This window comes from Phalacrocorax carbo, chromosome 5 (genome assembly GCF_963921805.1).
Source record: "Phalacrocorax carbo chromosome 5, bPhaCar2.1, whole genome shotgun sequence".
Lineage (NCBI taxonomy): Eukaryota > Metazoa > Chordata > Aves > Suliformes > Phalacrocoracidae > Phalacrocorax > Phalacrocorax carbo.
The window spans coordinates 66,407,381-66,920,985 of record NC_087517.1 but is presented as its reverse complement, the minus strand read 5'-3'; the positions used below and the strand labels follow the sequence as shown (position 1 = coordinate 66,920,985).

The following is a 513,605-nucleotide window of genomic DNA, read 5'->3' as shown; positions in this document are numbered from 1 at the left end:
GAACTAAAGAAGAGTGTTACCGGTGGTAATGCCGGTTTGGCAGAAAAGTGGAAGCTTGTATTCCAAAAGCTGAAATGCTCCTGCAACGTGGCACTTGATTTCTTACAGTGAAGTGGGCATTGAACAGTATGTCAGTATTGCTACAGTGCTACTACGTTTTCAACCGAAAACAGATTTGTGGATTTGTATTTCATCTTACTCTGCTTTTATCCTCTCTTCTGGAAACACACGGCTTACTAATTTGCATACAAATTATTTCCTTGGCTTGGGGGGTGGGGTGGAGATTCTTTCCTGTGTGAAAACTACTGAATTACCTTCAGACCCTTAAATGTCCTGATTGACATCCAGATGTTGAAGAGCTCAGCTCACATGTGCGGCTTAATAGGAGTGTTCAGGTGCTGAGTGCCTAGTCTGCTTAACTCATTTTAATGAGGCCTTCACCACCCGTTTTGACACCTTGGCTATTAATCTAGAAATAGGTATGAATTCATTGCTCGCACTGATTTTTTAGATCCCTCGATTTTGTGCAAGTGGGACTGCACACAGTTTATAAATTCTGCCTATTTACAGAATTTTGTTTTCAGGATAGGCTTTACTACAAAAACTTAACAAATGAGACAATTGCACACAGAAAAATTGGATGCGAGATTTATTTCACGGTATCTGAGAGTTACAAACACTCTACGGTGACATAGGTGCTGTGTAAGTCTCGGTGATCTGCTAACATTTTCTAGCTTGGTGACATATATTCCTTTTAAAAATACATTCATAATCTTTGATTGTTAAAATACTTAAGCCTGGTTATCCGAAACTCAGACTGTTCCACCCTGTATAAAAATGGATCTTGCAGATGAGATGCCGGCAGTTGGCATTGGACTGGTTAATGGAGTTTGTGACAGTTATCGGTGTTAGCAGTGAATATGCAGGCAGGGGAAGGACCGCTGGTTTTGTCCTCTGTCGAAAGGCACTGTAGAAGTACAGGATATTGACCGACTAAGCAAAACTCTCGTAGGGTGTTGTCGGTACTGAGGCAACCAGAAGTTGGAAGTGTCTGCATCTGAATTTGGTCATCTCATACATAGTTGACTGTGGGAGCTTCATGTGGTTCTAGTATGACTAATATTTTGAGATATCGGTGTTGGACTAGGTGATCTTGTTGAGGACCCTTCCAACGTTAACTTTTCAATATTTCTGCAGATTGTGTGGAAACGCAGCTTTTGTGTTTGTGTACATGTTGACATAAAAGACGAGAGGGGAAAAAAAATGCAGAGAGCGAGCAGTGCAAAGGCTGATACAGAGTTTGTGTAGCCTTCACTAACAGAGGACTATAAATGAAAAAAAAGGTTAAAACATGTAAAAGAGAAATGCTAGCTATTATTAAAAAAAAAAAACAAAAACAAAACAACAACAAACTGCATCAAGAGAAGACTTGTTATCATTTAACCAGAAGGAAAATGTCCTGAAAACACCTTAACTAATGTAAAGCCTGAGGAGGGTCATTTGATAAAAGCATTGGAGTTTCAGAGAACTTTAAGTACACGAGTGGGAATTGATATGAGCCCAGTGTCGCGCAGTGTCCTGTGGCAGTAGCCCATCAATTACAAGTGGCTTTTCTTAACCTAGCAGTTCAGTAATATGGGATTCGTCTGACAGTACAGTGAGTTATTTATGTTTCGTAATTGCAGTTATGGGAATTGAATTTTAGAATCATAGAGTGGTTTGGGTTGGAGGGACCTTTAGAGCCCATCCAGCCCAACCCCCCTGCAGGGAGCAGGGACATCCCCAGCTAGACCAGGCTGCTCAGAGCCCCGTCCAGCCTGAACTGGAATGTTTCTAGGGACGGGGCATCGACCGCCTCTCTGGGCAACCTGGGTCAGTGTTTCACCACCCTCACTGTAAAACATTTCTTCCTTATATCTAGTCTGAATTTACCCTTTTGTAGTTTAAAACCATCACCCCTTGTCCTGCCACAACAGGCCTTGCTAAAGAGGTCGCCCCCACCTTTCCCATAGCCCCCCTTTAAGCACTGAAAGGCTGCAATAAGGTCTCCCCGCAGCCTTCTCCTCCCCAGGCTGAACAGCCCCAGCTCTCCCAGCCCGGCCTCGCAGCAGAGGGGCTCCAGCCCTCGGAGCATTTCTGTGCCCCCTCTGGCCCCGCTCCAACAGCTCCACGTCCCTCCTGCGCTGAGGGCCCCAGAGCTGGAGGCGGCGCTGCAGGGGGGTCTCCCCAGAGGGAGCAGAGGGGCAGAATCCCCCCCCTCGCCCTGCTGCCCGCGCTGCTGGGGTTGGCCTTTGGGGCTGCAGGCGCACATTGCTGGCTCATGTCCAGCATTTCATCCACCAGTATCCCCAGGTCAAGGAAATGTGATCAATAAACACTCTTTTAAAGGGACTCTAATGATTGAATCAGAGGCAGAAAGGGGAAGGTAACTGCTTTGAGTAGAAATAGCCCTGAATGTGTCCAGTGAGGCATAGCAATACTTCATGCAAAATGTGATCCTTTATTCGAAGGCATGCAGTCAATGCGGCTAAAGGTGCAAATAACCTGTAACTGAATTTAAAATAAATAAAATACTGTGGCAGTGGCAGGAAATGCCAAGCTGTGTGTTCTGTGTAGTTAGTGAGAACATTTTGGTGGTAACAACTCATCTTCCAGCTACCTCTGCTGCACACAGATTCCAGGTCATGTAATCAAGTACTTGTGCAGACACTTGATGTCTGACCTGTTTGATGTCATAGCTTTTCCATAGCAGTAACCTCTAGCTAACAGCATCATCCTCATCTCGGGTATTCTCTTCCTAGGGAGGGTGATGAGAATCATGCAGGTTTATCTGTAGTAGGTGTTTGTAGTCTCTGTGTGTCCGTGCTGGTCAGAGGTGCTGCTTCGTCATGTTGACGTGCACAGGCAGAGCTTCATCCCACGCATTTCCAGCCCTTCCGCTAACCCGCTTGCAGCTTCTGTTCTTCCTTGACCTGGAGTTAGAATGCCTTTAACCCACTTCTGTACTCCCAAGGACTTTTGCTCCCTACACATCCTCTTTAAATTCTTTTTACGATATGATGATACAGCCCAGTTGTAGTTGTAGAAACAGCCATTTGTCAGTCATTTGTGTATTGATTTTTAAAATATTTTTAACAGCTGGGATAGGCGTAGTTTCAGACCTAGATTTATTACTCTAGGGTGTGCTCCTGTATTCAGAAAAGAAAGAAAAAAGTAAATTGCAGAGAGCCTGAATTTCACTTAGTGTCTGACAGCACTTGTCCTTTAGACCAGCTGCTATAAATGGAGGTGGCCTACCTGGCAGTATTTATCTTCTCAGTAGCAACTCCTCACGTGACAAAAGCTTTTTTTTTTTTTTTTCTCCCAAACTAATAAGAATCAAATTGGTGTATCCCAGGGGTTAGACCTCCCTAGCTTTGAATTTCAAATTTGGCATGTATTTACCCACCTCTCTTTGACATCTGTTTTCTCCTGTGTCGTCTTTTCCCTTCTCTTTCCCACGTACTGGGAAGTGCAGGTGCGGTTTCCAATGCAGACAGCAAACCCCGCTGGCGCTTGGCTGCTGCCCTGTTTATAGCACTCACTCTTCCCCTTGTGCTTCTTGTCTGACATGACGTGCAGAGCTGTTTGCTGTTGGCTCCGTTTCAGAGCATGTCTCTCTTGTTACTGGCCTTTGGGGTTTTTTCCTGTTTTGGGGGGTTTTGTTGGGTTTTGGGGTTTTTTTGAACTTTTAATGTGCCCTGAGAGCATTCCCTTATTTCTGATGACCAGAGCTTCTTGTTCACCTGAAGGCTCTCACTCATCTGTCCCCACTCCTAAACTGCTCCTCTTCTCCCTGCTCCTTTTTTCATTCTAAATGTTGAATGTGCAGATTATTCTTGAGAGACGCAACAAACTGCGTACAAGCGTAAGCTTTGCTTCCGCGATGGGCGCTGCCCAGGCTGTGCTTGATGTGCAGGCCTGGCAGAAACAGGATGCAGATGCGGTAAGACAGGTACAGACAAAGGGTTGTTACAGGCCTTGAAATGCATTAAGTAGTTGTTGTTGCTAATGGAGAACTGCTAAAGCATGCTGAAAAATCTGATTTGGTCTATGATGCATATCTAGGAAGGATGTAAAGAAAAAGATTTGTAATTTCAGGTCAATGGTCAGGTGCTTGAAGTCATATGAAATGATATGATACCTTCCTTAACGTGTGTGCAGTGTAATTTCACGTGCATAAAGATAAAAGCTTTTTGCTTTGGCATCAGCAATGTTTAGGCCCCTTAGTTCACTTCATAAATTCCTTTTGTGAAACTTGCACACAGTAAAGGGCAAATGAACACATGGTGGTAGCAGTACATCTGTTTTCCAAGAGGATGGAAGTTTGCCTGCCCCAGATTGTAGGTGGCAACTATACGTTTAATGGGAAGTATTCTTCCTTTGCAAAATCAAGGAACCTGCCTGGGAGATAGCAGCAGTGTCATGGAAGTGTGTCTACATGTATATGTCCATTATTTGTACTCATATATACACCCCTGTACGCTCATATACACACCCATACTGGGGGCTTACTGAAATTTTCCAGTTTACACCATGCATTTCCAAAATACCATATGCTGATGATACTGTTTATAAATGCATGTCGTATTCACTGAATATTTTGTAGTTAAACTAAATTTTCCTGTAAAATTACACTTGTAGATTAATTATTATGATTGTGATCCTACTGAATTATCTTTAATATCCCATAATTATTTCCACATTTACTCGATTGAATGGGAAAAAATTTAGAAAAGATGCTGGTTTGGCTACAAATGATGGGGGGGTGGGATTTATTGGGGGTTGTTTTTGGGTGTCTTTTTGGTTGGGAAAGTATGGTTTTTGTTATGCTTAATAATGAAGTCAGGACTTCTGAAAACCATTGAATGTACAGAAGTTTTTTAATGTTTAATCCAATAGTTCACCTTTTTCGCAAGGAATATTCTCAACTCTCTATTATCAATCTTTATTCATGCTTGTAATTTACCTTAGACTTAGCCCAAGGTCAGAGGTGTTAAGATTGACTAACAATTCATAAAAGTTCATTTAATATTCAAATAAAACTGCAGGTTGGCCTACCTTCTGCTTGCAAATCTGTGCCCGAAGTCTGTGTACTTGAAGATAACCTCACCTGAAAGGAGTATGGATGCTTACCGCTCGGCTCCTTATTTTGATGCTAAACTACAGGGGGTTTCCCCTTTGTATGATCTGTTGCTTTTTTAATCTTCCTTGTCTTCTGTAGTGCTTTTAAATGTTTACCTGGCTAAGTTGTAAAACTACCTTCCTGGTTCTGCCCATCAGAGAGCAGCTAAGCAAGAAAGACAAACTTGGAAGCTCCTGGTCCTTCATTACTGAATGTCTCTGCAGCCTGCATCATGCTGGGGTCTCTAATAGGATTTTTTCCTGTGTGCGCCTTAGTTTGACCTTCTAAATTCTGTCCTATGGGGTGTGCTGTAATGAGACAGATCCCGCTTCTGTGATCCAGATAAAAGCAAAGCCTCAACTTCAAATAGTTAAAGCTCTACAGAGGGTTCAGAAAGCTGGTTTGGGAGATAGAGCTGCTAACTGAAAAAGCTAGGCTGCTAGTGAGCTTTTAAGGCTTCTTTTTTTTTTCTTCCAAGTGTATTTCTCTGCTATCTGTTTAATAGTGCCTGAAGTTCTCTGTAGTAAAGAAAGAAGAAGAAAAAATTGCAGAAATGTATATTTACTAAAGTTAGAATGTCACAGCCTAGCTATGAGTGACTTTTGGGAAGAAGCAGGAAGAGCCCACATCCTTGCTAGAAGGGGAGTTGGAAGATCAAGCGCTGAAACTAAAGGCTTGTATGAAGGCTGAAGTGGTGATGGTATTATTTTCAGAAACCAGGTTTGAAGGTACAATTTGCTACTGCTTTTAAAACATTGACTAACTGCATAATAATGGCATTTAAGAGCTTTCAAAGGCACCCAAAAATAAAATCATGGAATATCTCTTAATAAATGAACTTGGAAAGAAATACCAAAGAGATTTTATGCTATGCTGTTTATACAGGCATTGGTAGATATTAATGCTGGTAAAACAGTGGCATCCAGTTAGAAGGCAAACATTATATTACATGAGAAGGCAAGGAGATCATTTAATGCTATGACCACTGCAGATGGATTTGTAGAGGGGCTTATGTGATTAAATAAGTTTAAAAAGCAAGGCAGTTTGAGTTTCGTTTATATAATTGGACTGGAACCATATAGGCTTTTATATAGACTGGAACCTGGAGATGGTTTAGTAAGAGTTTAAATGCATGCTGTTTGATACGGTTTTTGACCTTGTATAAAATTCGTAGGTAGATATTGAACTTCACAGTTAGAAGCAGTATTTTTAATGGCATTGATGAGTCAAAGACAGAAGGGGCAAGGAGAAACTGCTGGTGAGTCACTGCGCATGTAGTAATTAAGTTTTGTTAATAGAATATTTCAGAAGCTTGTGCTTTCTCAGTACATGAATCTGTAAGTAACAGCCTGTCCCCTGATGTCTACTAACTGGTTCTGAACTTTTATCAACTTTGCTAATTCTCATATATCAAAATAGAAACAAACTTCATCTATATCCTTTGCTGAATGGCAAGAGTGTTACTCAGTTTATTGGGTTTACTAATGCCTCGAGGTTCCAGCACTCTCTGGACTCCTCCGTAATAAATGAGAAAGACTCGCCCCATGACAAAACTGTACCATGAAACAATCCAGTTACAGATTGATAACGTTTCTATTGCTGTTCCTGTAACAATTAGCCAAAGTAAAATAAAAGACTCTTAATGACAGCAATAACAAATTAAAGAGGAATAAAGCTTATTCAGCATGTTAATTCTATTTTCCACTTGGGTACTACTCAAAACATCAGTGGAAACAGAGTGAGAACAAATATGTCCCATAGAAAACAAACTGACTGAAGTCAGCTTTTCACAAGTGAGGGCTACAACCCAAATAAAATTATTCTCCTTGGATTCGGTTGGCAGATGCTACAATAACCCTGCTTCACGTGGTAACTGAGAGGCTTTTCAATTTTTTTTTTTCTTGCGAAGAGGCTAGGCAAAGCTGGGGATGCCCATTTTCTCATGTTTTGGTTCATGACACTCTAGCATCTTGAGGCATGTTACGGTCTGTAGAAAATAAAGGATAGTTTTTTCCAAAGTGACTTGCCTTAACTGAGAGAGATCACACCTGCACACAATAGTAACGTGCAGTGAGCAACAGGGACGTGGGTGATGCAAGTACTTGAAAGATATCCACATGTGGGAAATTTCTGCTGGTGAAAACCCATCTCACGGGCATAATGCTGTGTTACCAGAATATAATCTGCACTATGTATGCTCCTCATGGTATCATCACACCTGGCTTAATTTTTTTCCCCCACTCTAGCAGGTGATATCCACAATATATATTTAATGACTTATATTTTTAAAAAAATAAATCTGTAAAATTGAAACAGTTCATCCAGTACTATCCAAACAAGTTAATACATCTTTGCTTAGCTCTTCAGTACCATCACTCTCCAGTACTGCTGTTTGCAGTAGTTTTCATTTAAAAGTCAATCTTGCTAAGAATTACCAACTTTTACTGCCTTATATTGAGCGTTGCACTCTGCCTGGATGAAGGAAGGGGCTCTAGGGTGGCAGGAGAGAAAGGCGAGCTGATGGGAGGCCCAGCAGAGAACTACATGTCCTGGGTGGCGTGTACCACAAAGAGAGCTCCCGTGAAGGAACGTTGATCCAGTTCGGGTAATGATGGTTTAACTAATTAAGCCTGAAATACAAGTCGGATTCAGTAAATAGAATTGAACTTTGATTAAACCTTCTGATGGGTTATGCAAAGAGAAGAGCACTGAAGAGAGGGAATTTCTTAATAATATTGACTTCTGTCACAACACTGGACAGTCCTGAAACAAAGTCTACTCAACTGGAAAATTGGATGTGAGGAGGAGGACTTCTCTGCAACTGAGATGTTATAGCTGCGCTGTACTGCTTGCTTGTAAATTAATACAAAGCCTTACACTGAGAAGGGAAAGCAGGAGGAAACTCAGGTCTCTTCCCTCGTGTTAATATATTCATTGATGTTAATTTTGGAGGCATTGTATGTATAGAGCATTCACAGCTGTTCTATCTAGGTATACCCCAAAATAGATTTAGCTTAGAGAATAACAGATATTATGCAGTGTCCCTAGAGATAGAAATAATGCTCTTGCAATTGGTTTGCATGTGGTTTTGACTACCTTTATGGTACCAGATGACAGTGACCCTGGACTGTGCATCCTAGCTGGAGAAGGGTGGCCCCGATCACTTTTACTTGCCACCTAGTACAAACCAACATTTCTTGCAAACAACAGCAAAGAGCAGCGGGGAACACGCTGCCATCTGAGGAAAGTGGAAGAAGAGTGGTTTCCTTGAAATACGCACATGCCAAAGAAGGTTAATGCTGTCAGACATAGAGGATGTTGAAGAAAACATGGCGAGCTGCTGCTTTAACTACCAAACCAGTCAGCTGTGATCAAAATTTTCTGAAGTAAGTGATTTTAATTTTTGTTCTTTATTGCTCTGCTGAAACTGATATTTGTTTTTTGTAAGTGTTTTCCTTTTTGATGTGTCTTAAGTGAAATATAGGTTTTTTTCTGAAACAGACTTCCTGAATATTATTTCTTCAAAATATCTTCGTATGTGTTTTAATATTTAAAAGATGCCATGGTTTTTCTCATATTTGTGTATTAAAAACCCACAGGCAGGATGACAGGTGCTATAAGGGCGGTAGTAAAATCTCAATATTTCCTGGCTTTCAGATTGTCTTTTAATCCATGATTTTGGACAACTCTTTAAGTTAAAACCTAGGTACAACAATCTGTCTAAGGAATATACCATGGAGTTAGGGCTGTAGTTCAGCCCATCCCTTAATGGAATCTTAACGTTTTTCATACACAAGTATTTTTTTTTTAATCAGATATTTCATGCCTGACTTATTCATCCATATGACAGTTAATTACTTTTGCAGTAATTGAGACATTTTTGAAGGAAGCGGGTAAGAGAGCTGTCAACAGGAAAACCTTAGCAAAATCATCACCATAAGACGATCTTGTCGTCAGCTTTTGTAGTTGCCATCTGAAACCCTTGCTTCAGTCAGTGGAATAAGCAAGTAATGCCTGAGCTGTTATGACAGTCTCACCGTTTCTCTGTGCGCCTGGATTTATTCCTAGCAAGAAATTGTCTTGATAGTCTAGAACTTGGAAAAGACATTCAATAAACTTATAGGGGAGTTTAATGGGGTTTTGATAAAATTCTGCGTTTTCATATGCCTGCCAGAACATGGTTGTTTTGCCCAAGTTCTGCCGTTCTTCCTGTGGGACCACTCTGTGCTTGAATGTTTTCAATACTTCAAGTGTTTGTACACCGTGCTGTAATACTGCGAGCAAAATGGAAGCCATTCCCATTAGTCAGTATGCCTGGCTAACATATTACCACTGCTGTAAACCTTGGGGTTAGTAGGTCATTGCTAGTCAGTCTGTTTTTCAGCAAATTCTGCTAGTGCCAGCCATATTTTTAAAACACTGGAGTGTTTTAGGTACAAATTTAAATACCTATTTTCAAACCACTTTCCCCATCTGCATTCGCTTTATTCAACATGTGCAGCTTTCATTACTTGGGGGAGGAGGGGAAGTGGCCAGAGTCAAACTATTTGATTTGTTTGTTTGGCATTTACTACGCCTTAAGCAATAGTTAACCAGCCTGTTTGAAAAGGTGATGGTGTGGAGAACCAGAGAGGGTGGGGGCCTAGGTAGATCTATCATGTGCTTTTTTGAATAAAATATTTTAAATACATAGTCTCTTCCCAGAGCGCCTCACCTCTACCTGCTCCTTCCTGCCTTCCATAAAAAATAAAACCTTAGGTGGAGTTAGCCAAGAGTAATTTACCTTTTCTCTAGAACTGACGCTGAATTAAGGAAAGGTATGCAGAAGCCTAGCCGGTAACAAGAGTGTAGATGGTAGGGAAAGTTAATAAAAGACAATAAAATACCTACCTGGAACTTGATATAGTAATTCTCTCAACTTAGAACTTCGTGTCGTTTAACAAAACATCATCAGATCCTGTTGTGTTTTCCTGTACTTCACAGAAGCCTCTTCAAGTCTAATTTCTTTTTCCTCTTCACTCCCTACCAGCTTGTTGCAGCTTACACTGTAAAGCTATTTTTCACAATCGGTAGCATGGAAACAGAAGGGAGACTATCAGCTGTCGCCTGGAGGATTTTCACGGGGGTTATGCATGGATCTGAGGGAAGGCCAGCTGTAGATCGTGCAGATGATGCTTAATCTTTTTGTAGTACATGCTCTGTACTGCGGTTTGTGCTTGCTGCCTTCCCTCTGGTTGTGTGGGATTTGAAAGGGATATAAAAACTTGCCATAGGTGTTAAGAGAATTCTGCCTCCAGATACAAGCTCGGTGTGTTCAGTGGTAATCACACCAAAAGTAAATACTGAGCATGCACTTATCCCTTTCTTTTGCCTGGGACTGTCCAAGGGGAAGCTGTATGTCAGGTCTGCTTCCCCGGTGTAACTAAATATGAGTTTTGCAGCAGTTCTTGATGATTTTGCTGGAGGGGAGGGGAAACACCAAAAAAACCCACCAAGTTAAGAGATCCTGGTCAGCCCTGTTTGAAGACTACTGACTTTGTTAGCTGGTATCAAGAGCTGCTGGTAGTTTCCAGATCATCTCTGCAGAAGAAACAGTTCTATCTTGCAGATCTTTTTGCTGCTCGTCCTCAGACTGTACATTCCTTTGCAGTCTGGTTTTGATTTGGGTTTTTTTCCCCCGTATCTGATACATGCTCCAAATTGTATTTGTCTCAATCAAAATTGCATTGAGGTGTGTGTTTATATGCTCCTTCACTTTCTTTGGGGTTCTTTGCTTTGCTTCTTTCCTCAGGATCAGGTCTGTGTGTGATACCTGCAGTTTGCTTCTATGTCTGCTACAGACAAAGCAGGCTTGGTTTCTTTATGTCTGAAGTGAAACCACTAATAATTGTCACTCCCAGCAGGCAGCTGGAGAAAGGATCATCTGTCCAAGTTCTGTGAAATTCTCCAGGTTAAAGTCTCAAGACATCAAAATCAATTTCATTTGTCTTTCTACACGTTATTGCTCCAAGTTGAGTAATGATGTGTTGCTCGAAGATGAGCAAACTGGGTAGAAAGAGGCAGAAGCCATCCTTATATCAAAGGTGTCTCTGTGTTGTTGGTTTTGTAACAATTCCTATAAAATAACAACTACTGCCTTTTGCCCAGACTGGCAGTGGTTTGGTGCAGGTTCTGGAAGAGGTCAAGGCCTTGAGGCACAGCCGGGCCATGAACTCCTCTAGCTTCAATCTGCTCTCTGAAAACCCACAAAGAGCAAAGTGACACAGTGAGCATCGGTGCCTATGAGCTCAGAACACCAGTCATGTGATCAACACATGAATAGCGGGTGACTTTTCCAAGACTCATTTATCAAGGAACAAAGTAAGTTGTGGGTACAAGGCATCTCATGCATACCTTTTCTATTGCCTGTAATCTAACTATGAGCCAACTACTTTACCCCATAAATATGACAGCCTAAGTGAGCCTTTTTGAGCTCTCCCTGCTAGGCAGTGTGGCTGCATGGTGGTGATCTCCCCTTGATCTGGGACACCTCTCAGGGTTGCTCCTCAAGGCAGAGAAACCTTTTACCAACAGTGGTAAAATTGGTAAGTGACCAATATCGCACATAACTATGTAGTGTGGTAACTTTGATTTTCGTAACTTTGCGTGGTGAGTAGATGCTAATGAAACATTACATAAATTTTGCATATCTAATCCTTTAGACATAAACTGTTGACCAATTCTGAGACTAGGTTTGGACATAGCCACACCTAGAGTTTAGAAAGTAAGGGGTCCACTCTTTCTTGTGACTCAACGTGAGGGTCCTCCTTAGGCTTTTGTGTCCCCGGGCTCTGTGAATCATTCAAACTCGAGTGGACCTCCATTTTCCTTTGTATGTTCCGTCCATGCAGTAATTAATCAGGTGAACCTTGCCATCAAACTTATGGAACCTTGGCAAACCCATGTTAAACTTCAAATTCCATCAAATTCATTAAACTCTGTCAAGTTATTATTTTACCTCAATAAAACATACAGCTGCTTGTCTCCTTTGAGCAAGGTGCACTCCACTCATTCGCAGCAAACTGCCGTAGTCGGCAGCATCCTAAGTCAGGATTTGTGACACACTGACGTAGGAGAGATGAGAATACTGACACTGAAGTAGTTGTTTTGTCCAGGTGGATATATTGCATACATTTGTGCAGGCATAAACTGTCTCCAGTGTTTGACCATATAGCCCACCATACCATGCAAGACCTTCTAGTTTGAATGGCCCCGTGGCCGTTTTCTTTGCAGGGATGGGAAAGGTGACAGAGTGAGTGAGTCAGCCCACCTCCTCTCCTCACCTGGCCAAATCCCACACCCGTGGATGGCAGCAGAACTGAAAAGCAAATATCTCCGCTGTCAAAAAGTTTCTTCCACACGTATCATCTAGAAATGCCTTTTCTACCCATTTGCCCAGTTACAATTAGAGGGGGATGTGTTTATGATTGTAAGAGAGACATTGTCACAATGCAGGAAATGCAGGTATGTGAATTATAGATTTCCCTCTGATTTTTTGATGAACTTGAAGAGAACTGAGGGATTAGTCTTAAAGCAGCAGAGCAAAACACTTAAAAAAAAAAAAAAAAAAAAAAATTGCCTTGTAGCATCGCTCAACGAACTACTCTACTTGAAGCCTATAACCCAAAAAGCTACAATTCTGCAGTAAGGATGCCTAGAGATGCTCAGATGCTAAGTTTCAGTAAAGTCCTTAATGTGCAGTCTCAAACAAAGCAGAACTCAATGTGATATCTTGTTTCCTTAGAAGCTATGCAAGGGAACCGAAGGTAATCCTAACCCCTTCATCATATCTTGTCATGGAACAAAAGTGTATTAAAATATGCTTTTTGGTTGGCACTTATTGAAATGTTAGGAGTATCTCCCATGAAAATAATTGGAATTTTGGACTGAAATATCAAAACTACTCTGAAAAGTATTATGTATAAAAAATTCTGTTTATGAATATGTATTATTATCTTTCACAAGTAATATGATTCTTCTGCTTTTACAGCATCTGAAGTGGATAACATATAGGCAGAGGTATATGAAAGATGAAATCATTCACCAATCACACCAAGCCAATAAGCCAGTGAAATGACACCAAGCATGATTCTTCTACTTTTAGAATAAAATCTCACAGAAAAAGTAAACCTCATAAGGTGTAACTCTAGTAAAATGAAGAGTGTAGTAGCAAGGCCAACCATACTGTTAGAATATGAGAATTATGCTTCAAATGCATGAGATTTGAGTTGTATTTTAGTACGTTTAAATAATGTGTGAACTGGTAGCTGCAATGCATATTGCTGCCATTGACCCAAACCCCAGTAACTGATTTGCTTATAAATCTGCTAAATTCAAACTGAAAATGTAGACGTTAGTTTTCAGACTCATGTGTTACCACTCACATTTTAAAAAAGCAAATACCTAAAAGAATTAAATTAGAGGGGGAGCCTGTTTATATGATTTAAATAGTTTCATTGTAAAGCTTTGTCTTGCAGTAAGATGGATTTTTAAGATGGGCATCTAACTTACGTGAAAACCACCGAGCACTGTTTAAATTCTAATCACATTTGAAAAATCTTTAAATGTTTTAGAAGTTGTATTTAATTCTGGGCTTGTAGGTAGAGAAGTGTAAGTGACTTGCAATGTGACATTTCAGGAAGATGCAGAACAATTGTGGTAAGTATGGGTAAATAAAAATGAGCAGACACCTAGAAAAGCTGACTGCTAAGGAAGTAGTTAATAGGTGGAGGCTATTTACCTCAAGGTAGAGAAGAGTAAGGGAGATGAAACTTTAACTATGACTTTAAAAAACCCACAAACCTCCTCCAAAGAGGAAAGGAACCATTTGCCTTTCATGCTGTGATGCGTAGAGCAACAATGATCGGTTTCGGCTGAATCCCGAGAGTCTGAGTGAATCAGCGATGGGTTGCTCAGACAGGGAGGCTGCAGAGGCAAAGGGGCTTGATCGCCTCTCGGGTCTGCGAAAGCAGCGCTGCGGATGTTTTCACAGCCTTGAGGGTCTGGTCTGTTTGTTGCTCTGCTTTTGTGCAGCATGTGTGCTGGTTTTGTTAAGGCTCTCCTCGTCTCCGTGTTGGGTTTTGCAGCGTTGCCCTGGTGTGGCTGCTTTCCCCGCTCGGGCTGCGCTACGGGGTGGCTGGTCAGGCCACGGAGAAGAGGCGCTGTGTGAGGTTTACTGAAGTCTGCTGTTAAGTTAGTCAGGAAAATGGCCTGCTTAATAGGTCATGGCTTTCCATTCTCTGCTGCTGTTCTTGGCTGGTTTTAACTTAGTGTTTTGTAGAAAATAACTACTTGTTCTGAGGAGGGGTTATTCTGAAGCTAGCCATGAAGAAGCAGGTGTGTAAAAGGTGCGTGGCCCAGGTAAGGCCAGACGTTCCTGAGCTCCAGGCAGACGCACTTCAGCAGCTGAGGCCTAAAACTAGAAAAGACCCCCCAAAAGACTTCTTAGACGGCTCCCTCTAGCAGCAAGACAAAAAAGGTTAGAATATGAAGTGTGTGCTTCAGCAACTTGCTCCCTCATTGCACATCTGGAGGAAAAATAAAATAGCAGATAAATGGCAGAGAATTAATCCCTAAGTGGCTTTGAGGGCCTGCGTTTTGGGGCCTTCTGAATGGAGAAATCTTGCTTTCTGGGCATCTCTGTTTTGCATAGATGTCTCGTGTGTCCATCAGTCACATGTTTTCACCTTTTAAAAAAGGGGAGTTGTGTGAGCAGTGGCAGGACAACATGTCAAAGTCATCCGAGATTCCTCTGTTATGGATGTGTTTATTGAGGAAAAAGAGGGGTAGTCAGCTGGGAATGCCTAGGCCCAAATGTATTTGTAAGAGATGCTGAGCATTGACCTCTCATCTCAGAAGAGATCTTTCCTTGCAAATGTGACCATATTATGCTAACACAATAAATCCAGAGAAGGAAAGATGTTAGCAAGGGTGTCTTGCTGTACAACATAAAATAGTTAGGCAAGTCTGACATTTTGAAAGTAAAGGTTGTGTAGGATTAACTGAAAAGGGTTTTCTTTATGTTTTATTAAAGATATGTTAAGAAAACAAATGGAAAAAGGGAAATACAATCAGCTCTCTTAGGTGTTCACAAGGTTTTAAAAATGGTAAGCGCTTTCTTTTGGGGAAAAACAATAAGAAGAGAGAGGTTGGAGTTATTTTCCATTGCTGCTGCTGTTAGAATCCAATGCTACTTTAAAAAAAAAAATTGCTACTTAAAAAAAAAAATCGAACAACCCCAAAACAACAGCATGAAAAATCACAAAACAAGACAAAAAAAAAAAATCACAAGGGAGGGGAAAAAAGAAAGCCAGGATTGATGGGGCAGCTCCCCTATCTTGTGCTGATTCATGTTTGCAATCTCACTGCTGCTGAGAGATAGACCCAGTACACCCTCTCATCCGTACTCCAACATGGAAAATATGAGACATCTAAGATAGTGCCCCTTTAGCTGCCTTTGTGGTCAGAAGTACATGGCAATGAGCCACCAGCCAAGCTTGAGCTGGTAGGCCAGGCATTTCAGAAAAGGTTTGAAAAATAGGCAAGGGGGAAAAAGATGCACGAGAGAAGGGTAAGGATTCAGCCTGTATCTCTGGTGGCCAAAGCTTCTGTTCAGACACTGAATGAATGTCAGTAACTCTTGTTATGGTGGACGGGACACTACTTGCATAATGTCTGGTAATGAGGAAAACAAGAATAAAATTTTTTAAAAAGCACAATAAAGGTGCTCTGCTAAAGCTGGTGGAGGTAGGCTTGTCATTAGGGTCTCCCTGGGTCCTTTCCATCTACGACTTCCAGTTTCAGACAAAGATGTGAGATCCCAGCATATGGATGCAGTGGCTGCTGTGGTGCTAAACCTTACTCTTTTGAGTCTATTCCTCTTGCGCTAATATCACTTAACTAATTTGACAAAGACCACGATCAGATGAGTAACTGTACTTTTTGAACATAATTTCCAGTATCACAATTTCTCCAATAATTTGTAGTCCATTTTGCCTGTCCACCAAGTGTGATTTTGAAACTGCTTTTAGATCGCTTCAAATCCCTTTCTGGGATGAATTCTGTCTTTCAGCTATAGAATATTGTCGACTTCTGTGTAATTGTATGTAACCAGTCAAGTTGGGCGACTGTCATCTTGGACAAAGGTGAGGCTCTTTGTCTTGTGCTTTGAACTTGGGATGATTCATTACCTGATCTCAGGATCTGTATACAATAGAATAAACTATTTCAGTTGGAAGGGACCTACAACGTTCATCTAGTCCAGCTGCCTGAGCGATTCAGGGCTGACAAAGCATGTTGTTAAGGGCTGAACTGGCTGCTGGAATAGATTTACCCACCCCCCACACCCTACAACTCTGCTCTGATTTTGTTGATTCAGATTGCTTCCTAATAATGTCCAGCTATTTTTGGACCTAGAGTTAATCTCTGATGTCAGTGTGGGATGCTACGGTGAAGGGACAATGCCAATAAATCCACATCAGCTGATGTTCTGCGCAAAGGACAAGGAATAAATGAATTGCCAGATTGGAAAGGAGACATTTAGTGCCAAAGTGCTAAAAATGCGAAAGTTCTGAGGAAAGTTTTCTGGTGGTATGATGTAATTTGGAAAGCAGAGTATGGGTTAGCCATGGCACAGTGGCCTCAAGACATAGTTATAGTGCAGTGTCTTATTTGTAGAGACTATGAAAATACGTAATAAGGACTGATTCATAGACAGGTTTTTGCACCAGGTTTTGTGTGATTAAAGGCTTGATAGAAGGAGGTTTTTTGAGGAACGGAGGGGGTTGAAGTCCTTAAACGTGTGAAACAGCATCCTGGCTGCCAGCATAACAGTAAACTCATGCATTTGCCTAAAATTAAGATAGCTAATACTTTTTTAAAGTTACTTACATAAATGTTTTTATCCCAGACTCTTGGCCTCTCTGCTGAGAGGTCACACAAGGGGACATGCAGCTGGTTTAAGTCCTTGGCGTCAGACCTGATCTCAGAAGAATATATAGCTGAACAGGAAAGAGCTGAGGTTACTGTCCATGTTCATTCAAACTCTCAGTTGAACTGATGTGCCTGAGGTCACCTGGGAGGCTGTTGGCAGAGCTCCGTCACCCTCGGTAGGTTCCTCCCTTCTCCAGTTTCACCCACTGCCTGTCGGTGCTGGGCCTGTTTTTCTGCTTCTTTAGCTGCAGAAGAGAAATTATTGTATTTAGCTATCTTTTGTTACGTTGTTTGCAATGTGGTGAGAGAACATTCCCGGAGTGTCCCAGATAAATGTGGCTTTATTAGGAAAGGGTAAAGAAAGATGAAACGGAAGAGGTTCATGGGAAAAACTGACTATTGGAATACCTCTGGTGATCTTTTTTTCACATCTCTTACAGTCTCACTGACAAGTGTAGGAGTGAGCTGGGAAGCTTAATAAGAAAATGGTCTTGACACTGAAGCCTGGCTTCAGTTTTTTCCATCACCTTAGATGGTGGATCACCTTGAACTTTTCATATGACCAAGGAATATTTGGAGCTCAGTGTTGAAGGTATCCAGAATTTCAAAAGATGAACCATAGGAATTAACAAAATGGTCATTTAAACAATTAAGCTCTTAACTTAGGAGAGCAGTGTCATCCTAATTACTTGGAGACTTACGCTCAAGGGAATGCTTAACCCTGATTTCAATATGTAAACTGGTAGAAGCTTAGTTGCTTTTTCCAACTGTTTTTAAGCAATTCAGTGTCTTTGTTTTAAATCCAATACCCTGTATGTAATGCACAGACTGTCTTGGGGAGTAACTAGTACTTGTAATGTCATTTTTCTGTTGCAAATATCGTTGATGTTGTCTCTTCAGAATTAAAATTGAAGGTGTGCTACAATTCACGTCTAGTTCAGCATGACCAGAAAAAGGACTGTGGGATTATAGAGTGTAGGTCTGTGCTTAGTGAAGTGCAGACGTTGCGGGATTATGTAGCTTTGACTAACAGCTGAGAAGGCTTTGAATAAAAGCCACATGTGTACAAGCTGTAAGCCAGATTCTCTGCTGTGATGCCAGCCCCTTTGAGCCATCTGACGGTGTAATGGAGCTGAAAAGTGGCTATGTAATATATCCCTATCTTCTGTTCCTCAACCACAGGGTAGTTCCCAGCTGCCACAGTGTTGGCATACCCGGCTTTCTCATACCCAAGGCTTACACCCCAGAATAGGGGCTCTGCCTGGACTTCCACCGGGAGCCTGCTAAGGAGGATGTGATTAGGTGAAACGTTTCCACCACTGTATTTCCCACAGAGCTGTTCCAAGTACACTGGGACCAGCTGAGTTCAGGAAAGAGAGCTATTACTAATGTCCTCCAAATGGGCATCCCAGTGAGAGAAGCTGTAGCTGAAAATTTGCCCCTAGCATTTATTCTTCAGCCAAAATACAGTTAGATTTAATGTATGACCTTAAAAGTTCTGCTTCTATGAATGTCCTACAAACCACTCACTGATTTAGACTTACATCCCAACACTGGGTTGACTTATCAACCCTGAACAGATGGGTTTCTTTATCTGGCACTCTGCAAGATGAAGTGTGGGATTTTGTCACGCTGGTAGAGGGACTGCAGTTCTGGTACCTCTGTATGACAATCGCTGTACCCAGTTCACTATGTATTGGGGGACCTCCCCTTTCACGGTGAAAGAGGGGGAAAAAAAAGAAGGCAAAGCACTCTGGTTTAAACAAACTATGAATTTCCTATGAGAGACCACAGAAAAAGTTTAAGACACTGTTTCTCCCAACCCCACCACCCCCCATCAGAAATCCAAATGCCTATCATGACTTGCCTTGTGAAATACTGAAATAATTACATTAGTATGTTTATTATGGGTTTTTTTTTTCTGAAAGTGGGACCATGTAGTCAATGTCACTGACTCCTGGGGAAGCTCCCACAGCCTCACAGACATGCGTTCCAATGATTGTTTCATTCTTACTGATTTTGACTCAACAGTCAAAAGTGAATAAGGCAGTGAGTAAAAGGTGTTAAAACGGACTGGTTCTCTGCTGGAATCCAGTGCATTTTCTGTGTGATGCTCATGGTGTCCTCCCAGGGCACCTTCCTAGAAAATCAACTTTCTCTCATTTTGCAGTATTTGTGATATTTTCTTTCCAAATTTCTGATCGGGAGTTCAAACCTTAGTGTGGTGTGTTCACATGGTAACAAGTGACCAAGATACCACCATTTGGAGAATTACTCTTTTCAGGTAGTGTTGTTTAGAGGGTTAATCGCTAATATTGAAATGTAGCTGAGCTGATGCTTCACAGCTGAACAGTGAGTCTGCGTGCTCCACAACTTCCCCATTTGCCAAGCAAAACCACCGTTGGTTTAGGCACCTTTCTGCAGGTGAAGCTTCCCTGTGAACGTGCTGGGGTCCAACGTCCCTCTACGTGCAGCCCCTTGTCCCTGTCGCCTTGAGCTGCTCTATCTGGTATCAGGGCTGCTGCCACGCTCTTCCCACAGCCAGGATGTGCTTCTGTTCCAGCCTCTCTGTCCCATGGTTGCCTCAGCCACCATCCATCACCCCTCTTAGGTTGGTGCCAAGACTGAGACCAAGCTACCTGGTCGATGACATCCAGAAGCACTTGGGTTGCTCTGCAAATCACTCCTTTATGTGCTGTTTCTGCAGCTCTCCCTGCACAGAGCCCACGTGGTTTTAAGGAGGCTTGTTTGGCTGTTCTCTGTGCTGACTCTACTCATGTATTTGTACAGTTAGAAGAAAGTACTGCTCTTAATCCAGTTTTGAGCACCACTCGTTCAAAAATATGTATTTTTATCTTGTTTGCAGTGTAAGGACATGTACATTCTTAGCTGAATACGGAGAAGCGTCGGGTTCAGTAACTGGGCTAGGCTAAGTCTGGAGCTTACTGTGGCATCAGAAAAAACATCCTTGGTTGCGCACGGGTAAATCATGGAAATATATTTAGAGCTCTAAATGGCACTTACTTATAATTTTTCATTAAATAGGTGCTTTTTTTTTTTATTCCTGTCATATTGTGAAGTGAAGGTTTAAACCTGTTTTTATTATGCCTTGTATTGAGATTACACACTGTGTTTAAGGAAAATGTCTGGACAAATGAAGAAACATGTATGTGTGGGTTAAATAGCTGTTAGGAGCATAAATGCCTGGCCAGTGGTGCAGGAATTCCCTCCAGATGCTTCTGTTTTCCCCCCACCTGATCCCCTTTTTTTTAAATTTTCTGTTATTTACAGTGGTCTTTGCTGAAGGAGTTAAATCTTTCAGGGAGCTGACTCCTTTTTCACAGTGAGGATGCTGGACTTTGACAATTATCTGAAAATCCAAGGGCCATCCAGTGAGTTATGTAGGTTAAGGCAATTGGAAGCAGCTCATCAGGGAGCGTACAGTAGAGCTAATAAATAGCAGGATGAGCCTCAGGCGTTTCACGGGAGAAAAATAACAGGTAATTATCACTAGAAAGATTTTACAGTCTCTTCATTATTTGGACGTAATTAACTGAGAGAGGCAAAATATTGCAGCCTGATAAGGCAAATCTTTGTCTTAGGAAGGGTCCATGCTCTCTGCATGGGGAAACTGTTCTGTTAAGGCTATAAAAAACCACATATATAGTTAAAATGAAAAGAGAAAAATAAGAAAGTGAAGGTGAAAGTGAATTATGGTTACCCGCTTTTGCTGGTTATGATTTCTAACTCAGTTCAGTGAATACAATATTGTTCTTGGCTTTGCATTATTTTATTTCATGTATTTTATTTCGATGGTTGTATTGGATGATCTCAGAGGAATTTTCCAACCTTAATGATTCTATGATTATTTATTGCTATAGTTAAATCATGTCAGTCATTGAAAACGTAGTTATAAGAAAAGCCATAATCTTTTTTTACACAAATAAACCTATTACCATTTCCATGTTGCCCAAAACTGGAATTTCTCTGCAAGATTTCAAAACCCTGGGTGAGGGCAGGTTTATTCACCAGGGAGCAGCTGGTTTAAACCCCCACTTTACAATAGGACAGCGCTTAAAAAAATGAAAAAAGCACATATTTAATGAACCTCGCTTTGTAGCTCTGCGTCCTCAGAGAAGCGATGGGGAACCTGCCCCTCTCTTGGGCTGCAAATGAGACTGTCCTGAGCTGCAGAAAGAGCTCGTGGCGCTCGCTGGGGACTTGCCTGAATCCAGTGTCACCTGCCCGTGGGTCTGACGGTCTGAGGGAAACCACATCTGTCCGCAAGTCAAACGCACAGAGCGCGCGGCGCAGATTGAATCAGTGCACTGCACAGCTGACGCGTAACATCTCTCTAATCTAATTACCTTTAATAAAAAGGCCTATTCAATTGCAGTCTTAACTGGGCATTTAGAGGCGTTCCCCCAGGTCTTCACACCCTTCCCGATCCTTACCGTTGTATTTGCCTTTTAGCTTTAAGGGGGGGGAAAGAGTTTAAATGGCCGTCTTCTGCGGAGAACTGCCACCGCAGCGGCTTTCGCTGGGTTTGCCGTGCAAAGAAAACCAAAAACAGAGAAGGTGAGACCAAGGAGAGGAGGGAAGAAGGAAACCTCCGTCTAGTTGCGTGAATTAATGCGCTGTGTGAAGGGGTTGATAGAAGCTGATTTCCTCGGCTAAGCGAGGACCCCGGGCCGAGCTGGGAGTGCAGACACGGCCCTGGCGGAGGCTGCAAAGGCTTGCGGCTGGAGCTCTTGGGAGAAAAGGGGATGGGAGGAGGGCGCAGGTTCTTGCTGCGGCTGCTCCGTCAGCTTGAGGCAAACTTTCCAGTGGGAAGGAAGGGAGGAGGAGGCAGATTTAACACCAGTAGCTGCAGTGCTTAACCCCGTAGCCAAGACGGGGGATTTTAGGGCAGGGATGAGATCTGCGTGGGTGGCTGTACGTGGGGCTGGAGGGGGATGTCTTTGCGGAGCGGTGGCTGCTGTCGTGACTTGGTTTTCCCGCCGACGCACGGCACGAATGCGGCGTCAACGCAGCAAAGTGCGTGTTGGGGGCGGGGGGGGCCCCTCCCGCCCCCCCCCCCCCCCCGTTCGTTTGCGTTTGTTTCTCTGCAAAGAGGGCAGAGGAGGGATGGCGAGCAAGGGAAGGAAAAGAAATCAATCGCTATTTTTCATCTTTGACAAAGTAATTAAGACAGAGGCACTCGCTGGGCTGCGGAGGGCGCCGGTTTGCGGGCAGCCCTGCTTCCACGGGGGCACCCCCGCAAGTGGGGGCACCCCAAGGGGATTCTTTCGGGGGAAGGGGGGGAGGGGTCTTCCCTTTTTTTTGTGTGGGTTTTTTTGGTGAGTTTTTTGGTGGTTGGTTTTTTTTTTTTGAAAGACCACGACCCCCCCCAAGCAGCTCCCCCCTCCCTCCCAGCAGTCCCGGGGGGGGCCGTGCCGGTGGCCACGGCTGTGGGAAGCAGGCAGGGTCTCCTCCAGGCAGGATAGGCTCATGTCGAGGGTTGGGGGTGGCCCCCTCCCCCCCCGCCCAGGCAGGGAGAGGCTGGTGTGGTTTGGGCGAGCTGCAGCCAGGCCCTTTCCTCCATCCCTTCGGGGCTGGGAAGGGGCGCTTCGCCTCCGGGGCAGGCTTTTGGGGAACCAAGAAGGAGCTCAGAAAAGTCAGTTTAATGAACTTACTGGCAGTTAATGGGGCCTGAAAACCCCGCGTTGGAGGGACTTGTTTTGGTTTCGAAAGGAACCATAACTCAAAACGAGGAGTTTCGACCAAGGACAGGTGTGGGCGAAGACACGGGCAATGCCGGGTCTAGGGAAGCTCGGCTTTGCAGGCTCGGTAGCCGGCGCGGGGAGCATTAAGATGAAGGGAAATGTCTGAATCCGAGCCGTGTTTCTCCGTGGGTTTCCCTCATGTCCGAGCACGGTCCGTGGCTCCGTGCCCCACCGAGAGGGCCCTTCCCGGGGTGCTCTTGCCCTTTCTGAAAGGAAAAGAGATCGATTCCTCTTTTCCAGGGGTGAAACTTCGATTTCACGTTTCAGTGCTGATGGAGAAAGCAAAAATATCGCTTCGAAAAGAACGTGAAGAACGAATAGTGTCAATTTTCGGGGGGGGGGGGGGGGGGGGAGTCAACCCTGTGAATGTAGAAGAGGTTTTGGGGGTCTTCGCGACTAAAATACTACTTGGACCGCTGCCTTGTCGCTTTTAATTTCGGTCGTACTTTTAGAGGCATTAATGTAACCTGAAGGGCAGCAGATCTGAGCTCAGGACCCCGCTCCCTTCCCTGGCTCCGACCAGCTGCTCCTGCGCCCGGAGGATGCATCGGGAAGGAAACGCTGCAAAATACCACTGATCACCCCACCCCCCAATAAAATAAGATTCTCGGTGTGTACCCCTCGATTTCGGAATAGGCCGGGGGAGAGCACATGGCAGGAAAGAGGCAGAGGAGTGTATTTGAAAAGAGGAAGGTAGAACAATCTAGACACGCGGCTGTAGGAAAACATGTCTGTGTAAAAAACACCTATATATGCGTATTATGTACCTATAGTATATGCTTGTATATGTTCTAGGCAACAGCATAATCAGTTGATGTGTTATAAATGCGCTCTGAGGCTCTGCTGTAAGGCGCAAGCGTTTTTCAGTTGGGAGACGGGGTAATATCGTCTAAAAAAAAAAAAAAAAAACACAAAAAAACCACCACCCGATTTTCAACGTTCTGCTTTGCTACCCCCAATCTCCTTGGCTTTCGTGGTGCTTTTAATAATTCTCGCAGGTGAATTTCTGCTTACATCCGCAGTGAGCGGGTGGAGCGGAAAGGAGCTGGGGGCTGAGCTGGGGGGGCGATGGGCAGCCCCCCCCCGCTCGCCGAGCCGCAGCCTGGCGCTGCAGTGGAGCAAAGCTCTGGGGTCCCCTGCCCGCGGCGGCCCCGGGCAGCCCGGGGCTTTGCAGGATTGCGAATTTTTGGGTTGCTCCAGCCGCTGAAACAAGCGGTAGTAACCTGTAAAATAAAGGACGGGCAAGGATTGCAGGTGGTGCTGGCGAGCTTAGCCCCCTCCTCCCCCGCCCTGCGCTGCCCCGGACAGGCGCACGCTGCACATTGCTTACGCTAAAATATCCGATACTCTCCGGAGAAGCCGAGGCTGGCAGGGTGGGTGCGGAGGAGCGGCATCTCTGACGCTGGAACAACTGGGGAGGTTGCTCAGGGAGCATCCCCCTTTGCCAATGCGCTCGTTATTTTTGTCAGCGGGAGCAAAGTTACCTTGTGCGCGACAAATCTTTGAGGAAGCCCCGCAAATAGCAAATGCCGCTTAGCAGAGGTTGATTGTGGGGGAATGACTTCGGTGCAAAACCCATTCGGGATTAACATCTGCCTCGTGATGATGAGTAACACACACACACCCCCCCCCGATTCCCAAACGTGAATGCTTGGATGGGTGGGGGGAAGAACACCAACAACTCGACTGCGGTTGCCGTCGTCTTTGCTCCCACTTCACTGTTGTAAGATAGTTTTGGTGAAAGAGAACATGGCTTTATTGGGTGTATCGTTTTCGTTTAATTCGGGCTGAGCGTTTCCCCCTACGAGGCACAGTGAAAATAAACGGTATAACGTTGTCTGGTGTAACGAAACAAGGAAGACGCAATTAAAACGTGTTTGTGTACGCAGTGAACTTCCCTCTCTGTATATATGTGTATGGAGAACTGTATATATAAAAGCTATTATAACGTCTGAGTCAACTGTGAACTGCAGAAATGCAGAGGGGGAAAAAAAAGGGGGGGGGGGGGGGGAGATGAATCATACCCTGCGATAAGCGGGAGGGGGGAGAGGGGTAGAACTGGACGGTTTCTCCCCGTTTCTCTCTTGCTCTGGGTGCAGTGGTACGTGTTTCTCACATGTTCCCTCTAATTACCAGCAGGAAAGTTCTCCCGTGCTCTTGCTGGGTTTGGTTCAGCCGTCAGCCCCCACCTGAGTCACCCGGGACACGCAATCCCCCCCCGCGTGAGTGACAGCCCGCCGGCGCTCCGGCTTCTTGGTGTCCCTTTAAAATCTGAAACCAAGGGTAATGATTTATCAAACTCTTATTATCAAGAAAATGTCAAACGAAGGGCACCTTGCTACGCACTGACGCAAACCCAGTCTTTCCCAAGGAAGTATAGAAAGCTTTGCTCCGGACTGGGCAAAATCCAGTCTGTCAATCGCCCGTACTGCTCTTTTTACCTCTCCCGAGTCAATCTGTTGCTGTTTAAAACATGGTAAGTGCTTGATTTTCTTTTTTCCCTTTGCTGTTGAAAAGGGCTGAAGGGAGGGAAGCGGTGCTGGAGGGGGAGCTGCTGCCGGTGCTGCGGGGACACGGCTGCACCCCGAATTGCACCTGGATAGTGTCGGAGTCCTTGCAGCTCTTATCCCTGACGCTGGGAGATGGGATGAAAACGAAAAGAAAATTTGGAGCCGAAGCAGCGCCGGGTAGTTTGGTGAAACCTCCTAAAACGAAGGTGGATCTGTAAAGCTGCTATTGAAAGGATGAGAAAGGTGGGGTTTGTCTGCGGGTTGTGAAGGTATGAAAAGAAGATGCATTTTAAAGTATAATTTTAAACTTGAGGGAAAGGTGGGGGGTGTGTGGGAATGTCGTCAGTAATCTGCTTAATGAAGACAGGAATGCTTAACAAAATCTTTAGAGGCGTGCGAGTCGAAAATATAAGAAAAAGAATAGGGAAAGTGAGCTCGTATTGGCATTAATTCTGCTGTGGCGGTGTGGTTATTTTTTGCGGTTCACTGTCTTGCTGGCGGGTTTTGAACGGTGGCAGCCAGCTCAGAAATGCTCACCACCGCTGTTTCTCCTGTTTTTTGTTTTTGTTTTTTTTTTTTTTACCATCTCCGGCTGCCTTCAGGGCAGCTTGTCTATTGCCTATATATATTATATTAAAAAAAAAAAAAAAAGCAGATGTGCATTGTTGAATGACAGAAAGGAAATGGGGCGTAAAATTAAAGAATCTTTCTACACTGGTGATAGGGAAGGGAGCATCCTACAGCCGTGATGGGAAATCTAACGAGGTCTGGCGGCGCAGTGCTGTAGAAACACTTATTTAAACTCGAATTACGGCTTTGCAGAGGCTGGTGTGTGTGTGTTGGTTTGGTTTGAGTTTGGGGTGGTTTTGTTTGTTTTGTTTTCTCTTACTGTTTTCTCCCCCAGAATATTAACGTTGAATGAGAGGGCGAACAGGCGAGCCGGGGCACCTCGAAATCCTGCAACACTTGTATCCAGATTTTCTAGCACACCCGTTTTGTGCGCGAGGAAAAGAAATTCGTAGAATCTCTGCAGTCCCAACCTTTTTTGTTTTTCCTCCTCTTTTTGGTAAAATATGTGACGTTGTCATTTTAGGATTACGCCAGTCAAAGGGATATGAGCAAGCAGGCTGTGAATAGTCCCGAAACCGTTGCTCCTGGACCCAATGAAGGTGGGGGAGTTACAAGCATCAGCCCCGAAAACGAGCCGCAGGATGCCCCATCGCAAGCCGCCGTGGCCAGGCTTCCCCGATCGCTCTCTAACGATAACAAAACACTTCCTTCCGAAGAAGATAAACCAAATGATTTTGAGAGGACCAAAGTCGGGATCTGCAAGCTCAGCAGCACCCCGGTGCAAGGCAATTCCACCCTCCGGAGGGAATCTGGGGAAAGCTTTCCGTGCAAGACCACCCCTGGGCAAGCTGCTATCCCTCACTGCAAGATTCCCGCTTTGCAAAGCACCGACGGGGACGCTAATCTAAACCTTGGGAAGAGCACGCTGGAGCGAAACAACCCCAAAGGCGCCTGGGTGACCTTGAGCCAGAGTACCGTGGTCCTGGGCACAGACGGCAACACTTCTGTCCTTCCCGGCAGAGTGGAGGGGGTAAGTTGGCCCCTTACGGGGTTTCTTCCCCTCCTTCCTTCAGCTCCTGGGAGGGAGGGGGCTTTGCCACTCAGCACCCACTTGAGGATGGAGCTCTAAAATCGGGTCCAAATGGGTCGGGGAGGCGGGGAGGAGGAAGGGGGGGAGAGGGTCTTGGGCACAGCCCGGCCCCGGCACGCGTGTCCGTACCCGGAGGGGGATCCCCGCGTGGGGCCCCGGCCCTTTCTCCAGCACCAGCTGCGGGAGGATGCTCAGCTCTTCCCCCCCGCGGTGGGGGCTGCTCCGACCCCGTGCGTCGGAGTGCCTTGGAGCCTGGGGCCAAAAATAAGGGGGAAATGGGTCAATTCACCCCTCCCGGAGCCTGGCCTTGGGCGGGGTGGGGAGCTGGGAAGGCGGTCACCCCTCGACGCTCTCCCTGCGCTCCCCCCCCCGTCTGGGTTTACCCTAAAAGGGGGGGGGGGGGGGGGGGAGATCGGTTCTGTAGAAACAAGTTTTTATTTCTCCTGTGAGTGCTGAGCCCCCGGGGGCCGGCGGGCGGTGCTTATCCATCCGAGGGCGATGGGACCCCACCGTCCACCGGGGAATTAGGAGCCAGGAGGACCTCTCCTCCCCCCCCCCCCCCATCCGCTACCCCCAAGGCCTCATTCAGACGCCAGCACGGCCGGGAGATGCGCATTGCAGAGGCCGGGCTCTCGGGGTGGGAGCCCTCGACCCCGGCGCGTTTCACCCCCGGAGGAGCTGGGGTGGGGGTGCCCGGGCAGCGGGGACTGACTCCCCCCTTCCCTCAGTCCGTCCCCACCCCCCCGGGCTGCAGGCACCGCCTCCCCTCCCTCGGGAGCAGCTTGAGGGAGGGCCAGGGTTTAAAAGCCCCTCTCCGGCTTTCTCTGGCAGAAGAGAGCCCGGGGGTGTGTGTGTGGGGTGTCCCCCATCCGTGTGCGTGTCCCCCCAGGCCGCTGCTCGCCGGGGTGACCCCGGCAGCCGCAGTACCGCGATGCTTGTTAGCAAAAGTGGCTGTTTTCCGATCTCTTCTTTCTCTTCCTTCCCTACCCCCCACCCCGCTTTAGGAAGACGATGTAGGGGATGAAAATAAAGCCCGAGGGAACTGGTCCAGCAAGCTGGATTTCATCCTCTCCATGGTGGGTTATGCCGTGGGGCTGGGCAATGTCTGGAGGTTCCCGTACCTGGCCTTTAAGAATGGGGGAGGTAGGATGGCTTTTTCCTGTCTCTACCTCCAATTCTGTACGTGGCTAAGCCGGCCCCGGCATTATTTTTGGCAGGGGGGAAGGCTGGGCCCGGTGAGGCCGAGGCTGAAGCGGGGTGTGAGGGCACCCCACGACCACCCGTGGGAATCCGGCGGGGCTTTGCTGGCGGGCAGCTCCGAAAGCAGGGGAGCTCCGAGGTTGCGTTAGGAGGTAGCGTTTTCCTTAATAACACCAGCACTTGGTGCTGGCCGGAGGGGGAGGAAGATGAAGAGCAGGGATGATGATGCCTGGGCACGGGGTGGGGGTCCGGACCCCCCACTTGGCCGAATTTAAACGCAATTGGGTCTGAATCCGCAACGGGTGGGGCGGGGGGAGGAGGGGATGATGCGAAGGACTTTGGAGGCGGAAAAGTCACGCGGGGACGTTTGAACCAGAGTGGAGACTTCAGGTTATTTCGTGAAGTTTGGGGAAATTCTTTAAAATCTCTCCGTGACCCGATTGAAAAATAATCGTTTGAAATAGAGCGAATGCTGCTCAGGATAGAGGAGGAGAAGAGTTGGAAGAAGGGTCGTGCTGTTAATAGTTTACAAGGAGAATAAGAAGTTATTTAATATATTATATCTAAATAACAGATATATACAATATTATATATGAATAACAGGGCTGTTAACGTGAGGACCGGTGGGTGTTACCGCTACAGCCCTCTGCAGCTGTAGCCCCTTCCCCCTGCGCAGGACTGTCGGCGGGGGATGCTGGGGCTGCGAGCTCTGAAAACAGACGTGCGGGGGCTGTAAGAGCTGTTTAATGTGCGAGAATTAGCCACTTAAAACAAAAAATCGTTCTTTAAAAAAAATATAAACTTTAAAGTTTTTTTCTTTTTTACACCTAAGAACTTTTAAGTGCGAGGTGGTGAAATACTCATTTATCAATAATACTGCCTAGAGCAAATGCTGGAGGTGCAGAAGGCTGCTCCCCCCCCGTCAAGGCACCGGGAATCGATAACAAACAGAGAGATGTTAATAGCTGCAGGTCCTGACGAAGTTGTCCCCGATATCCCGGGCAGAAACGGACCCGAGGCCGGCCCGTCCCGGCCCTCAGCCCCCCCCCCGGGGGGGCGCTGCGGTCCTGGAGGTTGCGCGGGGCTCTCCGCACCGGCCTGCGGAGGCAGAGCAATTCCCCCCGCTGTGATCCGCGGAGCGGCCCCTCCGCATCCCGCCCCCCCCCCCGCGCGATGATTCAGGTTGTTCTCTCTTTTCTCCCCCTCCTCCCCCCGAAGGTGCGTTTCTCATCCCCTATTTGATGATGTTGGCTCTAGCCGGGATCCCCATTTTCTTCCTGGAAGTCTCCCTGGGGCAGTTTGCTAGTCAGGGGCCCGTGTCGGTCTGGAAAGCCATCCCCGCCTTGCAAGGTGAGCGGAGCAGGAGCCGGCCCGGTTTTGGGGAGCATGACCTGCACCCTCCCTCCTGCATGGCTTCAAGCACCGCCGCCCTGCGCCCCCCCCCCCGCTCCGCGGCCCGTCCGCAGCCGCGCAGCCGCATGCTACGGGCTGGCTTCTCCGCTGGTGGCCCGGCGCCCCGCGGGCGGCTCTGAGCGCGCAACTTGCGCGGTGGCGGCGGGGGATGCGCCCTGCACCGGCCCCAGCCGTTGCTTTGCTGCCCCCCCTCCTCCGCCCGGGACCGCCCCCCTGATTCTCCTCTCTCCCCCTCTTTTCCCTCAGGCTGTGGCATCGCAATGCTGATCATCTCGGTTCTGATAGCCATATATTACAATATTATCCTGTGCTACACACTTTTCTACCTTTTTGCGTCCTTTGTACCTGTGCTCCCTTGGGCCTCCTGTAACAACCCATGGAACACGCCGGACTGTAAAGATAAAAACAAACTCTTGTTAGGTAAGTTGGGATGTGCTTTTTTTTTTTAAAAAAAAAGAAAAAAAAATTATTTTTCTTTCCTTCTTCGTGGCCCTGGTGGGTTTCCAGAGCTTTCTCCGGCTCAGCTGCGCCCCCGGGAGATGCGGGCACAGACTGCGGCTGGCGGTGGTCGGGCGAGGCTCCCAGCGCAGGAACTGTCGCTTCTCAAGTCACTTTGAAGTGATTTGCATCATATGGACCCTTGCCCCCCTTATTTAAATTTTTCCTCATCAAGGATAAATGGGGTTTTCAAGTATAATGTTGAAAAAAACAGTCCAACTTTTTTTTTTTTTTTTTTTTTTTGTGAAAACTGGGTAGGGAGAAAGCACAGACCAAATGCTATAGCCGGCAGCCCCTGGTTTCTGTTAAAAGCAACTCCTTGGGCTTTAGCGAGGCTGATTTTTAACAACAACAAAACACACAAAAAACCCCCAAACAAAACAAAACACCCCACAAACACAAACAAAACAAACCCAAAACAAACCCCAAATCAAACAAAAAAAAGGGAGGAACAACGCCCCCCCCCAACCTGAAACCCCTTCTTGCAAACCGTCCAAACCATGCAACGACCTGAAAAATAGGAAAATCCAACCGAGGGAGTGCCCTCCGGGAAGGGTTGCCAGCAGAGGGTCCGCACTGGCAGCGGGGGGCGGCTCCCCTCTCCCCCCCGCCTTGCCCCGGGGGCTGGGGGCCGCCCGGATGAGAGGGGCTCCCCGGGACCCCCTCAGCGCTCCCGAATCCCGGCCCGGGGCTGCATATGAGTGAAGTCCTTGCCTTCCTCTGACTCTTTCACGCCTTAAACATTTGGGATAAAAGGGGAAGTTCATGCCATATTTTAAAGCATTGCACGCTCAGACCCTTATGGCTTCTGTAAGCGAGGTGTTCCTCACTTACAGTGTCAAAATCTAACACAGAACAAAAGTCAAGCTGTGCGTGATCTAATGCTTTTTTGTTGTCATTTTACACCCAACCTGAAAAAAATAATCTAGACAAGTTATTTTCTTTGTTTTCTTTTCTTCCCAGATTCCTGCATTATTGGTGACCACCCAAAAATACAAATCAAGAACTCTACATTCTGTATGAGTGCCTATCCAAACTTGACTATGGTTAACTTCACCAGTGAAGGAAACAAAACGTTTGTCAGTGGCAGTGAGGAATACTTCAAGTAAGATCCTCCTTTGTTTAGAGATGTCAATCTTTCTCTAAAATCCACTGTAACAGACCACCAATCACTGTTGGGAAGACTAGCAATACGACAGTTAAGGACAGCAAATGATACCTGTTTTTTATGTGTAGGAATGATGAAAGCTAAATTTCAAAAGCTGGATTATTTGTGTTCCGTTCCTGTGGTGCTTAGTACAGCTGGGGGGTTGGCCTGCGCCTGGCTTTTCTATCTACTACTGCAATGCAGATAAATAAAATAATACACGGTGAGAATCACTGGAACCTTCTGGAGGAACCGCTGAGAACGCTGAAGCAAAACAAAGCACTGTAGGAATTTGCACTGAATTACTCCCTGCAGTTGCTCTCATTAATTTTTTTCCTTTTAATTTTTTTAAAAATTTCTTTCTTTATTCTTAGGTACTTTGTATTGAAGATTTCAGCAGGGATTGAATATCCTGGTGAGATTAGATGGCCCTTGGCACTATCTCTTTTCCTAGCTTGGGTGATTGTATACGCCTCCCTTGCTAAAGGAATCAAGTCATCAGGAAAAGTAAGAAAAATATTTGTGATTTTACACTTGTGAGAAAGCAGCGTGCTGCTTTGGGGAATCACACTCTTGTATAAGTCAGTGGATTAGTGAAAATTATTTCCAGTAAATGGCTAAGTATTAATGAAATGCCCTTTTCCTGTCTGTGTTTTCCCATCTAGCCAAAACATAATAAAAAGATAGTTTAGGTTCAGCATTTTTTCCCTAGTCCTCAGTGAGTTTAAAATGAGCCCTCGAGCTGCGCTCAGCAGTTACATGGCAAAAAAAGGTGCCTTCGGCAGCCTTCCCTGTGCTGTGTGGTATTCATTAAAGTTCTGCAATCACCTCACATTTCACTGGAATCAGGGAAACTGTGATCTAAATTAAGATGTTAAGTAACATACTTTAAAATCAGAACCGAAGGTAAATTGGTCTGTGGGGAGCGTGAGCAGTGACACTGTGTATCCTCTTTTCCCAAATATTTGTGTACCATCTTTCTAAAGCTCCTCCTTGCCGTACCTCAGCTCCTCGCCCCGTCTCTGACCTCGCATGTACCATTCTCTCCCTTGCCCCTCCATCTGCAGCTTTCTGCCATGCCTCCTAACTAGCAACCGTGTCAAGAGGGAGCAAGTCCTCTCGCTGGCACGGAAGCACAGGCATACGAATTGGCCAGGCAGCCGCCTGAACAGAGAAAGGCAGCTTTTTCTTCTGCAGCAGCACTGGTTTGGGTGGGGTTTTCTTTTGTGAAACCTGCAGGAATGCAATATCTGACACTTCTCCATCAGTCCCGGTGCAATTAACACGCAGGTTAAGATGTTAGACGATGACAGAGCATTAATCTTGATTTTTTTACAAAAAGTAGGCTTAAAGGATAAAAAAGCTGGAGCAAAATAACTAGATATTTTCTGGGATGAAGATAGTGGGTATGCAGAGATAGCTATGATTTTTTTAGAGCTGGGCACAGGGCTGACGACGTCTGTTGTGAGGTAGTGTGGGAATTACCAGAAAATCCAGAGACTCAGAGGGCCAGGAGAGCTGAGATTTTTCCCCTTACCTAAGTGTGATAGGAAAAACCATTTCATGAAAGGCCAGAGCCAAGAAACAGAAGCTGTAGAGAAGAATAAGTTGGCTTTGGATGCAGCAATAGGTACTTCTTCAACTGAGCCTCTGTGGCCCAGAAAAATAGTGACTCCTTTGTGTCAGGCATAGAAAACCTGTATTTATGCATAGATGAGTTCACATCTCATCTCTGTCATACCCACACCACAGCAGTTCATTGGGGCAACTTCTTGAAATGTCTCTTGAAACAGCAAGGAGGAAGTTGGGAAAGCAGTTTCAAAAGTCACTTCAGCTCAGATGATTCTGGTCCCCGTAATATTCAGAGGTTAAAGCGTAAAAGGATTTGAAATGCTTTTGGGTAAAGTGTACAGCTTAATTGGTTATATAATATATAATATATAATATAATAATATATAATCTGGCCATTTTATTTGACCATGGAGCGAGCTCTGCTCTGCACTAGATAATTATTATGACGTTAAACACAGAACCTCTGTTGTGTATTTAGACATTATGGTGATTAGCTCTGTCTGGGTCGTTCCAATGACTTTTTTTTTTCTGCATTGTGACCATAAATATTTTCATGGTGATATGGAATTATTAAGAGGTACAAACAGTAATAAAAATTCTTTAAGCTTAGTTAAATGCTGAGAAATATATATATATATATATATATATATATATATATAAAACCAACCAGAACTTTATGTGGTACTGGATGGTGGTGTTCATTTTGTCTCCATTGAGCTGTGTTACTCTGAACAAGGACCAAAAGTGATATTTTCATGTATAAATTCCTGCTTTTCCTCCCCAGACTTTCTTTTGTGCTTTTTCTCCCCTCTCTGTCTGGAACCCCAACTCTTACCTCTGTTGCTATTGATTTCATTCGTGCTCCCAGCAGCAAGAAGAGCTGTAAGATTTCAGATTTCCTGGGAAACAACCCTGTTGTCTCTGAGCCTGAGTAACTGCTTTCTTCAGGCAACAGTGTAGCACTTGTATTTCACTCACCCACATTTTATACACTCAGATAAGCCCTTTCAATAATATTTTTTTTTTTTTTTTGTCTGTCCAGGTGGTGTACTTTACTGCTACATTCCCCTATGTAGTTCTCATCATCCTTCTTATAAGAGGAGTAACTCTACCTGGAGCTGGAGCTGGAATCTGGTACTTCATCACACCAAAGTGGGAGAAGCTAATTGATGCTATGGTGGGCTTATTATTGCACTTAGAAACCTGCTAGGGTGAATAATTCATACAGATTTCTTAGTGTCTGTTGCGAGCATTTTCTGTGTACAGAGGCAGTATTGTCATCTGTGGAAAACCTGGTCTTCATCTTACGTGGAGTGTTGCTGCAAAGGCTGCTTGTTATTTGTGTGCATGTAACATTTTTTAAATGTATATTATTAGAGATACGGTATTTACGTCACATTGAATATTTCACCTGAATCTCTCTGAGTAGGTGCACTTGGAAAATAGGGAATTAAAAAGGAAGCATAGATTTTCATATGCTGGTGACTGATGGATGCTGCCTTGACTTGAGCAAGCACAGGAAGCTTTTAATAGGTAACATCATAAACCTATCTGCATTTCTTCAGAAATGCTCTAAATAGGTGTGTTTTACTCGCTGAGCAAAGATTGTTCTGAGTAATGCTTCTGAGACATTAAACAAAATGAAATTATATGTCCTCATCTAACTCCCCTGTAGCATACATTCTGACACAGAAGAGCTGTGATCGTTATCCTGCCTGCATTGCAAGAAGCGAGGCTACTTGCTGTGTAGGAGAGGGCAGAATTAAGGGACCCGGTACTTGACTTTGCTTTTTAAGCACTGACTGTATGAGATGGCGCTTCATCTCTGCTGCCTTACAGGTGACTTCAGCTGATGTCTAAAAAGCCATTTGTTGCAATGAAGCCAGTAAAACGTGTTCCAAAAATACACGGGGATTTGTGTCCCTGTAGACATAAATCCCCCACGGATCATCTCTTTGCCTGACATAGCACGTGAGTGCCCGTGTATTGGTCTTCAGTGTCTTGAGGCAGGAATCTGGAGACTGAACTGAAGCCTGAGCTGAGTGTTACAATCCAGACTTTTTTTCTTTAGGAATTTAAGAGGGATTTTTACCAATGCCTCAGGAAATGTACTCTGTTTGGTTTTTGGGTGGTTCCCCCCCCCCCCGAAGTGATTTCCTCTGTCAATAGTGGTGTGATATCACACTGATAGACTGATAATTAAAGCTGAAAACCATTTCCTGGATGAATTGTGAAGATCTTAATTTCCTTAATATCTCTGCGATAATGGGCGTTTTGGTCCTTTGGTGATGGGAGTATTAAATCTTTTGCAAACAATACAGAAATTAATTTTGCATTAAATATGAGCATTTTTGGTTCCCACATTATGCAATAAAGGAGAGGAGATCTGATGCCTTTTGCGAAATGGGGCTGGCTGAATACACTAAGTATCTCTATAACCCTGGGTAAGTGTTCGGTAGTATTCAGGCGAGCTTCTGCTTTTAATTTTATTTGCAGTTTTAACATTAATTAAGAGCTGTATATTACACTCAACCAGATGAAGGATTGACTGCTTGCTGGCTGGTAACTTTTAAAGTAGCGTTTGAGTAATATCTTCAAACTGGTTAGCGCGTGTGTACGTCCACCCCATATATCTGTGCATGTACATGTATCTCCATTTCTGCGCTGAGGACTTGGGTGGAAAATCAGACTTTGGGAAAGCTTGTAAATGGAAATACCAACGCTTTGAACGTTTTGTGAGTGATAAGTAAGCCCAACTCCTCTGAAATTCCAGGCAATTTAGAGATGTTTTATCGAAATGCATTTAGGGCTTCGAAGAACTTTGTTAAAGAACAAACAGGGTTGTTTGTTTCGTTTAGTTTTTTTAAAGAGAGGCTTGGCTGAACACGTCTTATCTTCTGATGGGAGGACACTGGGCCCCGGTGTCTAAATAGCCCTAACTTATGCTCTGCTGTTTGGTGTACACCTAATGACAGAAATTTACCCTAATTTTAATGTAATCTCATTCATAACTAACGCTGAGGTTCTTATTTTGATCACAAAGATAAAGTATTATTTAGGACCACTGGTACGTAAACCATCAGCACCCGATGCAGATTTTTCCTCTTGATTTGTATTTTCTTTGCTGAACTTAATTGAACTTGTATATGTATCAAGCAATATAGTTTGAATATTTGTGCCTTCCGTATACAGCAAAGGTTATACTGTCATTTTATATGGGCCCAAGAAGAACGGTACTCCTCATCAAATGGGCAGGATTTTGCTTTTAAATGTTTGATTGACATCCATTTCTCTAAAGTTCATTTAAACTGCTTACGTGCTAATCCCCTAACAGTAACATTTAACAGCGTTATTGATCTTTTTAATACCCTTTCCTGAAGCCGATGCTATTTCCTCTCCATCTTACTTAGGTTTGGAAGGATGCTGCCACTCAGATTTTCTTCTCCCTCTCTGCAGCATGGGGAGGTCTAATTACTCTCTCTTCTTACAACAAATTCCATAATAATTGCTACAGGTACGTGAGAGTGATACCCATCGGTGTTATTAAACGGGTCTTCTCCCAAATCAGTCATCTTCCAACTTGCAGAAATTGGGTTTGAAAGACCTCCTCGTTTTTCCTTTCATTTTTTTTTGGTCCCCCCTTTCCTTCTTTTTTGGTCTCCCTTTCTTTTTTTTTCTTTTCATGTTTGTTTTTTTGTTTGCTTTGTTTCTTTAATGTTTTTTGGTTTTGTGTACTTTATCTTCTCCCCAGGCCCTAATCTGCTAGTCTCAAGATGAGCCTTAGGCTTATAGTCCCTATTGGCTCTTCATTTTCAGAGTCAGCAGGTTTAGGCTGAAAGGCACTCTGGGAAGCTGTCAGCAGCTGCGAGCAGTGGTACGAGACCGTGCCAGTTGGCAGCCTCTGCTGAAGAGCAACCCATGTGTAGAGCGGGATGAAGTTTGCCATCGTGAGACGTGCATGAGTTTAACACACGATTTCTATACATGTGTTTCCTATCTCTCCTAAATGCTATTATTCTTTCCAATCACTCTTATAGCACTTTTACATGTACAAAGCTATTTCAGGATGTGAAATGTAAAATCGTTTTTATTTGAAATCCCTGAATGTTATTTTTACAAGGAAAAAAGTCATTTTTCTGGTGGCATAGTAGTGTTTTTCATCAAAAAGCCTGCCAGATAAATGTCTGCAGGTGGAAAATCAAAAGCAAGTGGCATTAGCTGAATGCTTCACTGCTATTCTATTGTCTTTAAAGCTAATCTTGTTTCTACTGAAGCAAGCCTTTACTGATTCCTGCCATGACAGGTGCTGATTCAGGACAGCCAGCAGCATGTACAGGGACTGTCCCAAGGGCATGCTGAAAATCTTTCCTGAATCAAGACTTCAAAGCACATGCTCCTTGGGATTTGAACTCCCGTATCCCATGACTTCTGAGTACTGTAGACAAAATACTTAGCTTTAAAAAGCAACATGGACCAGAATTTTAAAAAGGAATTTAAAAAAATGTTTCCTATGACCATTCAAAAGTAATTTAATATAATTGTCCTAAAATATGGACGAATATGTAACACTGTTGTGTGCTCAGTAACTTCGACCCAGCAATTCTTTGGGTCCTATTTTTGAAAATGCTTGACAGGGGATTTTTATTTTATTTTTTTGTTGTTGATGAATGAATTACATTAAGAATGTTGGGGCAAAAAAATGGGAGAAACATCATGATATCTTTCTGCATTCATTTAGCAATGTTTTGTGGAGTTTGGAAAATCTTAATGACATTTTTGAATGAAACACATGGTAATGAAGTATAAAAATCTTACAAGTCTAATACTAAACACATTCCTTACCTATGTTAGAGAGGGATATGGGAGACTGAAGCAGAAATAATGAGAAAAGCTTAGTTACTTCTAAACTTTTTAATTTTACAACACAACTTGAATATTGAGATGAAGCATGACTGTTTTCTCTTTCAGTTTTTATATTCATTACATTCTAATACTGCAGGTAAAATTGCAGTGTTCAGTTACATATTAATTTTAAATGTCATTAAATAATCTATAACTGCAGTAAATTTACATAACTTCACTTTGTAATGCATACCTAAAATATTTTACTTAAAACTTATCTGTTTTGGACGAAGATAACACATGATGATTCCAAACAGAACATTGTCATATTATTCTGTAGACCTGAAGAATTAACCTAATCATTCCTATTAAGAGATGCTCTGTTAGAGATTCTGGAAATTTCTTGACAGCTTTTCAGGTTGTAGTTCATCCCGTTCCTGACAAACAAAGAGCAGTAAGGATAAGCAATTCTAGCCAACTTGTTTGTTCCTCAGTTGTCATAGTTTAAGGGGAAGTCTTCTGGACACACATATTGTGAAGAAAAGTTAAAAATCCTATCAGGAATGTAATAATTATGGATGGGGATCATGAGGACTGGTTTCCTGTCAAGTCCTACGTATTTACCCAGTATAGTGTGATATTCAGGTATGGGCTTCCTGAGATTCCCTTAACACCCCCACCACCAATGGATAAATTGTACCAGGGATTCTTCTACAGATGGGCGGGTGTTTAAGTGAGCGCTGCAAGGTACAGAAAGCTTAACCCTGAAATTCTGTGTATAAATACAAGAAAGATACAGGACAAAAATCACCTTACTTGGACCATGGTCTTTAGTCCGTATGTAATATAGTGAGCAGATATCCACATCAGGCAAAGAGTAAAGCACTGCGTTTCAAATCACGTCATCATTGCTACCGTCTTCGGAAAGGCCAAGAGCGGAAATGCTTATCCTCCTGCGTGGCCTGTGGCTTCCTACGTGGCACGTGGGTGATGGAAACTTGCGCAGCTGATTACTAGTGATGGTGCGAAGACTTCTGTCATCTGATCGGCACCAAACATACCCGAAAAGTGTAAAAGTGTACCTTCATCAGTGTTCCCGCAGGATGTGTGTGCTCATCAGAGAGATTCCTGAAGTGTGTACAAACCCTTCCCTTGCATGTATTGCAACAAGGTGACGTGGCTTCTTGTTTTTTCTTTTCAGGGACACATTGATAGTTACGTGTACCAACAGTGCCACAAGTATATTTGCAGGCTTTGTTATCTTCTCAGTTATTGGCTTCATGGCAAATGAGCTCAAAGTGAATATCGAAGCCGTGGCAGACCAAGGTAGGGTACGCTGCCGTTCCGTTACTTAGGCACCTGATGACACCTTCAGCTCTGTTCTTAATGATGACATTGACATTGGAGGTGGGAATAATGGCTTCAAACTGGAAGTAGATCTGTAAACCATTTGTAGGCATTTCTGTATGGGAGAAGGTACGCTGGGAAGTCAAGATATTACTTGAAGCCTCCGTATCACTTGTTTGGTAAGAGAAGGAAACAAGCTGAGACTCATTTCGCATCTTTATGTAAATGGTGGTGGTGGGGGGGTAGGGTGATATGTCTCCTTCACATACTCGAAGCGGTGACTGGTCTTCTCATTTGTCTCTGCTGCTGTTTGTCAAACGTTCTTCAAGGTCAAAGGTGTTCCTGGTGGTGGGAATCTTGGATGAAAGGACAGCGGGCTTCATGTTGTAAGGCTGGGAGAGATACGGTGTGAGAGGTAGATCGAGCTTCTGAACTGTGGGGAGCAAGAAGCTGCCTCCATGGGGGAGTAAAAGATTTCTGAAGAACCGATTAGAAGAGTTTGGTTAGTGAAGTGAGGTGGTTACGAATGGGGATCTGAAAGGTCATAATTCACAGAGCTGAACATAAGTGAGAACAGCGTGACTGATGGAAGAATTGGTGCTGTCATGTACGCTTTGGTATGAAGTAGCGGGAGACAGGAAGGGAGGAGCTTTTGGGGTAAGAATCTGTGAGGTTTGAAGGGTTGTAAAAATCTGTTGGGATCATAGAGGGGATAATGGTTACCTTAGCCTAGTCGTACATTTCCTGTGAAATGTGCAGCACTTCACCTCTAAGCCAACCAACCTCCAGATCTTTAAGATGATTTTGAACTGTGTTAAAAACCAAAATGTTAATAACTTTGTAATACCTTGTATAGGTATTTATGATTCCCCTCCATAGCTGTTTCTGCGAGCACACGTGGGTGCTAGGTGTATTGCATCAGTGTCCAGCACAGATATGGTCATTTCCAAGCACTGAAGGAGAGTGATTAATAGCACCTCTGCGAGCCAGGGGATGGTTCCCAATGTTAACCTCTGCAATCCATGAGACCGCAGAGCGAGAGGAGGCTCTGAATAGGAGGACAGCAGAGTTAAAAAAATGGAGCTTGCATATTCCTGGCTTCTATAGGTGACATGTCTCACTGTCTGCATCAATGTGAGGGCACTAAACATTTTTGTGACAGGTTTGCTGTGTGGATAAATTCAATCCCACAAGGCGCTAGATGTAGCGTAAGGTACCTGACTGACTGACAGCGAATCGTGATTCAGAAATTGTAGCAGTGAGTTGACAATAGGGGATAGAAATCGAGACAACTTTGCATAGTTTCAGTACAGTAATAGTCATAGATAATTCTGCACAAATTAGGTATGAAGATTAATCTGCATTTAACCATGTTATGGGAGCTAAATGGAAAACCAACAACATGAGCTAAGGACACAGAAATTCCGTAGTTGTAGGAAAAAGAGCCAGTGAAGCAGATGAAGCATTATTTTCTTGAAAAAGACCTTTTCTTGGAACTCTAATGTTTCAAATCATTTATTAGAAACAAGCTACTACAGGTAAAAGGGGGAGAACAACTGAGGCGGGAACAAGGTCTTGCTGCTGGTTAAGAAAAAGAAAAGGCTCTTAGTTTCCTTTTGCTTATTCCTCATCTGTAAACTGAAACACGGATAATCCCACAGAATATGTGGTACTTCTGACCTCAGTGAGATGCAAATAAGGGTGCTGGGTCACATTCAATTTCTGCAAGCTCCTTTGATTGGTACGTGGCAGCCCAGATGTTGAGGTGAGGGGAAGCTTGTGAGCTGTAGTTCAGTCACAGGGAGTTAGTCTGGGGCTTGCACCAGCTGACCGGTGGTGGGATGGGCTGCTAACTGGGCTGTGGATTCAGCCAGAGGGTCCGAGAGGAGAATTTCATAGGATGCTCAGCCAGCAAACTGTTTCTTCATAGCAAGTAGAATCATAGAGTGGTTTGGGTTGGAGGGACCTTTAGAGCCCACCTAGTCCAACCCCCCTGCAGTGAGCAGGGACATCCCCAACTCGATCAGGTTGCTCAGAGCCCCGTCCAGCCTGGCCTGGAACGTTTCCAGGGACGGGGCATCGACGACCTCTCTGGGCAACCTGGGCCAGGGTTTCATCACCTTCATTGTAAAATATTTCTTCCTTATATCTAGTCTGAATGTACCCTTTTGTAGTTTAAAACCATCACCCCTTGTCCTGTCACAACAGGCCTTGCTAAAGAGACTGTCCCCATCTTTCCCATAGTCCCCCTTTAAGCACTGAAAGACCGCAATAAGGTCCCCCCGCAGCCTTCTCCTCCCCAGGCTGAACAGCCCCAGCTCTCCCAGCCTGGCCTCGCAGCAGAGGGGCTCCAGCCCTCGGAGCATTTTTGTGTCTCATCTCCAGACCTGTCCCAACAGGTCCGTGTCTTAGTTGATGTCAAGTAGCAGGGGATACTGTACTTGCAAGCCGATGTAATATCAATTTCATCTCCAGTACCTTACCTCCTCTTTTTGGTCTGCCAGTCAGCTAAGTGGGAACAGAAACGTTACATTCTCATCCCCGTTTCCTGGCTGGCTTAGACCATTATGTTTGAAAAAACTCAGTTTGAGGCCAGGTGGTTTAGGAGTAATGTTTCCATTAATGTTTTTAGTTTAGACTTTGCCTCCATCCTGGAGCAAACAGATGAAACCAACCCCAAAATCTAAACCATAGTGTACTCACCAAAGTGATTTGTAAGGAGTTAGAGTCAAAGAAGCCGTGCTTGAGTGAAGCTGCAGTGAGAGCTCAAAGGGATGGACAGAGAGGGGACAGGGAGACGTAGCTGTTAGGGATGGTGGAGGAACTGCGTTGTTCAGCTGGTTCATCTCCTTGGAGACGGCAAAATATTTAGCACAGGGGATGGCAAGCCCTGTTCTGTTGAGTGCTTGTTGGTGGTCTTTGAGTGAGCGACTAGTCACAGGCTGGAGCTCTCTGTTCCCAGCTGTTTCAGCAGCTGTGCCAGGGGATGTGGGAAAAAGCTGTCACAAGACAATCTTATTGCAGGGCTGTCAGTGTGTTTGTAGGAGCCCAGTTAGGCCATTGAAAAATATTTTATGAAGGTGAGGCTTCACTGCTCTCCGTGATAGGGGGAAACAAAATTTCATAGAAGACTGTACAGTAGGAAGACAGTGAAGATTAGGGGTAACTGCAGACTGAGTTAGCACATTGAATTAATAGAATTAAAAAGCAGACTTAGCAAGTAGGGAAAAGAGCCAGCCCTTGTTCCTGTCCACCTTTTTTTATTCTAAAGTTGTATTTCTTTTTGCAGTGATGGAGAAAATAGCAAAAATGGTGATGGTCTCCGTTCCGGTTTTTAAAACCTTGAATGAAACTGTTAATGGAAATGGATATTTTTTCTTTTTTTTCCTCCTAAAATATTAATCTGAAATAAATAATATTTTTTAATTTAGAATCTTCCTTTTGGGCTAAAAAACTCATGTACCTGATGAACACATAAAACACTTTTCATGGAGAGAAAGACAGGACAATATATTTTTGTTCTACTCTCTGTTTGATTGAGAACATACTGCAGCTGAAAAATTGTAGTAATTTAAAATGAAAGTTCAAGGTCATTTGACTTTTTTGTTACAACACTTAAAACCTTTGGAGTTTTCCTGGCTTTAATAGCCCTTTAGAAAGAGTTCATATCTGCCTAAATCTCCAAAGACAGAGAGGATGGGAGCCAGCCTCTCTGCGTCCGTTTACCTGTGCCTGGATGCTCCATGGCACGTGATACCTCAGAGGGTTACAAAGGGCTGAGGAGGAGAGATGTGCACTTCATATTCTATAATTAAACTTCTAAAATTGTGACTAATGGGAACTCATTATTCTGAGACTTAATTAAACTTCTACATGCAGGAAGCTAGTGCAAACAGAGCCCTTCTGTCTAATAGTCAAGAAGAAATCTTTAATCAAGAGACAAAAGCATGTGTTTGTGAATACACAGTAGTTCTACATGCACCTTCCTATTCCAAAAAGCTGTTTTTCTGCAACACATTTTAAAGGCAGCAGCACTTTCTGAGTCATGTACAGTGTTATTTTTTTACCGCGTTGTTAACTTTCATATTTGTCTTTTGTTCAGAAGGAACTCCAAACACTTCACAGGTTGGCTGTGGAGATAATTTCGCATGCTGCTAAAACTGTTTTTCTCAGTATGTGACAAAGCATCAGTTCTCTTTTGAACAGAAACAGCGTGGGGAGCCATAGGAAGTGGGATGCAATAACCTAGATTAGAAATGGCCAGGACGAGAGTGAGTTTGGAGCCCCTTCTCGTGGCATGGGTCATGGCATCTGTACAACTTGGCTTTCATCTGTATCTCTCCTGACAGGAAACATCCTTTCGAGCATTTGAAGTGGGCACTGCTTTTGCTGGGAGAAACAGAGAAGTGCCATGTACTGTAATGCTACCACCACATTCCTGCAGCCTTGTCTCCCAGGCAAATCTAAGCATACTTGTAAAAATATTTTTTCTTTACAGTCAATATTATAGCCCAAGATATCAAACCAACAGAGAAAGGAAAATTCCTGGTTAAGACTTTAAAAGACCCTAACCTACTTATTTTTTCTGCTGTGCCTTTTTTCAGAATTTCTTGTGGATTTCTTTAGATTTATGGTAGATATTACATTGTGTCTGGTATCAGCTCTGTGCATTTGTCATGTTCTTTTCTCCTCATTTGACTGTGTGCTGATGAGTTAGAGAAGAGTATTTGCTTTTCCGTTCACCCTTGTAGTACTGTGGTGTGGATGATTGCTACGTTGACCTAAGGCTGGGTTGCTAACTGGCGGGGACAGCAGCAGGAGTGTGATCACAGAGCAGGAAAGAAGCATAGCTGCAGTACACTATTTTTATTTATCTTTCATATTTGGGTCAGTATATTAGTACACTGGTTAAATACGTAGTCTGCAGCTTGGAAAGTAGGAGTGTATGAGTGTTGTGAAACGTATAGCCAAAATAGAAATTAATCATGTGAGGTTAAATTCTGCAATGGTCAAATCTTTCTGTAAATAGGAAAGACTGAATCTGACCTTTTTTACTTCTATCAGGCAAAGTAATATTGTATTATACTTTGAAACATGACTCTTTATATCTCTCTCTTTACCATTCAGTCGACAATGTTAATGCAATGCAAGGTATCACAGCCTTTATTTTTCTAATTTCTAGGTCCTGGAATTGCTTTCGTGGTTTACCCAGAAGCCTTAACTAGGCTTCCCCTCTCTCCGTTCTGGGCTATAATATTCTTTTTGATGCTTCTGACACTTGGATTGGACACGATGGTAAACTGCTTTTGTTTCCCGTTCTTCTCCTCTTGCTTTTCCTATTGATTTGTCTGGGGCACCATGAGATTAGTTGCTATTTTCCATGTGGTCAGTGAACTGCTTTCCAAAAAGAGGAATGAAGTAAGGCCACCAATGCTGAAATCATTTGGGTGAAGCTTTGGTGTTGACATCTGAGCATTTAACACCTAGGGTTCAAAATACTCTTATATTCCATTATATCCAGTTGGATTGCTTTGTGTACATGGTGTGCACTGAAATGAACCCTTTTGTTTTGTTTTTCAGTTTGCCACTATCGAGACTATAGTGACCTCTGTTTCAGATGAGTTCCCCAAATACTTACGTACGCACAAGGCACTGTTCACTCTTGGGTGCTGCATCTCCTTTTTCATCATGGGATTTCCTATGATCACTCAGGTAATAATGTTGTCTTCGAGCATCACTGTCTGTCCCCAGTCCCCCTCTGGTGGCCGTTCTCCTCCTGTGCAAGTTGCAAAAGATTAAGCTGAATTCTGCCGCATGCGCGAAGGCACCGAGCGGGTTTTTCTTTTTTTATGGGTGCTCTGACTGAGGTAGATTTAAAAGACTTGGCTGTTCAAATCCTTCTGAGAATCAGACTACTAAAATTTCAGACTAGCTATATACTGATAGTCTTGGCAAACTGTGGAGATAATAATGAAATTCTCGTCTACTGTTGATAGTCTTCAGTGCCTTTTTTCTGCTAATTCCTTCAACATTATAAACTCTCGGCAATTTCAAGAGAAGCTGCACAAAATTTATCTTACTATTCATCCTTCCCCCGCCTCTTTCTTTCTTTCCTCTCACCCCATCACCTATCAGCCCAACTTTGCTATTCAAAAGCCTAGGATGGATTCAGGCCTTCCCTCCCTTGAATTATACTGCTTAACCTCTGCCCTGAAGGTAGGGCATTATATCCTTTCCAGAGAGATGAATGGGACTCATTATTACAGTATTCCTGGTTCCAGTGGTGATTTTGCTTTGGCTGTAATATTAAGTGGTTCAGGACACTGCTGCTGTGGAAAGTCTGGCCACAGCTCAGTCCTTAATCTGAAAGGCCTGAAAGCAACGTTTTCCCAAGCTGAGTTAGCTACCAGACTCAAGTGTACCCTCTGCTTTTTTTCTTGTTGGATCTGATATTCGTTCGGCTAGAAGGAAGAAACTATAGTGCAGCATGAGCCTGTGCCCGGCCAATGTTTGGATGCTTACTTGGGAGAGAAGGTCCTGGGTCCTGCTCCTGTCCCTTTTGCCTACCTTAGTGCCAGTTAGGATTGTGACACAGAATGGACGCCAGCTATATATGATCTTTTATCCTTTTTTTCTTTAGGGGGGAATGTATATGTTACAGCTTGTGGACACTTACGCAGCTTCTTATTCTCTTGTCATCATTGCCATCTTCGAGCTTGTTGGAGTTTCCTATATATATGGTAAGAAAAAATACTGTTACTGGACATCCTGGGCCAAAGCAACATTTTAGCATATGGTAAAGTAGCTGGTAACATGAAACTCTTAAGGAAAGGAGAAACACTTTATTTTAATTATTTTTTTTAATAAAGCCTCAGAATTTTCTTATTTCGAATGGAAGCATAATGGGACTTCATTACTATAGGGTTCCTTTAAATACATGTATTCAAAAGACTTTCATCTGTCTCATGTCCCTTTTCCACCAGTAGCTTAAAGCCAGTGCATGGAGATGAGTATAAGAATAGACCAAGCATTTAGTGACACTCTTCCAGGGGGTCTTTCACTCTCCAACATTTTTAGGCTCAGAGAATTCCTGAGCCAGAGGTGGTATCTTTGCATTTAACAACTTTTGAAGGATTTATTTTCCATGTACGGATCCAGCCTTCCCTTCAGCTCATCTGTCTGTAACACAGAATCAAGACTCTGCAGCTGCTCAGAGTTACGCAAAGTGGCAACATCAGTTATATCGATCCATGTTGATGTACACTAAATTAGGAGGAAGATCCTCAGGTAGTATAAAGCAGTGCAATTACCTTGGTGCTACTATAGCTAAGGCGATTGATACTAGCCAGTGATTTGCTCCCAAACTTGTCCGGTGCTTTCAGGAGATTGATTCTTAGAAATGTGTGATCTCAGATGGTTGTAGTAGGAAATGTGAAGATCTCCCTGCATAACGCGATTAATTTATGTCTGGAGTGTGGTGGTGCCACTTAAGACTTGTCTTCAAAAGCAAAGGAATATCTGAATCTCAGTGTTAAGGACAGCAATGAGAAGGCTGTTTCCCCTGTTCTGTGGACAGGATTGAATTATATAATTTCTATCAGCTAGACAGAAACGATCCTGAGATGATCTGTTGAAGGTGTGTTTTAGCAGCATGATCTTGGGCTCTAGTCCTGCGCACAGGATACTTAGATCTACCTACATTGAGGGGGTTCCTCTCTGTAATGCAAATGCATTAAAAAAAATCCATAATTCAAAACATGCAAAATTTGTCGCTCTTGCTTGAGAAATAAATGTTATAGACAGGACAAGGGGTCAGTTCTTCCTTGTCTTCTTTAATTTCATGGAAATACAGAAGCGTATTTTATCTCTACTGACATCCAATCCACTGAGCAGGCTTGAGTGGTTTGTAAGCTGAGTCAGATACGACCTAGTGAGGAAATGCTACAGTAGACAATGGAAAAAGTTAAAACACCGAGAGAAAAGTTGATTTACACCGATCACGTTTTGGTTGATCAAAATGCTTGTTGTTTCTTACATCCCTGGAATGTAAGTATTTTAGTTAGAGTTGGCTTAGAATTGTAATCTCTGTGAGTGAAATGCTGTTGCTAATGGCTATCAGCTTTACAGCCAACCAGTCTTCTCAAAGAACCTGAGTGTAATACTTTGAGATATCTCCTGAAGTCCAGTCCAGAGGCAGATTTTGGGGATTATTTAGCAGAACTCCTGGTTTGAAAATCAATGCTGGCAAGTTGTGCCATTGCTCTGTGCTTCAGTTTCCCTGAAGACATGCGAGGCTTGCCCATCCCCTCCTTCCAGTTAGCACCTGGTTTAGCATTTACCCATTCCTGTGGGGACATCACCAGGTACACACCATCTGAGACTTCAGCATCTAGTTATCCTACTGACCAATTTCCCAGCTTTCTTAAAAACACTACAGTTCCATAAGAGATGGTGAGTAGGAAAGCTTGAGAAGAGTAAACGGTTTGCTGGGTTTTTTTCCCCTTCTCCCTCATCTGCTAGCTGAGAGCATGCCCGAACAATGCTGTGCTAAAGCACTAGATGTTGTCACTCTTCCTGGCCAGCAGTAGCCACAGCATCACCTGGTCTGTGCCAAAAACATTGCCCCCTTTAAAGCCATTGCCATCAGTGTTCAAGATAAAAATTCCTTGTTTAGGGTATTTTTAAATAACCTCCCAAAGTACTTAAATCGATAGAATTTTCTTTGTTCTGTATGTTTTTAAATAAGGGTGAAGGTAAATACTTCACAGAGCAAATACTGGCTCTGTTCCTCCTCTGAACGCTGTGTGGCAGAAGCACTACAAACCTGCCTTTGTGGAACATTTTATTAGGCTTGTAAGCAAAATCGCTCTGGCAGGTGCCTGCTCTGCCCAACAAATTCAGTATCCCCTAAAACACTGACTTTTATGAAAACCATAAAATGATACAGAAATAGTTATAGTGCTGCACAGGAAGGACTTGAATAGAGGACAACTTTTTTTTTAGTTATGTGTTACTTTACTGTAATCAGACTTGAAAAGATCTGCTGATTACAAATCATTCTTTCCGTGCTTTCTGTACCAACTGCTTGTTAATAAACAGATGTTAGTAAAGCTTTTGACATAAACTATTTCAAAGATTATTCCCTGGAATTAACCTTTTGCTAGGCTGAAGAGCTTCCAGTTTTTCAGCACGAAGAAAGCAAGATTTACTTTACAATCATTATCTGCTTGACTAATTTATTATAGCTACTTCTGTTGCATTAAAGCTACTTTTTAAGGCCTGCTCGTAGGAATACAGCTTGTATATTTGTGATTTGCATGTTGTAAATACAAGTGAAGCTGCTCTTCTTGTTATATTCCTTCAAACAATGCTTAAAACTGGCATAATATATTTTCAAGCTCTGACAATTGCTGCTTTACACTCCACTGCCACCTTTCTCTGTATGGTTGTATGCTTCATAGAAAGCAGGTTGGCACAATAGTGGCAGGTGCTTTTATGATGAAATAAATCTGTCTTTAGTTCTTGTTACATGTTCTGCTTGCTGAGCTTGTTGAGATTTTTAAATTAAAAAGAGGCACACTTGGTTATTTCCTTGAAATAATTTATTTTTCAGTAGAGTCGGTGCTACATAATCCAGACAAATGCTGGGTTTTATTTCACATGCTGGTGTAGATGTTTATTCTCCAGGTGTTTGGATGATGATGCATAATTGGCAAAGAATAGCTTAGATCTGTGGGAATTAATTTAATCATGAGCAAATTTCCCACTGTTGCATTTCTGCAACATGAAGCTAAAAACAAAGATCCTTCTGCATGAACAAAACACTGTTGGAAACTGAAAATGGATGACCTTAACTTTACTTGTGCTCCTCCTGGATCTGTTCTTTTGACAGTCTGTTGTTGGGAAGGTTCGTTGTCAGAGTGAGTGGTAACTGCTGCAGTGTATTTGTAGAAAGTTACAGCAATTTTGAACATTTTACCTGAGCAGAATATTGAAGTAGCTGTCTGTCTCGGTTTGCATTCTCCTTTTTAATGGATTTTTATATCTGCAGCACTTATGAATACATCATCCACTTTAGAGAGTGGAAATTGAGATATAGAATATCATGTATTGTTTATTTTCCAACGTTATTCAGCAGGCCTGACAGATCTGAGAGGGAGACCAGATATACTGAGATTAAATCAGCTTTCGGGTAACTAAAGCATCCTTTGCATTTTTCTGTGGAACTTGGCAAACCTATTCAATCTTTTGCCGGGAAAGAGATGAGTACTCTGTAATCCCTGTATCTATTTACATGCATTTGACTTCTGAACTGCTAATATTTAAAAGTGCCTGAAGCTGTGAGTATCTACTGACAATTTCAAGAAGGAACTAAATTATTTAATTGGAGTTCCAACAAATCTTTGCAGATTTGCATGAAGCTTGCATGAATTTTGGAGGCAGAAGCCCCTAGTAACTGTCCAGTTAGGTGTAACTCCTTTGCAGCAGCAAGGGTGGCTGAAGTAGAGACACTCGGATGAGCTTTAAACTTTGTGGAAAGACCCATCGGCCCATACCTTGTGCCACTGCAACTCGTTTAAAACGTTTCGTTCCCACCACAGCGCGCTGCAGGGATGACCACTGTGTGAGCATCTCCCAGGTAGCTTGCTGCAGACGGTGCACTGAACTGTAATAAGCAGGTCAGTGAAACCCAGGGGCAAACCATTCAGTTGCAGCTAAGATCTCCTTTTGGGTCCCTAACACAGTGACCCCGGGGGTTACGGTCGGTCCAGGCACACAAAGCTCTATGACAAAATGGTGGAGCATGCAATGATTCAAATGGGTGCTGAAGTACGGTGGTTCCGTGGGTCGTAAAAATGACACGTATTTTACAGACAAGAGGCTTTCTGAAGAAGAGCGTTTGTTCTAGTCAGTGGAAAAGAGAAAAAGAGGGAGAGAAATTACAGCTACATAGAAAAATGTCACGTCTGGGTCACCTTGGGTTAGTTTTCTAAGCTTACATCCGCTGCAGGTTGTACTTTTCCCCTCCCCTAAATACAGTTCTTGCAACACCATCTTCTTGTCTAATTTCTGGGTTTTTCTTCTCTATTTCTTATCACACCACAGTTTTTTGGCTTTTCTCTGACATGCTATCTGCCTGAACTGGCTTACTCTGTGCTTGCCCTGAGCTGGGCCTTGAGGGCTGCCCTAGCATCATCCAGCCCTGCTGCTTTCTTAGAGGTGCATCAGAAGATGCTGAATAATGAACCATTGCTATTTTACACCTTCTTGCTTCTTGGAATAGTCAGGTGGATAGATTTATTTCTCCTTGCTACCAACAGAAAGGCTTCAAAATTAGGAGGTCAAGCCTGGGGATTATCCCTTCTTAAGTTCAGCAGCTGCAGTGGCTGGCTGTAAGGGCAATAAGAACATACAGCAGTTTATTACCTTTGTTCCAAGTATTTCTCCCCTTAGTGTTGTGGTTTAACGCCAGCCGGCACCGAAGCACCACACAGCCGCTCACTCACCCTCCCTGCCCTGGTGGGATAGGGGAGAGAATTGGAAGGCTAAAAGTGAGAGAACTCATGGGTTGAGATAAGAATATTTTAATAATATAAAACAAATAACAACAACAGCAAAAACAATCATCATAAATGGTAGTGAAAAGGAAAACAACAAAAAAGAGAGAGAAACAAAACAAAGTGATGCAACCGCTCACCACCTACTGGACCAGTGTCCCTGGCCAACTCCCCCCAGTTTATATGCTAAGCATGACACCGTATGGTATGGAATATCCGTTTGGCCAGCTGGGGTCAGCTGTCCTGGCCGTGCCCCCTCCCAGCCTCTTGTGCATCTCCAGCCTTCTCCGTCAGTAGAGCATGAGAAGCTGAAATGTCCTGACTTCGTGTAAGCGCTGCTCAGCAGCAGCAACTAAAACGTCAGTGTGTTATCAACGTGACTCACATCCTAAATCCGAAACACAGCACTGTACCGGCTACTGGGAAGAAAATTAACTCTATCCCAGCTGAAACCCGGACATCACTCAATGACTTCTCTCCAATATTTAAGCTCCATCCTTGTCTCCACATCATAAAAGTTAGACTAAATGCTTTAGAATAATGCTTTGTAAAATTTAAATGACAGAGATGGTCACCTGCTTTATCAGATAAAATTAGCCCAAACTTGAAATGTTTGTGTGACAGATGAGCTCAGCCTTGGACCCCAGATCTTCCTCTTCTTATCATCATTAGAAAAGCTGGAACAAATTTCAGTATTCTTTTTTTATTACTTTTGGGTAAATTACTAATAGCTGTACTGAGTAGGGGCCATTTACCTAAACAGCCCTGCAGAACAAGGCTGAAAGCAGACTGGCTTTTATCAGATGGGCAGTAGCAGCTGCTGGGCCAGCACGCCTTTCCCAGCCGCATGGCATGGCCAGGGAGACAGCTGCAGGGGTGGCTGAAATACCATTTTCCAACCTTGTGGCTTTTATTAACTCAAGTAACTTTATAGATGCGATCAATGCAATAATCTGAAGAATTAATGTCTCAGTCGATCTGTTTGTTCAAACAACGTTGAATATAATTTAAAATATTTACAGGTGTTCTCTAAGCATTGCTTACACATCAGTTGAAATATAGCAGGACATTCTCGGTTTCGATGCTAAGCGATACAGTCGTACCCCAGTCAGATATTGCCTGTGGTGAAACAGGTATACAGATATTAATAGGGCTCATCCTCATGGTAAAATAAAACAAGAACACACATAATTGCAGCTAACCGGTACATGTCATTAATGCTTTAACCCACAATGTACTGAACACTTAATCTCCATGTAATAGCTCAATTTTGCCTTATTCCTTAGGAAGTAAATATTTTCTTGGAATGGTTCCCACCATAATAGTCTCAGTTTTTACTGTGTGTTTAGGTCCTCCACTGAAGTTTTTAACCAACAAGTCAGAGTTTGTTTTTGTAATTAGACACGCGGGAGGTCACAAGAGCTATGCTGCAAATTGCAGCTGGTTTCTTTCACACCTAATTGCATTTACGTTTGCTGTTTACAGGATTGCAAAGATTTTGTGAAGATATAGAAATGATGATTGGATTCCAGCCTAGTAAATTCTGGAGAGTCTGCTGGGCATTTGTGACCCCAACTATTTTAACAGTAAGCAAAAATTTTTTAATGTCTTCTTCAAAGAGTTTGGTTGTTGTTTCTTTGTCATTCCTGATGTTTCTGAATAGCAGTAATTAGATCTTGGGTGCAGATATCTAGACACACGCGTGTGTGAGCACGTGTTTCTTGGAATGGCGTGCAGTAGACAAAACCGAGCGTAAGTAACGGTATTTTTGGTAGAGAGGCCTGCTGAGTCTCCACATGGTGCTATGGTAGCCTTTCTCTGTCTGCAAAATGCTGGTGTGGCATACCATTGCATAGCAGCATGTTTGAGTATTGTACAGATGTGTGGATGTGTAGCATGTATGTATGTCTACGTACACATAGAAGGGGAGAGGAAATTACATGAGGTTCCTGTTTCTTCTCAGGTTGGGCTAGGGAAAAACATTTTAGTGAGCCATAAACTAATCTGAGAGTCATGAGAGAGATCGATATAGGCTGGGGGATGAAAGGACTGAGAGCAGCCCTGTGGAGAAAGATTTGGGAGTACTGGGGGATAAAAAGCTGGACACGAGCCGGCAATGTGTGCTCGCAGCCCCAAAGGCCAACCGTGCCCTGGGCTGCATCCCCAGGGGGGCGGGCAGCAGGGCGAGGGGGGGGATTCTGCCCCTCTGCTCCCTCTGGGGAGACCCCCCTGCAGCGCCGCCTCCAGCTCTGGGGCCCTCAGCGCAGGAGGGACGTGGAGCTGTTGGAGCGGGGCCAGAGGGGGCACAGAAATGCTCCGAGGGCTGGAGCCCCTCTGCTGCGAGGCGGGGCTGGGGTTGTTCAGCCTGGGGAGGAGAAGGCTGTGGGGAGACCTTATTGCGGCCTTTCAGTGCTCAAAGGGGGGCTATGGGAAAGGTGGCAGCGACCTCTTTAGCAAGGCCTGTTGTGGCAGGACAAGGGGTGACGGTTTTAAACTAAAGGAGGGTAGATATAAGGAAGAAATGTTTTACAGTGAGGGTGGTGAAACACTGGCCCAGGTTGCCCAGAGAGGCGGTCGATGCCCCGTCCCTGGAAACATTCCAGTTCAGGCTGGACGGGGCTCTGAGCAACCTGATCGAGTTGGGGATGTCCCTGCTCACTGTAGGGGGGTTGGGCTGGATGGGCTCTAAAGGTCCCTCCAACCCAAACCATTCTGTGATTCTATGATTTTTTTTTGGAAAGGCTTACATGGAAATTTGACAAAGTTTTAGCTGCAAAGGTCTAGATATTTTTGCAAAGGTCAAAATAGTTACTTTCTCGGAAACAAATATGAATCCTTTCAGTTTGTCTAAAAAGAAAAAAAAAAAAAAAAAAGGAAAAAGGAACCTTTCTTCCCAAACCTTTGGCACTGAGGCAGTGCCTGAACGCTCGCCGCTTCGCGCCCAGCCAAGCCCGGGCGGCCGGAGCCGGAGGGATGGGGGGGTTCCCCGGTCCCCCCCGCCCCCGGCCCGAGCGCGGCGCTGCCCCGCCGGCACCGGCAGGTGGCGCTGTGCGACAGCGCCTGGCGGCGCCGGGGCCCTGCCTGCCGCGGCGGGGCGCGGGGCTTTGAGCTCCAGGGAAGGTTGCGTTCGGCTGATTTTTGTGGGTTCCTTTTTATTTTGATTTCCACCCCAAAACCTCAAACGATTATTTACTTCAAGCTTAGATCTCCGTTGCTTCTAAAAATTTTGCAATATTACCATTCCTGCACTTGTTTTTCAAGGCCAAGAGTCAAAGTATAATAGCTACATCTGCATCTACTGCCTAGCTCTCTAACACAGTGTTTCCTTTACATTTTAACCTAAATTCAGATACGGTCTTTAATTGCACACCATGTTTTGGCACAAGAATAAAGCAATTCTTTTAGCCGTTTCTAAAGCTTTGAGCCTGACAAGTCAGCACAGAGCAACCGAGCCTTCTTTCGCCAGCCTCTACGTTCGAGAGAACATACTTCGGCCTGAAACTCCTCAGGCCTGCACCGCAGGCGCAGCAAGGTTATCCGTATTTGCGTCGGGTGTTTAAAAACTCATCGTTTCACAGCAGGGCTAAATAGTTCCTACAAGTATTCATAGATTTTTTAGGTACGAGATAAGAAAAGTTAATGGAATTTCTGGTAAGATGCACATTTTGAAATGGTAAGTATGGTGTCACCTGGGTGGGTGAAGGAGCAAAACGGTGCCTCCATGGTCCTTTGCAGTCGCTTCTTCCAGAGAAGTTATATTTTTGGCTGATGTGCTGGGAAGTTCCTACTTGTGCTGTTCTTTAGTGCAGCATAAATGTCTGCAAATCTTTTTATTTCCGGCGGGGGGTGGAGTGGGGAAGGCTCTGGGTAAAGTTAGTAATTTCTTTTTGATATTGTTGATCCAGGAATGAGGGTTTTTTTTCCTGAACACATAAAAGGTTTAGTTTTTGTAGACAGGAATGCATGTGCGAAGGGACCAGTGAGTTTTGGTGACCTCAACAAAACCCTGAGCTGCGAGGAAAAGAAATTTTCTACAAAGAGAACAGTTTCTCCAACAGGCATGATGAGGATATTCTACCTTCCCACATAGATTTTTCTTTACCTATTGTTGTCACTGAAGTCTATAATTACTGCGCATGAAAAAACAGGTATAGATCTGTCTTACCTATCCGGTGGCAGATATACAGGTATATATGCGGACAACATACAGGTATAGTTTGGAAATCTATTTTGAAAAGTTTGGGCTCAACATAACCCAGTTTAATCTACAGTGTCAGGATAGCATCAACAGGAGTGTATTTTTTCTTTTGAGGGCCTTGTTAAAAATGAAGGCATGTGTTTTTTTAAGGCATGGGGTTTTTTAATCCCTTTTTCTTCCAATGGCTGTTTTCAAGGTGCTGCCTTAGACCCATTGTAACACTTCTGAAGGGAATTGTAAGGCTTTTCTGCAAATTGCTCGGTTCCTTTACTGATCAGACTGGCACTCTTAGCTACTGCCTGTAATCACACCCAGGGAATAGGAAATTATGTTGTCTTTTAAGGAAAGCAAATTTGGGAAGCAAATGAGGTCAGTTGAAGCTTGCATGTTCTGTTGTTGTTCCTTCCAAATGTAATATTTAGTGAACTTATGGTGAGAAATAAATTGACACTGATCAGTTGTAATTCAGTTTTTATACAATGGAAACAGACAAAGCAAAACCAAGCGATACATTCTTTTCTGTTATTGCCTCTGTAAAACTAATATTTGATACGTTTGGATAGTCTAATATTAGACTTTCAATTACTCCACATCTCTGGAAATAAAACTGATCATTTTTGTATGTGCCTTCACCTAGTTATACCACTATAAATCTTCTGTGTGCAATTATTGCAAGCATAGGCATTTCCCAAAAGTTACTGAATTATGCACAAATGTAAGCAGCTGTATTGCTATTCATACAGTAAGTGAAATGGAGTAACTTAGCATAATCACATTAGGTAAAACTGCCAATAGACCATGTAATAAAGCATGTTACTCTAAGGGCAAGATTCTAATTTCAATTCCACTGCCATAAATACAGTGATTTTTGTGGGATTTTGCAAGATTTCCATGAAACTCATTAGATTCAGACTCTGACCTGTTTATTGCAGCCTGCGGGAGCTCCTTGCCTTAGGTGTATGCACTTTCATCTGTGTTCCATATAAACCAACTCTTTGTGTGCGGATACCTACCATTTGTTGCATAGCAGGCTTGGTTTGCTTATTCAAACATATTTGTTTTCCTTCCTTGTTTCCAGTTTATTCTTTGCTTCAGTTTTTACCAATGGGAGCCGATGACTTACGGAGCTTACCACTACCCAGGCTGGTCCATGGTGCTTGGATGGCTGATGCTGGCCTGCTCAGTTATCTGGATCCCAGTTATGTTTGTGATAAAAATGCATCTAGCCCCAGGCAAATTTATTGAGGTAATTCTTCTGTCTTTTTTTTGCTGCTTAAAAATACAGTCACAGGAGACTGTTTTATTTTGCATTGATTTTTGTGGTATTGAATGCCTAAGAGTGCTAAGATTACTTTCCGGTAAGCTAGTCATTGTGTTGCAGAGAGATGCTTGGCTGATTTAAAATGCAGACCTTCTATTGCCTGTTCCTCAAAAAAATGCTCCAAAATTGTTAAGTGATTGCTTTTATGAGAACTAGAAGGAGGTACAAATTTCATAAGCCCTGGTATGGTGTTACTGAGAGAAAGTTGTTCTCCTAGCTTTGTTGGCCTCTTTGCAAAAGCAGTGTGTAGATGTAGGAAGCACCAGCTGCTGGTGTGCATCGTGTCGCAGCGAGCCCGGCAGTCGGTGCTGGGAGACGTCAACTGGGAGTCGCCTGTTTGCGGAGCGCGAGATGGTCGGGTATCTGAGCCATCCGGGATGCGCTCCAGGGGGTTGTGCCACTTGTTGGCCTTGTTCAGGAATAAGTTGTTTAGGGAAAGACCTCATGCTCTACAGCTCAAACCGCTCATTATAATACTTAGCTGACAATCTTTCTTTCCCCCCTTCTTCATCTCCTTTTTTGTCTTGACTAAGGTCATCCGTTCTGGCACCTAGGCTTTAAAAAAATCTAGGTGGCCCTTGATTTTTATGCTGGTTTTGTTTATTTTGCAAATCAGATTCCAGCTGCTTCCCCCCACCACTCCAGAAACGTGGCAGCCCCCTCCTGCTCCCCGCCTCTGTGCCCTGGCCCTGCCTGCCACCCCAGCTGCCACCACCGCCGCTCCCCAGCTCTTCCCATCCCACTGGCTCCTCGGCTCCTTGCCGGGCGCAGTACAGCAATGCCTTTCTCATGTCAGCGTTTCATCCCTTCGTTGCCTTTGCCTTGGTATCTGAAGAAGTTCAACGGTCTTATTTTCGGCCTTTGAGGCTTTCTCAGTTCTGTCCTGCCCTCATGGCACGCTGCTTGTGCTGTTGCCTTCTCGGCACAAGGAACAGGCACTTGCCTCCCCTTTTCAGCTCTCCTGCAAAACCTGTCAGGGCTGTTATATGCCTCAAAAATGAAAAGGAGAGAAAATGTACTAAACTAGAATAATCTTTTGGTCTCTCAATACATCACACTACATGTGCCTAAGGGAAAAGACCATGCTTTTCTGCTTCACGCAGAAAAGGAGTTTAATATTAAGTGGTGGGATGCCCCAGGGAGAGCATCTGAGTAGACGGTTGGCACTAGGCAGTGAGGCCACTTGTCTAAAGGGCCTTGTGTAGCACGCAATGGAGCGCACAGGTCAGGGGACAACTGCTCCTACTGGAAATGAGCTAATGTGAAATTTAGACTTGCTTGTTCATCATCTCCTAAGTCTCTCCCATTGAGACAAATTGTTCTGCTTCACGTCTTCTAACTTAGATGTGTAGTACTGGCATAAAAATTGCCGCACAAATAGGGTACGCTCCTTACTTGTCCCTCTAGTAGTGCACCCAAAGAAACACCAAAGGGTTGGGTCTGTTTTGAAGGGGCTTTTGCTGAAGCTATTTCAGCTGTAGCATGGTATTTCCTGAATACCAAGTCTGCTGCATAAAATTATTATGGTTGATTTGGGAGGTAAGAGTTGCAAGCTGGTAATTAAGCAGAGATTAAAATAACTGATATCGAGGTCTGATTCACTTTATTAGGTAATAAACATATAATTGTTCCCTCTTAAGTCATCAGAAATATGTTTTCTTTCCTTTTTATCTGTAAATGCGCCAATCAAATTATATATTCAATAAAGAAATCAGCGGAAACGTTAGAAGATTTTTGTTGTTTGCCAGGTTAATGTTCTCCTCTTTCTTTTTTCCTGCAGATAGAAATGAAGCATTTTGTCATCTCAAAATTAAAATCTTTGTTCGTTCATAGCAATGTACTTCTTTTTGGTCATTTGTATACTTTGGGGAAATATGCTAAACAGAAATCCAATTATTTTAATGCAGTTACCCACTGCTTAGACCATTGGGCTAAGAAATTGTGCACATGTCCTTCAGTACATGAGCCTTGCAAACTGTAGCAGCGGTTCCGAGCTCCCCTCATATGGTGAAGGGGAGGCTGTATCATTAAAATCTGGGCAATTTATCCTCTATTAATCTTGCAAACTTTGTGCAAAACAAACACTGAGCAGTGGAGCATTGCAGGGCCATCATCAATAATCCCAAATGAGCCTATCCTCATGTCTTCTGCATTGTAATTCTGCTCTGTAACTTCAAATGAGACTCTCTTTTCTCTCCCCCGCATTACAGCGACTCAAGTTGGTGTGCTCTCCACAGCCTGACTGGGGCCCGTTTTTGGCCAAGCACCGCGGTGAACGTTACATGAATATGATTGATCCGCTGGGAACCTCTTCCCTGGGACTTAAACTGCCAGTGAAGGATATAGAACTGGGGACCCAATGCTAATAACTATTACATGGGTGGCAATAACGTTGTCAGCCTTTTCTGATCTTTTTTTTTCCCCACCATTTCTTCTTTTCTTTTTCACAGTGCCTGAAAGTGGTTGCTTAGGAAAGTAGGACTTACTGTTGCATGCCATAGGGAAGACCTAGCTAGACCACTTCCAGGCGTGGGTGATGCCCACGACATGTTCCGTACCCGGTGAAATAGCAGAAGTGTGTTGCGCAGCGGGTGACTTACCGGGTTTTGTCAGGTTACGTAGGAATAAACAAAATGCAACGGGAAAAAACTTAAGGAAATTATGTACAGAATTTTACCCCTTTCACACAAGCATCCTTGTAACAGGTAGCTATGATGGCACGAGGATTTTGTTACGGGTGTAATCAGAGGGAAGTTCAGCCCTCAGATGGGATGGAAGCGAGCAAAAAAGGGGATCTCCCGTAGTCCTCGTATAAATCCAGCATAAGGCTCTTGCAGGAAGCGGGGTCGCTTTGTCTATGCTGACAGCAGACCTTGACCCCTTGTGTCTGTGCACTTCTTATATGATTTATACTAACTTTGGGGACTTGTTATTTAAACAAGCGGAGACCCTGTAAACAGCACACGTGGAGGCAATACGTGGCATCAGAACAGAAACACAATAATCCATTTGATCTTTTCAAGCAGGAAAATGAAAGCAAAATTTAAAGAACTAATCAACTGAGCTTGGGACTGAACTGCATTTGAGGCTAGAAGTGGTTTGGAAATGGTGCCAGACGGAGGTGCGTGGGCATCACTGTTTAAAGTACCACCATACGTTTCTTTTGATCATTCGATATCTGTCATTTCAATCAAAAATGCCTCAGTTATACAAAGTGTCTGAAACCTTGCTCCACTCTAAGTGCAACCGTGGTTGTACTCACTTCGCTCCAATACTCTGAACATAGTTTTCTTTGTTTCTCTGCTTTTGTTTACAGTATCTCCTCAAGAAGCCATCATATAATTTGTGCCTAACTTTGTATTCTTACAGTGGTAAGTGTAGTCTAGTTACCACCTGACAACAGTTGTTAGAAGTTAGATGTGCTGTTCAACTTTGTGACTCCCCGTTCATTCTCCTATAAACATCTTTATATAACCTCTAGATGTATTCTTCTCTTTCAGCCAACGGGGAAATAGCAGAACCCCACTTGCCTATATATTATATATATATAGCACGTAAATTCTTCAAAGCAGTATTCTCTTTGAAATGTACATAGGGTTTTGGTTTTTTTATTGGCATTTAAAACATTTTCATTAAATAAACATCAAACAAAAAACCCCCCAACAATTAACCACTGGAGTCATCCACATGGATGCAACCTTAGATATACAAAATGCGAGGGTTGGGGGGAGAGGACACTTTAGTAAATGGCCATTATAGCATTGCACAGCAATAGGACGTTCAAAGTCATTACATTTTAGAAGTCAGATATAAGCGATGATATGAAATGTTAGACTTAAATAGTTTTGTTACCTATTGGGGGGAGTAAAAATAGAGCTTTTTAAGAGTACATTTATTTACCTGAATAGAAAACCAACCCAGTTTATTGTAAATGCACTAGAATGAGGGAGAAAAATATATCTTCAATAATTGGCAAAACTGTAACCTTTACTATCTTGTTATATCCTATACATACATATATGATATTTTTTAACAGTGATCAGTGTTCATGTAGTGTGTACTAGTGATGTTTTATGTCCTTATAAATATCTTATCAATCAGTGTAGAGATGATGAGCTTAGAGTAGTTTAGCCTGTTTTTTCCCTCCCCACACACACTACTGTAGTAGCCAGTAAATGTTCTTTCCTTTGAGGGGAGAGTTTCTATCCCGTTCTTTTGTCCGTCTGTCTCCATACTACAGGGTCTCAGGTAAATCTTCAGTTAATGTGTGTCCGTAGATCAGTAGACATGTTGTTTCATCCCGTTGAAGAAAACAAAACAAAAACTAAACCTTAATGTTACACTTCCACAGATTGTTAACTTATTTTCTCTGTGTGTGTGTATATATATATGTATATTAAATATATTAATCATTTTGCTGAACTTCCTTTTTCACGGGGCAATTAGTGTTGCCAGTTCTAGGCACTGCTGGAGACCTTTAATCCTCATGCAGGACACGTGAAGCACCATCAGGGGTTGTCACTGAGCATAGCGAGGCCAGATTTTGCAACATTTTTGTACTGGCCCCTGAATCCCCACTCCACGGGCTCTGTCGGTCCCCGTCTCGCATGGCAGCAAGATGGGACCCTTCTGTGAGCTTCTCTGCCTTAAAGCTGTGCCCCCTTGTTTCAGCTTCGCCTGCTATTTTAATAAGGGGCTTGCTATTCTTACTTCTGGTTTTTATTTTCCTGGCAGAGGCAGGTTTGAGAAGCTACGCTCTGTTTGATGTAATGAAGGTCCATAAAGACGAGCTGGAAATTCGGCCCCCATGCCTACGTGGGTCTGAAGGGCCTTTTGTGGGTGAAGAAAAAAACCCTAAGTCAGCATCTCTAGAGGGAATTAGGTATTTTTGTCAGGATAAATAGCTTTAGGTCTCTCTTTACCAATATTACCTAGCATCTTGGTTTGGTTTTTGGAGTCCAGGCCAGTTTTTGTTCACTACTACTGTGATTTTAAAAAAAAAATCCATAGGTTTGTTCCTCTTTTAAAAAAGAAAACACACTCAAATCACTTAAGAGTTCTGAATCCTTTCACTTACTAACTTGTCTCAGGACATGCATTGGAACTGGGATTAACTAATTGCAATAAAATTACCTCAGCGTAAGGATGTCAGTTACTGTCTACGTGAAGTATAAAAGAGATATCATTTGAAGGAATACTGCTAGGTTATGGTATCTTTTCTTTGGCTTGGATTACCAAACCAGAATGCATATGAAAAATTTAATTGCTTTCCATGATTTATGTAATTAATCTGCTTGCTTTTAATTTAGATGTTGTTCCTGTGCCTGCTAAGTCATTAGCACAGGATTAGGCTTGACTTTGAAACTCTGAAAACAGATGATAGTGATTTTGTTCTAGCTGATATCAGTCTTCAGCTTTGCCTTCCATTACTAGGCTTGCAAAAACATTTGGAGAGGGGGGAGAAATGCATACCAAAATCACAGAAGATAGGAAGTTTTTGCTGTGTGTTAAAAGCAGGGGTTTTTTTCCCATGTTAAACTTTTTAAAAAGTATTTTACCAGCTGAAGCTGAAGGTTGAGATTAAATTAACCAGCAGTGTCTTCTTTAAATGAGAAGTAACCTTGAAGTTTGGGAATGCGCTTCATTTACCATGTTCTAGGAAAAGTTTGCATGTATTTTGGTAATTTTTAAAAAGTAAATTTAGTAACTAATTAAATGCCAGTAAAGATCTTTAAGAAAAAAAAAAAAAGGAGGGGAAAAAGCCATATTAGTAAAAATGTGATGTACGTACTTGCAGATCTATCTATCTTGTGAGTAAAAAATGTTCGAATTTGGTGAAATTACTTATGTTGCATATTTTTTCTTTGAAATGAAATTGAATTTCTGGATGGGCTGAGATGCGTTATTGTATGCATTAAAGATTATACCTAATGCAAATGCTTGCCATCTTCAAATCCTTTGGGGTCTTCCTAGTGTTTTTAATATGCAATTTTCAAAACCTGTGTTTCAGCTAGACTTGGCAGCACTTTGTTTCCAAAAGAAGGGTTTAACAAAATGACCTTTAATTGAGGAAGACTTGGATCGTCTTTATATGATGTTTCAATTGGGTCAAAGTAGTCTTTTGGTTCGGTTCTGCTCCACTGACCACGTTAGATGTGCCTCAGCACTAAAGATCACTGCTTCTGATACACTGTGTGGCTATCTCTTACCATGAAATTCCGACACCTGATTTATTTTAAATACCTTTTGATCTTTTTGAATGTATGTACAGTTGTATGGATAATATGATTTCTTGTTGCTTTGGCTAAAGCAATTGCTCATTTATGGCAGACGTTGGTTTCCTGTTGGTTTCTTGTTCTGCAGCTCCACTTCTTGCAATCAAAGAAAGGCTGGCTAGGGTTGTGGGCTGCAGGCTGCAGAGCTTCGGCAAGCGGCATCCCAGAAAGCTTCTCTGTTTTGCTAGTAACGCTGTTGTAAGAGACACTTGTTTCTTAGTTTGTAGTTAAATGGTGTGCATATAAGATATCTGTAAAATGGTCAGAGCTTGATATTCTGGAGGAACTCAGGTTGACGACACGAGGGGGGAGGGTGGGGGTATTTGGGGTTTCTGCCTTTGTCACCCTCAGGCAGCCTATCGCCAAAGAGAGAAGGTTTTCCTGACGGGTTTAGTGTAATGTGAGAACCGGGCTGGACCTTACTGCTTGCAATATTTATTATTTGCCCATAATGTTTAAATACATCTTCAGGTAACCATTTGCCTTATAGCTATCTTCCATTGTTAGGAAAAATTATCGATCGACTAAAATATGTTGTCATTTATATTATGTAGTATTACCTTGCGAGGTAGATGCTTAGCTGGTATAAATGGTCACAGCTTTGTTTGGAGCTGTGACCATTTACACCAGCTGAGAATTTGCGCCCTGTGTCCTATGGCACTTTATTACGGACCCATCGCTGATGGGTTAAATCTTAATTACTTGCGTAATGTCATATATAAATATATATATATATTTACAGGCATTCTATGGGGTACTGCTGCCTATGGATAAAGATTTGTACCCTAACCAGGTCATCATAATTTTTTCACTAGCTATACATGGAGAAGATATATTACGTTACAAAGGATGCATCATATATATCTCATGTAGTGCATATTATAATGCTGTATGTTATTAATTTAAGAAACCATTATTCTTGAGGCCCTACCTCAAATTTTGTATTCATGTGTACAAATGCAATTTATTGTATTATATATTTGCCTATTATATTTGGATGTGATAAATTAAAATTATTCAATAATGTATGGGCTCTAAAGACTCAAAATAAATGTCCAGTGTTTAAAACAGAAAATACATTGACGTTTTTCTGGTGAATGATACATCTCTTTTTCCACCCCCTCCTTCCCCACCCAATACCCACCACAAACATCATTCTTACTTAACACACAGCCTTAAGGTATCTGCAGAATTGATCCGTTTGATTGTTAGAAACCTTGAGCAGCAACTAGAAACGGGCCTCTTGGGAAATGGAGATACTGCACAGCTGCAGAAACAAGTATCAATTAAATGGTCGGATTCTTAACTATTTGAGTGCTCTGTAGCTTGTGGAATAATTGATTGCTTATCAGAGGACCAGCCGGATTTGCTGAAGTCTTCTTATCCTATCAATTCAATCATCCCAAAAGTGGTTGAACTGTTAAAAACAGTGGAGGTTCGTATCAGCTGGAGATGAAAATGGGAGATGTAAGGGAAGAGCGGGTGAAGAAGGAAAGCGTAAGGACACGGCTCCTGATGTTACTGTACCTTTTGTTTAAAGCTGAATCCCAGCGGTGTGGTGAGGGCAATGTGCCACAGCACCAATGTGGTAAGCAGGGTCTTCCCTTCCCGGCAGCCTGCTATGGAAACGGTACCGGTCCGGCCTGCTTCGCTGTTGGCAGGCAAGAGCTCCTGACAAGCTTTCCCCAGATTCAGTAGCTGAAGTAAGATGGCTGGTCGCAGTGTGGCGTCAAATGTGGTAACACAAGAGATACCAGCGTTGGTGCCGAGGGCGTGACAGCGATTCCAGGCAAGGGCCTAATCCTAAAGACAGCTCAATAGCTATGTGGCAGGACCGTCTCGGCAGGTCTGGTAGTCGGTTCCCCCCAAAGACGTACTTTGTTCTGCCTCTGAACTTGCTTTTATCTGAGATGTGTGTGTGCAGATGAAGGAGATGGCAGGACCTAATGATGGAAGGCTACAGTAATTCTTTGCACGTATGAGGCAGATTTCATCTTGGAGAAGTCTGAAGTTACGAGTGAGCTTCGTAAGAGTCCAGAGAGGCAGGTGAGTGTCATTAGTCCCCTTTTCAGGAGGAAAAACTGAGGCACGTGGAATCTGTCAAATCTCCAGAGTTGACCAATGTGAGTCAATGATAGAACACATTGATTCTGGAGTAAGAGACAGTCCTTTGCTGTCACCATGAGGCGCTACTGCTTTAAATCTTTAAACTCATGGGAACAGGTAAAAACCCGTGTCCTTTTAACTCTGTTGTATAGATTCACCCAGGCCGTGCTTTAAAGGAATGTATGTTACTTAAATGACTAGAAGATAGACACATCTTCTATTGCAGTCCTGGCAGATGTGTTTAGTTTGAAATAATGATACTCTTTCAGATACTGAAATTCCTATGGTCAGGCTGTAGACCAAAGGGCCCATCTTTCACCAACCTAATAGATTAATCAGTGGTAGAATTTAATTTAGACTTTGGAGTCTTCAAACACTAGATAACCACGCTTTTGGGAATTAAACGAAAGCGGTAGGTATTGCTCCATGACCGAGTACAGAAGTAGACAAATGATTTCTCTTTGTAAGGCCTCATTCTGGTGCATTTGTTACTTATTTATGTAATTATAAATCTTAACGTGGATACTTTCAGCCTACTTGACTGGTGTTATACAGTCCTTTACAACTATCTATCAGTTGGTAGGACAGGTATGGCACACAGAATCCCCGCCCCCCCCCCCCCTTTACATCTACTCTTTTTCTTAGTATCTGGGTGTAAGCGTTGCTGTTAATTCATGCCCTCTACTGGCTGCACAGGAAACTTTGTCCACACGGATGGCAAGTATCCCTTAGGAGCCAGGCTTTCCCGGGATGCGAGCCTTATCTGTGAATCGAGGAGTTTTTTTATGCCGTGAGCTACGAGGTGGGTTTTTTTTTCAGGTGGAAGCACAGTTGCTTTCCAGCGTTTGCAGTTCAGCTGGCATCTGAGTCCACACGTCCAGCTACACACTTAACACACTTAATTGCCTTTCATGCAAGGAATGCGAACAACCTTACAGCTTCTCTGAGAGATGCTGGGCCTAGTCAGAAATGCTTCCTCAAAAACTACAAAATGCCACAAGCTTCGTGGCTGACAGGACTAACAGTTTAACGCCACGCAGTTAGCCACATCACAATAATTTAGGTAAAAATCAAGAAGCGTTCCCCATCCAACCGAGAGCGCAAGAACAATCTTTCACAGGGGTATTATCTGAGCTGAAATTCAGCTAGCTTGCCAGGACTAATGCTTTACTCTTGCAAAATGCCATCAGATTTTTTTTTTTAATTGCTAAGTGTGTTCAGGAACACAGTTTTAATTCTTATCCGAATGTCATGCCTTTCAGCTATTTATACTTCCAGCAAGATCATATCGGAATATCAGATTTTTCAGTGGTAAAGGAAGATGATCTGTTGCCATTAGAGGACGTGTAAGAACAGTGTTGGCTGGGAGAATGTGATTTTTAAATTATTTTTTTTTTGCCCATCCATTTGTCCTGTCCTTTTCTAATATGAACAGCTGAAAATGCACGTAAGATTACTAACGCTCTCCCCATGTGCGGTCATTTGGGCACCGAGCTGGACTATAGGAGGACCCACGTTTGTGGGACCACCTCTTTATCCATGAGATTGTTCAGGCTGTGTTTGAGGCTGCTGCTTTAAAGCCAATAACTCAGTGCAAAATTTGGTACGTACCCACAGTAAATTTTTTTTTAAATAGCATTCAATCCAGATTTAGGTTGAGCTAATATAAGGGCTGTTTAAGAAACTATCTATGACCAGTTTAAACTGTATATCCACTAAGGCTCTGCACCAAGTGGAAAACGGAAAACTCGAGTTGAATTAGATTCCATTTTATGCGTAGATAGACCCCGGTTTTACTACCAGATAAGCACAAACATTGCTAAGCTGACATGAATTGGATGTACAGACCTCTTGCACAGAACGAAATCTCTTAAATCAGAGAGTAAATACTATGCAGAAAAATGATTTTATCAGGACGGGGTAGGAGGGTGTGTCTTCACCTGCTGATGGACCCTTGCCTCTCTGCCTTGTTGCTAAGGATATGCATCTGTGTGTATACACATACGCTTGTATGCCACGTACATACCTCTCCCCACGCCCCACGTACCCATACACCGCGGGTAAGAATGGTGCTAGTAACACAGCCCCCGAAACAAAAGTAAGAAGGTAAAAAGTTATATTTGAGTAAAAGCTCTTTTGATACACTGGAGAGAAATTTCTGAGATGCTTTTGGAATGACCACCCCGAGATTTCCTGGAGTGCGTTGCATGCCCTTGCTTGCAGCCAGCAGCAGCTGTTTTCGGAGAGCTTCCTAATTAGGTAATTAGGCTACCAAGTTACTCTTTTTGCTCTTGCTAATGTAAAGGTGGGCGAGCGCAACTGCCCTCTCACACAGTCATGGTTTTGAGTTGGTTTTGTGGTTTTTTTTTTTTTTTGGGGGGGGGGTCGGGGGTCACCCTAACTTTATCCAAATGTACAGCTTATTATTTTATATCTAAGATGGCTGGAATTTGCGCTGTGCCGCACCAAACCACGATGTGATGAGGGGAGGCAGCAGAGAGGAGGATCCTCTGGCTTTACAGCAGAAATGACTTGAATCGAACTGTAGCAAAGCTAGATCAGCTGGAAATCTCACTCTGCTCCTGGTCAGTGGGAGAGAAACTTGATCTGGGGCCCTTAATCCCTACTTCAGATTTAAATCAGGTGTTCTACAGAGGGGGAGGAGGGAGTCATTGCGTGTAATGGATGCACGTGGTGGTCTGTTTCTTGCCAAGGCTGGAGCCAAATTAAAACAGGCTGGAGGGAAGAAATATTGGAAGACAGGTTTTAAAACAGCCATCAGAGCAGGTGACTCACAAGTATCTTTAAATACTTTACCTCCCTTTTACACTTTTGAGGTGTGAAAGAGCAGTTAAGTGAGTTGAGTAAGGACGTGCAGGAGGCCCGAGGAATGGTATGCGTTTCGCTATTATACCTCAGCACTTCTTTTTCTTTATTAATACCAGGCATAAATTACTACTAAGACTAAATAGTCAATAAGGGTTGATTCTTACTATGTTTATGTGTAGAGCCAGGAGGAGGGGGTGGTGAAAGCGCCCGCCGCCCCCGGCAGAGGTGCGGGGCCGCACCTCGCACCCACCCGGGAGCTGCGGGACGCGCCTCCCGCACCGCGGTGGGGATTTCCTCCCCCTCCCCCCCCGCCCCGGGCAATTCGCTCTCCGTGGGGAGAAGGGCCGGCTTTGCTCCGCCAGCCTCCGCTCCCCGCGCAGAAGCCGCTCAGGGAGCGGGGAGGCGCCCGGGGAGGGCGGAGGGGGTCCGCTCCACGCTCCGTGGCCGCGGCCGGGCGGCGGCGCTGGCGAGGCCCGGGGGGGGCCGCGCGTCACGGCGGGGGGCGGGCGGGGAGCCCCCGCTGCGGGGGCGTCGGGGCTGCGCCTGGGCAGCGGGCGGAGCCGCCGCCGCCTGCCGGAGCCGCTCCGCGCGTCGGAGGCTGCGCTCGGCTCCGCTGGGCTCGGCTCCGCTGGGCTCGGCTCCGCTGGGCTCGGCTCCGCTGGGCTCGGCGCGGCTCCGCAGCAGCTGCCGGGAGGGAGGCGGGCGCCGCCGCCCGCGCCGCGCCGATGGGTCTCCTCCTGCTCCTCTGGGCGTGTGCGGCCGCCGCCGGGGCAGGTGAGCGGCGGGGCCGGGGGTGCGGGGCCGGTGTCCGCCCCCGCCGCCTCCCCGGGGAGCGGGGCGCGGCGTGCGCCGCCGGCCGGGAAACTTTGCGGGGTCGGCGGCGGGTTGTGCCCGCTGCGGGGGCCGGCGGCGGGGCCGGGCGTCCCTCGCTGCGGGGAGCGGAGCGGGCGCGGGGCGCAGCCCGGCTCGGCCGAGCGGGGAGCCGCGGGTGGGCGGCTGCCCGGGGCGAGGCGAGGGAAAGTTTTTCCGAAAGCGGCGTGTGCGCTGCGCCCCGCGGGGACGGGGAGCGAGGTGCGGGGCGCGGGGTGCGGGGTGCCGGCCCCGGGCCCCCGGGCGGCGGTGCGCGGCGCTCCCCGCGGAGCGGGCTGGGGGAAGGCGCGCTCCGGGCGAGGAGGGCTGAGAGCGTTATCCCTGCCGATGCTCTGCCCGCTGTGTTATTGCTTCGCCGTTGCGCGACCCAAGTACCGTTTCTTGTTCCTTGCGGAGGCTTTGTTCTCTCTCCCTTTGCCCCGGGTACCGCTTTTCCTCGGCTGGAGCTCGGGAGGGGGACGTTTCTCGGTGGTGCTTGCAGCTATTCTCAAGGAAATTACCCGGCACGATTATCAGAAGTGCAAAAGAACGGGTGTTTTAAAATTATGATTATTCTGGTGTTAATTATTATCTTATGAAAATCTACAGATCTCGAGAGGTGTGATATAAAAACAGGTGGAAGAAAACACCGCCTGTCCCTCTCGTAGTGGCGTTAGCGCCAGTAGCGCGCACAGACGTTTGTGATGGTCAGTAGGACCCGAAACTCCACTACTTGGAATTGCGAAGCCACTCGGAAAGTTCTTTGTGTGCAACAATTGCCGCCGAAGCTGTGAGAGGAAAGAGCAAAATGCCTCTCCTCGAGCCTGCTCCGTACCGTTAGGGTGATGGCACATGGGTACACAGAAATGGCTCGGTTGCGCGCGTGTGCTCTTACTTAAAGTTTTTCCACCCCCAAATAGCACGTTACACATGTCGAGGGAATTATAAACGCGCTGCATCCGTTGCATGGCCGCACATTAGCGAGGTGGAGCGTGGCATGATTGCTGGGGCTTGGGTGTAGGTGATAAAGGCGCAAGCAGAGAATACAAGCTGTCGGAGCTGTAAGGCGGAATTAATTTTTTTTAGGGATGTCTTAGTGACATAATTCGTAATTATATGGCTTAATCCTCTAATCTACTCCAGTGCCTCCAGTTCACATTGGGCCAAATCCAGCCAGTCCTGAGATGATTTCTATTCCCACCCACCTGCCTGAATAATTTGGAGTTTTGCTTGTGTGAGCCACTGATTTACAGGGAATGGCCCAGTTACATTAAATAGGAATTGAAAACTACATCAGTCAGGATCAGGCCCAAGCTCTGCACAGCTCTCCAGTGAGAGCAGGCGGGGTCGATGGTTCATTTTTACTTCAGAAAGAAACGGTGTTTCCAGCTTCTTGTTCCACTGAAGAGAGGCAGCATTAAATACTAGACGCAAGTGCGGTTGATATGCCTGTGGTATCTTTCTGATAGACTGTGGTAGACCACAGGGGAAAAAGAGACTTGGTTATCATACTGAAGCTGCTGATTTGTTGTTTATTAATTATTAACAAGGCTTTTGAGTGCCTGCTGCAGTTTGAAGAGCGAGCACAGGAAAATGACTAGGTATTTAAAGCTGCGTAGGCTCTTGCTAAATAGTTGCAATGACATTAGAAATAGTCTCTGTTTTTGAAAGCATTTTAAAAGCTGGAAGGGGGCACACAGAAGTTGTCACACGCGTTCTTTCACTGGCATAAATCGAAGCCTGTAGAGCTACAGTGATCTATACTTGTTGAGCCTCGGGTATTCAGGCTGGAATAAACAGCTTTAATAGAGCAGTGGAGCTACTGTGATTTATGGGAGTGCCTATACTTGCTAGCTGTGGTTTCTGTCCTCAGCCTGTTGATGTCTGTGGCAGAGCTTTCGCTGACGTTAATGGGGTCAAGATTTGTCTTACTGGGTGTAGTTTGTCCTTCCCATTGAGCAAGTTTTAGTCCCTACTTGATCTCCCTTTGCATTAGTAGGTTTTTTGCTGATCTGAATAGATCTGACCCACTTCAAATGAGGAACAGCATACTCCGTTCCTGGCAGGGGTAGTGGACACCGTCTTTCCCGACAGATAAGTTCACATCATTTATAGTGTGCTGCTTCTCTTCTGAATGAAAACCTTGGAAGAAATAAGTCCTCCTGTTTTGCTTCTAAAACAGCCTTTGCTGTTATGTGTGGTGTTTTATTTTTTATTATTCTTCCTAGAAAGGCTGCTGCCTGTTTTTATACACGTTTGTGTCTGGAGTTCGTAGGTTGCAGCCCTTGCGCTGGGAGAGATGCTGTAGGTTGGGAATCAGGAGGTAGATAAGTTCTTCCCTGTCAATCAGTTGGTCCGATGTCGGTTGTGGTCGTTCAGCGCCTGAGTGTCTAGGGTGGGCCAAGTCAAAGGTACTACTAAAAGCCTGATGATGTTGGTGATTGTCTGGGAAGTTTTTACCTTTGGAGAAGTTCATCCGGGTTCATACTCTCCAATTGCCTACAAAAAGTATAAGTACCACATCCGTATGAAAGCACTGGGTATGTGCACACTTGGGTATGTCGGCATTCTTGGAGCTTTAGTTCTGCCAGATGCCTCCAGATCTTAATTTGCATTGTGGAAATTGGAGACCTAAAGCTGTCTTTTCAATATTTTTTTCTTACGGCGTTGCCCCTTGTGCACTAGTATACCCTGCGTGAGCCCAACACGTTATTCCAGCAAGTTTTAATAGTTGAGTAAAGGAAAGGAGAAAATGCTGTGGTACAGATGATTTATGAGTAGAATACGTAACTTCTTGTTCGTTCTGTACACCTCAGTAATTTCTTAGAGCCTTTAAAAGAATCAGACCAGAATAATTGCTGCTTAACTGATCCAGAAGCACAGTCGTGGAATAACAGATGAATCAATTTAGACCTGAACGTGAAGTCCACTCAGTGGAAACTGGTCTGGACGTGCCTTACAGATAGCGTCCTTGCTCCACGGAAGCCAGTCGGAGTTTTACCATTGACTGCATCTGCGTCAGGATTTCATTCTTGGAGCCTGTTCCCGTTGCTACTGATGTTGGTGAAAAATGTCGTTAGGAAAGTCCTTGGATCCCCCACGAGGTATTTGACCTATGTCTCAGGCACAGGTCTCATGCCACACTTATCGTTTTGTTGGGAGAGAGGCGCCGTGGTCAGGCTGGCCTCTTCCCATCCCTAGAAAAGGAAACTTGGAGTGTGTCGCGAATACAGATGTGTGGATATGGCTGACTACGCCAAATTGTCGTGAGTGCAACCTTGTGTATCCTGCCGACTACACCAAGTAGTCGGGAATGTGATTTGTTACACAGCTTTGGTTGACAATTTCAGATTTATTAATATTTTGAGATAGATTCCAGTTTATTAGGCAGTATAATTCTTAACAGCATCAGCCAATTTAAAACAGCAGTTTGATGGAATCTGTTACAATCAACATAGTGACTTAAAGATTCGAGAATGGCAAGGTTGACTCTCTTGCTTACATGGAAGAAGTGCGCAAAGGGAAGTTGAGGTATACTCGAGTTAGAATGATTCAGAGGGATTGTGGATGCAGGCGATAAGGAGGACCCTCCCGTTGAATCACGAGGTTCAGAACAGACCCCCTTGCTCTTTATACTCCTTTCAGAAAGAAGTCTAGGTGCGGCTAGGTCCAATCTTAGTCTCAGACTTGGTCAACAGTTTATGTAAATAGGGATAACGTATGTATGTTCAAATTGCACACACGTCCCAAGGCTAACCTGTGAATAAAATTTCCCTTTTAGTGAGTTTCATGAATTACTCACTTTTGCGTGCTGGCATTCATCAGCGCGTGGCCGGCGAACCTCGCAAAGTCAGGCCTTTGAGTCCGTGCAAAATCGTCCGCAGACAATCCTTCAGTGCTCGCGAAATCTACCCTGAGAGGCGTCCCAGCCTGGGGGGAGACACAGGGTCACACAGCCTGCTGCGGTCCCCGAGAGCTCAACGGGTCTACTTCTTGCGTCGCTGGTTGTGGGATCAAGATGATTGGCTTTGGTCAATATTTCACATTCTGGCCACAATTCTGGTACGCAAGTCATGGAGCAGATGGCCCAGGCGTGGACCGAGATTGCCTCATGCCCAAGTCGTTATGACCAAGATAACAACACAACAGGGCTTATGCTGGGATCCTAGAGTGGCCTGGGGAGCTACACCACCACAGTGTGCCGTAACCGTCAAGGTGCCCTGAACATTGGAGCACAGCAACTTCAAACTGCTTGAGCGTGTGTTTCTTCTGTCAGTCCCATCAGGTCCTTGCTCGTTCCAGGAGTACCCAGTCTTTTCCTGGGCATAAGCTGTTTCTGAAGTTCAGGTTTAGGTTTGTGCTCCTGCAGACCAGAAGGTGCTCCACCGGCCGTTCTGAAATACGGAGGTGAGCTTCCGAGGCAATCTCAAACAGCTTTTGTGAGTCACCCAGGGCTCTTGGATTACGGGATGGCATCCTTTGCCCTGCTACCCTATCTGCTCCAGGGTCATTTTGTCTCGTTGGGAAAATAGATTCCATTCAGGCTGTGAGCTGTGGGGCCTGGTCTGTTAGGCGCAGCTGGCTATGAAATGTGAGAGGAATTTTCAGTCCTCGTGTCTCCCTGGAAATAGTGTGGCCAATAGATGAATGCTGCAAATCTTTCATCTTTTTGCAGAGGTGGTTATGCTTGTATTTATTTATTACTCTCTAGCCTTATGAAGATGCTGGATTAATGGATCAGTTTTAGAATGTTTTAACTTGTGTGTAGTAAAATCTGTGGAAAGGAAACATTTTAATTGAAAGAATTGGAAAAGAATATCTTCCCTTTCCTGCGGCAGAGTTAGTCTTATAAGTGATTATTGTATACAGTGTGTGAGTGTGAAGGTACTAGAAACGTCTGCACTAGATATTCTTCTCCATTCTTTTCATTACCTGATTTGAAATAAAAATTGATCTCTCCCTCTCTCTGCCTCCAACAGCTGTAGGATTTGGAATGGATCCTGACTTACAAATTGATATCATCACGGAACTGGATCTTGTGAATACAACCCTCGGGGTAACGCAAGTGTCAGGACTACACAATGCCAGCAAAGCATTTTTATTCCAAGGTAAGACAAACATCCTCAACTCTCTTATCCCGCTTGTGTCTGTATGAGCTCGTAAGAGCTTTGATGCCAAACTGATTCCCTGTAATGGTGCTTTTACTTAACTGTCGCCTTCTTTTATTTTTATTTTTTGGAAAAAGTCCTCGTTATTTTCCTGAAATATGTATGGGCTGGGTTTGTTGGTTGGTTGTTTTTTAGTGTGCTGTCAAGTAGCTGAGGTTAGAGATCATTAGGGAAGGATTTTTGGGTAGGTTTTCAATGCTTCCCAATATTTATTTCTAACTAAAGATGTCAAAGCGGGTTCAAGACATGGACTCGGTTGTACTTTCTGTGACTACACACGCAGCCAAAGCTACGTAACCGTGAGCATTTAATGTGTTGACACTGATTAGTAACATGTGGCAAGTCTGTCACTGACTTTGTGCAAACTGTTAAGGTGAGAAACTTGAACAGTATTGCATTTAACTGTCCAAGCGGAGTGCCAGCTACAGAATGAGTCGCTTTGAATTGTGACTTTTTTTTTCATTCAATATTCTACGATAAACTCTTGTGAAGCTATTTAACGTGGTGGTGGGGTGGTTTTTTTTTGGTGTTTTTTCTTTTTTTAAATTTTTAGTGAGTGAAATTCTAGATGAATTAACAAATTTTACCATGGCCTTAAGTAAGGTCCGGATTAAGAGGCAACACCCCACGGGGTGGAAGCACTGCGTTGCTACAACACGCTTATTAGGTGAGAGAGACATTTATATCAGTTGAGATTAATGTGCATTTTAAAGCATGGTTGGGAACAGTTATTGTGGAGACTACCTATGTCTGGCTTTTCTTTACTGTGCTTTGCTCTGTGTTGAAGTGTGCGTGTTAGCGTCTCGCGTCTTGATATCTGTCCTCTGGAGCTGTTTTTAGAGGCAAACGATTATGATCTCGTTTAGCTTTAGTTCGGATCCGCAATGCTAACTGGCTTTACTGTAAGTAATAAAAGAAGCTGGGCTATAATCTTAGTTCATTCTTTGTCTGGCCGAGGCCAGTTTAGGAGCCAGAGCAGAGACACTTCTGGAGACCTCAGATTTCATTAGTCATATTTCCAATCTTTTATGGTACAACAAGTAGCATAATTTTCACTGGTTCCCAGATGAACGTCCAGAAGAGGAGCATTAATTTATTAATTTAAAGATACCAGCTGTTTTTCTTCCGATACCCTGACTCCAGGTTTGTGTATTATGGACCAACAATATTAAAGGGCAGTCGTTCCTCTAAGGACTGCAAGGGCCCATCTGACTTAAAATATTTTAGTATTTCCAATTGCTATTCCTTGCAGCTAATTGCAACCGCACCGACGAACTGTCGTGGTGAGTTTTCACAGACTGGTGGCCAGAGCTGCAGGGCAGAAGTCAGATGCGTTTTCAGGACGCTGATTGAAACCATTGGTACTGAAAGTAGATTTTAAAGGCTAATGGTGAAGATGTTATGGATATTCAGTTCTTTTAGCCTGGGAGGACTCCACCTGTAGTTTACGAACTTAAGAGGTGACAAGTGTAGAAAAGGTAGAGCTTGTAAAAATCACACGAGCAGATAAATTGGAAGATAGATGTTCATGGGAAGCAATGAACAAAAAAATCACTGAATGAAGTGAATAAACAATTTGAAATCTGTAGTTAGGTAAATAAAGCTTTTTTTTTTAAACTCCCAAACAGAAATTCTTCTTGCTAATGTGCACAAGACTAGCCCTGTGGTTGGATATCGCCGCTAGTATAAAACTTACTGGAAGGTGGCTTGGGGAAATTGTTCTCTTCGGCTTAGCTCATCAGCGCTTGGGCTGGGAGAAGACTGAAGACTTTTGGTCTATTACTCCATCCTGAGAGAGGTCTGCAAGGGGTCTTTTGCTGCTGCTGTCAGACGGGAAGGCCGGGGCCACCCCAGTGGCTGCTTCCCTTCTTGTTCGTATCTGTTATTTGTTAAATGTCAGCAGTATCTCAGCAGCTGTATGAATTGCCTTTTACTAACAGAGGTGACTTACTTTACAACTACGGTTTGGGTGTGTGCGAGGTACTTTGGCTGGAACAGGGAGATATTTAACTTCGATTTTTCTCTTGCCGGACAGTAAAACCAATATAGAACTCGGGGCGATGTATGGGCAGCTGCTATGTCTAAGTTAGAAGGAATAGTTTTTCTCAGAGATTCATAGAAAAACCCAGCCAACATGATACTCCCAAAGGAGAGAAAAGACTGGAAGATAGCGCTTAGTTTCAAACTGCTGTATCCTTTTAGACCAGCTATTTCAGTCTCCAAGATGCGGTCCTTTGAGCGCAGCTTTGCTTTGATTAGTTCTTGGCATGTGTGAGCAGTTAATGCGCGCTGTCCCGGCTGCGCCGCGCTGCTCCGGTGCTGCCTCCGGCGCTCGGGGCAGGGGAGGACCTGCCTCACCTCGCAGGCTGATTGCTGAACGTGGAGCCACGTTAGAAGACCTCTTCACTCATAGGCTTTCATCGCTGAGGGTTTCCGAGCTTAGGAAATGAGAAGAGTGTGTCAGTGTGTTCTTTGGTGTGTGGTTTTCGCAGGGACGGTTTCGCCCGCTGCCTTTGGCAGCGTCCTTACAGCAGTGTAACGGGGCTCTGAGCTTACACGAAGGTTCCCTGTGGGTCACTTTGTCTTGTAAGATGTATTTCCTAAAATGACTTTATTAAAGCTGTTCAAACTGAGAGCGTTCCTTTGCGTGTCCCTGGAAGTCTACACCTCTTAGTAGAGAAATAGTAATTCTTCCCCAAGCCAGACAGTTATGTGTGCTGCTGTAGTGAAAATATAGATTGTTTTCCTAAGCAAGATTCTTTTTCTGTGAATTAAACCATTTGCCCAAAACTTACAAAGCCTTCTGCTTCATTCTTTTGGTTGCATTTAGAGGCAAAAAGAAGAAATGAAGAAGGGGGGTGATGGGAAGATACGCACGAAGAAAAGGAGAAACTATTATTTTTAATTAGATATTTGACCAGTGGTGTCTTAGAGTAAGTGACATACTGTTTGTTGCAAAGTTTCTGGGGCATGATGTCATGATTTGATTTATCCTAGAGAAAATGTAGGACTTTTTTTCCCGGAGAGTTAGCAATTTCAGTCCGAGACAACCTCAGTGAAGCCAGTGGAGTATTCTGATTTTATAATAATATTGGTTGTAACAGCTGAAACTCAGATTTCTGTGTGAAGCGGCTTTACAGGCAAAGAAACGAATTCAGCTCCGTTGCAAACTCTGTGACAGCAGGATAGAACCGAAGTGGCAACTGGGAGATGTGGCCAGCCTTCGGGCAATGGAATCTGCTACTAATTCAGAAAAGCATGGAAACCTATAATTAAGTGTAGTGATCTGAGCGGTCCTGTTGGACATGGGCTTTGATTATTAGAGTATTTCGGCTGGGTTTTTTGATTGATCAGTTCCATTATTTGTGTGTTTCAGTTGCATTCTCTGTGAAATGGGGGTGAGGGAATCCTAAAAGCAGTGTAAGTGCTGACAGTGTGAATTAGATGAAATGTAGATAGATAACTTGTAATTGCAATTCTCCAAAGAGTCTGACTCTTAAGATCTCTAACATTATGGTGTCGTAATTATTTATCTTTTATTTATTTATGATAACAAGAGTGGGGAAAAAAAAGTCTTTGTGTCCAGGTGCGTTGTTCTAGCATGAAGGGACAAAGGAGGGTGAGTGGAGATTCTTGACTAGAGTGCTCTTGGAGAGCAGGGCACCCAAGATCCTGGTGTCTGACCCCACGTCTCCTCACCTCCAACCACGAGTCCAAAGAATTCAAGATCTGGGCGTGGGTGGGAAACCTACCTCAAAGAAATGTATTGAAAATATTAATCGTCCACCTAAAGCATTACAACAACATCTTACAAACACTGAGTGAAAGGCGTCTGCAAATAGTATCTTAGAAACATGACAATGACACTGAAATTCCCAGAACAGGATTATAGTATAAATTTTAGTACATTGAGAAACATTGAACCGTGGCTCACTTAGTGGGGCTCAGTCCTGTTCTGTGTTACAGATAGCAGGGAAGCAGGGCTTGTTTTGACCCTGTAGATGGAAACCTTGGCAGGATCTTGAGTTCAGTGGCAGGGGAAGGCTCTTATTATAAATAAGGCAAGAGGAGGTGCTTAACCTGTGCCCTGTTTCTAGGTAGACCCAGCCCAGTCTTTAGCTTAGCTGCTACATTATGTGATTATCTTAACCAGTCTGACTTCAGCTCTGTGCTCAGTTCTCGTTGGGGAAGTAAAATTTTATTCCTTTTACAGCCTGTCAGCTATGCCCATTTCTTTTTAATTCTTCTTGTCTCAACATCTCTTTTGAGCTAACAGAGGCTTAAGGCCTTTACTTATTAAACAGTTCCCCCAAGTAGTTTATTAAGGCTTTGCTATTTCCTTTCCTAGCAGTCTGGCAGTATTTTTCAACTTAGTTGTTAAATTAGGAATGGTCTTTCTACTATGTATACTGTGGATAGCACTCAGTAAAATAAACCACCAAGTACTGTTAAAAGTCTAGCTATATGTAGTCCTTTTTTCCTTGACTGTTTCTTTGTTTGTATTAAATGACCACTGGGGATTTATAAGAGAAACCCGTGGCGCGCATCTCCTGCAGCACGGAGGTCAGTCATGCTCCTTCTTCCCACTTTGTACTGGTGACTGCCGAGTTCTTTTCTGTACTTCCGTGGCTCCAGCAGGAAAGGTGAAGAAATAACAAGTATCTTAAAGCACAGAGAAAGGCGATGCTTTTGTGAGAAAAGAGTGAACCTTGCTGAGGTCCTGAAACAAAAGGGCTGTCACCTGAAACAAACAGGCTGTTCCTGAAACAGAAGGGCCAAAAGAGAGAGCAAAGATGCAGTCCCAAGGGGAGTAGAGGTGCCTCCCAGGCTCACTTGAGCTTCCAGATGCTGTACAACCCTCTTTGTCGGTGTTTCCTTTCAGTGTGTTACGGATCTGGATTAGACACCTTCCTCATTGACTTGCTAGCTCCTCCTTTAGAGAATGGAGGTGTTTCCAGATCCTGTGCTAGGAGTCCAAGTCCTAAAAATCAGCTTTTGCGGTGCCAAAGTCGAAGGGGTTTGGTTGCTTGCCCCCTTTGCTGTGTTTTGAGCTTGTTGGGTAAGGAAAACTGCATAACTTGGTCTTGTCATCAGCTGTGGGCACATACCCTTTATATCGGGAATGTTAGCTCTGCTTCTGCCAGGACGGTCTTTAGGATACACTTGTTATGCCCTGGCTATGTATGTGGGGCAGTAGCTCGGCCAGGTGAGTTGGCTGCTGTCTTCCTTCATCCGCGTGTGAACGTCTTCTTGCCTGAGTCTCAGTGACCCATGTGCTATGGCTTAGGTTTTAATCCACTTCAAGTGTTAAAGCTCAGTTATGCCAGCGTAATGTGCAGGGTGTGTGAGCTGCAGAACTCAGAAAAGAGCTGGGGACTGAATGAGAGGAAGCAGATAACGGCTGGAGGAGGAAACTTGCAATTACTTTTCCTGGGATGGGCGGCAGGGAGGTCTGCAGCGAGTAGGAGAGATAAACTTTAATTTTGGAGTTCAGGTCATTGGTCCCTCTTCACATGAGATAACGAAACGAGAGTCATTGCTTGCTGTGTGATCTCTCCTGGCATGCTTATAGAAAATATTAAGTATAAGCAGTATCGTTTTTGCCGAGCAGAAATCTCACGGTCGTAGAAAAATTAGGAAGGCACAACATGGGTGGCTTGAAATCTTTGTGCTTCCTTCAACTGTTGTAAAAGTGAGTAGCTCTAGTACCTTCTCCGTGCCTGGTGGTATCTGAACATTGCGTCTGGCTGGGAGGTTTTGGGGCAGCAGTGGTGCAGAGCCTCCGGGCACAAACCCCTGGGCTGCCGGTGTCCTGCTCCTCTGCACGCTTAGGCCTGGCTGGCAAAGCAGATGATGACCCTTGTGCTGTTGGAAAAGAAAGGAACTTTTTTTTTTTTACTTTTTAAAAAAATTTTACCAGGTATTGCCCACCAGCTGCCTGGGCTCACAGCCGAGTGCCTGTGCGGCTGCTCGCTCACTGCTTTCCTCCAGCCAGATAAGTTTTCTTCCCTTTCAAAATATGCTTTGCTTGTGGTGCCACCAGCCAGGATGAGGGGCCGCGCTGTGCCCTGCAGTGGGGCAGCTGGAACTGGCCGTGTCTGGCAGCCCCCACCTCCCCTCGCAGAGGTGCCCTGCTCGTCGCCACCTGGTACAGGTAGATATTCATGGAAACTCTGCAAGCTCCTCAAACTTGTGACCTTTTTATTTATGGATTTATTTTAAAAAGGGAAGAGTGATGTTTATTTCCCCGTTCCGTGCAGGTCTGCGCTGGTTTCCACAGGGGTGGGGTGAATTTGGGGTTTTACCCTGTGTTGCCCTTGGGGTGCCTGCCCCGGGTTCCTGGGACCTCAGGAGGGCAAGGCCGCCAAATAAAAAGCCTTTGTACATGTAAGCAAAAATATTATCTACGTCCGAGGTGTGGGTCAGCCTCTCGTCCTGGTTGTGTGGTAACACTTTGGTGTTGTTGCTTCCTTGGTGGTAAATTTTTACTATTTCCCTCTCTTTTCACTAAGATCTCCCTTCTGAGATCCTCCTTTCACAGGGGGAACAGCAGAATTGACGGTTCACTCAAAGCCGATCCACGTCAAGGTCTCGCTGCCTCCGAGGGCAGCTACGGGGACCTCTGCTCACCCGTGGTGGTGGCTCTCAACCTGCGGCTGCGTGGAGATGATGGGGACCCGGCCGATGTCTGTCTTCCCCCATGATGGAGGTTTGTGGGGTGGTGAGAAATAGGGCCCATCCCATCCCTCAGGAGAGCGGGATCCTCACCTGCCCTCCACGCTCACCTCTTGGGATGTCCACCTGCTTTCATGAGCTCCAGCCTGGCCCTTAGGGGCTGTGGCAGCTGCCCACCATCCTAGAGAGCTGCCAGAGAGCTCCCTCAGTGCTTTCAGCCCTTTGTCAAAGCTGGTCTATAAAGCACTGCTAAAACAAGAGTTAAGATACCAGAGAGTTTTAGTGGATAGAGTCTGTTGCAGCTTAAAACCATGGACGTTTGTGTGCCTGAGCGGTTGGGCACGTGTTGTACCTTCACGGCTCTGAACACTTGTGGTCCTGTAGAGCAGCTGGGCTGGCTGTGCTCAAGAGGATGGAGGAAAGTGTGACTTCTCTGGAGGGGGTGGTTTCTGGGCTTGTGTCCATCAGTAGGATGGAGAGCAAGGTCTTGATCTCTTCTTGTGATCTCAAGTGCTCCTCCTCCTTGCCCCCCTTCCTTCCCAGACCTCTGTGGAAGCTGGGAAGGAGAGGGAAGTAAAGCTGGAACTTTAGGCACAAGGACTGGGTGTGTAAAGTGACAATAATATAGTTGGGATGACTGGGCTCCCCTGAGAGCCAAGGACTGATGCAGGCTGGTGCTGGGCAGTGGGTGGTGAGAGGCGGTCAGATGAGATGAGCTGTGACAGGCAGGGCAAGGAAACTGGGCCTCAGATGGGGAGGTGGAGGGGAGAGAAGAGGAGCAGCTGTGGTGAGGAGCTGGAGGCCAAGAAGGGAGCGGGTGATGGCCAGGCGGAGAAGCTGTGACAAGGATGCTACAAGGACTCTGACCTGAGGGGGAGAGCGAGGTGCAGGGGTGAAGAGCACGGTAAGGGGAGCCCTGGGCAGCGTCTGGGAGAAGCAGCCTGGAGAGAGGGGCTAGGGGCTAGGGCCTGGATGGGAGACCCGGGGACCGCGGTCTTAGACTAGGTGGGTAGGGCTGGGTAAAGGTTTGCTTATGGCAGAGGCAGCATAGAAGGGAAAAACACTGAAAGTTCAGATTTGGTAGTATTGTAAAGTGTCCAAGATGTGTGCTAATTTTTAACAAATGTTTTTGGAGGATACGCCTTGGCTAATGTGTTTTTTTATTGATGATTTAGAACCTTAATTTTGCTGTGTTTTGGTTGTTCACCTGTAAAGTTGAGGTACTAATGCCCTTTCCTCTAACAACAGTGGTGTGAAAAGAATTCATTAATATTTGTAGAGGTCTCAGATACTGTGCTGGAATAATTAACTTGGTCATGGTCTGCTCTGTCTTCAGAGAACGATATGAATATGGTAGATCTACTGTGCAAGGTGAGCCTTGAACAGTAAAAATAAAGCAAAACTTTTCCGATCCTGTTTGTAAAATAAATATGGGTTTTTTTCCTCCTCCTTCTTTACATTGTGCACTGCCTGAGACAAGGGGCCCTCTGGAAAGTCCCTGTGTGATCCTGTAATTAAGAACCGTGTTGGAATGCGCTTCCCTGGAGGGTTGAGCAAGGTTTGCCTTGTGAGACTTTAACCTTAACATCTGTCTAACTTCTCATTTATGTTTGGTTTTTTTTTTTAAATATATCTGATGTTTTAATGTGCTTTGTATACACAATGTAAATTCTTTTGGCAATTAAATCATTAGGCAAAGTGTGGCTTTTTTTTTTTGCTTGGTGGCGGGTTTTTTTGTCTGTTTGGTGTTTGGTTTTTGCCTTTTTTTTTCTTTGCAAACCCGACCATTTTCAGAACAGAAACGATCTGGAGTTGGAATACAATAAGCTAGGAGGGGATGAACGAGATGAATCATCTTCAATGGAAGAAATTAAAGATCAATCGAGACATAATTATTGCACAATGCTTCGAGGCTTTGAAGATACATAAACTGCTGTTAACTTTGTCAGTTCCCAGAAGTAGTTTTAAAAATACTCATATACCCACGCAGTGTTGGCTGTTTTGACTCTTGTTTAGTATTTGAGTTGTGTTAGAACCCTGGCTAGGAGTAAAATTTATCCAACGCTGATATGAAGGTATAATTTGTAAATCCTCATAGAGTTTCTTCTTCCATATCCTCTTGTTTCAAACATCCCTACCCCCACTGAGGTAAGTGTAGACTAAAATAGAAGCTTAGTCACATTAAATGAAAGTGACCAATGTCAACTTTTTTTTTTAATCCTGAATATTGTCATGCTGCCTTCTGTTACTTGACATTTTTTGGGTTTCCCATCATGTCTGTAATGATTAGGAAGGAATTCTGAGCACGCGTTGCCTCTGTCCTTGGCAGTTATTTTTGCTTTCCTGCGAGACAATAATTGTGCTACTTGTCTAAATTCATTGCCATGGTGGTAAGTACAGAAGGGAAGTGGGATAAGCACTTCAGGAAGTATTTCTGTAGTATGCTAGAAGCCTCGAATGCTTCTGTTGACAAAGTTCTGTAACGAACGTAAGCAGAAAAGAAACAAAAGGTCTCTGCTCTTCAGTGGGCAGAGAGGGGGATGCAGAAATTAGTTTCTGATACTGCTGGTAAGCGTTGCATGCTTCCACGCGACGTGGGCTGTGTATGTCCTTACAATGAAAGTACATCAGTTTAGGTATAAGTAAGAATAACAGTTGGAGTTTCTTGTGTCTTCATCAGAACAGAAGTAGAACAAAAAAGACCTTTTTCCTGCAAAGTATTTTGGCAAACTGATACTCTTAAGTCATATCATACTGCACGTAATCACGTTTTATTAACTACTTGTTTAGTAAACTAATATCAAACTGGAGTAAGAATATTGTTCTATAATATCTTGTCAAAGAGGCCCATGTGCTAGTCAGAGCCCTGGGAAGTTGAGGTGAAGCAGAGTCGGTCCTTGAGCTGTGCTGCCTTGAGGCGAGTCCCTGCACAGCACTGAGTATCCCTGGGTGGAGAATCCTGCCCAAGGTCAGGGTAAGCCCGGGTTCCTGGACAGATGCTGGGGTAAAGAGAGCAGAACCGGAGCGTGACTTGGCACTGCTGGGTTAAAACTGCTTGAAATGCAGAGGGGGAGGGAAAAAGCAACACTGAAGGACTGGGTTCTCACTGTAGGTGATGAAACAAAATGGCCCATTATGGTTGGTTTTGACCCCAAGAGGGATCTCTTAATTTTCTAAACAATTTTAGAAGAAATGTGTTAATATCCATTTGATCGGGATATTTATGCTCATCCAACTTGATTAAATTACCTCTAAACAGAGATGCATCTTTTGCCTAAAAAGAAGTGGTGTTATTTGAAATTACTATCACACGCATTTAAACACATACAGTGATATTTCTCTCTCTTTTTAAGATTTTGTACCTTTAAAAAGTACACAAAGGCAGATATAATCAGACCTAATGCAGGAGCCAGGCATGGACCATTTCCTGTGGTGAAAAACCCTGCTGTCTTGAACTACCTATCAAGAATAAAAATTAGATACTACTTGAGGCCTCAACCTACTTCTTCTATGCCAAATTCTAGATTAATCTTGCCACCTGCAGTGTGGGTGTATAAATGACACGAGGGGAACGTTTTTTTCTCTTATTTTTCATTTTTGCCACATAAATGGTGTGAAGTAATCATGTCATACTGTGCTGGTTTATGGCATTATATCATGTGATTGCCTTGCCTTTTGTGGCCTATTCAATGATAGAAAATGCAGAACATTAGCTTTTTTTTTTTATAGAATGGACAAAAAAAATTCGTTTTGGCACCGGATGTCCACTAAAACATTAATCTAAATCAGCAGTCATGCGGGTTGCGTACTTGCTAGAAGAGCAAAGTTGGTTCTGTAATTCTGACAATGGGGATCTGTGAATCACTATTTTTGAGCAATAAATACTATAGCTGAGCACCTGTGTTTTGACTTCCTAAAAAACCCTTTCATTTCAGTCTGTCCCCCATCCTCCGTCCTTGTAGGATAACGTTTCTTACGTAGTTACAGCTGAGCTTGCCATTGGTCCTCCGTGCTATAAATAGGAAAAGATAGTATAGGATCTCTTCAGCTGCACGGATTATTTTACTGAGCCTGTCCTCCCCTTGCACATACGGTGACTCCTCCCTCTGAAGCTGTGAGATTTGGCATCAGCGGGAGCAGACACCTCCTGCAGCAGACAAGTCTGTGTTGTAAAACTTAGTTCTGCGTGGTGTCCTCCCTTTTTTTTTTTAAAAATCTTTTTTAAACTGGAAGGCAGCAAAGATGCTCTGAGAGCACAACACGTATAGAACTGGATCTTGGAAGTTAAACGCCCGTAGCTGCTTTGATGAAAGCCTATCTACAGATGGCACACAGACCTGCTTCTGCCTCCCTCTCTCTCTCCACTTTGGCTCATTGTGAATTACAATATTGAAATTTTAAAGCCTGTTCTTGGGGGCTGGTGAAAATAACAAAGCCAAGATGTGTGGGAGGAGAGTGGGGATTGTGTGTGTCATGATTTTTCTTGGTCTGTAGAGGTCTCTATGGATGTTCATCATGCTGTTTGGAAAACGAAGCAGCACAGCCTTAAAACATGAATTTGTAGAATAATTTGGTAAATGCTGATGATTTTGAAACCTCGCGTACTGCACTTTATCTCCAGCCTTCCTTTTAAGGGAATCTACTGCCAAGTTGTGGTGGGAGGACTCTGTGCAGTGTTAGGAAGCATATTAGGGAAATGGTAGAAGTGGTTTAGGTTTACTTCATTCTAATTAATTATGAAGCCAGAACAAAATTAAGTTTCTTTTTTACAATAGTATTGCCCGCACATTTAGAAGTCATGGTCCTCCGTGTTAGCTTTTTGTCCTCTGATTCTGGCAGTGCTTTTGGTGTTTTTTGATGTCTTGCGAGTACCAGCTTTCATATGGGATATTCTGCCTTTCTAGCTTCATGCCATCCTAATTGTTTCAAAATGTAGTCATTAAAAAAAAGTAAACATTATTGCTGGTGTTATTGCTAACGGCAGGAAATGCAAAAATGGGGCACACATGTGGCAGTCCTATTTAAATAAAAGCTTATTTTCAGAAACAAAGGCTTATGGAGCAAAAGGGAGTGCTTAGTACCCCAAGCACGTTTGCTGTTACGGATGAACCCACAGCAATGGATGCTATCAAAGTTGTCATATTTTATTCATGAGTTGTGGTATGCTTGGGTGAAATAAGAAAAGCAATGCTCCAAATCATAATTATGGTGTAAAAAGATAAAACAGTTATTATTGTGACACTTTGGAAAATTCTTAAATCTCTCAAATAATTCATATAAAACTTGTGGAGAATGACTAAGTATGTTAGCTGTATTTATAGTTCTTTGTTGGGGTGGGGTGTGGAACACTTCGCAAATAGAATTTATACATATTTTGGGAGAATATATGAATGTGTGCATATATGCGTTCCAAGAAACAAAGACAACTAAAATATTGAATATAAATGTAAAGCGGCTGACAGCAGAAATTATACTTCAGTAGAGAAGGGCTTTGACAAATGTATTATGCCTCATGTTATTATCATGCAGTTAATAAATAAAACAGACACCCAGGCTTTAATTTGCTTTAGCAATAACATGGAAGTGATTTTTCTGAGGGAAAGAAAACAGAGGGGAGAATTAGTTCATGAAACACATTTGTTTAATGCTTGTACAAATCGTATATAGAGAATAAAGAAAAAAACATAAGATTTTAGTGATAAGTGAGCTAAATGCTTTAAAAGTAATTAAGAAACTATTTAGAGTCTCAAATCATTGGAAGTTTTTGAACCAAGAGAGCCCTTCAGCATATGCTTGCTTTGAACTTTACGGATAATTTTGTTGCCTTTAGTTGGCTTATTCATGTGATAAAAGGCTTTACTGGGCTGGAAAGTAAAACCTTCGTGTAGGTGTAGCCAGGTCTGCGTTAGCTGCCCTAAGCAGCACTAGGCACTGTAACCTCTCTCTGTGAGTGAAGAAACTGGGTCGGAGGTTTCTGTTTTGCTGAAACTTCCCTGTTGTTAAACTACTTAAAACCGTTATTTTGATTTACACGTTTAAGAATGCAGGTTTTCACCAGGGAGGCAAACCCTCATTTCTGTGTGGCTCTGCTGATGTTAGACTGGGGTTTTTCAACAGAGCTCAGGCATTCAGCCTCTCTCCTGCTTCAGCACTATCTGGGACTTAAAATTTCTTTGAAAATTCAGGTTATGGGTTACTTGTTGACTGTATCTGTCATATTCATGTTAAACTTAGGAATCCTAAAGCACTTCAGAAATATTTGTTAGTACTATCTATTTTTAACACAGTTGCCATAAAGGATGAGCAGCATTTACTACTGCCTGTAAGAAGGAAGAGTGCTCAATGGGAAATGAGAATTATTACATGATAGCTTAAAAGTACAAATGGATCAATCTCTCTGCATGCTCTGTTGAAAAAGTTTGTATTTTGTTTCTAGATTACAAACACAGCAAAGGTTACAGCGGGAGGAAATCAGACCGAACTACAATTAGCAGTTGTTTGTAAAACGTGGCTTCTCGATCTGATTTTTGGTCCTCACCTTCTGGTACCATCTTAAGCTTCTTTTAAACAAACATGGCTGAAGAACGTGTTTTGTCAGGTTCGGTATGTGTTATCATTTTTTTAATTTCTAATTTTTTTGTGTCTGCGACGTCGAGCATACCTGAAAACCTTTTGTAGAAGCGGAGGAAAAAATTGCTTAGCTGGCTTTTGCACGAAGCCAGGCCAGAAACAGTATTTTTGGATGGCTCGTTATTTTGTGGCATGAGCATTTGACATACTCTAAAATAGATCCCTGACGTGTCCTGCAAAACAGACAGCATATTGGTAGTGATTCTTAGCAATTACTGCTTTTTCCCAATGCTGCGTACGCCGGCTCTGTTCAAACGTGACGGTGTTGCTAGTGCAGTCCACGCTCTTTCTGTTAAAATGTTATTGTTTTCCAAATTTGCAAAGAGCAATCTTTAACATTTTAGTCGCAGTGAGTGATACCTTAACTAACTTAGATAAATAGTGGGGAAGATGTTAGAATCGGCGACTCCTGAACTAATTAACTAACAACGCATGTAATTTGATTAAGTCACATGATTTAAGAGCAAATTATGTGCTTTTAGTGGTGGTGTAACTTCTGGAGCATTTTTACCAAGCATTTAATTTAAGGGATCATCCATTTGTAAATAGTCTTGATTTCAGCATGAGTCTCTTGAGGAAACAACAGAGCCTACTTGAGGAGGCGAGTCTGAGCTCGATAGTTGCTTAAAATATTTTAAACGAGGAAAAGTGGCTGCCTGAGTAACAACAGGTGGTAAGTAGCACTCAGCAAGGCGAGCAGTGTTGCTCTTGGCTGGAAGCTTTTTACAAAGCCATTTGGCTCACTCCAGTTTTCTGATTTTGCTCCATAATGGCCAAATGCTTTGAAGACGGCATCGGTTGCTGCGCTATGCGTGTGCCCGGGCCTGCCGCTCATCCTCTTGCTGCTGGAGCAATGACTCCAGCGCTTTCCTTGGTCGTTCTGTCCGTTTGGGTGGAAAACACAAGGAAGGGCGGGCCCTGGAGACATGAAACCCACATGCAGCAGAAGAGGGGCAGTCTCTCAAGTGGGCTTTGCTACAGCTTTCTGCTGCTGTGGTTTCTCTGTCCCCTTCAGGACCTTTCGCTGACTGGGGCTACAGAAACGTGGGTGGCCGCCTCCTCTCTTGCCATGTATTCATTTCCAAGTCTTGGGCAATATCTGCTGCTCCGTTTGTTCCAGAGTACTCAGTTTCCAGTGTTCAGCTTGAAATGCTGATAAAGCAAACGAAGGACTTAGACTCTCTGACAACTACTTAATTACCGTGAGTGTGGTCATTCCAGCTAGTGCTCAAGTCGGGCCAATTTTCAAGAAGTGCAGCGTCCGACATTAAGCCAGTAAATCAACTAAATTGTTGGCTGGGGAGAAACTGTGATTTGATAAGTAGTCTCCGTTTGATTTCTTTAGTGACTCAAAATTCTGCTGTCCCTGGCATCTGGAGGTTTAGCATTGGGTTTGCAATAGCTTCCTGAAAGGAATGAAATATATATATAATTTTAAATGCTAGATTAATTTTGTTAGGAGAGACCTAGTTGTAAACTAGCTTACAAACATGTACATCAAAATGACAGCAATATATGAACCCTTATTGCCAGGGTAGTTTTGCATCATGCAAAAGGAGAGTTTTCATTGAATTATACTATTTTTCCACCTTCTCTAGCAGAACTGCTTTTGCTGTATAGTCATGGGAACTTACCTTTGTAACATTAGCTATTCACCCTGGTAATTGCTCCATCCTCTAATTTAATGAAAACCCATTAAACCGAAACAATAATTAAAATGAGACATCATCTCTGTAGGAGGTTTGCATATTAAAATCACCAGGCATTTCACTGCAGACGGATCTTATTCGTGAGAAACAGTGTTTGAAGCAACATGTAAAAAGTGTTTTATAATGAATAATCATAATTTAGAAAGCCGTGCCGTTGAACGTGATTTCCTACTGTTTATTACTGACTCTGAGCGGCGCTAGCAAGGCAGAAGCATTTACAATCTCTTTTCGTACCGGTGAGAATACCTAGAAGCAGAGATGTACTCATGAGAAAACATTGCACCTTCTTTAGTCTTCCTTGGTAGCATAGTTTTAAGGAGAAGGGTGAGGCGTTTTCATCCCTTTCCCTGGGTTGCTGGCAGGTAGGGCAGGTGGTGCTTGTCCCCACTGTGCCAGTGCAGGGGCCCCCGAGAGCAGCACGGTGCCTGCTCAGGACCTTAATGTAAGCTTGTATTTATTTTTTCCCTTGGCGGTACGTGAGAGCTTGCTAAAACCCATGCTTTAGCCTGGCTGGCAAGCAGTGTAGGCGAGCGGCAGGCACGGTGGATGAATTTGGGTCTGTGCTTGGGTGATATCTAGGTGTGCTGCTCCTGGGGTGATGGGTCTCTGCAGCGGGGTGTGGGCTGTCTTGAGCCTCAGTGTTGATACTGAGCGCCCAAGGTGCTCTGGGGGATATACGTGGCTCTGTGCCTATTCCTGTGAGAGGAACATATTGCAAAGTCTTTTATTTCTTTCGTTTGCTTGTAAGGAGAAATTTGTGTGACTTTTCTCCCCACTGCTTAAAATAGAACATCGGAGCTGTCTGCAGAGAAATCCATTTGGCCCTTGCGCGGCGGGGAGGGCCAGCTACCTGAAGTGTTTCCCTGCTTGGCAGTGAAACAGCTTCTTTCTGGAGAAGATCCCCATGGTTGGTGTTTGCATACTTCTGTGAACTTTTGGATCTGTTTGTGACTTGTGTGGGCTGAGAAGTGGTTTCAGAGGAGCAGGAAGGAGTGGGTGTCTATCACCAGTAGTGTTTTGGGTTGTTTGGTTGGGTTTTTTGTTTTGTTCTTGGTTTGGGTTTTTTGACCAGTTCTTCAGAAGACGATTTGTGGGACCAGTGTGGAGAAAGGAGTCTGTGCACTGGATCCCACTTTGATGAAGCACCTGCCTTCATCGAGCAAGAGGGGTTTTGCATTGTTATCATGTGTTTTCATCCTGAGCAAGTTTTAGAAACGTCTACACTGAGAGTTGCTGGTTTTGGATCCTCCTTCTACTCTTGGTTCCATTTTTGGAAAGCTGATGAATTAAAAAAAATGGGGCACTGCGTTTTTTTTAATAGAGATTTTGGTTTTATTGGATTTTGCCTGTAGCAAGGTAAAACCCAATATGCTGCGATATTCGATTCTATAATTGCTGTAGTTAAAGTCCAGGTCCTCTGCTGTTGCAGGGTTGATTTCTACTTGCTTGTCCAGAGTGACTGCGCAAAGGTTCTCCTGAAAGCACGTTGAAACAGAGAGCTTTAAAATTATTGAAGGTACCAATAAAGCAATGTGTTTTGCAGGATGTTCCTTGCCAAAGTAAGGAAGTAAGAGGGAAAGGTATTCAAGCAGGCTTGTGAATGATGAAACATATCTGTTGCTTCAGAAAACATGAGCTGATTTAGAACTGAATTTTAGTATTTTTCTCTGATGGAAGCATCTATTCAAGAAAAATGATATCCTGGATGGACTGGGATTCAGCTTGTAAGAACTGGTGCACACTTTGCTTAAAATTCTAGTGCAGATGGTCACATGCTTCCCTTTCTACAGTGCATTGTTGACACTGTCATCAAAGTAAGTTTGGCAAGAACTTTCCTAGCGCTATAATTTCTGTCACTCATTTTGTCTGCTTCTGTGTGGTGATCATTTTCTTACCCTGTTTCTAATGGAGCTGAAGCCAACTTCTCCCTTCCTCTTAATTGGGGCCTCTCATATGTCCTGGGCTACAAGTGGCAAAAGCCTGAGGCTTTAATTTTTAGTTGCCAGAGCTGGTGATGCATAGAGCAGAGGATTCATGCGGGAAGGCGTGACTTAGGGCCTAAATCAGGTTTGTAAGGACCGATCTTAATCCTGAGCTTTTGTACCTTCTTAATTCCATTTGTCGCGCAGGATTACTGTGTACCGAAATACCTGTACAATTCATACGTAGAGGGTAAAGCTTGCCCTGACAGCGCTGGCCCCAGTGCAGCATTACCCTTCATCTGGACTGGTCTTAATGGAATGAAAACAAATGCATGCTAAAATAAAAATGTGAGGCTTATTTTGAAGGTGCTGGAAATGAGTACTGTGAGTAATTGCAGTTGCAGGTAAGATTCATCAAGGTGGCCGAGCGTGTAGGAGCTTGCCGCAGCTAAGCGGGGGTGCTGTGGTCTTCCTCTGCCGGGCCCGGCCGGAGTCGTGCCGCAGCTGCTGAGCCCCTGCCTAGGTGCCGCAGCCCTGGGTGCCGGTTCTTCTCATAGCTCCCTTTGGCTCGGTAGGGCTGTGATGGCTGGGGGCTGAATAGGCTCACACGGAACAAAGCAGCCAGGAGGAGGCAAGGTGGTGCCCCTAGGAACGGGGGAGATGGCGCCGGGCAGGGAAGTGTGAGGTGGCAGGGATTAAATGGGTTTGGCTGTCCTGGCAAACCGCACCGTTGCTTTGTGTTTGGTGCTTCTTCCCGGGACCTGTGGCTTTAAAAAAAAAAAACAAAAGAAAAGGAATTAAAATCAAACAACAAATATGCACTCTCTGACATAGATGTGTCTTCCGCTTCTCTGTTTTGCTGAAGGTAGAAAGTTGCCTTTACTTGATGCTCTGAGATGATTTGTATCTGTTGCACTTTCAAATAACTGTGCATGCTTACTTTTTTTGCTTGTTTTATTTTAGAAACAGTCTGGTATGTTTTAAAACCCCCTTCCAGACAGTCAGTGTTTCAAATTAAGCAAATATAATCACATAGAAGGGCATGTGAAAGTCATATCTGTGTTTATTTATTTATTTATTTACTTTGCTGAGATTGCATTATCATTCAAGCATGAAGCGATGTTTCACTGAAGATTACTGTACAAACCTATATTGTTTGTTCTATATGGTGTAGGAAATACGACATTTCATTACGAGCAGACAGTTATTTTTATGGAGAGCATAAAAAGTATTCTCCCTTTCAGGCACCTGTGGTGAGGGGATGTATATATTCTCAATTCTTCTTATTTTGAAGTGTGAAAATCAACCTGAAAATAGAAAGCTCTTATTCGAAATGGGTTGTACTCCCCGTTCATTTGTGTGGTACTTTCTGCAGTAATCGAGCAAAACGCAAACCGAGGACATAGCCGGCGATCGCGCCGCAGTGGGAGGGACGCTGCCGGAAGGGTTCGGGGGGCTGCCCCGGGGGGCCGGGGAGCTGGGGTGGTGCAGTGCGGCTGGGCCATGCCCTCAGCAAGGCCTCACGCAGCTCCTTCCCAGCAGTCGGGCCCCAGGTGGCGAGCCCAGCGCTGTGCTCAGCACCCCGGCAGGTTTGTCATCTCCGTAATGCCAGATCGCGTGCCCTCTAGACCCTCGCCAGACTCGGTGGGCTCCGCAGCTTGCAAGCCCAGTCGTGGGCTGACGGGTCGCGTTTGCCCGCTCGCCGTGGAATTGCTGGGAGACTCCTCTCGTAGTTGCTGAGGTTGAGCTATGAAGAACAGCATTTCTGTAGCCATTTTTGCATCTGCAAGGATGTTTTTCTGTTGTCTGGTGGTGGTGGGGTGTTCCTAGGCACTGGTAATGGGTAGATCTACTCCATATCAATAGCACCATACTTAGAAGTGTGTTAATTTTCAGAAGCCTAGTCATATACCTTCCTTAGTACAAATTATACTAGAATGGCATTACAAAGCAGTATAGCTTGAACCCAAGATTCTGGAATTTCAGAACTTTGTATCTTATTGATTTTAATCAACAGAGTCTGAATGTAAGGCATTGCGTGCGGTTTTGGGGTATTCATGACTGTGAAGAGGCGGTAGAGCATAGCACAATATTTCAAAGTATGTTTCCATCTGAAGTAGTCAGTGCATTGATTATTCATTCATGATTCTGAGCAAGGAGACCTATATTTTTGTACAAAATTTGGTGGATAGATGGCAGGATGTGGCTTTAATCTGGGTCCCCCTGTAAAGAGAAAACGTTGGACTTTACAAGGCTTGACTGAAATTTTACCATATATGTTCCACTGACAGCACTGCCTAAGCTTTCATGTGAAGGAATTTTTGAAAGCTTTGATAAGTCATATTTTATTTCCAGTGATTGTGACACCCTTAAGAGAAAAAAAACCCCACAAACTAAAATCAGCAAAAACCAACAAAACCCGAAATGTTTTGTAAGATTCTAAGGTTCTTAACCTTCAAAACGAGGGTAATTATCCTCACCTGTCAGCTCCTGGACATTTATTCTCTGAGTCTTCCTTGTGCCTTGGAGCTTAGTACCAGTGGATTGTCTGTCTGTGTAGATATCGGAGTACTTCTGGTGCATGGGACACATAGTCTCGTGTCTCCTGCATCAGCTTTTTTTAAAGAAACTATATGGTATTTATGACCAGTAATAACACCTGCTAGGTGAAGATAGTGATGCAGATAATGGAATCTTGTAGATAAAGACAAAATCTGGTCTTCTGTGCTGGATTGTCTCTTCCTCCATTCCCCTTTCTGATGGCAGTGGAAATGATTTGTGGCCTTGAAGCTTTATCCTCTGCTATGATAAAAGTGGCATTGGACAGACAAATAGTTTGTTGCTATAAAGTGGGCATTATATTTATCACGTGAATTTGAGCCTCTGGCAAAGATTTTCTTTTTAAATGAAGACTAGAGATTTCTGATGTCTAATTTGCAGTACTTCTCAGAGGTGGGCTTTTCCGAGTTCAAGCGTGTTATGGATTCTGAGTGTGTAGGCTCATTTGAAGGGCTTTAAGCTGCACAGGAAAAATTGAGGCACCCAATTACAAAACATGCTTGAATACTTTTTCCTTGGAGTTTGGTTTCAGTCCATGGCATTCCCTCAGTTGTTGCGTTTCTGAGTTTCAGGTTGTTTTTCAAGCCAGTCTCTCCTCTTTCTGTCTGCAAAGCCTCATTTAATGACACAATGTTGTGGGGGTTTTTTGGTGCTTGTTTTTTTTTTTTTTTTTCCCCTGCAGTGAAATTCTGAATTGTAAATCTCATCACTCCTTTGTGTGTTGCAGCATTCATGCTGGGCTGGATTCTCAGGATTCAGTAGAGGTATATGGTTTCCTACCAGCTGAGAATTTGTGCCAGCATTTCTGGCTTCAAAGTAAACCTTTCGAAAGGAAGCGCACCGGGTTTCTAATTGGTTATGACATCCAGGAGCCGCAAGTGGCACAGGTCTTGCAAATGTGTGACAAAGGCCCAGCATGAGAGACGTGGCAAGGGGTGGGAAGGTGAAATGCTGTGATTTCTCCCTTTTGTCGTTAATCATCTTTCGCAGTGATGATATATTGCGAACAAAAGGATGAGATAAAAATGAATGTGGTGGGAGACAGCGCATTTGAATCTTAGAAGATCAAATATAAGAAGGCACGCTGCTGCTTGGACATCAGCAGGATTAACGAGACTGAAATATTTCTGGATCTGCCTGGTCAGACTGTAGTTTAATAAATATTGTATGAGCTGTCACGCTTTGCTTGTTTAAACTGAGAAATCCCTGAAATGATAGTGGATTGCAAGCGTGTCTTGTATTTATTTCTCGGGCAGAAGCGCAGCCGAATAGCATTATTAGCAATAATACATCTTTGCCTTACACAGTGCAAGGACAGGTTTCCTCTGATGCGCGGTGGAGAGGTGGTAACGGAGCCAGTGGTAAAAACTGAAATTGGAGCTTGGTGAAATGTGTTGGGAGAGGCAGTGCCTGAGATTTCTCAGAATTTAGGAGCCCATTTATCTGACTGCAGCATACCTTATTTACAGCAACTTAATCTGCTCGCAGCAGACACGAATGGCTCAGCATCTTGTTAAAAATTCTGTCAGAAAATCAGTAGCTGACCAGTTGTGAACTTGTCAAAGTGACAAGTGGGCTTGCTGACAGAGATGGCATTTGGGTTTTTTTAATGGAACAAATGCAGCGGTGGAGCATGGTAGGTGACTCTCAAAAATGAGAAATATTGATGGGGAAAATGAAAAATGTAATCTGAATCTTTCTGACTTAGCATTTTTACTGGCCTGTTGTTTCCCCCCCCTTTTTTTTTTCTTTTTCTTTTTTTTTTTTTTTTAATAAAATTCTTAGATATAGAAAGAGAAATCCATGCAGCGCCCCACGTGATCGAGAAGTTAATTCAGCTCTTCCGGAATAAAAGCGAGTTCACGTTTCTGGCCACCCTGCAACAGAAGGCGTCGACTTCTGGAGTTATACTGTCCATCCGAGAGTTAGAGCACAGGTAAGGGGAAATTGTTTTGCTCTTACGGCAGCAGCAACATGAAAGATACTGAGCGCGCAGTGGTCCATCTTGACAGTGTGTTGAAATGGTATATGTATGATCTGTCACATAAGTTAAAGCCTTTCTTCATAGTTTGCAATTTGCTACTTTTTGCTAGCATTTTTTTGTTACGGGAGGAGCGCGTCATTTATGTATCCTGGTCTGTAAAATAAATTAACTTAAACGGGAAGATCAAAACCAATGTAGTATCGACGCAACGCACTTTGGAAGTTACAAACCTTGTAATGCAATTTCCCTTACTAGCTTATTACATTCTCTTTGGAGTTTGCTTTTTCATAAAAGTTAAACTTAAATGTTTCCTGCTTCACTGTGTTTTATAACATCTTAAAATAGTGTGTTTTCTTCTTTGAAATTCAGCAATCAAGCTATTAAGCAATTAAGCTACTTGTGTTTCTGTATGGTGAGGGGTATGTTTTCTTCCTGGCATAAATACAGTATGTTCTTATTCCATGTGTGTCTCCCCTGCCCCCCCCCCCCCCTTTTTTTTTTTGTTCTCAATGTAGAGGTAAAAAAGAGGTCTCTTTCATTAGCTGTTATAGTGGTAGACATGAGTTTATTTTAAATAAAAAAGTGTACCTTCTATTACTGCCCATAATATAATTCCAATGATGTTTTGATGTTTCAAAGCGTGCGTTGCATCAAATAGTCTCCTACTTGTAACTTTGAATGCTTTTTTTCATAATTTCTTCTGGCTTGAAGGGCCTGTTTATCTCGTCTGACTTTGTGTTTTAATACAAATAATAGGACGCTCTTTGGTTGCTCCCGTTTCAAATCTAATACTGGTCATTCCACAGCATTTCTTTTAGGGGGGAGAAATCCTATTGGTATTTCATTTTGTTAGTAATATACATGATACACAACTGTTAGCCACATTTCTTGCCTTTTGTTGAGAAAGTATATAAAGGAGAAGGCGGTGGCTTCATTATGACCACGTGGTCAATGAGGGCTTTTGCCAGTGCAACAGCAGAGGTGTCTGGACAAGGGTAGCTAAGGGGGGGACCCTGCTACGTCCTTATTCTATCGTCATACTCTTCTGTCACCTCTACTTTCTTGTTGGTCTTTTACTTTATTTCTTCTTTCATTTCCCAGGCCATTGTCTAAATATATAAGAATATTGTTCTACATTACGCAAGGATCCTGCCTTCCAACTCTTCCTGTTTTCCTTCTCTTGCTCTATCATTCCTTTTGTCATTATTTTTAATTCCTCCAGGCTTTTCTAGGCCATTGTAGCCTTTTGAAGTCATGGTTAACAGGGTCAGTTTGCCATGTTAAGGGATTTTTTTTATTTTATTTTGTAAACTTGAAATTTTTTTTAATTCGGGAAAGAGGATGTTGAGGAGGGCCATCAAGAGAGGAACACTGTCACATGTAGGGACACGTGCATGCACTTAGCAAAACCCAAGGTCAAACTAGACAGGCAGTGATGATTATACAACACAAGGCATGTGGAATTTTAGATGTGGCCTCTTCTGAATTTAGCTACTTACCTTCTCTGTCCTGACGGGCAGAGCAGAGGCTTGTAGAGGGATGTGCTATGCGGGAGTAATCTTGATTGAACAAAATGCGCTGCGGATGTCCTTCTTGGCACTGAGGTTGTCTCTAGTACTTAAAATTAATAGACATCTGTTTAAAAGCATGCATAGTTGAAGGATTGGGTGCTAGTCTCGCTTAAACCTTTGTAGTTCTGTGTAGTAACCGAGGTACTTTCAGTTTGTGTAGTTCTATGTAAGACTCAAAACAGGCAAGTCCAGTGTTGCTAATGACTGCTGTTGCGTTCTGAATGTCAGATGGATTACTGCAATTGTCCTTCTGTCATGGTTTAACCCCAGCCAGCAACTCGGCCCCGCACAGCCGCTTGCTCACTCTGCCGCCAGTGGGATGGGGGGGGGGAATCGGAGGGGTATAAATGAGAAAACTCCTTGGTTGAGATAAAGACAGTAAAGCAAAAGCTGCCTGCACAAGCAAAGCAAAACAAGGAATTCGTTCACTGCTTCCCATGGGCAGGCAGGTGCTCAGCCATCTGCAGGAAAGCAGGGCTCCGTCACACCTAATGGTGACTTGGGAAGACAAATGCCATCGCTCCAAATGTCTCCCCCCTTTTGTTGTTCTTTCCCCAGCTCTATGTGCTGAGCATGGTGTCATATGGTGTGGGACGTCCCTGGGATCAGTTGGGGTCAGCTGTCCCAGCCGTGTCCCCTCCCAGCTTCTTGTGCCCCCCCAGCCTGCTCGCTGGTGGGTGGGGTGAGGGGCAGAAAAGGCCTTGACGGTGTGCAAGCCCTGCTCAGCAGTAACAAAAACATCCCTGTGTTGTCAAGAGTTTCCAGCACAAATCCAAAACACAGCCCCATGCTAGCTACTATGAAGAAAATAAACTCTATTGCAGCCAAAACCGGCACACCTTCTTTTCTGGACTCGTTGTGTAGCACTTAAAACAGTCACTGCTTATTTCTCTAGTTTCTTAAGTTGCTTACTGGGACCTTGATAAGGATAGTGGTTTCAAACCCTTAGGTCTGTGATGGCAGAAATTAATGAAGCGGATGAAAGTGGAGAAAATACTTTTTAACTCTGATGAGGAGTAGAGAGCAAAGGTTTGGGGCGCTGCTGAAGAGGACCCTGCTTAAATTGTCATCACTGTAACGTAGCAGAACTTTCAGCTTGATATCTTCTTAATGTTGCTTTAACTGCTCGGGCCACTCTAGTTTTGCACGTGAACTGAAATGGGTGCAGGCCCTTGACACTGGGGAAGCCTTTTTAAATTGTTGCTCCTACAAAGCTTTAGATAATTATCATGGCTCTGTTCTGGTGACGTCAAGTGTTTTTGTCAAGTTTTTTTCAACGTTCCACGTGTCCATGAAAACAGACAGTGCAAAGAGAATAGTAGGAGACATCATCATGTTTCAGCATGATTAAGACCTATGGGAACAAGTGTGAGAGTATGTTTATTACCTAACCAGTATGGTTTTTGCCTGTGGAAAAGCCAAGAACTCTTCCCTTATGCACAGAATAGGAGATATTGTAGTTAAGGACATAGTGTTTTTTAACTTAACGGCATACTAAAAGTGGCAAAGTTAAAAGTTTGAGACTTCAGAACGTGCAGGAGGTCGACAACACCTGAATAGAAGAAGCTGTGTTAGCTGTTGGTGCAAGAGTTCATGTCTTTAAAGGAGATGTCATTTTTATTGCGCACAGATTTAATACTTGACAAATAGGTTTTATTCCAAGCAACAAAAAGGTGTGCGTATAGGTACACACACACATATATTCTAAGTTATATATGCCACCATAACAGCGCAACTAGTTCAAAAGGCTGTTTTTCATTACATGTGTAGTGGAGGTGATTGCTATAAGGTAGTAAGTAATACGTAGAATGCTTGGTTTATATTTCATTTCTCTAGTAAGTTTTAGCAGGATTTTATTTTCCATTAATAGCATGGAACTCCGAAACCGAAGGTATTAAAATAAGGTGAATACAACTTTTCTTGAAGTCAGTAATTCAGATACGCTGTTTGTTATACTAAATAGACATTTCACAACAGCGTTAGAGATTTGTTGTTAATTTATATCATCATTTGATGGACAGGATTTATACTACAGTGATGATAAATGCACCTTTGTTAATATTTTATCTTGTTGAATCAGCTTAATGATGATAAAGACTTTGTTTTCATGATCCAAATGTCTTAAAATACAGCTTGGAAAATGAAGAGCTTAATTAACACAGATTAAGTCTAATTGAACAGTCTGATAGTATGCACAGACTGTGTGCATAGTTACCTGGAATACGGTGGTAAATCTGAAGATTATAATTTTTCTAAATTATAGAAAGCAAAATGTAGTCCGGGATGGACAAACACGTTACTTGGGAATGTGGAAGGCAGAAACTATTTTCTTTATTGGACAGTTATGCTAGCCAGGTCTTCCTAGAAGACCTTTGTGTGCTATTTTTCTCTTTGACTCTTCAGACCACCAAGACACTTGGAAAAGGCCATTGAGATATTTAAAATCCCACCTATAATGAATCTTTTTCAACAGTGATTTAATACAGTTTCATCTGAAGTTGTCTGTCTGCTCCTTACCTGCTCTGGCCTTGCATGGTCCAAAGCCCAAGAACATAAATTAGATGGAGTCAGCATGGCCTTTGTGCTGTTTACTCGCTGGGTTGGGGGTGTATTGACGGTTCCTTCCCGCCGCTGGCCGAGATCAGTATCTGGCGAAATCTGTCAAGAGAGTTCAGGTACCCAGGCTAACGTTCTTTGAAATACTGGAGCCGACTATGATTTCCGGACTACTCTGGGGCACAATTTAACAGCAACTGACTGCTGTATTATGTTCCTTTCTTGTTGATGTGAAAATTGTGTGAAGTTCTGGGTCGTGTCATCCATCCCCCCCCCCCCCCCCCCCAAACAAAAAAAAAAAAAAAAAGAAATTAGCCATAAACTCTTCCTGCACTTTGTAAAAACAGTGAATTACAGGAGTGGCAAAGGAAAGCATTTCTGTGCTTCAGATGTGTTCAAAGGGTTTTGGTGCCTGGAAACAATAGGTGAGGCACCTGGAGAAGAGTGGAGAGCATTCTTTTGGTGAGTAATCACCCTGCTGACTAGCTTAGAACACTTTCAAATCAGTTCCTGCCCAAACTTTCATTAATGACCTTTTAATTTTTTTAATAACAATAAAAAAAAATTTTTTTTAATGGCGAATTTTTTGGAGGTAGCCACCATTGAACCACTACGTGTGTCTAAGAATGGTAGCCCTAAGGTGTCAAGAAGTATTGAGCCCAGAATGATTCTTCTGCTAATGTACTGTCGTGGTTCAGCCCCAGTCAGCAACTCAACACCACCCCAGCCGCTCCCTCACTCCCCCCACCCCTGTGGGATGGCGGAGAGAATCAGAACAGCAAAAGGCAAAAAAAAAAGGCAACTTGTAGGGTGAGATAAGAACAGTTTAATAATTAGAATAAAATAATAATGATAATATTGATTATGATAATAACAATAATGATAATACAATAAAAAGGAAAAGGGAAAAAGGGGAGAAAACAAACACAAACGATACAACCACTCACCACCCGCCAACCGACACTGCCCGTCCCCGAGCCGCGATTGCTGCCTCCCTCCCCCGGCCAGCCCCTCCCAGGTAACACACTGGGCATGATGTTACATGACATGGAATATCCCTTTGGCCAGTTTGAATCCGCTCCCTTAGCTGTGCCCCCTCCCCTCCCGGCTTCTTGTGCCCCCGGCAGAGCACGGGAAGCTGGAAAAGCCCTTCACTAGTACAAGCACTGCCCAGCCACAACTAAACCATCAGTGTGTTATCAACATTGTTTTCATATTAAGTCCAAAGCCCAGCACTGTGCCAGCTAGGGTGAAGAAAATTAACTCTATCCCAGCTAAAACCATGACATGTACAAACCTGAACCTCCTTAAATCAGGCGAGCAGCACACGTACACATCAGCTGGGACTCTGGTACTGACTTGAAAGGAAGTAGGAGGAAATACAGTCTTTACCATGTTACACGTAACGGGCAGCTGGCTGCCGAGCCGTCATGACGAGGGAGGGAGTAACCGTGGGTCAGGTTTTCTAATCTTTCGTCAGGCAGAACTCCCTTTGACTCCTTGAAAGTAACCTGTTGGGTATTTACTTGCTCTGTAACAAGCTGCCCTCCACAGAAAGATTTTCTTCTTAACCATTGGTTTGTTTTATGGAAAGCAGAGAAATTTGGCATTATAATGCAGAATATTGGAAACAAAACTAGTAAGCAGAGGAGCCGTTACCTGTGAATTACCCATAGGAAATAGGATAATGCCCTTATTGACCTTCTCCTCAAGGTCTCATTAAGTGCATTTTTCAAGGTCCCTGAGTTGTGTGTTGTTTCCCCCCGCTCCCCTTGCATTCCCAAAGAAGTCGCTGTTGCTTTTGTTACTCTCAGTGGCTACTAAAGAGGCAGAATGAAAAACTGTTGTGTAAAATGCCAAGTTGCTTATTTCTCCCTACTATTTCGTGTGTCCTGTGTTGCTTTCCTCTGTTTCCTTCATGTTTATTAGTACTAACTTTCTGGAAATGTGTTGTCATTCTTTCTGAAGAGTGTTTCAAAATGGGAGATCCCACCGTGATAGAACTAGAGAGCGAGTCATAAGATTAATGTTTCTAAGATTTTCTTACAAGGAGCACTAAAACATTATTTTTTTATAAATGTTCTGAGGTTTTTGTCCTTGTTTTTATACTTAGAACCTATGTCTATGACCTGAACTTCAGAAGATTTCTGCCATGCTAGATATTTGGAAACTTGTGAGCTAATTGTACCCTACGGTGAAATGGATTTATTGAATGGAGAATTTGGCCCTTCACTATGTAACAGCAAGCTGTATTGGTATAAATATTCAGGGAGATTCTGATGGGTTAGGCTCATAGTGAAACATTTTTATTCCTAGCAAGCCAGTTTTGGCTGGGGAGGGGAACCAGGCATGGGACTCTCTAGTGCATTGTTGAATGCTTCCCCCCAGTAACACCATGAACAACTTTTGAGACTGGTGAGGAGCACACAGAAGGCTGTATGTTGACAAATAACAGTTGGAAGGCTACCAGGGCTGTAATATGTTTGATTAAAAACCCAAAAGGGTAACAAGCTCATTAAATTTAACAGTGAAATCTAATTAATGAAAAGAAACCTATGCAAGTGACTTCTGACCTGGCTTGTAAATGTGAGAGATTGGATTTACTCCATGGTACATTTTAGATAAGTCTCTGCAAGATGTGTATATGCATATTGGGTTCTGAGATGCCCAGTATTCAAAAAAAGAAGGAAAAACTCTGCAAATGTATCCATTAACCTTTTTCTTTTAGGGTAAAGGTCACATCTTCATTAATATTTATATGTAGAATTGCTAAACTGGAAAGCTGTGCAGAGAATATAAAGATCCAGCTTTACTTCCGTCCCTCTGAATAAGGTGAGGTGAAATACGTGAAAAATCTGCACGCTTCTTTTTTCTTTGTCATAGGGGAACAAGCAGGTGAGCACTGTTTCTTCCAGATTCCACCCTCACCCCCCCAGAAGAAAAGGTCTGTAGAGATACAAATGGAAATCAAATTGGTCCCACCTGCTTCTGTGCTCAGGGTTAAAGTAGCAAAAGAGGAAAGTGAAGCAGAATTGTTATATTCTATACATCTTCCACTGCTATAAGTGTTGTGAAAGAGGAGTTACTGCTTGAGGAGCTACCTTCCATCTTGAGGCTCCCTGCTGAGAGCAGGTGTTTTATGTACCCTAGGCTGACAATTGTTGTCTCTCTGCAGCATTAACATGCTGCTGATAACCAGCTGTTGAAACACATTGATTGGACCTTGTTGGCAACTGGAGCAGAATGGCTGACAGTTTGAAACTCTTTAAAACTGAATTTGGACAGTGTAGAAGGGTTGTGGTCAGCCAGGAGCAAGATGTGTGGGTCCCGCAGGAGTCTTCTCCAACATGCTGAGTTGTTCTGTTTGCTTGTTTTATGACCCTCTGATACAGGCAAAGCACCAAAATGTCTCAAACTTACACTGAAGGCAACTTTCTGAAAACTGTCTGCTGAATTTGGCCTTGTACTCGCGCTATTACACTCTTCATATTAAGAACGTAACTCTCCTAGTTGATAAGATGGCTAGATGTTCGCAACATTTTATTCATAGATGGTCGTTTGGTTAGTTGGACATCAGGCTGGGTGATGTCTGGCTTTTATTTTCTGTTTGTGGTTTAGTAACGATGCCTGTGTGCTTTCCTTGACATAGGTCCTGCCTCATGAAAGGGAGGAGGGTGGCAGTGCCCGTGCTAATGACTGCCGGCTGTGGAAAGCCACCAGCGCTCCCGTGGCAGTGGGGAGGGAAGGAGGAGGCCTTGGCGGGCAGGCAGGGACTGAGGGCCCCAGACAGCAGGGAGCGAATCACAGAATGGTGGGGGTTGGAAGGGCCCTCTGGAGATCGTCCCGTCCCACCCCCTACGTGAGCAGGCACACCCAGAGCAGGGGCACAGGGCCGCATCCAGGCGGGGTGTGAATGTCTCCAGGGAAGGGACCCCACAGCCTCCCTGGGCAGCCTGTGCCCCTGCTCGGGCACCTGCACAGGGAAGGGGTTTGTCCTCATGTTCAGGTGGAACCTCCCGTGTTCCAGCTTGTGCCTGTTGTCCTTTGTCCTGTTGCTGGGCACCACTGAAAGCAGCCCAGCCTGCCCCATCCTCTTGACACCCATCCTTCAGATATTTGTAGGTATTGATGAGATCCCCCCTCAGTCTTCTCTTCTCCAGGCTGAACAAACCCAGGTCTCTCAGCCTTTCCTCACAAGGGAGATGCTCCAGCCCCCTGATCATCTTGGTAGCTCTCTGCTGGACTTGCTCAAGATACGTGGCCGGGCCTCGAGAGGGTAGAAGGGAAAAAAGTTTTTGTGCAGAAATGTGTGGAATTTGTCATAAGAAATCACCGAAAAGCTGCTGAGTTAGAGAGCAAGATCAGAGGGAAGAACCTTTATTGTAAGGCCACAACGATTAGGGTAATTTGTTTTCAGATACTGTTGGTTGACTCAGGTGACAGACCTCATTACTTTAAAAGGCTATGTTCTCCTCTTTTGTTTTCATTAAAGTCTGGTGTTTAGAGATTATGGATTTGGGATTCCCCTAAGCTGAGTTCTTGCTGCACTGACGAGCGTGAGGGAGGGAGGGAGGGACGGGGGCTATGCTCTGCTGGGGTTACAGCTCTGCTGCGGCCTCTCTGGTCACACTGGCAGCTCCAGGCTTCTGTGTACCCACAGTGATCCCTGACCTAATGCCGGTTGCTGGTTAGCCTTCAAAAATCGACAGCCCCCATTCAGAAAGCCCTCAGATAAAAATGCTTTGTGGACTGCAAATGGTCCACGGGTGTGCTGGGGAAACTAACCTTTGGTCAGGGGTTGTGGGTGATGAGCCCTTCAAGGACTACTTCAGAGTGTAACTGTGGATTGTGCTCCTTGCTAGAGTTACAGTGATAGTACAAGGTGACTTGGTTGTGGAGCGCCGACATTAAAAAAAACAAAACTATTATTTTGTCAGGTTACTTTTCTGTCAGACCAGTTTATCGGGTTGACAGGCCTTATTGCAACTGAACAGCTAAATCTTGGTGCAAAGGATGAGGCAGGAATAAGCAGGCAGGAGACTGAGGCCATCTCTTCCAGGAGTGGCTTCCCTTTACTGCGAGACCAGCCTCTGCTTGTGAGGGAATACGAACGATCAAATTTCTTCCCTTACTTGGCCACTTCTTGCAGAAACCTACCTTTAGTAAAGGTGTCTTGGTTCTTGTAGGTGTTTGTGTCTATACATGTATGAGGGCATACACATATATAGGTGTTGGGTCGGTTGGTTTTGGTGTGGTTCCCCCCGACTCGAGGAATCATGACTTCACCTTACTTCAAATGATAGATTCTTTTCTGCCCTGCTGGCTCTGCTAGCTCTGAAGCCTGCTAAGATGCAGTACTTATTTTAGGTACACTGTGGTACTACCTACTTGATTTACTATGAATAGGGGAGAAACCAGGCCTTTTTAAGATAGTAGGCAGGTAGTAGCCACAGTGAAGGTAGATTTTTTTTTTTAGACATATGAAATGGAAACAAAAATGCTTAAGGTCAATCCTTACAACATATGCCATGAAAATGAGTAGCTGCTTTGTACCAGCTAAGACTCAAGCTGTCTTTTAGCTGGCAGGCAGAGATTGGGGTTACTTTTTTCTATGATCAAAGAAGAAAGTAAATTTGTATTTGGATGACCTTTGCCTAGTTGCAGGTACACAAATGCGTATATTGAGCATCATAAATGCTTAGTGCCTTGCAGCTTGCATGCCCAGCTGCTATTTAGAAGACTTGTAGAACAAAAGGCTGATCTAACGTGATTCCTGTTGTTCTCAGAGAGGTCTTGAATGGAAAAATAAGCATTAAGTTTTGGCTTATTTTGGATTTGCTTGTATAGGAGGAATACTTTTGGAATGCGGTAGGTGATGATAGAATCTTTGTCTGTGCAACATATGGGATTCAGCTTTTGCATCTTGTGTAGAAAGTTAATCTGATTTTTCAGCAAGATACCTTTATTGTCACACGTGATCCTTGTTCTATTCACGACACCTTTTGTGCTACCTGATGGCAGTCTGATTTTGCTCATAAGCTTTAATGATACCAGTACGTAATCTCTGCCACAGGAGTAAGTCTTTAATGCCACACAAGGGAAGATTTGCCACGTGTGGTTTTGCTCTGTATCCTCTCAATCTGTCCGTATTTAAACTAGCTGTAACAAGTAGCTTTGTATGGTTTGTAAGTATGCGTGTGTAGCGGGGGACTAGATCTGTACTCTTGAGCGTGTGAGAGCATTCCTTCAAAACCCAGTGTCTGACGATGCGTAATCCTTCAGAGCTTGGGATCTTACCCTGTCACTTTATAGTAACTAGGGTACAAGAACGGTGCCTGTGGAAGTGACTGAAATATTTGCCTTGACGGCTGTAACTTGTTCTGATTTTGCATCTGCACAGAACCGTGGTGACAACTGCAAGGTGAGTGTTTACTTTTGTTTGAAGTCAGACGCCTCTGTTGTTTCAGAGGCACTGCTTTTGCTCTGTATGGCTTCCCTGACAGTGGCGACGGTCTTGGGCATGTGCCTGCCAGCTTATCTGCGGCAGAGCGTACCCAGCGCACGCTCTTGGCCTGACTTGCTTTCCACTGGGGAGTGTTAGAACAAGATCTCCGTTTCTTTTGTGTTGCTGTCCAGGCCGAGCCGCTTGGCAGTACAACCGAAATAGCAATTTGCTGTGTGTACCCCTGCGCATGCAGACTCGATCGGTGGTAAGAAACAGTGAAAGGCCAAAAGTGTAATGATCTGTGATTCATCACAGAATGCCTGTAGACTGCAAATCCTGAAACCTGTGTGATAATGGATGCAGATTCGTTGGCTGTTTGTCTCTGAATACATCAAAATGAGTTTCTGCAAAAATGCTAAGGCACAGTCTTGCCTGAAGCCTTTTTTATTGTTAAACATCATTAAATGTTCTGATATTCTGCTTGGCACGATGCTATTGTGAAATGAAAAAGCTATATGCACAAACATATCCAAGTAGGCAAATTTGAGCAGAAGTTTTCCAAACTTCTAGCTGATGACATCTCTGAACTTTCCTTGAATTTGCTTTACTATAAAAAATACAAGAAATTAAGCCTTGACCAGAATGACAAAACTTTCCAGAAGCTTCTGTTCAATAACAGCCTGATTCTTATTATGGCAGTGATTTTTTTTTTTCCAGCAGTTGAGAGACCTGATGTCATAGTGTTGCTGCAGCATGTGCAAGGTCAGTGGTGCTTCCATCCTTGAACTCCTGTGGTTTTGTGACCTTCTCCCACACAACGTTAAGCAGATGCACGAGTGTTTTGACTAGATGGCAACCCCAAGTTTGTACATATTCGCAGGGATGCCATCTGTGCCTGCTGCCTTGCCCTGGGACATCTGTTCCGTAGCTCTAAGAGCATCTGCTATAAGTGCTGGTGCTGCTCCTTGAAAGAGGCTGTGGGGCTTCATTTGGCACTTGATCAGGGATGACGGAAATTGTAAAGTCAGAATGGTATCTCTGCTTATGTTTGAAAGCGATGAGAAGATTTCCCGAATCGAATGCAAACAGTAGTTTTGGTTTAGTTCTTAGAGCTCTTATCAGAGCATTTAATCAGGATTGTGCTTACCAGATGGTGCCCTGTCTTCACTCTGGGATATTTTAGTGTCTCGTGATACGTGCTAGCGTTGTAAAGATAAGAACAAAAAGTGCTGTCTACACTAAGGAGATTCAGGAGGACACATATCCCAGAGCTCTTCCTGGGGTTCTGTCTTATTTGGGGTCTGTGAGCCTTCCCTCCTTTCACCACTTCCACAACCTGACAGCAGTAAAATCCTTGAATGGAACATGGTGGTGTTTGTCACAGGTTAAGATCACTGCTGTGGTAGATATGATGAATAGATGAATATGGTTCTTTAATGCAGATGGCGGATTAAGCCAACTCGCCTTATAGACGCACTTGGCTTTTTCTGCTTCAGATGTCTTTCGTGCTCTAATTTAATATTCATGATGATTTTTTTTTTGTCATTACATCCACAGCAGCTGTTTCCAGCTTACAGTATACTTTTAGACGCCTTTTTCTCCTGATCTGGAAGTGGAATGAGCTGTGAAATTCACAGTTAAATATTCACTATGGTCATGACTAAAAAGGGTGGCGGGCGGCAAGACATTAACCATCACTGACTCAGGCTTTATCCTCTCATAACAATATTCACGTGTGAGGTACACGGGGGTTGCAAAAGTTGTCAGAAAGAATTGTAAAGCATCTTGAGTTGATTGTGGAATCATGCTGTCCTTCTGTAAAGCACATCGCACGATCTTAAAATATCCCAACTTTTTCTGATGTGCATAAAATTAGTCTGAATTTAGCAACATGTTTTTCTCATACGCATTGGGATTTGAACGAGAGACTGTGGACAGACCTATGAAAAGCATTTGAATTCTATAATTCTGTAAAAGAAGCCAGTGGTAGCTTACATACTTAGCAAATACGGAAATTCTAGTGGTGGGAAAATTTCAGCCAAGGTCATGCTATATCGTTCTGTAAACAGTGAGCTTTCTTAATACACGTGTTCTGAGAATTTAATCTGTCAAAAATGCATGTTACTTTTGATAGCGCCTGTTTAAAAATATAGAAAAAAATACATCCTCATTGAGAACTAACAAATAAACCAAGAGACCGTGACTCGGTGCTAACAAGCCGACAAGTAGATTATTGTCTCGCATCTCTCTCGGAAAAGGTCTTGAGGAGGGTAGCAGGGGGGTAGCTACAGTGGAGAGTTGCACACGGGCTTCGTGCAGATGTAATGCAGAAGCAGAACTAGTAATACTCGGGGATCTCCCTTGGGCTTTTCATACGGATCTCATGGCAACACAGAAAGTTCACACTTGCCTACTGATGATACATTTATTCAGGCGGTCCCAGATGCTTGCAGTCCTTTCAGGAACCCTGACTTGTGCTGTTTCTGTTTTCTTCTTCCTTGCAAAATACTGGGAAATACCTACAAAACACCTGTTAGAGATTAGTTTTTCTTGCCTCTTGTATGGTAGCTTCTGTTAATTTCCCCCTGTTGTTTACCTGTTAGTTTACAGTAGATAAAAAATTGTGCAATGGCATTTCGAGTCAAAGATGAGATAGACATTAAAAAAAAATCCATTTATTTTCTCTGGCTTTACTAATTACTTTCTCACAGGTTGGTGATTTCTCGCCTAAGCTTATGCTTTTCCACTCATTTGTCTTCAATTCCACAATTTGCAGATTAGAACTTGAACACAGAGTAGGCGCATTTATTTCCAGGAGTGAATGGTCTTTATGTCATTGCTTTTCCTCCAGAGGAGGAAAGAAAAGATGACGTTTGCTGTTGAGAAAGCGATTTGCACGTGAATTATATTCTGGTAAAGAAAAGACAGCTACACCTTCTGAACTGTGAAGAGTGTGTGTAGTCAAGATTTCGATGTGAATTTGTGCATCTTTTTTTTTAAAAAAAAAATCAGTGCAAGAGTGTTGGTTTATATTGCCTTGCGTTTTTTAAATACTTAGGCTGGATATATGCTGGGCTGATCCAGCGAGTTTCTGCTGTTGGGATTTTGTTGGCAGCTGTTTACTGATGTTTGAGCGTAACCGCTGCTTATTTGCACTTGTGGAAGGGTGGTGAAAAACATGTGCAGAATTTGTCTGCTGACATCCTCCTCTCCTGTCACTGAAGAGGTAAAATGTGGTGTTTTATATGGTCCTGTGGCACTTAGCAGTGTATTAGGTGTATGTACAGGAAAACATTAGTACTGGCTTTTAGAGTAAATTTTAACTAACTACTTCTGTATTAAATAAATTAGTCAGGAGATTGACTCTGTGTGTGAGCAACAAGCTGTTTTTACTCCTGAAGTAACTATTGACATTAAAGATGACAAACTAGATTGCTCTGCAATTCCCTATGCTGCTCAAATAATAGAGCAGAGACATGATTAAGTACATATCTGACTGACCTTTCCAGGGCTGGACTGTTGCCTTTTTATTAACAAACACAACAGTGTGTAGTAAGCGATTAGTTCTGTGGCTATAAGGTATTATGAAGAATGACTGCGGGAAGCGATGTGCTTCCTGCAACAGGAGCTTGCCTTGCTCTCAGGCTCTTAAGCTTCTACGATCAACCATGTAAATATATATATATATTTATACAAATACTTTGTGCGTGAGAGAGATACCAGAATGTTATGTAGCTTTCCCTCATTTTTTTTTTTTTAAGTTTTTTGCCTCAGTGCTGCTTATCTGAACAAAAGAGAGAAAATCTCTTTAATGGCTTCCTTTTGTGCTTTCACAGCAGATGGCAATTATGAAATGTTTAACTTTGTAAGTACGACTTCATTGGCAGTACTTGTTCTAGCGCTTTCCTGGCTTGAAAACACCAGCAGCATTCTGTATCTTCTGTATATTGACTGCGCTCTTACTGAGCATCAAAATAATAGTAAAAACAAAAAAATCTTCTCCAGACTTTTTATGAATGTAATTTAGGTACCTCAGTCGGGGCGGTGGTGGCGGTAGTTGCTAATCAACATTATGCTCTCTTGTTTAGAAAATTCCTGTTTCTCTGCCCTCCTTGTGCCTTTATGTGCATGAAGCGGGCCAGTTCCTTCACAACACCAGCCTTCCTTATTTTTTCCACTCCGTACTGCGTCCATGTTATCTGTACATATGCCTGCTGCGTTTTCATTCAGCTGTGGTTTTGCCGTTGTCTCCTTGCGACTGTTATGTTCGCCACTGGAGACTTTGATTCCGGCGATCTTGTAATGCTTATATGTTGCATGAAAAATGTAATGGCAAGGCATTGGCACGATGGAGGAGGGCTTCGGTTTCTCTTTTGGGTCAACATCTATTGGTTGGAACGTCTAGGTGTTCCCCTTCCCAGTCTGTTGTGACCTTTCGCGCGTGTTCCCAGTGAGTGTTTTATCTCATAAGTGCGTTCCTCCCGAAGAACTCTGTTTTTCAGTTATGTTTTAAAAAGCCTCCACTTCACCGGTAAGAGCTGTTCTTGATGAAGTGCTCACACCTCATGTAACCCTTGTGCACACTGGCTATTACGGTCTGTGTACAGCCGAGCGGTGTGAAAGGCTTGTGCCAAAAGGAAAATCGGCACCTGGATCCTTTTTTTTGTTACATTAATTTTTTTGGAAGTGGATTTCATTACTGTAATTATTTATTTTATTTTTTACCCCAAACTAGCATCTCTCATCTGCCATGTAGAATTGGTGTTGTCCAGCAGGGAAAAACATAATGCCGTGGAGGTAGATGCAGGTAGGGACTAGCAGGACAACCTAGCATCTGCACTTAGTTGTAGAGTTATGTCTACTCTAAAAGGAGGTCTGCATCTCCTTCTTTCTGTATCCTTCTTTTCAGCAGGAAAAAGAGCACCTTGATTTGATATGCTGTAAATACTCTGTGTGATCTGAGGTCCGAGAGAAGGCTTCACTATTCACACTGTCAGGGCTTCATTCACCCTAGAAGGAGGATTGGCTCTTCCCGCCGGCGCGAAGCCAGCTGGTAGCCGTACTTTGTTAGCTCTCCTATGACCGTTCTCTGGTGACAACTGTCTGATGGTTTTGATTGTGCATGCCAGGTGTTGAGACACCTAATCTAGCTGGGAGGCTTGGTTCCCTTGTAAAGCTGAACAATTACAGCTGTAACAATAAAAGAAGAGGAATTAAGCACAATTGCATATGGGGGAGTCCTAAAAGCAAACGAGTTTTTAAAAAGTGAATTTGGAAATAGTAAATACAAATTTAATGATCACCTGGTGCTCCCTTACCTTAATGGCTTTTGTTTGTTCGTTGGTAATATGTGCAATTCTTTACTTTTGCGTCTCCTACAAATCCTACCTTCATACAAAACGTTTTGGCGAAAAGAGTCAGGATCATTTTCTTGTGGTTCAACCTGTTCTGTGGGTAAAACGAGGACCTCCAGTGCCCAAGACTATCAAATGCTGTTTTGAACGTGAGCCGTTTGCGCATAAATGGTATTGCTAACTTTGTAATGCACCGAATGAGTAGTCTTGTCGCTTTCTCTTCTAAAAAATAAACTAGTAGCTAATTCATGCTGAGTAACCTCTTCAGATTGTAACCTTCCATGTGGTGTTTGCTTAGAGAAGTCTGTGAATGTAGAAGAAAGTAACAGAAGCAAGAAATAAACAAAAAAAATTGAATGGATTTTTTTTTTTAAATGTTTTAAATACAGCTATTTTGAACTGGAGAGCAGTGGCCTACGGGATGAGATTAGATATCACTACAGGTTTAACGGGAAGTCAAGAACAGAGGTGTTCCCGTACCGTCTGGCAGATGGACAGTGGCACAAGATTGCTGTGTCTCTTAGTGCATCCCACCTTCTGCTCCATGTGGACTGCAACAGGTAAGAAAATATGTTCAGTAATTTATATTTCTTTAAAAAATGCTCTCTGCTTACACAGAAAGAAAATTGGAAAAGGACGTTTTTTAAAAATATCTAATTTAAACTGCCATGGGATAAGAAAATAAAGCATTAAAATGAAACGATTCATTGTGATTATGAAGAAATGTGGAAAAGGTTGATTGCTGACTGGGGAGTATTAAATGCATCTCTAGTTTAGGCAGTAGCGGATGTTATGTTTGACTGTGATTGCATTTAAGGGTGATAGATTGGCGTGCAGTCTGTTCTGTTGTGAGCTGCTTCACTCGGCATACCTGAAAACTTGGAGAAGAGATAGACATGTCAGAGGTATTTTAATTTTATTTTACATAATCAGGAAGTGCGCTTTTTACCGGTTCCCCCCACCCCGCTGCCCCACTTGGGAAAAACCCGGAATCTTCTTTTTGCATGTCTAGAGCTGGTGCTTTTTGTTTTCTGAAGGGTATTCTGTCTGTCATTGCACTTCTTTCCTTTAGAAGTCTTGAAGGCAACAAGATGGCAGATTGTCAGGATTTCAAGGAATAAAAAGCAGCAAATCTAGGATGTCTCTTCCCTGGAATCTCTCTTCTCTTGGGCTTGATCTCACAATGTATTGAAGACTTTGGCTTTTGCTAACTTAGCGGTCGATGATGAAACTTAGAAAACTTGAAATTGCGACCTTCAAAATAGTCTTTAGGAATGAGGAAAATGATCTGAAATGAATGTAAAAATATCTTCTGCCTTCAGTGAGAAGATGAGCATATGCATTTTGGGATTGTGACACTTAAATGGATGGGGTGACGGTAGCAGATATTTCTTTCTAAAGTGTTCATTTTGTTCAGGCAGGCAGAATAAAGTTATGCGGTTTTTATGGAAGTGTGCGGTATAGGAACATTTGAAAAAGTTTTAATTTTGACCAAAGTTGTTATGAGATACTGTTTTGAGAAGAAAGTTACAACCATTTTCTGCAACTGCATTAACTACTGACAGTAAAAATCTAATTTGAAGGAAGGTTGCTTATTGAATCCTTTCATTTGGACCCTCGAAGCAATTAATGCTTAGAGTAATTTTAATTTCATTGAGGCATAAAATCTGTAATTTGTAGAGACCGTCTTCATTTCAGTCATCTGATTTATTTACCTTACCATTATATGTTTCTGTTATTATTTCTTCGCTTACAACAGTATAATTTTTGTCTGTTTATTTGCATATTGGGTTTTGGGGCAAGTCTTCATTATCTCCAAGGTGGGTTTTTGTTTTTTTTTTACGAACAGCAAATGTATTTTAGGAAGACTCTTTTTAGCAGATTGTTTCACTGGCTGCCTTCTTGCATACAATGTGAGAGGAAGACAACACAAAAAGCCTGCCTGGTGCAGTCTGTCCAGGGAGAAGAGAGCTGCACAGAGTCATGGTTGTGACCTGATTTTCTTTACAGCAGCAGGCAGCAACAGATAAATACAAATTCAGAATGAGCTGTGCTGTCATAGGAGGTGATAAATGTGTATTGCTGTCTCTGTCAGGTAGCCCTAAACAGGGCTGATCCATCTAAGAGTTGCCCTTAAGGTGGCACATCTCAAGGCTGCTCTCAGCATAAATCCATACCTAAATGCCTCTACTTGGCTGAGAATTTGTGGTAGTTTATGACAACTCCTGGGGAAAAGAAAGGGGAATAGTTTAGAAAGCATGGCCTGAGGGCAGATCATAGAAGAAGTTTAAAAGGTGGAGGAAAAAGAACCAGGCAAGTCTTTTAAGTTCCTGACTCAGCTGTAGCATATTATGGTATTACAGTTTCCTGTATTATCTCTGTGACCCCTCTTTGTGCTCAGAAGAGGAGCCAACATCTCGTTCATCTCTGTGCTAGCATTTACAGATGACGGTACAATAAGCGTCAAAAGATGTGAAAATGAAGAGCCAGCCGGTGAGGGGTACTTCTGGGCACTGTGGACGATCCTGAGCCTCCCTCATGTTAGTGCTAGGAAAGCTGCAGCTGAAAGTATGCAGAGTCCAGTCTGGAGAGCTGTAGACTCTACACATAAATGTCTCCATTTTAGGCTGGTGTGGTGTCGCTGCCTCTCAGCAGGGTTCTAATACTTCTGCAGACTTAGTTGAATCACAGGGAAAGAGAATATGACCGCAGTTAGTAGATTCACCTGTCCCACTTCCTGCAGAGGTTCGGTGTCATCAGAACAAGGCTTTAACTTGAAATGTACCTAACTAGTTAAAGAAGTTCTGTGCTTTTCACTTTTCTTTCCAGTGTAAAGGAAAGGAAAAAAAATAAAAAACCAAAGCCAAAAAGGGAAACAAAGACCAACAAAATTAATCCCTTGGATTCCTACCGGATTTCTTTAACAGGGTTGCAACATTGCTTCCTTACAGTTACGCATGGACGTGTATAAATGCATTATTTCTTTTTGTTTAGGGCTATGGCAGTATGTTATATATTTGGAAGGCTATTCTGAGTGAGCGATTTGTGAACGCAGTGTTATTTAAGTTAACCGATATCTGAGAGTGCATTGAAAATGTTTGCGCTAGGGAAAAATATCCAGCCACAACCTGGTTTTGCAGCAGGGTTTGTATTGATACCCAAAGCTAGCCTCTGGCCTCCCAAAACTTGAGTAGATCAGGAAGTACTGGAGATGAAAGTTGTAATTTGTAAACAGAAAGTCGAATCTACTTTTACTTTTCCCAGCGTTATCACCCGCATTACTCTGATTTGTAAAATTGCTTTGACATTTGGCACTTGATTGTCTTTTGGATTCAGTTCAAAGTCGACTTTGTTTTTCAGACCTGGATAAGTTAGGGAAAAGTACTTGAGAACTGGTAAAAGCCTTTAGTGCTTTTAAGAGTCATCTTTAAAACAGTGTAATTGCCTCTGTTCTAATGAGATGTAATATGGTGGGGGAGGCATACGTATCAAAGGAGGTATATTTGCTGAAGTACATGTCCTTTTGAAATCAGCTCCTGCAGCATCCTACTTGCTCCTTCTGGTGCTCCCTAAAGCACAAGGAGTAAGAAGGAGTAAGAATTGTAGCTGAGGTTGATGCTACAGCTGGGAGCTCCTGACACAGGAAGATAACTTCGAGTCCAGACCAAAAACCTGTTGAATGCCGCTGGACTCTTCTTACTGGCTTGGAGAACCTTTGTGCTGGGCCGAGGCAGTACCCTCTAGCCAGGGATACATCTCGGACAACTGGTGTAATAAGCAGGGTGGGTGCTTGGTAACATGCTTTTAACCTTCCAGTAAGGTTCAGAAAGCTTAGAGAAATGAAAGGACTGTATTAATTATGAAGGTACAACTGATGCACAAGTAAAACCTGTGCTGGATGTAACATGGACATTAAGTACGCTACTGTTAATTGCCTTGCATCTCCGATGCCGAGTCCACTAGTGGTGAAAAAATCTTGTTTCAAAACGTTGGGTTTGTGTAGGATCCGTGTTCTCCCACTCTAGGGGAAAGGGGCTTTCTAGTGAGCGTTTCAGTTGAGGTAGAGCAACTGTGTCATTGTCACAGGGTCCTTAAATAACCTATGGCACTAAAATAGGTTAATATATAATGAAACTAAAACAGGTTAATATATAATGAAATAAACTCTGCCGTGCACCTTCCTAAATCTGACCTCTTAGGGGAGCAGAGGTGAAGGATCCCGCTGTTCACACCTACAAGCCCAGGAGACTGTCGTAGTCCTACAAGAGCTGGCGTTTGTCTTCACTTTACCGGGAATTAGTTTGAACTGCAGAGACTGGAGCGCTGCCCGTGGTAGCTGACTGTCCGCCGCAGGGCTTGCCCCCGACAGCAGTAACTACACAGAAAAATGTTACGTTTAATAGTGTTAAGAGCGAGGGAGTAGCACGGAGCCTACAATTTAAGAGGTGGTAGGTACTGTATCAAAATGTATTTACTGACAACTTATTTAAGAGCTATAAATTCTAAATTGCTCTCAGTGTGTCTAATTAATCTGGGGAGGTAAGCTTGAAGGCTGCTTGGTTTAGGTTGATATTTTTATTGTTTTGTTTCTCGTTAACCACATTGCTACAAAGGTACTCACCTGCTCAGACAGTATCAGTATTCCTTTACTCCAACTCTGTCTGCAGACGTAAAAGGGAGAAAGGCACTTTGCTGCAAAAATTAATGCTTTTCAGTGAAAATATGTGCTGGAGTGCCTCTTACTATGAATACAGCCTGTGGTTTTGATGGATATTCTCAGCTGTTTGATGGAGGGGGTTGGTAAAAGCGTAAGAGAATAGATTATAAAACCGGAGCAGGCTAGGAAGTAGTCTCCAACTGAAAAAACATGTTGTCTGCTTCTTTTATGTTTCTCCTGATAGAACAGAGCATTAGGGAATAAAAAATGCATGAGCAGTGAGAACTTTTTAATTGGAAAAATAAATAAATTAAAGCAACATAGTCCAAATATGGGAATCCAAGACCTCTGAGTTCTTATAAATAAGGTATTCTGGCTGCCAACCTGAGGTTTTCAACTTACCTAAACGAAGTCCTATGACTTCAATTAAAATGTAATAAATTTGAAGAAGGTTCAGGGATGTATTTAAAAGACGGATTCTCTGCTTTGCTTACTGTAAAACACTTTCTCGAGAGAGAGAAGATGGCATGGTGGCACTGTTATGCAGCTAGGTAACTTACTCTCAACATTTGGATATGATTCTGTGACCCAGATTGCTTCTTCATTCTTTAAGCTGTAGCAGAAGCTGTCAGAGAAATGGTGGCTTGGGTAGAGCGCTATAATTGTGCAGTACAGGTGGACCCAACTTCAGATCTGTGGTATTGTGGATGGGAAGTTAATTTTTCACCTACCGATATAGCCTTTCCATCAAACAAAAGGGACTAAACTTTTGAGCGTAAGAGAGATCTCCAGCTGGCACATCAAGTCAGCTGCTGTCAGGCCTGTATCATTACAGTTATTGTAGTTAGGCTGCAAGGAAATCTCCAGGATGCATTTGGCATTACTTGAGAAAAGATTAATTTTTTTAAAAGAAGGTTTTTTTAATAGTCAGGAGTTTTCATTGAATGGTTAATGCATCAGCAGAATGGTATATAGGTGGGACGGAAGACTGAAGGATGATGTGTCTTAACCCAGACCCTAATTAGGATGAAAATGTATTTTTTTCTCATCCTAGATGTATCAGCTGAACTTTTTTTGCATACTGCATTGATAGAATTGGGACAAGGCCAGGTGTATTTATGGAAGTGCTGAAAAAGTACTATAGAAAACAAATGACAGCAATCTGTACCTCTGCCTGGCTCTCTTGGGTCCTTTGACCACCCCTAGAAGGCAGCGACCACCTCGAGCCTGTACCAGTACGTGGGGCCCTGTGCTGCGGCAGAGGCCTCACATAGCTCCGGCTCAGAGCGGAGCAGCATCTGCTCTGGTTTCTTTGAGGAGCTGATCCAGGTTCTGCTGATGCCAGGTACTGAAGAGCTGAATTCAGCCTCTGGAGGCTTTGTTATAGGTCTTTGATGGGAGCTTGTGGCGCACTCCTGAGCTTTAGGGACCTGTGGAGCCAGAGTTTGGTAGCTGCAAAGCCCAACTACTTGTGAATATAGACTTAACGGTGTTTTTTTCTTCTTTTCTAATTTAGAACTGGTGACTTGCGGTGCTTTCTGGTGAATTGACAGTGTTGATAGGCAGGTTGATGACTTCAACAGGGCAGGAATAATGTGTTATGCTTTACCATTGGCATCTTGCATTCATTTTATTTGTATGCTCTGGGTGTCTCAGAGAGAGAGGATGGATAATGGTAGAGGAAATAATCTTAAATCAAGACCGACAAGCCTCAGATGATTTTGTCATTTCCTAAAGTGCATGAATAGGTGTATTATCCCATTCTCAAATATTTTTTGCATTGGTCCAATATACATTTAGGGTTGTTTTTTTAATGTCAGAGCAATAAACCCTTAAATTGGGGTGATTTACTTAAAAGAGCAGTCTCTGAAAATTTAGCCTGCATAGTTTGAAATGTATCTGGATATTTCTTTCTATGGATTTTTTTTCAGGGGAAATCTCCTGTTACTTGGTTCTATTTTCTTTTCATTTATCAGAGTGCTGATGGAGGTCATATGGACAGGGAGGCGATCATGGTAATTTGAGAATCAACCAGATAGAGCAAATGTTTTGGGTTTTTTCCTTTCAGATTATAAAAACAATTATCTTGCTCCAGCCAGGCAGATTAACCGAGATCCAAAACATAAATGAACTCTTCCGTTTGAAGTGCTTAGCTAAACTCTGGAGCTGAGAACTGGAAGTCACATAGGGTATTACTGGAGCTGAATTGAAAAATGGTAGTGTAATTTTAGTTAAATACTTTCTATAAAAGCATTGGACCTTTTCTGAAGAGCGGGCGAGAGCCCCTCTGAACTATTTACAAAGTGACGTGAGATCTGAGTCTCCGCACCGCAAATAGTACAGAGTCTTTCCAAACGATCTGAAACCTCCCGAGTGCTGTGGGGCTTGAGAGGGCGACACAGCAAACGGGGCTGAGACCGCTGGAGTTGGTGAAACCAGCTCGGAGTTTTCTGAAGTGGTTTAGTTCTTGGGGAGTCTGTCTTTGACAATTTAGAACAGCAATAATTCCCCAAAGGTAATTCTTTATGGAAGTCTGATCTTGTCAAAACCCTCAAGTTGACTGCAGGGAGGTGGAGACTGCTTGACTGCAGATATTGCTACCCAAAACCCGACAGTCCCCATCGTTGCACCACGTGGTGACAGAGTAAACTGATAACGCTGTAGTGACAGATGAGTGCAGGAGTAGTCACGGTTGTTCTTTGGATAGGGGGAGCTGCGGGCACGTGGGGTGCTCGGAGGTGGAAGGTGTCAAGGCCTGGAAATGCTGTGTGTGGCTGTCGTGGCTCTGGGGTGTTCAGTGATGGCATGGATTTTGCTGCAGCAGCATGGTGTCCCCTCTCCCTTCGCATGGCATGTAGAACCACTTGGCATATTTGCAGCCTTACCTGTGTGTGGGAGAGCTCTCTCCGGGCCTCGGTTATGTCCAGATGGTCCTGCAGTGTTTAAGGGGGTCAAGTGGGCTCAGTACTGAGTGTGGACACAACTGAGCTTCTGGTTCTGTGCTGTGGGGTGGGAGCTGCTTTGCAAATGTGCTGGTTGGGAGAACAGCAAAGGCAGTTCAGTCTCGTGTTTCAGACAGTAAGGTGTTGCTGGGAGTTGAGGAAGTACTCCATCTCTACACAGAAGTGTTTAGTGAGCTGGTGGTTGTGTTGGTTGTGTTTGTGTGTGTGTTTTTTTCTTTTTTCTTTTTTTAAAATAAAACATCAGATATTGGCCACTGCTTCTAGTTTAAATATTTCAGTGCCATGAAGAACCATTGTTGCGATCTGCATTACCAATGTAATAATACATCAAAGGAGCAGTAAGGTGAAAGTGCTAGTTTGGTCCTCAGCAGAGGAGTAAGTTAATGTGCCATTTCCAGTCCTGTAAGTTGTGTTCATATCTGAGACCAGTCAGTAATGAAGGAATCGGCAGAAGCTGCATTACTTAATTGAGCTGCAATTTTAGCGGCATTCCCTTCAGCATGTCAAAAGTGAAAGCAAATAACTAGCACTGTGTCAACTAATGCAACCAGAAGGACTTCCTCAGCCATAGCTGAACCTTTGTGTCATGCCAGCCACTTACCTTAAACTCAACTGAAAGATGTGCTGTGCAGAATCCCTGGGGTGAAATCCTGGCCCTGTTTAAGTCTGCAGTGAAAACTCTCATTGACTTCAGCTGAGCCATCCTTCCACCTGCCGAGCATGTCAGATGTTATGAGAAACGAGCTCCAAACCTGAGTGCTGTCCCTGGAGAGTGCTTTTCTGTCTGTCTGCCTGGCAGTTCCCATCAAAACTTAATTTTAGAATCAATATAATGGCTTGTTCTATGTTTACTGTATGTTTCATACACCTCCTCAGTCATGGCCAATTAGTTATTATGGAGCGAGTGCAATGTTCTCTTTCAAACCACTGAGGCTAAAATGGGCAGCTGGAAAATACCATGGGAAAATGGAGATGTGGGTTATCTGTTGAACCTGCAGGAAGAACTGAGGAAGACGGAATGAAGCGGCCCACTGTGGGGTTACGGGGACAGCGGCTAATGGGGAGGAGTGGCAGCTCCGGGGCAGGCTGAGCGCCGTTGCATGGTGCTGAGACACGGCTAATGAGAGGGCCCTGGCGGGAGTGTGGCAGCAAAGGCAGGGTGTTAACAAGGAAAGCCTGTGGTCCTCAGCCTGCAGGTACCTTCAGTCACGAAAGGAAATCGGCTCTGGAATATGGATGAGATTATTTTATGAATATACGCAAATGATTTAGTGATGACATGAACCCCTTGATGAGATGAACCTATGACAAGATACACTGTAAGGCGATTAACTTCTCAGCAGATTATTTTTTTGGACGGGGGCAAGAAGCTGTTTAGTAGAAAGGTTGTTTTTGACTGGCTTCCTTTTAAATTTATTTTCTGAAGCAGTGCAGAAAGGAGTTGGAGTCAAAAGCCTGCTTCTTCTTGTGGTTGCACTTGTCTTACTGTACCAGGCAAAGCGACTTTGGGGTTGAGAGTACCGTGCGACAGACAAGAGGAAGGCTGCACATATTTTGTGAAGAGGCGCTATTTCTAAGCTGTAACCTTACTGTGCTTCAGGTTCTGCTGTCATCGCTAGCTGCGAAGACCCGTGTGCTACAGATCTTGGGCCAGGGACCGGCACGTCCCTGTGTAATGCAGCGAGAAGTAACAAGCAAAGTTTCAGCACTACCAGTTCTCACTTGACAAGTCTCGTGACAAAGACCGAAAGTAATCTTAGATGTTCCCCTCCCCCCATGACAAAACGGAGGTGACATAAGCCATGTCACCATGGTTCTACCTCTTTGTTCTGGTAGAGTTTTATTTTGGGGTTAATTTTGCTGCAAGACTAGAAGTACCGGTGCTGCTTTGTGCCGTTATTATGATGCACGTTTTTACCCTCTTGCTTTCTCATGTAAGATAGGCTTAATCGCCTACTTCTTGTTTCACAGATACTTTAATATAGTTTTTAAAATCTCATAATCATCTCACTCTAAGGGCTTATTGTTTAATTTGTGGGAGAAGAGCTTTTCTTCTTTTTGTATCTTGGAAGAACCCATTGAATTAATTTCTCCTTATTTCTAGAATTTGTTTTTAACTGCTCAGTCTTGATTTACTGATATTGGGCATCTGGGATGTACTCTGAACATTTGGTTCGTCTGAGATGGGCTTTTGGTATGATGTTTGGTATGGTAACAAATGAGTGTGCTGTGCTTCTAGCTTTCTCGTTAACAGTTTGCTTTTTCAGTGTTCTGGTTTAGAACGTGATTCAAAGCTTGCTGAGGTTAAAGGGTATCTTTTAGTGACCCCATGAGTTTTAGTGTTGTCTTAATTTATAAGTGGATTTGTCTCCTTGTCTGTAGTGGATACTTGTGTGCATCATAAAAAAATCCCCAAACCTACTGCTACATGTTTTATGCTGTGGTACTCGGATAGAGAGAGTTGCTCACAAATGGTAAAAAGATGCCAAAATACCTTTGGTGAATCAGATATTTATTTGAAAAGTGGTATTTGAACCATGTGGGTCTCATCTCAATATGAAGATGTTTAAAGATATGTACCTAAATTAATATTAATTTATAAGAATTGTGGGCATTGATTTTTCTAAGAAAAGTCTGTGTATGTAGATGACATTTCCCTCAGCACGTACGGCGAGGCATTTTTTTTTGACCCAGACACCACCTTAAGCACTGTAGCCAAACAGGCTGAATACAGTAAAAACTGGCATCTTCACCGGAACCAGCAACAAATAAGTTCCTCTTGTGCTTCTGCTACCTCTAGTTTACTTGCAAGTTTTATGGGCAATGCCGGGACCATGAACCACATGCTGTTTACCTCAGATTTACTAGGTCAAAATGAACTTTCGGGAACACTAATAAAAGAAAAAGGTTGCTGTTGTGGTTAATGCTGGTAGGCAGCTATAAGCACAGCACAGCTGCTGCCCCCACAGCGGGGTAAGGAAGAGAATGGGAAAGATGAAAGTGGTGGTTGGGGCGGGGAGGGAAATGAATTGAGATAAAGACAGTTTAATAGGTAAAGCAAAAGCGGTGTGCACGAGCAAAGCAAAACGAGGAATTCATTTACTACCTCATATCAGCCAGCAGGTGTTTAGCTGTTCCCAGGAAAAACAGGGCTTTGTCTCACATAATGTTTACTTGGGAAGACAAATGCCGTAACTGTCCCATTGCCCCCGCCCCCAGCTTTCTCCTTTCCCCCAGTTGGTATTGCTGAGCACAGTACCGAATGGCATGGGGTATCCCTTAGGTCAGTGGGGGTCAGCTGTCCTGGCCATGTCCCCTCCGACCTTCTTGCGTACCCCCGCCTCCTCGCTGTTTGGGCAGCCTGAGAAACAGGAAAGGCCTTGATGCTGTGGAAGCACTGCTCAGCATTAGCTAAAACATGGATGTGTTATCAACACCGTTTTGGTCACAGACCCAAAATATAGCACCGTACCAGCTGCTGTGAAGAAAATGAACTCTACCCTAACCAAAAGCAGTGCAGTTGCCAAAGTTGAAATGTGCAATAACCATTTGGGTATAAAACTAGTTGGCTTGATACTGAAAATCCTGTATTTCTGTCCAAAAAATTATGGGTAGTGCATGTGCAGTAAAGTGCAAAGTGCTTTGGATACATCACGTGTAAGACTCAGTTGACCTCGTAGTTTGTCATAGTGGTGTGTGTCCCCCCCCCCCCCCTCCAACTCCTGAAAATCCTAAGCAAATGGACAAATTTCTATTTCTGCATAGAGTCTGATCCAAACTATTTTCTGGGTTTCTTGCACTTTCAGGAGTGCTATGTTTGTTGTATGAAGATGGATAAACACTCCAGCCTTGTAGACAGGCTGTTAGCCTACGGCTTAGACGCTCTTAAGACTGTTATCGTCAGGAATTAATTGTATCTATTTTGTCATTTGCAAATTATAGTTAATAATACGGACCTTGTTTGTAAAGGTGTTGGAATTCACCTCAGGATGTCCAGGTGAAAGATACCATACAGATGCAGTATACTGAGAAAGGCTGATTTCTGCCCTTCAAGTGGCCAATGCAATATCATTTAGTGAGTCCAGTTCTCTACTCTGAAGTAATAAAAATGATTGATTTGAGTTTAATGCCCAAGAAATACTGTTAAAATTCATAGATAAGTTTGTAGGAAACTGAAAAGCCTAATGTGTTTTGTAAAGCCCCACACAGGAAGATAATATCTCTGTGAATTTACCCTTATTCAATTTACATATGGAGAATAACCCCCCCAAACCTTACAAAGAAATGTGCTCTTCTAACCATCTTCACCTGCATTTGTTAAATTTCCTCCTGTTTGTTAGAGGGTCTTGAAAGTTAATTTGCATTTCTCTTGAATGAAAAAATGAGGTTGCTCATAGAGTTTTATTTAGGAACATTTTTATTTTTAAATTTAGATTTGTAGTTGAAATAATTAAACTGAAAAGTAGGGTACATTCACTTTATCTGTGATTATACAGGAAAATCAATGAAACCATTTGGGTGACAGAGTTTGAAGAGAACTTAAAAACTGGGCATGCACCCTTGAGTCTTTTACCTAACATGTACTCTTACTGGACACCACCTATTTTTTTTTCTTCCCTGAGCTAGAACAATAAGTTTTGATTAAATAGTTGGCATTTACTATTGTATATTCAAAATTTAATAAAAAAGGCTTCCCTTCCTGAGATTTTAATCTAAATTGCTTTCCTCTGTTAAGTGATTGTGAACTCCTGTACTGTGACAGAGGAGAGAGCGCTAAAAATCAAAATTTCCCTCAGGAAAATTATTTTTCTAAAACAGAACACTGGAAACTGAATGAATAATTCAGTTAAAGTTTTTCCAGAACTGAATGCTTGTCAAAAAATGCATCCTATCTGCAAACACTGTCAAGAAAATCCAGTCACGTTGGTATTGACACATTTTCATTGGGAAGCATGTAAATAACGGGTTGAAAGAGAAATATGTAAAGATATCCTAGTACTTCTCTTCCAAATCAGTTCTTAACCCCTTCAGAAGAATAAACGTAAAGACAAATGCCAATATTGTATCTTAAAGCTAGAGACTGGTACAATCATCAGTATAATCATCCCAACAATCTGCAGTTGGGATTCAGAAAATGTGTTGGACAAACTTCTTGAAGCGGCTGGCTGTTTTTATGCAACGGGCCGTGTTAGGAGGCCTGACATTTGTGATTCCAGATGTATGGCATTTTGGCAGCCTCAGCTGGAGATGGTAACAGTAGTCAAGGTGGTCGACACCTCTGCAGAATACATTGAGAAAGGCTGATCCAAAACACGAGGGAACCTCCCTCTCTTTTCTGACTTTCTGTTACAAAAGTTGAGAGTGTTATTTCGAAGACGCTGCCGTGAACAGTGCGCTATTTTCTATGACTTCTCCATACCCTTTGGTTTATTTACAGGATCTGAGGATCCAGATGGATGTACACAGGGTAACGAATGGTTGCAAGAGAATGTCAGTTTTGAGGATCAGGTTTTGAATTGCAAAAATCTGTTTTGATGATTCACGCGGATGTCAGCAAGGGCTCCTGTGCAGTCATTGGCGGGGCCTTCAGAGAGTGATTCATTTACTGTAAGATGAATCACACCCGAGAAACACTTGTGCTCTTCGTTAAGTGAGGCTAGAGGACATGCTCCACTGTAGGTATAAACCTTTGAGACATCTAAAATCGGGTGCGATGAGTTCAACACCTGGTTGCTATATGGAAGTTTATCGCTTCAAGAGAGTAAGTGTGGCAGCCATATCGGGAGCAAAAAAAGCCTGTTCTTGGATTAATAGAGACCAGGGACTAAGAAATGAAGTTCCTGCTGTGCTTCAGCCACAGGAATATTTAGACTGCAGCTACTTGTTTCCTAATCGTACTACTAATGAAATAAATGTCTCTGGTTTATATCTAGCCTGCAAATTTGAGAGGGTGTGTTCCTGTTTTTGTAACCTACTCATATTTTAGACCTGAAAGAATCTGGAAGTGTGATGATTTGCTGTGCTACTTGTAGTAACTGTTGGAGTTGTATTTTATTGTTCAGAATTTTAGGCAGTTGCGTCTCCTGATCAGTTCGTGTTGGCTGATGTATTCTAATGCAAACAGACACAAAGTTTATTTTCATGTTCTACTAAATATTTCAGCTATTTCCAAAATACTTTTGGCATGACAGATATTGGATGTATGAAGTAAAGCTGCATTCCCACAGAAGTGGAGATATTCTCCAGGTGTTAACTTTTGCTTGTTGAAATTGCATGTAAGAAATCATCTTCACTGCAAGAGACAATTCTGTGTCGCATTTTTTCCGGAGGGAATGTGGCCCAGTGCACGAGGCAGTTACGCCTCAGTCGTGCCCAGTGTGATGGCTAAGATCCAGCTCCTCCCCGTCTCAGTCTTTGTGATTCTTTTGTCTTTCTGTGTTTCAGTTTGCACACATGTAAAATCACAATATTTCCCTATTTTACCAGAACGTTATAACGATGGTAAAAATAATTTTAGATTGAGTGTGTGGAAAGGAACTGTCTCCTTGTCCAACAGAGCTTGATTTCTAGAGAGGGCCTTCCTCTATGCCAATAAAGGTGTGTGTTATGTGTATTTGCATGCAAATATTTGATACACACTTCTTTTCAGGAACCCACTGATTATTTTATAGATTTTCTGTTTTCTGTATATTGCATTCATTATGTCACAGACACCTGCTTGGAATGTGTCCTTGAAAAAGGTCTGAGGATTGCATAAGAATACTTAACAAACCAAAGTGTGCAGATAGGGTAGAGAGATGCAAAACACAAGGCTACTGTGGGTCTTTGTGAATTAAAAGGTGGTTTTCTTACTATGTTTGGCTAATTGGATTAGAGGTTAGTGAGGGTATTCTGAGCATGAACGTTTCAAGGAAGGAGGATTGGACCCCAGTTGTGTTATTCCAGGTTTATGGTTTAGCTCCGTAAAAATATGTCAGCATAAAGTAGGGGCAAATCAGGATTTTTCTTGGAAAGAGAATGCAGCAATCATAATTCTGAAAGTCTAAAGTATGGAGTAGAGCTTCCATTAACCTAGAGACCTGGGTCTTCTCATGCTGGAGGGGCTATTCAGTCTGCAGTAATTTTAGAGACCACAGTTCCCTGGAGTCCTCTTTCTAAGCATTCCTGTTCTTCTGAAGTGTATTGCGCATTTCTCTGTGTGGGTATTGAAGCCAAATGTCTTGGAAACTGATCTCCAAGGAGCTCTAGACCAGCACTTCATAAACTGGAAGTATAGCAGATATAATTTAGCTATTCATATACCAAGTACTTTGTATTGGTCAAGCGTGGATAAAGCCATAGAAGGTGACACGCCTCAGCCCAGAAAATCAGGCAAGGGAATGAGAATTATGTGGAAATTTAAGGTAGCTGTAAAAAAAGAAGGATCCTTTTGTGTCTATTCAGCACCAATAGTTTTTCAACCTGAAAAACGCCTCTTTTCTTCCAAAAGAGAACCAATATAGGAAGGGGAGCAGAGCAAGGGTTTTTCCCACTCCACAAGCAATAGTTATAAGAGAATTTCACCTTTAAGTAGTAACTTTTCTCACTACACTTTGAGATACGCTACAAAATGTTCGTGCTCTAGGGGGTTGTCTCAGTGTAGAAAACCCCTGAAAAGAACACCTGAATAATCAGTAATATTTGATAGATTTGTAGGTGGCGTACACATGCGGTGGTCCTAATGTCTGGGTGAAACTTTATCCCCAACTATTTACGCAGGTGCCACCTTAATCATTTTGTTCGGACAGGGTGTCTTCAACACCCATGAAGCCTCTTTCCTTCTCAGAAACCTGCTCTGGGAATGCTGCATCGCTTAAAATGTTTCTGTGACTTAAAACACGGGCCTGGCAGCCAGGAGACGTGTCCCGTTCCCGGCTTTACTCCAGCTGCACGTCGGTCACCTCTGCTGGCTATCAGCTGCCAACATGTGTAGCTGCTGAAACCCTGTTCGCTGATCTTTGAAAACGTTTGTGTTCTTCTTTATTAAATCCACTGATGGAGAGTTAGTAATGCTATCATATTTGCTCATATTGATTCAAAAGCTTCTTCCATCTAGTTCCAGTTTTCCTTCAGGTAGCTGTTTTACCTTTGTGTAGCAGCTTCCAGTCTTGCTGGAGAAGTCCCTTGGATAGCTTTGCATAACGCTTCCTTTTTGTCAGGAGTTGCAGGACTCGGGTTTCTTTTGGTGTTTTTTTTTTTTTATTTTTTTTATTCCTTTTCTTAATTCCCCAATTTTAATTCTTCTTAATTAGAAAAGTGGTATCTGGTGAACTATGTTTTTGCTATTTCTTTTTTTGACTGTTAGGAATTCAGATGTGCTTTCTGACCTTTTTGTTTCCCAAAAGTATGGGGGAGATTATAAGGGTAGCGATAAGCTGTGTGTCTATGCTTGCTGGGGCTTTTTTGCTGATGTTTAACAGTGTACAGTAATTAAGTATGCTCACATTGTTTGGAAACCAAATAGTCTCAACCAAAGCATCTTGTCACATAGGAAGTTGAGCAAGGACTGATCCGCATCTCATGCTTTCTCTTGAATCCGGAGCCTGTTACCCCATGGAGAGATCCACAGAGAAGAAAGCCAACCAGTCCCTTAGACATATAGGGAATAAGGCACAAACCAACCTTTAATTAATCCCTTAATTTAAGGCAAATACCTGCTTCAGAATTGGAATTAGAGTAGAACAGCAGAGGAATACGGGAAATCCTGAGCTTACGCCTTATGACTGTCACTTTCTGTGAAGAGACTCGGTAAGGAGGGTCATTGTAGCCTTTCCCACGTAGGTTGAAAGCCTGTGTTAAATTGTCAGAAAAGACAAGATAAACCACTTTAGCCTGTCTCTGATTTGTCTTCCTTACTTGCTGTTGTGGAACCGTCCTATAGTAATGTCAGGTTTTGGGGTTTTTTTATATGTAATTGCGGATGGATACTGTAGAGGTCCTTTATAAACTTTACCTAGGCCAGGTGAATAAAAATGTAATATTCTTCAGTAAGTAGTATTGTTGAACCTGGTCAGCATTGGGATTTTATCTGTTAGCAGAAATGGAGTTCTTTATGGAATATTGAGATAAGAAATTTTCGCGTGAGGACATTATTAGCCTAAGTAATGAATATAGATGTGTTATATATCCAGAGAGAAATGCCTGTTCTGAATAGTGTAATTCAGTGATTGGTTTTCTCCAGGAGCATGTCAATTCTTTGTTCCTTGTTCAGCATTTTCCAGCAGTTTTGCATTTGAGTAATCTTCAATTTTGCATGAGGTATGGCAGAAGGGGTCTACTTACACCTTAAAATATTGATAGAGATGGTGCATGCAAAATTCCTGTAAGTCTCAAAACATGGATTAAAAGAATATCATCATGCTTTGCTGTTTGAACAGGTAGAACAGCTCAGCATTGTAATTTTATAGATAGTGAGAAGTAATTAACTAGTAGAGGCAGAAATTTCCTAGAGCTTTGAATGTACCATGTTGATGAGATGTGATGAGTTAGGGCTGATAATGATAATAAATTTGAGCAATAAAATAATGAGTATTAGAAGAAGTCTTCCGACTCCTGTACTCACATTCTTAAGCTGGAATTTTCATGTAGTTATTTTGTTCTGAAGTTTGAGATTTTTGTTGTTGTTTTCTTTTTAAGGAGAGTGAAGTAAGTTTGCCTCTGGTTTTTTAGATTGCTTCCATTCGGTTTTGACAATGTGTGTCTCTCTGTACTTTGACATAAAAAACTTCATAGCGCTTTCTTGAAGTTTTTTAATACTGCATGTTTATTCTAGGCCTCTGCAAGTGTATGAATTTTCCAATAATGTGCTATGGTTGGTTTGACCCTGGCTGGGTGCCAGGTGCTCACCAAAGCCGCTCTGTCACTCCCCCTCCTCAGCTGGACAGGGGAGAGGAAAATATAACATAAGTCTAGATAAGGGCAAGGAGAGATCACTCACCAATTACTGTCACGGGCAAAACAGACTTGATTTGGGGAAATTAGTTTAATTTATTACCAATCAAATGAGAGCAGGGTAATGAGAAATAAAAGCAAATCTTAAAACACCTTCCCCCCACCCCTCCCTTCTTCCTGAGCTCAACTTCACTCCCAATTTTCTCTACTTCTTCCTCCCCACCGCGTGGCACAGGGGGCCGGGGAATGGGGGTTGTGGGCAGTTCATCACACATTGCCTCTGCCGCTCCTTCCTCCTCAGGGCGAGGACTCCTCACGCTCTTCCCCTGCTCCAGTGTGGGGTCCCTCCCACGGGAGGCAGTCCTCCATGGACTTCTCTAATGTGAGCCCTTCTCATGGGCTGTAGTTCTTCACAAACTGCTCCAGTGTGGGTCACAAGTCCTGCCAGCAAACCTGCTCCAGCGTGGACTCCTCTCTCCACAGGTCCTGCCAGCAGCCTGCTCCAGCGCAGGCTTCCCATGGGGTCACAGATCCCTTTGGGCACCCGCCTGCTCTGGCATGGGGTCGTCCACGGGCTGCAGGTGGATATCTGCTCCCCCGTTAACCTCCCTGGGCTGCAGGGGCACAGCCTGCCTCACCATGGTCTTCACCACGGGCTGCAGGGGAATCTCTGCTCCAGTGCCTGGAGCACCTCCTCCCCCTCCTTCTTCACTGACCCTGGTGTCTGCAGGGCTGTTCTTCTAACATATTCTCACTCCTCTCTTCCGGCTGCAGTTGTGTAGTTTTTCCACCTCCTTCTTGAATATGTCAGCCCAGAGGCGCTACCACCGTCGCTGATGGGCTCAGCCTTGGCCAGCGGCAGGTCTGCCTTGGAGCCGGCTGGCATTGGCTGTCGGACATAAGGGAAGCTTCTGGCAGCTTTGCACAGAAGCCACCCTGGTAGTCCCCCTGCTACCAAAACCTTGCCATGCAAACCCAATACACGTGGGAGCTTACAACACGAAAATCAATGATTGCACTCAGCAAGCTGTGCTAGAAACGCTTGGAGTGTAAATGGGAAGAGAACTCTGCAACGACTCGTGTTGATTGACTTGTATTTTTCTTTAGTGTTCATTTTCCATGGTCGTTTTAAAGCCATAGCTTTAAAGAAAGAAGAAGAATTTCACCCCTTTTAAACATACAGATAACTTCACCCTGTTAAGCTACAGGTCTTGGCACATTCAGTGTCTTTTCTTTTGGCCGTCGCGCTGGTGTGGTTACACAGCAATACGTACTCCCCGTGAGCTGCATAGTAGTAGAAATATATTTCATCATCTTCTCAATAATCTGTATTAAGCATGCTCTTTTGTTATGAAGCAGTAAGTTTGTGGCTCCCACCGATGTCACATGGCAATATGAGAATCCAGGGTCAGTAACTTTGGTCTTGAATTTTTCATATTCTAAAAAGATGGTACAATTGTTCTAGTGCTCTGAGCTCCTGAAAAAGGCGCTATGGAAACTTCATTACAGTTTTCCTAAGAACAAACAAATAAAAACCCCAGGTGAAACCTTTTTAAAACTCCAGATTTTTGTAAATTTAAAAAATGCTGTGCTACAGCAATTCTTCATTAACTAATTGTAGAACTTTGATTAGTAGATCACTGCATTCATGTGCAAGTTTATGCAGTACATAAAGCTTGTTTATGGACCTCGTGTTACTTGTTGTCATTTTTATTTCTAGTTCCTTGAAGAATAACCAAGAAAATGTCCCTGTAGCGCTGGGTACCAAACATATCCCAAGGGGTCCCAGTCTGTACCAGACTGGTGCCAGTGACATGGGCAAGCTGGATGTGCAGTAATGGCAGCACACGTGAGCACCCAGCCCCAGGGAATTCAGCAACAGCAGCGATCAGGGATGAAGTGGATGAAACTCTTTGGGTGCAGGGATGAATAACACAAACATAGAGGCAAAAAGGCCGTGGGCCCAGAGGTGGATTAAAGTTTCTTTGTGAAGTCTATTCAAACTTCCAAACAGTCTGAAAATCCTAAAGGGTTTTTTCTCTGGTTGGATCTTGTTTGAGACTGCACTTTTTCTCCAGAATGAGAAGTTGTTTGAAGGAGGCCCCTAGGCTAGGATGGGCCCATTTTATTGTTTTCCCTACTATGGTGGGTTCTGGCAGTGTGTTTCTTCAGCCTAGTGCTGCACAGTTGCACGGGGGGAGTCTCGATTTTATGCAGTCTTTGCGTGTTAGTGATTTTAATAGTTTTTTTCTGTTTGTTCTTTTTTTTTTGCCTTTGAACTTGTGATATACCTTCAAAACAATCAATGGTAAATATTGTGTTTAATGAATTTTTTTTTCTTTTGTACTTTCCATCTTCTATTGTTACCTGATTTTTACGAGGAACTTTTCAGGTGAAAAAGAAGATTCAAGTAATGGCAATGTATTCCCTCTACAGGATTTATGAACGCGTCATTGACCCCCCCGAAACGAATTTGACACCTGAAAGCAATTTATGGCTTGGACAGAGAAACAGGAAACATGGTTTCTTTAAGGTAAGCAGATGTGAAATGGCACACGAGGAAAGAAATGAATAAATAGTCAACAAGGTATTTCTGATTAGTTGTCTTACACTCCTGAAATCTGATTTGTGTGAATTTCAGTAGAAACTGTGGACTTGGGGTTTGAGGAAGGTCCAACGCTTAGAGCAAAGGGTCTTTTCCTGCAGGGTAGAGTGTCATAGTCACTTAATGCAGTGTTTGGGGGTTTTGTTTGGTTTTTCTTACATTAGATTTCACCTACCTGCTGCGCTCTGCCTTGCCACTCCTTGGGACAGAACGAGACACTGCAGGCAGCGTCAGAGTCTGTTCTTGGTTTTTGTCTTTAAACCTTTGCGAAGCACAGCTTTGCTGTGGTCTCCTGGCCAGACCGTGGTGGTCTTGATTCCTCTTGGAGTCCATTTCCTCCTTGATTTCGCATGCAGAATACCCTTACCCTTCTGCTGCTTGCCTTGGGTGACTCCTCCTTGTTTGCCCGTCAGCACTGATTTCTTGAGCAGAGATGATCTTCGGGCCTGTGAGCGCTCCAGCTTGGGCAGATCACAGCTATTGTATGCAGTGCATACAGGAGTAGTTTCCGTTCTTTCTGTTCTTCTCAGCTAAACGTGTCGCTGTGTTTCTCAACAGAGAGTGAACAGTGAGTCACCGAGTTTGCTTCATTCTTTGGAGCTTCCGCTGCTTCCAAACAGCCCAGGCAGAAAGGCTGGCTAGCTGGCGGGACTCGGGCTGCTCCTACCTTCTAGCTGGAAAGCCTGTCTCTTCCCATTTATGAGGCTCCTCAAGTCATCATCATTGAGTAGGCCAGTATAGGCACGAGGAGGTTTTCAGAGGAAAAATAGGATTTAAGTATTGGCAATATATTCCAGATTCAATTAACGGCAATATATTTCCAAAATTGCAAAGGACAGAGAAGTGACTTTATAACTTGAAAAACCTCTCCTGTATGCTTTAGTTCAGCTTTTTTTTTGTGTGGCCCCTGGTGAGGCTATATGATTTTCTGGTCGAGGCTGAATTGCTGAACCAACCAACAAACAAAATGCACCAACAAATGAAAACCACCCCTTCCACCTGAATATTAATTCTTTTACTTTGTAAGCAAGCTACAGAAAAGTTTCTGGTATTTCTTCCAGTTTTGGATAACAAGCAACGGTGCAAGTGTTGATCAGTGAAGAGAGTGTCTAGTGCAGCGATAGGCTAATCAGCCTAGCCTTGATATTGGTATGGATTTGTTGCCACGGTGATTTACCACCCACTCGGTTTCCCTTTGACGCTGTCAGTTCATAAGACATTTTTACAAGTTGCTGTTTTTCTGAGGGCCTCTCCTCGAAGTCCCCAGATTTCGACAGGCTAGGCCAATAATTTGATGCTGCAGTTATTTAAATATAGCAACTAACAGTTTTAATTGTGAAACAGAGTTGAGAGCAAACTTTTAACTTAAGCGATGGTCTGAGAGTTGCTTTGAACCTAGAGTACATTTCATCCTCCAGCAGCTGAGCTGTCACCGTGAAGTGAAATTGATAGTATTATTTTATTCTACAGCTGTTGTTTTTTTAACTCAGCTGCTTCCCATAATTCCACAGATGGTAAACATATGTTTATAGCTACATAGGAAAAAAAAGAAGTTATATTGGATTCACCAATCTTAAATTCTTATTTTATGCAGGCAGTCAGAGCCTCGGAACTCTGGGATATTATATGTTTGTAAATTAATATTTCTATGTGTTAACACTTTGGAAACAGCAGGGTAGCTAATGATACGCTAATGAGCTGACAGTTTTTATTGATCATAATGCAAGCCGACAAGTGCCTTACTTTGCTTTATGCATGCTTGAATATTTTACTAACTTTCTTCAGGGCAGAAATATAATTGGTTGTATTTTCTTAATCCTGCTTGAGAGTTTCAGAAATCTTACTTTTTTTAAATGTTACTCATTGCAAATCTTTGGATTTTGCCAGCTTGTAAAGAGTACACGTTTCTTCCTGTATATTTACATGCTCAGCAGGACCTCCCTTTCTTTTTCAGAGCAATTTGTTTCTCTGTTTTAGCATGTAAAAAATTAGATCTATTTTCCTTAATGTAAACAGAAATCTGCCAGGGTAATAAGAGCCTTAAAAAAGAACTAACGTTTTCATATCTGTGTTGGAGCCATGATAATGTATGTAACAAAAAGCACTGGATGCCGTTCCAGAAACTTTGAGAGTTAATTGTTGTGCCTCTCCATAACTGAATCGCATTAAAGCGTGTTTTGGGCTATATTCTCATGCCTGTTCTGGATCGTAATTCTTCAGTATATCAGAAGAGGAAGGAAGGGATATAAGTCACTGTGGCCAGTTGCTGCCATTTTTATTTATGCTTTTGTTCCACATCCTTACTTACAGTGATTATTCCACGATTAGCCCTGCTGTGTCTGTGGCCTTGCTGGGGAGTGAAGTGCTCCATGGCATAATCGAGGGAGTTGAAGCCTTGTCCCTTACAACTACTATCTCTTACTGGTTGTAATTTACCTGCTACGACCAAGCATTTGGAGCTCAGGCAAGAGGGAATGGTTTTAGCATGGCAGCGGTGGGAGCAAATGCGGCGCAGACTTTAGATAGCTTTATCTGTTTGCTTTGAAGGGAATCTCAGGAATTACTTTCTTCAAAGAATACATGCTGACCCTTCAGGTTTCTTTATGTGCCCCAAAAGCAAGATTTGTTTTAGGGGTAGAAAATACTATTATAATCAGATTAGGAAACCAAAATAAATGCAGCTGAGAGGAGGAGGAGAGGATACCAGACGTCCAGGGAACCCTCACTCTGGGATGGATCTGATTGCTGTCAGGACCAGAATTATCCGCAAAGTTCATTTTATCACTGGGGAGAACCCTTCCCCTTAAGGCTCCCTCCACAGAGCTGCTGCAGAAATGAGCTTATTAATGCATTGCTGACTAGGTGATTCATGTCAAAAGGCAGCAATTTTCATATCTGCTATAGCAGGCTCTATTGATCCTGCTGCTGTGTCCGGGGATTGTATGGTAGGCGCTCCAGAAGCGTGTTGGTATTTTTACTGCACAGTATCGTATGCGTACTTGGGCCTCTGTAGTCGTTAGTACAGACTAAGATGAGGTACATACAGTGCCGGGGCAGCTGTTCAAGCGCCTGGCATGGGCATGCCTGCCCTGGGCAGGGGAGCACAGTGCTGATCTCGTGCAGGTCTAGTGGCGTGGGCGCGGGGTTTCAGGCGCATCTGCCGGTGCCTCCGTGCAGAGCCTTTCGCCAGCCCTGGCTGATGCAAGTTGCGCAGCTGTGCGGCACGCATTGTCTCTCTAGGAGAAGTAGGCTTTAAAGAGGGTGAATGGCAGTGGAGGAAATGAAAATGCAGAAGTGGAGTGCTCCTGGAATGGCTCATGGAATATCTGAGCCTTTTCACAGAATGTGGGAGGAGTCCTCTATTTAACAGAGACATGAGAAGTGCAATAAACAGGGCTTTTGTATCACATTCTCATGGGATGGGCTTGATATTTAGTGCTGCAGGCCTGAATTTAATCTTGTAGCTGGTAATCTGCCTGCACAGATGAAGGCTCTTCAAGCTATTGAGTCCTGATACTGAACTGAAGCTTTGGCTGTAATTAGCTGAATGTTTTAATGATAGCATAAAGGTGATGTCTGCTTGGGAAAGGCAAAACTGCGACAATTTTGACTGCTGACATCTCCCTGCCAAGGCCAAATGCTGATGTCCCTTCACAGAATGTGGACTGAAGAACTCCACGCTGTGCCAAAGAGAGCCGGAGCCCTTGGCTTCCCCTGGGGAGATGTGCGTGCCCAATTCTCCTTCTGGCTGTGGCCATAGAAAGCTCTTGGCAAACTAGACTTTATCCTGAAGCAGGAATAGTCCAAGTTTGTTCATACGTGTTACAATAATTATGGTGGCAATAAGTGTTTGCCTATAACGAAGTCTTTCTATTAAAAAAATACATCAGCAAAATTTCTGCTCTTTGAAGGTTCATTTCTATATCTGATTGTATTAATTCTGTTTCAGAGGGTTTATAGACTTAGAAGGCATCTCTACTAGTGAACTGAAGTTCATATATTTTCCCATGGTAACATGCCTTCGTGTAGCCAGAAATTAAGACACAGAAAACAGTTGTATTTCCTCTTCAGGTTGCATTGAAATGCAGATCTAGCCAAAAGGCAGTTGAGTGGTGGGGCTCTGATGCAACGAGCGTATTTAAGTTCGATATGCACTTCTTAAAAAAAGGCTGAGGAAAACATCACTTCTCTCTGAATGATGTCTTGTTAGCTGTGCAGTATGGTCTGGTGAAACTTGGTAATCTCATTTACTCTTGGTTAAACTTTTCACTGGAGAGGCTTAAGCATTGAAATATATTTTTATGCCTCGCCTTCTAATTCCTCACTGATGACTGCCAGCAGAAAGTGTATGAAATGGCTTTTGGGATGTTCCTTTTCCAGTGACAGTATTACTTCTCATTACTATGATGGTTTCATTATTCTCATAGATGAAAAGGTTAATAAATGTATATACTTCTGCAGGAAAGACAGTGTGATCTGATTATGTCTATTAGTATTTTCAGTTAATATTTGATCCTGAAACAGTAAGTTGGAAATGGTGCTTGCTGATTAACTCTGCTGGTTTAGCGAATGAACATGTAGATGTTAAATGTTACTTACTGTATTTGCCAGGCTTCAAGGGCTATCTGAGGCCTATATTTTATTTTCAGATGGAGTTCAATGTTTTGAGCAAGTGATGATGTCTTGGTCTGCAAAATTCACCCTTTAATTAAAATTTAACTGAAAATTAAAACGTAATCTTACAAATCCATAATTTAATTAGATAATAACTGCCATGATGATGAATTTCCTTTCAAATTAAAGAAATTCTTCTGTACCTGGGAGGAGATACAGCCATGTCACTATGTTTGATTAACAGCTGGGGAAGTGCAAACAGCAGCACAAGAAGTCCCGTGTTTTCACTTGCTCATCCCCCTCAGTGACCGTGATGTTATTAAAGCTAGAGGGTCTTGTGGAGGTTGTATGTTACACAGTCAAAGATGGAGCGAGAGCTTTGTACTGAGCTTAAGCGAGAGCAGACATGAGCTTCAGCATTTTCTAGGCTATTTGAAGGGTTTAGGGTTCTTCAGGAGCCAGCTGCGCAGGGGTACTGGGCGACCCTTCGTGCCTGCTGCCTCTGTCAGGGATATCCTTGCTAGTCAGGGACAAGGGAGGATGCAGCCGGCACTGGACCTTTTGCTCCTTCCTCTCTCCTGTCCTGCCCGGTTGAGTCTTCAGGCCTCAGACAACGTGCGCTAGCTGGCTCTGACCTTGGAGTCCTGATTTCTGCCAGTCCTGCATGGGGGATCTTTCCATCTGTCTGGCTTAGAGAGAGGATTTAATTCTAACTGATGGCACAATTACATGGACTGCCTGTCGGGATAGAAAGCTAGCAGGTTAAACTACACTAAACAACTGAAGTGTAGGCTCTTACTTACCTCTTGCACTATATACTTACTTTTTTGTAATGTTTGTTTTCACGGTCTTATTTGGCAAAAGCACCACAGAGCATTGCTGTGCTTTCTTTTTGGTTTTTTCTTTTGGCAAAGTATGTCACAGGCTTGCGTAATGGATATTATTTCTCTGCGTTTTCAGCAGTCTCATCCCATTTTAAGACATGTAAGCGGCTTATGTTTGGTGATTGCAAAAGACAAAGAGGTATTGTTTCTGTTTTATGAAAATGAATATCCAAATACACAGGAAGATAGGAGGAGGTGTTATGTTTTGTCTACCTTCAGTTATTTTCCTTGCAAGAAGAGTGAGCTGGTCAATTTTTTGTACCCACTCAGGAAATGACTTGTGAAACAGCTTGGACAGATATAAAGGGATGCTTGTAATCTATATTACCAGTTTTTTCTTCTTTTACAAAGGGTGTTATTCAAGATGTGAAAGTCATCTTTATACCTAATGGATATATAACGCAGTGTCCTAATCTGAATCGCAGTAAGTATCAAATTCTTTATTATGTCTATTTTAGATTTTTTTTTAATACAAATTACTTCTTTGTTTTAAAAATAGTATTTTCAGGCTTGTCATTTTTGCATGTGCTGACTTCCAGAAGGCAAAAATTCTGTGTAAACAGATTGCATTTTATGTTCAGATAGATCAAGTCGGATATACTGTTGATTATTTATGGGTTATTGTGTCTTTCTACTCTTCCTTTATTGAGCATGCCCGACCTGCAGTGATTTCTTAAGTCTGGTGCAAGGAATTATGGATTTGCAAGAACTCCTGGCAAAAATGACTGCAAAAGTAGGTACCTAAGCTTCTTTGTCAATTGCCCATTTCTTTCTGAGCTAAGACCAACATGAAAGTATTTATTCCTTTTGCAATTATTCTACGTTTTTGTGGTAGAGCCATTTTTTTTTCCTCCTTCTTCCAGTAGCCCTATCTGCAGCGGACTTAGGGATGTAGCTTCACGGATGTCACTTAAGCCTTATACAGTTTCTATTGTCTGCCTTATTATTTGTAAGGTAGTGACAAAATGCCCAGGGCCTGATTTTTTTTGTAAGAAGCCTTAGCATGATTTCCCATTTCATACTGAGGGATAAAAGCAGAAACAAAGGAGTGAAATCCCTCAACAATTTCCTCACCATGTGATGCTGTCAGACGGAGCATGTTTGCCTGTGGGAACTCCTGTGAAGTCTTCAGGACCGGTGTAGTCTCCTTCCTGGGAATTGAAATGAGGCCCCAAAAGGGAAATGCCTGTGAAGCTGCTGGCTGTGCTGATCTTGATATCACCTTTGATTAATGGGTTTCACCAGTGTAAAAATTAACCCAGCTCCAGGTGCTGTGGTGTGTGCTTGCTTGCAGGGTTTCTTTTTCCCCCTTTATTTTTTTTTGCCTGTGGTTTGGATTGTGAATAGGATGAATGGGAAGCTATAGCGGGTGGGTTTTTTTTTGTTTAGGATTTTGGAGATTTTCTTTAGGCTCTGCTTCCACAATACACAGTCAGCCTCTGTGTTAACCAAGGCCCTTCAGCTAAGGCTGTGGTGAAGTTTTGGGGTAGGAAGCTGTGTTTTAGAGGTGATTGAACCCATGAGGTGTGTTAAAGGGCAACCTGTGAACACTTTTTTGAGGTTAATGTTGGTGAACCATCTGGTCTGTGGTAAAGGGCAATTAATTGTCTCACCTGAAACAGCACTTACATGTTAATTACTTAGAGATTTCAGTGCACCTACAACCAACCTGTAGATGCCTTCAATCTCAGTGTGGTTACCGAAGAGGAATTTCAAAACCAGGATTTGTGTAGCAGTGCTGCTAGTGTAAAAGCATTATACTTTTTACTGCGCTGCCTTTAAGAGTTCTTCTCCTTCCTAACAGGAAAAAGGAAACTTAGTTTTTAGAGAGTGCGCGCATTACACTGACAATCCACTTACTCAGCTGATATACTTGGCGCCGGCTGACTCCGAATGTGAAATGTGAAGCATTTAGTTCAGTTTGCTGCCTGTACTGTGAAAGAGAAGCAATTATTTTGAGTCCTGCTGGTGGTATGAGCAAGTTCCAATTATGCACTGTACCGAGTAACTTGCTTTCTCCGCTGTTAATTATATTTTTGCTTGCTAGTACTTTACGAGGGGAAGAAAATAACACAGTATTTGTACTGCAGAGACTCTGTGCTTCCATAAAGTGGTGCTGGGATAATCCTTCACTGCGAGTTCCTCTTCTGCAATAGCAGTGCACTGACTGTTTCACTGCAGTTCTTACAGAAATATTGTTGTCCAGGAAAAATGCATGCAGCAGGAAAGGAAGCTAATTTGGTAGGCAAATGCAAGTTAAAAAAGGAGGGACTTGAGGGAAGCATTAGCGTTTGTATCTGCCTTTTCAGTCTGAGCCACAATAGCCACAAATGGTACTAATGTAGATACAAGTAATATCATATGGGGATGATGTATGGCAAGGCTTAGAGGGGTGTGCAGCTGCCTGCAGAGATCTGGTTTAGCAGGGCAGGTGGTGGGAGAACGGCTTGCTATTGTACGTGAGAAATGAACCCCAAGAACCTGATCCCGCACCAAGAGATGCGAAGCACGCACATGATGCTTTGGAGAAGTGGGCCCCGTAGTTTGATGTCCAGTTGTTGCTTTTGGGAATCGCTATATTTAGGATTGCAGTTTCTCCCTCAGTCTCTGTTTGGTTACAGCTGTATTACAGCATTGAATAGACCAGTGAATGTTGTTCTCAGTGAATGGGTACATGCAGTTTACGTAACGTAAAACTATGAAGACTCAGACCAGGGCTTATCTGGGAAGAAAACATCAGACCAGTGGCTTCAGGCTCCAAAAATTTTGGTGGCAGTGCAAAGCGTGCAGTACGTAGGCAGGAGGAGAGAGTACCCTCTTGCTTGGTCTTTACCTCTGGGTCCCACGAGGCTAGCGCTGGCTCAGGATGAGACGTGGGGGCTATATAAAGGGCCCAGCAGAGCATTGTCAATAGCAGATTGTCATGGAGTGCTACGTACAGGAGCATTTGGTCGCGACCTGTAACAAGCCAGCCACCATTATGTCGTCTTCCTACCTATGTCTTGTGAGGACATAGCTTTTCAAGATGAATAAATGCTAGCTTTTAAAGCCTGCTTCATTTTTGTCATCATTTGAACTAATTCTGGATCTTGCCAGTATGTATGTTTAATTGATTTAATCTCGTGTCATTAAATAGAGAGACACCATAGGTCAGAGTGTTAGAAAACTGGCTAAAATGTTAATTTGCTGCAGGAGACAAAGGCTGTGTTGTATTTCAGCATTCCGAACTGCCATGCTGGGGCGCTGTTACTTCCTCTTTAAACGCAACGGCTAAATGAATTCACGCGACTTCAACACTCTACTCAAATCACTCTGGGCATCTCCTGCACTTCTTTGAATGGAATATAATTTCTTTTTGGTAAATTATGGGCCCCCACTAGGGTGTGCTTTGTATTCAGATGTACTTGTTACATGAAGCCTTCCAGCACAAAACTTTCTACTGACTCTTTCCTTGGTTGAGGTCAGAAAGGTTAAAGCCTGAGTTTGATTAGAACAGAAGAACCAAGCACTTGAGTTCGCTGATGGACGAGTTAATCTGGTTTGTTTACATCATGGATTTATATAGCCATGAATGCTTTTATGGTTAATAAAATTTCCCATGTTTTTTAAAATACATTCTTGTTATTAATTTTGCCAAAAGAAGAAATTTTTTTGCAGAAGTCTGTCATCTTTCAGTTATTGGTATGGGCAGAAGAGAAGCAAGGGAAGCGTTAAATAAGTTTTGTGAATAATAGCTAGCCAAATATTCCAGATGTTAATAATTTAGAATTTGCTTAGTATATGGAAAATGGTTGGTATGGGGTAGGTTTCTTCTCCCTCAATAATTTATTTCTATTCATAACCTAAAAAAAGGTTGAAGCTTGAGGATTTTCTACTGATGTTTTAAATGTTCAGAGATCCAGTTGTGTGCATTTGGCAATATTTGGAAGGATATTTCAGCTAATTTTAAGGAATTCAGTGTTTTATTGAGCTCAAGAGAAATTTTTCAATTAAGGCTTGGAATTTAGGCACAAACGGAATGTTTCTGCTCACTCTAGTATAGCAGGTGACAGTTAAATGTTGATTCTGAACCGATTCTGTAGGCTCCGATACATTCATTGACCTCTGTATATTGGAGGGCTTGTCATTGCGTGCCTTCCTTCTGGTGATCTACTTGAATGATCTGCTAGGTTTTAAGATATTTTTTTAGAACAGGAGGTAAATGATATTTGAGTAATTAAAACTTATCAAGATAATGCAAATGATAGAAGTTAATAAATTGAAAGTATTGATCCTCTTAAAGTTTTCTTCTTTTTCTAGGGAATAATTTTTGGGACAAAGGAAAATATCAAGTACCACTATCAAATCAGGGTGTTTCCAAAGTCCTTTCTCTCGAAAATTTGTGTAGCCCATTTATATGGGAATGTTCATTAAAACAACCAAACAGGATATGTAAAAAGAGTAGAAGTATAAGACAAATCAAACACCTTTTTAACAAAACTGAATATGTTTTATATAGTGTAAATATAATGACTAAAGATAATGGCCTGGAAAAGGTTTCTGCTGAAAAAAAGGAGCTCAGTAAGAGGATAGTTTTGCCTTTAAAATGCGAGAAGCAGTTCTGAAGTCACCAGATCATGCTGAGTCTGGGGGAAATGAGTATCAATCCCCTATTATCTCAGAATGATAACTTAAGAAATAAAGAGCTTTTATTCAGGGCTTTCTCTCATGAGGACCGCAGAGGGGAAAAAAAAAAAAATCACAGAAATTTGCCTAGTATTTATTTTCTTTTTTTTTTTTTTCCCTAAATATGTTGCTCTTATAGTGGCAGGAATGAAAAAGGTTGTATTAGAATACTTTCGTTTAAAGTGGATGGAATTTTACAGGATGGAAATCTATGAAATTCAGGTATATGCCATTATGTAAAAAATACTGTAGCGCACTGTGCATTCTTTTCTTTTCTTTTTTTTTAAATAAAACTTGCTACTATTAAAATGTAGCAGCCTATATCATAGGATAATAGCATATTTATAGCAGAATAGAGTATGATTCATCTTGTGATGTGCCAGATTTAGGTAGCCTCGCTATTTACGGTGACTTCAGTGTGGTAGCTTATATGCATAAGACAAATGTGAAGGTAAAAAAATCAAGACCTTGAGAAACTCATCCAGCTGGCACCAGGGTAGTTTTTAAAGCAATGGTAGGCTGAGGCCTGAAGAATGTGCACATTTACTTCTAAATACTAAGTCTGTACTTATTTATTTAATTACTTACTTATTAGTATTAGTAAATAGGAGAGTAATTTTGAGTGCTCCTAGGGATTAGAGATGATGGCACTAAGTACAAGCTGTCCATAAAAGGGGGTTGTTCCTCTCTGGAGGGTAAGATGGGACCTTGTAATACGGGGAGGTCTGTGATATGGCTTAGGAGAGGGTGGTTCAAAGAACCTTTCCCTTTTCTGGCGCTACATGAATGAGCGCTGTTCCCATTTATTGCTGCGTAGTATCTCATCAGTAAACATGGCAATTGCTAGCATGCAGATGTAATAATTGGAAAAGCTGCATCAGTTTTAGCTTCTTGATACGCCTTTCAGCAGTTGGAATTGAGGAGGTAATGGGAACAGCAAGGAGTGTTAAGAGCTAGCCGCGAGTCCAGGGTTTACTCCAGAGCGTGGCTCCTCCATTAATCACAGTCTCGGAATATTTTGTGCTGCACTGAATGAAAATGCTTTCTTTCCCATCTGAATCTCACTCGCTATTTTAAGGTTAGGACCTTTCTAGAAGTCAAAAAGTATTAGTCTGGCTGATGCTTAACAATGAGGAAATGGAGATGATTAGGAAAAGTCAGCCTGCCAGCCTTCATGCTTTTTGACTTGAAATCAGGTTGATGAGCAATTAATAATTTCTTTTTTGGTAGTACCCAGACATTTCTGAAGGGATCTTAGCGGGGTTTGTTACAGTACAAGAGACAGTTGCGTAAGTCATGAACTGTTGGCAGTTGGCATGGATAGCTCCATCAAAGTCTGAGTAGCAGCATTGGTTTATACCTGCTGACATCTGGTTCAGTCTTTTGAAGGTTGTAGTCAAACTTGGTCTGGCTAAAAATAAGTATACTGCTTTCTCGTATTTGCTTTTTTAAAATCATGTGTTTGAATTGCAGAAATCTCATCAAGTTACTTTCATTTATAGTTAAATTATGCAGAAACAAGACTGAGTCAACTGGAAGACTGTCATTGTGAGAAGACTTGTCAAGTAAATGGATTGATCTATAGAGACAAAGATTCATGGGTTGAAGATGATCACTGCAGGAACTGTACTTGCAAAGTAAGAATTTCTAAAGAGTTAAGGAGTAGGACCTAATTAAAATGTGAAAATGGTCCTTGGATACATTAATGTTAACTCTGAGAATTAAGTTTTTAGTATGCATCTTGGGGCAGTATGAACAATAGGGAGGGAAATGGTAAAATACAGAAAAATTTGACATTGCTTACATGCAAGCTTCAGAAATAAAACCTGCTTTCCCTTGACAACGCTCTCTTATTTGCTCTACTTATATCTGTGAGGACTTCACGGTTTTGGGGTGAAAGTGTGGCATTGTCTATGTTTGGTATGGAATAGTTTTCACTGTAGTAGATTTTCAAAAAGGAAGCATTATCTTAATAGTATTCATAGATGCTGAGTTGCATCTTGCATGGTAACAACATGCAGATTCTGTTTTCAGTGCTTATCACTGAAAAATCAAGGAACAGAAGAGAATTAGTATGTAAATCTTGTCTCAAAATTATTTGATAAATATCTGAAGAGAGTCTTAGTTTACTCAAGAAAATAGAAAACTGATTGTTACAAATTTCAAAGATGATTGGCACAGCTTACAGAAAGCGATGCTTATGTTCTTGTAAAGATGGGCTTAGGTTTTCCACTTGATGCGCTTTGCTCAGGGAGAGCGGGGTAAAACCAGTAGTATATAACAAAATGGCATGGATCACCTTCAGATGCGTTTTGATTCAGGTTTGCGTAGGATTAAACATGTTACCGAAGGATGGGTCTGTAATCCGCAATGCTATTTTCAATTACCTAAATAGTTTTCTGTCTTCTGTGTGTTGTATAAAATGCTAATTACAACAGTCGTTGAATTTTGTCTTAAAAACCTTTGCTTAGAGCGGAGCTGTGGAGTGCCGAAGGATGTCCTGTCCCCCGCTGGATTGTCCTCCTGATGCTCTCCCAGTGCATGTGGAAAGCCAGTGCTGCAAAATATGCAAGGGTAGGTACATCACACGGAAGTTTTAGTTTCACCCTCTGTTTAAGCAGAGTTAACCTTTTCCCGAAAGCCTGAGCATTTTATAATGACTTTCATAGGTGCCGTTAATTCCGGTGACGTGAGTCACGGTGGCAAACTTGATTTAAAAGGAAAATAAATAATTGCTGAGAAATGAACAAGCAACTGCAAATTTCTAAGATTCTCTTTTTGCTAATTGTCAGCGTAAAATTGTTTGTCTGCTTGCTAGGGGCTGGGAAGCCTGGCTTCAGCTTGGACCTCCTGTTGATCTTGAGGAGCATCGAACCTATGGTCTGAACTTTCTGTAGCAAAGAGTAAACAACTGAGCTGTTACCTTTTTGCCTATCTTTTATTTTGGGTTGGAAGGTTGTTTTTTAAAATAAACGTGACGGAATTTCAGACCTTGAATTATTATCACTGTGTGGACTGAGAGCTTGCTTTAATTAATTTCATAATAAATTTAAAAGAAGAGAGAAAACAAGTAAATTTGACAATCAGTGTTGTTATCAGCTTTCAGTTGCTTTTTCTGGAAATGAAAGCTATACGTAACATTCCTGGAAAGAATATTCAATATTGGTTGCCTTAATGGTAGCAAAAGGGACAAAGATAATTTATATATGGAAATTTTAGCTGAATACTGATGCCAGTCTTAGCTTAAGAAGCACAAATTATCCCCCGCCCCTGCTTCTTGGAGACTAGTAAACTTCACGCATGAGTTTTTCAATAATTCATAAGACAGGGATATTGAATTATTTTTAAGATTTATTAAGAAAATAACACTTTTTTTTTAGCATTCTGTCACCTTTCTTCAGTCACTGAATTCATTAGTCCCACGGACAAATGTCCTTTAGCTGTGATCTTGCACTTCGTACTGTTTACTCATGTCATCTCATTTCTCTCAGCTATGTGCCTATGAGTATTCTGCTTACTAAAAGATGTTTATGAACGGAGTACTTGGGTGGTAAAGTGGCTATGCAGGCTGCTATTTTTTGTCTCAAAATATTTTTATCTGTAATGCTGAGAGTCTAGAAAGTTCTTTCATGAAACTGGGTGCTTCCCTTGGCACACCTCTGATGACATGTGTGTACGCACAACGGTCAAAATCTGACACAAAGGAATCGCAAGGCACAAAATTGTAGATTCCACATAGATCCCCACGAGTAAACTGTGTTCCTGTTATTTGTAGCGGCAAGATGAACAATCAGACTTGCCTTTTGTCAGTGATTGGCACAAACTTGACTCGTTATTCTGACAAGAACTCAGCATGTCAGTCAATGGGAAGAGATGTATGGAAGTTGATTGAAATTGATTGTAAATGCCAGCTCGTTGACAGAATGATGTGCTAGGGCCACAGTCAGTCACTTTTGGGTAGATGGTAGTAATTGCCGAGGCTTTCCGAAGAGCAGCACCACAGGTGTTAATTTCTCTGTTCTTACCCTGTTTAGTTCTGATAGAATCATCAGTTGTAATTTGGTGTCTCTAGGGATTATTGAATGGCTGGATTATTTAATAGTTTCCTGTCTTAGCTGAGGGTTAACGAACAAAGTAGCACTAACGTCTGATGTGTTAAAGGTTTTAAAAATGAGGCGGTTCTGTTTTGATCCCTGCCATCTTGTGTTAGTCTTCCAACTCATATTTGACAAAAGATGTGATTTTGTTTAAAATCTCATAATTTTTTCCGAGTTGTGCATTAACTTGCTTTCTGGTGTGTCTATTCTTTTGTTAAAAGCAGTCACGTCAGGGAGAATAGACGGAAAGAAAAAGGAAATGTCTCTAATTCATCTTCTCCCAAAAATAGTTACTGGGATTCCTGATGTAAACAGAGCCTCCTGTTGTGAAGTTTTCTTCGTAAGTGAGATAGATCACGGCAACTCAGGCATAAAAACTAGGGCAGCTTTAGAAAACTGAAGAAAACTAGGATACCAAAAGGAAGAAACCTGTTTTTCAAATGCATTGTTGATGATGGAAACTGGGTTGTTCTGAAAATCTCGTGCACTAGGGGTTTTTTGTTTGGTTTTTTTTGTGTGTGTGTTTCTTTAAAGGAGTGAGCATTTTCAAGACTGTAAGTTTAAACAAGAAGTCTTTAGAAGAAAATCTATGTCTGAAAGTTCATGAAGATTGATCTAGCAGTCCTTTATGTTTACAGTTTGGGAACCAAATTGGCCATGACAGTTGCTGCTGTGGAATACTCCTCTTGGTATTGCCCGTAAGGGATACACACGTGCACCTGTATGCGCTTGGTTCCCTTACCTTGGTATGCAGGAGAGAAATGGAGGTAAAACAGTTACTAGACAGCCTATGACTTCTCTTTTTTTGAGAACCATGTACTTTGAACGCTTTCGCTGTGCATGTGCCTTGACTCAGAGAACTTTTAAGGCTTTGTTCAAATTGCAGCGTAGGATTTGTACCTTTCAGCTCTCCGCTCAGTGTTGTAGGTCAGACTGTTACTGGTCCAGTGCGGAGGGAGCTGAAACACCACATCCAAAAGTTAGTTTACCAGTGTTTAACATTCATCTTTTTAGTAATGTAGAGTGCCTTTATGATTCGTACTTGATTTGTGTAAGATCGTCATAATCCAACTGTTCTCTTCAATTAATGGATTTATTGTCCTCCTCTGGAACTGAAATTTAGACGGCTAGTTCCAAGAGGACTGTGGCGGTTATGGCAGTACCTGACACAGCTGCGTGCTGCTGCGGCCTTGCTGGAGGTTACCTTCTTCACGGTGGCGGCAGTCCTAAGCTAGTTGTCCCTGCCTTGAAACGAATGAGGAGTGCTCACGCGTTCTAGTCTGTTGGTTCGGTTGTGGAGCTGCTTATCTGTAGCAGAAGGGTCAAAACTTCAGACAGGAATTTTTTAAGCGGGAGCTTTCAGTTTCCTGGGAAATCTGCTTATTTCGTGTTTTAAGACCATTTTTCCGAAATAAATTTTTACAGTTTGTTGATTCAGTAGAGTCGTTCACTGCATCTAATCCATTTTTGCAGTGCTCTAGCAAGTTGAAGAGTTCACCTTTGTGCCCACAAAAAATCTGAAGATTTAATTGAAATTTGTGCTTATATTATTCTCTTGATGAACAGTACACTAATAAGTGTCTGCAGTTCTTGAAGTGAGTCGTGAAGCCCTCTAGTTACACAAATACTGTAACTAATCCACAGAATGTCAGTAATGAAAATATTTTCTGTCTAATACTAATGAGTTTAGTCCAGTATGTGTTGTCTGATGCTCTTATTACTCCTCTTTATTTTAGGTAAAGATGCTACTTGCTGTTAAATGGAATTTGTTTCTAGCTACGGTATTGATAGTTATGTGTAATACTGACTTCTGATGAAAGCAAAATGCATCATATTCTTAATGTATCCATATTTTTTCAGCGTCTGTGAATACTGGTATTATACTTGTGTAACACTTTGCATTTGTTTACTATTTAAATACTGATTTTATTTTATTTCTTTATTTTTACTCTTCCTCCTGTTCTTCTCAAACTACAGCAAAGTGTATCTATGGAGGCAAAGTGCTCGCAGAAGGTCAACGAGTATTAACCCAGAGCTGCAGGGAATGTCGAGTAAGTTTCAGTTGTATAAACTTTTCCTGATTTTAAGTGTATCTGTGGTGTTCAAAAGTGACAATGACAAGGTAGCACATTTCTTTAGACTTCTGTCATGCAAATGTGACATAAGTTGTTTTGAAAAGGTGACCCTGAAGTCGCTGAAAGCCACAAACAGGAAAACAAGGCAGGAGTATGACCCTTGCAGGATGATAAAAACATGGGCAAAATGACTTGGCAGGATGTTTTATCTTTTCTTTCTTCCATGAGCTCTAGAAAAAGGCCGTGACATCTGGAGCCGGTTACTAATTTCAGCCAAATTGCTAAAATTTGAAGCAACCTGGCTTATATTGCTTGAGTTACTCTAGATTTACCCTAGTATTATTGAAACGATATACAGCCCTGCTAATAATTGAGGTGAACTACTAAGTATTGCACTGGACTAGGGTCTGTCTTGGCAAGTTCGTAACACCTAGCTACAGTCAGTATTTAGGAACACAGGTGAATGGAGGCTGTGTTAGGAATATTCAGGGAGTGTTAGTGAAATAAGAGTGCTACATGGTGTGTAAGTGTGGCAGAAACCAGTTGTTGTCAAGACTAGCCTTAGGAGAGAGTTGTGGGCGATTATAGGAGGCCTGTTGCTCTGCTGAGACATGTATTTGTTGTGAGTATGCGTGTGTTTTAAATATGATTTATCGCTTCAGAAAGGCACAGCTATTTTAAACACATTCGCATGTAATTTTCAAGTATTTTTGTTTCTACATCTTGCTGAATTTGTAGAGGGGGAAGGGTGATAAAGGGGAGGCGTACAAATATTATTGACAGATCAGTAAGCTAGAACAATTATGAAAAACGTTTGGAAAAGATTACAGTGATCTGGTTATTGTTGAGCTTGCGGTTGAGTGTACAGAGTAGCAATTTTATGTTCACTAATGGAAATGGACAATAGCTGGTTGCAGATATTGTGAAGGTAGCTCGTTAGGCAGAATTACTTTGCTGCTGTTAGTGTTTAGCTGTATAGGGGTGCTCAACATTGTATCTACAAATACCTGGGCAAGGTCGTTGCCTTGAAGACGGACTAAGGTACCTGTTATTTATAACGTGACATAGAATGTTTATTTGGGAGCGAAAGTGCCTGTATGAAATAAGATGAGAACAGGAGGATTTTTACATTAAAGTGAAACCGGAGAGAGTGATCTGAATTATGCCAGTGGAACTTCTCTGTGCTATAAATGAGTTATATTCATCATTATGAGTATGATAACACATTCATGAAGATTAAAAGCAAATACTGACCATCAAATATCTGTCATATTAGAAACGAATAAAACAATGATGAACAGAGCTTTTGCATTTTACTTATTGTTAAAGGAATTTGGTATGGCAATGCTAATTGCAGTAATGTTGTAGTTCGTATTATTTACATCTTAATGGAGAGTATTGGTAAATATTTGAAACAGTGTATATGAATGTAATACCATGGCAAAAAATGAGTCTGTGTGGGTGAGGTGGGGAGGTATTTCCACAGCTGTGTTTCAAGAAGACATTAAACCTCACTGGCAAAGCTTGTCATTCTGACTTGGGGGAGTTTTTAAGTGGGTGCTTACCTCTGCTTCTATGAGGTAATGTGTCTCCAGATGGGAAGTTCATTCGATATGCCTTCAGCATGACCTCCAAAAAGCTGTAAGGAAAAACACCTACTTATTTATTGCCTCAGTTAGGAGCGCTTACTAGATGAAGGATGAATGAATGGCAATGAGTTAAACTGTGGTTGTACTCATTGTTTTCTATCCCGTGCAGGCCTACTGGTGGGCAAGGTGTTGTATGAACAAAGGAAGGGCTTTTTGCTAGGGGAAAGACTATAGATTATTTAGTTTAGTGTAATTTTCTAGACTTGACAAACAGACATCAAGTTTTAAAAGCTGTTGGTCCATGAAGGAATATAGTAGAGGGTACATATTAGCTGTCAATTTGTTAGTGTTGATAAAGGTGACTTAAAAATCTTGAGGTAGTTGTGTCCATAAAGGAGGGTGTAGTTGTAGGTGGCGTAATGTCAAAAGATAAAGTTCCACATTTCAACTTTTATTTGAAGGCAGTTATTTCATTCTTTGCATAAGTACTGATCCAAGCTTAAGGGGCTTTTAACTTCTATATTTTTTTTTTCATCTAACTAATAATACTACTGATGGATCCAGATAGATCAGATTTTCTTTTTCAGTCTGTGAGCAGGTTTTTTTTATTTCTGAAAACTAATCCAGACTAAAAATGTATTTATGATGCACATCCTCTTAACCATAAGCACAGATGTTACTGATGGACAGCCACTCCCAGCTGGAATCCTGCCTGCAAATCCTCTTTAGACTAATATACAATGACAAAATTAGTGTACAAGTGTTTCTCAGAATCAGAGAATAGTTTAGGTTGGAAGGCACCTCTGGAGGTCATCTTGTCCAACTCCCCTGCCTGAGCAGGGCCACCTAGGGCCAGTAGCCCAGGACTGTGTCCAGGTGACTTTTGAGTACCTCCAGGGAGGGAGACTCCACAGCCTCCCTGGACAACCTGTGCCAGTGCTTGGTCGCCCTCACAGTGAAAAAAGTGTTTCCTGATGTTCAGAGGGGACCTCCTGTGTTTCAGTTTGTGCTTATTGCCTCTGCTCCTGTCACTGGGCACCACTGAAAGGAGCCTGGCTCCGTCCTCTTTGTACCCTTCCTCTGGGTTTTTATATGCATTGGTAAGATACTTGCCTTGTGCCTTCTCTTCTTCAGGCTAAACAGTCCCAGCTCTTTCAGCCTTTCTTCCTGTGATAGATGCTCCAGTCCCTTACTTATCCTTGTAGCCCGTGGCTGGTCTCTCTCCGGTTGTTTCATGTCTCCCTTGTACTGGTGAGGCCAGAACTGGACCCAGCACTCCAGGTGCAGCCTCACCGGTACTGAACAGAGGGGAAGGATCACTTCCCTTGACCTGCTGGCAATACTTTGCCCAATGCAGCCCAAGTTAGCATTAGCCTTTTTTGCAGGAAGGGTACGTTGCTGGCTCCTGCTCAACTTGGTGTCTGCCAGGAGCCTCAGGTCCTTCTCTGCCAAGCTGCTTTCTAGCAGGGTGACCCCAGCGTGCGCTGGCGCACGGGGTTGTTCCTCCCCTGGTGCAGGACTTAGCACTTCTCCTGATAAACTCCTTGAGGCTCCTCTTGGTCTATTTCTCCAACCTGTTGAGGTTCCTCTAACAATGCAAGCATGTTAGTGCTTTAGAAACCTGCACCTTTTTGCATTCAGTAAGTGGTTATTTTGGTTTGTGGTTTTCACCAGTATGGCGACATGGCACGTTACAAGTCAGTGGAAAGAATTCTGTAACTTTTGTTGGATCAGCAGTTTGCTGCTGGTCTGCTAATTTCTGGGTTAATGCCTGTGAACGACATGACGCCTGTTCAGAACCGGACGATGTGTTTGACAGCAAAGGGCACACGAATGAATTTGTCTGTATTAACGCTGGGAGCGGGCAGTCAGAGAGTGCCATACAAATGCGAGAAAGATGGGCAGGGCTCCACTGACTTTCAGGAAGCTTGACTACCAAGTTTTTTGTAAAGGTAATGAACAATGCAGTTCCTAGAGGGGCAGCTAAGGATGCTGTTTAGAACTTTGTCCTGAAGGGCTGATCAATAACAGCTAAAATGAGGGACCCCCCCCCAAAGCAACAACAAAACCCCAAAATAACCTTATCTGAAATCTTGCTATTGTTTTCCAAAGCGGATTATTTGAGAAGAGCTGTTTGTGGTTCAGATTTTCATGGCATGTCACTGATTAGGCTTATAGCCAATTCTTTTTTATGTACTTACCTTGCTAATTACAAGAAATTTAATTATCTTCTTGTAAATGTTTGACTCCAGATCTCATTCTTTGTGAATTGTATGTCACAGCTGGAGCTTGACCTATTTATTCCAGAAGAATGTCTTTTTGACATCTATTTCTGTCCGGATTCTATGACTACATGTGTGAACTGAGTATAAAAAGTTAGCAATTTTTCTAAGGCTGCCTGAAGCAATAATTCTGCAGTGTGAACTATTCTTACTTATCTCGGTGGATAAAATATGAAATCTAATGATGAGAATTCTCATAATTGGATCTCTGCTATTTTATAATAAATTGATTTTAATCCAAAGAATACTGAACATGGAAACATTTTAATTCTTTTAGAACTTAATTACAAATATGTTTGATTTGTTTTCCCAAGATGACAGTTCTGCAGAGAATGGGAAACTCGGGGAAATAAAATTTTACTGTCATTAAATTACTGAAATTCTCAATTTGTGGCTGTTTTATCTCCTTATGATTCACTAAAGAAGGTGTGAGCTTGGATTGAATTTGTCTTTAGCCTTTTGACTCCTCCTGATCACTGATTTGACTTTCATACGGTTTCTTGATTTCTTGCCATCTTTTTGAGCAGATTTATTGTCAGTCAATGCTTTTTGTCCATATGTTGACATACTGTACCCTTTCTGCTGCAGTTGTCTTGTCTGAGCCTGAATAGGCGGTGAGTTATAGCCAGAGCTTTTCCACCTGGTAGTTTGATAATGTGATAGTAAATGACAGCTCAGCGTGTCTGGTTCTTTTATCACCTTTGCTGCGGTTGCACAGGCAGCCATGGGGGATTCCTCCCTTTCACTTATGGAAGTGGGATCAGGAGGAGGCCTAACACCTCCATTAACTTCACCGTTCTTGTGTGGACACTTGCTTCGATGATGCATGCTGTACGTGATACGGCAGGGAGCTGGTCTGGTTCTGTGGGTTTTTTGGTGTGTGGGTTTTTTTTTTTTTAATTTTATTTTTCGTGACACTTCTGCGCTCATAGCACTGTAGGGCAGCTTGATGCTGTGAGAGCTAATTCTGGAGCCTGAAGCGACTTAGCTGAATCAGCGTGGCGTGACTGGTGGGGCTAATTACCAGAAAGAGTTTTACCCGTACTGGTTCTGGCACCTGAGCTAGTCTTTTGGCATGGTGTGGCACAGAGTCTTGTAGATACGAAAGCAAGCTTCTGGCTAGCAAGGGTGTCTCTGTATAGGGGTGTTCCTTCATACTGGGTAGACACATAGGTATTGTCAATATTCTCTGTTCCAAGTCACGTTATCTGATCCCTCGCATTATGAGAATGGTGGCTTTAATAACACATTTTCTTTTTTTTTTTTTTTTTTGATTATTTTTCCTCTGCTTTTTTAGCCCTAGATGTGTTTGGATCATGTTTTTAAACTTCTCTCTGCAATCATGATAGATAGAAAATATGATTTATTTCATTGAAGAAAGCAGAAATTCTCATTCCATCTTTTCGCTCAACCATCTGAGGCATGATGAAAAATGTTTTGGGAGGAGTGGAGACTAGGTTCGTATTAAAAAGGTGTATTGGCAATATAGCAGGCTGCCTGCTTTCTTAGTGGAGTTTCACAGCCCTTTGGAAAATGGGATTAACCAGGTGTGGATGGTCTTGTGGGATAGTTATTGTAGCTCCTACTGAGCAAAAATCCTGGTTGTTAATCTCTGCTCCACTTGCGAGTTTGCAGTGATGCCATAGCTGTGGAAGAGATGCTGAAGAAGTCAGTCATGGTATGGGGAAGGCTGGAGGGGAGGGATAAGGGAAAAGAGGAAGCTATTTTGGGACAAGATGTTAAGAAAAAAGTAACTGAAGAGCAGGGCAGCTGTTTGGTCTGGAGATATAGAGAAGCTGATTTCCTGGATGGGAATAAGATGGAGTAAAATTAGGTGTAAAATCTCCCCGGAAAGGCTCTGTCTCTATTACTTTAGAAACTTTCTGCCAGCAGCTAGACTTCCTATGTACAGTCTTACTCAAAATCTAGCAGAAATCAAGATCATAGAAATGTCGTGATCTTGATTTACATTTTATACAGCAGTTTCTATCTGGATACCTCAGGATGGGATTTCTGCTTTGCCATACCTTTGAAGGACCTAATTTTTTGAAATTAGATTATTAGTTATTCTAAAGAACAGACACTTAGAACTGGACACAGCAGAACAATGCATGACACTTGAAAATGTTGGTCTTCTATCTGCTGTGTGTGTTTGAGAACTGGACACAGCAGAACAATGCATGACACTTGAAAATGTTGGTCTTCTATCTGCTGTGTGTGTTTGAGTTGAATAACTTATTAGTGACTTCAGTAGAATATGAAATAAGAGGGGAAAATCATGGACTTGCATAAAGCAGGAAGACTGTCTTTAACAAAAACCTGGAGTGAAATTCTTTAATACCTTTAAATAGTTGGAAGAAAAACAACTGTACTTAAGACATCATATTTAGAAAAGCTCCTATAGATTTTTGAGCTTAAGTGCATTTTTATTTTATTTTCCTTTCCCTCCTTTTCCCTTCCCTCTGGGCATAGAAATGTTCAAGTAGGCTACTTTAGTTTCGATCTTATGGTATAAAGAATGAATTTAACTTGCTGCCTGCTAGTTTACCAGTGTTGTTACTAGAGATGACCAGAGTTATAGATTGAAAATTATGTGATCCTTGCCATTGCACATGTTTTCATCAATGTCGTTTTTTTACAATGTTATTTATTTTCAGAATGGAGTTTTAGTAAAAGTAACAGAGACTTGTCCGCCATTGAACTGCTCAGAAAAAGATCACGTTCTTCCAGAGAACCAATGTTGCAGTGTTTGTAGAGGTAAGCCAGAGACTGTGCATGCTTGGAAGGAATAGAAGCTGCTGATTCAACGGTGCGGGGGGGGATAAGCTGGAAGGAGCAATTCCTTTTTAATGATATACTAGGTGCCTCTATAAGCCTGAGTCTGTAATTAGCCGTCACGTAAAACCAGTCTTTGATATTCATTTGCACAGGAGCCTTACCAAATACAAAGCTGTAATTGCTCTGAATTAGAGAGGGGGTGGGAGAAAAGGAAGAGTTGGGGAAGAAGGGGCCCGGTGTCTCTTAAGAATTCCCGTTAGGAAAATTATGTTTGAATAAGAGATATTTTATGTTGCTTAAACTTGTAACTGCACTGAACGTTACAGGGTTTTGGAAATGGGCTTTTAAGCTCTCAATTTAAAAACAACAATAATAATGTTAAGACTCCAGTTATTTGGAGGTTGATATAGGTCTGAGCCCTCTCAGGACTCATTTATGAATTAAGCTGGACAGTTAAAGAGTAAAAACAAAAAAATAACCATAGAGCCAGGACCCTGTTTGTCCTCCTTGCAGTGGGGTGTTGAGATGCAGGTTCCTCTTGCTTGTTCCCTTTCAGTCCTGGTGAATCCTGGTGGCATGCTGGACCAGACTGAGCAAGCCACAGCTGAAACGTTAGCTGAGAAAATCCCCTTAAATGAGGAAAATATTTGGTATCACAAGGCTAGAGAACTCAAACAAGCTTTCTTCTTAAAGTGTGTTGTAAGCAGTGAACTGTTGGGTGAAAGGTGTTAGAATAATCATTCCCTGTGTATGTCTGTATTGTACCTCTGTTCCGTGCTTCTCCCTTGGTGCTGAGTCTCAGCTAAGCTTAAGGAGAGCAGGACTTTCCTGTCAGCCTGTAGTGGTGATGCACCTCAGGAGTTCCAAGCAAGAGGTGTGCCAGATGAGCGTTAGACATTTCCAGGCTTAGATGGTTATTGGAGCCTGCTGGACAGCTTGTCTTGCCTGGATGTCAGTTCCTCCAGTGTCACTGTAGGTGTCAGTGAACTGGCTCAGAATCTCTCCTTTAGCCAGTACATATTAGTTAATAAATATGCATGGTTAAATATTTACTAGGGCCTTGAATTTGCAAGCGTACGCACGTGGTTGAAGGGGCCAGCACGTTTGAGACTGCTTGCTGGATCATGGTCTGAGAATATACACGCTGATTTTCTTAAACAGTTCCTAGAAACATCTGGAACTATTTAAGCAAGCAGTAAACGTTGCTCCTCTGTCCCTCAGAGGGCTTGAAGTCTTAATGGTAGTTCTTAACAGATGGCCCAGTTTGATGTAGTGCAGTACTGAAAAAACGATCTTCATTACTTAAAAGCATGAGAAATCTGAAAGCTTCCAAGTTGATGAAAGATAAGTTCTGTAATTATTCAGTTCTATGTTATTGTTAATGATAGGTACTCTTTTTACGTATTCATCCCAAAACTGGTTTTATTATTTATAAAATAGCATGAATGTTATGTTATCTGACGGTCTCTAGAAGCAAAAGAAGGGATTGTACCTTCACTTCCTATGAATTCTGATACATGGTGTTTTCAAATCAATACATAAAACTTCCCCTTCATTTCTGCTTTAGCTGAATGCTAAAACTACCACCTCATTTCTATTTCATCTCAGCTTTTAAAAATTTTTTTCAAAATAAGACTTAGATATGATTAATATTGCCAGCTTTACAAGGGTATAAATTGAAGCTAGCACTCCTAAATTGCTTTTTCTACCTTGAAGTAACATACATGCGGCTTGACACTTTTGCTCCAGTTGCACGCAACCCAAAGTGGTAGTGTATAATTTTCTTACGTAGAGTGCTGGTGTTAAAAATGAATCTTTATTAATTCCATATTTGGCATGGGTTTTATCATGCAAACAGATCCCCTCTGATATGGCAAGCAGGCCACAGTTTCTGGTCCTGTCCTGTGCCAACACGTCCTTTGCAGGGGAAGGACAGACTACTTCTCTGTTTTGCAGTAACGACCTTTTTCAGAGTCTATATTCAGCTTTTATTGTCCAAGCAAAAGTAGTGAGGAAGAAATGTTGTAGTAAATGTAGTCCTGAGTCATCAGAGTGTTTATTGGAAGCCCACATGGATCGTTTGCACATCCAATGCAAATTTCCCATGATATGTATGATGATACAGGTAATTCTTTGCATAAGCCCTTAGCTAGGCCTTCAGTTAATCAACAGGATGATTAGTAAGCATTTACTAGTAATGCTAAATGAGACCAATAATTCTATGTAAAGTTTATCAGTGCATACTAGTGACTGGTAGCTTCTGGTTTTGTATCAGTTTGTGCTTTCTTTAGCATCTAGTTGTGGAAACAGAAAAGTTCCACTGAATTTTGCGTTCTGTAGAGTTGTAGAATACCTTTGCTGAATTGGGCAAGGGTAGGAGCTGTGCAGCTTGTGCTTTTCTGGCTGCAGCAAGGGCATTTCCATTTAATGAAAGGATAAATGCGGGGGATCAACAGAAGGAAAAAAACCACAGAGAAATATGGAGACTTCATGGTGCTGTTGTATGAAACTGTACCCTCTTTGGGATCTCTGCAATATCTACTACAATAATAGATAAGCAACTAAAAATAGGGTATGCAAAGAAAAAAAAAAACCATCTGTAGTGTTTAAGGGTTTAAGGTGATGGAAATTGTGAGTCAGCAAAGGATGGAGTTGAATACGGTGATGTGCACAGCTGGTGGGCTTCCTAGATAGTAATTATTGTTTGTAAATACAGTTAGAAAAGCAAAGACAGCAAATAATACCTTTTCTTCCTCAGGTTCACTATGTGAGTTTAGAGTGTAGCAAAAGCTAATATCTTGCTAAAAGCCAATTTCTATATTTTGGTAAAATGACAAGGTGTACAGCAAGGCAGGTGTAGTGTGGAAGAACTCTGCTCTACAATGACGGCTGATTTTTGTGATCTTGATGTACCTGAATGTAAAAATGGGCCTCATCAGAACTGTATATAGGATCTATCCTTGAATATGATATAGAGTACGCCTAGGTTTGCCCTTCATCTCTGTGCTTTAATGCAAATGTCTGCTTAAACTATGTGGCTACTTCATACTTTTCAACAGGACAATGTGGTATTATTAAGGTCTCTTTTAGGCTTACAGAAATTTTAGTTAATTTTGAAATTTTACGGAGAATCATAGTGCAATAAAACAGATTTTTTTACTACTTTTTTAGGAATCAGTCATTTTTTCTATTTTTTATAGCATGCCTGCTACATTTTTTTTTTTATAGCCCAGGGACAAACCTAATACAAAAAATAGTGTCATAAAAGTGTTTTATTGTTCCCTTTAGCTGTTTTTCTCCTTGCCAAAGACATTGTATAATTTTGAAAGAGGTGATTTTTCCTCTTTTGAATGAGTGATTCAAATAAAGTTTCATGAGAGAATTTTTATGTTGTTATGCTCACAATTTTACGCTGTAAGAATAGCCCTAACAGCCCTAGCAGCTTCAGTCATGCTCTCCTTAAGAGAGGGTATGTGAGGAAATAATGAGGTAGTGAGAGCTCTTTGGTTTCTGGAGAAAGTAATTTTTATTTGCTATGCTGTAGTATGGTTTGGCTGATGAAATTAGATTGACTGCTGATGCCGGGTAGCAGGAAGCGGAGAATCCTACTGGTGAGCCGAAGGGTGCATTTTATGGTGGGAAGCAGCGTTTAAATCGAAAAATGGTGCTTCTGCCACCCTTACTTGTATTGCTGTGCTTTGTTTTAGGGAGGATTTGATTCTTGCAGTTAGAGGGTGAGAAGGGTGTTCAGTTAGCATGTTTCTCATCTCTCCCTGTCTAGCTGTGAGACCGTTTTGCTCTTTTAGAAATCAAATGTTTCTCATTCGTAGCTGTGAGGTATGAGTTATTTCAAGGTTTTGGTTTTACTAAGGTTTAAGGGAGGTTGATAAATACGAATTAGTTGATTTCTAAACATAGTTATAATGTTACTTAGATTTTACAAGAGCTTTATATCTGAAAAACCCCCTCTTTATAAGCTTGTTAGGCTGTGCAGTACCATTATTCTATAGGACATAAATAAGCAGTATGTAATAAGGTCTGCATTGATATAGCAGCTAGAAAGAATTTATAAAGTTACTGTTTTATGTCAGACTGCTGAGTTCTGGGACCAGTCTCTGAAGGCGTAAAAATTGCTGTTCCAAGGGCTTCATTGCTCATGACTCATTAAAAACTGATTCAGATCATGAAAGGGCATAATTGCTAGTGCAAGTTTTATGACTGTTCCTGACTTGTCCCCCTGATTTACTTTACACATTATGCAGTAACTGTGGGGTTAAATCAGTACAATAGTAAAGATTTGGGGTTGCAGTTACCTTGGACCTTTTGAACATTGCTAATGCTATTAATGGAAGCATCGTCAGCGTTCTTCTTAGAAGCCTCTGAAATGTGAAGCAGTAAAATGTAGATTGCTGAAGGGGTAGCTTCTTGAACAGCGAGAGAACAGGGGTTTTACAGGTTTTTTTGAAGTGAGCAGCTAGGGATATTGTAAGAAGTGCAGAAGGCGTTACGTGGCAACCCTCGAAAAATGGAAGGCGCGTTAGTGTTGCCCATATAAAAAGTGGGGAGAGAGATGGATATAAGATATATTGATCCCAGCTGTAGTCTTGAATGAGTTCAGCCAACAATTAAGCCACATTCGCAAATATGTTAGGTGCGTAAAAAACTGGATGACAACACAAAACAGCTTAGCATGCTGCTCCGGAAAAGCAGATTCTGGGATTCTGGGCACTGGAACCTGAAGATTTTGAGAAGCTTGGAAATAAGAGCACTGTTCAGGTATCCCAAAATGGAATAAATATTTAATATTAGATGATCTGTTTTGGGACCACTAAGCCCTACCCAGCTGTGAGGTTCCCTATGCTGTGGAAGTGATAGTTTTATGTCTGCTAGTGTGAAATCAAATCTTTTTCATAATTACCATAGTACATTTATTAATGGGCATTCTACAGTCAGAAGAAGTAGAGAGATATAAATATGTTCTTAAGATAAATTGGAGCGAACGTTTCGGCAACCTTGATGAAGGAAGAGAGTAACGTTATCAGAAACGTTTGGAGATGGAACAGAGGTCATCAGGCCCATCAAAATCCTGAACACCTTCTTCAATATTTAATTCCCCTGTTGGTAGTATCTAATTGTATCTTGAATGTCTTGAATGACTTTGAAGGGCTGTTGTGCACATTTATGACTGTGTGTGTATGTATATGTGTGGGGAAAATGGTTTCTGACATCTGTTCTGAATGTGTTTATCTGTAATTTTAACTCGTGCTCACTTGCCTTGTCATCTGTGTTGGCCTGAAATTAGTTTAGATTATCAGAACTGTTTAAGATTTTGTGTGCCTCTGTCAAATCCTCTCCAATTGCCTGCTTGCTCGGATGTGATATTTCTATTTTAAGCCATTTCTTATATTTAGAGAGGAGCTGTCTGTCTCAGATAAGAGTCTGCTGAATATTCTGAAGTCTCAGTAATTCAGTTATTTTCACCTGGGCAATTGGAATGCATGCCCTCTGCTAGCTGCCACCCATAGCTGAGATTCAGAGATCCTGCTGCAGTGGTTTTGCTACCTGTGTAGGTATTTTAAAGGAACCCCATAATCCCTTTCACACCAAAGAATTAATAATAATAGGATGCTCGCATTCTTTTCCATTCTGCTTGCTTGGGGATAAGTAATTGCTTCCATGAATAGTTGGCCATTAATTGTTTGATGTTTAAGTCAGTGCTTAGGTCCTTCCCTGTGTAGTCAGGAATATAAGCATGGTCATCACAGTCAGTGGCCCTGCGTACATTCTTGAGTGTTTTGCCGAATAAGAAAGAATTAAAATATTCAGCTAAATTAGACATTAAATTGGGATTCTTAAAGGTGAGAAGAACACAGCTAGCTTATTTATTCATGTTGCAATCCAAATATAAGATGGCCTTTATTTGCCAGAAGAGCAGGAAAAGCACTCAGGCCAAATATGAACTAAGATAAAATAGGTAGCATTTTATTCTTTTCTTGCTTCCAAAACCCCAGCTGGGGAGAAATACACACCAGGGTCTAAGAAGTGCTCTTCCTTCGTGCGTTTCTTGGCTCTTTTGAAGTGCTAAATGTGCGTCTTCGCTGCAAAAGAAAGCACTGGGGAAAGTCTGTGATGCAATCAGTGATTTGCCTACAGAGGCACAATTGAACCCTTACTCTTCTATACCATCAAATATCTGTTGATTAACCTTAAATTACATATGTTTTGTAAAAGCCTGGTAATATACAGTGTTGTAGCACCATGCATGCTCTTAGCAGGAATAGCTTCCACGTTCTGCTTACGGAGGTATTGAACAAGTTCTCTGAAATGCTAGGGGAAATTCAAGTTGAGTCACTTTTAGTCAACATTTTTAAAAGGTAAGAAACTGTTTCACAGGTCTTTTATCATAATAATAAATGCTGAGCTAACCTAGAGATGTAGTAGGTGTTCTATCATTGGGTATTCCTAATGAGAGGAGAACAATGAAAAGTTCTTTAGAGCCTCTAATTTACCCCAGTTACAGAACTGGAGCGTTACTTCTCTTCTTCTATGCTCTTTTAACAGCCTTCAAGGTTGAAAACATAAGAAAGAGTCTGATTCTAAATGGAGGTGGCTGATATTTGAGTTGATAATAAGGGAACAAAAGCAATACCAGTTTTTCCAGATAATTTTTAACAGAAGGTGACAGCTCTGGTGGCACAAAATGGCTGGTTGGGGTAGCCATCATATCTACTGATGAGTTTCAGAGGTGGCAGATAAACAATGAAGAATTCTTAGGGCTATGATGTGATATTGAAAACTAATCAGCAGCTTGTGCTTGGGAGAAAGTGCTGTTAGAGAAGAGCGATTGATCTGGGACTCAGGACTTGTGGTGAAAGTTAACCCTGAGAAGCCATCCCTTTGGCTAATTGTGTTAAACTTGCCATGAACTGATCACAGGGTAGAATGTTGACGAGCTGGGACAGAGAGAGCCCAGAATCAAAGGGTTTGGGTTTTGGTTTTGTTTTTGGTGCAGAAAGTTGTATAAGGACTATTGTAATGAAACCATGCTGAGAAAGATGAAATAATTTTTACAGGTTTGAATGAGGGGGATATATAAATAAATAAAAATTAAAATATCCTAAGACAGTCATAAAAGTCTACATTAAATGAAAATGTGGTATTTTTATAGTGCCTAGCTTAACACGCTGATACGTTGCATGGGTTCTGAGTACTAGTATCTACGAATAATAATCAAATATAGAACTAATATGAATTCAAAGGAGAATTATTGTTCTGAAGGAACAGGAAGTAGACTTTGATGTCATAGTCTTAGGGGAAACAGTGATAAAGAAAATGTTGTAAAACTTGTTGTCTTGGATATTATCTAGAATGCCAACAGAATAGTAAACCTGCTTGGGGAGTATAAATTAGATGCTGACTGGAAAAGTTTGGGGAGATGGGTTCCAGTGTTTAGTTTCATTTAAAATTATAAAGGCAAAATGAGAAGTCAAATACTGTGATTGCATAAATGGCTAAAGGCAGTGTAACTTCACGCTTGTTTACCAGTATAAAATGTACCCAGGCTTGACAGGGCTGGATCCTGGCATACTTGCATGGTTTTTACCAGACTGTGAAATGAATAAAGACTAGACGGGATATCCATAGTTTTCATTAATGGAGTTGGTTCTTTTTTGCAAGTTGGATTACAATGAAAGAACGAGCTAACTGAACGCAAGGGAGATACCGTGGTTGTTAAAATTAATCTGAAGCTTAAGTGTAGAGTTGGACATTGACACTGAGAAAGTGTCCCCCTTGATAACAAGTGTTACTTTTTCTTAAAAATGACCTCACAACCCAATGTTAGATGATCAGACTCATAAAGTTGCTGTGCACTAAAATGACGAAACCCGAGTTCTAAATTAGGAGATGACTGAAGTGCATGTTGAAAACCAAATTAAGAAAACCACAAAACAAAAAAAAAACCCTACAAAAAAACCCCAAAAACCTGAACCAACAACTCCTCAATGAACAACAGCTTCAGGGTAGCCCTATGAAAATTTGCTTACTGTAGATGAAAACTGTATTTAGTAGGAACTAAAGTCTTCCGAAGTTCCTTAAAGAATACCAAAGCAAGGGATATGAACAAAGATCTGAATCTGGCCTTTAGATCTTAGAAGTCCAGGTGGTCTTTTTCTTAGCTGTCTTTAGGGATTGTGAGGAATGTTTAGGGTCAGTGAACTAGGACTTTGTTTGCTCCTTTATCACCAGGTGGAATTACCAGAAGCCCTTCTTGTATTCATGTAAGTGGAAGTTGGAGTATGAGTAGCTGATGGTATGTCTGGGTTTCTGGTTTCCCTCCTTCCTGGACAGAAAATCCAGAAAAAATGAGAGTTACCAAAATGATTGTTTATATATCTCAGGCAACTAGAAATTGACTCTTGGATATTAGTAGAGAAAAATCTATCAAAAATACACCAATGGGGGGCAAAAAATAATGTTGTAAAAAATCTGTAAGGTATTTAGTTATCTTTTACAGGACTTCCAGTGGAGTGCCTTTAAAGAGATAAAGTAGCAATTAGTTTCACTTTAGAGATCAGCAGGGGGAGATTTTGACGCATCTTTGAGAAATATTAAAAAGCAGGAAGAAAGCACTTGAGCCAGTTGTGCCTTTATAGAAGAAAGTGGGGAAGTTCATCATGTTTGTAGAAATGACTTTGTGTGCAATAAAGGAAACTTCACAAAGAAGCTACTCGGAATTTGTGTCAAGGAAAAGGAGAGATTAATAAAAATCCTCCCCTACAAAACATGATGCGTGGATTACTTGTAAACTCTAGAAACAATCCGGTATTTGATGACAGAATTACAAGGCAGGGCATGAGGTTATTTTGACGACCAGTATAGTTTGGTGTTCTGATGCAATGTCTCATTTTTGCTCTTCAAAAGCCTGCTTGATTATGCATAATAAGAGAACTGTGAAGGTTTTTTTTTTATATTACACTTGGCAGTCGGAGATAAGGTGGCTTTTTATCCTACGTGGGTTCAGTAGAAGACTAATGTATTGTCATGGCTTCCTCCTTTGATGTTGTCTTTCCTCCTGACTAAAACTAGTCATACAAATACATTTTTAAACAAAATGGTTTTATTGTGAATCAATTGATGGAGGAATCCAAAAAGCCTGTGTGCATCAGACAGGTTTATAGAGAGAATTTCTGGAATGTAACATGCCGAAGTTTTTCTGAGTAGTACAGTCAATGCAAATATTAAACCTGACTATCTGAAATAAATGTGTTTTAATACCCGGTTGCATGTTCCTTGTATTTCAGGCCATAACTTCTGTGCAGAGGGACACAGATGTGGTGAAAATTCAGAGTGCAAAAACGGGAACACAAAAGCTACTTGTGAATGCAAGAATGGTTATCTCTCTGTCCAAGGGGACTCCGCGTATTGTGAAGGTAAACAAAATACGCACACCTGTCCCCTTAACAACCTACTCAGAAACCTAGTGTTAAATAAATGATTGGTAAATGGGTTTTATTGCAAAGTTCACTTTCATGACGGTGACTATCACATGGGCCCTTCCTGTGTTCGTAAACATGGATGGAAGTTTACAAGTGGTGCTGGACCACTCAGATTACCTATCTGTGGGCATCTTTCATTGTTGCAGTTGTGCCTTGGCACACCGTGGTCAGGCTGTCATTAAAATTTTTAAAATACCATTTTTCAGACAATAGCACCTACTTTCTAAAAACATTTTTTAGAGAACATAGTCTTTATATGATGCGTCAATTTAGGAAGTAGTAATTCTCCTGACCTTTGTGAGAAAGGTAAGTGTGAAGGTGTGCTGCGGCTTGAATATAGGAATGATGATGTGCAGTCCTTCCTGATGTGCTTCTGTGGGCCAGGCACTTTACTGAAATGGATTTGCTAGAATACAGAAGAGACCTGTTTCTTAGAAGAGTGTAGCTGAGGTACTTCTGTGGATGTATTGTTCCATCACAGAAACAAATGCAATGGGGCAGCATTCTACTTTTGGATTCTTGGTATTTTCTAGAGCTTGCTGGTATTTGTAGCTATGATGTACGTATTAAAAACGAAATTGATGAATCAACATATACTACATTCCTTCCCGCCTTTGCATTGTGGGTTTTATTTTTTTAATGCCCTTGTATGTCAGCCTGCAATATTTAATCTTTTGGCCATCATGGGAATTTTTTGAACTACTTTGTAAAAAATATTCCCCTTGATTCTTTTTCCAATAGTACTGGTGATGGAAGGGAGGTGGCATTTTTGACAAGCTGTTAAAATATAATGGAGGAATTGGAAGACAGGATGAAAGAATAAGACAGACATGCATGGACTGGACTTAAATGATCCCACTTTCGTAAAAAAGACTTTTTAGCGTATGTAAGTGAGCAGGACTGCTTTAAATAGCAGTTTATAAAATTGTTCAGCAAATTGCAACTATAAATCTTATGGTATTTAGTCAGTTCTCTATAAACAGAAGTTTAAATGGTCCTATATAAGCACTTTCAGAGACTGGGAAAACAGTTTACACATTTCTTTTTAAAGGTAGGCAGCAGATATACTGTATATAGAGAAACTTTTTTTTGCAAAAAACTGTGAGAAGAGCTGCTTCTGGAGGTAGTGAAAGGACTACTCAGAAATCAGAAGACAGTAACAAGGCTCTTCATCAGCTATGATACAGAATCCATTATATGTTCTGCTTTGCTGTTTTAAATAAAATCAGTGCTTAGTGTTTCGATTTACCTAGTAGCAGACTGTTCTTTTTTCCCTCTATGGAAAAAAATTTTAACCATCTTGACTCAAAGAATTTTGGAGGTGTCGGCAGAGCATTAGTGGTAGATGTGGGGAAAGAAAGAGCTTTTGAAGAAATTAATGGGAATTGGAGCACAGTTGAAGTTGTACTGAGATGAGCTGGGGCCACTGCAGTAATAGAAGCCAAGAGGGGCACACTGGTGAAACACCTCAAAGGACTTAAGGGGTGTTGCTCTGTGAAGGTGACACGGACAGCAGCCCAGCTGAAGTGCCTCTACACCGATGCACGCAGCATGGGCATACAACAGGAGGAGTTGGAAGCCATTGCACAGCAGGAAAAGTATGATACAGTTGCCATCACGGAAGCATGGTGGGATAACTCGCACAACTGGAGCCCTGCAATGGATGGCTACAAACTCTTCGGAAGGTATAGGCAAGGCAGGAGAGGTGATGGGGTAGCTCTGTATGTTAGGGAGTGTTTGGATTGGCTACAGCTTAATGATGGTGACAGTAGGGTTGAGTGTTCATGGGTAGGAATCGGGGAAGGCCAACACGGCAGATACCATGGTGGGAGTCTGTTACAGACCTCTCGGCCAGGATGAAGAGGCAGGCAGATGAACTATTCTGCAAGCAGCTGGGAGAAGCTTCATAATCACTATCCCTTGTCCTTGCGAGGGACTTCAATCTACTGGATGTGTGCTGTAAAAGACAATAAAAAATACTTCTATAAATACATTATTAGCAAAAGGAGAGCTAAGGAGAATCTCCATTGTTTATTAGATGTGGGAGGAAACATAGTGACAAAGAATGAGGAAAAGTCTGAGGTACTTAATGCCTTCTTTGCCTCAGTCTTTTAATAGTCAGACCAGTTGTTCTCTGGGTACCCAGCTCCCCGAGCTGGAAGACAGGCACGGGAAAAAGAATGGAGCCCCCATAATCCAAGGGGAAGTGGTTAGTGACCTGCTACAGCACCCAGATGCACACAAATCTATGGGGCCGGATGGGATCCATGCGAGAGTACCGAAGCGCTTACCAAGCCGCTCTCTGTCATTTGTCAGCAGTCCTGGCTAACAGGGGAGGTCCCACTTGACTGGAGATTAGCAAATGTGACACCCATCTACAAGAAGGGCAGGAAGGAGAATCCAGGGAACTACAGGCCAGTCAGCCTGACTTCAGGGCCGGGGAAGGTTAGAGCATTGTCATCCTGAGTGCCATCACGCAGCACGTACAGGATAACCAAGTGATCAGGCCCAGGCAGTGTGGATTTAGCAAAGGCAGGTCCTGTGTAACTAACCTGATCTCCTTCTATGACAAGGTGACCCGCTTAGTGGATGAGGGACGGGCTGTGGATTTTGTCAACCCGGACTTTAGTAAAGCCTTTGATGCCATTCCCCACAGCATTCTCCTGGAAAAACTAATGATTTAGACAGGTGTACTCTTCGCTGGGTAAAAAACTGGCTGGATGGCTGAGCCCAGAGAGTTGTGGTGAACGGAGCTAAGTCTAGTTCATGGCCAGTCACAAATGGTGTTCCCCAGGGCTCAGTGTGGGGACCAGTCTTGTTTAATATTTTCATCAATGATTTGGATGAGGGGATTGAGTGCATCCTCAGTAAGTTTGCAGGTGACGCCAACTTGGGCAGAACTGTCAATCTGCTTGAGGGTAGGAAGGCTCTGCAGACGGATCTGGACAGGCTGGATCGATGGGCCGAGGCCAACTGTATGAGGTTTAACAAGGCCAAGTGCTGGGTCCTGCACTTTGGTCATAACAACCCCAGGCAACGCTACAGGCTTGGGGAGGAGTGGCCGGAAAGCTGCCTGATGGAGAAGGCCCTGGGGGTGCTGGCTGACAGCTGGCTGAGCATGAGCCAGCAGTGCCCAGGTGGCCAAGGAGGCCAACAGCATCCTGGCTTGTGTCAGCACTGGTGTGGCCAGCAGGAGCTGGGCAGGGATGGGGCCCCTGTGCTCAGCACTGGTGAGGCCCCACCTTGAATCCTGTGTTCAGTTTTGGGCCCCTCAGGACATGAAGGACCTTGAGGTGCTGGAGCGTGTCCAGAGAAGGGCAACGGAGCTGGGGAAGGGTCTGGAGAGCAGGTCTGATGAGGAGCGGCTGAGGGAGCTGGGGGTGTTTAGCCTGGAGAAGAGGAGGCTGAGGGGAGCCCTTCTTGCTCTCTGCATCTGCCTGAGAGGGGCTGGAGTGAGGGCGGGGTTGGTCTCTTCTCCCTAGTAACAAATGATAGAACGAGAGGAAACGGCCTCAAGCTGCACCAGGGGAAATTTAGGCTGGACATTAGAAAAAGCTGCTTCGCCGAAAGGGTTGTCAGGCACTGGACCAGGCTGCCCAGGGAGGTGGTGGAGTCTCCATCCCTGGAGGTATTTAAAAGATATTTGGATGTGGTGCTTAGGGACATGGTTTAGTGGTGAACTGGCAGTGTTACGTTTATGGTTGGACTTGATGATCTTAAAGGTCTTTCCAGCCTATACCATTCTGTGTAATTAAAACATAACTGGTCTATGTTGTGTTATGTTTCGGAAAGGCAAATGAAATCCCTGACTTCTGTGCATGTGAGTGAAACATGAGGCAATAGAAGAAACACGGCTGCTTTTGCTGCCTGAGACAGTGGGATAGATGAGAGGCTTTCTGCATGTTACAAAATTACAAATTTGCTAGAAGAGTAGTAGTTCTTAGGAGGTAACGTAGAAAAGGCTTTAGCAAGGGGAACTATGAGAGGAAGAATTGATTAGCCAAGAGGTGACTCCTTTCAGCCCTATGAAGAGCTTCCTTTCACTCCTTGGAACAGGTTTCTGAAAAATCTCTTTATAAGCCTTTCTGACCTCATTTCTCTCATTTATGTGTTTAATCTGCTAAATAGAGTCATTTCACAGTTGCCTGTATAATGTTCTCAAATGCATGGTGAAGCTGTGATTTAAATAAATGTGGTCAAAGGCATGTGTCTGGAGGTAGGATTTGCCAGGATGTTGGTATTGTATAGGGATGGGTTTCTTTTTTGTGGTTTTGGGTTTCTGTGTGTACTGTGCAAGAATTAAGTATGCAAAACACTTGAACAACAAGTAGTAAGCATATAGAAAACACTTGTGGAAGTAAGGAAGATACCATTCTCAGCTGTAGTTCTGAATTAGTCTTCATTATTCCTAAGCCTTTAAACTTAAAAGACATGAAAGATGACCGTTTCTTTTGAGACGGTGAGGTAAACTATTTCATGCTGGTGACATGTGCTGGTAAGTGGCACCCTCGTTCAGAGTGCTCCAGATCATTACCCTAGATCTTTACAGATTTCTCATCCCTTCCAGTGTATTTGAAATATTTGTGCATGTGAATTCCGATGTATGGTATTATTTTACCTTACCCATGTTTTTACTCTTATTTCTGCTCACCCTTCCTCACACAGTTTTGTCCTGCTGGACCTTATGGCATCTTTTTGATCTTGTAAGATCTCTGAAGAATTACGTTTGAGTCTGCTTTGCCTTTTCACATGTATTTGTGTCTTTCTTTTTTTAACATTCCATATTCGCATTTGCAGTATGGCAGAAAAAAATAAAAAAGATTCTGACTTATGGCAGAGTATTGGCATCAGCAAATTTGTAAAATAAATAACAACCCAAGAGGCTTTTACTACTCATTCTCAGTAACTAATTTTCACGTAGTTAGCTCCTCATGTCAAAATACACATGTAGGATAACCACTCACTATATATACGTATTCCATTTTTGAAATAACATAGATGTGTTTAGGGAAGACAGTTTCTGAAAACAAACACGTAAATGAAGCTGGTAATGAATGAAGGAGACAAGTGGAGATTCTCTGTAGTCTGTAAAAGCAATGTATTTCACTTAAAACCAACAAAGTTGGTGTTTTTTTTTACATTGGCCTACTAGTGTTGCATGTATGAGACATAATTAGAGCATTCATCATTTGCAGAGAGGTGTATAGAGGTATTTCTATTAATCATGGTGACTGAGGTTTAACTACTTAGGCCCAAGTGTTGAACCAGTGTCCGTTTGTCTCTGTCACATACACATGGATAAATTCTGGGAATCGCAGAAGTAGCTAGTAAGTCCAGTGTCTTTAGGATGGAAGCATTCAAGTTGTAGGAGCATGTGCACACTTCCAGCTCTTTCTAGCACATGACATGTGAGCACCTGTGTTGAGGGCTGGAAGTTGCATGCCTGAGTTAGTTACGGATGGTGCAGCAATTCAGTGGCAAAACCAGGACCAAAATGGGAAATTCATGTGAGTCTCTCCCATGCTGATCCTTCCAGACGCATTATGTGATGGGTACAGCAGACCTGCAAATACTCTCTACTTCTTCAAAGCCAGAGAACTCTGTAGTCTATGACTACTTCACAAATTAGTATTTAGGACAGTCTGCATAATGCAAACTAAGAGACAGGAAAGTGTCAGCAAATGGAGAGTCTGAAGCTCTGGGATGAAGTAAGAAAAATCAAGCCAAATCAGCTGAAAGTCAGGCTTGTTGCTAGCATGATTATCCTCACTTTCTAGATGCTAACAAGCAAAGAGCCATCTCTTCTGAAAAGAACTTGGTGATTTTCTGCTCTATATTTCACAGTGAAGAGCAAAAGTGGAATAATTTTTTCCTGTCCTGTTTCAGTTCTGCTTTCTTTGTTACCTTTTTAGCTTGAAATGTTAATTACCAGCTCTTGTCTACCTGCAACGTTGTTATGTTGGTGCAAAAGTGATTATTACCTAATTGCTGTTGAGCTCTGATTCATTGTCAGGGGTGTTTAAATCTGAAGTGGGTTGAATCTCCCAGTTAGGATAAATGCATGCCTCTTCTCACTGACAAGAGTGCATGAAACAAGAAAATTAGCATTAATCTTCTGTCCTTCATGCACAACTACTTACGCCCCCAAGAAACGTTTAGTAGAAGTGATACAGTAGCATGCCACAAGATGTCTTGTCATGTTACACAGCACGTGCTTAACCAGCGTCACCAGAGAATGTTCCTGTGATAATGGGTATGATATAATAAATGATCCATTGACTAAAGTGGACCTGCAAGACTAATATTGTCATTGTGAGACTATATTGTAGGGTGTGCTTTCCCTATATACCTAAGTAGGATGACACGTGCTCTCTAGGATGTCATGTAGCTGTTGATGTAAGGAGTGTAAACAAGCTGTGTGAATCTGAGTTGGTATTTTAGGAACAGGCAACAAAATAAGGCTATTTTACAAGAATATCTAAAAAAACCAAAACATCATCCCTGGCAGAAGCAGCCTGTTAGGCTGTGGTTAGGACAGGATGTCTCAGGTGAGCCTGCTTCGCCCTTAAAGAGGAGGCCAAAAGTTCTGAGGAGAAATGTAGTGTTGAGAATGCCTTCTATTGGCTTTTTTTTTTTTCCTCATTCACTGGTGAAGTTGCATGGCTTAATAGTGACAGGACCAGATCTGTGAAGAATATATTTCTGTGACATTAATTCAGGCAGTATAGTTAGTTTCCTTATGTGACCTGACCCTCAAGGTCACCTTAGTGTCGCTACCTCTTATCTCTGTTAAAAAGTTAATCAAATGCCTTAATATTTGTGAAAACTCTTCCCATGTTACGTCCTGATATGGATAGAATGCTCTAGAACCACTCGTGACTGACTTGGTTTTTTAAATTTTTTTGGTCTGTTTTATGTATTTTGATTTAGAGCTCTGCAAGTTGTCTTATGTCTTAGTTATCTTACGTTTGTAGAACAAAATAATTTCCCAGCGCATGAGTGTTGGTTGACTTAGGTATGTAAGGCTATCAAGCTCTTGACATGAGAGAGAGAAAGCTTGGAACCTCAGATTTTGCTGCTACTTATTTTAAAAATAAAACCACATTTTATTTCCTTGTAATTTGTAAGTATGGTTCCGGACATGTACAGTGGTCTTTACTGCTTTCTCTTTCTTTTCCTTTAAACTTGATGATGTCAGATATAGTCAGGAAATTCTCTACAGAAAGAGATATACGTAGATATGTTGAAAATATCTGTTCTGAAGATACTCACGTTAATGTAGGCTTGGTTGGAAAAATGTATGTTTTCTATAAGTCATGTAGAAAAAAAAATAACTGCAAAATGCAGAGGAAAAAAGGTGTGTGTTCGTATTGTCACCCAAATTGGGAAAAATTAGCCTTTCACGATTAATGGTTTAGTTCCAAATGCAAAGACCTCACTATCAGCATGCTTGAATGAAAAACAAAAATAGAAATTTACTTCTGTTGCCAAACAGAGGAACAAGGAAATCTTTCATCATACAATGTGGCTTCTGTTATGGTTCTGAAGATGAGAGAGCTTTATAAAGCTTACCTCTACTGTTTAATCCTTTGACTCATCGCATCATGGATGTAAATAGCTGTTTAGTGTGCAGAACTCTTCATGAGTGCTTTAAAATGAAAAAGAATAAACCAGTCCTGCATATGGCCTTCAGGGGAAAAGTCTGCTGGCAACCCACTGATTTTCCACAGCTGATGTTTTTTGTGCTGTATAAAGTAAGTTGAATTTTGCTGAATTTTCCCCTCCTCCTCTGTAGTGATTTTACTGCAGCTGTTCTAATTTCACTGCACTGTGGCTTGGGAGGTGACATTAACATTATGCGGTATCATATAAACCTTCTGTGTGGCAGTGATGTATGACTGTGGTTTTGGATGGTGTCCATTGACTTGACTTCTGGGTCAGTTTTTAATGATAATCCTTCTGTTTTTTGAAGCAGGTTTTTTGAGAGTAGAACAGATGTCTGTATTTCCTGCGGTCATTATTCACTGTATACTATAATAAACTTACGTTCTCTGCTGCATAGGTGTGCATATATGTATAACTGTACATACTGGATACTTCAGGAAATTACCTGAAGAAAATGGGACAAATGTGGATGGTAACTGACTATGTTCATTGAAAATAGAAAAAACCTGAATTTTTCTCTATGCTGAAACTGTAAGAAAGAGGAGGGCAGGAGAAGAATCTAAAAATGGTACAGTCAAGATCATCATCTCTGCCACAAAGACTACCTCAATGGGAGCATTTCAGTTGGAACCAAGTCCTCACATGGAGACTTAAAAACTCCCCACCACAAGAAAACAAGAAAAAAAAATAATTCCCAAACCACTCCCCCCATGTTAAAAAACCCAACCAAACAGGACACCCCCTTCCCCCCTTTTTTTAAAAAAGACATCTGACTTCATGGCAGGTTGAATGGTTTTTTAATTTCATGACTGAATTTTTAACTCTGGGACTTCATACCAGGTTGAACTTTTTAAAAAAGTTCACTTTCTTTGGGAGACGCTTGTTAACCTACTTTTAAAGACCAGTTACCTGACCATGTCAGTTTTAAACTTCCACTCATGTATGTAATCCTATTTATCAATGGAATTACCTTCTTTTGGTGATATAATGCAAAGAATACATTTGTTCTGCCTACTGTTTTCATAGAGAAAAGCTTTTTATTCTAAAGGATTATCTTAACCGTTGCATGAACTCCAATCCACAGAATCACAGAATGCCTGAGTTGGAAGGATGGTCGAGTCCAACTCCTGTCCCTGCATGGGTCAACCCCAAGATTTGCACTGTGTGTCTGAGGGTCAACATGATCAAAAGACAGGCAGGTGTCAGTCTCCTGCAGTTGTGGGTTTATGGACTTTAATAAATGAGGCTGTAGTTTCCGTGTGCCATGATTTGCTGGTGGAGGAGACTGAACTGAAAACAAAATAGACCCTCCGCCTTATGAAGTAAATGCATACATTTCAAGGCAGAGGTGACATGCTTGCTGGTGGACAGGAAGTCTTCAAGTGTGAAAATTTTTGTACTAAGAAGATTCGTGAGCTTGTTGGAATATGATGTTTATGCCTTTATGGTTTTAGTTGTATTATTTGTGTTATCAAAACTTTTACATTTACAGGTGAATTAGTTTAAACTCATGTTCCAGCTACTGCACCCTGGAAAGTGAAATTATTGGCCATCCCCTGGAGTAACTTTGGTTCTTTTAGTGTAATGCCATGCTGAGATTTACATGAAAATAAATTTTAATTTCTAATAAGGTAACCATATGTTTTGGAGTTGTAATAAAGTGTCATAAATAATTATGGCTCCAAAGAAATTCAGCCTTGCAACTGTCAGTTCTTATGTTAGTAACTTGCAGTGGAATAGATTACAATCATTGCTAATAAAGGAAAAAAACCTCTTCATCCCTTCAGAGCAGCAACGAAAATCCTGCTCTGAGGCTGCTGAGGTTTTTGTTCAGAGGGAGGGATTGGGGGGTGCTGTCTTCCCTTCAGCAAATGCTCTTACGTGGTAGGGTCGCGTTCTTCTGCATTGTATTGGCTGTAATTTTAAATCTCATACGTGAAGCGTCGCTTTTTACCTTTTCGTTACTTGGCAAGAACAGGCCGATCATTTCTAATACAGAATGAAACGATACTGGTCTAGTTCACTGTCTGTCTGTAAGCACGTCCCTGTCTCTCCGATCTATATTTGCGTTCAGCTTTCAAGATCTGTTTGTGTGCCCACATTCCAGATTTGGGGGCAGGCACGTGTTCGTCTGTTTTAGAATTTGTAAGGGGGTGGATAGGAGCACAGGTGGAATGGATTGCCCCTCTTTAGGACAGCCTCTCTAGGAGGTGGCCTAGAGTTCACGAGTGCCTCATGAACTGCACTTTCACAGCTTTCACTTCTAACTGCTTTTAAAAATAGAGCTTTGCCTCATTTTAAGATGAGTTAAGGAAAAGCCCGGTGACACGCTGTTGGCTACTAATTGTAGCAGAGTCTGACTTAAAAGCTGACCAGTAGGAGAAAAAAAAATATTGTGTGTTCCTGCTGGGTCTGTGTCATTATCTTTATGCTATAATGACCCTTATAGCAAATTGTCTCCATTGCACGTTCCAGCGCTGAAAGAGGGAGAAATCCATGCAATAAATGGTGACATGACAAGTATGTGTTAACCCTTGTGAGCAGAAAGAGCCCTTGCTGCACTTCACCTATTTGGCTATATCAGGAACAATACAGGGCTTAAAGTCTTCCTTCAAATTATGACACAGTGTAGCTCCTGTCACATTTCTGCTGAGGTCAATGAAGAAGGGAAAAAGTTGGGAAGTTTTTAATGGAGCTGTGGCAGATTAGGACAGGTAAGGGTTTGCATCAAACATTTGGCAGCAAAGCAATGAAAGAATCTGCGTTGTTCTTGTAGCGATGATCAGAAGTTTGTGGTTGGGCTGGACTGTAAAATTCTGAGAAATATTTGTGTGTATATAATGAGGAATTTTGCTTGGAGTTCAATGGAAACCGCTTACTAGTACTTTTATACAAGTTGTTAAAAATTATGCGCTTAGCTCTTAAAACTTAGAGGTTGAGGTGTTGAGGTTTTGCCGTCTTTAAAATCTTGAGCGTAACTAGAATTGTTCAAAAATGATATGTGTTTGTGTGTGTATATACATGTATGCAAAATGGTGTTTTCCTATTGCAGCGCAAAAGCCTTTAGTTACCCAGGGTCTGACAGGATAGCAACTTTCTGAAAGGCCTGTGAAGTCCAAAAGTGCGTTGGAACAGAAAGCCTCCGGAGGTAACTTCCAACCTGAATGTGTTTGGGATTCTGTTATCTCTTACCCTGTACTGTGTTTTGCATTGAGATCACTGGAGGGACATTAGATGCTGTTGACTCTCTGTGGTTACCTTTTGCAGCGTTTGGGAATGCAGAGGGGGCAACTGTTTTGCATTGTTGAAAGTCTTGAAATAAGAAAAAGCTAATCTCTTTCAATCGCTGGTACTTACAAGCTTTTTTCCAGCTACTTGGAAGAAACTTGGTGTGCAGTTTTAATGCTCAAGCTGTCTCTCAGTTCCTCTTAAAGAATGGCTTCGGGGGCATGCAGTCCCTTGTGCAAATGGAAGTTCTTACAGCCAGTCCATAGATAAACTGTTGAATTGGACTTGACTGTGACCCTGTGAAAACGCATGTTATAAATGACGTCATGTAGCTGCTTCAAGGTGAGTGCTGGCGATCTGCTAGTTGAACAAGAGGTCCAATTTTGAGGCTGTCTAAATGTAACTATGAGGTTGTGATGGGCAGGTCAGAAGAAGGAAGGACGTGCACTTGTTCTATAGCAACTTGATCTATTACAAACGGAAATGAACACTCCCCCCCCCCGCTGCTCATCAATTTTGGAAACGCAGGAAAAAAAATATTCACTAGAGGACCCATGTGAAGGACTTAGAGGACGCTGTCCTCAGCCTGGAGAGTGTTGAGTCTTGAGGTAATGGACACAGTGAAGTACACGTAAAAAATAATTTTGTTCAGGTTTGTATATAGGTGTTAGGGTTCTTGGGGAAAATGGCATGACACTCCTCAGGAACTGTTCTCATTGCTGTGGGGGTGTCAAAGAAAGTTTGTTTTTGTTTTTTTTTTTTTTAAAGCCTTTTTAGCTGCTCTGTACAAGTGAGCCTGAGGCTTTGGTGTGTCTTGAACAGATGCTGAGCCACAAGCGGGTAGGGACACTGTGGGGCACAGTGGCACTTTGCCTGGCCGTGAAGCCACAGCACCCCATCTTGGGTGAAGGTAACAGAGACGAGTGTTGCTACAAAGAAGGTGAAAGGGAAAGGCTAGGGCTTTGGGGGAGTCAGGAACTGTACAGTACCCAGAGTCTGTAATATAGGTCACAAACACAGCAGCTTTGTTGCATCTGGAGAAGGACATGCAGCAGATGTTTTGTGTTGACTGGTTGTATGATTAAAACTAAAGGCTTTGCTCTACCTAAAGCTAGTTGCAAAAGAAAACAAAAAAAAAAGGTCAAAAAACCGAATGACCACTCCCTTCTCCCCTCAACTGTTAATTCTTTTTGGAAACTACTGAATGATATTAAGTTTATATCCTTCAGTCAAAAGAAAAAAACTAAATGGAAAAATGGTTTCTCATAAAAATATTTTATTATTTTTTTAATAGAAAATGTGTTTTGCCCTTGGTAATAGCATAACTGGGGGCTGCTCCAGTAAACAGTATCTGTTGCCTTTTTCCTTATGTGAATATATTTTGTTTCCAGTAGATGGAAAAACAAAGTTGATTCTGAAAGTACAAGTGTCTCAATCCATGACAAATGTCAGTTTATGCTGACACGTTTTTCCCCACAAGATTTAGTAAGTGACTTACCGATATGGTTCTGGGTATTCAAAGCTAATGTGCGTATGAAAAACAAAGCACAAAAGTTAAGAAGTTGTTGGAAAAGATGTTATTGCTAACCTAGGGCTTTGCCGTAGCGTTAACCCTCTACTTTCTTTTTAGGATTTCAGCAGGCGCATTTTGCATCCTTTTCCAGCGTTTCTCCTTATGGCTTTTTTCAGATTAATTTGGAACCGAGCTGTATGCTCATTGCACAGGCTGTGTCTGTATCAAGTGTAATCTCTATTGAATTTATTGAGGCATTGAGTTTTTGACATTATCCAGATATAGTAGGGTTACACTGACATATAGCAATTTTAATATATGTTTCTGCTCGTAACTGAAAATGAGTCATATTTGGTTTATATATTTGTATTAAGTTTTATTTACAAATAATAAATAAATTCCTTGGTTTTTCAGTGCAATTCATTTATGGAAATACATTTATAAATTTAATGCAAGAAAAAGAGCAACATACTACTTATTATATTGCATAAGGAGCTATATTTGAACAGAAATTAAGAATACGACTGCTTTGTCCAATTGCACTGTCCTAGTAAGAAAAGGAAGCGTCACCTGGGCCTTCACGGATGTAGGATCTGCCTTCTTCCTTGTATACATCTGTGCAGGTTTCTCTGTCTTGCTTTGCCGTCTGGAAACTGGGGTAACAGTGTTAACAAAATCCTTTGTTGTTTTTCTGGGGTACTGTGAGGTTTACTGGATGAAGGTCATTGATAAGGGACAGCACAACACCACCAGAAAGTAGACTGAAGTGAGTGTAGAAAAGTAAGGAAACTGCTGAAATAGTAAGAAATAAGTTCTGTTTTTTCTTTTTGTATACTAAATGTTACTGACAGCTGAGGAAGGGCATTCTATAAAATATTCATGTACATATTTAATTTTTAGGAAGATAATTCCTCTTTGTTGGTAAGGTTCTTCATTTAAGTAGGTAGCTGCCTGTGAAAAATCTCTCAAAGTGCATTTTTATAAGACGTCTACCCCTGGTAAACGATCTGCTGCTTTGTACCTGAATCGTTTTGGAGGCTGGGGAAGAGAGTTAAAGAACGTTAGAAAGAGGCTTTGATGCAAGTAATTGAAATCAGTACAAAAGTATGTACAGCATCTACAAAGATAACGCTTACATCGATGCTAGTTTCCTATTGATTTGCTGACTCTTACAATATTTTTAGTATTCAAATTTTTCTCCAATAAGATATCTTATCATTTTCCCAGTTAGTGTATCTGTTCTTCATATCGAAAGGGTAAATTCCAAAATACCCTTTGGGTGTTCTAGAAATTTTTTCACTGTCTGTTCTTTTAGCACTTTCTTTTCATTTTCTCCATTCATTTCTGGATCAGACATCTCAGTTTTCCTTCCTCACTATTGATAGTTTATTATTAATTGCATTTTATTAAGCTATTTTTTTTTTATTGGTTCTGTTGAAGGTGTTGCTGTGTTTATATCTTGTCCTGAACTCCCTCGCTGAAGCTGTATATCCCTCGTACTGGTTATCCCTGTAGGGATCGCTGTGCTTCAACAGCAGAATAGGATTTTTCTCTTGCTTACAGGCTTAAGGAAGTGCTTGAAAATGATTAGGATGAAATTGGCTATATTAAATATAAGTTAGTTTTAAATATTCTCAGTTCTAATTCTGCTTTTTCCCTTGATATGGTTTCTTTAAATGTTATTGTTGTGCCTAATGCATAGTAAACCCAAACAAAACAAACTCACGTGAAATGCAAACTCCTTTTTATCTCTTATCTTTCTTAGGATTGTTTACCTCTCATCTTCATTTTCATTATTTTGTTTCCCTAATTTTTATGACTCATATTTTCGCTTCAAGCTTTCACCAGAGAATGCGTCTGTACATAGAGGTAGCTATTAGTGCTGAGATAATTACATGAATACACAGTAGCATCTTCAGACACGAATGGGAGTTAGTGTTAGCTCAGAGACACACTGTGCTTTGCAAAAAGAGAGATGATCTAATTTGCAAAGAGTTTGCACTGAAAAATTACCGGCTGGCTCTAGGCATAGGCAAAGCAGGCAGTTTCGCGGGGCAGCAGACCTCCATCACGGCACGCTTACTCTTTGCTTTCCATGTGTTGGAGCCTAGGATGCAGGGCTTAGTGGAGCTGCTGCTTCTGCTGCCCAGGGGAGAGGCTGTAAAATAGGGCCTATCATTCATCATGGGGGATGTTCAAGAGGTAGCTGTTGCCATTCCCACTTTTTCCGCTTCCTTAGGAGCGCATCACTTGGGTCTTTGCTTCTTTGCTTTCTAGTCTCCCACCTGTAAGGCAGACTTTTGTGCAGAGTTGATCCAGTGCTTCGCGATATCATGACTATGTTGTTAGTTGGCTTCTGTTTGAAAAGGTCTGGAGAGGAAGGAAGACCACAGTGCAACATGTAGGCAATAGGGATCCCATGGCGGCCTTGAACTTGTTGGTAATGCATTCCTGTTTCCAGAGGTAGGAACCATCCTGATGATTTTCTTTCTGTGAAGCTCTTCCTTACCACTAGAATATGGGCATTGTTTTCCATCGTGAGTTCCTTAGGCAAAACGGAAGAAGAATTTTGCAGTGCTTATGTGGACTTGTATGGTAACTTAAGGGACAAAATGGAAAATGGGGCAAGTGTACTGGGAAGATCAAGATAATTGCTAGATATTAGAATCTGTGTAACCAACGTTTAGGCTGATTCAGACTCTTAAGACGCTAATTGATGCATGTGAATTATTTTTTAGTTAAGCACTCTTTTACTGGAATTTTAATTTCTATTTAAGAATCACCGTGTTGGTAATGAAGAGTTTCCTCTGTTTACTTGGGCACGAGTGACATTAACCTTTGAAGGTCAGGCCTTCTACTCTGTTCTGGTGCTTGCTTTAACCTGTTACCCCTTAGGTGACTTTATTTGCTTTTTGGCTTTCAGTCTAGCTAGCTGAATCAGTGCTATTGTGAAAAGGTCAGCAGCAATCTGAAGCGCATTCAGTTTGTGAAAGAATGTAAGGTGCAATTTCTAGGCTTTCTTTTCTATGAGAATCAGTTCAGAGCCTGGCGCTGCCACTAAGTGTGGTTTTCATTTAACGATTTTATTCTGCACAGACAGTAATATCAAATTTGACTCAAACATGACACACCTTTGTGGCTGGTGGGGCAGCTGATGCTTGACAGCCCAACAGCTGCAGTGCACCAACATACCTGTTAGTAATTAGCACCTTGCTGTTCTTACCGTCAGTGCTATCCTACATCAAAAGCTACAAAACACTGGACGGGATGTTATAAAGATGTGTGGCTTTTGCCATACACTGGTTCGATTGCCAGGAGTACTTGGTTTTGTGTTGTGGGTGCGCGGGGAAAGTGGCAACTCAGTCTGAGTGCGAACAGATTCTGTCAGTTGTTTCTTGGTTAGTATTGGCATTATTGGATATTTATTAATGTGCAAGAGATGATGAATGTGGAGGCGGACTGAACCATCCTCTCTCATTAAACACTTGGAAACAAATGAATTTCTGTTTGAGGTGACTAGAATTCTTTCTTTCTTAGTTAACACAAAATAAATAACTGGAGGTCAGTTACATCTGTTTTGCAATTCACATAAATCTTGAAGCGAACTAATGAGGAACATGCAAAAGAGAACCGTATCTCAGACTACACGGGAATCGAATCGATATGAATTCCCCTGAGCTGTATCTGTTTTGTGCCTGGTTCCCATTGATTTTGTAAACATTTTAGCATTAGCCATAATCCCCTTTGAATATAAATAATTCCCTGGTAGTTCCCTCCTGTATTTTAATTAATTCTAAAGTCACCGCCTTGAGAACTCTTCCTTTAATGCTATTACTAAACCAGAGAAATTCTCCCTTGTTTTCTTCACAGCCTTAATCTGACCCCTGTGAAATCAGCAGGCAAATTGAATTCTCAAGAACTGGCGATCCTGAGAAAACCTGAGACAGCCCGAAAGTGCCCAAGTTAGAAACTGCAAGAAAATCAGTAATCTTGAGGGAAAAGCAACCCTCTTGTAAAGTATTTTCTTTATTTTAACTTGCATGAGTTTCTCTTAGAATTGAAAACACTCTATCCTTCAAAAGAAAAACTTAGAGGACACCGAGATCGTCCTTCTGGGACTGGAGAGCTGGGATGTGGGCATTATATGCCCTCATTCCGATTTAAGGATACCGGAGGCATGAGCTGTCTGTTCCCTTTTAAATTGAACTAGTTTTTTTTTTTCCCAAATCTATGACCTGGTCTTGGAAAAGAGTATTTCATAAGTTGAAGGGGTGATAGGGAATTTTTTTTTCTTGTGACAGGAAAACAAGTATCCAACAACTAGCATAAAAACTGACACTGTTATTCCTTGAAATACACATATAGCAGCAGGAGGTATTTTGGCCTGTAGGTAGAAAGACTGTATCATCTGTTAAACTGTTTGGAGCTACAGGGGATAGACTGAGTTGGGGCTGTCTTAACCGCAGCAGCATCAGATATTATTCTGTGATGTTCCTGATCAGGGGTGCATTTAAACCCTGGGGTAACATACATCAGTTGTATGTCTTATCATAGGTCGTTTTATGTAGGGGGGTATATTAGATTATTGCTTGGCTATATCAAGAAAAAAGTGCTTTGCTTTTTGAAAAAATTGAGAACATATTCTTGTTGCAGTTGTTTAACCGACAGCAGGACTGAACCGCTGTGTAATGCTTAGCTGAACTGCAAGAGTAATGTGATGCTATGGTAGGCACATAGTCAGGAAATAGCCTGTATATGCGTATAAGTGTGTGTGTATATATATATCTCATTAACTTAAGCTGAATCAATGTGCTTATGGTGTGCCGCTAAAGCTCCAGTGTTTGGGTTTTTGCTAGTTTTATAGTTAGCCTTCCTTTAGGGATGCCATTGCAGTTCTAGGGTAGCTATAAGATGCCGTTATAGTCTTGGTTTTTTTTGCTTACACGTGATTAGATAGATCAGTAAGTCTGTGTATATATCATATGGCATGGGAAGATCTAGAGATAGAGGAGTTACATTCTTATAGTTGCTTTTATTTGTACGGAGTCTGGGGCTTATATTTTTGGACACAGGCTATCGCTGTAGGAGGTGTTATTCAGAGGTATGATGATAATGTAATTCCTTTTCCGGGAGGCTTTCTAACCTGAGTGTAAGACAAGAGACCGTGTTTTAGGTGGGAGGGAAAAAATGTGGGAATGTGGTTTGAAGCTGAGATCCTAGACCTCCTTTTTTTTTTTCTCTCAAGTAAAATCCTGCTTTTTAAAGTGAATAGTTTCTGCTTTAAAATTTATTTTTGTAAACCTCGAAAAAATTCTGTGGACGTGCATTGGTTGTGGTGATGAAATTAAGGCAGAGGCATCTCTCTCTGAAAAGTAGGAAGTTGCAGTAAGCTCTCACTTCAGCGGGAGCTGTCAGCCTCTGTTACAGACCTCGCCCCCAGGTGCAGTCGTCTGCAATGCCCCGCTTACCATCAGATCTCAGCGAGGGTTTCCTCTCTGCCCTGCTCCACAGGGCTGGCAGTCGCTTGAAGGTAGCGGAGGCTCGTTTCCGTCCAAGGGAGAGCTGCAGTGTGGCAAACTGCCCCATGTCAAGCGCTGTCAGGAGATAACGGGAAACTGCAGACAGCTGGAAAAACGCAGAAATGAGGAACTGGCTGGAGTACACCTTTAGCTGAGCCGTTTGTCAGGGCTTTCAGGCACCGTGGGGAAGGATTATACCAAGGAGGTTTTGAAGGGAATGATACGCTTGGGGCGATGCTGTTAATGCAGAACTAATCTTGGGTGATTTGTGAGAGAATAAGTGACTGTGTGTTGTGGGTGGTTTTTTTTTGGGGGGTTTTTTTTTGTTTGCTTGGGTTTGTTTTATTTTGTTTGCTATTATTTTGTGGTTTGTTTTGTTGTTGTTTGTTTTGGTTTTTTTAAGTAATGATTTGTCAACGGTGACTCTTGTGATTTGATTCTAGCTGGGAATCCTCTTGGCACCAAATCAGTCATTACAGGTAAAATGGGAAAAGTACGTGATAGCTCTTGAAACTGAAGACAAACATGATAAAAAAAAGGCAAATCAGTCAAGGAAAGTATAGAAAAGGTGTGATTAAATCTTTTATTGCATCTAAATCATGTGAACTTGGACTCACACACGGACTTGGGTAGCTTCACATGGTAAAACTGAGAGAAGTCCTGAGAGTAGGGCTGCTGTGTGCTGTACAGTACATCCTTTCCGTGTGTTGGTTCTCCCCTGTTGGCCACTGGGGAAGAAGCTAGAGCTGAAAGCCGTTCCTTGTTGTACTTCTGCTGACGTTTCTGATACAAGAAGTAGCATTGGTTAGACCTGGGAGGACTTCTCTGCAGCCCCCAGCTGCTTGATTTCTCTCGTGGTTTTGGGCTCTGGTCATCAGCTCGGTAGTCTGTTAGCTGTTTTGCTCATGATTGGCTTGTCATAATTGTGTGCTGGCATGATAGTCTGTGCATGGATGAAGTACTACTTACTGAAAGGTCTAAGAGCGTTTTCCTGTATCTAGCACTGTAGTGCAAGAGAACCTCAGAACAGAGTCCTCAATAAATAGCGAGGCAGGGATTATGCCTGCGCTGCAGCTATGCAGTATTGACTAGAACATTGCCTAAGGAGTTTAGGTTAATTTTGTCTTAAATGCAGTGTTCTGTTCTCATGTTCCTCCGCACCTAAAAGCCAACTCTCTTAGTATTTAACCATCAAGGTTGGCTTGAATGACATGTGAATAGTGAGATGTAAGCTTGAGGATAAATGTTAGTGTTTGATGAAATCATTATGTACTTCACAGCTTGTGCTGCACCCTTCCATTTAATGACTACCGGTACTCACACCAAGATTCACGCGTTTCCCTCCATCACCATTTTTACCCCTGTAAGAGAGTGAGTGATGTTTATTCATTACCATTAAAGCCACTTTGTTGTGATGAGGAGCAATTTTACGGGATGTTAATAAACTAAATATGAAGGTACCAGAAAAAGTGTTCCAAGCTTTCATTATGTGAGTTCCTTATTTATGAAAAGAAGCATCGTCCATAGCTGCATGAATGCTCATACATATTTATACATCAGTGTATTTTAGATGTTAGCTACATCTGTACCTTTAGGCTGTTGTTTCGTCTGTTGTAATCATGTTGCAATAATTAAAACATCAGAGAAACAAAAAAACAAAACCTCATTTTAGCATAATAGAGCTTATGATGCCTGACAGATAGAAGTAATTAATTTTTGCATGAAAAGCATACAATGGGAATGCTATCAAAACTATGCACTAACCAAACTGTGTCGAGGAGGCACTAAGTACACTTGAACTGCACAGAACTTATGGATACAGGACGTGTTTGGGTTTTCTTGTTTGTTCCTTCCCAGTATTTTGTTGCACTAATGTGTAAGCATTTGTCACATTTGAGCAAAGCCTAGTTACTCACCAGCTGCTTTCATTGTGTTGTTTACTAAATTCTTGTTTACTGCCAATGGTATCTTTCCTTTCAAAAGCTGCCAGTCTTTTTTTTTTGTCCTTAAATGTCTCTTCAGACTTCAACCAAAACCCAGGTTCTTACTATGTGAATGACTTTTTTCTTTTTTTCCGCTTGTTTGGGCAGGTTAGCTATGTAGACTCTGCATAATTTTTTATTTTGTGATGGGCCTCTTGATTTTCATTGAGATTTGAGAATTTTGCTGTATCCTGTGATCAGCACATATTTTCTCCAAAGCTTCTCCAGCAGTTTTAGTCACTGGCCCTAGAACTAGAAGCGAATAGTTAAGCATTCTGCTCTTAACTGTGCTCGCCGTACTCCCTCTAGGTGGGCATGGTGTGAGAGTTGAAGAGCTATTTACAAGTGGTTTAAGCGGAATACAAATACTTTCCCAAGCCTTTTATCGTTATCTTCCCCATTGTCTGTGCATTGGCATTTTTCTAATGTCTTATTTTTCAAAGTTACTGAAAAAGCTTCCTAGTCTCTCCATGGGCTCCTTAAATTCCACTTCCAGTGGAACCGGAGCTCAGTGTGGTCCAACAAAAGCGGCAGCTGATTGCCGGGGCCCAGCATTGTTGTGTTGCCGCAGTTCCCTACGTGCTGGATCCCAAGAACGCGTCTCCCGGGGTACCTGGAGCCGACTTCACAAAGCGGTAATGATACAGCCGCTTGCCGATTGCCATAGGGACGGGAGCAGTGCACGCAACCAACAGACAACAAAAATCCCGTCTCTGCTGTTTGCAAAGCAGATGAAAAAGTGCAGTACGTCCAGAATAAATGATGCGTTCTCACAAAAGAAAACTATACTTAAGAGTATAATTGGCCACTTCAGACGGGTTGTTTTTTTTTCTCTCACAAAAAAAATTAAGCAAACACTCCATGAGCTATTTGGCATGATTAAAAAACCCCAGCATGACTCTCTTGAGTCAGTGAGGCAGACTTGAATCAAGTTATCTAAGATTTATGATGACACTTCAAATGACAGTAATCTGCACATCTCGGGAGACAGCTTGGGTCATTGAATGTTAGTTTGATTTAACTTAAGTCACATGAGATACTGCTTTTAAGGGTCAGCAAATGAGTTTTTTGTGGGAATACAATATATAGTAAGAAACTATTATTAAAATCATTACAGGGCTTCTCTACTGACAGTTTCCTGAAATGGCAGTTGGAATGAAGTCATTCTCAGTGGTGTTAGATGTTTCTCTCGTCATCAGGGCATTATTCTAGTGTTTTGAAACACATAGGTCCGGATTTTTAAAACAACTTCTACAAAAGTTTTTTTTTAGGACGCTCAGCCAAGCAATCTTTGTTTGTGAAAGGGCTCACAGCCCTCTTAGTGTAAGAGAACAACCCCCTCTTGGGAAGAATAGGTATTGTATATGTTTCATTAGCATGAATCTAGACTCCTTTAATATTTAACCTAAGCTTTGGGACAGGATATCTTGGCCGTCAGCCATTATCCATTTAATCAAGGACAAGCGATCCTTTTAGAAGAAAATTATGGAAAGTTGGCGAGAGAAAATAGCCTTAAATTGTCCTTGTATAACATGTGACCGTATGTGGGTAAAAAGGGTTAAGGTAATTCATCTGTGAAGACCACCAAGACCCTCAAAGAGAGGAAGGCATGGGCAGAAGAACCTGAAGCGGAGCCAAGAGGAGTGACTTAATGCTATTACTCAACCTATGTAGATTAGAATGAATATGTATTAGGTAGAATATGTATGGATTTACTGTATAAACGTAATGAGGTAGCCGGCTTTGGTGTACTTGATTTCTGGAAAACCACCGAGGGCCCAGGCTTGTGCAACCCTGAAGTAAATCAGCAATGTCTCTCCTGAGTGTGTGATTATTGACTCATTGCACACCGGGCAGTGAATCCGCTTTTTGGACAACGTCAGGACCAACATTTTTGTATCCAGTAAATGCTGCGGTATAGTTAAATAAGACTATGCTATATAAGGAGGAGAAAATAGTTGAGTTTTTCATGTGTACAAATAGTACGCTGGTTACAGCATGTGTGAAAATGAGTGCAGCATAAAGAAGATATACAATTCTCATGTAAGAGACCAGCTGACAGTCGTCCTCCCTTGCCTCGGTAAGTGCCTTGACCATTGCCCTTACAAGGGAAATTTCACTCTCTCCTGATGAATCTTTTTATGAGCAAACATAAAACAGTTCGAACTTCACCTGCAGATGAGTTCGCTCTGATTGTGGGGATGGTGGCCAGGGAAATGACAGTGTGAATCCTCTTAAGCGAAGGAGTGACCTGGATGCTCCATGTGTCTGAATGCGTTTAATGGTTGGGTTGTTGCACAAAGGGAAGAAGCTGCTTCTTTCTTTCCTGTTTATTGGAGAGAAAAAAAAAAAGAAAAAAAAGGTTGTCGCCTTTTGAGAGAGAGGGAGGATCAATCCCTAAAGATACTTTAGCTCTTAATCTTAAATTTAAATCCCTAAATTCTTGTTACTTTAGTGGGTGTTTTAAGTGCTTAAGTAGGAATTAGGAGCCTACACACTCTGGCCATTGTGCCTATGTTCTCGGGGAAATGTGAGGTGGAGATAAGCATCTCGCTGTCGAGGAGCGAGGCCTCTAAGGCTGGAGGAGAGGTGGGATTTGAGCTAAACCCTTGTCTTTTTTTTTTTTTTTTTCTTTTTGTCAACTCCCATGGGCAGCTTCCTGCTCAGCAGGCTCACTGGTGTGAATCCCATGCCGTGAATCGTCCTCCTTTCATATACAGACCCTGGGTTATACCTCAGGGTTATAGATTTTGGTTTAGGAACCAGATGCCTGTACACCTTAGGGAGCTACTAATAGTTATGTGGGAGTTATGACCTCTAATGCAGTAGTTTGGACCCAATCATTTGTTATGTCTACCTCTGTTATTTGACTAAATAATTTTAATATTTGGAAAGACTATGTGCAAATTAGAAGAGTTGTCCTTATTAATAGCTTAAGGAGTAAACACTTGAAGTAATTATCTAAAGAGGGCACAGCGTAGCACTCCTCTTGCCCAGCTCAGCACAAAGAACAAAATGCGGGTGCTAGTTTAGCAAAGTGAATGAGTGTCTGTATCCTTAAATACAGGAAGACTAAGCTGAAGCGAGCCAAGCGCTTTCTGAGGTATGTTGTCTGCTGAACCGGTCACTTAATCCAGCAAAGAGATTTCATTAACATATAAATAAATAAACAAATAAATTCAGGAGGTGAGGTTTGTTTGTGTTTGTATTGTAAGCTGATGCACAGGCAATTTTCTCCACATGAGAGATGAAGGTAACTTGAGAATAGTCCAACTTTACAATCTTAAGTGAGGTACACAGTGTAAGTCCCTGACATTCTAAAAGTTACAGCATAATTTCTTGTAGAATTTGGGGTAAAATTTGTATCGATTATGTACATTAAGTACATACATAAGATTTTAAGACCCACCCAGGAAAAGAAAAACACAGCCAGCGACCAGAAAACTAGAGACGTGTATCTATGGGTATCCTGGCGTTTCTTGTCTGAAAAGGTGATATTTGAATTACCTGCTTTGACAGTATGATTGCGGGTAGATGAGTTTTCTGATTGGTGGTATTAGAAGCGGCAAACAACAGAAAGTAGAAGCTTCATTTTGAAATAGAAGACACTGGAATGTGGTGTTGTGTTAGAAAGAATTTGAATGTCATCAGTCTTCTATGATATGCAGCTGTTTTATGGCTCATGCTTCATTTACTGTCTTCATTAAAGGCTGAGTAACTTTATATCCTGACTTGAAAAAAATTCCAAAAGTAAAATTGAAAATTGTTTGGCTCAGAGTGTTTATAAGCTTGGTCGTTTGAGTTCTTTTATTCCCTTTGAGAACAGAATACTCTCTTCTTAATGCCAAGTTTCAAGAGCTGGATTTAAAAGTGCTATTCTTTACCACCTACAGAGATCCAAGGTCTTTTAGAAGTCCTTCCAGTTTTTTTGCAAATGATATGAAATAGAATATTGGGGACAATTTCACAGCACAGAGTTCCTGTCTATACCATGTTTTACACATTACAACAGTGTCTAAGCAGAACCCACACCAGTGCCTAAGATTTTGTACCTGTTCTCGCAAATTAGCACCTACTCCACTGTTTGTGTGGCCTCACCTCCATAATGAGATCTGAGATTTGTGAGAATGCCAGTAGATGTTCCACCCACACATCAAAGATCTCTTGCTGTTGAAGTCGGGTCCAGAGAAACTGGATACAGTTCCTCATAATTTCTTGTAATTATTAGCTCAAAAGGCTATTTGCAGGGCTTTTCAAGGGGAATTTAAAGACAGAACTTTGTGTGGAAAGGAAGGCTGTCAGGATTTTATGTTGTATAAATACACTGTCTTTTCAGGTCCATGTTGCTACTTCCCTTTTTGCTTATCCTTTAGTATGCTCAGGTTAAATTTTCATGAGTTGTACAAAATCTCAAAAGCTGTTTGTGAGTATGATTGTCCCCAGTTTAGGCTGAGAACGCTCAGATGCACTGGCAGAGCTGTGTAGCTGTGAGAATGAACAGTAATACTAATCAGTCTCACTTGTCATTTCCTTCCTATATTTTTGTATCTCTAGTTAAGCTTTTACAGGAAAAAACCAGTGCTGAAAGATAGAAAACTGGTCTGAGAGGTCAGTATAGTATATTTTGCTTGCTCAGCAATGGACTAGCATAACAAAAACAATTCCTGAGAGGTATTTGCCTAACCTTGTCTTAAAAAAAAGCTTTTAGAGATGGAAACTGTACAGCTTCCACTAGGAAGTCTATTCCAGTGCTTCGGTGTTCTTACCATTAGAAGACCTTTTTTTATACCTAGTATATGCTGCAGTCTCAATCCTAATTTAATAGGATAGTTCAAAAGAGAAAAAAAAAGAGGATCTAGAGAATCAGTTTTATATCTGAGGGTCCAACGAGTCAAGATCATATTGTTGCAAAAATTGGCATGAAAGAAGTACAAAATGCAATAAATCATTTTTCTCCCCTCAGCTCTGCAACGCATCACTTAGAGCATTTCCTCCGGATCTGGACACTAATGTCAGATTTGGATTTACTGGAAAAAGTCCAGGGAATAAGCAGATGCTAAGCTAACCTAATCTTCATTGAAGGGGCTGGTGGTGTTAGGTTGTTGGTGAGGAGGACACATCGTAATGACCCTCAAAGGCATAAAAGACTGCAGCAAAGAAGTATGAAATAGTCCTTTTTAACCCTTGTGTTTGGTGTGGGATTTTTTTGTTCTTAGCTGTTTTGCAGGGGAAAAAAAAAAAAAATTTGCTGCTCCCGCCCAGTATCAGTGTGTGTTTTTTAATTTCTGTGTAGGTGTATAACCTTGCCCTTTTTGAATTGCGTCCTATTTGTAAATAACTGTTTCTGCAGTTTGTCAAGACAGCTCTGAATTCTTATGTCCGCCAACATTCTTGTAATTGCTGCCAGGTTAGCGTTGTTGGCAAATTTTGTCAATACTCTTGATGTCATCATCCAGGTGAAAGCACTGAATAGCATGAGAGTCAGGACGAACCCTGTGGAAATGGTGCTTAGTAATATTGAGTTTGATTAGTAAAACAAATACTGGCTTCACGCACTGTTCCGAAATTCTTTTAGAAATCCTTAGAGTCTTAGCTGATCTGCTAGTGTCTTGAAATAACTCTGGGGTCTTCAGTGACAAATGGGCTTGAAATGTCCTGCATCCCATCATGAATGAAGTAATGCCTGTGCTAGGGCTTCCAGATACTGTTCGTTCTTACCCCAATATGGTTTGTTTTTTTTTTTTTTTTAATTGACTGTGTCCATTACTATGTAAATGCTTCAGGGGATCCCTGCATCTGTTGGGAGTTGTGAAGGTGGGTGCTCAGCCGATGTAACTGAACCACTGCTTCAGCACCTGACTCCGATGTCCCAGTTCAGCCAGCTAAGTCAGCCTTCGTTGAGCTTTTAATCTTGTGAATAGTCCCACTGAGTTTGTTGGAACTACTCAGGTGCTTAAAGTTCAATACGTGGCGAAGTGCTTTGCCAGTCTGGACCTTTGCACTTTGTGACTGTTAAACGTTTTGAAGATATTTTTGTCGAATGAAGATATTCTCTTCAAAATGTTCAGCTTTGTGGGATCGTGACTTTCTGAACTTCCAGCGTTCGAAAACTCTTCTGTACATGAAACTCTAAATAGTTTGTAATTCCTACTAGTTGCCGTAGCTCTTAGTATAAAAACCTCCTTTTGTAGCGGTGGAGAGAAAACGGGAGCCATCTTTGTACTATGAGGAAACTGTATCTTAATTTGCTTCCCTTGTGCTCTTTCATTCATTGTTGAAAAACAACTTATTTGTCACCAGCATTGGCACTTTTTAGCTTAAACAAGTTCACACCTGTGAGCAGTTTGGGATTTAAAGCATTATGTCTAAGAGGAATTAAAGTAGATTAATTTACAGATACTGGTGAAGATGGTTAAAGACCCTTGTGCATATTGAAGCCTGACCGGACTGTCAGTTGCGGCTGTCAGTCTCTGAGGAAGACCTTGTGGCACTTGGTTTGTATTTGGAGCTTCCCTGTGCTACGTTGTTGAAATATTAATAGAAAGAATCTTAGGTCTTCTATGTAAACAACTGCTATTTATTGTAGATGCTGCGCACTTTTAATAACGTGTGAGGCAGATAGCGTAGTTGCAAGTTAAACAGAAGCTGGGCTACATGTGAAACAATAATCTTTGTTCAGAATGCCTAAAAAGCAGTTGATTTAAATGTGGTTGTTTTTTTTTTTCATCAGTTCAGTGTCACCATCTTGTGTGGCTTAAGCTTTTTCCATTTATAAATTAAATGAAAAGTTCAAAGCATTGATGAATGCTTGATTCAAGAATTGCATACTAAAATATGGTTGAAAGGAAAAATTTTATTTAATTGTAGGTTTTTGACACAGTGATAAGAGAAGCAGTCAACACATTAATTGTATATATTAATCATCTTTCATGTATGGTGCCTGCTAATAACAAGTGTCTAACAGTACGTAAAATTGTGGTTTTAAAGTAAGTTGAAGACCAAGGGAAGAAAAAAAGACCACGAAATATTTTACCCTTTATAAGTGAATGTAATTTCTGAATGCGTAGTTAGAAGAAATTATTGTTTCACCTTTTCAAAACAAACAAACAAAAATCTCCTGTGAAATCGGAAGGTGAGGGTCTCCAATAATGTTTAATCTCTTGGGTTCCAGTTTGTCTTTTGTTATTAAGGGCATCAGCCTGCACAGTGATTCCAGGCAAGGTTTTAAAGTTAAGGTAAGGGGAGGGAATGGGGGGAAGAAAAAAAGCGGCTTAATAAAATGTTAGCATGACAATAAGTGAGTCTGCTAGAAACACAAAAGTTGAATGTCAGTCAGTGACATTCATAAATTGCGAGTTAAAAGCACTGGAAGCTTCTCTGGTATCAGAAAAAGAAAGTAATTGGTGTCTGCCATTGTCAGCAGTATTATTTATCTTCAGTATTTTTCCTTTTGTTGCTTGAGATGATCTGTGTAATTTCTTTCTCCTTTAGCCTTGAGAACGGAGAATAGAAGGAAAGGCAGAAAAGCAAGGGAAGGGAAGATTTCTTAGAATGATGCATGTCAACCCTCTCCCCTCTTCCCCTGCCGGTGGTGGTACGCAATAATATAATAATATAAGTCTTCTAAAAATGAGAGTTGAGATAGAATGCACGCAAAAAGAATGCATTAGAAAAAGTTAGTTTTCAGAATAACATGATTTTTGATTGCTTTTTCACAAAAGTTGCCTTAATCACTACGTGCAGTCTGCTGTAGAAGAGAGCTGAGCTACGGCACGTGCACTCTTGGTCAGTTTGACATCAAAAACTCTATTTCCAGTATTTTCATTTTTTTCCATTGTGTAAAAACATTCTTCCATGCGCAGAGATCTATAGCTGATGTTTTCCTTTTTCTTTTCCTTCCTCTGTCCCTTGATAATTAGGTTGGGTTAGGCTATTTCTGGCTATAATATATCTGAATTGCAGAAAGAAGGGTTGGTACCAGCTTACATTTGTCAATTGAAGCTACATTTGCAGTGAGGCACGTGCTCCCTCCTGGCTGTGGTGGTTGGTTTTTTTGTTGTTGTTGTGGGTTGGTTGGTTGGTTTGTTTTAGGGAGTGTTAGTCTCAGTGTCTCGGCTAGAAACTGATTTTAACCAATTTATTGTGGCCCGTTTTTACTCTGTTTTTGAATCTGAAATGATGTCTAGGATTACCGACTTCTTTCCAAAAAAGCATTGGGTTGTCCTGCAGTTGTGCCGTTCTAAATGAAATTAGATATAGAAGTGGAGAATGGTTGGTATATGTTTAAAGCGTGCATTCTGCTGTGCTGTACAATCTACAGCTGGCCTTCATGTGGATGTTGTTGGGTAAAGAAACAGTTGATGGGGGCCCGATTCTAGAGGTCAGTGACTCAACAGTCACCGAGGTTACTTCTCTTGTTTAAAAATTACTTTTCTGTTGCACCTCTGCAAAATTATGTTATTTCTCGAGGGGAAGGTATTTTGTTTCTCAGGAGAACATTGTACCCCAGGTACTATTGTGGTTGCCATGGCAGTTTGCTAGCAAGAAACCTCTTGAATGTGTTACTACTGGCAAAGATACGGTGTATTTTTGATTGCTTTGATAAATGCTCATTTTATAGAATATTCTACAGTGAATGGTTTGGTTTGAGGGTTAACACATCCTTTTTTTTTTTCTAAGGTCACTACTTTTGAATAAATAAGTTTCTGAATTACCTTAACTTTTTTTTTTTGTTTTATTCAATAATTATATAAACCTCCTGTCACCTCTGCCCTATTCTTCCTCCCTTTTAGAAGCTGTTTTGATAACTGGTATACAAGTGTTACCGAGCCAAGCTGGCTTCGCTTGCATAATCTTACTGGAAGAAGAATTTTCAGACATGTGGTTTACTTGTTGAGAGTACCTGCTTTAATTTGGTTTGCAATCTGTCCCTTTTCCCTTGTTAAGTTCGGGGATGTGAAGCAGAACAACAGCCTGCACACGCGTGTGCGTGCATGCTTGTGTGTGTGTGGGGAGGGTGGGTAGGAGGATGAGCGAGCGACTTGCTGTTTAATAGCTGAGTCTTTTCTTCTTCTCTTCTGAGCTACCTGAGAAAGAATTGTGGTTTGGTTTTTTTTTTTTTTTTTTTAAAGTGTGTTCTTCAGAGGAGAGCCTTGGTTAGTGTTGTGTCTTAATAAGCAAAGAAAAAGATGTGGGGATTTCTTCTGAAAAGGAAGAGACTGGTATTCTTCACACCTAAGCATCCAAGGTAATGGAATTAAAACAAAAGGACTTAAGGCTAAACTGTACCTTTTGGCACTTGTCTGAACAAGAAGAGCTGCTTAAACTGAATAGCGAAGGATTATCCCAGAAGGTGGTGTGGCCCGGTGACTTCTCTCTCCCGGAGACCTTGTTCCCGTGTCGTGCGGTTCCGCAAGTAGCGGGGCAGTAGCGACACACCTGCAGCAAATTGCGAGGGTTGTGCTGGCTCCTGTGGGGCAAGCTGGGGAAGCGGGAGACTCTCTCTGTACATTCTCCACATTTCTAGTTCACCTGCTCTGGGTGGGAAGGTGTTGGCATCTTCTCCAAGACTTGGATTTATGATGACATACAGCATAAGTTGAAGTCACAGTTAAGCCCTTAAGCAAGGTTTGATTTAGCTGCTCACAATTTTTTATGAAGGCCATAGTGAAACCTATTCAAAAGGTTATTCTAATCCTGTTCCGCAATATGAAAATAAAAGTGTAATTTAAAACAAATGACTTGCCAGGCAATGAATGCCTAGTGAGCTTGTGCTAGTTCCTAGTGCGGAGGGTCATCAAATCAAATATTGTGGCTGAATTTTTGAAGCGCTTGGATAATTTTATGACCAATAGTAACATTTGTAGATATGAAAGGTAAGATAAAGATCACCAGCTCTCAGGCTTCAAGGCATAAGGTAATCACTGCAGTGTTACAGGAGGGATATTTCCCTGCTGAGCAGCATTACACAGTTGGTTATGTACATTATGAGGTGTGTTCTTTCCTTCGATCTAAACCATTAGCCAAAAAGGTGACACTTGATGGGTGAACAGGTTACTAAGACAAATGTCATATTAGCCGTAGAGGAGATAGATGTTTCTATGTGAAAGGGTTTTGTTGCATCACATAACCCGAGCTGTTGCTTACGGGAATGTTGATTCACTAAAAATCACGTAAAGGTGAGGGGTTCCCATTTTGGGCTTAGTAACTCTTCAGCTGCTGAGAGATGCTTGTTGTTATTTTTTTATCTATATATGAATGATGATTGTTTGACTAGTTGGTGCTCTCTCCTGCCCTGCTCCTACTCGGAGCCAGCTTCAGACCACAGTCTGCTCGTGTGCGCTTCTTGGTTTCACAGTAGTTGGCAGGTAGACACTTGGGCACAAAGATAAAAGCCAGATCCTGACTCTGCATGCAGTCAAGTGACAGGGTTGTTGGGCACTCCTGGGTCCTGTCTGAGATCCTCTCTGCCCTGACGGGTGAGACCTAGCTTCCACATGGCTATTTAATACTTCCGCATTCTGTTTCTATTTAGAGCTGGCCATGAGAAAAAGCTAAGCATAGTAAACATATATATATAATAATAATTTAAAAATTATATATATATTCTCAGTCTTTGAACTAGGCTGAAGGGGCCAAGATTTCTTTGCTCTTTTCATGGTTATTTTCCCATTCTCATAATCACCTTAGAAACACTTTTCTAGACACATTTACAGGTATTGTTTTGAAAACAGGCGCTCAGCAATCTCCACGCTATTTTGTATGAGACCTGACTAATTCTTCTCTGAGTCAACTGCAAATGTCTTACACATCCCAGAAATTCATTAGACCTTTTTGCAGCTGCAACACATTGGTACCTCATAATCATTCTATCGACCAGCTTGCTTCTCCTCCATTTCTTACAATTGATGAACCTCCGGTTTAACGCAGAAATCCTTGCCATTCGTTTGTCTTGTCGTGATGTTGCACTTCTTGCTTTTAAATTTCATCCCATAGGGTTTTCTAGCTCACAAGATCATCTCACTCTTCCTATGTGATGATCTTGTCCTCTTCCATGCTGATAACTGTCATCTTTGCATTTCATAATCTAGTCCTTGAACTAAGGTTTCTAATGAATATATTAAGCAGGATCAGTCCCAAGAGAGATTCCTGAGAAATACTTAGTAACATTTGTCCATCTTGAGAACTGCTTTTTTCAGTATAAACTCTTGCCGTGCCTCCCATAGACAGTTTTCTATTCATATTATTATGATGTATTCTTACATTATTCCTCATTGTCGCCTATTAAGTAATAATTTCTTAAAGGATGCTATCAGATTCTCAATTTAAATTAAATGTATTGCACTAGGTTACTCCTAGGTAGTCAGCTGTCTTACTAAGAAAAGATGATTTTTCTCAGGTGATCTACTAGTAATGAGAATACATTTCATTATTATTTTTTTTAATTCCACTTCAGGTGTACCTTCATGCCCTCAAACAGTGCCTCTTCCAAAGTCTTCGGTGTTCAGTGTCAAAAATGACACGAATATGTGTTCATCACTTACTTCTTGGAATACAGGTTCTATGTTTAGTATTTTCCACTGTTATTTTTCCTTTAGCAATGGTCAGCTGGGATGCACAAAGTTTTCAAGTAAAGGTTTATGAAGCTAACTGATATAATGAGAAAAATTTAATTCCCATTAGTTTATAGGTTTTGGTAAAAAAACTTACCTCTGAATTTGTATTTTCATCTTCTGGTTCTTCCAGTATGCTGCAAACGCTCCTGTCTGTGTGTCATTATTCTTTCGAGAAAATGGGACATTTGCCCAGGTTTGGGACTACACAGAGTTAGCTTTTAATTGAATTTATATGTGAATAAGAGAACCCATAACTAGTTGTTCTCTTTATTCTCCTCATCCTTTTCTGTTTAGGTGAAAAAGAGCCTTTCACTGTTCATTCTGTTTTCCTTTGAAAGACTGAGCTTAGGTACTATTTTTACCATAAGGCTAACTTAGGAGACATGGCTTACCTTGTTGATCAATCTCTCTTTTCCCACCCTTGTAAGTTTTTTTGCTTACTCCTGATATCTTCCTTGAAGTGCTTTTTATCCTTTCTGTGTTTTCTCACTTTCATTCCAAATAGTTTCAACCTTTTTATTAAAGTTTTTTCTGTATATTCTTGACCTTAATGCAGTCAAATCAGTTGCTAACTTTCTTAGGCCCTCAGAGTTGGCCCTGTTAAAAACTAGTCTACGAAGACGACTTGGGACTTATGTATCCTATTATGTATCAATTAATTTGTCAAAAGACGAGTCAGCACACAATAATTCGATCGACTCCTTCCTTTAACTAGCTTTCCTGTAGGATTATTGCTGCTTTTAAATTCATCGCCCCTGATGTCCCAGCGAGGCTTAGCTGTGATTAGAGGTTAAAGAACAAGCCTGAAGACTTCACGCTGCAGGTTAAAAAACTGTAAACTGCCACCAAAAAAATCACTAAAAAAAAGATGTTTTCAATGTATTCTCGTCTTCTGATTTACTCGTGGTCAATGGGATGTGACGACAGGACTACTTCCAGCTTCATATACGTTATATAGTTTTCTGTTTTCTGCTCTTGATTTCTGGAGATCAATAAATATCTGAAGATATATCTTTTAATAAGGTACATCATTTGATTTAGAACCGTCTTCATTTTAGTTTCAGATCTATAACTGTAGTTAATCAAATTCTGTCGTATCTTAATTCACTTTGAAATAGTTTTTAGTAATAGGATTATGAATTTTTAAAATTTGGGCATTCAGAAAAACCTCTGTTTGACCCATCTGTAGTTTTAAAGAAAAACATTATCTGGATAGTGGCAATAGTTTTTAGTACTGAAGCATATAACTAAGAACGAGATAACAAGTGAAGTGAGGACAAATGGTATGCACACTTATTTTATGCACTGTTATAAGCAGAAAAAAATTTGCAGTATTTCTGTATGATTATCGTATCCACAACCACATTATTTCACTTGTTGCTAAAATTCTCTCACTTCTGTGGAAGGCCGGGGCTAGTCAGAGTCTAACAACTCTATGGCTATAGAATAGAATCACAGAATCATAGAATGGCCTGAGCTGGAAGGGACCTGCAAGGATCGTCAAGTCCAACTCCTGTCCCTGCACAGGACACCCCAAATTCACACCATGTCTCTGAAGGCCTTGTCCAAGTGCTCTTGAATGTTGTCAGGCTGGTGCCATGATGCCTCCCTGGAGAGCCTGTTCCAGGGCTCCACCACCCTCTGGGGGAAGAACCTTTCCCTAATGCCCAACCCAAACCTCCCCCGGAACATCTCCCTGCCATTCCCTTGGGGCCTGGCGTTGGTCACCAGAGAGGAGAGATCCGCGCCTGCCCCTCCTCCTCCCCTCGGGAGGGAGCTGCAGACCGTGATGAGGTCTGCCCTTGTTGCTGCATCGTTCTTTATGTTTCCTAGTGTAAATCCTGCCAAACCCCACTAAAATCACAGTTTGAAAATTAGGCGTAATTTACTGCAATAGAAGTATGGTGAGTGGAAAGAAACCCATTGGTTCTTATTAACCTCTTGAATTAATGACTTAGGAGAGCTCGTTCCCAGAACCAGAACAGCTCTTTTTCACATGGGGCAGGCATTGCATACTGGTGATTCAGCATATTGTTTCATTCAAGATCCATTCTACCCAGGTTTTTGGAAGGTTTCCATGTAAACTCTGACCCAGAATTTCCTGATGGAGACTGTGAAATCTGACAACTTCATAGGCATATACGCAAAGGCTTTTTGTATGTGAATTTGCCAGCCTTTCTGCTTAAATCATATTTTGAAGACTCTGGGTTAGTGGCAAACTCTAGATCGTAAAACGTATTTATAAATGAAATACATAAGGAAGTAAGTGTTCAAGAGAAATATCTGCTCACAGAAATTGGTAAGGTGTCCTAGATTTGGCCTGTTCAGGGGAATTTAAGCATTCAGATTTCAGGCATTATATTTATAGAACGTCTTCAATTTTTAAGCAATGTTCATATCCATAAATTGGACTAGAAAGAGGAGAATATAGGGACAAGATTACCTTTGCAGACAGGCTCAGGTTGAATGGAAGAAAGGAACAATTCAAAATTCTTAAAAGATTGGCTTTAAGGGAAATCACTGTCAAAATTAGTATAAACTACAAATGTAGCAAGCAGTGTAATGCCCAGGATGGAAAGATAAGAAATACTGGAATGCTGGGTGAGCCTGTGGCCTCAAAAAAAAAAAAAAAAATAAAAAATCTGTTCTTGGGAGAGGAATAATAACTAAAATGTGACCTGAATAATGTGTGTTTTTTAAAGGTTATAATTTGGTGTCATGAGAAGGACAAGCTCCCAATTCTTCTAGTAATGGAAATTACAAATTTTTTTGAGTATTTGGATTGCTTTTGTTTACTTGTACAAAACCAGTTGTGATTCCTTAGATTTGACTAGGCATTAATATCTCTGAAAAAGGTCTCAGAAAATATAGCTCAAGTTATTACTCTTCTGCAGAATCAGTAGCAAACGTTTCAGTTGTTTATAGAGCAACTGAGAAGTATTAAGATGTTAAGAAATGTATGGAAATGGGATGAAGAATTGAAAGCAGCTGGGGAGCGTTGTAAAACAAACAAACAAATCCCAAGAGAGTGAACTCACCACCCCAGTCAGGAAGACCTTTTGATACTGCCTCTATTTGTGCTTCTCTGCACTGTGGCTGGGATGGCCTCCTGGTGGGAGAGACCCTTGTTCAAACCTCTCCACCTCCTCTTCTCTGTGTGGCACTTGTTCCCGTTGCAAGACTGAAAGATGTTATTTCAGAAGTGCCACATTCTCCAAAAAGTGTTTATTTGTGTTACTGAGCTCTGCTTTCTTAATTTATTCTAAATTCATGAATGATTTCTGGGAAGTTGAAACTGTATTTTTTGACATGTGACCCATTTACTAAAAATAAAAGTAAGTCATCCAGCTCAGCTAAATACCTCCCAAAACCCCAATAAATAATTTCTAGTACTGGGCTTCTTTGCTGGCTTCTGTTTGTGAGAGATTAATTCAGGTTCTGTGAACTCTGTGTTCCTGAAAAGCTGCCTAGTCTGCATTCCCCGTACAGACAGTCCGTATTTATCCCCTGCTTGTTCTTGTACCAAATTTGTCTGCTGCCATTGCTCAGGGAGAAACGCCAGGTTGTGTCTGCGGTCTTTGGAAGGATAAAATATTTGGGAGTCTGAAAATGACTGGCAATCTCTCTGTTCCTAACAGTACAAACCGGGGATATCAGGTTGGTAGGGAATAAATATTAGACTTTTTCATTATGCCTGTATTTAGTCTGTACACTTTTTTTTAATGGGTACTTTTGGCATAACTAGCTGGTAAGGAGAAAAAGGTCAGTGTAATGATCATTTCATACTTACTTGCCACAGCTATAATAATACAGGCTACAGTATACTGTGAACCTTACAACCCCTAAAAAACCCTATGGAAATATACAGTTGGAGAAATGAAGCAAGAGATTGCTACTGCCTTGCAGTAAGTGTCACTGTAACATGTGAATAATGGCATTTGTTTAAAAGAAAAATTGCAGCCTGATTAAGATCCAAGAGTAAATCTGCATTTTAGACACATGAGGCTATCATCTCAAAAATTTGAGAACTTGCCAGCTGTGAAGAGAAGAATCCCCCTCCAAAGGCAAATCTGCCTTTGCCCACTGAGAAAAGGCAGTGATGGCAGTGAGTGAGTGTGAAGGACTGGACAATGTTGTATCTTCCAGACTCGATCTCCCCCTCTCTCTGTAAAATGAGCAGGTTTTTTCTTGTAGAGGCTTAAGGGGAAAATGGCATCTCCACACTGAGGCAAATACGCTTTACCAACGGACTGTTCATTGCATGTGAAATAGTTTCTCGGTGTAAAAAACCCATTTGTTGGTGTGCTTTCAGAGGCTGTCACTTACTCTGAGATGGCAGGTCACGTAGCTCTTTGAGCTCCAGGTTTGAGACACAGGGGTGATGACAGACTGATTTTACAAGCCACGATGATAGACAAGGCTCTTGTCAGAAATCAGGGAAACTTACGATTGCTGAAGTGACTATATGATCACTTGTAGGTTGCCTATTTTTTCTCTCCATTTTGGAAGGAGTTAGCCTAACCTTCTCTTGAATTGTCTGAGGCACCCTGTTGACTTGGGCTGTTCCTGGAGATCTGTTTTCAAAGGAAGCCGGTGGTCTGCAGTCTCCTTCTATCGTGGTCCCAGTGCCCTTCAACGCTGGGAAAGAGTGTGGCTGATGAGGTGAGGAAGGAGAAAGGGCAGATATGGCCATGTTCCTCCCCTTTCCAGGCTGAACAGAACATCACAGCCAGCCTCCGCTGGTGAAGCCCGCTGCGTTCGGACTCAGCCTGTCACCACCGGGCCGGTAGTCCAGGCGCGCCACCAAATCTGTATCTAGGAGGGCTTCTCCTGTGTCAGTTACAGAAGTCTTCTGCACAAAACCTTTTGTTACAATTTGCAAGGCTGTAATGTATTGAAGTGGCGTATGATCCTGTCGCTGCACTGTGGTGACCACCCCGGGAAGCAATGGCAGTCAAATTGACGGCTCTCATTTATTGAGGGAACGTGATCGTTGACTCTTGTGGGTTTGTTATGACACTGTCTTACGTTCCCTTGTTTTTTTGCTGCAAGTCTTTACTGTTCGGGGCAAACAGTAGGCTTGTAGCAGAGAACCAAATAATCTTTGAATTGTGTACTTTTTCGCTCTAACACCACAATGAGGTGATTTTATGTTTAACAGTATAAAAAAAGACATCAAAACCCAGACTATGGACACCAGGACTTTCCTTTTTCTGTATAATACACTGTAGAAGATAGCTGTCCAGGTACAATGCCACGCTGACATCTGTAGTTAATGGAAAGCCTAGTCCAACTGGATGGAAGATGCCAGGCTCCTTTCTGGAGGAGGCTGTAGCTTTGGTTTGCAGCCATCCGTGTAGCCTTGCCGTGGCAGGCTTGATTGCTTTGCTGCCTGCTCTTCTTTCTACCTGCACAGACAAAACTGCTTACAGGAATTATATCTGTCCAAAAGTGCTTTTGAGTTCAGAAATGTGTCTTCTGTGGTTTATGGCTAATTCAGAGGTCTAGCTGTCAGAGACACTATTGTTTTAAGCCATAATACATATTTCTTCATATCGCACATCAGCTTGCATCAATAGCTGTTGCCAAACCAATTCCTTTATGCCTTCAACATGTTTGGGTCTTCTGGGTTGGTTGAGGGCATCAACTATAAGTATTTATTTATAGGGACGCTAGGTAAAATGGCAGATTAAAGTAAGGCTGATAAATTGCAACACTGCAAAAATATAAACTGGTTAGATTTGTCCTCAAAAATAGGAACGTTTTTCCCATCAGAGAAGACAGAGGGGGAGAGAGAGAGAGACAGAGGGGCTGTGAGTAGAGGAAGAATTAGTTTTTTTGAGGTACTAGTATGTTGGCTATACCTAAGGGAAATTTGGTAATGAATCTGATTCACTTTGGTCACCTCGGAAACAAGCTGCTCATCTGTCAATAGATATTTGAATTATTATTAAAATATTTTATTATTATTTTATCAACAACATGGCTGATCAGATGTTTTAATACGCGATACTGCAACAAATTAATTTACTGACATACAACCAAATACAGATTTTAGCATATGGGTAATAATAGCCTGGATTATGCTCTTAGTATTCACTAGCCAAGTCTTAAAAATTTCCTGTGACTGAATGAAGATGGATGCTTTTGAATTTTTATCTACTTCGTGTTAGCACTTATCTTTTGTTACCAATTCCTGAACAAATTGCAGGATGCGATGTCCCTTTAATTATATGCCTGTGCTTAGGATGCCCAGATAGTGACTTCTGGGTTTTAAAGTGTGAAAAGATGCCTTTATTTAAGATGAACACAGCGTGCACAGGGAACACAGCCCGTCCTGCATCTGCCTCAGGCAGTGGAGGATTGTTTTAATTCACATATATCTGAATATGTGTGTGTACGCCACTTTTTTAGATAGTACGGATGTCAGCTATCTGTTTTTTTTTTTTTAAATCAGCTGAAGATATGGCGTGCAGAGATTCTAGCTCACCTCATGAGCTGAGTCTTGTCCTTGAGCCAAAGAGAATATCTTCCACCCATCATCCTTGGGATTATGGGTCTTCCTTGTATTTTAAGTAATAGCAGGTTCATGGGGGATTTATGAGAGTACAAGAATCTAGTACCTAGCTGGAAAACAGCAAGAAGATTTGTATAGCCTAGAATCAGTGCAAATTATATGCTATGTAATAGTATTTATAAGAAATCTATGTCAGGCTTCCTTCGGTTAGAATGTCTTTATGCCACTGTGTAAACCTCAAAATAATTTAACCACTGTGCTTTCACTATTCCTGTATATTTTTTTTTTCCTTCAAGTTTCCTTTAAAACTGTTTTCACAGAATCTGGTTCTGGGATAATTTTCCAAGGTCAAAGCAGCATATGATTTTACCCTTCCAAAACCTTTGTGAAGCTTCAGAAGTAGAGCTCAGAACATGTGACACATTGGGGCAAATGGCACGTGCAGTTAGATAATTTAAAATTAATAAATAGAAAGCTATTCAGAAAAGACTGTAAAAATGATGAAGGGATTGTAGGAACTGATTGATGAGGCAAGACCAGAAGTTAGCTATGTATAGCTTGGCTGAAGGGATAGGATGAACATAACTGTCTTCAAATATGTGCGTGAACAATCAGGTTTTTGCAAATTAACGATTGTGGACTAGACAAAAGAAGTGTTTTAGGGCTGCCAAGATAATGAGAAGGTAGAACTAAGGAACAAAGTTGCTAAGATTTCTGAAAAACTGGAAGATAAATAGAAACTGATTATTTAGGAGAAATTTCTATTTATTTTCAGCTTTGTAAGACCATAGGATTGATCGGCCTATTGTGGTGACAGATTATTTCACTTATTTATATTTGGGTTTGTGAAAGCGCTACAGGAGGACGAGAAGCTGTTCTTTACTGGAAGAAGGTGGATGACTTAAAAAACAAAAAGTCTTTTTTTTAGTCTTGCATATCAATGTTTTGTGAGAAAGCAGCATGTGCTCTGTGTACAAATCTTGTTATTGTGCATTACTAATTCTTCCGTGACATTTATTATACCCAGAAATACAGATGCAGTCTAGATACAGTAGTCACACCTTTCCTTTGATTTAATAGAACATCAAGTGAATTGCCTCAAAAAGACTGGCAGTTGTGTTAAATTATGGTTTTATGACTCAATAGGGTTTCAGTACATCACTCATCTTAATGAAAAACAATGCCTAACTAATTAAAATTGCATCTATCAGCTGTCAAAATTACAGTTATTAGCATCATTCTTATAGGACTTAAGTAGAGTGGAAACTTGAAAAATCTTGATTTTTGCCTTTCCCTCTTAAATGGGTCTCTGATTCTTCATTCTTTAGTACTTCAGAGATACCAAACATGGTGATATAATTGCTTAGATTACTTTTTCATAGGGTAGAGGAATTAAAATTCTTAGTTTAAAATAATAAATGAAGAGGGTTGACCTGGGCTAGCTGCCAGGGCCCACCAAGCTGCTCCATCACTCCCCCTCCTCAACAAGACGGGAAGAGAAAGTACAAGGAAAAGCTCATGGGTGGAGCTAAGGACAGGTAGACCACTCACCGATTACCATGGCGGGCAAAGCAGACTCAACTTGAGGAAATGAATATTACTGCCCATCAAATCAGGGTAGGATGATGAGAAATTAGAACAAATCTAAACAAACACCTTTCCCCCACCCTTCCCTTCTTCCTGGGCTCAGCTTCACTCACTTTTCTACCTCCTTGCCCTGAGTGGTGTGGGGGAATGTGGAACGGGGGTTACAGTGATTCGTTATGCGTTGTCGCTGCCGCTCCTCCCTCCTCACACTCTTCCCCTGCTCCAGCGTGGGGTCCCACCCACAGGAGACAGTCCTCCATGAGCTTCTTCAGTGTGGGTCCTTGCCACAGGCTGCTGTTCTTCACAAACTGCTCCAGTGTGGGCCCCTTCCATGGGGTGCAGTCCTTCAGGAGCAGACAGCTCCAGCACAGGTCCCCCACAGGGTCACAAGCCCTGCCAGCAAACCTGCTCCAGCATGGGCTCCTCTCTCCACGCGGCCACAGGTCCTGCCAGGAGCCTGCTCCAGCGCAGGCTTCCCACGGGATCACAGCCTCCTTCAGGCACGTCCACCTGCTCCGGCGTGAGGTCCTCCATGTGCTGCAGTGGACATCTGCTGCACTGTAACCTCCCTGGGCTGCAGGGGCACAGCCTGCCTCACCATGGTCTTCACCATGGGCTGCAGGGGAATCTCTGCTCCAGTGCCTGGAGCACCTCCTCCCCCTCCTTCTTCACTGACCTTGGTGTCTGCAGGGCTGTTCCTCTCACATATTCCACTCCTCTCTCCCAGCTGCAAAGGGTGGAAATACAGACAGTGGCTTCTCCCTTCACTCACCTTTACACCAATCCTAAAAGAGCTGTTACTTCTCTTGTGAGTAAGGAGGAGGTTTTCATGGTCTTTGCCTTCATGGAGGCCATTCTGTGCTGCTGGGCAGGGATGCATGTGTGTTAGAGGGTCTGTCCTCTACTCCTCTGCCCACCTTTCTGCTCAGTTTTTGCCAGAACCAGGTGAATTAGCCAGCTGTCAGTCTGTTTACTCTTCTACTGAAAGCTCATTGCAAGTATAGGTTCTCCTCTAGACTAGCTGCTAAGAGACATTTTTTGATGACTTTAATGCCAGCAGTAGCACCTAGACAAGATAGCAGTTTAGGAAAGTAAAGGATGCCCAGGATAGGGGCACATGGACAGAACACAGATTAGTGGCACAGTGTGCCTTTATCCAGGGACTTGCTAAGATAGGAAGTGTGATTTTTTTTTTTTTTTTTCCCCCTCTTTTTTTAACACCTTTTGTCTAGGATTCAAGCGTAGTAATTTGCAGCAGCCAAATCCACCAGCTCCTGCTAGCTCTCTTCTCTGTTCTTGGCAGCCACAAATTGGTATTCCCTATTTTATGCTGCTATAGACATGTTGATTTTCATTGACGTGGGTTGTGTATTCTCAGAATTTTTTTCAATAACAAAAATGAGAAACTTACATTAAGAAAACAAAACTCAGACCCTTCAAAGTAGGGTCTTTATAACCTCATGAGTTCTATGTGGGGTATCTTTACTTTGACGATCATCACCTTTTGTGTTTTTAGAAGTGTCTAGCAATGATAGTATGTTTTCATAAGGCACACAGTGTCCTGTCCGGCTGTGCTGTATGGGTGACTTCATGCTGTTTGTTACAATGTGACTAGTTATGTTGCTGAAAATGAAAAAAGAACAATAGCCTGAAATGTATGTGGCGGGAAGAGAGAGTATGGGAAACCATTGGAGATGAGGATTCTTTTGCACTCGTTTCTTCATGTTGACTTTCTATCCACAGCTTGTCTAGTTCTGCTGTCTTTACTTTTTTTTCCATAGTTTATTTAAACTAATGTAGAATGACAAATGAAATCAGGCTAGAATTTTGCTTCTTAATAGAGATGGGGAAAATGCCTTTTAGATATCTACAAAGTTTCTATCCTTAGAGTGATAGTGGAAGCTCACATTGTTTTCATAACGGTTCCCTCCAGGGACAAAAAACATGGAGCTTTCATCAACAGCAATCTGAGAGTTACTATTTTGCTTTTGAATAAAAGTTAATCTAGCTTCAAAAATTGAGACAAAGCACAGTGTGTGAAACCAGTAATGCTGGTTCAACTTTCCTGTCCTTTCTCCTCATTCCTTGTGAGATCTTTGTTGGTTCACCTCCCTCTGCAGCGCGCAAATATGTGTCTACACACACACGCGTACATAAACACACACTGTTCAGTAGCTTGGTTCAAAGCCCAGTTGAACTCAGTGTCTTTCTCTTAATTTTCACAAGGATTACTTCAACCTGACGTATGCTTCTGCCACTGCCCTGCTGGACAGTCCTGTATTTCACAGAGAATTTTGCTGGGTTCTGACAGAACTGCTTATAGTCAGTAAAAGCCTGTCTTGCTCATGCTAGAATTGGGACTTAATGCTGATAACGTACTCTGAAATGTACATAATGGTGCTGGTAATAAAATGGGAATTTAGCGTCATGAATAACAACATAAAGCTGCCTCTGTCCTGACCTCCACTTCCAAAGGTTAGGGTGCTGTGTACTACATATCAAAATCCTGCTTCTAGAGGGTCTCAGAAAGCTCGTTTGCAGTTAGGCCATTTTCAGGAGGGCACGTGCCCATTCAAGATCTTCCATTAAAACATTGGCCAAACAACAGACATGCTCGCAATTAGCTTTTGTGGCCGGGCAGGGTTGGGGCAGCATCTCTCGGGTCCCTCCTTTATTTACGCTCTGACCAGCGAGTTCTTGGTAGAACTTGAGGGAATCTGTGAATGAATTCCTCAGTAGGTGATACAGGAAACGTGAGTAAAGATGTCGTTGACTCAACATGATGATAGTGGATATAGTAATTTGGATGCAGCTGTTAGAAATGAAGTAGTAAGTACTTGAGTGTCCCAATTTCATTTTTTTAACTCCAGCTAAACTTCCCCTAAAAAGGGGAAAGCATTCAGTTCAATTTCATAGCCAAAAGCAAAGCAATTAAAATCAAGTTTCATACTAAGCGTTGAGGCAGGAATTAGACTTGCAGGTAGAGAAAAATTTTTATGATCATCTGTTGGAATCCGCCCCCCGCCCCCTTTTACTGCTCCTCTTGTTTAGCTGACCTCCGGTTATGTCGAAGGAATGCGGTATTGTTACAATCTACAAACCAGAAATGCCTCTTTCAGTAACTAGTGCTATAAATCACACCTGATTACCTATTTGCTTGGATGAGAAATGCATCTTGCACTTTTCAGTTATGTCAATTAAGGTGATGTTTATAGGGAGAAAATATTTATAATCTCTAAAATTGAGGGGTTTTCTTCTGCTGATGTTAGCTTATTCATTTCTTTTACATTATAGATTAAATTTGAAAAGGCACAAAGAAGAAAACCAGGCTGTGTGGCAAGGATGTAGAACAAAGAAAGGTATTTAGCATGGCTTAGAGGGATACTAGGAAAGGAACTGTTTTGCAGTGATCTATACTTTTCTTATATGAATAAGATATTTTGCTCTAACCTCTGTGGAACCTGATTAACAGGGAATAGTCTGGACCTGTGAAAATCAAATCAGTAAGTCCTCTATCACACAAAACCACCTGGTTTGGTTTGTGTGGCATTGAAGGGCCACAGCTGCCAACTTAGTGATGGTGATGAGCCTGCCGCTTTAAGTTCGATGTTTCCCCATGGGTTTTTCAGCAGGGTTGGGTAGAGGAACAATATGTGATGGAAACAGATGAATAATGAATGGTTGAAAAGATGTTAAGAGGGAACATTTAGGAAAGTGCAAATAGTGCTGTGAAGGCCATAAACAGAGAAGGTAGGGCACAGAGGGTGTTTACCAACATGGGACAGTATTTTTCCATTACCTGTGTGCTGCTTTGCACTGCACAAATGGTCACTGAGTAACAAATTACTTCAGTGTGAAAATGGTGGTGTATTAATTTTGTATGATTTTCTGCTGCTGACATATCACATCTCATTTATTATAACAGTATGTATTAGAAATCATGATAAAATGCAGGACCAGTAGTTTTCTAGGCACTATAGGTTTTTTTAGACATGGCAGACACCCCACCCCACTCCTCTCCTCTCCTCTCCCCCCTCCCCCCCCCCAAAAAAAACCCCAACCCAACCCAAAACACCCCTATACAGTTTTCATCAGCATTTAATTTTTCAGAGAGATACAGTGTCCTTCAAAATGCCACAGTAAAAGGTTGCTGTGGGCACAGGGATTCTACATCAATTATATGGGTAGCCTTCTACAATTTATCATTTGAAGATAGCATCTGTGTGGATTTGAAAGAGTAAACCAGTCAATATTGTAGGACATAGACAGAAAGGGACAAACTGGGTAAAAGTATTAGGGATAAAAATAGAACAGTGAAGTAAAAATTGCAGACGATGCTATGAGACAAGTGCTGATGGAACCAGGTATTTAATGTAATTGCTCTTGCTATAGCGGCACGAAGAAAGAATTGTTCGTTTTGATACGGTAATCCATTGTTCACCCTTAGCCATTAGTAAAATCAGATAGAAGGGGTTGAAAAGGTATTAGTTGCATGAAAATGGATATAGTTGTTTCAGTGTATGATATTATTTGGCTAATGTGGGTGAACAGAGGATTAGAGAAAAAAAATGCTCCCCTTGCCTCTCCCCTTCCTCTCTTCCCCCACCCCATATAAGCAGCCACTGGTACCTCTAGGAGTGTTTGGAAAGATGAAAAAATAATGATAAATAAGGAGGTGAATCTGTTACAGAAATCTGACATTCCAACAGCAGTATTTATTTCATCAGTGCTTACTGACATCCAAAAGGAGTTTCTTTCCGAAGTCCCAAAGCAAGCAGGGCTTTGGGAGTGCATTTATGTAATCAATAAACTGGAGGCAATCTGTGTAGGGAACAGAGCTATTTTTGTAAGAATGAGGTGATTATATTGCGTTGCTTTCTAATGGGCTGTAATATATTTGGGAATAGTAGTAGCATAACCTTTTATTTGACGTAGACTTATGTAATGCGAACTTACAGCCAAGCATGAAGTAGTTAGATTTAGAATGAAATCTCATGTATTAAGAGCCTTTGAAGAAGAAAAACGGGTAAAAGAGTGGTACTAAATACTAAGGGAGAGTAGTCCGGTTAGATTTATTATATCTAACTCTTCCTTCTCCTGTCCTTGTAGTAATTTGTTGAGGTTTCTGTCACGGGTTCTAGCCAGGGGAAAGTGGTTCACTCCCTCTGTCTCCTCGATAGGCAAATTGCACTGCACTGATGGGCACCATGTACGGACGGGAATAGGCTTTACCGGTATTCACGTTTTTGTTGGTCTGTATGGATTACATTGGAGGAGCACGGTGCAGATCAGACGCTTGCCATCATACTCAGGGTTTTAGCAAGGGAGTAATGGAGATCAGTGTCAAATTGCTGATTCCAAGCTTACAGTTGCCCGGAGATGTGCTGTGCTGACAGACTGTGACATTATAGCTCACGATTTACGGTTTGGCATATCAAATCATCTCTCCTGGCAAGAATTTGTCCCATACATGCCTTGAGATGAGCCTCGTTTTTTCACCATCTTCTCCTCAACAGCTAGGAGATTCCCAACAATCTCCCGCTTTAGGGAAAGAGATATAGGATGCCTAGGGAGGAACCTCATCATTTTTTCAGTCTGTTGCCTGCTGCAGGGTGGAAAGAGCCAGTGGCTTTTCATGTTTTGCGTACTGCTTCATTTCTGATGAACTGCCAAACATGATTGCTATGGTGAAGTTAAGCAATATTTTCTTTATTGGGATACACGTCACTAAACTCATGCAGGCATTTATTACGTTTACAAGGGTGAACCTTGGGTACCCCAACATTTTACTTATCACATCTGTAGGACTTCTTATTTATTGCAGAATTAGTATTTGGAGTGATGCTTTAAGAAAACCTATGTTCTGAGAAAAGCAGCGTGTACAAATATGATTATTTCCTAACTTTGAATAAGTATGGGTGATGGATGAAAGAATTTAAGGTGAACTACTGAACACACCACCTCTAAAAAAAACAATAGAAAAAAGAACAGCAAACAGTTTTTGAGCTGTATTTAAGGCAAAACTAATATTAAAAAGCAAGCTAAGGCCATCACGGGACTTACAGCCACATGGGCTTATGTCTAATTTCACATTTTTGTAAGAGAAGTTTTCAGAATGCATCATATCTGAATTGCATCCTTTTTCCGAGTTTACCCTGGGAATCTGTTTTTGAGGGCTTTGGAGTTTACGAGTGTTGGTCAGTTTTTAAGAACCACCTTTTAGAAGCACAGGAACAGGCAATTCCACTGTGTCCTAAGTCCAGCAAGAGGGGCAGAAAACCAGCTTGGCTGAACAGGGAACTCCTCGTAGAGCTCAAGAGGAAAAAGAAATTGTATGATCTCTGGAAGCGAGGTCAGGCTTCGCAGGAAGATTACAGAGCCGTGGTTCATACAGGTTGGGAGAAGACACGAAAGGCCAAAACTCAATTAAAGTTGAAGCTGGCCAGTTGTTTCATATAACAGGAAGGGCTTTTTAGAGTATGCTAACAGTAAGAGGAGGTCTAAAGGAAACATTGGGCCAATACTTGTTGAAGGTGGTCATTGACTAATAGGGGTGAAGAAAAAGCAGAGGCTTTCAATGTGGTTTTTTTTTTTCCTCAGTCTTTAATCATATTGATAGACCTTGGGCTGCCCGGTCCCCTGAGTTGGAGGACCATGACTGTGGGAACAGTGACTTTCGGTTTGTGGACGCTGAAATTGTAAGGGACCGGCTGCATCAGCTGAATGTCTACAAGTCCATGGGGCCTGATGGATTTAATCTCAGAGTGCTGAAGGAGCTAGTGGACATTATGGCAGGACCCCTCTTGATCATCTACCAAAGGGCTTGGCAGTCTGTGGAGTTCCCTGCTGACTGGAAGCTCTGCAATGTTATTTCAATCTACAAAAAGGATGTGAGAGGAGACACAGGGAATTACAGACCTGTGAGTTTAACCTCAGTTTCTGGAAAAATTATGGAGAAGATTATACTGAGTACTATTGAAAAGCTTTAAAGAATAATGCAATCACCAGGCACAGTCACCATGGCTTCACAGAGGGAAAGTCCTGTTTAATTTGATATCCTTCTATGATAAGGTCACCTGCCTAGTGGATAAAGGAAAAGTGGTAGATGTAATTTTCATGGATTTTAGTAAGGCTTTTGATACTGTCCCTCAGAGCATCCTTCTGGACAAGTTGTCCAACCGTGGGATGAGTGGATTCATGGTGTGCTGGGTGAGGAACTGGCTGAAGGGCACAGCTCAGAGGGTTGTGGTGAATGGGGCCACATCTGGCTGGCAACCAGTGGTGTTCTTCAGGGTTCAATTCTAGGGCCATCTCTGTTCAATACATTTATCAATGATCTGGATGCAGGAGTTGAATGCACCATTAGCCGATAGTGCCAAACTGGGAGGTGCGGTTGACTCTCTTGAGGGACAGGGGGCCTTGTAGAGGGATCTAGATAGATTGGAGCATTGGGCAATGATTAATGGGGTGAAATTTAACAAGTTGAAATGCTGGATTCTGCACCTAGGATGGAGTAAAGCCAGGCACAAGTATAAACTGGGAGAGGAGCGGCTGGAGAGCAATCTGTAGAAAGGGATCTGGGGGCGCTGATTGACAGCAGGATCAATAGGAGTCAGCAGTGTGCCCTGGCAGCCAAGAGGGCAAATTGCCCCCTGGAGTGCATCAAACACGGCATAACCAGCTGGTCAAAAGAGGTGATTATCCCACTGTGTTCAGCGTTGGTGCGGCCTCACATTCAGTGCTGTGTGCAGTTCTGGGCCCCACAATTTAAGAAGGATGTGAAGGTCCTTGAATGCATCCAGACAAGGGCTTTCTTAGCTGGTGAAAGGGCTGGAAGGCATGTCCTATGGGGAGTGGCTAAGGACTCCCTGGGTACTCTCAACCAAAGAGTGGACAACTTCTCCTGTTGTAGGCTTACTCCAGCAAAGTTCTGGGAGCCAACAACTCCTGTAGGGCCAGCACCTGCTTATTTGGGATTAACTCCATTTTTAGTTGAAGTGGTCTGATAATCAGAAGCAGTCACATCTTACTCTTTACTCTTCAGAGGGCTTAATGCAGCTTGAGAGGACATAAATGTGTTCTTTGGATTTTTTTTTCTGATCGACAGTAGGTCATTTCCCTGAAATATAGAATTCTTTCTTGAAGTAGCTGCTGCTGTTCCTGAGCGCGTTAAAATACCTGGGGTGACGAAGAAGCTCTCGGCCACAACGTCCGTGAGAGGACATAATGAAAGTTCCTTGGAATCCACGAATCTCTCATAGCAGACTACCTTCAAAGACATTGATCTGCTTTGATTGAGTCCAAGAGGCCGGAGCTGCAGAGCAGGGACGGTAGCACTGACTTGGATAAAAGTTCTGAATCCTGCTGGCTAGAGGGACTCTGAAATGGCTTGCTCGATACATAGCCTTTCGCAAGCCACTTAGTGGGAGAGCAAATTAAGCAGCATCACTGAAGAAAAGTCTTTACACCCACTCAAGGCACACCGCTTAGCAGCCCGTTCTGCTGCCGTGCATTCTAAATACAAATATCAGTACATTTTCAAAGAACAATGAGAAAGAAAAAATTAAAAGACTTGAATAATCCTGTATAAAGCAATCTGGATTTCAGCTGAGTTCTAAACATCATAGCATCTGCTATTATACGAGAAGAATCTTGACTTGTTTTTACTAGTTGCTTTGGCATGTTTGAGCAAAAGACTGAGCTGCTGCCATTAGCCAAAACCTGTTCCCCCAAATGTTTCATTCTGCTTTTTGTGATTATTTTTAGTCTGTGTCCTCTAAGCTGCATTATCATATGTGAATACTGGCTGTATATTTTTTTAAAATAACTTATTTGCAACTGTCAGAGATACCTTATGAATAAGTTATCAACCATCCCTAAGAGCTATAGCTGCAAACATTAAAAAACCAGTAATATTTATAAGTCTGTGAACATTTTCTATTAATGTATTTATCAAATGAATGCAGTCATTCACTTAAGGTTAAGAAAACAGCTCTTTTTGTTAAAAATACCACCACATGCTAACACGTCAGTGCCGGCTTTCTAACTGATGTAAATGATTTTTAACGAAAAGTTCAATTTAAATGAACTGCTTTTATCCGAAGAGATCTCAAGACTCTTGAGGACACCATCCCCCAAAACCAACCACGCAGGCATTTAATAACGCATTGTAAATTGCCAGCATAATGATGGAAAACACAAGGGAGAGTGGAACTGCAAGTTTTCGGTTTTCCATAGAGAGAAGCAGAATTTAGTGGAATAATGAAAGGAAAATCTTCTCGCTTAGAGGGACACTAGATAGTCTGGACAGCAAGCTTTAAAGAGTCTGGCACTGTCTTTCATGATAGGATTGTGATATTTTGAGGAATGATGAGCAAAATGACTGTAGCTGAAATATCCTTGTTCCAAAGGGTTAGTGAGGTTATTGGAGACTCAGGTTATGCAAAGCTTTATGTTTTATTTTCATTGTTTTAGGGCATAAAACCATATTATGAAGAGACTAATAATTTGTGTATTATTGTAAGCATTAACAAGGATGGAGAAGAGGAGTTCATCTTGTGCCTTAGGCAATATTTGAATGTCTAAGGCTGAACTGCACCAGAGCAGATCTTAGGAAGCAGCCGCTTTCCTGTCTGACTCCTGGGTGGACCATTTACTAGTGTAGCCGAGAAGCAGGCGACAAGAGTGCTAATGTTGTGAGCCGTGTTTGGGAATGACCAGTTGCTTTATGGACCGTGACTGGTAAAAGAACGTAAACCTAGCAGCATTGAAGTAAAGAGGAGGAAAGTAACTTGACTTGACTTTTCTTTTTGTGCTTCTCAGGAATGTTACATTAGTTCTGCACTGGAAAGTAGGACCGTTCAAGTGTGATTTGCATGTGAGTGTGTGGTTTTTAAGTGTTTGTTTGTTTAACCTGATAGTTATACAGTTGTCATCCCTAGAGGGACAGTTAAATCGGTAGAAAGCAGATTTGGAATATTGGTACTCTTGTCCTGATCGTAAAGTAGGTATATCAATGTAAAGCACTTCTGCGCTGTGCCCAGAGGAAGAGGCTGCACCATTTTAATGATGCTCTAAAAGTCAAAGCGATAGTACTTCCTGGTGTTATTATACTGGTAGTTATTTTATTGCTTATGGATTCCCAGGTGATGCTACACCAGCCCTAATTTATGAAGACATTTTTAGCTACTTCATTACTTAATGCCATTAGGGTAATGTTTCTCAGCCTTATTAAAAGGGAAAATTTCCTTCGGCTTATCTGAGTTTGTGCTGGGTGTTTCCCTGCCTTGACTGGGCAGCAGCTCTGCCCCTCCAAGTCAGAGGAACAGTGAGGGTCACCTATGTTTGCGCTGCTGTCCTGCCTTGGAGGAGATGAACTGCATTCAAGGAGTCCAAGTTGGTAAACAGGTTTAAGGCTAGCCTAAATGTTTGCAGCCAGTAATTAGTCTTTTCTTACTTGGGCAACTGGGGGAAGCTGAGCTGCTGCCAGCTCACAGGGAACTGCTGACTGCTGTTGTTTAGTGCTTTGCGGCTCCCTGAGGGCTGTGTTGCACAATTTGAAAACCAACCCTGTGCTAAATGTAAAAAACAGGTATGGGGTATGTTAGACGTAAGTGTAAGAGAACAGGCAATGGGAAGGGGAAAAAAAGAAGGCAAGCGGAGCTGAAGTCAAGTGAGTCTGGCAGTAGAAAGGAGATAAGAGGAGGAGAAAGACAGAATCAGGAAGAATTTAGAGAGCAAAAAGTAAACATAATGAACAAAGAGCTGCTAAGTCAGTGGAGTGAAATAGGATGTGTTCTTTTTTTGCAAAAGCATTGGGTGACTGAAATTTTAGGACCTCTGTTATGCTCTACTACTGTTGCGCTCCACTGTCTTGGAAACTTTGTTTATGTGATTCCATTAGCTTGTGAACGTGTTTTAAGGTTTGATATTATTTAAATAACAACACAGGTTGGTTTTACATTTTTAAAAATACAGATTGTTTAGACCAGGATTTAATATTGTTCAAGTCAAGGCATAGTATTAACTTCAATAAAAAAGGGGGAGGAGAATTCCACACACACCCCCCAGCCCCTTAATAATGTTTTCTAGTTGGGAGTTGTGAATTAAAAATCAGAGCTTTCTGCAAAGCTGTCCTTCTGCCCCCCCCCCAGTGTTTGCTTTTCTGTCTTTACTTCCTTGCAGAGTGCTTGAAAATTAGAATTAGGTTTGAGAAAATATGCTCCCCAACCAGAAAATGAGTAACTGGGAGATAGTTGCAAATGGAGTAATGGATTCTGATACTTAGCAGATGTCCAAATACATCATCCATTGGTGCTCTGGAACACTTCATAGTTTGTTTCATTTTGTTTTGATTTGAATGTTACTGTCTTCCAGTAGTTAAACGATGAAGCCCCCCAAAACACATGATGATACTACTAATGTCCAAATGGCTTATTATTAAATGCATGCAAACAGTGGTCTGAGAGGCAGAGTGCGCTTTGTTTTAAGATTGATCACTGGTGTTATTACAGCACTAACAGTTTAAAGAACAGGAGGTCCATTTCACCTTTTGGGTGAATGGCCAAAACTCCCATTGCCCGTAAGAGGAACTATGCCCTCTTTACAGCAGAGATCACTTTGGTTTGATATGGCTATTGTTGGAGGGCATATACCGTAAAAGATGTTCTAGTGGTGATTTGGTGTCTCATTGTCATATTTAAATTATTTGCCAATAGGATTCCAAGTGGGGCATGAAAAGAGTTAAGTAGTTTGTAAAGGACATTTAAGATGAGAAAACCTCTTTCACTGGCTGTGAGTTGAACACCATTTGGATTGTCTTTCCATCGCATCTTGTTTTGCTTGGTTGGTATGAGATGATGAGTGCCTGCCGTGTGGCAAAAAGCATGTCAGGTGCGAAGCAGGTAGCTCCACTGAGATACTTCTCTTATGTTTTGTCTCAGTGTGCTCATAGCATTCCTGAGTGCACTGGCACAAGTAATAAAAGATAATATGTCTATATTTCCCTGTAAGTCGATGAATACTCTTCAGGACCGTAAGGAGTAATGGTGATAACTGACTAGCTATCGGGTAGGTGAGTGCTGTGGTGAAGAGAGCTCTGCATAGGCAGTGAACCCTATTTCTCTAACTGTTAAGGAAACACTTGAACCTAGTAGAATAGCACTCGCTTATGAAACCATCCCACCGTGGAATGTAATGGTCCTTACTGAAAAGCTGAAGTCCAAATGTCTTTGTTGTTGCAGAGAGCTAGCTTATGTAGTTGGAAGCCGGTGATATGTGAATGATCGTTATGCTGTGTCAAGTCTCATTTTAAAGACCATAAGTATGCCTTTTTAAAAGAAAAACAAACTACTTCACCAGTCCAGAGAGAAACATAAATCATGTATTTTTATCACCTCAAAAGACCACTAGAAGATGAGCTCTAATATTTCAAATGCGACAAGCAATCTATACACATGAATCACAATTTGAGTTCCATTACAAGTGAGCTGATATATACCACTGTGTGCTTTATGGATTTTACTCTAACAATATTAAGTAAAAACCCAAAGCTTTTTGTGATGAATACCTAACCTTTCACAAGAATTTGTAGAATTGTGGTCCAGAACAACAGCTTTAGCGTTGCCCTACAGGCTTTAATAAGAAAATGCTATTGCCAGTTTTGACCTCTCAATATTATTCTTTATGAAGGAAACGCGTGTATTAGTAGAAGGCTAATACTGCAAAGGTAAAAGAAAATGTGAACTACTGAAAGGTTTTATGGAAAATGCATCAAGAAGGATGGAGAAGAGAGTTAAACAAATGAACAAAGTTTGAAGCGAGGGATCTTTTCTCCATTCTGCTTCCTTGGTTAGGCCCAGTCTTTTTCTTCCTGGACTCAAGGACTTCTGCAGCCAACCCAGTGTCAGTTGTTCTCAATTCCCCTATTTATAGTCAAATCATCACTTGAAGTTCTTAGTCTTATTTTGAGAAGTTCTCCTACAGCAATATTTTCATATAGATTGTGAATTTTTCTTTTTATGCCTGGGTATTCTCGTAAATTATGTACACTAATATGGGCCTTGCTTGCAAGGGATCAAAGTTCAAATTCCTTCACCTTTGAGACTTTTAATCCTCTCACTTCCCTTTGGGGAAAGAAAGGAGTGTTGTCCAGTGAATTCAGTGAAGAAGCTGGAGATAGAGGGTACCACATAAGGCTAATTTTCAGGTGAATTGGTTCGTGTTTTGACACTCTTGCTTTCTTTTCAGACATCTTTTCATTCCTTTCTCTTTTATGCTAGAAAATTATTAGATATGCAAGAACAAAAATCCTCAAAGCTATGCACCAAAAGCCTATTAAAAAGAGGCTGCAAGCAGAAGAGTGTGAACACACGTCAACACCTGAGTGTTTCCCAAGTGGCTCTAGCACTCAGTGGCGTGATAACAAGACATGTGGGAGGATTTTTCTTGGCTTTTATCTTCCATATATTGATGCTCCTGACTTTTTAAAATTCATTTCATCAAGTGGCACTGCAACAGAAACAACAGAAGTGCGGGAATGAGATAGTTCAAGGTGTTTGCAGTGGTATACAAAGTCTTTTGCCTCCAGGCCATCATTTCTAATTCAGCCCAAGTTGGCAGCAGTCAGAAATCACTGCCAAATGACAGCTGTTTGGTGGCCAACACGGAGTGATTGAGCTAGTCGTTCCTATTGGGCACATGTCTGTAGTATAGACAGTGTGAGTATAGCTGCCATGTGTTTTGCTTTTAGAGGCTGGAAAGTGTGGGTGTATCTCAATTGCAGCTACTTTGGTTTAGGGAGGTTAAACAGGATACCTGAATTCAGGCAACCAAGAACTCAGTGTGTGCACAATTAAACTCCCCCATCTTCTGGGGATAAATCTGATATTATGGAACTAACTCCTTGTAGCATTTCCGTTGGGTGTCCGTAAGCATCATGTGGTGAGGGAGAAGGGAGACTGTAGCGTGGTCTCTACAATTAGGAGTTATTAAAAGAATTAGGACTCTCCAGTTCCCGACAGGAAAAGGTCGCTCGACATTTATTGAGTTGGGAGTTATTTTCTTCAGTGGATATTCTACATATGTTTGCTAGTCAAGCACGGACTGTTATAAGATCTTAAAGAATTAATGAATTGTAATTGTATTACTTAATGAATTGTAAATAAACTGATTCTAAGGCAGGAGCCAGAGCCCCAGGAGAGTGCTGAGGGCGTCAAAATCTTAGGTGGAAGGGCGAGCGCAACACAACAGGGTTGTGATAGTATGTAGGCATGATAATCCTCGCAAATCACAGAATCCCAGGTTGGAAGGGACCTCAGGGATCATCTAGTTCAACCTTTCTAGGAAGAGCGCAGCCTAGACAAGATGGCCCAGCACCCTGTGCAGCCGACTCTTAAAGGTGTCCAACGTGGCCGAGTCAACCCCTTCCCTGGGGAGATTATTCCAACGGTGACTGTCCTCACTGTGAAAAATTTCCCTCTGGTGTCCAGTCGGAATCTCCTCGAGAGCAACTTGTGTCCGTTCCCCCTTGTCCTCTCCATGGGACTCCTTGTCAAAAGGGAGTCTCTGTCGTCTTTGTAGCTACCCCTTAAGTACTGGTATGTGGGGATGAGATCCCCTCTGAGCCTCCTTTTCTCAAGGCTGAACAAACCCAGCTCTCCCAGCCTAGCCTCGTATGGCAGCTTCCCAGTCCTTTCATCATCTAAATCCAGGGGCCCCAATGGGATGCACCGACGAGTGCTGAGGGAGCTGGTGGACGTTCTTGCTGAGCCACTCTCCATTATCTTTGAAATGTTGTGGAGGACAGGAGAGGTGCCCAAGGACTGGAGGAAAGGAAATGTTACTCCAATCTTCAAAAAGGGCAAGAAGGATGACCTGGAGAACTATAGGCCAGTCAGCCTCACCTCCGTCCTTGGAAAGGTGATGGAGCAGTTCATCCTGGAGGTCATCTCCAGGCATGTAGAGGATAAGAAGGTTATCAGAAACAGCCAACATGGATTCACCAAGGGACGATCGTGCTTGACCAACCTGATAGCCTTCTACGATGGCGTGACTGGCTGGGTCGATGAAGGGAGAGCAGTGGATATTGTTTACCTTGACTTCAGTAAGGCATTCGACACTGTCTCCCATAGCATCCTCATATGTAAGCTAAGGAAGTGTGGGTTGGATGAGTGGACAGTGAGGTGGATTGAGAACTGGCTCAACAACAGAGCTCAGAGGGTTGTGATCAATTGTGCAGAGTCTGGCTGGAGGCCTGTCACTAGTGGTGTTCCCCAGGGGTCTGTGCTGGGTCCTGTCCTGTTCAACATATTCATCCATGACTGGGATGAGGGATAGAGTGTAACCTCAGCAAGTTCACTGATGATACCGAGCTGGGAGGAGCGGCTGATCCACCAGAAGGCTCTGCTGCCGTCCAGCAAGACCTGGACAGGCTGGAGAGCTGGGCCGAGGGGAACCTCATGGAATTCAACAAGAAAAAGTGCAAGGCCCTGCACCTGGGGAGGAACAACCCCATGCACTGGTACAGGTTTGGGGGTTGACCTGCTGGAAAGTGGCTCTGCTGAGAAGGACCTGCGAGTGCTGGTGGACAACAAGCTGACCATGAGCCAGCACCGTGCCCTTGTGGCCAGGAAGGCCAACAGTATCCTGGGATGCATTAAAAGGAGTGTGGCCAGCAGATCGAGAGAGGTTATCTTCCCCCTCTTCTCTGCCCTAGTGAGACCACATCTGGAGTGCTGTGTCCAGTTCTGGGCCCCCGCAGTTTAAGAAGGACATGGAACTGCTTGAGCAAGTCCAGCAGAGAGCTACCAAGATGGTCAGGGGGCTGGAGCATCTCCCTTATGAGGAAAGGCTGAGAAACTTGGGTTTGTTCAGCCTGGACGAGAGAAGACTGAGGGGGGATTTCATCAATACCTATAAATATCTAAAGGATGGGTGTCAGGATGATGGGACTAGGCTCTTTTCAATAGTGCTCAACGACAGGACAAGGGACAATGGCCACAAGGTGGAACACAGAAAGTTCCACTTAAATATGAGGACAAACCCCTTCCCTGTGCGGGTGCCAGAGCAGGGGCACAGGCTGCCCAGGGAGGGTGTGGGGTCCCTTCCCTGGGGACATTCACACCCCGCCTGGACGCGGTCCTGTGCCCCCTGCTCTGGGTGTGCCTGCTCACGCAGGGGGTGGGACGGGACGATCTCCAGAGGGCCCTTCCAACCCCCGCTATTCTGGGATTCTGTAATGGGCTGGGAGTCATGATGTGTCATCTCTGCTGCCAAAAGACATTAATTACTAGTCTTTACCTAGGTGGATGGGCCACCTTTACTTAACCTGGAAAAGAATCATGTATAATTCCATATATGTTTGATAAATACTTTTGTGGAGGGATGTGGTAGGAGACCATATGGTGGGGTGTGGTCTGGACCCCACTGACAGAGGAAGTTCTTCAGCGGTGTTGTCAATTAATACCTTTCTTGAGTGTGAGCAATCAATAACAAGGAGAAAGTAATAGGGGGAAAAAAAAGAGTCTGATTCATCTTTCTTTGTGTGGACATATGTAACACTAGAATTAATCTTTTGAAAACCATGAATTACTTTTTATGTAAAATCTGTGCTACTAAGCAGAAAATATTTCCTACTGAGAAAAAAATCAAGATAATTCTTCAGTATAATATCTGGTTTTGTGGGGAAGGAGAGGGGAAGATTTTACCGTTTACAATATCACAAAGCTTTGGGATATTTAAACAGGCAAGAAAATGATAGGTTTGATTCACCATTGTGAAAACAGTTTTGAATTTTGGTTTTGCAGCAGCAGCAGAGATTGCTCAAGCAAACAGAGGTGTGGGGTCCAGTTGCAACCACTCTTTTTTTGGGTTTGTTTTTTTTTTTTTCCCCCCCCATTGTAAAGCAGGCTTAAAATGGGCTTAGGTGATGGGCTCAGTCTTCTCCTTGTGCGGGATGTGTAAGTTCCACAGAGCACTGTTCAGTAACTTCTGCAACTGAAATGTGTTTCAGGGACCGGCTACTGTCAGAGTGGGATTCCCTTGGGTGAATCTGGAGGTCTGGACTGCTTGCTGATCAACTCTGCCATGACAAATATTGCCATGCCAAATCTACCCAGCAGTGCAACTGGTGTCATGCTGTACAGAGTTACTGTGCTTTTGTGCTTTAGTTTACCGAAGAGAAAGAGTTAGAGAGTTTGTGTTGCATACTTCTGACACTGGTTTATGTGGTTGAAAAAAACTACATCAATTTTTGTTTTTTAACACTGTAGTAGGAAAAAATCAGAATGTGTGTGTTACTTTTCCAGAGTTAAAAAAGTTTAGGATTCGGTGAAGAACAGTGGAAGGAACCCATTACTATGATGCAGGAGTTTTAGCTCTGTTGTAAGGAATACTTTACTACTAAATTTGCCTTGTTCTTTAATGCTAGAGTTAAACCAGATTGCCTTTGGAGTTGTAAATGGAAATTATTTTCCCTTATTCTAATACTGTGTCGTGTTATTCATTTCACTAAGCCTGACTGTGACTTTCCTTGATTCTTCTTCCCTGCAGATATTGATGAGTGTGCTGCCAAGATGCATTATTGTCATGCCAATACTGTGTGCGTTAACTTGCCTGGATCCTATCGCTGTGACTGTGTCATGGGATATGTCCGCGTGGATGACTTCTCCTGTACAGGTGAGGTCTTAGGTATACACCAATAGTAGTGTTATACTCTGTGGTGTGCATTGCTTTGCTTCTGATTAGCCCCTGTGCCATACCAAATGCCACATACCGACTGGCCTTCTGCTGGCATAAAACTTAGGTGCGAGCGAGATAAGTAAATGGTATGAGGTACCTTTCCTATATATTCCTGTCCTGATCTTCCAAGGGATTAACTTGGAAGGTGGCTCAAGATGCTCTGTGGCGCACATACTGAGTGCTGTTGTCAACCAGGACACGGTCCCTTCGTGTCCCACAGCTGGCTTGTGTGCGAGGAGCGGAGGCTGAGATCTGATCACACAGGTAGTGAGAAGAATCACTTCTTTATTACCTGTGGTTTGAAACTGGTTGGTGGATTGAAACATGAGAAAGTATCCAGGAGGAGAAGCTCTCTGGACAAAGCTGAGCCAAATATGGTTTGGAAATTGCTATTATTAATGCTGAGAATTAATGTATCCGGGACTATGACACACGTTATTTAGAAAAGAGAGCAAGTGCAATAGTATTAGACAATAAATCTGATTCTTTTTTAATACCTGTCAGCAAAATGAATGCTAAAAGTTCTTAGTGTGAAGTAGGTAAGTCTCATTTCCATCTAGAGGTTTTTAAGGAACCTTCCCTGGCAATCTCTGAGAAATGTGTGAGAAGCTGCTGAAACGCTTGGTCCAACTATACCTGCCTGGATAACATCTTTCAATCACAACCCTCCAGAAAGGCTGATCTGAGGATTATTTTGATGGTGCGCCTGTCTGGCAAAGGAGGAAAATATCAGGCAGATTTATTGAAATGGAAATAAGTCAGCTTGACACAATACCATGTTTAGAATTGTGTTGGGTGAGCTGTTTTCTCAAGTGGAAAGATGACACAGGAGTATTCAATATGAGAATGATTTCCAGCCCGGAATAATTACGTTGTAATGCATATGTTATCCTTAGGGAAGGTCATAGGAGATGTAGACTTTCATGATGACAGCATGTCTTGTAGCTAAGATGATGTAGTTCATAAAAACTGTAGGAATGTCCTGCTCGTCTCTTGAGAGAGGCTGATACTAAATAGCTGTCAGGAAACTGATTTTTGTTTTGCCCAGAAAGTCATTATTCCCATATAATCTGTATCTTTTGAGTAAACTTTTGAGTTTTTCTTAATCTTTTATAATCTGCCACATCAGAAAAGTTTCAGACCTTAAATTTTTGTTCTAAATATGTGGGCTGTGTGAGGTAGCGGTCTTCACAGTGATAGGGAAAGTGTTTTTGATAATCTGATGCTCTCTTTTCTTGTATTTACTATTAATTTCCTAATGTTCGTTCCAGCAAGGCACTGGCATTAGGCATGTGAAGGGTTTAGAAAGCAGGGTATTTGTGACTTACAGAAAAAGTGTGAAGTAGTAGGATAAGTTGCTTGACAGTAATGGGTGGACATTCATTTATAGTGCATGCACACAAAAATTCCAGAACCAGTATGAGAATGAAATAATAGAATGAGATAACTGTTTCTTGCACATTCATTATCTTGCTATAATGACTTCTTTTTTGACATCACAGTTAAAAAGTACAGAAAGTATGTAATATAGATGAGGAGAAACTTGGTTCATTGCCTGTTGTATCTAGAAATAATTGTATGTTATAATAATAAATGTATTTAAAATAAGTGTTGTACAATGGAAGCACTAATCCTGGTTTTCTATCTTGTGTTATGGTTATACAGACTTCTCCTCTCATGAATCTTAAAAAAAAAAACCAAAACAATAATAAAAAAAAATCAGTCAGCAAATACTTAACTAGTTCCCCCTCATGCTGGCACCAATGCATAGCAGGCACAGACAAGACAGATTTTAACTATTGCTCAGTTTTTTTCAAGTTATGTCTCTATATTCAAACAAAATAAATAAGAAATCATCTTGTTATTGAACCATGCATTTGGGGACAGATCTGAAAGCCTGGGATGGCTGGCATTCCGACTGCAACTGAATTTTGGGGGGTGTGTGTGTGTGAGGCTCTAATGGGTTCAAGATAAGGGTTAATAAGTTTCACATGTAAGTGCGTAAGGCGCGTGCGCAGCATCACTTCTGTTTTGTACACTGTCGCCCTAAAAGCAGAGTTATTCCACAGAGCAGGAGGAGTCATGTTTTGCGAGGTCTGAGTCTAACTCGTCGAGGTACAAAGTCATCAGCTGCTGTGGAGCAGCGTGTGTGTGGTGCTGGGCAGGCCCCTGCTTGGTGGCCTTGGGGGCTGGCTCCTGCGCTCTGGCGGCTTTCAAGGGGCAGAAAGCAGTGATATGTGGAAGCCGTAAGTCAGAAGAAATTTTTGAGCTGAATGAATATTGAAATGCGAGGTCACATTTGAATTGAGCGACATTAAATTGATTTGGATATTGCTGAAATTTAACTGTGCGGCTTCCAGTGTGTTTTCTTATAATTCTGTATCTTTCTCAAATTAAACTAATTTGTAGTGTTCTGGGGTTTATGAAACTTTTTCTCCCCAAACAATTTTTGAATAACATTTCCCATTTCTAATCGTGGGAACTGTGGAGTAGGAACTTCCCGTGGTTATCAGTAAGACACTAGTGTATTGGAAGCCGTGCTGATTGCATAGAAAACGCAGTCACAGAGTGACTAAAATAATATTCTGTATGGAGTCTACAATTATCTTAAATTCTGAACTATGATTTAAAATTAAGTAGTGGCTATTTTAATAAATAATCAATATACAGTCTCACATAAGCAAAAGACCCGGTGTGTCGAGGTTCGTCCCATGGTATTTTGTGACAGCTTAGTCAGCCTGTCTGGTTGTCAGGCGCTTTAACCTGTGTTCACCAAGAAAGGTGTGTTAGTGTTTTTCTGCTCCTCACCTAGTCCTAGAGCTTTGAGCTCTGAATGGTAATTAATTTGAGTGAAAGACAGTTTTATTAGGAAAAGTTACCCTTGAACAGGAAGCTTCTTTCAGTCCCCTCCTGAGACACTGGTAGGTTGTTTATCTGTTCTTAGGTAAACCACAGTCTTGCCCATTCTGAAAGTAGCAACAAGATTTCTGCTCCAGATGCTCTCATTTACTGGAATCTTACTGATTTAAGGCACTTTATTGACTTCCACAGATTTTTTTTTTTACCCCGCTTTCTTGTTGAAGAAACAAGTTTTCTTGGGTTGCTTTCTTCTAACATATCAGTTTGGGAGTTTGCTGCAAAAGTGCGTTGTTTAGTTTCATGCTTTTTGAAGCATTGTAAATTGCATAATAAAAATCTTGCCATTTTATTTTTGATGGGCTGCATCTGTTCTCTGGTATGATTTTGAAAAAGCATGGATATGTCTGATTTCCTGTAGTTTGAAACTACAGTATATAGTTTCTGTGTCCCACCATCATGCAATCAAGTAAACGAATGCTGATTCATCTTAATAGGCTATAAGTTATCTGCAATAACTAGATATATGATGCCGATATGATGAGATAACAGCGAAGGGGGTCTCATCTGTTTTTGCATAGTACTGGCATTTTCTGTGAAGGCAATCACGATAATAATGATAAAGATTCCTGGCCTTGAACATCTCTGAAAACCATTTTAAAAATATACCCTCATTTTGCAACGTTTTCCTTGGGGCTGCGTGAGACACTGAAAATCCGAAAATCCTGCAGTCGTTCAAAGAATAAGTTGTCTCATTTTGTGCAGTTACTGCTGGGCTTGGATGCGCTCTTTGGGGGTTTTAATTTTTTTTTATTTCTTACAAATATTCACTAATTATAAACTAAAACTTAAAAAAACCCAGAGTCTTTTACAAATAAGAGCGCCAAGAGATTTTTATCTTCTACTTGCATGTATTACTCATGGCCCTTTCGCAAAATGAAGAAACTGCCTTTGGTCTCGAGCATGACTTGGCCCATTTTGCTCCAGGGGCATCTTTTCAAAAAATAGTATAGGAAGTTATCTGGGCACCCAACACGTGTCAGCAGCAAGTTCTGCCAGAATGCGGTGCGACCTGTGTGCAAACACCCTCCTCTTTTGCACCAAGTTGTGCTGACAGAGACTGTTCTTCCGTGAAAGGAATCCATCTCCAGGTCTTACTGTGGAGCTGTGCTGTTCTGCATGATGTCTGAATACTGGACTGTGCTTTTAACCCTTTTTCAGTCCTCATTTTGTGAGATAATGTTCACAGAACTTTTACCTTTGGCTTCTCTAAGCAATGAGTCACTAAAATCATTACATACTGGCAAACAGCAAGCCTGTATCTACTGCAGAAAGAGGAAGGATTTTCAAAATGTATCATTCAATATTTTAATTCTGTGGAAAAAATGATGTTATATAGAAATACACTGGTTAGAAGAAGTCTTAGAATTTAAATGTTAGTCTGTCGTTTATATGCTAATTTAATTTACGGTATGGGTAGGGAAGAGGAAGTAAGAAAACCTAATGATTTTGACACGTTATCCCATAAGCCCCATCACTTCTGCCCTGTGTGGTTTCAGGAGCAGCATTCAGTTTTGTATCTAATGCACCTTTCAGAATAAGCCCTCTGCAGCACATTATTGGAAAAGCTGTGCCTAAAGCACAGAAGAAGCTAGGGTTCTGAGAAATCTCCGTTTCAAGGGAAAAAGCCAGCAGCCCCCTTCTTCTGCTCTTCCCTTCTTCCTCTTCCCGATCTGTGAAAGGCAGCTCAACTGCAGAAATTTCCTGCTATGGTTAGAACAAATGTTGTTCAAATTGTTTGCTATCACTAAAATTGATGCCTTTAGTTTTTTGTTGCCGGAGTTTACCTGTCAGGTTCAAGGTGTTGTAGTTGACCCCGTAATAATACTAACAATGCAGCAAGTTTCACAATGGTGAAGTGGCAATCTCAGAGGGCACGTTATTGGCCTCTCATCCAGAACCACTGTATGTGTTTGAAAAGGACCTGAATAGAGAAGCTTTTAGGCAGCCAATTGATAATACAGTCACTCTGAATGACAGTACTATTTCTGCAATCTAATCTACTGACCCTTTTTTTTTTAGCTCCTTTTCCTTTTCAGTGAACTAAATTAGCATTCCAGAAAGAAACAGGAATAGTTTTGGTGTGGCACTTGAACTTTCAAAGTACAGTGCGGGGGCTTGGATGTTCACAGAGGTCAGTAAACAGATGTTACCGCTGTTCACGTGACGGCCCGGAGTTGGTGATTTGATAGACGTGTCTGCTAGCTGGAAACCCAAGTCTGGGTCAGTAAGCAGTGAAGGTAGGCTTGAGGTGGAATGGTTTTTCAGGTATGGTTTGGGGAAGAGCCTCTTTAGATCTTGCTGTTCTGAAGGATATCATCAGTGAATATCTTGCAGAGCACTATGTAATCTTTAAAGAAACATTACGAAAATATTAATTAGGTTGGGGTCATAGTTATGTGTCACCATTTATAGATTAGGTAGCAGATGTTCGGCACAATGGGTATGACTCGGGATAAGGACCTCAGGCAGATCTGGACCCTCCTGATTTTACTGGGCACTAATACATTGATATACACTTCTCTGAAGCATTCCCTGCTTCGGCGTCCACTCTGTCCTCTACACGCTGAGGACAGCCCGTTGTCCTTCTACGGGCTGCATCTTGATTTGTGTACTTGTATTTTCACTGCGCTGCAACTTCGGAGCAACACTTGGGCATTTCCAAATGCATTGGGAACTTAGTCTTAAGCCAACATGAATGGACAACACTATGATTGAATCAACTCAGCAGGCACAAAGTACTCCTACGCTGGTCTCTCCTGAGATCTTTGTGTCAGGTGCTAAAAGGTAGGACAGGACCTAGCTCCTAGTGTTAAGCAGTACTCTTTTGTTTGAACTGCAGTCAAAGCACCTCTGTTCCAGCAACTGTGAAGGGAAATATTGTTTAGTTCCAGGTGCCTTGAAACGCAGAAACATTTGTTTCAAGTCCCTCAGTGTGCTGTTGGCCAAGTTCAGCTGCGGGTTATCTATGCACCAGCGGGTATTGCCTGCATCAGAAAGCATTTCTTTGCTCTGTGGGACGAGTCAACAGAAGACTAGAAGAGTATTGAGTCAATCCAGCAAAACAAAACCGGAGCGACTCCACATCAGATGATTGATATTCACACAGGTCTTGACTCAAAAGCCATTGACTCAACAGAAAGCTTTCAGCCGCGCTTGTTTTGGCTCTAGACAAATCCCGTAGAGAGCTAACTGCTGCGCTCTTGCCATAGGGAAGCTCTGTTTGTAATAATACTAAAAAGGATGATTCTTTTGTATTGTTGGAGAGTGCTGTACTAACATGGATAAGGTAGCTCCTCAGTGCATCCCTAGAAGGCTGATAAGTATTTAATTGCTGTTTTGGAACAGGGGAAGCTGAGGCACAGAGAAGCGGAGCATCTTGCCCAAATTCATGCTGGGACAGTGGCAGCATCGGAGAGTCTAGTAAACAGAGCCAGAAAAATTAGACACGGGAAAAACACAGACTTACACCAACAAGGATTCAGTGAACAGTGAGGTTTATTTTTATAGGTATTGATATTTTCACAAGAAACAAAGGCAGTTCATTGAAGCACAGTGTGCGTGGGCCCTGGGTAACCACGTGACCTTCATGTTATAAATCTTCTCTTTCCTTTTTCCATGCAGTTTTGTAACATCTTTTGTTACTTTGGAATTGAATTATTCCCCAGTCCTCCAATTTTAAATGCCGTGTTACATTCTTTTGTTCCTGACTTCGCCTTCATTTTCTGGATTTAACTGCAGCATTTTTAACGTTCCTCCCTTTAAAAAAATGCCGTTGGGGAACTGCATATTATTTGCTCCTAAGTGCTTTCAATCTGAGGAAAAAATGTACTAAAAATGTAATATTTATAGTGATTTAAATTCCTCACTGGTAAATAGTTTAATTAAACATCTTTGTGCTTTCCTGTGCTCTAGGCATGGAAGTGTTGCTAATTTGTCCAGAGTAGTTGGTAATCCTTTCAAGTCCTTTTGACACATTGATTTTCTGTAACTTTATTAATACTAAAATTAATTAAACAGCTGACCGCAAATCATGGGGATAGTTGTATTTCTTGACTTAGGCATAATTAGCATTTTTACATGATTTCTTAGCTGCAGCCTTTTATGCTGGTGTATATGCTACCACAAAAAAAGTAGTGTTTTGAATTGTTTTGCATATGCATACGTATGCATAAACTGAAGCATTAAGCTCATGCTTAAAAATACTAATATTGATTTAATACTCATTCCAGACTCCTGAATGAAGCTGTCTATCCTGAAGACAAGCAAGGGCAAGCCTTTCCATGTCCCCTGGTCAGCATTTGTCCTGAGCTCTCTTACGGCAGGATTTCTTCTTGATACAATAGGACTAAATCCATGTCTTTGGCCCACAAATTCTTGATCTCTTTCCAAAATCTAACAATCACCACAAACAGTCCATGAGGTGAGGGATGGAATGAGAGCTGCCACACTAATTTCTTAGTGGGAACGTGCTATCTTGAAAACATGCAGCGGCTACAGGATCGATGTCAGTGGCTGGAAGCAAAAAGCTCTCATGTTTTAGTCATCGGCTTCCACATTAAGTGTTAATGCCTTCAGGAGCGTAACTCGCTTTCGGGAAAGAGTTTATTCAATCAAGGTCTGATCTTTTTGGAGCTCTAACAGCTAGGGTTTGTCATCTTCTCCCCCACGCTGTATTCTGTTTCTGGAAACCACTTGTAACAAACTCTTTGTTCTTCAGTCAAAGAATTGAACTCTCCTACTAAAGCAGGAAAGTAACTGAATCATAGAGAGAGGCATCTGGTTCGCCACTCCTCCTCAAGGCAAGGTCCATGGACCCTGAAACATCCTCTGTCTTATCTATTTCTAAAGAAAACCAACCCAAACAGCTTCAGTGAGGGAAATTCCTTAACACCCTTTTTGTTCCTTCCCCCTGTACTTACTCAGCCATTTAGAAAGGTTTGCTTAATGGCTACCTTAAATCTCCCTTGCCACAATTTAAGCCTATAGCGTCTTGTCATTTTCTCAGTGAACATGGAGAATGCTTTGACCTTTCTATTTGCAGTCATTTTTAATATTTAAAATCTCTTTTCATGAATACGCTTTATTCTTCTCATCTGTAACTTCAAAGCCTATTTTTAGGTTTATGGCTGAACAGTACAAAAATAGTCTAAGGGGGTTTTGGTCATAACTTGATGTTTTCCCTTCAGAAAATTCTGGGCCTGTGCCCCAAACTTTTGGTATCTCACAAAAGTTTTCTTTTTTTTTGCATTCAGCTGCAAGATTGTTGGTGTGTGTCAAGGAAGATGGTCTAAAGAATGATCTTTAGGTAAGAGGTGCAGCATGCATGGGGTCGGCAAGTCAGACAGACGGATGTGGCCTAAACCTCCCATATTGATTCTCAGTCTTGGGTCGTGTTAATGTCTGATGCCCAAGGCTGGTTAGCCACGCACAACGCTGACCATGCTGGATGGGAGTTCTCCGTTTTGCCTGCTGTACCCTCTTTTTGTGTCTAAACACATTGTTCAGCAAGACAAAGAAGGAATGTCAGATGGGTGACTAATGGCCAGATACAGACTCTCTGTAGTGTTTGCTTTTGGTGCTTCAATGGATTATATGGCTCGTCTGATTTCAGTCATAATGAGCGCATTACTGTTGGAAAATATTAGGGAAATAGGCTCAAATGCTCCTCCAGTATGCTTGTGTATATCTTGCAGCATGTAGTATCTGGAGTCTGCCGTGACCAAAATCTGTACAGTGTATGGCACATGCACATGCATTCCTTCCAAAGAAATCCATACAGAGGAAGAGGAGCCCATTCGCATTGGAACACAGGAGTGCCAAATTCCTACTATTTTGATTTAAGAAATGATGGAAATGATCGGGGATGCAACCACTGAACCTTTAGAAAGGTGAGGAACTTGCAGTATATTAACTTGGATTTGACAAGTGTGAAACTAGAGGGTTTCCTCCCGAAAGGCAGTGTGTCGCGGTGGATGAGACTAGTCTGGCAAGGAACAACTGGCGTATCTGTGAAATGTGCAGCACTTTGCTGCTCTGCCTTTGAATCTTTGTGTTTGCTGCTTGGATTTAAGATTTCCTGAGTAAGGTCTTTATTTCTGAAACAAAGGAATCATGTAAAGCTTGTTAAGCTCAACAGAAAATTTTCCATAAAGTTGACGGTGCTTATGTCTGATGGGCTTTTCTGACAGTGAGAAATATGTATGACAAAGGCTTTTGCAGGCCTAGGTTTTTCCTTTTTTTTTAGTCTAAACGCATATTTTATATGCAAGGAGATAATATATTAATATTTCTTTCTTTGCTATGATCTCATTTTTATACCTGTGTTGAATATTTCATAGAAGTGTGCATATTGATTGGGAGAAAGCTAATATTTTATTAACAACTATTGATTCTTGAGCATCAATTACTGTATACAAGTGATCAAAGAATCACCTTCTGAGCAGTCTTTGATACTGAAAAGACCTTAGGACCTTGGTTCAGTGATGAGCCTCAGTAATTTGTTTGAAGTGTCTGGAGTTTTGCGCAAGCCCTGTTTAGACACCCGTTGTAGATTGCCCAACTCTTGCTTTGCTGGTTCTGCAGCTTCCCGTAACTCTTCTTTTTTTTTTCCCCCAGCAGAAAAGTGTGCACTAAGGGGTGGGGGACCGGCAGAGTTTCTGTTGCTCTGAAGGTGAGCGCTGTGGTTTGTCCGTTTGGGTGGTCTCATTCTGGTTTTGGGGAACCTTGATGTTCTGTCTCTGAACAAGAATATAAAGGTGTGTTATGGGTAACATTTGCAGGCGTCTGCTGGTACGTTTGATAAGCTGGCTGTCCTAAATTTATTTCTGGATTTGTAAACGTCAGTGAATAACGATAAATCTGGTAGTGTTGCCTTTCTGAAATGTTTGTGAAATAATTTGAAAGGTGTTAAGGAGCTGCCACTGGCAAGCAGACTTGCTTGGTCCTTAAGAAATACAGCCTTTGGGAATAGTGCGGGGAGGGGGAGAAAGAGAGGTGCTTTGATCCATCACTTTGTAGTTAATATTTTCATGCTTTCTGCTGTCGGCTTTTTGCCTCCTAGTATGAAACTTCCTATTTAGTTACATGATTGCATGTAATAATTGCTCAAACTGGGGATTTTTCTGACTCTCCCAGAAATAACTCTTATTCTTTGTTGTCAGAGAAGTGGGACAGAGCTAGACAAATGAATGACCTAGTCTTGCTAATCATGCTCCCATTAGAATAATTTATTGCCTTTTTTATGTGCTTAGATTTTTTTTTTCTTTTCAGAGTTTACAAAAAAAGTTTATTTTTAGAAAATGCAGTTCATGCTGCTAGACTAAGATAATCAGGTGTTTTGGGAAAGGCTTTCCTGTTATGACAGATGATAGCAGAAGGAGCCAGAGAACATGGCTGCCAAGCAAAAAATAAGGATGTCCATGGAGAGACAGCTTAATGACCTGTAAGGGTAAAATATTTATTTCCCTGTTTACTGATGGTGAAGAAAAGTTTCCATGTTTTCAGGATCCTAAGGATTTGGTTTAGTCTGCTTTGTGCTTCTCGTAACGGGGGGTTCTATTTCACAAAATGTAATGTATATAAACTTCTGTCACGCTGAACTATCTACCAACATTTGTCCTTCCTGCTAGTTTTTGGCTTGCTTGTTTGCTGTTGATTTTTTGCTTTAAAAATAGCACAAATGTTGAAAGTGGTGTTCTGTGGAATATCTGATGTAGCAAATTCTTCTTCAAACAGTAAATTAAGAACGTGTATATTTAGGCGCACATGCAGTCCACAAAGGGGCAAGGGAACCTTCTGATCTTTGGAGCCTCGCTTTCAGATGGATTCCTTGGTAGTTACTCGGTTCCAAACTGCATCCTGTATTTTACTCAGGCCATAAATGTGGCTTTGCAATAAAGCAAAAACATTCCAAATGTAATCACATTCCACCACAACATAAAACGTTATCGTCTTTCTTGCACGTGCTAGTAGTATCTGCTCGGTGCTAAGCTAAATGAATGCTCTGTCCTTTTACTTCACGCTTTACATGCTTTTAAGAGTCCCACAAACCCTACGATGTGTTATCCAAAATAATCAATTATAAGTGATTTATGAATGGAAAAGGTAAATAAGTTATCTTGCCTGGCTTTGCAGTGTCTGGATGCACTTTATAACAGAAAGGGGAAAACCAAGAAGGTAGACTCCCATCTAATCTCGCTCTGCTGTTGCACGTCCTTCTCGTCTGTGTAGGTCCCTTCACATCTTGCCCTCGTTGTATCATCAGTACTCTGTCCCCTTTGGGGAAGAAGAGCTTGCACACGCAGAGCACTGCAATGGAGAAGTCTTGCAGCCTTTCTGTGTCCTAATGGAGCAGGTGGCTGTGCGCCGACTGGCACCCAGCGTGAGCCCCTGCTCTGTGTGTGGCAGCACGCGGCACCTGCTCCCGGGTGCTGGAAGGCTCAGGGGATATGCGAGATGTCCAGCAATAGAGTAGAGAACTTCACGTTTCTGGGACTGTGTTGAAATCCCAGAGAAAATCACATTTATGGTCTGGGCTTGGAGCAGAGTGTGCGTGCCTCCTGAGGACCACGGCACTGCGGTGTGGATGCCAACAGGCTCAATGTCACTCATTGCTACCGTGGCCCCACCTAGCTTGGGGTTCTGCCTTAGCCATGAGGGTTAATTCTTTCTCTCTGGGAACAAGGATAGCTAAATGTACTAAAAGAATATGCAGTTCCCTGTTTCTCTGTCTGGCTAAAATCACTTACTACATTCTTTTGATCACTTTGCTCCACACCTGGGTAACTAGGTTTATTCTGCTCATCAGTGAAGATTCAAACTCCACAGTGACTCTCCTCTGCCCAAATCTGGTGCCTCTGACTGTTGCAAGCTCAAGTAAGATGTATATGGCATCTGATGATGTAGGTTCCTTTGCGTTTTTTATTGTTGCTGCTGTTAGAATTGAACCACTGACTGGGATTGTTAAAATAAAGAAGTTACAGATGAAAATAATAATAATTAAAAAGTCAAATAAAATTCCTAGCTGATGCGAAATGTGTGATGGTAACAGAAATGGCAGATCTTACAGATTTGTTTGCTTAGGGCACCAGGCAGAGTGAAACATATAAACACACATGCTGTCTTTCATGGTTGATGCTTCCAGAAGAAACAGAAAGGACTGTTTTTAAGGGCGATGGAGCAGCCTTGTTCCATCTGGACTGCTAAAACTTATGACAAGTTTTGAGTGATTGAGTATCCACAGCTGAACGTTATTGATGGTACTTGTAAAGACAGCGAGAGGCTTCTTTATTGCATGGAAATTGAAGAAGTTGTATAAAAAGTCAGCTGGAAAGACTTAATCCAAGGCATTAATGCAATTTGAAATGTAACTTTTTTTTTTTATTTTTAAAGGAACTCTGGAAACAAAAAGCTATAATGAGATTGGAGAATTTAACAGCCCTTTAATATTCTCACATGTAATATATGCAGGCCTCTTTTTCAAGGAGCCAGCCTTTTGCATATGTTTTATCAATAGATAGTCATATAAGCATTTTAGTCTTGGAACAAACTCGGTTGTGAAAATCAGCAGCGAGGGTTGGGTTAGGTGTTTGGTTGGGGGTTTTGTTTGGGTTTTTTCTTTTTTTTTTTCCTTACAGGTGGCTTCATATAAAAAAGTTACATGGCTAACTAGTCAGGTAACAGTCAATGCTGAGGTTCCTAAACGTGAGGTTACCTACAAATCCACAAAATGTGGACGCTGGGTTTATAGCTGGTAGAAATCAAACTATATATGGCTATTTAGGTCTAATGTCAAACTGGATTCTGAGGTCAAGTTGCTGCTGCTTTTGATTTGTTGCTCTGAGATTGTTGATTTATTAAAAATCATCTGTGCCATTAGACTGCCTGTCAGGATCCATAAATTGGATCAGGGACCAGGAGTAGTTATTACCCTATGTGGATTTTGGTTTTGTAGTTAATTCACTGACAAAATGAATTTGTGCTTCTTTTGAAATACGAAACCCTTAGCTGATACTTTTTTCTGGAGTCCATAAACATGATTTTCTTACGTTATTTCAACAGGTTAACTGCCTTTATAGTCCCAATTTCTCTTCCAGTGGAAAGCCTAGTGCTCTTAACACAGTAAACTTGTGGTGTTGAGTTTAAAACCAATTAGCAAAATACAGAGAACTGTAGAAACTGATGCTGCATTAAGGTTAAGTGCTTATTGTGCTTCACATATGAGCACATTCAGACAACTCCTGAAGGACGTTAACAGATCAATTTTCAATCCTGTGTTGTAGATTGTCCCAGTTATATAGGTTTTCCAGCAGTAGGTGGTTTAAGGACAAACCACTACCGAAACAAAAAGCTGGTTTTCCTGCTTTATTAGCACGGTACAACTCTTAACAGTTCACGATTTGTATACTAAATAAAGTCAATGTGTAAATATGTCTTACAGAAAGTCAGGATAAGACTTCAGAACTACTCAGGTTTTTGAAAAGGTTTTGCAGGGTGCTGAGCTGCAGGTTGCTACTGGTTCTACTGCAGGCACGTGTTGGCTTTCCAGTCCAGAGTAAAACCTGCCAGGCTGGATCTGAGCCTGCGAAGTATTAAGCATCTGCTGCAAAATTTTAGGTTCCATCCCTTTGTGAATGTTAATGTGGGTAATGGATTGTCAGCAAATCTCTGGAAGAACTCCGCACTAAACATATTTTGGACTCTGATGAACTTTTCTGTCTCTCCTTTCTGTGTGCTACAATGGAATAAAAATTAAGCGTGCTTAGGTAGTGATTGAGGGCATTAACTCTGTAAACAGCTGGACCTCGGGCTACTATTAATTTAGTCTTTTAATATCTCAGGCTTTTTTTTTTCTCTAAATGGATTTAAGTTAAGAGTGCAAGCTACTTTCTGAACAGAGGTTGCTTATGAAAAAAAAAGCCACATCTCTTTTACGATGTTAAAAAAAAAAAGTAAATTGCTAGCATGGAGGACCTTTTCCAATGATTTCTTTAACGAATCCTGCTTGTGTTTCTCCTTGTTGACAGCTCTACGACCACAGTAATTCTGTGCAGAGAAAAGTCTTCTGACCTTATCTTTTCTTTTATATGTTCTGAAAATAGCACTTTGATCGTCTCGGAATAATTTTTTTTATTATTCAATTAAGTCTTAGGAATATAAAGCTAGAGTCCCTTTTTTAAGCCATGAAATTTACACAGATGGTGCTTCTTACCTTATTTCTCTTCATTATTATTAGTATTAATTCCTAGTATTAGATATGCATTTTGACAGAAATGAGATATGGCATATAAGCAACGGTGGTCTGAAGATCCTGTGATAGTCTTTTCGGTGTCTGATTATTTACTGTTCAACATGGGGTTACCTTTTAGAAACAAACATTGTAAAGGTAAGACCCAATAAGTACCCTAGGAAGAATAAACCCAAACTGCTGCCCAATTGGGGTGGCACCAGGTAGCCTGAAAATGCTGTAGTACTGAACTAGTCCGGCACCCTGCACAGGCAAACTTAGATTGCTTCTCAAAATTTTTGCGTAACCTCTTTAAGACCAGTATTGCAGAAACTAAAACCAAAAGTTTTCTCCACTGTTATGAAAGACTTAATAATTTCTGCCCATTTGCTTGCTTTGCCTGAAATGAAAGATTATAATTTTTATTCATTGAGTATGTTAAAACTTTATATAGTGCGATTGAACACATTAGCCTTTTCTAATGCAAAGCAATCAGAAAATTCCTTTTACTCAGTGCCTCCTGATAAAGCAAAATGCAAATCTAATCTCTGAAGTGCATGTTATCCTTTTGCCTTCAGTGATGTCTATATTTGCATGATTCATAGGTAACCGCACCGCCTGCCCTTTCTACGTTAGCTAAGATTGAGCGGGAAGCAGAGCATGAAGTGCACGTTCAGAGTTCCCTCTCTTGTAACACTCGCTAGTGGTTTGGCTAGGCTCAGCTGAAGGCAAGAAGGCCAACCTCCCACTCTTCCCCCTTCCCACAACCAAACTGAGCGTAAACTTGGTCTTCTGTCAGCTGAACTCCTGAAGAAGAAATAATGAAATTGGTTTAAGCTGGAAGGCCCACTGCTGTACACGATAATCGTGGGTACCTCCTACCCAATATCTCTTCAGTTACCAGTCTAAAAGCCATGGTTGTTTCTTTTCTTTTTTTTTTTTTTTTCTTTCCAGATAAAGTTAACTGCCTTTTTATTAGAACCTTGCATCTTGAACCTCAGTTGACCTAGTATTTCTTCTCTGACAGCAAAGTTGGTTGCCTCATAGAAAATGCAGGCCTCCCTGCAACTATATTATAGAAGGAATCTCTTTCCTTGGTTCCGTCTAATGATCATTTTGTGCCTTGAACCATAACAATCAATAGTTTCATAATTAAATCCTAGCTAGTGAAGCTATTCATGCTGTTCATGTACTTTAAGGGGATACTATTTTGAATATTATTGGACTTAATACCATCTAAAGTCTTTCATCAGTTAGACCTGGTCTGTGAAATGACTCTTTCTGTCTGTCCACCCTGATTTTTTTCTGCTTTAATTTCACCAAGCAAGAGAGCCTTTTTTTTGTTGATATTGGCTAAGTGTTTGCTATGTTCTGATACTCATTTTGCATACCTTTGTCGTATCTGCTATTCATTTTCTTCTAAGTACTGAGTAATCATAATCTTTTAAATCTTTTTATTCATTTCTTTAAAGAAAACAAATGGGACCTTCCAAGGAAGAAAGTTAAGTAGATACATGAATATTACAGTGATCTAGGAAAAATAATCGTTTTTATCACTTTAATGCTCCACAAAGAGGAGGATAATTGCTGCTATCTGTTTAAATCCTTCAGATGCTATTTGTAGGTATCATTTCAGTTGGCCACAATACATTATTTTCAATGTCCTTGCTTTTTAAGATCTAATATAAAAATGTGACTACTTAACAGATTATAAAAGTAAAATTGTGTCTGGAAAGGCTGTCAGGTTATTATGAAATACCTAATCTAATTAGATTAGGCAAACTTGATGTGACTTAAACCAATCTGTTACAAGCAATAGTCAAAGGAGAGGAACAGCCAGAGACCATTTAACAATAACAGCAGCAGTCGAAATTCTAGTCCTAAGATATTTCCATTTGAATCATTCAAGATCCTTCGAAACAAGAGTGCACTGAGTATCTTAGTAGTTTTTTGAATCAGTTGCCTTAGTTTTACAGTGAAGCACAGACTAGACACAAAATCCTACTGCAGGCTTTTTTCTCCTGTAAATATCTGTAAATTCTATCCCCCCCCCCCCCCCCCCCCCCCCCCCGTAACTGTTCAGACGATAACCCTTATACAACTGCAGTGGGAGGGCAGGAATGTTTGGCCTTGGTGAAATATCAATTTCAGACATTGTATAATGATAACCTCTACATTTTTTTCTGTAGTTTCTTGACATTTGTGAATCGATGCAGACAGTGATGCTCCTGATTCTCCTCTGCTTTTTCAATTCTGTCTCATCTTTCTTTCATAATAACTGGAAAGAATATGCAAAACTTTGTAAGAATTAGTCATTCTTGTACATTCTTGTATTTTTTGTTTTCAGTTAGCATATGAAGTATACACTTTTTGTTTAGCTTCACGGAAAATAGTTAAATATTCTGTTCTAGTTCATCTCAATTCATTTCCATTCGAGTTTATTCTTTCTAAGCCCCAATATTACCTTTTTTCTTTTTTTTTTTAGCACTGAATTGCATTTGTTACTCATTAGCTAATTTTTTTTTTCAGAGAATCTAAAGCTATTTGCATTCAGTGATATTACGTTCCATGGCTTTGTTGTCATGTAGCTTTTCTTACTGGTGAATGAAAATAGTTTGTATCTTATTCCCATGCTGCCTCCTCTTTCTGTGTACAGCTGATAGAAATCTGAGTTATGAGGGTTCCTCCTTTGTACATGTAGTTCAGGACCACCCCATTTGCAGGTTTTTTTTTTTCCTTTAGTGCTGTTTATAGTCTTTTAATCTGTTATATTTTTTATGGCTGGCCCAATGGTTATCATAGCAGCATTGATCAGAGATGTGGCGACCCCTTCCAGCCTACACAGAAAATGAGAAAAGGCTGTCCCAAGATGAGGTGATAATCCTGCTGTAGTTAATGATCTCCTTTTGATAGCTCTATTATTATTATACAACCTACATTGTGCCTTCTCAAGCAAGAAATGGCACTCAGCGAGCATCACAGAATAAGAAATGTTTCTTTTTGAAAGGGTTTCTGAAAACCTTACAACACAAAGTCACAGGCTGTAATAATGCCAAGTAAGTATTTCAAAGAGAATAAGCCTAAAATACGAATCTTTCCCATGAATTGTTCAGAAAAAGAATGGAAAATGGGATCATGAGCCAAAAAATGTCACTGTTCTTTATGTTAGAAACAAAAGATGGAAATTATTTTTGGCCTGGAACTAACCATCGGTTCACCCAGTCCAAATGTACTACTTCCCCACGGGTGCTTGGGCTAGTGGTGTTTCAGAGAAACATTGAAGGTAGAAAATGCTTTGTGTAGCCGACTTTTCACTACAGAATGCTACAAGCTTATTTTAAGCCATCATTTGTCTGTGTTAAACATACTCAATTTTTAAGACATTTCCTCTTTATTGTGCTACAGCTATTTATTCACATTTTTTGGTGAAAAGGAAAGGAAGGGATCTCCTGATGCTGATTTTCTCCTTATACTCCCTCATTGTCACTTCCCAGCAGGGATCTACTGAGCTGTGTTGGACTATTTCCGAAGCCCCGCGCCTAGACACCGTTCGTGTTGGCAGTAAGAATGTAATGCGGGGCTGCATTACGTGCTGTCATTCAGGCCTCTCATAGGGTTAACTCAACTGAACTTTTCTTCTTACTTTGCATGGCTGCTTTTTGCAAGCTCTTTGGAAATACAGCAGTATTGCCAGCGTTGGTATGGTCACTGGTGACAGGACTAGTGACATATCATTCATCTTTCCCACTGTGAATTCTTTTTAGGATGCCAAACATGTATCAACTAGAAGAGCTCTTTCTGGTTGACAAAGATTACCTTCCTCTCATTACAGGAGAGTTAAAAGAATCAGTACTGTATGTGTATAATTTTTCAGCTATAAGATTATCCCTGGTTGACCTTATCTTGCCTCTTTTTAAATACTTGAAACACATTTTTATCCTATTAATTTTCTAAACTGCATGTGAACCCAGTGAGGTGTGCCCCACAAGACGATTTCCTTGGGTTGTAGCAGCATGAGGTATCCCATTGAAATTCAATTTGTGGTTCCAGGCAATTGTTTTGTTACACTAATTTGTTTCACCTGTCATCGTCGTGCCATCACCTAGGATGCAGGGTCAAATTAGCATCAAAAGAAATCCTTTTTTCTCCTTCCCAATTAAACTGTTAATATTTAACTATTCAAATTACTATTAGTTTTTAACATCTTAATTCACTGATGTCTTTCTGTGGCATTGGAGTGCTTATGACTGTTTTGCATGAGGATCCTGCTTCTGGTGCTGTAAGGCAGAGATTAGATGGAGGGCTCCTAACTGACATCTGCTCTGTATGTATGGCAGCTTGTGGCAGGAGATTTCCTCCAGGGAATTTATCACCGTGATGCTGCAGGCCCTGGCTGTGTGATCAGGTTTTCTGAGGAGCAGTTAAAATGAAAACCTCCATAGTCTTTTGTGGGAAAAAGTTACTTAATTACTTTATTGCTGATTTAGTGTGGATTTCAGCACATACCGCTGGGATCCTTTGGAAAGGCAGGTACCTCTCCTCTGCAACAGCATTTTCGGTTGTTCACAGACATTTGCCACGTGTCACAGAAGTGATGTATGCGACACTGATTGTTAATGATTGTAATTCATGGAATCACAGAATCATTAAGGTTGGAAGAGACCTCTAGGATCATCAAGTCCAACTGCCAACCCAACACCCCCATGTCTCCTAAACCATGCCCTGAAGTGCCACGTCTACACGTCTTTTAAATACCTCCAGGGATGGTGACTCTACTTCCTCTCTGGGCAGCCTGTGCCAAAGCCTGACCACTCTTGCAGTGAAGACATTTTTCCTAATATCCAATCTAAACCTTCCCTGAACACAGCTTAAAGTAGTTTCCTCTTGTTCTAATTGGATTTGAGTACCTTAAATAGAAGATCTTAAAAGGACTGAAATTATAGTTGTTATCAAAACTATGTGCAAGCAGGATTTATATCGCTTCCTTTCCTTCTCCTGCCTGTGGGAGGCAGGGGAACCAGGGACCTGGTGTTTTCTGCTCCATAAAGGGCTGTTCTTCTAGGAAGCAGACAATGAAGACACAAAATGCCTTTGCAGGGGTTAGAGGTGGTATCTAGAGCCAAAATATTATTTGATGTGTAAAGTATGTCTTCATTTAAATAATGAAAGCAGTTGATATTTTTATTTTTTGAAATTCTGTGAAGCTGGTGTCTGAGTATGTACCTCCTGACACCTTGTTCCAAATAATTTTACGGTGATTGTTGGTCTGGTGCTTAACCTGTGACGAAAAGTTTACATCTATCACTTTCCCAGCGGGCTTTTGTCAGGCATGTTTCAGCCATTCCTTGTCTCATTAAGTGATTACCAGCAACCCTTTTCAGGTTGTCTCTTGATTATTTGCCGGCTCTTGTACGTACGAGCTATCCCTGAAACGTCAGTGGTGTTCCAGCATGTCACAATGCCTACCTGTCACCTACCAGTGCTAAATGTTAGGTTTCACTTAGATGTCTGCCTTTGTGTTTCAAGTGGTTCAAATATTCCAAATTCAGTCTCTTCCCCATTCTTGTCTGTTGGTAAAGAATTTCATTATGTTAGATGAGTTTTGCACTGACAGAACACCTTGCTAACCTCCGCTTTACAAAAGAGGTGGCAAAAGTATCTTAGTCACCGAGTTATGTAGTCAGTTATGAGAGAGGGAGGGGTGGAATTCAAGCTATGTTCTCATTCCTGGATCGTGCTTTCTTCTCTGGGCATGTTCTGCAGGAAGGGCTGTGCTCAGTTTAGCTGACAGCATCATTGCTCCCTTTTCGGAGCTGGCGTGCTCTTTATAATCCTACTTTTCTTCCCTGGAATATATGCTGGAATTAAATTTTAAGCAGTGCAACAACATGGGATAGGCACAGCTACACATGCTTTGGGGGGGTTGTTTCATCTGAACAAGAAACTTGTTCTTTCCAAGTTCACCATTGTTTGATTCTCTTTTTGTCTCGTTAGACATCTGTTTCACTTTTTCTAGTGAAATGATCTAATGCTCCTCCTGAAGTTTCATGCCTCCTTCATGATTTGTGGTCATTTAACCCCACTTGCTCTGTCTCACGGGTGCATATGTATGGATTTGTCTTGTCAGTATTAGGTACTCAAACTAAGTACGGAGTTTCAGTGTGCCTCCTTCTGTAAATTGATTTTTGCAGACGTTCCTTGCACCTGGTGTTTTGCTTTCCTTCTTAATTAGCTCATGCTTTGCCGAAGGCTGAATGCAGTATCCTAGTACCCATAGCAGAGAGACTTCGGGTAGCACTTTGTGAGTCAGTCACTGGTTAACACTGAAAAAGGAGCCAGAAAATGAACGTGACTTCATCCCCTCGGGGCCCCTGCTCTGAATCTGCAGTGCTTTCCGTGGAGTTTGATGATTTTAGGTACTTCAGGTTACTGCCTCTATCCTCCCTAAAGTTATGTTCTAAGTTTTTTTTGGAGAAAAGGCACCTTTCTTGCATCATCAGTTTTCTTGGATAATCCTGTACTTAAATCCATGTTTTGCTTGGATAATAATACATACTGTTCGTTATTACTTTTCTGTGACTGTCTGTGACTTTTTTAATGCATTTGGAGCAGAAGTCTTTTAGAAAAGAATTCCCTCTTTGAATGAATATCAACCAACCATGTGTGTGTTTTTCAGTCTCATGGATGATATGTTTGCATATCTAAGTCCTTTTTATTAATTTTTACTTAAGTGATGAAAGTGCAAAATGAAGTTGCGCTGTGATTATCCTTGGGTAAGTTAGTTATGAAAGTCTGAGCAATGCACAGCATATAAATTCTGTTTGATCTAGCTTTTGTCTCAGCAGCGGGACCTTCATACTGTGCAGTGTTTTGCTGATATAAGAAGGTATAGTTGCAGCCAAAGGAACTTAGGTTGTGATCTTGTCAAATCTCATAAGACAAGTATGGTATATTGTGATCACTATTACGGTAGAGTATCTCCAGGGAGAAACGTAGGTGCCTTAGGAAATGATGATGCACTAGCTGCCATTTCTGCTTTCAAAGCAAAATTGATTCTGTGTGTTGAGAGTAAATATAATGGTGCGGTTGCACTCTTTGAGGGGTAAAATGATTTGATCACTTCCTTCCATGTAAAAATTCCATGGTATTTTTGTGAGGCTAAAGGGGTAAACTGAAAACTAACACAGGAGTGACATAAAGAGCTAGACTTACTTTTTCTTTTATTTTTCCTAAGTGCCAAGGACCTGCTTGTCCTGGTTAAATGCCTTGGGGGAAGGTAGGTTTTCAGCACTCTGAGAGAGCAAACCATTTCGTAATTTAGATGCCTAAATACTGTCTTAGAAGCCAGTTTTTAGACCTCCATTTTTAAGAATCTCAGTCAGCCCTCACTTGTTTTGTCGCATGAGCTGCAACTAGACCAATATTCTGTTTACTTTCAGTAAGAAACAACAGTCCACTTCTACTCTGTCAAAAGCTTAAGAAGACTGGGGTCCATCCTTTTTGCAGCATTTGCTTAATTAGAAACTTGTGCGTAAAACATGAAGGTGCGAAGTCTGCAGGGGAACCTAATGGTTTGACTCTGCCTAGCTTTGCAAACAGAAAATTGAGAAAAGTATGCCAAGTCTTTGTGACTTCTGTATCACCTGTAATACACGCTCCAACACTCTGCAAGCTTTTCCATTGCACCTCTGATAGGTGCAAAGAAATACGCGTTCTGTCTTCATTATACTTGAACTCTGCTGCAAAACCTTACCTGTGACTTTGTCGTCTTCTATCAGCAGATTGACACTTCTGTCACACATGCGGGTTAATTTAGAAACAATGCCACATTACTATATTGCAATAGCACTAATAGACTTCTGTGCAAGTTTGAAATAGTTCAGGTATTGCTTTTTGTATTTTTTATTTAATGGGGAAGTTAAAGCATCACGGAGTGCTGAAGTCTGAAACTCTTTTGAACTTGTATCACCAACCTAAGTTCGTCAAGCCATGATGAAACGTCGCCTAAAAATTGCCATCCAAAGGTCCATTTCATACTTTTTGTATTAGTGATTTTGTGATTTCTGCAAAATAAAGCTCGCAGCTATTGTTGAACTGAAAACAGCTGAAAGATGAGGTTCTGATATCAACTTCGTAAAACGTGCAGCTTCCACAATTTTATGGATAAAAAGCAGCCTGTCCTTTTAGATTAAGTTATATAGCAGTATGAATAAATCAGTACATGTTGCTTTAGGGTTTCTTTTGCGACATAATGCAGGTAGTTGACCATTTTCAGCTTTTAACAACACAGAGGCAAAATAAAACTTTATCTGAAGATATAATGGTAACAGGCATCTCTCCTGAAAACTCTAAATTAGGCAGTGGCAACTGCTAGACAAAGTGTTATTTTTTCAGATTGTGTCATTATGTGTGATTTCTTTATTTTCCTAAGTGAATATCCTATGATTTAGAGAAGCTGAGAACTTCATAGAACTGTTTTTCTGTTGGTTTTTTTTGTTGTTGTTGGTTGGGGTTTTTTTTTGTTTGTTTTTTAACCATTCCTCTATCGATATTGAAGTCACTGCTCCAGTCTAGCTGGAACTGTGTAGTTGCTCTCTTTCAGTGGGGTACATCACACTGGGTTCAAGGCTTTATTTGCGCTCTGTATGAAATTTTCTGCTTTGTAACTATGTCAAGAAAAGCAATAACTACTTAGAGAAACTTGGAATAACTAGTGATTTACAAATATACAAATAAATATACACAATCAAGGTGTCTCATAAAAGTCAAATGCCTTGATGCTTAACTGGTTTGCAGAAAAGATAGGGCTTGTTTTAGAAGTTTAATATCCCATAATAATAATCAAGATGACCATATTTCTTAGCATGTTCATCTGCATTATAATTCAGGCATGTTAGTATGATTTTTGTCAAGTACTGTGTTTGTGAGAGAGAACAGAAAGAGCTTCCAGCATATGGACCTGTGCTCCGACCATTGCATGTCAAGGCCATACTGTGTCTTTTATGAAATCTGGATTTTCTTCGGGCTTCCTTGAATAAATGAATAAATAAATAAATAAGAGACTGGCATGTGGACCAGGTTACTGCAAACCTCTAGACATACAGTGCATAAACTGGTCATTCTGGTTTATACATCTAATAAAGTGAAACACTTTTAAGATGTTTTGGTTCTCGCAGGTGAGGCTATACCTATTTGCTCTTCAACACCACACGTGTTTCCCATGTTTACAGTATTATATTTTTGTGAACTTTGTGAGCCATTTCATGTTCCTCTGAGCCGTTGACTTCATTATCGATATCCCTTAGTCTTAAAAATGGGTTTATAATGGGCTGTGTTTCATTAGCAATATGCTGTATGCTTCCTTCACCCTGTGCAGAAGCTTGGTTAATGCGAGATTCATTCTGAGCTGCAGGACCAGAAATGAAGCTCCTATGCACTCTGTTCCCATTAAATTTAGGAATTACTCTGTATCTGTAAGAATGAAAATGGGCAATCCTTACTGGTTATTTTTAGTTCTGAAAGATCATCTGCTCTTCATGGAGTTCAGCCTCAGTCCTGAAGACTATGAGTGGTATGGAGATGCCAGCTCTTCGCGCAGCGTCTGTTCTTTTGATGGTATGAATTTGCCAACTCTTCCAAGCATAAAGATAACAAAAGGGCTTTTTGACAATGGAATGCAGTTTCTTCCTTAAGGGAATTTTTTTTTGTTTGCATCTCTAAATCCGCAGTATGCAGCCCTCTCCAAAGTCTTGCAATGAATTTCTTGTCTAGGTCGGGTCTGAACTGAATTTGATGCCTGTCTCCACAATTGTGCTCCAAGTTTGTTGGCAAGTTTTAGAATTAAAGGTACACATTGCTTATGACAGGTTGCCTCACATATTTTTGGTATCTGAAAAATATGTTGAGATGAAAGATGTGGAAACTGTAATGGATTATTAATCCTCTAGCACAGTCGTACAAGCTGTCCTAGTGTGTAGTGTTTACATACTGATTTTTTTCTTAAGACCACTTGTCAGCATCAGACAAACAGACAATAATGCATCCGATCATGAATTATATGGCTTCCAATTAGAAGTCTGCAACACTGCAGCAAAGTATTCAGTTTAAACTGAGAGTATGTCAGGTGGATTGCCATTTTACTATCAGCCTGCTTGTTTGTTAAGGATACATTCGGGAATTCCTGTATATGTTAATATTGTTAATGTTTCCCTGGTGTATATGACATGGAAATTCAATGTCAATAACCCCCTTGATACTGTGACTGTTCACACTAAAAATCTAGTAGCTGTTTTTCTATATCGATAAAATGATTTTCATCATCTTTGCTAATTTGACATGTCTGCTCAACTGAAACGCACTTTAAGAGATTAGGGAAATAAAACGTAAATGTAAAGGAAACAGTGGTGTATGCTTCCAGTGATTCTTGAGTTTTCAAATCTTTGACCTAGTTTAATGCTGTTTTTCTTTAATCTTGGAGAGCTCCTTATCAGGGTGCAATGTCTCCAAGCCGTAAACGGGTTTTCAGGAATTCACTTCTTCAAATTTTCCTTTTTCTTTTGCTTTCCTGTTTTCTATTTTAGTATTGTGTTCAGAAAACAATAAAACCAAATGTCTGTCTTCCCACTTCCTAACGAGTGTTATAGAGGCATTTAAGATATAGTGCAAATATTTTACAGTGTGCTAGCACAAGATCCGCGTCTTTTTTCTTCTCCTCTCGCAGTTATCGGCAGCAAGGTTACCTGTTATTCATCTTGATTAAGGCAAAATTAAACATTTTTATTGTAACAATTTAGAACTTTCTGTCAGTGCTTGGTGAACTCATCTCATGGAAATTCAAATGGGTCCTATTGGTGGTTGTTTTTGTAAAGTAGTGAGGCAAAACAGAGGGTCAGAGTATAAAGTACCTTTCCCTTGGGTAAAAAAACCAAAAACCCACCACAAAAAATGAAGGTAGGTATATATACAAATGCTCTAAATTAGCCATTACCATTCAGGGAAGAGAAACTGGAATTATTGCAGCTAGTTCTCTGAAAAGGTCAGCTCACTGCTCAGCTGTGGTCAGAGACGTGCAGAATGGTGAGGTCCTTTGGGAAAGGCATTGAGAACAAAATGAAAAATATTATTATGCTATTGTATACATCCACGAGGTTCTGGTGTCCTGAATCCTGTGTGCACTTGTGGTCTGTCCATCTCAAAAACAGAGGGGATGACAAGGAGACCTTCGATGCAGGAGGGGACGTGGTAGAGCAGAACTCCTCCGGACTGTAGAGCTGGATACATCGTATGCGTGCTTGCACACATGCTCTTTAGGAGTCTCACGAAGTGAATAGCTGCCAGGAAAAGGTCTTGTGTTGATACAAAAGAAAATTTACAGTGTATCTGATATTTTATTAGGTTGAAAGAGTACCTGACTTTTCCTTTTATGCATTGAGTTTATTCACATAATTTAGAGTATAATATGAAAAAGGGTCTTAACAGGACTGAGCAAAGGCAAAGACTGAAAGCGTCAACTGAATTGAATGCTGAAGAGGGTGGATCATCCAAACTTAATGGCAAATGCTTCTTCCTTGACTATTCAGAAATAGTTTCAACTCAATACACTTTAGATTTCTGTATGTTAAATTAAGGTAAGTGTAAAAGGGAAAACAAAAGCTCCTTATGAAAAACATTGGCTTATGAAATGTGGGTTTTGTACTACAAATGTTTCTGGAAAAAATGTTGTCCTCTTCTTTTATAGTATATCTTTTTGTCATCCACAGTTCTCCTTCCTTCTGTCCGTATATATAATATAGGAGTGCAGCTTACGGGATTCATAGGAGTAAGGTCAGTTTTTTGGCAATAAATAGTGAAGGCTCTCTATACCGGAACAGAATACAGACCTTTATGCTCATCTCTGCTTTCAGCTTCTTGCTGAGGGCAAACAAAGACGACCGAGCATCTCAATGCAGAAGGTGTGAGTTGTAAAGCCTTCACTCACTGCATGTTGAAATCATACCAACTGATGTACAGGTGTTTTTATTGCCCACGTTTGTGTACTGGCCTCTTTAGGACGAGGCAGCAGTTTTAGTCCGTGTTCCCCTAGATATATCCATATATCATGTTATGATACATACTAAGTGCATGAATAAGATGACATTGGTTTTGTTTATCATCTTCTAATATATGACTACAGAGAAGATTTCATGGTAGTGTGAAAATCTAAACTAAACCAACTAATAATTAAAGTTGAAATTGAATCACTGGGACAAATCTCAGGGATTCTCTCTAAATACCAGTTTAGGAACGTGAACCTTATTATTGTGTTACATTGGTTTCTAGACAGTTCTAGGCAGGTCAGTTTATCAGACTAAGTTAGAACAAAATAGAATAAAGAAAATAGGCATGGCTGACGTTAGTAGCTTATTTTATAAACGTGATTGGCGATAGGTGAAAGTGACCCAAATCTAACCAGGTGCCGGAAAGCCAAAGAAAGAATTTTAGTCTGTAATTCAGAGGGAAACATTCAAGAGTTTTTTTTTTTTCCAAGAGGCAACTGCATGCACATTCCAAATTTTATATTCAAATTAAATCCCACTATTTCTTTTCTTCCTAATTACCCAAGAGTAGCATGTGTCTGCTCTTTTAGAATGTAGTGTAAATAATTTCACATTAAACAACAGAAGCTGTTCATTGTGTCGTAAATTACAATAGCGTTTTAGTTTCTTATTAAGAGAACGGCAAATCTGATATTTCTGCCAGTATTTGTATGTTTATCTGCTCATAAGGATAAAGTTGCAGCATATCCTTATGTCAAGGAACAGTGGGGCTTTTCTGTTCTGTGCCCTGTTCCTTCTTCCTGTTTCCTTGTGGAAATGGACAGGGTGAACTTGGATGTCTGAAGTTCAGAATGGGCATAGACGAGCTCTACTTTGTTTCTGTAATTCTCCTGAGTAGGGGAAAATACAGATTTTTTTTTTTTAATTATTTTTTTCTTTCAGGGTTGTCTGGATCGACAATTAGTTATTATCTTTCACCATCTTACCATCTGCAGTGTAATTTCTTGTTTGATGTATGCATCTTGTTTCTAATTACCCTGGTTTTCTGGGGGAGATTCTTCCCGTGTGTTCAGAATAATGCTTCCTTTTATTCAGTCCATTTAAAAGCTGTCCCTTTCATTTCTTCAGAGCCTCTTATGAGCTGAAATCCCGATTCCTCTAAGTCCACAATTCTTCCCAAATTCAATTTTTTAATCTCTCATTTTTAAAACCTGAGTTATTACACAGATATTTGAATCCTAATGCCGTGCAACAAAGCGTTGCTTCTTTTGAAAACTAGCTGAAGAGATGGCTTTCTCCTTTCTGAGTTTTCAAAGACCATTGCTTAACTGTTGCCAGATAGCTAATTAATTTTACATTAGGGCATGTATTATTCTATACAAATGGCCTCTGTATTAATAAACAATGGTAGCATCTGATGACCTTGCTATTCCATGAGCGAGTTGTCTCTCTATTGTAAGCGTGTTGGTGCACAGAAGTGTTTGCTACGTTTGTGGTTACATACCCCAGAAGCAGACTGTCATCTCAGCGATTTAGAGAACAGCTGAAGGGAAATCTTCAGTGTTGTGAAAATAAGAATAAATGGAAATAGTCAGAATCTTTGTCAGGATGTTTTCCAAAGATGAATGTTTTATTATTAAAGTATGAAGGCTTTGAGGAACTAATGGAAGAAAATCCTTACAATAAGAAGATTGTTTCCATCTTGTAAGCAAGTTTAAATTGGGGCCTTTTCTTGTAATGGCAAGTGAGAGTAGCTATGGTGAAAGACCATTCAATGGGATACGTCTCCAGTAATTGCATTCCCGTGTCGGTCCTTTTTTGAAGAGCATCCTTATTTAAAGAAAATAAAGATAAAAAGGTCAACACTCTTGCCAAAAAATAAATCCTGTGTCAAATGTACCTCTTCAAAATTATAAGTTTTAAATCCATTATGGGCTTTTGAACTGTGCAGGGAAAGCTATCCTGATGTTTGCAGTTACTTATGACTCTGACCAAAAGGTTCTTAGCTCTGCTCTGTGTTTTTTTGCTATATATTTTCGGTCTATGGTTCTAATATTTTATTAAATATTTTAGACAAAGTATACAATGATAAAAATACTTTGGTTATTCCAAGCATGTACAGGAAAAAAGAATGAAAGCTAAAGCAAAGTAGATCCTGCCTTTAGAGCTCCCACAAATCCAGTAAGTCTAACGGTATTGTCTCTTTCAGCATGGGAAGGCAGAAGGATCCTAGAAATTCTGTAGTACCTCTGAAAAATGCTTTTAAAAAATATAAGCGAAGGTCATCTTCCCCTTGTATAATGAATAGAAAAAGATTTTATTGAAAAGATCTCCTTAGTAAAAATGTGGATATTTACAATACCCAAAACTTCAAGAATATAGAAATATGTCATTTTTTATTACTGACAGTTCTTCTGATGATAATTGTCAGAGCTGCCTAAAACCTTTCACAAACACTACGTTTCATGTACATATGAATGGAGAAAATCTGTATTTACCTGTAATTATTTATTTAGATGTCTAGGTATGTCTGCCTCTGTATTTATAAATACGTGACAAAGAACTCCTTTTTACTTCGCCTGTGTTCTGAACTATTTTTACGTGGTGGTTTTTACTTATAAACAGTCTTGCAGTATGGTGTGGGTAGCTTTATGCAGAATGTGTTGCCTCAGACAGATAAAATCTTTGTATGGCTTTTCCTGCTGAATTATTCCAGTTCGCTTTAGCCCAGAACAGAAGGTATTTTTCAAGTATCACAAATGAAAAGTAGTTCAGTGATTCCTCGGTAAGATTAGGCTAAAAAATGGGGATATAGAAGATTTGACAGAAACACGGGTGCCCGAAGGTTGCTGACTTTTTATGTCCTTGTTTTGAATATTCTTATTTATACTTCACTCTGGAGCGATCAGCAGTGTTACATATTAATGGTGGAGCAGCTGGAATGCTTGCTCGTTTGAGGTGTGCAGGAACTGCTCCAACCCGCAGGTGCTTTAACTTCATTAGCCTAAACAGGTGCCCGAGTTTTGAAAAAAGCTAAAGGTCTGATTAAAATTGTAGCCACTGGCTTCACAGCTGAGAGGCATCATGACTGATTATTCTGCTGTTGCTGAAGGCGTAGCTAATACAGCCCTTAGCAGAGGCTTGACCTTTTACAGCGAATGTTCTGCTGGCAGGCGTGGAGTTAAGTTGTGCTCCTGGTCTCCTGCTGCCTCAGGTATTATTCAGCTCATGTTTTTTACATATGTATACGGTAGATGTTGGCTGCTGATGCTGCAGATGTTGGTGTGCTGTGCTGGTTGCTGGGTTGGGGTCTGTCTGCCAGAACCGGGCAGTGCGGTGCGGTCACAGCTCTCCCCGTGGCAGTCTGGCAGCTGGGCTTATTTCAGCAGTTACTTACTCGTTTCACGTTATGGAGATTTTAAGAGGGAATAGTCTGCGTTTTCTCATTGTTCTGTAACTAGCTACTTCTCTGGACTTCAGGAAGAAGGAGATATTCGGTGTGCCCTAATCCCAGTGTGCTTGCAGACCACCCTGCGTGTGGGTATAAGGTGGTTTTCTGTGATTTGTGGGATGCATTAGCCCTTCTTATAATAGGGTGTGCAACTAACCATCTACTTGAAACTATTTTCTGGTGAATTAACTTTGCTTTTTATGTGATTGTTATCTCTGTAAGGTCATGTAATCTTTAAATGAGTTCTGCCAGACAGCTCCTGAGTACTCTAACCATCACGATAAACTTATTAGGTTGCCTGTGAACAAAGTAGAGGTGACTATAATACTCGTTGTCAATCACTGCGCACGCACTGTCTTGCAACGCGAGTCACGTACAACCATCAGTGTCCCCAGACCCATAGTGACATCAGAGTGGACTGCTGCTCCAGTTGATGCCATTTCAGTGGCCTGAGGCAAGTAGTTAACCAGGGTTGACTTCGCAGTGACAGCTATTTCAAAGAGAAGTTTTCTGTAGAGATTTTGTTTTGAAGGCCTTAGTTCTTCAAAACTGAAGCGTTGCTTAATGTCTGTGTAGGGGACACCCACGTTTGATCCATGTCATGATTCCGGAGAGTCATACAACACAGGCAGCAGAGCTGTGTTTTTCTGAAAGGATGCCTAATTTCTTACCAGTGATCTTTCAAGTGTTTTTGGAGACTAATGGCCGTTCTCAGATGAAGGCTGAGGAAAGAATGAACTTTGTTTGTTGCTTCACAAGCTGGCCTGGTTCAGGTGTGAACTTGAAAAATAAGATACTCTTGAGGTTTGGAAAAGCTCATGCAAGCTTGTGGAAACTCTAGAAGGTTTTTATCCAGAAGGAAAATGTTAGGTTTAAATGTGTCGTTTGCTGACCTCAGCTGTAGCTTGGTGGCTAGGAGATGGGGACAGGTGAGCTGAAGCTTCACAGATGATGTGTCCTCTCATACCTTATCTCTGCTTGCAGGAAAAACAAATTAAGTGAACCAGCAGTTGATATTTGATTCTTCCTTTTTTGCAATAGAAGGTTGAGATCCTTTAATTTTCTGTAAAATCTTTAGTATTTGAGGATTTCAGAAAAAAGACAAACACTAGAAAAAAACCCACCCAGAATCTCATAATAGTCCCCTTTTATTCAGGGAAACAGAGGCACAAAAAAGTAACCGATCTCTCTGGCTTTATAAAAGGCAAAGCATGGAACAGCGGTGGCAGTAACCAGGAGTCCCGAGTAACAGAAATACTAATGCTGAAGATAATTTTCAGGCATTTCATAAATAAAGTAACTTGTCTATAAGCACAGAATGTTGCTGCTGCTGTAACTGTTCTTCTGAAGTGGTGCCTGTTTCTTGAATTGAATATTAATCCAGGGGAATGAGTGTTGGGTCAGGGAATTGCGTCCTACAGTACTGTCCTTGGTAAGCCTGCCAATTCTTTTTGTCCTTGATCATAAGCTCCTTTTGTGTATGTTAGAAAACAAATAGAAGTCACAGAGAGATGGATGGCTTCAATCAAACTTAATGATGACATTTTCATTCCTGAGAATGGCAGCATATCGATTTATATCTATGTATATATGTGTGTGTGTGTGGAAATTAACATTACTTTTGGTTTTGTCTTTTAGAATCCCCTTCCTTGTGCTTCTCGTTTTCAGCTGAAGGGCAAATTGTCAAAATAAGACATGGCTTTGCGATTTTTTGTCTCAGCTCTCCCCTCTTCGGTGCTTTGCAATGATACTGTTTGTGACTCACTTGTTGCCCAGTGTCCTTCTCTTCCAGTCTTTGATTGCAGTCAAGTCAGATAGTATTTACCATAACACTAAAGCAGAAGCAGGTTCTCTCTGATGTACTTGAATGGGAAATTTTAGAAAGTGATGGGTGTAAGAAAGCGATGTTCTTTGCAAAAAATTAGTCATAATCTCATTTGAGTTAAACCAAACATGATCCCACCTTCCACGCTCGCTGCCCAATGTGAACACCAAGTACTCCAAAGGATGATCTCTTGTGAGGGAGAAGGAAACCCAAGATAACTCACTGCTGACAGGATCTTAAGGATTTTTCCATCTGGAATAAAAGATTTTTGTAGCTTGACAGAAAATCAATGCTTTCTCATTCTTATTAGGCCTGTAGCAACATCATCTATAGACATCTCTACACCAGGGAAAATTTCATTTAAAGTTCCCATCATTGCAGCCATACTGCTGCTAAGAAATCTTGGGATTCCTTATGCAGATGAGGTTCCCTTAGTCCTCCTTGTGCTAGCAGCATCAGGGTGCCTTGTGAAGGGCAGCTTCCCATGATCAGACCTGGTGCCAACTCTTCAAATTATATTTCCTTAGAAAAAACTGACCTGTTTTAAGTGTGTCTGTGGGAATGCAGCTTTGTCAGTGTTAAATCTTTCAATATTGCCAGCATCTGTACATCTGCAGGGGTGGTAAATACAATGATTTACATTGCCAAAGTCCTAGAATAACATAGCAGAGTATCATCTCTTGTGTATTTTGGCAAAACACATATGTTACCACCGGGAAATCTTTTGCTTATGCTTGAAGTGCTGAGAGGGTAATCGACTAGCTTTGGTGGTTGTTTGAGTAGCAAAGCTCTTGCGTGTGCAGGAGCCTATTGCAAAGGCATTCTCATTGTAGTTCGAATGCAAACACATGAAAGCTAATGGCAGTAACTAATAACGGTAGTAAGAGGAGGGAGAGATTATGGAGAGGGTGTCTCTCTCAAAAGAAATCATCGTTCAACTTCAACTGCCTGCTAAGCACTTCCTTGGAGGGTAGCTCGACGCTTTTTGTGTCTGATCCACAGCCTGAGCACCGTGAGACCGGAGTGGCAAGAATCAGGCTGTGGTACAGTTTCTTAAAAGATGAAGGAGAGAACAGGCAGCCCTTGAAAAATCCTCACATTCAGAATACATACGGCATCTGAAAATTGGAAAGGATCTGAAGTGAATTACTAAGCAGAGCTAGGGACCAACATAAACTAACAAGTATAAATGTAAGCCTGAATTTATCAGCTAAAGCCAGGCACATTTGAGAGTGTGTGTGTGTATGAGAGATTCCTGCTAAAAGCACAGGGTGAGCGAGTGATATATCGCTTGATGCTCTTTAAAAGAAAATGGTTGCCATCCATATCATTTTGCTTGCAAATGTATTAAAAAAATGGAAAATCTCTGTCAGATACATGTGCTGCAAATGGTTATTAATGGTGTTCCAGAAATATTTGGTTTGGAGGCTTCCTTGGAATCCACCATTCAAATGTCCAGGTGTCTTGAGTTGTCTTGAAATTGGCTGTCATTCTCTAATATGGTAAAGTGAGGGCATTTCAGAGGTTAACTTCAGTCTGGTGAAGCCTCTGATCCTGTTCTCAGTGGAGAGGATCTTCCAAAGGGGTTAATCCATCTTCTGTAAGTATGAGTGTTTTGCTCATGTTTTAGAGGCACTACCTCTCTCCGTGGCCTACAGAAGGCTAAATTTAGTCTGTAGTCCTTTGAACACCCCTTATTCACTGGTATATTTAAGTAAATCCTTGATTCCAGGAATGGTTACCTTCTACCTCACAGTATATGGATACTAGCCTGATGACAGCAGTTGCGTAAATGAAGACTGCCGAGAAGGGTCCCGGCTTCTGACTTTTTGATTGTCTTTTGTATGGTTTTAAGAAATTTCATTGCATCCTCCTGATTCCACTGAACAAAACTGTAGATTCACCGGTGCAAAGGTGTAAAATATTCAGGCTTTCTTTTTGCAGCCCTGCTCCATGAGGGAAGCTCCTAGTAATTGCACGAAGAAGCGCGAAACTTCAGGGTCAGCTGGCTTGCCACCTCTAACTGATGCTTTACTAGAACAAAACATAGCAGGAGAGTAAAGTGCGGGAGCTGCAGCAAATTAGGCTCAGTGGCAGCGTTTAGAGTTGCAGGATGAAAGCAAAATAAGGCCTGTTTGTCTGGAAGTCTCTTTGGGGTTCGGTGGTACGGATGGTACTCTAAAAATGTAAAATGGTGTTACACGCTGTTAGAGAAGGGTTCAGCTCAGCATGCATTAGAGCAAGTGGCTGTGACAACTGAACTGTGTATTTAAAGGGTGTGCTGTTAGGGCCCCTCTCCTGTGTCCACTTACCTTCTATCTAGGCTTATTGCTGTTGGTGATGGACAGTGATGTAAAGTTAGTCTTCACAGCAGATATTCTTCTGCGATAGTCGTCTTCCTGGGTTTTGTCACAGCCGTATTTTGCCTCCTCGCCGATCCTTTTTTCTTTTTCTCCTATTTTTGTACCTAAGTAATCTACCACCACCGTGCACGTGTTGTTGAGTCTCGTAATTGAAGCGGACCCAGAGGTGACTCCCACACCAGACTCCCGGCGTTCAGGCGTTGCAGCGACCTTGTTATTCCACTTGGTTTTCAAATGCCCCGTCATCCCACTGAAAAGCTCACTGTCTCTCTTGTAATTTTTTTAATTATTTTTTTTCCCCTTGTAGAGCATGATGAGTGTGGCAGCGAACAGCATAACTGTGATGAGAATGCAATCTGTACTAACACTGTCAGGGGACATAGCTGCACCTGCAAACCCGGATATGTGGGGAATGGGACCATCTGCCGAGGTAAGTCTGTTATTCTAGAAACACCGTAAAAGTGGCAGACTCTATTAATATTTTCTGACAGTCACCTACGTTCTGGTAACTTGCGATGGCTGGATCCTGTCACTGATTCACTGTAAGATTTATCATCTGGCAAACAGAGTACGCGTGGAGATGATGGGCATTGATTTGTGCATAACTTCTGAGCAAGAAGGAAATATTTTTTGAACGCTAGAAGAAAAGTACTTTTAATTTACTGTCGCCAAATACTGTCATTTGAACTAGTCTCATTTAGCCTTTAGGTGACTTTTGTTGTTTTATAAATGGTGGATTGTATGTGCTATCACCTTTGGCTTTTAAAATTTGGCCAGATGCCTTTTAAATTAGGATAATTGTCTTTTATGCTAACATCATATGGTTGTCCTTTGACTGCCTACATCAGAAAAGGGATTTTTTTCCTTAATCTTTAAACGTGTATTTTGAAGATTTCTCATTTATCTAAATAAAAAATAGTAATAGCCAGCCATTCTTTCTGTGAAGTGGTAAGTCATTTATTGAGGCTGGAGTTGTTGTTTTTGTTCCCATAGAGAAAGAGAGGCAAATATGTTATATAGACAGAGGAGGGAATACATTAACTAGTTGGCTTAGTGAGGGCTGTGGCATGAAGTACTGTTGAGTTGTAACTCATGCATTTATGAATTATATTTGTCTTACAAAAAGCTATTTTTTGTCTTGTCTGGGACTGTATACTTTCTAAACAGTATTGCAGTAATAGAAAACTAACTTTTAATGTTTTTTAAATGACAGCTATGGAAACTGAGGAATGTACTGGGTAAGATGTTCTGCACTTAGTCTGGGGGGCACAAAAGGTTGGGTATTAATTTTCCAGAAAGTTGTAAATTGGCCAAGCAATTCCTTAAAGGAGAATGAAGATTGATGGCATTCTTGTTTCAAGCTGAAGTTCTTCACCAAGATTAGCCTGTCATCTGCTGAGTTAGTATATACCATCTGATTGCTTTTTGATATGATTTTCTTTGGGTGCTGTCCATCCGCACAAAAGCGTTCCTCTGGTTTAAAACTGTAAAATGGTTCATTAAGGATTTAAGAAGGGATACAAAAATGTTCCGAAAATAGTGGGCAAGTCAAAACTTGGTCTGTCTGTATTGAAGATGAAGGGGTGGTACTGGGGAGAGCTCATTGTAGTACGTTTTCAGTCTTAGATTACAGTGCCTGTAAATTGCAGCACAGGCAACTCTCGTTTCAGGGGAGCCAGAGTGAAAAAAACTGTCTCTGTTTGACTGTGGGTTTTTTTTTTTCCCCCTGAGGGTAATACAACAAGACAAACCCTTAATCATATTTCTTTGAAACAGGGATGTTTGGATTAGTTCATAAAAATCGCGTTTTCACACTGTGTTTCTTTGTTTGCACACCTGGATATTCGGTTTGATGTGCCAAAAACTCAAAGCGAAACTTCTACTGCATACTTATTAATCTGGTAATGTTGAAGTAATGAAATTGCACTGGAGAAATGCAATAATTTTTTTACCCTCAAAGTTCTGTTGAAATCTGAGTTGTGGATAAAATATATATTTTTTTTAAATAATTATTTATTTTTATAATTATAAAAGATATATTACATCTATTTTTTTAGTAGGCCTTGAATTGCACACGCAGATGTGGGTATAGCTGCCTTTCTGAGATAGGTGTACATGGAAATAGAGGAACCCAAGTGCGTTCTTATAGTCTTTCTGGGAGGCATAAATTGAAAGAAAACTGGAGGCTCTAGGAAGGTGGTTTGCTGTCTAATAACTATTAAAGTCACTAGGGATAAGAATAATCTGTCACTACATGGAATAATTACTACTGCAAACCAGCTAATAGTAGAATTGTGTGCATTTTAGTAAACAGTAACACACTCAACGCAAAGTAGCGTCTGAGTGTCTCAGCCTGTGGTCCTGCGGACACCTGAGATTTTTACAAGTTTGGACAGCTAATTTACGAAACGTTCCCACTCTGCCCGTGGTAGCACCAGAAACTTTGCTTTTGACCCCTCCCTTCTTTTTTTTACCAAGTTTAATGGCGATACGTTGTGAATGGCATTTGGTTAAAAATGAACAAAAACCAGAAAAATTATCAGTTACTGGTCACAGGTTTCATGCACAAGTACTAGGGTTGGCACAAGGGAAGGGAGGTGTGGACGTGTTCAGGACAACTATAAGCTGCTGATGTTGTCTTGTAGTAACTTTGGGGCTTTATCTTCAGGTAACATAAATTGGAAAAAATAGATATAAGACAAGGCGATATGTTTAATGTAACACTGTTTTGAAGATATGATAAACATTTTTATTCTCCTTGAGTCATCTATAAGTGCTTTATAAAGGTTTACGTGTTATAGACGTGTACCCGCACAAAACAGTTGTTCCAACTACTACGGAAATAACATCTCCGTAGTTCGATACGAATCTCATTAACGCAAAACCATAAACAGAGAAATGATAATTTTCATGATGAGAGAAAAGGACTGGCTTTGTGCCTGAGTCTACAATCTATTTCAACAATCTATTTTAACAATGTTATAAAAAATAAAATTAGAGTCATGTTCCTTTTTGACTTTACTGGATACCACTGTGATAGTCTCTATAAAAAAACCAAAATACTGTTAGAAAAGAAGCCATATGTGTAGTTAAATTAAATTGTATGGTGACCTACTGGTAAATATAATGAAACTACTCCGGCAGGGATTTGATGTTTGCATATTTTTTTGTGAAATATCTGGAGAAGTAAAAAGGACAGGGATAATCTGGGTATGAATATTATGATTGCCAGGGATTTTGAAATAAAAACCAAATGTTGATGAGGAAAGCAATTTTTTTTTTTTAAAAAAAGTCTGTATAATCAGGCTGTCACACTTCTTGAGTAGAAAAATAAATTTCATGCATAAGGAATCGCTTTACTGTAAATGTGGGAGACTAGACTATGTAATTAAGGACTGGATTGTGTCAAACTAGATGTGGAAAGTGTCACGAAGGAAGGTGGTGCAAAAGGGCGCAGGGTGAGACCAAATGCACTCCTGCATTAAAATAAATACCTCCATAGTTGAAGTGACATGTAAATGGAAAGAGAAGTGGAGATGGACACAAGAAAATCTGTATAAACACCTAGTTACCAGTACATAGATGGTAGGACCATATAATAGAGTAGACACAAATAAGACTCTTATTTCCTGTGGATGCTTTCAGTCTCACTTTAAGAAGTGGGCTTTAGCACCCCAGAAAGACACAGAAAATTTGGCTATAGATTGGAAGAGAATGAGGCTGAAGTGAGCTGAAATGACAAGGCAGGACAATGCTGTGCCATCACCATTAGTAAATTTGGCAGAGTGCTGGACCCAGAATCAGATAGATTATATCTTAAGATTTCTTCTGATAATGAAAAGTAACACAGGGAAATCTTTGCTGGGAGAAATTATGGCATTAAAGGCTCAGGACAGGGGTATAGCTAGTTGAATATCGAGAGGTTCTGAATGTAAACATTTGTTAGGTTGCTCTTTTCTTTGAAGCAAACTTTGAAAAAATTCAAAAGAACTAAGAGTGATTCAGGAAATAGGAGTTGTAGGTGGGTAATGGGCGACTCATGCCATGCCTGTTTACTGGAACACTGTAAATGAATTGTAGAATTCCTAGGCGAGGGTGTGAAATAAGGCCAATTGTAGCAATTTCACTAAGCTTCAAGATAGGATTCAATAGAGAAGCATAAAGGCAATTAACTTAGGGTAGAAGGGAAAGGTGCTAAAAATTGGTTTAGCAGCTGAATGTTCTAGTTAAAAAAAGAAAAAAGCACACGTTAGGATGGACCTTGCAGAAAATCAGTGTTTAGTGGCAATGGTTAGGTGAAAGAAGTCTTAGTTTCCTAGGACAGCCAGGTTTATGAATAACCTGTCACCTGTAGACAAGGTTGTGTGTGCAGGAGTAAAACTGTCGTGTATAAAATGAGTAAAACTCACTGTCATGACTCCAGCTGAAGAACCAGGGATATTGAATACAGAGATAAATACCACATTTAGACTATAGAAGCTCCTGGTCTCTGTACTAGTGCAGGTGTGTGAAACCGTGGCAGGGCTTGAATCTGCGAGGCTGGAAAATGTGTACAGGGAAAACGTCTTTGTCTGCTTTTTGTCCTGCGAAGTTCTAGTTCCAGTTCCACTTGGCAGCCTCGCACCACGTGCTGTGGAAGCGACATGCTGAAGTGGGGTGTGCTATTTCTTAAAATGTGAAGGACCTCGTGCTCTGCCGTCAACTTTACCTTGGTGAGATGGAAGCTGGAGAATATTTGCTGCAGGGTGTACAGTCCTACAGTTCAGAAGTTGCTTGCAGAGCTTGTGCCTTGTACCCGCTGACTGCAGTCAAAGAAAGGAGCCAAGGTACATCAGCAGGTTTCCCAAAATAATGGATGACTTTTGGGATTAAATGCCTTAAAACAAAGAAAGAAACCCCCACCCATCAGGTTCTGTAGGGGCTATAGGTCTGACTCGGCAGCACGAACATTGTGCAAGTCACCGTCAAGGTTTTGTTGCTATCAATTGTTTTCCTTTTTTACAAGGAGACCTGGATGTGCTATGCGAGCCTTGTCCTAGCTCTTGGGATTTTGTTCCAAGCGTTTGTTTTCAAGTAGAAATTCTGCCCATAGAAGTCCTTATGTATATTATCAGAAAAATAGGAGTGGTCTTGAATATACTTAGATGGTAAACAGGGACAGTTCTTCTGAAACGTGGACAAGGTGTGTTTGCTAAGCTTTTTTTTTTGTCTGGGGAATGAACAGAAGTCTAGCACTGCAACAAGTGCAAATATTTTTCATTGTACTTCTTTGTTTTATTTGTATAGTCTGTCTAACAGGTATATTTAGCGTGCTATTAATATCTCATTTAGTGGTTTCTACTGAGTTGCAGATTTATTAGAATGATTAAATGAGGTGGATTTAGTCACAGCCATAAACCTTAAAGCAAATGTGTGCAATGACTGATGCCTGGGCAGAGAAACATCAGGTATTGTGAAATAGAAATCAAAACGGTGTTTATTCTAATTAGTATTCAGGCTGTAGAATGATTTATTTCTGTCAGAGTACAGAATATGATTCCCGCCCCGTTCTATTCCTCTGCAGCATTTCACAGGAGACACTTAAGGGATTACAACTCGGTGTATGATGGAGTCTTAAGGATGAAAGCCATTATTTTTAAGTGGCTCAGTTCTTCTGGTGTAATCTGGAAACCCAGATTGGTTTCTTAATTGTACTGTGGTTCTTTGTATCCATTTACCTTGGAAGGTGTATTTGGGAGTGAGGTTGTTACTGATGAATTTACTGGTCACTTCCTGAATAACTTTATTGGCAACCTGATATGAAAAGAGATCAGCCTTCAAACAGATACTCTTATCTTTTATACAGTAATGGGAATATTCATATGGAGTCGTTATTCATAAAACACTCAACGTTTGTTGATGACCACAGTACATCACAGGCTTGACAGTTGCTTCTGTTTCATGCAAGTCAGTGAGTTGGCCTATTCTACCCTGTTTTAATCATCATTTATAGTTGGATGTTTTAACAAATGGCAGTCTGAGCACTTTCTTTCATTGCAGTTTTCTCCTGTTTCCAAGCAGGTGGTTTTTTTTAAAGCAGTTCTTAGTCTGAAATATAGTTAATAATCTGAAAGATATATCTATGAAAGAAATTGTATATCTTCCAATGTGTAGGCAGTATAGCAAAGAGTAGTAAGGGGATGACTAAAGACTAAGAAATTTTCGTCTATTGTGAGATTTCACCTGCTATGAACAATACTCAAGAGTATTTTTAGTAAGAGCTAAAGAAGGAAAAGAAAAATCAGTGTCTGGTTATTTCTGTGTTGGGTTGTCTCCTTTTTTTGTCCCTTTTACATTGACATCAGCAATGCTAGGGTAGATTAACTTTAAATGCCAGCAATGTGAGACAGTCAGACATGCTGATATCTTGATATTAAAGCATATCAAATCACTGTAAGGTGACTTACTGCCACTTAGGTTTATGTTTTTTGCATGTATGTGTGTCTGTTGGAGGTGGAGTTGAAAGCCCTTATGAAGCATTGGAGTGCATTATGAATAATATGTAGGCCAAGACTGAAGTAGAAAGGAACAAACAAGTCTTTTCCCCATAGCCTCTGATTGTTGTAGCTGTAGGGCTTTGAATGGTTGATATGCCTTATCATGGCTTTAATTGCTGTTTTGGTATAATATTCACAAGTCTCATGAAAAAATATAGGAGTTTCAACTCATTTTGAGATTCTCGTCTTCATCCTTCACAGTCCTGAGCTTTGTGTAGTTTTCTCATACTTAATTTATAGCGAATAAATCACTGCGAAGGCAGATAGGTGCATTCACGTGTGTTTTGGTGTCATGGCCCATGTGGAAAATGCCATGGCAAGTGTAGAACACTGGATAGTCATACTTTTTGGGTGACACGTTCTAGATGTAACTGACTTAATAATATAAAATCAATGTACAGATATATGACGGTGTAATTAGCATTCTCATAGATTTTTCATTCTGAAACTAGCTTGGTTGGACTCAAAATCAATATGATTGAAGCCAGTTGATTTTCTATAGTCCTAAATCCACTGTATCAATAAAAATGAAAATTTGAAGTTCTAATGTAAGAATCTTTGTATTTTTGTTCACTGTTAGATATCAAGTGTGGGAGACTCATTATAATTACTGTTTGTGTATTGGTTGATAAGTTGTATAAAATGCCTTTGTAAATTTTTTGCCGCATGGTTTTTAAGCTCCTTCAGTTCTAATATTGTTCTTGGGCTGGTTTTGCACGGTAACGATTTAAAATAATTTTGATGAAATTAAGATGATTTATATTTATGAAAATTTTTTCTTGCCCTTAAAGCATCATCACCTAGATTTAGTCATGTGAGATGTTGAAATTGAGGCTTTTTTTTTTATATTAAGAGCTGAACTATAGATATCCGCTGTTACGCGGTCCAATTTTACAGCCTCTCTAAAAGCACAGTATTTCCTGCTGATTAGATCCTGTTCTGTGTGCGAGATTGTTCAAGGTGATTTAGAATGCACATCAGTTATGGAAATAGATCATTTAAAAACCATGATTAATTTAACTTGTCAGAATCCAGATCTTGATCTCTTTGCTGTCGCAGATTATCTCACTGCTCTGGATTTATAGCTAATTTAAAGAGAGAGTAGTGCTGATTTGTGCTTGCTGAGGAAGCGGTCCAGTCCAGAGCAACTGTTTTATCTCTATGAGAGGAAGGATACGCTGTAGTTATCTGCAAGTAAAATATATTAAATCTTGATCTGTCAGGTTTTCCTGCTTGTATGAATAAGTCCAAAGGGCTCAGCAGACCTGCTCATAAATGTTTATGTGAGGGTTCCTAGGTTCTGATTCTGAACCGGAGATTCTCTCGTTGACTCCATTGCTTATTGCCTCCAGCTGCTTTGATTTACATTGGTTTGTCTAGAACCAACAGTTTGCTCTAGGATCAAGGTACTGTATGGCGTGTATGGAAGAATTACAAGGCTGAAGAGAAGTTAACAGGTATGTTCCCCACGATCTCCTGGGCAGCATAACTGGGCTGTGTAGGAACATGGAACTATTTCAATATTCATTGCTTTCCCTGTTAAAGAGTAGTCAATAAAAGTGAGAATGTAAAGGTTTTACTTATACTTAAATACCGTTTATGGTGCAGACATCATTTTCTATGCTCGGTTCGAGGCCATCTCCATCAGTAACTCCTGTTTGCAGCAGGTGTATCAGCTCCCGGGTCTCTGTCACAGGACCCCTTGAAAAGCCCTATTCAGAGTCACCTAAAGTCAAGAAGAAACCTTCTAATGCTACTAGAATGGTTCATTCACGTTACCCAAGTTAGTGCTTTTTTCTTTCTTCCTGTAGTATTAAAATCTAAAATTTGAACAAAACATACTGATTATTAAGTCCTCAGACATGCCCTTCATTCAGGGAACTCATTTGCTATGCTCTGCTGTCTTTTTGACAGTAGAGCAATAGGCATCATGGCCAGCAGTACTGTCTGCTAAAGTTGTAATCCTTATGATGCGTGAAACCCAGTCTATTTAGAACCGTGACTCTCCTGGCCTGCCCTGGGAGCTTGCCATGCAATTATTTGGAACAAAGTACTTATTTTTTCATGGAGGGTGGGAAAAATCAGTTCAGCAAGAGCATCTTGAATATATCACTGCACAAAGCCTATTGCAGCATAGGCTTGACTCTGTGCTGCAAGAGGAGCACGATAGCGGCAGAGTTCGCTCTCTTGTGAAATTGGTTATAGTGTGCAATCATTTCAGGATTAAAGTATACGAACAGGCACATTAAAAGGCAAGAGGATGCCCAACCCATGACATTATTTCTATTTCCTGTAGAAAATGACCAAATAATATTGAATATGGAATATAAATACCTTGCCCAAACGTAAAACAAGGGCATCGCAGTTACCGTTTTGGGCAACGGTTGTACTACTGCATTGTCGCCCCAGTGCGGAAGGAAGTACTTTTTCCCACAGCACATAATTAATCTGCGGAGCCCGTGGGCACAGGGGACGGTGAGGAGGCTAGGCCGATCGGAAAAGCTGCTGCACGTCATAACGGAAGCAAATCCCAGCTAGCGGGTGCACGGTCTTTGGTTTGAGGATGATCATGGGGAGTCCTGGGGAAGTGTCGCCAGATCATTGCCCTGTTCTTTCCCATTATAGGCTGTCATCGGAGGGAGGATGCTGGGCTGGTAGGCCCTCTGGGATGACCTAGCTGATTTATTTTTATGTTCTTCTAGCTGAGAGTACTGTTACAGCAATCCCTTTTGGGTAAGGATAGTATTAGCCATTTATTTATGTATTTTTTTATTCGTACAAAGGGGTCACTGAGATTCTCAGAGGTGGTTTGTGGGGCTGTTCTTTACCATAGCAGTGGAATAGACTCCAGCCAGAAAACTTCTTTCAGCCTTTTGTTCCTATGAATTTCCCACACTACAGTAAACCAAGGTAAAAACATTAAGTGATTTGTCAAACACGACACGTGCCGTCAGTACCTGATCCAGGATTCAGACTCTGTTCCCAGACTGACAGGTCTGTCCCTAAACCATTGGGTTGTGATTTCTCCACAGAAACTATCAAAAGTATTTTAAAAATACGTAAGGAATCAAACCAAAAGAAAAGTTAAGACTCCAAAATCAAGCGTTTGGGGATATTTAAAGTTTAGGTCACCTGTTCAATTTTAAGTCACTTGCATCCACTGCTGAAATGCACTGCTTACTCACAAAATCACAGGTGTTGCTGGGCTTTTTTGATCCCCTTCCTCATTCAGTGTGCAGTACAGACACGTCAATCAGGGAAAGAGATGAAGTCCTGAAAGTAGGTGTTCAGTGTTTATTATTTCTGTCGTTCGCTGTGTGACCCTATTACTATTGGCTACTGTCCCAGTATCTGTACTGAACTTAGGATGTTACCAGGTCCTTCAGAAACCTGTCTACATTGTTCTTATCAAATGACTGCAATGGAGTGAAAATGTACCTTAGCTGCCTTTACGTCAGCTCTCTGGTACCGGTGTCGGGTGGCGGTTCAGTTGTTCAGGCATTTGTCCGGGTTACCAGCGAGGGCCTGTGGCGTGCGCGTGCTCTTACGTTTTTCCATGACTTGGGAAGGTCGGTGTTACTCTGTGTGGTCTTTCCATTTGAGAAGGATGTGAGAAAAGGGGTTCAGTTCCAGGTTCCCAGGCAAGTGTGTTACAGCTGACTTTCCTCCCTGAAGCTCCCACGGTCCTCGTTGTTTTCCTGTTCCCTCTTTTCCCCAGCTGCATCTCTGTGGCTTTGTCCTCTCCTGCCTTGGTCTGGCTTGTGCACCATTGTGAAATGTGCTGGAAGAATATTAGGAGGGTGCTATTAAACATTTACAGACTGAGATGATTCGGAGACATGGCAAAAGGCATATCCTTCGCATCTCTGTGCCAAAAAGACACAGGGACAGGCAAGAGTCTTAACGAAAAAAAAAAAAACCAAAAAACCCAAACCAAAAACCCCAAACAAAAAAACCCACAAACCAAAATCAAAAAGAAAGAAGCAAACAAACCAATCCAAAAAAACCTACTTATTTTGAGAAATGGATGGATTTTTTGCTACAGTGCAGCTTCTGGTAGATATCCAGCACAGGGAGAAACCTAATTACAAATGGTTTACTTGACCACATTACAGAAAATGGTATTTTATAGTAAGGAAAACTTGGACTGCCCTGCACGTAGGTATTGCTTACTTTGTTTGCGTGAGTTACCTTGGTTGGCTGGTTGCATTTATTTGTTGAGCACTGGGAATGGCAAATCTGGAAGTCGTGCAGGACGTTTGATGGGACAATTTGCATATCTTTATCTGGAAAGATTCTCCAGTTCAACTGTTTCACAGCGGTGCTGGTGTTTTAGCCTCTGCAACATGCTGAAAAGTTGAGGCACCCCTGTGTGTATATGGAGTTCTTATCTAAAGTGTTCAACGATAAAAATAATAAATGTGGCTATGCTAAGCAAGCATGTGCTAAGTAGAAGACTAATGGCAAGCTTAAACAGTGTACTGTGAACGGTACCTGAAAGAAACGTTGCAGTGAAAAAGAATCTATTCCAGAACCCACTAAAAAAAAATAAATTAAAAAAATGGTGCTTTGAAGATTGTATCATCAACATGAATTATTAGGTGAATTCAGTACCTGAACCACAAAAAGGATGTGAATTAAAATGGTTAGAACATGTTAAGTGCAGAGGGAACAAGAAGTTAAAGTAAACCAAGTAGAGGTGGGAATTGAAGGGGTCCCACTTTACAACGTGATTTAAAACTCAGTCATCCAAGAGTAAAAACGAACAATTTATATGTCACAAAAACTAAGAATTTTTGTTTAGGTATTCCTGAAGGGCCGGAGCTGCGTGATCTACGTTGTTATTCTGCCGATAAATACTTGAGGATCTTAGTGTGTCACCTGGATGGCGCTTGCAGGGTTGGTTGTGTGTTTTTTTTTTTTTTGGTTGTGTGCCTAAAGACGGGAATTGTCAGGCTGGATTTTTGAAGGTAAACTTCAAAACGGAATATTTATTTGAAGGCTACATGCTACACAGACACATCAGGCAGGGCTTGAAATTCTAAAATGATGTAAAAGTCACAAAAGTACCTTTGTTGTTTAAAAAAAAAATAAAAGCAATTCACGTCCATATCTTTGTGCGTGTCCATCTTATCCATCTTCCTCTGTAACCTGTTAATTATGTTGTACCCTCAAGGGTATAAGTATATGCCTCACGTAGATTACGGGATGCATTTGCTGCCACTGATGAACAGACTGGGTAACTGCCCTCAACTGTCACTTGTACTATTAAAACGTACCCACCCATTCCCTTGAGCATATGATTTCGCAGTGTCTGATGGCTTCGCGAAGGAGCTGCTGTGAGTGCAAAGCCCTGGGATGGGATAAAATGGCAGTTGGGTGTGGAGCAACTAGAGCACTTGCAGAGTTTAAGTAGGCAATATCCATTCCCCTGCATTAATTATAATGGTTTACGGATGCTCATTAATATGCCACTTTTATTACTGAGACACATGGTTGTACTGCTTTCCTGACACCTATTATTTCCTCCCTCTGAACAGAACAAAGGAAACAATAGTCGTCTGACATTGCCATGACATATGTTATTCCCCAATAAAGGACTGAGGTAATCAAATCAGTCCTGCGTGCACAGCGCAGTATTCCCTTAGCCTTCGGAGAGTGGCAAGTGAGAAAATTCTTAATGTGGTAATTTTAGACCTGATTGAGCAAGGTATGTGTCTAACTAAAAGTAAGTGATTGACTCCAATGAGACTACTTACATAATTAGGCACTTAGTTTTTTAGTTTCGTGCTGAATGTGCTTTCCTGTGTTTATATCACACAGGTTAGAATAAACACAGACAGTCAGCGTTCAACTTTTGCTGTGGGTATCAAGGGGAGGTTGAATTCATCGTACCTGAACAAAGGATAACTAAATAGCCAAATCCACCTATCGTTTCCCTCTGAATCCTCGGCAGATAGAGCGGGCTTAGAAGAAGATTTAGAAACTAATTTTCAGTGACAACACAGAGAAGTAGTCGGAGCCAAAATAAAAATGAGTGGGGATCTGTAAGTGGTTGCTAATGGTTATTGCCAAGTTATTTTGAGTGCTCCATTATTTATTCTTTTACTGCTGTAAAAGCACTGGAATTCAGAAATAGCTCAGATGTTAAGGTTTGATCCACTGAGTAGTTGTACCCGTTGCATTAAATGTTCATCAGGTGAAAGAAAAAGAAACAAAAAAGCACCTGCACGCAGCTGGAGTAGAGGACAGGCAATATACTTTCCATCTTATGGCTGCTTGCTGCAACCACCAACACAGGGAGTTATGCCTCCTTGCACTTGCTTTTCTGCTCCCATGTTTCCCACGTGTGCAGTTGTGGGATGGGAGGGGTAGATGGGAAACCTCTCTTGCTTCCCTTGCCACAGTGCTTATTTTGTCAGAAAGAAGCTGAGCTCTGGGTTTCGTTTCTTCTAGAGTGAGGAAGGCTTAACCCTCACGCTTCCCCAGCTCCTGGGCAAGTGTTTCAGCAGCAGACAGTTACGCGAGGCATTGGTGATGATGACATGTTCTCCTCGCCTTGATTCGCATGGACCTGTGTGGCCTCAGGCTGGTGGCAGGCTCTTAGGGCACTTGGGCTTGAGGACAGTGGGGCTGGGAGTCTCACACAGACTGAGGCAGCTTGTTTTCAGCTCATTCCAGCTGACAGCACCTTATTCGGTGCAAAAGGTTTACGCAGTGTCTTCCAGGTTTCTGTGCAAAACACGTGTGCCTGTCAGAGTTCAAGGAGTGTCCGAGCGATGCTCTTAGTCATATAGTTTAGCTTTAGGTAGTCCTGCAAGGGGCAGGGAGTTGGACTCGATCATCCTTATGGGTCCCTTCTGACTTGAGGTATTCCATGACTCCACGATCTGCGATGGGGCTCGGTGAGTAGGCTGGAGAGAAGAGCCGAGCAAGAGTGCTGAGTGGCGTTCTTAGATGTTGCCTAATTCCTGCCCAGATTGCATTTGAGGCATGCAAGTGCTTTTTTGGATCTTTCCCTGTGTGTTTTCCTTTTATGCATTGCTTATATTACTGTTCCTGTTGGTCTGGATGTCTGCTGGGAGAGTTACACCTAGCAATACAGTAAAATATACCCAATGCATAAAACCAGGCGCATGAAAGCAAATGTAATTAACTGCCACTGATAAAGGTAGATGTCAGAAATTTGTAAGCAACGTTTCTTTGCGCCGAGTACTTAAAACAGAAAGCTGCACATTAAACAGAAGTGTGATATACATCTTGAAATATAATTCCAGGTATTTTTATGATGTGTTTCTAAGCTCTGAACCGTGATTTTTGTGTAGGCTTCAAAATCTCTTATATTGCAGTGGTCCAGCAGTCAGTGAGAAATACGTGGGCCTCCAGTGCAAATAAACTGTGCTGTAGAATGTGACTGAGCTTAATGTTAGCAAACCCGGCATAGCGTATTTGCGTCTGAATGTAGTTATTTAATTGATATTTAAACCTTAATGTTCTTTCTGACACTGTGACTGTGATAAACCTTGTAAACTATCTCCTAGGTCATCCCAGACAGGTCCAGTCAGGCTCCCATCTGTTCTAGGTAGGCATGCTAGGCACATGTTAATGAGGTAATATATAAGAGGACAGATAGTCTGTTCTTGCCTTGAAAATTACATTTGACAGATAATATTTCAAACTGCCGCAAGAGCTTAAGCTGTTATTTCTCATGAAATTGTGCAGGTATTGTGAGAAAAAGCATTTTCATTAAGAATGTGTTTGTGCCATTTAAAGAATACATGCACTCTTCTGACACTTAGCACTGTTTATTTGTAGCATACTGCAATGCTGAAACGCTCCGCAGGACTGATTGCTCTGAAGTGTCAGGGGTTGCATTCATGTGTCTCATATTGGCGACTTCAACGTACTGCAAAAGCAACATTTATCTCCACTTAGCTGAGCCACTTAAGCACTCCTCTCATCCCCAGGCTGACTCTGCTGTACAAGGATGAAAATACTTCTAATTTAAGGGAAATTATTTTAACCCTGCAGCTGGTAACACACTAGTTTATAAAGTGTGCGGTAGATAGAGGATGCTGAAGTCGATGCCTGTGCAGGCAGTTATTCACATTTATGTGGACGGTGGCATTTGTTCATGAGGACCGTTGAACACACGTTCAGAGGCTTTAATGCAGCCTTTTTAGCGTGCGCGGTGATAAACGGCTGTGGAGGTGGAGATGTCAGGAAAGTAAGCGATCTTACTAGAAAAGAGGAAAGTAGAAACTTTCGTGTAATGTTATTTGAATTCTGCTTACACTCAGCAAAAGGAGAAGGCGGAGAGCATCTCCACATCGTGCAGTGGAGCGTGGCCCAGTATTGTGGGCAGCTCCGATTGTGCCGCGGTGGCCAGGGCGCGCAAAGGGCGCTGCGTGCCGCAAGCTGAGGGTCTGCTGAGCCCCGCGCGTGGTGGGCTGTGCCGAGCCGCCCAGCTCAGCGGTGCCCGCCGAGCGAAGTACGGCGGCTGCTTCGCTGCCTCCAGTGTCGTACCTCGCTGCTTGCCTGGTGCTACCCGAGGTATCCCTGGAGCATTCTGCGAGGTCCGTTCTTTTTTTCTTTGTATTTAGTAACCTGAAGTCAATTTAATATTTTCTGTCATGTTTCCGCTATTATTTTTATGTAATTAAGATGCTAATATAATTACCAGAGTTACTGTTGAGCCCAGCCTACCCGCCTTTTCCTGAAAGTTCCCAGTTAAATAATCAACCTTATTCAGTCACGTTAGGTATTTCTCATTAAACTGTAATAATTTGAAAAGTCTTCCAGTAAGTCAGGTGAGACTTTCTCATGAATGTACGGTAATTATATTGGTGGTGGATCATATAAAAAGATCTTCCGCTGGCAGGGTTATTTGCATTTCACTTGCGATGTCGACTAGCTGACGTGAAGTCTCTTTTCATTGCATTATTTCAAGGACGCAGGGGAGTGAGTACCGGGTATAAAATGACGTGAAGGCGCATAGATCTTGTGCGTTTGAACCAACACAAAGCTTGATGGGATTTTTGTTTTCCAAGCCCACAATCAGTGCAGATGTTTTGAACCTTCCAAACTGATCCTTAGCAGTTGCAGGTTGTATTTATTAATCTCACTCTGTAGTTGTGCATTTAAACAATGCTGAAAGACGTGTTTGTGCAATATGCTTGTTACGTTTGGCTTGTGACTGCTCTGTTGCCGTAATACGGTTTTATTGCAAGTCTGCTTCTTCAAAAATGTATCTTAGAAGGCAGAATTTGTATTGTTAAATGAAATGCAGGAAATTCAAGCACATTTCAGTGCAAAACAGTAATAATTTGTTGAGCTGGTCAGTTGCTTTAAAAGGAAGGAGAACTACATAACCCACAAATCAAAAAGATACTTGAGCCCAGCGTCTTTTGACATGACGCTGTTTTCATTGTGTAGTTAAGTACATTCCGTGATCACTTCTTAAGGTGCGGAGCCGGTTTCGTGGCTTCCACTTTGTCTATAGATATGAGTATAAATGACAAAATTATCTATTAGGAAGCCTGTAAGGCCCAAACCTGCAGTGCTGTTGCAGAGTTGTGTGCGATTGTGACAGCAGTTACTTGGATTTTGGGACAAGGGAAAAGTGTGATTTATTAATGTTTTCTTTTTTGGCTGAGGCTTTTGCTATGCCGTATAGATTTGATAAATTGATAACATGTTCTATGGAATGTCTGTGTTAGGGCAAATTTTCTGAAACTGACACCAGCTTTTGTGGTGGTGTTTGTAGAATCATAGAATCATTTGGGTTGGAAAACACCCTTAAGATCATTGTGTCCCAGGGTACACGGTTGCGGTGGTTGAATGCAGGCTATACGGGTGGGCTGTCTTTGTTTTCATCAGCCTTTTTCGTATGATCCCTTCAAATCCAGGTTATGCACAGCTGTGGTGTACTGCCGAGTCGCTTGGTCCCTAGATGCTTTTGTGTAATGTGAGGAGGGGGGTCAGCAAAGCCGCTACCGTGGGCTTCTGGAAGGCAAACTTTGGCCTGTTCAGGACTGGTAGAGACTGTCCCTTGGGAGGCACTCTGGAAGGGCAAAGGGGCCCAGGAAGGCTGGGCATTCTTCAAGAAGGAAGTCTTGCAGGTGCAGGAGGAGGCTGTCCCCATGGGCTGCAAGAGAAACCAGCGGGGAGGACAACCGGCCAGGCTGAACATGGAGCTTTTGCTGGGACTCTGGGGGGGGGGAAAAAGGGAGTTTTTACCACTTCTGGAAGAAGGGGCAGGCAACTCAAGAATCCCAGAATCCCAGGTTAGAAGGGACCTCAGGGATCATCTAGTCCAACCTTTCTAGGAAGAGCGCATCCTAGACAAGATGGCCCAGCACCCTGTCCAGCCGACTCTTGAAGGTGTCCAACGTGGCCGAGTCAACCCCTTCCCTGGGGAGATTATTCCAACGGTGACTGTCCTCACTGTGAAAAATTTCCCTCTCGTGTCCAATCGGAATCTCCCTGACAGCAACTTGTGTCCGTTCCCCCTTGTCCTCTCCATGGGACTCCGTGTAAAAAGGGAGTGTCCATCTTTGCAGCTACCCCTTAAGTACTGGTACGTGGTGATGAGATCCCCTCTGAGCCTCCTTTTCTCAAGGCTGAACAAACCCAGCTCTCCCAGCCTACCCTCGTATGGCAGCTTCCCAGTCCTTTGGTCGTCTTGGTGGCCCTTCTCTGGACCCCTTCAGAAGAATACAGAGATTTTGTTAAGTCATGCAGAGAGAAACTTAGAAAGGCAAAAGCCCAGCTAGAACTAAGCCTGGCCACTGTTGCAAGAGACAAAAAAAAAAATATGTTTTTACAAATATGTTAACAACAAAGAGAGCCAAGGAGAATCTCCATCCTGTATTGGATGCGGTGGGAAACATTGCCACTAAGAATGAGGAAAAGGCTGAGGTACTTAATGCCTCCTTTGCCTCAGTCTTTAGTACTCAGACCAGTTACCCCCAGGGTATTCAGCCCCCTGAGCTGGAAGGCAGGGATGGGGAGCAGAATAAACCCCCCATAATCCAGGAGGAAGCAGTTTATGACCTGCTGCTCCACCTGGACACCCACAAGCCTATGCGGCCGGGTGGGTTCCATGTGAGAGTACAGAGGGAGCTGGTGGAGGAGCTTGCCAAGCCACTCTCCATTGCTTACCAGCAGTCCTGGTTAACAGGGGAGGTCCCTGATGCCTGGAGGCTTGCTGATGTGACGCCCCTCTACAGGGAGGGCTGGAAGGAGGATCCAGGGAACTGCAGGCCTGTCGGCTTGACCTCGGTACCGGGGAAGGTTATGGAGCAGCTCATCTTGAGTGATGTGGGGTTGTTCAGCCTGGAGAAGAGGAGGCTGAGGGGAGCCCTTATCGCTCTCTACAGCTACCTGAGAGGAGGCTGTAGTGAGCTGGGTGTTGGTCTCTTCTCCCAGGTCACTAGCGATAGGATGAGAGGAAACGGCCTCCAGCTGCATCAGGGGAGGTTTAGTTTGGATATTAGGAAAGACCTCTTTACTGGAAGAGTGGTCAGGCACTGGAACAGGCTGCCCAGAGAGGTGGTGGTGTCGCCACCCCTGGAGGTGTTGAAAAAATATGTAGGCATAGCACTTTGCGACATGGTTTAGGAGGCATGGTGGAGTTGGGTTGACAGTTGTACTGGATGATCTTAGACGTATTTTCTAACCTTAATGATTTTAGGATAAATATCGACTTGATAAATATACAGGGGGAGGGAGAATCGAGCAAGGTCAGTAGCTCCGTGAGACAGATAGGGAAACGTCATCAATGCTCTGCTCAGTGCTCATCAAGTCAATCAGATCGGTCAGGTCAAAATTGTCTCTTCTCCCCTGCGGCAGCCCCAACTTACCCAGTTGTTCAATGCTTCTGTACACAGAACAAATGGAGACTATATTTTCTACACGTTATTGTCAGTGTCTTTGAACACCAGTTAATAAGGGCATGGAAACAAGTCTGTTACCAACGCCTGTCACTGCCCGCAGCCATCGCTACAGTGTGCAGGCTGGTGAGAAACAGAAGACAGAGTAATCCAAGGAAGCAACGTAACGCAATTATCTGTTTCCCTTCTCGTCTCATATCTTCCTTTCTGATTTTAATGACACAGTCAGTGGACAGGCTCTAGCCCTTGGAGTTGTTTTGCATTGTCTTTGATTTTTTTTTTTTCCTTTCATTTCTTTCTGATTTCCAAATTGCTGCCATCATTGCCCAGGAGCCTCTGCTGAAAGGGCAGGACCTGTGGACTGTCCTGAGGGTTTTCATCGAAAAACCAGATAACTGAGTTGCAGAGTAAAGGCATTCCACAGAATGAAGCGCATTAACTGTTTCAGTGCATTTCTTTTCCACTAGCTCCAGTAGACAAGTATATTAAGGTCACTTTTTCTCCTGAGTCTCCCAGCTGGCAACATAAAATGTTGCTTCACTACCAGGACAGCATTTCTTTTGCTGTCATGCGATGCTGAGGGTTAGCCTTGCTTTTTAGCTGATTGGGTAGAAGGATACCTTAGTGTACTTGGTTTATTGATTTTTGAAAAATACATGCTGTGAAATTAAATGAACAGTTAAATACTAAACTAGGAAGAAATGCCCCTTTAGTGTCTTTTAGGTTAGAGTTTATCAAGACAAATACTTCCTATTTAAAATTCAGCATAGCGCCACAGACCAAACAGACAATTATTTTAAAATGTTTTTTCTCTTTGCTAGTCGAGTGTGAATGAAATCTAGATTGACAGGCCTAAAGGCAGAAGCCCTCAACTCAGCTTATACATAGTGTAACACTGACAGTAAGACAGAAAACTGCCATTCCCTTGGCAAGGGGTGGACTTTCAACTCCAGGACGCCTGGTCTTCAGTGACCGGCAGCAAACTTCTAAAATATGGACAGTTATTTTTATTCGGCTTCGTTACTGGGCCACCACTAAAAGGATTACTTTATTTTTACAAGCTGTTTTAGTTTTAGAATCTTTACCTTTCTCATGCATCTTCATCTTTGGTTCTTCACCCTCTGTTTCCTCTTCCCAAGCAAGAAAACGGTGAATATTCTGGTCGGAAACTTACATTTCAGAGTTCTTTGCCACAAAAAGTTGGTCATAGGATGTCAGTTCTGCACGTTTCAAGAAAGACATTTTTCTCTTGTGCTGATTATTTCTTTTGCAACATTAGAAGCATCTCTAATTGTGAACTTTAAATAGGAGTACAAGTGTGGCGAGCTTGTATAGTGAGAAAATGTTTAATTTCCAATTAAGCATTGGGGCAGCAATGCCTAGGGGGCAGAAAGGCAAGAGGGGGGAGGAATTCGCCAGTGGTATTTGCTGACTGGGTGGTTATTAGCGATAGGAGATACTGAAACTTAATTAGAGTTTCTGATCTGGAACACCGTATTATGTTTAATTATGTCTGGAAGTCTAGTATTTTACTTTTTCTTTTAATTAAAATGTATGAATTTAAGAAGCAAAACTTGTAAATCTTACAGTCTGGGCAGACCAAGAGCAAGAAGAAACTACATTGTCTACATTATGCCATAATAAAAAAATAAGTGGTAAAAGCTGAGGAAGGTGGAAAAAAGATGGCCTTAAATATCTGACCTATAAGAAATGAAATGAATTATAATAGTGTACAAAGCTAGGCTTCTTGGCGGAACTCTAGACGATACCTGTGTGATCCGATCTGTAGCAGTTCATCTTGTTCTGTGTTGTCACGGGGTCACGCTATGCTGTTGATTGTCCCATCTTTGATGTGAACCATAAACATCGACGATCCAATATGGAGAGCAGTCAGGATCATGCAAACGCGATCCCCGAGTGTTCTGGGGAAATTCCGGTTGCTGCTCAGCATTGATGAGCTCCAGAGATCTGTATCTCAGCAGTGGATGGAACAACTCCTCCGCTAGGTTTTTACAGCATGGTTTCAGGTTGAGGAGTGTTACTGAGTAAGATAGCGCGTGAGACAAAGCATACAATTTAAAGCACAGAAATTAAAAATGAAAAGGATAAAGTAATATAGGGAAACACACGCGTTGATGAAAGCACTACTAAGGTTACCCTAATTATTCCTGGTAACAAAATATAGTAATAACAGTGATACCCACTACAGCATGGACTTAAGTGATCAGCCTCGGAGTAACTGCTTAAATTTTAATCTATCCTGAAAGGGAGTGATCCCCTGGTAAGACGTAGCTGACGGTGGTGATAGATGCAGACCATTTCTGCAATTCTCTCTGTCTTGACAGCTCTACTCACTCATCTGTGGCGCTTAGACCGCTGGGATATATCTCCCTGGGGTTTGTTTTGTATCTCAGCAGATTTTTTCTCTCAAGTGATGCTTTTGTTTTATCTTGTGAGAGACCGTGTTTATTCCTCCTTGGAGTCTGGATTGAAATGGCACAAATACAGTAACTCCTCACATAAACTAAGTTCAGCATGTTCTTTTTTTCTGTTTCTGACCTTCAAGTGACAGAAGGTCTATGTTTAGCACAGGTCAGGATCTTAAGTTTGAACGTAGGTGCTAATACATCTTTCATTCAGCAAAAGGATCCAGAAACAGAGCATGAGGTGGGGTGTAAGCATTTCAGCTGCGTTATTACCTTGTGGTGTTGGGCAGGAAACTGAAGCATGGAGGAGGCAAGCAAATACAAGCTACAAGCGGGTTATGAGGAACAGCTGATGTGCTTGTAGGGTTGTGAGGGGCTATCTTCAGTTGTGGGAAACACGTGGAAGAGAGCCATGCCCTACTGGGGGAAATTGGTAAGCCCTAATGCCCTGGTGTATTCCAGAGATCTCTGTGCTCCTACTGAGGTCTCTGTGCTATTATTTTCATTATGTCCCTCTCTCCAGGGTCACAAAATGCCATTCTTGACTGCAAGTACCTAAGAATAGTTTAACATACTTCATAGAGGGAATAGGCTGATAAAATTGGATGCACTGGATTAAAAGCCTACGCGTTATAGGAAGATATGGGAAGAGAATGAATGCCCAAGAGCAAAAGTAAGATCCTCCTGGGTGGGTGGGAGTGAATTGGCAGTTTTGATCTGTTCGGAGTCTCTCTTTGGGCTTGGTGTAGGCATGGGCAGTCTGTTTGTGCATGTCTGGAGAGCCGGGCACGTGTATGGAAACAAAAGGTCATTGTTTGGAAGTGCAGGTATTGTTTTGTGGATGACTGTTGGAAAAAAAGAGTAGAGCCAAGATGTGTAAACTGTGGATTTTAGTGATAATGACATAAACTGTACCTTTCAGACCTTACTGCTTCTTGTGTTGTGTTGATTTAAATTGCATGGTTGAATATCATAGTAAAACGAATAGCAGCCCAGAAGCTCGTGGGGAAAAAAAGGATAGAAACCCATCTGAATTTAGGACAGTGACATGTTCATAGCCTGCAATGGTTTGTACATCCTTCTGTTGCACCAATCACCGGAAGAGTAAGCTCTTGGGAATCACAGAAATCGGAGCTAAAGAAGGTTTTATAATGTGAGGCTTGCAGTTGTTGAAAATATCTGTGTGGATATGGGCTTTGTTTTAGATTCCTTCTTGTCACCTTTACCAGTGCAAATGTTGTGTACTTCTAGCACTAGTAAATGGGGAGTAATTTATTATTGCTTGCGTTACATAGCAAAATTGTCTCAAGCACAAAAATTGGTAGAAAAACTCACAAATGATTGTGACAGCACCACCCGCCGTAGTACAACAGATGTTTCTTTTTAAAAAAAACCTCAATCATTGTATCCTACAGTCACTTAAATGGGTTACAGCAAGGTTAAAACTTTGTCCTCTGTAATGGCCATAATTCACAGCTTTCTTGTAACATTATCGTATCGCTAGAGAAATTATTCCCATTTGTAGCACCTGAGCCCTGGTCATGTTTAGAGATCTCCTCTCTGTCTCTTTTTATTATCAGAAAGTCAGGTGCAGATAAAACAATACCATATCTGAAGATGGTGTTAATGAGTTAATTAGTACAATGAACATAAAGATCGATCTAGTAGCCAGAGTTGTAGTGCTGGCATCCGTCAGTTTTCTATTACCTTATTACAGCTGCTGTTGTTTCGTGTCTTTGTTTTTTCTTTTCTTTTTCCTTGATTAGAAGTACTGCTCAAGTTGAACTACCCCTTTTCTCTCCTGTTTTAACAATACCTGTTTTGCTTAGTCATCCGTTATGGTGGTTTTACATGTTAGTGGCCATATTTATTGGAGATTATAAAATCCAAAGAATTGAATATTTATTAAGTTTCCCTATGAACAGATTTTTGCCTTGAAATATACTTATGTATTGCTGCATGCTGATCCCTTTGAATTGGAAAGATTGATTTTTTGGAAACACTGCAGCATTTTTTTGTTGGTGGTAAATTGCATATGGAATTGAAAAAGAATAGTAGACTTCTGTTGTCTATCGGCAGCATGACAGTAATCTTGAAAAGCAATCTCTGCCGACAAATGATGCTGTAGAAAGAAAACCTTGCACTCAGTAGGCTACCTCATTACTGCGACTTCTGCGTAAAATAAACGAGTACAGAGAGCTTTGTTAAGAAAGCTCAAGTGCCTCCTGAACTTTGAGGCAGGGACTTGCAACATAAAAGTGCGTTGCCTTGTTTCAGAGAGATGTTTGTGGCTGCCCTGAATAAACTCTTTACATTTGGCATTGGAAAAATGCGAATGCTCAGTGTCTGCTGCTTATATTTTAGCAGCCTGGTTCCCAGAAGGTTTTACAGGCATCTTGAGTTCTGACATTTGTTACCCTGTGAACACTTGTCTTTGGGTAAAGTTCTTTATTGCAGTTGTTGGAATGACTATTGAGCAAAGTCTGTGGAGGTGTATGAAATTATTGATCCTTGTAGTTCTAAGTAGTCTCTAAATGCAAAATGCTTCCTGGGAATGTTGATACTTCCATACACCAAAATGTAGAGTGCTTCGTTCAGCCACGGTAACTGTGCCACAGCCGCTACGGGTCTCGTTCAAGTCTTTGAAATTCAGGAGGAGCCTTTGCGCTGAATTAGTGAGGCTGGATCTAGGTCTGTTGCCGGGTGTTACTTGATTAGAGGGTAGTCCTGAGAGCGTGGTGTGAAAGCTGGTAGATAGCATGGTAGGTCACCATTCAAAATACAAAAAATGCCTCATTAATCTTAGTAATTAATATATTAATGATGACTTATGGGGGGTTTGTAAAGACCTTCTCCCTGAGTTCTCCTCCAGGAAGAATTAGATGACCTTGTGGATTAGAGCAATCATCCACTTGAAATACTGTAATAGCTGAAGAATTAGAAGCTGATTGCAGGGCATTTTTCTGTACAACTTGGGCTTCTCAATTTGAAGTAACAGAAAGCAAGGTGGTACTGGTCTATTGTTTGACTGGGAGGTGAGAGTGAGCTGCTACTGTGATGCAGCTGAGAGAAAGCTGAGGTATTTTTACTAGAAGCACAGAAGCTTTAATATTGTACAAGAAACCACATAGGACCTTATTGCAGATATTGTGTATAGTTCTGTCATGTCTGTTCCAAAAAGGTGGATTTAAACTGGGAACATGTTCAGCGATGGCTGCAAGGATGTGTGCAGGAATGCAGGATCCGTCTGATAAAAATGGGTTAGAGAGTTGCTTTTTTTAGCCTAGCAGAATGAAGCTTGTGAAGAGTTATACATGTCATGTACAAATTCAGTGAGAGGCAAACATCAAGGAAGCAGGAGAAGACTTTAAAGGACACTGTTGTTACAACAGCAAATGATTCAAAAATTCCAAGTATTAATTTAGCTTGGGAATTAGAAGGAGGTTTCTGACAATTCATGGAGTAAAGATGCCAGAATTTTGTTAATGACTGATTCAGTATATGGTTATTTCATTGACAAATCTGAAGACGGAATAGCCTTGGGACTGGAAAGGGTGGAGATGGGCTGCAAGGATTTGGTAATCTCTTACACTGCTGCAGTTGCAGCGGGAGCAGCGATTCTGAGCAAAGCATTACATGCTCTTCTTCACTCGTCTGTGTATGAAGGAGAGGGGCTGATTATCATTAAAAGTCACCATGGTGATGTTTATGAAAAATGTTTATGGGTAAGATCTTAGTGGTCTACTATTCCTATGTGTACCTGGAGGAAGGATGGGGCATCATCTGCAGGAGGGATGATACCTGCCGATGTTTTATACCAAGCGGCTCCTCTGGCCCACAGGCCCAGCCGCGTCCCGCGGTGCCATGGAAGGAGTGAAAGCAGCTGCAGTGCTGTCCTGCTTGTTGGTGTCCTTGCTTGGTGGCAATAGTTGGGGTAGTTTGGGGATGGGAACAATCTCTGGTCCTCTTCATAGGCGCCGTGACTGGATCCAGTCCTGCACATGTAAGGTCTCTGTGACTAGTACGTGGTATTTTCTACTTGATGACAAATAAAGTGGCGGGTGATTCATCCGACAGACCAAGGCAATGCCAAGTATCTACCAGACCATGAACATGATTCCAAAATACAGGGAAGAAGCTGATTTCTGACAGCAATAAGTTAGGATATCTTTACTAGGTCAAGGTCTTTTGCTAATGAGCAAGAGCAAAATGACAAGTGCTTTTTAGGTGAACTGTGCTACTTCGGGGTCTTAGAAAGACGTAATAAAGATGTGGTTTGCATTTCAATAAAAAGGATCAAAAAGAGAAAATCTCTATGTATGGTTAATAATTGGATTATTGAGTAAGAAATCTAACCTAACAGTTAAATGCATTGAATCAAAAATGCGAATGAAACTATTTGGGGGAAGCAGTAAATGAAGAGATGACAACATTTATATCTTCAGGCAGAAACTGGAGATTTAGAGAAACAGAAGTTTTTTTTTTCGTGGCACAAATAACTGTGTGTGGATGAGGTAGCACAAGGATGCATGTAATAGAATTCTGACTCTCCTCAGAACATGTTCCGTGCGTTAAATTAGATGTGATCAACGTGATGGTAATTGCGGTTTAAGATGCTAGTTTATTGTGCTGTTTTACATGGCTGTTATCGTTCGTGTATCTGTGGTACATACATGGATTTCAGTAGTAAGTAGATACGTGAAAAGGCAAGAAAAAAAAACCCAAGGGAGAAAAATAATACAAGAAAATTCTTAGCCTATGCTTTGATTGAAAGGAAACTCTCAATGAGAAAAGGCTGACTTCATCTCCTGATGATATGCAGCTGTTACATGCAATGGCATATGCAACAGTCTTTAAAGCGAGCAATGAGGACAAGTGGCCTAACTGAGGCGGAGCTTAACAGGCTGACCAAACAAAACATCCCCCTGCACCCATCCTGTTCTTACCTGAAAAAAAAAATGCTGACTGTATGGATTAAATTGATGCTTGTCCATGGCTGCATTTCTTCTGAGCTATGTAAAGAGAAGTTTAAACTAGAAATCAGAGTCAGTGACCTGACCTGAATGAGGAAAAATGAAATTCATGGGATAAAAGTTACTGGGGAAAAAAGTCGTATCTCACCAGCCTATATGCAGATGTTTAGAAATCAATACAGTTCAAGCCAGAGCAGTAAATAAAGATGAGCACTTGCAGTCAGCTCTTGTATCATTCAAGCATCTGGTCTACTACAGTTAATGCCAAATTTAGTTCATGTAAAATAGATGTAAATGAATGTCTGTTGCAAGGGAGACTAAAAAGTGAATATCTGCTAAATGGAATGTTGCTGCGGCAGAGTGACAAGAGAGGAGATTTCAAAATTATTGTGCAGAAATCCCAAAAGCCAACAGCATATTCTGCAGCTGCAGCCGGGTTAACAAACAGGATTCCAGCATCTTTTTGGAAGAAATGCCGTTAACGTTTTGGGAAAAAACATTTTTGCTATTTAAGAGACTGGCTAAGCTGTATCTATTATATTTTGTCTAATTCCAGTTAGCATTTTAAATACACAATTTCTCTTCCAGAGCTCAAAGCATGTTAAAATAGTACCTATCTTAGAGAAAGATTTTCATTTCTGCTTCACACAATGTCACGTCAGCTATAACGTGGATCAGGGCAGAAGGGATACGAACGCTTGAGTGCATGGTGCTCTCAAGCAGATGGGCAGGCAAGCATGAGAAAAAACAGGGCTAAGGCAGGAGGCAAAAGGGAATTGGCCAGTACCTGTAAAGACCATAGAAATTCTGTCTGTCCTTTTCTCTCCTCTCCTTCCTGCCCACCACTGACCCTGCAAAGAGGTTGCAAGTTTGGAACTGAAAGTCACGCTTCCTCCTTGCAGTTTCTTCTTGAACCATGAGGAAAAGCATAATTTAAGTCTCAGATCTGGACTTCAGAAGATGACAAGCATCCCTTTTGCAGTATTAACAGGAGTATTCTATGATAGGAATAGCTTCTGCGGCTTAATTGTATTTTTGTTGTTGCACTATTTACAGGTTCAAGGGTTTGTAATAATAGCGGTCTCCTTGGAGTCTTCCTCCTGTGTCCGGGTGATGGGCTCATTGGAAGTTGTCCAAGTCCTGTAATTTTCACCTTTTTTTTAGCCAGCATAGGAACAGTTTCCTCCCTCGCACTTCTCTGGCTGTCTACTAGTAATCAAATGTAACAATTTCAAAGGAGGAATTATTTTTGCTACCAAAACTACTGTTGTGCATGATGAATGGTAATTTCTTCTTCCTCCCTGGTTTTTGTATCTTTTCAGTGGAAGCTTGGTATTTAGGTGGTCCTATTCAAGCACAATATTTGTTGTCATGGCTGCTTTGGACGAATAGGACCTTGGCTTATGGTCTCAGCTAAGTAGTTGTGAATTATGATGTAAAATAAGTTTTTGGCTTCCGTAAGCTGAATAGCAAAACATGGTGTGTGAAAGCTAAGTTGCAGTTTCTTGGTTATCCGTCTTGAACTACCTTGTCAGAGTTTAAGTACTTCCACTATTAGAGGCTCTGAAATCCACCAGTGGACTTTCTAGTGAGTGTATCACAGTGCTATCCTTTTTCCTCTTGATCAAAATGTTCATATCTGCTTTTGTGATACCAATGAACAAGACAGCGTAGATCTTGGTGTGAGCGCACCTTTGCATGAGGGGTCACACATGGGAAACGGCAAATTCTGGAGATTGCCTGTACGCTGTTATCTTCTTATTTCTGCAGGTGTCATTTCTCAGAAGATTCAAGCGTAATCAAGGCTAGACAAAACATAGAAGCAAAATGTAGAAGTTCTTCAGACGCCTGTTCTGTAAGGGCGCCCTGCGAAACTATTAAGACTCAGTGATTCTACTGTCCTTTATTCAACTTCCATTCCGTGGCAGTAAGCTGAAGCTTTATATCCACCCGACTATTTCTGAAGCCTTCTGTGTACTTTCTGTACCACTTTGGTAAAGAAAACGTAGCTGCCCAAAAAATACTTCAGAGCAGCAAATGAGTAGGACCCTTGGGAAAAAAAAATTATTCAAAATTTGAAGCCCTTTTTTAATATGCTTGTTGATTGCCTTGGTCAACACCAAGATTGAAAACCTCTGCTGGGGAGATGATGCCTGTCCAGAAGTGTTGCTGGATATTTTGGTCTTGGATAGGAACTGAAGCATTTTGTCAGTGCTCCGGCTACTTCCCAGTTACTCCTCTCATTTTCATAGCAGCTGGTAACCCTGACGGGAACACCAACAGGATGGTGTGCTCTCAAGTTTTTCAAACTTCTTTGGTTAATGAATGTCCCACAGATACCATTTCAGCCTCTCTTCAGCTCCTCCATCTTCCAGGTTTGGATTCACTGCTGCAGCCAGGCTTTAGTTCATGCTTCTCCTGACAGTGAATGATTGACTTGCTCAGGCAGCAGCTGTGTCCTGGAGGAAAGGAAATCTTCCTCTGAATGAGTATAGTCCCTATTAGAAAGACTTACCTGTCAGAGTCAGGTCAGAGTGGAAACTGCAGAAGAAGTTCTGAGTACATGTAGACCAGACTAGTTACAACTAGTTGAACTACGACTAGTGACTGCTTTCCTACTTTTAAAAGGTTATATCAGAATACCTTGATCTGTACCAGTTTGTACTCTGCTTTACTCTCACAGGCCCTTTCGTTCAGCTTCATTAAAGTTCATCTTGCTGTAAGGTCTTTTTGTTTGTCTCAGTATTTGAGGGGCCATTTCATATTACCCTGTACTAAGAGAATTTTCTTCTACTCAGTTTAATTCTTCTGAGGCTTATGTATTTTGACACTGAGAAGATGGCCTCTGAACAGTCAAAAGTGTCATGCTCTGTGCCCTCTTCACCTCTCCACAGGGTTGCCTGTGGATAGATGACTTCATGTGCAAGGTGGCCTCCTGGTTACCGACGGGTATGTGTTATGCGCTGTGGCAGTGTTGCGTTAATGGTAGGAGTCTGAGGAGTGGCTAGGGAGAGCCTCTACCGTTGAGTCACGGGGTTCAGACAGGACCCCCTTGCTTTCTCAACTCCTCCTCCAAGAGGAGTCTAGGTGTGCCTAAGTCCAGTCTTAGTCTCAGACTTGGTCAACAGTTGATTTTCTAAGGATTGTAGACGTAACCACTCATCGGAGTATTTGTTTTTAGTAACTAATTTGGCAGATGCCCCGGCCAGTTGCATTCAATGAGAACGATCATGGCTAGATTAATGAATAGTACAATTTATTAAAGCAACAGATACACAGGTTCTTTGAATTACTGGTGATAAGGTTGCTGGTCACAGGACACACATAAATGCCTAAGATAGTTGTACATTGCTAGGCTACAAGTATGCTAAACACATATGAAGCAAAGCAGCTCGAATACGTTAGGGATTTGAAATGACTCTATAGAGGTTTCCAATCTTACCCAAAGGCGTCCCAGTGGGGGCGAAGAGAGGCTCAGCCCATCGACTGGTCCCAGAAGTCAGAGTGGTACATGATGGGATCTTCCCTAACACCCTCTTTCTCTTCACACATTTTATACTATTTTTTTATCGTCAGGTGGAGCTTGAGTGACTCTAGTCATACATACCTTTATTATGACTGGTATAAAATTTCCTCACTTTATTTTTAAAAGTGTAGACTAGAAGAAATTCCAAGCACATGCCCGGTGAGGAGGGGTAGTTGCACCTTAGAGGCGGGTAACTTTTGGGATGGAGATGTGTTCTGTTATTACAATGATATTATAATGAGCAGAGTTCACCAAAAGCACAGCATCTTGTCAAAAGCATGACGGACTGTTGGCCCAGGGTGGCAAATATGCAGTGCACCAGCTCCATGGTACCTTCTTGAGTTCCCATGTATCACAGATCCTGGCCATGATGCCTCCACACCGCCCCACCCTCCAGACAGCTTCTCTTAGAGTCAGTACGCCAAATTCTCCTGGCATTGCTGACATCTGAGGTTACTAGGGAACTTTCATTGAATGGTTTGCTCACATATCAGCTGCATTTCATCCTGACGGCTTCTTCAGTGCTGTACCTTTTCTAAAAGCATGTTTAATTTCTAAGTCGCCTCCAGCGATTATTCCACAGGCAGGCAAGGCTGGTCCAGGCGTGGCCTTAAAAGTCAACGAACAGGTTTCTGTGCAAGCTTTTTTTCTCACTACTAAAGATTCTTCTCTAATGGCTGGTGATTTTTTTTGTTTTCTCATCTTTTCTAGGCGAGAATAACATGGACTGTAAATTCCTGTAGACAATATTTAGCTTTTCTCCTTTCAGCTTAAATATTTTGTTGTTCATATCTCACATGAAACTTAATTTACAGGTTAACTTTTGTCCATCGGTGATACCTGTCCTTCTCAAAGCTTCAGTAGGCTTTGGGGAAAAGCTATGATGCGTATTAGAAATATAGGATGTTAGCTCTATTACAGGACTGTACTGCTCAAATCGCCACCCCTTACATCTGTGGCCATCATTAAATGTGCAAAAGGCCAAGCTGTAACTAAACGGTACTGTATCTGTTGGGGATGTGCCAGAGGCATAAATGGGGAAGACAACAGCATGCAGTAGCCTTCTGGACTCGGAAGCATTATGCCTTAGACTGATCTGCCAGCTCAGATGCTTATTTGGGAGAGCAGTCGTTGGCGTTTCAGTCATTGGAGCTGATGTTTCTTATTCTCACCAGACCTGCAGAATGTTCCTTTTCAGTTACTTGTAGCACATCTGCACTGACAGTTTAGGAAGTTTGTGTGCATGTAACGTCTTTGCTGCAAAATGTTGTGATGAGCCGTAATCACTAGAGTGAATGATCAATTGTTAAGTGCTAGAAGTAGTGGGACAGTATATTTTCCCTTAATTTTACAGGTAAAACCCTTTCATAATCTGTACAGTTGAGAATTATAATTTAGACAGAGTCAGGACTACTGTTTTATACCTGTTCTTGTCACCTTTTAGGGATAATACGGAACCTGCTTTCAGACGTGTTTTATTCTTATGGGCACCATATGCATAATGATGCAGTGACTTTTTCATTTAATTTCTGTACGGTTTTATCTGTTGCAGGTTAGTTATTCCCTGTTTGGGATTCTTCTGCCTTTCAAAGTCAGCAGGCACTTCTCTTTGATTTGTAAAATGTAAATACTAAAAGATGTGGCCAGAACTCCTGCGTAGGCACCAGTATTCAATTTACCTGGTGTCTGGCGGTCAGTCGGATTTAAAGCATTTAGGGGTGCTCCGTTTTTCTTGCGTGTTTTCGATTTCTCACTTCCTACACGCTTTCACGCCTCCCAACTTTTTTTGTTTCATTTGCTTTCTTCTTCCCCTGCTCCTTTCTGCTTTCTGTTACTTCCTGAAACTTTTGGAAAAGAGAAATACAATAGATCGATCCTTTCTCTTGCGCAGAGTTAGGGCAAAGCTCCAAGTTTCCTGCTGGAGATTCTCATTCCTCTTGAAGCCTAGCTGGCATTTCTTCTCTTCAGAAGTAGCTCAAGAGCTTGTATTCAAAATTCTATTCAAAGACATCTCTTGGCCATTTCTCATTTGGGTCTGGGGTGCTTTGTCCTCTCTTGTCTCACTTAGAGCGTGCTTACCAAGGAGAGCTCTATTCAGCCCCATCCGTTGTGACACCTGCCAATGCTGATGGCCCCTTTTCAGCGACGGAGAAGAAAGGTGGAATCAGTGCCTTGCTGCCAGCCAAGGACTTCCACAGTCCATTTATATAAAGGAAAACCTTTCTCATGAGGATTGATTCCTTCTTGTTCCTTTAGGTGCGTTCTTCCTTTCGCGTGCAGTAACTCACTATCTGGAAGATGGGTCAGCAAACTTCCATTTTCGAGATAAAGGTTTAGATTGAATTTGCAGCTCAGTACTGCAGCTCGCTTGCGCTCAGGATATTAGCATTGCTTTGCCACAGTTATGGTTTTTATAGATTGGCAGCAGCTTTTACAGGCAGGCTGAACTTCATAGAAACCTAACTTAAAATGCACAGAATGAGAAAAATGCCTCTCTCGTAAGGCTCCTGCTGAGCTGATAACAGTCTACAGGAAGACATCTATTTAAACAGAAATAAACATGCCTTAGGATGCTTGGATCCTATTTTCAGCTTTATTAAGCTATTTTCAGCTTTATTAAGAATTCTGTGTTTAATTTTTCCAGCATTTCCAGCCCCATTAATTTAGTTTACACTGCATTTGGATCAATTAGTGCACTTGATGATAATGCACTATTTGCCTCTGCCTATTTAAAACTAGAGAAACAACAGGATGTATTTTCAGTGTATTAAAGAATCTGGAGTTCCTCCAAAGACTCTGATTAGTCCAAATGGCAAATCTCAGAGGCTGGCCAAGTGGAAACAGAAATTCCATGTTGGGTAACTGTCCAGTGGATCTATTTTCTTACTCTAATGACTCCTCACACCAATTCGTCTAGCAACATCTTGGCTTCAGGATTCCCCCCCCGCCCCGCCAGGCATATTCTCACAAAGACTGCACTGAACAAGAATGCACACAAGTTAATAATAATAGAGGTAGAGCCACAGAACGTTGAGCAAAAAAGATAAAAGGAAAAAGAAAGACCTCTTCAAAACTGTAAGGATTTGGAAAGGCTTTCCGATGCGATGGCAATGCTGTTATAAATCAGTTGAGATCATATTCAACTTTCCTTTTGTCCATAAGCCTCTTCACGTTTTCTTCTTGGAGATTAAAATACCCAGGGATTAGGACAGCCGAGAAGGCAACTGCTCCGCACCCACGCTGTGCGATCTTACCTGGCGCGTAATCAAAATGCCGGTGCGTTCCGTTTCAGCTTCACTGGATCTCTGTGACCTGCTGGATATCACAAAAGCGGGTCAAAGTTGTTCTAAGTTTTTGAGTTTTATTTTTGTTTTAGAGAAGTGGTTGCTACAAAAAGCCAAGGTAAGACATTCATTTTATTGCAATAGTTTTCAAATACAATAGGGTGTATCTAGTATAGTTTCGGGTCCTAATAGCAACTGTTCTTGCCGCCTTCTCAAGAGTATTGGCAGCATTGAATTATAGTTACCAATGTAAAGCAATGCTTGCTGTGGTTGTGTTTGGGACATACACATGACTGAAGTACCAAGGTGCAGTATGTGAATTTTATCTGCCAGAGAACATGATTAAGGTGATTCAACCAGGAGAAACTGCCTCTATTTGTCTTTGCTGCAAAATTATTTTAGAGGTTGCTATGTTGTCTTATTGCACTGTGATCTTTTGCTTTTTCATGAGTGAACAGTATCACATTTTGCCTGGATGTTTTGAGTGCATATTGTTCCCCTGGGATAACTTGTTTATTTATCTCACTTCTGGTCTGTCACAACATTTTTAGTTTGAGACAGATTACTTAAAAGTTTGCACATGGCGAGTCTTGTAATCTCATTTGCTTCACCAAACTTCATACGTAGCTCTGAGAAACGTCCCTGCTTCACTGAAGCACTTTCTCGGTGTCACAATGCAGATAAAGGTGGATATAAGTCACTGTAAAAATTGTATTGTGATGCTGGATTTGTTGACTTATTGAACGATATCAAAATACAAAGCAATAGGGGAATGACCTAGGCTGAATTCCCCTGAGTATCTAACTGATATTTTATTCCTTTATGCTTCTTTTGGAAATGACAAAAATCAATTCTCCCTTAAGCATCTTTGTTCAGCTTTTTGAAGTCTTAAATGTGTATTTAAATGCCCTGATGCCTGTCAATTAAGTAACTGTGGCTGTGGATCTTGAAAAAGCAGAGCTTTTTAATGGAAATGGCAAAATCCCAGTATATTTGTATCTGATACTCCACCGTAAGAAATGCCCTGTCTTTATCGTACCCTATAGTTTTGGATGTTCTGCCAGCCCCCTAGAGCTTGAGAATTACTGTGCTGGCTGATGTGCCATATACACCACGCTTTAAAAGGTTTATTTTAGATAGATGTAACAGTCTGTGGCAGTATGGTACAGGCATGGCGGTCTGAGGCATCTTGCCCTGTTGCTGACGCTGTTCTGTGGATAAATAGATGACTTCAGACTCGAGTGAAACCACAAGCCCATCAGGCCGTGTGCTCCTGTGCTGGAGATGTCCCTCTGTAAAGGCTCGGCGCCGCTCTCCGTTACTTTCCTGAGGCCCGTTTGGTGCCTGTGCGACCACCAGAACTCTGGCTTCGTAACGATGCGTCAGCTCTTGAAATCTTAACCTGGCAGCTGCAGCACGCTCAGGAATAATACTCATTTTAACCAGAAGTTTGCTTTCTGCCCAGTGTATATTTTTATTTCAAGTCTCTTTATTTCAAGTTTTCTGTTTATGTAACAACCGGACAGCACTGTTCTGATATTACCCAGCAGCAGTAATATTTGTTTGCTATTAATGACTGATTATATAGAATCAGTTAGGTAGGAAAAGACCTTTAAGGTCATCAAGTCCACATATACACTTTAAGAGACTTATTTCTTTTTACTGTGCAGTCTTATTCATCATGTAGAACACACCTAGTCATTTTACAGCGAATTTTTTGGGGAAAAACAAAGAAAACAGCAACATTATAACACATGAAGTTTCACAAAGCTCTTCAGAGAGCATCTTTTCCCTGCTGTTTGACTTGTTTTGTCCATGTACATTAGTGATGACCCTTGACTGCGGCTCAGTGAAACCATACTTTTTATTTTTTAAAAAGTTCAAACCTTGTTTGGCTCAAAAAGTGTCTTTAAAAAGAAATGGCTTCTATACTCAGCCAATTGTGTGAGAACATTCAAAGTTGAAGATTTCAGGACTTTTATTTTCACTCGAATGGAGATGAAGTGATTTCAAAAGCTTTCTTTACTCTGCTGGAGTTAGTATTAGTGAGGCAATAGAATAGTTAAGTACTTGTGGCGCTGCTGCTTTGATTTTATTTTCTACCTGGCATTACTAGGTCTGTTTTCAGCTTAGCACATGTGCAATTGGAAACACGACTGTCTTCAAAATAAACAAAACTGTTGTCTCTGATATACATCTCCATGCTACACATCTATACCTTGTTCTTGGCTTGAGTAATATGCTTTGGTGTTAAGCGAACTGTTGTTTAGGATTATGCTTCGGGTACACCGATTTCCAGTGAGATACATGAAGACTAGGTACTACATGAGAGCATATATGACAGTGTATTATGTCTATGATGATTTTAATGGTCGTGGTGTAGCATTGTCATATTTCTCATACCTGATGAGTGATGTTTTAATACGGACACGAGGACCAAAATATTGCCCCATTGCATCACAAAGTACATTCTCCTTTAGCATCGTTTACACTGGATAGATACAATAAACATGACCTGGAGCAGTTTCCTTTCTAGGCCAGATGCTGATTGCTCACAGTATTGAAATATTTGAAGATGCCTTTGCAGCAATGCATAAATCCTAATAATTTTCCTTTCATCTTCACGTATTTCCTCTGTAGTTGTCTGTTGATGCTCAAACCCCAGTATTTTAAATGAGTTAATTCTCACAGAAGTCACTCGTCCTATTTGTGACTTGTTTCAAAGACCACGTGCTTTGTGGAGCTCATTTGCTTGTTCTTTTAAGGTGGTACTTGTAGATTCAAAGGGTACGTTTTCTGAAACTATTTTTACAACAAAGATTTTAGTGAAGCCTATGGAAGCTCCAGTAAGCTCCACTGAAGGGCATGATGTGAGGGGGTTAAGACTGCTCGTGTTTTGTAAAGCTGGGAGCTCATCATCTGCCAGAGCTGCTGTTAGGGGACTGCAGAAGCCCGCAGTATGAGGGATTCTGAGAACAGAAACATGCATGTGCAGAAAGAGTAACTGTTTTCAAAACAACCTCCCTTTCCTTCACAGAAGCCAGTCACAGCAGGCAGCTGGAAAAGCTAATAATGAAGTGAATCTTACCTTATTTCATGTCACAGCTTATGTAGGGAAGAATTTCCACGAATCGGGTCATACAGTTGTGACTTTGTCTTCTTCTAGATCACTGCTTAAGCCTTATTGTTAGCATGATGTCTGCCAGGGACTGCGCAGTGGCACGACTGCTGCGTGGCTGTGATAGACCCCCAAAGCCATTCATCTTGAAGAACTATGAAACATATGCGCATGGTTTTTCCAGAATTTAGTCAGGGAATATTGCAATAAATTATCTTCTCTCTGTTCTAAAATTTTCCATCATAGAGCAAAATTTAATTTTTTTTGTCAGGCCATGATTAAGTGGGACGTTTAAACCACGCTTGGGAAGGAAGCTAACAACTCCCAGGCCAAAGACTGAATTTCATTTTGTTGAAAATTTTTTAATATTATGATTTAGTCTTTTCTTTTTTAGTAATTTCTTCTCTACAAGCACACTAATTCTTATGTGCTTTGAGATGCGTAGCTGGGACACTTCTTGTGCATAACCACCAAGCGTATGTAAGAATATATATGGTACGCATGTGATCACAGCTGCTAAGAGCAGGCAAAGCTATTTGTTGTTATTCTGGGAAGCATGATGTTATGAGCAAGTAGAAGCGTGTGCTAAAACAACAAAAATTAACACCATAGTTCTGCTAGTTCCCCACACAGCATTTAATGTGCACAAAGCAGTTTAGTCATGATCTCGGGGAACTGATACATCTGTTAAGAGAAATGCATTCTATGCACCATAAAATTGAATGTTGCAATGCCAAGCAATATAGCAAGTATTCCTGTAGTTTGCAAACTAAACATTGTAAAATGATATCATAAGAAGGTGGTACTGGAAATCTGTTTTGAAAACATATTCCATTGGGAACACACACTGTACTTGATGGAAGGATTACGGCTGCCATTTATGGTGCTTTATTTTTTCTACGTTAAGAATATACTGTGTACTGTTAGCAGACTAACGCATAAGAAGGCTATTTCACATTTATGTCGAACCTTATAATTCTAAATGAATCCAGAGTACTAAAAAAATCTATACGGCGTACGCTCTGTCGCGCAACTGAAGCGCTGCTATCAGGATGTGAGGCAAACAAACGCTGTCTGGGGCGTTTTGCACACAACAGGGAAGAAAATTTTGCCCAGGCACACCAAGCTTTAAGTACTGCACTTTTGAAAGGTTCCGGCACCTTCAAGGCGCGCTCAAGCCAGTTGCAGAGATTTTCTCGTTACTTTGATTTCCTGAAGCACATGACGTTGTGGTGGGGCTCATACGGCAAAATACAGAGCGCGCTGCCGCAGCATCGTTGAAGTTAGATTTGTGACCACGGTGGCGTTGCTCTGTGAGAAGCAGCTGAGGACCTATATTTCATCTTCCTTTCCCTTTACCATTCCTCCACCTGTTACAGCCCAGTGAGTTCTTTATAGAGAAACAGCGGAGAGAGGGAACAGGTGGCAATGTTGTGCATACTTTCTAGACAATAGCTAAAACGTTTGTGCGATTACGTGTATACGCAAGGACACAAGTCAGCAGTATGGTCTTACAAATTGTGACAGAGGTGTACTCCTTAGGGTCGTGTAGCTTAAGACTCTAGGGGGCAAATTCTTAGTCACTGTGTAAATGGATATAGATTTACTAATTGACACTAGCACAGAATGTGGCCCCTTGGGTTTCTAAAATGCTCTTGGCTCAGCCAAAGATTACACACACGAAGATTATATTTGCTTTTCTGCTCTTACTTGTTAAACGTGTACTTTATTAAATTATATTTCTGTAGTTAAGTCTGTTCTGAAAAAGTGCCTGGCAGGTTCAGGTTCTTAATGCGTCTTCCTCACTGGGGGGTTGTAAGGCTTAATTGTTCATAATGTGTAAAAGCTTGAGATGAAAGGATTTATGTAAAAGCAACGTATTATGATGATCGTAAGGCTGATGGTGATGCACATCACACCTGCTGTCATGCCAGCTTGAGCAAAAGCAGTCTCTGCCTTTAGCCTGAAATGTCTGTGTACGGTGAGAACAATATCACTTTGCAGTGTTTCTTTTTTCCCTGTTGATATATCTGGTGGCTCTCTCAGAGAAGTCAAAATATTTAAGTTTATTCTCTTTTCTTCTGGACGAGCCTTGTACTTCAGGGTAAAACTGATGTGGTGAGATTATTTTAGGTAAATCCAGATGTTGAGATGCTGCTGGGAAAATTTTAAAAATTGCTGAAAATCTACTTTTTTTTTTTTAGATAACTGCTTTTGTGGTGATATTTTTGCAGCTGAAAAACGTTGTGATTTAAAATGCAGATAAGCACTGAGATTAATTACACCCTATTAATAGTTATTTGTATTATCTTTTTAGTCCAACGAATGCCAAGGTCAGAAGAAGCGTACAAGGGTGTAAAATTTATCCAGACCTAAGAGAATCCACTGTTTAGTGCAGTATGTTTTAGCAGTGCGTTTGAATCTCCCTTCCCACACCACTCCAACCCCCACTTCATTGTTTTCTTTGTTATTCTTTCTTTTCACTATATATAACCTTGATTTGAATGAGATGGAATGCCCTGGGGTGTTGCTGATGGGATACAGGGCTTTTCATCTCTTGATTGCCTACTTGGCAGTGTCTGTAGTGAATTCAAACCTTTATCTGTTAGAGACTGCAAGGTAAACTCAATTCTGTAAAATGAGATTAACTCTTAATTCTGTTCCTTAATGGGGAAACGTCTTTATCTAACATGGCATCTTTCTTGATAAAGAGTAAAGGCTGGATGGGTATTGTGGATGAGCTCTGAATGCTTCAGGTACTCAAGTCCTTCCTGTTGTGTAATCAGAGGACTCTGATCTCTGGAACTGACAATTCCCATCCTTCTGGCGTTGGTCAATAGAATGCAATTGTGCTTTGAAAAAGGCATTTTATTTTGGGTGGAGCGTCTTGGTGGAATGAGTGAGGTTTAAAAGACAATGCAAAAACCCATTAGAAATTGTTTTCAGAGATACCACTCTAGCTGTTACTTGCAGCATTACCAAAAGTATAATATTAAGACAGTGAGAGAGAACACCTAAATTTTAGTGTGCTTGTTTAAAGATACACTGCTTAAGGTCTCCAAATGTCTTTATAAGTTATTTGTCCTTATACATCCTTGGTCCAGGCCAGAAAAGCCCATTGCCATTTTATTTCGTATTTTCTTCTTCTCCCTCCACATAATGTCACCTTCCGAGAGCTAAATGCCATCAATAATTCCTTGAATTACTGTTGCAGATTTTGTGCAGCTATCAAAACAGTATTTGTTTTCGGTTCCAATTGTTACGCTTGCAATAAGATAATAGCAACCTTCGAAATAATACTACTGGCTGTAACACTCTAGAGGCTATGATTGCACCCAAGCAACGTGCTCGCTTCCAGCCACAACTAAAAATGCTTTCTAAAGTTGCTTTACAATTTCAAAAGGTGCTGTTCCTCATACAGAGAATTACCATAAAATGGTGTTTTAGTGACATGTTAGACATATTATTGTTACAACTTATTCAGTGTTCCAGTGCTTTTAATAACATATGATTATTTGAGGAAGCTAGGTAGCTTTTCATTAAGCAATATAGAGTAAATTTTTCACACTGAGACAGAGTGTTTCTTACAGGTAAATGGACTTGTGTTTTATTGGTGAAGGCACCTGTCAGTGCTACAGGGTAAAGCAAGAAGAGTGACTTTAAGACTGTATCCTGTTACATTAGGGTAGAATCCAGCTAGTTCTGTGCTGAATGTGTCTGGGGTGCGTTTGTATGGACTGGAAAGCTAAAATCAGAGAACTATGAAACACGCACAGCTAGAGGACTATTTTTATGTTGTCTGAATGCTCCATTTACTGTACTAAGGTCAAACAGACCTGAGATTGCATCCACTGCTTATTGAATTCAGTGGTTTTTTTTTCAATGAGTTCAATGGGAGTTGAATCAAGGTCTTTCTAGAGTTGTGATAATAGATCAGGCAAGGGCAAAACGCTTCTATTGTGCTTCTGAAACATGCTTCTTTATCCTTAAATTAAGATTGATTAAGCATAACTGATTTCTAAAGAAACTGTGAGCCACAGTATCACAGCCAAAGTGGAGGGAGGTCAGAAGTTTCACATCCTCTCTTTTTTGCTTTGTAATGATTGCAGTTTTAGTGGAGTGTTGTTCTGTCTGATCTGTTTTGATAATGCCACTGCACTTTAAAATCCACAAAATTATAATTTGGGATATGTTTGTCAATATAAATTATTCTATACCCATTTGTTTAAAAAAAAGAATATAACAACCACATTGATGTGGTGCAAAGAAAAAAATCCAATAATATGATAAGTCATGTCATTTCTCAAAGTAAATTTTGGTTTGGTTTCACAGTTTTAACTGTTGACTTGAATTTTGAAAGATGATGTTCAGTTGGTTTGTGGAAGAAGTGTTCTGCCCTATCTTGTCATGCTTGGTATTAGGTTACTAGACAGACAGCTGCAGCTGACTTAAAATGGTGCACTAAAAATATTGAAGAGTGTAGCCTTGAGGAAGCAGGGCACTAAAATGGCAACAAGAATATTTATTTAGCACAGAATCATCTGGGGATGTGAGATGCTTTCAAAAGTGTAATATATCACGGGACAAATTTCATTATATTACTTTTGTCTCTTACTGCTTCTATTGATCTTTTTCATATACATTTTAGAAAATTGTCACGTATCTGTCCTCAGAGCCATAAAATAAGCTTGACATCTGTGTTTCATATGTGTCTTTTTACCAATAAAGTATGCCTTCTGAATTAATTTAAAAAATATAGCTTTTTTGTTCATTAGAAAAGATTTTAGGTAAAAATGTATTAATCAAGGTGGATAATTTACACGTTGAAAAGTAAGTTCCATTATTGGGGTAATACAAAGGAAATTATTAGTATTTATCACTGTGATTCATTGTGCTAATTTTAAGAAGACGGTATTTCATTTTTCAAAAAATCCAGCGTCTCCAGCCGAACAGCACTTGAGCCCACCCTGAAAGCACCCAGATGAACAGCCTGCTTCTCGAGTACAAACGGCCACAACTTGATTGCACATCAGTCAAGCAAAACACCAAGCACCAAGAGAATTTAACGTCATACAGCAGCAAAGAGAAAGGGCCCGCTGTTAAGAGTTCAGTGCCTTCTGAGAGAGATGCTCAGCCTTCCAAATTCACCTTAATCTTAATTTTGCAAGGGCTGTGTGACAGACCACCGGGTACTTGAAAAGATTCACTGCTACATCAGCTAAAATAGCCTAGTGACAAACTCCAGGATATTAGTTCACCGCTTCGATAAATACTATATAATATGTAAATACATACACACACACACAAGCTCACACAAAGTATGTACGTAAGCCTGTGTCCGGTATCTTTGACTTAGTTTCTGCCCAATGTATTCGTTACTTTTTATAACCCTTCCAGGTGTTCTTCTGTTTTGCCCTTTTTCCTTCTTTACTCCCACTGTGCCTTGCCTCCCAAATGTGAAAGAATTCTCTTGTGCTTTTCCGAGTGCTTTGAAAATACCCCACCTCCAAACCTTAATTGTTGAGTTCATTCTGTCTTTGTTCAGACTTAGCTCTAGTAGTAGTTCTGTACTACCAGGATTTGGAATTTTGACTACCCCAGGCAGCCATTATGCTAATTATGTTTGTAAAGTACCTCTCATACGCAAAATCCCTAGAAATATATATCAGGAATAATAACTTTGCAATCAGCTGTTAGAAGACCGGAGATTTATAGACTCTTCCTGAAGTGAACTACCACACTTGACGCATACCACACGTAAAATCTGAAGCATAAATTAGGTTGGAAGCCACTCACAGAAGTGATGAACTGCCCAGCTAAGGATTTGTCTTCCGGTCTCAGATGTGTTTGCATCCCAGTCTCCAGGCTGACCTGCACTCCCCTTCCTGCTCCTGCACATAGGATGAAAATTTTCAAGGATAGTTTTTTTGCCCAAAGTTCGTTCCTGCCAGATTTGTCCTTCTCTGACTCCAGCCAGCTGTAAAAGGACTCCACTGGCATTTGGCAGACTTTGTGCTAAATAAGTCGCGCCCTGTGCCCAATGGATGTAGTTCGCTGAACCAAGAAGAGTTTTGTACTTTTATAGATGGTAGTGTCACACTCGAGTACGGGGAGAAAGAGCGGAACCTCTGCTGCTCCCTTAATTTGTTTGTGTGCTTTCTCCTTGCTTCCTCAGCAACTGGTATCATCTCATTATTCTGGTATTTGGCTTACATAGTTGGATTGCTATCAACTGCGGTCTTGGCCAAGTAAATTCAATCAGCTAATGAAATTGTGGTCTTTCCATCAATTGATTATCAAATTGCTTGTATAGTTCTGCTAGCCCATCTCTTTCCCAAAGCTGCACATTTTTGTTTACCCAGGCAGTCTGTGCCTGACCCCTTCCTTGCCTTTCCCGAGTGTCCCTGTTATCACTTGATGTGTGACTCTGGCTAAATACCAGTGGGCTTCATGGTCGTTTTACTGACCAGCCGGTTGAAAATAAATCAATGAAAACGCATTTCAAAAGTACAAGAGAAGCTAGTATGACTTTCTGATGCTGCCTGGCGTAGCAGTCCCAGACCCCTGCTGATTTACAAGGTGAACAAAGACAATGTCAAGAGAGGACGGTGCTTGCCAAGGCAGTGACCAGGAGGAGCTGTGGTTTGCTTTTCGGGTATGGAACACAACGTAGAGCAAAGCGCCTGCGGTGAGCACCAGTAAAGGATGGATTTGCCCACCTTTTTTCTTTTTCCCTAGCTCCCTGCGCCAGCATGTAATCTTTGAGCAAGTAAAGGTGTCAGGTTGAAGTCCCTTTGAATTCTAGTCTTCTATAAAACTGCTGTAGATTTAAATCTAGGGCAGCACTGGTAGTATACCCGCTGCTGTATTTCACCATAAAGTACAATTTATGCCCCTTGCCGTAGGTATTTAACATCCACTGAAGCTGATGCATGCATATGAGGCCGGCTACCAGCTGCTTTGGGATGAATGCGAGCACCTAGTACTCTGGGCCAACAATGCAGAAAAGCTGCAGGTTACGATGTCGTTACTACGCAATAGAAGCTGCTATCTTATATGCTCGCTGAAAGGCATGGGCTCACCTCGAGCTGCATTCAGTTGCCACTGCAAACTAGGCTAATGGCTGCCCTGCACTGCAGTTGTCTTGACAAGCCATTGAGTAGCTTGCTTATGGAAACAAGCTAGCGGTTGGCGTTATCTCTGATAAACCTAATGTAATAGAGGAGTGGGTGTGGTTTTAGCCCATATAAATGCATATGGTATACGCTGCTGAGAAAACAATTTGCTTTCTTTAATTAAGAGCTGCTCTTCCCTGTGATATGGGGAGCAGGAGTTTGCATTTTTGGTATTGCTATAGTCTTTCCTCTTATGCAAGCTGTAGGACATTTAATCTTTTCCTGCAGTGGTGTTCCTTTTGGTACTAATGGATCTATTGTTCTTCAACACTATTGTGGTGTGTTTGGTTTTTTTTTTTCTTGACTAAAGAAGAATCAGGGAACATGACAAGGGAGAGAAAAGCAGTGGAAGAAGCCAAAAGTACCCACTGCTAAGGCACTCACCTTTGAACATTTTCGATCTCTTTGTGCTGTCGTATTGAGGGGGTCAGCTGTGTAGTAAACAAATTGTACAGGTGTTCTTAAAACATGGGTGTTTGTTACTTGTTGGTGGTGTTGAGATGAAGAGAAAGCAGGGATTATCCACTTGATAGGATTCTAATCGGTTGCTTGTGAGCTCAGATTCCCAGATTTGGAGGATTTGCTCATTTTCTCATGGAAGATGACGAACCCTAAACAAACGAAGTGCTTCTATTTCGAGTTTTCATTTTTCAAAAGTAATGGACACGTAGGACAAAGGGGAAAAAAGGGAGTGCAGTGTATTATGGCTATGTTTCCATTACAGTTGATCATTTTATATGCCTATGATAACACTGCTGTGGGTGATCTATTCGGCCGTAAAAATGGGGATTATGCTGTACCAGGGCAACATCGAGAAATTGGCCTATTATAAGGTTAAACATATCTCAGTATATGAAAACTTATAAAATGCAAATGCAATGTTAAAATTATGGTGTTTTATTACAGCTTTATAGAAAAGTTAATATTTGTGTACCTCAAGAAATAATATTTAATATATATCTGATTTATTTGGGAAGGTGACTTTTGTATCTCTTCATAGTCAAGTAGCATTCCTTTGAATTTGTAGGATATTCTTTTGTGTTAGTCTTTAAAAATATTTTTATATATGTAAATATATTTTTATTTCATTTGATAATAACTACTGTATTGCACTTGGAAGTAAGAGGTATTTGCTCGACATGAGGGTTCTATGCTGCAGCGCCTGCTTTCCTATAGCAGCACAGTGAAGTATTGTACTGTAATACCACACAAAAAAATAGAATAATCAAGGCAATTCCTTCAGCTCTGTAGAAAAGGAGGCTGGAACCCAAACTGTCCAGCTTTCCTTGAGTCTTGTAAGCAGAGGGGCTGAAAAGGGACAACAATTTTCAGTAACAGACAGTACACAATATTGGAAGCTACTGTTGGCATGTCTCCCTCGCGCTGGCTCTCTTGTGCATTACAGCCTAGGTCTAGGGAAGAACAAAAGGCATTTACAAAAATGCCAGACAGATTCCACACCTTGCACTCAAAGAGGCTGTAGCTCCGCTAACTACTTCTTTTCCCTCCTGGGGATGTCCATAATAGCCTTACTGGGAGAGGAGGTAACTCTGTTTAACTGGGCCGGGGAAAAGAAGCTGTACCCCATAAATACGTAGGCAGTGGGAACACAGCTGGTGCATGTCCAGGAGCATGGTGTCAAGTTTGCGGGTACTTTCATGCTGCTCTTTGTGGAGCTCCGCAGTGAGACTTCCCTGTCCCTCCAGCATTATCACAAGAATGACGTATCAAGCAGATCTATAATTTTGGCTGTTTCTGTTCTCTACAGATCCATCATCAAGGAGGACATACACCAAAAATAAAACTCCTCTGCAGAGAAATTATGTCTATTTAGGAAAGGTCTTTGTATGATAAAGGCTTTTATTTAAGAGGAAGAAATCTGTTAGCATTAGAGATCAGTTCGCTTTGGCAGAAGGCTCCTGAAATCAATAGGTTCTGTTTCTTTTATCATACAGAATACTGAATAAGACTCTTAACGATGGAATTTTACCCTTGTAGACTTTATCCTAATGGCAACTTCACTTAATTTTCCTGATAAAACCTTTATTGCAAATTCAGTAACCATTCTGCTTTTTAACAAGGTTGCCAGCCTGCAAATAGTTTCAGAGACAGGATCTATTTATGGGAATACATTAGCAAAATACAATCCAGCCACGATTTATCTTTCTTGTGTTAACTTTCTTTGAGTAGGAGGAAGTCTGCAATCAAGATAATATAACTGCTAGTTCTGTGGTACTGGTGGGTCCTCATCCTCTCCTCAAATGGGGTTTTCATTTTGAAGTGTCTAAACCACAGTGGAAGTCTAGGTCCCGCAGCCCCAAAGACATATAATAAAGCATAAGTACCAAAGCAGGTAGTTTCATGAGGGCATGGGCACTCCAGTTTGATTTACTACTCAGTCACTGAGCTACTCCCTGTTGGGTCCTCTCGTCCGTAAGGCATAGGTACAGAAGTGATGTAAAGATTTTCCTTAATTAATCTCTTCTGCTAAGGGTGTAAAGGAAAAAACTCATTGTTGGAAATGAATGAATTTTGATAAAATGTTCTAAGAGGCTTCAGCCAGAGGCAGGACTATTAGAGAAAATAGTTGAAATAAGTGAAGTTTGGTAAAATTGCTAGCAATTGAAACCGAGTCCCTATTATTAGAGGTATTGAGCATTCTTAAAATTCAGAGTAGCGCTACCAGAACTGCAGATATTACTGTGAGCTCTTTTTCTAGCCGTTAAGGAAAGTTGCCTTTAGACAAACATTTCGATTTTGTAACTGCATTCTCAAATTTGCGACTTTGACGTTCCCACTTCCTGCAAGCCTGCAATGCAGGAATTGGAGGGTTTGTAGAAAAGCCATCTGGGGAACAGCAGGATAATTCTGGCACTCTTCCTTGGGGTATTCTTTTCTTGCATAAAAACATGAGACTGAACCACCACCCCCAAAATCCACCAAAGCCTGAGCAACAGAGAGAAGCACAGTTACTGTATTGCAGAGGACTTTTTACCTTTTGCAAAAATTGAAAAGGAGAGTTGAATTTTTTTCTTCTGCAGCCATTGCCCAGCTTCTTCCCCAACTCCGTCCTCCCTCTGACATCCATATAACAAGGTTAGCAGCTGGGTGAGTCCTCATGCGCTGGGCGGTACAGAGTCCCTTCTTACAGGAACCTGTAGTACATCAATTCCTCAGGGTGTCCCTCTGCCGATATTGGGCTTTTTAAAGTTGCTAAGATGTGACACCTAAAGGACGGGAATTTCAAAATGCTCAACAAGTAAGTGCTAGCACTTTTGGATACACATACAAGAGGCATGTTTTGATAGGGATATGTAGGCAGGAACAGAAAGATAGAGTTTTGACCCATGGCAGGCACCCCAGTCTTTCTCTCCCAGACGTGAATAGGATGCTTGGCTGTGCCTGTAGGTGTCGAGGCCTGGCTGCTGCACTGACATAACAGTTTTTGCACCAATGGGAGAATCTTTACATGACCAGCCCTGTCTCATACGCCTTCCTCTGTTAGTAATCTTAAAAGAGATCAGAAGAAAACACCGCCTTACTGAGCAGTCCTAGGAGCAGGATTTATTATTGTGAGAAGCACACATTTTACATTAATAAGTTGGTAGCACCAATTGTGGTGGCAAAGAAAGGGCAAGGGAACTCTAACAAGCCCTCTTACCTACCTATCCCTATCAGCTCTAACAACTTTCAGTGGGCACGCGTGATTCTTATAGACAATAAACGTTTTCTTTTTATGCCCTTTATGATGACTTTTATTTTAAGACTCCCGTGTAGTTCTTTCCCGGTGCAGCGTGGCATATACTGTGGATGAACTATTAGCTTTTTTTTGCCCTTTATATCTGCTCTGCCACAAATTCTAGTTCTTTTTTTTGTCATGCAGAAATGTATTACTACTTCACGAATGTCTCTGCTTACTCTCGATTTCAAACCAGAAAAAAATGCAGATGAAGAATTTAACTTGCAACTTCTCCAAGAATGCTGAGGCTAGAAATGAGCAAACATCCTTTCATCACGTTTTCCATATATTTTCCAGCTGTATTTCATACTGGTACATTCAGCTTTCTGCACAGTTATACTTTTCTACAAATATTTACATGCAAAAAAATCACAAAATTCTACTCTTGGGCTATATTTCTCTCTTTCCTATACAGTAGAAATCAACTGATTTCAAAACAGCTATATTTCCGCAGACTCCCATATGGAGTGTGTGCATCGATGAGCGGGAAGTGTTACTGGGCAAGAACCATGCTTTCTCCACAGCACTGCCTTGCGCCAGTCGCAGGAGCACTTACGATGTTCTACCACCATCTTCTGTAAATGACACTAGCATTCTTCTCCCTGTGTTATCCTCCATAAAACAGTATGGCATGCTTTATTACATATTTAGAGTAAGGCAGTTCTGTCTATCAATTCAGTCAAGAGATATGATGATGTGCTTTTTTGCCTCTAAGTTGGTTAACAATTGCCAAAGATTCTTTTTAATGATTAGTGCTTTATTCACTTTATTTTCTTTTTTTAGTGCATTGGAAAATAAATCTTAAACATTTCTTCTGTTATCTAGCACTTTAAGCCTTTTCGTAGCATTTGTAACATCTCTTTGCCAATACTCCATCTGTGATTTTAGCTTGCAGGAAACACTTTGCCATTCTGTTATTAGCTTAGTTGCAGAGAGCTGCTGTTTAAATATTAATTGTAACTTCCCTCATAAGTGCAGTCAAACCCACAGAGCAACTTGTGAAGTTCAATAAATACCTAGGAGAGGGTGGGGAGGATGTGGTGGGTAGGGCCTGATCTTAGCCTTAGCAGAAGCGTTACTCGAGTTAGCAGTGCAAACGGATCATGTCCTGATGCTTGCTGTTTCCTTTCCTCCTCTTACCTCAGTTCCCCTCCTTATATGCAGACAACGAACAGAAAGGAAGAAGAATACTGTTACACTGCAAGCATGCTTCTTGCCCAGTTAGTGGGCTTCCTGTTAAACCTGCTGTAAGTGAGAGGACCACCAACAGTGCTCGGTGCAGGAATGCAGGCGAGATCCAGCATCAGTTTCAGATCCTAGTTATTGGACAAAAGCACTTCTCAAGTACTTCTGTGTCGCTCTGTCATGAATCACACCTCAGTAAGAGGCATTAGCTTGTGGCTGATCCTCCTCCTCTGTTTTCAGTCACGAGCCTCGCCCCATTTCATTTTTTTGCTTCCACAAAATGTACTTTACACTTAAAAATGGGAAAATATTATGTGGTTACAGGCATTTCAGTAAAGTGTATTTGATAGAAGTGAGAAACAAAGTAGTTAACACCAATCTGACCAGCCTGCTTTCTGTGGATCGCCAGAGTGTTGTAATACTTATATTGGGTATAATTGAAAGAAGATCAGCCCCATTAAAACTGCACATTGCATTTTTCCCTCTCTTCTTCTTCCAGATGGTTATTAATCTTTTATTGGTGAGGTGGTTTGCCTACGGTGTAATCTGAAATTTTTCCTCGTATCATTTAAGTGCTTTACTTCTCTTTGTGTTTGCAGATGGAGTGAATTTTACTATGTTCAATGGTGCTAATTGCTTTGAATTTAGATGTTTTTCTTAGTGTCTTGAAAATGTATAACATTTTTTTTTAAAAAAGATTAAATAGTGCCCACATATTCCTTTTTATTTTTCAGCATTCTGTGAAGAGGGGTGCAGATATGGTGGAACTTGTGTAGCCCCTAACAAATGTGTCTGCCCTTCTGGATTCACGGGAAGTCATTGCGAGAAAGGTAAAGCATTACTGAAACACCCCTTCTTCTTCAGTAATGAGAAATACGATAAGCTGAATTAAGAAATAATTACTTTCCATTTGTTCATTCTGCTTGATGTTCTCTCTTCATTGAGGATATGACTGTTCCAGAGCTGCCTTTACCTAACTGAATGCTAGTCTCAAATTAAGGATTGGAAAGTTACAGACAATCAGGGATGTATCTGCTTTTGTTTCCAGTGGACACTTCTAGTTAATTAGAGGGGACAGCAAATATAAAAACATTTACCCCGCCTATCTTCTGCGGTGCAAACTCAAGGTCACCTTCTGCTTTTTGTGAATTTGTTGTGCAAATTAGACCAGCATTTGGATGCTTGCTTTTCACTGAGGCCACCAATTTCCCAAGAATCACAGCCTACTAATATAACTCACTGGTGATGATTTGATTCTGCTTTTTCCCAGATTTTTTTCCTTTTCAAGATTTGCTTCTGGAAGCCTAGTAGGCCTACCTTCCTGTTCATTTCACAAGGATCTGGTTCCTTGTTTACCTTAGATGAGAAGAAAGGGATCTTACAGAATTCCATGGAGGACTCCTAGTAGATTCTTAATACAGCAGTTCGGGATTTTATTTTGGTCTGTATTTATTAAGCTTGTGTTTCTGTTAAATAACCCAATGCTAGAGGTTTTTTGCATTGCGTGTTTATTAATAAACGCTTTGCTCTTGCCTTTAGTGGTGGAAATAAAGTAGGTTGTTAAAGCAGGTTGCATGATACTAGTATGGATGAGACTATAATTGGTGAGGGTTTTTTAAGAAAGAAAAAAAAAAGGAAACTCAAGAAATAACTGTTAAGTTAAACCACTGGAACCACTTGTTACCCAGAGATTGTTCAGTAATTCGCGTGTAGCAGTGTCTGTTTAATACGTGGCTGGTCTATTATAATACAGAGTAATTTAAACCCACTTGTCAACAAATCTGCTTCGGGTAGCTTCTGAAAACTGCTAAAGCTTTTTATGGATGTACTCAAATCACTATGTACTAAAATCCCATAGTTTCTAGTTGTCAGCATTGTTTCTAATTCTTTGGGAATGAACTAGGATGTTAATATTTTCATATAATCTTGAATTAAAGTACTGCTTTTTTTTATTTTTGCCTGTACTCTTTGGTTTATTTGTTTTAAAGAGAGATCCTCTCTCAAGCCTCCTGACACTGAGCAATAAGTACCGGCAGTACGCATGGAGTAACACAACAAGTACCTGCCTTAGAGCCCCACCTACCGTAGCTCCCCAGCCTCTAATCCTGCTAGTTATCCTCTTCCATGTATAGTTTGATCATTCCTTTTTAAAACATCTGTTGTTCAGAGGGAGCAGTGCATTCAGAGGGATACCAGAAGCGGGTTCTATGTGTGCCCAAAGGTGCCCCACCGACTCAGGGAGCCTGTGGCTTTAGGCCGGCTTTTAGCTCGACTGCCTATATTTCTTCCACCCATGAATCTTCAAACTATCTTTTTTCTTATAGCTGTAAAGGGACTCTCATAACTAGAACACAGAGGCTTTAAATTGTTCAAGAGATGGCTTAAAATTGATGAATGGATGACACAACCATTGTTGGCTCCTATGTTTTTCATGTCTTCTGTATTGTTTTGATCTAAGAGATGAGTTAGCACACCAAGTAAAGGAAACATGGCAGGCATGGTACTCTCATTATATCAAGAAATTTAGAGGTAGATTTCAGAAGGAGCTAGCTTCTGTGTGTAAAATCTTGAAGCAGAAGGAATTTTATTTTTTTCTTTGAAGACATACAGGATTTACCAGTATGTTACAAGTCAAGCTGATGATGGTAACTTTGAGAAATTTGCTGTGCAAACTGATGTGAGAATGAATAGGGCTTGGCATATGAGAAGTTGCCACATTTCAGTTGTGTTAGAGGGTTTGAAAACTTCAGCAGATATCCCTTATGTCATACGCGTATTTCCGTGGCTAAGTATCAGATCTGTGTGAGAAAAGCTTCAGCCATCTGAAGGTGCATGTCCTGGAAAAAATGAATGTTCAGAGTAGAAGGGTGATGAACCACCTTTGAAGCAGGCTTCCCTGCTTCCCTGCCTGCTCCTCGAAGACATAGTGCTCTCAGGAAGAGGAGGCAGTTCAGTAAAGACTTCCCTCATAGCGTCACTGGCGTTTGCTGCAATGTTTTTAGAGGACATCTAAGGTATTCAAAAGCCATGTTTGTTTGTTTCTTCCTGCGGTCTGCAATGTTAGAAATAAGCACTTAGTTATATTTAACATATGGTAGTGCTCCCTCAATCATTATGACATAGATCGAAGATGGTGAAATGGTGGGATGTTACCTTTAAATCAAAGCTTAAATGTTCCTGGTAAAATCTTGTCCGATGGAAGCTCGTGGTGAACTGATGCATATCAGAAGTTAAATGATGTGTTTTGGCAATGTGTTCTATTCGCCATGGTGCATTTAAAAATGTCCTTCAAACTGACAACGCAGCAATTCCTTATACATTATTTCTCAGCTGAAAGGACTCGTCACTGGCTAAAAACAGTATGACCCAAATTGGCTTCAACATCATGTAAAGGGTAAAATGAACCAGTAATTAGAACTGCTGTTGAAAAGCAGGTGCATTTACTTCTGAATATGAATCATATGTTACTCATCATTTCTGACTGCCTGGTTGAAATCATGATATTAGGTTAATTAAAAATTCAGAGATATTTGAGAAGGGTTGGATTTATGCTGGTAATTTACTCAGGTGAAATTAAAATACATATGTAAGGCTTATGTACAAATACATAATTCAACACGCTGCTAAGAACTACTACCTCTTGGCAGTTGCTTTGCCTGAAATGAGGAACCATCATAACAGTTCTGGGGCTGCCTTTTCTTTTTGATATCAAGTTGATATCCACAGATACTTGTACCAGGTAATTCCTCTTTCCACCCATTCTTTATAATGCTGTTTCTTTAAGTACGTGCTTGATGCTTCTTACAGAATTTTTGTTGTTTTCTATTTCAGATCAAGAAAAACAGATCTATAGGATCTGATTGTGTCTTCTAATAATTATTTTGTTAGTTTTGCATTTAGCTTACCAGAGCTGAAATCGGTGATTATTGTGATCGTTACCATTTGTGATCAGATTTAACACAGTTGTGATACCTGTGCTAGAAAGTTATTGTTAGAATTGTTGCTGATATTGCTGTATGGTTCCAGCGTGTACGTGCCTGGTGGCTGAGCTGGAAATAAGACTCTTTAACTGTACGTAACCCTGTTGGCTTAAGCCCAGGTGCATCCTTGTCAGGGATCCCTGTTAAAGGCTTCCAAGAGACATTTTGCTGTGTAGAGATGAACGCAAACACAGTGCTCTCAGAGAGTTGTTGGCAGCATGGACCCAGGCGCCCTGATTTTCCATCCGGTGATGATTTCTCCATCTCACATTTTTGCAACGTTAAGAAAAAAAAACCCAAAAAAACCAAAACACACACACAAAAAAAACCCCCCAAAAGTCCCCCAAAACGCGCCATCGTTCCTTGAGCTGCTTTTCTCTCTCTGTGGACGACCCAAAGGTTACTGGAGTTTTAATGATGGTTTGGTAGGCAGTGTTCGCCGTTACTCTGTATTTGTGGAATGCTAGTCACTACTGCCACTGATGAAATGGTGAGGATGAGATAAGCAAGACAAGCTACTATATGAAGACAAGAGTAAACAGATGATTGAGCACCTAGAAATTGCAGGCACTCCTTGAACACCTACCTGCATGTGGTAGAGTCTTGTACGTGGGCCTAAGAAGTGCATACCGACTTCTATACAGCTCTGGGATGGTCACCAGCGGTGGCAGAAGTTTCAGCTGAGGGAGTTGATATCTGTCTGTACAAATGATAACTTTGGGCAATGAGCAGGAAACAGCAGAAGGCTTTGATGCAGGGGGTTCCCAGCTAGGGGTAAGTCAAGGGAAGGGCAGTACTTTTCCAAAAGCTGTAGGAGGGCTTCTGGCAGCGGTGGGGCGTCGCCTCCAAAAGGGATTCAAAACAAATGCACCACATCTTTGCTCCCCTGGCTCATGAAAGCTACTGTCAGAGCCGGTAAACAATGAATGGGGAATATGATTCAGGTAGATTAGAAGGATGTTGTGTAGGCTGGAGCTCAGAGAGGTAACTATTTTTGTGGTAGCTACGTGTGTATTTACAGTCTTTGTAAAGCACAGGAGAATAGTTTTCTCACAGAATGATAGAATGCTGTCAAAGAACCGCCTGCTGATTGTAAACGGTCACAAGCAAGGGTAAGACACGGCAGTGAAGCATCAGGATGCGATGATTACTGGGGTTATTTCTTTGTGTTGTTTTGGGCTGTGTGTACAAAAACATTGGCTGATGTTGGCGCGAGAGGTCATTTTTCAGTATGTACCATGGCTGAGAAATGTTCTTTGAATCCCAATAATTATATTGTGAATAGGAGGGGGGAAAAAATTCAACGCTTGCAGTATTGCATTAGTTGCATATGTATTCTTCAGTGCAGTCATAGATTTCACAGGTGAGCAATGAAATATTGCTATGCTTGTACTCGAAAGTGAATATGTCACATATACGTCATGAAAATGAGGCCTTTAGCTGATTTGTTTCATGACAGTTAGCAGTATCTGGAATTGTTGTCTAAGAAGTTTCATACTTCATGTACTTGTCTCTTAAATTGCTTCTTCTGGAAGGTACTGTCTTCTGCAGTCCTCTGGGTAAGACTCCCTACAGTCAGTATTCCTTTGGACCCTGGAGATAGAAAAAAATGTGAGAATTGTATTTCTGTGTGCTATTTCTTCGATTCCTGAGCTGGATCAATCTTCAGGTGTGTAGCTATCAAAGACATTTCAGTTGAGGAACCCAGTTTAAAAAAATAAGCAAACAAATACCGAAGCAAAGCAGAGAACGAGATTTTTCACTGAGTAGGGCAAGCTAAATGTCAAAACTCCTTACCTCTCTCTACCTAAGATCTTTTGTAAAATAAGAAGCAAGGTTTATTTTGGGAAACAAACCAGCTGTGCAGCTGTGGGCACAAGGCTTTGCATGAGATTCTTTCTAAAGCCTTTCATTTCAAGGTGAGGCAAAGCCAGTATTGTACAAGATGGGAGGTGTGAAGTGAATGATGCTTAGCTTATTACAGAAAGCGGTGGTTGTGGTTGATATGACACTCCTGAGGGTGTGACAGATCCAGAGAAGGCAGATGCTCCAGGTGGCTGAGGTTACCCTGCTCCATTTGCTGCCAAGCTGTTTACAGCGTTTGCCCCAGTGGTGCTCATTGCAAAATGGCAAGGGGTGATATCTTAATGTGATAGAAGAAACAAAGCTGTCATTTGTAAAGGTATCAGGGAATAGATCAAAGAATATCTACTAGAAAAATCTGGTTAAGGCAGTCTCTGAGGATCAAGGGGACATCTGTCTGCAAATCAACAAATAACTCTCAGTGGAAGAAAAAAGTTGTACCATCTCACACTGCCAAGCCAAAGGAAGGTGAAATCTCCCAGACCAAGAACACCATTAATTCCCGCAGCTGACCATAGCATGAGAAGACTGGACTCGTTTTTGTAGTGCTGACACTGTCTCATATACTGTAAAAGTTTAGTTTCAGAAGCCAGGAAAAACACTAAGCAGACACTGGGTTTGTTGTGGGGTTTTTTTGTTGTTCTTGTTTGTTTGTGTGTTTTCTCTTTTTTTATTTTCTTCTTTCAGGGGATATTTTGATGTTGCTGTATACTTTATTTCTTACAATCAATTGGATCTATATATTTTTGTTGGTTTGAAATGAAAGGAATATCTGCTATATTCATCTTTTATGTTAGCTGAGGTGATATCTTGACACGCCGGCTAACAAATGGTTCTAACATTCTAATGCTTTCTTGTTTGTGTTTTCATAGCCTTCTGACTTTGTGAGGGACATAGTTGTTCGGGTTGTTTTTAGAGTCACAGAAAATGGCTGGGGTTTCCCCACCCTCACCTCCCCGCCTTTGGCCCCCAAACCTTGCACTTAGAAAACGGATAGTATTATATTGCTTATCCTGGCTGGAATTACGCTTGCTGTTCTAGGTTCCTTCAAGTCAAATTTTTCCACTCAAATTCCCCTTCATTCACCCCGACCAGTGTCTATGTGCCAGCTGGACATGTCAGCTATTATTGAAGGATGCAGTTTTATCTATACAAGAGAAAGACAAGATTTAGCTAGGTGGCGTTTAATTTGCATTTAGATACATATAGAGCAATGTAATCAAGAGGTAATTTCTGTTGATCAAACTTTATAGTGCACGTAAGATCTGAACCCAGATTCTAAAATCTCTATTCTCTTGGCTTAAACATAAATACCTTTAGACAGTGTCTTGGCATGCCATCTTTCTTTTGTCCCAGTTCCTGTTCTGGATGTTATTGGATTAATACCTTGCGAAGACCCGCTGTAGAACTTACTATACAGTTTATGAAGAAAGCTGCTATGTTTTATTATTCCTTCATAGTGAAATGAAAATACATGTGATATTTAAAGAAAGAAATGGATGTGACTTCAAGAAGTCAGTGGCTTTGCATCTTCCTTTGTAATGGAGCAGTAGATTTGACTCCCTCACTGTGTCTTTCTTGCTGAAAAGTAGGCAATGAAAAATCTGAAAAGAAAATGATAGTAAGTGCTTTGGAAGGGAAGGAAAAGTGCTGGAAAATTTAGGAGATAGATGACTCACCTAGACCTCCAGTGATAAAGAAATAATTAAGAGGAGGAGAAACTCCAAACAAAATTATGCCATTCAGGGACCCTGCCAAAGTGTTGGGTGGTCACCTGCGTACAGTCTCTTAAAAAGCTGTTAGCAATTGTCTTGAAATAAGAGTGAGTGGTCCTTGTAGCCGTATGGGGTGAACTGAATGAATTTATATTAACTTTATATTGACTTTTTGATGTGGCAAAGACTAATAACCATAGTTTTCATAGAACCAATTGAGAGCAACATGGCTCTTCAGTGCCTCAGAATTTAGCGATTGATTCATTCAAGTTCTACATGAGAAACCTCCTTTGCACAGTTGGGTTGAGCTTTCAAAAGGCCCTTCACTGAACAAGGCTGCATAAGCTCTGTGAAGTTTAAGAAAATTCAGGAGTACAAGAGCACCGTTCAGATGAGTGCTTACGTGAACTACAATAGTTGGAGCGTCTCTGCAAGACAAGTCCTTCCCCCGAGCATGTTCTGTGAGCCCCCAAGTGTCCCCGTTCCCACATCACTAGCTGCATGTGGCAACCAGCCATTGTCTGGCTTGGAGTAACTTCCAGAGTAAAATGAAGGGGGAAGTAAAGTGATGGTCTTTGTGTTTCCCTGGGGCTGGGCTGGCTGCACGCTCTGCTCCTTAGGGAGCTTCTTGGCAAGGACGACACTCTTGCAGTTGTGCCTAATGCTACTTGGGCACTGTCACGCAGCAGCGTACCTTTGTGAAGGAGAGCTTGTCTTTTGGTGGTAGAGAGATGCGTGTCAAAAGGGTACGGTGCGTTTCCTCGGGTTGAATGTAACTGTGCAAATAGAGGGATGCTGATATGGGTTTTTTCCATTGTGTGCCTGGAAGACGCAGAGCACAGTGCAGGGTATGAAGGCAGTGTTCACAGGCGAAAAGGAGGTGCCTGTCTTTTCTAGGTGGGAGAAGAGCGTGCTGTAAGGAGTACAGGCTATGCTATCTAAACAGGTAAAATATGTCAGGGCCTTTCTTTGCCCTCTACTTAGCACCTGGAAATCACTGAGGGAGAGGGAGGTTTGTTTGTTCCTGTTTTCTTTGTTTCTTTCAGCTGCTGCTAAATGCGGAGTGTTGGATGTTTATTCGTCGATAAGTTCTAATTATGTACTACAGGAGGAACATCATGTTTAGAAAGAGACAGGTAAACTAAACAGTAGCAAGCTCCTAAGCTCTAAATATAAAAACCCTGTATTCCCTCTGAACTTCCTACAGCCCTCAGCCTACGCAGCCGAATATTGTGCAAAAGCCTTGCTCAAACTGAGGTGTTGGGATTCGTTCCCTGCTGGAGGCCACGTTGCTTTGGCCCCTTCTTGAAGTGCTCAGTTCCCTGACTTAGTGTTCATCCGCTTTCTTCATCCACTTTCTTTATCACCAGGATCATCTCCCACACCACCTGCTTCAGTTTCCTCTTGGATTCTGAGGACCCAGGCAGTGGGATTGAAATTTGTTTCAAGTGGCAGAATCGCTATTGAATATATTAAAGAAAACAGAGAACCACAAAGCACTCAAAAATGTGAGCAAATATTTATATTTGAGCAAATAGACATATTCATGCATTAATAAAATTTCCATTTTGCAACTAAAGTTTTCATATATGAAGCATTTCTTGTGATGTGAGCTGTACAGAAAAGACAGTTGCATTAAAATACCTACTTCATGATAAATTATGTACAAACCACATCTCGTTTTACTATGGTTAATTAAAAAACCCCAACAAGTCTGCTTTGAGTGCAGTGCAGTAATGCTAATTTTATAACCTAGTTTGACACAACATTCTGACCCCCTTTTTTGGTCCTTCCAGGCAGATGCCTACCTCAGTGAAAACCAGAGTAATTCTGAGGAGAAATACCAGAATAGGTAGTGGAGTAACTAAATATTCAATAAAAACTATCTCAGTCTGTCCAACTACAAGCAGTATTTAGGGAATTTAATAAGCTCTTTGCCACCTTACTTTTTCTTATTAATAGTCTGCTCTGGACTGGAGATCAACCATGAATATTTAAATTGCTGATAACCTAGAAATATTACTCAAGATGTGTGGAGCAGGCACAGAGAGGTACTTAACTTTTTTTTATTTTTAAGGCAGAAATCCTCTTGGCTTGAGTGGGAATTGCACCTGGATGGAAGCCTTGGGATCTGGTGCAATTGAATTAGGTGAAATGAAAAATAGATGGCTCTAGTGAAATAAAAGAACATTTAGAGTGGGGTTTTTATGTGGAACAAGCTGTGTAGGTAGCAATTACCAGTGATAAATATGCCATCCTTAACTCATCGATCTATGGTACAAATCTAAGTACCTAATCTATGAGTAAGATCCTATTCAAACTGGGTAGAGAATTTGTTCTCTTTAGAAAACTTGAAGAACTGGAAGTTTTCTATGAAGAGCCACGTTTCTGCTGAATTCTAGTACAGTGAATACTAACGTATTTCATGAGTTTATCTTACTGAAGTTAATCAAGGTATAGTGAGAGAAAACGTGCCTCAGTCATCAGAACCAGCATCAGAAGACAATTTATTTTGAGAAGTAATGTGACAAATGAAAAGACTGGAGCAAAACAGCATGCTGAGGTATTATGTATTGAATTCTGACAAAAAGTCAGTTTTCCTGCATTCCCTTTTTTCAAAGAGTTTTGTCCCCCTGAAAATTATGGCGTGAGAACACTTTAAGCTGATGGAAGCGATGCAACTGGAAAAAACCATAGGTGTAACCAGCAGGCTCTTTTGCCGTGTTGATAGGAATCCATCACCTCAAAAGCAATAGCCACCTCCACTTGCTTTCACTGGGCAGACATTCAGAGGAAGAGATCATGTCCCCGTTCATATAATCCTTGGAAGGTGAGTAAAATGGCATAAATTACTTACTCTCTTACGTGACTTACGTAAATGGCAGCTTATGTACAATGAGGGTAACGAATCCAATTATTTTGCTTTAGGAGTCAGGGTGAAAATGTGAGTTAAACCCTTCTTGAAGGGAGCGTCATCCTTTCTTTATGACTGAGGTAGCCTTTGTAACATCGACTCTTGTGTCGAATTTTAGTCCTTTTGAGCGTCTGTTTTTGCAAGAGTAACACCCATAGTTTTCAACAGTCTGCTCCAGGAAGATTGCAGAATTGGATTGTTGTTAAACAACGCTACAGGGAAGAAAAGCCTGCAGTAGAAGGAGGTGGCTCTTTGCAAAATCTGCTGAATTAAAACCGGAATGTGGACTCAAGGAAACAAGCCCATCGTCTTTAGGATTGTACTCGTGTATGTACAGAGAATAAAAGAATTAGGAAGTTTTGCTGATGTGGAACCTTACAGACTTTCTTATCCCCTTCCAAGGCTTTTTCTGTATCAGGTGGAACATTTTTATTGTCCGTCGTCTGTTTGATAGTGATATGTCTGTTCTGCTGCAGAAAGTACGCGATGTACCCAAAGACTTCTCTTCACAGTAGACTTTTATTATGGATAATCCTGCATATCTTGCCTGGTGAAATACCAAAAAATCAATAGCGTATTGCATGTTGGGTATGACAAAGGCCTATGAATCCATCTCCTAGGGTGTGTGGCATTAAAGCCTGTTCCAGATTCAGAGCTCACTAACTGACTGTGCAGATTCCTAGTGTGTTTGTCAGGCTTTTGTTCCTGCCTGTAGTCGGAGAGGAAGAATATGCAAGAGGCGAAAATAATACTGTGTTTAATGTAAGGTACATATGAAGCATAAAAGTAACTTGGATTGTTCTGGCTTAACGTTTTCTTTGCTAGTTCCCTTATGATTGCAGCAGCTTTAAAATGACAGTCATGTTCAACCTCAAGGAAATACATGTCAAAGTTATTTTCAAACTTTTTAGAATGTTCTGATAAAAATCTGTTCAGTCCCTCACATTTGCAGAAATAGAGGTCTTCCTAAATACATCAGTCATTTTTTGTGCTTTCAAAAGGAGAACCTCTGATTTAGCAAATCAGGCAGTTCAATAGCTGGAGTTTTCTACTACTTAAGCTGTATAACATCTGAATTATTTCTTTCAATATGTAGTATCTACTAAGTAGATCAGTCATTTCAGAGACAAACATAAATGGTGGGTTTGTATGTGGAAGAGTGAAATACCCTTATATGATTTTTTTTTTATTATTTTTTATTTTTTTTTGTTCCTGAAGAGACATTCTCTGTGTGCTGGCAATCTAATCTTTGGAATGGTACTCATTTATCTTTTGAATGAGACATGAAATGAAAGCCCTAAACACTTCTGGTCATTAAAGATCCAGTTGAACCTGTATCCTATTTCAGCTTAGGTAATTACCTTCTGCCTTCTTTAGCAATGTCAGAAAAATTAGTCATCTGAAATGGCTGTCTGGCTAGCACGGAGTGGCACCCGTGCCTTAACTACTAGATGGCTACATTTCTGTGGTAGGTTGCAGATCCTTACAGCTTTTGACGGCAATTACATGCTTTTAAATGCGAATGACACTCAGCGGAGTACAAGCCTGTAGGCCTGCGCGGGTGAGCTCAGCTCATCCGCTGTCCTTCTCATCGCGCTGTCTTGCAAGTAGTGATATCTCTGATCTGATGGCAGAGTTGACCGGGGCCAGTTACAGGTTCTTGCACACCTACTGCATCTTGTTGTAAGCTGGTTGACAGCGGGGCTCTCTGAGCCGAGAAAAGCAGAGGAGCACCCAAACTCTGCTTAGGATCCCACGCACCACCCTTGCACGTGCTGCAGCCACCCAGCTTCTTTATAATAGCCTACTGGCTTACTGCCAGCTTGGGCTGTAGGTACTCCTTGGTTTGAGAGAGGTTAAATAGATTGTTCTCATTTCCGAGGTAGTATTTTAACTATTTGGAGCACAGGTATTGGAGCTACAGTATGAGAGAGATGTTTAGCTATTGGTAATGGTTTGTCTAAGGAGAAAATACTCTCTCTGGCAATTCTTTGTGATAACTTTTCCTAGAAAGAGACTGAGTGGTTTCTCTGTTTTCGTTTTGGTTCGTTGGTTTTTTTTCTTTGCTGTAGACTGACTAAAGAATGTCCCACGAACTGTGTCTGCCCCTGCAGAAAATAAGTTTAGTGGTGTGACAGGACAATTGCTTTTTTCCTGCCAAATGCTTATTCTGTCCCTTTCTACAGCAGCTGTCCTGTCCACCTCTGTGACAGCCCTAGCTCTGGAAACCCTATCAGTCTGTCCAAAAATGAATTAAAAACAGGGGGAAAAAAAAAACCCTCCCTGCATACCACAAGGGATTTTTGGTCTGTGACTGTTACTACCCGGGTAGATTGTGAATCCTGCAGTTAATGGAAGCTGCTTTTTGCGATGGGACTCTCTCATTGCCGCTAAAGACGATCTTTCTGTTCCCGACCTGTAATCGTTTTGTTTCTCGCCCTTGGAATGTCCAACACATAATGTTTCAATTATTTCCATTAAATGCGTGGAGAAATAGAGATTTAATTCATACCACAGAAATTTTGTTCCACTTTCTTGTCTGAAATCTTGTTTCTCCTTCAACTTTTACAGAGTTCACAGCTGATGTAGTTTGTGAGATGTATGTGCTGATAGCAATAACTCCCTCAGTGGTCCCATTAATCATTTATAGGCTAAGGAGTCAGATAGAGTGTGATAATGCCTAGCTATTCCTAAGGCCTCCCTTCTGAGATGACTGAGTCATACGTTTCGTTTTCGAGAGAGCTTTGATTTTTCCCTCCCCCTCCCTCCATCTTCTCTCCGCAGGCTTTATTGGGTGTGTTAATTACTGAATAAGATGCGAGAAAGCTGCATGTGTAGATGGATGGTGGCATGTCACTGAGGATACAGAATCTGATCAATAATGACCAGAATTTCCTGATATCTAAAGTGTCTGATTTGACTGTAGGGGATTTTTTTTAGATTCCTCTATGATATATAGTTTACAACTGTAGAAAGGATTAAATATAAAATTGCACAAAGAAGACATAGTCCACTACTTGCTTGACCAGCTGCTACAAAAACACATCTCTCTCTTTTAAAGTTACAGGTTGTCCTAGTACTAGTAGCAGTTTTCCTTACTGCATGTTAAATAAATTAACTGGTGTGTTAAATCCATTATTATATCTTCCTGCTACGATCAGCAAATTCAAATTGGTCACTTATTAGTCAATGTGCTGAATAGCTTAAACAGGGAACACATTCACCATAAAAATAAATTGCTAAAGCTCCTTTGGAGGAAATTCTTCCGGGGGGAGGGACATCCAAAATGGGGAAATGCAATACCTTTCACATTGCTGCTGTGCTGGCTCTTGTGGAACAGCGGAAGACGCCTCACTTTACTGCATTTAACATGATATTTTTAATGAATGATAAATTCAATCTGGCTGAAGTAACTTATAGTATATTAGCATTTATAGATTTCGTGTTTCACTCTTTACATTACTGTATATTAAGCGCCAGACTTAAAGGGCATAGACAGTTTCTCTAAGCCAAAAGGAGAAATAAAATTGGGAAAGAATTAAGGGAAGACTTTTGTGTCAATCAAAGCTGAAAATGACAAATTTCGTAAATCTGTGTGAGCAACTACAAATTTCAGTTTTCCACTGACGGAAAGACAGTATTTTTGAGACATTAAGAAAAAGGTCCAACCAAATCAGGAAGTAACTCCTTAATTTTTTTTGTTTCTTCTTCCTGTTGGAATATATCACTTTTGAATACAAATCAAACATGATACCTAAGCTGAAGGGCTGACCATATCTGAACCATAATGTAAAACTCAAAATACTCGTGAAGATTTAAAGCCTTACAGACTTTCTGGTTTCCATAACCTTTTGCCTTTACCATCAGCTGTATTGAAACAGGCTGTGAGTCTTGATCTATTAAATTTGGCGAAAAGGGATTTTATAAAACCTTAATTTATCTAACAGAGTCATAGAAGGCTTTGTCAGTCTTTAATCCACTGAGTTGTCTTACGCTACGAGTAGTCATATCGATTTCAGTTGTTGAGTGATGATGTAAAGCACAGCTCTGTCTAAGAGCAGGTGGCTGAAAATGCTAGCCAAGGATAATTTAATCCAAAAAGCATAAATAATAGAAGGAATATAAAGTGGTAATATGTATTCATAACAACATTTCAAAAGTAACATTTTATTCAGAATATCTGAGTCATTTATCTGGCATTATAAACATCAAGCTTTATGAATATTGGGGTATATTGTAAGGTGGTGGTTTGTCTTTTATATTTTTTTTTTTTTTTAAACAATTTGTATAGCACTTAAATAGTATACTTTGCCCCTTTCCAGGTCAGTAGATGACTCTCACTCAGTTTCTGGGCTCAGGATGAAACTATTGTTTGATCCTCAAAGTTCAAATTGTTCTAGTGAATGAATAAGCACCAGCTGGAACTAGGAGGAACTGAATACCTTTTCTTCATGGCTCTGAAGGTTTTGGCTGGATGAATTTTAATCTTTACAAGAAAGAAACTTATATTAGTGTGCAGTGTTGTAAAGTGTGTAAGGTGGAGATGTAAAGAGAGAATGAAGGCCCTGTAATGGTGGCGTTCTGACGTATTAGGTCACACACGTGCAGAAAATAAGTTATGCTTACTGAGGAGCGTAAGCACAGGAGCAAAACCTGAGCGGAGGGTCTAATTCCAGTCTTTGTCTTGCGTAAGCCATAGGTGTTGGCACATTATGTGAATATTCGTTCCTTCTGAGAATACTGCCACGAGTAAGGAGGCAGAAGCTTACTTAGTACAGAGCATTTTTTCTCTGGATTATGTATAAAAGCATACATTTTTTAAAAAAATATTTGGAGTGTTATTTATTTTTTCAGCATAGGAGGAGGATAGAGGAAGGGGGGAAAAAAACCCCTTGACATTCCTGAAAGTTGATAAGGGAGTTAGCATAGAACATATTTTATCAAGTGCATTGCATCAGATATGACTATATAGTCTGTTTATAATCCCATTTAGGGACTATAAACAAGAAAAATTATATTGACAAGGTGGATATTTCGAGCAGGCTTTACCAGTAGATGCCAATTTTGAGCAGGTCAGCCATAACGATGTAACTTGATTGTCATGTTGTTATTTTAAAACAGCATCTTTTTTCTGTTTATACCGTGTAAAGTAGCACTAATGTGAGGGACCATGGCAATTTATGGACACAGAGATTATTTCCTCTTTGGAAACAACTGTTAATGAAATTTTGATATAAAAAGGGTGGAGTTTATAGTTGTTCATTCATCTTAATAATCAGCTATATTATTAAATTCCTTGCAGCTATTCTCCTAAGATACCACACACATGCACTGTAAGCCAAGGGGTGAACAAAGACCTGGTATAAAGTCATCACAAGTCTTGAGCTCCCTTCCATGAGTAAAGATCCTGAGAATTTGGCAAGGTCATCTTCAAGGACACAGCTGTCTTAAGGCAGCCAGACAGAAGATTTTCTTTGGGTTTTTAAAAGCCAAGATAAAGCCTTCTTACAAGACAAGTTTATACTGGAAAGATGAATTGATTACTCTGCTATTAAGGGCTGACTTGGCTGGCCATGGTTCCTCCTACTTTCAGAAAGAAAATCACAAGCAACCCCTTCAGTTACACCTATATATTTTGAGGATAAGTAATGTATGTATAATACAGCTTGTATTTGACTGAAGTGATGTGTCTTTTAAGAACTCCTGAGAAAGTGCAAAAATTGCTGGTAAATGTTGACAGATAATCACAGTACTCATGAATTCTCATTTATTTTTCTTCTACTTCCCTCTCAAAAATACCCACTGCTGTTGTGAGCATTCTGTTACTTCCAGAAATTAATTTGAAAGTGATAATCTAATCTAAATTCAGTGTAAATAGAAATACTGCTAAAATATGCTTTCAAGACTAACGTAGGATTATGTGTGTATTGTGGGGTACAGGTCATTGCTTGTTTTCAGAAAACAAGGATTTCTGTGTCTAAGTTGTGCATTACTAATTCTAAACCATAATTTGTGACTTCTGTATATGTTTTCTCTATGGAGATCTCTATGAGGCCGAGGGGAGACCTTATCACTCTACCTGAAAGGAGGTTGTAGCGAAGTGGGGGTCGGACTCTTCTCCCTAGTAACAAGCGATAGGATGAGAGGAAACGGCCTCAAGCTGCACCAGGGGAAGTTTAGGTTGGACATTAGAAGAAACTTCTTCACCGAAAGGGTTGTCAAACATTGGAACAAGCTGCCCAGGGAGGTGGTGGAGTCTCCATCCCTGGAGGTATTCAAAAGAAGGGTAGACGTGATGCTTGAGGGTATGGTTTAGTGGTGGACTTGGCAGTGATAGGTTAGCGGTTGGACGTGATGATCTTAAGGGTCTTTTCCAACCTCAACGATTCTATGATTCTATGATCAGTACGAACAAAATAGTTAGTAACTCCTGATGTGTATATCTTGTGTTTTCTAATAATGTGTACCTGTGCTGAAACAAGATCTCCTATATATGTAGAATTAGGCCAGTTAAGTCTAGCTAGCCTTCACGAGGAGGAATTCTTGTATAGTAGTGAAGAAGTTTGAAAATCGGAAGGCAAGAGCCCAGCTGGAATTAAGTCTGGTCACTGTTGCAAGAGATTTAAAACAAATAAATTTGTTTTTACAAATATGTTAACAACAAAGAGAGCCAAGGAGAATCTCCATCCTGTATTGGATGCAGTGGGAAACATTGCCACTAAGAATGAGGAAAAGGCTGAGGTACTTAATGCCTCCTTTGCCTCAGTCTTTAGTACTCAGACCAGTCACCCCCAGGGTATTCAGCCCCCTGAGCTGGAAGGCAGGGATGGGGAGCAGAATAAACCCCCCATAATCCAGGAGGAAGCAGTTTATGACCTGCTGCTCCACCTGGACACCCACAAGCCTATGCGGCCGGGTGGGTTCCATGTGAGAGTACAGAGGGAGCTGGCGGAGGAGCTTGCCAAGCCACTCTCCATTGCTTACCAGCAGTCCTGGTTAACAGGGGAGGTCCCTGATGCCTGGAGGCTTGCTGATGTGACGCCCCTCTACAGGGAGGGCTGGAAGGAGGATCCAGGGAACTGCAGGCCTGTCGGCTTGACCTCGGTACCGGGGAAGGTTATGGAGCAGCTCATCTTGAGTGATGTGGGGTTGTTCAGCCTGGAGAAGAGGAGGCTGAGGGGAGACCTTATCACTCTCTGCAACTACCTGAGAGGAGGCTGTAGTGAGCTGGGTGTTGGTCTCTTCTCCCAGGTCACTAGCAATAGGATGAGAGGAAACGGCCTCCAGCTGCATCAGGGGAGGTTTAGTTTGGATATTAGGAAAGACCTCTTTACTGGAAGAGTGGTCAGGCATTGGAACAGGCTGCCCAGAGAGGTGGTGGTGTCACCATCCCTGGGGGTGTTCAGAAAGCATGTAGACGTGGCACTTGGGGACATGGTTTAGGAGGCCTGGGGGTGTTGGGTTGACGGTTGGACTTGGTGATCCTAGATGTCTTTTCCAATTTTAATAATTCTATGATTCTATGATTCTAAGTGGAATAAAAAAATATTTGCATTATTCTAGTTCTGGGTTTTATCTATGGTATAGCTGTGTGCACATATATACGTTTAAAATGGCTTAGGTGGGAGAGGATGGCTGACAAAGGACATAAGGCTGCACCATCGAGTAAAAATAAGTGAGGGACTCATGATACTTTTAATCTGATTGTTCAGCGTGCATTGGTGTCAGAGGTAGTACTGTTAGTTGCAACATCAGCGTCATGATTTTTCCAAGACCTGTGGCATTTTCCCAAATTGTTGTTTCTCTAATAGCACCTCCATATCTGTAAAGTTAGCTCCACGAGAAAACAATGTGCTGATATGGTACGAAACAGTTTCTAGTTATCTATTTAACCTTCTCTCGATGATTTATTATTTTACCCAGATGTGGATAATGAGAATATAAAATGACTTTCGATGATGGTATGAATGATTAAATACGTACGTCGGGTAGGCTTATATTAGAAAGGACTGTGAATTCCTATTCTTTGGAGCTGAGGAGGGTGGCTGCAATGCTGGAAGAATAGTAACTGAGTGGTAAAAAGAATTAAGATGCTCTTGAATTGTGGTGGTTTGGGGTTTTTTTTTTGTTGTTTTTTTTTTTTTTTTTTAACTTTTGCCTCTTTAGTTAGATGGATTACGTGATTGTGTGGGTAGATAATGTAGCACAGATAATTCTATCCTTGTAGTGCTTCATACATCAAGCTTTTGATTTCATTGTTTGTTCGCTCTGAGCAGTGATACTGAGAGTATTACAGCATTTAGATGTGAGGATTTCTAAAATGATGTGCTGCAAATTTGGCTTCAGACTGTAAACATGTATAGTAACCATATAAGAATTATCAAGTGATTAATACTGTGAAAATATTTTGGATCTAAGAAAAGCCAAACAACCCATATATTGGACTTCCTACTGTAATCTAGAATTTGTTATAAAAACCAGCTTATTAATATTTAAAAGGAGACTCTTTTCTCTAAAATCAATGAGGAGATGTAATTATTTGTTTTAGCAAAGAGGTTTAAAAATGAGAAATAGTCTACTGGTGTGGAACTGTCCTAGTGCCGCTGGCTATGAATATATTATAGAACTATATCTTTATAGAAAACATTTCCGCCCTGTCATCTTCATTTAATGCAGCCATTTTCTGCTTTATTCATTTCACCTGGGTTAAATTTTGTTTACACTGTAATGCAATTTATGTTATTGAATTTGATTCTTCTAGGTCCCTCACTCTGAGAAATAGACATAGCACTAGCCTGCAACTTGCCTTTGGTTTTGGTGTCTTTATTACTGAAATCTGCTTACATCAGAAGTATGTAAATAATGAAGCTGTCAAGAATTTAATATCATGGAAAATAATTTCAGGACAAAAGCCACTAATTTCATGCGTGTATATCTTTTGTGTCGTTTTAGGCTCTTGTATTTAGGTCCTACCCATATAACTTGTTGTATTAAAACCAAGAGAGGAGTATTTTGCCGAAGATATTTCTGCAGTGAGTGTTCAAGGTTAAAAAAAAAACCAACAAAAAACCCAAAAACAACAAAACCCCACACAAACAAACAGACAGAAAGTGTGTTTCCTTGGATTAGCCTTTTCATTAACTTCAAGCTGTTTGGGCAGACTTTCTTACTCAATGTCATTTGCTCTTGACATATATTAGTATTAAATCATGCTTTTGAATGCTACATATCGTTTCTAATATGAAGCTATGTTGTCTAATTGATTTTCAAGATCTCTGAAAATAATAAATTTTTGCACAGAAAACAGCGTAGTCTTGCGACCCGAAATTTTTATGAGGGGAAAAAAACACTTTGCTTTACGTGTTTTACTTCAGAGAATTCAGGCAGTTGTCTAGATTTATTTTCTTTATTCTTCAGCATTCCAGAGGCTTGTATTTTAACATTTTGAGTAGATTTGAGGTTTCTGACAGCAGAGTTACCTGTAGAAATGGTTAGGATGCAATATAATGCACAACAGTGGCAGGTGAACATCCTGCATATGGTTCTTGTTACTTGAGCCATCAGACTTCCCTGGCGCGCTGCCATGCCAAATTTTGTACCGGTTGTTTCTGTCCGCTGGGGACAAAGGCTGCCTGCAGCTTGCCCATACACTGCTTGATGCAACCTGCCTGAAGCAAGGCGTGAGTATACGTGTCTGTTCAAAAAGGGAGGAATTTTAAGTGGCCAGTCCACAAAGGGTGGAACGAGCTGTCGGATTATGAACATAATGATTTTTAACTTCTCTCCAAAAGAAAACTCTTGTCGTGATCTTTTGACTTCTTGTTTCCACCATACTGGTAGGGAGGTGTCTTCACTGGTTGTTCAATTAGTCCGATATAACAGGTGGATGAGTAATACTGTGTTAAGGGCAGTAAAATTCAGACGTGCTCATTGAGGCCTGTTATTACCTAGTCTGGGTTTTTTTGTGTGTGTGAGATATAATGGAGATAAACCCAGAGAAGCCTCCTCATACAGAATAGCACCGAGGAGTGCTGGAGTGTTCTCTTGAAATTGAAACTGTGGGACATATTTCTCCAATACGTGTGCTGCTTTCTAACCCCTATTTTATTGTGTGAAAGAAAGATGTTAGTATCAGTTCTTAACTTACAACACGATGCCTTGAGGAAGAAAGTACAGGAGATGTATCAGTGGTTTGCCTGCTGGAAGTCTGAGCAAGAACTGTTTGAAGCTGGCCTCACGGTTGCAATTCTTTGAAACCAGATTGTTCACCTACATGAGTACTGTGGAAGCTACTCCTCTAAAATCACCATTTGTCTGCTACAAAAGCCCTGTAAAATGAAAAACTGTCATACCCCACATGTTATGTTTCTTTTCCTGTCTTCCAATTAAACTCGCTCAACTTCATACATTTAGCTGCTTTATTAACTTTTGGTTTTTTTTGTGGATTGAAAGAAAACCAATGCTGAGACATGGATTATACAAACCCTTCGATACGAGCTATAAAATATAATTGTTCTTTCTTCTTTGCCTCTTTCTCCTTTCATCTGTGAGTATAAGATGAAAAATGGTCTCATAATTGAAAAGAGACTCTGCGATTTGTTTTTGTCAACAAAGGTCTCTTGACTCCTATCCCCGTTTCTTTCTACTGCAAACTTTGTGTTAGATTCTGCAGGATGTATCTGGAAGTAGAGCATCTCGTAAATCTGATGGCAGTTAGCTCCTCTGTGAGAGTGTGGTGTTTGTGCCACTGAAAATTGTGAATTTCACGGCTGCTGTTGTTTGAAATTGTTCTTTTTATTGAAAGGAGGTTGTTAGTGAAGATGGACACGGCTCTTCACGGTACTAATGAGAACGTAATCTTCGTTGTGGGTGACTCTTCTGCGGGCTGTTGTCTCGGTGCAGAAAGGCTGATTTGCCCTGAGCAGAAAGAAGACAGATGCTTTCTCCAGGTTTAGAAAAGAGAATTAAATGTGTTGGTGTGTAACTGATAAAAGGAGGCAGCCTCATCAGTTTTAAGCACTCTGTGATTGACAGCTCTCAACTGTAGTGGAGCCTGCTTGGGTGTGGATTAAGAATGTCTCAGTGATGACTCTTACTTACTGATCTTTTTGCTTGATTTTATGCGTACTTCATTCTTGGTGAGCCAGGGCATTTGAGCTGTCTCTGATTCTGTTACCCATTTCCTGCGCCCTTGACTGTTGCTCATCTCTGCAGCTAAACAGTGGATTTCTTTGGCGTTTCTCTTATCTTACGGAATCAAAATAGGAGAAAGGGAAAAAAGGGAGGGAGAGCTTAACTTAAAAATATTTAACTTTAACAGCTGAACTAGAGGCTTAGGTTGTTTCAAATCCATATAATGCTCAGGGAATGCTGCATGCACTTCAACAAATACTAATTAGATACAATCCTCCGTGTGGTTTTTTGTGTGTCTGTTCTTAAAATGCAGTCAGTAGTCTGTGGAAGGGTGGGAAGAGGCTGCTTTGTGAAGACAGCTTCTTGTGCTTTGTGACTGAAATAAATTATGGCTCTTTTGGGCCTGAGGTACACATAATTTTGGTTGCTTATAAATCTCCTACTGCTTAAGCACACTGGGAAAAAAATACATTTCTTCTATAAGAAAACAGAACCCAGAGTTAGTTTTCTCAAAGCTTGTTTTGATCCTCAACTGAAAAAAAAGATTATCGTCCGTTTCCCTGGCCGCCCCAGGTTGTCTGTTGATCTTTCCTCATCTGGTCTGAGACCGTGTAACAGAGAAATAATGAAAAAGGATGGCCTTATCAAGGAGATTCGTAGGTCTTGAGTTTCAGAAAGCACTCTCCTTATTGTTGATTAACATTTCAGATTAATTCTTTTCTTCCAGAACAAAGGCGGCTGTATTTTTCCATGTCAAATATACTGTATCATTGTAAGTTTTGTATATATATATATATTTAGGAAAGAGAATAATCTCAGATTTATGGAAGGCTTAAACCTGAATCTATATATATATATTAAAGACCACAGGCTTATGTATTTATCCCATAAAGCTGTGCTTATTTGGTCTTTCTAGTCGAGGGTACAGAACAAGAGTACTGGCTGTGCTAATCAAGAGCCATATGCAATCTCCTAAACATCAGATAATTTCTCCTTGTGCTTTGAATTAGAATATTTTGGATGCTAAGATGTTACTACTCAGTTTTTACTGTTGTACTTGTTCATAGCAGGTATGGATGGAGTTGTTCGTGCATAACTTTCTCACCCTGAGCACAGAACACACAGGGTGATTTAACTTTTTCTCTGAAACACTGTATTTCTCTGTTTTTGGGAGAACTTTCAGTCTACTGAAGTCTAAACAAACCACTTGGGCACCAGGAGAGTTAAAGAAATGGTATAAAATGTGCTGCCTTACGTGAGGCGTGCAGTTTTACGTTCTGTATCTCTTTTCCATCTAACCCACAAACCTGAAGGTAAGTTCAGGGTGGGCGAGCTGCTGAAGAACGAACCCGGAGAGTCACGTGTGAAGTGGGCATATCAGTAACAGCTCAAGTTCAAACCTCATCTACTCCAGTGCTAGAGAACGGGCACAAATACTCCCTTGGAAAATCACGGTCAACACGGGCAGTTTAGCTGGATGATAGGATAGTAAGTTTACTAATAATACTAGAGACTTGGCAAGTACATGTTGTCACTGGCTAGTACGTCATCTGCATATTTTTAACTTGAAAATTCTACAGAACTGTCACTTGGTGCAGAATGCTTAGGCACTGGCTTACCAAAGTTTTGTTCCCAAGGCTGCCCTGTCTTTGAAGTGCCATTGAGGCTGTGTGTGTGAGCAAGCTGTCAGTCTCTGGATGAGTTTGACACAAATTCAGTCGCAGAGCGAGTGGCAGGGAAGGGCAGAGCAGCTTTCTGGGCAGGCTGCTAAGTTTCCAGGTTCCACAGGTCTGACCTGGTCTGAGGCTTGGAAACAGGGTGGTGTTGGACAATGTCTTTTCTTTGATTACAAGAATTGGGTCAGTTGTGGTTTTGTGTGTATTTTAAAAATATCTGCATTGGACAATGTCAGGATGAACAAGATCAGAAGTACTGCTTCTTTACAGTACAGAAGAATGCAGTAATGTCATTACTATTGTTAAAAATTAATATCTCCACAAGGTACCCTACACCAAATTTTGCTGTTACAAAATCTATTATGGTCAGTTACCCACAAAAACAATTCATGAAAGCTAACCTTCACAGTCCTTTGATCTTGCCAGAGCTCTGGGGAAAATCAGGGTTCTTTTGCTCTCATTTCGGGTAATGTATGGGCTGGAGAAGAATGTAGCTCTGACAAAAGGCGCATGGAGCGACGTGATAGGACTCCAGCTGTTAATTCATATGAGGGCATCATTCTTTCACATAAAAAAGTTTCTTAGAAAATGCCTTGTAATTAAAAGGTAATTATTATTTTCCAATTCAAAACACCACCCCCTCCAGTGTGTTCATTTTGACAGGGTTTATGAGTTATTAGTCTTATTCTTGAAAGAACCCTAATGACTGGAGTTAATTTTCTTCATAGAAGAAAATCACAGGTGATTTGTCATGATTTTTAGGAGATTGGATAATACCGTACAAATACGAGGTGGAGAGAACCACATCCAATTTAGAAATTATTAAGCCCAAATGAGAGCCTATCTTGCAATATGTTCAGCTGACCTCATGAACAGTAGGAGGCGTGAATGCTGGCAATATGCTGAGTGAATTTTCTTGGTCCTAGTAACCTGCAGATTAGATGCCTAGTATTGTTGCATATGTTGCTTTAAAAATCTCACTAAGCACCAATGTCATAATTTTGCGTGGCAGTAGTTACAAACTGTGACTGACACTTCTATTAAAACCCTCTGTTTTTCAGGGTCTATTACATAGCCATAAAAATCACTTGACACTCAAGGTCTTTGCCTGAGAGCCCTTATTTCTTTCTTTAATACAGAAGTTCAACAGATATACTTTACTATTTTTTACCTCCGTAATAAAAGAAGAAAATATATTGAGTTTTGAGATATCACCTTCTCGTATCCCAACCACTGCTAAGTTTTAGCCAGAAGTTTTGATGGTTAGAACAGAGTAGCGGTTCTTCTTTCATAGGAGTGACCCCAGTGGCTGGTTATGCTTGAGGCTAGATTTACACTGAATTTTCTCTCTGGCTGGGTACCTGCTGTTGTAAGGCCAGCCCAGCTGACAGGTGATACCTCAACAGGGTTGACTTCCTTGCTGTGCAGAGAGCCAGTCTGTGGGTTCACTGGTCTCGGTGCATGCCTTATACTCCCCTCCCAGGAAGAGGACCCGGGGCCCCGTTGCCACCAGCCGCTGTGGAGATGTGCTGCTGGCTGTTGCCGCTGCGGGAGCCCCACCACAGGGCTGGTCCTCTCCACAGTGTCCCTGCTGAGAGGCAGCAGTGTTTCACAGCCGAGCGAGGTATCTGTTGCCTCTCTGAGATGGGAGAGAGGGGGAGGATTTCTGAATTCCTTTCTGGCACAGCTCAGAAGAAGCACATAATAGCCGAGAAGCAGTAAGAGGCATTTCCTAAACTTCCTCTCAGAAATGGCCATTCTCTTCAGACAGCCTAACACTGCTTGGCAAGGCATGTCATGGCTTAAATGCTTTGACTGGGAAATGAGATAAGAAAGGGCATAACTCAGGCTTAACGCTACCTTTACAGTATCCCTCCACTCCAAAAAAACCCCAAAACAGTTACCTTCTAGCGGTCAAGAAATGCGTGTGGTGGTGTGGGGGTGGATTTGTTATCTACCTTTCTCCACACTGTGCTTCTGTGTTGGCCAGGTTTGTGGTTTAAACTTTGCTCTTTTCAGTTCTGATTCTTCTCTGTCATTGCTACTTGTGTAAAAGAGCTTGTATTTCTTTCCACCCACAGTATCGCCTTGCTAGCAAAAGCCCAAAGTATATTTGGGAAGTCCTAAAAAATGTAAACTGAATATGCTGGTGTTACTTTAATTAAGATTCAGGTGCTCTCTAGGAGTTAACGGACACCCTTCTAGACAATAACAGAGCTGTTGGCTTCTTTGGTGAAAATGTCATGGTGACATCCTTCAGTATCTTGTAATGTAATTTAGGTATTCCATTTTATGTATGTATGGTTTGTGGCACTTGGCATCTAGCAGACTTAAAATTGTTATTTACCAAATAAAGAATGCAGATAACTGCCTTAAAATATGATCAAATACCTTGCTGCCTTTGAGGAAAAGAATTTGATTTTATTCTGACTTAAACTGGTTTTATGCTACTGCAACTTTTGTTGAGTTTGTTGCCACTATTGAATTATAGTGGAATAAATCTTCTTGGATTTTGTTTTAATCCTTCTATTGGTGTTTCTCTTTGACACTATGTGTAATATTTCATCTGTGAACCTGGCTGAACAGAAATGTCATCCTCTGCTCAGGGGGTGGTTAGATCCTGGTTCTAGGGAGCTGGCAAACTCCAGCTCTCTGAGGAAAAACTCTTTAATGGGAACATTCTTCTGCAAAATCCCAGACGCTTTGTCGTCTGTGAGATGCTATAGGAAAACCAAGGTAAAAAGCTGAAATAGAAAAGAAGCCTGCCAAGTTGGATTTGGCGGGCTAGTACCAAAAGGAAGTTGCTGAGTTCTTGCTCTCAGGGGAGGCTACAGGAGGAAGAGGACTAGGAGGGTTTTTAGAAATAGCAAACTGTGCTTGAGTTCATAGCAGAATGTATAAATATATCTCTTAATGGGCCAGAAAGAATTTTAAACATGGTATCTGGGACATTTTGCGGCTCCTTTTCTTTGATGCCAAGATCTGAATTCAGGAATCTGTGTTGCCTCTTATTCTTCCTCCCCAGTTAACTGCATTTAGCAGAACTCTGAAGTAACGGAAGCGGCGTAAGGAAATGAATATTTTCTTGCTCCCTGGTATTGAGTTCACTGAAATCAGTAACTGGCTAAGGAGAACTTAAGAGAATGATTTAGGGCCAAGTATGCCAGTCAAAAGACAAAATTAAACTAGGAAAATAATGATGGACGGGACTTAGGTCTTCTTGACCTGTTGCAGGATGAGCTGCACCTTCTTTTCATGCATCTATGTAATGTGTTACTGAAAATCTTCATGGCTGGAGACTGCACAGCTGCCCTAGATAGCCTGTTCATGTGCTTCTCTATCTTCACTGTTATTTTCTTAGTCTCTTAAATCTATTTCGTTATAATTTAAGGATACTACTTCAGTCCTCTTCAGAATTAAGTCCTATTTTCATATCTCCAATTTATATTCATCTGTGTATTATTTTATTTATCTTCTTTCCCCCCAGTATTTCCTTGAAGTCATGTTTTCTAGACCTCTCATTATTCTTATCATCTCCTCTGGGTCTTCAGTTGGTCCCTGTCTGCCATTAAGCTCATTGTCTGCTCTTTGGTGGACATACTACTGCAGCTAAGACCCTCTCAGAAGTGCTGAGCAGAAGGGAAGGATACATGGTATGTTTTTTTTCATTCCTTCCAAGATGATGGCTTTGACTTGATTTTTGGTATGGCGTGATGTTCAGGTTGTGATATGCTCCAGGTCGTGCTCTCCTGCGTCGTTCCCTTAGCAAGAGTGATCAGGGAAGAGGGGTTGAGCCGGCAGCAATGTTTAAGGTAGAACAGCCTGAGCGCAGTGACTCACCTCTATGTCATCTCTATTAATTTCCTGAAAATTGGACTGCATTATTTATGCATTTTCTGCTAAGTAAATCAGGACAGGTCTCGATGACATCGCTGCTTAGCAGTACTCTTAATGAGCCTTGCAAGATGACCATTTGCAACCCAAAGCCTTTAATTTCCATTTATTTTAATAGTCAGGAGGACCAATGTTTGGTTAAATGAACTGTTGAGGTCTTCCAGCAGCATTATCTTTATTCTCTCTGCACTTGTATAGAGCTTAATTAACAACACACCAAGATTTCATGTATGGCTATTCCAGGTGTAAAGGTCTGATGTATTTTGTATCTGTTTGTAAGCCTATGAGCAGCATTGAAAACCCTGTAAATGTTTCCCATTTGAAATGTGAAATGGCTTTTACAAACCCTTGAAAACATTAAAATAATGCTAAAAAAATAAATGAAGCATTATTTGACCTGAAGCATGATTGTTTCACTTTCCAGTGTTGCAAGCAAGTAAAAAGCCTAGTTATTTTGACCCACTCTACTTAAAATGTTAATTATGTAATATAAAGTTTCGAGATCTTCTGCCATTGCTAATCTCAATCTTCATTTCTCTTCTTAATTGCACATTTGAACAAGAAATCGTAATGTTTTTAAATTAGCTCTTACAATCTATTGGGCCGTATGTGAAGGAGAAGATAGTTACTTGCTAGCTGCGTGGTTTATGTATAGATAGAGCTGGGTGATTCCCAGGAACATTTTAGGAGGAGTTGCAAACGTAACAAACATTTTTGAAAATTATATATTGAAAAATCAATAGCTTCTCTTCCCCTAGTCCTTCTTGTCTTTCCCTGTCTCAAAGAAACCCACGTTTTGCATTCAAAGTGCCGTAGGACTTGCCTCGGAATAAACAAGTATTCTTAGGTTGTGATGGCTGGTTCCTGATAGCTAACAGAAAAAAATTATAAGGGAACTTGGGCAGGTTCTGTTTACACAGGGAAGGGAAAGTGGATCACAGAGTTTACTCTGTAGTATCCCGTATTACGAAGAAAAAACAGTACCGTCTTCTTTAGAATTTTATCATATATTAACAATTATTAACAAAATAAAAAAGTCCTTAGCATTTGATACAGCACAAGGGGCTTTCAGAATGACCTAACTTAGTTCCCGCTTACCATGGGTGACTGTGTCACAGAATGCTCTCCTTGGATTTGTCAGACCTGTCCGAAAATCAGCTGTTTCTGTAAAGAGAAGTATCTTGCTGCTCAGCCTGCAAAGATATTCCAGACGCTGCAGATCCCGTGGCTAGGAACCTTCCACTGATTTCCAGCCTAGACTTATCCCTGACAGTTAATACTCACTTGCATTGGTGTTCTGCCACTTGTCATTCTTTGTCTTAAATGAAAAATTATCATCTTATTATTTGCCCTTAATGAGCTTACACAAAGGAATACTATCTCCTTCTGGCTTTGAATTTGCTGGGTGAAATAAGCGAGGAACACTACATTTTCTAAAATAGATTATTAATTCACCTGTATGTCCTAGTGGCTCTGTTTGTTGGTTTTGTTTGAAAAAAATTGCATTGAGATAAGGTGTCATTATGCCGTGTTTTATGGCATTAATACATGTGTGTTTCTGTTAGAAATGCTTCTGTTGATAAATTCTAGATAGCTTTTGCTTTTTTCAACAAAGGTAAGCCTCCTTATCCCTATGATCTTCTGATTGATTAATATGGTCTTTATCCTCCCCAGTCATTTCTCACTGATAATTTCCCATCGTTTAGCAGAAATGCTTATTACTAGGCTCTCAAGCAGAATCACAAAGTGCTTTATATCATTACTTTTCATTCCATTGCTATTAGGCAAGTCCTCGTGGCCTTTCCCTTCTTTCAGAATGAAATTCCGGTATTCCCTCGCACTGGCAGTGCTTTCCAAAGTTGTACCAGTCATACTGACCAAAGTCGTGCCCCTTTTTTTGTGTCTCTGCTGAATATGAGATAAGCTCCAAGGCAAATGTTTGAAGAAATTAGCTTCTCCAGTTCTCTTTTTATTTATCAGTAGACTTCCAGGAACTTTAAGGATACAGTTATTTCATTTTTATTGGTGAGTACACTAAGGTGGCTTAGTTGTGAAAATCTAGATCTCCAAGGCAATGTAGTGACTTGTGAAGAGGCTGTGACAAAGTTAGATGTCCTACTGTGCAGTCCTTCATTAAATTCTGTAATTAGATGCCTATGACCGCTCCTATTTTGCAGGTAAAATGTCCTAGGGGCTGTTAGTATGTATGTATCTGATTCATCTGTCTTCTCAGGGTTGCCCAGTCCTGCGCTTACTTCATGCCAAAGCCATTAAAACCCGAAAATAAGCTTTATTGAGACCCAACGCACTAACCCAGAGAGCTCCAGGAATATGGCCCTGGGGTTGGGTTCTTGGCAAAACACACCCTTGACCCAACAGTGGCTGCTGCTTTTGGTCAGAGACGTTTGGCAGAGCATTTCTGTTTGTGGGCGTACATGGCTTGCGCAGTGGCTTAATGCTATTATTAACATCAAATTTTTAATCTGGGGTGACTCCCTATGCTTGATATGCTGCACATCGCGCCCTCCTCCCAGGGAAGTGTCTGCAGGAGGGTCCCTTGTAAGGCCTCCTGGTGGTGGTGTTCCACACTGCAGAAACCAATAAAGACTGATTTGCCCAGGGTAGTGAACATGGACATAGTTTCCTAGGAGAGTGGTTAGGTGACTCTGCTGGCCTCCAGTAGCAATAACTGCTTACACGTCCGTGTTCCCCTCTCTGTTCATCTCTCCCTGTGTCTCATGCGCTGCCTGAGGATTGAGAACGATGCTCCTACTTGCACTCTGGCTCTGCCTCTCCCCATCCCCAAATAGTCTTTGGGGATACAAATGCAAATAAAGATGCCCATGATTACCCGGTAGATCAATGGCACAGCCAGCGGTAAGACTTGACCACTGCAATGCTTTCCTGTTTGCTCTTTTTGTATTTAAAGTTGGCAGAGTCCCAGTGGGCTGGGGGAGGAGTGCAAGGATGTTCCTTGTTATTTTGAAGCATCCTCCTTTCTTTGTAGATGGATTAGCCTGCTGCTGTTAGAGCTGAAGGAGTGAGGCACGGAGCAGTCTTTAAACAAGGTTTCACGATTAGGCTCATTTCAGAGCAGAAATTTCTTCTTTATTAGAAGTACTAATACATGGAAATATATCTTTATAATGATAGGCTATTTGGGGATGATCTGAACTCTTACCATAATTTCACACCTGCTTTCTGTAACTTCACCATTTGTTCTCATTTCCCTCTGTTTTCTTTCTCTGGCCACCTTGCTTCCGTCTCTTTGCTTGCCAAAAGATTAACGGGCCAAAGTGCTGCACCCTAAAGTTCTTTCATTATTCATAGAAAGTGTCACATAGTTTAATTATAATGCAAATAGAAAATTATTTATATCTAGAAAAGACATTTCATTTAGTATGAAATAGCAGGAATGAAAATTACTCTATTTTCTGTTTATGAAATTGTGCGTTCTTTGCTGGACTGCAAATTTTCTTCAGGCTGCTTAATATAGCTTAAAGTTCTATATTAAATATGAAGCGGGATCCAAGCTATCACATTTACGAAGTGTTGCTGCATGCAGGGCTGTAATTTAGTGTCTGCTGTCAGAAAATAAATTTGTAGACTGTAGATCTTATTCCTGACTAGGCCACTAACTTAAGTGACTGGAGGTGCTTCCCTCATTTCTTCAGGCTCATTTTTCTCTGTCTGTGGAACATATATCATGACAAGTACCTATAACGTTTTGGGTGAATGGCAACTCAAGTTGTTGATGCAACTAAGTTGTTAAAATGTGCTTTTTGAAGAAATGTTAATGTGTTAAAAACTTAAGTTTTGATATTTGAAGTATTTTGTCCTGTGAATCTAAAAATATTTTTGGAAACTCTTTGGGAGTGGGAATATTAAAATTTCATTCTTGGTATTGCTGTTTGTATATTAGATCTTGTTTTTCTTGTTGGCTTTTCATGGCTTGCCAGTGATCCTGGTGCATATATCAATGTTAAGCCGTTTAATTGTAGTACAAATTGCAGAAGCAGTAGCAAGTAGCAACTGCCCAAATTCTCTTAAAAAACTGAAAATAATTAAAATACTGTATGTCAGCACTAGGACTGCACACTGTGGTATAAAGTATTATAAACCAAGAAAAATATGGGAGTTTTATAGCCTCATAAAATGAAATTTCAAATGGCTTTTCAAGAGACAATGATGAAATATACGATTTATTGAAGTTTTTTTTGGATGTAAGATAAAACAGCATTTGAGAATACTAAAGAATATGGATCAGATATTTTCTGATACTCTTCAGGTATATTTTCAATAAGTTATTGAAACAGACAACTGTTCTGCTGTCCTCTTGCTAATGCGTGACAGGAAATTGTCCCTAATTATCAATGTAGTAATTGGTAGGCAATTATAAATCAATGAAGACCACAAGCTTTAGAGATAAGCTTGTAGTGGCAGAGAAAAAGACAAAATAATAACATTATGCTGTTCAAGAGACAGAATTTTATGATCTATAGAGCTGAAGGGGACTTAAAATCAAAAGAAAAATATATGGCATGCTCATGCTAAAAAGAGTAGTGTAGACAAATAAGAAGGTGGTGAATAATAAGAAGGGTAATTAATGTGAATTTGAGCAATCTGACTGGTTAATTGCACATGAAAGTCTTTTCAGTTTTCTTGGAAACGACAAAAACTGTTTCAACTTAAAAGGAGCGACTGGCAGCATGATCCGTGTTTCTCAGCAGTTTCAGAGCTGCATCCTCTGTAGAGCTAAACCGATAATGCGCCCTCCTCTCCCTCACTTGGAGTCATTGTATTGCAACTATAGTGCAGTAGTAAAAAATCAGGAGCATTATTATAACGTTAGATTTACTTTTAATTAAATTTTCAGGAGTGTTAAGGTGCTGCCTGAAATTGACTTCCTAATATTTTGCACACAGACACGCACAAAAAAGAGATTGCAGAGGTGTTTGACGGCACATGTTTGGTAATTGTTCTCCCCAGAGGTGTGAGGCTGACTCACGTTCAGGTGAATGTTTCGATTTCCATTTCTCCATCCCACTGTAGCTGAATATGTGCGCTGTCCCTGAGTGCTGATGGGAAGACTAATTGCCTCCCGGAGCTGGGAAGGGCTGGGAAGAAGTGCGGCGCTCCGAGGGGGATGTTGTTCTCTTCCCTTATGGATGCAGGAGCTGCTCTCTGTGCTGGGGAGTAGGTGCAGGTCTCTGCTATCCAATGAGGCAGTTGGGGATCCACTTTTTTTTTAGTAAGCTTTTGCAAGTATGTATTTTGGAACAGATCAGATATGATTAGATGGTAACCTGCGGAGACGCTATTTACCGGGGTAGAAGATAGTACTGTGGAGCTGTTCTGATGGACAGATCTGCGGAGAGGGTCCAGGCCAAGTCTTTATACGCCACTTCTTGCCTTCACTGATGTTTGGCTCAGGATGTGCATGTCCCTTGACTCTAACTTAATCAGAGGCTACCTCAGTGATGTTCTTTAGCCCTGTCTCTTTGCTCCCTTGCACAGCATTCTGTTTGGGTGCACCGAATACCCTTCCACAGGAAATGCCTGCTTTTCAAAGGTTGTGTTAGTGTTCATTTCCATCTTGCTTAGTAACATGTCGGTAACAGCAGTGTAATGATATGGGTTCCTTCCAGTGACATATTAGAATGTGAAATTACAGTTTGGGTAATCTATTTCTAAAATATTATGGGTACCTACTAAGTAATGACTAAAGTGCTTTACACGCACACGTACGCACAGGCACGTACATCAAAGCATTTCTTAGTGGTGTCGCAGTGAAACAGTTTGACACTTCAGTTTCAGTACGACACAGCCAGGAGACGCTTTGATCTATGTGCCGCACTGTTCCTTTGCAACAAACAGGACACGCTTTGATGTAATAAAAAAAAACAAAGACATTTCATTCAGAACTAAGTTTTCCATCCTGGCTTTTTCTTTTTAATTTATTTTTTATTACATGAAATATTTGGAAGATGCTGCTCCATCTATCGTATCGCGTCTCCTTCCCAAAAGTGCAGTCTCTGAAGCTCAAGCGTGGCCCTGTATATCTGCCCCAGGATGGGAACTTGCATCAGGGGACACAGAACCTTGACAGCTGTTACGCTAAGGTGAAAGCACAGCAGATACGAGATGGGAAGCTGACCTTTCTTTCCACCACGGTGTGGTCTACAGTACTGACGTAACCAGGGTTGGAGTCTTGAAAAATTCCTCTCTGGAAAATTACGCTTCACAAAGTAAACCTAATGTGTGTGGTCAAGGACACTTTTTCTTTGTCCTTGCCTGCATAACTATATGCCATAAAATAGCTGCTGTAGATAGCTCCAGGGCTGGCAGTGATTGGTAAGGGGATTTCTTTGTATACTGTCTACTATTTCTAATGGCCTTTAATGGAGGAGGCAATTTTTTTGGGGAAGATTTTTGAATTAAGAGTCACAGTTAACCTGAAAAATAAATACATAAATATTCATTTCTTCCCAGGAAGCCTAATTCTTACTTCATGTCTTTAGTATAATTCTAACTACTTAAAAAGACTAAAAGCAATACAAATGAAGGTAAAAATCTAAATTTTTATGAAAAAGGTTATAAAATATGAAAGCTATTAAAGCAGTCCAGAAGATTCTAGTCCCACCTCGGAAACGGAGAAATGTTCTATGAGTGCTAATGCCAAAAACTCTCTGTTGCAGAGGTCTTTCAAAAAGAAGAACTTGAACGAAGGATGGATGATCCCTGGCATGTGCAAGAAGGCACAGAGCTTATTTATGCGTTTGCCAGCAGAACATGTGTGGGTTGTTTGGCTTTGAAAGGGTAGGAATACTTTTCTGGAATAGTCTGAGCAACCAGAAAACACCCAACCCCTAGGACAAAGCCTCAAAGCATGTCCAACAAAAAAGAGGCTGTTGTGTTTCTTGGTATATCGAATACTTCCTTGTGCTAAGATTGGCAGCCTTTAAAACTTTTCTTTATAGTGTCCCCTGAACTTTTTATTATATACTGGGAAAAAAACGTTAAAAAAAAAAGGGGAAAGAAAACAGGAAGGTATAAAAATGGATAAAAGAACAATAAAAAGCAGGCAAGGGCTTATTGTAAAATATATCTCCCTTAAAACACTGTTAGAAGCACTGTTTTAATGTCTTTCAAACTGCTTCCTCCATGCAGTGTCCCCCACTGGACCATTAAAGAGACCAAACCAGCCCCAGTAGCTTGCTTGCCTCATGCCAGCCAAACAACACTGCCCTGAAGATGATCTCTTCTAATTCATCTTCAGCTTGCTGAGCAAATGACCTCACACCGGTCCTGCGGAGCCCTTCCTCATAGCTGATGCGGTCTGTTATGGTTATTATTGCTGCTAGTGCAGAAGTGCGTCAGCTGACCGCGTGGTGTCTCCGGAGGCCAGTGTCCACAGGGCAACAAGTAGAGGGAAAAGTAAAGGAAGCATGAAACAGGCCTTTAAAATACCTGTGGTGGCCAGGGAGAAGACAGCTGCCTGGAGAAAATCAATCAGAGGGAGACAGCCCACTCTGCGGGCAACTGTAGCAGACAAAAAAGGAGGAATTTCTCAGGCCGGGGCTGTATTAACGGGGGCAGGAGCACAGCCAGGAGACTGAGGGCGGTGATGATCCATCCCTTTTTACTCAGTATTCATGAGGCCACATCTGGAATCCTGTGTCCTGTTTTGCCACCCTACCCCCTCACCCCCGAAAGAAAACCAAGGAAAACATGAAAAACCTGCAGCTTGATGAGCAGAAAGCCATGAGGATGATCAGCGCTGGAGCACTTACCCTTTGCAGGGAGGCTGAGGAATGGGGCTTGTTCAGCTTGGAGAAGACACAGCTTCATGCATGCCTTTACAGCAGCTCCCCAGCACCTATGGGATGTTACCGAGACGATGAAGCCAGGCTTTTTACAGGGGTGCAGAGAGGGGAGATGAAAGACAACTGACAAATTGGAACAAGAGAGGTTCCAACTTCTTTCCCATGGGGAAAAAGTCCAGGGAGGCTGTTCAATTTCTGTCCTTGGAGGTTTCCAAGAGCTGCCTGGATGCAGCTCTGAGCAGCCTGGTCTGCTCTCATGGTGGGCCCAGCTGGGTGCAGCAGCTTGGACCAGAGGCCTCCTGATGTCCAAGCCAGCCTGAATTAGTTTGAGATTCTGATGCATAACTTAGATTTACAAACCCCTTCAGCACAGTTGCCACTGATTCCTTTTCATGTAGATGCATATATTGCCAAGTGAAATAGAACTTGTCTTACCCTGTTTTAATGGGAGAGATTATGGCTGTCTGCCTCTGAGGTAGTGAGCTGAACTTGTTATAGTCAGTGGAGACAAACAGGTATTTCTAATGCATGATGCAGCTTCTCCTGAGGAGGCATCTGAGGTAGATGTTAGATGAATCATAGCCTAAAAGCACCCAACTCTCCAGATAACTGTCTGTAATACACAGACATTCTAGACATCTGAAGCTAGGTGAGGTGGATCTCCTTCTATAATATTTTTGCTTGAAGGGGTTTCGATGTCTTTTGTGGGAATCAAGACTGTTGTGGGAAAAGGGGATACAATTAGGCCCCTACAGCTTGTTTCAGTTGTACAAGATGAGCAACAGGTGATTGTCACCTGTTGGACACGCAAACCTGTAGAAATTATTTTAAAAATGAGGAAAAGATTTTCTTCTGCTGTAAACGAAGGACAGCAGGGTAATGTCATTTTGCTCTTGGTTTGTTTGGGTTTGGTGTTTTGTTGGTTGGTGGTTTGTTGTTTTTTCCCCCAAAGGCAAACCATTTGGTATCTGACTGCTAGCCAAAGGCACTGTAATAAAATAGCTAATTCTCAGTTTAATGTTCACCTTCCTGTAGAAAGGAAATGTCATTAAAAGGTAGGTAGTAGTGTACTATGTATGCAGGTGCGTCATTGTAAGGTGAAAAATAAAGTAACTGAAGAAGAAGAAAGAACTGTGAAATTGGTTAATTAGACTCCTATGAGCTCCTTCTGAAATTCTCTTGCAACACAGGACAGACAGTAGTGCCGTCCCAGGTGCGGGTGTGATTCTGCCCTTACTCTGAACGCGTTCCCCTCGGGCACTGCATCCCTCACCTGTTGGTTGCTCTGCCCAACCAACATTTTGTTTGGCACAGGTAAGGCTGCCAGTCTCTGTGAACTGACAGCTGGTAACTCAGCCCTTTTATTTCCAATTCTGTAGGTTAAAACCTGAGGTGGGCTAATGAAATATGCAGAGCCTTTGCTAAAGTAAAGAACTTCACAAAAATACATTTAAATATGTTTGCTAAGTAGCACTGGTTCTTCCCTAGCTCCCCTTTAGAGAGGCAGAGCTGGCTGAAGTGGAAGAGGACTGTAAATATTCTCTTATTGTTCCAGTTCCTTCTTGTCTGCTAGTGGCTTTCCCCTTTCCCCTTTCTTGGTACGTGTTTATCAGTCCAGCAGGATGATTCTGCAGAAGCTTCTCGTTAAAATACAGGTGTACGTTATTGGTTTAAACCAAATAAAGACAACATCGTAATGGTAGTAACTTTTCACCAGTGGTTGAAGTGACCATATTGGGTCAGATTATAATTTAGGTGCACATTTGGACGCATTTCTGAAACAGCTGTATGCAGGCTGTGGTGTGGTTTGAACTAAAATTATTTTGATGACTGGAAATCCGTGAGGCAGAGACCAAATTTTCAGTTACTGAAAAAGGAAGTAGTTTTACCAAGAAAATGTCCCTAGGAGCATAATAAATGACCTCCTCTTAAGAAAAAAAAAAAAAGATATTTTGACTTGAGGTTAAAGAAAATGAGATTTGCATCTGAAAGACTGGCGAATTTTGGGGTGTTATGTGACTGAAAGATAAGTAATGAAGGCATCCCTTTTACTGTATTTTGATAAATTGGAAGGTAGTTTGTAGGATTCCTCAGTTGGCGTAGGTTAAGAACCAAATGAAGTACACATCTTGCAATTTGCCTTTTCTCTGCTCTATTTCATAATCAATATATCTGTGAAAACCTTGTTTTGGAAAGCCAGATATTTTATATTTTGGTGCTCCCAGGTTCCCTGACAATGGCATGCTGCATGCTTTACTAGTGTTTAGTGTTCATCTGTTTTAGACCAACCATTGGCCTAAGTCACTGTCAGGCAGTAAGCATTATTTTGTTTACTGACTCTCCAGGAATTTAGATCTTAGACTGAGACAAATTAGGTGCTTTCACATGGCTCTGAGAATAATTTCCACTGCCTGTTGCCATTTGTCAGCTTAGATCACATTTCCTATGGAAAAGCTTCCCCTACAAGCCTTTTCTTGCTCATATCCTCTGGTGTTCATGGCTACACCACCACTGCTGTTGTCCTTATTTATGACATGAGTTACAGTCATTGTATGTCTGGGGCAGCTCACCTCATCCAGCCTTTGATCTGCATTTAGTGTGCATGATGGAGACCGTAGTCTTCCTCCTAGATGGATAAGTACATATAGGGCAGGTTTTTTTCAGAGGAGCTCACTCTTTTGGATTCTTGATGTTCTGGTGTCCTGTGAGCCATAGATCAAACTCATTTCACTGGTAATGAAGGTCTGAAAAGAGTCTCAGCATACACATATGTATGTAAAAAAACTCTTTGTAAAGTGATAACATTTTGTTCACTCATACTATCTGAAGTATGTACTGAAGAGCTACTAAAGGTTTCTGTAGCATCAAACAATTTTGCTTCCAAATAAACAGGAATGCAGAAAAATTTTTCAAGGTCGAACACAGGGGCAATAGTAGCACCAGTGTTAAACCTCAGGTAGCTGTTGCTTCTAATCTTTGATTTACTCATCTAGCTAGCGTGATTGAGTCTTTGGAACCACCCAGAAACCCCAAGTGCTAATACTTAGATCATGTCACTGTTTGAGAATCAACAAGGTTCAAAATGATCCTTTTAGCGTAATAAAATCTAGTTTTATGTTCCAGCTTTTGCAGGTATGTTTTTGCAGAACAGTTGTATGGGTCAGTGCATTGTAAGAGGGTAAATTACATTGTGGTATTCAAATAATAAAATCAACCAGTATGAGAAATTCCTAACTTTGGCGGTGCTATTGAAAAGCAATTACATTCACCTTACGTATAATAAAACTTAGTTCATTCAATGAAATGGGGGGCACAAAACCAATCTGGATAAACATGGGGCTTTTAAATGGGTTGGAAGTCTTGTTCATACAATAAGCAGTGCTGACTGTATCTTCATCCTGAATAATCAAACCGCTTTCAGATAATCAAATAAACAAAGGGGTTTTTTACTTTTTACTTTTCTACAAACTATTGTAATATTACATAATGCTTAGGAAGTATTTTGAGATCACAGGATGAAAGAAGGTATAGAAGTGCAATGTATTTATTATTATTATTATTGTTATTAACATTTGATGAGTCCCCTGGCTTTTCTTTCAGCGTTTTCTACTTATTTCAGTTGCGCGTTTTTAATTGCTTAGTGAAATGATGTAGTCATATCTCAGTGTTGGTTTAATTGGAATTATTGATGTCTGAAGCAGCACCCAGGCTGGGAAAAGTGGGGTCTGATCAAAGTCTGCAACTAATGGTTTGGTGAAGTTAAAAATTCAGACTGTAATTAAAAAATGAAAGAGAGAGTGTGTGCTTTCAAAGCACACATTTTATGCTAAGGAAACAGTCACTTCTTATTTATTTGGAAATACTCATTATAATACTTAAAAAGAAGGATAACAGTAATGACTGAAGTTTTTAATCCTGAATATTTGTTGATTTTTTTCACCTGGAAGATTTTACTGGATGCAACACTATGCTTTCCTATCTGCTAGTATACTTTATTCTCTTTAGTTATATTTAGAACTGCATGTAAAATGGGAAGTTAATTTTAAGATGGGTTTCAAGATTTTTTTTCTTTTTTTTTTTTTTACATGGGAAACCAAGAATTTTGAATTTTCCATGGGGGAATTTTTTTAGCTTGATAGAAAGTGCATATAAATGTTTGCAATTTTTAAAAGTGTTATAACATATAGAACAAATAAGTTTAACATTAGAATGAATTCTGATTCGAGTTGATGAAAAAACCAGAAGATATTAAGCAGTCAGTATTATCTTTTGAAAGTCTGTATCTCAGCTCATTGACTACTGAGGATGCACGGGACAGTCGTTGAGCATCTCTAGTCAGGTGGGATGAATCCTCGCCTTCCTTCTGAATGCGTCTGTGAGATGTTTGCACTCTTGTGTTTGTTCAGCAAAATTTTTGCAACATGTGGACTCTGATTATTTAGCACAAAGAAATACAGTGCTGCCCAAGTTCATTGGGAAAGCGTACTTTCTTCACGTTTCTCAAAGTTACTGGGTTGTGCGTGAGAAATCACAACAGCAAACTGCTTTTTATGACACATGGTGCACATGGTGTGATGGAGTTTGGAACATGGGTAAATTTAACTGCACTGGGGGGCAGGGAACAGATGGAAGGTGGTGGGATTGGAGAAAGTTCAAGCAGAGCAAAATAGAGCATGATTTTTACTTGTGTTAGGAACAAAAAGAGATAGGCTAGGCAATGCAAGAGTCTTGATTTCTCTTCTTAAACAACCCTGCCGGTCTTTTGGTATTTGATATCTTTTGTGTAGGGTCTTTTTGTGTACCCTTCTTGTTCCAAGGTGGATGGGGATCTTCCATTGAATGGGAGCAGTTGCAATCGGGTGCGCTGTGTGGAAGACCCACCACAAATTTCATCCTTTTTATGAAACTGCGTTTATACAGTCTCCCAAAGTACGCATTTTTATCATTTACACTGTATTGATCAGCACTTCCTGAACCATTTTCTTCCTTAATTAAGGATGCAGAGAGCTTTACATTATTCCACTTACGATTGCAAGAGCTCTTTTTACACTGCTTGTTTGGGGATTTGCTTCCTTGGGAGAGTTTATTACTGTATGAATGAAAATGCTTTTCTGAAGCTGCTAATCATTTCGAGATTTAAAAAAACTAATTGAGAATATTTCCCATTATTATTAAACTCTCAGGGGTGCTATAGGGCGTGCACACTATTTCTATAATCTAAACCTGCAATTTGGCTTTGTTTCATGTACCCTTTGGCACAGTGGTATACATGAGAATTTTAAGGAGAACGGCCAACACTCCCCCACCCCAGCCACCGTGAAGAAAATGTGCTTTTCATCATTTTCTCAACAGCTGCTGCCTCCTGTTAGCAGTGAAATTGTTTTGACAAGTGTTATTTTGTCTGAACCATTCGATTATGGAAGGGCTCAAACTAATCAAAAGAACTTCCTAACATTGTGGACTATTGGGCTGCAATATAATCTTCCCAACGAAGTGGAGGAGGACTCATCATGTGAGTAATTTTAAAATTGGTTGAGGCAAATCACCGAAGAATGTATGGTAGGGAGCTTTTATTCTCTGTCACAGGATGTGCTAGATAAGATAATAGGCTATTTCTATGACTTTTTGATATTGAACTTTAGCATTTCAAGTGCTAGACAGAGTGAAATATTGGTTATGCATTGTACCTAAAGACTGTGCATGGAGTAGTCTGCTAGCATTGGATAATAATGCTAAGGCTCATCAATGAAGCTTTTATGCATAGAGCCAGTGTCATTTGAATGATTCTTTTTGTGCAGTGCACTGCATTGCAGACAATTGGTACGTTGGGTAGCAAATGCTGCTTGTCAGCGTCCTGTTTTATAAGAAGTTCCATTCACCTTTTGTAGCTCCGATGAACCAATTTGTAGCCTGCATCCCATTTACTTCAGCAGTTTTCTTAGGAGTGAGCCTTCCTTCTGAGGCAGAATCACAGAATGACAGAGTGGTTGAGGTTGGAAGGGACCTCTGGGCATCATCGTGTCCAACCCTGCCACTCAAGAAAGGCCATCTAGCGCCAGGTGCCCAGGACCGTGGCCAGACAGCTTTTGAGTATCTCCAAGGATGGAGGCTCCACGACTTCTCTAGGCAACCTGTGCCAGGGCTCAGTCGCTCTTACGGCAAAAAAGTGTGTTCGGATGTTCAGAGGGAACCTTCTGTGTTTCAGTTTGTGCTCGTTGCCTTTGCTCCTGTCACTGGGAACCACTGAAAGAGTCTGGCTCCGTCCTCTTTGCACCCTCCTTTCCGTTATTTATATGATTGGTAAGATCCACCTGGAGCCTTCCCTTCTCCAGGCTAAACAGTCCCAGCTGTTTCAGCCTTTCCTCATACGTGACATGCCCCAGACCCCTGGTCATCCTTGTGGCCCTTCACTGAACTCTCTTCATTATGCCCATGTCTCTCGTACTGGGGAAGCCAGAATTGGACCCAGCACTCCAGGTGTGGCCTCACCAGCGCCTACAGAGGGAGTAGAGGGGAAGGATCACCTCCCTTGACCTGATGGCAATACTTTGTCTCGTGCAGCCAAAGATACCATTTGCCTTCTTTGCAGCAGGGTCACCTTGCTGGTTCGTGTTCAGCTTGGTGTCCACCAGGACCCCCAGCTGCTTTTCTGCCAAGCTGCTTTCCAGATGGTTGGCCCCCATCAACTATTGTGTTTTAACATATATCCCCATTAGGTAATTCTTCTCAAATTTTGTGATCTTGGCAAAGAATGTGCAACTCTTCAGTTGCAGCATGCCAAAATCAACTGTCAAAAATATTTTTTTTAATTCTGGTTGATGTATTAATCATTTATCAGGTATTTAATGTATTTTGCCACACAGATTTTCTGAAACATAATTCTGCCATCTGTAATGTTTTTAGTATGATCTTACCAGTCATTGTAAATTAAATTAATCTGAATTTACAGCAGTTATGCTTTGAACTGGCTTAAAGCAGCTTTGTGCACAAAAATACTGTGCTGTTAAGGATGGATTTTAATTTTTTTAAATCTACATAATTCTACATAAATCTAGCTGTGTAAAAGTATGCCTCTGTGCGCTGAAGGCTTCATTGATTACAGTCTATTGACACGATAGACCTCTCCTGTTGATCTTGTTCTCTCACTTTATTCTAGTATGCGTATGTAATATTCTGAATAACTGCGCGTGTATAATGTATGCAGATACAACACCAGTATCACAATTTGAATTAGTAATCAGGGATGAAGATACTGAACATTCTTCAAAAATAAAACCCATGTTCATGAGTCACGAGGGGAATGAAGGTTGGCCTTGCCTCTCTCTGGTTATTTGAGAACATCTTTATAGGGAGTAGAGAGGTGGTGACCTAAATGACAGGACAGTGGACCGGAATTTCAAAATTGAGGAGCTGCTTGCACATTGGTTTGGGCAACTTTGGGCAATTCACTATATCTGTGTGCTTTAAATTACCTGTAAATTGCACATGATATCTCTCTATTCTACTGTAGAAAAAGCTATCAACAAATTAAATAAATACCACTGTACTAGTGGTCTGCAGTTGAGTTTCTGTACAGAAATGCTACCAGATTGAGTCACGTAGGTAAACTTAGCATGGCAATCACACACTATTTCTTCCTAAGTAGGTAGAAAAAGAATAAATTCAGGGTCCTGAAAAAGCACTCTGGTATGTTTAGGAAGAGCATGATGTCATGAGAGTATGAGAGCAGCGTTCCTGGAGAGCTGTGGGGTACTGGCAGCAGGTACACGGTGCTAGTAGGCAATGAGCTAAACTTCTGTCCTGAAGTTGTGAGGAATCAGTCCAGTAATGGCTGGAATTTGCAAGCAGGCTTTTTTGAACTCTGAGTTCCCCGCATCTCCCTCCAAGCCAGCTACATCAAGCGTGATGGTACAGAATCACAGAAGGGTGGGGGTTGGAAGGCCCATCTGGAGCTCATCTCATCCAACCCCCTGTGTGAGCAGGCACACCCAGAGCAGGGGGCACAGGAACGTGTCCAGGCGGGGTGTGAATGTCTCCAGGGAAGGGACCCCACAGCCTCCCTGGGCAGCCTGTGCCCCTGCTCTGGCACCCGCACAGGGAAGGGGTTTGTCCTCATGTTCAGGTGGAACTTCCCGTGTTCCAGCTTGTGACCGTTGCCCTTTGTCCTGGCATTGGGCACTATTGAAAAGAGCCAGGCCCCATCCTCCTGACACCCGCCCTTCAGATATTTCTTAGCATTGATGAGATCCCCCCTCAGCCTTCTCTTCTCCAGGCTGAACAAACCCAGGTCTCTCAGCCTTTCCTCACAAGGGAGATGCTCCAGTCCCCTGATCATCTTGGTAGCTCCCTGCTGGACTTGCTCAAGCAGTTCCCTGTCCTTCTTGAACTGGGGGGCCCCAAACTGGACACAGCACTCCAGATGTGGTCTCACTAGGGCAGAGTAGAGGGGGAGGATAACCTCCCACGACCTGCTGGCCACAGTCCTCCTAATGCACCTCAGAATACCGTTTGCCTTCTTGACCACAAGGGCACAGCGCTGGCTCATGATCAGCTTGCTGTCCAGTATCCTTACAAGATGTGGGAAGAGCCCTAATACAGTAAACATTGGACTAATAGCCATGCTGTTTTCAGGATGATGTAATTTGAAAGGCGTGTTGACCGTAGGCCTCCAATTTGACAGAGTTTTTCAGATTGAAACGTAAGCTACTAACTGTGAAGTCAGTCTGTTTCTGACTTGTAGAGTGATAATTAAAATCCTGTTTGCAATCAGATGCAGTACTAAATATGAAATAGTTCTTCACCCTGCCTAGTATATTCCTGCCATGTTTTCCACTGAGCAGCTCAGCTGCAATTCTTATTTCCTAAGTCACCCAGCAATCTTTAAATATGAGCATAAAAACCTCTTGTTTCTGCACAAGTGTTGTGAACTGACGTTTATTTGGACTATCCAGGACCTTTAGGTTGCATAGTCCAAGTGTGCTGCATACTTAGCATACCAATAGACAAATATGAGTGTGTGAGAGACATGCACTAAACTGAAAAATACATCATCCTGGAGTGCATATTACAAGTGAATTTCAGTAAATTAGATAATATATATGAAAAGAATTTAATCTTAAAAATTGCCAGTACAACTAGTCTGTGTTATTATTCTGATACCAATTTAATTGCATTTATGATTGTTAAACTCAACATTCTAATTTTGCACGAGTTTCAGAATATTTAAAATCTCGATAGCACCAACCCAGAATGACATGATAAAATGTATAACAGCTGTTCTTTAATTATAATGAGTGGTGGGCACACCTTTCATCCCTGAAAGCCATTTAGTACCATTAAACTGTTGCGTGGGTTTGATTATTCATGAATTTGAGTTGTATTCACTATCTCAACAAATTTAAAGTGTTATGGTTTACCACGGTGCCCTCAAAATAGAAAAAATGGAATGAAGCCTGTACCATTTATTCAGGCAAAACTGTTCCTGCCTGAGAAGGAACTGGAAAGGCCAATATAAATATAATGCAATTAAAATCAGTCTGTGAAAACAGCTGTGACCGCTGAGGAGAGAGAAATATGTTATTTGGTGCAGATTGTTTGCCCAAAATCTCCTAATGAGTTAAAATGAAAGTAATTAAAAAAAGAGGCGAAATGTCAAGGAAAAATTTCCTGAGCAACTATTCCAAAGCCTGCTACTGGCTTCAGTTAGAGAGAGGGAATCTGTATCACCTGAGACACTTAAATCTATGAGACAAGAAGTTGATGATTACAAATGTCAAGAGATAGGGCTCAGACAGATGTCTTCCCCGTCCTGTCTGATTTTTTGTCTCTCTGTAGTCTTAAGGATGAACTGGCCCCATGAGATTAAGCAACAGCCATGAGTCATTATTCAAATGTAACTAAATTATAGTTATCTGTGTTCTTCTAAGTTACCATTTGTTTAATAGCTGAATTGTCGTACCGTTGCTGTATCGTTGGTTTTCCAGGCATGCTGGGCTGTTAACCTGTGTCAAGGTTGGTGCCTTGGAGCCTCTAATACTTTGCACTGAGAATATCCAGCAGGCTTTCAGGGTGGCCGGTGTATTTCTGCTTTGTATTGCATATGTTTGAAAGTAAATGCAGGTCGTTCTTGATAACTGTAATGAACTGTCGAAGCTAACGTAGAGATTTAATAGTATAGCCAGTATAAGAGTTAATAATAAAGGATAAAATTCAGCCTTTATATAAGTTTATGTAAAACAGTAGAATTATGATTTGCTTACATCAACTGAATTTGGCATAAAGGTAGGCAGGTGGGAGAGGTTTTTTAGAGAGAGAGAGCGTTTTTCATCCCTGCTCATCCAGACTAGTTGTCTTTGCTTTCAGGGTTTATTTGAAGTAGTCGAATGACTCCTTTGCAGCGGGGAAGCTGTTTGCGTAGTGCTGTCAGTGACATCCCTTTCTTGCTAGCTCTGTCTCGTGGAGGTGAGGCTAGTGCGAGAGTAGGAGATGAGAGGAGGATGTATTTTACATAGAACTTCTGCCTCGCTTGGCTGGGTGAATTTTTCTGGTGTTTTTATTTTGAAGGAAAAAACTCTAAGGTAGAAAACAAAGCTGTAAGACTCTGGAGTTAACAATCAGGGTAGGATATTAATTCCGCAAGGTTGAGACCTGTGTGATGCTTTCTTGTTAGTACATGGTTTTCCTCCTGATCAACAGAGAGCTAAAGATAAGGATCTTATATTTTTTTTGCATTAAAAAGAGCACAGTAAGAGTTTGATGAACAGACACTTTTATAATAAAACTCTTCTGTCTCATTGAAACTGTAGATTGCTAGCTATTACATGACACTGAACAGTTTTCCTTTCAGTATTATCGCACAGTGACTTAAATGTGATGAGGCGTTAGAAAAGATTGAATTATTTTAATTTTACTTTTTCACTGGGTTCTGAAGCCATTGTGTTTTATTTTGAGGTAAATTATCCTATTTATCTTGTCTGCATAAATACTTTTATGAATAATGCAAGAAGCTGGGATGGTAAAAGTAAAAATTACAGACCTGTCCTTAAAGGACAGGATTAACATCCTGCAAGAGCTTATTCAAAACCAACTGGTGCCTTTATTCTGCAATACAAAAATGTTCCATTTTTGAGCTTTTGCAAAGCCATTATAGTGGAGTGTTGCCAGATCCATTAACAATTCTGTACTAATGGTGGTTAAATAACTGAGTGGGGTAAAAGCAGACAATGGAATGGTCTATACAGGATCTTCTTTTACATGGCGGCGGTAAGAAGGCTTGAATTAAAAAAAAATGCAAAAATAGTTCCATAGGGATAAGAGCAGTGATGTCTTATGTTGAATTACAGCTAGAAATGAAAAATATTTTGCTTAATGCAAAGGTAGTGTAGATATCGAGCCGAACACTACAGAAGCAAATAAAGCTTACGGGATATGTTCAGTTCCCAAGGAAATACTAAATTTGGCATTTCTCACAAGCACTCTGTTTTAGACTATCTAGCTATTAATGCAGATGTACAGAAAGCCCATACAAATTTGTGAGTCGGCGAATGTGTTTACAGTGACTGTTGCGAGCATGGCTTAGCCGTGTGGGGTGACGAGGTGAAGATGTGTGGGTGAAGGCTCAGGCTCCTCCATCCATGGCGGGATGCTGCAAGAAGGCAGAGGCAGGAGCCCCGAGAGCCGCGCGCTCGCTCTCCTGCCAGGAGCATTGAGGGCAGGCAAGACCTAAAGCGTGGGAACCCAGCCAAAGAATGTCCACCCATTATTTCCTGTGTCATTACAGAATTTCTGAACAGCTTGTTCTGTGCTCCTTTGATTATAATTTTTGTACCGCTTTCACTCCCAGGTCAGAGGTATACGCTTCCATTTCAGCTTAACATAACTTTAGGAAGAAAGTGTATATAGCGTATTCTGGTAAGTATCTGCACACAAATAGCGCGTAAAACACTCAAATTCTGTAGCAAAACCCAAAACCGGATGTTGACAGAAAAATATTCATCCTGAGCCAAGTATGCGAATATAGTGCTAGGATGTAAAGATGGAAGAGCAAAGATGAAGAAAGGTGAGTTGGTTCTAATTCCCTGAACTGGCCATTGCGTATAGCAACATCTTCCTATGCAGAAAAGGTCCTCAAAAAGGTGTTCTCGAATGCCATCATATGTCCAGATGGAAACAGACCTATTAGGTGAACTATGTGATGTCATAGTATATGACACACCGTTTTATGAAACTGTTATTTGCAGTTCCATCTTGGTATTACGAGCATCTTATCATTCTGACTTTCTAAAACAAATCCCTAATATTCTCTTATACCTGCAGAGATACGTTTATACATCTGCTACAAAAAATGTACAAGACCACAGGAGAAGCTTCCAGAGCTAATCATAATATTTTCTCCCCTTTTGTTCTTTATGTACATCATTTTAAGCATGGGAAGAAGAAACTGCAGTGTATTAGACAAATGGAGAAGCCGCTAATGGCTTTCCCTGCTTATACCGCCCTTCATGCGTATTGTATTTCATGGTGCTGCTAATGACGTGTTGCCAAAGGAATACTAACTTGCTGCAGGAGCAGGGGAAGGGTTGCTTTCCCATTCCCCTCCCCGCACCATCAGCTCAGCCCGCCTCCAGCGCACACGCACAGGCGCGCAGGCAGAAGGCTGGGTGAGGAGCAAGGAGTGCCGAGTTTACCCTGAAGAGGAGAGGGGCAAGGCACCTCCCTTAAGCTGGAAATGGCTCTGGGGGAGGAGAGGTAGTGGTAGGGAGCAGAGCTTGAAGGGTTTTTTACTAGATGCTTCTGCATCAGTGGTGACCTTTGTGGCAGGTTTTCCCAAAGCGGCCCGCACGGCACCTCCTTTCCCCTTGCCCTCAGTCCCTGGCATAGGTAGGGCAGTGCCGGTGTAACTCCGCTGGTTTAAGGAGATCAAGGAAGTAAAGGAGGAGCCCACGCAGCTGAAAGCCAGTCCTGTTCTCCCCTGTCTGCTGGTTTAAGAAATTGGTTTATGTCTCCCTAAACATCAGTGGACAAAAGCTATAGACATGCATGGTACTGCCACAATGAAGCAATCTAGTCTTGTAATTGTTCTGTGTATTATTTTACCTCCCCGACACAATCTAGAGAGGCTCATACACTGATGCTCTTCTTCCATTAAGTAAACTGCTGGTTCGTTTTGGCATCCTGGCAGACAGGCGTTCTGAAAAGTTATCTGCCCGTCAGTTAGAATCCTACAGCATGAGCTTAAATCAAATACGCTTTCAAAAGGGCTCAAGTTTAGAAATGAACTTTAGGAAAACGCTATTGATTTTGTAAATTAAAAATGTAAAATTGGATGGATAGAGGTCTGGTACAGGACTGACCTGAGGAAGCAATCTTTAAACAGGAACATTCTGTGATTCAACCCTGGGAAAGAGAAGAAAGCAAGAAGAAGGATTCATTTGCAGTTGACCTGCAATAGCAAAGTCATTCACTTTCCAAATAGGATTAAACTTGTTCCATCAGCCATGACATGTGAAAAGATCATGGTTATAAATTCCATTTGCTGTAATGAATTGAAAGTGTCTGAGTTTGCAAGCAGCACTCATTGTTGATGGACAGCTAGATTTGTGCAGTGTTTTAACACTAAAATTAGCTTCTCCAAAATAAAAAGTACAGAGGAGGTGGCAGCAGTGGCAGATTTTAAAGCATAAAAAATTGACTTTATTGTTAGATGGAAGCTGAATAAAGCTAGAAATAAATAGTGGTTATAACCCTGTTATGTAGATAACTTCATTCTTGAGCGAGGGTGAACACGAAACTGGAAAAAAGGCATTTGTTTAGGTTTCTCAGGCATATTTCAACAAGAATAAATATTGTTACTTAAATGAAGGAAAATCGAACTTTTCTGTGGTATTGCTTGTAAGATGTAAGAAAATGGAATTGTATCGAAGGATACTTCATCAAATCAATTTCAGTGCACATCAACATGACTCCACTGCAGCCCGTGAAACCAGAGTGGCGTATGTACTTTGCAAACTGACGGAAAAGCTACACTCTGTGGTTACCTAATAACCTTAACTCAGTCTTGCATCGGGATCGCAAGACATTTGTACTTTGCTTGCAGAACTAAATGCAGTTTCAGAACATATTTCCCCCAGATTTTTGCAGTTGGTGTACACAATTTTATGCTATTTTAAATGTGCCGGTTGCCAAGAAGAAAAATCTCAATGGGTAAAAATGGCTAATATCTGTGGATAAATTGAGATTCATTTTAACTGATAAGGTACCCAGCTGAAAACTGTCCAAGACTTAAAAAAAGCCTGAGCTAAACAGAGGAATGAAAATATAATAGCTTCTTAAATTACCGCAAGGTTAACATATAATTAATTTGCTAATTTTAATTACAACCCTACAAAATGTGCTGAAAAATGCTCAAAGGGGAGAAGCAGCCAGGTGCCAGCTGTGATTAACCAAGGTTACTAGCAATAATGAGGTCTCTATTAACCACGTTACAGAAGTTTTAAAAACTCCTTTATAAAACCAGCACATTTATTGAAACTCAGCAGGGTTTTCGTCTTGCTGTACCTTTCCGTTGCTACAGATTTGCTGTCATTTGCCCCGCTCTTTTCCAGCTAAATGTTTTATTGCAGCTGAAACACCGACTGCTTTTTCTGTTTGTCACACGCTGTTATACAGGCACTAGGTATTTATTTAGTTCGTATAAGCAGAAGAGATTAACTATTGTTTGCCGAGCGCTCTGAGCACCTTAAGTGCCAGATAGCTGCAAATATCGCAGCTGAACACTAGAAACACAAATCCTGAAGGAAACGCTTTTTCTTTCCAAGGTGTCCTGGGACAGGCAGTTTGTGAAGCAGGAATGTTGCTGAAACTGCCTTTTCAGTGGAGAAGCTGCTCTGCAATGCTTTATATGCACAGGCAAATGTAACTTCTGAGTTAAAGAAAAACACCCGAACGAGGAACAAAAAAACTTGCATGTTTCCTTTGCATTCTAAACAAATCATGGTGTAAACGAATGTCTTGTATCTATCAAATTCCATGATGTCTTACTGTTCTTTTTTATTGTTGTTATGTGAGTCATGTTTCAAGTGTCTGTTGTTTGGAACTGTAATAAACCTTGATCCATCTATTAAAGGAAGACTTTAAAAAAAAAAAAAAAAAAAGAAAACAACATTAAAAAAAAAAAAAACTTAAAAATTGGTGTCAAAGGAAATTAATTTCCCGGCTGGCTTGTGTTTTTCTCTGAGGCAGATATTGATGAGTGTGCAGAGGGGATCATTGAGTGTCACAACCATTCACGCTGTGTTAACCTCCCAGGGTGGTACCACTGTGAGTGCAGAAGCGGTTTCCATGACAATGGAAGCTATTCTCTTTCCGGGGAGTCCTGTGTTGGTAAGCAATGATCAGCATAGCGCTTTTTTTCCTCCTTCTGCATGGTGTTATAAAGTGACTATTGAGACACTGTCCTGAGCAGTTACTGTGTTTAAGGCTAAAATGAGAATGCAAGCGAGCGTGTCTGTGTTTGTCAGCATCCCCAGCCATGCAGCGTGGGTGCTGGATCAAGACGTATCACATTTTTGAATGGTGTTACAGGAGGGAGGCGGTCGGAGATCCAAAGCGTGACTTACCGCGCTTTGCCGTTTATCATAATGAGCTGCTGTAAAACCCGGAGTCAAAGTAGGCTTTCTGGGGAGCACAATAGGCCACAAAAGGGGAAAAGTTGGTTTTCTGTTTTCAGATCTCAGCAGAGTGATACAAGAACACAGTTGGGGTATGTCTGTGTTGCTTTGATTTGTTTGTTTTGCATTGTTTGGCATCTTCATAATTTTATTGTTAGAATTGTGCAAATAGCATCAATCACTGTATGAACCCTATTTGCAGAATAAAGCCCTAAGAGCAGGAACGGAGAAGAATTTTTAAAGGGTGCAGAAGACTTTGTTGATTGTTTCTGTGGGACGACGAAGGATGATGGTGTGGGAGGACTTAGTGCTGGTTCCTGCAATCTGGGTGCCCTTGACTGGCCGTAAGACTCTGTGTGCCACTACAGCAATTAAGCAGTAATAAAATCATAGTGAAGATGGTAATTGTGGCTTGCCTCTGCCTTACGATTTTTCCACCTTTTTATTTATTCTCATAAGCCTTATACATAATTTCTATATGATATTTTATCAGATGACCTTAAAACTATTTGGAAAGGATCCCATTTTAACTTCTGTAGAGATACAGATCAACTTCTTACAGTTCTGTGTCCTTTCTTTGGAGTTTCAGTTACTTCATCTCTACTCGATTCTATGAATTTCCTATAAAAAGCTTTTCTGCTTCTTCTGTGAAAGGCGCTTTTTTTTTTAACACTGTAAATTTCATTTAGCATGTCCATAGGTATAAAGGGCTCTTTCTAAGACTTAAAGTATACAGTTAAAGTAAAAGTTAAAATAACAATTTATAATAAAAATGTATACATTTACTTGTAACAAACGTTCCGACTTTTCACAAATTTTAGGTATTAAAAGTCCTTGGGTTAAGATAACATCGTGATTTAGAAATGCAGAGGAACAATTACTATTTTCGAAGCCAATATTCTGTAGATTGTCCAGCTATATTAGCTTTTAACACATTGTCCTAAGCTGATGGGAGCTCAATAAAATCACAGCAGCGAACTTCATTGGAGTGGCTGTGTAAAAAATGGCATATTTTACAGCATTTTGTGAGGTAATAAATAAGACACCACGTGAAAGCCATATATTTCTAAACAGACTGCCAAATGTTAAGGGTTCTCCTCTGGTTTATTTAAATACCGTGAAAGGAATGACGGGGAGAGCAATGTTGAAAATACCTGCTTAGTGAGAAGGCAAAGCAACATGACATAACCTTGAAAAAGCCCTGAGGCAACTGGGGATAAAGGGGCATTTGCAGCACTCCTGATGCCTACGTGTACTGCTGGCATGGGGGGGACCCCACCCCTGGTCAGGCTGAACCTCACGTAGCTGTTTTGGGGCAGAGAAGGTGTAAGGCTCAGGCTGGTCAGGAGAGGACAGCTGCATAGACAAGACTGGTTTTGAATAGCCCGTAACTAGGCTCAGCGGCTGAAAAGGTCAGTATTGCTTGCAGTGCATTGCTATTAAAAGGAAGGGCACTTGGCTACCTCGCAGCAAAAAGGAGCCCAAAATGTTCTGTATTCTGTGGAGATTGAAGGGATGAGTTTTCGTGAGAACAAACTGCCCTGGTTTTGACCTGCGCACCATGCTGGAAGTTCGTAAGGTGAGGTGCTCATCTTGCCATATGTAAATTGTAAAGAGAATGTGAAATTAGCGGGGTTATTTTAACTAAATAGCTTTTCTGAACCATCTGCTGCAGGGTGCCAGCGAGGAAGAGAATAAACCAGATTATTTTACTTCATTATACTGGTTAACCAGTTGAAAATTAATTGAAAGATTGTGCTAACCCATACTGACAAATTCCAAACCACAATGTTTTTTCTAATGTGCGACTAAGAATTGGTTAGAATGACAGGCAGATAACACTACACATTCTAGCTAAAACTTGGTTTCTTGAACACGTTACAGAGCTTGTTTTCATGGTAGAGTATTTGGAGTCAGGGCCAGAGTCATTCACTCTGTTTCAGATAAAAGAGGGTTCATCTGCTTAGCAACAGCGTTTTGTTCTGGCATATTTTACAGACAGTACTGAAATCCTAGTGTGTACCTGAGGCCAAATCAACTGATTTGGGCCGTTGCCCTTCAGTGTGTTTGAAAACCTTTCTTCTTTGTCCCTGAAGGACAAAACTTAGAGAACAGTAAATAGGTTAAGAACATAAGAAAGATTAAACCCTACCCCACAAAATAATAATAATAATAGTAACGTATGAAAACCATAAGGCAGTGGGAGGGAGCGCTCGGCTCTCACAGATTGCCCAAAGCCCAGGCAGCCGGTTGCTTTTGCTGCATGCATTCGTGTTTCTATTTGTTAACCCCGTTTCCCTCCATTTATATGTAGGTGGTCTTGGAGCTGAGTCATTGCTTGCAATGTCTCTGCAGTGCTCGCAGAACATTTAAAGAAATAACATCTATTTGAGAAGGGTTGTGACACCTCGGTGCTTCTACAAGCTGTATTCTCATTGACTATAAGAAGACACTGGAGTTTGTCACCTGGCAAGGGACAAATGTGTAAATCAACGGATGTGGCGGGGAAGGTCATAATACTGCACCAGAGCTTGGGTAATAAGGATGGATGACTTAGCCGGTCCACTTCAAGCTTGGGAAAATTCTTTTATTGTTCAAAATATCAACCAAAGGCAGCTTTGAAAAAGGAATATATTTCCACAGACATGCTTTTATAAAAGATGTCAGCTTCATAAGGTGATGGTGAGCAGGCTCAAATTAAGAGAATGTAATTTAATTTCCAGCGGTAGCATTTTTATGAGGCGCTGGCCTTTCACAATATGTTATTGAGACTACTGCTTGCAGACAAATACAATTGCTATACTAAGTTGCTACTGAAGTTTGCGTAGTAATTAAAACATGTATGCTGCAGTTGCTAGGTTGGTTTTCTTTTTTCTTTTTCCTCTTTTTAATAGGAGCTTTAAGGTAAACAAACAAAAATAGTTTCTAGAGAACTATGAGTTGTCATATGATACATATTCCAGTATTAATTACTATCTAATCAATATCATATTGAAGCAACTGGCACACCTTGTTTTTCCCCTGCACTAAATACCTGTTGCCAAACACTGCTGCCTCGTAAGGTAATCATTGAATAAACCCTCGCCACTGTATTTTCAGTGATGACCTTTAAGATTATCAGACTGAAAAGAAGGGGAAAAACTGGCAAAGAAATGCTCTATTCTGGGGAGTTATTAATGTCCCACAAAGCTTGCTCCTATTTGCAGCAGAAAAATAAAAGCTACTTCAATTATTTTTTTTAATCTTCATCTCTTTTTATGGGAGAGGCTTCCGGTCTGTAGAGACCTGTTGAGACCCTGGAGTGCAGAGTTCCTCATCCCAGATGTTTTGTGTTTCTCAGTCTCTACATTATGACTTGCAAGCACAGAAGGAAGAACAACCAAGGCAGCAGTCTCTGTCGGTTGTTGGCTATTTTTTAATGTTCTTTAAGGATCAGTGCAAATTTTGTAGGGAAGCTTAACACGGATCCTCCTCCTTCCAAAAAACCACAGGATTCACCATGTATTTCATCCTGAAATGCTGCGTAGCTAGACCTCACGGCAGGGTTAGAGTAGCTGTAGGGAAATGAAAGCTGGAAAAAGGTAGGAGTCAGCAGCTTGTGAGGGAAAACTCCGCATGGGTCAGGCTCCCACAAAAGCTGGGTGCAGCAGTGCTTGAGGGTCAAGTCTGAATGGGTTTAAAATCAATTCCTGAAGCTTTCATATACTCCATAGTATGCTGCAGTCTTGTCTGTTGCCTAGAATAGAAAGTAAGAGAAAAGGAGGTTTGTTCTTTGTTTATTTTGTCCCCGGTGTCAAACAAAAAGATAGACCCATCCTTTGAAAATCTTCCTATGTGCCTGAGAATCTCTTTCCTATCTATCGTTAGAGAAGTGGTACGTAGTCAGAAAGGTTCGCCTGTAGTGCAGAGTATCCAAGACCAACTCTAGAACCTGCTTTTTTATTACTTTCTTCTGTTCTGCTTATAGAATTTCTTAAAGTCTATAATATCAGAGTCTGTGTGGGTCTTACCTTGCAAAATAAAAATTATTTTGCTTACTTTCCATTTAGTAAATTCTGATTCTTGTATTCTGAAAGTTGTTACGTATCTTCAAGCTAATTGTTTTTAGCCAGTTCTATATCCTAGAAAGCATCAGTAAATCCTATATTCAGAATCTAATTTACTATGCAATGTTCTCTAATAGACCATTATGTTTTTGTAGAATAAAAGTACCACCATAAAATATTTTTTAACTAAAAATGAATCTGTTTAGAGATATTTTTTTTTTAATATATAAAAGATGCGTCCAAATCACTTTGATAAAGAAAGAAGGCAAATACATTAAGTGACAAGTTGCCTGTGAAAAATGATTTGTCAAAACAGTGTTTAGTTAACTTGTACATACATCGGTTTGGGAGCCCAGCATGCATTTTTCACGTTAACATTATACTGTAATGGTTTAATGTACCGTAACAGTTAAAATTAGCACATTAGGAGGGTTCTTTCTTCTGCAGCAGCTTATCATGATATTAGAGAGCAGCAAGCTGCATGACTTGCTTGCACACATTTATTAAGGTGCTATAGAAAAGTCATACCATTAAAACCCGAATAGCCTTGAAAACTAAGAAATGAAGTAGCTAGGGATTGGTTTAAAATTTCAGTGAAACCAAGTTAATGAACTTGTGTTGATATGTACAGTCATGCTTGTCTTCTACCCCATTCAAATACAGTGGCCATGGGACCTCTCATCATATCTGAGGCAAATTACTTCTCGTTACAGCCAAAAAGGATGGAAAAGGAAATTGCATCTCAGGGGATTATTCTGTTCCATTTTGATTCGTAGTTCATGTCTCCCTACGTTACCAAGCTATCTTTATGTACTTCGAGAGTATATTAGGAAATGAGCACGTCTTGCGTGGTTTTTCTTTCTTTCTTTTCCTATCCGCAAAACGTGACTAGTTGCATTGCAGCTAAAATACACACGATCAGGCACTTGTTGCTGTACATTTGTTTAAAGAAGCACAGATTGGGAGTGTTTGAAGAGTGACGATCTTGATCAGTTTTATGCTAGCCCTGTGCAATGTTTGAGGTGGCATATCTCGGCAACAGTCCCTTTGCTGTTGGCTGTATCTTGCTGAGAGAAAATATCATAAGGCTAGCATTGCAAGCAAGTTTCTGATTATGGTCCTTTCCAGTATATCCTCACTTTTCCTTGAAAAGGAACCATGTGGAGTGGGGAAGTAAAGCTCTGGGACTTTTACTTGGGGTTAGTTAGTAGTTTATGCCACAGATTGTCTCAATATAATGAATAAGATTGCAAAGTTGACAGGATGCATGAAAGAAATAATTCCCCCGAAAGTCAGCACAGACATCTCATCTTTTTCTTGTGTTAAATATAGGAAAAGACTATGGAGTCTCCTTACTATTTCACACATGTACTTGTCCATTGTTCTTAAAAGTTGCTTGATTTATAAATGAATATTTCCTCTTCCTCCTCACTAGTGGTGTTATAACGGGAAATAAGATTTGTGTACGGTTTTTCCTTGCCCATCATGAAGTGCTCCGGTTTTGGGCTCCCCTCTTCTGAGAGCAGTTGCGGAAAAGCAAACGAAACCTGAGGAGAGCGTGGGGAATTTGAGCTGAGCAAGGATTTGAATAATATAAAAATAATCTATATGCAAGAGTCTTATCATACAATTTTCATATTCATTAGAAAATTGTTTTGGACATGTTCAGAATTTTAAACTAGGCTAATTTTTCAACGCCTGAGTAGACACATTGATTCCTGTTGTTAAGAGGAATTTCACACGAACTACAAGTAATTTCTTCCGTGTTTTGTATAGCTGTCCACGTGTTGATCTCATGTCAATATAAGCAAGTGCATTTGATCTCAATTAAACTGAAATACCTTCTTGAGCTAACCATATGGGAGCATTTGTCTGGGTATTTTTCCTTCCTCACCCCTGAGTCTGGTTTGAGGCTGAGAGAGTGGAAGAGCCAAAACCACGTTACGCTTATAACTTCTTTTTCTCAAGTTACTGGGAACGGTGGCTGTTTGTTCTGACTTTTAGAAATGCAGTCAGCAACAAGAAAAAACTGCCAAAGGGATGTTCTCAGAAAATTAGCTCTATTAAAAGTTCAGCTGGAAATGAGTGTAGTGTCCAAGCCTTTTATATTTGATTAATGACTAAAACTTTTAAATAATAAATGCCATAAAATAATAAGTAACCATCATTTGCATAAAGAATGAAAAAAATGAGCTAACTGGGTAGCAATTAGGAATTTATGTTCACGCTATGCTACTCAGCTTTGCTTGATTGGTTTCTTTGTCAAGAATGTCCCATTTACCAGTTTGGGCTGCTCTTAATGGGAGCATCCTTTTTATGTGTGCTAAGCGGAGAACAGCACCAGCAGTACATGAATAGCGTGTTCTTCCCTTTTGGATATGTATAACAGATTAAGTTGGCTTTGTGCAGTGTGAACAGGTCTGTACTACTGAGAATATGAATAATGTTAGTTTCTATAATTGCTAACATCTGGCTTTCCATAAATCTGTTAAATTACATGGAAACAGAATTAGATTTCTGTGTCATAAGTAAAGCAATTACATGGAACTCTGTAGGCAATATGGCTTTATATTCATCTGTGAAATCCTTTTAGTTTTGAACTGTGAAAGCTGCCCTTCTAATCTGCACTGTGATCCTGCTACGTCCTATGTGTATGCTGTTGAAGGAGCCCTTGATGCGGTGGGGAAGAGAATATTGACAATGTTTGGTGAAATCACCAAAGTGAATGCTTCATTTATACCTTTGTCTTCAACATCAAACGCAAGTCAAAGTCTATTGAAAGGAAAATGGGATATTTTTAAGAACATTTTAAGTCTTGCAGTAGCTGTATGGGTATAATTCATTTCATACCAGTTCATTCATAACTCTCTTCATGTCACTCCTCATGATTTTTACCTCCTGTGATACTCTGGCACTTGTTAAACAATGAACTACAAGTTTTAATTTCTCTTAGTGCAGCGGCTTTTACACCGCTGAGAGTGGACCTTTCAAGTACTCAGCAGTGCTAAGCTACGTATTAGAGCAATAATGTTATTTTCTGGCAATTAAGACTGCCAGGGCAGCAAAATACACCATTTTTAGGGAAGTCTGAGTGACGAGCAATTAAACCATGCTATTGGGCCACTGGGAACATCTCTGACAAAGGACTGGCCCAGAGGTTAGCCCAGGAGTGAAGCCCTTCTGCGGTGTAATTGCCTCCACCTGCCCCTTGGGTCTGTGAGCAGAAAGAGGAACAGCCGTTTTCTGGCGGCGCAGACCCTGAGTCGGGTGTGAAGGCTGATTCTGCATCTGATCAAATCCAGGGGCACTACCACATTTCCACTTGTTCCTAGACTATTTATGGGTTTAAATTAGGAATTTTGCTAACCGGGTCAGAGGGAATTTAGCAATTAGGTTGTTATAGAGAGTTTCATTCAGCAGATTGAGAGAAGTTTTAGCATCTTCTAAAGTTCTGGTTTTGTGAGGAGAACACTTGTGAACCCATGGCAGTCGCGCAAAAGTAGGGCAACTAGCCATCACGTCCCACCTGAATTAGACTTTAGGTAATTTTCTTTGGAACGTCTGTGGAACTTTTAGGTGTTTTTGTTTTATAAAGGAATTAAAAGTACTCTTGATTAATATTGAACAGTTATAAATTTCACACTAGCAATTTAGGTAATTCTAAATGTTAAATGTGAGGATTCTTCCTTGTAATTTCTGAATTAATATAATAGTGTTCTGTAATTTTTGTGATAGAAACGGTCACATACTTCTAAAGGATTTTCTTCTCCAGCCTTCCTCCCGCTGTTGCTTACAGTTTTCATTGGTCTTGTTGGAACAAGAGAGACCTACCAGTTTACTGGTATTTTATCTGGACAATCTGTCAATATATTGTTTAAGAATGGTCCAAAGTTATTTTCTGAAAGAAAAACCTGTTTGTCACAACGTGCTTAAAAGTCTCATGGCTTTTGCTGCAAGAAAAAGAATCCCTAGATAAATTCATATTGCATAATTATATTTTACCCTCCAAAATAAATTTTAATGGGATACTGTAATTCACTTTTCTCTAGTGTAATGATTTTCTTTTGTTACTTATTTCTTTGTGTCATTGCTAAATCATACTTTTCCTGCATAGCTTTGTACTAAGGCTATTTTCTTGTATACGGTGCCTCTGATTTCTTTCATTTCCTCCCCTCCCCCCACTCCCCTCACCCCTAGTTCACTTGTACCTTCCAGAAATGGGAGAAGGATGCAATTGACTGCTTTTAGGATGGGAAGTGTTGGCCGTGCTAGGGACTCGTGAAGAACAGTGCACTTCTATTTAGGTGTAAAATCCAGAACAGAGAGTGGTCTAATTGACAGAAAGCCATTCTGATTGTTCGCTAGTTTCCAGTCACTGGAAATCACTAAACACCCTTGCCTGAAAGTCAAAGTTCATCACTGATATACGGTTCCGCTAGGTATGTCAGTCTCAGCATTTATAATTAAAACCAACTAAGCCTACAGTTAAGTTTAAGTTTAAGAATTCTTGGTGGAATCAAAACAAGCACTGAAGAATAACCTAAAAAAAAATAAATCAGTGTTTAATGTCTAGCAATTAAATACAGAAGATCTCAGAAAGAAGGCGCCCTCTTCCACCAGCAAGGCAGATGAATAATTACTTAATACAGAAGTAAAATTTGCCCGGTGAAAAAAATGTCCAAAGCGTTATAAATCTGCTGTTTTGCAGATATCGATGAGTGTGCCTTAAAGACCCACACCTGTTGGAATGATTCAGCCTGTGTGAACCTGGCAGGAGGGTTTGATTGCCTCTGTCCATCCGGACCATCTTGCACTGGAGACTGTCCCCATGAAGGCGGCTTCAAGCGGAACGGGCAGGTGTGGACCCTGAGGGAGGACAGATGCTCCGTTTGTTCCTGCAAGGTGAGGTCAAGCTGGTCTGGGTTTCAGGAGTCCTTTAATTCTCTGGGCTCATGTCAGAAACCCAATATTGCAGTGCTACTGCCGTTGGCAAAAATACTAGCCTAAGCCCAAGGTGCTGAGGCAAAAGGTAAGCTCTGCTCTGGGCACTGAAGCTGTGATGGGGAAATTTGTCAGGGAAGTCAACTTTTTTTGTCTTATTTTATGGAACCACAGACACAGCTGAATAATGGCTACCCCTGCTGAGCTTCTCCCATGTCACCCTCTGGGCCAGAGCCACTCGGAGCGTGCCTCGACGAGGGTCTTGCATTACCCTTTAACGCAATGTGCGGGTGATCAGCACACTTACTGGAAATGTTGAAAATTGTTTTCAGTTTCTCTTCCACATGACTATGTATCTCTTAGGGCAAGTACTGTAGTCAGCCATCCTCCTGTTGGTGGTGTTTCCCTGTACTTGGAATACATGTGATTTAACTGGGTGAGAAGGAAGGCCTGAGCATGAGTCAAAGGTTAGAGGACCTAGCAGCAGATGCCTTATTTCTTCAGGTGAAGAAGGGTAAAGGCCAGCTTTCTCCTCCTCATCCCAGCTTGGCTGTGTTGGCAGCTCTCCCACGTGAGCAGTGCACCCTCTCTGCACCCTTGGAGAAGCCAGGTGTAGTATAAGTAGATCTACTTTAGAGTCAACATTTAGATCAGTTTTGGGAATTATCAGTTCCTTTCTGAGTGTGGTACTCAAGCTAAAAGAACATTTGACTCAGCTTTCTTCATTTTCACCAGTTAAGAGAGGATTGCAGTCACTGAAATTAGAAGAATTTTAGAAATGCACCAATCTAAGAATTGGTTGGTCTTTTATGGCCACTTTGACCCGATGCGTTCATAGCCCTGGTAAAGCCGTCCTTAGACACGGTTAGAACGCTGTTGGCCCGTGCCTAAGTCTAAGTAAAATGAGATTTTGGCCACTGTGAAAAGCTGACATAGAGCATGAGGAGTGGCCTTTCAGTCCCAATGTCTTAATGTTGATGAGCCAGAGAAGCATTAAAGGGTTTAGGGGGGAACAAAGGGGAGGAGTTGTTTTGAGGTTGCAAGAAGCTGAAAGCCTCATCATTTCGTTATTGCAATAGTATAGCAGAAGGGAGAATCAAGACCTTGGAGTGAACAGAACTCACAAAGTACACTGCTGTTTTGGGCTCAAAAGGGAATATGTTCTTGTTAGTTGCTATATTTTTTACTTCAAGTAGCCTCAAGCTCCCTAAAACCCCTCCCTTCAGAAGCTGCAGTGTACAACTTCACGGAATATATATCAAGCTTTTGTTGTATTCTTGGGGAACTGGCTGTCTTATGAAAGGATTTCCAGTCAATAGAATAAACAGTTTAAAATATGGGAAGACATCTGGTCTGCCCTTGCAGAATTATAACTATTAATATTCCCATTTTAGATTGCTCGTAATTTGTTTTATTTGCCATTTGTCATTGTGCTTATTTCTTATGTTGAATAGTCTTAGCAGTATATGAAAATGTACAAAATTATTAACTAGGACATAGATATTTTAAACTAGGCCTGGCACTGTTTGTTGCTATGACTCTTCCTTTATAACTTCCTCACTTTCCAGTTTTTTCCTCTGTGAATTAACACTTGATTTTAATTTTGCCCCAGTAGCTGCCTTGTTTCAAGAGCCAAATTCTCACCTGTAGAACAGGGAAAGCACGAAGAGCTCTTCCTCTGCCCTATCCCAGGCAGGACGTGAAGTCTTCACTCAGTGTTTATTGAAATATGGTATTGAAACATATTTTAGAAATTGCGATAGCTTCCATTACACCAGTCGACCTCTCAAACCTGCTGCAGGACTCTGTCGTTTTCATGCAGTTGCGTGGAGAGCTGGCCCTGCTTGACCTTTTTGCAGCCCGCTCAGTTTTCAGTGAGGAAAAGGGCAGAGTGTAACTAAATCATTCCTTGTACTTCTTACTTGAACTCTGAAATGATCCTACTCACTTGTGTTATCTAGGAGACAAATCAGCATTTCAGATTGAAAATAATATGTTTTCTTTTGGCGCTTTTTTTTTTTTAATGGTTATTTTAGGAAAGGTCAGGTGGGTGTATTTTCTGCAGTGGCTGAATCACATAGATCCCATCTTGAAGATATTTTAACTTAAAATCAGGTGCAAAGGAAATGAAATACCTTATTTAAATTTGAAGTCCATTAAGTAAGGTTATTTGTGGAGTGGGATACTATGGAATATGAGAAATTCTATTACTTCAATTATATGATGAAGCAAAGTGTCATTACTGAAGCACAGGGGATCATTTCAGTGCTTCATCAGACCCAGCCTCTTCAAACCATCCTCGGTCAGCTGAGGAAATACAACGTTTACAAAAACAAATTCTCAAAACTGTAAATTAATGCAGTCAGTACCTTAAGTATATTTGATGTGTCTTCTACAGGCACCTTCCTGAACTCTTGTGGATTTAATACACAAGGCTGGTAGAAAATTGATGGGGAGTGGGGAGCTATTTCTCTCTCCCATGAAATAAACTAAGCCTGGCTGTACAGTCTGGCTCTATCTGGGCTTTTGAGTCTGTCCTCTAATTACGACAGTCCTCCATTCCCTGTAAGGGAAAAGCCTGGGGGATAAGCACAGCACCGGGAACAGGGGGATGTGCCAAGATGAAGCGTGTTCCTGGTGGCGAGAATGGTGTGGTGGTTTGGTTTCTGCAGGGTCTGATTTCTGTCCAAATTGGCTTTGTGGCTCTGTGGAAACTGGAGTCACCCTTTACAGCGATTCCCTTTTGTGTCAGTTTTTCCTTTGGTAAGAACAATTTTGTGTTCGTACCACTGATGCTTACGAAGCATGTAGAACTGGTTCACTGAGGCAGGTGGGGTGGGAGAGAGGTACTATTAAGATGCCCTATGTTATTGCCAGCTGAAAGAAAATGGCTTGCTTTCTATGTATTTCTCAACGCTACTGTAGAGCTGCAAAGGTGCAAGTGCAATGTTGTAGCTTAAGAGGCTTTGTGTCACGGCAGTATAGGGATAAAACTGTTTTTTGAAAGGCATGGAACTAATGAGGTTGTAGATAAAGCACAGATGCTTAAAGAATAAAGAGAGTAGCAGTGTATTATGATTACCAAAAGGTCTCTGGCAAAATCATCAGGCTTTGTCAGTGTTCTGAAATGCAGAGAGTAAAGGCAACATGAAAGGTTAGCTGCTCCCCAGAGGTAACGGCACAGGAGCTCAGGGAAGCACAGAACTACCTGCACTGTCACCAGCTGAAAGGAGAATTTGAAAACTAATCTCGAAAGCTTGGAAACTGAATTGGAACTAAGGAGACAGGTTATTGTTCGCCATTATTAATCAGCACTCCATTAGGGAGAGGAGAGACGCTGCCATTGTCGGGGGCGCTGGGGTGCCCGGACGCCTGGCACAACCCCACGCGCCTGGAGATAGTCAGCCTGGCAGAGCTTTTGTGCTGAGTTGCCCCTTGCTTGATGTCTGCCCTCAGCAAGGGGTGGAAGATGGTTGTGCTTTCCCACCTGCAAGAACGGAGATTTAGTCATAACTCTCTGTCAGGGAAGGCTTGCAGCTCTCTTCTTTCACCACTTGCTGAAAGGGGAGGGTGACTTCTTTGGTTTTTTTGTGGAAGAGGTTTATTCCCGCCATTGCAACTGGACCTGGCTGGACCTGTGGCTAAGGAAACGGGCCACTGCCAGACTTCCTTACCTTGATTTATTCAAACTGCTGAGTAGGGAAATAAAGCTTGTTTATTCCTTCCTCCACAGCTAGAGCAGCAAACTAGCCCCAAGTGCAGAATACGTAGTTATCTTAATTTGGTACAAAACTGAATAAAGACTGTAGGGCAATCTAGTCCTATGCCCTGTGGTTGGCAAAAGCAGTTCAGATCCCTGTTCACCTAGCACGTTTTCTACAATTCTATAATTCTGTTTTCCTTGTTAGACAGAATAAATCATTCTAATCATTCTTACAACAGAAGCTAATATTCTAATCAATTCAAACCTACGATGAAATGCAGCAGTGACACTGACTGACGTGAGTATTGTGATTCCCTGATGCTGATTTTGTACACGTTGTATTGTGGCCAAGACTGGCTTTGCTTAAAAATGAGAGCGAAACACAGATTCCCACATCAGAATACAAACAAAACAACCTCCCATGCTACGTGCTGTGGTTATGGCTGTTTTGTCTGCCTGTGGCGAAGGCATTCTGGACTGCTGTCATTCCTTTTACTGATCGTTTTTTAAAAGGATCAAGAGGAAATAAATTCCTTTGCTTTGATAGGTATGCCTTTATTTGGTGGCAATGAAAAAACCTGTTCCTTCTTACATCAGATACAGGTTTATAGACTCAGAACAAGGTTCTGATAAGAATATGGAGAAACTGCAAGGAAATGAGTGCCCTTGTTTTACGAGTTGTACAGTTGTGATCCAAAGCAGAATATAGCTTCATTCCTCTCACAGCTCTACCTTCAAATTGGCTGCAAGGGATGCTTTGCTTGAATAAGGACCAACCCAAGAACTAGCAGTGAATGCAAAAGAAGTTCATGTCAAAACTTTTCAATAATCTCCTCGTTGTTAACTGATTTCAGTTCCCAGTCGACATGTGGCATACCAGTATGTTGGCTCACCTGCAGTAAGGGGTGTAATTTCAAACACGGTAGTCCATCCAATTTTCATAACTAGAATTAGAATCAATTTGTTTTTCTCTGATGCAAAGAGAATATATCCTTTTCTCTTTACATGCAGAAGCAATTCTTCTGTTTATCTCAAACATTTCTGTTTAATGGTCTTTAACAAAATGGGCCATCCAATACTGTAAGCAAATATTTAGCAAAATCATATTTTGGAGAGCCTGTGCAATGCAGGCTCTCTTCAATACATGAACAGAATTATAATGGATGATGATAAGGCGATTGAGCTTTAAGATGGCGTCCTGTAGTCCAGATGTAGAACAGACACAGTGGTGAATTCAGAGTAAAGAATTATTAACGCCACTGTGATTTTGCTGTATTGGCTCCTATGAAGTTAAAGGGGCCACCTTCATATCTTCAGTTTATTTACTCAAGTTATTTTCGTCACAGTGATACAGTCAGTCAAAATAGTGCTAAACAAATATTGTATGTATTAGAGCGGCAACTGCTTCAAGAATTCGTTGAGGTAACCAATGAAATATGAAATTGCTTCATTGTATTTCTTCTGAGATACTGATTTCTTTTCAATGCAATTAGCTGGAGACAAGAAAACGGTATTCTCTGATTCAGATGTGCCCGTTGCTATTTACACCCTGTGACCTTATCCGGGTTGCTGTCCGGCAGTTTGTGGTTGACGGCAGGGCAATGTGTCCTCACAGGACGGGAGGATTTTCTGCCGGAGGACAGCTTGCGACTGCGAGAACCCCAGCGCTGACCTCTTCTGCTGCCCAGAGTGCGACACCCGCGTCACCAGCCAGTGCCTCGACCAAACTGGACACAAGCTCTACCGCAGCGGGGACAACTGGACCTACAGCTGTCAGCAGTGCCGTTGCCTGGTATGGGTAAAGCGTTTCAAAAAGGAGCAAGAATAATAAGGATTGTGATTTTTAGCAAAGCATAACCTGGAAAAACAGGCTCTTTGCTCTCTCTTCACCTGCTTTTCAGGCTAGGAATGATGATAAAGCACTTACAGAGCACCAGGAACTGAAAGCTACACCATCAGTTTTCCTCTTAGTGCTGAATAAGTAGGTCTAATGAATTAAATGAAGATCTTGACAAAAGGTTGGAAACCTTGCCACTGTATTAACTTTAGCATTATTCTACTTTTGAGAACTTTTATAAGGTCATCTGATCTTTAAATGACTTCTAAAAAATTTTTTCACATGCAATGGATTTGGTTGGAGGAGTTTCAGCTTTTAATTGCATCAGCTGGTGTACCTGTCTCATCGAAATGGACAATGCAATTCCTTATTTTTCATTCAGCAAGTGCTGGAAAAAGGAGTGCCAGTGCCACATGGCAAGTTAGCAAATAACCAAAAAAGAAAAATAATGTGAAATTACTAGACAAACATGCAAAATAAAGAACACTTCTTTTCTGATTTTCTCATTAGGCACTATAGATTATTTCCCTAAAGCTTTAATTTTTGCCCAGATATACTAATTAGTGCAGCAATGAACTTCATTAAAATTATCAGTTTTCCATTTATAGCTGTCTGTATAACATTGTCTTTATATATGATATTAATCAGGAGGTGTCTTGAGCATCAGGAAACAAATTACATTCGAAGCTAAGTTACTGTTAAGAGATAATTATCCATAATATACAGCAGTAAGTATTGTGTTTTGTATTCTCCTAAAATTTTTTTTTTAATGTTTGCAAAAGAGCACACGAATCGTTTGCAGCCAGCGCCAATGGCAAATATTAGACGTGACATTTTACAAGGGGTACTGAGTTTGTGGCTAGCGGTTCTTTGCCTAACTTTATGATCGGGTTACCAAACATACAGAGCTAAAAGGCAGTGATGCACTAAATCAGTGCTACCTGTAAGGTTCTGCGCAGGGCGTGACGTTGTCAACATGTGAAGTGCTTACGGAGCAGCACACGGCAAGTTATTGGTGCCCTTTGCAGGTTAAGTTTAGACACGGGGATCCTACAGCAGTACCCTACAGAAGTGACCTGGTGATTCTCTCTTCTCTGTGTTCCTAGCTACGAAACTGTTGGTTGGTTGACTGGTTTTTGTTTGTTTGTTTTTTTTTTAACAAAGCTGAATAATAAAATAAAATGACTCAGTGGAACATGACTGGTATTACTCTACAATTCCTTTAGGAGTTGACAGTAAAATCAATTTTGGCTGTTGCTAGTTAGATCAATGCTCAGTGCTTCTCAAACATACTAACCTACATCTATCTGCGGTGTTAATTTTCTATTTAAACAGTTGCTGTGGTCCCGCAGAGATGTTTATGTGACCAGGCGCAGAAAGAGGGCATGAGGCTGCAAGGCAATCACTGCAAAAATTATAGTTTATGGAAAATATTGGAACCCAGTATTTAACACTGCCTTTAAAAACCCAAGAGAACTCAAGTTCTCCTCCTACAATGATGACAGTGTTGTTGTTTAGATGAAAAACAACCAAATGATAGTCGCCTACATTTAGGAAACTCCAGCTCAGTATTCAAACATGCATTTATATGATCAACCAAACTGAGAACTCATCCATTAAGTTTATTTTAATTTTGGCAAAATAAAACTTTCCCATTGAGCAGGATGCAAAGTTCTGTGGTAGCCAGTAAATGGCAACAAATTCAATGCGCTTTGCTTCAATTTTTACAGGAAGGAGAGGTGGATTGTTGGCCTCTTCTGTGTCCAAATCTAAACTGCGAGTACACAGCCGTCTCCGAAGGGGAGTGCTGTCCCCGCTGTGTCAGTGACCCCTGTCTGGCTGACAACATCACCTACGACATCAGGAAAACCTGTCTAGATGGTTATGGAATTACAAGACTTAGCGGCGCTGTATGGACAATGGTGGGATCTCCCTGTACGACCTGCAAATGCAAGGTACGATGGGCGAGGTGGAATGGTAATGGAAGTGTATGTTGCTGCGTAAAATCAGGGTCGCTTTCTGCCCTTGGAAGCTCACCTTCAGGTCTCGGGGAAGTAAATGAGACCCGAGAGCAGAAGCCTGCAGAAAACCCACGCCTTTTGTGTTTTGCAGGGTGGAAACAAAACAATTCTGTGCTTGTTGAGAATGTTGAGCCCAGATACGTAATGTCCTAGTGCAACTTTCAGACATTCCGTCGGAGAGCCCTTCAGGCATTCTCAGTATGAATCTAGGGTGATATTTTAATAATTGCCTAATGTGGATGCTCATGAAAATGTGTTTTAGAGCTAGCAAGCAGAGGCAAAAAAGCTAATAGAAGTTTCACCAGCAAGTACGCAAGTAGAAATGCATTCCAGCTCAGAGGTGAAGGTACTCCCGCAACAGAATTGGGAAGGGGACGTCATGGTTTCTGTTCCCTAATGTCATCAAGATGTATGTGATCCAAAGTCTCTAAGGCAGACATGCAGTCCCCTCCCCTGTTCCATGCAGTGATGACCCCACTGCGCTAATGTCAGAATTATGAAAATGTTGGTTTGGGATATAGAAAATGTTCTTCTGCTCGCTGTGTGAAACCAAGCTGTTGCTCCGGGGCTTTAAATTATTGAAGGTAGCTTTTCTGCCATTTTTCAGTGTTTTTCATATTGGTTTGTGTGAAATTTAAAAAAAAAAAGAGGAGGGGGGGAAGTGGCTCATTTGTGGTTCTGGTGGTTGCTGTAGTTTCTAATACATAAGACAGTTTTGTAAATGACTAGATGTTGCAGAAAAGTATTCAACGATGGATTAAACTCCAAAGCCACGGGGTTTTTTTCCCCTCCATACATATCTGCCATGAATCAAGAATCTGAACTATCTGCTTATTTCAGACAAGCAGAAAGCTCCCCTGCATGGATCACATCAAAACTCTCTCCATTAACTTTCTTGCATGGGAGAAAACAAATGAAATTCTCTGTTGCCATTGCTGTGCTGTATTTCATCGTGGGGACCACCGAGTCTTTCACATCCAGGTTTGTAGTTCACATGTAGTTCAGGCCAGTTCAATGCTATTTGGCAAAGGCAACCTCCTCAAAGAGCCACCACAGTTGGGACCGATGAGGACACCTTGGGATGATGGCTTAAGCAGATTTTTGTATGCGGTAGATGTGTCAGAGATGCATCTACCTCCGCGTGCCGGCAACCCCTGTGCTCTTTGTAACTTGTTCTGCAGAGGTGATTGACACCTGCTTGTTTGTCTGTGCAGAATGGGAACGTCTGCTGCTCGGTGGATTTAGAGTGTCTCAACAATAACTGACGTAGTCAGACTGGACTGTGCCGAGGGAGGAAAACTGATGAAGTTAACACCTGAAATGAAGCCGTATGCGTTGGCGTTTTATACAACAGACAATTACCAAAGTCTCCGCATGAGGAAGATGTTTGGGAGTTGCCTTTGGGACCTATCACTATGCTCATCCTTGCTAGCCTTGTCTGGGTGACTTACAGTACAGCGCATATAAGTCAATGGTTGTTAAAAGTTTTCAGTGTTGTAAATTACACACTTTTCCTGTCAAGACATTTGCAAATATGTTTAAATTATTTCCTGGGTAAACTAATGCTGTATTTTTGTTTTAATTTGTGTATTGACCACATGATAGAATTCAGCTCTTCTTTCTTTGGATCTAGATTTTACAAATAAGACAGCCTGTTGTGATTTTGTCCCATGATATCACATACTTAGTTCCAAGGTCCCTGTCAGATGTATTTATGAAAATATGTATGTATGTACAGTCAAATTGCATAGTACTTATATTTCGCAGCTGTCCAACATTTTAAAACATTCAAAGGTATGTTTGATTGGACAGAATGGAAGTAATCAAAATAAGTCTGTCTTAAAAATTTATAAAATGAAATGCCATGAATTTAGTGAAATGGCAAAAATAGCACTTTCTTCTCCAAATGTGCGGAGCAGCAGCAAGACTCCTATAGTGAGAAACGGAACTAAACCCACGTTCTACCGCCAATTCAAGACATGGTCAGGAAAGAATCACTGGTCGATATCAGTGTTCTGTTTTGCAAGAGAAAATGCAAGTGCTGGGAAAGGGTGTAATCCCTCTGGGTTGCGCAGTGGTAAAGCAGTCAGAGAGCCTTAAGATGATATAATTTAAATTGACTAGGTTAGAATTTGCTTTCAACTCTAACATCATGGTTGAATTCAGAATTTTTCCTTTTTTGTATTTACAGTAATAATGATGTCTGCCATTCTCAGTTACTGCCACCCTAATGACAAAGTGCAGAAGCACCTGTACCAGCGACATGTGGGACAGGAGACCTTAACACTTGGTAACGCTCATTACCCGATTAACAGCTCAGAAACAGATTTTCCCTTTTCATATTTTAGAACATTCCGAAAAAAATTCATTTTAAATTTACCATACACACAGTGTTATTTGGTACCTAAGTTTAGACAGAAATACAAACTAAAACTCTTAGCCCTATGTGGAGGTTGGAGTTTAGATTCTCTTCAGCTAACATCTCTTTTTTTCCTTGAGGCTAGAAAGTTCGTGGCATTACAACAGGAATATATTTCTACGATGATGGCATCTACGACTTAAATGTCACCTTTTTAACGTGCTGTTGTGTTTTGTTCCGCTCATTTGTGTAGTGTTTTTTGCTTTTTGTTTATTTAATTAAACACACTGAGTATATGGAGAAGAGCGCAGAAATAAGTATAGTGGCTACGGTTTGGAAAGTCTACATTTGTGAGTTTTTCATAGTTTCATGCGGAAAATGTGAAACTGATTAATAAGAATGAAGTGTGACTATACAGTGAAAAAATTAGTCGTCCTTTAAATGAAGTACTATTATGTTTCTTTTAAGGGGACAGTGGCAAAACAATATAAAAAATTACTTGCAATCATTCAGACACCTTTATTCCCATTTTTTAAAACAGGATTTGTTTTATCTAACAGGTTTGTGTGGTAAAGTTAAATTTATTTTCTTAAAATGCCCCATCATTTTCAGCTACTAATGTATTGACTATATTTGCATCGCCCTAATGATTGTATTATAAGGGAAACAGTTGTGTTTTATATGATACTCAAAGGATGTTTGTAAATCATAACATCAGCTCATTTTGTATATCACGTTGTAAAACCCAATGGTAATTCAGTTGGATGAGAGACCCAGTGGGCTGAGATATAAAGGGGAATGATTTAAAACTTGTGGGCATCTAAATAAACTCCTATGTACAGATTGCTTTCCCTTAGTTTTATTAGCAGAGTTTTAAAACACTGATCGCTGTCCTTTCCAGACTTGAACTCGTCATGTTGCTAAAGGGAGAAAGAGCATTTGCCCGGAGATGTAGCGTCAGAGTTGTAAGAAATAGCTTTGTTTATGCTTACTCGGACAAAGTCATATATTCCGGTCTGCCATACACTTCAGTTTCTGAAGCTCTGTGAATGGGATTAAAGACGGTGCAGAGTCTAAAAGATCTTTCTTTCCCCATTTACCTTGTAGTAGTGCGGCCCTTGCCCAGGATGCTTTCTGGGAGCTCCAGGCCTTGTTAGGATCATATTCAACAGGAGAACAGAAGTTTGCCTTTCTCCACTGTACAGACCAGTTTTCTTCCAGAACTCAAATCAGATTAATTCAGTAAAACCCTTTCAGAGCATCTTACACAGCATTACGTGTCGTTATCTCCAGAGCGATACGGCTTGAATTCTTTACACAGAGTCAAAATATTGACAGAGACCCGTTTATGTTGCATTTTAAGCAGTTACCCTGCCTGTGATGAACTTTTCCTACTAGTCACATCACATTTACCTTCAGAGTAATCGGAAGCCCCAGCCCAAAGAGCACATTGAGGAGGAAAATTTAATTCACTATGTTCCTCTGTGACCCAGGTAAGAACTTTCAAAGCCTCTTTCTTGAGGTCTCCCTATAAACCTATAGGCACGACAGTGAAAATGCTGGGGGGAAAAAAAGGTAATAATAAGTTTATTATAATAATTTCTGAAAAAAATCTCTTCTTTGTGAGATGGACCTCCTCTCTGCACAGAAGATAAGATCAATAGTATCAGTGTGAGGAAGACTACCAGTATAACTTCTGTGAAAGGAAACTTGCTGCTAGTTAAGGGACTCGGTCAAAGCTCTCACTATAGGCAGCTGGAATTTTGTAGCTCTTTCTACTTATTTATCCTGTGAAGGAATATTTTCTCTGCATGTAACACTTCTGATGACAGAAAACAAATGAGTGCAAAACAGAAAATGAAAATTCCAGCTCTGGTAAAATGTCTTTGCCGCCTCCTTTTGGCAAAAAGCTCAGCCTCGGTACTAAACCAGAACATTGCATTGTGTCTTGTGAGGGAAACGATGTCTCGGTTCTGCTCCCTGTGTATTTGCAAACTCGCCTACTGAGCTAAAGCAAGTGCAGGCGTTCCTTTATAGCGTCTCCTAGAGTCAAGGACCACACCGAGACACTCTAGTCTCTAATAAAGGCTGAAGAAAATCCAAACTATTCCCCACAAATGCTGAATAATATCTGGCTAATTCAGAGGAATGTGTGGGAGATTTATAAGTGTCCCTGTGTTGCCTTAGAGAGCTAAATAACAACTGCCTTCCAGTAACATATCTTCTCCCAAGAGCTGTCAGTGAGTTTTCAAGTATAACTGTGTACAACATTTAATTAATAACACCTTCCCAATCAGATTGCAATGACAAACAGAATCTCATATGTTTGTTTTTTGTTTTTTTTTCCTGTGGCAGACGATAATGTTTTGCAAAGCAAAGGTGAAGTGTCAGGAGCGATTACACGAATGGTGGAATAGATTGTAATAGAATTAAATCATAACTCCTACAAGCAGTATGGGAATGTCTCGCATCTAATGGTACTTACATAATCATCATTAATAAGGGGATTTTAAAAGGGCCCCATGATACAGTTCAAGGTAAAATTTCAAGTGAGTGTTGTGATAAGTTATAATTGTTTGAGGAACGTATTCTGCCATCAGAAATATGTACCTGCCAACAAGCTACTGCTCCTCTTAAGGTAGATCTTTGGTGCTCATTGAAATTTAAACTGGTGTATAAAAGGCTTACGGTGGTATAAGTTTAAAAAAAAACCATCCAACCTGGGGTGTCCGAATGCTTCCTATTCAGTTCTTCCCTCTTACTGGTAGAAATCTGCAATAATTCTGTTTCAGCTGATAATTGACCTCAGACAGGTGTTAGTGAAGGCCTGGTATTGCTCGTAATCTGCAAATATTCCTTGCAGGTGCTAACAGGGTTGTATCTTGCTACTAGCTGCCAGTGAACAGTCCCACACGAGTAGGTTTAGGTATACCTGAGAAAAAGGGTCAAACTCAGTTTTTTTAATGAAAACATCACCAGGAGATTCACAACTCATGGGCACATAATGTTAAAAATTATGGCTAGTCAAAAGGAAAAAAAAAGGGCCCCCAAAACCATAGATGTGTCATTTAAATTATTTCCTGCTACTTCAGCTGTGCAATGTGAGGGATGCACTGAATCCTGATGAGTTGGTTTCTGGCTGGGAGCGCAATCTTTGCTTCAGCAGTACCTCACCCTTGAATTCTTTTTCTTCCTAAATTGGTACATGGGATTGTTTTATTTAAGTGGTTTGATTGAAACTGAGTGGTGTTTGGAAGCGAGTCTTATCATGTTCTCTTTGCGATCGAAGTAGCTACAACAGGATCTGGAGCAATTCAAGCTTCTTTCTCGTACGTGCCTCTATCCTGATGGGGAGGAACCACCTTGGGAAAAGGCCCCGAGTTCCCCAGCCAGCTCCGCTGTGTTCGGCTGTACCGTGGTTACAGCCAGCGGTTCTGCAGGGTTGTGATAATATTTACCCTGGATACAGCAATAGATACACAAACCCTCTGATAGCGGCCTTTGGTTGCCATTCTCTGTTCTGTAGCTTCTTTCAGAGAGCTAGTCGTGTCATCCGACCGCCGTAACGTATTTACCTGTCCCAAAGCTCTTTATTATTGAATGCCTGTGTGGTTATATGTGTACGCGTGTAGATCCGCCAGGTACTTCAGTGAAGAGAAGCTTAGAGGTTCTGCAGCAGATCACGCCATCGCTCAAACACGAAGCGGAGGCCAGGAGCTTATCAAGAAATTAAACCGGAGTTGAAAAATCCTGTTTTCTAACAGTGCAGTTGATTGATTGCTGGCTGATTAACTCTAAATCTACTTTTTCTGTCACAAGAATTGCAAATGTATTTGATTTAATCCAGTGCTTCTTTATATTAGTTTTGATGGATTCCTTTTCACTTCAGTATTAAATATGCAGATTGTTTTCCTACCTGAATATTTTGCAAAGTCTCATCCGGGTACTAGAATGTGCAGACTTTGCTATTGTTGTGCCTCGAGACTCAAAGGCGGCATTTCTGTACTCGATGCCTATGACATTAGAATCAGAGAATCACCGAAGTAGGTTCGGATAAGCACTAACTTTAAGGGTAAACTCTTACCTGTGAAGATAAAGGTTAAAGAAAACTGAATATGTATTTTAAAAGTACATTTTCACCCTTAGAGGTGGCTTTTCAGCCTGACCACAGGTTTGGCCACTTAGGTTTGTATTAAATCATCAGCTGATAAGTTCACTCGTTAGCCACACACATTTATTCTCTGATTTGCAGGGTAGAAGACAGCTTTCAGAACTAGGTACCTACTGCATGTACTCATCCCAATGAACAGGTTTTCGTGCAAAAAATAGTAGTTAGAAACTACCGCAGAAACAGCACCAGCACTTTCTCGAAGTCAGAAGCAAATATCTCTTGTGTGGTTCTGGGCAATGCGCTTTTGCCATATTTTTCTTAATTTTTTTCTACTGGCACAGCGTAGCAAGTCTTTGGAGAGCGTTTGCACTGCTGAGACAAAATGCCGTTTAACTGCCGCTGCAGCTCTTCTCTTACATGTGAGACGCCGCTGCCTGCCGGTGCGGTGGCGGGAGGAGGTGGGCGCCGCGGGCGCCGTGCGCTGGGACCAGAGGGAGATGCCGTGGTGGTTGGCGAGCTGGAGGGTCTGGAGGAGGCCCTCGTAGCATAAAGCTCTTAGCGGCACTATGGCAGCAATCGCGTGTTGTTTTTTCTTAATGGGTGAAGCAGAGCAATAAGCTGGATTCCGCCCCCTCACCCCACCCTCCACCAAAATTGGGAGAAAGCTTTTGGAAGGCGTCTTCTGCGGGTGCCTTGGAAATGTCAGCGATGCCAGGAATGATCTGCTTTTCTTCATGTGTGGGATGGTTAAGGAGGAGCTTCCTAGGACTGGGTGGAGGACCTAGGACTGGATGGAAAGGATGGAAGCATTAAATGCATAACAAAGCAATCCTTATCTCAGTGGGCTAATTAGCGATGTCAACAGGTATTACTAAATTGTCTTTTGAATTTGGAAGTGTTTTCATTCTACTTAAAACCAAACGTGACTGTTCTCTTCTTTACAGTTTGTTCTTCATTTTTCTTGGTTATTTTGCTGACCTCTCAGGCCTTCCCATCACCGCAGTACTACGACCTGAACAGGGACTGAGCAGGTAACGTGAAAACTAATCACAAGAAGTATTTACTTTCATGCCTATTGTAAAAGGAAATTTGGAGCCATAACTGATTTTTATCCATTCAAATGTCACTTTTTTTGTACTAGTCATAGCTATGATCAATGTGTAGTCTGGACCTCAGTCTCAAAAGAACCCATTATTGTTAAATGAACCCAGAGCAAACCAGTTACCTAACTTGCAGGCGTAGTGCCCTTTATTTATTTTTTTTTTAAAATGATGTCTCACTTAAATATTTGCTCTCTTAGGAAACAAGGGAGCTATACCTCTGCCGCTTGAAACAGTGACTCCAGACTGACCTTGAGCATGGTCTGTTCTCTGTCCTTTCTGCCTGGAGTTCTCAGAACTGCCTCAGCAGCCTCTGAAAATGCACTTGGTAAACCAAGAACGTGGCTGTATCTGAAGCCAAGTCAACAGACCCATAGAAGGGAGGGTGGGTGAGCCTGTAAATGATAACAGAACTTCAGGCATCACCAGAAAGTACTTAGGGATATGCAGGACAGTGTAAATCTCGAATGTTGGCCGCAGTTCTGTATGCCTGCAAAGTTCAGAGGCGTTAAGCTGAAGGTTTCCATTGTCTTAAGTATTGCTCAGCGTGAAAGTTCAAAGCTGTTTCTCTTCCCAAATTAAAGCATTATTGTAAGCTATATGGGATTATGGTGTGCATATACATATATCCTCTGTGGTTGTGGAAAAAAGACATTTTCCCTGCTGACCTTTTCACCTCTGAGTAGCCACCTCGTTCTCTGTCACTTGTCAATGTTTGAGTTATTATTTACAGAGCAAACTTGTCTAGTGTAAGCAATGCTATTTCAAGTGAAAATAAATGTATGCCATCTATTTTAGGTTATCCACGACAAGGGTAGCAATGAGAAACGTCAGTCCCACACGTTCAAAAATTATACCCCAGCTGTGCTAAAATTAAGAGATAAGCTTTAGAAAAGTATGTGTCTTGAAAATGTACATTTTTTCAGTGACCGGGGGGCATCAGCACTGAATTTATGTTACAACTGTCAGTGAGACTCCAGGCTGCCCTGGGCCACAGAGGCCACTAGACAGGCAGATGCCCAAGTAGCTAAAATTTCTGTAGTGTGGGGATACGCGATGTATGTCACAGGCTGACGTGTGGCACGTGCCTTTCCCTGCGTGTCTCAGCGTAGGCTGCAGAGAGCCCAAGGCTTCGGGGGCGGGCTGGGCTGGGGGGCACCTGAGCCCAGCCGCCCTCCGAGGAAGGCGGCGTTTGGGCAGCTTCGGGAGGGGCCACGGTCCAGTCGCTGGTCAAAAAGATTGATGCTTCTGGTACAGGCCAAGCTCAGTGTGCCAACACTGAATGTGCATCTGAGCCTTCATTGAAAATAATGGGCTAGAGATACCTAACTCCCTTTGTGGGAGCGTGAGAGCTTTTGGGAGGCAGCTGATGCTGGGGAGGGGTCTCTGCTTGTAAAGGGGTGAAACACGGTGCTTGTGCTGGCCTGCTTTCCTGTTGTTGTTTTCACTCTGAATTTCTGCCGAAAGGTGACCAAGCTTTGTGCAAGCAGAAAAAACCACCACAAACCCAATTGTGAGGGAAGACTCTCCTCCCAGCACCCAAGAAAATACAAAAGGGAGCCTAAGGAGAAACACAGTAAATCTTTGTCGCTGGGCAGACAAACACAAAAGTCTATACGTTTAGCAATTCTAGTTCATAATGGGAGTGCCGTAGTATACTAGCAGTGCCAAATTCGTGGTACTAGCTTTAATGCAGAAAAACTAGTCATCTAGCACCATGCCAGGAAGTGATGGTGTGGTCTAACTGCGCCCCATGGCACAGTTACGTGTCACAGGAGCGCATACAGAAACATTTTCAACTCAGAAAATACATCCTATCCAAAAAGTATCTTTCAGCAAGTATAATCAAAGTGAAATAAATTGATCAGCAAAACATTAAATTTAAACAGTCATCGTATGTGTGTGGCTTGTGTGATTATTACACCTTAATTTAAAACAGCTAAATGATTTGCGATAGCTTAAAAGTAAGAAGAGCGCTGGGAGCGTGAATGAGGATAGATCAGAGGTGGACAAAAGAACTTCGGAGTAGTGTAGTAAAAAAAGATCCTGGTTAATGGAATTTTCTCTACATATGGGCCGATCTTCAGTAAGCGAGACAAAAGAAATCATTATGTCGAAGCTTGCAAATGGAAGGGAGAGAACCAAAAGGAAAATAAAGCATTATGTCAAAGTGAGCAGTAACTTCAGAATGAGATTTCTGCATTTTTTATGACATGAGAGTACTGCCTATAGCAAAAATAACTGGTTTATTAAGCTCAGGCTACCACCAGATGCAAAAAAGAGGTAAGAGTTCGCAAACTGGAAAGCCGTTATCAAATATGTAATGGGACATCACCGAATATTCTAGGTTACAAACATTCTTTTGGCTTTCTGCATGAGAGAAAAGTGGAGCTGAAATCAAGCAAATCAAACTAATATTACTTCATGTTGGAAATATGATGTCATTGGGCAGTTTGAATTACAGGAGGAGTGTGCAAGAGAAACATATGGGTTGAAGACCCAGGTAATAGAAGCACAGGCAATGATGCTTCTAGCAAAGACAAATGAATTCATGGGGCTGGTGACACTAAACGTGGAAGTGATTTATAGGAAAGACTCGTAAGCCAAGGAAACAACAAAAAAAAAGTAGTCCAAAGGAGTCAATACACTAAAAGATTATTAGATTTTTTTTTTTCTTTGCTTTTAGGATATGGGCACTCAAGGTTTGAAACTGCTTCAGCCTTCTATGCTATGGTTTTATTTGAAAATAAATCCTGACAGCAGCTGCTGGCTGGGGTGTGGCAGGTGGCGGCTGACCCTGGCCGCTGGGAGAAGGTCCAAGAGCGGGAGTGTGGGTCTTGGAGCTGTGGCTTCCCCGTATGGGGGAGGATGCACCAGGGGTGGGCACGGCCGGTGGATGCCCTCAGCTCCTCCATGGCTGCACCATGCACGGTGGGAGCAGGAGGCTGGAGCAAAGTGTTGAGGTGTTTTAATTTAGATGTGGGGGCAGAATTATTTGCAGAAGATACGGGGGAAAAAGCTCTGTTGGTTTTATAAGGTTAATGGAGTCTGAGGTTTAGTTGCCTGGGACGAGAGCAGTGAGAGTGGGGCTGGTGCCGGCGCGGGGGGACGGAAAGGCAGAGCAGACAGCCGGCAGCGTGGCATTTCCTAGCTGCCTGGCTGGAGTTGTAAAGGCAAGATTTATTGTTGAAGCAAAGGGCTGCGAGTAAAATAGAGCGGGACTGGGATTCCATGTCTCTACATTGCTCATTTCTTTCTAATGAGCAGTCAACTCGCCGAGGAAACCAATGACTTTATTGGCAGCTTAAAAGTGATTACTGGAGGCTTGAAGCTTTGTAAACCTCCAAATTAAGTTCTGCTTGCAGTTCTGCCCTCCCCATCCCACATCCCCACATCCATTCCTGGTAGAAAACTTCTTAAATGTTTTATGGGATGCTTGAGACTTTACGGTGGCTGTATAGTTCTTCCCAAGTTGTCCTCAGATGTCAGATATTTAATGAAAAGGTACCTTGAAATGAACGCTGAGCTCCCTAGAAGATTAGTGAAGAGCTGTCGATACCTTTGAGGGCCTCTACAAGGATGCCTAAATCGAGGCACACAGGTCACCTCTGAACAGAACGCTTTGGAGCGAGGTCGACGCATGGTGCTCTCGGCTGCGCATCTCGGGCCCGCTCTGAACAGATGATAAATGGTAATAATAAAATGGCCATGTAGGATCTAATAACGTAATATATCACATAATCATAAACTCTGAGTTTGAAAGGTAAACGAAATATTTTCTGATGAGGGTGAACTTTCACAGGGAGCTATAATTTATCACTTTCTTCAGAATTTCTGTTATACGTTTCACTTATTTAAACGGTAAGGTAATTAAAAAGCTTTTGATAAAACACCGTCTTAGACTTTATAAAGGAAATTGTTATGTCAGTAACGGCTCTTGCTGCAGCAGAGCATGCTTTGCGATGATAGAAGCAGATGGCTTACAAAGTTACTGAATAAGAACTGATTATTGATTTGCTATCCTCTAACAACATCAATGTCGAGTGATAATGTACTGTACTGCTTGTTACAGAGTAAATAGCCATTTTTATATTACTTGCTTTCTTGCAAATTGGCTACTAGCAGGAAAAGTAAAATATATGGCTGTCTAATATCTTGAAGCAGTAAACAAATTCAACAGGGGGATATCAGTGAAGCACTGCAGAACACTTGCTGATATTTGTAACTTCAGCCTCTGTCAAAAAACCTCCATATCAAAAGTTCACAATTCTCCCAGTACCAGACATAGTCAGAGCCCTGTTGTTTTACCATTTACTTGCAATACATACAGTTAATTTAGCAAGATATTAAATACGTTCTATTTTAGCAGAACTCAGGAGGTCTCAGGATTTTTAGCAGCCTGTTGTGGTTTAACCCCAGCTGGCGACCGAGCACCACGCAGCCGCTTGCTCACTCCCCCGCAGTGGGATGGGGGAGAGAATCAGAAGAGTAAAAGTGTGAAAACTCCTGGGTTGAGGTAAAAACAGTTTAATAATTGAAATAAAATGAAATAGTAGCAGTGGTAATAATAATAATAATAATAATAATGGTAAGAATGATAATAATAGAATATGCAAAGCAAGTGGTGCACGATGCAATTGCTCACCACCCGCCGACTGACGCGCAGCCCGTCCCCGAGCAGCAACCCCCCAGCCAGCTCTCCCCCACTCTATATGCTGGGCATGACACCGCATGGTACGGAATATCCCTTTGGCCAGCTGGGGTCAGCTGTCCTGGCCGTGCCCCCTCCCCACTTGTGCATCTCCAGCCTTCTCCATCAGTAGAGCATGAGAAGCTGAAAAGTCCTGACTTAGTGTAAGCGCTGCTCAGCAGCAACTAAAACATCGGTGTGTTATCAACGTGACTCTCATCCTAAACCCGAAACACAGCACTGTACCGGCTGCTGGGAAGAAGATGGACTCTGTCCCAGCCAAAAGCAGGGCACAGCCACTGAGCATACAGTGAAGTGTTAGGTTCCGTATGGTTTCTCTGCCTAATTCATTCTCTTGGCTTGAAGAAAAGAAAATTCTAGAAGGTTAAAAATGCAGCTAGAAGCAGGAGTGATATTATAATTCAAGGTGACTGTGTAGCATGTTTAAATAAACATGCAGTAAATATTTTGCTTCTTGTATTCTGGTAGCTTTTAATAGCTGCTTAGTTCAGGCTGGGGGAAGGGAGACCATTATCTCTTGACAAGGTGCTTTTCACTCAAGCCATTGTTCTCCTAAGCAAACAGACTTCTTGCAAGTCAATGACAACGTGCTGTGCGTTATGCCGCCAAGCAGCAGCTGGCGTGGGAAGGCTAGTAGGGATTTCGGTATCGGTTTGATTCGGTTTTTGGTCGTTGCCTCTTTTGCAGGTTGGTCTCTCAGACGTGCTGGATGCTCATCCAGCCTGTGAGTTGACTTGTTGCACGGTGTTATCCCAGTGCATGCTCCTGGGGGCTGTGCTGTGGTCCGGGGAGCAGCGCGGTCTGGTAGGTGGTGGTGGTGGTTCGGTAGCCTGAGAACTGGGTCCCTCAGTACCTGTACCCCGCTTTCCCCTCCGCCCCAGCCTGCGAAGCCCCTGTAAGGCATCCCCAGATGTGGCTCCTATGTATGGTACAGGCATTGAAAGGGTTAATGTGGCACAGAGTAAATAGTGGGGAGGAGAGAAGAAAAAACTATTTTGCAAAAGAAGAAAGGATCTGTCTTTTCATGATACCAATCTAGGATGAGGACCAGGGTCTCTTGATCTTGCTGTATGATTTCTCCTCTAGTTCTTAAATATGGTGGTTTTATTTACAGCTAGCTCAGGAAGGCACAGTAACCTGACTATTGGTGTACCAAAGTGAACACATACAAGTTGTCAGGGTGTAATGTACTTACTGATTGGGTAATAACATGGCAAGGCAAATAAAAGATTTTTATGACAAATTTAAACAGCAGTGGATTAAAGTTCAGGAGGACTGGGGATTAAGAAAACGGACTTCATCTGGTCAAGGTAGATAGTGGCCATTAAACTGTCCTCTGGGAGATTTGCTGAGCCTTGAACAATAGGAGCATGTGTGCGTGTGTATGAATTGCCATACCTTGTTTTTCTTAATCAACCGCAGGCTCAAACAATTCCTAATTTGTGCCTTTCTCCTTCCCTGCCTCACTCCCCTGCCCCTCCTCCACCCCCCCACCCCCCCGTTGGCTTCCTTTATTCTGTTTATGGGCTTATAAGTGGGAAATAGAACTTAATTGACTGCTTATGCTGTATTTAAAATGGTGACATACCTAAATCCAATTATGCAGATGAAGATAACGAATTGCCACCTCATCGGTAAGGTGCGTTGCCATCAGCAGCGTCCATCATATTTTCCTTTTTTTGCATTTCCTACGGTGACTGCAGTATAGGCAGGTGAGGGGAAAACCGTTCCATAATAACCACTGTAAAAATGCTTTGTGCATAAACCCATGGCTCACTATTGTGGTAAAACTGGAGTGCTCAAGATTATAGAAGATCTGTTGTGCTAATTAGAATGCTGCAGCAAAACCTTCCCTACTACTGGTACCACACTGATAAATCCCAATGCAATTTAAATAAAAAAAAAAAAAAAAAAAGGAAAGTGTTGATTCATTTCTTAAGTGCACCTTTTTTAAGCCATGCAATTTTTTGAAAGTGCACTGGGATTTCTTTTGAAGCACATCTTGACTTTTAACAAATATATCAAAAGCGCTTTAAAATATATCATAGCTAATTTTGCTCTCCCACAAATCCATCACTTTTTATTACCTTGTAACTAACTCGCCGTTTTCCGGAACAGAGAGGAAATGGTTCAAATCTCTCAATGGTGTGTTTTGGTTTTCTTTCAGTTCTCCTGGCTGTCAATATTTATGGGAAAAACATCACCCAGAAAAAAATCTCCTGATATATCAACCTTAAAGCAAAGAAGGATGTGTTCCCTCGTGATACCTGGGCTAACGGGAATATAACATACCTTAAAGATACCAGGTAAGACGGCAATACTGGAGCAGCTTACGGTGCACCATGGCAATTTCGGAATCCAATTTCATATACGCCTGGCTGATTCCTGCGGTGGAGAGGTCCAGGACTAACGACCAGCTCTGACAAACTTTGGGAGCTAACCTGGGGTTTGTTCGCGTATCAGCCTCTTGCGTTTCTGCTGTTGCCAGCGGGCTCCTCACTGTTGTTTACGGAGGAAGAGAAATACCTGCAGTTCCAACTCAGACACCTGGACCTTCAATGGTGTTCAGTTAATTCTTGGCAAATGTGATATGATTTGTAAAAATCGTCCTGTTGCTTAATCCTTTTTAGTGCCAAGGGTTATTAGGTAGGGACTGCAAACAAGATGAGAAATGGGAACATTTACATGGTATGGGCTGAACGGGAGAATCTTAAAAGTTCTTGAAGCTGCTTATTTTTTTTTTAACCTGTGGTAAATTTTGGATTAGCAAAACAAGTATCATAAAAAAAATTAAGATGACCTCTGGCTGAGTAATCCTTTCCCTTAAACCTTACGAAAAATCACTGGCAAATCACAGCGCAAGCTGACTTCTGCCTGTTGCCACGGCACCAAGGTGGATGCACAGAATTGTGCTGGGGGTTTAAGAAATCATCTAAGTTTCTTTCCCTGTATGCACACCTAAGACATATCTCCACAGCACATATGTGAGATTTCCCACTTTTTGCCCTTTGAAAGCTTTGTAATCTGTTACAGCGTTCAAAAGAGGACGAGAAAAATCTTTATTCCATGGCAAGGAATGAGGCAATGAGTTAAGAGCTGTCATTTTGGGCTTGCCATCTTCGCTCTTACTGCCCAGGCTGAACGGCTGCAGGGTTTCCGAGCTGTTGCAAACAGCATTTGCAGCTGGATATATGAACTATGATAGGCAGCCGATAGGTATTTCAGGAGCGAGCAGCTTCTGCATAGTGCTTTTCCGGATGCAAACTCCGGGAGCCCAGTTCCAATGCATGGGAGCATGCCTGTGGGAGGGGAAGGGAAAAAGTCAGCGAGGTTGCTTTGAGGAAGCTGGATGCACAGGTTAATTTGTGCTAACCGGTTTGGAGGAGCTCGGCCTGCAGCTATGAAGCTGGTGATCCACGGTGAGAAAGCTGCTTTATCAGGCGTCGAGCCACACGGTGTCTGGTAGTATTTCAGTGTCATCTCACTGATGAGATAGTGGTTTCCATGTATGAAGCAGACAGCAACTTTAATGGAAGATATTTTATGACAGGGAGCTTTAAAAGTTATTCCATTATCCTGTAGTTATACAATTATGATATTCCGTAACATGCAGCGTGCTACAGTTGTGATGACAGTAATGTACTCTTTCTTCAACGTGTAGATAAGATGTGGCAGGAACTGAGATTTCCAGGTCTCAGACATGCTTCTGAAATATCCGTGGATTACCAAAGTTGCTTGATGTACGAGGAAGTCAGAGGAAAAGTGTGGGATACCTGGACTAATTACCTGGAAATGGCAGCCTGAGGCCAGCTAAAGCCCAGTCTGATTAGCGTTCGGTGTCAGTGCCGGCAGATGAGGGAGAACAGAATCTAACAGAGCAACAGAAAGATGAAAGGGTACTGCTTCCTACCTGTCCTTCAAGCCCTCCTCCCTAATGAACCCCCTCTGCAGCACTTGCAGCCCGTTCAGGAGGCAGCTCAGGCGCGTTGCTCGGCTGTCGGGTGGTGGCGGCGTGTGGGTCGGGGGGCCTGCGGGGCATGCGGACGCCCGTCATGTCGGAGCCGCGTATCCGATGCCTGTCCCTCCGTCGATGGAGGTGAGGAGAGTACGAGGGATGGCGGGACACCTCCCAGGCTGGCATCGCGGCTGGGAGCAACCTGCCAGCAACGTCCCAGCGCGCTTGGTTAAAGACGGTATAAGAAATTGAAGAAGCCAAGTGCTAAACGCGTGGCCAGCCAAAATCGGGGCAGAGCTGCTGAACCAGCGGGGCTTCCCCAGGTGCTGCGGTGTCCCCAGTCTGTCTGGAGGAGGGTTTGTCAGGGAACACAAATGCTTTCTGTCCTAAATGTGAAGGTAAAAACCACAGTGTCTTTTTTTTTTTTTTTTTTTTAAGTATAAAATAATTTTTCACCATTAGCTTTTCTAAATGTAATAACTGCAGCTTTGACTTGCTGGTAGCAGAGGCCTGTGCTTTGTGCAGAGTGATTATTTATTTATTTTAAAAACAAAATCAAGGCTGCCTGTGATTTGGATCTAATTTCACATTTATTTTTCATAGTTTGTTTGCTTAGTAGCTCTGCAGTAAGACAGTGATTAGTTAAATCGGTTATACATAAATTCAAAGACTTGTTCTTCATTTTTAGATGTTCAGACTTAATTGGATTTAAATCAGATTAAAAAGTGACTTCTGAGGGAAAAATACCCCCGAGCATGAAAAGGTGGTTACTTTTTTTAACTTATCACGTAAATGGCAGTAGAGATTTCTATCTTTATAACATTTATTCTCTGTTACAGCTTACAATTCTATTTAACTTCTAAAGAAAATACTTGCATATTAAAAGGTTAGCAGGGCAGAGTAGGAGGAAGTTGCTAACTTATCTTCCTCAGAATAGCCTGTTTTTCTAGTCCAGAGTTTGTTCTTCAGATCGTAATGAAATTTTAAAATTAAATGTTATGAAAGGAGGTCATTCTATGAGTTTATTAAATATATTAATTGCTGTGAAAATCATGTAATGCAAGCTGCATTAAAACCATGGAAGAGGCTCTATTTCTGTCCCAGGAGATGCCCTGGTGGATCCAGATAGTTTCTCCCTTGGGGGTTTAAGGAACAATCAGAGATTTATGTACAGGCTTGGGCCACATGAGTACATAGGAATTACTGAATAATGAGAAGCAGGGTTGGAAGAGTTTGGGTGAAGATGGAGTAGTTTTCAGTGCTCTGCTAGTAGTTTGGTTTTTCCAGAAACAGTGTCCATGAACCCAGCAGAGGAAGATCCTTGCAAAAGAGCAGAGCACGACTCAATCCTGACTGTCAAGCACCGATTATGCTGTGGGCCAACAGCATTTTGCTGCCTGGCCTTTTGCCTGGCTTGCTAAATTTGAGCATTTTTAGATAGGCGTTTGGACAAACGGGCCAGCTGCAGGATCAGCTGTCCGTGGCTTTCCAGGCTCCTCGTGATGCAGAGGATTGAGGACTTTATGCAAAATCAGGTACTTAACCATATGGGAGGCAGGATGAATGTATAGATTTTGGAGGACAGAGCAGAGATTTGTATTCAGATAATTCCCCGTCTGGAATGATGCAAGGCTGGAGAATTCAAGCCATCCTCCCCAAAAGGTGTGTTCTCTAGGGTGCTTGACAGAGAGTACTACTACAGAGATCAGAAAAGGCAGGAGTAACAACCGCTGACTCCAAATGCCTATGCTCATCTTTCCCATCAATTATTTAGACAAGAAAGATTTACATGAAAATTAATCATTAAATTTTGAATTGCTGCTTTACATCAATAATGAAACAGCTGTGCCAAATAAAAACAGACAAAGAGAACAGGATAAGAAATCATCCTTAATACACAAAAGGAGAAGTAATATTTTAATGAAACTGTAAAGCTCATTACTGCTTTTCGATGGAGGGTAACTCTCAGTGACCTAGAATAGAGAGCTTTATATGCCAAACATGAAACCTCTTGTTTAATCTATCATATTTGACGTTGGCATATTAAAAATTGTGGCCTGGATTCGGCTATATTCCATAAACCAGTAATTTTGGTACCAAAATAATTTTAATGCGGTCAAGGGGTTGTCTTTCAAGTGTGTGCATCCAGAAGTATCATGGTAGACACTAAATTTCAGCGTTTTAAATTTTTGGATGGTTTAAACCACTTCTGTCAAGTATATTTCTTGATAAAAGGACTGAGTCTGAGATTAAGCCTACAAAAGAGAACTTAATTGGAAATTTTCAAATTGTTGTCAGTTGCTGTGATTGTATCACTGACCTAAAAATGCTGGGGGAAGGGCTTCATGTGCTGCTTCACGTCCCAGCTGAAACGGAGTAAACTAAAACTTTAGCTTCTTTCGCCCCTACCCCCCAAGTAAATTTCAAATGCTCGTGGCCAGAAAAAAAAATATGTGGAAAGCATGGAGAATAAACAACCTGTACGCGTAGAAATCTGCAAGAAAATAAAATTATCTCATTATTTATTTAAGTAACATGATGTTGGTGTTACATTTAGGATTGCTGAATGCTTGGTGTTGAGAAAACTGCAAATTAAATTGGATACAGCATTGACCTAGAAAGCATTGAGACCCTGCAGTATATTTGGTAAGTACAAATGCTTCTCTAAATTCAATTACTTTTAACTTACTGGTGGATCTTTTCAAAGCCTTGTGTGTGATAGAATCACCTCCAAAGGCATTCTGTGTCCTACATCTGTGACTGTAAAGCACTAAAGAAATGGTAAGCATCTCTATGACAAAATAACTTACATAATATGTAAAGTTATGCACTACTCCCTGATCTCCAACTCCTTCGTTTAATGTCGCTTTCATTTTGATATAAGTTTGTCTTGCCATTTCCCTTCTGTATTTCACCAGGTTGGTACCTGTAGTGTACTAGAAGGAAGACAAGCATTAAGTCAATTCCACTTGCTGTATTTCCCCAGTTTTTATACAGGAAAGATGTTTAAGTTGCTTTGCAGCCTGTGAGCTCATGAGGTTCATTAGTTTCTTGGGAAGTAAATAAGTTCCGGTGTTTTGTTCTCGAATGTATCACTTTTTGTCTAGTTCCATTTTAGCTGATAACTCAACCTCTGCCTCTTGCTTGAGTGAACCCTGCGAGAGACCACATCTGGGCTTTTTCAGCTCGAGGCATAATTGTGCAGAAAACGGAGGTATTTTTTGCCTAGTTGCTCTTGTAATTGGCACAGGAGCATCGGTAGCACGCAGGTGTGGGTTGTGTTTGGGAGCACCTCGCTGAGCATTGCGCCGACGCAGGCTGATATACCTCTTTTACCGATGCCGGGGTGGGCGTGGAGGTTACTGGTCTTGCTGTCTTCCAGCAGAAGGGAAACATAATCAGGTGAGAAAACTTCATTAATGAGAACAGAAGTTCTCTGGAGGCCACTTTACTAGCAGCTTTTGGTGGGGCGGGGTGTGGAAATGTTAGATTTAGAAGATAATCAGCCTGCATTTTTATCAGTACTTAAAATAGTAGAATGGGAAATTATCTTATCTCCATAAACTGCTATTTTTCACTTAATAAATTTTTTTACCGCTCAGAGCAGATGCCACACAAAGAGTTGTGGTTGGGAGGCATGTAGTTATTTATCTCGGTCAAAATGTCTCGGTTAAAAAGCTATCAGTAGGAGATAATAATAGTACTAAATACATATGGCATTTGGCTAGATGAATACAAGATGATACTGAATGGAACGCATTTCTGAAAAGAATAATTGTAACTAATTAGAAATCTCCAGTTATGCTTAAAGTTGTAAGAAAGTGAAATCGAATTTAATTATGCAAGGTCCCAGTTGTGCCAAAGGTGTTATAAAGAATATTTTTATGGAGGCATTCAGTACACGAAAGTGGTGGTGCTATTATTAGCATGCTCGGTTGCACATTTCCTTTATATTAGTTTACAGTTTAATGATGGTATTTGTAGGGCCAATTACCAAGAATCTGCACAGCCCTCATTGGGATAGTCACCCAAAAGGCATCCATTTTTGCAACGTTACGTTATCGATAACTCCGAAGTAGCTTTGACCGAATTCTTTATATTGAGTATATGTACAAACAGGTACTTAAAAGTGGACATATCTGCGATTGTGCCCGCAGTTCCCTTGGAAGCGTACACAGCGAGCGTTGTCCCTTCCTTCCCGTGTGCTAGCAGCGGACCGCTGGCCAGCGTCAGGATTTGCTACGGTGCGTTCAGTGCTGTGCTGGGAGATGCTCTGCAAGGGGTTATCTCGGGCGACGGGAACGGTCCGCAGGCTGGGAGCAGGGAGATGGGGACAGGAAAGCAGGCAAACTGTTGTCTAGGAGTGCTGAGAAGGAAAGCTAACTGCTCGTAGTAACCCAGGATAAAAGTCTTAGCACACAGCAAGAGTATCGTGCATCTCATGCCTGAGGAAAAGGATCTGGGCTGGGCAGCACGGAGTGTGAACTGAGCTTTTCCAGTAGCGCTCAGTGTATGCTGATCTGGGAGGTCGTGGTCTCCCATAGTAAAAGCAGGTCTTAGGTACCGGCGTAGTCACGGAGGGGCACTAATCATGAGAAATACGCTCTGATATTAGAGAGATGTGGGAAGATGATTTGATGAAAAAAACCTTGTTATTTTTCAGATTGACACAGAACTCGGGAATGGTTTCCAGGTTGGGTTGTGCTGCCCAAACCATTTTCGCCTCCTTTCCTGGCAGCTGTGCCACACGTAATGAATTCTGTCCCCTGCTGCAGGCTCTCCGGAGGTGATGCTAACAACATGGATAAATGAAGCTTTGAAATACATGCAGGTCTTCCCACTGATATCGTCAGGCCCATCGAGGGAAAGCCTTTTCTTCTCAGTTATAAGAGCGTTTCCTTCCAAGAGCACTACGTGATTCTCAGCCCCAGAGGCAACTTTCCTGCCAATAACAATCCCTGCAGGCCACGGCCAGGCAGTTTTGTCTTTAAACTCCCCTGGCCTGACACACCGGGACCCTCTTTCTTCTTCTCCACCTACCTTGAAGATAATCACGAGGCAACCATCTCGCTTGCTACTCTCCCCTGCTTCACCGGATCCCATTAAAGCGTTAGCCCCAGGAGCTGACTGCAGGGCTGATCCTTGATTAACGGCAGGGCAGCTGCCTGCTGCAGCAGGAGGGGGCTGGCTGGGGAGGGATTTATCCCACTCATCTGACACGTGGCGCTTACCTCTCCTGCGGCGTTGTGGATACAGAGCCAGGACTGAAAGCCTTGGTTTTCCCTACCTCTGATCTCCAGGAGTGGCGTATACCTCGAACATACCTTAAAAGAGAAAGGAGCTGTGCTGGCTGCGCATCTCAGCCTTGGCCGGCATGTTCCTGGGCTTTGCAGTCAAGTACCTGGGGCGGGAGGGAGGCAGCCAGAGAAGGGCAGCAAAGCATAGCACAGGTATTTCTCCCAGCCGATCTGCAGGCAGCGTTGGAAAAGAAGGGGTCGTTCCTGCCATACTGACAGGAATCTGGGGTGGGATTCACTTCTCACCACCTCAAAAACCTGTGATGTATATACATCTGCAGCTGAACTGGGTGCTCTAATCTTCCCTTATTAGTTAATGGAGGTGATTAGGTATTTTTAGGCATGACTCACCTGTCCTATTTTAGCTCTCTACTTTAGCGCATGATGAATTGTAAGATGTCCATTAACTTTAAAGAGGGTCTAATCCAAGTAGCTCAGATGTGGACCTCTTAATTGATTTATTTCGATCAGTTCTACCCCTGTCTGCCAGGGTCTTTAAAGCACCGGGTGTCTTCCAAGGCTAAAGCTGAGGCAGACAGCGAGAAAGGCAGTGCAGAAAGCTGTCTTGTGCTTTGCTTTTCCCCGGTAGCAGCATCTCTTCGGGTGTGACTTTGGCAGCCGAACACTTGAGTCGGCTGTGGTCATTTTGCACTGTCAAAAGTATTGTTGGTCCTAGTCAGGAGCGATGCAGTCTCCATCTGTACAAGCTTCATCTGGTTGGAAAAAGAGAATGATTTTTAGTTGCCTTCCCTCTCAAACATCTACTTTTCTGTTGACGAGTTCCTCCCTCTCTGTTGCCCTATCCTTGCCCTCCTTTTCCTTATGGCTCTCTGTCTTGACCCCTCCTGATGCAGCCAAACCTGCCAGTTCTCTGTAGCTCCTCCGAGGCTGCTGATCTTCCTCACCTTTTGCTGAAAGTAAGCAAAGAAGGTCCCTGGCGTAAAGACAAAAATACTGGTTACACCTCGAGAGTGCAGCCACTGTGAGACCTGCAACCAGATGCCCCCACACGTGTCTCACACCCCCTTCTGCCTCCTGCACCGTACGCAGAGCTTGCTGTGGGCTGGAAGAGGCAGCAGGAGGGAAGGTTGGGTCATGCCACGTGTTACTAAGTCAATGAAAACAGCGGGAATTTCTCAGTGGTGGTCTGTGTGCAGGGATCAGCCCAGGTCTAGGTGTAGGCAGCAAAGCATATCCATAGGAACAAGGTACAAAGATGATGAAGGACTGATGTGTCTTACTCACCATCATCTTCTCATAGCATGTGCTCTCTGCCTATTGATACAAGTAAGGGCATCCTCCATGGTACCACGTCAGCTTCAGGCAAATTACGATGTTTTCCATGTGGGCAGAATTCATACGTCGCTCATCTCTGAGCCTCTGGCTACATGGGGAGCTGTGCAAGCTCCTTGACGATACTCCAGGCCATGAACCACGGGTGGCTGCTGGCTGCCCGTACCGTGCCTCACAAATCACCGAAACAATCAGCTGGCTGAACAGTGCGGGCTCTGAGGTGGTCTCTGTTATGATGGTCTCAAGGCAAGCTGGCCCTAGAGGTGGGTTACGTGAAGACTGAGGAATGAGGCATTCATGGTAAATTTGGGAGTCTAATAGAACCAGGACTGAACTTCTCGTTTCCAAGCCTTGCTTGTACCCTGAATGTTGGTGCACCTCTCTCTTCCCTTGCTCTGTAATCTGAAGCATTTAGCTTCAACTTGTTTCATCCTTTCTCTCACCATATACTTGTCAGTGGCCTAAAACTCTGCTTGATTTAAAAAACCCCAAAAAATCTCATTCCTGGCTTGTGCCTCCATACCAGCTGTCTAATGATGGTAAAATCATGAGCTCTGAGGGCTGTCAACCCTAAACTCAGTCTTGTTGAATCCAATACCTGGTCTAAACCGGAATATCTGTGTACTCACGCGCACACACACAGGATGAGCCTCCACTTGCTCTCTTCCCAGCTAACACAGTGAATCCTGGCTGGACCGAGCACACTAAATCCTGCTTTGTACTAATCACCGCTTGCATTCTGTTTTCAGGCCGTCGTTCCAAGATAGCTGCAGAACTTGTTCTGTACAGGCTCTTTCAAGGTTGAGATCAGCATTTTGATGAATTGCAGAGTCTTTGGATAAAGGGTGAACATTGATCAGCTTGGAAGGGATTTCTTCTCTACAGGAGAAGTGCAGATGTCCAAGGATGTGTAGGATGCAGGGAATCCGCCTCGTGCAACTGATACTTTATTACCCTGTGTTCAGAGTGCGTGTCCAGGTGTTGTCAGAGCACAGCAATGATGCAGCTCCCAGCAGGCTTGGTCTCTCATCCACCAGGACCTTTCCCCAACAGGTGACCTCCTGCCACCACCTGAGCTTCTGCAAGTTTCCTGTTCCGGTGCAAGATGATCCTGGAGGATATCTGATAATATGGAGGCCTGTGTCCCAAGACCCTGATTCCCAGTAATCTTCCTCAGCAGGAGAGAAGAGCACACACGGCAGGTCCTAGCTGTAGAAGTTACTGCACATCTGAAATGTGTCTAGATACGAGAAGAATTTCTGTAAGATAGCATAAAATACCTAAAATACAAGGTGTCTGGCACACTTAGGGAGCTTCTATCCTACAATTCTTCCCCCTTCTGCTTCTCTTGCTGCTAATGAAACAGCTGCTCTTTGGTTTCAGGCTTTAACCTATTTTTAGATTCCTTTTATGCTGTTTGAAATGCATGAGTTACTGTGAAGGAAAGCCGGTGTCATTGCTGTGAGGCAAGAGGAAGGCCTATAGGTGAAGTCATGTCTGGTAATGAGAGACTGTCTCACCTATTCATCTCCTTCCTTTATTTCTATAAAACAACCTTGGGCACATGGTTGCATACCTTTTCTGCTTCCATTTAAGCATTGCAATGATGTCAGCCACAGCCCTTCGTTAGCACAGCAGCAGTTGGCTCCCTCCTTTGGGGGGGCTGTTTTCTTCACGTCTAGGGGGCTGTAGAGTCGGTGTGCTCCAGTGCGGTCTCCGTACGTGGTCCTGTTCCCACCGGAGGAAATGTTCTGGCCCGAAGCGGAAGGGGAGGTGGCGGAGCTTGGATTTCATGGAGAGAAGCTGGAGAACAGTGCAGAAAGGCGGAAGCTGTGAGTGAAATGGGGGTAAGCAGAAGGTAGGATTTATTTGTTGGATGAGCAGTGAGACCCCTTTCGGTGAGCTGCTGGGTTCTAATTGGGATGTCAGACAGTAGGGTTTCACATAAAGGGCTGTGGGTAAGCGAGTCGAGTATCGTCATCTAAATAGTTAACTTATCCCAATGACTGTGGATGTCAATAGATACCAGGGCCAGAACCACTGAAGCGGTGTAGCCTCCGATCTGACCGATATGACCATAGATGTTAGGCTTGCTGTGGTTTTAAATGCGATATAAATCATTGCATTACTTCATTAGTTATTTACCGCCTACAATTAATTAGTTCAGCACTAAACTAACTTAAGCAGCAGTTCCTCATGGGATTTACAGTCTGTAGGCTGAAGGCCCAGCTGTGCCTCAGCTGACGCTAATGAACACGCTGTGGCTAATTGAAGTGGGAAGAATCATACCTCGTGTCTTGGTTGCAGTACTGAGCTGACTCAGTATTGACAACTTACTCATGCCTTTAAAAACCCAAGCCAGGCTCAGCATGTTCTGGATGATTTAAAAAAAAAACCAAAATCATTTTTGCTCCCTGGCTTCTGAGTTTTAGGCTCCTGAAAAAATGTTTCTGAACTGATCCAACACTTTTTTCCTTCCAGACAGACCTTTATTCTCATTGCTGCAGCCATTACCGCCTTGAGGCAGTAAAAGAGGACTTCCGTTTGCCCTGCATCCCTGCGCCGATGCACAGTTTCACTGGAATCAAGTCATATCCAATGTATCTGCTGAATTCTGGCTAAAGACAAGGCGATCTTGACACAGAGCAGGGTTTGGTTTTCTTTTTATGGTGGAAAAAAGTGTTTTGCATTCTGTGCTATTATCTAGCAATAGACTGTGTGTCGCTGAGCTGTGGTGGCAGCTGCTATTGCAGTTTCATACGAGCTTTGTTACATATGGGGAAGTGTGTACACGGAGGCAATTTATCAATGGTCTGTTCCTGCGCTGGTCAAAGGGCATTTTAAGCTGAATTTTTTGAGGACCTGTGTATGTGGTGGTACATTGACTGCAACTCTCTGCCATGCTTTCCCCTGTTAAGAATAAAACACTCTATGACACCTGTGTGAGTATTTGCATTCTTATTTGCAGAGTAGATGATGAAGTCTAGGAAGCCATAGTTTGTTAAACAGGGCATGGGTAAGGAGTTAGATGGTTGGGAAAAATCAGTACTAATTAGTACTCGGTCTTATCTGCTCTTCCTGCCCTCACTTGCACTATTTTAAGAAAATACCAGGCACTTGCTTTCACCCCACAATGCAGTAGAAAATACACACGCAGCATTAAAATAGTGGTGCCTGAGTGGAAGGGAAGGCCTAATAAAAGTGATTGATGGGAGCAGCTGTAGATAGTCACCGTGTCTGTGATCTTTGAAATAAATAACTATGGAATAAAATAAATATGTGATTTTATAATTACGTGTTCTACTGTGTCCCCAGCGCTACATCTGCTTTATGTCTTTGTATAGCACTCAGTAGAGTCTTCTTTTTATAAATTAATCAAGGGTTTAGTGCCTTGGATTTCTGAAGATGACATGGACACGTGAGGAGAAATACTAATTCTGTCTTTTTATTTAGCATCACCTGAGATCACTGCAGCCGCTAAGGGGCCTTCACTGTCCTGGTGCCAGTGAGATCGGTTTCTTAATTTAATTAATCTGCCTGTTTTGTGTAAATCAGTTCCTCTCAGGCTTCTCTACAAGCCACTGGTCGCCTGCTCGTGGCTGAGCAGGGTTGGTTTTGTTCCGTTTGTCCCTGGGCACGATTCCAGTATCTAGCATTTTAAGTAGCCAGCCAAATAATGGGTGGGAACCAAAGGCAGAAGGAGGATGATAACATGAACTGGTTAAAAAAACCCAAATGATGGAGCAAAAGGCATGCCGAACCACTGACACGTTGGCGAATTAGGGGCACACGCTGATGAAAGGAAGTGCCCCAGGGCTGGGGCTTCCCAGGGGCGGGGAGTAGGGTGTGGGGCTCAGGCTTTTGGCTGTAGCTGTTGCGGAGATGCTGTAAGGAAAACGCAAAGCAGAGCAGCGTAGTTGGGAGCTTGGGACCCAGGCAGCAGAAATGGCCCACCCCTGCAGCCAGCAACAGAGGAAAGGAAGGAGATGGAGGGGAAAAATGTGTACGTACAGACAAACATCCCCAAGGGTGGAGCACAGCTGAAGGACAGTGAGGCTGTTTCCCGAGTGACTTAAAGCAGAGGGACCCAAGGACGTGCGCGCATGTGTGCATGGGGGGGGGCTGAACCCGGGGACAATAATCCTCACCTCGCATGCCGGAAAAGTAGCACTTGGGCTCAGTGTTTGGCTGAGGGCAGATGTGCCTTACGTTTGGCCAAGAGGGTTGGCTTCTGGATGCGAAGCACCAAGCTGGAGCCGTGCCTCTCCCCGTCGCAGCGGAGCAGAACACTGAAGCAGTGCGAGCCAGCCGGAGGGCCCAGGCGTGGCCTGAGCGCACCCCGGGGCTGGGCCCGCCTGGGCGGCCTTGCTGTCAGAGGAAGCCGTGTGTCATTTGGGGGCCGCAGCTGTTAGCCCAAAGAGACCCAGCGCTGATGATTGGTGACCTCACATGACCCATAGTGATCAGTGGTAGCCTGAAATGATCACGGAGTAGAAATTCTGGGGTAACTTTGACCTCAAAAGTAACCCCATGTGGTAATTGGTGACCTCAGATGACCCCCCGAGCAGATATTTTGGGGTAACTTTGACCTCAAGTAACCCCATGTGGTAATTGGTGACCTCAGATGACCCCCGAGCAGCTATTTTGGGGTAACTTTGACCTCAAGTAACCCCATGTGGTAATTGGTGACCTCAGATGACCCCCGAGCAGCTATTTTGGGGTAACTTTGACCTCAAGTAACCCCATGTGTTAATTGGTGACCTCAAGTAACCCCATGTGGTAATTGGTGACCTCAGATGACCCCCGAGCAGCTATTTTGGGGTAACTTTGACCTCAAGTAACCCCATGAGGTAATTGGTGACCTCAGATGACCCCCGAGCAGCTATTTTGGGGTAACTTTGACCTCAAGTAACCCCATGTGGTAATTGGTGACCTCAGATGACCCCCGAGCAGCTATTTTGGGGTAACTTTGACCTCAAGTAACCCCATGTGGTAATTGGTGACCTCAGATGACCCCCCGAGCAGCTATTTTGGGGTAACTTTGACCTCAAGTAACCCCATGTGGTAATTGGTGACCTCAGATGACCCCCCCGAGCAGATATTTTGGGGTAACTTTGACCTCAAGTAACCCCATGTGGTAATTGGTGACCTCAGATGACCCCCCCGAGCAGATATTTTGGGGTAACTTTGACCTCAAGTAACCCCATGTGGTAATTGGTGACCTCAGATGACCCCCGAGCAGATATTTTGGGGTAACTTTGACCTCAAGTAACCCCATGTGGTAATTGGTGACCTCAGATGACCCCCGAGCAGCTATTTTGGGGTAACTTTGACCTCAAGTAACCCCATGAGGTAATTGGTGACCTCAGATGACCCCCGAGCAGCTATTTTGGGGTAACTTTGACCTCAAGTAACCCCATGTGGTAATTGGTGACCTCAGATGACCCCCCCGAGCAGCTATTTTGGGGTAACTTTGACCTCAAGTAACCCCATGTGGTAATTGGTGACCTCAGATGACCCCCCCGAGCAGCTATTTTGGGGTAACTTTGACCTCAAGTAACCCCATGTGGTAATTGGTGACCTCAGATGACCCCCCCCCGAGCAGATATTTTGGGGTAACTTTGACCTCAAGTAACCCCATGTGGTAATTGGTGACCTCAGATGACCCCCCCGAGCAGATATTTTGGGGTAACTTTGACCTCAAGTAACCCCATGTGGTAATTGGTGACCTCAGATGACCCCCGAGCAGATATTTTGGGGTAACTTTGACCTCAAGTAACCCCATGTGGTAATTGGTGACCTCAGATGACCCCCGAGCAGCTATTTTGGGGTAACTTTGACCTCAAGTAACCCCATGAGGTAATTGGTGACCTCAGATGACCCCCGAGCAGCTATTTTGGGGTAACTTTGACCTCAAGTAATCCCATGTGGTAATTGGTGACCTCAAGTAACCCCATGTGGTAATTGGTGACCTCAGATGACCCCCCGAGCAGGTATTTTGGGGTAACTTTGACCTCAAGTAACCCCTTGTGTTAATTGGTGACCTCAGATGACCCCCGAGCAGATATTTTGGGGTAACTTTGACCTCAAATAACCCCATGAGGTAATTGGTGACCTCAAGTAACCCCATGTGGTAATTGGTGACCTCAGATGACCCCCCCGAGCAGGCATTGTGTGCTTAATATTGAGCTCAAGTAACCCCATATGCTAATTGATGACCTCTAATGCCCCTTGAGATATAGCTTTGCAATGCGTGTATGTGATGGGGGGGGGTGGGTGTGTGTGTGTGTGTGTGTGTGAGAGACCTGATTAGCTCCTAGAGGAGATCTCAACTCACCCGTGCACCAGATTTACCGCTACAGGTCAGCTTAGACCAATTGCTTTCTGTATTTGTTGTTCAGGTGTCTCCTTAGATGTCTCCATGAGCCCACAGGGTCCCTTGAAGTCACTTGAGTGACTTGGAGACCAAAAGTGTGTCAGAACAGCCACTGAGGTCACCTTGGTATCTGAAATGACTTTTGGGCTCACCTGGGGCTCCACTGTTAGGCCCTACAATCATCTGGCACCCCCCCACTTGTCTCCTTGTGATCATTCGAGGTCACCAAGGTACCAGTCACGTCCCTTGGGCGGGTTCCAAGGGCAATTCCTGCTGAAGCATAACACCTCAGCCACCCTCAGCTGCTCGCCAGTGTCAGCTGAAAGGAGCTGGCCTGGGCTGAAACCACTTTCACATTTAGATTTCATATTGTCCCTGAGTGCAGCTTTCAGGCGAGACCTATTGAGAGGCGCACATGAAGAGAAAGAAGGGTGACTCCCATGGACCTTCCCCATCTCTTTTCCCAACAGAAAGCAGAGTTTAAAAACAGAGTAATGTCAAAAATGGAAAACAGCCATCAGCGCTTCTTTATTTCAGGAGGGAAGGAAAAGAGGCAGCTTGTTTTGCTAAGAAAGCTGTTATGAGGTAGATGGAAAGCATCTTCCATCTGTGCGACCTCTTTTCATCATACAGAGTCTATAAAGCTTTTGCAGAGTCTCGATCCCGGAAGGATTCCGATTGTATCCAGTCCATCACCTCTCTTCTCTGCGCCTCTTGTAACTCATTGCTTCAGTCTGTTGAGCTCCCCATCGTTCACTTTCTGGTTTTGGCTACTAATGCTGGTTAATGGCACCTAAACCGCCTGGTTGCCTTTTTTAGGAGGAAGCTACAAAGGGAATGCATTTCCTGGTATCTATGCACATTGCTGGAGAAGCAGCAACATCTGCTCAGAGGCTCTCTGCGTGTCACAAACACTTAGGTCCCTGTGGCAGACCCCTGTGGGTTCTTTAAAGCTGGATTCATCTTTGCTTCAGGTATTTTCAGATAAATAGCACCAGCTCTTATTAAAACAAAACAAACAAACAAAAACCAACCCCAAAACAGTGAGGGAAGTGGGTGGGAAAAAGACCATAATGCAATTTACTCTAACACACGAGGAAGGAGACTGGCTAAGAGAAGAAAATCAGACAATGAAAAGTTCAAACATCCAGTTCCAAATGCCCAGGCTTTAAACAGCACTAACTAAAGCCAAGAGAGCTCTGTTTCTAGCTTTTCCCTCCTTGCTTTTTTTGTGAGCCACATCTTGCTGGAGTTACTTGGAGCATGGAGACAATAAAACCCTGGAGCCCAAGACAAGCCAGCTTCTCTCCAGGTACCAAAATATGGATGAAGATGCTTCCATTTTGCGTTAACCTGTTGAAAAACCAGAACAAGACCGTAAGCATCCAGCAAACCCGCAGGGAGTCCCGGGGGCTGCCCCGCAGGGCAGGGGAGCCGAGGCAGCGCAGGGCTGGCACAGGGCAAGGCACCGTCCCACACCAGCCACAAGCACAAAGGAGGCACAGCCTTACTAAAGACTATACAGTGTTGCAGCACTTTTTAGATGCCTCTTAGAGGATGAGTAGACCCATAAATTGTAGCGTGCTTGGCCATGCCTTGCAACTAAATGTACCACAGGCCACATCCTGCTCCCTTCAAATCAACGGCAGAACACATACCATCACTGATGCAGCCGCTATCTAACCATTTTATAAACCACCATCAGATTCCAGTTTCAGTTCCGTTCCCCACTCTGTGTTTAACAGGCCTGCTCATCCTGTCAGCAAAAAATACGTTCTGGTGCAACTCCAACAAAACCAGTAGCCAGAGCAGAGCCTCAGATGGTGTCCATGAACTCTGTGAGTCTGCCAGACACTTCATCAGAATGCAATATGCAGGAAAGCAAAATACCTGGTCCTCAGGTAAACTCTGGGCCAGCTAGGTAATACCAGTGGTGTTGGTTTGAAAGAAAATGGGTTTTGGGCCTTTATTTAATAGTTTGGTTACAAAGCAGGCTGCTTTTCATTACCATTTTAAATAGACATTACCACTGTAGTTAATAAATTTCACGGTATTTATACCCTCCAGCAACATTATTATTTAGCCTTAAATTATAAATGCTCTGCTTTTCTCTGGCACCTTATTCATATGAGTTTTGGGTTGGGTTTTTTGTATGGTTTTTGGTGTCACACCCCCCTCCCCCCGCTAGAACTCGATAATAAAACATCCAGGAGAACCATGTTCTTGTGAAAGAAAAGGTAATGGAGCTGAAAGCGAACACCTACCTGGTCAGCAGGAAATCAGCGGTCATGTTCAGCTCCCAGCAACCTGTCTGTTAGCCTGGAATGTTGCTGTAAAAATCCATGCAGCTATGCTACCTTCACACCGATGCTCCAAGCCAGAGGAAGCCTGTGTGCGTGCAGTTTGTGCTGAGAGGGAATACCTGGAATACCGCAATCGCAGAATCCATTCCAGCAGCGTAAGTTACTTGCTGCTTAAATAACAAGCATTCAAGAATAAAATTCACTTGGAATTGTCCCATTGACTCACTAACACCACACAGCAAAACAGTCCTTTGCCTTCTGGCTCTCAGCAATGCTGCTCTGTCTATGCCTGTACAGATGGAGACCCACACAAGCTGGACATTAAATGAGAAGACAATAGATCCCCCTAAACATAATATTTTTCCCTGCTGATTTGTGTTTATTCAACAGGTAGAGCCAAGTAGATGATGTGACCTATATACTCTCGCTATGGAGTTCTCATCTTACTGAAATGTAATGTTTTGGCAATCCTATTTGCTCCTTCGGGACTCTGGGCTTAGTCTGTGTAGATATCTCAGCTTGCAGGAGCTGGGGCCGAAAATCAGTTCCTCAGATAAAACCTGTGGAAGTTTCAAGGCTGAAGGAAGAAGCCTGGAAATAAGCAGTGGTGAAAGATACAGTGAAAAGCGAATTCAGCAGGTCTTTGCAGTGTTACTTCTAGGGAAGTCATAGCAACTTAGCCTTGTGAAAGGAAGAGCATTCACTGAAGAAACAGAGTGCAAATCTCTCTTATTTCAATGTATTGGTTGACTGAAGTGGGACTATTCAAAGCAGATTTTTCTCCTATTGAGCAAATACCAGGTGCTGCATCAGAAAGAAGTGAAGGAGGGCTGCTACAGCTGGTTCCCTTCCTCGCTATGGACTCGATCGGCTCTTGAAGCACCCCAAAGGCTGCCCTAGGCTCTGCCAGCTGGTAAAAAATCCCAAAGGATGAGAATTGGTAATGATGACTCCAGTAACAGACAACATCCATCCCCTTTCCTGCCCTGGTATGACTTCAGAAGAATTTTCTTGTGGATGTGCCTTTCAGATCTATCAAGAGTAGTTTAATATGTGGAAAATTCAGTCACACCATGGCATCTCCAACTCAAAAAAAAGCTGTCCTCCTTCTCTGCCACTTCTGCCTCAATAAAGCTACTGCTGAACCTTTGGCTGTTATTCAAAGAACAGCAAAACCTGTTGGGATCCAGGAGTTATTAAATGATAAAGGGCTAAACAGAATGACTGTGACTAAGTAAGGTCTAAATGAGATATCAGCAGCTACAAATACAAACATCAAAGAGAGAAGACTAGAAGAAACTGAATGATATCAGAAAACAGTGAAGCATTGGTTTCATAGCAGGAAACCTTTCTGACAAAAAAAGAAAAAAAAAAAGTAGAAGTATACAGAACTAATTCCCAGGGAAAACGCTGGCAGCCCATGGACGGAGCAGTCAAAGTTATGGAACCACTAGAAATTCAATGCAAGACAGACAAAGTATTCGGTGAAAGTCATCTCAGAAGCGTGTGCCATTTCTAAGTTCTGTTAGTGCTGGGCGCCGTGGGACTATGAGTTCTGAGCAAGCTATAATTAGAAAGCAACGCAGGCCTCTGAAGTTATTCCTATTTCAGCTGTTTCTAAGGGCACTTTTAATTGGCATTATTCAAGTACAAACTCCCCCAGATATGAGTAATGACAGTCTTCAACTTTCTCCTAAATTATTCCAAGTTTCTCAGTGAGAGATTATTTTAGTACGAGCTAGTTATCTCCTGTCGGCCATTTAAAACAATAAGAGAGCAACTTTGGTAGATTCTGAGCTAAACCTTCTTGAAACTGGTGTGCAGTGAAAAAGAAAGAGAGAAGTAGCTCAGGAAGGGCATCAGCAACAGAGAGACTGTTGGAAGGGAAGGCTTCAAGGTGTTCAGAAGATTCTGAGCACTGAGATATATATACACGTGTATATATATGATACATACACCCATAAACACCTCAGAGGAGAACGAAGAGCCACCTTCAGGGTGGGCGTTCTGACTGCCGAAACGGCTTGCAGCCACGAGCAGATTGCTGCTCTTTGTATCCCTCTCACATTTGAAATAGCACATTCTCATGACTGAACATAATTCATCAAGGATATCTGACTCTATCACCAGTCTTGACACTTAATCCAAATATACCATTCTTTCATTAGTCACTTGCCTCAAAAGGACAATAATACTTAAAACAAATTCCTTATTTTCCAGAGAGTTCACTATTAGACAATTCGTAATGTGCCTACTCAGGGTGCAGTGACTTTGAGCAATGACTTTCTCTTATCGTATATTTGTGAAGAAAATAGTTTCCTGATGTAAATTAATAGCGGTGGCTTGTAGGAAGCACAGAACCTATGCATGTACGTTACTATGAAACACGCTAGCAAAGCATTATTTTATTAAGCTACAAAAGACCCTGCAAGATGCTTTGAATGACTAAGGGGGGAGGGAAGCCTGTCTCCTAATCAGCTCAGGAAGTTTAACACCACTGAAATTTTGCAGACTCCTGGCACGTACCATTTCACAGAGAGCTGCTGCAGAGGAAACAGCAATGTGTGAGGCAGGTAGGGCTGTGTTCTAATTCATAGCCCACTGGAATGTAATTAACAGATTGGTTGATGTTTTCTAATTACCTGAAACTAGACATACTGGATAGCAGCACTGTTTGTGGTACAAGTTCCAAACAGCGTGCACCACTGAAGGACATACACCTACCTGTGTTTTCAGTAGAAACAGAACCTCTGAGAGTTTGAAATAAAGGCCTCCTTCGTGGCTTTACTGGTGGTAGACAAAGTTCTTGTACTTTCAAAGCAGGCAATGACATTTCTGACAGAGAGAAATGAGTGTTGTCAGACCTGCTGGAGCCATCAAGGAATGCTGAAGGCCATACTTCTGCTTCAGGCATTTGTCAGCACAACAAGGTCACAAGGACCAAAATGCAGTTCTTTTCCCTTAATTTGGTTTTCTTTTCACCATGGGATAAGGCCCCTTCTGAACACTGTTTGGTCTGAAAAGGATCTCTCAAGCCAACTGAAAACAGGCCAGTCACCTGCAGCAACTTCATGCTACCTTAGTATAGTAGGTACAGTACAGTATATGTGGTATAGGTGATAGTTTTAGGTTTTTTTTATCACTATAGGTGATAGGTTTTGGATAGATTTAGTTCATATAGACTTCCAACTCTCTGAGCCCCCCAGTAGTTTAGAAATCGTGTCTACATACGGGTAGGTGGGAGTCACATCTAGCCATAAGAACCACATCCTCCATGACTGACATGCCTCTGCCTCCCTTTTCATGGGAAGGCTTCAGAACTCAGGGAAGCACGGGCTGAGTCTCCCTCCTGTTTTCCCTTCCCTAAAGACGCCGCTTTGCTCTGCCTTGTTAACTGTTATAAATGGCTCCTAGAGAAAGAATGAGAACTTGATTACGATGCATCGCACAAAGCAAGGAACATAAATCAGCACCGTTCGCCCCACCTCACATAGCACCTCAAAATGAAAAGCACAAGGGGAATCTGAACAGTGACAATTTTGGCTCCAGATTAAAGGAAATTCTTGAAATCTCAAGGAAATTAAGCCTGAACTTTAGGTTTCGTTAATGAGCGAGGCAATTATTACATGCAAATATTGCTTTCAGCTCCAGACCTAGACGTAAGTATCTCCAAAGTATCCAAAGCTGTTATTTTGGTTAGGGTATGCTTCGAATAATAACTTATGCATAATTTTAAATATGAAGAATTACAAATAATGTAAGAAATAAGCACCTATAAAATAGGTGTTTATTCTCAGTATTCTTCTCCCTGTAATGAAGTACAATATTCTTATATCAAGGTCAGTTCTTTGATTCAGTGCTGTCAAGTGCCTTAGAAACGCCGCTAACTAGGCACATTTATCAATAAAAATCAGCTATTTGTACTGAGGCCTTTTTAGAGTAGGTAGCCCTGTCAGCATGCAAAGCGAGGTCAAAGTTGACAGGGTGGCAACGATGCCTGTATTCATGTCCTCCACTCATTTAAAAGATCACCACATTTCTACTTCATCTCATTTAAAATACAAATGAATTTCACAAATTAGATTGAAATCCATGAGCAATTAAAAAAAAAAAATGTGAGTCAAACACCGTTATCACTGTATTAGAAAACTGGAGTGGAGTATCATTGCTTTGGTAACATAGGAAAAAATGGTCCCATAATTGACACAAGTTAGATAGCTGGAAAGGAAAATAATGAAGTTGCCCAGGGTGAATTTGAAGCGGTGAAGTCTTTTAACTAAAGACAAAATAATTGGAAAGTTTTAGCTAAGAAATAATGGGAAAATGAACAGAAAACTACCATAGAAATAGCTTGTGTAGGCTTAGATAAAAAATAGAGCAATTGAGACTTGAAGACAGCATTGGCAGTGATTAGAAAAGCAGAGACAGAAAATTAGAGAAAATGACAAAATGTTATGCATAGATGCCGCCCTCTTTTAAGTCATCGTTTTCTATGGAGTTGTTCAGAAAGCAAGGTGTGAGCTGGGAAAGGGGGTGAAGAAATGAGACCGCACCACTGCAGAGGCAAACTCCCTTTAACGAAGGGCAAATCGCCTCCGGATTAACGGTTTCCTGTGGTGCTGGGGTCCGTAACACGTTACCTGCACTGTTCTGTTTCTTTATCTGTCAGAACCTGGACAGCAATACACGTGCCACAGTGTGCCCACGCCCTGTGCAGGCACACCACCATGGCCTAACAGAAGCACAGATCCCCAGGCACTGGACTTAGCACCCATGCGGAGCAATGCCAGCTGGCAACAAACGTGCAAGGAACTGCACGCGTGCTTTGCGGCTGAAATCCGATGATTGCATGGGCGCAGCTCAGTGGAGCCACTATCTGTGTATAGGGTACGGCATTTCTCTGCAATCCTCAGTGGAAACTACTGCCTCAGGTGAATTGCCTAACATTCAGAAGAACTGGGTACATCACTATATTCTTCTTTTCTTTTTCTTTTCTTTTTGCCTGGACAAATTTCTGAGAAAATAAGACTACACCCCTGAGACAATATGTGTGGCATCTCTAAGCTTGTTACTGAGATCTGCAGGTTTCATTCACTCTGTCACCACCACTTATCACACCTCACTCCTTCAGCCAGCTAAATCCTTGAAACAAACTGGGGAGGAGAAACAGAATCATGTAAAGGAAAATATTATTCTGGACTCCGCAACTATTTTGTAAACAGATCACGCTGGTTTCAGTACCAAACTTGTGTAGCATTATAACCAAGGTGGCTTGGCTGCAGTCCCACTTGACAACAGAGTGGCTTGGGCATAGCCCTTGTGCCTGCCTCGGCTTCACCCAGCCTGTGATCTCAGTGGGATGCAAAGATGGCTTCATTCTCTCTACAAGCATTCCTTATTTAGGAGTAAATCATCACCTGCTGCAAGATAAAGCAGCCTCAGAGACTCACTGTTCTTTGCCTGCTTTCTAAAGGGTTGTTCAACTTGGTGGAAAAATGCTCTAGCCCCCCCCCTCCTTCTGGGTATCCTTTACCAGTAAAAATAAAGTGGCCTGGGGCTGTAGCCCTGTCGGGTTCCTACCACCTCACCCTCCCCGGGGAAAGGGATACTAACTGCGTTTCCCTTTTTGCAGTCCTGCGAGGAGTAGCGTGCATGTGCACGCAGGGGAAGCTATCAGAGGCTCTGACTTCAGCAGAATAATGTAGGTAAACTTCCACAGACAGCTGTTTTGCTGAAGCTGTTACAAAAGTGTATCAGAGAAGGAAAAAACCTCCACCCTGCTGTCACCTCCCTTGCGCCCCTTCGCAAAGGCAACCTATAAACTGGAAGAACATAGAGGGCACCGTTATGAAGAAGGCAGCAGTGTTGGCATGTTGTGAGTGACGAGCAGCGACACGCCTAACCTCCACATAAGACACTGTTACAGCAGTAATATTTTTTTAATCAGCTAATCCCACTGGTCCCACTTTTCTGCAGATTGTTCAGTCTTCGCTTAGATTTTCTTTTGCTCCAAATTTTATTTTCTTTGAATTGGTGCCGATGTGCCTGCAGCAGGATTTTTCATCACTATATGCTGTTAACTCATAACTAAAAAGTTGTCAGGAGCGCTGTACTCTTTTTAATAGATGATCCTTTCATAAAAGATATATTTAAAACCATCAGCAATACCCATGACCAAATATATATAATACATATAATAGAAATATCCTTTACTACAAAAGTTAGGGAAGATCTCAGATGAAAGATTCCAAACCTTTAGCTTGAGAATACACATATGTACCAGCATCTCATGGTATCTGTTCCTTCAGTGTTAAAATTGGTTGAGGATTGTTACCAACAACCACATCATTTGCTCCTCCCTCTTCTCGCCGCTCTTTTTAATATCCTTTAAATCTTTAATATAAGATTTTTCCTTCACTTTTTCTGCCCCGAGGTTAAAGCTTTTTATTTCCACCCAGTAGCTGAAAATGGAGTTTTGAAATCAGCAGTGGTGGTTGCAAGGATTGCAGCAAGGTTGGATGAACAATTAAGATAATGGTGGGACTATCCAGCTGAATAATCATTTAGATAATGATTGCTGTCTTGGAACATTGTATGAGGTATGGAATAAAAGGAAAATCAAAAGGAATTCCCTTTGAATAGATGTTTGGCATGACTGAGTGCTGCAGCAGCATATCTGAATGATAAAGGATGTTCACTAAGACAAAAGCAGTATTCTTCCCTAGAGAAGAGGAGGATTTAATTTGTTGCTTTTTTTCCCCCTCCAGATTTATATTTCAAATGCAAAGTGTTGCTTTCTTGGATGCTCAGTCATTGCTTGAAAAGATATGCTCCAAAAGAAAAAAAAAAAAGTGCTTTTACCTTTCTTGTGCCAGAGCACAGAAGTAGAAACAAGCTGCCGAGAGGATGTGCTTGGGAGGTCTGTACAGGAGGAACCAACCTTTGTGCTGATTCTCTCCAAGGAAACAAATAACAGCTCGAGGCAGAAGGAATATGGGCTATAAGCTGTGTTTCATTGCTTGCCTATCTGGGCAAGGACTTCCTGGGGCAGGTATGGCATCCCCTGATTTGAATTTGTTAATCCAGTAGATTTACATTCTCTGAGAAGTGGGGCTCCAGACGAGTTCACTACACCTTTTTTCTCAGGGATCCAGATTATAACCTTTGTGTTACACTTACTCACAGCTGCTGTGAATCAGGGAGGTGTCACAGTCATAAATGCATTAGGATCCTTAAGTGCTTATTGCTGTTGGCACCACCTTTTGCAACCCAACAGTTTCCTCAATTACATTTGTAGATTGTTATTACTTGGAATAAATTTTGATCTATATTGTTTATTGAACTGGTCTTAATTTGTTGTTTGGTTTTGGTTGGGTTTGGGTTTTCTTTATAAGTTTACTAATCAAATTTTGGGAGTATAGTTCTTAATACAGTAGGTTCAAATATCTGGTGGTTTAAAGATCTGCTATTTTGGACTGGAGGGGAAAAAATGCATTGTTTTGCTTCAGTCTCCAGGAGAACCAAGCCTTCCCTTTTCGCTAACCTTAATGAGGCAGCAGTCTATCCCCAAAGCCCAAATGACATTTTTCTGAAATCGTTCAGGCAGAATATATTGAACATGCATCCCTTGCAATACAGTTGCTAACAAAAGCAAATATTTCAAATTACCTTTGCCAAGCCCTGTGTTTACCAGGGGTATTAATTACACTTCCATGAAAAAGTCCACAAGGATTACATGAAAGCCAGGAATAACATCCCTCTGACACACCTGGCCTATTTTGGGTGTCATTTAACTGACAGTACAAGCTATTTGTGACCTGTCACCCTTTTCATTAGTCAATCTAAAAACTCGGTTTTCTTGGCTTAAAACTCAAGGCGGAATTATAGACCTCTAGTTTTGCAGTAGCAATTTTCCATTTCGCTCAGCATGATGCAAACCATCAGGTGCTCTGAAGATGCTTACATACCCGCTTTGGCTGGCTGATATTGTGCTCCTTGTGGTCCTGAGCAAGATTAAAAGGAAAATCGCATATACCAAATGATCTATCTATCAAGCTAAGACTGAGTTTTCAACAGTTTCTTAAGTACAATCTTTAGCACTTATCTATAACCTTATGATTTTGGAAGAGGGAGATAAACCTTACGTGCCTGAAAATATGCAATCCTTTTGACTGTAAGAGGTGCATTCTTCTATTCTACAAAGCAATAACTTAACCTATAAGCTCAACATCCTACCTTTACTATTTCAGCAGCATTGAAGGAGAAGAAAAAACAATGGTAGCTATCTTTGGGTGCTTTGTGCCCCAGGCTAGAATATATTAAAACGTACTTTTCTGTCCTCTGGAAGCGGCCTGCCTTGGAAATGGCAAAGTAAAGAAAGCCAGACTGAGTGAAATTTGTGCCTAGAGACAGTAAAACATATGCAACACAATATAAGCTCCTTCATGCCTTACCTAAAAGGACCAGGGACTGTCACTGCAGCCATTAGAGTTCATATAAGCCAAAGCTCCATCCTGCAAGTCTTGCAAACAAGGTTGCTTAGTTATGCTGCGTGTGGCTCCAGGTCACATTGGTCTGGAAAGTTTGCATTTCCATGCTTGTCTACAAAGTTTGGGAATTTAAGGTACAGGAAAGTGTACTGCATTCCCAATAAAGTTTTAAACTCACAACAGACAGGAGCAGATAGTGAGCTGAACACTTCATACTTCATCTAATTCATTAATCCAATGTTTTACATTTTTATTTGAAAAGGAATGTCAAAGCACACTAAAATTGGATATAAAGAAAACAGAGGGTGAACACAAAAGCTTGGAGAGACAGATAAGCTGCTCCGAGATAGGAAGAAATGCAAATCTCCCGAGAATACACTGGAAAGCAAAACATACTGGAGAATTTAAATGACTAACTGCACCTAATTTCTTCTGTTATCACTCTCAATAAGCAGAGAGGTTTTCTGTTTTTCTCTCCCTTCATGTATTTATGGAATACTCTTTGTGACAATTTAAAGATACTTATATGTTCTTTCGAGGAGTCTGAATCATTGGCCTCTTTACAATTATCCAGTTTATAAGAGAGAAGAAGATTGAATCAGACCTCCACAGTAGGGAGAGACAAATGGAGTTTTCTCCTAAAATGATGCCTTGTTGAATCTTCTTGCAATGAAATTATGATTAGCCCATAGGAAAGAGGAGGTATATGCATGTAGGGACCACTATTCCATAAAAACACAACTATAACTCACTCCATTTTATTTTGATCACAACTATAATACAAATGTTCTCCTGGATGACAGCTTGGATCCAATAAGGAGATAATTGGGGATAGGTGCTAACGTCTTGTCAAAGTTATATAGATTCTTTTTGAAAAAGACATCTGGTTTAAGTGCTCAATGCCAACAGAATGCTTATAACCAAAGGCAATAATTGCTTGCTGCTGATGTGTATCCATGAATAATTGAAGGACTTGCCTTTCTCTATCCTTACTTTGGCTCCCGGGATTGAAGGGACGCAGGCTTTGCATTTATTAAACAGATCTAATCTTGTTTTTATTTAATTTCCATTTTTATTGCATTTCTGTTCTCTGTTCTCACTCATGTTAACATTCTTCCCCTATTGTTACACACAGAGCTGTATGTGTAACGGCACCAAAACAAAAAGCTGCCTGAAAGCATGTTTTGTTTCTAGTGTTTGCATTTCTTTAAAAAACACAACTTAGTGGGATTTTGGGGGAATCTATGTCTGAAATATCTACAGAAGAGCTCTTCAAATGACAAAAATGCATTTATGATGAATCATACTAGTCAGTAGGGTTTCCTTTCCTTCTGAAAGAAGAAAGTCCTCCTAACAAGCCCTTGTGTTACATTTCACAGGTTTGTTGTTTTTTTTTTAAAGTCAAGAAACTGCAGTTATGATCATAAGTTAAGCTTTCTTTTCTTTATGCAGACTTAGAATGTGCTACAGCTAGCAAACTGATGTTTTCCCTATGTTTATTAAATCCAGTGGCTAAGGAGGTATGTTTATTCTTGAGAGATATCCTTATCAAAACATGTGAATTTTAAAAGAGCATTTTACCTTATCAGTCGAGCGACACAGTCATTTTTGTATTCAAGATAAAAGAAAGAGCCTGCAGATAATTATATTTACACACACAACCACACACACACACACATATATATGCAAAATATACGAGTGTTATCTTTTATATCTGTTTAGGCTCAGGCAAGGGTTGTTAACAGGTAGTTTTCATGGCACGCATAGACCAACTATGAATGCCAACAGCGGAAGGAATTTCTAAGCGCACAGTACTAAACAAATGACTGCTTATCTGGGGCTTGCTCCTGCTTCTATTTAACTCAGAGTCAAAAGTGTCAAGAGGAACAATATTAGATTCATTACATTCTTTAAAAAAAATATGTAAAATTCTATATACTTCAGCTGTTGGCCACTGCTAAATGCAATTTAATAGGCTAAAGGAATGCAGCATGCAAAATTTATATATGTCCTTACAGTTCTTTAAGGATATGCTATGCATTATTTAAAGAATAGTAATGTTAGGCTTTTGCTAGCCTTTCAGAATGAAGGATTAATTATCTGGGACTAGAAAATAGCTGAATATGCCAACATACTTGTTCACTCTTTCTGAGCAGTAATTTAGGAAAAGTTTTCCACCTTAAGTTTGAAACCTCAGTGTACGTTTGCAAGTACTCAGCACTCCCATAGAAATACAAGAATGAAAAAGCTCTAAAGTATAAATTGATTAAGACTGAGAAAACAAGTTTTTATCTCCAACTCATCCCCTCTTTTCTTCTTAAAAATTACAATTCCACATATAAGAAAGAGATATGCAATTGCTACTTGAAGAGGGATGAAATAAATAGTTGAGATTTTTCCTCCATTCACATGCAATTTGCAGGTGGAAGCAGAAGTTATTTCACCGGCTCTGGATGTTGCAGTAAGCTTCCAGTGGCTACTTGGTTAAACACTCAGTAGAACCACTTCTAAAGGAGATAGTCAAGAGGACCTCTGTTCAAAACCATGTGCAATGTCATGGTTGGGACATTCACTTTAGTGTTGGACCACTTGGTTCAAAGCTCTGCTCCTGACCAGGTAGGAAAGGGATGTCAAAATATCAGACGAGTATTGTGGCACGTGGGTAGAGGGGTAATGCTGGCTTTTCTCTCATTTTTGAGGAGGGAGGGGAGCCGCTTATACCCCTAACTGCATGCAGGAGAGGAATCCAAGACAGTAAAACGGCACAGGGACAGAAGCAGCTATTGCGGAATAACAGAAAAATTAAGTGTTCATATCCCTGATCAGAGAGAGGCATAATGGCATGACAAAGAAGTAAAGTACTTTGCATCCACCAAATTTATCACCGGGCAAGAGCATGCACATGGAAGTTTACCACAAAACCAGCTGCTTTAGTACATTGACAGCAAGTTACCTCCCAGTAACTCCTTATATCTCAAAGCCCTCCTTAATTCCCAGGGTAGGATTTAAGCCACAGCCTCTCCTTAAGAACTTTAGAGGCTATCTCAGATATCTCTCTGCTCAATGCGATTAAGCTTTTTATCGTGCATGACGGTCCTGCCAGTACAATTTTTATCTCGCTCTGTATAGAAGAGCGTAGGTCCCTTATACAGAGGTACGCTCGTGAAACAGGGCCAGCAGTACCTCTCCTGCTTCTGAAGTAGTGCACGGGGACTCTGAAAGCTTAATCTGTCACACAAAAATCAAACAGCCTATTCTCAGTCTGCACGCCATGCCTACACAAAGGCATTCAGCCACCTGCCTTTAAAACGCCGAGTGTAAACACATTACATTAACAACAGTAGAAGACAGTACTCTTGATGGAGCTTGTTTTCATCTGGGCTACTGCCTTGCCTTGCAGATCTGGAGCCAATTGATAAGAGCAGTCTGTCCTTGGGCTTAAAACTGAAGACATGACATTTTTGTTAATGCTGTTAATCTCATTAGATATCTGCCCAAAAGTTTTTCTTCAGCAAAATGAGTCAGAGAGTAGAATGTTATGGAGTTTTTTGTTAACTCGTGAGACTTTTTCCCCAGCTTTAGAGCATTCACAACTACCGAAATGAAAGAGCTTATGCTCTGCAAAACCCTGTAAACCCAGCGTAACTCACAGCATAAGGCAATTCCAACTGATTCAATAATGTGAAGGCTACTTTCAATTTGTTCGAATGGTGCGTAGACCGCTTTCTATAGAAGAATAGCTTGACAATTTAGGTTATTTCAATGGACTGTTCACATTCAACTAAGTTGTCACCATCTGTTCTACCTTACAAACATTGTTCACAGTTTCGGTTGGGGTACATTCCTTTTCCTGCATAGTGCAGCCATACATCTGTTTTCTGGCAGGGAATGTAGACCCGAACTGCGAAAAATTTCCTCTTCTGGTACTAAAAATTATTTGAGGAGACTATAGTAGCTTTTAGACTATAATGTGGTGTTTGTGATGAGCACCAGATAAAGTACAAAGTGTATAAATGATGTTTGAGAGCACCAGTCCCCTTTCACATTCTCCCCTATGTTCCTGACTCTATTTCTGTGCCCGATATATCATAAAATCCACTAGTGAGGAAAAAACCTGTCATGCGAAAAGTGACATATTCTCCTTGCCTTTTCTACTAGGATAAATTTTTTTTTTTAAAAAAGGAAAATGAGTAATATCTCACCATGCTGAAAATCAGAATAATGCTCATTCTCTTGCTGGGATGATGGTCATTTAAAGAATTAACTTCAAAGCACCGGTCCAAGTAGATCTCAGCCCTTTTGTACCAAGGAAGTTGTTTTATAGCAGAATCAGCAGCTGTGCAAATCAATACACTTTCTTCTCTAAAGGAGCTCCACTTCCAGGCCCTTTCAAAAACTCAAAATGAGCTATCATAAGGAAGCCGAAGAGGATTTTCCCATTTTTATCTTGTTTTTCTTTTCATTGCCAATGTGTAGTATCAATCTCTAGCTCACTCTGCGTGCAAAAGGCAGCCTTGCAAAATGGTAGGTGTGGGTCACGTACTAGTTACACTTACTGAATTGTCAATATTCGACTGTCAATTAGTTGCTAATGGTGCAATTTGCACTGACAATATTTCAGCAAAAGAAACTCTCCTATTTCAACGTTCTTGACAATCTTATTTTCTTGACATTCTAAGAACAGAGCAATTAAGTCTGTTACTATTTCTGTTTTTATTTCTTCACCCAAAGATTTCCTTTGAGACAGTGAGGTGATGGGGAGTAGGAGACTAAGTCTCTCATCTGCAGGGTTCTAGCTTGAATTCAGATGGGGTTGGTAGTAACCAGAAACCTATTATTTTCCATCACTAGGTTTTAGCATGTCTTGCAGTGCATAGACATCTCTAGTAGAACACGTTTATCACAAAAATGTACCACTGCAATTGCTGTCTGTCCTAGGCAGCCTACCTATGCTAGGCTACATAATTCACAGCCTTGCCTACGTTAGGGGTTACAGATAAGAAAATATTGGGAGGGTCCTTTCTCTGTTAGACTTCGGCCTATTTCTAAAGCCTAATAATTACAGCTGGCTAACAAGTATAATAGGCACCAACAGACAGTTTTTCCATTTGGTGATAAAAACTAAAGTAGCGTTCTGTGGCAGAGTTTTCAATGGCTATGACAAAATTTTAACTGGGGGAAAAAAAAAAGTGATTACATTTTAATTCATGTAGCCTTTTCTATATGCTCTGTTTAAAATCCTTGCTTGGATACTGGGGGGATGAGACACAACACTGTTTAGATCTGTTTAAAAATAGCAGTAGAGTTATGAGTTACTCAGGAAGGCAAACCAAACCATCTCGCATTATTCCATGGGACACCTGACACACCTGGTGAAATTAGAGACATCCCTGCATAGTCCTACCTACTGATTTCCAGAGCAAACAAGCCCCAGGAATAAACTCCATAGTTCCCGTAAGTATATCAGAGAAGGAAAAAACCTCCACCCTGCTGTCACCTCCCTTGCGCCCCTTCGCAAAGGCAACCTATAAACTGGAAGAACGTAGAGGGCACCGTTATGAAGAAGGCAGCAGTGTTGGCATGTTGTGAGTGACGAGCAGCGACACGCCTAACCTCCACATAAGACTAATAAAGAGCTACAGGATGGATTAATTAATGAGTTAGGCATGTTGATATTTATGTGAACTAGATAAGTACTATTAACCTTAAATTAAACAGGGATAAGTGGAAGGGCAAAATTTCCACGGCTAAGTTCTTGAGAGTCTATGTTGCATAGCCAGGAGTTGATTTGCAGAGCAATTGGGTACACGCAAAGCTGCCAAAGGTACTTAGGTGCTGCAAGAGGTTGATATTTCTGCACACTGTGCAGCCTAAAGCTGGACAGTTACATAAAGAGTCCAGACCATTTCTTAAAAATTGAACAAGGCGCCTTGCCCGAAAAAAGAAAACATCTCGCCTCCTAAGTTTTTAAACCAATAAAAACTATGTATACAAAATAAAATGTACAAAGTTTACTATGGCTGTTAAAAGAGCTATGAATTATTTAAGGCATATTATGGCATCTTGAGCATGTGTGTAAATGGATGTGGACGGAAATGAAATTATAATCATATTTTTGTGACCATTATGAACACACCATCTGGGTGACAATTGATATTGTCCCACTATAAACAGCACAAAAATTTCTGGGACGATTAAGGTTCAGTCTTAATTGTTGTTGGCTATGCTATCGGATGTCCATCAGGACAGCAGAACTACAGGTGCTCATGGACCCTGCGGAAAGAATTTTGTCTTTTGCTTGTGAAATGCCTGAGACCTATTATAAAGAAAGAGGAAGAAGGAAGCCTTCGTAACAAATGACTTTGCTAAAATAGAGGCTCATTCAAATATCTAATTTTGGTCTTAATCAAGAGGTTAACATGACAACCAGGTAGGACTTGGTTCTCATTCTAACAATGCTTAAAAGTTAAATATACTGTCATACTGAGTACCATGAAATACGGTACACCATGAAAACCATAACACCATGAAACATCTGTAGCAGAAGTTTTAAGTACAGTTGACTTTTTTACAAGAAATACATTTGTCTTATTAGATCCACTAAAAAAATGAGCTAATATCTTTTACTTTTTTTTTATATATATATCTATCTTACCCACTTTGATTACTACCTTATGCTTAATTACAGATTCCCTTTAAAGGTTTATTTTTCTTTCCAGCTGAGAAAGGGAACAAGCATGCAATCTAGATGCATCCTTATGGTCTTGCTATTCTCTGGGGATGCTCCAAATGTAGAGCTAAGCAGAAGCTGGCCATGCAGGAGCTGACTGCATTCTCCATCTTAAACAGAAGAGAATCGGGTCTTGGGCAACTGTGGCAGCTCCATCTTTTCAGAGGAGATAACATGCTGAAGACGTCCCAGTTCTCACAATCATTGAGATATAAAATTTATGTATAAATAGGTGTGTTTGCTACTGTGTCCTAAGCAGTTTCGTTTTACATTTTGTTCACTGCCCTTCAACCTCTAATTTATATTGGAAACGTTTTTTCTGTGTTTCCTGCTACACTGTTGTATAGTTAAAATCTCTGAGGCACCAACTGAATTTTTACCTATGGGGGACTAAAGCAATCTCAGTGACTAGGTCTGCATAAGAGAGCAGGGCACCGCTTCACCTCACCTAACCCTAAGAGCCCTGCTATTGTCCATGCCGTAATCTTCCCAATACAAGTGCTAAAATTGTATTAGCCCAGACAAGCTGGCACTCTCAATTTTCTAAACTCTTGGCAGGAAATCCTAAGGAGATGGGCTTAAGTTTCACCTCCTAAGAAGGGAAGGGCTGCAGGAAGGCTTCGATAGCAGAAATTTTAAGAACTTTATCTGAGACTGTGCAAGCGCTTGCTCCTAGAGGCAGGCTCCTGCTTTAAACAAACAATAGGAGGATTTGAAGCTCAGTTTCTCATCCTCTGGGTGGAAGCTATAAACACCAGGTTGTAAGTAAAAAAGAAGGGAAATAAACAGCATGTTTCCTCTTCCTTTGCCCCATGTTCAGTATGAAATCTCACCTGGCTTTCTGTTCTAAGAATATTCATTTGATCAGTCTTTGCAGGTGTTACGGAGAAGGGAAAATTTCATTTCTGAATCCTGCTGGAGATTAAACACTGCGCCGCTCACTAAAGAAAAGACTTATGTGTTGGCTCGGTGAACAACTACTGAGGTATCCTAGTTAGTGGACAAGTAGGCCTCTGCAGGCTTAACTAGTCACTGGGAAGGCTTTGGAGAGTCTATATTTTGGATTTAGCCATTTAAAAAAAAAAAAATCAGTCAAGCTTTGTGCGTTCTGCGGTTACAAGAAAACGCAGTAGCCACAATTACAGGCAGTGGTTTCTGCAGTACTACGGTTTGCTTTGTGTGTGTGTACATCAAAAGGAGTCAACAGGGGTTTCTCTGGCAATTGAGATCTGCGTGTTGCTGAACGCTAAGGTGGTTCCCCACGTACCAACAGAGACTTTCTCTGTATTACTAGAATCATTTAAAATGATTAAGTGATTTGGACTCCTGCCTAGTGAGATGCATTTTTCAAATTTATGTCATATATCATAATATGTTTTGATACGTACTGTATCATCTATTCCCCAATATTAGGGTAGCAGATGCTTTAAGAAAGTGAATGTAAGTGGTTGCAGTAGTTTAGATTACACATATCCTGATGGAAAGGGATCAAAAACGTTACTTGCTGATGGTTTTTCAGTAATAATATAATGTTGTCTGCTTCACCCTAGTCCTGTGAAGCACATCACAGAAACTCTTCCCATAACTAGCTCTACTGATTATCTTTTTGACTATTCTTTGCAACTCGGTTCTGGAAAGCCATTGAGGAATTTTCACATTGTGATCCAAATAGCCTCAGTGGTATGCTTGTGGTCAGAAACAAATTCAAAATTTAGGTCTTTCCAGGAGCATAATGTGAGTGAATAGAGATGTCCAAGCCTGGATTAAAGATTTTCAGTCACAAAAGGGGAAGGCAGTGGGTGACAAGAAATTAACTCTTTTTTTTTTCCCCTTGAAATCTTCCTTCTCTAACCCTAAAAACTCAGCGTCACGTGAAGCTCAAAGCTTAATGAATTGCCATTAGTCAAGGAAAAATCCTCGTTACTACTAAAACCCACCCCAAACTTTAAGGCTCAGTCTCTCCTTCTCATTCTTCATGTGAGTGTTCTTTATGTCACTTCCTTGTGCAATGGTCAGTCCTTAAACTGACTTTTCTTTTGGTTTATTTATTTACTAAATGACCCTTTCTTGAAGAGAAACCAGTATGTAACTGGTGGGCCTGACTGTGCCATGTTCAGTTGGAAGAAATTTTATCTATGCATATACACAAGCCTCAGACACATCTGTGAGAGGCAATAAAATTAGAGGTATGAATTTATGAAGCTAGATTTTTAAAAATGCATGCATAGCGTCAATGAACAGTAATTGCAATATGTAACTACACGCACAAACACAATTAGACATAGAGACTTGAATGTATAAATATTCTACTTGCTTATTCAGGAAGAGTTGCTCTAAATGAATGTCAAATAATAGCACATTTGTTTTGCAAGTGCAATTATGTTATGAGTTTTGCCTCTCTGGCTTATAAATAACCAGGCTTTGTTCAATGTTACAAGTCAAATTGCATTCATATATATACCCTTGGTCTAACACTGAACTTATGATTAACTGACACACTTTAAAACACCAATGGATGAACTTGCAACCTTTGCTTTTATATTTTTATCCCTTTGTTTGCACTAATTGTTATGTGAGAAAACTTGACATCCCATATACTAGAGGGCACATTAAGTCTGTTCTGGTTTTGGCATATGAAAAAGCAGGTCTTTCTGTAAAGTCCCAGTGGATAACACACTCTGTTCTGCACAGTGGAGCAAATGTGCACCGTTTTCCTGATTCCAAAAGTCATCTGCACCTACAGAAGTGAGATCAAGGGGTCAGGCTTTGCAGCACTCTATGTCAGTGCCTACAATGTGCATATCAGGCTTTATTACAGCAACTGGGGGAAAAAAAAGAAGTCCAATTGTCTTTAATCTTCTTTATTTTCACCGTGTTCCTGATATCAAAGCCACTGACTGTAAAGCATTACATTAAATCCAGCTGAGCTGGTGTCATAACCCCACCATTACAGGCATGTTGCCACCAGGTAGAAAATACCAACAATCACATATTGAATTCAGTTAACGAGAAGACAGAAGAAAAATTCTGCTTGGTTTTACAAGATATTTATAAATTAAATTAGCTGCATGGGTACAACTGTATTTTGCAGGCAAAGGAAATACGTTGCCCACATGAATATTAAGTCAGATTAGAAGTAGTTTAAAAGTACGTTCCCAAAAACAGTAACTCCAACAAAGCATCTGTACCTTATTCTTTTTTCATGTATAATGCAATGAAGTTGAGAAAACCTGTCCATCCCACACCACGATAAGCTCAGAAAGGTCACGAGTCTTATTCAGACTGGATTCAGGCCCAATGTAAATCCACTTCAAAGGCGTAGGATGATTTTAAATGAAAAACTGGCTGAACTCAGCTCTCATGTCATTGCTGTAAGAACCAGCATTTTGCTGCTTTCAGTCACTGGCTTAAATTGGAAGCCTGGGAAGAATAAAGAAGTCTAAAAAGGGGGAGAATCTAGTTTAACAAACTGAGAATGTCACAAAGGCAGCAGCTTCCCTTTGCTCGCTCCCATCTCCCAAAATGCTTAAAAAGGAGAATGGCTGGATGAGCTTTAGCAGTTCACTGACCTTGAAAAGCTGTGTCCTGGATGTCACCCGGAAAAAAAAGGCAATTTTGCTGAATTCAAAGATGACCTGGTATGCTAGGCAAGGCTCAAGCATCCTACAGGCCTGCTGGCTTAGGTCTTCACTGTGGGCTTTTATTCTTAGGAATGGATAATTTGTGTACATTTCTTCAGTCTTTTAGTAGTGACGGGCCTGATCTGTGAAGTCAGAATTGTGAATAAGACCTGAAACTCATCTCGTATTCATTTAAAATAGGAATTTTACTACTGCATTTAGAGTTATCAAATAGATGTAAAATTACTGAAAGAGAAATCAGAGCCAAGTGCTTCCTGGGCTTATCGTGATGGATTAAACACACGCAGACGGCACCCTTGAGCCACTGTGCTTCCCAATTCTACCTCACTATATTCTTGGTCCAGCCCTTTTTAAAGCCACGTACAAAAAAACTTTATTTCTCCTTGCAAAACACCGAGTCCGCTTAAAACCATGGCACCAAATCATGTCAGTAGAGGAAATCACATGGCTCTTCTTGTGAATACATTTTAATCTACACAGTCACAAAACACCTAGCAGGGCTTGCTTTGAAACCGTATTTTCCCCTCCCTCTGCCTTCAGTAAGAATTACTCACAGTACCTTTTAGGGAAGCACTAACATGGCATTTTGCACTTCATCGTGATCGGGAAAGGAACAGCTATATGAAAAGATTAGGCAGCTGGCTTCACTCCTTCAGAGTGATGGAAATGATTACTTCTTGTATACAGCAACCTGATGGGACTGAATTGTGTGGTGAAGCAATATACTGTGAAATGCAAACACCTTTCTGCATCGTTCTTTGAAGGAGAGCACCCTTGTGTCTTTGTCCCTGCTGCAACGATGAGCGCTATAAGCATCATCACTGCACAGAGAGCATTTTGTCAGATTCAGCTCTGCAGGAAAACACAAAATGTATGTAAGAAACGTTGAGATCTGTTTTAGAAAACCCAGGGGAGTAGTTGCACCGTTACTGCCGTTCACAGGCATGTTTAAGTTGCACAGTGCTACAATCAATTGCCATCTTAGAGTCTGCTGCACGGCTGTTGAAAAAATTTGGGTTGGAAATGGAGCCCACACGCCTGCCTTGCTTTGCCAAAGATCAGTCAGAATAATGAGCAGAAAATGAAGACTTAGAACAGACCCCTTAATCTGCTGACTATCCTCTTTCCAGATTGGTTTTCACTGAGTTCTTGTTCTTACCTTCTCTGACTGTTTGGAGGGAAAGGCAAAAAAAAACCAAACCAACCAACCCACCAACCTTTCCAATTAGATTCAAACATTTAGATTGCCCTAACACATTGCATAAGAGAAATTATACTTAAAAAATTGGTTGGGGAGTTCTGACAAGTTCAATCAAATGTGATGTAACCTACTACAGAATAAAAACTAACTTTGAAACAGCACAGGATTGAGATGTATCAGAAGAGCAAATGCTGCACGGGAGGCTACTACGGCAACGAGCTCTTCTGGGTTTTAGAGCCCCTCAGCAGCCCCCACCACGCTGGATGCAACAATTATATCTGATCTGGAAATTAGCAGGAGCAGCATTTGCAATTTCAAGCCCAGCATTTCAGCTGGCATGGTGCTAAGCTAGGATACAATAGAGGTCTGAAAAATGGCAGCAGAGCAGAAGCTCTCTAGAACCTGGTGTCACTCAAGGTATTATTTGAAAACCACTGATTTTAACTGCAGCTTTTCATTACTATTTTTAACTTTAGAACAACCACAGTAATAGTGTTGGAGCTGGGGAGGAGCCCGAGAATGAGAGTTAGATTTCCCCACTGTAGCCATCTGCATTTTTGCTAGTCAAGTAAACTCACAGGAGAGACAGTGGAGAGAAATGAGCATTTCTGGAGCACAACTCATCTGCTTGTATTTACATATTCATTTCAAGAAGAAATGAATCATGCTCCATAAGTAGCTTTTTATTTCCTCTGACATGAAAAGAAATTTAGACAATTAGTTCAGATGTTGATAATAATTGGTATATCAGCATTATTTGATATAAATCCTAACCCAAGCACTTCATTTTCACACCTTTTCACCTGCAGGTCACTTTCTCCCCCCCCCCCCCCCCGACTACTCTAGAAGATTTTTTTTCCTGCTAAGCGTCCATGTACTATACAGGAATGGAGTACTTGGTTCCCCCATTACACATCATTTCCCAGCCCTGCTGCTTCTCACCTCTGTTTTCACATTCACTTACACTCTCATCTCTCTCAGTGTTATTCTGGTTGCAGACCTCTCTACAACAGTTTATTCTGAAACTTTGTGACTGTGGAAAAAAAAAAAGGGTTTATTTTAAACAGGAAAGCTCGAAACACATTTAAGAATTTTCTATCATGCAGATATATCCTGCACTGTGGTCATTGCTATGCTTCCTTTACGTTTCATAAAACAGAATGAAGCTGCATTGGTTAGTGTCTTTTGATTATAGATAAAGATAATAACTGATGCATAAGATTAATGTATATTCATGAGTAGAATTATAGCTGTGCATGAAAGCACTACATTAGTGCTTGGTAATCAACGTCTACTTTGCTTTTTTTTTTTATTTTAAAGTTAGCACAGTCACTAATCAAAGATAATTACACCACTGCCATTTGAAATGTTTATCAGGAGTTCTGTAGGAGGAAGAACAAGAAGTGCAATTTTTTCTCCACGGTGACATGCAGTACTAACTAAAGCTAGGCCAACAACACTGCGATTTGGCTTCGTAAAGCTTATTTGTAGAGGTTTGGCATGGAAATAATAATTGCAGAGAAGTAATCTTTAGTATCTGAATACAGCCTTCTACTTAAGAATCACAAGGTGATAGTAAATATTAATAAACTATCACTATCTGCAATATGAAGTACAGAAACACTAATACACACACCCACTCCCCACTTAATGGCAAAACAGAGCCACAGAATAGAGTAAGTTTCCAAAGTGGTGCAATAAATCAGTGGCAAAATCAAGGACAGCATTCAGATCCTCTTGTTCTTGCTTCTCAGATTTAGACAACCTTCTGAAAACAGGAATGAAAAGGAAAAACAATTTCCATTCTTTCCAAACCACAGAAGAACAGTACAGCAGGGTTTTAATTTTGGATGACTACATATAGACAAGTAAGCTCTAAAGAGGACAGCTAAACAATACTTCCTTTTAAACTCAAAATACACAAATTCTATGGAGGAGATGGAGATTAAAACCATTTTCTAAATTTGGGTAATTTCTTTACAAACCTGCTCTTTCTCATCTTTCTTCACCTACCTCAGAAACCTCACAATTCTTTGTGCAGAAGACTCCACCGGTCAGAAACCTTATGATGTTTCACATGTTATTTTTTAATTAAAGGACCAGTCCTCCTTTCTCTTCTTCCATCCAGAACTTTCATTAACCTGTCATACTCTGATTCTTTGAGAGGGAGACAAAGTAAGACTCAGCCTTTTTGTTCCCATCTTTTCTCCTGATATTATGTGAAATGGAAGGAAACCATTTTTATTGTGGTAGGCTTAGGATATGAAGGCAGAACTGGGGTGATATTTCTTGTACACAATAAGATATCCAATAATATTGACTTTAGGATGAGGCAAGGAGTATTTACAAAGTCCCAAGCCTTCCTCTTCCTGAATGTTGTGGTGTTGGGGGTGAGGGAGGAGATGGGGAAGCAAAGAGGCTGTTTGAGAGAAGTCAAACACATTTCCATTCTTCGTTCCCAAAAGCTACAACAATATAGTGTGATTTATTCACACACCTCAAGACCTCATCAATAATTTGCCTGTTGTTCATAAGCAAAGGCTGAAGTTTTCTGACTATCACAAAAGCGTTGCAAAATAACTTAATTACTTAATCCTAAAGTCAGGTACAAAAGTTTACTGGTTGCTGGGGTCACAAGGCGGCACACAAATGTGGTTGTTCTACTGGTTCTTTGCTGCATCTCATTTTAAAATCCCATTTTTTCAGAAATCCCAGGAATGTCTACATGCTAACTAGAAAATAAATCACACTTGAAAACTAATCTTCAGACTGGCTGAGCACCACCTGACTATCATTAATTGAGTGGGAATGACTAGGACACGATACTAACAAAAATCAGAATTGTCCAGTGTTACCCATGGTCTCTTATCTTCATATTCAAGGCAGTCATTGCTTGCTAAATAGTTTTATAGACTCCTGAGTTCACTTCAGGTGTCATGAGATAATGCTGGAGTACCACTCTGAGTAGAGAACTGCCAGAATCATAACAGTTACGCTGTATTGGCCTGGCATAGCAACATCATATCACTTTGTTCTTTCAAAGGCTTTTTATGTGTTGTAAAAGTGGATATATGTTTGCTAATATATGTGAATTATTTAATTTGGCTTACAAAATGATCCCAAATTTTGGTGTATTTTTTTTTTCAGCTTTTTAAACTGAGAATTCAATAGTTTTCCATTTGTGTGTGTAGAGAATCCTGGAATGGGAATGTGCAATCACAATAGGTGAAAATGGTAAACTCTTAACATTGCTTAGTATACCTGGAAATCTTAAACTTAGACAACCATTGAGATGAGATATACTGCTTTTAAAGTGCTCCCATCCCACCCGTTACCACCGAAACAGCTTTGTCCCCCTAAAACCATCAGACCGGGAGCTATTCACGAGAGGTGTACAGTACTGAAGAATGTCATTATGGCTTTATTGACGCAGCCCCGAGGCTTGCATCACCTGGGCCTCTGTAAAATTCTGCTTCAAGTCCTGGCAGAGCTGCCTCCGTCCTTTAGCCTTCTGGAGCAGTAAAATAAGTTCCATGCAATTTACTTGGGAAGGATCATTCAGAATCAGTCTCTAAAACCAAGATGCTATCAACAATCTGTGAATGGTAATGATCTTCCGGTACTTTTCAGATCAGTCCTGTTTGAACATCTAGCAATAAAATTCATTTGTGAGAACTGTGCTCCAGCTCCGGTGCCTGACTTCACTTCCCATTCTGTGATTCTTCTTTTACTAGCAATTCAAACTCCAATAAAATCCCAATGAAAGCCACAGCATGAAGTTTCTTCTAAAACATAATGCGCTGCTTAGGTTCCCTTTCAGATTTCTCGGTTGCAGCCCTTAGCTCTTTTTGTTTTGATCCTTAACAAAGCAGTGCAGGGTTAATACATCGCCTTGGAAATCAATGGCTACATCCAGTAAAAGCTCAAGGTCTGTTCACGGGCACAATGTGCTCCATGATCTGCCCGACTGCCATCCAGATGGGTGCCTTGGGAGCAGCCTGCACTCTACCTGCTCTGATGGCAGAGGCAAGCGGCTGCCTCATCTTCCAGAGGCACAGACCCCACTCTGCCACCCACAGAGGGTTACGTTACCAGAGGGGCTTTGTTTTGGAGGGTGCCTGGCTCCGAGACAGCAGTTTGCACTTAAGAGCAGCCTGCGCAAATCAAGGTTAAGTCTCTTTCGGAGTCAATGTTTTTAAGCAAATTTCCAATATGTGCTAATGTGGAGGACTGACAGAGGAGTCCGCCATCCTATTGCAGCATGGACTGAGAGGCATCTGTGTATCAACCGGTTGCCATATGGTAGCAATGGAGCTAGGCCAGGTTCTCCTGCCAACGCCAGCAGAGTTCTCTGCAACAGAAAGACTCTGGCAGAAGGCTATGTAGCATTGCAGCAATTACAAAGTCCTGCACACCCGAAATGACCACAGATGATGCATCAAATTGGTAGGAAAGTACTGAAGGGTTACAAGGGAGACAGCATAATCCCTCTTCTCTGTGCCTCACCGCACTGTTTTAGGATCAGTATCACATCTGTGAGAATACCTGGAGCTCTCAGACAGCCAAGCACATGACTGCAGTATTTCCCAAAGAACAGGCAGTTAAAACATAATCAGGAATCACTGTTTGAAACAGAATAATCCTTAAAAATATTTAATATGAAGCTCAAATTTCATGATACAGCCCTCATATTAGGGTCTGAGAGGCTATGACTGACTGAAGAATTAGTAACAGAAAATTTGTTTGAACAGCAAGGTTGATATCAACAATTCCTCAGGCATCTGCTTCTGTAGGTCTCAGATAGGGCCTCAGCTTTGTTAGTCTATAGCTACTGAGGTGGTGATGAGCATTGCAAAAAGATGTGAGAAACAGCCCTGAACTCAACTGTGGAGTAATAAACATATCAACATGCCACTTATAAGCAGAAATTACTGCAATCTCAGTGCTTGAAAATTAATGATGGGGGGAGGTGACACATGCACAGCATTCACTGAAAGCAGTATAGGATTTTTATTGGCAGTATCCACCCATTTATGCTGGAAGTTCATATCCCTCATATGCATGATAATTAGAGTCCATTAACTGGGAGGGGGACAGAAGAAGAAGAATTTTCATGAATTGTGACAGCACACTGAGGGGGGTGAAGGGGGGAATACACCATTTATTTGTTTTCCAAGAACAAAACCTCCCATTTCCATGAAAATGGGCTTAATTTAAAAAAAAAATAAAAATCTGTGTGTTCAGAATCACACTATTCAGGATTTAATAGTACAGCTGCTCTGAGAATCTTCATGTCTCAAAAAAGACTAATGCAGCTGCCTGTAAAAACTGGAGCAGAGATCCACAGATGGGAACATGCTGTTGATAGCCTCTGAGCAGGCTGGTTAACCTTACGGAGAGCCCTGAGATGGTGGCAGACCAGAGAACTGTATTCCCCGGTGCTATTTAACCTCAGAGTGACATATAAAGCTACAGGAGATGCTGCGTGGCATCCTGTTGGGAAGGAGAGGGAGAAGAATGGTATGTAGCATCTCAGGAATACCAGGCTGAGAAACAGCAGGTCCTGATTTCTGGGTACAACGTAACTTGATTAAATCAATGCCCCAGCCTCTCCAGTTTCATACTGGGAGTAGAAAAAATGATTACTTTAAGTGATTAATTACACTTTTAATTGTGTCAATGCTGCATTATACACTGAAAATATGTTCCAAAAATTGATGCTTCAAGACCAGAATGTAACTGGCTCATGGTAAGCACACTGCTGAGTCTCAGTTCAGAGACTTCTACGTGGTGTCTAATTAATTAGTCACTACAGCAAAGCTTTTGTGTCTTCTCTGTCTTTCTAGCTGGGCAGGAGAGAAGTGAATTTGACGGGCTGGGGAAGCTCTGGTAAATCATGCAAATTTTATCACATCACTTGCATATGTGGTTAGGCCTCTGTTAAAAATAAGGTATCTGAGTCCAATCACCATTGAACTTCTTTTTTAAAAAAAACAGCCTGGAAGTGCATGATCGCATGCATACAGCTAAAAGCAGTTGTGAGCCAGAGAACAAAATGCAGAACCAATCCATTTTGCTTATAAACTGAAAGGCTTTTTGCCAGATCTAATATGCTGTTTATGATGATACAGTGATACAACTCTCATGTAATAATTACTGCTAATTTTATGCACCTCCTGGAGTAATTTAGGTTGCACCGTTATCAAACATTTCCAAAGTTTCTGCAGTCTCATAGAAACTACACCGATAAATTTCTGGTTAGCTTAGTATGCATTTCAAAGTGCAGTGAGCTGTTTCCATTTAGCCATTTTAATTATGCAAGGCCATAAGCTGCTTTATGAATTACATTATAAAAAGCATTTTCATTCTTATTTTGCAATTACACAGTGAATGTGAAACCAAATGAGAATACTGGGGTTTGAAGTCAGATTAGCAGAAATACATACATCTTTGAGAGAGATACCATCACCAGGGCCAAAAGCCGTAAGTGGGTGCAACTCCTTCAAGTTGAGTTAATGCCAGCAGTAAATTCAGCCACTGCTTGAAAAGGTATTGACTTGCTTTGTAACCGATAGACAAAGGTCTGTGGCTGCCTGTCTGGCTGCTTCCTTACTCGCACCACCAAGAATCCTTCATTCACCACCTCTTTCATCCATAAACTGAACAAAATCATGTCCTAGCTCTCTCCTGAACTAAAACGTGTGCTGCCTTTTGTGTGACATCTTCTGATCAACTGGCATGAAGAGAGAGCAGAGACGAGGAGTGAGCAGAATTACCAAAGCAATGTTCTCATCACTGGAGGGAGGAGGACTCTCACGCTAGTCGCATGAGTCGCTAGGTGCAGAGAGGATAAGGATATCACTCTGAATGCAGAACAGCAGTAATGACAAGATCTATTAAAGCTCCTCTTGGGACAGGAAAATCTTACACAGAGAATCCATAACATTCTCCCACAAGTGAGGCGTGACATCTTCACTAGTCTGAATAAAATGCTTAATTTTTTTTTATTGTAGAAGTCTTACATTTTCTGAGGATAATTCTCCACACCTGTCATCCTAGCTACTGGAAGCAAAGTCAAATATTCTCAGAATAATACATCAGAATACATTAAAGGAAGGAAATAACATCAAGAAAATGCCCAGCAATAGCAGTGTCTGAAAACTGCAATTAAAAGGAAAGGCAGTGTGAAACAGAAATGTACGACAGCGCTTTTTTGATTCTTATGCCAAGTACCTGGAGTTAGGTTGTATCCACCTATCAGGAAGACTGTGCCTAAAAATTCATAACTTGGCAGTTATTTACCGAATTGCAAACATTCAGGGGGAGCAAAAACAGAGGATGAGTTCCTAAATTTTTAACTACAAAAGTGAGGCAGAAGAGCTCTTCCCCCTCCCTCAAAATACCAGCTTATCCTTCAGAGGTGAGAACAACGGCAGAAGAGAGCTGTTTGGCCAAGATGGAAAGAGGAGATGGGAGAGGAAGAACAAAGAAATCCTTTTTGAGGGCCATTACCCTCTTTTGGTAATTAAGACTCTCTCTAATCCTTCTTCTCTATATATTAATCTCTCAGAGATATTTTAAGGAAGCAGCTTATGTAGATGCTGGAAATGAACAGGCATGTTGGCCCTGTTGCAGAACAGGACTAAGACCAACTGATATGCAGGAATAGAGCCTGTGGTCCTTCTGGGACTTAACAGTTCCAGAGGTGGGCAGGACCAAGAACTTTTTCTAATGGAAAGAAGCCCTTAGGCTTCTTTCCATTCTTCCTTCTTAGTTTACTTTGTGGAAGCACAAAATAATAATCTTCCTGTATGGAAGGACAAAATAAAAATGAATACAATTTTTTATTCCAACACAGCAACTTTGGTCCTTAAGCAGGCGCTATGTTAATCGATTCCCTTGGCTTTGACCTTTCTGGAGGAAATAGTCTCATTTTGCTACAGCATTTATCACCAGGCCAAAATGTCAGCACTGTAGATGGTGTTTTTTAACAGCAGCTGTTACAATGGCTTGCATGTAATTCTGGAAATGGAGCTTCTGACATGCTGGTAGATATGGTATCTCCTCCAGAAGGGGCACAAACAAAATGGAATGGCACAATCACTTTTCCCCACTATAAGGACTCACAACTTGATTAGAAAAAAGGTCAGGGAAGATTGTTATTGCTAAATATATTATGTCTATGAAGGCAATAAAGGTGGCGGCAAGAAAGTCTAAATAGGTTTTCTTTACCAGTACTGTGACTCTGACAGTTTCCCCGCCTTTTGGTTTGTTTTTTTTTTTTACACTTCATACCGATTTATTCAATAATCCAAACGGCTGCTTTCACCTGAACCATGGCACATTATTAAGACTGCCTTCTTACTTTCTTGAGTCCCCCTCAATAATGTTGCTTTTCAAGTCATTTTCAAAAGTCAATACTGCAATGGGTCGATACACTGGGTGTTCTGACTATAACAACAAAGACCTCATCAACGTAAAGAGGCATTTTCCCATATTATCGGTCATCTTGCATACAACTTAATGAAGCACAAATATTATTATGACAGACAAAACACTTATCTGTTCTAATTTAGTTATAAAAAGACTATGCTTTCTATATAGATTGTTAGATGCATTTTGTGGGTTTCTTACCGTCAGTAGCCTTGCCGTTATATTGGTGATGGGTGGTGTTTCACTTAAAGTCAATACAAGAGCATATGAGGCAAAAACTGTTGCAAAGATTTAAAGTACATAACTAGAAATACACAAGCACAGTGGTACAGAAGCTGGGGATGGTGAAATGCTGCTTTCCCCATGTGAATTAATGTCAGCGGTTATGACTGTTCTTGGAAGATCTTACATTAATTTGGTGGATTACTGTAAATTTATAATCCTGTAATGGATCACCATTTCTTGAAGCAAGTGCAATACTAGGGTCCACTTCTAATAATTTGACCCTAGTTTGACTAAAGTGACTCTCGTGGGAGTCAGATAAGTCAGGTTTAACAGTTTTCAGTCAGTTCCTCACACTTGAAATCAGGCCAAACCCAACAGTTTACAGACCCATTGCCAGGCTCTGCAGTCACATCTTTTCCATATCGTCATGATGACTATGCTAAAAAATGTTAGCTAGAAGTCCTATAAACCTAAGGCCTACACGACTAAGCCTATTTTTGGGTCTCCCACATCTCACCTCTGCTCTGGGTAAAGCACTCATTCTTCAACGTGCAGAGTCCTCTAAAGATTAAAATCTACTTTCAGGCTATCTGAGGCCTGGTGACTGACTAAGGAAGAAAGGAAAGAAAATAAAGTTTGTATCACAGTTTGCTACTTCCCGACTCACAAAGTATCAATATAGAAATGAAAATTACTTAAACACCTTTGCCTCTGTAAGGATAATCTTTTTTTTGCTATTGTCTATGGGTAACACTCTCAGTAAGAATATGCTTTAATCAATAAAGCTTCAGAGTTACCAGGTAGGATGATAATAAAATTCTGCAGCATCTGCTTTTCTTAAGGTCCATAAGGATACTAAAGAAAGCCTCTCTGTGCATCCACAGAGCATCTCTGCTCCTCATCCCCACACTCTTTGGTACTGCTGTGACTCTATCAAGAAGCCAACAAACTTCTTTTGGCTAGCAAGATCTTCAAAGTGGGGCTGGAACTTCTTCAGAGAAGTTAATAGTTCAGATCATGCACACTAATGGTTCTTAGTAAATTGATATGTTATTATTGCTTAATTTTGGTAAACATTCTTACCGGAAAGTAGTCTCTCAATTGCAGCCCATCTAAAATAAGCTCATTTATGCTAATGTCTTTCTCCTTGACACTCAGTAAATTCTTCCTAATGCATTAATTATGACTCCAGATAGACCAATGATTATTTCATATATGCTAATTAGGAATCATTTTATTCAGTCTGCCACACACATCAGTAAACAAGTGGAATGAATTCCCCACAGAGAAGGGAATAAAAGACAATGATTTTCTTTCCAATGCAGCTTAGAGAGTTTACCCCACAATCAAGACATAATTAGAGAAGTAATGAGGAGTTAGAAAATACACTTACAGGTGTGAAAGACACCAAGAACTTGTTCTTTCTCAGTGACAGAATAAAAGCAGATTCATACCTAATTCATCCTTAGCTAAAAACTCATTCTTAACTAATGAGTTTTTTGCTATATATGATTAAGAAGTGCGACCGTCTCCTACAAAGTAAATAAAAATTACAATCAAATTAGTTCCATTTGTAGTAGAACAAACTGATAAGAAAAAAGTGTCATTTCAGCCCTGGGTTTGAAAAAGATACAAGGTTGAAGAAGATCATGTGATCCATTACTCTCATTTCTGCTCACTGAATGTCAAGGTTAAAACATAGTAGAGAAAACTTTTTGCTCTTAATACTTATGATCCTTAGCACTACTAAAGCCCACAGTTCTGAAACTGGATCATGTACACCTCTTGTTCATGACTTCTGTGTAACTACTAAGGATATTTCCATAAAAGCATAATTTCAGGCTTGGAACCAAAGAGAAAGGTAAAAGGAACGTTAAAAAAATAATACCATAGGTGTGTATATTGTTAAGCACAAACTCTTGGATCCTCATGACATAAATGAAAAAATATTGTAGCATGAAAGCGGATGATATTTATGTGCATGTCAGGTCCCTATATACATATTTAGGTTTGTACTTGGCGTAAAAATTTATTGTGGGTGGATATGATAATTTGTATTTTATTTTTCTCTTCATGTCTTAAATCAAGTTAACTCATTTTAGAAGTTTACACACTCAGGGGCCTAGAGTCCTGCTGGGTACTTTCTGAAAACATGAATAAATAACACAGAAGATTCTGCAGTCTGAATTCAACTGTCAATTTTGATGCGTGAGCCAATCTGCAAACTAATTTGGTCTTCCAAAATCAGATACTTCTGTGTTTGAAGGTTGACTGGGTAAAATGGATGAATTGATACAACAGTAACCAGTAAAACTAGAGAAATAGCATGAAGTAATTACTGAATGAACAGGCCAACTATGATTCAGAATCTGAGAATTACTCTGAATGTATATATTGTTACAGATATGCCATTATTGTATAAGCTCTTTCCAATCTTAAGTATAGGCCTATGCTTTTTTTTTTTAAAAAAAAGGCACATGAGCAATTGTATGCAAGAAATTTGCACCCAGTATTGTGAAGCCTATCACCAAAACATTGGGATGAACGGCTGCAGGCATACCCCTACATCTGCGCTATCCTAAAAGAGATGTATACTGTTGCCTGGATGGAATTAAAGTGTGAATTTTTACCTGAATTATTCTAGAGTCCAGGAATATTAGGATGAAATCTGAGCCAATTTCTGGAATCTAAAGCAGTAAATTTCATCCTAAAAAGATTCAAGGGATATCAACCTTATAACTAACGTTATCAGAAGTACTTTTGCAGTTATTTATGCTGAAGAAAAGGAAACTACCTTTCGTTAGACAGATGAATATAAACTTATAGTTAGTACAAATGAATATAGTTTGTGTCCTTATAAGAATGTGTTTGGTCTGGACCTCATGTTTCACAGCAGTGACCAGTTCACAAAACGTTTCAAATTCATCTTGCATATGAACTGTAGTATATAATTTGTTTGGGTTTTTTGTTTGTTTGTTTTTAAATCTAACCTAGGGAATTTGAAGAACACTTTTGATTGATTGGAAAACAGCACAGTACTGAAGATATGCCACTAAAAGGAAAAGTCCTTGTGCGAAATCTTCCCCATACATTTACACTACAGTCATCGTATCTCTTTTCAAGTGAGGCAATTCCTTATCCTAAGGGTCAGCAGGTATACAGAGTTATTCCTAATGGAGGAAAAGAAAAAAAGGCTGAATTCTGCTAACGACTCTCTGAAACATTACGGGGGAAAATGTCTAGGATTATTAAAATTAAGATCAGTCAGCTCAGACAGAAAATCCTTAACTGTCCAGTTAGATTACTCAGCCATTCAGACTCCTTGGAGATAAGGGCTGCTTACAGGCTGTTTAAACTACACTACAGTTCTAATGAATGCAGGATAAATCAGTTTGTAAAGTAAGCACCTTGGAAAAAATACTAGAAAATGCAAATTTTAATTTAATTCATGTACTTTTGTGTATGTGAGCTGATATTTGGTTGAGTGGTTGTTAGAATTTATGAAAAAGGTAATGAAAGATCAGATGGATACTGTTCAAGAGCATTAGCCATAATGATCACATTGTAAGCTATTAGCAGTTTTAAATATATAAATTTATAGCTGCTAATAGGATATGTGTTTATGACACCATAGCAAGATAATTTTGCCACTAATGGTTTTTTAAAGAGAAGAAACTGAAATCCCAAGTTATCTGCATACTACACTATTTAAAAGGGAGGCCATTCCCTTAATGTTAATTTAAACAAGGTTATGAAGAGCCAAGTTAAACTAACTGACATACAACATATTGAAAACTGATTAAACAATAATGATGCTCCCTTGATGACAGTACAGCACTAGCATGCTTCACTTCTCTTTCAATACACTATCTTAATATTCAGATATATCTATTCCACAAAACATCAAAGTCATATAGAAATCAAAACTCCTACTGAGTTTTAGTATACAGAAGTAGGGAAAATTTGAATGAACTAATTTTTTTTGGTCTTCATAGAAATCAAAAACTACAGGAAACCTTCATAATTCTATTTACATCTTTAACCTCTATCTCTCACTAGCAAATTGTTTCCACGTTTTTTTATTTTTCAAAATTTGTTTTTATTTTTGAAACAAAGAAATTAAAGGAAATAACTAAAGGTAGGTAATCACCTTATTAACACCTATTTAAAGTCAGTAACTCCTATGTGTAGCATTAAGAAAGGTGGGACTATCACAGAATGGTGGGGGTTGGAAGGGACCTCTGGAGATCTGGAGATCGTCCCATCCCACCCCCTGCTTGAGCAGGCACAGCCAGAGCAGGGGCACAGGGCCGCCTCCAGGCGGGGGGTGAATGTCTCCAGGGAAGGGACCCCACACCCTCCCTGGGCAGCCTGTGCCCCTGCTCTGGCACCCGCACAGGGAAGGGGTTTTTTCTCATATTGAGGTGGAACTTCCCGTGTTCCAGCTTGTGCCCGTTGCCCCTTGTCCTGGCGTTGGGCACTATTGAAAAGAGCCCAGTCCCATTGTCCTGACACCCACCCTTTAGATATTTATAGGTATTGATGCAGAGAAGGCAGAGTTACTGAATGCCACCTTTGCTTCAGCCTTTACTGCTCAAGGTATTCACTCAAGTTTGGGTTCTGTGTTTCTAATACACTGTGATTAAATCAGCACACTGCCAGATAAGGTGGGTTACAGAAAGGGAGAAACAAAAGCCTTCTGTGTGCAAGTCTTCTGAAAAGTCAGTGTGAATGCAGGTTCCAAGCCCAGATGGCATTCTAAACATTGACAGAACAGTGTTATCTCAATGTCTCACAGCTCAATGCTACACATACAAGACTAAATTTTCTATCAGTGTTTTTCTATTGGCAACTGGTATTGAGCACCTTTCTACTTTTAATATGTTTCATAGCAATACAAGGAAGAAATTGATTACTTGGTCAAAGTTTGAATTTATATTGTGACATTCAACGTAGTTTCTTTCATTTGTTTATGCAAATTCTTGTTCACCACTGCCAGCATTTTCAAGAAAATGGTATCATTGTGCTCCTTATAATATTACACAGGGATAGCATCTGGGAAGCACGATCTGAAAATCTTCGCTACATTTCAAGTTACATTTGTTTAAAAGCCCAGAATTTATTTTCAAGCCGCTTAGGATTTGCATACTTGCTTGTCAGGGTGGGGAAGCAGTGCTGAGGGAAGAGGAGGATGCAGTAAAATCCAGGCACTTAATTTTCAAATCTGGGACTAATAGTCTTTTCCATTGGAGACAAAACCCGCTCTCTGGACAAGACTGACATCAATTATGTGAGAATTTTTAGAGCATTCAATGTAATGGATGATAGTTTTAATTACTTAAATACATAATTGCCTGACAACTAATCCCAATCATGATTGTGGTTCAGGTTTTTTGTTGTGGGTTCTCTTTTTGTCAGTACCACTTACAAAATGAACATTCAAGTATAATTGTTTACTTTAAAAAAAACCATCCAGGGTCTATTGGTAATTGCATTGTGTGCTGCTTATTGAGTATTTTTAAATTACAAAAGAACTTAAAAGACATGGATTTAACAGGGATTTGGCACACTGAGAATATCACAACTTATCAAGTTTATGGCATTAGCTAAATCTGCTACTTACAGCAGTACCCAGCAAAAAAAAAATCAAAACAATCATAAGGCCACATGAAATTTAACTGAAATGAGAAGAATCTCTCTTTTGTGGACTTTAGCAGTGACAGAGAATCCTTGCTATTCTCCATCCTTTTTACCTTAAGTCAGCATTGCCAAAGTTGGTGCTTCTGCATGATGTTTCAGATGCTATCGAATCCTAAATTATGACACTGTATCCTCAAAAAAGATCTTGCAGTTGATTCACAAGATGTCCGAGTACTTGAAATGCAAGTAGAAGTACAAAAGACAGTGGAAGTAACAGCAGGAAACTTAATGCTAAACTTTACACATTTCATTCAATTCCATATATCTACTACACAGAACATCTGATGTTGGGCTCCCATGGGTGCTCCTCATGGCACAGGTACCAGTTATCCCGCACCTAGAGGATTGCCTGAGTTATTAATAATATCTTCACTCAGTTACTCTGACTGAAATTGCACATTGCTCAGTAAAGACTAAACATTTTTTCACAAGATCTACATTTTAAAGGTTGGAAGGTTTCCTGAAGACTTATGAGAAAAAAAAATAAAAGAGAGAAAGAGAGAAAAACAAAAGGCAAATGTTATGCTAATATTTTAGAACAGCATAAAGGAAAATAAAGTGAGCCACAGGCCTGTCAGACAAGAAGGTAGCTGGGGGCAGTCAGCATCTGGATTTATCCAGACACAGGATTTACTATGGGCAACTTGTGCCTTCTGTGATGAAATTACTTGCTTTGAGAGTGGGAAGAGAACAGTGGATGATGTTTACCTTGACTGGAAGGACAGGCTGACAAGAATGTTACGAAATGAAATAATGAAGTTACAAGTAAAACATTGTCCAGTTGTCCCAGTACATGTCCAACAGAAGGCCATGAGTATGGTTAGCTGGAGTGCATGAAGTACAGTGAGAAAGCTGGGTTTGCTTGCCCTTAAGAAGAAAAGGCTGAGAGGGTATCTAATTGCAGTCTTCCACTGTGAGAAGGAGGATTGTAGAGAGAAGGCAGGGCCAGACTCTTCTCAGAGGCACACAGTGAGTAGACAGGAAACAACATCCACAGGTTATAGCATAGGGCATCCAGCTAGATATTGGGCAAAATATTTTCACAAAGTGGTGAAGAGCTGGTTGCCCACTCTGCCACTGGACATATTTAAAATCTGACCAGTACATGGCCCTGAGCAACCTGCTTTAATTTCAAAGCATGTCCTGCTTTGATCAAAAGGTTGGACTAGACTACCCTCAGAGGTCCCCTCCAGCCTAAGTTATTTAATGATCAATAAGGATAAAACAATTCATGAAATGTTGCTTTGCATAAGTAATCCAGTATGGGGGCAAAGAACACACACACACAAAAAAACAAAAACCAGCAAGATCATTTCTCTTTTGCACCTAGACTCCACTAAAATCTGGGAAAGACAGGATTACCAGAGTTGGCCTTCGCATATCTGGCCATAAGTTTAGACTATGGAGGAAAAGATTGGCAGGGTAGAGATGGTGTTGGAGGACCAATGGAGCTCAGTACAGTTTAGCCAACTAAACACACTCCCAAGATACCTCCTATACTAAGGTGAGAGAGGGTCCCACACTAAAGCATCCTTCTGGCAGCTTTTCAGACCACTCCTGGAAGAATCTGATACCTACTGACATTTTGTTATATTTAATGATCAGTGGAGCAAAGTGGCTTTTTTAAAGATCTGTTCTTTGGAATATCTTTTTTCCCCCTAGGATCCCTTATATTTGGGAGTCAAGAAGATAGTTTGACCAGAAAAGTTGACTTTTCTTAGACAAAGTCTCACTGGAAAAGAAAAAGAAATCAAAACAAAAGTGACATGATTAATGAAAAAAAGTGAGAATTGAGTTCTACGATACATATGAGAGCGAGAGCGTTCAGCATTCGTACAGAAAAAAGGAAATATTCAGCAAAATATTATATACCATGTAGCACAAAATCAAAAGCTCACTGATTAGAAAGAGACTTTGCAGCAAACTGTAATCAAAGTTTTGATTTGGATTTTTTGCTTCTTTGGCTGTTTCCAAGGCTTCTTCATTCTCTAACATAATATTAAAAGTTTAACAAAAGGAAGCTGAATGGGCATGAGGAATTTCAGAGCTGCTCTTTACCTTCTCTATCATTACAGTTCCTAGAATTTCAGGGGAACGTACCCAGCTTGAATGTATCTTCAAATTGCTTGGCTGAAATGCTGCGTGTCTACAAATCACCAAAACATACTTCTCCGAACAGAATATCTTTGGGGGGGGGAAAAAAAGTATAAATCCTACTTCCACACAGATTGGAAAACCTGAAGGAAAACCAGCACAACTTACAGAACTAATTCTAGTCATTCATGTCTGTCACGCGTGTTAGTCGAGCATTCCCGTTGCTCCGCACCTGCCTTTATAATCACCTCAAAGTATGACTGGAACATCAGACTGTGTTCTTCTGTGATTAGAAGGTAATTAGTTTTAATTTGTTGTTAATGATAAAAGAACTAGCGATGGTGGTTGGTTTAAAACACTGAATCTTTTTTATCGTGATTTTTAGTAAGCCCCATTTTTAATGATGATATAAGACTGCTATTCCTGATTACATTACCCCTTCTTGTCCATATGGCCATTAATCTTTCACGGATAACGTGGTCTGTTCCTAAAGAAAGCTTTAAGCCTTTGACTAAAACCACTCAATTTAGGTTCTTTAGGAATAGTGTCTCAATGAAAGTGTATAGGAGGTTGGTTAAATACCTTGCTGTCCAAATGACTTACGAAAATTAATGGACCAAATTAAAGTAAAAACCTCTATGTTCTTTTCTTGTAACAAAATAAGGACAACCTAAACGTAAAAAATTGCCAAGGAGATTATATAAGCAATCAGCTGCTAACAATGCTTTTCTAAGTGAGCCAATATATCAGCATTATTCAGAATTCAGGCTTTATTCAGGCTTCACTGGGAAGAGCAATTATACCAGAGAAAAACAGTAGAATTTTCTCTCTTGTTAATTAAAGGGTAGTAGTAGAGTTCTGGAAGTTATTATAAGGCTAGAAAGATATTAAGATTGGATGTTTCAGAAGCAGAAATGAAAAACCAGGAAAATGTAGATCCATCACTTCTTCAAATCTCAAACATCTGGATGTGTGTTTCCTGACTGGTGAGGCAGTATCAGCATCAGTTTCTGAACTCTGTTCTGCATATTAAGCATGTGTCCACATATGCCTGTAGGGAGATCATTTCACTGCATTTCACACTGCTTTCCAGCCAGAAAAGGCACGTCACCTCACTGAAGGATCACTGGCAAAAACCCATCAGGACAGCAATCTAGGCCTACCTGGCTTCTTTATATAGATTCCCTTTATACTGCATATTTTGAGAAGCAAACACGTATTTGTATGTATCTAGTATCTGATGCAATGGAGCTCCCTCTGAGATCCATTGAGGCTACTGGACTACAAATAATAGCTAAAAACCTTCAAATAGAGCTGTCAGTGAGGGTAGCTCCTTGCAGAGAAAATATTTAAATGAATTTCGAAGTATGCTTGTCAATATTTTGCTCTGCACTCATACATGCCTACATCAGAGAACAAGTTGGTGGTGCTGACAGTCAAAAAAATGAAGCAATTAAAAGAATGGATTTTAAGTTGCTACCGGTATCGCATGAAAGCACAGTAGTACAGTCTGACGTTTAAAAGAAAATGGAAGAAGAGATAAATAACCGCAATGTGCTCTGAATCAGGCATTTAAATGAGTGGCCAGATAATGGCAGTGAGGGCTCACCACAAAACACAGGACATAAGGACATTTTGTAGAAGATACACCTGAAAGATATGCTGGAAGACGTGCTAGAATATCCTCCTTAAGATACATCTATTTAGTAATGGAAGACAGCCTTTAGTGATGGAAGAGAGCTTTAAGCAAAAAGAATACAAGTTGACTGTACGTAACGATAAACAAGAGATCTCCACAAACAGATTAAGAGTACGTAGCTTTGAACCTCAAAGCCCTAGGGTCCCTGGGATCAGCAAAGTGATGCAAGACCAAGATGGATAAAGAAATTAGTCGACTGGCTTTTGTACAAGATATTACTCAGGTAGATGAAGTGCACAATCGTGTACGCTATTGTGGAGCTGCTTTGCAAAGTAGAGTCATCGCTACAACTGGTCTCCCTGCTCACTTTTTTACATTATTAAATTTTGTCTCACTGCTAAAATTAAAAACCAGGCTCCCACTTCCCTGGCTGAATAGGCTGCTGTGTTCAAATAACACCCATTAATTTTAGGATTCCAGTCTGCAGAAGACTATGAAAGAGCTGGTTTCAACTTTCCAAATTTCGAAAGGAAACCAGTAATTTTAACCTTAACTTTTCCTTTATTGAACTGTGTTAGTAGAAAATGTAACTTTTAAAGTAACCTAACATCGTGTCAAGTAGAAATTCTGAACTTGTCTTCCTTCCTTGAAAGAAAGCATTGATACATTTAAAATATTACATTTTCTCCAACAGCCCATCTCTAATGTGAAAATTAATGTGCTCTGCCTGAGAACCTCTGCAATAATACTGAATTAAAAATTGCTGCTTCTATTCCATATTGATTAGTTGGCTTTTAAAGTTATAAAATGGTCATCCACAATTGCATTTTATTGATTTTCATTTTTAATTACATTTTGCATAACATAAAATTAATTTCCAAATGATTATTTAGTTAGCAAACATTTTAGCTACTTCTAAGATTTGAAAAATCTTTCATATGAATTATGACAGGAAAAAGTGAAGGAAGGGCTTCAAAACTGCGTAGCTTTGCGTTAGCTGCCAGAACCATTTCAGTAGTGTGGCAAAACTGATGGTTAAGTATAAAAGCCCCATCAAAACCATGCACCAAAGTGCCACAACAGTTAAAATAACCACACAAATACCTGCTTTTTATAAAAATTATTTAAGAAAAATATTATTTTGGCTAAAAATAATGACAGCCTTTACAGGTTTTCAAGAGGAAATGAAAGACCTACTCTAACCACTTTATCTTGATTTGATTCTAATTTGGGGAGTGGGGGGGAATACCTCTGTAAAAAAAATTACTAGCTAGAACATACTGGGGAGAAGGGTAGATCTCTCTCCAATTATTTCTACTAATCTAGCATTATTTTTAATATAACCGAATTGGCAAAAAAATATTTAAGAATAATAAGGATTTTGCGGCTTCAAATATATTTCCTTTTTCCTTGCAAATTGAAAAAAGAAAAAAGAACTACAGTGTGAAATTGTGTTGCCCTAGGGTCTCTGGGTCTTCTTTTATTTGTTGGAACTATCTAGCACTGAAATTTAGACTGATAAAATAAATTTTACAGAGGCATTCCCAGTTTTTATTTTGACTTGTACAATGAATTTTTACAGCCCTCTACAGCCTGCACACTTGTGACCTACATATATTCCACCACAGAAGCTCCAACCTCGCAGACCATTTCCTTGGTGCAGGGGCCAGCAATGCCCAAGGGGTGGCAGCTCTCTGGTCAAGCAAGGGCCAGTAGAGAGGCCAAACAGCACTCATGGCCTCCCCTGAGCAGAGGATTTCCAGCAGCAGCCAGCATGACTGAGCCAAGCCCTTCTAGCCATTAGGCAGTACCGACACTGAGATCTTGCTGCATTTCAACTCATCTTGGTAGAAAACGCAGCTTCTTCCTTCGTCCAGGACGATGAGACTTTGTACAAGAAAAGGGAAATGCTATATTATTACGCTAGCTGCCTCACTGTTTATATAGATTTATATCTAGATTGGCACCTTTACATGACTGCTCTGGAGATGCAAGCCACAGTTAAGAGTGCCTCTAACCCCTGCTGCTTCTAAGGTGGGCTGTGCCACGTGCTAACGTCTGCCTGGGCACAGACCAAGGCACACACACCCTTAGTCATACTTACTTTGTCCACTTTGTTGGCAAAAGGTTGCCTCGCATTTGGCTGCTTTATCATCTGCATAACTTGCTGATGGGTGATGGAGCATAACCTGCTACCCCAACATTGACCACCTAGTGTTGCTACCAAACTGTAACAAACATTTGGTGGAGGACGTGGCCAGGCCCTATCCAGACCCTCTACACTCTGAAGACCTTCATTTAGGACTCTTAGTGCATTCTCCTCTTGGGCCCTCAAGGTCTCCTAAGGCCTGCTGCTGAGCACAGGTTTAGAGGTCTGAGCCACATGGATGCACGTTGAATCTACAGAATGACTTTGGGCTTGAACACGGGCTCAGGATGGCACTCAAATATAAACCACACTAGACTTCAGAGTCATAAATGAACTCTCCAACAGTATGTGGAGGAGCAGCAATCAATCTGAATGTTCAGCAGCCGTTCACAGAATCAAATATCCAGAGAGGATTTGAAGTACAACATCTGAGAAGAATTTGTAAATGAGGAGAGCACAACGTATACTTGCAAACGCCAGTAAATCATTCCCATCCCTTTGATTACATCAGATACTCTTGGAATGTTTCAAGTCTGATGCTCACAGAAGTGGATCTACTTTTTATGAGAACAAGAGAAATAATCTCAGTGTTATTTTTTTTTTTTTGTGTTGTACCAAATCATTTTTAAATGGCATAGCATTTTTTCATGCTTAATCCTATCTAAACTTTCTTATGCTTTGATTTATTTTAGCAAAATCAGTTCTGTGATAATACTGTGTTGGGGTTTTTTTTTTTGCCTTTATAAAACAGTTTTTAATGTACTCATTTACTTCAGAGCCTTGCAAAGTGAATTACTAAACAAATTAAATGTCTCTCTCAGTATCTGATCTTCTTTGGAGTTGTCCGTGGTATGGCATTAACTGAAGTGACCTACTTGAGAGATAACTCCTCATTAGCTGGTTATGAGGGAGAACAGCCTCCCCAGAGAATACGAATAGTATAGTCTTTGGAGGAGTCTTTGCCTTTCTGTTTGATGATACAATTTGCACTATATTCATCCATGAGACACACTGAGATTTTAAGGGGCGAGCCCTATTGTTCAGAGAGCCACAGACAATTGTTCACAGGTGCAATCTAATATTGGACTTGAATACTTTTGGGGGATATTCTGGAATAATATGTCTGATTTCTTCTGGCACATGTAAGGAACAGCAGATTACATACAAAAAGTATAGCTCCTTCACTGCCCAGGAATGCCCTCAAAAAGCCCAGGGGATAGTTTGACAAGAAACTACATGGTATTAGTCTATTTTGTAAGATGGGGAACTGCACTCAAATTCAGATTGGCCAATTTCTGATTCCATGTGCTTTGTGTTTATTGCTAACACTGTCTCTTCAAAAAACATCATAGGGGACAGAGACAAGGAGACATTCAGGTCACCTGGATTTGCATTAAGCGAGAAATGTAATAGAGAAAGTCCAGATCCCACTGTAAGATACAGCAGGCCCACCATACTGGGCTCAGGCAATGAGCCCTCTTCCCAGTGGCAGAATTCGAAGACTGAGAACAAACTCACTGCTCTCCCAGCTATCCTCCCTTATTCACCCCCAAAGTAACAGGAGAGCAGGGTTTGTACTAAGGACAATCCAGAGTCTGACAGCCAGGACAAGCTCCCACCTGGCATCACTGAGTGACTTCAGTACACTATCCCAAGAACCTACGCCACCAAACTTCACGATGCATGAACCTAATAAATACCCTGCTTCCAAGAAGGAGTAAACCTGTTGCAGCAGCGTGGCAGAATGACTACAGAGGCATACTGCAAGATATAATGAAGACCACGGTAGTCTGACACTCACCACTACAGAGCTACTAGAGACAAAGGCCATAGATGAAGAGGCACACCCCCATCTATCCAACAGATTCACAGGAGTCCTAAGCACAGCAGGACACTGTATGGCCAGAGGCAGGTGTAGAACAGCAGGGCAGAGACAGCAGCTGAGTGACCGCCACACTCGGGGAGCTGCAAGTACCAACCATAACTGAACACTGCTGCCAAGGGACAGACAACTAACACACAGAGACACACCAAGCAAGCTTAGAAAAGTCCTAGCCATCAAGTGGGTCAGCACAAAATACCAAACCAAAACAAAAAGAAAACACCACACCAAATAAGCAACAACAAAACCCCCAAACAAACAAAAAACCAAAACCAAACCCCAAACCAAACAGTGAAGGTGGTGTAACAGAAGCTGTGGAGTTCCATGGTTCATACTTGCGAGTGGGCTAAATAACAATTGCACTGCAGGGCCTGTTTTTTATTATTACCTACTCTGTTGTAAAGGACCCTGACCCATAGGCAGGGAGGGTGCCAGGTCTGGGTGATGAGGGGATTAGCACTGCAGGGCACATGGCTATGTAGATGCAACTAGAAAGGACAGATGAGAAAACTCCCAAAGAAGAAATACAGTCATAACGCTGAGAAAGTTCTTCATCAAATTTGAGAATACAGATGAAAAGCTGGATGTTTGCTCAAAAGGCAGCATACCAACAGGACAAAGAAGCCAGAGAGAACAGTGGTCCAGCAGCAGACTAAGCCTTTGCAATCCCTTGAAATAGAATCCTCTGGGTAAAGCAACGAAGCGAATATTAGGAAAAAGAAAGCAACTGTGCTTGTATTTAAAACAAAGAGGTTGCAACCAGAGCGGAATTTGGAGGGAGTAGCACAGTATCAAAGAGTTTGGAATAGGCACCCTGAAGTCCATCTGCTGCCATTAGGATTGACTGGTAGCTGCTGTTGATTAATTTATAAAAAGTTTCATCACTAAATAGCTAGTTTAGATTTAGATGTATGCAGCCCTCTCAGTTTATTATCTAACATGAAATACACAGAACAATAGACAAACAGAAATGTTACGTTCCCTACAGCTCACAAAACCAACTGCCTTTCAGTTCCAGGCTTTAATCTACAGTCTTTCTTCCAGGTGGTGGCAAGGCACAGATCCAAGGTACAGTGTGGCTTGCACCAGATGTTGGCACTCATGCAAGCCTAATTTTGGCAAGCAGGGGAAGAGGCAGGGCAGAAGATGCTGTGGCAGCCATTCTGGTGTTGGCTTGGTGCCTTGAGAGCATGGCAGCATTTCACATGTGTATCACGCCTGGATACTTCTCCTAGTTATTGTATGTTCTTTAAAGCTAAGCAAGTCCCCAGCTGTTACGGTACAGTGAAGTAAGCTTTAAGCAATCAAATGAGCGTAGCCGACACAAAAATATGCAGAAATGTTTGAATTTCCACAGAGTCAGAAACTATACCTCTGCACACCTACGCGTCATGCACTTCAGCCTGTATTCATTCAGATGGGCAGTGATTTAGATGACAACGATGGAACTGTAATTACAAGTATTTCTAATTTTGGCTTCTATTCAGTGCAGTGTTGAGACAAGATGTAACTTGAACATTTGTACAACAAAATTGAGTTAAGTAATTCTATAAACTCCAAATAGCTGGCCTATCAAAAAACCATGAAACGAAGCTCAAGTAGTGGCGATGTTTGAATTAGCAGCATCATGCAAAAGAAGCTACAGATTACAAGCTGAAGTGAGCAAATTCAATTCCTAAGCATAGATCATGTGCTGTTTTATTATTTGGCTATTCTCTCTTGAGTGGTGTGGATTGAATAGAGCAACTTCAATTCAGCAGCTGCTGACATGAAGCCAAACAGTATTCCACTGCCTACAAAAGCACGTGAAAAAGCAAGTAAAGAATCATAAAATGAAGACCTGAACCATCGATCCTCCAAGTCAGAGCTGAGAATATGGAGGGTAAGAAATTAAGGACTACCTGCTATGCATGGAAGGGACAGGGAATTAAATAAAGGCATTTTATTGACACAGGGCAAGGTCAGTTGACAAGGCATGCCTGAAGCCTGGGCAAACATCCAGGTGGTATGGTGGTGTGGTTTAACCCTGACCAGACACTCGCTTTCTTCCCCAACAGCGGGATGGGGGAGAGAATCATAAAAGTGAGAAAAACCGTGCATTGAGATAAAGACAGTTTAACAGGTAAAGCAAAAGCCGCACACGCAAGCAAAACAAACCAGGGAATTCATTCACTGCTTCCCATGGGCAGGCAGGAGTTCAGCCATCTCCAGGAGAGCAGGGCTCCATCACACATAATGGCTACTTAGGAAGCATGAGGCGACTTATGAGCATGACGCCATATGGTGTGGACATCCCTGGGGTCAGCTGTCCCGGCTGTGTCCCCTCCCAGCTTCTTGTGCCCCCCCTCAGCCTGCTCGCTGGTGGGTGGGGTGAGGGGCAGAAAAGACCCTGCTCAGCAATAACTAAAACACCCCTGGATTAACAACACTGCTTCCAGCACAAATCCAAAACACAGCCCCATACCAGCTACTCTAAAGAAAATTAATTCTACCCCAGACAAAACCAGCACATCTCATAACAAGGTAGGAGGACCTAATTTGCTGGTCTCTTGGACTTTGGTACTAGGATCCTCACTGAAACTTTGTTAAGTCTCATTGGTAGATATGCCTTATAACTTTAAATTTAATAAGATTTTAATAGGATTATGTGGGGATTAGATCTCTAGAAAAAATGGGGAAGGGAATTAGGATACTTCTGAGACAAATCCTCACCTAATGTATCCCAGTTAGAAGAACAGACACATACCCTATTACAGACATGCTAAAGGGCCTTATCCTGGGACTGATATGGCAGTGATCCAGGAACAAAGACAAATCTTTTCATGTTACTGACACGCCTTGCATTTTAATCATTTGACAGCGGTCCGAAGACTGAAGGAGGCATGGAGCGAGTTGGGGTTTTATTTGGCTCACTGGTCATGGATTAGCTACCTGAAGCAAAAAAAAAAAAAAAAAAAGCTTTAAATAAGAGATCATGTAACGTTACTAACATCGGTTCTATTTCCAGGTGCATCAGAATATAGCCTCAAATTAAGTCAGTAATATGGCCCCATATTTACCCTGGTCTAATTTGCAGCAGAAACTTGTATCATTGGCTTTGTTACCAGGGAAACTGACTGCTAGAAAAGTGGTGAGATTGAGGATGAGCATTGTCTGTTGTGGACAAGACAGGAACATAAAAACATTTAATACTGGAATAGCGTGCACCAGTTGACAGTGGCTGATACCTTTTTCTCTGGAAAAAAAACCAAACCTGAATTCAGCTACCTGTTTGGAGATTACTGAGATGATGATATGAACTCTTTAGCTAAGAGCCACCTATGAGCAATTGTTGTACAAGCAAACATACATGACTTTACAAAAGACCTTAAAAAGCACCAGTACCAGAAATTGCAGTGTTTTATCTGTAGCGATCATTACTGCTGGATGCTTGAAGTACTTCAGCTAACAATTGTCAGAGTAATTTTGACTACAATAAATCGTGGTTTATGCAGTGTATTGGATATTCATTAACAGGTCTCTCTGCATTTAGCTGTCTTTTTCTTAAGATTTTTACCTTAGGGAACCTAAGGAATCCTTTTAAGTAGAATTCTGCCTGCAGAAACCCTGCTAATGGTGTTCCTCATCAGAACAATTTCAAATGAGGTGATGGTTGCAGGTTGAGAGCAGCATATGTTCTTTTCATAACTTCCTCTGCTTTTTCACCGTTGCTGACTTCTCTCCAATAGGCACGGTAAGACATTGTATATACTTTTACCTTGTATACAATACACTGAACCAGGTGACCCGAAACACCTGACCTGAACAGTCTCTCTTAGTGGAGATAATGAAAGCACATCTGCTGAACTGGTGAGAGAGGCAGAAAAATCAGAAGATTAAAGGCAGTGCTCTAATAACCTCTAAGTAAACAACAGAAACCTATGGATATTTTACATTCTAGCTTGGAAGTCTGTGAAGATAAACTTGATTTTCAACTTAGGTTTATCAAGCCCATTGGTTTCAGGGATGTAGTCGCTACTTTTTAGTGACAAGTATTATGAGAGCAAGGATTTTTGAAGGAGACTGAGGGATTTAGGAACCTTGTATATTTGGCTATTATGTCACCAAAGGCATTTGAGACCACTAATGTGTGTGGCTGAATTAAAGTCACATTTCTTAAACTTGTTTCTATTTTATGCTTGCAAACCATAGACAGAATAAAATCAGGCTTTGAAACTCCATCATTTCAACAACCTGCACTGGCTGTACTTTTTTAACAATGCATTAAAAAAGGAGTCTACAAAGCACAGAGTTCCATTAAAATGTTTAGCATCTTTCTATAAACAAGACAGACAAAAAAAAAACCCCACCACTGCCATATAATTTCAGCCTTAAAACACTTCAGGGAAAACAACAGGAAGGAACAAAATCCATGCCTGTGTGCTGGGTATAAGGGTACGTATGTATGTGTGTGTGCAAACACACACTGTGAAGCACCAACTTGATTTTATGAGACAGATCTCTGGACTAGCAAATTATTTCTACCAGTGAAAATCACAGAAGCCTTTGATCTGTGGTTCCAAGCAAGGTGGAAACAAATTAATTGCCACCCAGGCATTTTCCACACACTGTTCTGTGCTTTCCACAAATGCTGCGACGAGGTCAGCTATTTGAAAAGGGAATGTATGCAGGTTGCAGGAGGGACAACTATGAAAAGCACCTCCTCAGAAGGCAGTTTATGAACAGAGGGCTCGAGTGGTGCTTGCAGCCTACCCAAAAGCAATGGACACCTCCCACATGATTTATTTCCATATGAATCTGGCAAGAATTGGCCTCACCACATCTTCTAGAAATCAGTTCTTTCAGGTAAAAATATCCAGGCTCTCCTTTTGTTGTCTTTACTGAACAGATAGTCATGTCCAGAGCTGTTAATTCTTATGTTCACAAGGTCAAGTTTCTTTGAAAACATTAATATGCCCACAGTGCTTCAGAACAAAGGACCCTGTGCCCAAGATCCTGTCTGTACCAGGTGCCAAAAGAGGATGCTAGGGAAGGACTTCAGAGTGAGGCGATCCCACTGCATTACTTTCCAAGTACTTTCACTATTTCCAGATGAAGAGATCCTCTCTACATACATAGAAACCCTCAGTGGATTTCTCTTCCCTGAAACTCTCTAGCTTCCTCTTGACCCCATATGAAGTTTTAGCACCCCCAAACCAAAGAGCTTGTCACCTACCTACCTTTGACAGCATCAATATAGGCATAAAATAATTTATACCCACACTGCTTGTGAAAAGGATTGACAAATAGCAGCTCCTGAGCTGCTGAAACAAGAATATGAAAAGAGGTTGATTTAAATAGATTTCTATCATATGCAATTGCAAAGCAATCAAGGGTTCTGAACAACGATGACTTTTAAAATAATGATTAAAACTTAGGCTCAGCTTTAGCTGTCTAAAAGTTACATGTCTAATCTAAATTATTATAATTTCATTATGCTATATCTATACATAGGAATATATATAGCAAGGCAACTTACTCCAGAAGACAAGTCAAATCTACCCTATGATAGGTGGTTTCTGGAAGTGCCTAGGAAATTTACAGGAGCATATCTGTTCTTACAGCAACTCTTTTACTATTTGCTTCATTCATTTTTAAGAAAAATATTCTTGATTATCTAAAATAATTTTATAAGAAAATATGAAAATTGTTTCCTAAAACATTCCATAAAGTATTGCTGGAGGAGTCTCAGAAAAGCTATAGGATAAACTACTGCTGCCGCAGAAGGGTGAAGTTCAGATAAAACCCACATAATTAGTATTTATTTTGCTGCTAAAAGAAATGTCCGACATCAGGGTTTTCCTTTAAAAGAAAGATTACCCTTGGTTACTAAAGGAGAGATTATATCACTAGAAGCCCACTGCTGGAGTAATGTTTATGATGCCTTCACACTTAAATGGGTTTCCTTGAGTAATGCTACAGAGCAGCTGCCTTTCCAGAGATATGATATCACCTTCTGCTATTTAATTGAGCAACTGAACTTGGTGGAACATTCAGGATAGGCTGTTCAGGTGCAGCTTACCTGGACTCTAGGATCCACATATTTATACACTGCATTAGATTTTCCTAAACAGGCTTTTATTTCTTAATTCCTCCCTTCTCCTTGACAAGTATTTGCAACTCTTATTATAGCAATTTTGTAACAGGCCACATACAGTTGAAAATAAAACACTGCACAACGTCAGTTTCCTGGTTACTTCATACTAGAAAAAATTAAATAATCTTGCTCAGCATTTAGGCAAATGCATTATAATTCTCAGCACTTTGGGTTTTTTTTTTAATCTTTCAGAACTATGGCTACGAAAGAAAATGTCTGAAAATAAATCTTTTCTTCAATACATAGGGTCTTTTCATCAGTGACAAACACATCGAAGTGTGCAACATATGAATCACCTTAATATGCAGGAGACACAAGATCCTTTTGCTCTGTTTTTATCCACCAAAGAGATTTTTCAGACAAACATGTAGTTTAAAAAAATTTTATGCTTTCTATCCACTCGTACATTTGTAACAACACAATTGTTGCATGTACATCTCAAAAAAACAATTTGTTGCTCAGCGCTGAAAAGCGGAGAAGTTGGAATGATGGTCTGCATGTATTCTTATTTTAAACATTCTGTTATTAAACAGTATTTATGTTGAAAACACACTGCCTTATGAGACAGCAGGAAAGCCACCACCACTAGGAAATTAAAGGAAAGATTATATTGTCAGTGATATTCTATACACTTATTATAATAAATACATAAACATTTGTCTGTATGGAAAAAACCCCCCACCTATATTCATCACAGCAGCGGATGAAGTTCAATTTGCAGTTACAGATTTTTAAATTAGTATTTACTTTACTAAAGCCAGTGTAATTCTGCTGCCAAACTGACACGAGGCAGTTCAGCTGACCCCTCAGTCGGTCTGGATTCCTTTGTTGGCATGGTTTTCCTCCGATGAATCCGGTCCATGGGACCAGTGCAATGTGTGCATCACAGTTAGTTCCCAGGTGCCAAGCGGGAGCAAAGACATCAGTTAACCTACTGGGGACACGGCTCATCCCGGGTGAAGATGGTCCCAGGCCCTCCCCTTTCCCCAGAGCAGGGCTTCAGCAGCCGTCCCTCCGGGGGGAAGCTGGAGAACAACAACTCGTTCTTGAATCAAGTCAAGCCCCCTCTGCTGTTATGGTGGTAGAGCCAGGCATCTCTCTCAGCTGCCAGTCTCCAGGCTCTCCCGTTCTAGATAGCAGCAGAAACACAGACGCGTGACCTCAGGACCTCACCTCTCCCTCCAGGTTCTGAAGGTTTGGTAATACCAGATGGCTCCTGCACCACTGCAGCTGGACCTCCTCTCCTCCCACCCATCCAGTAATGCGCACCAAACTCTACATTAGGATCTTGTGAGAGGTTCTTACAGTACTAAACACATTTACTGGATGGTTTTAGTTTGGTTTTTTTTCAGGAATGGATTGGGAAGATATTTTTCACCAAGTGACGAACTCAAACCAACAGACTGTTCGTGGCTTTCTTGGCTGCACTTTCAGCACTGACACCAGATCAGATTCTTCTTTCTCCCTCATCTTTTTACACCTTGGGTTCCTCACTTGTGGTCTCCTTCCCCAAAAGACTCTCTAACCTCTCTTTCATGATCCAAAACAGAGCTGCAGACAACTACCTACTCCATCCATCAGTTGGTCCCCTAACCCCAATCCCTTTCCATGTTTGTGCTTTTTCTTCTGAAACTAATTAGAATTATTACCAGAAGATAGATTTCTTCACATTTTTGCCCCAGAAATCATTCCATTTTTAAAATTAAGTCAGACATCCACCTCATCATAATTCATATTTTCTGAGATACTGAGAGAGAAAAAAAGGAGACATGAAATATATCATGATACTTTCAATCTGAAAATTATTATTATGCAAAGAACTTCAGAAAGCTGAAACACAAAAATAACTGCAAGAGAAAATTTTGCTTAAAAACTGTCAACGTCTGTTTTCTTTTCATATCCCACTATAGACCAGGTCTGAAAACTTTTGCTCATACACACATGAGAACTCTTGCCAAAGATACTCTATTATTTGGGTGTGTGATAATGCAAATTACTTAGGAATTATCATGATGATAAAGAGAACACACTAAACTTTGGAAAAAGAAATAGGTGTCTGTAATGATCCTAGTTATATATGATTTAAGATATATCAGCACCTAAGCAGGTACTAAGCTTAGGTTATATTATTTGGGATATATTATTGGTAATACTAGGTGGCTCCTGCCATTATATATATTATTTGGTTGTGTGATAATGAAAATGCTTTAGGAATTATGATGACGAAGAAAATGCACTATGCTTTGGAGGAAGAAATATGTATCTGTAATGATCCTCATTATATATGATTTAAGATATATCACCACCTAAGAAGGTACTGAGCAAGAACCGTGTTCTGTAACTCCACCAAACAAATGCCACTGTCAGGTTAATCTTTCTACTAATAAGTTTAATGTTAAGTGTCTTCACAGTCTTAGAATACACACTGCATCCAACCCTTGTGGAAATCAAACAATATGCACAGGAAGCATTCAACAATAATGTCTGTTTATAGCACAGAATACATTCAGTTAAATCTTAAAGGCTGATGGAAATTATGTGAAGTCACTCAAGAAGAATTGGTTTATTTTATATGTTCCAGAAAGTGCTGGGTTTTTTTAATAGAGTTGTAGTCTAGATCCCACATGCAAGACAAAAAAAGAAGCAATCTTATATCTAACGACCAGTGGCACTTTAAGGCGTACCAACAAGCACAAATATAAAATATTACTTTTCTTATTCATCACACCCATCACCATAAAGAACATCAGAGATTCATTATATTGCACCTCTACTTTGAGGCACTGGAGGAACGAAGCCTTTGAACAAAGCCTATCGCATCTGGAAAGGTCGGGCAGGAAAGATTCTTCCCAAACTGAAAATTAGAAAGCTGTCTGAACTTCTAAAACTTAACATCACAGCTGTAAAAATGTTAAGATCCTTAGGAATTTACTACACGGGATGTGGCTAGTACATGATTTAGAAGTCATTCACATACACCTCTGCGACGATACTAATCATCCTAGTCCTGTAAAAAGCATGCAGTTATATGGTTTTGTGCTGGTTTTGCCAGCAGTTCTTCACAGTAACTAGCACAGGGTGTTTTGGATTTGCGCTGGAAGCAGTGCTGACAACACAGGGATGTTTTTGTTACTGCTGAGCTGGGCTTACACGTGGTCAAGGCCTTTTCTGCCCCTCACCCCACCCCACCGGCGAGGGGCTGCGGGGACACCGGGAGTTTGGAAGGGACACGGCCAGGACAGCTGACCCCAACTGACCCCAGGGATGTCCCCCACCATATGGTGGCATGCTCAGCACATAGAGCTGGGGGAAGAAGGAGGAAGGGGACGTTCGGAGTGATGGTGTTTGCCTTCCTAAGTAGCCATTACGCATGACGGAGCCCTGCTTCCCTGGAGATGGCTGAACTCCTGCCTGCCCATGGGAAGGAGTGAATGAATTCTCTCCCATCCCACTGTGGGGGAGCGAGCGAGTGGCTGTGTGGTGCCGGGGTTAAACCGCGACAGCCCTCAGCCTCAAATTGAATAATTCCTTTAGTTAATGAGAACCCCATACTGTTACCTTCGGGAATTGTAAAAGTCAACACTAAACGATCCATTTTATCTTTAATTCTGAAAGTACCAGTCAGGATTAAACTGAAATCTTGACTGGTTATTAGATCAGTATATTTCTGACTAATGCTTGGCTGCAGGAGGATTTATCACAAGTTCAGTTACATCTAATGCTTTCCCACTTGGATTGCTCCCTGCAGAGCTAATCCGATCTCAATGGAATTTTATGGGAAATTCAGCTACTAAAGTGACAGAGGTACAAGGCTCATCTGTCCCTTCTTTCTGACCTGCATTTTCTCCTTTTTTGCTATTCCTCAAAAGAATCCTTTTTCTATGTTTACTTCTGCACCGGTTTTGGTTTGTATTCGTTTTCTTTTTGTCCCTTCTCTCTCTCTCTTCCTGCCCCGCCCCTGTCTATCATTGGTTTATTCTCTAAGGTGGCTAACTCATTGTAGCACAAAGTTGAGGCAGATCGTGGTCACACCATACACAGGAAAAGTATTCCCTCCCTTTTTTTTAGGTGTCCACATAATTCCCTGGGGAGATATCCTTTATAATAACTCAAAGCAAAGAAACTGAGATGCACTGGGAGAGGGCCATCCTTCCAGAAGCAATGATACACATTCACTCCCACAATGACCCAGAATAGGAACCAGGAGCAGCTCGTTTCTAAATTTATGGACATTGAAAGCAACTCTCAGATAACATCTGTGAAAGACCAGGCAGGATATAGCCTTGAAAAATAAATATCCTTATTGCACCTAGATGGTCATCCTTGTGTGTTTTGGATGACTACAGTTGAATAAATGAATGAATAGGCAGCTGGGACAATTTTCTCTGATACTGCAATCTGTATGATCCCGAATTTTTATAGACTCTGCACATTCAAGGAGGCCTGAAAAAACAGAGGCATTCAGTTATGAAAGCCTCACTATTCAAAATATATAGCTTCACTTCTGCCTGCTGTAAAGCAGTGCCTCTCTGTTGTTTGAAGTTAAGTTATATTTCATCCAGTCGAGGATGAAAATGAATCAGGTTATGACTGTCCCAACGCACTGGCTAGCAAGGGTGCTACTGTTAGCGATCTAGATCTGAAAAGCTGAATTATTAGGAGCCAGACTCACTGTCAGGCCTAATATTAAAGTGTACTGTTTCCCAGTTCCCAGCAGTACAACGAAGTTACAAGCAGGTACTTTAACATATAAGGATTTAATCTATTCCTAGTGAGATTAACCTGCTACTGGTGCCGTCCATGGTGAGTAGAGCATGGTGGGTACACACGTGCTGTACATGTGTATTTACTCACACCCTGCCATGAATCCTTCAATATCAAGGACTAAATTTTATCACCTAGGTTTAATAGATGTGGTACCTTCCCACTCCAATACTAACAGATCAAATACAGAGAACTATGCAACAGAAAAAGAGCAAAACAAAAGGAGCAGGTTGCCAAAACTAAATCAATGCACTAGCAGTTAGAAGATTATAGAAGATGCGGGATTTTGGTTTTTCTTTTTTAGAAAGACAGAAGATGGGAGAGACGGGAAGAGCTGATAGGTAGAGCATATATATCGAAATGAGGTATTTTCTAGTAAGCAAGTGACAAAAGCTCCATTTCAGGGGAAAAAAAAAGCAAGCAAGTGCAATAAGCCAATTAAGGTAGGAAATAATGAAGAACACTTCTTAAGAAATTGTAATTAAGCAAGAGATGCAAAAATAGGGAGCTAAGCCAAAACCAAGCATATCTAATACAAATATTAGCAGTCTAAAAGGTCTAGTATCAAGAAGAATCCTTAAAAAAGATACTAATGGAGAAGAGTACACAGGAATTCAGTGGAAAGATTATAACAAAAAGGGGTAAAATATTGGAAGAAAAGAACCCCTAAATATAATTGAAAGCACAGATTATACTGACAGAGGACAAAGATAAACAAAAGTAAAAGAACAATTATTTTCAAGTAATGTAAACAACTAGGTGTATTAAAATATAGTACACGTGAGGATTGCAAATCAGTGCCCAAGCGAGAAATTTTGTGGTGCTAAAATACCTGACCAGAATGGGACAGTAACAAACAAATGCAAAGGTACATTAAAGGGGGTGTCAAGGCAGTAAATACATCACCAGGTAAACTACATAAATATCACTTCAGACCTTAATGTGTAACTTATGATTTTTATATATCATAAAGTATTTTTCTTCAGCATTTCTTTTATGACCTTTTTTTTTTTAATGACTCTACTGGCCAGAGAGCCCATAGGAAGAAAAGCAATCCCTGTTGAATTGTGTACAGCCAGTACAGTTACAGAAAAGGGTATTTTTTTGTAGGAGGGAGAAAAAAAAAAAGCAACCTTTAAAACTCAGGGCTAGCTTTAAAAACGAGAACTATGTAAAAATGAGATAGTTACAATAAAAAAAAAAAACAACCAAACAAAACAGCCAAAAGGGTCAAATACAGCAGCATGGAGTTTATGGGGTTATTGGGTTTCATCAGCTTACAGTGGTGTATATCTTATTTTAGAAATGAGTAAAACAAGACCAAAAATGAGATAAAGCACTTAAACTGGAAAATTAAAGAGCATTTAAATCATTAAAAATAAGTAATGCTAAAATGAAAAAAAGAAAAGATTAAGTGATTAATTAAAAACAGACTTGGATATGTCAGACTGAAAAAGATGTTGAGCAGCAAAGCATGAAATAGCACCAAGCATAAACAACTGCCTCCCCTTTACTTTATACCCACCTCCGTCTCACAACACTTCAGAAAAATAAAGTCTCCCAGGTGAGGCTATTCGAAGATCAATGCATAACAGGAGCACTCAAGAATAATGTAAAAGCAGAAAAGCTGAATTAGTTTATTGCACAAATATTCAGTAAAGACATCAGTGAGATTCCTCTATCGCAGACTTCAAAGATACTTTACTAAAAGAGCTGTCTTAAACAGGAACTATCAGTAGAAGCAGTTTAAGATCAAACACCAAAATGAACCATAAAAAAAACCATCCCCTGGACTCCTACAAGCCTTCATCTTAGGAACCCGAATATGAAACTACCAAGCAACGACCTGTGGTATGTAAGTCATCACATAAATGATCTTCAGTTTCAGAGGAACAGAAGGTAATAAGTAAAAATGTATTTATTAGACACATGGATAGATATGATATAATGGGAAAGAATGAACACAGCTTTTGTAGAAAACCATTATTTCCTACCAGTCTTCAAGTTCAAAGGAGTCAATGGTCATATTAATAAGCTGAACAGATTGCAATGGAAAACTTTGCATGCCAAATATTTCTGAGAAGCTTTTTTATGAAATGCTGTTTAAGCAGACAATGGATAAGAGAGGAGAAACCAAGGTTTTGGGGGGCATCTCCTGAAAAAACTTTGAAGGGAGCAAATGTTGCAGTGGTAAAGTTTACTAATGATAGAAAATTACTGCAGGTAATCAAATCTAAAAGCTGAGCGTGAAGAGTCGCAGAAGGGTTTCACGATGCTTGAATGGCTAATAATAAAGTGGCAGATTAAATTGCTCATCAGTAAATTTGGATTAGTAAATATGGGAAAAACTTATCAGAGGCTAACTCCATATATAGAATGAGTGGCTCTAAATTTATTATTGTTTTTGGAAAAGAATTCTTGAAGACATTCTGCATGAACCTCTAGATATGTAGTCTGGAGGCTCAGAAGCAACTGCAAAGATTATGTTCTCTATTCCTTTCCTAAAAAAAATTACAAAGCAGAATATACTGTCAATCCTACCTTATAGGTAGATGCCCATATTTCCTTTACACTGAATGTAGTCTTACTTACGTTTTTCTAGTTGTAATATGTTCTTTGAAACATATACAATAAAATAACAACATAAACGATTGGAAGTACGGAATAGCTTTTCTGAGGAATAATTAAATTGATTTTTCAAACTGCTGAAGAAATCTATATAATCATGAACGATCTGGAAAAGCTGACTGAAGTATGCTTATTTGCCTTTTCTCACAATACCTAACTCAGTAGTACCTGAGGAAGCAGACTTAAAAGAAACCAAACAATACTTTCTTCCACACAACACAAATGAATTGGGGCACTGCCATGAGCTATCATGAACACCAGAAAATATAAATGTGTTCAAAAAAAACCAAACCAAAAACCAATGAGACAAATTAATGAGTTAGGTCCAATTAAACATCAAAGCCCAGTTGGCATTTCTGGCTCAGGAATTCCTTGAGCTGCTGGTTACTGGAAGTTGAGAAGCTGTACAAGCCACCATTACAATAAATTTGTTCTGGTTTTGATACACCCTTCCTAAGCATCTGCTGGTGGTCACCGTCAGAGACAACTGGGGAGCTAGCCCGTCCTTTGCTCTGACGCATTAAGGCACTTCTCACACACATCAACATCTTCATAGCAACTCTCAGATCTGAAAAGGTACAAAGCCCTGAGGATCGAGTATGACACTACAGAATGCAATTAGAAAGCTCTCGTGCAGGAAGGAAAGAATATAAAAGCATTCTCATGAACCAAAGACATCAGTCAGGTTTTGCTTCCCAGCAAAATCAATTGGTACCTGTGTGCCAAATATATACAGCTGTCTAGGTGTTACTGTTAGTCCATCTGCGGCACAAGCCATATGTCAGTTGCTTTATTTAGGGCGCCAGGGAGAGAGAGGGAGATATCCTGAAAGGCAAATTAATTCTAATTGCTATGAATCTTAAAAACTATTAGAAAACTAAACTTGCCAAGTAATATATTTATTAAAATAACACGCATAGTTAGAAGCAGAAATTAGCACAAGAATTGTATCAGTTATGCAGTGGCATGGACACAGCGGCCGTACAATTTCTCATCTGTCAGTACAAACAGAACTTCTGAGTTGCTACTAATCGCTTCACCCACACAGCTAACCTTTCTACTGGGTCTTTTGCTTTTATCTTACGCTTCCTCCATGCTTCTTTTATTTTGCCAGGGCTTATAGCTTACAGCTTCTTCAGAAAATTCTTCCAAAAAGGCATTTCTAGTCCACTCTTCCTGATGAGAAAGTCTCCAAGTTTTCCCTGGTTAGCCCTAACTATGATGCTATTCAAACGTGATTTTTTAATTTTCTTTTTTTCCACATTGCATTTCCTGATTAAATTTCCATTTAGACTGGAATTCTGTCTTGGAACTAGCAGGCTTGAGACATACTTCTCTCAACAGTTTGTTGGAGCTATTCCACTAGAAATAAATCCTTAAAATTTCAGAACAACTTAGCAATTTCTCTGTTTCCTTCTGCACCCCTCATCTGGCAATCAAGAAGTGAGCTGACACGGTAACTCCACCACACAACCACCCCCTCCCCACATACACACCTTCATCAGGTGGGATGTTGTGAAGCAGTTAATTCTGTTTGAGACCTACCATCCTGTAGATGTCATACATCCTGTAACCTTGGGGGTTGTGGGTTACAGACATTTCAGGAGTCAGTTTCTAGCACTAAAATGAAAGAGCCTAATTCTTAGCTCAGATACATCAACGTGGTTTTCTTAAAGCCCTATTTGCTTCAGCTGGAAGGGTATTTCCTTCCAAATTGGTACTGCCATCGCTCTAAAGAGCCCAAATATTTTCTGCCATAAATAAATTAAATCCTACTAATTCCTTACTTTAAAAAATTCGGTAAAGCAATTAACATAAGACGCATTAGAAAAAAAAATCATCCAGGAGGTTGCTATCTTATTTGCATGAAAATACTTGTTTTAAGTCAGTTATGAAAAGCATAAAGCTAACTGTTCAAAAGCCAGGATTATTTTAAAATTAGGGCAAAATATGAGACTTGGTCACCTGTACAGCATTCATTACTGAAATTATTGTCTATTTATGAGACCAGATTCTTGCTTGCACTTTCTAGATACTTGGTACCATCCAAATGATGCAGAGCAGTGGAGCATAGACCCATGCCCCCACATAAGAAGGTGTTCCTTTCTATTTGTGATAAAATAACATGAACAATCCTTAGATCGGCTGCTCCTAGTTCTAAAGCCTTCACCTCGATGATGAGGGCAAATCAGCAGCAGACCAAATAAAGATTCTGCGAGTTCTCAACAGGTTGAGGCTTGAAATGACTTCGCATAAATTAGAGAAGACCCAAAGCCACCGAGTCCAGTAACTCAACGGGTCTCCTGCTACAAGCACCTTGCAACACAGCTCAAGATCTGGATTAGCTACTTCACAACGGTATATCTAGATCTAGATTAGTAAGTATTTATGAAGAAACTTAATGAGCATTTTCTTTCTAATGACTTTATTGTAGTAAGACAGTGTCCAAATTGGGAAACCAGGAGAGGACTAGCAGCAACTGAAATCCCTGCAGACAGCCTCAACTGAAAAGCCGTGATTAGCTCAGGTCCCCCAGGACAGATTAAGGTGTATTAGCAGAACAACATGAAGGAGACTAGCACTGCTGCTGCTGACCTTACTGATTTCACACAGAGAGAATTTCAGTCTCCAGATCCTTCAGCTTCAGCATTTTTAAGCAATGGTAAACAGTCTCACTTCCAAAATAACTGCAATTTTAGAATGGAAGAAATAAACAGGGAATTCCTTGGCTTGGTTTTAATGGATATTTCCATCCCTCCCCCACCCCCCCATTTCTTTTAATAAAATCACCATCACATGGGCATTTATACTATTAACAAGCAGAAGCATATCATAGCATGGAATTAAGACTGAAAGAAATATACAAATGCAGAACTATCAGACAAAATTACATGTAGTAGTTTCACCAATTCTGTTATTTTAAGAGAAAATAAAAATGGGAAAATCCTGAAAAGACTATTCTCTCTCTAGCATGTTAGATTTGCATATGTAGTGATCCATTTCAGAGTTGAACCAAACCCTAGGAGGCTAATTTATCCAATAGAATGTTATAATCAACCATATCAAATGCTCGTATCCTTAGAGACTGCAGAAGTTAAAAAAAAAAAAAAAAAGGTATTCATAAATTTTTTTTCTTTCATACATCCTTACAGGAAAAAAAAAGATTGAATACAATGAAACAGAGTAAGGTAGAAAATACTGGTCGGCACAAGTGTGATGAGCTTCCCTTCTGCAGTTGGATTCTTCCAGAAACAAACTATTCTGAGTCCTTTGTTTAAGCCATTATTTTTCATTAGGCGAGGCACTGGTTTTATCCAAAAGTTAATAGCAGGAATATGTCTGTGTGACAAAACAAATACAGCTCGAATCCTATAGTGGTTAATACCAGAAATAGTCTGAAATAGAGTGCATGCCTGACATACACAAATCACAAAATGGTATAGAAATGTATAACTGTGCTCTTCCTTTAATAGAACAAAACTTCTATTATCTGGCACAGTCTCTACATCTCCAGATTAGATTTTAGTGAATAAATGGAAGCTTTGGGAAAGCTGTTAAAAACAAATAAACAAAACCAAAAAAAACCCACCAAAAGAGAAAACCAAGAGCAAAAAACCAAACCAACATCCCCTCAACCCAACAACCTGTAGCCTGGCTTGGCTAGCGTGGGTAACCATATTGCCGCTGTTCAGATTGCCCCCTAACATCAGGCATATGCTAATAGTCTATGTTTAAATAGTCTCATACCTTGGCAGGCTGCTTTTTTCTAGGCAGTATACATGGTTTAAATAGAACACTAGATATCTGACAGGTTCGTGAAATCAGGGTTAAACCAGAACGTTTCTGTAAAGAGCAGCTCTACGCCCCATTGACAGCTGTGGCCATTGGCTGATAGAGCTGATGCAGTTTTTTGTTCCTACCTTATATCCCCTCCAAAATGGCACACTCCTTTGTCTTCTGCGCCTCAAGGACATAATTTCTAACTCCTATGAACTGAAACTTCTGAGTGGTGATGCGTTTAATGGGAGTTTTCTTCTTTTTGCTCTTAGGAGGTGCAGGTGAAATCATTATTTTGAAGATTATACTAAAATTTATATCAGTTTGTTAACTGATTATATGCCCTGCCCCCCAAAAAACGCAAACCAAAACCAACCAAACAAAAAATAAAACCAAACCCCAACAAAAACCAATCCCAAAACCACCCAAAAAAAAACCCCAAACCCCACAACTCCCGATTTTTGTAACTTGTCTTTCAACACATCATGAAATCTTGCTTTGGCAACCCAATAACAGTTATAGAGCTGTTATACATGAGAGTTTTCCAGAGCTACACATGTCAGTGTGCATATAGTTGTATATGTAATGCGTACATACTCTTTTCAAACATTTCTTCCTCTCTAAAAGCCAATTCTTCCAACAGATTTAAATTGCACCATTTCCTCAACAAAGATTCATGAAAGGACTTCAGTTTACGTTACACCGAGAACACTCACACTAGCCTGCATGCCATAGCAATTTCAGACAAATGTTAGAAGAAAAACAGGGGGAAGTTCTTGTTTGTAGGAAAGGGAGGAAATATTAAGAACTGGAAGGATGATTTGTGAGCTGCGAAGTGCCTTAAAGAGTTGCAGTATTTCGGAAGTTATCAGCAAATATCTTTATTAGTGAACAGAGAAGAGCTGACCTATTGAAAGATGCCAACAGGTTACTTCTATCACATAGCTTTTGCTTTATTATAGAACTCAACTCTCATAAGGATTCTGTATTCTCGCTTGTAAATATCTCTGTTCATAGGAGATAGATGGCCCGTATTTGCAAGCAGCGCAACCATCCCAGATGAGTGTTATGGTAAAGGTATGGAACTCGCAAAACCAAAAAGCAATTAAAGAAGAAATTATGAGGACTTTAAAAAGGCTAAAGGAAGAGAACAGGATGAATAGAGACTTCTGGAGAGAGAAGTCAAGCGCATCTCCTTGGTCCCAGGAAGTTTTTTGTTAAAAAGCAAACACACACCAAACAAAACAAACCACACACCCATATGCACATACACACACACACACACACACAAAAGGGCTGTTAAGCTCTTCATTTTGCCCAAATATCTATTACACCTTGCAGCCACGTTAAGTCATGTTTGCCACAAATCTGACTCTGAAAAGAATCCACTGGAATACACTACACTGCAGAATATAACTTCTAAAATTAATTTTCAAATAAATCCTGTAATACAACACTCACACTTAGCCATATGGAGTGACTAATAAGGTCATATATATTTTGCATTGTATACTGCTGTAGGCATAGGCACTCTACTGGGCCATTTGTAACTATCTTATAAATTAAAAATACTAGAATTTAGAGGTCATTTGTAGAGCTTTTATGAAAACAGCATCCCTTTTCTGTTCGAAAAAAAAAATCAATTTTTGGATTTTGTCATCCAGTGTTTCTCATTAGCTTATGACCATGCTGTGATAGAAGTGCAGGAGTTATTAAGAAAAAAAAGAAGAGATATCCATCCTCTCACTTATTGCGCATTATACGTGTTCTGTGGTGCCCAAAAGTGCCAGTCAAGATTGAAAGCTAATTGTGCTTGGAGCTGTAAAAACATGAAATGAGATAGCATTACTGACAATAACCTCAACAGGAGATTACGTCTGGGTCTGCTTTGGGGCAGTTGGCAGAACTGAATCCTGAGGAGATTAAGTGAGATGAATGTCAGAGACTGGTACAATAAGACCACTCGCAGGTATGTGGCGTACATGGCAAAGGAATAAAGGGTGAAAAAGGTTCAAGGTGAAAAGTGATCAAGCTGTTCTGGGCCTTCACACTGAGTGATAAGGAATATGAACCAGGCAATAAGTCTACTATCAAGTAGGACTTACCGGAAAGAAGCCAGTGAAGCAATTTGGAGGGAGAAGTATCAACACAGATAAAGGAAATTATTTTAGGAGCTGAGTGACATGTATTTCAGGAGGATTACAAAGAAAAAAAAAAAAAGGGCAAAAATATAACCTACCCCCGTTAGACAACAGTTTTGCTTCTAACAAGCAAGGTCACTCCTAGTCTGGCTTTTCATGCATGGCTACTATCCAGATATGCAAACAAGGTCTGTGTCTTCTACTCCGTTATAACTCAGTGCCTAGTAATTGGCCTCAGAATTTAGAGAGCAGCTGGTTAAAAACCTTACTCTGGTTCTTTAGAATAGGGAATGTCATTGGCAGCAGCATCCTTAAGCACTGCGCTTGGCTGGTATCTTTAATTAACAAAGTTAAGTACCTTACAACATCAGTCCAGGACAAAATTAGTCGAGAGAATTTAACAGAAGGGAAGTCTGTTATCTAAGATTCTTGAATAATGGAGGGGCAATTACAGCAATTAAACCCCACTGAAACTTTACTGTCATGAGCATACAGTTATTACAGTTATGAACATGGATGTGATCACCCAAACATTACGGACAAAAACCTTTACCAAAACTATTTAATTGACGTGTATTTGTTATTCTTATAAGCTTTTAAATACTTTCCGTGAAATTTGCACACCATTAGTTTTCACTGAAATGGTTTAGATTAATTAGATGAACACAATAATTAGGAAAGGGGTTTGGGTTTGGGTTTTTTTGAGGGTGAGGTGGGGGATTACCTTCCTTTAATGTTACTCAGTTCCCGATAAACCATACCCAGCTATATCTTTCATACAACTGGATATGGAGCCAAAAATAGACAGCAAGGAAAGGAGGAGTTTACATGAGATTTGACACTTGTAAGGAAGGATCAGCACTGGACTATGTTGACCTTAAGCTTCATTATGAAACCTTAGTTCAACTCCTATCTGCCTTCCTGTAATACTATAAATCCCCAAGTTTTACCCTAAGGCACTTGCCCTCTCAAGGCTGTAAAACTCTATTTAATTTTTAGACAGAAGGTCAAGATCTGAAATAACTTCCTCTCTTGCCCATCCTTTTCTGAACCACGCTTGCTTTGTACGTCTTATATCCAGGAACGGTACGGAACAAGCCCCGTTTCCTGCTTCCATCTTCCAGCCCTACGTAGTCTCTATAGGGGGAAGCGGCAAATTGCAGATCGCTGCTTCCACTTTGCACGGGCTGGCCTTGCCTGGCTGTCACGGTATGGCTGTCTTTGGTCCAAAGACAAAATCTGCACAGGGGACTGCGGCATTACCTGGCATGAAAATATTGAAGGTGAGCTCAGGTTTAAGCCTAAATATTAGTGCAGGCTCGCTGTGTGTTCCAGATGGTAAATTATTTTTTCTTGGTTTTCTGTTGCATGCGGCAGCGTTTGTTGATGTTTGTAGAAGTATAATACCAGTGCAGTAGAGTTTGCAGAGTCTCTTGCAAAGCCATGTGTTACAAATAGGCAAGAAGCGGTTGCTGTTGTAAGTGAGCCTTCTGGCATCAAAGCCTGTCCCACCATCAACCGCTGAACCACTGCAAGAGCAGCGCAGCTGACTTGCAGGTAAGGGTAGTTTCCTTTTCCTTTTTAACTTAACTATAGGGAGGGAAAAAGGTTTAACAGGGAAGAAAAGCACAGGAGCTAATTAGAGTACAGCTTCTTCTGTAGAAACTGAGGACAGGAAGGATCTTGAGGTTTTGTTTAGCAAAGAAGGCGTATGGTCCTGTCGTGTAATATATCGGGTGGGGAGGGGAAGCAATCTCACTATGCATCTGAAAAGGGATAAGCGAGCAAGAACAATCACTACTCTAACAGGTGATGATACACAGTGATCAGACTGTGGAAGATGAACACTTGCGCCATTGCAGTGAAACAGTTGCTCAGTGAACTAGATAACATTATAAATGTCATTTCTGTTTCCTTGTGGCTAGTAACTTAAAACAAGAATAAGCGTGTATGAAGCCTGAAGTGAAATGTTTATGGCATGATAGATTTTTTTAAAAGGGGGCAAAAACCAAGGACCCCAAATTTGAAATTCCTTGAAGTTTCTTTAAATAGTCTAGACTTAAAATACAACTAGGCAAAACTACAAATGCGTAAAATTAATTGAAGCCACCGCTGTTCAGCTAACAGAGAATTTGGGTTTGTTATGCTTACTAGGGACATAAATCTATAAGACAGTCAGAGACAACAATTAATGTAATCAAGACCATAATGTTAAATTAAGCAACGGATTGCTTATTTTTAATTTAAAGAGAATAAATTTTGAAAAATGCCTCAGCTTACTTCGGATTTGCTTTTTAAGCATAAAGTTCTACAAGGAACAGCCTAGCAGCTTCAGCACCTCAGGTCCAGATGGGGCGGGGGGGGGGAAGTTCTTTTCTCCACTAAGTGGTTTATGTATAATTATGTCATAAAGGAAAGGATAAGTTCTCCAAGTGTGGATCTTTCTTAAATTGGATGTTAATAAGAAACTGCTAGTGTAAAACAGCAGTGATGTATTGCATAGCATAGAATTACTCAGAAAAGGTGAGTCTGTGGAATGAGGTACACAGCACAGACACAACCCATTAAGAAGAGTTGTGGCAGTAATTCCACCAGTTTCAGCTGAGCTGAGTCTACTTAATTTCAGTGATACCTTTGAGAAAAATGGGAAGAACAGAAGCCTGGACTTTTTTGTGAGTCTTCAACAAGGGGAAAGAGGTAGAAAACCCAAGAGACTGGTCACGAAGAAACAAGTTCAAAGCAAAAAGTTTTATGGGGCAGACTGAACTACTATATTTACTTGGGCATTTCTCTCTCAACTTGTTAACCCAGCCAAAGCAAAGCAATAGATAAAGAACGCACATGTCTGATTCAAATAAACCTGTCCTTTTATTTGTACCATACATTCCTTAGAACTTTCTCTGTGTCTCAGACACAGGCCAAATACTGAAACTTGATCACTGACTTACCAATTAACACTTAGAGTTAATCAAACAAACACCATTGAGCCACCTGGTTACTGTCCCTGAAGCTCTGCACTTATTGCTGCTCATTCACAGAAGAAAAGCATTTATTTTGCTAATCATACCCAAAGACCATTATTGAAGAGAACAATCCTGCCCCCAAACCCTTATATAGGAACTGGAACACCAAGTGTTACCAAGTGCTGCTACGTCCTAATATAAACTCTATAACATCGGAAGATGTAATTTACCTAGCATATCACTGCAGCTCTGTGTGGATTAGTCAAATGTCAGCAAAGTGCTCTCTGCTGTACCTGTATTAATTAAAGATGGCCAACAGTTTAAAAAGTAGCACTTAAACATGCATATAATCATTAATGATATAAGGCTATTATTAATTATCTAAAGGTTCAAATTAGGTAGTCTACATGCTTCAGCACTGGAAACACAGGCAAAACCAAACGCTATCATTTCACTCACTGAGATGCTATGCGAGCTTTACTGAAATAGTCTGGCAATTTGCAAAGTGCTTCTTCCAGTGAATGCAACTATTTTCACAGCTATTGCTGTCAAAGTCTGCTTGTAGAGGTCATTTTCTTAAATGGATTAGTATTTTCTTTGGAAATAATGCAAAAAAGAGAGCCCAGAAAAAGGTAGCAGCAGCATGGAGCAACAAAGCAAAATAAAAAACCTGAAAACCCATCTGATGCCTCCAAGAAAGGAACAGAAGCTAGACTACATCATGAAATATTTACCTAAAGGAGCCACAAAAGTATCATCAACTGACATTTACTCAGGCTTAATACTGTACAATATTACTATTCAAAGAAAGAAGGAGATTGGTGGATAAATCTTGCTTATGTGAATAGTCCTACTTAGATCAGTCAGTGCTCTTTTCAGTAGGATGAGTAGCTTTTGTGTAGTATATTAACACCCTTAAAGGACCAGTATGTCAAATTTTGCTATACTGAATTATTCCATTGAAATATGAAAAGTCTTCCCATTGCATTCCCACAGACCATTTACCCTCCACATACTACCCACTTACTTTTCAGTTATTTTATGTCACACTAATCAGTGCTTCATTCATCATTTGCCTACTCCATATCATCTGCTCGCTGCTAACGTCAGTTTTGCATCTTGTGTGCTACTAAATAATGAAAAAGTAGTCAGGGACCCTTATAAATACATGGAATTAGTGACTCTGTCATAAATGGAGAAGTAACAACATATACCATCACAAAGTTATTTTGGCACAATCAGTCATCCAGGATGCCCAATTCCAATGCCAGGAGCAGACCATGTACTTCAGAAGCAGCACAGCAAAATTAAGAATGCTAAGAAGTTGTTCAGAAATGGAAATTCAGGCGGTTGGAAGGCACTCGTGACACTACCCGGACTAAAATGACTCCAAAAGACCCCTCCTTTTGTCTGATCCTGACCTAGACACAGGGTGAGAAAATAGTCTTGAGAAGAAACCTTAGGGTTGGGCAACACTCAGTCCACATCCCGCTGATGATGAGCAGAAACACGCTGCTAAGCAGACGTGCTACATGCTCCGAGATGTCTCTGCCAGGAGGAATCCTGGGCTGGCCCCAAAACACACAGGCACATGCATGGCACAGGAAGTACTGCCCACATCGGCCCACGGCTTAGGAAGCTATGGGTTGAAGAGAGGGGGATTTCCTGGTTCATATGAAATGCAGTCGTTTTTGGAGAGATCACTAATTCCTGCAAGCAGGTTCAGTTTCAGTTAAAGGCACATAATCTATTCCTGCTGCCTGCTCCCACTTCCCCACAAAGTTCCCCTGTTAAAGCCTACTCCCCAACCTGGCAGGTGTTCAAAACTGTCTTAGAAGAGTGAGGAGGAATAAAGCAAGCCAGTGTGGTTGGTTTCATAGTATTAGCTTTACCATCATCAGCGATTATGGAGTCATCGATCTTACAAGCATGACTGTCTGCAAATAACCTGCAATTTGTGAATGGGTTGCATGAATGCACTTGCTTTTATTTATACCCATACTATCAGAGTTTACATTTTACTGGACTCATCAGTTTGACTTCATTCTAACTGCTTCAGATACCAGGTACCAGTGGTCTCTTTTCTAGGAGGTCTACCAATGTCCTAGATCCTTGGGGCATGAAAAGTCACTGTGAACATAAATTAAGGAAGCCATTGGCAGTAAAACATCCAGACTTCAACTGTTAGCCACTCTCTTCTGACCTTTCACGGGAAAGTTGCACTGCTTTGGCAAGGAGAAGGGTTAGTGGCAGTCTGCGGCTATCAATCACCCTCTGCTGAGTTCAGCATTTCATCAAAGTTCTCCCAATTTTTTCTGTAATCCTGGAAGGCAATGCTTATAAATTTTTCATGGAGCAGGAATCCTAGCCTGTCTATCAAAGTGGCTGGTAGGTCCATTTCTGCAACCCATTAGACACTTCTCCCCTCTAATAATCTGTTCTGTCCTCAGGCTCCTAAAAATTTCCTCTGTATATATCACTGGCATAGCAAGCCTTGCCTGAAACATCACAACTTTTCACCATACTGAAACTTTTGATAACTTTGTCTTCTGTTGAACACACAGCCTGAAACAAATGAGGAATTGGTGCTTCAAAGTAGAGAAGAAAAAAACATGAGCATGCCCACCTGCTCATGGTCAACCATCATTATGAACTAGTCCCTGTTCCACACCAGTCAGTGTAGGCACAAGTTCACCCAGCGTTTTTCCCAGTCCACAAATGGCATAAGATTTTGGTTAATGCCAGACAACTTGTGTTCCCTGCATGCTCAAAGAATGTGTGATATAACAGGGAGAAAGACATTAATGGCAGGTAACATCGGCGACAAATGTCATGCTTAATGAAAGCTTTGGTTTTCTTCTGACTTTTCAAGGTGGGGGGTTTTTTTGGCACCTTGACTTAATAGATTTCAGTGTACTTGTTTTGTACTGCTTCACATTTCTACAGTAACACACTCTGAAAATATAATGGCCAGTATTTCTGTCATTGCTTTCCTGGTATTTCCCTTAAAGAGGTTCCTCCAAATAATAGACCTCTAGGTGAAAATTTTGACTGGAACCGATGGCAAAGTAAAAAGTAAATATGTTTTAAGGATAAATTCATTTACTGAGCACAAATAGAATTTCATCATGGACAATTTATTTACTATAAATTGCAACTGTTCTCCCTTTTCAGCCTTTTTACTATATATGAAAACCAGTGAAAGACGGGGGTCAGGGTGGGGAAGTTATTTACGCTTTCTTACACATTCTGTTAAACCAGTCTGGTCCCTCCAAAAGCAAGAACAGTATTTCCAGTTGCTTTGAAAAAATATTCAGCAATTTTGTGGGGTATTTTAGTGCATTACAGAACTGATGTTTATAATCACAGGAAATTAAACAACTAAGATTACAAACTTTACAGAATCTAACTCCTGTACAGGTCCGCAATCAGAACATAACCCTATAAGATATCCAAAAAAGAGTATCATATATTCATAAAAGACCTTTTTCAAACAGCTCAAGAATTATTTAAGTATTGCAAGCAGTAATTTCGTACAATGAAATCACAGAATCACTTAGGTTGGGAAAGACCTTTAAGATCATCAAGTCCAACTCTAAACCTAGCACTGCCATTGGCCAGTTTCTGGCCAATTCATAAGCAAAGGGGAAAAAGGAAGAGTCATTGACATTGCTACTCATCTCTCATTTGGCATCAAGCACTCTTTAGACCTTATTTTAAAAATTGTAATGGTGGCACTTCACGGTAAGGAATTACAACAGCTATACTCGATAGAAACTTGCACAGAGTTGCAAGACAGTGAGTTGCTCCAGGCTCACTGACTTCACTTGCACTGCTGTAAATTAAATAAACTTCAAAACTGTGTAAAACGGACTTTCTTCTTCCCCTTCGTATTCTGGTAGAAAAGTAGTTGGAGTGCCAGATACATTTGTCACTGGTACGGTAAGAACATAAGGACAAGCAAAAGCTATAAAAATCAAGTTAATAACTTTTTTCCGATGACAGGTCCATCAGATTTGGAATCCATTTCATTCACATTTTAGCGATGATTAAACTTTTTATTCTATTGAATTTCTCATGTAATCTGTCAAGAATTTTGTGGGCACTAATAACCTATTATCGCAAAGGTGCGGTAATTAAAGGCCTTGTTTTGACAGAGTTGTTACAATCCTGGCACCCTGCAACAAAAGTGAAAAAAGCAATTTACTTGCAAAATAGAGCCTAAATACCTTTACGCAGGCTAGAAAATACACCGCTACTTTATTGTGAGGTGTAATTTTACATATTTCTATACTGGAAACACACAATACAATTAATTTCTTTTCAGACAGTAGAAGAAAAAGAAAACCCCAAGAATAGTCTTTTCCTGTCCGGACTGAAATGCTGCCATTCAGAGTAAATAGATGCTGTTACCCATTTAGTGATTTATTCATCAGCATTACACAGTGAGGGTAGATTGCATTAATACAGACAAAACAAGCAAGGCTGCCAACATTACAATTGAGCTGAAGAAATAGATAGGAAAAAAAGTATTAAATTTTACTTACTTAATCTAGTTTTGGGGGAGAATATGAGCATATTACTATACAGCAAGGGTTTGAGAATTCTAATATGAAGTGAGTATATGAACTCCCTGTAGAGGGTCCTGCAAGTTATTGAAATAACAGAGAATAAATGCTTTTTCCATATGAGGAATTCTTGTAACTGCTAGACAGTGAACTCGGAAACAAATTCTAATTTCGGAGGTTATATTGTTCTATCTGTCTGGAAGTAATTTTCTGCATTTTATTTACACTTTAAGGATTTACCTCAGTTCGGCTATGAGAAGTGAACTGAAGATCTTATGCATTTCAAGCTACCATCCAAAATTGCAGACTGGATAGCAAAGGATTGTCTGAAACTTGCTCGCTGACTTTGTTTTATTTCCAGTCGACATACAATCCAGCAGATACAATAAAACGTAATAAGGAACAGGGCTGAAAATCACATCAAAATGCAATCTCATGAAAGATTAAGAAGCTATGAATGAAGATGCAGTGTTTATTAAGGACTTGGGATAATAAATGGAATTATTTACAAACAAAAACAATCCATCAAAAGTGAGTTGAGATTGAAACTACATTTCAGTGGAGACCAGATCTTCTGTGTAACGCTGATGAATACATCAGTATATTCAATCTTGATTACAGTGGGAACAGAAAGCCATAAACCATGCTAGGAGTGGGCTCAGCACCTTGTAAAGCAGCACCTGTCATTTTTTGGCACAATCTTATTACAGAATAGACTTTAGTTACTAGGTCCACTCCCAGAGAAATTATATTTTGCTATGTTTGAATATGATTAAAAACCTAGTTGCAAAATGAAACCCGGTGATGCAGTAACTGCGTGATACAAGCATTGTCCAAGGATTTAGCCTGGCTGCCCGACCCTGGGGCTGCATGGTTAGTGTAGGCACATCCTCTGTGCACCCCTGGGATCTTCGTTTTTACCAGGAGAGCAACTATATTCCTCACACAGTGTTCCCGAGAATAATACTAGATTTTTCATTACACATTCCCCTCTCTCCCCGACATCCTCAGTGCATGGCTGGCAAGGGAGCCCCATTAAATCAGTGCTCTTAAAATAACAAAAAACAGCAATCTACAAAAAATATCAGTACAAAAGAAGCAGAAACTCAGTTAAATGCACACGTTTGCAAACAAGCTAATGTCTGCTGCTAAGAGACACCCATATTTTCACAATTAATACACACTAAGGAAAAGAGAAATACATATATATATATCTACAAATCTGGTTCATACTGAAACATCGTTTAAAAGGTTTATTTTCAATTTTTTAAATGTGCTTTGGTGTACTAGGCTATTTTAAAAACTATAGCCTCATTACTTTAGTAGCCCAAGCAGCAGCGGACATCATTCCCTCATCATATGCAGGGCACCGAGCCCACGGAGGTTGGATATTGTCTGTGCGTTGCAGTTAATCTGAGACAATGATGTTAAAATCTGTCATTTTCTCCTCTGTCCCTAGTGCCACTTGAGGTTCCGGGAAGTGAAGATGGAGGAAAGCCACCAAAGTTAAATGGTCCTGTGAAGTCCTCTGTGTCTGGCTGCTTAAATGGGAAATCTGCAGGTGGGGGAGGTTTTTGAGGTGGTCACTAGGGTGACTCAGACATTTCGGTGAACTGTCTAGATACCATTTCTCAGCTACTCTGTTAAGTTCCTCCACATTAACAACAACGTGTCTGTGAGGAGGATAAAATTAATAAGCCCCAAGAGCTTAATAAATGAGTTCTAGAGGGACTTGCTGGCACCATGCAGGCCCAGATTCTCCAGCCTGCATTTTTTTTTGCTGAAACTTTATTCAACAAAATTCCCAGGGGCAAACTCCTGAGCAGAAACTCATCTGTCTGTCACATCGCACTTGACAGTCCTTGACTTCACCACTTTCATTGGCGCCTGTTGGAAAGCTAATACTGCTTCTCTGCGCAAAGACGGGGATTGTCAACAAAAGAACTCAGAGCCATACAAGCTGTAATGCTCCTGACAGTTTGGTGAACTTCTCTTCTCCAAAGTGGAGAATTTCTGAAAGGATACAAGAGAAAGGAAGAAACTCTAAGTTGCAAGAATTCTGTGGCTAGTACAAATACAGAGTTTGTTACAAATGTAACTTGGGTTGGGAAAAATGGTCCTTTCAGGCCAGTACAGCACCTGATAGTACAAGGGAAAATTTACAACTGCTTCTAAGTAAAACATTGGTTTTAACTGCTGGAAAAAAGTAGATTTTCAACCCCTTTGGTATACTTAAAAAAACACTAACTTTTCTTTAATTGATTTTTTCCCTCACTTTGTTTCTGCGTATAAACTATTCATCAAGACAATTTCTACTTATTAGTACATCTGCAGCCATCACAACGGGGATATGTGCTGGTGATCAGGGAGTGAACGCAGTAGAAATATTTAATTAAGACCTCGTGTAAAACAGTGTATTTCACTTTCCCATCACACCTTCTGTATTTGCTTTTATTTTTTCTTGTAATAAAATTATTTAATTATATTTGCTAGTAGGAAGTTATCCTCTATTGTTATGATACCTCATGGATTTTTTTGTATTTTACTGCCAGCAAATAGAATTATTGATACCAACGCTGATCAAGGATTTGGCAGGTAGGGAAATGCTGAGCCAACTAATCTTACTTTAGTCTAGAGAGGTCTGACACTACATTATGCCTCTCTGTGGTTTCATTATCAGTAATAAATTCCTGGGACTGTGTAAATAGCATTTGTCAACAGGGTTCAGGGTCCTTGGTAAATCTGAAGGATTTGAGCTATGCAATTTCATGTTAGTCATTTTTGCTAGTGTGGTATATTTGTAAATCTTTGTGAAAGCTTGGGGAAAAGTCCCATAGTAAGCAAGCTGTATTTTATTTACTTACTTTCAATAGTATTGTGCTTGAGAAAAGCATAATTCTTCTGACATGGCACAAAAGTAGCATTGTAAATAAAGGCAGTCAAAGTAGCCCTTCTACTCCACAAAATTCTGATAAGGCCACGCCTGAAGTCCTGGGTCAAGACTGGGACATCTCACTTTAAAGGATGTGGGAATCTATTTAAGAGAAATCCATGGAAAAACACCAAAATAATCACAATTCTAGAAGGGAAAAGCAGGAAAAACCCTCAGTCTAGTCTAGACTATAAGACAACTGAGGAGACAGCACCAACTGTTAAACGGCCACCACAAAGAGGAACGGAATAAACTGTTCTACGCGTTCAGATGGACAAGGCCAAAAAGTGGCGGACACAAATCGATGCAGACACTTGGATTACATGCTAAAATAAAGTCTTCCTAACCATAAACATAGGTAAAAGTTGATTTCACTGAGAAGGGAGGTGGATTCCACCACTACAAGTTTTGAGAAAAACCATACTAGAGAAACACAGTGCTGTGAATAGTTTATGTGCAGCTGAGTAAGGAGCAGCTAGTCTCCCGCAGTCTTTTCTCAGTCACTTTTTCTTTGATTATGATTCAGTAATAGGAACATTTAAAATGGAAATTAGGCAGTGAAGGTGAGCTTGGGACAACAACTATGCAAGTGTGTGCTTCCTTGAAGAGAAGAAAGAGGACTAACACAGAAATAAGAAAAAATTAGAACTACAGCACAAAGGTGAAGGAACAGCAGGTTTTTGTGGTTTTGGTTTTGTGGTTTTTTTTTTTTCCATCCTGGTACAAAGCAGATCCTTTCTGTCATTAATATGACTGATCACCTTGCACCAAGAAATTATTTACTAAATTAATTTTTTGGATTATCAGACGTATTATTAGCCAAAAACATTCACAGTAGTCCCCCCAGAATAGAAAAAAATGCACTCATAATCAGAAATAACACCAGTTCTGGGCCCTATACGTGTCCAAAGTGGCAGTGACAAGTGACAACTTTCCTCTGCAGAAGGAGGAGGCCAGAAACTAGTCATTTTCTTCTTCCACCACTCCGGAGCCAGGGTAGAAGCCAAAAGCAGCACTAACCACCTTGCTTTGGGGGGTTCACAGCAGCAGGCCTCAAACTGACCATTGATTTTCTAGACAGAGAGGTCATAAAACTTTTGAAGTCCAGATAGATTTAATCTACTGTTTTCTAGAAAATCGGTCAGAATATTTAAAGCCGTTTGATTATTCAGACACAATCTCTCTTTGGCAAATCCTTGGTTCATTTTCTACCCTTTTTTCTTTATCTCTGTTTCTTTAATTACAACTTGTCTGGTGCATATCCTTCAACCACAGCAATTATAAACAAGATTATAACTGCTTTCATTATCTCTTCCTTCGAGATCTCTTTTAGATTCTTGCATCCTGTTGAGGTCAGACTAAGAACACTATAGTTGTTCAGATGACTATCACACAAGGTTGGACATACCAGAAATAGACATAGAATAGAAATATTAGAAGTAGAACTAAAACTAAACATGAGGACGCACAGTGGGTAGGGCTGAAAGGGAAATATCTGGCTGCAGCGGAAGACCTTAAGTACCAGATCTGTGAGACTAAATTTTGATTCTTGGTCCTGAAACAAGAAGTAGGAATGTCCTAACAGACTTTCCAGACAATAAGTAGGTAAGACGTTTTGCCAACCTTCAAGAGAATTTATATATCATGCTTTAAAATTCTGAAATCAAAATTGAATTCAAACACAAAACGTGCAAGATTAACTTCCGGGCAAGAGCACCAAGCTTCTTTAATAAGCCAGGAACTCGCCAATCTGAAATGACTAAGGAAGAGAATGACTGTTAAATAATAAAAAATTACAAAGAAATGCAAAAGTGGCTGTTAAGACCGAACATAAAGTACTGTTCTTTTAGAATAGCATGTCCTACCCATTACATTCATAACACCGATACTCTTACAATAAAGAAAAGATACTCTGCAGTAGAACTGGAAACACTAGTACAACTCAAAAACTGATGAGATTTCACCTAGATACTGTTTTACAAATATATAAACTGAACTGAAACAAGTATAAGGGCCTGTTTAGGTTGGGAGAGTAATTGGAAGCCTATCTGGGAGCAGAACCTTAAAAAAAGACTGATATGATTAACCAGTAAGAATGAGTAGTACCTTTACTTGCTTTATTTTATATCTATATATATCTATAATTTCCATCAGTACAAATGTAAATAGGTACAGAACATTCACAATAAAATTCAACAAGAAAGTAGAATAATTTGTCGTGTAGTCAGATAATGACACAGCCTTCCAGCAGAAAGGGGTATTGGAGACCCTGAGAACATATTGCTTTTAAAAAGAAAGAAAATAGAAATCTAATTTAAAGGTATGGCAGTCAGCAGGGTTGGAGTAAAATCAATGGCAGATTTAGCACCACAGTATTCTCTCCCTTGAGGGAAATTAGTAGCCCTGGTGGAGTACCAGAACATCCACTTCGAGGTCAAAAAATATGGTACAACAAGGAAACCTGCAGGAAATCGAACAGACGGGGGAAACAAAAGTTAATCCAAATACTTTACACGTACATAGCAGCTTTTCAGATCCACATTAAACAAGAATATGTTGATAACTCCTTGTAACTTAAGCACATTTCCCAAATGTAAAAGTAATGAAAGTTAGGCTACTCGGATATTAGTTTCACTGAAATAACTGTCAAGATATTGTGACTGAAAGACAAGATTTTACCTACAGCACTACAATGAAATAATTTTTAATTTGCACTTAAGTAAGTAGAGATTGACTGCTAAGACTAATTCATTGCATTTTCTCTTTTCTCTCCATAAAAACTTAATAATATGAGAGAGGAAGGATAGGGGGATAATGAAACTGCATAATAACTTGATAAGACTGAGTTTTAAACAACTGGCAAATATACAAGACGGTATTCTCCTATTCACAGCCTCTAAAATGGATGAATTCTGTATTTATCAAAGGTGCTGAGGAGAGACAGGGATGAGGAAAACTCTGAAGAAAATATGGAAGCACAATGAAAGACTTCTCAGCAAACTTAATAGGAATGAAGCTTTCTCCAGATGACATGCACATGCTAATGCAAGTGATTAAGAGACTGGAGAGGGACAGTTTTGAGTGACTCTGAACAAAAGCATGCATTAGACACAGCACATTGATAGACTCAAGTATTAACTGTACAGCAAAGACTCCCTGTGCGTCTCAAAATAATCTGGTATAATGCTAGCACAATCTGCTATGAGCTCTGTTCCTGGAGCTTTTTCTAGCATTCTAAGTAGTAGACAATTAAAATTTTGATAATTGTATTTCTATGGTAAATGTACCATAGTACTATGAACATGTTCTACGGTACTACATACCACAGTGCATAGCTCTTGGCAAAGAGTAATAACAGCGGCATTTGATTTTAATTTCAGAACCCTGCTTGTATGATGCAGCATACAAGGTTCCCTTCCTTTGGCGATCCTCTGCCCCACAGAGTAACAGAGATACCTGTGTAAATCTGGTAAACTGACAGATTGCACTGAAATGGAAAAGAAACAAAACACAATAATTTCTCCAAATGGCTTAGGCCTTGAAGTTGCCAACTCAAGTAAAATTTTAAAGGGAAATTATGGAAAAAAAATATTAATGTTTAAGTAATAAAAATATTATTTGCCAATTCATAGAGCTGTTATGATTCACGCCTGAATGTGAATTTGGAACAAAACATTCAGATGTGTATGAGGTTGAACACATGTTTAAACACTGTTCACAGTAGGGATGAATTCATTTGTTTCAGTGCTGTTCACAATAAGACACCAATACTAAATTATCGGGTATGAACCAGTATAAACACAGCAGTGCTAATGGAGGTACGTCAGCTTTTACATGAGCAAAGAAGCCAACCTTCTCATCTGTAAATTTTTCAAGGACAGACTCCCTTTTTACACGGAGTCCCATGGAGAGGACAAGAGGGAACGGACACAAGTTGCTCTTGGGGAGATTCCAGTTGGACACAAGAGGGAAATTTTTCACAGTGAGGACAGTCACCGTTGGAATAATCTCCCAGGGAAGGGGTTGACTCGGCCACATTGGACACCTTCAAGAGTCGGCTGGACAGGGTGCTGGGCCATCTTGTCTAGGCTGTGCTCTGCCTAGAAAGGTTGGGCTAGATGGTCCCTGAGGTCCCTTCCAACCTGGGATTCTGGGATTTCCAAACATAAGATTCATGGAGTAGATAGCGATCATACACATCAAGTATGCTGTTGGCAGATTAGTTTTCACCTTGTTTTGTTGGGAAAACAAACATAAAAATATTAACATCTTCAGTTAGTATTTTCATGGTGGAGTTATTTCAAAGGACTTACAGATATATACAATTATTTTCATAAAATGAGATTTCATGTTACGCGTGTTTAAAGGTGTCATGCAAGAACGTATTTTCCTAGACAATTCAACATTTTTACTGGAACTGCAGTAAGCTCATAAATAATTGAGCCTTAGGATAATATTAACTTTAACATCCATTCTCTACTTTTCTAATAAATATGCAGATTTCATTGTTGATTGAGTGAACGCATTTGGCTTTCAGAATTTCCTTGTCTAGGAATTGTACACCCATTGATTCCTTAGTCCATGATTCAGAGAATGCTCCGTATATACAGAAATAAAGTAGTCTTGCTGATTCTCAAAACACACACATTTAGGATGAAAACTCTCTTCAATTTAGCCTCTGTGTACAAATACAAGTAATCATTTCAGATATACTAAGCACATATTTAGAAAAAAGCTTTGTGTGTGGAAGAAAAAATTTTTTTTCTAATTAGGAAAATGTACATAATTTAAGAGGTAATTGACCAACAAATGTTGTGTGTGAGCCTGTTTAAGCCAATTACATATGTCATTTATAAAGTGGGAACTTAGCTAAGATCATCATTTGCAGAGGCAGTATAAATAGTAATTAAGAACTGTTTAGATGTTTGCCTGTTTTCCTATAATCTTCCCTTACAGATATAAGAAAACAGGAGGAGAGGACCCCAAATCCCGCAACAAAACCAAAGCATGACTTTCATTAAAGATTTTAGGCATACCCTTCCAAAGGAAGCTCAGAGCTCTGCCCAGAAAGATTCAGTTGCATAACCAGGTCCTTAAGGGACATGTTTCCAAGCAAAAATCTAGGCGCAACAAAACAGCTCTTCATCCTTCAGCAGCATGCCAACCGTGCACGTTGCGCTAATGCTGTCACCTTTCCAATGAGAAAGAAAAACAGAGTCCTAACAAATATGGACATTAAGAATGTCACCACACTTTGCCTGGTAATATAATAGCCAGCACCAGCCTGCCTCAGTACTGACAGGTAGTTTATTCACCAGAACCAAAACAATCTTAAGTGGCAACCTTATTCTGGGCTGGGGCATAGCAGGATGTTTAAAAGCTACTGCCTTCAATTCCACTTCTGTGATAAGCAAAAGGAGTACGATAGGCAGAGAGCCTTCATATTTAACCAATGCCTTTCTGAAATACTATAAAGTCCATATGATTATTGGGATAGTCCTGAAATCTTCTATACCTGGAAGAATGCAGGGATTGAATGTTCGTAGTAGACTTCTCCCGTAAGTGTTGTTATCAATCTCACTTGGGCTCTCTCAAGAAATATCAATTTGCAGTAAATGGAAAAGCTCCAAGACAGATAAAAGCATAAACGTATCAAAAGAGCAAAATTCAAGTCCTACTTGAATGTGACTTTGACTGGGATCTCTGACATTGTAGGTGAATGTCTTTACCACTAGGTTTTCTTTCCATCTCCTTTCTCACAGTAAGCTCTGAAAAGCCGCCGTTTTTCCCCCCACAGCGGTACAGAACCGCTTCTGAAATCTCAGGAAAAAATACCAGATGTGGAAAACTGTTCCCTATACGCAGCTTCGTAAGACGCTAGACTGAACACCGCATTTGCATGTACCGCAGCTCTGACTTTGCATATTTTGCCACGCTTGGTAACTGCGTGCGTCTGAGCCCTGCGCGCTCCTTTACTGCCAGTGCGCCAAGCCCTCCTCGGGGGGCAATCGAGGCGCAGTTACTGCTGCATAACGGGAAGGCGTTTGAACACAAAGCTTGTGGTGCTGCTTCACCTTTGCGCCTTTACGAGTAAATTCACAGGAGTTTCCCTACACTTATAACTGGGTCCGCAGCTCTATTATGTTTTAATTGGGCCCACATACTGTGTGGCAGCTCTACCTACAAGGTGTCCTATACAGCAAAGACTCTTATCGTTACCTAAAGGTTATGCAATAGTTTTAACTCCCCTCATTTATGCTTATATCTTCTAGGTGAACTGTTACGTATAAACCTGCACTGAAGGGTAGAAAATAATCTTCCCTAGTAATGAAACACAGACAAAAGAAGAATAGTTTAAGGAAACATATTGGCCAGGGTGGTGAAGATATGGGGGGGAGGGAGGGGGGGCGGCAGGGGAAATCAAGGCTCGTGGGAGCAACCACTGTGCAAGAACCTACGCAGAACCATTTGCATCCATATAATAGAGAGGAAAGTTCTGCAGGTATGTAAGAAACAATATGTCTGTGTAGTATAGGGTTATTCAGATGAAGAACCACCACTTTGCACTGGGCATGGCAGCATAAGATAACCTGATTATAAATCCCTTCCCCCCCCAGGACACATAAATCCTGCCCACGTGTTACCATTGTTTGCCAATACATATCTCTCTGAGGAAAATGCATTTTGTGCAACTTTGTCCTGAGATCTGAATACCAATTCAGCTACAAGATAAAAAGTCTGAGTTTCCCTTTGGAAAAAACTCTGGTAACATTTCAAATGTAATTGCTTTTGCAAACTGACAACTAATTATCCAAAAGCAAAATGCATGTTAGGCATTTAAATAATGAAAAGTCGGTCAGTATAATAGAAGTGCCACTTTACTTTTTGCTTTTGGAAATTATTTCAGTCTTAAAATTAATCTATCTGTATATACACAGGCACATGCATTTTGCAGTTATGCTTATTCACATAAAATAAAAAGCTTACTAAATTGTATTATTTCTCCTACAGACTGCTTGCTTGTGTCCCTCAACCACCACTGCTATTTGTAAAGGTACAAATACCACTATTACTACAAGTTGTAAGACCCACGTTTGTTGTAAGTGTTCTCTGCATTATCTTGCTGCTTATCGAGGGAATTTTCTATCTGCTGATCACTAGAACATAGTTGTTTTACTGTGTTATGAATCTGTAAGTCAGACATCACTACACAGAAATGAACCACGTTAACATGAGCATTGTGGGGTCTGAAGAAGTGGTGCACCACGAAGCCGCAAGAATTACTTATTTGAAGGATATGCTCCATTTCCTTACTGATCACCACCAGATTTTGTACAAAGCAAGATTAAAGAATAAAATAATATGTTTACTCAAAACATAAGTTTAACAGTAGAGAAGCGATAAGCAAGTGGACAGATGCCATGTTATTCAGCAGCGTCATCCCTAGACGCACCATTCCTAGTTCTTCGCATCAGATTCTTCAGCATCTTGTCTCAGCTGTGAGGCTAACACAGCTACGGAGGGGAGGATCTTCCCATTGCACCCCCCTTGCTCCAGCTGCTAAACACAGCCAGGGAGCCACTGAGAGCAGCTGCTCAAGCCTTCCTCTTCCTTGTTCCTCCAGGGCAGAAAGGCTGCTTCTTACCCCTGTTTTCCTCTTTACAGACTCAGTCCCTGTGGTAAGGCACAGCTATGTCACACGGCAACACACAAGACTTAATTTCTTTCACTTTAGATTATATATATATATATTTAAAAAGATATTAAACATGGCAGTGGAAGCAGTGAAACTGAGAATGCATTCCTTGGATGAATGTGACATTAGTCTGCCAGCACAACTGCCTGTTTTAGAGAACTCTACGTATGTCACATACGCATAGGGATTAATACAGGTATGCTGCAGATTCACACATACTGCCCATATATATTCAGGTACATGTAGAGAGATGCATATTAAGACAATAAAAATTATTCCTAAAACATTTATGTGTATTTTATACCTATGTACGTACATACATTCACCTACACCAACGGCATTCTCTGCGAGGGCGCAGGCACAGGTGCCTGAGTACACACTTACATAGAGGTACATTAGGACTTAAGTTATCTAAAAAAACCCCAACAACCAAACCCCAAGACAACAGCTGTATTCTCACAGAGAGACACAATGATTTGTGTGGACTTGACACCCAACCATGTTGGAAATAAAATTCTAGAGCCACAGACTAGGATTCTGTGTGAGCACAAGAAAGACTTTCCTTTTAAATATTGATGTGGAACTGTTCAACACAAGCAAAAAATAAGGATGTGCCACTGGTACTCATGCTGTAATACCATATTTAACAAAAAATTTTGGAAGTATAAAATAGAATGTACAGTTTTTTAATAGATTCAGAAATGCAGTCCTGCTCCAAACACATCCATCATTTCATCTGGAAGAGTCATCCTGTTTAAGCAGTGGCCCTACTTAGGTGTAGCACCGTCAGCAGCACAAAAATGTATCTTCCATAAATTTGCTATAATAGGATAACAGTAGTTACTGTAACTGAGGTCACCAAATTGTTTCCTCTAAAATAGTCACTGCTTGGTCCAAAATCTTCTCTTTCCTGTTTCTACTTAATAATTTACCTTTATCTGTTCTGCAGTTTGAGTAAGATCCTCCACTCATTTTTGTTGTGATGAGAATAAAAATAATTCTTTCTACATTATAAGACACAGATCTTCCCAGGCCACATTTTAGCCTAAATAACTGAAAATTTGAAGAGTTCCGATTTGTCACCACAATAGTCCCTACTGAGAAATAAACAGCATTACGGAAAAAAAGGCCTTGAATTGACTAAATTATGAGGTTTTGGGAAACAGTGTGTAGAGGTTTTGCTAAATTTACTGGGTGGGCAATGTACTGCACACACGAGTAGCTTTACAGTACACTGCCTGAGACACTCTAGTCACATATGTTACAGGAAATCCGGGATCAGAAGTAGGTAGTTTAACTCCTTTCACTCCTCTTATTCATTTTTCATTATAATACCTCTTCAGTCAATTCGAAACTAAGAATTATGAACTGCTCGTTCTCCATGTATATTCCAACTATTTAACTTCTTTATTTGCTGTGTGCATGTATATAGATCTAATCTGATGAGGCCCAGATGAGACTCTGGCCTGATTCATAACCCGCAAGCATAAAAAAACCCAGATTGCCCTGTAGTTGTGAAAATTGGCACTATGGGTTTACTCATGAGGTACCCTGCAGATGCAGGCACCATCTTTTAATCATCCGCATCATGATACCTCTAAGACTTCACTGAGGCTCGGTCTCTCCCTGACTGCCCATGTTTAATTCCAAGGGAAACCAGACGGCACAGCAAGTGTCCCAATCGCGTCTTGGGGTGTAGGTACGGGTGGGGGCACATCTGAGGACCAGCGCTATAATTGCATAATGCATACAGTGTACAGGTCATAGATGTAGAAATGTGTCATTTTTGTGTTCTTACAGGGAGAAAACTAGAGTTGCCTTCAACTTCAATACCTCCCAATTTTTTCTGGTGCTTAAACAGACATCCTTCCTCCTTTAATGACCAATTACAAATTGGGCAGATAAATCACGCAGTTTTGTTTTTGTTTCATTAATGGAAGATACACGATTATTTCCAGAAAACATTTGCGTAAGAAAATACAGTATTAATAAATATTACTGAAGAAGGGTTTAAAAATTCTAATTTAAATAAAATTAATTTTTAATGTTAAATTTACATTTAATGTTACTAATGAAGGCTTTAAAACTTAGAAGTTTTGATGAATGTTTGTACCTGCAATTCGAAGCAAGACAAATACCTGTTACAGATAAGACAAGGAAGGTAGGAGTATGACCATTCAGTTTGTAAGGCAGGGACTTCAGTAACTGGTTTTTGAATTGATTTTTGAACTGATCCCTCAAGCTCTTTTTTTGCAATAGAATTTGAACAAGATCAAGAATGGCTGGATAAACACCCCCTCTCTGCTGCTTCTGTAAAGAAGAGACAGAGCTAGCTCACACATTTTAAATAACCACGGAGCCAGTCATTATGAAGACCTTATGCTTTGATACTAGGCTGATATCACAGTGATTATGGGAGTCATTTGCAGGGGAAAGAACAAGGAACACTGTCTCATATTATTTCCATGTGAAAACAGGGAGACGTAGCAGAGACGAAGCAGATATTCTCACTGTGCTACTTCACCTCCCACACACATTCCTGAGATTCAAGATATGTAATAGTGCTATTTTGGAGAGGAGTGAGCTGTGACTAGTTCATAGCAGGCTTTTTCAGTAAACCGATTTTAATTTTTAGCAATACTAAGCAGAGCGGTCATAAACAGAAAGAAACATTTTGTGATGACAAGGATGAATTTCTTGCAATTTCCTCCATCATAGTAAGAAAATGGGAAATATATCCAAATATCATTTCCTTCCGCAGATTTATCATCACTAGATCGTATTTTATTGCTATTATATGAACACTGTATTTAGATACTTGTGCTCAGAGAAAACCTCCTCATTTTTGGTGATTTCTCTTTTTATAACTCTTGAATTCCAGCTAATCTCTGCCTCATTACTTCAATAGAATTCCTCACTGATGAGAATCTTAGGAGAAGGGACACACTTTACAACATCAGTGCCTCTTCATGAAGAGATAATGTAAAAATAAGTATGAAGGCAATTGAGTCCGCTAGAGCAAGGACAGGCATTAGAGCCTCAGCCCAGAACTATTTATTTAAGAAGAATTTTCCCCCTGCATCCCATTGAGGGACTAAAGAAACAAAAAAGCAACTTCGCATATCAGAAAAAGAAATTTAATAAGGGAAAAACATATTATGGGATTGATTTTGATTTGTTTAATAGAACCACCAGCTCCCCCTAAGAATAAAAGACCAAGGCCTAGGGTATAAGTTAAAACTAACCTGATGAAAGACACTCAAAAGATTAGTCACAGATAAACATAGTATTAGTTTCAGACTTGAGAAAACATTTTTAAGCAGTATCACCACCCAGAGTAAACCCAGAGTGGAAAAGTTAACATCTCTGCATCCTAACAGCCAAGCCGAAACCATTTTTGAACACCATAGTCCTTCCTCATTCACAATATGCAGTTAATGCTCTCCTGCTATTTATATCCCCATCATCATCCCTTATTAAGCATCCTTGGCCCTAGAAGTCACGTCGGAAGAACGAATGAGCATTCAAACGTCCGTTTTTCAAAAGACCACGTGCTTCATATGTTTTTATACTCATGCGGAGCAGCTGTCAGATCCACTGTTCAGTAGTTTAACAAGCACCTAGATCTTCTCTCCAGGTTCAGTAGCTGCTCACAGCAAGGCTGCTTTCAATCCAGTCAGGGGGTTGAACTCTTGCCTCTTCCCTAGCAGTAACCTTGCAAAATTATCTCAGCTGGAAGTCAGTCACTACTACCTAAATTTTTATCTCTGCCTTCAAGTAATGGTTTTTGTGGAAGGCTTTGCAGTAATCCCTGAAAGTGATTTTGCATTTTACTTAACAACACATGGGAAACTTGTGGTCTCTAACTTCTCAGTTAGTTGAGGAATGCCAGGGGTCATCTCATGACAGTATGGTCAACAGCTTCAGCACTACCACCCCTCAGCTAACACTTATGATACTTCTGAGGACATGAACTGCATAGAAGCACTGTCATGGCTAAATACTTTTACGGATCAGGGTAAAAGGGAGGGAGTAGGAAGACAAGAGATCACAAGTTTCACAGTATCTTTTGTGATAGCGCTGCATTGCCATGAGCATGACTAAGTACTCAATGCTGGATGAATCCTAGCAAAGGGAAGAAAAGAAATGGGGTCTTGGCGTGGGTCTACTCACCCAAAATACTGGGAAGGAAACACCCTGGCAGATGAATTCTGCTGATTATAGACAAAAAGAAGTGCAATTATAGCAGGTTACACTGCCTGTTAATTAAAAAAAAAAAAATCTGCTCACATGCAGCAAGTCTGTGGGGTTTTTGGCCCTGCTAGAAAATGTCATCCTCAGAAGTCTGTAAGTGACAATGTGTGGATCCTCTAGTAAGCGCCTTCCTAAGATAACCACCACAAAGAAGCCACTCCAGGTCTCACGATAAAGTATAATTGCTGAACTTCCACTAATAGTATCCCTTCCCCAGGGCTCTGTGAGCTGCATGCCCCATAGTTCAACTGCTGAGCTCAGAGCAATAAGAAGAGAAAATAAGAAAAGAGGGAGCCAGAAAGATAAGCAATCAAGTCTCTAGTTCACTACCACAAACAAACTGTTTGTGACACTACACATTTTAAAAGTGGCCAGCAGCTAGGCTGCAACCTACCGCCTATGGAAAATAGGCCTTTAATTCGTACATCCTTTTAAGCTATTTTCAACAAAGACTGACCCGTGGATATAGGGAATGGTAGTGGGGGGTCTTCCTCTTGGTAATGCTACTGCTAAAATAAAGCTGCTGAGATTTCCTGATACAGGCCAGCCTGATTCTTGTTTAGAACACTATCATAAAACCAGATGCTGCCACAGGAGCAGCCAGCATGCCAAGCAGACTCTGCTGATGTGAAATATATCCAAAATATCTAAACCTCTAGAGTCTGTAAATTCTGGCTGGAAATTCCACGACAATAAGGTTTCTAGCACTCTGGGTTCTGGAAAGAAAAGGCTACAGAGATGAAGCACAGACGACAATTTTTTTTTTTCCCTGGAGGACCTACGTTTGCTTTGCATTTTTTTCTTATTACTTCTCCATTTTTCTAGGAATATACTTATATTGTTTGTATTTGAACGGGAAAGTACTACCAGTTACATGCTCATCTGTGATAAGACTTATCACAAGGAAAGAATACACCAGATGAAGAAAGCACACAACCACAGAAGTAAATTCCACAAATGAATCTGTTCTGACACCGGCAGAGCAGGGAGCAGAATAATAAAAAAAAACCAACAAAAACACAACAACAAAACCAAACAAAACCAAAGCCACACACAACCAAAAACCAACCAACCAACAAAAACCCCCACAACAAACATGAACTAGAACATAGTTGGTCTTTCATACTGTAATAAACTTACATTAGTAGGCCTGGAAAGTGTTAACTGAGTTTCCTTTACTACAATACTTTCTCATAAAGAAGTAAAAGTAATTCTGTATATATATGTTAAAAGTCTTGGACTGGTTCCTCAGTATTTGCCATTTAGAATTTAGTCCTAATATTCTTGTCCAGCACAGAAGTCATAGCCATGATTGAGAATGGAAACGTTGATAGGTTTCCAAAAAGGAGCTGAGGAACAGTCCCAAGTCCATTTATGAGTTTGATATTATCCTTCTGAGGAAAGAACTGGTTTCCTCTATCCTTATCTAGCTTTTACCCACTATTATTTTCAATTTGGAGATCAATTACAACAGCAGATCTCTCCAGAGTACAGACATTCACAGGCATAGCAGCCAAAGACCTGACAGTCACAGGAGAATCAAGCTTTTTTACTGAACCCAGAAAGCATGAATGTCTGCCTTAGGCTTAAAGAAGGAAAATGTGTTTTGAGGCATAAGAAGAAAGTGAATTTTTTTTCAGGTTCACAACTATGGAGAAGTACATGCCTATGAAAGCTACCAAGGTGATCTCACACACTGCAGAGCAAGAGGTACAGTATTTGGTTCACTGATAATTTCGGTGTGATCAGTTCCTCACACCAGACTAGCGCATCACTTCCCGGGGGTACCCAGGGAACCCAAGGCTTCAGCAAGTCTCCATTCTTTGGTTCTAGCGGTAGAGGAACTACATCTGTACGTGACAATGAGCCCTGGAGAAAGATGACAGATTGGAGTTTTACAAGGATGGCAGCTGCACTACACTATGAAGATTGCATGAGCTTAAGTTCGTTGAGGCATGTTGTTATTACCAACATTTCTTAGAAGGGAAGTCCCACATTTGTCCTTTCCTTAGTGGAAGCCTCCAGCGTGAAGATGGGGCATTATCAGAAGCTGTTATGATGTGGGAATCACTGATCTATTAAATCTTTGTAATCTTGACACTGTTACATAATAAATGTAAGTGTAAACAATAGCTTTTTAAACAATAGTGACATATAAGGACAAAGTATGATCTGGTAAACTGAAAAAGTAATTTAAGTCTTCCTGTATATCATTAAATAGATAAGTTAACCATCAATCCCTGATAACAACTCGTTCATTTATTTTGCCAGCAGGGCTGATGCCCCACTTCTTGGTGGATTATCAATAAGACTCCTGGTTAAAAGGGAAACAGCTAATCCTTCCACATGTTTATGCCAGGTTAAGAAAGAACTGAGTTCTCACACTGAAATAAGACATTTTTGTCAAATTCTATAGTGTTTTTACAGTATCAGTTCTGAATGCCATGGTAGGAAGTTGGTTTGATCTGCTTTTAATCAGCCTTGTGACGCTGCAGTAATTTAGCATCATTGACATTTAACTCTTACTTTTAATTTTAATAAAATCTTGGAACTTTAGCCTGCTATCTCAGGGCAAAAGCAATTTCACTGAGGAATTTGAGAAACGTGGCTTAGTTTCTGAAGTCAACCCTTTGTCCTTACAATACAAACAGATCTATTTTTATGAAAACTACGGGGGTGAGGGTGGGAAAGGGGAATCACCCTGCCCAGATGTCCATTCCAAATTCCTATTTGTTTTTGAAGGCTGACTAATGGGTTTTACGCTGTAAAATTCCACCCTCCAGAGCCCCACGTGAAGCCTGTCTTGCATGTGACAGGAGGAGAAGCGTAGCCTGACAGCGGAGGATCCCATCAGCAGCCACATGGTTACACGCTGATGCCGTGGTCCCCTCACTTGCAACCCACTCTCAGCTATTTAGCTACAGCCAAACTAGTGACCTGGAGTGGAAAGGAGGTCACAGGGTCACTCTGAAGTATGCTACAGGAAAAAACACATAGGTACAGTATGAACATACCTGTGAGGCTTTACATACTTGTCCATACAGTTTCCATTCAAAGCTGACACATCAATCAGCTCTTTCTGAGTTGGATGGCTTTGAGATATTTCATCCTTAAAGATGACAAGAAAGATACTAAAGGATCTACTTTAGGTATATGCTAGTATACTCTATACTCTCTAGTACATAGTATACTATCTACTAAAGTATGACACCATGACAGATTTGATATTTTCAATTTTCCTCCAGATCTGCATCTCACAGGTTGGGAGAAAGGAAGGTGTTAATTTTGCAAACTTACCTGCACAGGAGGTCCTTCACAAGTAGGCTCTGCTTATTTTTTGGAGTGTCATATTCAGATGAGGAAAAGCTTCCCTAGAGAATAAGACAGCAATTTTAAGGGAATCAATATCACTGAAACAAGAAGTTATGTAGTGTTCTTCCTTTTGTTTTTTTTTTTTTTTTTTTAATTGGAATATTCCTCAGGTCAGCTAGGACAATGAAGAATACACTGGAGTCCCATGCATTCCCTCAAAAATATACACACATGGAAGTTTCCACAGCATTCTTCTTCAGACAAGTGGTATGCAATAGATGTGCCTTTATTTAAAATACTAGGCCAGATTCTGTGGTAAGTGTATATTTATGCAGACCACTGTATGCTGCAGAAGCCCAGGAGGGGAGGCAGGGAACAACAGGCATCTTCCCTGTAGCCACAGGCATTTCAAAACATTTCCTGGTAACAACAAGTGGTGCCCCCCAAGGCTCTTCTCACCTCTTTAAAAGGCTCAATATGCTCTTTGGCTGCAGAAAAGGAAAAATGCATATATTGACTATGAAGTTCCCCAGTAAGTCTAATTCAGCTTTTGCTGTGAGCCACATTTGGTGCACCGGCAGACAATAACTCCGTGCAGCAGGCCTTTCTGGCAACACATGCCTTTGGTGGGTGGGGAGGGGGTAAACAGCAGAATTAGACCTCACAGTCCAACCTTTCAACTTTCATAAGCCAGCACAGGCATCAAACCCTCACATTTGCACACAGTTTGGCAATTAGGCTTCGGTTTGGTAACATGGCATTCAGATGCCTATTTTAAAATGCTTCCAAGATTTGGAATACATTTCGGTTGTGGTAAACAGTACTACAAGCAGGGAGTAGTTTAAAACTGCCTAGGCTGTAGGAGATGGGTAATAGCTCACTATAGGGTTCACACCAGGCAGCCAGAAGGTTTACCTGTGCTTTGAACCCTACATAGATGCAGCTACCCTGCTGTGCTTGCCAGAGCCAGGCTTAGTACATCCACCACAATGTCACTTCAATATGAGTCTCAGGAGAGCTTTTCTTCTGGATTAAATCCAATTAGAAGGAGGCATGGTAAGTCACAAGATGTTCCAATCAATATCACTAACTAATCACCCCTGGTGAAGTCTCCTGATTGCACATAAGCTGAGATCCATACTTAGGCAACTGCCCACCTATCTAAGTTTGGATTCCACCACCTCTGGGTAGTAATACTGTACATTGTCTTTACCACTTTAGAAATGCAAGACATGATTTTTAGATGGCATCAGAAATAAAGAAAAAAACCCCTCATAATTCAGAAAGTGCATTCCTATACCTGCCCCCGCCCCAAGTGATGCAACAGCATACATGTTCCTTTGTCACCGGTAGAAGTATATCCTTGCATTATCCATAAACCCAAAATGGAAAGTCTTCATATGATTTTTTCCAGCATAAAAAGTGGTAAAAACACCCCAACCAAACAAGCCACTTCCTTGCTTATGGGGAATAGATATTAATCATGGAATCATTAAGGTTGGAAAAGACCTCTAGGATCACCAAGTCTGACCGTCAACCCAACACCCCCAGGCCTCCTAAACCATGTTGCAAAGTGCCACGTCTACATGTTTTTTGAACACCTGGAAGGATGGTGACTCCAACACATCTCTGGGCAGCTGGTTCCAGTGCTTAATAACACTTTCAGTGAAGAATTTTTTTCTAATATTCAATCTAAGCCTCCCCTAATGCAGCTTGAAGCCATTTCCTCTTGTTCTATCACTAGTTACTAGGGAGAAGAGACCAACACCCACCTCACTACAGCCTCCTCTCAGGCAGTTGCAGAGAGCCATAAGGTCTCCCCTCAGCCTCCTCTTCTCCAGGCTAAACACCCCCACATCACTCAGCCACTCCCCATCAGACCTGCTTTCCAGACCCTTCCCCAGCTCCGTTGCCCTTCTCTGGACACGCTCCAGCACCTCAATGGCCTTCTTGTCCTGAGGGGCCCAGAACTGAACACAGGATTCGAGGTGCGGCCTCACCAGTGCCGAGCACTTCACCCTGGAGGTTTCCACTAAGGAAAGGACAAATGTGGGACTTGTTCAACAGAGCAGCTCAATCTTAGAGTGCTTGCATGTGTAAATGCTTGCAACATCATCTAACAAACAACAATGTTTTACTTAAACGCTGGTGGTTAAAGTTTCGTTAAACTTATATTCTACCTTACAAGGCACTACCAGAAAAGAAAGTTCAGTTCGTCTACATGCGCAAATGCACGTGTTGAAGGACGTGGCAGAGCGTTTTGATCACAACAAAGAAGCCCTTATGACCATTTTCAGATGTAGCTAGAAAGAACTCACAGCAGGGTTTGTGCAGGTTTTAAAGTTCAAAACCAACACACAACGTTCAGTCATTTGAAAAAAAAAAAATCATCTTAGATTGTCACACTAGCACCACGTAGTATGCTCCCTTCCCTTTCTTTCCCTGATTGAAATACATACATCAAGTAATTACATGCAATTAAACATATTCTTTGCCATGCTCTTGCTTTGTTTCCTTTTTTATTTCACTACAATTACTGTGAATTTCCTTTTTCAAATCAACTTCCACTTTTCAAACAATTTTACATGCATTTTACGCATCTAAAGGGATAATACCAAATTCCACAGCTCTTTCAGGACTAACACCTTTGTTATCACTCTCTACAGTGGAAACAAACCAGCCACTAAGCTATTTTCACGCAATCTTTTAAGTGTTCTGGTTATTCTAAACATAATTTGGGTAGGGGCCTTTCAAAGAGAAAGGCCTTAGTAGCCTGCCCTGATGGAGAGCCATTGCAGATTCCAAATTTGTTCTGTGCCTCATCAAGGGTCTCATAGTAAGAGCTACACAGGAGAAGGAATGAAATAGTCAAATTGCACTGTGAACTGAATATTTTTTCCTTCTACTGCATGTTACCATTTAACCATTTACATGAATCATTAACTATTAACTACAAAAAGGACCTTTATAAGCTTCAGTGCTGTAAAACAAGTAGTTTGTTCGTTTAAGATAAGGACACAAGATGAGAAAAATACATCTCATTCTCCAGAGGAACAAATCTGATCTCTGCTACAGTGAACTACGCAGTTTTTAGGCTCTTTGAGGCAAGGACTGCCTTTTGATATATTCTGTGGTATACAACCTGAATGGGTCTTACAAGCTAGGATACATAGGCAATACCACAATGCAAACTGTAATATGCATAAGTCAACACTGATAGGCATAAAAAGTGCTATCTCTGTCCTTTACCAGATCATAATTGTTGATATCTTCCTAGTCCCAAACATTTTAGGGACACAAATCCTTTCCAGCTCCCATTAAATAACATATTACTGATTTCTCTCTATAACAAAGACAGCAGAAATGTGCTACAGCCTCAGCTAGAACAACTATAACAACTCCCATTTCTAATTTTCAGAGGTCACCTCTCCAATTACTGTTAAGCAAAACAGACTAGCAGCTGTTACACCAACTGAAATATACCAAGAGAACTGCTAACAAACCTTTTTTTATGGTTTCTTTCAAAGAATACCACTATAGTTTCTTGTCCTTTCTGCAAGCTGGTTGCCACCAAAAATACATTGGGAAGCCATAGAGCTGGAAGAAATCCACTCCTCCATATACTTCCACATTCTTGTGCATAACAGCACTATTCAATTTTCCTTAAGTACATCATGGTATGATAACAATACCATTCAAGACTCTATTGCTGCTCGATGCTCAACAGGCAAGCTATACAAATAGACAACTTCACCTTAAGCTCAGCAGCCCTGAGCCCATACAAACCACAACTAAACATACCTCAGGAACAAGATGACTGTCCTAAAACTTGCTTCTGCACTTAACAGACTAATGAGCTACAACTCCAGGCAGAGTGCTGCATCCAATAGCTGCATCGCAGTGATTTAAGCTCACCTGTTTGATTTTCTGCTGAAATGAAAGGGGAGATTGTTAGCAGAGGCTGTAACTAGACAGAAGGTGGCATTAGAATCAGCTGTGAGCTCTCATAGTTAGTAGCTCCCCACCTGAGAGCTCGTACTCAGGTGTTTTTCACTTGTTTTGTTGTAAATCTAACTTTTTCACCCCTCTGAGGAGTATTGAGTAATTTTCAGCTGAGAAACAGCCACTAGTCCTACATTACAGAAAAGGGAAGACTATTATCTATATGTGGAATGTGCCTTTGATTGTATCAGAATTCTGAACAAGAGTAATCTAAATATGAGGAGGGCAGCTGGGGCACAGCCCTGAGTTCAGGCTTGAGTCAGTGTGAATATATTCTCAGAGAAGCCACTGAAGTATAGCAACTGGTCCCACCTAGTCTACTAAAACAAAGGTGCTCTGTTCCTCCATCCCCAGGCTTATACGACACAGAAAACCAGCTATTTAATCTCCTTGTCCCAGGATGGTCCTTGCTTGGAGTGAATCCAGTAATGACCATACAGCCGGTATTATGAAAAAAACCCTGATAAAGTAATAGTTTTGTTTTATATTATCTCCTGTGTACTGGCAACTTAATTGAACTGTTACTTCTTTTGCACAGAGGTAGATAAGGAGCAGGTATGTATTACTTGGGGTTAGAGTTAGCCAGAATTTAGAAAACTACATCTTCAGCAGCTGAGATAACATTTAGATTCTCCATGTGCCATAAAATAAGGAAAATGGATGATGATAATAGATTGAAAATCTTCCCCCCCCCCCCCCCCCCCCGCGACTTCCCTGGCCATTTTAAGGTTGGAATTTCAGTCTGGTGAGGATCAAGTCCTGGAGATGAAAGACAACAGTCAGTCTTCATAGCTTGATTTTTCAAAGCCTGGAGAATTAGAAAGAGATCTTTTATCAGCAAGTCCCAATAACTTCTTTTTTTATTCTACTGCTTGCCTGGATCTTCTGCCTATATTTAAAGTTAAAATCAAAGCAGAGGCTGAAGATTGGGACTTCAGCAGTGTAAACAATGATGGGGTGCAACAGGCTGAAACCCTGGGAAGAAGGCAGGTATAACTTTCTGTATGTCGTTCTCTATTTCACTGTGCAATTTGGTCTCTTTATATTTGGGTTACAACCGGGGTGAAGAAAAAGTTTGGAAAGGAGAAAGATTTTGTCCTGTACACAGTTAACAAATTAGGAAGGGGCCTGGCATTAATATGTTGCAATTTTTTTTCCTCTTATTATTCCCTGGGTATTAATCCATTAATCAAAGTATTGGTTCCCTGTCTGAAGTTAAAATCTTGGATACTGTTATGGACAGTGGAAGCTAAAATTTAAACTAAATAATAGATGGATCCTGAAAATTCAGCTGAGTTAAACAGACTATTGGACTCAAAAGGCTCCAATATCTTACTTTCCATTTTAACCTAAAGAATAATCCCTTGTGATATTTAAGGTGAAAATTAAGGTCGTGATAACAAAAGTAAAATGTCAGAAGTCCTCTACATGACTGGAATCTGCTTAGTCCACAAAGTTATGAAAAGAGTGATGTCAGCAGAAACCAATTCCTAATGCTATTGTTTACTGTAGGAACCAGTCTCATGGGTATAATTAAGTTATAGGAACCTAAATGCTCAAGAATCAGGTTTATGTTTGGGTTCTTCAAAATACAAACTTTCAGGAATTATAAATAATGCTTGACTTGTTCCTTTGCCTCAGAGAATTGCATTGAGTCATAATTATGGTCAGGGTTAAAGTTTGGAAAACTGAGCAGGTCTTAAAAGCAAAACTTTGGTTAACTTCTATGTGCTTACAGAGCTAGGAAGAAGAATGGCATCAATATTGGCTAGTGCCCTATCTTCTGTTTTATTTTGGGATTGGTCATAAACTGCAGCTGTGGTTAGCACTGAGACTGGGACTAGAGCTAGAGTTCAAGGATCAAAACCTCAGCTCTTTCTAGCTGGATGCCAGTGCATCCACAGATCTGGAGGTGGTTTCTTTTTGAAAGGGTATAACAGCAGTTTCCTGAGTTTGGCACATATAAAGACAAACTACCTTTCTAAGCAGACTGTGCTGTGGGTGCACACAAAGTCCTAGAGGTCTTGAGGGCTGTGATTGGGCTCCCAAAGTCTTTTTACCTCAAGTCCAAGTGATATATATGGGTGTGGCCAAGTGGCTGCATCTCGTTGTTGCCTCTATGATTGCTGCCTCCAATTCCTCCCAGTCTTTCTCTCAGAAGGGCTTTAACTCAAAACAATTACTCCCACCTTGTATTTTGCTGTGAAAATTTATGCTTCTATTTTGCATCTGAAAAAGTAATCAGTAACATTAATGGGCATAGGAAAATATATTATTTTTCCCCACAAATGTGTGATACTGTTAAACAGCTTTACAAGGAAAAGTTTCACTTGCCTTTCAGCCATTAGGCGTTGGCCACTGTTCAAGGAAGCATATCCATCCAGATGAACAACTGGCTTGTTTCAGTACTGAGCAGCCAAATTCATCCCAGGAGTAACACCAATAAATATTTGTAAGGGATACATGGCAGACACGAATTTAGGCTGTTGGAATATGCGAAAGTGGTGCATCTAAAATATTCTGGCAGGACACAGCAGTAGATTATGTTCTACAGAAAAAAGGTATATGTAAATCTGAGATGCACAGGTTTTCTTTTTAACCTACATAAAAAAAAAACCAAACCAATTGTGTCAGACACAGCCCTACTAAGTGTAAATCTCCTTAAAAGAAAATTAAAATGGCCAAAGTACCCACATTCAGCATCTTTCCTCATCTCATTTCAGACAGCATATGGATGGATGCATGCCACAATTATCTTTATACGTGATTTAGAAAAAATCATTGAGCCTGTCTGCCTTGCTTCAGAAGTATGTTTTAGACCACTCACCCACCATCAATCTCAGTGCAGCAGCAAATACTGAAGACTGAATCTCTGCCACTAAAGGCTGGATTCTTTATGGGGCCTTGCGATGACTCATAGTTGCCCCTTGGACAATGAAAAAACACTGGGAAATCCATATGCTGGAGCTCTCTGTCTTCCATGTGAGCGAAAATTATCATATTAAAAGGAGTGTGGCCACATTAAAAGGAGTGTGGGCAGCAGGTCATGGGAGGCTATCCTCCCCCTCTACTCTGCCCTGGTGAGACCACATCTGGAGTGCTGTGTCCAGTTTGGGGCCCCCCAGTTTAAGAAGGACATGGAACTGCTTGAGCAAGTCCAGCAGAGAGCTACCAAGATGGTCAGGGGACTGGAGCATCTCCCTTGTGAGGAAAGGCTGAGAGACCTGGGTTTGTTCAGCCTGGAGAAGAGAAGACTGAGGGAGGATTTCATCAATACCTATAAATATCTACAGGGTGGGTGTCAGAACAATGGATCTAGACTCTTTTCAATAGTGCCCAAGGACAGGACAAGGGACAATGGGCACAAGGTGGAACACATAAAGTTCCACCTCAATATGAGAAAAAAACCCTTCCCTGTGCAGGTGCCAGAGCAGGGGCACAGGCTGCCCAGGGAGGGTGTGGGGTCCCTTCCCTGGGGACATTCACACCCCGCCTGGACGCGGCCCTGTGCCCCTGCTCTGGCTGTGCCTGCTCACGCAGGGGGTGGGACGGGATGATCTCCAGAGGTCCCTTCCAACCCCCACCATTGTGTGATTTTGTGATTCTGTGATATTTGGAAAAGGAAATTGCAGTGAAGGAACATGCTATGAAAAGGAAAATATAAGTGTCACAGGACTTGCATCAAGGGAGTATTCCAGCCACTGCAACATACAGCATCCCTGAAATTGTGCTAAATTACCATCTGGATTTACTCTCTGGCTGACTTATCCTGAGAAGGATTATTAAATTTTATTATTTGGGCTTTTAGGTATACTTGGCCACAACCTTCATGGCATAAACTGTGGTTTTGTACTTATTGGGGAAGACAATATGAAAATTACTGCTTTCTTTGTCTTGTAATGGTGAAATTAATTTCAAAAAATGGAGACTGAAATTACATGCCCCAAAGGCCATAGAATTTGTATTGTATTTCAAAAATGGTGAAGCAGTGAGGCACAGAGGATTTCTGCTTCAGACTGACAATCACCCACAATATCTTGGAGTCACAGGGATAGAACTTTCAGTTATGTTTGCTGTCTGGAAAATACCAATAAAAAAGAAAGCTTAGGTAAATATCATTCGGAAGCCAGCTGGCACTAAGTAGGACACCCATATAAACCCTTAGGATTTCAGTGCAAAAATCTGACCCTGTCTCTAGCAGGAAGGCATCTGCTTGTTTGATATGAGAGCCCATATAGGAGATTCCCAGGCATCAAAATTATAAAGCTTTGATAGTGACAAGTGGCATATTATACCTGTTTCAATTACCTAGCTTTCATTATTGCTGACTACTGGACCAGAAAATTTCATACATGAAGCAGCTGCGTTATTGAAGTATCAACAAAATGAGGGATAATAGATATATTTTGCTATAAAATGCTATAAAACACATGACACCTAGATCATTTAAGCATATGCCTCATTTTTGGTTGTACTAAAGGATTTCTGAGTTGATGATGTTGAACACAGGCAGCGTATCACAGAACAGGTCCAGCTTTGGAGCACGTTTCTGGGGATATCAAGGGGAAGAAGATGATCAGAAACAGTCAGCATGGGTTAACCAAGGGTAAATAACATCTGACCAACCTGATTGCCCTTTATGATAAAACATCTAGATTTGTGGAGAGGGGGAGAGCCGTGGTTGTCATTTACCTTGACTTTAGCAAGAGTTTTGACACTGTCTCCCACTATACTCTTGTAGCCCAGTTAAGACATTATGGTCTGCATAGGTGAACAATTAGATGTGTAAAAAAACCTGGCTGGCTGGCTGGGTAGAGCTGTTAATGGCCATTCTTTACCTGGATGGGGTAGACCACCTGGCAGGGGTCTGCCAAAGTGGTACCTCAGGGGACTGTATTGGAACCTCTCCTGTTTAATGTCTTTTATAGATGTTCACTCACCTCCTCCCATGATGAGGAAGACATGATGGAGCTCAGCAAATTTGCAGATGACTGTAAGTGGGGGACAAGCCGATACTCTCAACAGCAAGGGGGATAGGGCTGCCATTCAGACATGCTGGAGGAACGGGCCAACAGGACTATGATGAAATTCAGCAAGGATAAATGCAAAGTCCTGCATGTAAGAAGAAGTAACACCTTGCAAGAACAAAATAGGCTGTGTTGGTTTTGTGGTCCCCAACCACAAAACTGGCTGGGCACCATCTCTGCTGAAAAGGACCTGGGGCTCCACGTAAAGAGCAAGCTAAGCATGTGTCAGCAGGGTGCTCTCACAGCAAAGAAAGCCAACAGCATCCTGGCTGTATCAACAGAAGCACAACTGATGGATCAGGGAAAGTGATTATCTCCCTTCACCTGGATCAGTTTAGACTGCATCTAGAATACCCTATTCAGATTTGGGCCTCCCGATTCAGGAAAGACATCAACACACTGAAGAACATTCAGCAGAGGGCCATAAGGATACTCATGAGGCTGGAGCACTGGTCCTCCGAGGAGAGACTGAGGAACAGGGCTTGTTCAGCCTGAAGAAAAGCCAACTACCGAAGGAGTGAACAGCAGCTTTCCAACCCCTGTGAAGAGGTCCTCAAGAAGTCAGAGCCAGGCCGTTTGCAGTGGTGCATGGTAGTAGGATGAAAGGAAATTAGTGTCTGTAACGATACTAATGCTAGAATATGTGCTTTTGCAGGAAGCATGAAAGGAATTAATCCTCAGGTTTTATTGAATGGGTAGGAAACCTTCTCATGGCTTTACAGTCTGTCACGCATTTCAAAATGCTGTACTCAAGGGATTCTTGACAGAAGTCCCACAGGCTGAAGATGTCCCAAGGATTAAGAAAATGTTTAAGTATCTTGAAAACACCTTTTTTCTTCTTTGTCCCCTAATCTGCAGTACATAAAGTTTGTCTCTACATGAGGATATGAACGACAGTTATTACAAATATCTCACAGTGGTTTAAACTGCCAATTTTTTAGCAAAATAATTGCTCTTCACAGTCATGTCATATTTCCTCAGTATAACTTTTGCAAAAACATGTTTTAGGAATCATTCATCAACACATTTTCTCAGCAGAGGTTTACCTAAATAGTCTGATTTCTGATAACTATTCCTCTTTTGGGAGGACATAAACTCTGAGGTCTCCTGGATTAGCATGTAAATTTTTATTTTCACTTTCAAGTTTGAGTCCTTGCTTGCTCATGTTACAATGTTTTCCAGCTTTGAAGGGGTATTTCCTTTGCTAGCCACCAAGCTGGGAGAGTTAAGATGTGAACTGTAATGTTTGAGAAGAAAGCAGAATAATTTCAAAGCTCAGAGACACTGACCCTTTCCCTCATACCTTGAGTTTGGCAGAAAAAATGTAGGCTTATTTTCAGGTTGTTTGTTAAGGTAGGGTCATGTCCACTAAGTCCAAAGAACGACTTATCTGAGATCAAGTCACAGTAGAATCAGCACCAGCAGAAGGAAAACACTTTTTTCACTTTTCATTATTTTAATTTCATCAGATTTCATTATTTTTCACTTTTCATTATTTGGAATTTAAGAACAGTTACATGATAGCCAGCGAAGAACAAATCTAGCGATTTTTACTTACCTCCTTCAATTGCAACCAGACCAATTGGGTGAAGCAAATGTTTAAATAAAGGACGATAATAGGCATTATATCTCTTAGCTTTCACAACTGTGAAATAAAAGAGGGTTCTTCGATCAGATGTCTGAAATCCACTCTTCTTCGTAAATAGGAAGTGCAAATGGGGCTTAAATGGAAGAGTACATTCACTCTGCAGAGAGGGTTTTATCAAAGGCAAGCATCTCTTTAACAAATGTCCAGAACACTGCTGTGGATGATTGTTTTGTATAATATTATTCTCTATGTGCTATATGCATATTATGTCATAACTGGTAGCTACTCAATAATTAATATAAGTAAGCCCATAATTATAAGGTTGCATCAATGCAGTACCAGAAAATTAAACCAAGGTGGGGAAAAAGAAAAGCCACAGACCATTAAAAAGCAAAAGGTTACCTTTTGAAATCTTTTGCTTTCAAAACCCCAGTTGGTTTGGGGTTTATTTTTGATCTTCAAAGAAAATATATTTTCATTCACAACCCTTGGATGCTTACAAGAAGCTGTGCTGTTCTACTCCTGGTTAGAATCTTGTAGCTAGTGTTGCCTCATCTACACTAGTAAATAAAAAATGGACAGGAACGTATCTGGCACAGTATGTTTCATGTCTGTATAGCTGATTTCTCTTACCTTCCAAAACAGAAAGGCTGCAGCCAAAATATTTGTTGTAGATATTCCCTAATTCATGCCCATCCTCAGAGTGAGTCTGGTAATTGTCTGGGAGATTCCTCATTGTCACAAGACAAGGCCATGCCAAGAGCTGTGCTTATAACTTAGCAACTGCGGGAAACAGTCCAAGACCATGCCTTGGCACTATTTTGTTTATCACTAAGAAGCAGTTGATGAGTTTAAGTGCATAAATGCACAATAACAAAAGGAACATATACCATTTTCTTAATCTTTTTTGAGGAAAAATTATTAATAAATATTGCTGCCTACATTATGAGGACAGGCCTGCGAACTTCTCACTGAACTGGTGGGTATGGGCTGAAGCAGTCAAAGATCATATTACCTTGTTTTGAACTGAATTATGTTGATACAATTTCAACTATTTGAGAAAAGTTATTCTTAATCTGCTCTGATAATATAAAGAAAATAATCCTATACAGTTATCCAGCCCTTTAGAAAGAGCAAAATCTAATTTCTGGCCTTGCTATACTATCCTGATATTCAATTTTTTCTTTTTCCCTTTTAATATGCCTCTTTCTGATCTGTTGTCAATGGATACTGTGAAACCTGGCTCTCCTTTAATTGATCTCTATCACAACCTCGTTCCACATATCTCACAAACTTTCCACAATGCCAAGCATATTGTGTTACATATTTCCAGCTGAGAAACACAAAATATGTTTACAGAGTATCAGATAGCATCTTCCTTAAGCTAGAAATATAAAATTTATTAAGATATTTGTAAGGAACCATTTTGTCACTTACATGACAATAGCAGCAGAAATTCACTCCCTGTGAGATTTCACAAAATCAAGGAAATTCTGCATTTTCAGTCAAGCCGTTGCACATCATGCAATGTAGAAGCTGTGCACAAGGTACCTCTGGGAAGCTATTAGCTCACACACTCTGAGTTGCTTTGTCTAAAAATTATTCTTATATGTGCCTGAAGAATTGTGGTCCGTTGAGCTGATGCATGTTGAACGTCTAAAACAACAAAATTCTTATGCCTTCACACTGAACAAATCATCTAAATATCTTCCGTCTGAAACTCCTCTTAGCTGGATCAGTTGCTGTCCTACAATTTCGCTGTAGATCTCCCAGTCTACAGAGGTAGATGTGCAAAAGGGATTTATGTGGCTCTATGCACTAAATTTTCTTCTACAGTCAATGAAGTGTGGAACATTAGAGGTTGCTGAAAACTTTAACCTGGAATGCTTCAAAATATAATTCATTATCTTATTGATAAAGTCTTACCTATACTTATAGATCGTAATTGCTGTTACAGAACCACATCTTAAATTGGAGGAACATCATTTATGCAGAGAACAGTCTGTCTACAAAGTTCAAACCACCTGCAGACCCACTAAAACAAACTGATTTATGCTCTTCTAATTGGACTCCAGCCCTGCTGCTTCCTCCATTCCCTACTCCCTACAGTAGCTGGGACTTGGATCAATTGACTCCTCCAAGACCAGGTGGACTTTATCAAATCTCTTACTACAATCTGCCAAGCACTTCTAATCATATTAGTGATTTCCCATCATATAATATCAGTAATTATATTATTAGACTTGGGGTTTTTTCCCAATCTGATATAAAATTACCTCTGCATATTAATAACTTTTCTATCATGAGACTTTAATGAAGCAGAATATCAATGAGATGTGATGGAGTGGAAAACTGTTAGTCATATAAAAGATGTTCACATTCTAGAACAGACATGTTGTTCTGCACTATTAGAAAAGGTTTTCTTATAATGAGCAAAGGTCTCTCTCTCTCCTTTTTCTGCTTTCATTTCCCTCGATGTGGGACAACTGTAAAACTTTATTTACAATTCATATGGAGAATGATTAAATAGCTTTCATTATCTGTATGTTGAACAGCACTGCAAATCACAAAGGCATTCACTTGGTAAGAAGAAATTACAGTGATATTGTCTCATCCTCAGCATCATTTGTTACTTTAAAAAACCTAAGAAAGTATGTCAAATTGTGGCAGAGACTGTAGTTTCATCTAAAATAAACTTATTAAAGAAGAGAGATTTTTTATTAACAAGTCAGAAAACAAATGATTAAACAGCTTTCTCTCTGTCTGAATACCAAACAGAAATCAACGTACATTATACAGCAGTGGCAGCTGAGATTGCAGAAGATCCAAGGACGGCATGAAGACTGTGATTTACTGAAAATATTTCACCAGGGCAACAGCCGTAAGATGAAGTCTAGTTTGCCCACAGAATACATTCCCTTCCTCTTTTCAGTATGAATTTAGAAAACTTACTTGCATAAACTGTAAAAAGCTGGTATTCTTGTTACAAATCCATAACTGTCGAGCTAAAAAGAATTGTTTCTACATCCTAAGCAGGTGCTCTAGAAAGCTTTTTGGGATTTTATGTATTGCCGCTCAATGGCAGACAATGTTAACAATTTTTTTTACTGCTGGTTGTGACAATTACAGCAATAGAAAACTTAACTGCAGAACACCGCGTTTCTATAATGTCCTTGCAACACTCAAGAGAAAACATCATAAAAAGTCTACGTTCACCCAGTTTTCGTTGTGATTCACAACATGTCAGCTTGATGTAGGTCTTCATGGATACAGCATACAGATAATCCAGATCTACCCATCCAAATGATTAAAGGGTGATTTCCATTTAACATTACTATCAAAGCTATATAATCTATAACGTGCAGCAGCACGCATGACAGCTGAAGTACTTCAATAAAGCATGCAGGGTTTTTGGTTTCCTATAGCTGTCTGTCACAAAGATGCTAAACTGCACCCAGGAATCAATTTCCCCGAAACAAAAATATATGATTTTTACATGGTTTCACAAGTTACCCCTGGTCTACGTTTTCATTTGCTGATTTAACCTGGTGGAACTGAAATAAACAGAAGAATGCAGGGCACGGTGGCTGAAACTTAAAAAGGATACAGCAAAATGGTGGTGATATGTCACAGAAACAAAAAGATTCTGGATGATATATACTAATCACCATGAAATAAATAATAAAAAACATCAACTAATTATTAGAGATCATATTCATTCTATTACTTCAATTTTAGTGATATAATTGGAAATTATTTAGCATTATTTTTTAGCATACTAACTGACCAACATGACACAGAGAAACCTGTGCTTTTCCGAGTGGCTTGGGGAAAAGATTCACGTACCTCATACAGATAATATACCTTCCACCAGGCAGTCCCTGTGTTTGTGAGCCTAATAAAAGTAAATCTAGAGAAGCCCTGGATAAAATAAGTGTACTGCAGGTGACAATCAAGTAGGAAATATTATGGCTGTAGACAGACATAAAGACAAGTTCCATCCTGATTTATAGTATGTAAAATGGTACCGGCTACAGTGGAGAATACTTACAATAAGTCAACACAGTTTATAGGTGATGCAAAGCAAAACAAATGCTTGCTAGGTCTAAGTGATACATTTTATCGAGGTAAAATTGCAAATCCAGAGAGTATACCAACACTCAAGAAAATGCGTTTAAGCTGCAATTATTTATAGTGCGCAAGATATAAAGTTTACTAAGTACGTCCCTCATGCTTTCTTAACTATTGTAAAATGACGTATTCACCATCTGAAGTCAGGTGAATACTTCCAGGCTGTGTCTGCAGTAGTTTAAATAAACTAGTTTAACAGGAGGGATGATTTGGGGCAGTTCCCTAGCCCCAGTGCGGATGGCACCTTACCGCTCACTCTGTTGCAAGTCTGTACCAGCCTGTACCACACACTACAACCAGTCGGAATGGGGAAAAGTAAACTGGTTTTTTAACAAAAAGTGTATTTCAGGCGGCAGGAAGACTTTACAGCTTCTCCTTGCATCTACGGTCTAGCTAACTATTTTTCGCAAAAGTTTAGCGGGGTTCTCATGGCGTATCAGAGTTCATGCTACTCCTTCAGACCTTATAGACATATTACAGCACAGGTACAACATAATTTCCTAAGTGGCGTGTCTTAGTCTGCCATGGCAGCCCACAGTCATTCCCAGTGATGGTCATGGAAGTTGCATTCAGATCTTGCAGTGGGAGATGAGAGTTCTGTAATGTCACATGATAGCAGAATTCTTAGTAACTCAGGATATCCTCTCTAATTATCAGAGGCTATTATAATTTATTACAGTGTATAGCCAAATAATTTTAAAAGGTTAACCCTCCTCCTGGAATTTATAGCTGTATTTTCTCTCATGCTCCCTTTGTTTTGAAGTGCCCTGTTCTGTTAATGTTCAGATAATAAAATTTTGTTCTGTGTTTTTAATAGTTACATCTCCTCTACACCTCCAAAACTTGGACATAGTTGATCATAATCAGGAAAAAGTCTGACACATTTCTAATGAAAGTTTCAAGCAAAAATGTGGAGCCTTGTAGAAATGGGATTATCTGGTGATAATTGTTTGGTTTGCATTACATACCTTTTCTCTATGAAAGGCCAGGCATCTGACTCATTCCTAGAAGAATATGTATGAGGAGGACCTCATTATTTCATTTGGCATTTGACTAGGTAGGACTGTCACCGGCTAGAATTTCATCCAAGGCCGATAATGACTCATGGAGGCTTCATTCACATTATTAGATGAAGGAAAATCCCTAAACATTCAAAAAATTATTAGAACTTTCTACAAATAGCTTTTGGCAACGTTATCAATATATTTATACTGGTTTAATATTATTTTAGGGTTAGGAATTTTGAAGGATTCATTCTTTTAAGTCTTGTCAGAGAGCTCTCTTTGCAGTTACAGCCAAAAATGTAACTGTTTAGACCAAACGCGCTACCTAGAACATAATTTTAGTGGTTTTATGTATGTACATAAGAACATAGTTAACAGACAACTCCAGATTAGCTAAAATATTTTTGGGACACAGAAAGAGGCCTTATGTTATAATAATTATTAATCTCTACACATTCCAGATAAAATAGAAATTCCTTAAATACTTTTGCTGAGCAAGTCAAATAAAACAAAAATTCACAATCTGAAAAAGACAAGAGACAATAGAAATCACTTATCAGGAACACATGCAAGCCAGATGTGTACAACAAGCTTGTACCACAAAGCCAGTGTTAGCTGTTACTCAGGGTGCCCAGAACCCGTATTAGGAAAATATCTGAAAAAAATGTTGAATGGGAGCTGTATGATTTCAGAATTTGGAAAATGTAGTAAATGTACCTGGCTTAAGGACTCTGCATAGCGACGGGAGAATTTTGGGAGAGGAAGACTGCAGGCATGGAAGGCACAACTGGGCCGAATAACAACATTTTTAACAAGTTAAAAATAATTTCTTTTAGAGTCTGCCGCATTCCGGTGTTCTGCCTCCGTACATGAAAAACACTACTGAACTGGGGCATGTTAGTGCAACAGGACTATATACTGCTAAGAGGACTGAATACGAAAGGGGAACTGAGAGAAATTAGCGTACAAAACACGGGTAAGTGGTGACTGAAAGATGTGAGAAAATGTGGCAAGAATTTATTAGAGCAGACCACCGATCTATAAAATCCTGCACTAGTACAGAAGAGAAAAAGCAGTTTAAAACTGAATAAAAAACAAAGTGCAAAATGAGGTCTATTACACTATAATGTTAATCTAAACAAAAAAAAAGTACTTGAAAAAATACTGACGGGTTTCAGCACACAGTCTGACACGCTCAGTACTTCATCCTTTGCAGGAGAAAGCCACTGTTGCATGCTGACTGCTAGAGTGTGTTACAGACTTCTTTATTTCTTTTCCCTATATAAATGTCGTAGAGGAGGGAACAAGTCTCTAACTTTTTTTTTTCCCCAAATCATTTAGTATGATGTCATTTAGTACATCTGATATAACTGCAGCAGTGTTAGTGGGATGGAAACACAAGGTATGTCTATACCAAAATGGAAGTGCAGGCTTAAGCCCCCACTGCTAACTAACTAGCAATTCAAACTGATTTGCTTTCCACATGTTCTGCAATCTGAATGATGAGAAAACGAGCTGTCTCTGATCCAGCAGCCTTCAAGGGCCAAAAGTAGAAGAGAAACCAGAGTTGACATTGGGAAAATTATATGTGTATTTAGAGTCTAAAGCAAAGAATAATCGAGAAAAATGTCTACACGAAATAGAAGGCAATTCAGATTTCTAATTCTTTTTGCGCTTTCCTCTTCCTATAGGTAGTCTAATGTTAAGATCCAAACATACTCACAGTAACGTTTGACAGTTTCTCTCTGAGCTGAACGTAGAATTCCTCAGGTGACAATTCAGTGTTACTTGTACAACTTATTTCCATTCCAAAAATGATATTAAAATGCTTTGAACAATTATTCAGCAGTGTTGAATATCCATTACGGATTCCTTTTATGCTCCAGACCTCCTTAAACAAGATGCTTAATATATTTAACAGCCACTTGGATGAGCAAGGACCAGCTACAAACAAGATATTTTTTTTCTCCATAACAAGCTTCAACTTAAATAAAAGCTGATGCTGCTGTATAAACATCCACATATGGTGCAAACTTTTTTAAAGGTAAACACATCACAGAATCACAGAGAGGTTGAGGTTGGAAGGGACCTCCAGAGGTCATCTGGTCCCCTCTGCCTGCTCAAGGATCATGGCCAGGTGGCTTTTGAATATCTCTAAGGATGGAGACTCCATAGCCTCCCTGGGCAACCTGTGCTAGTTCTCAGTTGCCCTCACAGTGAAAAATTATTTCCTGATGGTCAGACAGAACCTCCTGTGTTCCAGTTTGGGCAAGACCATCCGTCGGGACAAAGTCACTGTAACCAGCTCTCAGAAGACAGTAGATCTACATCTAGTCTTTTGAGTTGGGTTTTGTTTTTCCTAATAGTAGTATAATATTCAGGACAAGGTCACGCTGTGCAGAACTACATTTTAATGAGAAAAGGGAGAAAAGGGCTCTCCTGACTCAGATTCACAGAAAGTGCTTCTCAGCGTGATCTGTTGTTCAAAATAACAACTACATTGTGAAGACTAATGTCTGCATTCAAACACCTTCCTTTCTGTGAGGAGAAGCTTGAGCTGCTGAGGGTGGTAGCTCCATGGACTGTAAGAGATCAAGATTCATAGGGTCAAGCCGCTGAGTTCTCCGTCTCTTATGTGATCCTCCTGTGAGGTTAGAGCAATGCAAGCCCAGAGCAACCCTATTAGCTGCTGGGAAGATGGAAGCTAACTGACAACTTCAGATATCCACACTTTATTGTTTGGTAATGACTATGCCAGTGTCTCTACAGTCATTAAAGATCTTGCTAACAGAAAAAGGCTTCCAGTCTACTTATAGAAAGTTCAGAATATTTCAGTTTATAAAAACAGATCATAAGAAACTTCACAGCCAGTGGACGTTGTGCCATGACATTCTTGATTACGATTTTTTTCACAGGTCTTTACTCATACAATCTCACTCTTCCTTCCTCCCCCTGCTTCCATTTCATGTGGTGGAAATTGTGTTTAGTTTCTCTCCACTCTTCTGGGATTTCAGATCAGCTGAAATGGAAGAAGGACAACAATGTATGCTTGGATGACTAAAGAAACACCAGTGATGTGAAAGAGGCTTTCAGGTGAATCCTGATATCTGTTCTGCTTTTTAAAAGGGAAAAATTAAGGAAAATATTTTCCCATGCTCATCTGCCACATGGGGACATGGTTTTTATTTTTATATGCTTTAATCACAGGAAAACATACATTCTGGAAATGTAGTTATGGGCAGGACCATACAGAAGGACAAAGTCACTGCAACTGTCAGAAGAAAGTATGTCCTACTGTTGATCCATCTTCAGAGTTTGTCCTATTTCTATGAGGGATTCACAAAAGGAAAAGAGAAATTTCGATAACAATTAAATAATTAAGAACAAAGCTTGTATGTTTGTAAGACTTTAGGCAAGAAAGAAAATAATGTTATCCAGCTCTTAATGTAGCTTAATATTTAATATACTGCCCTTTTGGCTTCAATCAACAAAAATTAACACTAATGAACTTGACCTCAGGTACAATGATGTAACACTTAAATACCATGATAATCTTAATGGATCAGGAACCTATAAGAATAAAAATAGTTGCTATTCATGGCTAGAGTCTTTGCTTCTTTTCTTGGATCAAAATAAGATTCAAGGGTTACAATCACTTTTTCATTGTTGCATTGATCGTTTAATACAAATGCTTCTCCTGAAAATTGGACCATTTTCCAGGCATTGGAAATTAATCTTCCAGCTCCACAATTAAAGACACCATGCTGATGAATGAGGCAGTAATGCTGATTTACATTCAGCCGTTATGTGACTCAAAGATATGATGTACAATATCTTTGCCTCCTCAGCAGAAGCAGCAGGCAGTCTCTGAAAACCATTGTCCGCCAGGTTTCTTTGTATGATTCTCACTGAAAAACCTGTAATGCTTCAAATAGCAGGGAATTTGCTAATACTAGAAATAGTTTCCTTCTTTATTACCTGTTATAAAAGCAAATGAAATGCTTATTGATGACATCAAACTGATGGTCTTGAAGACAGATTATTTATTTTACTCAGAGGATTGTCACACCAGAGGCAGAAGCTGGACCAGTTTTGTTTCCCGCTAAAGCAAATCAGCCTTGGCCAGAAACAGCTGTTCTGAAAAGCATAGAGCATATTCGTCTTCAGCCCTATTCAGTTCTGGATCTCCGTGTAGGAACTGCCGACAAATGTGTTAATTAGAGACAGTCTAATTCTGTAGATGCTGCTGCCATTGGAACAGAGGCCTTAGGATTTGTCTAAACTTGACAAGCACCTATCATTTGAAACAAAATGGTGGAAGTGCTTGAAGAACAGGCACGTGAGAACCTCTAATGAAATTATAAGGGCTTTCCGCTGTGACTTCTCCTTTTAGGATAAATCTCTTTACCATTTACAGTGGAGATCTACTGCTCTTTAAAAACCATCTGGTAGCTTTCAGATTTGATTCAGAGTAGGTGGGGGGTGGTAGGAAGCAGGATGAAGAGGAGATTCCTACATCCTCTAGGTCAGAGAAGGGATTTACCCAAGCCTAGCTGTGGGAGGATTTCAGGGAGAGACAGGGAAATGAGGCAGATCTCAGAACAAGTTGTTGGCAGGGATTTTTTTCCTGTTTCCCCTCACCTGGGGCCAAAATCTTCCAGATTCAAGCCTGTTTGAGTAGAGGGAGAGGGAGACTCTGGCCAAGCTGGGCAGATCCTGGAAGAAAAACAGGCAGCAGAATTGGGGAGAAGGGTGCAAGTGAGTCCATTTTTCACCACCAGCTATGCTTTTATCAGCTGGTTTGAACAAAGGCACTGAAACTGCTTATACTGAGGAGGAAACTGCAAACCCAACCAGATGTCCGCCAATCTGAGCAACCTGATCTAGTTGAAGATATTCCTTCTCTTTGCAGGTGGGGTGGACTAGTTGCCCTTTAAAGGTCCCTTCCAACCTAAACCATTTATGATTCTATGATTCTAATATATTAATTACTTTTAAAGTATGTGGTACATGGTTTAGCTACATAGAATTCATACTGCGACTGCTCACATACTTCTTATGTCAGATACTCAGCATTTATTTTTTGATAGCTATGTTATGTGATTTGTGATCTAAGTCTACGGCCTTTATCAACTTCCAGACTAAATAACCAGCCTTTTTTGAAACTAGGAAAGAGTGAAGAATAAATTTATGGATTAGTAATTATGTATGGTAGAACACGTGGAACTTCAAAGGGTTACAAACATTTTTAATGAATTCCTCAGAGTTATAAAAAGTCCATAAGTAAAATCAGAACTCCCAGTGAACTAACAGTATGCTTTCACTTGGAAAAAAAAACAGCACAGCTGCAACTGATATGTAACTTGGTGAAGTTAGAAACATGCTATGTTAACACTGGGCCTTAGTATTTCCTGCCATGTGCAGTACACCTTGTGCTTTTAATCTCCTTCCCCCCAAAATTGAAGGAAATAGGGAATATTTAAGAACTGTAGGCATTATAATACTGACATCATATTCAGATGATTAAACCTCTTCTTCACTGAGATTTAAGATCCTGCTGAATAGCTCATCACTTGTCTGCAGTTAATATATAAAAGGCACATTTTGACATAATTTTAGAAAGGATAAATGAAACTGTCATAGAGGGTTTTGGTGCTTAGGAACAAGTATTAACATAATTGCTCTAAAAATATTTAAAAGAGCTGAAGGTCACTTCCTGACCCTTCATATCTAAGAATATACTGCAGTTGGCCTCTGTCTCTTGACAATAAACTGATCAAGACCGTTGCAATATCCAGATATAATGCTGTCTGCCAATGCTGCTGAAGTTACGGATTTATCACAGGAATTGCCTTATCATTCCTTCGTTTTGGAGTTTTATAACTCCATTAATCATCATTTAATATTAATTCAGTAAATTTGGCATCATGTAAAATGGGATTTAATTACTAGATTTTTTTTTTCCATTTGTGGAAGGGACAAGTCAGACTATTTTCAGTTTTCAGAAAACTACTGCTTTTAGATTAGAGGTCAACATACAAACCTTAGCAGATGGCTAACACTCAGCATTGCCCATCATTCTGCTTTCTTGCATACAAGGAATACAAAAGAAAATCACAATTAAGCAGTCATTCGAGTCCTGCAGAGTCTTGCATACCTGCTAAAAAGCACTGACAAGTCAATGGATCTCTCACATACACAAATTTCTGTTTCGTACTAGATTAATTCAGAGCCTGTGCAAAGCTGTCTGTGTCCCTCATGCCTCAAAGGGCCCTCGATTCAGGGGTTTTGAAAGGCAGCCACTGTTCCTGCTAAGATCATTAAGAGATCTTGGCACTTCAGAAAATCAGGCACTTTAATGTGCGTCTTTGTGAGGCCCAAGTGCTACAAGGATTCTTGAACAGCACCTTTGAACTGGTTATAGTTAATTCTTCCAGAGGTGAATTTTGCTCTCAGTACGTAGTCATTAGGTTCTCAATGCTAGTATGCATATAAAAATATATTACAGATCAATGGACGGGGATGAATCTCGTTCCCTCTGCATGATGAATCTTAATTGCATTCTCCTCCAAGACTTAGATCTCCCCATAGGAGAGCTGGAATCACTCGTTTAGACGGGAGAAAAGAGCCATTTTTCTGAATGGGTTTCATAGCAACAAAATCCTTTTAGATCCAGTCAATAATGCTGCCGCATCCTGGCCTAATGAAACACAATTTTGTATAAACAAGAAGACACAAATTAGACAGTGTGCTACACTCAGTTCTAAGGGAACACAGGTCACGATATGCGGCAGTTATTCTTTGCTTTGCATCTTCAAAATACTTCAGAAGCAAACTAATTAATCCTCTAAGTAATTAATACTAATTATTTAGTAGATGATAATTATGGTAGTCTATTGCTTTAAACTAATTAGTTGTAAATGTTTTCATGACATACTATAATGTTTTATACGCAACTGTTATGGTCTGTTGGTTTATAATGTGTATATTATACACATTAATGGTGTTTATTCCAAAATGGTTCACTGTGCTTTTATATGACGGGTCACAACTTTTAACGTATGATCAGATGAAACCATACACAAGCTGAAGGGCTAGGTTCACACCAGGACTTGTGTGCTGGGATTGCCATTACACTAACTGAAATCCAGAGCACAGAGTAAAGCATTTAGTCCTCCTTACACTGTGCACAGAAACAGCGACGACTTCAAAATTAGGGGCTGGAGCAAAGTGTGATGATGCACAGTCAGGGCACAACACACCTCAGCAGCTGTGCAAGGATGACCAAGACCAAAAAATGATAACTGCAGCCCTGTACGTGCTGTTTACAAACGCTGTGTAGGGCATAAATCAGCTCTAGGACTTACTGACATATATTCACCGAAGCTTGCTTTCTTTTTCTTAAGTCCAGAAAGGACAATTGACTCCGGTTAGTCCATAAGTAAAAAGAGAGACTCACAAGCCTGTAATAGAGACAAGACAGTCACCTGAGACTGAGATGCAACCAGAATATCCTATGCTGCAAGAGGGAGGGCGCGCTCCCGGGTGACTGGCGACAGGGGCTACAACCCAATTCTGCAAAGGGGAATCAAACCCAGTCTCCCACATGCAGCAGGAATGCTCTTACCCCTGTGCCTTCTGGGCGTCCTTTCAGCAGAGCTTTTCCAACAGATTTCATCAAGTGTTTTCTATGGCTGAGGTGGGCATTGAAACGCCCGGCTTGTGAAACCCAGCAAGACTTTGGGATGAGGAAGGCCCTGAGATGGCACTCCCAGGCCTGAAGAATGTCTAAGCATGTGCTGGAAACACTGGCATCTTTTTGCCTTTGACTATTGCTCTGACAGTAAACAGCTTCCCGTCATTTGAATGGCAGTAGTACTTCAACAGCACAAAAAGCAGAGCTTTAGCTTTAAAATGAGTTTCAAGTACAAAAAGCACAGTGTCAAAAATTACTTCATAGAGCTCTGTGTTTTGTTCTCCCCCCAGTGACTCCACACCAAATCTGACAGGCTTGCAAAACAAATGATTTTTCTAAATGTCATCTCTAGCATACAGAATCCCCAAGATCTGAAAGTCAGCCTGTGTTCACTGTACCTCTTGCACCATTACAAATAATAATTTTGCAGTCCAAATCTGAAATTGCAGTTTTGACAGAATGGAATTCAGCTCTGCTCTCTACAAAATCACTGGTTTAGTACCAACTATAATAAAAAGTTAGATTCCTGCTGCAAATTAAGTATAAATGGTCAAAGACCACAAGGCTACTTTTTTTTTTTAAAAAACATACACACATTTTGAGCATTCCTCTTCAAACAAAGAGTTTTACCATTTAACTTACTCCAATATAAAAGAATTATCAGGAAAATAAATTAATGTGAGGCTGAAGCCACAACTGCTCCTTACTCTAGATGTATTTGTAAGAGTACAAAGGGGATCGATTCACTGAGCTCACAGTTCGGTACTGTAATGCTTCTCTTTCACACACTACAGCCTTTTAAGTCTAGAAAAGCCCATTTTAACTATGTATTCTAACCTCCTGTTTAGCACTAGCTGGTTTTCATGCACTAATTCCAGCTTCACAGTCCAACAACTGAGTTTGAACAGGACATTTTCTTTCAGAAATATAACCAGTCGTGATTTCACTATTTCCCAGTGATGAAAAAATACATCAGGACTCTTTGTAAACTGCTCCCATTTTTTATTATCCTCACCATTTAAAATATACACAGAATAACACTCTCAAAATTCTCTCTTGACTTTTAGCCTTTTGTTTTTCCTGGACATTTCTGCCTGCCTGCCTGAAGCCTTTTCTTATCAAATTTTGTGCTTTATTTATATTACTGTCCTTTAAGTCTTTATAAAGAGAGTCCTGCATCAATCCATCCATTATTTTGCCAGAGATCACATTGTGGCATTGCTGTCCTTTAACTTAAACAAACCAACCTATCATGGTACTAGCTAGATTCTAATCCTTGAAATGTCTGTGTTTTCCCAATATGTATAGAAAAATCAATACTAACAATCCAGAGAGCTCTTTTTCTAGTTGTTTTAAAACTCATTTGATGAAGGTTAGGTTTTAAAATGTTCAATTTATGTAGTTAGCCTTGTAAGGGAAAGCATGTCATCACCATTTTAAAATATGTTGGTATAAATATGTATCAACATATTTGTAATATTACATATATATATATCTCTAAAATCCATAACAGTATTTTAGAATTCGTACCATGGAGATCAATGGGACATTTACAGCCACAGCTCTACCATAATCTGAGTATAGATGTTTAAGTGACACACAGATATTAC

At 41.2% G+C, this 513,605-nt stretch overlaps 2 protein-coding genes across 3 annotated transcripts; both read left to right on the top strand.

Moving 5' to 3' along the window:
- The first annotated feature begins 29,495 nt into the window (after positions 1-29,495).
- Positions 29,496-58,531, top strand: SLC6A5 (solute carrier family 6 member 5). The gene is made up of 13 exons (XM_064453337.1): positions 29,496-29,619; positions 29,929-30,102; positions 31,144-31,285; positions 31,702-31,834; positions 33,942-34,076; positions 36,310-36,413; positions 38,943-39,067; positions 44,271-44,383; positions 44,669-44,800; positions 45,729-45,828; positions 52,132-52,232; positions 55,923-56,090; positions 58,376-58,531. The coding sequence occupies exons 1-13, from the start codon at positions 29,511-29,513 to the stop codon at positions 58,529-58,531; spliced, it is 1,692 nt and encodes a 563-aa protein (XP_064309407.1). The 5' UTR covers positions 29,496-29,510.
- A 9,377-nt stretch (positions 58,532-67,908) lies between these two features.
- Positions 67,909-372,888, top strand: NELL1 (neural EGFL like 1). 2 transcript variants are annotated; one of them, XM_064452862.1, is made up of 20 exons: positions 67,909-68,149; positions 73,204-73,332; positions 94,673-94,823; positions 111,187-111,357; positions 130,784-130,880; positions 136,802-136,874; positions 137,101-137,183; positions 142,618-142,752; positions 143,587-143,689; positions 147,190-147,263; positions 153,816-153,915; positions 163,239-163,367; positions 220,610-220,735; positions 254,923-255,045; positions 303,206-303,301; positions 352,713-352,853; positions 361,895-362,088; positions 367,446-367,622; positions 369,398-369,622; positions 370,903-372,888. In XM_064452862.1, the coding sequence occupies exons 1-20, from the start codon at positions 68,101-68,103 to the stop codon at positions 370,951-370,953; spliced, it is 2,427 nt and encodes an 808-aa protein (XP_064308932.1). In that variant the 5' UTR covers positions 67,909-68,100; the 3' UTR covers positions 370,954-372,888. The 2 variants fall into 2 exon arrangements, with proteins under 2 accessions (XP_064308932.1, XP_064308931.1); XM_064452861.1 differs by lacking the exon at positions 352,713-352,853 and having other exon boundaries at positions 68,015-68,149.
- Positions 372,889-513,605: the final 140,717 nt, after the last annotated feature.

Excerpts from the sequence above, each read along its gene's own strand:
- NELL1 (XM_064452862.1), top strand. The coding sequence starts at position 68,101 with ATGGGTCTCCTCCTGCTCCTCTGGGCGTGTGCGGCCGCCGCCGGGGCA. Across the intron at positions 111,358-130,783 it reads CTCCATGTGGACTGCAACAG|GATTTATGAACGCGTCATTG; the intron begins GTAAGAAAATAT and ends TTCCCTCTACAG. Across the intron at positions 367,623-369,397 it reads GTCAGCAGTGCCGTTGCCTG|GAAGGAGAGGTGGATTGTTG; the intron begins GTATGGGTAAAG and ends CAATTTTTACAG.
- SLC6A5 (XM_064453337.1), top strand. The coding sequence starts at position 29,511 with ATGATGTTGGCTCTAGCCGGGATCCCCATTTTCTTCCTGGAAGTCTCC. Across the intron at positions 34,077-36,309 it reads AGAAGCTAATTGATGCTATG|GTTTGGAAGGATGCTGCCAC; the intron begins GTGGGCTTATTA and ends CATCTTACTTAG. Across the intron at positions 44,801-45,728 it reads GATTTCCTATGATCACTCAG|GGGGGAATGTATATGTTACA; the intron begins GTAATAATGTTG and ends TTTTTTCTTTAG.